Source organism: Gorilla gorilla, chromosome 7 (genome assembly GCF_029281585.2).
Source record: "Gorilla gorilla gorilla isolate KB3781 chromosome 7, NHGRI_mGorGor1-v2.1_pri, whole genome shotgun sequence".
NCBI lineage: Eukaryota > Metazoa > Chordata > Mammalia > Primates > Hominidae > Gorilla > Gorilla gorilla.
The window spans coordinates 61,189,192-61,723,845 of record NC_073231.2 but is presented as its reverse complement, the minus strand read 5'-3'; the positions used below and the strand labels follow the sequence as shown (position 1 = coordinate 61,723,845).

Sequence of the window (534,654 nt, the reverse complement as noted above, 5' to 3'; positions counted from 1 at the left end):
TTTCTTATACAGTTTGAGCTTCCCAAATCAAAAAATTCCAAATCCAAAATACTCCAAAATCCAAAACTTTTTGGGTGCTGACATGATGCTCAATAGAAATGCTCCTTGGAGCATTTTGGATTTCAGATTTTTGGATTAGAGATGTTCAACCAGTATGTATTCTGCAAGTATTTCAACATCCAAAACAAAATTCTGAAACCCAGAATATTTCTGGTCCCAAGCATTTCAGATAAGGGATACTCAACCTGTAGTAGCACATTCTTTTCTTACCTGAAGAAAATGGGCAATCGCCATTCCCTTACACATGTTATGACTGCCTTCATGCTTTTAAGCTTCCTGTTCTCTCTGTCTAAAATGCCTTCCTACCTTTCTACCACCATTTCTTCCTGTCAAAATCCTACCTGTCCTTTAAATTCCCATTCAAAACTTATTTGAAGTCTTTTTAGTGCACCCAAGTGGAATTTATCTCACATTCACTTACTCAGTACATATTTATTTCACATCAGTGTATGTCACGCATTCAGCTGGGCATTAGTGGGTAGGTGCCTTTGAGACTATGGTTGGATAGGGATGTGAACAGTGACCCCATTTTACCTTATAAGGCCTATCTCCCTCTTTGGGTTAGAATCTCCTTGGGAACAGAAACAGTGACTTGTTGGTCTTTATATCCACATTACCACTAAATACAGTGTCTTGCACTTAGCAGTTGCCCAGTAAATGTTTGTTGAATTGAATATTGCGCTTTCTTTTGTCAGCATTTGTATCTATTTTGATTTGTTGTACTGTAAATAAAAGAAAACTCAGTCAATAGTTGGAGTACATTTCCTCATCATTGGCATGGATGGCACAGATGTTAATAGAAGCCTGACTTTTCTCTTAGACTTGTAGCCTTTTGATCACAAGGTCACGTTCCATCACCATGATTGTACTCAGCTTCTGAGGAGAAATAAGGAGGAAGGGCAGGGCCAGCCTTGTGTGTTTCTCTTATTAGTAAACCAAAAGCACTCCCAGAAATGCACACCAATCTTCCAGGCCAGAATTCTTGCATAGCAGCAGTGGAGACTGGGCAAACAAGTGCTTCACTCTTACAGCCTCAATATTGCCAAGCCGCCAGGCAGAAGCAGGTTGGGAATGGCTCCCGGGTCAGTCAATCTGCAACGTGTACCCCATTACTAAAATGAAAACTAGCCAGGAATACATATTGATACTTATTCTTAAGGAAGATGACACCTGAGACTATTATTTTTTTCTTTACATCATCTTCATTAAAAGGTATTGACTATTTATTGTATGCCACGAAATGTTCTAGGTATAGAGACTCAGCCATAAATGATATGAAGTCCTTGCCCTTTTGGAACTTACCTTCTGGTAAGAGTGACTATTTAAAAAGTGAATAATGTAAATTTAGGTAAGGATAAGTATCACAAGAAAAACTGGACCACAGTAAGGAATAGAGCATGAAGAGGGTGAGAACTTCTTTAGATAGGGGGTCAGAGAAGTCTCCTCTGATCACTGATATTTCAGCTGGCAACTAAATGAATTAAGAAACTTGAATGTGCAGATCCTGAGAAAAGGCATTCCAGGTAGAAGGAATAGCAAGGTCAACAGCCTGAGCCAGCACTTTAGTGTCTAGAGCACACTAACGGTGAGAGATAGAGGCAGCAGGGCCCAGACCACAGGACAAAGGTGAGCACTGGATTTTTTATTATTATTTTTATTAATGTGTGACACAGGCCACTGGAGGGGTAAGAGCAGGAAAATGACATGATATGTTTTACATTTTAAAGTTTGACCACTGCGTTACAAGCCTGAAAGAAGCTCAAAACTTACATGGACAGCAGGAAAATTTAGATAGAACTGTGATCAGCTCTTTCCTCTTGCACATTTTGCTTAAATAACAAAGGGAATTGTATGAGTCTGGGTTCTCCAGAGAAACAGAACTAATAGGAGTTTATATACAGGAGTCTGGAATGTATATATCCAAGTCTGAGCCCAAGAACCTGAAAACCAGGAGAGCCCGTTGTATAATCTCCAGTCTCATCCCAAGCCCAGAGGCAGAAGAACAATGCCCCAGCTCAAAGACAGTCAGGCAAAGAGAGTTATTCTCTCTTACTCCACTTTTGTGTCCTATTCAGGCCTCCAATAGATTGTTTGAGGCCTCTCTACATTGGGAGGGCTGTATGCCTTACTCAGTCCACCAACTCAAAAGGAACCTCCCCCACAGACATACCCACAATAATGTTTAACCAAACATCTGACCCCATGGACCAGTCAAGTTGACACACAAAATTAGCCATCACAGGAATTTGTAGCTCAGGTACCTGGAAATCCGAAGTATCATATACATCAATGTTCGTTAATCCAGTGGCTCAATAAGTTCATCAGAGACACAGTTTTTCATCATCTTTCTGTTAGGCCTTCCGCATAGTTAGCTGCCTTCTAAGTCTGGTTCCCTTCCCCTATGGCTGGTAATAGGTAGCTTCTGGTATTTGGCCAGCTGCCTACTTTCTCCCTCAGGGTGAGAGACCTCATCCAGCCCAGGCTGGCTAGCAAGTATCTAGAGACTCCCTTGATTGTCCCTATTAGTTCACATGACTTCCCCAAATCCAAGACTGATGAGGGAAATGAAACATTCTCTGAGACTCTGGGCCATCTCTAGAATTGGAGGTAGAAGTTAGCATTCCCCAAAGTACATGAGTTAAGTAAGAAAGGGGTGGAAAGACAAATGAAAATGCGTGTGTGAGTAGGAGCAGGTCCTGGGGCAGTAATGAGATTTGAGACATTTAAGTCACAGCAGACATTGCGTGTAACCACTTATGTTTTCTCATTTTGGCAATGCTGGTGCAAGCCTCCTCTTCTCCCTTTCATACTTATCTGGGCATGTGAGTTAGTGTTGAAATTAATGGAGGAATAAGACCTCACATTTTTTTAAGAGGATTTTTTAGATGATTTCTCCCATGCAGTTAATACTGTTTCTGAGGTTCTGTTTTTTATGTCCAGTGGGAAAAAATTAAATAGGAGCTGTATATGCCCATATTGGCATCAATTTTTCCTCCATGGGTTCTATACAGCTTCCAGAGGGCATCTGTTATCTGTCACCTGCACAGTTTATCTTCCTTGCTTGGGTAAAGATTAGGGTAATTGCTGAAGTCATCCCTCATTTAAGATCTTCTCCCTTGTACTTTATAAATCCAGCAATGTTTTTACTCTGCAAGTTGCTAATCGGAGATTAGATTAGGTTAGAAGATAAACAGGAAATTACAAATAAAACCATAATTTTAAGATATACATACATTGTATGCCCTAAAATACAGAAATGTCAACTTCATAAAAAGTAAGTGAAAATTACAACAAAATGAGATACTATTTTCAGATATCGATGTGACAAATATCAGTACTGTCAATGGTTGTGTCCAGTGCTGAAGTGCTTGAACACTATTGATGGAAGTAAAATTGGTAAATTTCTCTAGTGTAAACTGGTAAATGTTTAGTAACCAGCAAGTTGGAAGAAAACAGGCTGATTTGGAGTGTTTGCCAATTTTTGTCGTGTAAAATACCCCCACTATGGCCAATTTCATCTTACCAACGTGAAATCACTGAATGCAGAGCTGGGAAGAGATGTATACATGTGAACTGGCTCTTCTGGAAGGCAATTTAAATATATCACAGGATTCAACAAAATTTGTTTTTGTTTTTGTTTTTGTTTTTTGACACAAGGTCTCTCTCTGTTGCCCAGGCTAGAGTGCAGTGGCATGATCTCAACTCATTGCAACCTCTGCCCCCCGGGCTGAAGCAATTCTTTGACCTCAGCCTTCTGGGTAGCTGGGAGTACAGGTAAGCACCACCACACCCAGCTAAAAAAAAAAAAAAAAAAAAAAAAACTTGTACAGACAGAGTCTTTCTACATTGCCCAGGCTGGTCTCTTGGATTCCTGGGCTCAAGTGATCCTCCCGCCTTGGCCTGTCAAAGTGCTGAGATTACAAGCGTGAGCCACAGTGTCTGTCCCAGTTTTATGTTTAACCAGTTAAAAACCAACAGTAGGGCTGGGCGCGGTGGCTTATGCCTGTATTCATACCACTTTGGGAGGCCGAGGGGGTCAGATCACTAGGTCAAGAGTTCGAAACCAGCCTGGCCAACATGATGAAACCCTGTCTCTACTAAGAATACAAAAATTTGCTGGGTGTGTTGGTGTGTGCCCGTAATCCCAGCTTCTCGGGAGGTTGAGGCAGGAGAATTGCTTTAACCTGGGAGGCAGAGGTTGCAGTAAACCAAAATCGTGTCACTTCACTCCAGCCTGGGCGACAGAACGTTTCATTTCCCTCATCAGTCTTGGATTTGGGGAAATCATGTGAACTAAGAGAGACGATCAAGGGAACCTCTAGATACCTGCTACCTAGTCTCGGTTAAAAAAACAAAAACAAACAACCAACAGTAATCCAGTTTCTACTAAGAGGTCAATGGTTAAGTAAATTGTTATCTATTCAGTAAAATAATATGTGGTCATTTAAAATCCTGTTTCTAAAGAAGATTTAATTACCTAGGGAAATGACTACAATGAATTTGTGAAATATTTGGAAATGATATATTTTATACTATCTCAATATATCTTAAGTGTACTAAAAATTTAGCAAGTGTTTATAGCAGTTATTTCTGAATACAGAGATTATGATTTTTGTTTTCTTCTTTATACTCCTATGTATTTCCCAAAGAATATAGAAGTGCCCCCTTATTCACAGTTTCACTTTCTGCAGTTTCAGTTACCTGCAGTCAACAGCAGGCCAAAAATATTAAATGGAAAATTTCAGAAATAAACAATTCATGCATTTTAAATTGCTAGGTGTTCTGAGTAGCATGATGAAATTGCATGCTCTCTGTTGCTGTCTGGCTCTGTCCCACCGGGGATGTGAGTCCTCCCTTTGTCTAGCGTCTCCATGCCACAGATGTTCCCTGCCCTTTAGACACTTAGTAGCCACCTCAGTTATCAGATGGAAAAACATAGTGTGTATAGGGTTCGGTACTATCTGAGGTTTCTGGCAGCCACTGGGGACCTCAGAAGGTATTCCTCACACATATGGGGAGACTTCTGTATAAGTTTTCCCTCAGTGTTTTGGGGATATTCTAGGACTTGCCTATACTCTCTGTGCAAATACCAAATTCTCAGATGCTCAAGTCCTTTATAGTCGGCCTCTGTATCTGTGGGTTCTTCATCCGTGGATTTAATCAACCGTGTCTCTAAGGGTGGACTGTATTACTTTCATAATTGAAAACCAAATCATATTTATTACCCATTTTCTTATGCAAAAATTGGTGTATAAACAGCATTTTTGGAGGGTACATCCTAAAGGATTCTCTTTTTCCATTTTTCTCTGGTCAATTTCTGGACTAGGAGAACACTGAATGTGTGTTTCTTTAAATTTTCTACTTCAAGATTTGCAAGAAACCGCTGTCAAGGAGCCACCGTTGGCCCAGGATCATTTCCCCAGCCCAGGCCTGCCTCCTGCCTCTCCAATTTCTCTTTTGCTATGGTCTTGAGAACTCAGCTTGGTTTGGTTTCCTTTGTGACTCTCAGCACACACTCTACCCGTTGGGATTTGTTTTTCCTTAAGCTTGGCCACTCCAGAAAACAAAGCTTTCAGCTCTTTTCTTCACTTATTTTCCCCCAAACACATTGATATTGCCTTTTTTCTTTCAAGGGCTGTTTTCCCACAGTACTTGTCCTGGAACACTACTGCTAATGCCACCAGTACCACTGGTTATCATTTGCTAAGTACTACTTTTAAGTATTTTTTGTATGTTAACTTGTTTAGTCATCATAACCATTCTTGACGCAGGCACAATCATCCCCGTTTTGTATATAAGGAAACTGAAGCATGAGATCACATATCTGGAAAGTCGAGGAGCTGGGATTGGAATCTCTCAGTTTAGACCCAAAGCCCAGTCACGTAACCACTAGATCACATTGCCTCGAGAGAAAGAAAAGAAACTTTTAATGTGAGGAATGGAAGCCTCCTTTAAACGACCAGACCCAGGCAGGGCACGGTGGCTCATGCCTGTAATGCTAGCATTTTGGGAGGCCAAGGTGGGAGGGTCTCCTGAACACAGGAGTTTGAGACCAGCCTGGACAACAAGCATAGTGAGAGCTCGTCTCTACAAAATAGTAAAAAAATACCTAGGCGTGGTGGAGGACACCTGTGGTCCCAGCTCATCAGGAGGTAAGGTGGGAGGAAAACTTGAGCCTAGTGAAGGGGTGGGTTGCCCCTCCACACCTGTGGGCATTTCTCATCAGGTGGAATGAGAGACTTAGAAAAGAAAGAGACACAGAGACAAAGTATAGACAAAGAAAAATGGGCCCAGGGGACCGGCGTTCAGCATACGGAGGACCCGCTCCGCACCGGCCTGAGTTCCCTTAGTATTTATTGATCATTATCGGGCATTTCCCGGAGAGGAGGATGTGGCAGGACAATAGGGTAATAGTGGAGAGAAGGTCAGCAGGAAAACATGTGAACAAATGTCTCTGCATCATAAACAAGGTAAAGAGAAAAGTGCTGTGCTTTTGATGTGCATATACATAAACATCTCAATGCCTTAAAGAGCAGTATTGCTGCCAGCATGTCTCACCTCCAGCTCTAAGGCGGTTTTCCCCTATCTCAGTAGATGGAATATACAACTGGGCTTTACACCGAGATATTCCATTGCCCAGGGAAGAGCAGGAGACAGATGCCTTCCTCTTATCTCAACTGCCAAGAGGCGTTCCTTCCTCTTTTACTAATCCTCCTCAGCACAGCCCCTTTACGGGTGTCGGGCTGGGGGACGGTCAGGTCTTTCCCTTCCCACGAGGCAATATTTCAGACTATCACATGGGGAGAAACCTTGTACAATACCTGGCTTTCCTAGGCAGAGGTCCCTACGGCCTTCTGCAGTGTATTGTGTCTCTGGATACTTGAGATTAGGGAGTGGTGATGACTCTTAACAAGAATGCTGCCTTCAAGCATTTGTTTAACAAAGCATCCTGCACAGCCCTTAATCCATTTAACCCTGAGTTGACACAGCACATGTTTCAGGGAGCACAGGGTTGGGGGTAGGGTTACAGATTAACAGCATCTCAAAGCAGAATTTTTCTCAGTATAGAACAAAATGGAGTCTCTTATGTCTACTTCTTTCTACACAGACACAGTAACAATCTGATCTCTCTTTCTTTTCCCCACACCTAGGACATTGAGGCTGAAGTGAGCAGTGATCACAACACTGCACTCCAGCCTGGGTGACAGAGTAAGACCCTGTCTCAAAAAAAAAAAAAAAAAAAGAAAGAAAGAAAAAGAGAAAAAAAAAAACGGACCCAGCGGGGTGTTGGAATGAGACTGCAGTCATATTCCACCCATCCTCTCACCCCTTGAGCTAAGTAATCATTTTGAAGTTGCTTGTCATGTGGCCTCTAGACTGGCTGATGCCTCCAGTAGCTATAAATTAGCCTAATAATGCCATATGCTGGACACCATAATTCATACCTAATAGCTCAACAATGTATAGCCAATTACTAACAATGTCATTTTTGTAAGCTAATGAGGATTCCTGACGAACCACTTTTATACTTTCATCATCACTCCCTCTCCCGATTCATCATTTTTTTCTTTAGCAGCTCCAATCTCTCCTTTGTTCTCCAGAGCACTTCCCAAGGTAACTGAGAAGTATTTTCTGGGCTGCAGTCCTTAACTTTAGGCCAAATAAACTCTCTACCTATAGTAATTTTGGCTCAATTTCTTTCTTTAGGCCAACACTCCTAAAAATCACAAATGAAGCTGAATGGGCATTCACTTTCTGCTTTCATCTTCTTGGGGATAAGAACTATAAAATCCTTGGCTGGGCACGGTGGCTCACGCCTGTAATCCCAGCACTTTGGGAGGCTGAGGCGGGTGGATCACGAGGTCAGGAGATTGAGACCATCCTGGCTAATATGGTGAAACCCCGTCTCTACTGAAAATACAGAAAAATTAGCCAGGCGTAGTGGTGGGCGCCTGTCGTCCCAGCTACTTGGGAGGCTGAGGCAGGAAAATGGCGTGAACCCAGGAGGTGGAGCTTACAGTGAGCCGAGATTGTTCCACTGCACTCCAGCCTGGGCGACAGAGCGAGACTTCATCTCAAAAAAAAAAAAAAGAACTATAAAATCCTTTTCTCATTCCTCATCTGATCCTACCTTTAATGAAGGCCATATGGCTGCTTTTATTCCTTATAGTCCTTCCTTACAACATAAAGATATGAATAAGCTGAGCCAATAGAACAACCAAACCCCTGTAGGTCAAGTGGAAAATGTATCTTTGATCATTTTTAAACACGGTATTACCACGTTCATTAGGCTTTAGTCGTATGAAAGAGTAATCCTCTCTTGGTATTTTCTTGCAATACTCAAGACATCTGTTGGGCTCATCATCATAATATTATTGTGGTTCACGTGTGAGTTGGGGCCCTCTGCTCTAGTGCGTTGTCTTGTAGACAAAGTTGGACCTAAGGCTCATGGAATTCAAAGGCCTTTCCAAAATGGGCCTCATTTCTCTCAGGGTTTCTATCTTCATGGCTTCCTCTGTCTCCCAAGGTCTAGTTCTTTACTCTGGTCTTTGTTTTCACCATGTGAGGCCCCTTTCCTGGCCGACCTCCCTCCCAGCCTCACGGTATTAGTGTTTACTGGATAGCCGTGAGTCCAGGGAGGAGTAACGTCTGTACAAACTGCTTTGTAAAAAATTCCACATGAATTCTTCTCTCAGCCTACTACTTAGGATCTTAAGTCTACCACTGATGATTCCTCATGCTGCTCATCCATAAAGAGTCCAGTCTCACATCTTCCCATTTTCTCCCTCTCTCCTTTCTCCTCTTTTCTTACCTCCCCGTCTTTCCCTCTCTAGAGCAACAGTTCTCAAACTTCAGTGTGCACCAGAATCACCCAGCTTGTTTAAAACAAGATTTCTCAGCCCAGTCATAGTTTGTGATTGAGTGGGACTGAAGTAGGAACTGAGAATCTGCATGTTTTCAATTTTTAAAAGTGTTTTAGAGACAAAGTCTTATTATATTGCCCAGGCTGGAGTAGAGCAGCTATTTGCAGGCACAATCATAGCTCACCATGGCACTATTCCTGGGCTCAAGTGATCCTCCCACCTCAGTCTCTAGAGTGGATGGGACTATAAGCACCCCTGACTGTCCCCAGAAAGAATCTGCATTTCTGCTAAGCTCCCAGGTATTGCTGATGCTGATCTTGAGACCACTCTTTAAGAAATACTACTTTAGAACAACACATTTCTTCCCAGGTCTCCAAGACAGCAGTTCCATCTGCTTCTCTTTGGTTCACATTTTATTGCAAACACTTATTAACACATTTTTCCAACAAATATAATTCATTTCCTAAGAGGAATGGTGGTGCCAGGTTTAAAGAAATATGCTATTTTTGCCACTGTTACCTCATCTTCATAATTGTCAATATTATTACCCTCTGAATTTATTATGTGATTACTCTGTAGCATACACTGAGCTCTGTAATTTGCATTCACTTTTCTCCTTCAATCTTGTTGGGAGGAAATTCTCCATGAATCTACATTTTTCCATGTCTAAGCATCAATAGTCAATTTGTGCAGATTTATTTACATTCCAGTTTAGTAAAGGTAGACAGTGCCTCTGTCTATCTGCCCTCTCTCTCTTTCCATTCCTGGGTAGTAAAGATAAAAACCTCACCCTCCCCTCCCAGGGAAGATTTGCTAACATCCCAGAATAACAAATATAATCTCTGTTTCTGAAGGGCAGGAGGGACAGGTTTGCCAGCCCCCATATAATGCCAGGGGGGTCCTAAGCTTGGCATTCTTCAGGAGTGCTCCAAACCGCTGTGTATGCAACACCCACCTGGGTGCCTTTATCACCCCCATGTACCTGACAGGCAAGGGAAGCTGGTGCTTGGATGAAACTCACAATGTCTGCCCTGTCGTGAGTAATAAACTGTCTAAATCCATTTGGGTTCACTGTGTCCTTACCAGTTAAATTCAAGGATATTTGGAAGCCAGACTAACAGTTGTCACCAGCTGCTCCTCAGGAACTGCTTGACTTCTTAGCAAATCTTTAAGATCACTTGGTGAGATTGTTCTATTATATCCAATCTTCAGAAGAGGACAAGTTGGGCTTTGTGCAGTTTAATAACATAAGCAATCCACTCAATTAGTAAGTAAAAGTGACATGATTTGATCCCATGGCTGCCTGACTCAGAGTCTACTTTCTTTGTAATTATGTTTCCAGGGGCAATTCTGAGGTCTTTCAAAGAAACTGATAAGAATCAGAAATTCTCATTACTTGAAGTAAAGCTCTAAGGGACCTCATGGGAAGAAAATAAATCATTACACTCTTGTCCATACCCAAGGGAGAAGAGCTGCTCCAGAACAATCTTATCTCACAGTTCTTATCTCAGAAGTCCTCCTAGGAAATAGTGGCCTCAAAAGGAAGAGGGTAAGAGGGTAGAGGACAAGTTTGATATTTCTGACATCAATCCTAAGGTTTGCTTTTCCTTAGTTTCTGTTAGTAGCCATTTATAATGTTTATACATTTGTAAACCCATTTTCAATTGGGTTTATTGAGGTATAATTTATATACAATGAAATTGATCAATTTTAAGTGTGCAGTTGGATGAGTTTTGACAAATGTGTGCAGTCATGTAACCCCCACCATGAATATGATACAGAATATTTCACCATCCTACAGTGTTTCCTTGTGTCATGTTGTAAGGAGTCCCTGCTTCCATTCCTGGTCCCTGGCAACCATTGATCTGCCTTCTGTCACTATAGGCTTACGTTTTCTAGAATTTCACACAAATGGAATTATACAGTGTGTAGTAATTCATATCTGACTTCCTTCACTTAGCATGGTGCTTTGAGATTTATTGGCATTGCTATGTGGACCAGTAGTTTATTCATTTTTATCACTGAGCAGTAATTCAGTATAGAGATACCACAATTTATCTCTTCAACAGTTTATGAATATCTGAGTTGTGTTCAGTGTTTTTAGCTATTATGGATAAAGCTCCTATCAACATTTGAATACAAGTCTTTATCAGAATGCATGTTTTCTCCCATCTCTTGGGGTCATCTCCTGGATGCTTACAAAAGCCCCAAGGGAAAATTTAGCTCCGTAGAGAGGCACATGATGTCTTTTAAGAACCTTTCTCTGATTACCTTTTGTACTTTGTTTCTAAATATTTTTCCTGCATGAAATTTTAGTCCATTCATTTATTAATTCAACATTTGTGCACCTGAACAATGTCAAGGGCTGGGGATAAGCACGGATAAGGCAGATAAGGTTTCAGTTCTTACAGAACTTCTACTAGGTAAAACTGACTATAAACAAACAGCAATATAAAATAATTGCAGATCATGATGAATGCTACAAAGAAAATAACTGGCAACCAAGATGGCACCAAAAGGTAGAGGAAAACACGGTGCTATGGACTGAATTGTGTTGTCCCGCTTCCAAAAATTCACATATTGAAGTCCTAAACACCAATGTGATTGTATCTAGAGATAGCGTTTTTAGAAGGTAATTAAGACTGAATTAGGTCATAAGGATCAGGCCTTGATCTGATAGTACTGAAGAGGAATAAAGAGAAATCTTGTTATTTCTGTCTGCCATGTGAAGACACAGCAAGAAGGCACTGTCTGCAAGCTAAGAAGAGGGCCCTCACCAGAAAATGAATCAACTGGCTCCTTGACTTGGACTTCTCCAACTCCAGAACCATGAGAAAATACATTTCTGTTGTTTAAGCCACCCAATCTATGGTATTTGGTTATGGCAGTCCAAGAAGAATAAGACACACAATTGGAGGTGACAAGATGAAAGAGCCGATAAGCTAAAATATTAGATGGGTCAGCCATTGGGTGTGAATGTCATAAAGAATAATGATGAAATAAGGAGGAGAGAAACTCACTGAGTCCAGAGCCAAAGCCTTTCGTGAATCAGGTGGGTTTCCCAAGATGCCAGTAGATTATAATAACTAACTTGGATATCAAATGTTATAGCCTGGTGTCATTAACTTCTAAGGAATTCTAGTTTTTAAAGGAGGAAGGAAAAAAATGGTTGGATGCGGCAAAGCAAGGAAGACGGTTATCTCTTTGTACTAAGTTACTTGAGGTGTGAGAACTCAGGGTTACACGGGACAAAGGACTAAAAGTTGGGGCAGGATGGGGAAGTATGAGAGATGGGACCAGACTGGGAAAGAGTGTCCTGAGTCAGCCAATGGCCTGAAAGCTTGGACTGCTAACGATGGCAGAGGTAAATAGAGAGATGAGGCATGGGGAGAAAGTTGGCAAAAAAATATGTAATCTTTGGTCCTGAACCTATGGCTCAATGGCTGTGGTTACTGCTCACTTTCTGAGTCTCTCCAAGATGCAGAAGGCTGGTAGGGATGCCTTTACTGGGGGCATGAGCTGCACTGAATCTCCTGTGCACACTCACACACCTAAGACTTTGCCAAGCTATTTTGAATTTGGTAATTCCCCTCCAATCAACTCATCATTCATTATTCAAGTCAAAATTCACCTTCTCTTTGAGCCATTTCCAATCACCATTTTTTACATACTCACACCTTAAACAGAACAAAGTAGGTATTGAACCTCCAGCATTCTCATAGTTTCCTGCTCATGAACTAGTTTTAGATCATACTATAATGTAATTACTTATTTATATGTTTGTTTACCTTACTCTAATAAGAGCTATTTAAGCACAGAGGTTATCTTAATTGTTATTCCTAGCAATTGGCAGAGTGTCTGTCTCATGTGTATTTCATCAGTAAGTACTGGTTGAAAGAATGAAAATTACAACTTTATTAGTCTATTACCTACTTTGTGAGGTTGGACTTCCTCTTATTTATTGTACTGACCTTGTTCAAGTTTCAGAGACTGCTCCTAAAACTAGCATTTTGAGATTGGCTGACAAATCCATTTTATCTTATTCAGGTGATTTTGAATTATGTATGCTCTGTTGATACGTGACTTTCCAATCCACACACTGACAAACTGAAGAGGCCCTACTTTGTGGCTTGTTTTGTCAGTGAAGTTTCTCTTCCCATTGTTTCAGCCACTTCAGTTGCCCTTCTCCAGACAATATAGACTCCCTTTGTTTCATTGCTTAAAAGGCGATGTTTGTCTAACAATAAACAATCCAGAAGCAAAATTAAGAAAACAATTCCATTTACAATAGCATCAAGAAGAATAAAATACTTAGGGATTAATATAACCAAGGAGGTGAAAGATTTGTATTAAATCTTTAAATGAAAAACTTTAAAACATTGCTGAAAAAAATTAAAGGAGACATAAATAATAGAAACACATCCCATGTTCATGAATTTGAAGATTAGTATAAGATGCCATTATATCCAAAGCAATCTGCAAATTTCATGCAATCCCTATCACAATCCCAGTGATGTTTTTTTCCAGAAATAGAAGACTCTACCCTAAAATTTATATAGGATATCAAAGAACTTTAAATAGCCAAGACAATCTTGAAAAAGAAGAACAAAGCAGACAGACTCACACTTCCTGATTTCAAAACTTACTACAAATCTACAGTAATTAAAACAGCATATATTGGTATAAAGAAAGACAGATAGACCAATGGAATAAAATGGAGAGCCCAGAAATAAGCCCTTATGTACATGGTCAAATGATTTTTGACAAGGGTGACAAGACCATTCAATAGGGAGGGAAAAGATAGTCTTTTCAATAAATAATGCCAGGAAAATGGGATATCCACATGCAAAAGAATCAGGTTGGACCCTTAACTAACACCATATACAAACAAATCACTCAAATGGATGGAAAGCATCAATGTGAGACATAACACTTCTTGAAAGAAAACATAGAGCAAAAACTTTATGACATTGTGTTCAGCAGTAATATCTTGGATATGACATGAAAGGCATAGACAAAAAAAGAAAAAATAGACAAATTGGACTTCATAAAAATTGAAAAATTTTATGTATCAAAAGACACTATCAGCAGAATAAAAAGACAACCCATAGTTTGGAAGAAATATTTGCAAATTGTAAGTCTAATAAGAGATTAATATTCAAAATATATAGAGAACTCCTAAAAGTCAACAAGACACCAAAAAAAACCCAAATAAGCTGATTTTAAAATATGCAAAAAGGAATTTTTTTTTTTTGGAAATGGAGTTTTCTTTCTTGACGACCAGGCTGGAAGTGCAGTGGCGTGATCTCGGTTCACCGCAACCACCACCTCCTGGGTTCAGCAATTCTCCTGCCTCAGCCTTCCGAGTAGCTGGGATTACAGGAATGCACCAACCATGCCTGGCTAATTTTGTATTTTTAGGAGAGAGGGAGTTTCTCCATGTTGGTCAGGCTGGTCTCAAACTCCCGACCTCAGGTGATCTGCCCACCTCAGCCCTCCAAAGTGCTGGGATTACAGGCATAATCCCACCTGGCTGCAAAGAACTTTAATAGACAATTCCCTAAAGATGATATACAAACGGCCAATAACCACATGAAAAGGTGTTCAGTGTCATTAATCAGTAGAGAAATTCAAATTAAAACCACAATGAGATACCTCACATGTAGTAAGACAGGTATTATTAAAAAAAAAAAAAAAAGGGGCCAGGAGTAGTGGCTCACACCTGTAATCCCAGCACTTTGGGAGGCCAAGGCGGGCAGATCACTTGAGGTCAGGAGTTTAAGACCAGCCTGGCCAACATGGTGAAACCCCGCCTCTACTAAAAATACAAAAATTAAGCCAGGGGTGGTGGCGGGCACCTGTAGTCCCACCTACTCGGGAGGCTGAGGCAGGAGAATTTCTTGAACCCAGGAGGCAGAGGTTGCAGTGAGCCAAGATCGTGCCACTGCACTCCAGCCTGGGCGACAGAGTGAGACTCCGTCTCAAAAAAAAAAAAAAAAAAAAAAAAAGGCAGGGAGTGGTAGCTCATGCTTCTTATCCCAGCACTTTGGGAGGCCGAGATGAGAGAATAGCTTGAGCCTAGGAGTTCGAGACAAACCTGGGCAACATAGTGAAACCTCGTCTCTACAAAAAATTTAAAAAATTAATTAGGCATAGTGGCATGCACCTGTGGTCCCAGCTACTTGGGAGGCTCAGGTAGGAGGAACATTTCGGCTCAGGAAGTCAAGGCTGCAGTGAGCCATGACTGTGCCACTGCACTCCAGCCTGGGTGACAGAGAGAGACTCTGTCTCAAAACAACAACAACAAAAAAAGATTTTGAATGAAAAAAACCCCAGAAAATCAGTGTTGGCAAGGAGGTGGATAAATTGGAACCACCGTGCACTGTTGGTGGGAATGTAAAATGGTACAGCTGCAGTGGAAAAATAGAATGGTGGTTCCTCAAAAATTAAAAATATAATTACAATATAATTCAGCAATTTCACTTCTGGATATATACTGCAAAGAACTGAAAGCAGAACCTCGAAGAGATATTTATACACCCACATTCACAGCAGTATTATTCACAATAGCTAAAATATGAAAGCAATACAAGGGTTCACTGAAAGTATTCACTTTGAATAAACAAAATGTGGTACGGTATTACATAAAATGGAATATTATTCAGCTTTAAAAAAGAAGAATATTCGGATATATGCTACAATATGGGTGAAACTTGAGGTCATTGTACTAAATGAAATAAGCCTGTCAAAAAAAATAACTGTATAATTCTACTTAAATAAGGTATTTAGTGTCATCAAAATCATAAAGCTAGAAAATAGAATGGATGTTGCCAGAGGCTGAGAGGAGAGAATAGTGTGGAGTTATTGTTTAATGGGTACAGAGTTTCAGTTTTATCAGATGGAAGAGTTCTGGAGATGGATAGTGGCAGTGGTTGTACAACAATGTGAATGCACTTAATGTCACTGAACTGTATATTTAAAAATGGTTGAAATGGTAATTTTAATGTGACATGTATTTTACCACATGTGGCCTTAACATTTAAGAGATTTTAGTTGCAAAATAAAGAAGACCTTTTTTGGATCATTGAAGATGGTCATAAATAATGTGTTTATTTAAAGGGTATTGGCAAACGAAAGGTACAAAATAAAAGTAAGGGATGTATGTACTATCTGTCTCTAGATACATAAAGAGTGTGGAAATTAGAACAGAAGCCTTAAAATAATATATTTAGGACAAAATGAGACATACACCTCTGCTTGAACACTGACTGATGAATAAGATATCCAGTGAAGACGTTGAAGTTATAGCATATTACTTTTAAAATTACATAAATTACTTTTGAGAATAATGAAACTTCCTCAGAATGCTGCCAACAAACGAAGAAGGCAGAACGGTAGATCTCCAACGATGTCCACACCTGAATTCTCAAATCCTGTGAATACTTACCTTACATGGTGTGAACCCTGAACGGTTCAATCCCTCAGAATGAATCCTGAGTGGCTAACCATGCTTAAATTCAAATTAAAGCCAAGCAGCCATTTGCTGACTAGAGGTCACACATGTACTTTGAACTCCCAGAAAACCCACACATCTGCTTAACTTTGGGAACTTCATAGTTGGCTGTTCCTGTTTACATCCCCTTGAACCAATCAATAGGCTGTGACCTGGTTTGACCAATCAGAACTCAGCAAATGCCAACCAATCAAAAGTAAGCAAGTTTGATTTCTTTATTTGCATAAGTAGACTTGAGTGGGAACCTAAGTAAGAACTATCTCAATAAAAGACAAACTTTCTCTTTGTTCTCTAGAACACACCTTCAGTTTACACCAAAGGCTGTGTCTCCCTGGTTTTCAAACTGTTCATTGGAATAAAGTCCTTTTTAAATTTATTTTCCAAGAATTTTGATTCACATGGGGAAAAGAGACTTAGCAAATATGGTTAAGGAATTTGAGATGAGGAGATTAATCTGGAATATCTGGGTGTGCTCAATCAAATCACACGGATCTTTTCCTACTACGGTCAGAGAGAGACATGACTATGGAGAGAGAACCAGAAAGGTGGCAGTGTGAAGAGTCAATCCAGCTGTGCTGACGTTGAAGACAGAGGAAGGAGGTCTTGAGCTGAGGTGTGCAGGCATCTTCCAGTTGGAAAAACCAAAGAAACAGATTTTCTCCTAGATCCTCTAGAGAGGAACACAGCCCTGCCAACACCTTGTTTGTAGCTCAGTGAGACCCTACACAATGGTAAAATAATAAATTGTGCTGTGTTAAGTAATTACATTTATAGTAATTTGATACAGCAACCATAACTATTACAGGACAGTATGGAAGTGGTAATGGGATTGTTTTTGAGAAAGAAAAAGTAAAAACCAGGCTAAGAGTTGTAATTGAAATGGGCAATGTGAAAGTGAATTTAGTACATGCACTACTTTTTATTATTCTCTTCCTAGATAGGTCTAATGAGTACTTAAGACAAAGTAGATCCAGCCTGGGCAACATAGCAAGACTCCATCTCTACAAACAACAACAAAATTAGCCAGGCATGGCGACACACACCTGTAGTCACAGCTACTAGGGAGGCTGAGGCAGGAGGATCAGTTGAGCGTGGGAGATCTAGTCTGCAGTGAGCTGTGATCACACTACTGCACTCCAGCCTGGGGAACAGAGTGAGACCACGTCTAAAATAAATAAATAAATAAATAAAAAATAAAAAATAAATAAAGAAAGAGAGTACCATGTACTGAAAAAGGTTAACAATGTTACCTTTGTTAGTAGGATTATGGTTTATTTGTTTATTTTTATGATTTGTCTTTAGTGAACTTATATTACTTTCATAATAAAATATTTAACAAGAAAATGAAAGTGGGCAGAAGAAATGATTTACCTGCAGAAAGATCTGATCATGATTCCTGGTCATTTATACTAGGAATCATGACCTATGATCATGTTTTCCAATCACTAAGAAATTCTCTTTCTAGGGCCAGGTGCGGTGGCTCATGCCTATAATCCCAGCATTTTGGGAGGCGGAGGTGGGTGGATCACAAGGTCAGGAGTTCGAGACCAGCCTGGCTAACACGGTGAAACCTCTTCTCTACTAAAAACGCAAAAATTAGCCAGGTGTGGTAGCTCATGCCTATAATCCCAGCTACTCAGGAGGCTGAGGCAGGAGAATTGCTTGAACCCGGGAGGTGGAGGTTGTGGTGAGCCAAAGTTGTGCCACTGCCCTCCAGCCTGGGCAACAAGAGTGAAACTCTGTCTCAAAAAAAAACAAAAAAAAAACAAAAAAAAAGAAATTCTGTTTCTAAGACTCTAAAGTAGCAACCTCTGAACATGCGCGCGCACGCGTGTGTGTGAGTGTGTGTGTGTGCACGCACACAGATAGCTTTAAGCAAAAATCGGAATTTTAAAAAATCTGTATATGCCGTTACGAGCTTCACAGTCTCCCTGTACTTAAAAGAATGTTGAGATCAATGGAGATATTAACAAGTGTGATTTTTTGACACTGTTATAATAAAATTTGTCAACATTTGCAAGTTACAAAATCACACATGGGTAAAAGAGCCATTTAATGACTGAGGTAGACAGGTGGGCTTTGATGTAACAGAGGAAGGAAAGTTCAATGACTCAGTTTTTGTTGTCCCATTGCAGCTGTTGTTTGAGAAGTTAACACTAGGTGAATTTCAGTGTCATACCCAAGAAGATTATCCAGTTATCTGAGAAGGCTATTACATACTCTTCACCTTTCTAACCACATATTCATGTAAGACTGGATTTTCTTCATATATTTCAACCAAAATGACATAGATCAGAAGCAGATTGTTAGAATCTAGCCTTCTTCTCCTAAGCCAGACACTAAGAAACAACCAAAACGTAAAACAGTGCATGCCAGTCTCCTAATTCATTTTATTTTAGAAATATGTTTTTGGCCAGGCACGGTGAGTGGCTCATGCCTATAATCCCAGCACTTTGGAAGGCCGAGGCTGAAGGATGGCTTCAGCCCAGGAATTCAAGACCATCCTGGGCAACATGGCAAAAAAACTCTGTCTCAAACAAACAAACAAAAATTTAGCCAGGCATGGGGGTGAGCACCTATAGTCCCAGCTACTGGGGTGGCCGAGGTTGGGGGATTGCTTGAGCCTGGGAGGTGGACATTTCAGTGAGCCAAGATCATACCACTGTACTCCAGCCTGGGTGACAGAGTAAGACCCTGTCCACACCCCCACCCCCACACCTCAAAAAAAGAAAACGAAAAACATTTTTAAATTCGATTATGTTAAAAAGTAATGAGTTCATTGTCACATTAAAAAAAACTTTAAATGCATTAAAAATTCTTCACTATTTCTAATATGATAAATATTAATGGATGTAACCTACACAAACAAAAGTTCTCACTGCATTTTGGTAATGTAACGGGTTTAAGAGATGAAAAAGTTTGAGAATTGCTAAATAAACAAAACTATGAGTACATTCTAGAATCCAGAAGCTTCCGACAGAGCTTTTGAGAAATACATGTCTTATTTGACATACCTGTCATTTCAGGACAGGGTAAAAATATCACAGCCCTGAAAACAATTCTAATTATCCACATGACTGGCTGGATTTCTGACTGTTTTGATAACCTGAGTCTTAAATGTATCACTTCAATATAAAAGAGATTTTGCTAACTATAAGTAATAAATGGTGCAAAAGTAGGAAAGACGTTTTGGCCCTTTGCTACAAGAGAAAATGATACCTTATTAAAAAAAGAGAAAAGAAAAATGAATGGAGATTGTTATGAGAAGGTAAAAGTTTTGGGACCATCCTGGAGAAAATAGCCACTAAGAAACTTGGTGATGAACACAATAACAGACCGTGAAAAGAAAAGACGGATTTATAACTTGGCTGAAAGGATATATTTGGAAGAAGAAAAGTAATGTGCTAACTAAAATAGAGCCTCAAGTTTAAGAAACATTCTTTATTCCTGTAGCTTTTGTGGAGCACACAATGTAAATAAGCAGAGAAACATATTTTTTATCCATATAATTTTTCAACTGTCACATCTAGACCAGCTGGGTCATGCTCAGGGCCATGGTGACAAATAATAGCTCTTGATCTGACAATCCGTAATGTGGAGAGCTCACATATGGAGAACTAGGAGTTTATTTTATATCATTTAATTTTCTCTCTCTATCCAGCAGGGAAAATGTTTCAGATATTTTCCCGAGTAAATGATCATGTTCCCCGGCTACAATTCTAGAGTAACGGTATTTTAATGCTCATTAATTGAGCCACGACTCCCTCAACACTGCAGCTGCAGCAGCTACATGCAGGAGCTCTGTGGGCTGAAACGCAGCTCTGGCCCGAGAGGCATGTCACTTTCTCCACTGCTACACACTGTGCCATCACAACGATCACGGTCTGTGGTGATCCAGATGGCTGGTGATGGCTTGAGCTTTCTGATGCTGTTGTATCACTGGCTATTTGTTTTACTCCTCATTCACTAAGTTCTTTCAGCCTAGTGTCTCATAAATTAGTAATTTTGAAAAATAACAAAGCCCTTTTATTGGATTAAGGGTCTATTCTCTCCGAGTCAGTGACTGTAGACTAAAAATGATATGACTTAATAATGATTGCATTGTAACAATTGTTACAATGTTGAGTTAAATTTGACTTTAGGATGCAAGTATAGAGGAGGCCTGTGGGGTTTTGACAAGCAGAGTCTAATGTGTCTTTCTCATAGAACACCAATTTCCTTTTGAGGGCTGTCATGTCTCATTGGATTTAGTCTGGTGGAAGTGTTTGTTAGTCAGACATTTTTGCTTCAGCAAGCTGATGACTGGGCACATAACCCAAGCTATGCCAACTGATGCACCATCCACAAAATTTAAATCTTGAGTGGAGTGGCAGAGACTAAGAAGGGCCAAGTTGATTTATTTTAGCAGTACTGCCCAGGAAGAACTATTCTTGCTACCACACCATTCCTGTTCTTGTTTACTAGTGCCTTGAGATACCTGGGTTCCTGCCCCTTCAAACCCCACTTGTCCAGCCTGCTGATTGATTCTGTGTACTCCTAAGAGCTTTCCAGATAACTCCGGTTTTGCTTAAGTTAGCCAGAACCCCAACATCTGGTTTTTGGCTTGTAACCAGAGAACCCCAATGTAAACAAGTGTCCATATATGTGTCATTGTATTTAAACTTGCTGAAAGGCTTTGTAATTGTATGCTACATAAAGAACATTAGCCTTAGCTGTGTGTAAGAGAGTGATTGCATGAATACCCCAAAGTTCCTTCAAGACTTCAAGCCTCCAGTGAAACAAAGGAATTAATTCTACAATCATGGGAAGAATACTTACTTTGTGCCCTATGCCAGACATTGGAAATATGGAGATAAGAGTAAAATGGTTGCTTGTCTTCAAAGGACTTATAATGTAGTAGAGTAAATAGTCATGCACACACAAACAATTAAATATAACCCATGTGATAAGTAGTACAATAAAGATATGAGCAAAGGACCGTGCAAGCCCAGAAGCAGCAGCAGCAATTTCCTTCTGCCAAGTAGTTCAAGGAGTTGGACCTAAAATAATTGGGATTTCTCCAGCTGGATAGGGAGAGGAAGGTAACTCAGGCAGCAGGAACATAGGGAGATTAACAGAGGTTCACAACAGACCTGTGGCCTGTTTGGGGGAAGAACAAGAGGCTCACACTGGTTTAATGCAGAATACACAAGGAGAGAGGGTGACGGGGCATCTGTGGGCATGGATGCAGGAGTGATGATCAGTTTTGCGTTTATGCAATTGGCTGGGGAGAACCTTCTATTAGTTACAACTTTTAAATTTTCTATATCTTAAGATATAGATATTTTCTATAATTTTAATGTGGGTATAATTTTAATACAAGCTTGAACACAGTTTCGGATTGGAAAAGAGGGCCAAGTGTATGATCAATCCTATATTGTAAACAGATAACTTACGGCAAATGGAGGCTGGACAGAAAGGAGACAAAATCACCACCAACTATCTAGCTGGGAATACTCAAGTAGGTATTTTCTATATCTATATCTTATCTTATGTTGACATCTCTCAAGAGACTTGCAGATCCAGAGAAAGGCTGCCCCCTGAGGCCTGGATGATTCCTGGGGGTGGTGGACGGCTTGCCTGGAGCTCACCTTCCATGGGCAAACTGGCTGATCCAAGGCTGGGCCCCTACCTGCCTCCTTATCTAACTCACACACTAAGCCAATATTTTCCCTGCTTTAAATCAACTGAGGGCCAGGAAGGAGGCAACTAGAGGAACCCTCTCTGCTCCAAAGCCCGCCACACTTATTCAAACTAACCAATCCTAAATTGTTTACTCCATCCTACCTTGCCTTTCTCACAGAAACCCTGATAACATCTCTGGCCTCAGCTTCTCCCTCACCCCTCCTTTTCCTCTCACCCAAACTTGGTGCTTCTGCAGTCCCGTGTGGCTTGGTGAGTCTACTTCTCTTGCAAAATGTTAAATAATAAGTTCTTCTTTCAATGGCATTGACCCCTCTGTGATGGCACTCAGTCACCTCCGTAAATTAAAATCCCCTGGGGATAATTTTATTTATTTATTTATTTATCTATTTAGTTTGAGACAAGGTCACTCTCTGTCGCCCAGCTTGGAGTGCAGTGGTGCAATCTCGGCTTACTGCAGCCTCGACCATCTGGGTTCAAGTGATCCTCCTCCTTCAGCCTCTCAAGTAGCTGGGACTGCAGTTACACTTTCTGTAGAGATAGAGTCTTGCTGTGTTGCCCAGGCTGGTCTTGAATTCCTAAGCTCAAGCACTCCTCCCACCTCAGCCTCCCATAGTGCTGGGATTACAGGTATGAGCCACTGCACCCAGAGGATGTAATTTTAATATGAGCTTGGACACAGTTTCGGACTGGAAAAGAGGGCCAAGTGTATGATCAATCCTATATTGTAAAAAGATAACTTACGGCAAATGAAGGCTAGACAGAAAGGAGATAAAATCACCACCAAATGTCTAGCTGGGAATACTTGAGTAGATACATTACTGGTGATGCCACTAAAGAAGGCAAGAAACACAGGATAACGTGCACATTTGGGAGAAGGAAATCATGATTGTGTTTAGGGTGGGAAAATATCCTAGCCACGGGGAACTTCTGAGCCACCTGGAATGCAAGCAGAGGAAAACAGCGGGTCAGCCTGCCCCGAGTGTCCTGGGTGGCAGCTAGAAGAGAGAGAGAGCCTTGAGACTGCTCTGGTGTCATGGTTGCTCATCTCTGATGTGGTGCGTGGATCATTGGGCCATATTTTCACTCTTGCACCTAAGGTAGCATGTTGTAGGCCCTGAGCAGATATTTGATGAACGGATATGTTGCCAAGGTCTTGAATCTTACCCTCTTTTCTTTGGTTAGCTACAGATAATTCTAATCACGTAGGCCTCAAGAGGCAGACTGTCTATTTTTCTTATGTTGGTGGTGTCCCAGGCTCTTGATTTTAAATTTTAGTAGACTTGAGCCATTGAGAATTATGTAATTAACTTTATTTTGCTTCCATTATGGTTTTTAATTGATACTCGTTAACACAACAACTGATGCAGAATAGAGTGGGCAGTTACTTGGGCCCTCGGGGGCTCCCAGTTCATCCGTGTGAGCTATCTGGCTCAAAGAGCTAATAATAGTGTGAGGATATATTCTGTCCACAGAGTGTATGGTGGGTACCAGAAACCAGAATAAAAAGCTGTTTTGTGGCAATAGTGTCCCCAGCAGATTGGTCTTGGTTTCTGTACTCATAGGGGAGGAGACCACCACTCACATTGTCTTATGCCCAATTTCTGCCTCCAAAAAAAAGAAAAAGTAAAAACTAAAAGGCACAAATGAAATCCACAAGCAGACAGCCCTGCGCCACACCCTGAGCCTGGTAGTTAAAGATCGACCCCTGACTTAATTGGTTATGTTATCTATAGATTACAGACATTGTATAGAAAAGCACTGTGAAAATCCCTATCCTGTTTTGTTCCGATCTAATTACCGGTGCATGCAGCCCCCAGTCACATACCCCCTGCTTGCTCAATCAATCACGACCCTCCCACAGGACCCGCTTAGAGTTATGAGCCCTTAAAAGGGACAGGAATTGCTCACTCGGGGAGCTCGGCTCTTGAGACAGGTGTCTTGACGATGCCCCCGGCCGAATAAGCCCCTTCCTTCTTTAACTTGGTGTCTGAGGAGTTGATATGTGGCTCCTCCTGCTACATTTCTTGGTTCCCTGACCGGGAAGCGAGCTGATTGGTGGAAGGTCGAGGCAGCTCTTCAGGTGGCTTAAGCCTGCCCTGTGGAACATCCCTGCGGGGGACTCTGATCAGCCAGAGTGACGCAGATCCTGAGAGCGCTCCCTAGTAGGCAATTGCCCGGGTGGGACGCCTCGCCAGAGCAGTGTGTGGCAGGCCCCCGTGGAGGATCAACACAGTGGCTGAACACCGGGAAGGAATGGACACTTGGAGTCTGGACATCTAAAACTTGGTAAGACTAGTCTTTGAAACTTGCCCACTCCATTTGAGTGGAAGCGTGGCCTGATCACCCATGGCATGCCTTTATCGGCACTTTGGTTTTGACTTGGTTTGAATTGCTTGACAGGGCTGATCTTGGGAACTTGCCCACTCCATTTGAATGGAAGCATGGCCTCATCACCCATGGCGTGCCTTTTTCTTTTTTTTTTTTGAGATGGAGTCTCGCTCTGTCACCCAGGCTGGAGTGCAGTGGCGCGGTCTCGGCTCACTGCAAGCTCCGCCTCCCGGGTTCACACCATTCTCCCGCCTCAGCCTCCCAAGTAGCTGGGACTACAGGCGCCCGCCACCATGCCCGGCTAATTTTTTGCATTTTTAGTAGAGACGGGGTTTCACCGTGTTAGCCAGGATGGTCTCGATCTCCTGACCTCGTTATCCGCCGGCCTCGGCCTCCCAAAGTGCTTGGATTACAGGCGTGAGCCACCTCATCCGGTCCATGGCATGCCTTTATCAGCACTTTGGTTTTGGATTTGACTTGGTTTGAATTGCTTGACAGGGCTGGTCTTGGGAACTTGCCTACTTCATTTGCGTGGAAGCATGGCCTGATCACCCACAGTGTGCCTGTACCGTACTTTGGTTTTTGTTTTTGACTTGACTTGGATTGCTTGACACTTTGGTTTTGGTTTTGACCTGGCTTGGATTTCTGGATACTCTGATTTTGGTTTTGATTTTGGTTTGGTGCAAACTGCAAAACTGTGTGTGTGCCCTTTTTACCCGTTCTTTGTTTTGTGGTGTGCGTGTGGTGTGAGCGTGGTATTTTGTCTCAAAGAAGCATAGGTCAGGCACAAATAAACCCACCCTACTAGGAACTATGTTGAAAAATTTCAAAAAAGAATTTAAAGGAGACTATGGAGTACTATGACACTAGGAAAACTGAAAACTTTGTGTAAGATAGACTGGCCAGCATTAGAGGTAGGTTGGCCATTAGAAGGAAGCCTGGACAGGTCCCTTGTTTCAAAGGCATGGCACAAGGTAGCCTGTAAGCCAGGGAGCCCAGACCAGTTCCCGTACATAGACATTTGGTTACAGCTGGTTTTAAACCCCCCACCGCCAACACACAGTGGTTGAGAGAACAGCAGTGTAAGCGGCTGGCAGAGGCAAGGAAAGACCAGCAGAGAGAAAGAGAAAGGAAAGAGACAGAGAGAAAAAGAGGCAAAGAGAGAGAGGAAGAGACAGAGAAGAAGAGACAGACAAACAGGGAGTCAAGGAGAGAGAGAGAGAAAAAAAGAGAGAGGTAGAGAGAGAAGAAGAGACAGAGGCAAAAGGAAAGTCAGAGAGAGACAAAGTCAAAGAGAGAAAGAGAGAGAGAGATATACAAGTAGTTAAAAAAAAGTGTACCCTATTCCTTTAAAAACCAAGGTAAATTTAAAACCTATAATTGATAATTGAAGGTATTCTCCATAACCCTATAATACTCCAATACCACTTTGTTTTCAGTGTAAACAAGGGCATATCCTGAAAGCACTGAGGCCTTCCTATCAAAAATCCTTAACTCAGTAACCCGCGGATGGCCCAAATGCATTTAATCTGTAGCAGCAACTGCTTTGCCAACCAAAAAAAAAAAAAAAAAAAGTAAAAAAAATAACTTATAGAGGAAACCTCATTGTGAGCACACCTCACCAGTTCAGAAGTATCCTAAAGAAAAAAAAAAAAGGAAAAAAAAGCAGGGGCAGAATTTATACAAAAAGAGTATTATATGATAAATTCTTGTCCTGAAATAAATTAACTGGTTGTTTAAAGAAAGAAATATTTGTAATAAGTCAAAAAGTTGAGGCATGTCGAAGAATTGTCTGCGAAAGTCATGAAAGAAAAAAATATTATAAAAAAGAGTTTATGCAAAAAATGTGGTATAATTTAAAAGTAACTAGGCCTCCTGAGTGTAAAACTATTGAAAAAAAAACAGTTTATGTGCAAGGTGTATAAGAAAAGTAAAATATACATTTAATAAGAGGATTATAAGGTGGCATAAGAATGTACATTTTTACCTACATTAAAAAGTTAAAAAAATTATTGTTTTGAAGATTTAAGAGAGTTTTAAAACGTTAATTGTAAAGAAAATTCTGTGTGTAAACATATTAGCTAAAGTTAAAGAAGTATCACCCAGTTTTTCTGTGAAGTGGACATTAAAGTAAAAGCATAACAGGTTTTTCTTAAAGCACCAACCAGCTCTTTAGCAAAAATTATAAAAGGTTAAAAAGAGTCTATAAAATCTTACCTTATGGTCAAACATTAAAAATTAGATAAATATGTCTACAAGGTTTTATTAAAATTAGATTTAACATTAATAACAATAATATAAAGATAAAATTTAGCTTATCTGGTATAAAAATCATATGAGAAGCGTTGCTAAATGTAAAATGGTATTTGGCTTTCTTTGGTTTAAAAACTAATAAAAATATGTGCTAAAGGAAATTTCTCAGTAAAAAGGCACTAAGGACTATAAAGTCCATTACCAAGGTCCCCACATTTAAAACAAAAGGTCAGTTTCTTAAAAATCATATACTTGGTTTATCTTCCACTTTCCTTTCTCTCAAAAACTAAAAGTCTTTTAGCACATGTACCACCCCTAGAATTTCCGGTAAACCAGCACCAGCCTGAAGATCACATTCTCATCAAAGGGTGGAAGAAAGAAAAACTTGAGCCAGCCTGGGAAGGACCCTACCTTGTGCTGCTAACCACCAAGACTGCTGTTCGTACAGCAAAAAAAAAAAAAAAAAAAAAAGAATGGACTCATCACATGATCACATGCAAGTCAAGAAAGCTCCACCCCCTCCGGAGTCCTGGGCCATAGTCCCAGCAGAAAACCCTGCCAAACTAAAGCTAAGAAAAATTTAACTCTTTTCATCTATTCTATTACTCTTCCTTCTTTCCTCATTCTATTGCTGACCATCTAGTTACTAACATAACCAAGTCAATTTTGCCTCAAACTATTGCATTTAATGCTTGCCTTGTTATACCGTGTGAGGACCTGCCAAGTCAAAGACAGCTTTCTACCTCAGAAAAGTACTTCTGTCCCTTCTGACTCTTCTCAGACTGGGCACTAGTAAACTAGGACCATTTAATCTGGGGAGATTTTGATAAAGACCTCAGTGCCAACCAGGATTCTTGCCCCCCGATGTAGAGCTTTCATGCCATAGTTGGTCCAATATTCTGTGGACCACTAAAGATCAAGGATGGACTGCCCCAACTGGTTTTTGTAATTTCCTAAAACCATACATTCATTTTACTAGAGGATCGTAGACGTTAAAGACTTAAAACAAACTTTAGCAATTGAGACAGGATACCAAGATGCAAATGCCTGGTTAAAATGGATCAAATATTCCATCTGCACATTAAACAAAAGCAATTGTTATGCTTGTGCACATGGCAGACCAGCGGCCCAGATTGTCCCCTTTCCACTAAGGTGGTCCTCTAGTCGACCAGGCATAGGCTGCATGGTAGCTCTTTTCCAGGATTCTAGAGCCTGGAGTAATAAGTCATGCCAAGCTCTCTCTGCTATATCCCAAAGTCCAGCACCCTGCAGGTCAGCCCCCGAGGGCCATCCAGCCTCTGTCTCCCAACAGTAAGTTCACTTCGTATCTCTCACGACAGGGAAGAAACTTAGTGTTCCTTGGAGACCTGAAAGGTTGCAGTGAGCTTAAGAATTTTCAAGAGCTTATCAATCAGTCAGCCCTTGTTCATCCCTGAGTGGATGTGTGGTGGTATTGTGGTGGACCTTTACTGGGCACTCTGCTGAATAAGTGGAGTGGCACTTGTACTTTAGTCCAATTGGCTATCCCTTTCACCCTGGCATTTCATCAACCAGAAGGAAAAAAAAATAAGATATCGTAAAGCAAGAGAAGCCCCTTATGGGTCTTTCGACTCTCATGTCTATTTAGACGCAATTGGAATCCCACGAGGAATACCAGATCAATTTAAAGCTTGAAATCAAATAGCTGCAGGATTTGAGTCAATATTTTGGTGGGTGACAGTTAATGAAAATGTAGATTAGATAAACTACATCTATTAAAACCAACAGCAATGAGCTTTCATGAGTTAAAAGAAAAACTCATGTCGGCCCCAGCCCTGAGGCTACCTGACCTGACTAAACTCTTTACACTCTATGTGTCAGAAAGAGAAAAAATGGCAGTTGGAGTTTTAACCCAGACTGTGGGGCCGGCCAATGCCAGTGGCCTATCTCTCAAAACAACTAGACAGGGTTTTCAAAGGCTGGCCCCCAGGTCTAAGGGCCCTAGCAGCAATGGCCCTGTTAGCACAAGAAGCAGATAAACTAACCCTTAGGCAAAACCTGAATATGAAGGCCCCCCATGCTGTGGTAACTTTAATGACTACCAAAGGACATCATTGGTTAACAAATGCTAGATTAACCAAGTACCAAAGCTTGCTATGTGAAAACCCGCACATAACCACTGAAGTTTGCAACACCCTAAACCCTGCCACCTTGCTCCTGGTATCAGAGAGCCCAGTTGAACACAACTGTGTAGAGGTGTTGGACTCAGTTTATTCTAGCAGGCCCAACCTCCGAGACCATCCTTAAACATCAGTAGACTGTGAGTGGTACATGGACGGGAGCAGCTTCGCCAACCCCTGCAAAGTGACTCTGAAGAAGACGACAAGCCCTGCTCCAGTCACACCCAGAAGCTGACTGGTCCACGCATGGCCAAAGCATGAGAAAACTCATCGCAGGACTCATTTTCCTTAAAATTTGGACTTTTACAGTAAGAACTTCAACTGACCTTCCTCAGACTGAGGACTGTTCCCAGTGTATACATCAAGTCACTGAGGTAGGACAAAAGGTTGCTATGGTCCTATTATTTTATGGTTATTATAAGTGTACTGGAACTCTAAAAAGAACTTGTTTGTATAATGTTATTCTATACAAGATATGTAGCCCAGGAAATGACCAACCTGATATGTGTTACGACCCATCTGAGCCTCCCATGACCACAGTTTTAAAATAAGATTAAGGACTGAGGACTGGTGGGGGCTCATAAATGATACGAGTAAAGTGTTAGCCAAAACAGAAGAAAAAGGGGTGCCCAAACAAGTCACCTTAAAATTTGATGCCTGTGCTGTCATTAATACTAATAAGTTAGGAATAAGGTGTGGTTCTCTTAATTAGAAAAGAGGCTATAAGGCAGAAAATAAGTACATCTGTCATAAATTAGGACTGTGTGGAAATAAATGTAAATACTGGTCTTGTGTCATTTAGGCCACTTGGATAAAAAAAAATGAAAAGGATCCAGTCCACCTTCAGAAAGGAAAAAAATGGCCCTTCCTTTACTAAGGGACAATGTAACCCCTTACAACTAGTAATAAACAATACCCTTGATCCTCACTGGAAAAAAGAGGAGCTTGTGACATTAGGAATCCATGGGGCTGGACTGGATCCTTGAGTAAATATCTTGGTTTGAGGAGAAGTTTACAAATGCTCTCCTGAGCCAGTATTTCAAACTTTCTATGATGAACTAAATGTGCCAGTAACAGAAATTCTAGGAAAAACAAGAAATTCGTTTTTGCAATTAGCTGAGCATGTAGCCCAGTCTCTCAATGTCACTTCATGTTATGTACGTGGAGGAACTGTAATAGGAGATCAATGGCCATGAGAAGCCCGAGAGTTAGTACCTACAGACCCAGTTCCTGATGAATTCCCAGCTCAAAAGAATCACCCTGATAATTTCCGGGTCCTAAAAGCCTCAATTATTGGACAATACTGCATAGCTAGAGAAGGAAAAGAATTCACTCACCCCGTAGGAAGACTTAGTTGTCTGGGACAGAAACTGTATAATGGTACCACAAAAGCAGTCACTTGGTGGAGTTCAAATCACACAGAGAGAAATCCATTCAGTCGATTCCCAAAGTTGCAAACCGTGTGGACCCACCCGGAGTCCCACCGGGACTGGACAGCCCCCACTGGATTGTACTGGATATATAGGCATAGAGCTTACGTCAAATTACCTGACCGGTAGGCAGGTAGTTGTGTTATTGGCACTATTAAACCACCTTTCTTCCTACTGCCCATAAAAACAGGCGAACTCCTGGGCTCCCCTGTCTATGCTTCCTGCGAAAAGAGAAGCATAGCTATAGGAAATTTTAAAAAATGATAAATGGCCCCCTGAGAAAATCATACAATATTATGGGCCTGCTACTTAGGCACAAGATGGCTCATGGGGATACCAGACCCCCATTTACATGATCAACCAAATCATATGGTTACAAGCTGTCTTAAAAATAATCACTAATAAAACCTGCAGAGCCTTGACTATTCTGGCCTGGCAAGAAACTCAGATGAGAAATGCTATCTATCAAAATAGATTAGCTCTAGACTACTTGCTAGCAGCTGAAGGAGAGGCCTGTAGGAAATTTAACCTTACTAATTGCTGCCTACATATAGATGATCAAGGGCAAGTAGTTGAGGACATAGTTAGAGATATGACAAAACTGGCACATGTGCCTGTGCAAGTGTGGCATGGATTTGATCCTGGGGCCATGTTTAGAAAATGGTTCCCAGCACTAGGAGAATTTAAAACTCTTATAATAAGAGTTATAATAGTGATAGGAACCTGCTTACTGCTCCCTTGTTTGCTACCTGTACTTCTTCAAATGATAAAAAGCTTCATCACTACCTTAGTTCACCAAAATGCTTCAGCACAAGTGTACTATATGAATCACTATTGATCTGTCTTGCAAGAAGACATGGGTAGTAAGAATGAAAGTGAGAACTCCCACTATTGAGTGAGAGTCTCAAACGGGGGGATTAAGGGAGGAGACCACCCCTCATATTGTCTTATGCCTAATTTCTGCCTCCAAAAAAAGAAAAAGTAAAAACTAAAAGGCAGAAATGAAATCCACAAGCAGACAGCCCGGCGCCATACCCTGGGCCTGGTAGTTAAAGATCGACCCCAACCTAATTGGATATGTTATCTATAGATTACAGACATTGTATAGAAAAGCACTGTGAAAATCCCTATCCTGTTTTGTTCTGATCTAATTACTGGTGCATGCAGCCCCCAGTCACATACCCCCTGCTTTCTCAGTCGATCACGACCCTCTGACGTGCACTCCCTTAGAGTTGTTAGCCCTTTAAAGGGACAGGAATTGCTCACTCGGGGAGCTCGGCTCTTGAGACAGGAGTCTTGCCGATGCTCCTGGCCGAATAAACCCCTTCCTTCTTTAACTCGGTGTCTGAGGAGTTTTGTCTGCAGCTCATCCTGCTACAATCATAAATGGATTTTTCATGAAAAATGGCCAAATAAGATATATATTCCTGTTGGTCAAGCTTATCACTATAAAAACGAAACCACTGAAAGAGCACAGTGTCTGAAAAATGTTTTTTTGTTTGCACATCATTCGACAGATGCTAGAAGATGACTTTGACTGAACGATACCATTTTCAGAAAGCTTTATCATTAGTGACTAAAAAGTCACACCAACTGTATTGGTGGTATATTTCATCCCTTACCCCATTTATCATAACAACCTGTTTTTTACAGTAAATGATATATGTGGATAAATACATATAATATGAATATTTCAAACTTTAGGGTTTTGCAGGGATAAATTTTTAGTAAATGGAAGTAGATATACCTTGACATTTACAGAAAAGGGCACAAGAAGTCTATATATGGAGGAAGGAGTTTTGAATAGTGACATTCACTTTAAACTCATTCATTGTATAGTTATTGAGTACACGCTGAGTGTGAGGTCCTTGTCAGACTTAGGGTACAGAGTTGAGAAAGATAGACTTGCTTTTTATTGACAGGCAGCCTACATTCTAGAGAAGAGGCAGAGAGAAACACAAGTTACATAGTGAATTACTTAATTACACTTGTTGTCACTGCTATGAAGACGAAGTCCAGAGCACCACGAGATTATATAATGTGACTGAGATAGTGCATGTGTGAAACACTCAGATGCTCCTTCACTGGGGAAATGAAATGATTGGATTGGTGAAGAAATTATTCTCTAAGGAAATGCAGTTGCAATTGAGACCTGAAAGATTAACTAATTGCCAAGCATGATGAAGGAAGAGCCTGAGGCAGGAAGGAGCCTGGTAAAATGAAGTGGAGAGTCTGGGGCCTCCGGAATGCAGACTCACTGGAAGGGGCTTAGAGGCATGGCGGAGGGCCCTGGCCTCATGTTTGCCAGAGCCTCAAACTTAGATCTTTTAACATTTATTTTTATTTATTTATTTTTTTAGAGACACTGTCTTGCTCTGTCACCCAGGCTGGAGCGCAGTGGCATGATCACGGCTAGCTGCAACCTCGACCTCCTTGGTTCGAGTGATCTTCCTGCCTCGGCTTCCTGAGTAGCTGGGACTACAGGCATGCACCATCATGCCTGACTAATTTTTAAGTTTTGGTAGAAACGGGGTCTTGCTATGTTGCCCAGGCTGGTCTACAACTCCTGGCCTGAAGTGTGATCCTCCTACTTTGGTCTCCTAAAGTGCTGGGATTACAGATGTCAGCCACTGCACCCAGACTTACTTAAACTCTTGACTGATCTCCAGTTGAGGTTGTATATACAGTCATTGCCTGTTTAATTTTTAAAGCATTACTTTATTAAATAAATATTTTAAAATATATAACAGTTTTTGATTCTCTGTTTTGGCATTTTTATGTTTATCTCTTTGTTGTTGTTTCCTGTCAGAGGTATCAGAAATTCTATGTGGCTCAGGCCCCTCTCACCTCAAAGGAGCTCTGCCAGGGCTAGATGGGCATGAGGTCACACAGGGTCTTGTTGGCTGTGTGAAGGATTCTGATTCATTTCTCCAGGGCGGTAGGAGCCTTAGCGGGGCTTCAGTCCATACCTGAGGAATACTGTGCCTGTTTGTTCCCTTTTATCGCCTCCTTTATTCCTGTTAATCACTCCTTTGATCTCACCACTCCCTGGTGAGGAAGGTATTTCTAGCTTTATTTTACAAATGGGAAAACCAAGGCTAAGAGGCTAAAGAACATCCCCAGGTCACACTGCTAGGCAAAGGTCACAACACTCAGGCCCTCTCCGCTGCCTCATAGCCACTTCACTGCGTGGTGGATTTGAAGACATCTGAACAACCCTGGGAAGGAAGGAAAGAAGGGAGTGCTTTGGACTGAATTGTGTCAGCCCCCAGCCCCCCCAAAATTCATATGTTCAAGCCCCAACCCCCTATGGCTCAGAATGAGACTGTATTTAGAGATAGGGTCTTTACAGAGATTATTAAGGTAAAATGAAGTCACATGGGTCAGCCCTAATCCAACGTAACTGGTGTCCTTGCAATAAGAGGACATTGAGACTTAGACAAATATGAACAAGAGGGAAGACCATGTGGAGACACAAGGAGAAGATGGTCACCTACAGGCAAGCTGAGAGGTCTCAGAAGGAACCAACTCTGCCAACACCGTGATTTTGGACTTCCAGCCTCCAGAGCTATGAGAACATAAATTTCTGTTGTTTAACTCACTCAGTATGTGATACTTTTTACGGCAACCACAGCAGACTAAAAGGGAGTTTGTTACCATTTTTTTGCTTCTTCACTATGACTTTGTGGTTGATACTGTTCTTCTACAGGTGCCCATGGCCCTGGCAGCTTCCCCAGTACAATATTCCTTGGCTATAGATTGTGTTTCCCACACCTGGACTCCTCCCACAGTTAGAAATTGTTATCACTTTAATCCTCAAAGTCTTGCCTTCCTAGTATATGATGATGTCTAGTAAAAGATTAAGCCATTTAAGCTAAATCCTGCTAATAGTCAATGTTACGCATCCAAGTTGAGGTGAAGCCTTAACTCAATTATAGACAGCAAGAATGTTAAGACATAATTAAAGTTCTTAAGGTGGAGCGCAAGTCTTAAGAATTTCAGGCACTAGTGGTTAATCAGAAGAGAAATTTCTGATGAAGGGAAGCTGTCAGCATCTTTTGAATCATCTTCCAATGTTCATCTATAAGGCTGACTCCACTGAAAGGAATATTTTGGCAGATGGAGGGGTTGAGAAGCTCTGTGTAAATTTATTCTCATTTACAATCTCATGCCTTGTTTGGCTTCACTAATTGAATCAATATTTCTCGTGTATTTTTTCCCCTTAAAAAAAAATAACAAAACCACAGTACTAGCATAATGCCTTTGGGCACTTGTATTTTGTCTTCTGAAGAATTTTTAGTGTTATAATTCCCTCAGCCACTCTGTAATTCTTTATTAAGTTTTAATGTGGTTTAAACTCTCCATCTGTAGACAATATATTATTTTCCTCCTCTTTGCCAGAACGTCTAATACTTCCCTGTAGTCTGTTTTAGAGCTCCTTCTGGTGGCTTAAAGCTATTATGACACGTCCATCTGTAGCATCTGTATCCATTCAGTCTCACAGCGATGGCCAGGACCTATTCATCAAACAAAATAATAGAAGTTATGTTTGCAATACCATGCAGCAGAATAATGTTCAGATTTACAAATTTAGCATAATTACTTGATTTGTGGCTGTCAGAAAAAGGACAGGAGAGTTTTTGGGAGGTAGGTTACAACCACTGTAGTAAATGGACATTCTTCTGCATGTAACATATTCTAAAGGATGCATTTAATATTCCTATTGTTGGCTGAATTTGGCCAATTTTTGGTACAGAAATGAAGAAGGAGCTTTGGTTTTCGTGTTATATTTTTGCTCATATTAATATCATTTTTGAGAACAGGTGTACGAGTGTGGGGTGATAGGACTAATTATTAGATGCTGTCAAGACTTTAATTTACTTATTTTTGAGATGGAGTGTGGCTCTGTCACCCAGGCTGGAGTGGCATGGTCTTGGCTGACTGCAACCTCTGCCTCCTATGTTCAAGCTACTCCTCTGCCTCAGCCTCCCAAGTAGTTGGGACTACAGGCACCCACCACCACACCCAGTCAATTTTTTATATTTTTGCTAGAGACAGGGTTTCACCATATTGGCCAGGCTGGTCTCGAACTCCTGACCTCAAGTGATCTGCTCCCCTCGGCCTCCCAAAGTGCTGGGATTACAGGCGCGAGCCACTGTGTCCAGCCTCCTGTAAAGACTTTTTATTACTTGGTGGTGAAACATTGGTAGAAAGAGCTCAGTGACCTGAGTTCACCATTGCCATTCACCTCATGATCTAGCTTTCTGTGCCTTCTCAATATATGGTGATAAAAAGCACATAGCATAAAATTTACCATCTTAACTATTTTGAAGTTTATATTTAATATCTGTGCCTTTCTGACTTTGCATTTTTAAAATATCTGCTCAATCATGCCCTTCTGTTTGTGCATCATGACATTTATAAAGTAAAACATAAGCACTTCCTATAGTCTAAAGCTTTGTGTCCTCCCAAAATTCACATGTTGAAATCCTAACCTGGAAGGTGATGGTATTAGGAGATGATTAGATCATGAGGATGGAGATTTCATGAATGGGATTAGGGCCCCTGTAAAAGAGGTCCCAGAGAACTGTCTTGCTTCTTCCACCACGTGAGGATACAGAGAATAGGCTTCTATGAATCAGGAAGCAGGCCCTTATCAGACATGGAATTTCCCAGCACCTTGATCTTGGACTTCCCAGCCTCCAGAATTGTAAGGAATAAATTATTGTTGTTTATAAGGTACCCAGTCCATGGTTATAGAATCCTGAGTAGGCTAAGACAATACAGACATTGAAATGAAATAAAACATATTAAGGATTACAGTGATAAATTGCTCTAAATTAGGAAATATGACCAGAAAACCACATGAATAACTTACCAACAATAGCAACAACAAAATTAGATATGTATCAAAATGAGTGTTTTCCTTTTCAAAGTCACAATATTGGCAAGTTGAACACTTACTAGAAAGATTTTATCTAAAACAGTGACTTTGCCTTGTGAGCATATAGAATGTTAGGTATATTAGTTGTGTAGCAAAATCATCTTCTAAAGTAGATTTGAGGAAATGTGATTAATAAAATAGATACACTGAGTAATATACAGTTAGGTACAAAATAAAACTACACTGTTAATTAATGTCTTTTCCTATATAACATGTAAATGAATTTTCCGGGCAATTCCAAAAGAGAAAATATAAAAATATCTTGAGAAATAGCAGCATTTTTGGAATAAAGGAAAAAATATCTGCAATCCAATTAGAGGTTACAAAGCATTTCAACTTATATTTTCTCATCTGATTTCCATTACAAGCTGGAAGAATAGATGAAATAGATATTATTATAAACTATTCCTGCCCCCAACATGTAGATGAGAAAATAGAGACTTGGGAAAGTAAAGTGACTCATTGAAGATGGTATAGCATTTGATATGGGAGCAATAAATCTGGGCCTAGACATCAAAACCCATGTTCGGCTCCACCACAACCCTTCAGTGAATAGCTCTTCTGAGAATATTTTTTGAGACATAACTTAAGATTTTTTTGTTTTATAAAGAAAACAGATACCTCTTATCATCAACCTATAAATCTTGTAACATTAAAACAATTAATGGATGGGAAAAAAATAGAAAAATATTTCTACAAAAATGTTAACAGTCAAATGGTAGCATGGTTTTGTTTTCTTCTTAAAACAATAAACATATACTTGTTGATAATCAGAAAAATGTGTTATTTATAAAATGACTCTAAAAAGAACTAATTGCTGAGTTCACAATTTGCAGTTTCTTTAAAGAAGTTTTACGAGTCACTTGGGAGGCTGAGGTGGGAGGTTCACTTGAGCCCAGGAGTTTGAGGCTGCAGTGAGCTGTGATGACAACATTGAACTTCAGCCTGGGTAACAGAGGGAGATCCGAAAGAAAGAAAGAAAGAGAGAAAGAGAAAGAAAGAAAGAGAAAAAGAAAGAAAGAGAAAAAAGAAAGAAAGAAGAAAGAAAGAAAAAAGAAAGGAGAAAGAGAAGAAAGCAGGAAGGAAAGAAGGAGAAAGAAGGAGAAAGTTTCCCATATTAGAACTTAACTTTTCAGTTGAAGAGCTACAATTTCACTTCACTTGAAGAGCTACATACAATCAGTAATTTTTTAGCTATGGATGATTTCTTGAAAATGTTTATATTAACAAGAAAAATTATTCTTAACTTTTTACTGAATAAAAACGTACAGTGAGGTTAGACTTTTTGTGATATTTGATCTATTATTTTAATCTCTTGAAATTTTAATAAAAATTGTGAACTCTTTTACCAGGGAAATGTGTGCGCTCTCAAAATTTTGTCTGTAGTTTTAGAGAGTTTTTTGAACGCCATTCATAGGTCCTACATTACCTATTCCTGTTATTTTTTTTTTCTGAGACTTTGTTTTTTCAACTATAAAAGTTTATTTTTTATGTATTAGAATTATAATGTCATAACTGGTAAAGTTAAATTAATACTCTGTACAAGTTTTAAAGAACATTTTTTATTCTCTCTTTGTAAATAATTTCCTGAATGTGTTAAGGTCTTCTTAAAAACCCTACGCAATTTATATACTAAATTTCCTCCCTCTTCCCCTCCCTGCCTCATTTCTCTCCATCTCTTTACAAAAAGGATTTAAGGCAGTTTACAGAAGTGCATTAGATAAGACAAGGCAAAAGTAAAGATAACTAAGTGAGTTAATTTGAGCAAAAAGAGAATAAGGGTAGAGAGATTGAAATGAAGCCATGTATGCTTTGAGGGTCTAGAAGTGGCCCACCTATAGGACTCTGATCAACACAGAGAAGGAAACGTGATGTATAAGCTGAGTCAGTGATCATAAGATAAGTGCTAATCAGTTCTTAGAAGAAGCACATTTATTTCTGGCATTAAGTCTAGAGGAAATCTTTTTCTGAGGGTTCTCATGAGTAGGGAAGGAGCAGTGGACTAAACAGTGCCTTTAAAAATTCCCATGCAGTAAACACAATGAGTTTCTCAGTGCTGAGTCTTACACCATCGCTCAGTAGAGATTCATGCTATAATGCTTAACCACAATTCAACAAAAGCAACTTCTGTGACGAGAATCTAAGCAACACAGCCCATGTACCTAGCACTAGCATTAGTCCAAGAATATATATGTATAGAGAAAGTGTTAGATTACCTATTATTTTCTTTTCTTTTTGAGATGGAGTCTCACTCTGTTGCCCAGGCTGGAGTGCAGTGGCGCGATCTCGGCTCACTGCAATCTCCGTCTTCCGGGTTCAAGCGATTCTCCTGCCTCAGCATCCTGAGAAGCTGGGACTACAGGCGCCTGCCACCATGCCCAGCTAATTTTTTGTATTTTTAATAGAGACGGGGTTTCACTGTGTTAGCCAGGAATGGTCTCGATCTACTGACCTCGTGATCCACCTGCCTCGGCCTCCCAAAGTGCTGGGATTACAGGCATGAGCCACCGCGCCTGGCCAGATTGCCTATTCTTTAGGCAATATTCCACAAACATAGCTTTTTTTCAATGACTTTTGATTAATATTTAAAAAGATCAATCGGCATAATACATCCATACGGTAAAGTATCAAATAGTGATAACAGCTTTGATGCAGCTAACAATCTAGTCCTCTCCACCCTCTAAACTCACTCATCAGCGACAGTAGTTTCACTCATTTGAAACACATAAGTTTTTAATTTTAATGAAGTCCAATTTATCTAGTTTTTGTTTTTTTTGCTTATATTTTTGGTGTCAGATCAAAAATGTTTTGCCAAACTCAAGGTCATGAAAGTTTCCCTTTGTGTTTTTTGCTAAGCATTGTATAATTTTAGCTCTTACATTTAGGTCTTTGGTCTATTTTGAGTTAACTTTTTCATATGGCATGAAGTGGGTGTCCAATTACATTCTTCTGCAAGTTGTGCTGTCCCAGCATCATTTGTTTAAAAAGTTGGTTTTTTCCCATTGGATGGTTGGCACAAATCAGTTAACCATATATGTATTGGTTGATTTTGGGGACAGCAATACTGTTCCATTGATTTATATGTCTGTTTTTGAGCTGGTACTATACTCTCTTGGTTACCATAGTTTTATACAATAGTAAGTTTTAAAATAGAGAAATGTGAGTTATCATACTTTATTCTTTTTTTAAAGATTATTTGGCTATTCTGGGTTCCTTGCAATTCTATGTGAATTTTAGAATTCACCAGTTAATTTCATTTTTTTTGAGAAGGGGTCTTGCTCTGTCTCCCAGGCTGGAATTCAGTGGTGCAATCATGGCGAACTGCGGTCTCAACCTCCTGAGCTCAAGTGATCCTCCCGCCTCAGCTTCTTAAGTAGCTGGGACCACAAGCGCCCACCACCACACCTGTCTATTTTTTATTTTTAGTAGAGATGGTGTCTCCTTACATTGTCCAGGCTGGTCTCAAATTCCTGGGCTCAAACGATCCTCCTGCCTTCATCGTCCAAAGTGCTGGGATTATAGGTGTGAGCCACCACAGCTGGCTTAGCCTGTTAATTCCTACAAAGATGTCAGCTTGGTCTTGGCAAAAATTTTATAACTAAGACATCAAAAGAACAGACAATGAAAATAAAAATGGGCAAATGAGACTATATTAAACTAAAAAGCTTCTTCACAGCAAAAGAAACAATTAAAAGATTGAAAAGACAACTTGCAGCATGGGAGAAAATATTTGCAAAATTTTCATACAACAGGGGACTAATACCTAAAATATATAAGGAACTCAAACAACCTAACAGTAAAAAAAAAAATTTAAAAAACACAAATAATTTTATTAAAAAGTGGGCAAATAGCATGAATATATGTTTCTCAAAAAAGATACAAATGGCCAATAGGTTTATGAAAAAATGCTGAACATTACTAATTACTAATCATCAGAAAAATGCAAATCAAAACTACAGTGAGATATCATCTTACCTCAGAATGGCTAGATTAAAAAGAGAAAAATTAACAGATGTTGGTGACAATATGGAGAAAAGGGAACTCTTATACACCATTGGCGGAAATGTAAATTAGTACAGCCACTATGGTAAACAGTATGGAGATTTACAAAACACCAAAAATAAAACTACCATATAATCCAGCAATCCCTCTACTGTGTATTTATTCAAAGGCAAATAAATTAGTATATGTCAAAGGGATACCTACACTCCCATTTTTATTGCAGCACTATTCATAATATTCAAGATATGGAATTAAGCTAAGTGTCCATCAATAGATGAATGGATAAAAAAAATGTGGTATATATACCCATTTGAATACTGTTTGGTCATAAGAGAGAATTAAATCATGTCATTTGCTGCAATATGGATGGAACTGGAGGTCATTATGCTAAGTGAAATAAACCAGGCACCATCAGACAAATATCTCATGTTCTCACTCATATGTGGAAGCTAAAAACTTGGTCTCATGGGTGTAGAGAGTAGAATGATACACTTCAGTGTAAAGGTGGTGAGGGGATAAAGAGAGGTTGATTGATGTATACAAATATACAGTTTATGAGAGGAATTTTTTTGTAGATATGGATTCTGGCTATGTCGTCCAGGCTTGTCTCAAATTCCTGGCCTCAAGCTATCCTCCCACTGTAGCCTCCTCAAGTGCTGGGATTACAGGTGTAAGTCACCACATATGGCCAAGAAGGAATAATTTATAATGTTTAATAGCAGAGTAGAGTAACTATTGTTAACAGCAATGTATTGTGTATTTCAAAACACCTATAAAAGAGGACTTGAGGTGTTCCCAACACATAGAAATGATAAATATCTGAAGTGATGGACATCTCAAATGCCCTGACTTGATCATTACAAAGTCTATGCATGTAACAAAATATCACATATACCCCAAAAATATGTACAAGTATTTGAATTAATAAAAAAGAAGAGTGCTAGGGAAAGTATAAATAAAGGTAAAATTTAAAAACATCTCTTATTCTCAATTGACCTAAAAGTTAATTGTTTAATCAAAGTAATGATAAACTGACTGGGTGAAGATACCATATGATAAAGTGAAATAAATGCTAGCAATGTCAAAATGGATGGGATGGTGCATTAGTCTGTTCTCACACTGCTATAAAGAACTTCTCAAGACTGGGTAATTTATAAAGAAAAGAGGTTTAATTGACTCACAGTTCTGCATGGCTGGGGAAGCCTCAGGAAACTTACAGTCACAGCAGAAAGTGAAGGAGAAGCAAGGACCTTCTTCACATGGTGGCAGCAGAGAGAAGGGCAAGCAGGAGAAATGCCAGACACTTCTAAAACCATTAGGTCCTGTTTTATAGAGAACTCACTATAAAACAGTGGTGGACGAATCACGAGGTCAGGAGATGGAGACCATCCTGGCTAACACGGTGAAACCACGTTTCTACTAAAAAAAAAAAAAAAACAAAAAACAATAGCCAGGCCGTGGTGGCAGGTGCCTGTAGTCCCAGCTATTCGGGAGGCTGAGGCAGGAGAATGGCGTGATCCCGGGAGGTGGAGCTTGCAGTGAGCCGAGATCGCGCCACTGCACTCCAGCCTGGGCGACAGAGCGAGACTCTGCCAAAAAAACAAAAAAAAAAAGCCAGCTAATAACAAGTATTGGTGAGGATGTGGTGAAATTGGAATCCTCCACACACTACTGGTGGGAATGTAACATGATGCAGTCACTTTGGAAACAGTCTGGGGATTTCTCAAATTATTAAATGTATAGCTATTATATGATATAGAAATCCATTCCCAGGTATATACCTAAGATAAATGAAGACATATGTCCATACTGAAGCTTATATACAAATCCTTATAGCAGCATTATTTATAATAGCCCAAGGTGGAAATAACCCAAATGTCCATCAGCTGATGAATGAATAAACACAATGTGCATGCAATAGAATGTTATTCGTTCATGAAAAATGAAGTATGTATACATGCTACAACATACATGAACCCTGAAAACTGAAAGAAGCCCTCCACAAAAGACCATATATTATGTGATTCCATTCATAAGAAATGTCTAGAAAAGGGAAATCTATAGGACAGAAAGCAGATTCATGATTGCCTAGGGCTGGTGGGGAGAGGGAGGATACGCGCCTGGGGGATGATAGCTGAAGTGTATGGGATTTGTTTTTGGTGTGATAAAAATATTCTAAAATTGACTGTGGTGATGCTTGCATATATCTGTAAATATACTAAAAACCATTCAAGTGTACACTTTAAATAGATTAATTGAAAAGTACGTGAACTATATCTCAATAAAGCTGTTAAGCAAAGGATGAGAGTCATGACGCCCCTGCTTTTTATACGTAGGAGCTGAAACCAGAAGTGGTCCATTATGACACAGTATGAATTACTCTTTAGTTAGTAAAAATAATTTTTGTAGATGAATATTTATTTATACTGGATTATGTTTATAATATCTTGTTAAGCAAAATGATCTATAAAACCATATGTATGTTTCTATTTTTGCAAAATGATATTTCTATACAGATGCTCCACAACTTATGATGGGGTTATGTCCTGATAAACCTATCATAAATTGAAAATATCGTAAGTCAGAAATGTATTTAATACATCTAATCTACCAAATATCACGGCTTAGCCTGTCCTACCTTAAATGTGCTCAGAATACTTACATTAGCCTACAGTTGGGCAAAATAATCTAACACAAAGCCTATTTTATAATAAAGTATTGAATATCTCATGTAATTTTTTGAATACTGTGCTCAAAGTGAAAACAGAATGGTTGTATGGGTACTCAAACTACAGTGTCTAGTGAATGCATGTCTCTTTCACACCATTGTAAAGTTTAAAACTTATAAATGGAACGACTGAAAGTTGAGGACCACCTGTATATAGAAAAATATATGTAAGGATAGTTGTTAAAAGTGGTGATTGGTCAGGTGCGGTGGCTCATGCCTGTAATCCCAGCACTTTGGGAAACAGTGGTGGGGGGATCACTTGGGCCCAGGAGGTCAAGACCAGCCTGCGGAACATAGTGAGATCCTGTTTCTACTAAAAATAAAAAATTGAAATTAATAAAAGAACATTAGTCAAGCGTGGTGGCACATGTCTGTTGTCCACGCTACTTAGGAGGCTGAGGTGGGAGGCTTGCTTGAACCTGGGAGGTTGTGGCTGCAGTGAGCTATGGTTGTGCCACTACACAACCTATGGGACAGAGTGAGATTCTGTCTCAAAAGAAAGCCCCCTAAAGTACAACAAAAACGAACAGCAAAAACAAAGGTTATCTTTGTTGGTGATATTTTGGATATTTTAATTTTTCTCTTTCTGCATATTTATATTGTCTCTAGTGAACTAATCTACTCAATACTGTGAAAAATATTTAAAAATTATTTTGTACCTCCTATAACACAATCAAAATCCCAAAGAATGTGGCTGCAGCTCTGTATCTTGAAAAATTCTTTAAGAAATTTTAAACAAGCATGTACCCTTTCATAAAGAAATAATTCCAGGCCGGGTGTGGTGGCTCAACCCTATAATCCCAGCACTTTGGGAGGCCGATGGAGGCGGATCACCTGAGGTCAGGGGTTCAGGACCAGCCTGGGCAACGTGGTGAAACCTCGTCTCTACTAAAAATACAAAAATTACTTGGGCATGGTGGTGCATGCCTGTAATCCCAGCTACTCAGGAGGCTGAGGCAGGACAATCCTTTGAACTGAGGAGACAGAGGTTGCAGTGAGCCGAGATCATGCTACTGCGCTCCAGCCTGGGTGACAGAGTGAGACTCCACCTCAAAAAAAAAAAAAAATTCCAGTAAAAGAGTCATAAAATCCTTATCTTTGAGCATGCCTTCCAAGATTAACAGGCTGGGAAACGTATACTCTGGTAAATGGACAGGGTAATTACAGAACAGGACACAGTAAGATTAAAGTCATTCAATGTTAAGTAATATTTATGAAAAGCACAACATTGACTTTGAAATAGCACAACATTGACTTTGAAATAGTTTAGCTAAATGCTTTTTTTTAATAACAATTAGATTTTTTAAAAAAACATCACACCTAGATTGAGACAGTAAAATCTTTTTGCTATTGTGTATTTATTATATTTGCGTATCTTTTATCTTTTCTAAGTGAGAGTGTTAGGTGACAGAGTGGAGAAAGGAATACATTAGTTCATCCAAAAATGCCATTAAACCTTCAAAGGACATGCAAAGGAGAAAAAAAAATACTGCGTATCCTGACATCTGTGTCTGTATATATTAGATCTATTTACAAATCTCTTAAACATCATTTCATTCATATACAGATATATTATACTGGAATATGTCTAGGTTTCTTGAAATTACCAGTCATGTCATCAAATTTTTTTTACTACTTATTCCAATCACAGGAACATATTTACAGTCTGAAACTGAAAGTGTTTTATTTTTTAATCATATAACATTACTTCCTTTTACTTCAAGTGCTTCCATTTATAAGATAATTGATCTGTTTGTGTCCTCCCCCAAATTCATAGGCTGAAACCTAACCATCACTGTGATGATATTAGAAGGTGGGGCCTTTGGGAGGTAATTAGGCCATGAGGGCAGAGTCCTAATGAATGAGATTACTGCCTTTATAAAAGAGGCCCCAGAAAGCTGCCTTGCTCCTTCTACCATGTAAAGATACAGCGAAAAGATGCCACCTATGAACGAGAAAATTGGCCCTCACTAGACACTGAATCTGCTGGCATGTTGGTCTTGGACTTTCTGTCTTCCGGAACTGTGAGAAATAAACTTTTGCTATTTATAAGTTGCCCAGTTTACAGTATTTTTTTATAGGGGCCTGAATGGACTAAGACAGTCATCCTATGTGTAAGGATATTGGTTAGTGTCACAAATGAAATACTATATTTTGTATGGATTTCAAGTTATTTGAGCTATTTCTCTGTAAGTATACTGAATGTGAACTTTTCAAACAGGCAGAAATGCTAATGGGCATACAGAAAACAAAAATCAGGAAGCAAATCAATCATATTATATTACCCAGCATTTATCAGACACCTACCAAGTACCAGGCACTATTAGGAACATTGCAGGCACTATCTTTTTTTTTTTTTTTTTTTTTTTTTTTTGTGAGACGGAGTCTTGCTCTATGGTTCAGGCTGGAGTGCAGTGACACGATCTTGGCTCACTGAAACCTCGACTTCCCGGGTTCAAGAGATTCTCCTGCCTCAGCCTCCCGAGTAGCTGGGATTACAGGTGTGTACCACCACACCTGGCTAATTTTTGTATTTTTAGTAGAGACGAGTTTCACCATTTTGGCCAGGCTGGTCTTGAACTCCTGACCTCAGGTCATACACCTGCCTCAGCCTCCCAAAGTGGTGGGATTACGGGCGTGAGCCACCGTGCCTGGCCGGCACTATCTTTTTTAATTCACCCATAAGCTAATGAAGTAGGAAACTAAGGCTCAGAGAGTTTACACATGCGGTTTAACGTTGTTTAATGTCACCAAATACCTAGTAAGTGACAGAGTCAGGTTTGAACCAGGAGTATCCATTTCCCAAATCTAAGGTTTTTCTATAATACCCAAAAGAATAAAAGGTTATCTTTCTGCTAACACTGTAGCCCTGGCTGATTTATAGGTATAGCGCTTACGCTAATGTTGAACATTTAGTTAAGAACTTGAATGCTGGAGTCCGATATGGGTTTGTGGTACTTACTACATGTGTAATCTTGGGCAAGTCACTTAGGTGTACTCCAGGTTCCTCCTCTGGAGATAGGGTAGCAGTATTATTGACCTCATAAAGTTGTTCTGAAGAGCAAATGTAATTACTATACATAAAGTCTTTGCACTACTAAATACTTTTTAGCTCTTATTATGTTGATGAGAAAATTGTCCTGTTGAATCTGTAAAATAAGGTCACACCCCTGTGGTTATGCTGTCGTGTCTCTTGAAGGGAAAAGAAAGAGTAATTGACAACTATCCTAGGAATTAGAATATCCTGGACAGAAAGTGAGGCCTTGGAGGTAGACTGTAGACGGGAAAGTTGCATTCTTCTCTTTGGGCATCTCTTTCAGACATGGACTCTGGGCATCTGGCTGTCATTAAGGGCATTCCTGAGAAACAGGGGCTCCTGCCTTATGGAGGCAAAGAGCAGACGCAGCGGCATGGGTGCAGTCATGCTGGGGGCCCCAGGACTGGGGTATTGTGCTGGTGGGTGCAGAGAGCAGCCACATCCTGTGGGTCGTTGCATGTTGCACTCTAACTTGTCACTGCCTTTCTTCTGTTAGTCTCAGGACCTTAATCAGAACTGATCTACTATTTCAGTCTAGTCTCAGCTCTGCTATGGGAGATTAAGGAACGTGTCTGCGTTCATACTGAGGCTGGAGTGAGAAAAGGCGAGAGCAAATACAGTGGTAACAGGGTAAAGTTAGCAAAAAGTCTGAAGGAACAGGAGGGTCAGAAATTATTGTGATTGTGTCCAGTTTCCCCTCTCCATGTTCATAGATTTTCCCTTTATTGCTCACCTTGGAGGAAACCTGTAGGTTTCCTCACACACATCACACTGTGAAAATGTGATACTGTATGGATTTTTTACTAACACATGTAGAAGCTAGTTTTAAGCACAATTGAACACGACAAGATGGGCAACAGAACACTCTATTTTCACTCCCAAATACCACTAAAAATATAAATTTTAACATTAAAAATATATTTTAGGCCGGGCGAGGTGACTCACGCCTGTAATCCCAGCACTTTGGGAGGCCGGGGCGGGTGGATCACCTGAGGTCAGGAGTTCAAGACCAGCCTGGCCAACATGGTGAAACCCTGTCTCAACTAAAAATACAACAACAACAACAAAATAGCTGGGCATGGTGGTGGGCGCCTGTAATCTCAGCTACTTCGGGAGGCTGAGGCAGGAGAATCACTTGAACCTGGGAGGCGGAGGTTGCAGTGAGCCGAGTTGGTACCATTGCACTCCAGCCTGGGTGACAAGAGTGAAACTCTGCCAAAAGAAAAATATATATATATATGTGTATATATATATATATATATATGTATGTATCATATATATATGTATGCATCATATATATGTATGTATCATATATGTATGTATCATATATATATGTATGTATCATATATATGTATGTATCATATATATATGTATGTATCATATATATGTATGTATCATATATATGTATGTATCATATATATGTATGTATCATATATATATTAATAAAATTGTTGGGGTTAAAAATATTGGTTTAATAGTTTCAATTCTTATATGTACAAAATTCTTTTCTGCATATATTTGAACTTTATCGAAACTGATAGCCAAATATTTAAGGCTGGTTTTCAACTCCAAGTTTGTTTATGATACTGAAAGACAATACTAAAGTGAATCTATGAGCTCTATTTCATTCTGTCCATTCACTCATTCACTTCTTCAACAAATACATATGGCCCTCCAGTTATAAACCAGGGATTGTTGTAAGAGTAGAGGACATAAAGCCAAACCCTATCACCCTATCCCATGGAAGACATAAATATAATGAGGAAGATGAATACAGAAATTAAATTAAATCACAGTGTGTAAGTGTTAAAACGGGGCAAGACAATGCTTTAGGACATTAAGAGTTCTAATTCTCTAGAATAAATATAAGACTCCAAACATTTAGATTCCTTCAACTAGGAACCAGGTAGATATTGGACATACTCCAAAAGACAAAGGTCCAATATTACAACCCTTAGGGAAGATCCTAATATTATCCCCATTTGACTTATGATGTCAAATTTGATTTATGATGTACTAATTTATACATGATCACACAGCTAGTGAGCAGCAAAACCTGGATTTTAATTCACTTATGTTTGACTCCAGAGCCCAGACACTTGACCACTGTGTTAGACTAAATGACTGATGTTACTAACCTAGTTGTGTATATTTTGGCTGTGTTATTTGGAAAAAAAGTCATTCATTTTGTGCCTCATTTGTAAAATGGATCCCTTATTATAGGACTGTACTGAGAAGTAGCTACTGTAGATCTCTTCAAAATTGTAATCTCAGATGGCATTAATGATAAAATTAAATGTAAAATAGGACAAGTACGTTTGGAATATCAGGCATCGTAGGCTGTTTAAGATGGTTTCACTGACCACACTTCTTGGTAACTAGGCCATTCTATAATTCCCTCCTCCAGAGTATGGGATAGTGCTAATAACTCATTTCTAATAAATGAAATATATTAGAGTGACTCTTGATATAAATAAACAATTGAATAAATAAACAAATCAGGGATAAGAGGAAGGTCTTCCTCCAAAGAGAATTCCAACAAAAAACTTAAAAAGAAAAGTGGGAAATGGAAAATCACTATTAGGCAAATACTGTAGTAATAAATGTTGCAGACAATATCCACTTACAGAGGCTAAATTTGGTGCGCAAAAGTTTAAGAAAAAGTAGGCTTTGCCTGTTCTCAAGTTTTCTCTTCCAAGACATGTGTCTACTTTAGAGAAAGAGAGTAGCTCTACAGTAGAGAAACCCAGAAAACACAAACTTAATTAAGTGATCAAGGTAAACATAACCAGTAATGAGACATACTGGCATCATGACACACTTGATATGATACACTAAGAAGGACACAACATAATTTTTAGTAGTGTTTTGGCCCAAAATGCCCAACCTCATTCCAATAATGAAAAAAATGAGACAAACCCAAATTGAAGGACATTCTACAAAGCAATTGACCAGCACTCTTCAAAAGTGTCAGGATCATAAAAGACATGGGAAGTCAGAGGAACTGTTACAGGATAGAGGAGACCAAGGATGAATAAAAAGCAAGTGCAGAGCTGGAACTTGGACAGGATCCTGGCACAGAAAAATGACAATAGTGGAAAAATTGGTGACATTCTCTCTGAAGTCTGTAGTTTAGTAAATAACACTGTGCCAAGGTTAGATTCCTGTTCTTGACAATTATGCTATGATTACCTATGATGTTAGCATTAGAAGTAGGATTAAGAATATAAGGAACTGTGCAATTTTTATAACTTTTCTGTAAGTCTAAAGTTAGTTCAAAATATAGAATTAAAATGTTATGCTGGATAATAAATAAAATCCAACTATGTAGTCTTTACAAGAAATATATCTAAAACTTAAACATATAGAAAGTTTGAATGTAAAAGGATGAAAAACTGCATGCAACTCAAATAGTAATAAAAGAAAGCTAGGATGGTCTGTCGATAGATTTTTAAGGTTAGAAGCATTACTAGGGGAACATGGAATTGCTTCATGATGCTAAATATTCACTTCACCAGAAAGGCATACATTTGTATGCTTTCAAAATTAATAAGGGAAGAATAACAAACTACAGGGAGGAATAGATAATTTAAGAATCATAACAAGAGATTTTAACTTACCTCTCTCTGTAGCTTCTAGATTAATTAAAAAACAAAAACAAAACAAAAAACTGTGGAGATCTAGAACTACTTGAACTACACAGTTAACAAATACAGGACACTGCACCTAACATCTGCAGAACACTGAAATCTTTTAAGCATAAGAAATGTTTACAAATAGTGATAATAGAATGACTATCAGGCAAACCCCCAAAATACCAAAGGATTGAAATAATACAAAGTGTATTCTTCTACTACAATGCAGTAACGCTAGAAATAAACAATGAAAGACAAAAAAAAACCCTCAGAGGTTTATACATTTAAAATATTATTTTAAAGAATTCATGAATAAAAGAAGAATTCAGAATATAAACTAGAAAATATTTTAAATGGAATTATAAAAACACTATACATCAAAACTTACATAGCAAAATCAGTACTTACAGTACTTTTCCCTAGAGGAACAAAAGAACGAAGCTAAACATTCATTTAAGAAGTTGGTGAAAGAATAGCACAATGTATACAAAGAACATAGAAATAAGGAAATAATACAGATAAAAGCAGACATTAATCATTTAGAAAACAAATAGAATAGGAAGCGCATCAACAGAGCTGGTAATTAGATCTTTTAAAAGATTAATAAAATTGACAAACTCCTGACACTACTGATAAGAAAGAAAAAAGAGAATAGACAAATAGCTGTTATTCAGAATACAGAAAAAGATGATATCTCAGCCAATTCTAAAAACATTAAGGATAATTAGAAGCTATTATGAATAACAGTAAACCCATATATTTGAAAATTTTAGAGGAAATGGCCATGTTCTGAGAAAAATACAACTTAACAATATTTCAGAAGGATGAGGTGGCTCACACATGTAATCCCAGAACTTTGGGAAGCTGAGGTGGAAGGATTGCTTGAGGCCAGGGGTTTGAGGCCAGCCTGGGCAACATAGCAAGACCCTGTATCTACAAAATATTGATGATTTCAAAAATTAGCTGGGCATGGTGACACACACCTGTAGTCCTAGCTGCTTTGGGGGCTGAGGTAGGAGGATTGCTTGAGCCCAGGAGGTCAAGGCTGCAGTGAGCCATGATCATACCACTGCACTCTAGCCTGGGTGACAGAGCCAGACCCCATCCCTAAAAATAAATACATACATACATAAAATAAAAAAGAAATAAGTGAAATATTGAATTAAATATGTTTTCACAAAGAAAAGTACAGATCTTGACAGTGAATTCTGGCAAACATTTATGTTAGAAATAATTCTAAAGCAAACTCTTCCTGAGTATAGAGAAAGAAGATGTGCTCTCCAACCCAGGAGACTGCCGTAACTTTGACACCAAAACCCCATAACAACAGTATAAGGAAAGAAAGAAAATACATGCCAATTAGATACATCTACAAAAATTTTGTAAAAAGTTTAGAAAAATAAGTCCATATGTATCCATGTAAAAAATGATGATATATCATAGCCAGTTTGAATTTTTTCTGGGAATGAATAATTGGTTTAACATTAGACTATCAATTTTTAAGATGTATTATTTTAACCACATGGACAGAATAAGGGAAAAAAATATAAACAATGCATTACATGCCAAAAGTGTTTGATAAAATTCAACATTTAGTCATAATTAAAGAAAAACTCCTAAGACACTAGAAATATAAGGGAACTTCTTTAATCTCATAAATGGTATCTCATAAAGTAAACTACAGCAGTCATTTTACCTGATGATTAAATGTTATAAAATCTCATTAGGTTCAGGAAGGAGAGAAAGATGTCCATCATCACTGCTGTTATTCATAGCACATACACAGCACATTGTATTGGAGAGTCAAGCTAGTTTACCAAAGCAAGAAATAAAAGGGGATAAAAAAGTAGTAATTAATCTATTACCATTTGCCAATAATATGATAGTGTATGTAGAAAAAAATATAAATTTCTAGAATTAGAGATTAGTAGAAAAATTCTTACTAGTAGTATTGAAGATATGCATCCCCAAGATGTATCTACCCTTCAGAATTGTAAGGTAAGAAGCACCAAAATACATGTATGAACATGTTCACAACAGCATCATCAACAATATCTTAAGAGTGGAAGCACCCAGGTATACACCTACAACAGAATAAATTAATAACTCTTGCAATGGCTTATTACATAGCAAAAAAATGAGCTCACAAAAGCCACATTCTTCAATGTAGATGAGTCTTAAATACCTATGGCTTAGTGGAAGGAGCAAGGTATACACACACACACACACCCCACATATTCTGTGATTCTAATTAGACAAAACTAGAACATTTTATTTAAGGGATACTTAATCTGAGGCTAAATTATAAACGAAAGCGAAGGGGCAAGCAGGTGTCTTGAGAATGTTCTAGTTTCTAACTTAGGTAGTGGTAATACGACTGTTTATTTCATAATAACTAATTAATTTTAAATTTATGCAAAAAGAAAGAATATGATATCTATTCAGACTTTTTTTTGACAAATCATAATTTCCTAGCTCCACAGAATATTTAATGAAGGGTGTAGTGTGCCTAAGTAATTTTTACAATCATGAACATTGAAATTTTGTTGAACTTTGATGCAGTCATTTTTATTGTAAATGTTGTAGACAGACTTTTAATAAAATTTGTTGACAGTCCCAATCTGTTTTATCAAATTTTGCAGAAAATGTGGACCAATTTCTTTTATTATAAACATATGGAATATGAAACTAAAAGTCAGGCTTTTTAAAAATTTACTTCATTCTCAGAAAATGCCTTCAGGCATGAAAGAGGACCTAATGCCTACAAGTTAGACAGTAATAAAAACATTCAGAAATGTTACTTCTTCAACTGGACCACTAGATGGCACTAAACTAACATAGAATACGGGCTAATCCTCCATGGAAGTCTGGTGCATTAATGTGTTTTCATGATTTTAGACCTTGTGAATTCTAAAGGTCTTTTTTGGCTTAGCACTTTGGAGATATGCAGCAGGGGAAAAGGGATTAAAAATTCTTAAAAAATTAAAGCTTTTTTTAAATTATGAAAAGATACATTAAAACTCTTTAGGGCAGACAAACTGAGCTTTTCATGTCTTCTTGCCTCTTGCTTCTTCTACATCTCCAATTATGAACCCTAGGGAAAGAAATCATTTTGGCCTAAGATATTAGAGGCTTGACAGATATATGTGAATCACAAGATTTGAAATTGAATTCTTTTGTGAGGACAAAGAGATGGAGAAGTTTTGGCCGTGGTTGGTGCCCTTCATAGCAGATCTAGGAAGCGGCAGAGGCTTTGCACACTGGCAGCAAGAATTCAATTAAGCTGGCGTGGGTTCTGCAGTTTAAGGAAGGATGCTGGTTGCCTTTTTGAAGGAACATCTTCGCTCAGATCTTAAAGAAGAATAAGGTTTCTTTGCTATGACTCTTTAGCTGTAAGCAATGGGAACTAATTCTTGGCAGGTGAAGGGAATTGGTAGAAGAAATATGAGAAGCTACTGTTTTTTAAGGATGCATTTACTGAAAATGGGGTACATTCGATAAAGTCTTCACTTCTAATTTGAAATTACATATAGCTACAAAGAAGGAATTGGCCTACATGTTCTCTGAGTGAAATAATCTTTCTTTGAGTGTGTCAGAATTTATTTGGAATTGCAACACTGTAGACAAACCTGTTACTGCTGCATGAAATACCAGTAATGATCATCAAAGAAATCTGCATGAATTTCTCTTCTTAGATTAATCTTAACAGGCCCCTTTCCTGGTTTGCAATCACCAAAATTCTTTTTTAAAAATTCTGCAAGGGCTTTCTTCTATGTGAGGACTTTCAGGGTCCTTTTGCCTGTAAGTACCCTCTGCACATAGCGGGCTCTGTTTCCTTAGGGAGAGAGGAGGCTTTTTGAGGGCAGGGGCTATGTCTTATTTTCATCTGTATTCTTTACAGAAGAAAACTCAATGGCTTAGGGAGGTGAATATACAATAAACATAAATATGATGACTAATTCGTCATTCTGTTCAATTTGAGACCTGATTTTATATTTTCTTCCTTTTGTGAAGATTTGATTTTCTTATATGTCCATAAATACATTTTCTTTAAGATAGAAAATTTGATAGAAAACGAAATAAACTGTGCACATGGTTTTAAATCTATATGCTTTACTTTGTCGAATAAAGCACTACTCTGTGCTTTCCTTACCACTTCCTTCCTCTTTTGCTGTGAAGGACCAGTAGTTTTGTCCAAAATACTTCAGATTGCATTTATTTCTCTCAAAAACAAAAAAAGTTTAAGTGAGAATTCCTTCAGCATTATTTGCCAGTCTTAAGCAATTTTAGTTGTCTATTAATTTTTAAATATTACCCATAAGAAGCAAAACATAGTTGTATTCCAGTAATAGAAATTTAAAAGTAGACAGATCTGCTGGACTTTTTAAAAATATAAAAAAAAAAAACAAAAGAAAGCAAAACCCAACGAGGCTAAAGAAAAACCCCACATAAAATCGAATCTTTTTTTAATGTAGGACTCATCTTTATATTTCTTGAATCATCAGCCATTTGTCAAAATGCCAAAAGAAATATCCTGCACAGAAGGAATATTCATTTTAACCTTAATTCAGCCAGGAAGAGTTCCATAAGCCAAATTTGTATTTCATGCAGCCCAGACAAGTTTTATGAAATATCAGAACAATAGGAGAGCATCACAATGTGGATTTCTTGAAATTTAACAAAATACAATTTAAAAGCTATGAATCAAAATCTTCCATTTAATGGTAGTCTCTCCCGATATAGAAAACTGTCTTCACAGACGAAATCAAATAGTGCCCTCGTATGCTTTTATGAATATCTAAAATCGAAAACAACTTTACTAGATAAATAAAGAGAAGAATTGCTAAGAACTAATGCTTCATATGGGTCTTTCTGACCAGGTTTAAAGAGCAAAATATTTTCATATTTTGAGTCAAAATGTTCCTTCTTTCTCTCTACATTAAAAAAAAGTTTCAATGCACAGGGGAGAAAAGTTGCTCACTGGCTGAGTCAATTTCTGGAATTTCTGGGTCAAAATGGAAATGTGGAATATGTTCTAAACACAGATTTAGTGTAGAGGATAGTGCCCTGATCCAGATGTGTGTCTTCAGTTCCCAGCACAGTGCTGGAGCACATAATCTCTGCTCTATTTACTGTACTTGCCAACTAAATTGTCTTTTTACTTTCAGTCATGTTTTCTTTTATTCATTCTCTACAGGTAACTTTGATTTTTTTTCCCAAAGTGAACTTAGATCATGATAAAGCTGCTATTGATTAATCCCTAGTATGTACCATACACATTACATACATCATATTATTAAGTTCTTGCCGTAACACTAATAAGGAAGTATTATTGTTCCAATGTTTACAGGTGAGTAAACCAAGGCAGAGAGCAGTTAAGTGGCTTTGCCAATGTCAGTTTAGCTATTGCAGTGTACCCTCAAGTGATAGCACATCACTTGATGTGTTAAGGTGACTAATGACCTCAGTTTTCCTGGGTTTGTCTTAATTTAATACTGAGAGTCTGATTTCATAGGAAACTCCTTAGTCCAAGGAAAACAGGGGCAGTTAGTCCATCCTATATCTAGTTAAACAGCTTCATGATACTTGATATGATTTGGCTGTTTCCCCATTGAAATCTTATCTTGAATTATAGCTCCCATAATTCCCATGTGTTATGGGAAGGACCTGGTGGGAGATAATTGAATCATGGGGGTGGGGTTTCCCCCATACTGTTCTCATGGTAGTGAATAAGTCTCATGAGATCTGATGGTTTTATAAGGGGAAACCCTTTTTGCTGGGTTCTCATTCTGTCTCTTGCCTGCTGCCATGTAAGACATGCCTTTCCCCTTCTGCCATGATTGTGAGGCCTCCCCAGCCACATGAAACTGAGTCCATTAAATCTCTTTCTCTTTATAAATTACCCAGTCTTGCGCATGTCTTTATCAGCAGCATGAAAATGGACTAATACCATGGTATACTTTCATTTCTCCCTTCTCCATTTTTGTGGTATTTATTCATACATTTTCCTTTTTTATATATCACAAACCTCATATTAAATTGTTAATACAGTTATATAAACAGTCAATTATTCTTAAAAGAGATTTAAGTCATGAAAAAAATCTTGCATATTTTTTCATGTTCTTCAGTCTTTTGTATGGATCCAGATTTCCAGCTGGTATTCTTTTGGTTCTGCCTAAAAGGATTTCCTTGAACATTTCTTACAGTGTGGCTCCGCTGGTCACAATTCTCTCAGCTTTTGTGTATCTGAAATATCTTTTTTAAAATTTCATTTTTGAAAGAAAATGGAAAGAAACAGAATTACAGGTTTTCTTTCCAGTATTTTAAAGTGCTTCCTCTATAGTCTGGTTGCTGGCATTGTTTCTGATGAGAAATCAGCTGTTGTCCTTGTTGCCCTTTATATAACCTATCTTTGTATGTGTCCTCTGGCTGCTTTTAGGATGTTCTCTTTGTCATTGGTTTGGAGAAAATTGTTTTGTTTTTTTTTTTGAGATGGAGTCTCGCTCTGTCATCCAGGCTGGAGTGCAATGGCACCATCTCGGCTCACTGTAACCTCCACCTCCCAGGTTCAAGTGATTCTCTTGCCTCAGCCTCCTGAGCAGCTGGGATTACAGGTGCCTGCCACCACATCCAGCTAATTTTTGTATTTTTAGTAGAGATGGGATTTCACCACATTGGCCAGGCTAGTCTCAAACTCCTGACCTCAAGCGATCTGCCTGCCTCGGCCTCCCAAGTGCTGGGATTACAGACATGAGCCACCATGTCTGGCCTGGAGCAAATTAATTATTGATGTGACTTACTGAGTTTCCTCATGTTTCTTTTGCTTAACGATCTTTGAGATTCTTAGATCTGAGAGTTCATAGTTTTCATCAAACGTGGAAAAAATTTGAGCCACCATTTATTGAAATATTTTTCTCTGTCCTTATCCCCTTCACCCTATAGTGACACCAACTACATTAGGCCACTTGAAGTAGGCCCACAGCTCACTGATGTTCTTGATCATTTAAAAAATTATGTTTTCTTTCCTTGCTTCATTTTGGATAGTTTTTAATTCCTGTTTTTCAAGTTTATAATATTTTCTTCTGCAATGTCTAATCTGCTTTTAATCATATCCAGTGTAATTTTTGCCTCAGACATTATACTTTTTATCTCTCCAAGTTTGATATGGGTCTTTCAAAAATATATAGCATTCTGAAGGGGTCAGGGAATTCCCTTTCCTAGCCAAGTGAAACTGTGACAGACGGCACCTGGAAAATCGAGTCACTCCCACCCTAATACTGTGCTTTTCCAGTGGTCTTAGTAAACAGCACACCGGGAGATTATATCTCACCTGGCTTGGAGGGTCCTACGCCCATGGAGCCTCACTCACTGCTAGCACAGCAGTCTGAGATCGAACTGCAAGGTGGCAGCAAGGCTGGGGGAGGGGCGCCTGCCATTGCTGAGGCTTGAGTAGGTAAACAAAGCGGCGGGAAGCTCGAACTGGGTGGAGCCCACCACAGCTCACAGAGGCCTGACTGCCTCTGTAGACTCCACCTCTGGGGGCAGGGCATAGCCAAACAAAAGGCAGCAGAAACCTCTGCAGACTTAAATGTCCCTGTCTGACAGCTTTGAAGAGAGTAGTGGTTCTCCCAGCATGGAGTTTGAGATTTGAGAATGGACAGACTGCCTCCTCAAGTGGGTCCTTGACCCTCGAGTAGCCTAACTGGGAGGCACCCCCCAGTAGGGGCAGACTGACACCTCACACGGCCAGGTACTCCTCTGAGATGAAACTTCCAGAAGAATGATCAGCCAGCAACATTTGCTATTCAGCAATATTCACTGTTCTGCAGCCTCTGCTGCTGATACCCAGGCAAACAGGGTCTGGAGTGGACCCTCAACAGACCTGCAGCTGAGGGTCCTGACTGTTAGAAGGAAAACTAACAAACAGAAAGGACATCCACACCAAAACCCCATCTGTATGTCACCATCATCAAAGACCAAAGGTAGACAAAACCACAAAGATAGGGAAAAAACAGAGCAGAAAAGCTGAAAATTCTAAAAATCAGAGCACCTCTCTCTCTCCAAAGGAATGCAGCTCCTTGCCAGCAATGGAACAAAGCTGGACGGAGAATGACTGACGAGTTGGGAGAAGAAGGCTTCAGATGATCAAACGTCTCCGAGCTAAACGAGGAAGTTCGAACCCATCGCAAACAAGCTAAAAACCTTGAGAAAAGATTAGAAGAATGGCTAACTAGAATAATCAGTGTAGAGAAGTCCTTAAATGACCTGATGGAGCTGAAAACCATGGCACAAGAACTACGTGATGAAGGCACAAGCTTCAGTAGCCGATTTGATCAACTAGAAGAAAGGGTATCAGTGATTGAAGATCAAATGAATGAAATGAAGCAAGTAGAGAAGTTTAGAGAAAAAAGAGTAAAAACAAAGGAACAAAGCCTCCAAGAAATATGGGACTATGTGAAAAGACCAAATCTACATCTGATTGGTGTACTGAAAGTGACAGGGAGAATGGAACCAATTTGGAAAACACTCTGCAGGATATTATCCAGGAGAACTTCCCCAATCTAGCAAGGCAGGCCACACACCAGAATCTCTGGGACACATTCAAAGCAGTGTGTAGAGGGAAATTTACAGCACTAAATGCCCACAAGAGAAAGCAGGAAAGATCTAAAATTGACACCCTAACATCACAATTAAAAGAACTAGAGAGGCAAGAGCAAACACGTTCAAAAGCTAGCAGAAGGCAAGAAATAACTAAGATCAGAGCAGAACTGAAGGAGATAGAGACACAAAAAACCCTTCAAAAAATCAATGAATCCAGTAGCTGGTTTTTTGAAAAGATCAACAAAATTGATAGACTGCTAGCAAGACTAATAAAGAAGGAAAGACAGAAGAATCAAATAGACACAATAAAAAATGATAAAGGGGATATCACCACCAATCCCACAGAAATACAAACTACCATCAGAGAATACTATAAACACCTCTACACAAATAAACTAGAAAATCTAGAAGAAATGGATAAATTCCTGGACACATAAACCCTCCCAAGACTAAACCGGGAGGAAGTTGAATCTCTGAATAGGGTTCAGAGATTCCAATAACAGGCTCTAAAATTGAGGCAATAATTAATAGCTTACCAACCAAAAGAAGTCCAGGAGCAGTTGAATTCACAGCTGAATTCTACCAGAGGTACAAGGAGGAGCTGGTACCATTCCTTCTGAAACTATTCCAATCAACAGAAAAAGAGGGAATCCTCCCTAACTCATTTTATGAGGCCAGCATCTTCCTGATACCAAAGCCTGGCAGAGACACAACAAAAAAAGAGAATTTTAGGCCAATATCCCTGATGAACATCAATGCAAAAATCCTCAATAAAATACTGGCAAACCAAATCCAGCAGCACATCAAAAAGCTTATCCTCCATGATCAAGTGGGCTTCATCCCTGGGATGCAAGGCTGGTTCAACATATGCAAATCAATAAACATAATCCAGCATATAAACAGAACCAAAGACAGAAACCACATGATTATCTCAATAGATGCAGAAAAGGCTTTTGACAAAATTCAGCAGCCCTTCATGCTAAAAACTCTCAATAAATTAGGTATTGATAGGATGTATTTCAAAATAATAAGAGCTATTTATGACAAACCCACAGCCAATATCATACTGAATGGGCAAAAACTGGAAGCATTCCATTTGAAAACTGGCACAAGACAGAGATGCCCTCTCTCATCACTCCTTTTTTTTTATTTTTTATTTTTATTTTTTTTATTTTTTATTGATCATTCTTGGGTGTTTCTCACAGAGGGGGATTTGGCAGGGTCATAGGACAATAGTGGAGGGAAGGTCAGCAGATAAACATGTGAACAAAGGTCTCTGGTTTTCCTAGGCAGAGGGCCCTGCGGCCTTCCGCAGTGTTTGTGTCCCTGGGTACTTGAGATTAGGGAGTGGTGATGACTCTTAAGGAGCATGCTGCCTTCAAGCATCTGTTTAACAAAGCACATCTTGCACCGCCCTTAATCCATTCAACCCTGAGTGGATACAGCACATGTTTCAGAGAGCACAGGGTTGGGGGTAAGGTCACAGATCAACAGGATCCCAAGAATTTTTCTTAGTACAGAACAAAATGAAAAGTCTCCCATGTCTACCTCTTTCTACACAGACATGGCAACCATCCGATTTCTCAATCTTTTCCCCACCTTTCCCCCCTTTCTATTCCACAAAACCGCCATTGTCATCATGGCCCGTTCTCAATGAGCTGTTGGGTACACCTCCCAGACGGGGTGGTGGCCGGGCAGAGGGGCTCCTCACTTCCCAGTAGGGGCGGCTGGGCAGAGGCACCCCTCACCTCCCGGACGGGGCGGCTGGCCAGGCGGGGGGCTAACCCCCCCACCTCCCTCCCAGACGGGGCGGCTGGCCGGGCAGGGGGCTGACCCCCCCACCTCCCTCCCGGATGGGGCGGCTGGCCAGGCAGAGGGGCTCCTCACTTCCCAGTAGGGGCGGCCGGGCAGAGCTGCCCCTCACCTCCCGGACGGGGCGGCTGGCCAGGCGGGGGGCTAACCCCCCCACCTCCCTCCCAGACAGGGCGGCTGGCCGGGCGGGGGGCTGACCCCCCCACCTCCCTCCCGGACGGAGCGGCTGGCCGGGCAGAAGTGCTCCTCACTTCCCAGTAGGAGCGGCCGGGCAGAAGCGCCCCTCACCTCCCAGACAGGGCGGCTGGCCGGGCGGGGGGCTGATCCCCCCACCTCCCTCCCGGACGGGGCGGCTGGCCGGGCGGGGGGCTGACCCCCCCACCTCCCTACCGGACGGGGCGGCTGGCCGGGCGGGGGGCTGACCCCCCCACCTCCCTCCCGGACGGGGCAGCTGGCCGGGCGGGGGGCTGACCCCCCCTCCCTCCCGGACGAGGTGGCTGCCGCACAGAGACGCTCCTCACTTCCCAGACGGGGCGGCTGCCGGGCGGAGGGGCTCCTCACTTCTCAGATGGGGCGGTTGCCAGGCAGAGGGTCTCCTCACTTCTCAGACGGGGCGGCCGGGCAGAGACGCTCCTCACATCCCGGACGGGGCGGCAGGGCAAAGGTGCTCCCCACATCTCAGACGATGGGTGGCCGGGCAGAGACGCTCCTCACTTCCCAGATGTGATGGCGGCCGGGAAGAGGCGCTCCTCACTTCCTAGATGGGATGGCGGCCGGGCAGAGACGCTCCTCACTTTCCAGACTGGGCAGCCAGGCAGAGGGGCTCCTCACATCCCAGACGATGGGTGGCCAGGCGGAGACGCTCCTCACTTCCCAGACGGGGTGGCGGCTGGGCAGAGGCTGCAATCTCGGCACTTTGGGAGGCCAAGGCAGGCGGCTGGGAGGTGGAGGTTGTAGCAAGCCGAGATCACGCCACTGCACTCCAGCCTGGGCACCATTGAGCACTGAGTGAACGAGACTCCGTCTGCAATCCCGGCTCATCACTCCTATTCAACATAGTGTTGGAAGTTCTGGCCAGGGCAATCAGGCAGGAGAAAGAAATAAAGGGTATTCAATTAGGAAACGAGGAAGTCAAATTGCCCCTGTTTGCAGATGACATGATTGTATATCTAGAAAACCCCATCGTCTCAGCCCAAAATCTCCTTAAGCTGATAAGCAACTTCAGCAAAGTCTCAGGATACAAAATCAATGTGCAAAAATCACAAGCATTCTTATACACCAATAACAGACAAACAGAGAGCCAAATCATAAGTGAACTCCCATTCACAATTGCTTCAAAGAGAATACAATACCTAGGAATCCAACTTACAAGGGATGTGAATGACCTCTTCAAGGAGAACTACAAACCACTGCTCAACGAAATAGAGAGGACACAAACAAATAGAACATTCCATGCTTATGGATAGGAATAATCAATATCATGAAAATGGCCATACTGCCCAAGGTAATTTAGAGATTCAATGCCATCCTCATCAAGCTACCAATGACTTTCTTCACAGAATTGGAAAAAACTACTTTAAAGTTCATATGGAACCAAAAAAGAGCCCACATTGCCAAGTCAGTCCTAAGCCAAAAGAACAAAGCCAGAGGCATCATGCTACTTGACTTCAAACTATACTACAAGATTACAGTAACCAAAACAGCATGGTACTGGTACCAAAACAGAGATATAGACCAATGGAACAGAACAGAGCCCTCAGAAATAATACTAAACATCTACAACCATCTGATCTTTGACAAACCTGACAAAAACAAGAAATGGGGAAAGGATTCCCTATTTAATAAATGGTGCTGGGAAAACTGGCTAGTCATATGTAGAAAGCTGAAGCTGGATCCCTTCCTTACACCTTATACAAAAATTGATTCAAGATGGATTAAAGAATTAAATGTTAGACCTAAAACCATAAAAACCCTAGAAGAAAACCTAGGCAATACCATTCAGGACATAGGCATGGGCAAGGACTTCATCTCTAAAACACCAAAAGCAACGGCAACAAAAGTCAAAATTGACAAATGGGGTCTAATTAAACTAAAGAGCTTCTGCACAGCAAAAGAAACTACCATCAGAGTGAACAGGCAACCTACAGAATGGGAAAAAATTTTTGCAATCTACTCATCTGACAAAGCGCTAATATCCAGAATCTACAAAGAACTTAAACAAATTTACAAGAAAAAAACAAACAACCCCATCAAAAAGTGGGTAAAGGATATGGACAGACACTTTTCAAAAGAAATTTATGCAGCCAACAGACACATGAAAAAATGCACATCATCACTGGCCATCAGAGAAATGCAAATCAAAACCACAGTGAGATACCATCTCACACCAGTTAGAATGGCGATCATTAAAAAATCAGGAAACAACAGGTGCTGGAGAGGAAGTGGAGAAATAGGAACACTTTTACACTGTTGGTGGGACTGTAAACTAGTTCAACCATTGTGGAAGACAGTGTGGCGATTCCTCAAGGATCTAGAACTAGAAATACCATTTGACCCAGCCATTCCATTACTGGGTATATACCCAAAGGATTATAAATCATGCTGCTATAAAGACACAGCACACGTATGTTCATTGCGGCACTATTCACAATAGCAAAGACTTGGAACCAACCCAAATGTCCATCAATGATAGACTGGATTAAGAAAATGTAGCACATATACACCATGGAATACTATGCAGCCATAAAAAATGATAAGTTCATGTCCTTTGTAGGGACATGGATGAAGCTGGAAACCATCATTCTCAGCAAACTATCACAAGGACAAAAAACCAAACACCACATGTTCTCACTCATAGGCGGGAATTGAACAATGAGAACACTTGGACACAGGAAGGGGAATATCACACACCGGGGCCTGTTGTGGGGTGGGGGGAGGGGGGAGGGATAGCATTAGGAGACACACCTAATGTTAAATGACGAGTTAATGGGCACAGCACACCAACATGGCACATGTATACATATGTAACAAACCTGCATGTTGTGCACATGTACCCTAGAACTTAAAGCATAATATATATATATATATATATATATATATATATATATAGCATTCTCTAACTTTTTGAACATACAGAATGCATTTATAATGATTCTTTAACATCATGCCTGCTAATTCTAATATTTGTGCCCATCCTGGGTCAATTTCAATTGGTTGATTTATCTTCTTACTGAAAGTCGTAGTTTCCTGCTACTTTGTGTGCCTGGTACTTTTTTTATTAGATGTATAACATTATGAAATTTATCTTTTGGGGTGCTAGGTTTTTCTTCTACTCCCATCAATGTTCTTGATTTTTTTTAATCTAGGACACAGTTAAGTTACTTGGAAACAATTTGATCCTTTCAGGTCTTGATCTCAATGTTATTGAGCAAGACTGGAGCTATACTAAGCTTAGGGACATTTTTCCCTAATGCCGAGGCAAGACTCTTCTGGGTACTCTACCCAATGTTCCTTGAATCATGAGGCTTTCCATTCTGGCTGGTGGAAACCCTGGGCACCATTACCTCTAATGTTTTGTGTGTTTTTTCCTCCAGCCTCTGGTGGTTTTCTTATTTGTGTGCCCCAATCTGTACCCATCTGAATACCTGTGGCCTTTGTTGTCCACCTAGTGTCTTGTGAGTCATTATGTCATTTTGTTGTTGTTTTTGGCTGTTTCAGGTGAAGGATAAGGCCAGTCTTGGTTTCTCTGTTTTAGCAGTAAGTGTAAGTCTAAAATGTGTTGAATAAATGTCAATAAAATGTTTGTTCTATCTTTTTTTTCTTTTCTTTTTTTTGAGACGGACTCTTTTTCTGTCACCCAGGCTGGAGTGCAATGGCATGATCTTGGCTCACTGCAACCTCCGCCTCCTGGGTTCAAGTGATTCTTCTGCCTCAGCCTCCTGAGTAGCTGAGATTGCAGGCACATGCCACCATGCCTGACTACTTTTTGTATTTTTAGTACAGACAGGGTTTCACCATGTTGGTCAGACTGGTCTCAAACTCTTTACCTCGTGATCCACCCGCCTCTGCCTCCCAAAGTGTTGGGATTACAGGCATGCGCCACCGTGCCCAGTCCTGTTCTACCTTTCATGTTGCCCCACATAATGGAACACAAACTTAGTATGACTGTTTACATGTTTCTGAACTTAATTCAAAATTGTTTTCATTCAGTCAAGTTACCTCACTTATGTTTGCATTTAAGAAGAGACAATATAAATGAAAGGAGTGAAAATGAAATAGTTAACTACAAAGATGAGCTACTGAACAGGATCAGGATAGCAAGACTGTTGTAAGTTTGCTCATGCCTGTCCACCCTACCAGTTTCTTCCCTGGCACTTTGAAATAACCACATTTAATTGTCCAAAAATATTTTCACATAACATTTCTAAATGTGATCTAGTTAGATAGCACAATAATAACTCTTCTAAATAGCTAATACCTATTTGCATGGATAGAATCATGATCCATGTAATTCAACTTATTCGAGTTCAACCAATATTTGCTGGGTGCATTCAATGTGGTGAACACTGAGTTAAGCCTAGAGAGGTAGATGAATAACAAACAGCCTCTGCCCTAGAGGAGCTCACAGAGAGGCAGAGCTGAGACGTGAGTTGACAATATGCTAAGTGCTGCAATTACCCTAATTATGGGTTGCTATGAGAGCACTGAGGTGGGCCACCTCCCACAGCTCAGGAGGATGTGATGGTTGTGATTGAGGGGGTGTAGCTGATGCCAGGGGTTACCTACTCCTCTCTCCTTCTTTCTTGCTGGAAGAGCCACCTTGATTTAGTGTTGGTATTCACTCTTCTCTTCCAGGGCCAGAAAATGAATGTTCACAAGTCTAAGCCAATCAAAGTGCTTCCCTTCTCCTGGTCACTGATTGGTTTGGGTGTGGGCCTGTAACACAGTCCTGGGAAAGGAGACTTAAAAGTCATTCTTTAGACAGAACTCAGTAAAGGTTTATCTCTGGATAGAAGGAGACAAGCAAGGAGACACCTCCTTTCCTGGCTTTGACTACAATTGTGTGAAAACATGTATAGTATCCACACTGTGATCATGAAAGGACATGCCCGAGGATGAACCCTAACAGAGTGAGGATGGGAGAGCAGAAATAGGGCAAGCTGTTGGGTCCTTGTTGATATCATAGCATTCCTGAAGTACAAACCTGGGACCTTCTTTTCTGTCTCTGTATCTTTTGCTGTTTATTGTTATATAAGATAACACACCTTTCTTGTTTAAGCCACTTTCCATTATTCTGTTACATGCACTTAAAAGATTCTAAAGGATACAGAAGGTTTTCCAAAGTAGTGAAGATTAGTTCATGCTTTAAAGGGCCAAAGATATTCACCTTTGGGAGTTGATGGGTGGAAGAATGGGAGCAGGCCACTCCAAGGAAGAGCTTGTGCAAAAGCTTAGAAACAGAGCAATATGGAAGGTTTGAGATAGGACAAGCGTTTCTCACATGGGTAGGATGTTGATTGCACACAGTAGATATCCAATCACTATCTGTTGCCTGATCACATTTATGTTTTTAATTATGTTAAATTGAGTCCAAGAAATATTATTGAGTGTCCATGATATTACAGGGATTTTACAGGCACAAGTGGCAGAATCTGTATGGAGATCCATCAAAACCCCAACTCCCTTCTAAAGTGCTAAAAATTAAAACATTTTTCAGACTCTATTAAGAGGCTTGCTATGGACTAAATGTTTGTGTCCCTTCAAAATTCATATGTTGAAACCCTAATTCCCAATGTGATGGTATTTGAAGATGGGGCATTTGAGAGGTAATACGGTCATGAAGCTGGAATCCCCATGAGGAGATTGGTACCATTATAAGAAAAGACATGTGGCCAGGCGTGGTAGCTCCCACTTGTAATCCTAGCACTTTGGGAGGCAGAGGTGGGAGGATTGCTTGAAGCCAGGAGTTTGAGACCAGCCTGAGCAACATGACAAGACCCCATATCTCTACAAAAATTTTTAAAAAAATTATCTAGGCATGGTGACATGCATCTGTAGTCCCAGCTACTAAGGAGGCTGTGGTGGGAGGATCAATTGAACCCAGGAGGTCAAAGTTGTAGTATGCTGTGATCGTGCCACTGCAGGCCAGCCTGGGTGACAGAGATTCCCGTCTGTAAAATTTTTTTAAAAAAGAGAGAGAGACTTGAGACATAAGAGAGATTGCTGTTTCTATCCCTCTATCTCTCTCTCCTTCCTGGCATGTGAGAAAATCAGGATGAGGGTCCTTACCAGAACCTGACCCTGCCGGCACCCTGATCTCAGACTTCTAGCCTCTAGAACTGTGAGAAATTAATGTTTGTTGTTTAAGCCGTTAAGTCTATGATATTCTTGTTACAGCAGCATGAACTAAGACAAAGGTTATGATTTATTTTCCAACAATCACATGCAATACACAGGACTTTGGCTTGAAAAGTGTATGGGGTGAGATAAGGTTACAGTTTTATTCTTCTATATGTGGATATCCAGTTTCCAAACACCATTTATTGAAGACACTATCCATGTCCCATTTTGTGTTCTTGACTCCTTTGTCAAAAATAAATCAACTGTAAAAGTGTAGGTTTATTTCCGGGCTGTCTATCTTGTTCCATTGGTTGATGTGTCTGTGTTTATGCCAGTACCATACTGTTTTGTTTTATTTTGTTTTGAGAAAGAGTCTCACTCTGTCTTCCAGGCTGGAGTACAGTGGTGCCATCTTTGCTCATTGCAACCTCTGCCTCCCGGGTTCAAGTGATTCTCCTGCCTCAGCCTCCTGAGTAGCTGGGATTACAGGCACTCGCCACTGTGCCCAGATAATTTTTGTATTTTTAGTAGAGATGGGGTTTCACCATCTTGGCCAGGCTGGTCTCGAGCTCCTGACCTCATGATCCACCTGCCTCAGCCTCCCAAAGTGCTGGGATTACAAGTGTGAGCCACTGGGCACAGCCACCATGCTGTTTTAATTACTATAGCTTTGTAACATATTTAGAAATCAAGGAGTGTGATGCTTTTTGTTCTTTTTGCTCAAAATTGCTCTGGCTATTTGGGTCTTCTGTAGTTCTATACAAATTTTAGGATTATTTTTCTAAATCTGTGAAGAAAGACGTTGGAATTTTGATAGGGATAGCATTGAATCTGTAGATCACTTTGGGTGATATGGATATTTAAACAATATTAATTCTGTCAGTCCTTTAATACTGGATATCTTTTCATTTATATGTGTTGTCTTCAAATTCTTTCATCAATTTCCTGTAGGTTTCAGGATCAGATCTTTCACTTCCTTGGTTAACATTATTCCTCTATATTGTCTTTCCTTGATGCTATCATAAATGGAGTTGTCTTCTTAATTTCTTTTTTAGATAGTTCATTGTTAGTGCATAGAAATGCTACTAATTTTAGTATGCTGATTTTATATCCTGCAACTTTACTGAATTCATTTATTAGTTTCTAACAGTTCTGACTTGGGAATCTTAGAGTTTTCTATATGTAAGATTATGTTGTCAGCAAATAGAGATGATTTCACTGTTTCTTTTCCTATATGGATGCTTTTTATTTCTTTTGCTTGCATAGTTTTTCTGGCTAGGACTTCCAGTACTATGCTGAATAGCAGTGATGAAAGTGGGAATCCTTGTCTTCTTCCTGGTCTTAAAGAAAAAGGTATTAACTTTTCACCATTGAGTATGATGTTAGCTATGAACTTGTCATATATGGCCTCTATCATGTTGAGGAACATTCCTTCTTATCTAATATACTCAGGTTTTATCATGAAAGGATGTTAAATTTTGTCAAATGCTTTTTCTGCATCTATTGAAATGATCATATGTTGTTTGTCCTTTCTTCTATTAATATGGTGCATCACATTTATCAATTTGCTTAACTGAAACTGTAAAAAACAGCAGGAAAGTTTGCAAACCATACATCTGATAAGGAGCTAATATCCAAAATACGTAAGGAACTCAAAAAACTCAATAGCAAGAAAATATTTAAACCAGATTTAAAAGTGAACAAAAGGCTGACTCTCTTTTCGGACTCAGCCTGCCTGCACCCAGGTGAAATAAACCGCCATGTTGCTCACACAAAGCCTGTTTGGTGGTCTCTTCACACAGACGCTCATGAAATTTGGTGTCGTTACTCGGATGGGGGGACCTCCCTTGGGAGATCAATCCCCTGTCCTCCTGCTCTTTGCTCTGTGAGAAAGATCCACCTATGACCTCAGGTCCTCAGTCCGACCAGCCCAGGAAACATCCCACCAATTTCGAATCCGGTAAGCGGCCTCTTTTTACTCTCTTCTCCAACCTCCCTCACTATCCCTCAACCTCTTTCTCCTTTCAATCTTGGCGCCACACTTCAATCTCTCCCTTCTCTTAATTTCAATTCCTTTCATTTTCTGGTAGAGACAAAAGAGACCTGTTTTATCCGTGAACCCAAAACTCCGGCGCCGGTCACGGACTGGGAAGGCAGCCTTCCCTTGGTGTTTAACCATTGCAGGGACGCCTCTCTGATTATACACTCACGTTTCAAGGGTGTCAGACCACGCAGGGACACCTGCCTTGGTCCTTCACCCTTAGTGGCAAGTCCCGCTTTCCTGGGGCAGGGGCAAGTACCCCTCAACCCCTTCTCCTTCACCCTCAGCGGCAAGTCCCGCTTTCCTAGGGGGCAAGAAACCCCCAATAGCTTATTTTCTCACCCCAACCTCTTATCTCTGTGCCCCAATCCCTTATTTCCACACCCTGACCTCTTATCTCTGTGCCCCAATCCCTTATTTCTGTGCCCCAACCCCTTCTCTGCTTTTCTGGAGGGCAAGAACCCCCCACCCCTTCTCCGTGTCTCTACTCTTTTTTCTGGGCTTGCCTCCTTCACTACGGGTAAGCTTCCACCTTCCACTCCTCCTTCTTCTCCTTTAGCCTGTGTTCTCAAAAACTTAAAACCTCTTCAACTCACACCTGACCTAAAACCTAAATGCCTTATTTTCTTCTGCAATGCCGCTTGACTCCAATACAAGCTCGACAGTAGTTCCAAATAGGTGGAAAACGGCACTTTCAATTTTTCCATCCTACAAGATCTAAATAATTCTTGTCGTAAAATGGGCAAATGGTCTGAGGTGCCTGAAGTCCAGGCATTCTTTTACACATCAGTCCCTTCCTAGTCTCTGTGCCCAGTGCAACTCGTCCCAAATCTTCCTTCTTTCCCTCCTGCCTGTCCCCTCAGTCCCAACCCCAAGCGTTGCTAAGTCTTTCTAATCTTCCTTTTCTACAGACCCATCTGACCTCTCCCCTCCTTGCCAGCCCAAGCTAGGTCCCAATTCTTCCTCAGCCTCCGCTCCTGCACCCTGTAATCTTTTTATCGCCTCCCCTCCTCACACCTGGTCTGGCTTACAGTTTCGTTCTGTGACTAGCCCTCCCCCACCTGCCCAGCAATTTACTCTTAAAAAGGTGGCTGGAGCCAAAGGCATAGTCGAGGTTAATGCTCCTTTTTCTTTATCCCAAATCAGATAGCGTTTAGGCTCTTTTTCATCAAATATAAAAATCCAGCCCAGTTCATGACTTGTTTGGCAGCAACCCCTAGACACTTTACAGCCCTAGACCCTAAAAAGTCAAAAGGCCATCTTATTCTCAAAATATATTTTATTACCCAATCTGCTCCTGACATTAAATAAAACTCCAAAAATTAAATTCCGGCCCTCAAACCCCACAACAGGATTTAATTAACCTCGCCTTCAAGGTGTACAATACTAGAAAAAAGTTGCAATTCTTTGCCTCCACTGTGAGACAAACCCCAGCCACATCTCCAGCACGCAAGAACTTCCAAATGCCTGAACCGCAGCGGCCAGGCGTTCCTCCAGAACCTCCTCCCCCAGGAGCTTGCTACACTTGCCGGAAATCTGGCCACTGGGCCAAGGAATGCCCGCAGCCCAGGATTCCTCCTAAGCCGTGTCCCATCTGTGTGGGACCCCACTGAAAATCGGACTGTTCAACTCACCTGGCAGCCACTCCCAGAGCCCCTGGAACTCTGGCCCAAGGCTCTCTGACTGACTCCTTCCCAGATCTTCTCGGCTTAGCGGCTGAAGACTGACACTGCCCGATCGCCTCGGAAGCCCTGTAGACCATCACGGACGCCGAGCTTTGGGTAACTCTCACAGTGGAAGGTAAGTCCGTCCCCTTCTTAATCAATACGGAGGCTACCCACTCCACATTACCTTCTTTTCAAGGGCCTGTTTCCCTTGCCTCCATAACTGTTGTGGGTATTGACGGCCAAGCTTCAAAACCCCTGAAAACTCCCCCACTCTGGTGCCAACTTGAACAACACTCTTTTATGCACTCTTTTTTAGTTATCCCCACCTGCCCAGTTCCCTTATTAGGCCAAGATATTTTAACCGAATTATCTGCTTCCCTGACTATTCCTGGACTACAGCCGCATCTCATTGCCACCCTTCTCCCCAAGCCAAAGCTTCCTACGCATCTTCCTCTCGTATCCCCCCACCTTAACCCACAAGTATGGGACATCTCTATTCCTTCCCTGGCAACTGATCACATGCCCATTACCATCCCGTTAAAACCTAATCACCCTTACCCCGCTCAACGCCAATATCCCATCCCACAGCATGCTTTAAAAGGATTAAAGCCTGTTATCACTCACCTGCTATAGCATGGGCTTCTAAAACCTATAAACTCTCCTTATAATTCCCCCATTTTACCTGTCCAAAAACCGGATAAGTCTTACAGATTAGTTCAGGATCTGCGTCTTATCAACCAAATTGTTTTGCCTATCCACCCTGCAGTGCCCAGCCTGTACACTCTTTTGTCCTCAATACCTTCCTCCACAACTCACTATTCTGTTCTCCATCTTAAAGATGCTTTTCTCACTATTCCCCTGCACCCCTCGTCCCAGCCTCTCTTTGCTTTCACTTAGACTGACCGTGACACCCATTAGGCTCAGCAAATTACCAGGGCTGTACTGCTGCAAAGCTTCACAGACAGCCCCCATTACTTCAATCAAGCCCAAATTTCTTCCTCATCTGTTAACTATCTTGGCATAATTCTCATAAAAACACACGTGCTTTCCTTGCCAATCGTGTCCGACTGATCTCTCAAACCCCAGCACCTTCTACAAAACAATAACTCCTTTCCTTCCTAGGCATGGTTAGCGTGGTCGGAATTCTTACACAAGAGCCAGGACCACACCCCGTAGCCTTTCTGTCCAAACAACTTGACCTTACTGTTTTAGCCTAGCCCTCATGTCTGCGTGCAGCGGCTGCTGCTGCTTTAATACTTTTAGAGGCCCTCAAAATCACAAACTTTATCAGTCCTCCAGGCCCAAGTTGACTCTTTAGCTGCAGTTGTCCTCCAAAACCGCCGAGGCCTTGACTTACTTACTGCTGAAAAAGGAGGACTCTGCGTATTCTTAAATGAGGAGTGTTGTTTTTACCTAAATCAGCCTGGCCTGGTGTATGACAACATAAAAAAACTCAAGGATAGAGCCCAAAAACTTGCCAACCAAGCAAGTAATTACGCTGAACCCCCTTGGGCACTCTCTAATTGGATGTCCTGGGTCCTCCCAATTCTTAGTCCTTTAATACCCATTTTTCTCCTCCTTTTATTCGGACCTTGTATCTTCCGTTTAGCTTCTCAATTCATCGAAAACCATATCCAGGCCATCACCAATCATTCTATACAACAAATGTTTCTTCTAACATCCCCACAATTTCACCCCTTACCACAAGACCTCCCTTCAGCTTAATCTCTCCCACTCTAGGTTCCCAGGCCGCCCCTAATCCCACTTGAAGCAGCCCTGAGAAACATCGCCCATTCTCTCTCCATACCACCCCCCAAAAATTTTCGCCACTCCAACACTTCAACACTATTTTGTTTTATTTGTCTTATTAATATAAGAAGGCAGAATGTCAGGCCTCTGAGCCCAGGCCAGGCCATCGCATCCCCTGTGACTTGCACGTATACATCCAGATGGCCTGAAGTAACTGCAGATCCACAAAAGAAGTAAAAAACAGCCTTAACTGATGACATTCCACCATTGTGATTTGTTCCTGCCCCACCCTAACTGATCAATGTACTTTGTAATCTCCCCCACCCTTAAGAAGGTACTTTGTAGTCTCCCCAACCCTTAAGAAGGTTCTTTGTAATTCTCCCCACTCTTGAGAATGTACTTTGTGAGATCCACTCCTGCCCACCAGAGAACAACCCCCTTTGACTGTAATTTTCCATTACCTTCCCAAATCCTATAAAACGGCCCCACCCCTATCTCCCTTCACTGACTCTTTTCGGACTCAGCCTGCCTGCACCCAGGTGAAATAAACAGCCATGTTGCTCACACACACAAAATAATAATATAATAATAAAAAAAGTGAACAAAAGACCTAAATAGACATTTCTCAAAAGAAGACATACAAATGGCCAAGAGATATACAAAAAGAGTCATCAACATCACTAATTATCAGGTAAATGCAAATTAAAACCACAATGAGATACCAGCTTATACCTGTTAGGATGCTTATTATCAAAACGATGAAATATAACAAGTGTTGGCAAGGATGTGGAAGAAAAGTACACTCTTGGTGGAAATAAAATTAGTACAGCCATTATGGAAAACAGTGTGGAGCTTACTCAAAAACTAAAAATAAAATTACCATATAGTCTAGCAATCCCATTTTTGGGTATGTATCCAAAGAAATTGAGCTCAGTACATCAGTGAGATATTTTCATTGCAGCACTGTTCACCACAGCCAAGATAAGGCAGCAACCTAAGTGTCCATCAGCAGATGAATGGATGAAGAAAATGTGGCACGTATACGCAATAGAATAATATTCAGCCTTTCAGCCGTAGAAAAGAAGGAAATCCTGTAATTTTTTGATAACCTGCATGAACTTGAAGAACGTTATGCTAAGTGAAATAAGTCAGGCACAGAAAGAAAAATATTGCATGATATCATTTATATGTAGATGCTAAGAATGTCAAACTTGTAGAAGTAGAGAGTACAATGGCGGCTACCAGGGATTATGGTCTGAGAAATGTTGGTCAGAGGATGCGAAGTTTCAGTTAGACAGGAGGAATCAGTTTTAGATCTATTGCACATCAAGGTGACTCTAGTTAATAATAATGTATTGTATATTTCAAAATTCCTGAAAGCATAGAGGTTTATTGTTGTTTTTTGTTTGCGTTTTTGTTTGTTTGTTTTTTGAGACAGGGTCTCACGCTGTCACCCAGGCTGGAGTGCAGTGGCATGATCTCGGCTCACCACAGCCTCGACCTCCTGGGCTCAAGGAGGGATCCTGCTGCCTCAGACCCCCAAGTAGCTGGGACTACAGGTATGGACCACCATGCCCGGCTAATTTCTGTAATTTTTGTAGAGATGGGATTTCACCATTTTTCCCAGGCTGGTTTCCAACTCCTGAGTTCAAGCGATCCACCTGCCTCCCAAAGTGCTGGGATTACAGGCCTGACGTTCTCACTACAAAAAATGATGAGTATATGAGTTGATATACATGTTAATAAGCTTGATTTAATCATTCCACAATGCATACATAAAACATAACATTACACCGAACCCTATAAATATATATAATTGTTGTTTGTCAATCTAAAATTTAGAAAGAGGAGTCCCAGTGAGGAGAAGCAGAGTGTGGGGCATTTGAGCTATGCATGTGAATGCGGCTGAGGTGACATGTACCCAGACCCCGATGCTCCCATCTCTACTGGACTGTAGGAGAGGCAGCAGTCACCTTGGTGCCACAGGTAGGTAAATTATTCTCAGAAGCTCAGCCTGATGTCTGCTTTTCAGCCCTCCCAACAATTTTTTGAGCCAGATATACTCCTTACTCAATTATCTTTGCATAAACTAGCCAAAGTGGGTTCCAGGTATGCATTCAGGAAGGTGGCTGACACAACCTGTGAGACACAGCTCAGGTGCTCAAAGACCTTAAGGACTAGTGGAGCAGATCAGGATCATTTTGCTGTGGGATAACAGGATTAGAATTTGTATAGCAATTAATACTTTTTAAAGCACTTGCTTTCCTGAGATGTGTAGGGCTTCTGTGACACACAATAACAAATGTTAAAGAAAATCTTTCAGGTAGAACAAATATAATACCAGACAAAAATCTGGATCTACTCAAAAGTCTGAGGAACATCAAAACCATGAAAGATTTTTTTGTTTTATTGTGCATTCTTTTGGCAGATGAGGAAATTGAGGCCCTTGAGAAGTTAAATGATATGGAAATAAGGTAGTAATTATTGAGATTAGAATTCAGGTCTTATAATTCCTAATCTAGTGCTCTGTCCTCTTTGTGACCATTTGAAGAATGGTCTATTGTGCAGGAAACCCTACAGGAATTATGCTTTCGCATTTCTGAAAAATAGTCAAGCCATCAGGCCTTGCTAACTGAGATGCTGGACCCACCGACACACAGGTGAAAGGCTTTGTGGCCTATTACTCATCCTTTGAACCATCTCAGCTCACTCTAATAGCACATTTAATGGAAACCTATCACCTAATGTCAGATGTTACTATCACCTCCTTCTCTACCTCCTAAAGATCATTATCCATAAATGTAATAGAGACATTTATATTGACAAAGAAAAATGGAAAGTTGCTCTAAAAGTTTAAATAAATTCTTAAAGTATGTTTGAGGAGGCTATACAAAAGCTGTGGTAATAAAGTTTCTAATTGCACACTATCCTAATGCAAGTGTTCAAGAAAAAGCCTCATTTTTTCATATTATGTTTGCTTCTTCAACAAAGAGCTTTTCCTGCAATTGCTACAGGTGCTAAAGATAGCTGTAATAAATGTTGACAATTGGAAAAAAAAAAGGTGAATTACGTAAAATGAGAGTGCACATGCCTGCACAATCTGAATTCAGTGGGCCAGTCTGGCGTGCTCTACCAACTAACCACATTTCCCTGTTCTGACAGTAGGAATTGCAGAGATGCCTTTAAGCTGCAGGGTAAATGCATTATTTACTTGACTGAGACTTTCTTATTTAAAAGGAAGATTAGGAGAACTGGCAACTGATTTTCCCTTTCTCTTTTATGCTATCTGCTTCTCAACTTTCTACCACTTTTTTTTCCCCTCTCCATATAGCAGATTTATGCCAGATGAATAAGACAGAACTCTTGCTCAGGACAGGTTAGAAATACTGCTGACACTAGTAGTTACATATGTATGAAAATAGGAGAAATCAAGGCAATATAGTTTGGCTGCATAAATTAACTACATGACTATGGGTCTCTGCATCTTCTGGCCTTTGTTACAAGGAATATTTTTAGCAGTGGTGGGGTTGTGAAAGAAAGGATAGAAAGAGGTAACATCTGCAGATACTCACCATGTATCAGATACTGTGCTAAGTATACATTTTCTCGTTAAATTTCACAATAGCTTCTCAGATAGTTACTATTATTATCGCTATTAGTTTACATATCAAGAATCCAGGGTTCAAGGACATTTAGTAACTTCAGCAAAGCCATAAAGTTAGACAGGGGCACCAGAGTTGTGAAGTCAACTTACACTTCGTATGCTGAGGCTTACTGACAATTTGGCTCCAGGTAAGTCCTCATTAATCAGTTACAGCTGCCACTTCTGGGGAGGGTTCCATGAGACAAAAGGTACCAATGTGATGTGAAAATTGTGAAGCGTTTATTCACTTCTCAAATGGTATTTACTGAATGCCCATGTCTTAGATTCATGGAAGAAAATACATAGTTTCTGTAGTTAAGGAATTAGTAGCCTTAGGAGGAGATGGATGTCTGAACAAATAATTACGATAAGAGCACAGGTATGGGAGAAGTTTACTAAATGTAATAGGAGAATTACAGGTGCCTGTAGAACACAGAAAAGGCTTCACAGAAATGGCAGCATTTGAGGAAAAGATAAGGCCATGCACGGTGGCTCACGCTTGTAATCCCAGCACTTTGGGAGGCTGAGGCAGGCAGATCATCTGAGGTTGGGAGTTCGAAACCAGCCTGACCAACGTGGAGAAACCCCATCTCTACTAAAAATACAAAATTAGTTGGGCATGGTGGCGTACGCCTGTAATCCCAGCTACTCAGGAAGGCTGAGGCAGGAGAATTGCTTGAACCCTGGAGGCAGAGGTTGTGGTGAGTCGAGATCGTGCCATTGCACTCCAGCCTGGGCAACAAGAGTGAAACTCCAAAAGAAAGAAAGATAAATAGAGTATTCTCAGTGGACCTGACAGGAGAGCATATGGAATGTTTGGGGAACCATAATAACTTTAGCATTGCTGGGGTCAGGTGGTAGTTGAGCAGCTTGGGTGAAACAAGGCTAGATAGGCAGGTAGGGGCCAGATCATAAAAGGCCTTGTCAGACTTACAAAGGAGTATACATTTTAAACTCACTTGTGAAGGGGCCAGAAAAGCTGTGGCCAGAATAGAATTCCAATCGGTTTTATATGTTGTCAGTAACTGACAGGGTGGCAGAGTCGGGGATGAATTCAAGGGAGCAGGATTTGAGATTGGGAGAGAAAAGCTGTGGATATCTGGACTAGGGAAGGAACACTGAGTGTGAGGAGAATATGACTGAAAGCAATTTAGGCTATAAATTTATAAATTTTTTATCACACCGATAAAAGAAAGTCAGAGGCATGTAGGATGACTCCATAGGTTCTAACCTGGACAAATGAATAGATGGTATGTTGGTGTCATCAACAAAGGTAGTAGAGAGTGGGCTTGGGGGAGTGAGTTCAGAATGATAAATGTTGGATGTGAAGATTCAGGCCAGGGTGACATCCAGGAAGAAATACCCAGCACAGAGTCACACAGCCCTAATGTACGGTTCACCACCGTTTTGATGAACTCTTTACTTACACATATTCAGAACAAGACTGTAAATTCTTTGTAGGCAAAGACTGTCTTGTTAACTGTTGCACATGTAAACCCTACCAAACATCTAACAAATATATGTGTTTGAACAAAAGAACAGGGTCTCAGGTGGATATGAAGCTCTGAAAGTTGGCAAGGAGGTTGCAAATGAAGCTTTGTGTATCCATTAAGGTTACAGCAAGAAACAAAAGGACTTAAGGGAAGATAGTTTAATGAAGGGATCATTTACAGAGGTGTGGGCATGGTTAAGGGAGCCAAGCTGAACAGACAGCTGTTCATACCCCTAGGCCTGAAAGGGCAAAGGGAAGATTGAGTTTCAGCAGAGTTTATGAGGCTGGAGCCAGGGAGGGGTAGTCTGGCAGGAGATGTAGTAACAAAGGAAACAGCCTCTGTCAGCATGGGGCACCAATACAGGGAGGGGAGAAGGGAGAGAAATATCCTCACTTCTCTTTTCTCTTGCCCTCTCATCTCTTGCTGATGCCTCCTATTGGCCAAATCCACTGGAGGGCAGGGGAGCTCGAGCCAGATAATCTATGGGAGGCAGTTTCTCCATGAAGCATGCTCAAAGTCAGGATGGGGAACAGACCTACAAATAATATGTACAATATAGTATTAAACATGTACAAGAGACTACTAGTCCGTGGTGAGATCTTGCTTAGTTCCCAAAGAAGGTAACAATTAGTTTAACTTCTAAACATTGACTTGCAATAAATTAGTCTTGGATTTCCATAACCAGGCAGCTTCTGCAAACACACTTCCGTTTTGGAGCTGTTTCCTTTTGATCAGAGGAAACTCCTTCCTTGAGTCCGGTTGTACAGTTGCCTCTTTCATGTATTCATATCCCTGACCACATCAGATATGAGCCAAGATAAGGACTCCCCGTTAGATATTTGCCCACCTGGAAGATAAATATTTCTTCCTTAGAACCAACTTTTGCTCCCAGAGATAAATTCTGACTTTCTTCCCTCTGTGCTAGATATACCTTGGGCCAAACATCCAGGATTTACCTAGCATATGTCCAGGGGAAGGGGCGGGATGAGACCCAGTTATGGCCACTAACTTTGTCCACTTGGAAAAAAAACTCTTAGAATACTTTTTCTATCTCTTTATCCTTTTCAAGTGTTTTTTGCTATGACTGGTAAGGCACAAGAATTTGAAACTAGGACATGGGAGCATGTTCCTTCTTTGGCTGATTATTGAGTTATCTCAGTACTCAGATAAGTGTCTATATCTTAGGGATAATAAACACTAGTTAATCTCCCCCTCTTACTCAGTAACCTGTCTCAAGAGAAAGCCTTCCCTTGTTATTGGGCTTCTTCCCCTTTCTGAATTGTTACCTGTTTCAGACATTTCCCTGAGGACAATCGTGAAGCCTCTCTTATAAGGCTGTTCTTAGGAGGGTTATTATACCAGATTAGACAGCCACTTCTCACTCTGTTTAATTTTGTAGTTATTCAACACTGAAAATAAATTTCTTGATCCTCTTTCATATTGACTAATCATAGCATAATTAAGGAAGAATAAAAGACAGCTGACTCATCTAGTTTACATGTTTAATTTTATCTAAACCACACATTCACAAAGGTAAGATGAAAGATGAAACAGAATATGAAAGAATATATATATACCATATATCTATTCTTCCTTAGTGTATATAATGTGTATTTGTAATAAACACATCAATATATAATTCATAGTAGTATATGTATAATGTAAGAAAGTACAAAAAATAATATAATGTGCAGCACGTGTCTTGAGGTTTAACTCATTCTTTCTCCAAGAGCCGATCTAACAAAATAGGATAGTTCATGGAATTCAATCACATGGAGTGAGTTTAGAGTATGCCTCCTTACTCTCTCTCCACACTGGGTTTAGATACCGTTTGATTGACTACCTGTCCCGTGGAGGGAAGATGCTATTAGATTTCTCCTCTAAAGATATGTTCCTTCTTTATCACAAATTCCAAGGTTCACTTTTTACTATGACTTCTGGAGCCAGAATAGAATGTCACTTTCAACTCTGATGGCTTCCCGTGTGAGTGTAATGTAACAAGGAGGATAAACTAGATCACACTCCGTGTCCACAGTTGTCCTAGTTTATTGTGGACAACAAAACTGAATAGCAGTGGGAGAAGAATTCATTTGAGTTACTATCTAAAAATCCTTCTGGACCAAAGAAAGAAGGGTTGTTGGCGTTTCACTTTTCAGTTCATGTTTATCCTTGGCCTTCTTCAGATGACAATGAATTTGCTGCACAGGCTCAGCTTGCCCCAGAAAGATCCTGAGTGGTGGTGAATGTTCTCTCCTTCCTTTGCCCCATCTCCAGTGATAGTGGTAAATACTTGTGGGGTAATCTGACACAGCCTTAAAACAATCCAATTTTTCAGTTCTGGGGAATGCTCGAAAGACAGGAGACAATGTTACAATCTGCCATAAGGCATTTTTTAAGGTAGCTCTCCTGTAAGCAGAAAACTAGTTTTATTGAGAAGAGCTACCTTTAATCAGAAAAAAATACCAAGGAAATATGTTACATTGATTTTACTACTAAAAATTGAGAATCTGGGGCAAAGGCAGTTGATATGAGTCAGAACCTTGAAGTTGATGAGCTACGTGCAGCTCAGCATGGCTCCTGATTGTTTAGCGTGATCTGCTGAATGAGCACGTCCATGTCTATACAGCCCCGGAGCTCAATCGTCTTGAGGGTTTACACACAACTGTGTTGAGCACAGTTGTTTATATTAACACATAATTCATCCAATTCCAATTATTAAAATAATTGGCCACAATACAGTTTACCCAGATAATTTTAGCGTTCTTATCAAATTGACCGTTAGCTAGTGACTTGAGGATTCTTTGATCAGCTTCTATGGCAACCAAGAAAAATACAACCAAACTGTCATAAATTCATTTGAGCCTTGAAAGTATTGTGGCAACATGCTGCTAAAAATGTCCATTTGGTGAAAGGCACAAATGTTGGCAGTTGTCCATACTAACCCTGCTCATGTGCAGAGATTCCTTCAAAATCATTAGGACAGCTAGCTCTTTCTTCATTAAAATAAATGCTTACTGAAGTCGTACATTAGCTGTCTCTTTGTTTTGCAATCAATTAAGGCAAGTTTTCAACATCTAAATTTCCCCAAATGTTCTCTAATGGGTCTCATTTATATTCTACTTTTCAAAATTCAGATATAAAAGGCATTGGCATCATTAATATCCTTTTCAAAAAAAAGTCTTTCAGTTCATTTTAATGGCTTTACATTTCCCCCCCAAATTTGGGTGGAATCCTTCTGTATCTGGGTTATAACATAGGCCCAATAAAATCAGTGTATGAATATAGTACCACAGCTGTTCAAAACATCACTACCACTATCGCCATCATTGAACTGTTTACTATGCACTACACAGGAATAAAAAATTCTCCAGTAAAGTGATCAAATTTTTAACATATATGAACATACTTAAAACCTAAATTTTGTATGCTATTTAAAAATCTAATATACTATCAGAATGAGTTCATAGTAAAGTTCTGTCTTTCTGCAAAACTGCCTGTAGCTAATCTTGCCAATGACGCATGCATGAGAATACTGCTATCTTCTCATACATATTACTAAATTTGGTAATATTATGGTTTTTTTTGGAGGAGGAAAAGTATATAAAATTTTATTTTCAGATTATATCATTTATTTAGGGTTTTATTTTTCTATTTCTATTTCTATACTTTTCATATGACTTTCAGTATCACATTATGAGAACGAAGTTATGTGATTCTGTTCCAGCACTAATAATATTTTATTTAAGATATAGGACAGCTTTTTCTGTCTCTTGGGGACAATGTGGACCATATATAGTAAACTACTTAGTGGTTCTGGAAGGATAAGTGCTTTTTTCTAGTTCTGCTGTGCAACATAGGTTCTCTCTCTTGTGGAGAGGTGAAACACGGTAAAAAATAAAATGTATTAAAGTAGTGACATGAAAAATTCTTAGCATTCTCTTCTTTAGTATCCTACAAACTCAATATCTCTCAGAAATTTAATATCCGTCAGCATTTTGACAACCAAGAACCCATTTGATTACAAAATGTTTGATATTTTAATATTCTCATCAGATTCTCAACTCACCCCTGCTCCCAAAATAAGCAACCCGCCCTCTGCAAACACACCAAGCCTGAGGCTGATCTAAGTGGATTCTATATTCTACCATTATAACATTAATGTTATAATAAATGCACAACATGTAGTACAAAACCCCACAAATGCAGAGGAAGAGTAGGTTCTATTTCCTAACGAGGTCAAATAGTAGGATTTCCTGTTCACAGTCAGAGGTTGCCAGAGAGACATGTACTTGTGCTACCTCTAATTTGGACCCAGGCAGGTAAGATAAGCTTAGAACTCTTTAACCTGAGTTCTCACCTGCAAAGTAGTCTGGCCTTGGGTATAAGAGAAGTCCTATTAAGAATTGTCTATAGGCAGGACCATACATCCATTTGAAGTAGGTACGTTCTCTAAATGTATATTATCTTTTGATTGTAATTTCGTAATTTTCAAGGCAGCGAAGCAGTGATGACTTCCCTAGAGCTAACTGGCCACATTGCACATGGTAGGATGGTCAGCTCTAAGGAGAGTGTGGAAATTAGGGGATGGTCGTGTTCCAAAGTCATAGCTCACAGGAGCCTCTCTGAGCTTCCGGGTTTGGGGGGGCAAAGCCAAAGGGCAAATGATGAGGGGAGGGGCGATCCTATGCTTAGATTTTTGACATGACAAACCAGGCAAGCTTGGTAAAGCTATTTGAGTATATCAGCAGTGGTTTCCAGAAAGTATTATTACCACAGATGTTACTGCAAGATAATCAAAAACACATCTAATTTGGGGATGTGGAGTACTTGTTTCTGTTGCTGATTCTATCATTTGAAGCTTTCAGAGCTGAAGGCTTTCATGATTAAGCACATATTATTCTCCTGGAAGATATTTCTTTTTTGGCAGATAAGATAATGGAACAGATCCACTGTTTGTCAAGAGGAGTTACTATGTCATTAAAAAGCCTTTAACACAATGTTTTTCTCTTTTCCATGCTGGTTGAAAAGATTTGAATGCTAAAGCATAGATATAAAAATAACAGTACAAAACCTAAATTGTCCATGGAAAAGCTTAAACCAACTTAAAACTTGGCATTTGCCAAATGCTCCTCAGGCAATTTAAATGTAATTCAAAACAGGCACTCAGTAGCCACAGATGTGTGTTGCCTCAAAATGTTCTTTGTCTTGGTTGCATACATCCATTTTCCTTCTGAAGGTGCTTTTAAAAATTGCCTCTATAGCTGCAGGAGGAAAAAAAATCCAAATACAATGATATAATTTATATGATTAAAATTGTTTTCTTATTAACACTGGAAAAGTATTATCATTTACTTCAAAAAAATTCTTAGTTATACTGTTGGTTGAAACTTAAGAGTAATTCCAGAAGGGACTTTTGCAGGGTAATAGGAGTTAATTCGATACCTAGTGTTCTAAATTCAAGGAGATGATCTTAAACTCCCCTCACTTTAGCAAAAGATATAGAAGAGCTTCTCTTTTTGCTCATTTGTAGTAAGAGGCCACCACACACTTTGTGTCCATGAGAGGACAAAAACACGCCCTAAATATTTTCCAGAAGATCCTCAGTACAGCGAGGTGCCACCCTAGGAAATCTCTTCCCTCAAACACTGTTTGTAGAATTGTGATGCCCCTTGATGAATTTACAGTTCAGGAGACACCTGAATGAAGGAAGTTATGAAAGATTTCTGGGGACCTTTTTGAAGTGAATAAAGTTTCCTAATTGAAATAGACCACACGATGTTTCTCTAAAACCTTAATTTGCCATCTCTGGTCTGGGCCCTCACAGATATTATGTGCTATTGAGCTCCTTAACCTGCATTCTCTCCAGGAAAGTGGACTGGAACTGGGGCACTGCTCCACCCAGAGAATGGCCTAAAAAGGGAACTCACTCCTTGTGGAAGGTTCTGTCCCATAGCTTCTGGGTCTTTAGGAGAGGACTCCTGACCTTTTGAGCCCCCTCATTCAATCGCCCTGCACCCTGACAGGGAGAGGGTGGTAATAGAGATTCCAGACTTTGATTCAGCACTGGCTGGATGGAATGGATGCTAGCTTCCTCATTAAACTGGTGTGTGGAACTTCACTACGTCTCAGCTCCTCATAAATTGTATAAGATTACGTCTCAGCTCCTCATAAATTGTATAAGATTAATAGTATCCATCTCATAGGAAAGTGACAATTAAATGAGATTTTATATATAAATGCCCAGCACAGTGCCTGCTACATAGTAAGTGCTCAATAAAGAGTAGCAAGTTGCAGCAGCAGTGGCATCCATGGTAGTTGTCTAAGTTATGGAAGGAAATGCTTGACATTTTGGGGGTTTGGCTATGGAAATGTTTAATAAAATACCCTTCCATTGTGACACTACACATTCTTTTTTATTTTCCTCTACTTCCATGCAAGTACACTGTGGCTTCAATTTGATTTTGTCAGTGTCACTGTTGGACAAAAATCATCAAGTCCTGCCTATAGCTCTCTGGTAGCCCACCCTCTCCCTTTTAGAGCCTGCTCAGATTGGGTAATGGGAAGTTAAGTGATAAAACAGCAGGTTTTTTGCAATCCATTCCCTTCCTATGAGACTTCTTTGTAATCTTTCTATAAACAGGTTAATGGTAGACTTGGCAAACAGCTAAATGGTGTTTAGGATGCACCTGTTTGTGTAGGATCATTTGTGGTAACCAGACCTGGAATCTACAAATAGATGGAGCATGACCTCCTAGAATACACCACATATATATGCTATGTGACTGTGAGTATAAGATGGAAAACCTTCATGCCCGATGTGGCCCTCTTCTGTGCAAGTGATGTGAACTGCATGCAGACCTTAGAGGTCACACATGACCCATGGCAGGAAAGGTCCTGGAGAGCTGCTCTGAGGGTGGCAGACCTCTCCCTGCTTCCCCTGTGGCTCACAATGACTCCTGAAATTACTAGTAAAGCTTGATGCTGGGTGAGATCTCAGGTTCTCTGGCATCTTTATTGACAATCTGAGCCTGTGTGCTATGTCAGGTAGTAAGGTGAGTGCCATGGAAGGTAGTACAGTGCCTGGTATATAAAAATGCCCCCCCCATACTTGTTGAATAAAAGGATAAATGAATAAGAGAGTAAATGGAAAAATGAATGAGTGAATGAATGGGGGCTTTTTCTTCCTATTGTCAGTTGTGAATCACCAGAAGACGTTAAAAGAAACAAAACACCCAAGAGTGATTCTTTAGTTGTGGATTTCCAGGTATCTTGATTGGCTGAAAGAGAGGAAACAGGGGCGGAAGACTCCTGAAATTCTTCAGACCTAGCCTTCTTCCTGTTGCAAGTGCTTGTATGGATTTTTGGGGGGATAGGGGAAGTGTTTTTTTTAATTTTTTAAAGGATAAAGCAAAATGAAATTGTCTGAATTTAAGTCAAGGAGTAATTTGGTCTGATTATACAGTACTTAAGTCTGAGCCTGTATGACATTTGCTAATTGGCCTGACTGCAACTACCTTTAAAGGGCCATTATGTGGAACAAAACAGGTTATTGAATTAATAAACAGAGAGAGCTCTTACAATAAATCTTAGGACTTATTACACATTATAGACGTGTACCAACATATCACATGTACCTCATAAATATGTACAATTATTTTGTATCAATTTAGAAAAAGAAATCTTAGGACTTAAAAAAGCGTGAATCAGCCAAGACCTACTGAATATATTTTGAAATTACAGATTTTTTGGCAGCGTATAATAAGCTAAGTCATTACATTCTAAGATTCTTTCCTTCTTAGCACAGTGGGATTCTCCATTCTATGCAAATCAAGCCTGGCATCATTGAATGGAATCTTATTGGTCTTACTGGAAGATACTCAGGGGGAGAATAGAACTGCCCTGGAGAAGACTTTTTAAAGCCCTGTGTACTTTTTTCCTGAAAGAGTATACCTTCAAGCTTTTATGCTGCAAGAGAGCAAGGCGTCCACCACAGACCTCACTGAGGATTTATTCAGGGTTCAGGATGTTATATTTGTCACCGCAAAGAAACTAGAGCTAAATTGATAAAGTTCTTTATAAATTGGACTTAAGCAAAGTAATTGGAAAACCCCCAAACAAGAAAACTCTACCACTGTAAATTCTGCTCATAGCTGTTTTGCTCACCATTGTATTGTAGTCATATTGTCTGGCACAGTACTTGATAGCAACCTGCTTACCTTTCTTCTAATGCTTGATACTTCAAATGTTTATGTGGCCATCAGGTACTTGGGACATCCAGTCATTCCTTCTGGCCTCGAGCCCATTATTTGAGAGCAAAATTGAGAAGCTATAGTTGTTTGCTGTAGGTGCTATATTTGTGAAAATTTCCACAGGTACACCAAGATTCTGGGGTCTGCTGTGGGAGCCACAGGCTAGCTAACTTCAGGATAAGATATTTAAGGAAAGCAATCCTGTAATTATGTTAGCAAAGATTTGTAAACAGAAAGAAAAGCTGCAGCCTGCCAAAGTATTTTTAAGAAGAGACATACTGTTGATTTGTTCCACATTTAACAACTAACATAAATAAGCAAATTCCTGTCTTTTGTCATGTGTCAGACATTCGGTCCTCTAAAAGAATGGCATCTAGAAGAAAAACACATCTGGTTTCTGAGCCCAGCCCTGTCCATCAAGAAAACAGATGGGTTTGAAAGAGACCAGAAGGCAGGACCACGGAGTAAGCTACAGGCATTTTTCTAACTGGAATTTCCTTCTTGGTAATTTGAAGCTTGAGATAGTCCCTGAATATTGAAACTCCATTTCATGCATTTATAATGTGATATGGAATATGAAAAATCAGAAATAGGAGCGATGGTAGGAACAGAGACTGTTGCCCACATTTAAATCCTTGTATTTACCATTCAAGAGTTTATCTCTAATGATAGCAGTGTGCTAGAATACAAAGAGATGAACACAAGGAAAAATGCATTCACCAAAAATTACACTTTGCATTCCATCTTTGGGTAAACGGCTTGCCATCTTTCGTTTTAGTATCCTCATCTTCAAAGTAAAAGATTAGGCAGATGATTCTCTACATTCCTATTATCTTTAGAATTCCAGGACTCATATGTACTCTGATGGAATTCTCCACTGGTACAACCTTTCCAAAGGACCATATATATCAAATATATCAAAGACCCTAGAAATGATCATATATTTTGACTCAGCAATTTCACTTTAAATAGTGTATCTTAAGGAAATAAACAGGCATGTATGCAAATATGTATGTACAAGGTATTTATTACAGAGTAGCTTATAATAACAATATTTTGGAAGCAATAAAAATAGTCATGTGTGATTATATGTAAATATGTGATGGTATATTCATAGGCTTGAAAAAAATTTCTATGTCAGCCTCAGCAATATTTCCTTTTTATTAAATGGCATGGCTAAAAAAAGAATAGACAAACTGTTCTGGTCAATAAGATTTTCGGCAATGAAATTCACAATCAGTAGCCTCTGACTAAAGCTTTGGCTCTGGGCTTTCAGAAGTACTCCATACCTGGTGCTCTAGCAAAGACAGGAAGCTGCTCTAGTTCAATATTAAGATTCAGTGTTGAGGCAGGAAAATGAAGAGGGGACCAGGGCCTGGCCTTAGAGTCACTCACCAGGCTGCTGTTGGTACTTGGGAGATTCAGGTCGGTATAACGTAGTATTCAAACAGTTCAGCAATAAGTGACACCAGGGATCCAGATGCATCTTCTCGGTGGGCAGAGCATAGACAATGATGGGCAATACAGTCAGGTGTCCAGGAAAGAGGTGGAACTGAAGATTCTTCCAATTGGTGGCAGGCCTCAAGAATGGGCTGGGATTCAAGAAAAAGGAAGAAATTGTGGGGAAAGAGGTAAAGAAAGAGAGGCACTGTATTGTTATCTAAGCGTGGAGTACATGGGGTAGAGAGGTGTGGGAATTTGACCTTGAAAATCAAGAGCCTTCTTCTCAGAACAGGTAAGGCAAGGAGTGACAATTTAGACTCATCATTCAGAAACCTGATTAACTGGATCCACAGCTCTCTTCTATGTAACCAAGAGGGTGTATCCAAGCTCTGTCTCTAATCAAAGGTCTCGTGGGTGGGGAAGCCTGGTAAGCCTGGACTGGAAAAGTGAGAAGGCGGTAATGCTATGATCCAGCTGTGCGTCTCTGGGATCTCTGCTACTCTATGATCTTTGCCATTATGGGGAACAGACTGATGGTGTAGCATCGGTCAAATTCATGCCAGTCAGCCAGCAGAAACCAATCCAAGGACACAAATGGAACCACACAAAAGCGTGTGAAATAAGAAACTTGATGGTTCACTTTAAATGCCACCATATTTTTCAGTTCTATGAAATTTTTTATTTGACAACTGTTTTTGGACTATCATGTAGAAGCAATGTGTATTTACAGGTGTCTACTGCACAGACCTCACTCTACAGTCCAATGATTTGCTTAATTATGACAAAACATAAAACAATGGTAAAAACAGACAAAATTATATTATAAAATAATAATACAATAATATGTAATAGTATCATATATCATATATCATATATATATATACAAAAAAACCCCACATAAATCAACAGGCATTTGTTGAATACCTGCCATGTGTCATGGACTTTACCATGCCCTAGGAAACAAAGATGAGTCTTAAACAGTCCTGGCCTGTGAGGTACTCTCTGTTTACTCCATAACCAACAGGATAACTGTAAATTCTTGGCAGCCAGGAGCCACTTTTCTCCTGTATCTATTGATCCCACACTTTTGCCTCATCTACCACCTCTCATGTTTACTGATGCAGAGGCTTAATATACTTGGCCCAGCACTATAATAAAAACTAACAATTTTTTAGCACTTATGATATGCTGAGCCCTTTTCTAAGATCTTATAGTGTTAATTCACAACAACTCGATGAAGTAGAGACTTTTATGATTCCTGAGTTACAGGGGGTCAATAAATCTGCTTATGGTCACAGCTGCTATGTAGGAAGTTGGTGTTTGAACCCAGACAGTCTTGTTTCAGGGTACAGGTGCTTAACAATTATGCTTTGTTGTACCAGTGGCAAGCAAAAGAAGGGCGTAGTCTTTGCCACTGAGGAATTTAGAATCTACTTCTGGAAGATAAAGCTAAATTGCTGAGAGCTGTGGAAGACAGAGCACGCAAGGCAGAGTGCAGACTATAGACACCGTAGGGGTTGAAGAAGGTGAGTTCAGCAGTAGGGGAAGGCTTATTTGAGAGTGTGTCTGGGAAAGTAAATAGGATTTGGGAAATGGAAATGTAAGGTGGTGTAGGGGGTGTTTGGGGCATGGGAATGAGTCAAGTGTGTGTCAGGAACACAACCGAGTGCCCTCTAATGGCCACTGCTCTACCAGGCATTGGGTCCTGGAGGAGCGGGGAGGGAAGCTAGGAGGTGGTTTCTCTTTTTTGCCCTTGAGGACAAAAATGTTTCAGCGAACATCTTTTATGCATGCAGTACTATTTCTGAAAAGCTAAAAGTAACCTACAGGGCCTTATCAATTTTAAAAAAGCAAATCTTTTCTATAGAATTTTCAAAAACTGGTAGGACTCCTCTTAAAAATTCTAAACATTTGTTTTTTTATCTTCTTTGATCTATATGAAATTATTCAACAGTCAAGGACCAAAGTAATTACTACCATTGAAATGATACATTATTAAAAATGCGTTTAAAGCTGATCTCTCCTTTATTTTAAACATAAGTACAAGACACTAACAGTTGTGCAAAAGGAAGATAAAGTCTGTGCCACAATGATGCCAAAGCCTTCAATCAATTTGATTGACTGAGGGAAAATAGGCCAAAGCTTGTATCACAGAGCTAAAGTAAAGAAAAAAAAAACCCAAAGAAAAAGAAAAGTAATGTTTTTAAAGTACTTCCCACATGCCAGGATTTCTGTTAGTTTTTTCATGCACTATCTATTTTATTAGTCACAAAAATTCTATGAGATGCTTGTATTCCCATTTTATGGATGAGAGAACTGAGGATTTGAAAGATTATCTTCCCCAAATCAAGACAGAGCACAGACTTGGATCCAGACTTTCTGAATCATTATCCCATGTGTTTAGCAACCCCATTTGGCTTAGTTCCCAAATGCAGCTGGTGTGACTCACAATGACATGAAGTCTCCTCTCCAGGTCAGCTCTGAGACCCTTGGGTTCAGATTCCCTCCGGTATCTCCTTCTGGTGTTTCAGCGTAGCAAGGGAAGCCTATAGTGGTGTGTAGATAAAATAACTGAAAAATTGGCTTATAATTTCAATATTCCCCTTGAATTCTTGCTGTCGTACCAGAACATTTGACAGCTTACCCAAAGGTTTAGAAAGAAAACCCAGGTTTTCTTTTTCTTAAGCCAAAGCTTCACCTTCTCATCTACTGGATTTTTCCACTGGATCTAAGTGAAGTTTGTTTCAAGGTGTGGCATGCAGACAAACAGATCAAACAGAAAGAACATCTATGATTACTCTGATTTCTGTAATAAGATAGAGCCTATCTTATTAAAGCATTAAGGACTGGATGTGAGGGACAGAGGCAGCTCTCTGGCTGACTGTGCCTGATTTCCATGGCCCTCTGCAAGCCGGCACCAAGTCGTAGCCCAGGCACAGTGTGCTGTGAATTCAGAGCTCTTGGAAATTGGCATAGGCTTGACATATAGCTAAATATATTTTGATACCTTGGAGACAGAGTTTAGGATGTCTTGGACATGAGAAATTGGAGATATTGGTGGCAAAAAGAAAGAGTAAATTGTGATCGTCATTGGGACTTCAAAATGAAAAGATCACCCAGATTGACATGAAATGTTCTAGCAGTCCTTCCTGAAGGGAACTTCTACCCATGACAAGGTGCTTTTTGTTTTTGTTTTGTAATGTATATATTGGTCTCTAGGGAGCATTTTGAAAATTGGAGCTTTGACAAAACTCCCAGGGTTTTAGATCCTGGTGTCTCTCTCTTTTTTTTTTTCTAGTTGTAAAATAGAAATCTAAAATGATCAAAAAAGATAAATAAATATAGAAAGATAAAAAAATAACAAACATTACCTCCTAATTACTTATTCTTTCTAAGCATCAATTTCTTCATTGGTAAGATGGAAATAATAACAGTACTTCACACGTCTTTTTTTTAGAATTAAATTAAACAATCCCTGTATAAAGGTGCTTAGCATATTGCCTTATTGCTTAGCACATAGTAAAAAACTCATAATAAATGAAGATATTATTATTAATGGTATTATATTAAATGTGACCATTAATAAACAATATAAAATATCTTGACCCCTTTGGTAAACAAAACTCCATCTCTAAATTGAAACTAATGGTACTCTGGGGTCATCACTGCCTTTGGATTCAGGCTTAAGAACTCATTGGTGCGAGGCCGTGTCCACTGTGGTTCTTCTGGCAGCTAATATCCCTTGGCTGGGGGCCAAAGCACATGAGTTAGCTGAATTTTATATGACAAGTCTAGGCCATCCTTTTTGGTATTTATATAAGAATGCTTTTAGGCTAGTTTTAAAATCTTTTATTTTGTGACAATCTGTGACTTCACTTTTATTAAGTTACTTTCTCTACTATTTTAGAACAGATTGGAACAATTTGATTATAATACAAAATATTCAGTGCTAAATAGTCTATCTTTTTATGCACAATATGCTAACCCTTGGGGAGCTGAGCTGACCTCAGATTTTGGGCTTACATTTGCTTTTCCCACACTGTGTCAACTTAATGAAGAAAACAAACAAAACAAAACAAAAACACAACAGAAACGAAACCCTCCTTTATCTCAGGGAAATGGCAGATTCTAATTGTAAAGGTTTATCTTCTTTTAACTATGGTCTAGGAGAGTAGTTTTGCTACTTTATCCCAGCTCTAATATCACAAGAAATGGAAAATTCATGCATGCAAATATTGTTTATGAATATAGGCAACTCTAGATGCATTTTTTATGAGCATGGAACATTCGGCTTTGCATCTGGTAGTGTGGAGAATAACAAATCCGGCTCTGCACCCTAGGAGACATCCAGATTACTTTATTATTACAATGTTTTCAATAACTCCAGGCACTTTTCAGACACCTGGATATTCATGAATGGTTTAAACCTCCCTGATAGCATTTTATTCATACAACTTTTTGAAGTTAGAGATCATTTGAGTTAGCTGGGTTTCTAAAAGCATGTGGAAAATAAATGCAAATCTCAGACCTCCCAATATGTTAGTGCTTTATTTCATCATTGCCACTCTTTTCAAAGATTGGCCAAATCTTTGGGGCTTGTGATGGTCACCATTGGAGTTCAAGGCTTCCGTCTGGAGCACATCGCTGGCGTACTTTCTGTTAAGTCTCAAGTCATCTAAGTCTCAAGTCACTTTCTTGATTTATGGTGGGATAAATGTAATTTCTCTGTAGAACTTAATGTAGACATTGATTAATCTAAATTAGTCTTTCACATCTTTATAAGTAACTCATTATTATGATATCTAACATTTAATTTTTTTAAGTATCTCTTAGAAATCTCTGGTTTTCATCTTACCCAGGCACTCTATTGTTTGAAAGGAATTGGATGGAAAAAGAAGACTTGGCTTTTAGTACAAAACCCACTAGAGAGCCCTTGGAAAGTTTATTTGTGCTCTTGTATATTTTGACACTCACTCAGTAGGTGAACTTACGCAGAAGAGAGCCGTGTCTAATAGGACTGTCTGATTCTATTTATTTTTTGTTATCATCTTGCAGTGCTGTTTTTGGCACACAGTTATGTAAGTCACTAGTCTCCCAAAAAAACCATGGATAATCCTGTGCCAATCACTTCAAGTTGCCCTAAACACCTCAACATTGACATTTTCCATGCAGTAATTCAGCTTTTTACCTTTGAGAACAACCAGGAATGGTGCTAAGGAGCGATGCCTCTTTTCTCATCTACAGGTTTTATTCCTAAATGTTACTTTTAACATCTTTAGATTCTGTTCAGTTTTGTTACTCTTTATTTCAACTTTTACTCCTCCCCGCAAAATGAATTTTGCATATTTTATTTTATTTTTTGTAACAGGGTCTTGCTCTGTCACCCAGGCTGGGGCGATCTTGGCTCACTGTAACCTCTGCCTCCTGGTTCAAAGCGATTCTCCTGCCTCAGCCTCCTGAGTAGCTGGGACTACAGGTGCCCTCCCCCATGCCCAGCTAATTTTTTGTATTTTTAGTAGATATGGGGATTCACCATGTTGGCCAGGCTGGTCTCGAACTCCTGACTTCAGATGATCCTCCCACCTTGGCCTTACAAAGTGTTGGGATTACAGGTGTGAGCCACCGCGCCCAGCCCGAGTTTTGCACCTTTTGATTTTTGGTTTTAATATTTAGGTTTTAGGTGTTTGTTTGTTTGTTTGTTTGTTTTTGGTACAAGTCAAATGATAACAGTTGTGTATGGGCTTTTGACTGAGAACTAGGAAATAGACACTGTCTGAGGATTCTAGATTCTAACTTTTGGAATACAGAAGAAGTCCTCTTCAAACAGTTTGTAAGCTCTTTTAATCTTACACTTTTATTATAAAATATTTAAGCCCCACTCCAGTACATGTTTACAGACTTACCATCTCACAGTTCTATGCTGAAATGGCCTTCTCAGGGCCCCCAAGGCTGAATGTGCTCTCAGCCTTCTTCTGCTCTGAGCCCCTTGCTGAGTGAACGAGTTCATACATCTGCCACTGCAGTAACAGAGAGTTTGTATTATGTATCACCAGCAAACATTAGAAAGATGAAGTAGCCACAATGAAATATCACCTTATACCCATGAGGATAGCTACTATTAAAAAAAATCAGAAAATAACGAGTGTTGGTGTGCCATGGAGAAATTGGAACCCTTGTGCACTGTTGGCAGGAATGTGAGGCGGTGCAGCTGCTATGGGAAACAGTATGGAGGTTCCTCAAAAAATTAAAAACAAAATTACCACATTATCTAGCATTTCCACTTCTGGGTGTATCTCCAAAAGGATTGAAGGAAGGGTCCTGAGAAGATATTTGTAACTCATGTCCTTAGCAGCATTATTCACAATAGCCAAAAGGTGGAAATAACCCAAGTGCTGATCAACAGATGAATGGCACTACGGTATGAATGTGTCCCTCCACAATTCATAAGTTGGAACTTATCTCCCAAAGTGATGGAATGAAGAGATGGGGCCCTTAGGAGGTGATTAAGACATGGGATTAGTGCCCTTACGGAAGGACTTGAGGAGTGCATTTGCCACTTTCTTCCATGTCTTCTACCTTATGAGGACACCACATTTGTCCTTTTTGCCCTTCCCTCCATCTCTCCTGCCATGTGAGGACAGAGTGTTAATACCCTCCAGGGGACACTGCAACAAGGTGCCTTCTTGGAAACAGACTTGCAGATGCTTTGTTCTTGGATTTCCAGCCTCCAGAACTGTAGGAAATAACTTTCTGTTCTCTATATATTACTCAGTCTCAGGTATTTTGTTATAGCAACACAGACAGTCAAAGACAAAAGGATAAAGAAAATGTGGCATATACTTAGAATGAAATATTATTATTCAGCCTTAAAAGGGAAGAAAGTTCAGAATATGCTACAACATGGATGAGGCTTTAGGAGCTTATGCTAAATGAAATAAGCCAGACACAAAAAGACACATACTGTATGATTCCACTTATTTGAGGTAGTTGAGGTACCTAGGTCAAATTCATAGAGACAGAAAGTAGAATAGTGGTTGCCAAAGAATGGAGAATGGGAGAAATGGGGGTTGTTGTTTACTGGGTACAGAGTTTTGCAAAATAAAAAGAGTTGTGGTGGTGGTTGTACAACAAATGTGAATGTAGTTAACATTACTGAACTCTATGCTTAAAAGTGGTTAAAATTGGCCGGGCGCTGTGGCTCATGCCTGTAATCCCACACTTTGGGAGGCCAAAGCAGGCAGATCATTTGAGGTCAGGAGTTCAAGGCCAGCATGGCCAACATGGTGAAACCCCATCTCTACAAAAAATACAAAAAGTTAGCTGTGCGTGGTGCTGGGCATCTGTAATCCTAGCTACTTGGGAGGCTGAGACAGGAGAATTGCTTGAACCTGGGAGGTGGAGGTTGCAGTGAGCCGAGATGGAGCCACTGCACTGCAGCCTAGGCAACAGAGTGAAACTCCGTCTCAAAAAAAAAAAAAAAGAAAGTGGTTGAGATGATAAATTTTATGTAATACATATTTTACCACAATTTTTAATAAAATACATAAGAGATAAATGCTCATTCTTACTATTTTTTCCTGCCTCTAGTGGGTTATTTTTAATCACCTCACTCTGTAGCCCATCACTTTTAAGGCATGCTAACAAGCCAAAGGTGATAGACACAGAGATGCACCTGCCAGCTCCCCCTCCAAGGAAGGATGCACTGCCCGCCCAAGGGAGTGTGCCCAACAGATGGTCCAACCATCAGACACTCTGGGACCAACCCCCCCTGCAGATAGCCCCCTTGCTGAAGTGATGCCCTTACAGGACAGCCTGTGTTAGTAATGGAGAGTTAGCAGGGTCATAAAAGCCCAGCCCTTTCAGCCTGATGTGGGACACTCTGATGGTCAGCTCTTGTTCTAGACTCTCTCAAGGGGGCCTGCACTGCACTTCTGCTTCATCTGCCCAAAGCTACTTCCACCTGTTTCCTTTTCCCAGGTGTGGATTCCTAATAAAGATTTTGTACCCAAACTCCATCTCAGTGTTTTGGATTTTGGAAAACCCAGCTTGAAACAGAGATCAAGATACTATCAAGATTAATGGAAGCAGATTCCCTAATTTCTAAACAAGAGTGAACTTGTGCTTAAGTTGCTTAGTGAAATGATGAAGGCCATTACATTTGAAGAATGAAATAAGTTAGAGCTCTGAATAGGCAAATGAAGTCCTTTTCTGATTAAGAAACATACATACACAACCATGCACACAAGAACCAAGCTAACATAAAAATTATGCTACAAAATGAATAGAAACTTCTGCTCTGTAAAATTTGCTGTGTTTGTAATTCAGGTAAACCTATTTTCTGTAAAGCAGGCGTGATCAGACATTAATATTTGTATGCCTCATCTAGGGGAATCCTCCCACATTGTAATTGTTGACAGTGATCAACGGGCCTGAACAAAAAGAGGATAAATAGGTCAATCCATCATGAAACCAGCTCAGTTGTAGGGAGGGGACTATAAAATGGCCCTGAATGGCCACAGTGGGAGCTACCAGATAAGTGAGTAGTCACCATTTAAATACAGCTACAGTGTACGCTTTTGAGTATTTATAGCCATGTCTCTGGTTTTTCTGTGTGTCTCTGTGAAAGCCCCTGGAATCTTAGAATTTCTATGAGAAATTCCAGATATCTGAGGAATCTTTCTGAACATTATAGTTTCCGCTAATGTGAAGAAAAAGTCAGCCCATGAATTTGAGGTCATGTTTCACAGAAAAGAATTAAAGAAATTACAATATAATTTAATTCCTACCTCATTTTGGCTTTAGTTATTTGGATATGCTAGGACCTTCTTAAACATAAATATATTTTAAACTTTCAAGGCGTAATGAGAAATTGCTTGTTTGTGACCATGGAATAAAGAGAGATGTATAAATGTGAAATAATTTGTAAATCCAACTTAATTATATTTCCATTTGGCTTTCAAATACGGTAAGAAATGGTTCTGCCAGGTGTTTCTATACTGTGATATGACAGCTAATACGTATTGAATAAACATAGTGGACCACATGCACTTTACAGGGATATCTCAGTTTTTTTCTTAAAACAATTTGCAAAGAGGGAATTATTATTATATTATTATAATACTCACTTACAATAAGGAGAGACACAGCTTAGAGGAACTGAACAACTTGGCAAAAGTTGCATGGGGAGGAAGTAAGAGAAACAGGAGGAAGCAGGAGGCTGGCTCCAGAGTTGGAGCTCCAAAGACCTGCGCATGAATGAACCCAGCCAGTTCACTGAATAACTTATTAAGTTTTGTTCATGTTGTATGAATTGATGGTTTAATTAAATGTTTTAAATCATGGAACTATATTATTTTGGACCGACAGATTTTCATTAAAAGACAATAAGACACTTAAATCAACTTTTAAGATTTCTTTCCATTAAAAATATACTTTACAGTCTTATTTAAGGAACAAAACACCAGTCCAGTGAGAGTCAATGAATAGTTTTTTTGGATGACTCAGCTAAAGGGGAGAATGGTGGAATGATCTGTTTGATGATCTAATCTCAATTGCTAGGGACATGATGGTTTTAACTTCCTGAGCTTTGAAATTCACCCAACTCAAAGTTTCATTGCCAGACACGTCATTATCAGTCATTGTCATGGCAGGGCACAGAAATGGCAAATGCATCCATCTGTCTTCTCTCTCCTCCTCCCTATGCCTATGACAGGCAGTCCTAGAGGATCACAGCACCTGCCAAGCCCAGATATGGTCAGGATCCATTCTGTCATAGCCCAGGGAGCAGCCATCACAAAAACTCTCCGTGAGAACAAAACTTTCTGTAGTTCTCTAGCACTTGGGGGCTGTAGGAGGGGAATTCAAGGTGCAGCTCTGTGTTTGTAGAACATTTATTATGGGTGTTTTTTTTCAATACCCCTGAACAGTCCCAGTTTGCTCTTAAATTTTCAAATCAGGGTTGTGGCATTAAGAAAGAGAGATTTTAGGAAAAGAGCTATTCTGTCTCCTTTTCTTGGGTCCTTCTTAGGTAACTGGACAGTTAAAATGAAAATACGAGCTCATTTAAATTGATAAGAGCTTACTTAACATGTCTTACTAGTCTTACTAGTCTTACTAGACTTACTAGTCTTCTTACTAGTAAGTTTGTAATATTAAAGGATCTTTCCTCCCCCATTCAGATTTTATAAACATTTATGTGACAGACATGTGTTAGGTGAGTTTAGAATCATTGTCTCTTGGAAACACACTAATTGCAATGTTGGTTACTTCAGAGATCTCCACAGTCTAAAGGGAGCAGTTATTTAGGGACAAACCTTTTGGCAAACCTTGTGCAACAGCTCGTCCAAGTCGCCTTTACTTATGAGTAGAAATGAACCTGTGGCTTACAACTAAATAGAAATAAATGTTCTCAGCAGGGAAGAGTCATTACCAATTTAATGAACCAGAGTTCTGTTTATAGCACTGGGAAAGATCATAATGTGTAAATTTAAATAAAACACCATGACTTTCCTTTTAAGTGTTAATATGTGAAATATTGACTTAGTCTATTCCTAACTTAAAAAGTAAGTGCAAAATTCAAACTTGTCTATCAAGTTCACTGACAGGCAATGCAATTAGAGAGTCCAGTAGAAATGCAAACAGGCCTCTAAACAATAGCATTGCAGGATCTGGGGTTCACATTATTGGTCCGTTGTGCTCTCGGTCTGTCATAGGGCTAATGACTTTAATTAGCAATGTGCATTTAAACATATGTTCATATAAACACTTGAATATGACAAGTTTCTTTTTTTAAAAAAGAAATTTTATTATAGGTTCTAGGGTACAGGTGAAGGTTTGTTACATAGGTAAACTCATGTCATGAGGGTTTGTTGTACAGATTATTTCATCATCAAGGTATTAGGTTCAGTACCCAATAGTTATCCTTTCTGCTCCTCCCCTCCGCCCATCCTCCACCCTCAAGTAGACTCCGGTGTCTATTGTTTCCTTCTTTGTGTTAAAGTGTTCTCATCATTTAGGTCCTGCTTACAAGTGAGAATACACAGTATTTGATTTACTGTTCCTGTGTTAGTTTGCTAAGGAAAATAGCCTCCAGCTCCATCCATGTTCCTGCAAAAGACATCATCTTGTTCTTTTTATATGACTGCGTAGTATTCCATAATGTATATGTGCCACATTTTCTTTATCCAATCTGTCATTGATGGGCATTTAAATTGATTCCATGTCTTTGCTATTGTGAACACAGATGCAATGAACATTTGCATGAATATTACTTTATGGTAAAATGATTTATATTCTTCTGGTTATATACCCACTAATGGGATTACTGGATTGAATGGTAGTTCTGCGTTCAGCTCTTTGAGGAATACTGCTTTCCACAATTATTGAACTAATAATTCACCAGTGGTGTATAAGTGTTCCCTTCTCTTTGCAATCTTGCCAGCATCTGTCATTTTTTGACTTTTCAATAAAAGCCATTCTGACTTGTGTGAGATGGTATCTCATTTTGGTTTTGATTTGCACTTCTCTAATGATCAATGATATTGAACTTTTTTTCATATGTTTGTTGGCTGCATGTATGTCTTCTTTTGAAAAGTGTCTGCTCATGTCCTTTGTCACTTTTTAATGGGGTTGTTTGTTTTTATCTTGTAAATTTAAGTTCCTTACAGATGCTGGATGTTAGACCTTTGTCAGACGCATAGTTTTCAAATATTTTCTTCCATTCTGTAGGTTGTTTGTTTACTCTGTTGATAGTTTCTTTTGCTGTGCAGAAGCTCTTAAGTTTAATTAGATCCCATTTGTCAATTTTTGCTTTTGTTGGATTGTTTCAATGTCTCTGTCCTGAAATCTTTGCCTGTTCTTATGTCCAGGATGGTATTACTTATGTTTTCTTCTAGGCTTTTTATAGTTTTGGCTTTTACATTTAAGTCTTTAATCCATATTGAGTTGGTTTTTGTATATGGTGTAAGGAAAGGGTCCAGCTTTAATCTTCTGCATATGGCTAGCCAGTTGTCCCATCACCATTCGCTGAATAGGAAGCCTTTTCCCCATTGCTTGTTTTTGTCAGCTTTGTTGGAGATCAGATGGTTGTAGGTGTGCGGCCTTATTTCTGGGCTCTCTATTCTGTTCCATTGGTCTATGTGCCTGTTTTTGTACCAGTACTATGCTGTTTTGGTTACTATAGCCCTGCAGTACAGTTAGAAGTTGGGAACAAGTTCCTTCAAACTGTAAAAGCAATGAAAACATGCGTTGAGATTTATCACAAAGTCTCTTTCCATGGTTCCTTTTGTGGGACTCTTTGGCTCCATCAGTCCTCCTTATTTACATCACTGCCATTTTCCATTCACTGTAAATTCCCAGTTTACAAACATGGGGATATGTCTGCTCTATTCACTGATGCCTTCTCAGGGCATAGAACCATGCTTGGTCCATATTTGGAGCTCCAGAAATATTTGTTGAATAAATTAATGAGTGAATTTTTGGAAACTATTACAATTGAACAAAAGCTCTTGTGATAGGACTCCTTTACCATAATGAATTAAAGTTCCTGAATAATCAGTTGGTTTAATTTTTTTTTAATTAGTAAATTCAATTGTCTATTCTTGTTAGGAGTTCCACTTTAGGTAAAATAAGCCAGTGCTGTCTTCAAACTGGGGCATAAGTATTTCTGGGGATAGACAAAGATTTTTCAGGTGATTCACAGACAAAAACACTTAAAGGAAATCAACATTCAGATCTTCAGTTTCCACATATACTCTTTTCTAAAATTTATTTGACTGAGAACACACAGGTAAACCACCTCCACTGTCATTATCATGTTTCTTACACTTTACAAAAGAAAGGCATGTCTCTCACCCAGCCTGGTTCTCACTATGGTGTGTTGCCTGGAGTGTAGAAACTCAGGTGACCATAAAACCTACAATCGAACAAGGGCATTCTTGAGAGTGAAAGTAGGCTCTATGAATCATTAACTTGGGGCCAGGCACAGTGGCTCACACTTCTAATCCCAACACTTTGGGAGGCCAATGTGAAAGGATCCCTTGAGCCCAGGAGTTCGAGACCAGCCTGGGCAACCTAGGGAGACCCTATGTTTACGAAAGAAACTAGCCGGATGTGGTGGCACGTTCCTGCAGTCCTAGCTACTCGAGAGGCTGAGGCAGGAGAATTACCTGAGGTTGCAGTGAGCCATGATTGCACTACAACTTTCCAGCCTGGGTGACAGAATGAGATCCTGTCTCAATAAATAAATAAATAAAATAGTTAACTTGTGACAATATAATTCACAAAGGTGTATTCAGATAACACTATCACCATTCTCCTCTCCCCTTCTGAGTATACTGGGTTTAAAAAGGTGGTTCTAAGTGAAAGAGTAGCAGGTAAATTAATAATCACTTGCTAAAGTGGTAAAATTTAAAAAGTATTCTTCCCAGAAATTGATTAAGTAAATAATAAATCCAATGAGCCAGTGATTTCTAAAACTTCGTTTCAAAAGGTCTTATTGAATTGTCAGCTGATGGATCAAAAGACATAAAAAATGTTTATAGCAGCATCATTCATAATAGTCCAAGAGTTATTACCCAAAATCTCCATCAAAAGTTGCATGCTATATCCATACAATGGAATCTTACACAGCAATGAGAAAGAACAAATTGTTGCTGCATATAATAACAGGGTTGACTTTCACAGTCACAATTTTAGCAAGACTATACTTTTTGATTTCATTTTTATGAAGTTCATCCACAGACAAAACTGATTCGTGGTGTTAGAGATTAAAACAATAGTATAATGATTATTTTTGGGTGGGTTATAGACTAGGAGGGGGCACAAAGGAGACATCAGGAGAGATGGAAATGTGTTTTAGATTTTGATCTGGGTAGTGGTTACATGGGTCAATCTATATTTAAATCTTCATCTAGTTTAACATTTGTCAACTTTATGTAAGGTATACATTAATAAGAAAGAAAAACAAACTGATTTATTTCATCAATAAAGGTTTACTAATGCACAAGGCTGGGGGTTGGTGATGTAATAATGAACAGGATCTCAAGAAGCTTATAGATAGGAAAACCGTCTCTACAAACCATATCTATCTGTTTTGGCAAAATTGTTAACACTCACTTGCACCCCCCCAGATGCCCTGGATTTTGTGATAAATTACATAATTGCTCCATGTTCCAGTTATCTATTGCTTTGTAACAAATAATCTTCAATGCTTAATAGCTTAAAATAAAAATTTTTAACATAGCTCACAATATTATGGGTCAGGAATTCATGCAGGGCTCAGCTGGGCAATTCTTTTAGCTCTACTGGCCTTGAATGCAGTCACTTGGAGGCACTAAACTGGCAGATGGGCTGGTCTGGAGGGTTCAAGATGGTCCACTCATAAACTCTGGAACTTTGCTGGGGACAGCTGGGAGACAGGGTTCATCTGGGATAGTTGACTGGAGTACCTCCATGTGGCCTCTCCACAGTGGACATCTCAGGGTAATTACATGACCCTCTAATGAGGTGGCTGGCCTGGTGGAAGCTGCATGACTTCTATGACCAAGCCTTGGAAGTCACCTAGTGTCTCTTCCACCTCATTCTATTGATTGAAGCAGCCACAGCCTGCTATGTTCAAGAAGAGGGAACGTAAACCCCATTGCCCAGTGGGAGGGATGTAAAAAAATCTGCAGCCGTTTTTAAAAAACCTCAATGCCCTACTTGGATCAATTCCAAGTAGACATTTTACACATCTATGTTCTCAATATCTTTTGCATCCTTCTCCTCTCTATCCTTAGTATAACGTCATTAGCTTGGATTCTCACAATTTTTCATTTGTACTGTTAGTGAATACTCTTAATTGATCCCCTGTTCTAGTTTCTGTCTTCTTTATTTCATCTTATTCATGGTTACCTAATGGCCGGCTTTAAAAATCTGTTAAACTTTTGCTAAAAAAATTTTGAAACAAATCCCTCTTTGTTTATGAATTAGAACCCAAACTCCTTTGCCTGACATTTAAAGCTCTTTATGACTTGATTCTAGCCTATTTTTTCAGACTGATCTTTCATTTCCCCTTTCGTGAACTTTAACGTTCAGCCAAATACTCATTCTTTATGTTGCCTCTATAGGACCCACGCTCCACAGCCTCAGTGCATTAACTCACGTCGTATCTTCTGCCTGAAGTGAACCTGCTCACCTGACATACATATGTACAGCCCAAATCTAACGGTTCTGCAAGGTCCTGCTGAAACGCCTCCTCCAGGATGCTCGTTCATTCATTCAACAAACATTTATTTCAGGTCTTATTCATCAGCCTCTTTTCTAGGCCCTGGAAACACAGAGGAGAAGAGGCAGAAAAGGTCCTCAGCCTCAGAAGATTTGCAAATCTCTATTGGGAAGTAATCTTGTCCCTTGATCACTCATAAAAATCCATTGATTCCTTTCTTGTGCTAATTTAGAGGTAGTGTAAGTACAGTAACTAAATATTAAGATCCTGAAACTGTGACCTTGAAAAAATTTTGGACCTTCTTTGGGCCTCAGTTTCCTTTCTGTGAAGTGGGCTATTAATAGTACCTATCACACAGTTGCTGTGAAATTTAAACACATTATTAAATACAAAACACTTAGAATAGAGTTTGGTAAACAGTAAGCACTAAATAAGCTTTAGTTATTATTATTATTATTGTTGCCACTGTCATTTTCGGTTGTATATTCCCCCCACATTAGATTTATACACTTTTTTGAGGCTGGGTAAGATAGCTTACAGTTATGGTGTTTTGGGGTTAGTGTGAACTTTTAAGTCAGATAGAGATGTTTGAGTCCAGCTCAGCAACTCATTAACTGTGAGACCTTGGCCAAGTTACCTTTCTGTACCTTACTTTTTACATATTTAAATTCTGCAAAGCAATACCTAACAGAGTTGTCACAGGGATTTAATGAGGTTATATTTGTATATGGCCTAATTTATTGTCTGATACGTAGTATGTTCCTCCCAAACGATGATGAAGGTGATAATGGTGATGATGAGCATAGACAGCGATAAAATTATCATTCTGACATTTTCTAGGATCCCCTCTACTTACTATGATACATAATTTAGTGAATGTCATTTTAGATATTCTAATGCTACTATAAAAACAATGTTCCCTAATTAGGATTATACCATGTTTAATTAATTTCCTTTTATTGCTTCCTGTAAACAGTAGATGTCTTTAAATTTCAACCTGTAGAGATGTGCCTCATCTTTTAAAATGATTATGTGGTGCTTCTTTCTATATGTGTATAGAAATAATTTATTTAAGCAGTCTCTTACAAATGTATATACTCAAGTGTTTCCAAGTTTTTCCATTATATACCATGCTATAATTAAATCAATTACATAAACATATATGTTACTATGCCTATCTTATTATTTCTTTAAGATAAGCATTTAGAAGTAAAATTGCTTTACAAAGGAAATGTACATCAAGATTTTTATACATCCTGATAAATTGCTCTCCTGGTTGGTTGTAACAACTACTACTCTCTCTGATGTAGTCTGAATGTTTGTATCCCCCTAAAATTCATATGTCGAAACGTAACTACCAGTGCGATGTTATTAGCAGGTAGGGCTTTTGGGGTGTGATTAAATCACAAGGACTCTGCCCTCATGAATGGGATTGATGCCCTTATAAAATAGTTCCAAGGGAGTCTGTTTTCCTCTTTCACCATGTGAAGACACAGTGAGAAGACGCCATCTATGAGCCAGGAAACAGACTCTCACCAGACACCAAATTGTCTGGCACTTTGGATCTTGGATTTTCCAGCCTCCAGGACTGTAAGGAATACATTTCTGTTGTTTATAAACCACTCGGTTTATGGCATTTTGTTATAGTAGCCTGAATGGACCAAGACATCACCAAGTATTTAGACACCATTACTAAATAAACACTAGGCTTTGGTCAATTTCTGCACATCTTTGTCAAGATTTATTTTTTTCATCTCTTTTTTAAACCTATCAATATATTCCTACTAACACAGGCTCTTTAATGTATGTCTTTTTATTTCCTCTAGACTACAGGCTTCTTGAGAAAAACAACCTTCATTCATTTTGGTAGTTTCCACTAATCAGTGATACATTTCCCTGCAATCTGGAGCAAATACATATCTTTCCTCAGCAATTATTTGCAACATTAAAGTAGATCAAGGCCTTAAGCAAAGTCACGTATTTGTTCATTAAAGGGTTGTTGGGGCGGGAGATGGTTTCAAGTGATTGGAAATTAAAATTTATTTTTAGAATTTACTTTTATTTCAAATATAACTCCTTTTTCTCCCTGCTGGTATTTCCCTGTTGATATAATAGATCTGGAGTACCTGAGTGCTGCATTGTGGGTAAAGAGAGGAAGGATAGAGAGGGGATGAGAGGAGGTCTGAGAGGCTGCCAGGCAGGCTTAGGAGGGCTCCCATTTGGCTCCACTGTCCCCTACCAGACAAAAGTGAAACCGGTCTGGTCAGTTTGTTAGAAAAGACTTGGCAAGGGTGGCTGTTCCAATAAGAAAATCATCTGGGGCAAAAGTGAGAGAAGGTGACTGGCGATTACTATTAAAAAGTTCGGAGGAAAATGAGGTGCAGGTAAAATACTTTCTTACATGCTGCTTTTAAACAACGGGAGTCAAGAAAACAGTATATAAAATAATAAAAGAGCTAGAGAGGTTTCCATATGAGAAGAATGAAAAGTTTTTTTAAAAAAAAACCCACCACATTCTAAACCCACCACTTTAAATAAGCTCGGATCTCAATACCCCCAAGAATTACATCCTGGGTAATAATATGGTACTTAATATTTATACAGTGCAGAGTTGCAAATGGGAGGCCCCTGGGCTGCATTCAGTCTCCAAATATGTTTTGTTTGGCCCACACAGCATTGGCCAGATAGTGTTTGTAAAAATTTTTAGTAGTTACCCAGATTTAAAATTAGAAACAGCCTGGCTATTCACCAAACTGCTTCACTTCATCCCAGGCACACAGCTAGATTTCATTTCTCAGCCTCCACTGCACCATGTGAAATGTGAATGAAAGCGATGGGTGCTTCCTACAGGTCTGGCCCATGCAAACCGACCATGAGCAGCCCTCCCAGCTCTTTGCCCTTTTGTTTCCCTGAATGACAGTGTGGAGGAGAGTCTCCTTTCCCACTCTTTCCTCCTCTTTCCCTGCACCAACCCAAAACAAGATTGGGTGAGCAAGAAGTAATCGTCGGTGATGTTTGAGCCATTGTGTATGTTGACATTCATCAGACACAACAGTTAGCAGACGCTACCCAATATGCTCTGTAGCCGGGTTCATGCAACCTCTAGTATGGCAAGATCCATTCCCTATTATCTCTTATACCCCTAAGGTATTACCCAGTTATGTTTCCTGGTAGACTCCCTTAGGTATGATTAGAATTTGAGACTTTTTATATTGTGCTGTAGAGTTTACTAGGCATGCCCACATTCACATTCATTATCCCTTAAACCTTTTAACAACTCTGCGTTTTTGGCACTGGATACCCCCATTCACTCTTCAGTAAGTTTGGTTTCATCTGAGTAAAAAGTTATTGAGCTCCTACCACAGACCAGGCACTGTGCTGGGCCCAGGAGATACAAAAATGAGACATGGGGAAATGGAAACTTACAAATGTTTTGACTCATATCATTACACATTTACCAAGTTACAGGCTGCTAAGAGAAATGGCAGGGGTGATATCATGTATCTCTACCAAGAGCAATCTCTGAGAAATAGTGGTGGTCTGGAATAATGCCAGAAGATAAGACATGATCAAAAGTTTGGACTTTTCAAAAGGAAAATAATATGACTTCTTGAAACTAGAAATTTGTATATTTAATGTTGATACCAGGAAAAAGCCTAGAAATCATCATTTAACAAAGGTTTTGTGACCACTTAGAAAAGAAGAAATCATTCCTGGAAGTCAGGATTGGTTCACTAAGAGAAAATTTCACTAAACTTAATTTATCCCCTTTTTGAGTGGGATTATTATTCTGCAAGCTATGGAAAATGTTACAAAGATGGTTGCTTTAGTTTGCTTGGGCTGTGTGTTAGGCTGTTCTTGCATTGCTATAAAGAAATACCGGAGGCTGGGTAATTTATAAAGAAAAGAGACTTATTTGGCTCACGGTTCCACAGGCTGTACAAGCATGGCACCAACATCTGCTCAGCTTCTGAAGAAGTATCAGGAAGCTTTTATTCATGGCAAAAGGCAAAACAGGAGCAGGCCTGTTGCTCACACAATGAGAGCAGGAGCAACAGAGGCGGAGTGGGGTGGGGGGAGGCACCACATATTTAAACAACCAGATCTAGTGAGAGCTCGCTTACTATCTCAAGGACAGCACCAAGACATGAGGGACCCACCCCCAAGAAACCAAACCCTTCCCACCAAGCCCCACCTCCAACAGTGGGAATTACAATTCAATGAGATTTGGTGGGGACAAATATTCAAATTCTATTGGGCTGCCACAACAAAATACTACAGACTGGCTAGATTCAACAATTTATTTTCTCACAGTTCTGGAGGCTGTAAGTCTGACAGCAATGTGCCAGCATGGTCATTTCCTGGTGAGGTCTCTCTTCCTGGCTTGCAGATGACTGCATTCTCATGGTGTGCTTACGTGGCCTTTCTTTGATGCCTGAGTGTGGAAAGAGGGGGTAGGAGAAGGTCACCGATCCTGTTGGATTAGGATCCCACCTTTATGACCTTATTTAACCTTAATTGCTTGCTGAAGGCCCCGTCTCCAAATACAGTCACACTGGGGGTTAGTGTTTCATCATATGAACTCCAGGTGGGGTGGGGGGCACAATTCAGTCCATAGAGATGATGACTCTTGCTTTTAACATAGCATCTGACAAGAATATTTTTATGATATCACTATAGATCAGTTGAATACATATCCTAGAAAATGGTAAATTTAGATGGGTGTAGATTAATGGGTAATTGTCGAACATGAGAAAGGTCATTGGTAGCATGTCTAGGTTAACACTTTCATTAAGAACATAGTTATAAACATAGAAAACATACTTGTGGAGTGTGCAGCTCATATACTGGATGATAAAATCAAGATTCAAAATGAAACCTACGGGCTAGATTTATGGATTCAACTAATGAAATGTCATTCAGCCAGATAAATGTACAATACATTACTGAAGATGAAGACGTTATATACGATAGGATGAAAGTTGAGAAAAAATCCTGGGGGAAATGAGTCACAGCAACCCAGGCTGTGTTCTTAAAAGTCTAAATCTAGGTCGAGGTGATAGTCCCATGTTGTACCGGTTCTGGGAGACATATGTAAAAAGGAGGCCATTGATAATGTGGAAAGGATTCAGGAAGATGACTAAGATGGCCCAGTACCTGGTTCAACTCAGTTGCTATTGCTCTATGTAGTGCTGGCTCAGGGATCTGGAGAGAGTTAACTTAGAGGTATGAAGCCTTGTGGGGAATATGAAACCATCTTCAAATATAAGGAAAGTTGTCATAAACTGCTTTTGATTCTATCTGGGTGGGGGGATTATAAAATAGTTTTGTTTTGTTCTTTTTCTTTAATTAAAAAAAAAACTACCCTATTTAGACTGCATGAACTACCACTAAGCGCTGTTTCAAGCACCTCACAAATGTTGCCTCTCTTATTTCTTAGAACAATCTGGTGAGAAAATAGTATGTCCCCATATTATTGATGGGAAAACTGAGGGCCAGGGAGGGTAATTGTCTTTTCCGAGGTCATACAGCTAGTAGGTGAAGGAAGTAGGGTTTGATTCCAGCTCTGTGAGGCTGTAGAGCCCGTGCTCTTGACCAGCACACTTTATTAGCCCCTGTTCTTTCCACATGTTCTGTAATAAACAAAAACATTACCTGGATATCCAGGGAAAACATTTAAAAATGAAAACAAACAGAAAGACAAAGAGGCAGAGGAAGGACCATGGATGGAGGTTAATGCAGTTAGATTTAGGTCTATATCTGGAAGAACTGTCTAATGGTGACACATTTCCATGAGTGGAGTGGGTGGCCTTGATGGCTCTGGATGAGGATCTGCAGAGGCTGTGGAGGTGAGGGAGCACCTGGGAGACTCTGGAGGAGGATCTGCAGAGGCTGTGGAGGTGAGGGAGCACCTGGGAATCTCTGGGTGAGGATCTGCAGAGGCCGTGGAGGTGAGGTAGCACCTGGGAGGCTCTGGGGGAGAACCTGCAGAGGCCGTGGAGGTGAGGGAGCACCTGGGAGGCTCTGAGGGAGGATCTGCAGAGGCCACAGAGGTGAGGGAGAACCCGGGAGATCCTGGGGGAGGATCTTCAGAGGCCACAGAGGTGAGGGAGCACCCGGGAGATCCTGGGGGAGGATCTGCAGAGGCTGTGGAGGTGAGGGAACACCTGTGAGACTCTGGGGGAGGAGCTGCAGAGGCCATGGAGGTGAGGGAGCACCTAGGAAGTTCTGAGAGAGGATCTGCAGAGGCCATGGAGGTGAGAGAGCACCTGGGAGACTCTGGAAGAGGATCTGCAGAGGCCGTGGAGGTGAGGGAGCACCTGGGAATCTCTGGGTGAGGATCTGCAGAGGCCGTGGAGGTGAGGAAGCACCTGGGAGGTTCTGAGAGAGGATCTGCAGAGGCCGTGGAGGTGAGGAAGCACCTGGGAGGCTCTGGGGGAAAACCTGCAGAGGCCGTGGAGGTGAGGTAGCACCCGGGAGGCTCTGAGGGAGGATCTGCAGAGGCCACAGAGGTGAGGGAGCACCCGGGAGATTCTGGGGGAGGATCTGCAGAGGCCATGGAGGTAAGGGAGCACCTGGGAGACTCTGGAGGAGGATCTGCAGAGGCCGTGGAGGTGAGGGAGCACCTGGGAGACTCTGGAGGGGGATCTGCAGAGGCCGTGGAGGTGAGGGAGCACCTGGGAGACTCTGGAGGAAGATCTGCAGAGGCCGTGGAGGTGAGGGAGCACCTGGGAGACTCTGGAGGAGGATCTGCAGAGGCCGTGGAGGTGAGGGAGCACCTGGGAGACTCTGGAGGAGGATCTGCAGAGGCCGTGGAGGTGAGGGAGCACCTGGGAGGCTCTGGAGGAGGATCTGCAGAGGCTGTGGAGGTGAGGGAGGACCTGGGAGGCTCTGGAGGAGGATCTGCAGAGGCCGTGGAGGTGAGGGAGCACCTGGGAGGCTCTGGAGGAGGATCTGCAGAGGCCGTGGAGGTGAGGGAGCACTAGGTTATCCAACCTCAAGATGCTCTCTACAGTGTCCTAATGGATCTATTCATTTCTTCAACCAGCACATGATCATTGAGCACTCAGTAAGCCTCAGACAATGGTCTAGGCTTCAGGGACACTGGTGAACAAGTCACTGCTCTCGTGAAGTTTATTTTCTAGTCTGAGGGGACAGATAAATAAAGGTACATGTAATATGCAGGGTGATGATAAGTGCTCTATGGAAGAGGACTGAACAGGACAAAGGGATAGGGAATGATGTTGGATGGGAGAGGAACAGAACTGTTATATGCAAATGCTGAGTGAGACCCCGTGGACAATTCCTCTAAAATATAAATCATACCAAGCCATTCGTTAGTAGGTCCCTCAGTGATTTAACATATTAAAATATCTCTAGTGATTTTTCATTTTAAAGTAAAATCCAAAGTCCTTACAACAGACTGCCATGTCCTACCTAATAGGCTCCCACCCCACAATTGCTGCAACCTCATCTTCTACCTTTCCACCCATGTTTCTTTTGCTTAAGTTACAATGGTTTCCCAGCACCTCCTACGACACACTGGCACACTCCTGCCATAGGGCCCTTGCACTGGCTCTTCACGCTACCTGAAACCCTCTCACCTAGATATTCACATGGCTCACTGTCACCTCCTTCTAGACTTTGTCCAAACAACATCTTATCAGAAAGGCCCTCTGTCCCTGACCACCCTGAATAAACCAGAGCTTCTTCACCCATTGCTGTCTCTCCCATTACCCCAAAATCAGCTACATATTCTGAAGGACCCAGTACAAAATAAAATATGAGGTTCAAAAAGCAGGGGGAAAATGCTGTTAAAAGTACTAAAATAGGAAACTTTTTTCTTTTCTTCATGACCTCTTTCTCAACTTGTTTTTTAACTTGCCATTTAATGCTGTGCTCTGAAACGCAGGATGCTTGTAGACTGAGAGTAGACCTTCAGAAGCACATGGGGTGCCCATCCACTGTGGTGGGCCTGGAGGCAGGAAAGATGCCTGGCCCAAATTCCTGGGCATGGCACATCAGTCATCTGGCAATCAGTGGGAAGGGGAACCTGGCAGCCAGAGAGCTGCACAAGGCACCAAGTTGCAGGTGAGCACCACTATGCCCTAGGTACCTAGATCGGGGTGGGAGAGAGGCTTGCCCTCATTGAGTCACCCACTGAATGCACTGCGGTGCTACAAACTCTGGGATGAAGACAGCCCTGGCCACACCCCATCTGGGATGGCACAGAGTGTATGTGCCCAATCCTGACCCTTCCCATGCTCTTGTTTATGTCCCAGCTGGGGCCACAGGGTGGCAGTGATCAAGGAGTGGATGCATGAATGGGGTGGCCCCATGGGGCCTGGAGTGCCAGAAGGTCGGGAGCAGGTGTCTGGGAACTTGTCCTGGGAGGTGGCAGGAGGCACGATGGGGCTGAGGCTCCAAGTCTCCACTCCATGCCACATTGTCCCATAAGATTTCACTTACAAAACCCAGATGCAAAGATGAGATTATGACTATCAGGACAATAACCACAGGGCATTAAGCCCCAGGTGCGGGCCCTTCTGAGTTTGGGGCCCTCTACAACTGCACAGGGCCTAAGCCCTTGAAAAGCCCTCCTGGCCACCCCATGTAAACTTTGCCTAGCCACTGCATTATGTATTTATTTGATTTTTAATGTTCTGTCTCCTTCCCCCATTAATAAGCTCCATTGAAGTGAGGACTTTGTTCTCTTCCTTATGTGTTCTTAGTGCCCTCAGATAAAAAGGATAAAGAATGACTTAAACTCTGGAATGTCAATACATAAAACTTGAAAAAATATTGCTTCTCAAACTACCATGGCACATGTATACCTATGTAACAAACCTGCATGTCCTGCACTGCCCATGTATCCCAGAACTTAAAGTAAAATTAGAAAAAGAAAAAATATTGCTTCTGATCCAACAAAAGGATACAGGGCTTTACAAGGTGAGTCACAGGACATCGTTGGAACATCCAGCACGAAGGTAGGAAAAGTTAAAAGTATGAATAAACTCAAGGAGGATTTAGGTAATTTTAGAGAGACTATATCTATGCTACTCAGAAGTTTTTAAGTGAAGTAAGGATGTTTAAGAGACCTTGAACACCAGAGTTTCAAACTAATAGCCTTGAGAGCTCCATGGGCTGTGTGCAGAGGCTCAATCCTGGGCTGCTGGCCCTGGCAGACCAAATGTGGCCTTCTTTTGTGCTCCTTTTCTTGTGTTTTACTTCACAGCACGGCTTAGCACCCTAAGCCAGGCACTCTGAGGACATGCAATAGAAATAAATATAAGATGTGAATTCCATTGGTACCAACTTTCAATATGCAACTTTCTTTTTTTTTTTTTTTTTTTTTTGAGACGGAGTCTCGCTCTTTCGCCCAGGCTGGAGTGCAGTGGTGCAATCTCGGCTTACTGCAAGCTCCACCTCCCGGGTTCACGCCATTCTCCTGCCTTAGCCTCCCGAGTAGCTGGGACTACAGCCGCCCGCCACCACGCCTGGCTAATTTTTTGTATTTTTAGTAGAGACGGGGTTTCACCATGTTAGCCAGGATGGTCTCGATCTCCTGACCTCGTGATCCGCCCGCCTCGGCTTCCCAAAGCGCTGGGATTACAGACGTGAGCCACTGCGCCCGGCCAATATGCAACTTTCAATCAATTCCGTACCCCACTTTCAATCAATTCCTACAGAGATGAACTCATACAGAGCGGGGTGGTTTCTAACTGAAGAATCAGACTTTGCAGAGACGTTGAAGCAGGGTCAGAGTTGCCAAATGAATGCTGTACCCCAGAGGGAAGTGAGCACAGCCTTCCCTGATGCTGAAAGACGGAGCCTATGGAAGTTTCCTTGGGGTAGGGCAGGGAAGTGAATAAGTCTGAGTCTGCAACAATGAAAATATTCTAAATCTTATCAAACACTGAAATAAAATCAGTTCCTAATATTTACTTTTTATTGTTGCAATTCCTAAAAGTCTTTAGCCATCGTGGAAGAATTAAAACAACATATTAAATGGAGCTAATAAAGATGACCTTTTTTCCCTTTCAATAATTTGTGTTAGTGCTATCATTACAATACATTTTTAAATGGAAGAAAAAGCCCAACCATCTTTCCCCTATAAAATCCTAGATGTTTTGACTGTAAGAAGATTTATATATCTATCGTAGATTAAAGTAGAAAAGCTTTTTGAAATCTCAGATTCCAGAGCTCTATTTCTGGGGATTCTAACTTAATTAGCCTAGGTAGGAGCTTGGGAATGTGCAGCTATTATCTCCAGGGTTCCCTGGTGATTGGCTTAGTTCAGAAATTTCTGATCTTGTCCAACCCCTTTATAGACAGAAGAATAAACCCAAGGACCCAAAGAGCTCAAAACTTTCATTTCCTCTTTGGATCATTTTTGTAAAGAGACAGGCATTTTGAAGTCACATTTTATTTACCATTTTTTTTGTTTGTTTGCTTTTAGCAGTGGTCAAAAGATGAGAAGAATATATTTTAAAGACCAAAATACAGAGTCGTCTTACGTAAGCACAGATGCTACCAATATGGTTCATCCATCTAATAGATCATTTGTGTCTATGTACTCATGTTGACTCATTTTGTTACTTTCCAAGAAACTAGTTCAACCAAACGGAATAGTGAACAGCTTCCAGCTATCTTAGTGTTGACTTAATTTTAATGCTTTTATTAAAATTCATTGCCATTTTCTTACTTAGCCTTCTCCTTTCTATAGCACTTTGCAAAAAATTGGGGAGAGAATTACATGAATGTGAATTAGCAGATATGTGGGAATATTTCATAAATCTTACTTTCCTGAAGCTTCTGTTACTAGATCCTCTTGGAATATGGCACACTCTATGTGTTAATTTATTAATTTTTCATTTCAATCCAGAAAGGAGTTAAGGAAGTCAAAGATTTCACTGATTACTTTTAGTGGTGTTCCAAGCAATGAAATCAATTTTTTACTAGATTCTTAGATTTCATATATCCATTATGTGTGTGTGTGTGTGTGTGTGTGTGTGTGTGTGTGTTTATATATCTGTTGACTCTATACCAAGGTAATCAGTGAAAAGGAGTGTCAGACCCCAGGCAAAACACTAAGACTAACTAGGATGATTTTACAGAAAACAAAGAGGAATTGTTCCTTACAACAGAACAGAGAAACAAAATGCACATTTTAGACAGAATCACCAAGGAAACAGTGCAAAAAGGAGAAGCAGCTTTAGTGTACCAACAAATCTGAAAAATGAATTTAGATATAAAATCAAATTTGCCACCTTAGTCCCACTGCAGTCATCTGGTCACTCCAGGGATATCCTAGAAACCCTCTGGGTAATCACTTGCAAAATGTGCAATGTAATTGGTGGTGTATATAAACCAAATGAGGAATGAATGAGCCTGAAAATATATTGGTTCTACACATCCTCTCCTTTGGTTTCAGGAGTCTTGGGCTTGTGCCTTTAGGGATATATTAGTCAGGGTTTTTCAGAGCAACAGAACCAATAGAATGTGCGTGTGTAAAAGAATAAAATATCTAAGAATACAGTTAACCAAGGAGGTAGAAGTTCTCTGCAATGAGAATAACAAAACACTGCTCAAAGGAATTGGAGAAGACACACAAAAAATGAAAAAACGTCCATACTCATAGATAGAATCAATATCATTAAAATGACTATACTGCTCAAAGCAATTTACAGATTCAATGCTATTCCTATTAAACTACCAGTGACATTCCTCACAGAACTAGAAAAAACTATTTTAAAATTTATATGGAATCCCCCAACAAAAAAAGCCCGAATAGCCAAAGCAATCCTAAGCAAAAAGAACAAGGCTGGAGGCATCACATTACCTGACTTCAAACTATGCTATAAAGCTACAGTAACCAAAACAGCATGGTACTGGTCCAAAAACAGGCACATAGACCAATGGAACAGAATAAAGAGCCCAGAAATAAGGTCACGCACCTACACCTATCTGATCTCCAACAAAACTGACAAAAACAAGCAATGGGGCCCGGCCAGCCATTCCATCCGGGATGTGGAGGGCAGCCCCCGCCCGGCCAGCCGCCCCATCTGGGAGGTGCGAGGCAGCCCCCGCCTGGCCAGCCGCTCCGTCTGGGAGGTGTACCCAGCAGCTCATTGAGAATGGGCCATGAAGACACTGGTGGTTTTGTCGAGTAGAAAGGGGGGAAATGTGGGGAGAAGACAGAGAGATCGGATTGTTGCTGTGTCTGTGTGGAAAGAGGTGGACATGGGAGACTCCATTTTGTTCTGTACTAAGAAAAATTCTTCTGCCTTGGGATGCTGTTAATCTATAACCTTACCCCCAACCCCGTGCTCTCTGAAACATGTGCTGTGTCCACTAAGGGTTAAATGGATTAAGGGCGGTGCAAGATGTGCTTTGTTAAACAGATGCTTGAAGGCAGCATACTCATTAAGAGTCATCACCACTCCCTAATCTCAAGTACCCAGGGACACAAACACTGCGGCAGGCGGCAGGGCCCTCTGCCTAGGAAAACCAGAGACCTTTGTTCACATGTTTATCTGCTGACCTTCCCTCCGCTATTGTCCTATGACCCTGCCAAATCCCCCTCTCCGAGAAACACGCAAGAATGATCAATAAATACTAAAAAAATTTAAAAAATTAATGGACATTATGCAGTGGTATAACCAGGTAAAATTCCCTAAAACTGACAGAGATCTCCCCTGGAATATTCCATTATTCAAGAGACTTCTCACATAATTCCAATCTTAACTGAAGATTATGAAAAATAAATGTGTTTATTTTGATGTCAATAAAAGGTTTTATGACTTAAAAAAAAAAAAAAGCAATGGGGAAAAGACTTCCTATTCAACAAATGGTGCTGGGATAACTGGCTAGCCATATGCAGAAGATAAAAGCTGGACCCTTTTCTTACATCATATACAAAAATCAACTCAAGATGGATTAAAGACTTCAATGTAAAACCCCAAACTATAAAAATCCTGGAAGACAACCCAGGCAATATCATCCTGGACATAGGAATGGGCAAACATTTCATAAGAAAGACACCAAAAGCAATTGCAACAAAAGAAAAAAATTGACAAATGGGATCTAATTAAACTAAGGAGCTTCTGCACATCTAAAGAAACTGTCAATAAACAGGCAGCCTACAGAATGGGAGAAAATATTTGCAAACTATGCATCTGACAAAGATCTAACGTCCAGCATCTATAAGGAACTTAAGCAAATTTACAAGAGAAAAAAAAACCCATTAAAAAGTAGGCAAAGGACATGAACAGACCCACTTTTCAAAAGAAGACATACATGTGGCCAAGAATCAAATGAAAAAAGTTCAATATCACTGATCATTAGATAAATGCAAATCAAAACCACAATGAGATACCACTCATATCAGTCAGAATGGCTATTATTAAAAAGTCAAAAAAATAACAGATGCTGGCAAGGTTGTGGAGAAAAGGGATCACTTAGACACTGTTGGTGAATTAGTTCAACCATTATGAAAAGCGGTGTGGTGAGTTTTCAAAGAGCTAAAAGCAGAACTACCATTCAACCCAATAATAACATTACTGAGTATATACTCAGAGGAGTATAAATCATTCTACCATAAAGATACATGCATGTGAATGTTCATTGCAGCACAAATCACAATAATAACAAACACATGGAATCAACTTAGATGTCCATCAATGACAGATTGGATGAAGAAAATGTGGTACATATACATCGTGGTATACTATGCAGCCATAAAAAAGAACAAGAACATGTGTTTTGTGGGGACATGAGTAGAACTGGAGGCTATTATCATCAGCAAACTAATGCAGGAACAGAAAACCAAATAGTGCAAGTTCACACTTATAAGTGGCAGCCAGATGATGAGAACTCATTAACACGAAGAAGAAAACAACAGATACTTGGGTCTACTTAGTGAGGAGGGTGGGAGGAGGGAGAGGAACAGAAAAGATAACTATTGGGTACTGGGCTTAATACCTGAGTGATGAAATAATCTGTGCAACAAACCCCAGTGACACAAATTAACCTATGTAACAAACTTTTACATGTACCCCAGAACCTAAAATAAAAGTTTAAAAAAAAGAATGTGTGTGTGCATGTGTGTGTGTATACAGGGGTGGGGTATTTATTTTAACGAACTGGCTCACATGATTGTGAAGGCTAGCTAACCCAAATATGAATCTGCAGGCGGGACAGTGGGCTGGAGACCCAGAGAGGAGTTGATGTTGTAGCCTTGAGTCCAAAGGCAGACTGGGGGCGATTTCTTCCCTCCTCGGGAGACATCAGTCTTTTCTCATAAAGTCTTCAACTGATTCGATACGGCTCATCCACATTATGAAGAATAGTCTACTTTGCTCAAAGTCTACTGATTAAAATATTAATCACATCAGATATCTTCACAGCAACATCCAGACTGGTATTTGACCAAAAGCTGGGTATCATTGACTAGCCAAGTTAGCACATAAGATTAACCATCATGAGGAGTATAATTTTTCTTCATGATGGACAGTCACCAAGTGAACAGGGAAAGCACTGGTGTCTTCAGGGTTAGCCTTTGTAGGAAATACAGAATCTGCCTCTCTGCTCCGTAAGACAAGGATTTGGGCAAAGGGAATGCCCAGACTGTCCCCATTCTGATCCTGGGCATGGGTTTGGTATCTCTCTCCCTTTGGGAACTATTGGGGAGAGGGAGAATAAAGCTGACAAGGAGCAGCAGGCCGTGGAAGGAAGATAGAAGTTCAGAGGAAGGCAGGGCATGAGGAAGTGCATGTTTCATTGAGTTTTTTACCCACTCAGAAGTAAAAGAATGAGATACCATAGAGTTGGCCCAACATTTGGGAAGTCTTTTCCTAATACTTCCTGTGCCTCTAATGTCTTCGGCCAGGACACTTCTTTTTGAAATGTGGAGCAGCTGCCAACACACTGCAGAGTTGAAGTGTTCCATAATTAAAAGGACTTCTTTTTAAAAAAGTTTCTATTACTACATAACAATTGTACATATTTATGGGGTACATGTGGTATTTTGATACATGCATATAATGCGTAATGAGCAAATCAGGGTGTTTAGGATATTTATCACCTTGATCATTTATCATTTCTTTGTGTTAGGAACATTTCCAATCTTCTCTTCTAGCTATTCTGAAATATACAATATTTTGTTATTAACTGTAGTCATTCTACTGTGCCAGCAAGCATTAGAACTTAGTTCTTCTATCTAACAGTATGTTTGTTCCAATTAACCTACTTCTCTTCATCTCCACCTCCTTCATGCCTCCTGGCCTCTGATAACTATCATTTTACTCTCTACCTCCATGAGATCAACTATTTTAGCTCCCCCATATGAGTTAGAACATGTGATATTTACCTTTCTGCATCCGGCTTATTTCACTTATGACCTCGAGTTCCATCCATGTTGCTGCAAATGACAGGATTATACTCCTTTTTGTGGCCAAATAGTATGCTATTGTGTGTTTGTGTGTGTGTGTGTGTGTGTATACATATTCCTCATTTTCTTTATCCATTCATTCATTGATGGATCCTTAGGTTGATTCCATATCGCTGCTATTGGTAGCAGTGCTGCAGTAAACATGGGGGAGCAGGTGTGCCTTTGACATAGTGACTTCCTTTCCTTTGGGTATATACCCAGCAGTGGGATTGCTGGATTATATGATAGTTCTATTTTTAGTTTTTTGAGAATCTTCCATACTGTTTTCCGTAATGTCTATGCAAATTAACATTCCCGCCAACAGTGTTTGAGTTCCTTAATCTCCTCAACCTTGCTAGCATTTGTTATTTTCTTGTCCGTTTTATAATAGCCATTGTAACTGAGGTAAGACGCTATCTCATTGTGGTTTTGATTTGTATTTCCCTGATGACTAGTGACATTGAGCCTTTTTTTATATACCTGTTGGCCATTTGTATGGGTCTTTTTTTTTTTTTGAGAAATGTCTATTCACGGCCTTTGCCTACTTTTCAATGGGAATTCTTTTGCTGTTGAGTTGAGTTTCTTATATATTCTAGATATTACTCTCCTGTCAGATGCATAGTTTGCAAATATTTTCTCCCATTCTGCAGGTTGTCTCTTCACTCTGTTGACTTTTTCTTTTGCTGTGCTGAAACTTTTTAGTTTAATATAGTACCATTATTTTTGTTGCCTGTGCCTTTGAAGTCATAGCCATAAAATCTTTGCCTAGACCAATGTCCTGGAGTGTTTTCCCCAAGATTTCTTCTAGTAGTTTTACAGTTTTGGGTCTCAAAAGTTGAAGTCTCTATTACATTCTGAGTTAATTTGCATGTATCATGAGGAATAGGGATCTAGTTTTACTCTTCTGCTCATGGATATCCAGTTTCCTCAGCACTATTTATTGAAGAAGATGACTTTTCCCCAGTGTATGTTCTTGGTACCTTTATCAAAAGGGGCAAAGTTGAGGACACTGGACATCCAGGAAGAGAAGATAAGTGAATTTTTAAGCGAACATTAAGGAACCTCATCATTGTACTAAATCAAACTTCAGATAGCTGTATGGCCAGGGCAAGGCACAATTTATGATGAGTCAAAAAGAGGATCTGTGATTTTCTTTAATCTTCAATCCGTGTAGTTAGGGGGAAGCAGTTTGTTTGAAAACGCACACACACACACACACACACACACACACACACACTTTTTAAAAGAAGTTTTGGTAAATTGTGTTCTTTCCATCATGGGAAATAAGCAGAATTATGAGATAATCCCCATCCTTTAAGATAATGAAATTTTCCTCTATAAGGCCAAAGCCTGAACCCAATGCCAAAGCCAAATAAGCCACCAATAATAAGGCTATGGATTGAGTGAGAAGTGAACATGATTCTTGCCTTCTCTAATCCCAAGAAGACAAATAGGGAAGTTGGCGAAGGATGGACTATAAACAAACAAACGAAAACAATCACTGAAGCAGCGAGCCTGTCCTTCTAGGAGAATTCCCATTTCTGCCTTCCCAAAAGAGTGTCTCCAAAGGGCAGCAAGCATTATCTCCACTAAATTAAGCATTTGCCTCCCATTTGGGCTCTGGACTCCACATACCTATCAGTGAGGTGAGGCCAAGGCAGTGGGATTCATATTTCAGAATGGAATTATCACTCTAAGAGTTGTGCAATCACATTAATTGCCTTGAAAGCCTTCCTAGACATAAACAGGAAATAGGAGTAGCCTAACTTTAATTTCTGTCTAAATTCTCCTAGCTCCACACTGAGTTTTATGTTCCGATATAAACACGATATTATTTGTTTTCATGATTATTATAGTCTGTAAATCTTTTTAGACCTTTGATTCCTTGATTCCTCATGATCTGGATAAAAGATGGTCTAGAGAGGTATAGAGAAATAAGAAGACAGCGATGCTTTGGAAAACAAAGGCTTCGAGAATTCCAGAAGGACTGACAGCCAACTGTGCTGAAAGCTGCAGAACCACACAGAAGATGATCAGCATTCACTTACCTGTTGTTTAATGACAGCATATTATATGTGGTATATGGTGCTGGATTCCAGGAATACAAAGAAAATCGAAAAGATACCTTACCTTCACATAACTCTCAATCTGGTGTGAGAGAGAGACATGGCAATAGTTCAAGTGCATGAGGTAAATGGCTTGTTATAATTATGTGCTGTGGTAGAAGTGAAGAAGAGGCAAGAAGAACAGGAATAATGAAAAGTTTTGCGGATAAGGTAATACTGAGCGATGCCTTGATAAGGAATTTCCATGCAGAAAAGGGATGTATGGGCATTACAGACCAATGAAGAACATGAGTAAAGAAGTGAAACCACAAGACTGTGGTGCTCGTGGAAGGATAAAGTATGGCTCAATAATATGGATGCACAGAGGAGAAATATCCACAAGAGCACAGATCACAAAAGGGCCACGTGTATATGCTACACCGAAGAATTTGAATTCAACTGCAGCGAGTAAAGCACCATTGAAAACATTTTAAGCTAGAATGTGAATGGCCAGTTTCCCATTTTAGAAAGATCTCCTAAGTGATACAAGAAGATGGATCTGAGTAAAGGAATAGCTAGTGTGAATTCCATTTGCCTACTACAAAGGTCCAAGTGAGACACAATGAAACAATAGCTAAGACAATGATGGTGAAATGGACAGAAGGGATAGATTAAGAACATCTTTTGAAGGTTGCAATGGATTTTAGTGACCAATTCATTGTAAGAGATGGAAGAGATAGAGGAGTTAGAATGACCACTTTTTGATTTGGATCAATGAGAATAGAGCAAAGGCAATGTTATTAATTGTTTTGAGGCCTATGAGAAAACCAGTAGACTCAAGGAAGGCGGACATGATGGGTTCGGTTTTGTATGTAACAAAAATATTACCACTGGATTTCTTGATTGTGAAGTGCATTTGTGATCAGAGAAGAAACTGAGGGAGAGAAAGAAGAAAAGAGTCTGAGAGACACGGAGAAAAGAGAAACAGAATGAACAGGAAACTGTGGGAAAGAGGACTGTTTTTCTCTGGTTTATTGCCTATTTTCAGCCTTAAGAAATTTAATTCTTAAGACAGTTCCTTCCTCATTGTAACTATCTAACGAATCATAAATCAAATTAAGAAAGAGGAAAGGTAAAGTGGCAATTTTAAAACCCAATTAGGAAGTGGGCTCAATCCCACCAGAAATACTTGCCTAAAACTTTATACAACTTAAAAGAAATCCAGAGTCTCTGATATTATCCTTTAAGAGTTACTCTAAGCGAATAAGTCACATAAATGCAATTTGGAGATTTAAAAGAATGAACATCGGGCCACCTGGCCATTATTTTATCCCAGTGTTAGTATTAAAAATACAGTGAATAATTTTGTTGTTGTTGTTTTTAATAAATGAAAGGTTGATACAGATACATTCCCTGGAAGCCAACAAAAGCCACTTGTCTTTGACCTGACATGCTCAGAAGTTGGCCTTCATTTGAATGCAGAAACAACTCAGTTCTCCAAATGGAGACGTAATTGTTCTTGGAATAATTTCCAGGATTGAAGAAGCCCTCTTGAGGAGCAGATGTTCTTAATGAAAGACTTTTGTATCCCTACAAAACTTCTTATCCTCCATAGCAGGGGTTTTATCTAAAAAGGAGCATGAATGCAGAATATAGCAATATGAAAATCAGGCAAAAAAAAACCCCAAAATACCCATATCAACAAATTATATTCACACTATGGAAATCCTAGGGAAGGTAGGCATATAAAACATCATCTGCTATGGTGGAGTTAGACTCTTTTTCATCAAAATTTTCTTAGGGTTCCGTGGGATTGATTTGATTCAATTAATCTCACTAAGATACTACCCTAGAAAGAGATGGCTATCCAATTCTTTCACAGGCAAGTAAATGGATTTAGTGAATGCTTTCATTTTCTTATGTTGGGTTAAGCACAGAGAATCCAGGTAGATATTTGAAATGTGGTACACAGTTTGTAGGTTGTAGAGTCCAGTGTTAAAGGGCAGGACAAAGGTTTATCTGGGTTAAAACAGCAAAAACAATAGGTGGCAGGATTTGTAAGCCTTTCTCTCTGCTTGGTCACTAGCAATTTGCTGTGCATCTCTGGGGCCAGAGCTTCCTGCTGATTTGACAGGATAGCACGAAAAGCTGAAGAAAAGAGAAGTCTGTGCTGCTTCCTTTGTGGGTCTCTGGTGAGAATGTGAGCCTAGTGAGGGCAGGAATTATGCCCTCAGTTTAAATGCTTGGTGCCCAGTGTACCATGGAGTTGGGTGCAGCATACCTAAGAGACAGCGAGCTGCAAGAGGAGAATGGCTTACAGTTTTATTCCACCTCAGCTTGGTTTTTGGTAAAACATGTGGATATTATTGGAATGACTAAGTGGATGTACCTATCAATCGCACATTCTATAGTGAAGACTTGTAGATTCGTCTAGGGAGAAAACTACTAGTAGGGAACAGGAACAAGAAAATAGATCCCCCCCCCCACCACCCCCGGCCCCTTCAAACTCCTGGCTGATTCATATTGTCCTTTAAAAATAAAATTCAAGGCAATGTTTTCAAATTCCAAAGTCCATCTTTCTGTGTTTGCCCTCCTTATAAAGGAAGCTAACCAGCTGGTTGAAAGTATCAGGCTATGAGTCAATTAACTAATCAGCTTTTCTGGTTGCTCTGAATTGGGTGGGTATCCGCTGCTGTTGGACAGAAGGAATGGCATGTGGTGTGTAGACAAACACTTCTGGGTGATAAGAGCCTCACAATTAAGCCCATGAGTGATCGGGAACAGATGTTTCCTTCAGGCAACTGCTCTCTTCCAGAATGATACTTGGATTTAGTGTATCCAGGCACAGTGTGCTGTCACCTTGGCAGCACCTTGCAGCACACGGCCACATGTGACCTACCTGTCCAGACAAGAGCCCCATCTGGCACCTTCTTGTCTTTCCTTTGGTGGGCTCGCCTGCTGCTGCAGCAATGCTCACTTTTGTCACTGAGTAATTTGAGATGAACCACCTCATGAAAACTTGCTGGAAGCCTTGAAGGAAAGATGCCAACACACTCCTCCTCTTTCTTACTGGCACTCTTGCCAGTTGTTCTTTTCATGCCTGAACCAGGCACATCATGGACCATTCCTGTTATACTTACTCATGTTCAAATCACTCACCTTATTTATGCATGATAACAAAAATGGCAGAAGCAACTGATTCTCCCTGTTTGTAACCTTTTTTCCTTAGCGTTTTTCTCTTGTGGCTCCTGGAGTTTCACTCCTTGACCAGTTGAGGGATCTGTTGGCCTTCCATCACTCTGGTACATGATAGGATATAAACATTTGGTGTGTGCAACACAACTGAATGGCACTTGAGCTTTCGTGATTACAGCACACAATTACCTCCTGCTGGCATTTTTCTTATTACATCTCTAATTTCCAGCCTTCAATTTTAGGTGGTTGTGAAACAGTAGTGGTCCCTGCAGCAACCAGAGTTTTGTTGCACTCAACCGAATGAGTGAGCCTTATAAATGGATCCCTATCAGTTTCAGAAACCTATCATTTCCTCCTGATTTATGAAAGAGAAAGAAAGACAGAGAAGCTTTAGATTTTCCTTGGTTCCAAAATGTCATTCTCAGGTTCCCCAAGGAGTGTAAACATTCCTTACTGACTCCCTTAGTGATGACAGGATTATGACTTAGGATGAAGCTTCTTCCCACACCCTGTCATTACCTACCAAGGCTTCCGTGATGCAAATCAGAGCTGTGGGGGCGCAGAGCTCCTGCCTGGTGTAGTAAATTTACTACTCACAGAGAAACTCCCCTTGTTCTTATTTCTTTATTCCCTCTCTCTCTTTCTCTTTGCAAAGCTAAAATTGTGAGCGGATTGGGACCAAGATATCACCTTAACTCTAAGTCATAGGCTAAAATAAAACATAGGTTAGAAATTATTTGTGAGCCACATACTTTATGTTGACCAGAGATTGCAAAAGCAGTCCTTTTCAGAATATAGAACAGAGTGGTAATGCGATGCTAACACAGTGTAGTTGAAAATCCCTCTGCTGAAGGTAATAGTATTGTGTAAAGACCACTCTCCCAACCAGAGCTTTCCTGCTTTTCAAATCACTCCTTTTTCAGCTTCATTTTCCTTGATGGTGTGAAAATTTTTTTTACTTTACCCCTTCAATGAGATTAGCACTGGTTGCATTGCCAAGTCATAGCCAGTCTGCTGAAAGCCACCATCTAGGCTATATGGCACAATGGCTTGAGAAACTCTGATTTAAATGAACAGCAAATGTAAGCGATTCCTTGGCATTTCCTTTCTGGGGTTTATAAAATGGTGTCTGCCTGTCAACTAAATAAAAAAAATTAGTTCTATTTGCAGCAGGATGCTGCTGGAGTCAACTGAATGCCAGGAGAGTAGACAGGAGAAATTCACATAATTCTTTAAAAATTTTTGGCTCATAGCTCCCTCTACCTTCCCTATTTCCAGGTTATATTTCAGATGGGGGTTCAAGTGGAAGTCAAACAGAAAAAAAAAAAGATGTTCAACAAAACCCTAGAGACTTGAAACCAGAATCCATCAAAAATAGGAGTAAACCCTGGCCCCACGTTACTAAAAATGCACCTGAAAGTGAACTGCCTGTGCCTGTGCCTTGCCAAGAGATGAAGCAGTCTTAGTCCATTAGGTGATGCCGTGGTCAGGCATTGTGGTCTGGGTGGGTAGTGTCTGTGAGCATCTGGGGTCACCAGGAGTCTTTTCTCAGCAGCATATACATACAGATATTTTGATTTATATCTATTTTCATGTTGCACTTCTGGTGCTGTTTGTCTTACAGTGAAAGGAAATCATAGATGGAAATCCTCTGAACAATTCAAAATTTTACAGAAATAAAAGATTTTAATATAACCAAAGGACAACAAGAATTCAAGTCCCAATTTCTGCTGGTTAGAATTCTAGAGATTGTCTTACTGTCCTGTGATGGAGCTGAGTGGGGCACTTCACTCCTGTTGCAGTGACCTCTCTGTAGAAAATGTTCTCCCTGTTTCTATGAGCTTGTCTGACCAGGTGGAATCTAACCATAGCCTTCAAATTTTTGATATGCATTGCAGGAATCCACCTGAATTCTGACAACATAATGCTGCTTAGGATGTCACATGGGCTTGGAGTTGGGGGGGATGTATGCTTCAGTACATTGACTGGTACCACTCAGGATCTTCTGGCTATGTCATTGAATCTGTTTCTCAAAAGGCTACTCTCCCTTCAACAGTCTTTCTGACAGCTTGTGACTCAAGATCTCCATTAGCCGCGTGGGGAAAGTTGGGAAGCAGCATGGGTATACAGAGAGAGGCCGCACATGGAGTTGGAGGCTTGCTGCGAGGGACCACTTTGATTTTTCCATTTCTGGCATTTCAGGTTTCTTTTGCACATGGTTTCCAAGTGCTGTTCCTGAACATACCTCTGAATTATAGATTCCATTAGGTACATGAAATCTAGGGATTTGGGCATTTGCTATCCCATGTAGGTGAGAGGCCTCTATTTTGATTCTCTTAAAGGTGAGTTTGTATTCATGCCATTAAGAGAATATGAAGATTAAATGCCACAGAAGCAAATGAGCTCAATGCCTATACCACTCTTGGAGGGTAGCCAGAATCCTGAGCCATCCTGGACAGCTAGAGAGAGGGGCCACCTTTCAAATGCATGTGCTTTTGCAGTTCATTGTTGAATTATATGGTACCGGCCTGGGAATATAAAGGAGGGTTTTATATCTGCAGAGACAAGATCCCAGGGGTCCATGCTAATGCCTCACCTGTTTATATTCCCTTTAGGCCTTCAAGATAGACCAAGATCCTGTGTAGCAAATCCTAAGTAATAATTTCTGGTTCCTTGAATTTCATTCACCTAGTTTCAATTTCACTACTAACGTACTTTGGTTCATAATTTAAAAGGAAGGATTTATGTGCATATAGTAATTTCAAAAGGGGACTTGGTATCTATTATTCTATAGTGTCTTTCTGCCCTTGAGCTCACAGGCCTTTGTAGATGATAAGAAAGTATATCTTGAAGGGTATTTTTTGACTTGTCCGGAGGGCTACCTTTCTGACTGATCAGCTTTAGAGAATTCCTATTGTCAGACAGCGAAACTTTTGTCCAATCAGAAGCCTTAGGGAAGCTCTCCAGCAAGATTCTTTATACAGATCTGTGCAGGAAGATTAAAGGTCAAATATGAGAGGGATTTCCCTTTTCAGCAGCACTCAGCCAAAGAATTGAGCTAGGAGTAAACTCTTCAGTACAGAAATGCATTAGGAATTAGGTTCCAGGAATACAGAACTATTCCTCTAACGTTTGCATCACCAAAATACAACGGGGTTTTTCTGGTGTTCCCGCCAGACCTTCATAAATGGGCCTTTCCTCCTTGGAACTGTCTGCAGTTCAGATAGGGTTCCCCACATGAGCAGTTAGACAATAATAACTGGATAGATTTTCCCCAGGGATGATTAATGGCATGTCAGAAATTTAGAAAAATAGGCAGTTTTTAAAACACACACGGCTTTATACATTATAAAAAGTTTTAAAAATGTCTTTATTAAAATAACAGTTAAATGATTCTGTGCTTGTTGGTAGGATAAAGCTCTTTTCCTATGGGTTAATTGTGGCTGTGTCTTCTTTGAATTTTGCATGGCTGAAAGTTGGCTGTGGAGTGTCTCTCTCACCAGCTCACCCTAAGAGACCTACCTTGCCTTGCTCATCTTGGGAGGCATCTTTTTGTTGTTGTTGTTGCCCAGGCTGGGGTGCAGTGTCGCGATCTCAGCTTACTGCAACTTCCGCCTCCCGGGTTAAGTGATTCTCTTGCCTCAGCCTCCTGAGTAGCTGGGGTTACCGGCACCTGCCACCATGCCCAGGTAATTTTTGAATTTTTAGTAGAGATAGGGTTTCATCATGTTGCCCAGGTTGGTCTTGACCTCTTGACCTCAAATGATGTGCCTACCTTGGTCTCCCAAAGTTGTGGGATTACAGGCGTGAGCCACTGCACCTGGCCTTGCAAGGCATCTTGAACACATTTTCTTTATATTTATTAGTACTTTTTTTTTTCCTTCAAGAAGCCAAAAAGAGGAACGGTGCATTGCCTAAAATTGGGTTTCCTGGGAAACAGACTCTGGACTGGAGCAAAGGAGTATGGTTGAGGAGTGTTCCTGGGATCAACACCTGTGGAACAAGAGGGAAGGAGGACCAGACAGAGAACCACAATGTAATCACCAAGGAGGCTGCATCTTGTCCTGATCCCACAGAGAGCTCTAGGCTGGAACAGCCCTGCAGAGTTGTCCTGGCTTGAGGCAAGGAGACAGGGCCTTCATCCAACCATGTGTGCCAAACCACCGGCTGTGTACTGCCCCTGGGGTGTGGGCATGGACCTGGCAGGGCAGCTTCCCTGGGTTAAGAGTAGCCCCCAGAGAGGGTCTTAGCTGAGAGCCTTGTACCTAATGCTCCCAACAGCTGGGGCAATGAGTCACTTAGTCCTGAAGGGAGACATCTGGGTGTCACACCACGGCAGCCACGCCACTCTCCTTATGTGGCTTAGCTCTTAAGGTATGCAAAAACGTGTTGAAGCTCTTTCCCATGGTACTCTCTGTTTCCTACCAACATATTTGTTTGGTTGATTTTGGGGATAAAGTTCCTCTATGTAGTGTGTCTGTGTGTGTATGTTTGTGTGTAAGCCATATATCATATAGCTATCACATGATAACATATATACATTGTATCATATATCACATTACAATATATACATGATCTATTTTTATATCTACCCTAGTGTGCTATGCTGGTATGCTTAGGATTTTATAGGTCTTTATGGATATCTAGAGGCAGACAAAATACTGGAGAGAAGAAGTACTTCTGAAATAAGTTTTTAAAAAACATGTCTGCTTTGAAAATCATCTGCCAGGTCTAGGTGTGGCCTGAAGGACCACAGAGTCCTCAGCTCTGGTTGTCCAAGTGTTCGTAGTCATATGATGACAAAGAAAGCATTTTCCCTCTGAGAGTGGTTTGTAACCACTTTGTGGAACTTGGACAGTAAAATGTGTTCTTAGACCAGAGAAGCACACACCTTGCTGAGGAGTGTTGGCTCAGAAACCTTGGTCAAGAGAACTGCCAAGTTCTAGAGGGCTGTGGGGGAAAAACTAGAGACCTGCAGGCTGTTCCAGGGTTGACTAGATCCTGCTGTTGAGTGACACATTTCCAAATTAATCAATTTGTGCAGTGCCTTAAATTTGTATAGTTTCCGACCTGACATTTTCATTATCCTGTTTGGGGTTGCTATTGCAACTTCTTCCAATATGATTTTATGGATGAGGATATAGAGGACTCATGAGATTAAGCCAGTTGCCCACGGTCTGTGTGGCTTAGAAGTAAGGCAATCATACATTCTGGTTTGTTCGAAATGGTCCTCTGTCGTTTCAGTGTAATTGTTGGTTGTACCTCCTTTTTATTCACACAAGTTTCTTGGTTCAGATGATACATGATCTGGCTTTTGGGCTCAGGCTTCTTGACACTGAATCTGCCTCTCAGGCTTTCTCTAACACCTTGCAGTGGTCTTAGAAAGTTATAGTTTCTCAACTGCATGTGGCTTCTGGGACCTGGAACAGTCTCTTCTCCACCAAGCAGGTGTTGGCTCTGCCAGGGTTCTGCCCACTGTCTTCCACAGCACCAGTTAGGAGAAACCAGAATCTATTGTATTTTCCACTAAGGGATTTTTTTTCTCAAACATATGTGATCAGAAAAATCTGGCCCAAAAGAAACACAGATGTAAGGCAGAGTTTTTATTAGGTTAAGATTCTTTTTTTTTTTTTTTGCATTCTTTTTTAGACTAGGGGAACTTGGACCTGTGCTGATTCTTATTACTGAGTTATGCTTTCTGGTAAGTGAATTAGCAGGTTAGATTCTGCCAGTCATCTTCAACCCTCTTCCCAGTGAGATACTTGGTCTTTACCCAGGAAATAGCAGTGTGAATACAGCCCCAGTGAGAATAACCTATATTGCTCTTCTGGTACGGGGCTGTTGGCACCTTTTGATAGCAGCATTAGGTGTGAGGTTGGCAGGATTATGTGTGAGGTTGGAGCCATATCTGAATAGTCAGAAATGCATTAACATCCAATGCATTCTGCATGAGGCTGCTCATGCATGAGATATCATAACTCTCAAAGCCATCAACAGCTCAAAAATTCCCCCAACCCCAAATAACCCGAAGTATTATCAAACCACCTTGGTTTGATACTTGTAAAAGCAATGATTGAGCATGTCTTTAGAAAAAATATTTTATAATAGTTTAATATGACTCACACTTCAAAGCAACTATTTGATTGGCTCAACATTCAAAGTCTATTCATTGTAGGAATTATGACTCCTCTTGGACATCACCCTATGGACATCAGGCTCATCTTAGCAGTAAGCATCAATTGCTATTTTTGTTAATAATGATATTCCCCCCTTCCCTTGTTAATGGAATAAACAAAGAAGCCTTTTGGTTTGAATTTGGTTTGGAATAATTTGAGTGGTCTTTAAGAGCCACTAATTTTCAAAAACAACCTTAAAATTATGCCATTTAACAGTTTCTCCATCACATGATTGAAAGAGGAAAGAGAGATTTATTTTTCTAAGTGACATTTTAACCTACTGGGATATGAGGGGGAGAGAGAGAGAGAAACTGGGGTCTCTTAAATGTGTGAAAACAACAAAGTCTCTTTGAGCTTTCACTTTTCATTAAAATACACAGCTAAAATACAGAATAAGAAAGCTGCCAATTTACAAACTAACAAATGCACCAAAAGCAAAATCCAAGGGCCAGAGAGGCCCTCCCAACATACCAGCCAGTGACCCTCCTGGCTGAGGTTCAGAAATGAACAGAAAACGCCACTCTTCTCTAAAAACAATTGGTATCATTTTGGTTTCCAAGTAACATTTTCCTGTACAGCTGCATCAGATTGAATTCTCAGTTAAATAAATGACTCACTTAAGAATTAAAAGCACTGGAAAAGGCCAAAAAAAAAAAAAAAAAAAGAAAGAAAGAAAAGAAATCTGTTAACTGTTGCTGTTCTCCCCTTGAATTCCTTGCCTGGCAGCTTTAGAAGAAGAGAGTAGAGAAGTCTCAGGTTGAGCTTGACATTGGTACGGAAAAGTCTCACTGGGAGATTTCTTATCTGAATTACTCAGGGCTGTGAAGATATAAAATATTTCAGTCACCACCATTTCTCCCATTCCAATTTAAGAATTTTCTGTCTTTGGTGGCATGTTCAAGACATTTTCTTTCTTTCTTTTCTCACTATCCTCCCAGACACCTAGAATGTGTGGGTTCCTGCCCTTCCAATGTGGCCTTTTGGATCAATTCACTGTGATGAGGCCATTTTCAAGAGAGACTTTTTGATAGGGCTTAAAAACTGTAAAACTGCAAGTTCTTAACATTACTATACAACATGTGAAACAGATATTCTCACCTTATTCTGAACCTGTCCCATTCTGTGGTATTTCACTTCATTCTGAACCTTTCCCATTCTCTGGTACCAACCTTGGATTCTGCGAAAGATTTGGAGATGGAGTATATCTAGAGGGTACCTTAGTTGGTTACAAAGATTTACCTTTTCATTTTCACCCACATGTTTTGATATGACTGATTTAAATTATTTTTCCCCAAATGCCTGGCTTCAGAATAAGTCAGCTTACAGAAAAAAGAATTATATGCCCAAGAAATCATGGTGTAAAAAGTTCTAAGCTGGTTGTCAGGGGTCACCCCACCTTTTGGTATGCATTTCTTTTTGGCACCCTTCTCTTTCTGTGAAGATAAGCCTTTATCCCATGTGGGATGCTGTGAAGCACATAGCAAGGACTACTGGAGTCACCCTAAAACTTTTCTTGGGACAGAAAATAACTAGGAAAACTTCCTGTCATTTTCTTCTTCAGCCCAGCCACAATATATAAAAAGGAAAAATTGTAATGTTATTGGAAGAAACAGAAAAAGAAGGGAGCTCTGATGATCAAAACTATATTTGGATGTTTGCCCAAAGATTATGTGGAGGTCTTTATTAGTGAATACAATAATGTTGATAGCATATGTGTGTATCATCTGAAATCTTACTTGTTCCTAAAGTCCTGATAAGATCTGCACAAAGCCCCCTTCCCATGTCCTGTGGAAATCCAAAGTGCTTTCCATGTTTCCTGTGGGTTCTTGGAAAGTGGGTGAGGGAATGGTGCTTATACCTCATGGGCTTTTCATTTCAGTCTCATACATCTGCTGAACTTCGGTAGGTTTTTAAATAACTTTTCACTTAATGCAAGTTGTCACTGTTTCCCATAATGCTGACCCAGATGTGAAACTTAGCTTTTTCCTATTATATCCACAAAAATTACATGCATATAGATGACACAAACAAATGAAAACACATTCCATGCTCATGGATGGGAAGAATCAACATCATGAAAATGACCATACTGCTCAAAGCAATCTACCAATTCAATATAATTCCTATCAAAATATCAACATCATTTTTCACAGAATTAGAAAAAAAATCCCCAAATTCATATGGAACCAAAAAAGAGCCCAAATAGCCAAAGAAATCCTAAGGAAAAAAAAAAAAAAAAACCTGAAGGTATCACATTACGAACTTCAAATTATACTACAAGGCTATAGTAACCAAAACAGCATGATACTGGTATAAAAGTGGATACACAGACCAATGGAACAGAATAGAGAACCCGGAAATAAAGCCAAATACTTACAACCATCTGATCTTCAACAAAGCCTACAAAAACATAAATTGAGGAAAGACATCCTATTCAACGAATGGTGCTGGAAAAACTGGATAACTACATTTAGAGAATAAAACTGATTCCTGTCTCTCACCATACACAAAATTCAACTCAAGGTGAATTAAAACTGAAACTATAAAAATTCTAGAAGAAAATCTAGGAAAACTCTTCTGGACATTGCCTAGGCAAAGGATTTATGATTAAGACCCCAAAAGCAAATGCAACAAAAACAAAAATAAATGGGACCTCATTGAACTAAAAAGCTTCTGCACAGCAAAAGAAATAATCCTTAGAGTAAAGAGACAGCCCACAGAGTGGAGAAAATATTTGCAAACTATGCATCTGACAAAAGACTAATATCCAGAATCTACAAGGAACTCAAACAAATCAGCAAGAAATAAAAACAAATAATCCCACTAAAAAGTGGGCAAATGACATGAATAGACATTTCTCAAAAGAAGATATACAAATGACCAAAAAAAAAAAGAAAAAAAAAAAGTTCAACATCACAAATCATCAGGGAAATGCAAATTAAAATCACAATGAGATACCACCTTACCCCAGCCAGAATGGCCATTACTAAAAAGTCAAAAAACAATAGATGTTAGAATGGATGTGGTAAAAAAAAAAAAAAAAGCAAACACTCATATACTGCAGGTGGGAATGTAAATTAGTACAACCTCTATGGAAAATAGTATGGAGATTTCTCAAAGAACTAAAAGCAAATCTACAATTCTATCCACTACTGTGAATCTATCCAAAGGAAAAGAAGTCATTATGTTAAAAAGGCACCTGCATGTGTATGTTTATTGCAGCACAATTTACAATACCAAAGATGTGGAACCAACCTAAGTGCCCATCAACCGATGACTGAACAAAGAAAACAGGGAATATGTACACCATGGAATACTACTCAGCCCTGAAAAAATAAAGCAATATCTTTTGCAGCAATTTGGATGGAACTGGGGGCCTTTATTCCAAGTGAAGTAACTCAGGAATGAAAACCCAAATACTGTGTGTTCTCATTTATAAATGGGAGCTAAGCTATGGGTACACAAAGGCTTATGGAGTGGTATAATGAACACTGGAGGAAGAGAAGCAGGAAGGCTGGAAAGGAAGTGAGGGATTAAAAAAAGTACATATTGGGCACGATGTACCCTACTCTGGTGACAGGTGCACTAAAATTTCAAAATTCACCACTGTACAATTCATCCATGTAACCAAAAATCACTCGTGCTCCTAAACTATTGAAATAACTTTAAGAAAGAAAGAAACCCAGATACTGCATGTTCTCACTTATAAGTGGGAACTAAACATTGAGTACACATGGGCACAAAGATGGGAACAATAGACACTGAGGCCTACTTGAGTGGGGAGGGTGGGAGGAGGAGGGTGAGGGTCAAAAAACTACCTATTGGGTACTATGCTCACTACCTAGGTGATAAAATCACCAAACTCTGGTAACACGCAGTTTACTCATGTAACAAACATGCACATGTACCCCATGAACCTAAAGCAAAAACTGAGAAAAGAAAAAAAGTTACATTTATAAATTCTTGTGTGTAGAGAATTTCATGAAATTATGGGAGAACAGAAGTGTAGGTAGGGATTGAAGGACAACAATGTGCTTCATCTCAGAATTCAAACTATTTCACACATAATATTCCTGAACTTAAATATCTTTAAGCATCAGGTATTTGAGATTAAAATTGAGAAAAAATCGAATTTTGAAATATTTAAATTATACAGACAAAAATACCTAGTAAAATGAAGACCAGTGTACCTGCGCTTAATGCTGCAATGAACTCCTTTTTGTTTTTCCTTGACACCCGTGTGATCTCATCCTGAGGGGATATACCTAAAAGCCACCTAAAAGCCCAGCAGTTGATGGCTGCTTCATCACTCCCAGAGCCCCTGGACTCATGGTACTTGCTGTTTCAAATCTCTTCCTTTTTCATTTCTCTTCCTCCCTCCTTTTTATGTAAAATATCTCCTGAAACTCAAAATTATCCATCTCCTCTCCTCCCTCCCTTCCTTCCTCCTTCCCTCCCTCCCTCCCTTCCCTCCCTCCCTCCCTCCCTCCCTCCCTCCTTCCTTCCTTCCTTCCTTCCTTCCTTCCTTCCTTCCTTCCTTCCGAGGAATTCAGCTCTTTCTAGCTCTCACCCTAAGCACAGTTCCTGGTTCATCTTTGCCTATGTGATTCCATTAGAACATTCTGCAGGACAAAACCAAACCAAACCAAACCAAACCAAACAAAACAAAACTTTCTGTTAATAAGGCCATTCCCTTTAGAAAGCAGTTGTGATTGTAAAAGAAACTTGGTCTCCTCATTACTTTTGGGAAAGTAATCCATAGGATGATGATTTTCTATATCTCTTGTTCTAGGGGACAATCTTCTGCTTGTGAGATTTTGTCTGGAAAAATAAAATGCACTATTTATTCATTCAACATTTATTATACACATGTTTACCTGGCACTGTTCTTATAAGTGTGGCAGGATCACAAAGTTGAATAGGATCTAAATACCTCTTAATCTAGTCCTGGAAATAAACATACAAGTAAATACTTATAATACTTAAAAAATTTTTCCTCCAAGTGTGAAACGGAGTACTGTGGAAATATTGAAAAAGGAATGTTAAATTTAGTGAGAACATGAGAAGTCTTCAAAAGAAGCAGCGGAAATAATAATCACAAGGTGTGGAGCCTAATAGTCTAATGTGTTTGGAATTGACAAGGAACTGGGTTGCCAAATTTCAGAATCTTGGAAGGAAAATTGAGAAGCAGTAGCAAGTAAGGTAAACTGGTGCCAGATTTTGTGTGGTTGTATACACCAGGCTCAGCTGTTTGAATTTTAATCCATAAGCAATGGAGGAGCCACAAGAGTTTTAAAAATGAAGGCATTATTATATTTCATCTGGGTTTTTAAGAAAAGACTAACATCTGTCTGTAAACTCTGACAACGTAGGTCACTGTTGTGGTGTTCCAGGGGAGAATGTAGAGAAATGGAACTAATTTTGTTTGGGAGAAATGGATGAAAAGTAATTCAGAAAAATTTGATGACTAATGAGGATTTAGCATCATTAAACACAATGGTCCTATCTGTGTGTGGGATGAAAGGAGGGAAGGGTGGAGGATATGAAGAATCCTAACTTGGAAGGCTAAGTAGGTCAGCATGCCATTCTCCAAGAAAGGGAGTTTGGGAAGAGGAACAAGTCTTTACTGGAAGGTTATAAATTTGGTTTAGGCAACTCTTTTAATGTCAATTATTTATTAGGCACAGAATAAGAGTTGTCTGTCTGTGGTCAGTGGAACTATGGTTTAGTATTTAGAAGAGGTAAGACTTCAGAGAGAGGTTTTGGGGAGAGTTTCAGTATGGTCAAAAGTAGCAGAGAAATCTAGGAAGATAATACAGAATACAACTCATATGAAATTGGCAATTAGGGATCGTTGCAGATAATTTTCAAGAGCAAAGCCAGTGGTGGTATGGTAGAAAAGACCTTAGTTGAATGACTGGAAGTTGGTGTGGTAGACACTGCTAATATTGCAAATATCTACTCTCCCAGTCTTTGTCAATAGATCCTTGGTTTTATTCAAAGGGCCATGAGCAGCTAGGGATGAACATGTGAGATATTTTTGGTCAATGAGACATATGTAGAAGTCTGTTGGAGATTTCTGAGAAAGTTTGTGGATCTTGACAGGCATTGCTTCTTTTCATTTTTCCTCTTTGCTCTTCCTGCTTCTTCTGTCCTAGAATACTATAAGAGACAACAAAGATGACAATGATTGTCTACACATTTAGGGTGATGAGAAAGATAGCATTGTGGAGCCCTGAACTGATTCTGACCAATCTGCCTCTAGAGACCTTCTTTTGTAAGTCAAACAAACTGTTGAATAGCTTTAATCAGATAACCTAGGGCTTTATTAGCTGGGTGTCTTTTCATGATCAGGAGCTAAATCCTCAAGTTGGCATTAAACCTGGCCATTGACAACAAAGAGTCTTGGAGACTTAAAGTTGAAGGCAAGATCCACTTGCCATCCATTTATTAATTATTCTATGGCCACTGACATCAAAATAGTTTAGGGTAGCTCTAAAAATGCAAATGCCAGGTCATACCTATAGACTAACTGCATCGGACTATCTGGGAACGGAGCCTGGAAATCTACTTTTAATGCACTGAAGTTTGAGAAATACAGCATAGATTATGATTCTTCTATGCCACTTTCAGATTCATGCATGTTCGCTACACTATACGCAGCCTGTGAAAGTGAGTTTGTGTCATTCCACTGGGGATGGATGGTTATGCCTATATCTGGATAAGTTAAAGAAACAATTAAAGAGCTAATTGGAAATCTAGTCATTAGAAAAGTCAGACTTGGATGCTGACATGCTCTAGGTTGATTCTATAATACATAACATCAATACCTAGTGCCTTTCAAGTCTGTGAAGGAATGGGAGATCTTGAGGGCTACTGAATAACTGAAGGGAAAACAATTAGGGTGTGAATCTTTTCCTCTCCCTCCTCATTGAGCCCACAGGCACAGGCACATGTGATATCTCTGGGGAAAGCAGTAAGAAATATTCCCATAGAGATAAGGAAGGGTGGGGGGAAGATTGGAGTTCAAAGCAAAGTTGGATAGTTTCATCATCTATGTTTTCAGCAATTAGTCAAGTTTTCACACCACGCTATCGTTCTCGTTTGGGTCACTAGACTATTATTATATGCTTCCGCCTGCCATTTTAATTTTAAGTAACTTAGCAGATTTTTTTCTTCTTATGTTAACACAGGTAACATCTAGCAAGCAGTTTACATTGACCCTGTACAACAACCAAAAGTGGATAAAGTTTTGACTTGTTTGTTTGTAGTTTCTTTCTTTGAAAGTGGAGTCTCTGAAGAGATTTTTTTTCCAGTATGGTATGTTGTCCAAATAGAAATATTCTGCAAAGTAACGACATAAGAATAAAACCAAGATAGAGAGCTGACATCATTATGTTTGACAGAGCATATACAGGACTTATTCTGAAATTGAAGTGATCAAAACTAACCTCACGAAAAAATGCAAACCCTCAAATGTTGTATGAAAACATACATAAACCAAATTTGTAAAGCAATACTAATGACATTTTTTAAAAAGTAAACTCCCTCTAAAAAGACTCATCAGCTCCACTGTAGTCCAAAAGCTTGTTGGGTGGCAGAAATTATGATCATTAAAACCTGAGACGTCAGCAAAACTCTTTCACATCTTCAAAAATGTGAAAACAAACCTTGAGGCAAAATGCTAAAAATAGGCTCATTTTGGTGAAATGAAGCTGTTTGAATAAATAAAATTAATAGTTTTTATCTAAACCATCTACGGTGTGAAATGGGAAGTCATATAGAAAAGTCCTTAGAGACTTCTGATTGCTCTACATTAGAAAGGAGAAGGGGCGGAGAAAAAAATGGGACCTCTTTCTATCTCTATGGGAATTAACAAAGTGATCAGCAAAGGGAAGCTGCAGGCCAACTTGCTCTGGTTGCAGGCAGTCTGGCTTTTCCAGCTGTCCAGAAGTCGAAGGTAAATGTTCTGAAAACACAAGACCAGAATCATTTCAGTAAACCAATAGGTAGTATAAAGTAACAGATTCTCCTGGAAGTAAGGAAAGAAAGGAGGAGAGACAGAAAGAGAGAGGGGGACCTAAACTCCCAGAGACTTAGTACTATAAAGGACTGTCACTTCTGTTATGTTGGTCTCCTGAAACCACATCATGAAACCAGATGTTAAAAATGACCCAACTCAACAGCTAGAATGGCTTTGTAGGTGTAAGTATTTTGTAATAGTACCCGGAAATTGTAGTTTCATTTAGACACATTGTTCTTTCTTTTGTTCATGTATGAAACTCTTGCTAAGACCAGATTTAGGTTTCTGTGGGTCTATCTTGATAAAAAACAAAAACAAAGTAAAATATGAAATACCCCAGAATTGGTTCCAAATTTGTAGAGAGATGAATTCTGAGGATTTTCCTCAGGCTAGAGAAACCAGATAGTCCTCGCAAAGGCAAATCTAGTAAGATAAAAGTACAGGCTGCTTTTATACAGGACAATTTCTACATGTCTGTGCATTATACCAAGACGTTAGGTTTCTGGAGGGACTTTACCCATGGACCACAAGCAATGGGGATAACTTCGTTGGTTTTTGGGTAATCATAGTGGGGTCCCAACAGTTTGTCGAGGACCCCTCACTTAATTCATTGGCTTTATCAGATTCAGTCTTGGAATTGGTATACCCCTTCATCTCCCACACTTAGTTAACTTGTCTGAATAATCAAATAATTACAGGCCAATGGGAAGCAACCAAACTTATAAAAGAGCTATGAAGAGTAAGTGTGCCACATGCTGTCCTACAAAGCATGACAGGAATACATGTAAGGGATTTTTTTCCCTGCCCCTACCCTGGCCTTTCTTTGATTCTATTTAAAGCAGTATTGAGTATTTTTGGGATTAAAGGTTGAAGCTGTAGTCTTGTAATTTGATTAGCAACAGTGTGCTTTAAATCCAGTGATAGAACTCTTGCTTTGCTGTAAGGTCTGAGGTGCCTTTGGAGCAAGTAAGAGGGTGTATTTCTGTACAATCTGGCACTTGGCCTAATTTCTCAGTGTGAGCAGGCCTCTGCAGAGAGAGTTCTTGCCCTAGAAAATGACCACAGTGCCCTTAAGCCCAGAGCTATTTTAGAACTTAGAACACTCAATGACTTATGGTCACAGATTAATTTTTAAGTAAATTCTGTCCTCTTGATTTTTCTTTGCCCACAGACTGGGCTTCAGAGCCAGACTCAGTGGGGCTGAGGCAAACGCACACCTTTCTTGTGTTCTCAATGTCTATAGTCACTTTATTTCTCTGATTGTAAGTGCTGAATTAGTGTTATTTCTCATCCCACTACCACCCCCCGTTGTGATATGTGGAAAGGACTGGAGAGACAGCTTTAGGGTGCTCATGGTGGAAAGTGACATATTCAGGGATGAGCGGATGGCTCATTTGTCTGTACCTTGGAATCTGGCTGGATTTGATCCTGATTCAAATGTCAAGCATCAGAGTGCATCAACAGCAGAGACACCAAAATGAAGTTATTTAAAAGTTAAACATTGGTAAACACCTGCTTGAAATGTCCTTGTAGACAGCTTAGCTTCTAAGCCACCTCCCTCCTTCCCCCAACCCCATGCCTTAGAGTGTAATGGAAAGTGCCGGCAGAGAAAGGGTTAAGAGATGACAATGTCCTTTTGCATCTGCTCTGACAACTTAGTCCTGCCTGATGCAATGCAAAAAGGCTGAGATTAATCCCCCCAAAAGCAGTCATATTGGAAAGGTTAATGTGACTTTCACCACGACACTGGGCCCTTTGTAGTCTGATGTTTAATTCCATTGGAATGTTATTCTTTCCATTGCTTTTCTGACTATACTTGGATTTGAAACTACCAGGTCTTATTCCAGTACAAAACTCAATCTGCCTTGTGTTTGACAGACTTCAAAACATCCAAATCTGTTTTATTCTACGGGTTTCCACTGAATCAAAAAGCAAGGTGCATGCTTTACCAAGTAAGTGGCTTGTCCTCCTTCAGAGTTCTTGGGAGAAATCCCAGTTCCAACGCTAAAGATGAATGGCCACTACTGAACTTCTCAGCATCCCACTGTGGGGTCTTTTCCTAGCTATATGGCAGATATGGCATGTGCCTGGCCTGAAGAAACAAAACATTAATTTTGGAATTCTGATGGCTTTAAACCTTTGATCATCACTTTCTAACTGTCTTTAAAACATTTTGCCTACAACAGTTGCAAGCTGTGGTTTTTTTGTCTGTGTGAGGTGACTAACAGTGCTACCGCTACCGCTCTCTATGTGGGGAATATATTCATCTAGCACCCAAAACCACCTACTGGCTTCCGGCACCTCTTATCAGCTAAGCCATCAGCCCTGAGCTGACATTTCAGCATTCAGAAGCTCCCTACCCCCACCAGAAGTAAGTGACAGGAGGAGAAAAAAGCTCATTTGGCAATAGTTTGCTTTTGCTGTTTGGCCTGGAGAAAGACATTCAGAGTGGTAGAAGATTGTTTAGGAACAGCTGGCGAGCACCAGGGTGTGAGGCTGATTTTCAGATATGACAGCCACTTACAGGAATGCTGCCAGATACAGCTGTTTAAAAGCCTTAATAAACAGCAAGTCAATACTAATCTTTGCCAAATTAATCTTTTCCCTGACAGCCTATCAGAGCAATTATGTTTGGGCTTATTGTAAACATACAATTGTCAAACAGGGACGCTCCAGACTTTAAAATACTGTAGTTTAGTTCATACTCTTTCTTTAGAAAGGTATTTTTGTTTTCTCTGTAGTATCGTAAGTCTTTCCATTTTATTTTCTAGTCACTGTTCTTTTCTTCTGGCCTCATGTCAGTGTGAATAAAATTTCACTTTCAAATGTCTTTGCTAGCAAGCTGTTAATAAAATGTGAAATGATTCCTGCTGGTGGGCTTCATTAATTAGGCGCAACTCTGACCGTGCTGAAATATGACAGGTCATTGTTCTCAGTTGTCTCTCATCCGGGAACAAGAACTTCATCTTCACTTCTTCTCATCTACTACATTGCAGGCTGATGCTGGATACAAATGACAAGATGTTTGGCTAAGTATGAAATGAGAAGGCAAAGTCTAATCTCTCTGTGTACACGTAGATTGCCAAGTGTGTCTAACTTGGGTTTGAAGTTACCTCTTCCTCCCGCGGCTCCCAGCCTTCCTCCTCCGTGGTTGGTGAGGTTAGGGGGCTCCCCATCCCCTTTCTCCAAGCAATGGTCTTGTGTACAGATTTGGAGACTTTTTTTTTTTGTTAGGAAAGGTTTTCCACACTGGGAAATGGTTCCAAATAAAAGTAGAGAAATCGCCTTTGAAAATCCTAAAAAATAGAACCAGGAAATACAGTCTTTTCCTTGCTTCACCAAGTCATACTAACACTTGGTAATTAGAAAAAGAAATTCAGTATCCTGTTCATCAATAGTTTAATTTAGAATCCATGAAACTTGTCTCCTGAATGTTCTCTCTTGTGTTTGACACCCTACATGTCTAGCACCTCTTTTCTCCCTTCTTATTTTCTTGGTGAGACTAGTGTGTATTAGATCTTTTACTTTTGTCACAAATAGAAAAGCTCTTGTTCAACTATGTAGGCCAAAAAAATATGGCATAACTCATTTTGAAATTCTTTCAATCTTTTTGTAACCCTAGGTTTTTAATGAAACATTTGCATCTTCACTCCTAGTGCTTGCCTGTAATATTCAATTCCCATCTATGTTTAAAGAGCCTTTAAATCATCAAGAAAACACCATACAATTCCTGTTGAGGATAATTGATGATGTTTTATTGATCTTTCTTTGTATCATTGCATTTTTTGTGCACCTACTGTGTGCTATGACATTCCAAGTTGTTTTGGAGATAAGGAAATTGTTGAATTTCAGGCAGACAAAGAGATTTTTACCATGGGGTGACTCACATGAATTCAACCATTAAGTGGAAGGGTGACTTAGATTTAGAGGTTAAACTCATGATACGAATTTTTCACCTTGCCTTGCCACTATTTTAATATTTAATAATCAGCAAAAGAGATGAATTTTCTGTTTCTATCCTTCCTTGAAAATGACAATTATGGCTGGACACGGTGGCTCATGCTTGTAATCCCAGCACTTTTGGGAGGTTGAGGCACGTGGATCGCTTGAGCCCAGGAGTTCAAGACCAGCCTGGGCAACATGGCAAAATCCTGTCACTGCAAAATATAGAAAAAAATTAGCCAGGCGTGTTGGCATGCACCTGTGGTCCCAGCTACTTGGGAGGCTGAGGTGGGAAGATTGGTTGAGCCCGGGAGGTAGAGGTTGTGGTGAGCCAAGATTGTGCCACTGCACTCCAGCCTGGGTGACACAGTGAGCTCCTGTCTCCAGAAAAAAAAAAAGAAAGAAATAAAAAAAAAGAAAATGACAATTATGAGTGGAATAAGAAAATGTAGGTCAAATCTCTATTTAACGGATAAACATGAGGACGTCTAGTTTAACAAAAACTTTCTGTTCCAGCAGATAACCTATTTATTACAAATGTTCATATGAATTTTTTACTATAACAAAGAAATATAAATTTCTATTGGGATTTACTGGTAATTTACAATATTCCTTGTTTAATATAACATACCTGTCTAGGACTCATTCTAAGTGGGGTACCTTGTAAACAAACATAATTGATTATTCCTTTGAGCATTTTCTCCCAGGACTTTGTAAAGTACTTCTAATTCCATTTGAAATTACACATCAAGTTATAGTCAAAACCCCATTGTCTCTAATTCCCACACCTTTTGGTTGAATCATATGAAATTACCATTCCGTAGATAAAACAGGTCAAATATTAGCAGTTTCATATGGTTCAATCTAATCACTTTTCCAACGAGTGGGACAACTCTTTTGCAAAGGGCAAGAGATCCACAGAAAAGGGATTGGTTGTTGATGTACTAATTTTAAGTCATGCATTCATAAGTTTAAGAAATATCTTAGTAATGAATCCGAGCCAGAGTATACGTTGACCCTTGATTAACAATGTTTGAAGCAAGCAAGTCCACTTATGTGCAAATTTTCTTTCGTCTCTGCCACATCTGAGACAGCGAGACTAACCCCCTTCTTCCTCCTCCTCCTCAGCCTATACAATATGAAGAAGAGGATGAAGACCTTTATGATAATCCACTTCCACTTATTGACACTAGTCAATAACACTTATTTCTCTTCTTTATGATTTTCTTAATAACATTTTCTTTTCTCCAGCTTACTTTAAGAATACAGTATATAATACATAAAACATAGAAAATATGTGTCACTCAACTGATTATGTTATCAGTAAGGCTTCTCCTCAACAATAGGCTATTAGTAGTTAAGTTTTGTGGGGGTCAAAGTTGCATGGGCATTTTCAACTGCGTGGGTGTGGGGAGGAGTTGGTGCCCCGACCCCTGCATTGTTCGAGGGTTGACTGTATTGCTTTGGTGGCCACGGCTTCCTATGGACTGCTTGTGGTCCATGCAGACAGGCCTCTTTGCGTTTAACACAAATAATAAAAATAATCACAGAGACCAACTTCATCCTTGGCTATGTTCACTAATTTGACTAACTGGAAGTCATTATTTGACTCATTTTGCCTTATCAACTAGGTCACATTTGAATGGGAATCAGGATTTTTGAATTATTCTTTCTTAATCATTTCTCGATTATGTTAGAGACACAACTCAACCCACTCCTACACACTCTCGCAATTTTTTCTTTTTCTAATCAGCTATAATTTTGGTTTTGGTGTGTTGGTGAAGAAATCTGTCGTTCCACAGTGTTGCTGTTATCTCTCAGAATGACTTTACTGATGGTGCTGGAAATCTTTGGAGTGCTTCAGCAGAGAACTCGGTGTGCACCCCCACTGTTCCTCTCAGCTACAAGCTCCAAGCCGCTGGGCTACTGTGCCCAGGGTGGATTCTGGCTTTCTGAAAGATGGGGATTTCCTAGGCAACAGCTCACTATACTAGAGCCTCAGGTTAGTGAGAGGGCATTCTCAGAGTTTCAGGAAAGAACATTTGTGGCCATGGCGGCCATTAACCCCCACTCTGCCCGATCACTTCCACCATAAAATTTATTTGGGATTTCTCATCTGACTAGGCTTGCTTTTTAGAGACTGATGGATCACCAAATAGAATACGGTCACGCATAATAACAGTTTTATTGATGATGTGTTTTCTTTTATTTACATGTGTTTTTACTGTATTTGGTATTGAATTTCAACACTCTCTACCCTGGTCGCACAGCTGCTCTAGAAAAGCTGTAAACAACACGGCACTGTGCTTTCCTGCACAAACCGCCTGTCAAAGTCAAAGCTGCTCATTCTCCTCCCAGTAATTACCTTCTCAGTTTAGACTTAATGCAAGTGAAATTTTTACTTTATCATAATATAATAAATAAAAGACATTAGTTAATTAGTAGTGCTGGTATATTTCTAAAATACTAAACAGACAAACAATAAACTGTGAACTTAATCACATGAGTTCTTATACAGTTTCAAGACAGGAAAATTAGAGCTCTCAGCTACAGTCATTTTAATAATCACATGGATCTGCATTATTTATTAGTTATTACATGCTCAAGTGATTCAAGGTTGTACAATGCCTAAAATCATTCCAAAGCAAGCATACCTTTTGTCTGTTTAATTCTGAGTGGATTACACAATGCATATATTTGTATTTAGTTAAACTGCTAAATTTATTTCACATATTCCAAGAAAGAGACATCAGCCATTCTCTTGGTTTCCAACCAGACTAACTTTCTTGATATGATCCCCTAAAAAGGAGTAATCTGCTAGCTTTTTCTTTTTTTAATGTGAAAGCTATGCAAGCCCTCAGGCAGATTCTCAAGCACTTTTGGTTCCCTAGCAAATCTCTGGTACCTTAAGAATTCTCTTGGAAGACCCAGGAATTCTGGAATGAGTAGTAGCTTGTAGAGGCACAAAAGACAGCAAGAATCTCAATTTCTATCAATAGCTTTCAAATTTGGATGGCTTTCCCTTTTCTTTTGCTATCTGGTTACCCACCTTTCATTTTTAGATGCTTCCCTTTCACTTCTTCCAGCCCCTAGTTCAATTCTTAAATGCTTTCTGGATTTTGTGAAAAGCATGCAGCTTGAGGAAGTTTGGTTTGACTTTTACTTTTTTGGGGGGGGCAGGGGGTGGTGGTTCAGAATTGACTAGAACCAGCTGAGAACCAAGAAGTAACCTTTTTAAGATAGAGGACCTGTCTGTTTGTTTAGTCTTGGAGCTTGTGTGACTTGGAGGGCAATTCTGTTATGTTGTATGAAGAAATAAAGTTCTTAAATATAATAGTTTTTTGTTTGCATCAACCAAAGAAATGCAGAAATAAGGACTGGTTACTTTAATTTGCTGCTAAATGAAAAGCAGGTTTGGCTTTATTCATGTTACTGTAAAAACTAAATAATAAAGTATTCACACCAAGCGTGAATTTTTTTTTTGCCAGCAAAAGTTAAAACATCAAAGAAACCTCTTTCAAATACTAACAAATTTACTTACAAACACCTATATTTATTATTTCATAAATAGGCGCAACAGGTTCCATAAAAAAAGATTAAATACAGACACAGTATGAAGAAACAATAAGACAGAGCCATATGTAAAAGTTGTTATAATTTAGCTTTTTCCAATCTGTTTCTGCATCTAATAAAATACCAGGTAAGCATTTGGCAGTTTTATACATAAAAGGACTTAAATGACATTTACTAACCATTACACAAAAAGTGATACAAAAAAGCAATTTTTCTGCAGTACAAAATAAATGTGTTTGCGCTTCCCTTAATACTAGTTTCTTTTTGTCTGATCACTGAGACAAAGCCAATTTGTTTTTAAATTAAAATCACTTGGGAATACTTTTTATTTTCAAATATTTTGAAAATATAGAACTATTAGTCAGTTGTTTTAAAAATGAAGTAAAAATATGAATGTTTGCCAATTTAACCCCTATTGTGAAATCAATAAACTGGAATGAGCCAGTTTCAATTACAATTTAGCTACAAAAACATTCACATTTTATACTCTAGGAGAGTGTAACATAGATGCTATTTACAAACTTGCTATGACTGCTACATCAAGCCATTTAAAAAGTCTTTAGTAGTTTCATATAAACACCCATTATGAAAACCAATGGAAAATCCAGGACTTTTATCCGAGACATCTACAGTTGCTAAGGCAGTTACTAGAGCGCAGCACTTCACAGCAAAAAACCAACATAAAATCTGAATGGTCCAAATTTCCTTCAGGGAAGAAGAAAAACAATGTCCATAAAGGATTAAAAAAATAATAAAGAAGCATGACTATTTCTTCCAGAGTGGGTGACCCACAAGCTCAAATGGTCCTAAGTGCTTAGCAACTTGTATTTTCTAATAAAATGGAGAACTGCCTTGACTGTACAAAGCAATCCATGGTGAAAACACTTCCCTGAATTCCTCAGTGGAAAGAAGAGGTGTTCAGATTCTCAAGTAAGGTACAGTGCTTTGTCCCTCTGCATGCCCCTGTAGGAAGAGAAAAAAGACAGTTCCTTGTTACAGGACAACCTGTGCTACAGGTGACAATCGGGGGATGGATGTCTTTGAATTATTTGCTCCAGCTTGAGCTGTTCACTGGGAAACTGCAATTAGTTAACCTACATCTGAAGTGAGAAGTGAGCTAAAGGCATTTATTCTTGGAAGAGCTAGAAGACTGCTTAACAATTTCTGGTGTCTTCTACCTTCATGAACGTGAAACTATCCCGGATCATGTTTTTGGAAGCAAGAAAAAGATCAACTAGGGACGATATGCATGCTATGAGCGCTGTCCACCACCAGGTGGCGATGACCGGCCTCTTACCCACTACTGCAGTAGTCGTTATTCCAGTCCACCGGCTGTGGGGGAGGATTTCTGCACCCCGAACGCACATACTCCATTGCCTGGGTGACAACTTGTGCAGCTGTAGATGTAGGATTGATAATAGTCTGATAGTCGGGTTGAAGAGTAAATCCCTGAAAGGGAAAGCAAGTCCGCAAATAAGGATCAAAATGCATTTTAAGAAGAAAAGCACCTAAATATTTATTCATTCTTTGCAGACATACTAGGCCTCTTGCTTCTGTCTCTGCAAGGGCAAGCCTGTCGGAAGAGCCCAGAAAATTTAAAACAAAGGTAGAAAAGAAATGCCCACAAGTCCATTCTTCTTACCTTTCCTTCATTTAGCCATGTGTCAGAAAACCTTTAATTATACCCTTGAGCAAATAAATTGAATTGAGAAACAATTTCAAATATAGAGGAGCCAACTCAATCAAAACAAAGGGAGAAGAGGGCCTAAACCCCTCGAAGTTTATGTTTTCTATCAAACCTAAGGATACATTAATAGTTAATCCCCAGAATATGCAACAGAATCTTTTTTGAAGGATTCAGGCAGCAGGTGGCTGAGTGTTTTATTAGACTACACCTATTCACATATTGTTCTCAAACCTCTTTTTCTTCATTCAGTCACAAAGGGACCATCTGCTTCTTCTTTTATTTGTATTTCTCTCTCAGCTAAAAAATTTCTACCAAAGCTTTTTAACAGTTGTTGGACTAATACAGGGAAAAGAGATTCAAAACGACTTGCCATTGGAAAACACGGGGAGGGAAAAGTGTACGACAGAGCAAATATTTTTTAATTGAAAAGTCTATTAACTGGCAAACAATAATCAGACTTCAGGAAGATTCTTCTAATACACTGGCATGGTGAAGTGTTGACTTTTAATCCTAGCGAAGCTATTAAAAATTCAAGGACAGAATCTCTGAAGTGTATAGCTATATCTGGTAAACAAAAAGCATTCTATACTAAGATTTATTTTTAGCTTCTCTGGTGAATTCAAGATCAACATAAGCAAGTTTTTCTGGAAATGACCAAAAAGGCAACTTAATTAATCTCACGGTTGTCTCCGAAGCAGATTCCATCCATGATTTTTAACCACTAAGAAATCAAGAGATTAAAAAACAAACCATTCTCTATTTACTTGGAGAAAGCTTTTGAAGGCATAATATTGTTGAATTTTCACTTTTAAAGAACTCAGCAGGATGACAGGAGGATTGATTTTTAACTAGGGATACCTCCTTAGACTTTTATTCATGTTTGAGTGTCCCTCGTGTAAAGACTTGAAGGCACCTATTACCAAATATTCTCATTTCTCATTATTCAGTTTTAGATATTAAGTTTATTTCCTATTCAAATGATAAAGACTTCAAGCCAACATCACCACTGATTCCCACACAAGCTGTGGACAAAGACAAAACTCTGAATGACTGGAGACAAATCACTGAAAAATGGACAATTCAACCAGATTGGTTACTTGATCTCACACAGACTAAAAGAAATTCACAGCTTGTTTACGGAAAATAAGTTTGTCTGTGTAGATGTGACCTGTTCCTTAAGCTGTAAATATCTTCCAAAATATTTCCCTAGTGTCTAGTTCGATGCTGGGCGAAGGGCAGGAGAAAACTCTTGAGAGGAGCCTTGTCTTGGCTTCCTTTATTCAGCCTCATCACAAGGCTGCTGTAAGCATCTTGAGATCAGAGAGTGTTTCAAATACTTACTGGGTATTCTCAGGGCCTAGCCCATAATAGTGGCTCAATAAATCATGTTTTTCCTAAGTAAAGTTTATTGCAGACTGTTTGATGCTACTGTTGGAAAGGCGCAGGGCATATAAATGATTAAATGTCAGGGATTTCCTATCTTTTTGTTGTTGTTAGAGACCGGGTCTTGCTCTGTCACCCAGAAGGGAGTGCAGTGGCATGATCACAGCTCACTGCAGCCTCAAACTCCTAGACTAATGCAACCCTTATGCCTTGGCCTTCCAGGTAGCTAGAACTACAGGTGTGTGTCACTATGCCTGGCTAATTTAAATTTATTTATTTATTTATTGTAGAGATGGAGACTTGCAATGTTGCCCAGGCTGATCTTGAACTCTGGGGCTCAAGCGATCCTCTTACCTTGGTCTCCCAAAGTGCTGGGATTATGGGCATGAGCCATTGTCACCAGCTGCTATCTTTTCAGTGTAAAGTTCTCCATATTGGATTTTTGTTTTGTTTTGTTTTTGAGACAGGCTCTTGCTCTGTCACCCAGGCTGGAGTGCAATGGCACCATCTCGGCTCACTGCAGTCTCGACCTCCTGGGCTCAAGCGATCCTTCCACCTCAACCTCCCAAGTAGCTGGGACTACAGGTGCTGCCATTATGCCTTGCTAAATTTTTTTTGGTGTGTGTGTATGTGTTGTAGAGACATAGTTTCGCCATATTTCCCAGGCTCATTTCCAATTCCTGGGTTAAAGCGATCCTCCCACCGTGGCCTCCCAAAGTGCTGGGATTACACGAGTGAGCTACCATGCTCAGTCTCCATATTGGAGTTTTACACAGTTGACAAAATGTAACCTAAAAGGAAAAAAGTCTCAAAAAAGAAGTAGTCGAGAATATATTGACTTAGTTGACGGCGTGGAAACATATGAAAAAGCAAAACACAAGCACAAATAAATAAACCCAGCAACCACACGAGAACACCCACCCCCTTTCGCTGCCCTTCCCCACACAAAGACCACAGAAACCTCCATTTTTTCCCCCCATCCAATGAAAATAGTTCTCAGGTTGTAAGAAAACATTATTAGTTTAAGATTAAATGAGTGACTTCAGTTTACAAAACCAAAATTATGTGTTAGCTACAAAGTTCAAAGATTTAAACTTCAGCTAACTTCAATGTCTATTTTAAGATCACTAATATCAAAACAAGGACCGAGAAAAACACAAGCAAAGCCTGAAGTAATATTATTTCACATTATTTTACTTTCTTTCAATTTAGAAAATGACACATTCCTCTGAACACTATAAAAAGAGACGCTGAGGTCAAATGTAGCACTCAGTAAATATTGATTATTGGTGTAAATATGAAACAACATGATGATACACATTTTTTGAAAAAACGTTTGCTTAGTAGTCTAATTAAACAAGACTGAATATTTTGCATTTTAATACTCAGGAGAAAAATCACCAACTGTTTTGTAGCATGCCTGGAATTTTAAATTTCATTTTCTGGTGCCAGATTGAAATAAAAATAGGAAACATGATAAAGATTAATTTGATGTCAGAAGGGACATTTGCTCTTTAATTAGATTTCTGCAGCCCTCGCGGTTTTGTTGTGCCACCAGAGCAAGTCCGAAAAAGCCTGCAGCACAACCAAACAGTGATCCTCATATCCACACTTTACTGGGAACTAATTTCATTTCCTGCCTGTCTGGAGAGGTATTTTCAACAGGCATCAATGTTTTTGTCTTCACAACTGATTTATTCATCAATCTCAATGTGATTTTTTTTAAACCTTTAAATTACACCCAAATCCTAAAGCAGCTGTTTATTACACAAGGAAATTGAAAATCTGTCTGTGTGATATCATACAAAGATTTTTTCTTAAGGTTATAAAGGAAGTTGACAGATATTAATGATTTTTTTCTCTTGACCTCATTCGACAATCTCATGAGCAGAAGAAAAGGAAGAAAACTGGACAAAAAAAAAGCAGGTCCACGGTTTCAGTGTATAAAACATTATTCTAGAAAAAAATGAAACTATTATTCCTGGTGGACTACACAATCATTTTTGTAGGATACATTCATTTTCAAAAGGATAATAAAATAGCTAAAGTAATATTGGAATATGAGACACTATTTTAAAAAGACAGTTGCTGTTAACTTTCTTCTCTCTCTGTCTCTCTTTCTCTCTCTCTGTCTAGTGTTTGGATATGTCCACATGGCTCCCACATGAGGAAGCAAACATCTTCAGCACAAAGGTGTTTTGAATGATGAATCAGGTCAGATTTTATCCACAACTCAGGTCTGCATCTACAAGCTGAAGACTAACTGATGACTCGGATGTGGGCCCCAACAGACTGTGGCGGTGGCAATAAATGAAGTGATAACGTGGAGGGCTGGTGGACTCCCTTTTTGATCCTGATTTTAGGATTATCAGTTCTCTGGGGATACCAGTCCCCTTCACCTGCAGGATCCCACGCCAGTTCCCTGCCCTTGACTCTGACCTTGCCCCTACCTCTCTCTTTATTCCCCTGCTTCCCACTGGCCTCCTTCCGATCTCCTGGACAGGCCATGCTCCTCCCCAGATTGGCTCTCCCAGCTAGAGTCCCCTTTCCTGGCTGCTGCTGTCTGTGGGAACGTCCTCCACACCCTTCCCACTTTCCAGTATTTAAAGCGTGCTTCCTCTTCTCATCCTTCAGGTCACTGTGCCAGCCCTTGAGAAGGGCCTTCCTTGTCCATCCTAGCTAAAGGCTCTGTCCTTCCTGCATGCACCCTGAAAGTCTGGAATTCTGTCTTCCAGTTTTATTTTTTTCAGGGGACCTTCGTTATTTGTTTATCATATCACCACTGCCATCCCTCCCCTGCCAACTCCACGGGGCAGGGGTCTCATGACTTGTTCTCACTCATCACTCAATTTCCAGAGCCTAGATAGTGCCTACCACATGTTAGGGGTTCAATTAAAATTTTTCGAATCAATTACATTTTTAAAAACTTCCAAGGAATTGAAATTGAAATTCTACTACCTGATCTTTAAATCCTTCTAACAGTGAAACACTTTTACTGCTCATTTGTTTGTTTATTTGTTCACTACTCAACAATTATTTTGACTACTTACCATGATCAAGGCATTGTTAAAAGAGTTCTTAGTCAATGTAGTCTTTGGAGCGATTTACTCTCCATTTTGGGCTTATGCCATTTGGGTAAATTGTAATCAGGTCTTCCCATCTCAGCAAGCATACTTTTTGGGATACAGTAACAGAACTGACTTAAAGGATGATGAATAACTTGTCCAATGTAATCTGTTCTATTTTTTCTTATACAGTTAAGATTCTATATGGAAAGACAAATCTCTCGGATTTTTACATGTGGTCTTATGTAAATCTGAAATATTTGAAAACTATTCAGGATCATGGCCACATCATCCAAGGTGTTTGTGTTAGCATAAGTAGAAAAAGTAATCATCTCTGATTGATAAATCAGAAAAAAAGATCTCTGCACACAGCTCCAGCCTGCAGCATGGTGAGGAAACTGAACTTTTGGTTTTTTTCCTTCAGGAAGAAACAGCCCCCAACTATAGCACTGTAAGCAAAACATGGGTCCTTAGCTAGGCAGCACCCTCAAACAGGGGTCAATTACCCAACCAAGGGTGGCATCCTCCAAACCATTAATTCTTCATACAAACGCTACTGGTTCATTAAGATGCATGGATACCCAACTATGTCCCTTTAATTGAAGGTGATGTCTGATGGGAAGAGTGGGAATTTGACCCTCAGAATATAACTTGGTCATATGCCTCTTAAGACAAGGCAGGGTGGTGGGAAGTGGCTTTCTACGTACTCTTCTTCCCCAGTGAATCAACAACTGTCTGTTGGATGCAGATAAGAAAATCATCATAGCTTTAACAGTATCTTTGGCTTAGGGACCAAGAAAGACTTCAGTAAGAAGATAAATCCCTTTGTTCTTCATAACGACTTTGATTTGAGAAGTAACCAGAATTTAAAGATCCTTTGAATTCTTAGGAGATACAGGTTTTCTCATATGAAAGAGTTAAGAGTCTACAAGAACGACGGTGAATGAGACGCAGCAAGCCTAGCATTTTAGAATCCAGCCTCTGAGCTTTGAACAGACCTGGGTTTGAATTCCAGCTCTGACCTTATGAGCACATGACTTAACTCTGCCAAGCCTCAGTGTCTTCCTCTAAATGAAGATAATGCTCATACCCACACTATAAGTTTTCTGAGAATTAAAGAAGAGGTGGTGTATTAAAAGCATTGGGCTTGTTACTGTGAGCTCTCAAAAATCCTGTCAATAATAATAGTAGTAATAATAATAATGAATTGGGGACTATGTATATTTGATTTCTTTTTCTGCCTCTCCTTCCGCTTCATTTCGATCACAGTCCAACTAAAGATTCAAATTCCACAGAGAGGTAGACATCAATTCTATAGGAAAGCTGTGTTTGCCTTATATCCTTATAGCTTGGAGAACAATAGAGTAATTGGAGTATATAAGTGATACCTGCATTTAATGTGATTTGTAGTTTTTACTTTTATTTATTTTTTTTAAAATTATATTCAGTCTCCATAGAGACTATAAAAGATTGCCAGTGTCAATTATACTGCAAGTTGTCATGGCAGGGTAGTGGGAGAAGCTTTCAACTGGCAATAATCACATCTCAGATAAACTTTATTGGCTATGATACTGCCACTGCGCAAAGCTGCTTTTATTTTTTAAAATAAAATTTAAAAAATAGTTTTAGGATTTCAGGATGCCTTCTGTTCAGTTTAGTTTATATTGTTTGAGCCTAATTTTCAAATTTTAAAATAACACCAAAATCCAAAAGCAATATTTGATTTCAAAGAAAAGTTAAGCTAAAATTGCACACAAATGGTTTCAATAATCAGGGAGTGGGTAGGGAGGCTTCCAAACAGCCTGTGTTTTTCAATTTATGCAGAAGCCAGATATCCATTTTTAAATAAAACTCTGGTTAAAATGTTCAGTTCTTAGGACTTTCAGGGTTCCACCAGGTTTGGTGTTGGACCTGATTTCATTTTTCAGCATTTATTGGACTCAAGAGGCATACCAGTCAAGACTTTCTCATCTCCAAACAATATTTTTTAAAAAGTTGTAGAATTCTCTGTTCCAAAGAGATTCGGCAGCACTTGGTATCTTAAAATAACAAATGTACTTTACTCAAGAAACAGAAAACAAGAAGAATGATTAGAAACATGAAGCAAAATGGATATCATGGGAAAGAAACCAGTGATTATGAAAAGAAGTGACTGTCAATTGTGATGGCATAATGCCACACGAACTCACCACTTGTAAATTACATTTTACAGAAAGCAGATATTTGTTGAATATCTTTAGTGCTCTCTTGACTTAAATAGAAGGATAGAAAACACATATCCCCAATCCTGTCCTGGATAAACAGCTCCCCCCACCTCCACCACCACACTTCAGAATAGGGGTGCACACTCTAAGTCCAGAGCCATTGCACTTACTTGCTGCATGGTGGGTGAGTGTAAGGCAGACTGGACCTGCATGGGGAGCTGGTTCCCAAGGGGTTGCTGCATGGTGAGCGGCTGGTGCTGCTGCATGTTGAGATGCTGGTGAAGAGGCGGGCTGATCTGGAGGGGAGGAGGAGGGGACACAGCCATGTTTGCTATAGAGACAGTCACTGGCATTTGGTTATTCGGCTTGGGGGCTATGTTCCTGGGGAGACTAGGATGCATGGCGGTTAGGTGAGGATTCATTCCCGGTTGTTGGTGATAGTGGGAACTTAGGTACAGGGCCGAGTGGGCCTGGCTGGGCCCATGGAACACCGACGGCTTCGAATTGATCAGCTGAGGAGGTTGAGATGTCTTCACGTCAACAGGTTCACTGTAGCTCTGTTGAGGAAATAAATGAGCAGAGTTGGGAGGCTGATACACGAGTGTTGATTCGAGGTATGACGCTTTGTGAGTTTATTAAAGCACCTTCCCTGGAATCCATACCCATGACTATCCCGGACTCTCTGATCTAAGAATTTCTTCACCATTATTTGTAATGTGATTTATAGAAGACAGCTTCTATCCGTTTTAGGAAATTGAAAACAATCTGCAATGACATTTTGTTCCTTTGCCTAAATGTTTTTAACTCGGTGACTTTTCTCATCATCCAAACGAGGGTGACAAGATGGGTTTGTGGAGCGGGGGGGACGGGAGAAGGCAGATGCCGTGAATGCCCAAATGGGAAACACACGTGAAGATTACTTTCAAAGCAAATCAGTTCTGGAGTTCTTCTATAGATTATAGGTTTAGTTTTTAATTTTTCCTTTTTTATATTCTCAAGGAGACTTGGCCTAGATATTTGCACAAAGAAAACAAAGCTGGTTGATGGAAATGGATATGGGAGAACAGAGTTCTAAAATACCTTTCTGAAGTCATATAAAACTACATTAATATACTCTTCAAAGTAACTGCAGAACTTATCCTGAGTTTTAAAATGAAGTTGGTGATGAATTGTCCTCCATAATGAAGTAGATAAAAATAATCTCTCTTAGAAATTTTAGACTCCATCATAAATTAATATAATTTTGCCCTATTTTTTTCCATACCTTCATATGATCATTTCCTAATAATATTTTAATTGATTTTAAAACTGAACATTTCGGTAAAGGCTGAAAAGAATCAAGAATTAACCCCGTGGCAATTCCTCATGGGCCTGAACCTACCTCCTACATTTCCTGAGAGGAAGAGACTGATAAAACAACCAAAGGTAGCAGGTACAACCAACTGGAAGGAAAAAAAGTGATAAAATGGATTGGAGAAAAAAAATCACTTTGTCAAAACAAGGTCTTGAGGACGCATATATGCTTTTACTCTGCAATCTCAATGTCATGCTTATTCAGCTTTCAAGTCAAAGTGAGTTTCTTACTACTTTCTGCACTGCAGGGAGAACTGTGCCATGAGGGCTCTCGGGGTCCTTCTGCTCAATGCACCACCGGGCAACCCACTGACAGGCCCTTAGAGAAACGGGTTCATCACGCACGACAGCGTGAAACTCAAGCCGGGTAGCTTCATTATCACCAGGCAGCTTACATTACGGTTAGCAACACAACTCATTTGTCTTCAATAATGCAGTCAAGTTTCATGAAAACCACAGTAAGAATGATGCTGCGTATGTCTGCTGACTCCCGGGGGGACGGGGACAGGCTGAGGTGGGTGGACGATCAGCCCCACGTTCTGTCATTATAGAAAGGACACATCTGACACCTGTAAAAGTATGCCAAACCATGGAAACCTGGGGTCCTGTGAGACTCTGAATACTCCACGCACAGTATAAAGTAAGGTGTACTGAAATAATTCCAGCCCCTTTGGAGAGTCCTCTCATTCTGACATTTTCCCCTGTGTCACACTGTTGATGCAGCTTTCTGAAATAGGAACAAACATTTAGACTCCCTGTCTTCAGTATTAACATTAAAAACATCAAAAACTGTTCATGAAAAAATTTTAAGGGGAGGTTTTAGATCAAAGAAGCTTTATTAAATGTAGCTCCTAAAAGGTGCTTTTCATTAAAAAAAAAAACAAGTTTTAAGTAGATTTTTTTTGGCTTCCATTTAAAAATTCTTATTGTTGATGTGCAAAATAGTTAACAATTCAAGGAAAAGGTCAAATGGGTTAATCGAGCCTGTGTAAACAGTGACTACTTCCACATCAGAATAACATGTACTGCAATTCATATGCCTCAAAAATTATTCCGTATATGCCAGAAAGATTATGTGTTAAGTCTGTGTGTTTAAGTAATCTGGAAAAGTGTTCGGTATGTTTGAATTCCCTCTTTTTAGCCTATTGCAGAAGGGCTAGTTTCATATTTAGTCACAGACTGTGTTGACTTCATACCAGAAAGAAATCATATTTATAAAAATGGATACATACTGGTGCATCTTTATTTTTTGCTTTATAGTTGTTGTTTTTAATTTAAAAATAATACAAGTCACTCACATTCTTGTATGATCAAAAGTAGAAAATATGTGTAACTGTAAAAATGTTTTCATTTTTAATTTCTGTATATAACTTATTACTAGATAATGAGGTAAGTTTTGGCTAAAGAAATAAAAATATCGAATTCAAAATAAACAATGAATTTAATTTTCCTGAATTCTACTATTTAAATAATTGTATGTGGTCCATCATATAGAGAGATGATAGATAAGCAGAGGTAGAGATGGAATAGATGTACAGATTTACAGAAGTGAACAGATAGCAACCTAATTTGAGATACTTTATTACCAGCCTTGTAAAGCTCTCTTTTTTCATGGATAATTAAACACAAAACATTTTCTCTATCTAGCCAGTTATTTGTCGTTTATGTCCTCCATATCAAAGCACACAAAGACCAGTCCCCCTCAACCTACTTTGAAAGAGTAGTAACTTTTAATCACAAGAATAACTATTGGCAAACTCAAAGTAAATAGAGTTCCAAAGATAATGATTCAGACAACACTTGAAACATAATTTTTAACATAGAGGGAGGGAGAATTTGGGAAAGTTATATATATTTTCCCTTTATTTTCTAATCATTGACTGTGACAACAGAAATAATGTATCCAGCCTTGTGCCTGAACATGGCAGGTGCTCCAATATAAGTTATTTTCCTGTAGTCTCTTTTCACAAAGATGTCCTGATTCCTCCAAAAGGGCATCTTTTTTTGATGGTAGGGACTTGAATTTCTGTAGCCCACGCATCTACCACAGTGCAAAACACATAAAAACACAATTATGTTTTCTAAGGAGTGAATGACTATTCTTGAGCAATCCTCCAGGCAGCCACCATTGCCCTTGCTGACTTGCCCTCTTGACCAGACACACCGTTCCTCTTCCCATGGAGTGAGGAAGGATCTGAAGGCTTGGAAAAGCCACAGAGTATTAGATTGACCTTCCTCATGCTCTTCTCTGCTCTCGGCAGGAGCCAAACCCTTCCTGAAGTGATGAGAAATTACAGCTTTCCGCTCTGTCCTTTGGTTAGATACACTGCCCTTTATGCCTCACTGGTCTTGGGGGAATGGCGGTAGCAGGGCAGCTAGTTCAGTCTCACCCGTACTTTGGGAATTTGTATCTTTATGTAATGGTCCACTCATTCAGATGAGGAAAAACGTGCTTCTGGCTTCGCTTTTCATTAATTATTAAGCAGTCTAGTACAATAGACCATCTATTAATTACAGTTATTTTATTGTTCTGGAAGATAGGTAGAATAAGTTCATTTTCAGTGGCAAACTGCCATAAATTCATAATGTGATTAAATGAAAATACATAGAAATCATAATGTACTCTTACTGTCATTTTTTCCCAATTTAACTGTGAAAGCAAGGCCACAATTTTGCTAATCAATTATATTGCATATGAAGACTTCTATACCTATCATTCAGAAATTAGAACTATTTTCTCATACATACTAAGTAATTTGCATTTGTTTCCACTTTTAAACACATTAACCACTTTTATTTAGCAATGAGTGTCATGTTGGTCACCTGACAAATGTGTTTCCTAGCTTGTAGACAACTGAAAATCAACCTTTGAATCCCACACTTTCACAGAAGGAATGTGTTCTTGCTGTTAGTTTCTGAGTATGTTCTCTTTCCTATTTGCATTTAGACCACAGATTCTGGAAGATATTTTCTACAAGCCATAAAGTGGGGGTTGTGGCCATAGAGACATTTTGAGTATTATCTGTAGGGAGCTCCTTTGACATATGCAAAATGTATAAAGGATACAACTCTATAAGCCTGAAGATACCTTTTACTAACCAAATTGTTGATTACTGAAGGTAGCTTCAATCCCATTTACTTTGTATCATGAAGATAATACTGCATAGTGTATAAATTTCCCCATTCTGGGATGATATGTGCTATAAAAATGAAAGATTGACAAAGCTATTCTTATTTAAAATAGCAAAGTATAAATACAATGCATAAAAATCAGTGGAAGGAACAATATAAGAGTTGCTGAACCAAATCAAATTAATAGTCCATCTAATTTGATTCTTGTTTTCAGCACTGACCGATACTTAATGCATTGAAAATTAAACAAAATTTATGCACTTACTCAATTGTGCATTGCTCCTTCTGGAAGGAAAATTCTTTCTGCTCCATGCAGGTGATTAACTTATACCCTGAAGCATGAGATTTTATTATCTTTAAATCACGATCTGGGTTTACAGAGCTGCAAATTTTACGTTAACAGTCATACAATGATCCATCCTATTTGCAAATTCAGACTCAATATTTGTCTCCATAGCTCACCATGGCATGGTATCTGTAAGTTTGCCTCATTCTAGAAAAAGAAACTGTTTTTTTCAAATCCACTTTCCTTTAATTGAACTAAGCATTGTGCTTCTTTACTATTGACTATGGAAACAGAGAACTTTCTTGACTTAATTCAATATTGTCCTGTTCTGTACATTAAAAAAAAAAAAAAGGTTTCCATTTGTCCTTTATAAATTTTAGTACTTCATGAACTATTCCTTAAGGTAGAAACAAAATCTTATATTTGATGTTATGACCTTAAAATCATGAATCTGATTGCCTTTATTTAATAAACCAGAACATAGTTATCCAAATGCCATATCCTTCCAGGTTGGCAATCCTGAGAAGTTGTACACTTATTTCAATAATGCTGCCTTTATTTGGGACATTTGGGAGCTTCCCTACTGGAATTCTCTTCAGAGCCTGTGGGACACTGTTTTACATATCCTCAGACAACTCTTTGTCTTTTGATGGTGAATTTGATTTTTGGAAACAGCTAATAGTCACTTGAAGCCAAGTCTGTGGGTTATATCTGGGTGATGTTTGGGGAAAAGAATGAGGTGTGAAAACAATGTAACAAGATTGATTTTCTAATGTGGCTCATAAACTTTTCCTGACTACAGTTCTAAAAGAGGAGTTTCAAACATTTTTTGAACTCTGGGAGCAATAATAAAATGAGTTTGCAGCCTCCCAAGGTGACTACTTTGAATGCAACACTCATTTTGGGAATATAAATTCTGGTCTATGTGGTAAAATGAAACTAGTTCCATTGCTCTATAGTTATACATTGTTTTCAGCATAATAATTTAGATCCATGTCTAGGAATTCCCGAGTCTATGGAAAAACTATATTTCCTTAAGCTTTATTTAACAGTCCAACCTCATATGACCTTCAATAGCGTGTAAAATTGCTTAAGATGGGAAGGCCAAGCCTCCATAATAGCATATATCCTTGGACCTCTTTGCAGGGTTCATAAAGACCATTTCAATTAAGAAAACTATAGATGAATGCATTTTTGTTTATATCTAGATCACATCTTTATAAAGAAATACATCTATGATGCAAAATTTTCCTGTTTTAATGTCACTTTTAAAATTTCCTTATATCGAAGTAGCCTTTGATATAAAGACAAATTGAAAATATCATCCAGCTAAATTTTCAATGATATGCAAATCTTTCCCCCCTCCTTTGTATACCCACTAATACTAAAAATAAAATTAATAATAATACTCATAGCTTATATTTATTAAGTGCTTCCTATGTTCAGGATGCTGAGTCATGCTGTTTATTTTTTAAATTTATGAATTTAAAAAATTTTAATTGTATTGTGATAAGAACACTTAACATGAGATCTACCATCTTCACAAATTTTCAAGTGTACAATCCAGTATTGTTGACTCTAGGTCCAATGTTGTACAGCAGATCTCCAGAGCTAATTCATCTGGTTTGAGGAATGCTTTCTGCCTGTTGATTATTGACTCCCTATTTCCCCCTCCCCCAGCCCTGGCAACCACCGTGCCACTCTTTGAGTCTATGAAATTGACTGTTCTAGATACCTCCTATAAGTGGAATCATGCAGTACATGTCTTTCTGTGACTGACTTATTTAATTTAGCATAATGTCCTCAAGTGAACCATGTAATTTATATAGATTTGCTTATTTTATCCTCATGGAAACCCTAAGATGTAGGTCCTATTATCTTCTCTGTTTAACATTTGAGTAAATAGAGACTTAGAACATACAAGGAACTGCATGAAGATATGCAGTTAGGAAGTGAGAAACCTGGGATTCGAATCCAGATCCACCCGCCCCAGAGACTACAGACTCCTCAGTCTGAGGACTCTCCCAGTACGATAGAGGTGGCACTTTTAGATGTCCTAGAACAGGCTCCCTGTGATTCCATATGAAAGCGCAGAGGTTGAAGTTGCCTTAGAGGCCTCCAATCCTTATTTATAACATTTGCTTCTGCTTTTAAGTTTCTCTATGGAAAGAAGTTGTTTATTTTAACAATTCAAGAGTTTAGCAATGTCCCCTGTTCAGATTAAATTAATCTAATTTGAAATGGAACCTGTTTTCTTATTCTGTAGTCAGAGAAAATTAAGCATGAATAATCACCACCCTATGTCTAATGCCAATGTGGACTTAAACACCTTTGAGTCTTTGTTTTCTGGGTTTCATAATCTTGAATCCTCTCTTTTTCTGCTACTTTTTCTGCTCTCTTTTTCTGCTACTCTCTTTTTCTGCTAACTTTCGGCCTTCCAGCCAATTTTATGACCTTTTCCAACTTCCCCCTTTAAATGACAGAGCCTAAAATTGAACAAGGTATTCTGGAGTCTGACCAGCACTGTGTTTGCAGCATCCTATGTCCTATAGATGTATCCTGCAATTCTGATATGCTTGTACAGCAGGAGTGACCAGAGCCGGGCAGTTTTGTCCCTGGCTCCACACAACCAGCTGAGGTACCCACCCAGCTGGAATAGCATGGCACAAAGCAGTGCTTTCCAAACATTCTGCAGGCCCAGATTCCTCTGAAGGTCTCAGCCTCTGTTGGTAGTGGGGGTAGCAGAGTGGGCAGTCGGCTGGACTCCACCCTCAATTAAGTGAGGACAGCTTTACTCTTAGCTGTTTCCTACGTAAGAGCTGGCATGGAATTTTATGGGAGGTTGTTACCTCGATAAAATGAGGTGCCAGTTTGAAAGATTAAAAACATTTGAGAATCACTGAGGGTAGAGAAAAGCCTAAAGCTCTGCAACAAGACAGTGGGCAGTTTGAGTCCTACTCTGCCACAGCCACTGTGGGCAAGCCATTTACTCTCTCTGCCTAGAGACTGTCTAGAAAATGGGGCTAATTCCTACTGTGCAGGTTTGCTGTGATGGGAAATAGGAACACATGTAAAATGCCTTCCACAGTGTAAGGCACATAGAAGCTACTCTGTAGACGGATGCCATGTATATTTTTGTTACTATTGGAAACAATTCAATATCCTGGTAAGAATGGGCCAGGATTTCCATTGGAAGTTACAAAAGTGAGAATATTTGTTTCCTAGGATTAAGCGTTTTATTTTTGGCAGAGTTCAATGTTATTCTAGCCTGGAGTCATGTTAATTAATCTGCTGGATTAGATGGTATATAGCACTTTTTTATTTTTTATTATTTTTCTGAGATGGAGTGTTACTCTGTCGCCCAGGATGGAGGGCAGGTGGTACAATCTTGGCTCACTGCAACCTCTACCTCACGAGTTCAAGTGATTCTCCTGCCTCAGCCTCCTGAACATCTGGGATTACAGGCACTCACTACCATGCTCAGCTAATTTTTGTAATTTTAGTGGAGACAGGGTTTCACCATATTGGCCAGGCTGGTCTTGAACTCCTGACCTCAAGTGATCTGCCTGCCTCAGCCTCCCAAAGTGCTGGGATTACAGGCATGAGCCACCGCGCCTGGCTGGTATATAGTATTTTTAAATGGAAGAAGTAATCACTGAAGCATTGTCAATCCTGTGACTCAATTTCACAGGTAGAGTCAAAGGTCATTGACTGCTCTTATTTTTGATTATGTTCTGTAAGAAGCAGCTAATTTTAAAGGATCACTTCAGGCCTTTCAAGTATCATGAAACAGTCCACTTGGATCTGCTATATACATGTTTGTCTCTCAGCACCCAGCCCAGTGTCCGACATAGAACAAGTGTCCTGCAGCCCTGCTCTGGATGCAGAGTATGGCCTAGGGGCGAAGAGGGAAGAAGGAACAGACTGTGACTATGACATGGCCACAAATTAGTGAAAGGATCTATTGGCCTAGGAATGCAAAGTCATATTTGGGGAAATGAATGCCTTGCCTAGAAAATAGGTACTAAAATATATAGCTCTGGATGAGTAAGTCAAAGTAGCTGGGAAGAATTTAGGAAAATGGACAAGGTGCTCTGGCTAACACAGCTTTTCATGAACAAAAATGACCTTATCAGAGAGAATGTCAATGCTGTGCCATGACTCTGAGGCACTGGGTATTTTAGGAGTGCAGGAGAGCACATTGAGAGGACTCATGAGCAGCATGGCCCAGCAGAAGACTGAGGGCAGTGCAGGTCAATGTCAGCCTTGGCCAGTGGCTACCTGCAGGTGTCTTTCCTCTTCAGTGAAATGTTGATAATCAAGCCTACTTCAAGGGATAAGGTCTGAGGATTAAGGGAACTTATGCATGTAAGATGATCCTTTAAAAACGTAAGTCCCATCAGGGTATCTGTCCCCTACCAGAACCCATTCTGTGGCTTCCCTTTGTACTGAGAATGAACCCAGTGCCTTTCAAATGTCCTGCAAGTCCTTCAGGATTGGGCTCCTGCCCATCTTTCCAACTTCAGCTCAAACCACACTCTCTCCATTCACTCAGCTCTGGCCACACAGACCTTTTCAATTCAAGGAAACATTTTGCCACCCTGAGTCTCTACACTTGTTGTAGCACTGCCTGGCCAGCTCTTTCCTCTGGCTCTCTGGTTCTACAAGCTCCTGTCTTCCTTCAACCCCCAGATCCAATGTCACCTCTTTAAAGAGGTCTTTGCAGATCACCTAAGCAGATCTCTTGCTTTATCTCCTCCAGAATACTTGGATTCTCAAATCTCAATCATTTATTAGTTTATGTTTTCACTAACAATTTCCCTTGACGAAACAGAAAGTTCTTCAAGTCTAAGGAAAGGATTTGCCTGTCCTCCACAGCATTCTCTGAGCCTGGCATAGTGCTTGGCACAGAGCACAAGCCCAGGAAGATTGGTCAAATGAATATACAAATGGGGGATGGGGAAAAAATAGAGCTTGGTTGGCACACGGTGGTTCCTGGGAGTTGCAATTATGGAATATATCATGTAGCATTTTCTGTTTGCCCCTTTAAATCTTTTAGAATAGGGAAATAATTTATAACATAGTAAAAAAATTATAACGTAGAAAAAATATGTTTAAATATGACTGGTTATTATTTGCCTTGTCCTAATTAAAATGGAAAAGAATTAGATTTTTATATATGTGATTACATCTTATGGCAGGATAGGCTGGAAAATTTTCTGATGATGTCTAGAAAGTTACAATGCAAATATCCACTCACATACAACATTGGAGGGTCATTTTTTTTAACCTGGAGAGGATGTTTGTAACTTTCCTTCAATTTGTATACACACAATAGATGGTTGTACATAAATAGATATTCAACAGCTCCAGCAAAATTTCTACTGCCAAAGAGAAGAAAAATGTCAGAGTAAGCTGTAAAAAAAGTGCTTGGTTTTTTAAATGTAGAAATGGCAATTCGCAGCATTTATACAAATTGCCGTACACTGCGGGTTGCAACTCTGAAACTGAATAGTAAGAAAAGTTGCAGCTAAGAGCAAATCTGAGGACACTTGTTTTGAAAGTAAAGGCTTAGTCAGTATCACAGCATTCTGGCAATCTGCATATCATTAACTAGTGTGCTTTGTATTGGGATTGAGACTTCATGTATTGATTTGCTCCTATGTAAAGTGCTCTGACTAAAACTCTATTTAAAATCTTCAAAAAGAATCTGATCTTGGATGAAATAAGGAGAATTAACTTTTTAAAAGCCCCGCTATGTTTTTGACATAATTATCTGTTAACAATATCCACATGACTATTTAATCCAATGGCTATACTGATCTAATATTTTACACTTTTTAGGTTATAATTTTATACACATTCTATGTAATACATGCAGAAATGTGAGTTGGTATCAACAGAAAATATAAATAGCTTCAGAAGGAATTAGATAAATTAGAAAGTGTGAGATAATACAAAAAGGCTAGAAATTTTAAGGTAAATTATATCTAACTAAAGTTTTCTCACAGTGCCATACCTTAGAAGTAGAACATAAGACCGGATTAGACAAATAGTTTACTGAAATTTCTTATGCATTTGTATTTTGGGCTCTCTTTTCTTCTCTGCATCAGTATATTCAGTATGTATTTTCCTCAATAAAACATAATTTATATAATTACTTTAGAGTTACAATGAGTCTGGATATTTGTGAATGAGAAAAAAAGTCTTTTCTAAGGGGAAATGTGATGAAGTCCAGAGCCCCAGACCACAGTGAACGCAGTAACAGCCAATTTGCGACATGAGATAACAGTGTCTAATGCTTATAGACTCAGTCCATTTCTCTGAAGTTACCTTCTGAAGAATTCCATAATGGAAATTGTATCTTTAATAACATGAAACCAATCAGTCAACTCTACGGTATTTATAACAGGAAGAACTAGTGTTTAAGATATTCTAAATCACTAAATATTTTTAAGCGGTGTTTTTATTTCCAAACAAAATGATGTGATTTATAAACATTTTTGGGTCCTGCTTACCTCCTAATGCTGCTGTAATGAGTCTAGAACTTACAGTTGGCATGTCCTCGGTAAAGGCCAATGGCATGGGGGCCTGGAGGCAATTTAAGAAGGGGATATGGAGAAGTAGAAAGTTGGCTCAGGTTGAAGAATGTACTGTGACTAATCCACAAAACCAATCATCCACAGGTGGACAATATTTTAGAAATGGCCCAGGGGATGCTGCTCTGGTCTTTTGGAGCTGAATGAATATTTCCATATCGTATAGCTTTGTTTGTAATTTACTTCTTTTTCCAACAAAGAAGATTGTGCAGAATCGTTAAAGTGATCTTTTATGCCTTTAAATGACTATCAAAGTCTGCGCCGAGATGGCCACAATCCTTCACAATATCACACAACTGCACGTTACCTTGGATACAAGGCTGGCTCTGTATGCTGCGAGTTGCTTCAGGTACTCCTTCTTCGCAGCCTCGGTTTTCTTTTTATAGACCTGCAACAACAGCAAAGAGTCTTAAATTAGAAAGTGCATCTGCTTTTGTTTTCAGAGAAGTACAATATAGAATGATAATTGCACACACATACACACTTATATAATATAATAATATATATCTCCCCAAAGATTGTGTTTTCTTACTGAAACAGATTTTTAAGAAGTATGGCAATAGACTAGAAAAGAAAAAAAAAGTTAGCAACAGTAAAACTTTACACTTTTACATAAAACATATGAAAGGTTTTATCTGGGTAGATATGAGTGTAGAGGTAGTTGGCTTACAAAGATACTATTGATGAAGGTTCCCAGGGAAACCACATGTGAGTAAATAAGGCATTCATATTTATATAATGGGCAGATAACTCCACAGCACATTCACATCCTGATATATATGTTCCATGCTAAATACAAAAACAAAGACAGAATTTAGAGATGACAAATCATGTTCAATAAGCAAATCAAAGGAAACAGAAGGGAGAGTGCAGGTTCATCACTGAGTTAAGATTTGGAGCCTTGAAGTTCTATTTTCAAAGACTCAGGAAACAGTGATGGTGATTAAGGACACATTTGGGAGAGGAATGGGAAGCCCAAGTGGCTGTGGATTGCATGCATGCCCTGCCCTGCAGTCCACTCTGGTCACGTCCTTTCCAAGAAAAACACTGGATGTCATGGGTCTGTGGACACCTCATTTTGAAAAGGTAAAAGTGTTCTGAAATGAATTTCAGTTTACAGAAGCTTTCCATTTCTGAGAGGGAATCATCTTGAAAATAAAAGCAAAATCATCCTAAATTGAGCAAAAGTACTGAAAAATGACTTGCTTGTATGCTAAAGGTCACATTGCTAAGTTAAACAGGGAGCACTCATTAGAGTTGAAAATGAAAGATTAGCAAAGTGAACACACATGGCCGTCTGCTACCATTAAGTCGATTCTTTCAAGGCCTTAGAGTATATTTTTTGGCAATCTTTTGAAATCAGCCTGAAAGATCAAAATATTTTTCATCCTTCACTGTGTAAATGGAAATGTATTTTCATTGATACAGCTATTTTAAATTTCCCACATTTTGGATTTTACAGCAGGGCATAAGGCTTGGCTAATATTTTGTAATGCTGAACTCAAAAACAGACACACAGATCAGTATTGAAAAGTGGCTTCAGAATTAGTCAGAGTAGTTAAATATAAATTATGTCTAAAGACCAAATATCTGCCATTTGGCAGCAGGGGTCAATTTATGGTTTCAAATGCTGACTGTGGTTTGCTGAGCCCAGCGCCAGCTATGAAATTCGAGATGTGAGAAATATTGTTTATTCATGAATATTTTAATTAAAGCAGAACATTTTGCTTAAGGTAAACAAATGACTAACCTTGTCAACAGAATTATAACAGGACTGTATGAAATGAATGTGCTAATTTTTCTCCTAAAGGTGGGGGCTTCAGCCTTGACTTCTGTATTTGGCATTTTGGTCTAATAGAAGCCAAGTAAAATAAGGAATTAAGAATTAGTACAATATTATCATATAATCAATGTGCCATCATCCTCAGTATGAAACTAAAGAAACTTTAAAAACTATATTTCAGAGTTTTTTTTTAAGCAAAAAGCCAATAAATCCTTTGGTTCAAGCACAGGAGTATTCTACATTTACTGAGCTAATTATTGGAAGTCAAATTCAAATTGTTTTTTGGAAATTCACACGTGAAAACAAATAAATGCTAAAGTCGAGTAAGTGCCTTTGAATAGTGCGATCTGTGTATATCGTAAGCCTTGGTGCAGCCATGAAACAGCTCTCCTGCTTTTCATTGATTTATTTTTTTTTGAGAGACAGATTTCTGTTTATAGTTTTTCCTTAAACCTCTTCTCAAAGACATAATTTATAATTAATGACCTTAAACTGACAATGTTTACATTTGCTTTTAATACCTCAAAACTTTCAAGAGGGTTTTTCTCCCATACAGATAGAAATCCTATTCAGGACTTTGAAGCAAACATTTAGTCAATATGTCTTTTATGGTAATGCATCTTTGTATACCCTAAGCATTTCTATCATGCTTTTATTAATATGCTACTCCAAGTGACTCCCATTCAGCTAACTAGGATGCGTTTTGCTTTCAAAGGCAAATAGAATGCACTTTGGTTCACAGCATTGCCCACAGTGGCATTTTCTAAGTTGTGGCAGATAAGACAGTATTGCCAGATGGTCTGACTACAGCATCTATCATTTTTCTTTCATTGGTTTCTACTGAAACAGCAACAGTGTGACTACGATGCTACCCCTTTGTTGAGCTCCTGGCAGTTAACATCCCACAAAGCGTTAACTTTCCTGAAATTTGTTGCTTAACAACCAGGGAAGAAAGGTGGCTAACTCCACATGTTTCAGGCTGCATATGTGCCCCTGGTTTCCCTCCAGAATCGATGTTGTTACAGGATACCTGACTAGCATGCAGAGTCCCCTGTTTTCTACAAATGGCTCCCTATTGGCTATTGATGATTGGCTATGTGGGATCATCGCATAAGTGCCTAAATACCACTTTAGAAAAGAGTAAACTCATCACGTCACATTACATGGATTGATGGATACACTCTTTCCTGAATAGCTGCAGATGTTCAGAGGGAGAATTCAAAGGGGGGTCATTTCAGAAGGTAGATTCCTGTAATTGTGTTGAAAGGGGAGTAGCCTGGACTAGAATTAAAATCTGAGGTGGTCTCCTCAACAGTAATTAGCACCTCAATCTTTGAGAACTACCTGATGGCTCCCATTTTGTACACTCTGAATGTCTTTCTGATGTTACCTTCTAAAATTGGACAAGGATGTTGCTTGAATTCTATATTTAATGGAAATGTCTGAAGAAAGGCCTCAACTATGAATGAATGATAATGATATATAAAAATTCCACATGCAGGTGAAGTAGGGGAAATCCTTTAAAAAAAGATGTTTAAAAATTATCAAAAAAAAATCTCTCAAAAACATTTCACAGCCTCTAATGATAGATGAAGAAAGTCCTCTGCTTGCAGAGAGCAAAGATGTCCCAGCACGGCATTTGGCAATGAACAACCACTGCCACGAGCAAGTGCACAGACCTTCTAACTGACAAGGATGGGTCTGATTTATGTCAAAGTTCAGTTTAGCAAAGAAATGGTCTCTCACTCTTAGGGAAAGACAAATATTTTAAAGGTATGTGATTCATACAGTAAATATTAGTATTTAGTTGAGTTACAAAATGGCTTCCAAATGGTCCACAGCTGTTTGAAATAAAGTACAAAGTTGGCCAGATGAGGATTTAAAAATCATAATACATCATTTATCATTTTCCCCCACTCATCCAAACACGTTTGAGTTCATCCTGTCCTAACTAAGTTATATGCTGTGGTTTTTATTCCAAGAAAGCTACCATATCCCATCTAAGGATTGCATCTCAGTGGCTAAACTAAAACATATATAATGGCTAAACTAAAACATACGTAGATAGTCATCAAATAGCAATTCTAGAGAACCCAAATCCTGTCACATGATCTAGTGATTCACTGAGGCATTTTTGAAATGCTCTAAATACCAGCATGTACACATGTTTTCATAAGCTTATAATCCCTAATTGAAATCAGCAGTTCAATATCAACGATATCACAAACTCAAACAGAAAAAATTTCCCATACAATCTGTCATTTTCCTTTTACTTTCTGCTTCTTCCCTAAACAAACAATCCATCCAGCTCATATAGAAAAGCAAAATCTTATAAATACCATTTAATTCCTTCTTCCTTCCTTCTTTTCTGCTCTGGCCCTTAGTTAATCTCTAGTCATAGTTTATTTTAACAGTCTTTACAATAATAAGAAGAAAAAATGTAAAATTCTTCCAATTCTGGATTCTATCCAAAAACTAAAGGCATTCTTCATTCTGGGTAAGTTCAAATGTAGTTTTTCCCACTACTATTTCATATTTATAGAAAATCCTTAGAAATGCATAAGGATTTAGAATTTAACCACAATTCCCTGCAATATTTTTTAGAAATTTAAAACTTTCAGCTTCTTTCAAGGCTGTTGTTATTTAGGTCAGTTAGAGCAAGTGCATCTATATTTTATATAGAACTTAGTCCATTTAACTTAATGGTTAAATGTCCATCTTGTATAACTCGCTCAGCATTTTCTTAGGCTCCAAGGCCTTCACAAAGTGGTATTCAGAGGACTGAAAACATTATACAATGTGACAAACATCTTGCTATGGATTCCTTTTGAGGACTGTCTGACCCATGTACATGGTCTCAGCAACACCGGTTTGACCTGTTTCTGGAATGGTAAGAATCCGAACCGAGGTCCTTGCCTGAAAAAATGGCTACAAAATACATATCTGTTGATTTATTAAATTAAGGTCACTAAGGAAAGTATGATGTTGTTCAGTTATGCTTACCAATCTATTGAGTGCCCAGTATGTGCCTACTGTGGTGTGAGGCACCGATGTTATAAAATTAAAATCAAAAAGTCATTAAAAATTACGCCTCCATTGTGTGCATTTTGCGGATCATGCGCTCTATATATTACCTCTAATTCTTTCAATAAAAATGTTGCATTGGCATAATGAATACGGGATAATCCCCATTTTGCAGATAAGAAAACAGACTAGAATGGGTAATTATTTTACCTAATATATTAGAACAGGTATATGGTAAAACCATGGTGTGAATAAAATGAGTCTGGTGTCAAATGTTCCATCTTTCTTTGCTCAATGGTTTGTCCTAGCCATGAGAACTCCTTTTGATTCTTCTCTCAAGACATACAACTGCAAGGCCTGGTCTCTTTTGTTCACTGCTGAAGCCCCAGCATGCTTGGAACATAGTAGGTGCTCATGAAATATTTATTGAGCATCTAATCCATGGTCTCAGGTTTCTCCTTCTATGAATCAGCATTAGTATGTGTGCTAAGGATGAAACTGAACTGCATGTTCTAAATTACAGTGTACATCAATGGAAACAGTGGACTGATATACAGGTATACAATCCACCCAAACATGTTTTTCAATTATAGATAAAGCACAACAGACTTGAAAGAGTATCATGTTTAAATTATTTTCCTGCCAACATCATGGAAAATTTCAAATGAAACGTCTGCTCCCATGGTCTCTGAGCATATGAATATTTGTATATGTGTAAAACAAATGCTTATGCCCATAAAGGCATGTAAGAATCACATTTACGTACCAATAATTGTATATGTGGATATACATAATATATGTAATATATATGTAATATATATATATAAATACCTGAATTTTACAAGTATGCTCACCATTTCATGTAATAATTTTCATTGCTCAGTTTCAAATTTGTGTGAATATGGACGGACTTTGCTTACATTCTGCAGTTTTTAAGTGAGCAACTGTTTTACATATCCTTCACTCCTAGTTTTTAAAAAATTGGGAAAATGCTTAATGTTTATAAGAAAATGGCCAAGATAAACACATGTGTGAATGTTACAGTGCGACAGGATTTTAGTTAACCTTAAGTATTGTTGACATAAAAATCCAAATTTTATCAGAAGATAAAGGGGAAAAAGAAACCCCGACAGCATCATGTAGTGGGTGTCTGAGCACCAATGAGGAGGAAATGATTTGATTCTGTGGGCTCAGAGGATTTGTCAGCTGCCTCATAAGTATAATTCTGGCTCTTCATATCCCTGCTGCTTCTAATTTAGCAGGACAGGCTCATAATTGAAGCAAATTAACTATTTACACTTGCCACTTCTACCAGGGAAGAGGACACAGCAGCAGGAAAGAATGAGTAGGAAATTACATTCTTCCCACTTGTGTCAGATCTGCCCTTATATAAACACATTAACAGTAATTTCACGAGGCGTCAAACATAGGAATAAATACTGAGGAATAAAATAATGAGGTGTTGCTATTGAGCTGAACTGCTATGGCTAATATCCTTGGATATGAATTATGCATCCTGAAAGAAGGCATATGTTAACAGTATTCAAACAGTTTCCCTGCAAGTGAGATCTGCTCATTAGGTTCTGGATCTCTAGGTAAATCCACTCTCCTCTTCCACGACAGGGCTAGCATTTACAAAAATACACTCTGGGTACCGTGGGCTGCGGTTTCTCCTGAATACACTAAACTCTGAATAGGCTTTCCACTCCATTTTTAGCAAAACAGCATGTTTATTTAGCTCTTTGGCTGCAGCTTTAAAGCCATTTAATGTAATGTAAACAAGAACATTTTGTTTGTAATTTGTTAAATGTCTTACAGCCCAACTGTGTCTCCAATTAGGAACTTAAGGTTCATTTAGTAATTTGCATCTGGTTCTGATTTAAGGTGACTTTCCTTTCTCACTTAAGAGCCGGCTTGCAGTGGCTAAAAAGGATCCAAGAACACTTTATAGCTCTTTGGACCAACCCTTTCTGCTTCAAAGCGGGACGAGCTCTTTTATTTTGTAGGGTTTTATTTGTTCTATATTGTCACTGTGAACCCAGGTCCTCCACTACAATGACCAGAATCAGAGAGTTCAGAAATAATGGAGGTAGACAGGAAATTTAGCTGGAACCTCATAAAAAAGATGCTGAGGGTTGCTCAAACTCCTAGGATCCTAATACAAAGGGTGTGATATTGTTAACTTATTTTTCTTTCTCTGCAGGTTCCAGTCCGTGAAAGATAAGTAGCAGAGACCAACATCACAGCAATACTTATGTTTTATTTCCTTCTCCATCTGGTGCCTTTTAAACAACTTAGTATGCTTCTGAAATGGGCTCTCCATTGTCTTACGAGTCATTAGCATTTAAAACCCCCGGTTGGAATCCCAAACACAATTCTGCTCCCATTCCAGATTCAGTACCATCTTCCAAAGTATTAAAATGGGGAGATCTCTGATACGTGGAGTTTGTTCAGTGGCTTTGGTAGGAATGATTCATAAGGGAGGTTTTGTGTTCCTTGAGGATTTTTATCGCTTCTTTCAGCTTCCTTTTGATTTCTCTTCTTTGAAAGATTCTTCACAGAAACCAAAGTACATATTGTTTCTCACTCACCATGGATTCTGAAAATAAAGATCTGCCCTTCTGCAGTGGCTTCTTACTCCCGCCTATACTCCACAATGAGGAAGCATGTGATATAAACACACAGCAGCTCTATTAGTCATGTTCCCTCTGGCTGTCAAGAAAACATGCAATTGTAATCTCACTAATAGCCGTTTTTCCTTAAATATTGTAATTTTCTGAGGCCCCCAATAAGTCATCAATAATTTTGACCATTTTTCCCAGTTTGTGTTTATATTTGTAGCTGTTCATAATTGTGGGCTATGATGACAACAGGATTTTGGAACAATTGTGGCACATGAAATCTTAGCCTTCCACCGGAACCAGCTGCCTACACAATGCCAACAGCATCACATGGTTGGTTCCGTAACATGCATATTTGTCCAAAATTTTGAATTTTAATAGTCTGCCTCGAATCTGCTCCAGGAACGTTCTTTTAAAAATACATAGCAGTATGTGTGCTCCCCAACTTGAATATTAAATGAGAACAAAACACAATTAATTTAAGTTTGAAACGGAGATATTATAGTATGTTGGCACAATGAGTTAACATAAAGGGAGAGAACAGGTGGTAATCTACTGTTATAACACTTTGGGATATTTTGCTGAAATTTTCTGGATGCCCAAATGTGCATTTCAGGCAGGCACGTTTGCTCTGCCGATGACTCTAGCAAACTGCTAGAGAAGGGCTGCCGTGGAGCAGCAGAGCAGTGGCCCAGCCGGTGCAATGTGCTCCCTTTTGTAAGCAGTGTCTGATTTCATTAATTTGACCCTCTCCCTGCTTGGTTCTGGCACAGGCCTGCATCCAACGTGTGTCCTACACCATACCTTTAGGCATAATCTGCAGCCTCACTCTCTTGATTAAGCAAGATCATCTTTTAGGTTCACATGATAGGTTATGTTGAACTTCTGTGAAGTCAAAGGAGCATACAGCATGGCGACAAATCATTTTAGAGTGACCAAAACTGTTTTAGTCATCCCAAGGCCTTGTTTTGGTAACTCTTAAACAAGTGTTCAAATTTTAAAACATTTACTTTTGTAAGATAAAAAAATTTATTTCTCTCAATCTTGGCATAATTGTTTTGGCAACTGGATTTTGATTGAGAAACTGCTTTATGACACCAAATGATTTACATAAGTCAACTATTATATAATTTTATCCTTTATAAAATGAATTTGCTCCCCCAAACCCTATTTTCATTGAGAGACAACCCAAAGGTAGACTCATTACAAGTTACTTACTAAACTAGGCAACATATGAAACCTACAAAAGAGAAACATACAAAAGAAAAAGAGAAAAATATTTGCCATCATATGTATACAATTAAAAAGCCTTGCACATAATTGTAATTATATCCACATTAGGGAGACCAGCCTCGATTCTGAATGCCAGAATGGGAAAATGGGAGTGATTTCCCTTTTTAACATGACAGTTGAGAGTAGTGAATCTCATATTTTTGGGGTCTGTAAATAACTTTGATGGTCAGACAAAATGAATGCAAAATGCTATCTTAATATTCTCCTCTTGCTATATTAAAAATAAAAAGCCTTAGTGTAATAGAATTAGTGGGAAGAAATCTGCTGCCTGATATTTACTGCCTTGAGGAACTATCTGATTTTCATCATAAGAACATTATTCTTTTCCATCAGAAACATGAGAACAGGGATTTGTTTTTTAATATTGACAATGTAAAGAACCAATCGTGGGCTAGGGAGCGCCTTTGCAGACCTCCTTCTTTAGAAACCACTGCTCTTGAATATGGAAAATGATTAGGAAAATGTAACTGGGGTCAGAGGACAGATAAGAGAAGTAAGGTGAGTGGCAGAGCAGGCAATTGATGTTTCCAGAAATGAAGAGTTTGGCAAAGTAGACACTAAAGAGGCACAAATGAGCCTTGAAACAATACTCCTAGTTCAGTCACTAAGTCTTAGGTAGGGAAGAGGGGCTGAGCCTTCACAGGGGAATCATGTGTCTTCAGATGAACAAGAATTGCTGTACCCAATCCCTAGGGAAGGGAATTGCTTTTGGGACGCTTTCTCCAGGAAATTTTGTCTCACAAAGCAACAAAGTTTATGGTACTGAAGCCAGGTGCATATTCAAGAACGCACAGAGGGCTTACTGGAGGAGACAGCGAGCTATGTCTTCGTATGTGGCATCATGGGTGGAGCAGGGAGGCATTAAGGTGACATTAAGGGAACAGGGAGGGGGTTGGGATTGCTGGTTGGAATACACTTAGTTTCTCATTCAGTGAGGCTCTGCTGAGTGGAGAAGTCAAGTCACTGTACAATTCACCCTGATTGTCCAACATCAGTTGGGAACCACACCTCAGGTTTGGCAGGGTGAGAGCAAACTGACCCAAGTTAGAATAGAAACTAGCTTTAAAATTCTGCAACAATATGTTAGGTTTCGATTAGAATCCTATAATACAATGTCAACTACCCTCTTATGGTGAGTGGGTATTTTAATTGAGCGTACAGAGAACGTTTTGGTGGTGTGTTTCCTGTTCTTAAAGAAAACTCTTGCAACACAGAGCTCCATATGGCAGGCCTGTGCTTTCCTAGGACAGCACTCCTTCAGGCTGGCAATCTTGAAAAGGACGTAGGGAAATACGTAGAGATTTCAGATTCTAGAAGACAGCTTTGACTTACAGAAAAGAGAGAATGGAGGGACCTGGAAGAGCAAGTTCTATGTTTCCTTAGCAACTGGTTTAGTTTTGTCATTATCCCCATCATTAATTTCATAGGGTTTGTTAGGAAAAGCATTGTAAGTTGAGTGACAAGTTTTATTCATGGTAATTCTAGGTACCAGGCATGTAACTGTAGATAAATCATTCAACACAATGGGGGTCTGTTTGTCTTATTCTCTGTTCTATCCTCAGTGCCTAGAACAGTGCCTGGCACATAAGTGCTCAACAAATATTTGTTGAATAAACGAATGAATTTAATTTATATGGCCCCATTTTGTAATCTGCAAAATTTGGGTAATAATTTCCCTGTATATCTATGAGTATTGAGTAGAACAAATCAAATAAATAATGCAAAAGTGCTTTTAAAACTATAAGACACTATATACTTTATAGATGTTAATATATAATATAAACACAATATATAGATCCTTCTAGATGCATAAATAAGTGTGGGCTTTTCTGTATTTATATAATTCCTGGACATAATGAGGAAAGATTGGTGTCTCTAATTAAGAATAAAATATGAGACTAGTTTATCATTAATGCAATTCAGTATTCTGCAATGGCTAAAACTGCACCTACATAGTTATTTCAATCACTTATTTTAATGAAAATGCTTTTAAATTTTTATTTGTGATGCTGAGATTTTTAGATGGTGACCATGGCCATCTAGTTCCTGGTTTAGAAATGTGGGATCAACATTGCTTCTTTGCTTAGGTTGGCTCCATCCTCTCACTGAACCCTCACTCTCTCTGTGACTCCAATCCTCTTTAAGACCTTCTGAGCTATTTATGCTGTGTCTGTGGTGTCTCACATGGCCTTCCCTGAGCATGGTCCTCAGTCACACCAGGGCAATACATGAGAGAAGGAAAAAACCAGGCATCTGGTCCCATTTAACACAGCCTAAAAATATGGTGTAAATACATATGGGGGATTGAATAACAGCCCCTGGCGGTCTTTAGGGAATGGCTAGGGGCGGAAACCCTTGAATTTGAGGTTCATTTAGCAAAGAGCAAAGAGGGTTTTGATGACAAAATGGTAAATAGTAAGTGCTGAAGAGAGGTGTGGACAGTTTTCAAAATACTTTTAGGACTTTTTTTTCAGTCTTTTATGTTCACATTGGCAACATTAAGGAATAAGGCAATCCTGGCTGAGATATGTAAAAGTGCTTCCAAAAGTAACTAAACTATATAAACTTTGAAACAAAGGAATCAACATGCTATTTATGGAGGAGTAATAAAGGAGCATAACATTATGTGAACGTCTCAGAAAGTCTGGTTCGGATGGGGACACATTCTCAGCGTCTGTTCCGGGATCTAAAGAATTTACCCAAAGCCCTGGGAAGCCATTTCTTCAGACTGCACAATCTCAGCTTATGTAGATTCCCATTCCACTGGGAATCCCTTACCTGTTTTTGCTCTTCTCCTAAACCGTCCCACATTGAAGCCACAATTTTAGAGACTTCGCCAAAGGTAGCGTTTGGATTTTGGCCCTTGATGGCGGCCTGAGTATCACGAAAGAATAACGCATAGGCAGACACAGGCTTCTGGGGCTCATTGGGATCCTTCTTCTTCTTCTTTTTGGGAGTTTTTGGTTTTTTCCCCATATCAGAGGCAGGCCGCTTCTCTCCACCATTGATCTGAAAGAGAAATCAAAATAGAATTATAGGGGAACTGAGACAATTTGGGGACAAGACATATTGTTGTTTTCCTTTGAGACTTAGACACATATACTCACCCATTCACATCACTCAAACACAGGCTTTTCTAAGCGACACATTGTTTTGTTATTTTTTTTTCCCAGATGAAACTGCATATTTCAAGTAGTCTTCATATTCATCCTACTCCCAACTTTACTTACCTAGCTTTGAAAAAAGTTGGCTCTTTTTATATTATTACACTATTAAATACAACCCCTTAACATTCCTAACTTTTTCTCTTACACTGTAACTGTGTCAACAGCAGATTTCTCTGGTAGTAACACTATTGGATGAACAATCTAACTTGTTTTCTTCTAAGGAAGTTATCCTTGTCTTTTTTTTTTTTTTTTGAGATGGAGTCTTGCTCTGTCGCCAGGCTGGAGTGCAGTGGCGTGATCTCAGCTCACTGCAACCTCCGCCTCCCGAGTTCAAGCAATTCCCCTGCCTCAGCCTCCCCGATAGCTGGGACTACAGACGTGCGCCACCACACCTGGCTAATTTTTTGTATTTTAGTAGAGATGGGTTTTCACCATGTTGGCCAGGATGGTCTCGATCTCCAGACCTGGTGATCCACCTGCCTTGGCCTCCCAAAGTGCTGGGATTACAGGTGTGAGCCACCGTGCCCAGCCATCCTTGTCTTTCTAATTATGGCTTTAAAACCTCGGGGGGGCAGCATGCCCAATAAATAAAGTCAAATGGCTTTTGACTTTGCCCCTAGGTCTACGGAATGCTGCCAGGAAAACCCAGCGATGCTCATGGTTTAAAGAATGGTATGGTCTAGACCCTAGATCGGTGCTGTCCAATGGAACTTTCTCCAATCATGGAAAAGTTCTACGATTTGCACTATTCTATATGGCAGCCACTAACCATATAAAGCTAGTGAGCACTTGAAATGTGGCTAGAGTTAATCAGGAGCTAAATTTTTAACTTTGTTCAAATTTAAATAGCTACATATGACTAATGGCTACCGTATCGGAGAGTGCACCTCCAGAAATTAGATTCTAGAGAGTTCTAGAAAAGGTTTTTACTCAACTTAAAAGTAGATTCTATTTTCTCCCATGTTCCTAAAGTATGAATATTTTGATAATTTTAATTGTTATTCTGATACAACTGGGAAAAAACACATTGAACATATTTAAGATGGCTGCATTTGAATATTATCTTTGTTACTAACTAGATGTGATATCAATTCATCCACCTCTAAAATAAAGCATTTTGGATAGGATTTCTTTCCGGCTCTAAAATTATATGAGTCTACATGAATACAAAATAGGGCTGCATCTGAAGGATTCAATTTCCACATACCTTGCCCCCTAACGAAGTGTCAATGCAGCTTCTGTACCCTCACCTTCTATTGTGGTAGTTGTAGTTGCCTTCTCTCTGCAGATATAATGTAATATATATCTTATTTAGACAAATTCCTAGGTGGGGTATTTGTGTAAAATAACTGCCACCATGGGAGATGAAGCATGATGTACAGATAGGTCTGTGGATATGATTTCAGAGGAACTCGCTTCATGCCTTCTTTTTATTATTTTTAGCTGTTACCTTGGTTAAATTAATTTCTCTGGGCCTCTGTTTCCTCTAGTGAAAACCAGGTATGGTGCCATTTTATAATGACTAAGATGGTATATATTTATATATGTGTAGAAGTTTAAAAGCGTATTCAAATATCAATTATGACATGATATAAACTTTCAAAATAATTCACTGAATGGGTGGATGGAAAATACTTTAATATTAATATGTGATACCTTATAATCAGTATGAAAGATATACCCAAGCACTGAAAAGAGATAAGCAAAAGCCAAGTGATTTCTTTGTCTTTGTCTTTATTGAGAAACCTATTAAAAAGATTATCATTCTGAAATTGTCTACTGAAGCAGATCAAAGAACCCCAGGGGGACAGGATGCTGTGAACCAAGTTGACAAGCTAATGTAGATTAACACTAGATGATAACTTCCCTGAGATGGATCAGAGAGGTGATCCTGTGAAGTCACTGGCCACCATGTAAATCTGTCAGAGACTCAGCATGTCTGGTGCTTGATATTCGACAAACTGGCATAACAGTGCTATATTAAAACACATAGGCATATATATGACCTAGAATGGTGCTTCTCAAACATGGCTGCACATTAGAGTCACCTGGTCAGCTTTTAATACCCTGATGTCCAAGTCTTACCCTACACAGATTAAAGCAGATGCCTAGGGGTGGGAGACTGGCCTCAGTCACACCCTCTGAACTCTTCCAACTGGCATTTCGATATCTTGAGAGACAAAACAAACAAGCAAAATTTTTCTGTGCCCCAAGGCTACCTATGGCCATATTTTTCTCCTTTTCACAACCAAACTCCTCCAAGTGGTTGGCTGTGCTGGCCTGATGCAGCCTCTGCAACCTACTTCCGTGTGCTTTCCTGTTGCTTAGCTCTCAATTAGATCTCCACTGGCCACACTGCTGAATCCAGTGGATGCTTGAGTCTCCCCCTTACCTGATTCTCACTGTGAGGGCCTTCTCTCCCACTGGTTCCCTAACACCACCCTCTCTGAGTTTTACTCCTACCTCACTGGCCCTGATGTTTCCAGAATCATTTTAGGGTCATCCTTTTCCACCTGGCCATTAATTGGTAGCAATTCCTGATTTGTTTTGCAGTAAATTCCCTTCTCTTGTGAGTGTACTTAGGTAATCTCACATGTAAGCAGGGTTTCCATTACTATTTGTGGGAGGATGGTGGTCAAGTTCATGTTTCCCTTGAGTTTTGCACACACAGAAACAACTGTTATTTGACATCTCTATTTGCAAGTCTCAAAGATATTTCAAACTTAAGTCAAGCTTATTTAGCTCTGTATATTTTCATTCATAGCACGTATCAAGCTTGTAATTACACAATAATGTATGTGGTTGTTAGATCTACTCCTGTTCGTGTGTAGGCAATATGAAGGCAGGGGTTGGGCCTGGTTTTGCCCACTAGCATGTATCATGGTCCCTGATACATAGTAAATGCTTAATGTTTGTTATAGTAGTAATAAAAAATTAATGCAAAATGATAATATTTTGTAAACATGGCCACACTTACATTCACAATCATAAAATATTTATTTAAAAGGTGACAAAAGGAGTCAACAAGGTCCACAATGAAGGATATTAAAGATAGAGTGGTCAAGGGTACAGACTTTCAGTTATAAGATGAATAAGTTCTGGGGATCTAACATACAGCACAATGACTATAGTTAATACTGTGTTGTACACTTGAAATTTGTTAAGAGAGTAGGTTTTAAGCGTTCTCATTTTAAAAAAAGTGACTAGGTGAGGTGACAGATAGGTTAATTAGTTTATTGTGGTAATCATTTCATGACGTACACATATATCAAAACATCACGTTGTACACTTTAAATACATACAATTTTGTCAATTATACCTCAATAAAGCTGCAAAAAGAGTAATCCTCATATTTCATCAAAGATTGAGAGAAATTGGGAACAAAGTACAGAAATAAATGAATGCTTATTCATATGGAATATTACCTAGACTCATTTTAAATTTTAATTAAAAAATTAATGATCTGACACATTGAAATCTCCATGATTACAGATTATATCAATCTTTCTGGAAAATAATCAAATGTCAATCATAGAGATAAATTTCCTATCATGCAATTTAAATGCTCTTATTAAAAGATTTCCCCACATTATTTAAATAGTTTTTGTGATGGTTAATTTTAGGTGTCAAGTTGATTGGATTAAGGAATTCCTAGAGAACTGGCAAAATATTACTTCTGGGTGTGTCTGTGAGGGTGGTTTCCAGAGGAGACTGGGGTGAGTCAGGAGACTGGGGTGAGTCAGCAGACTGGGTGGGGAAGATAGACCCTCAATGTGGCCAGCCACCCTTCATTAGGCTGGGGTCCTGGATAGAACAAAAAAGACAGAAAAAAGACAACTTTTTCTCTCTCTCTCTTTCTCTGTCATACATGTGCTCTTTGTCCTTCTGCTTTCTACCATGGGATGACACAGCAAGAAGGCTCTCGCCAAGGGCCTCTTGAGCCTCTAGAATTGTAAGAAATATATCTCTGTTCTTTATAAATTACCCACTTTCAGGTATTCTGTTACAGCGGCACAAAATGGACTAAGACAATTTCCCTCCTCTATTGTCCAAAATTGTGTTTGAAACACTGATCATCATGCTTATCTCCTTTTTAAGTTGGTATTTGGACAGTTTGGTACAGGCTTTAAGATCTACTGGAAGTGTGATTCCTTGCTGTAACAGGTAGGAGGACAGTCATCCTCTTGCATTTGACAACAGGCCCCACTTTTAGGGATGTCCTGAAGAAGCAGGAGAACTTGTTACTGCCAGTAAGAGGCTCAGTCATATGAAAACCACCAGTTATCATTTTGAGGCAATGGATAGCAACCCTATAGAAAAGCCTAAATAATTCCACGCAGCCAATCCATTTTGTTAGTTGCCTGAAGGCTTTACCTATTTTCCTGGTTTGTCCTGGAGGGCTAGCTGAATGCAATGTTGCTCAAAGTTTTGTTTAATAGAAGCAAGTATTTCATGACTTCTGCCTCCACATTTTCAAGGCTCAGGAGACATCATTTATGCATTATAGAGTGTAACTCTGGGGCTTCCATTGTATATCTGATTGAGTACCTGAGAGGAACTAGACTGTAAAGCTATGGTGTTGCCCCCATTAAAGCAGACTACCAGCCAGTCTTATAAGATTATATCATCTTTGTCTTTGTTGTGCCTAAAAACAAGAGCATATTGATCTGCTTTCAGTCAACATCACACTATGCCTTCCCTTTAAATACTCATGTTAACTTTGGTTTGAATTTTCTGCCATGCAAGAAAACTGGCATCTGAGAAGACCAATCTAAAGGATACACATAAAATATTCATTACTCAAGATTCACTGCCTCTCCTTCAATAACTAAACTAGATCACCAAAGCTAGATTCTTGGAACATAATATTCTGAACATTTATAAAATTGCCCTTGTAGAACTGAACTATAATCTAAGACAATGCCCTGACTTCCACTGAAGACTTACATATGGGGGAAAAACTATGAATGAAAGATCTCCATTTTTAATGAGATAAAATGTACTTTGGAGGGAATTGTTTATTATATTGCTCAATGTTCTTGCATAAAGGACTAGTGAATATTCACAATATCTTTGCTCTTTATAAATGCAATAGAATGGAATGGAAACTCCTTGTTGTAGTTTGATCTCTCATGTACCCAAGTACTTGGGCCTTGCTCTATGAAATATAAAGCTGTTTGTCTTACGAACACTGGGCATTGCCCCCTGATCTGTGGGGATCTTATTTTTTATTTTTCATTTTTCTTGTGTGGAAAGGATGCAGAAATGAGCTGCCATTTTAGATTCTGTGTAATGAACTGGGAATTTGTAAGGCCTACTTTTGGAAGTAGCTTCATCACATGTGTGAAAAACACATGATCATTGTTGTGTCCAAAGCCTCCTTGAAGACAGAAATGCTGCTGTAATTTGGATCCATTTTCATGTCAGTAATGGATGCACTTTGAAAGATACTTGGCTCTTATGACCACAAACTATTTGGGATAAACACAATGATGATAGATATGACTGTGGTAGAAAAATTAGCTAAATGGATTTATAATCTGTCCCTGGACCTTAATTTTGGATATTGTCTGGATCCGGACTTCTTGCATAGATGGATGGAAGCTTATAATTTTAAATCCTAACTTTCTGTGAGTACTTCACTTTTAAAGTCTAGAGCAGCACTGTCTCGTAAAATTTTCTAGAATGATAGATATGCTCTCTGCCGTGTCTAAAAGGGTAGCTGCTAACCACATATGGCTATAGGCCACTTGTAATGTGGCTAGTACAACTGAGCAATTGAATTTCTAAATTTAATTTTAATTGGTTAAATTTAAATGGAAGCAGTCACACATGACTAGAAGTCACTGGATTAGACAGCACAGTATTTTGTACTGGACACTGCTCTAGAGCACATACAGTATTTGTAAAGTTACCAGGGTGCTAAGACTGGAGGGTTAAATTTTATTCCATCATAATCTTTAGAATATGGAAGAAACCATATAATGCACAAATGTGAATTCCTTATGATGACAAGCACATTGAAAGTAAGGAGCAGGTCCCATTAATCTTCACGTCCTTCACAGCATCGGTACAGTGTTTTACATGCAATGGATCATTATACATTTCTGCTCTGGTATTCTACAGCACTGGGCAGAGGCTTAGACTTATGAGGCAAAGAAAATTTGAAACACACATAAAAATTGTATGAAAATCATAGCAACTAAAACATGGCTGAGCTGAGGCCCTAAATGTGGCCCTGATTACCCACACACTGATTTCACCATCAGTTAAAGCACTAACGAATACATAAGTGCACAAATACCTAAATAAATATTATTTATAAATAAATATTACACATAAGCTTTACACAGATACACGTGCTTCACGTAACTCACTCGTAAGACATAGATTTATTTCTCAAATCCCTAGAGGTGCCTGAAGGCTTCTGGTAATTCACCCCTGTCATGTCTTATTGGTTAATTATAGAGATGTATTTAACTTATTTATCACAAGAAAACAATAATCTTTCACTTTAAAAAAGCATGTGCTAATCGTGTTGCTTAGATAACAGTATTTCTTAAGAAGCCAGAGCACAGGAGTTAAGACTATCAAAGAAAGAGAATCACTGATATTGAAATGTCCCTGGAGAAGTTAGAAACGTCTATAAGCATATTTAAAATAAACTGCCGCGGTCCCAAAGCCTTTAATGGAGCTGGGAGAGCTGTTTAATGCACACTATCTTGCAGTAATCGCTGTAGTTTAAAATAGATTTTAATCAAGCACCATCTGCATAATAGGCTGAACAAACAACATAGAACTCCACTTATAACTCTTATCATATAAAGTAAATATTATAAACTCCTCTCCATAGAAACAGGGCATATAACAGCACTTTTTGTGATGTTTCAGTGAGTGAAAATTCTGCTACTTAAATTCATTCTCTCTTTTCTAAACTATGCCATCTAAAATCCCCTTATGAGAATAAATTCAAATAAGCATGGAAAGTAAGTCATCTAGTTACTGTGAAATCAGCAAGGCTGTAATACTTCTTTCATTTTACAATTGGGTTTATTATTATCTTTAATAACGATACGCTCTATGACTCAAAACATCAATTATAGAAAAATGCATATGAAGTGCTATACTTTTGAAATGATTCACAAGTGTGGGGCATTATATCAGTGTCATAGTTTGTAAAGCAATTTCATTTTTAAGGATCCTTGATTCTGCCAAACATAGCTGAGTATGATTTTCGAATGAGTTTAGCAAAGGCACTCAGTGGCCTTATGTGAAATAGGAAGTTTGGGCTAATGTCCAGAAAAATCACTTTAAAGTGATTTTTTAAAGAGAAAAAAGGTTGGTTGTTATTTTATACACCTACTGGTTAAATTTATCAATTTTATGAGATCCACTTGATCTTTTCTAAATTCGCTGATGTAGGGAAATATGTTTACTTCTTATTCTTTTGGATTGAGGGCTTTTACAGGCTTACAAAGAAGGCAAGCTGTTGAGGTGGGGTCCCGCTGAATAAAATGCTAGGCGGCTATGTTAAGTCTCATTCTGTTTTTATTCCCTGAATTAATTAAGTATGCTCAGTCATCTAGGGTATGTCTATATCCTGGCATAATTATTTACTTGAATAAATTTTAGGAAAGATGATTTGGAATCAGGTACTAAATGGCTGACTAAATTTTATCATTTTCTCCTGAACTAGTTTATTAGGCTCAGCCTTAACGAATAGAATACTTTTTTTTTTTAAATAAATAAGGGGCATACATTAGTTTAATTGCTGTGATCTAATACATACTTTAAAAGTATCATACACATTATACTATATAAAGTGAACAGTTACAATATAAGTACAGTTCAATGATGACAATACCAGACTTCCAAGTCCCAGTTTTAAGTATTCTGTCCCATTGCTAGTTAGATAAAGTAACCTGACATTTGGTTCTAACACTGTTTGATTTCACTTAATATTTGTAGAAACCTGTCTGTTTCTCATTTCTACTTTATTCCAGGAGTCTTCTTGTCTTCAGAGCAGTGGTAAATAAAAACTCCTACTTTAAAGGCTTATTTAATTGCTGCTCTAGTGATTTATCCTATTTGCTTTGAGAAAAAAACCTCCTGCTTCTGTCTAGTGTGGCAGAGCACATGCATTGATGAACTAGCAAATTAGTAACAAACTCTTAAAGGCAAAAACGAAGTGAACTCAGAGACGACGCAGTGTATTAAAGGCAGCTTTCATATTGAAGATATTGTCGAACCTCGTGTGAATTTGAGTTAAGAGTGCAATAGGCAGAAGACAAACCCCATGCCTTACCAAAAGCAAGATGTTTAATGGGAGTGGTCCTGTTAAATCAAGACGTAAAAGATTAGACTGTCAGTGCAAGGGTGAAGTAACATTCCCTTGTATGTGACCTCCCAGAACATGCAAGAATGGCTGCTCTGGAACCTTGTTACAAATGAAGAGTGGAACAAAATCTCTTGTGTTCATTCACAGACAAAAGCCAGCATTTGCAAGATTTGTAGCCTGAACATACACGATGTGGGTGGTCTGAAAAATTCAGGCCAAGGGTGGTTCTTGATTCTAGTGGTTCAAAATATGTGACAGAAACAAATATAAATCATCCCCAGAGAAATCCGCTTTTAAACAAGCTCTAAAAGAATTCTTACAAAGTTTTCATAAATATTAACTCTCATTTAAAAAGTACAAAAAGCAAAATGAAACAAGCTCTTCAAACCAACATATTCTGACTTCAAAATACTTCATGTATTGAAATTAGCAAAAGAGGGTATAAAACAAATATGTTTAACATGCTTAAAAGAATAAAAGAGATTAAATGGGTAAGAGCAAGCAACTAAAGAAAGAAGTCCAAACTCATTTGAGAAGGAACCAAATGAAACCAAAAATATAAAATATTTGAGATTAAAATTGCAATAGACCATTTCAGATTAGGTATAGCTGAAAAGAGAATTATGAGCTGGAAAATAAATCAGAATGTAATACATAGGGGCAAGGAAGTAGAAAATATGAAAAAGAGTCATGGAAAGGAGAAAGTCTAATATTCATCCCCTGAGAATAACAGCATGAGAAGGGAGCAAGAATGGGATAGAGGCAGTATCTGAAAAAAATAAGGAATGAAAATTTCCCCAAAATGCTGATAGACAGAAATGATTACAATCGGAATGCATGCAAAGAAACCCACACATATCACCATGAAGCTGCAGGACACCAAAGACAAGAGAAGATCTCAAAAGCAGTCAGAGAGTAAAGTCAGGTTACTTTCAAAGGAAAGACAGTCAGGCAGTAAATTCTCAAAAGCAATAGTGAAAACAAGGATTCAGTGAAATAATATAATATCTTCAAAATGCTGAAAGAAAATAACTGTTAATCTAGAATTCTATACCTAGCAAATGTGTTTTTTAAGGTAAGCATGTTCCCTGCAGACCTTCATGAAAGAACATTTTAAAGGCATAAAGAAAAAGATGTCAGGTGAAAGAAATATATATGTGAATAAATCCAAAGGAAAAATAACTTCATAAAATAATTAAAATAGTGTTTCATGAGGTTTATTGAGTTACAGAATTCAATTAAACTATAATTAGAATGAACAACAATAACAGCTCCCAATATAAATTGAACGGAAGGTGTATGTAGTTAAAGTAATCTAAGAAAAAAGGTAAAGATATTGGTAAATTTTAGACTTCTATATAGTTGTATTCCAGGGACAGCTACTGAAAGAAGAGAAAGAATATAAAATCTCTAATCTCAAAATGGGAAATTATGTAATGAGAAAAATAAGAGCAATCTTAAAGAAGATGAGGAAAAAAAGAAACATAAAATATTTGTGGCATAAACAGAAAGTAACATACTTAGAAAAACAAGCCTATTTTCATATTTATAGTAAGGTAAATGCAGTAAAGGTTTCATTTTAAAGTAAAAGCTCATTTAACTACATGACATTTATAAGAGACACTCAGATAAAACATGGATATTTTCAACAGAAAAGCAGAAAGTAAAAGGATAGAAAAATATATAATGTGATTCTTACCCACAATTTCCTTAAAGAGAAAACTGTGCCAAAAATGTGCTTGTAATGCCAGATACTTCATGTGTCTTAAAGTATCTCTTATATTACAAATACGGGATTACAGGCTTAGAACCACAAGCTGCCTAAGTTTGTATTTCTTTGATGCTTTACTGTGTCTCATTTATGACTTAAGGCTGTCAACACAGTTTCCTAGCAATCAAAATCACGGGTAGTGTTTATAAGGTGATAATTTATTTTACTGATGTATTTACAATATTCCTGTCTGTCAAAACAGACTTATTTCATTTAATTGTTCAATTAGATGAGCTGGAATCAATATATAATTGCTTAAAGACAGCACAAAGTGTTAAGAGGAAAGCTTTAAAAGCTTTTTCTGGTGTGGAACTAAATATTCTTGTTTAGTTCACTTGTTAGAAATGATTTAAATGATCTTTTTGACTTAATGCTATTTCACATTTAACTGGAGCTGTTGCACTACAACATTCCACATAAATCCTACTCACATATAAAGGAAAAAATCCAGTTTAATCCTTAACTGTAATGAAGAATGCTTTAACATTTTCATCAGAGGATTTTTCTAGCTTAAATAAATATAATAATATAGCTCAAATAAATGAGTAGGAGGATTTGAATTGGAGACAAGGTGAAAAACAGTGTATAGAATTGGAATGAAGGGTTACTTTTCTTGAGATGGAAAATACACTTAAACTTAACATGACTTTGTGTGAATGCTTGTGCAGATAAAAAAGTCATTTTAATGGGTGCAGTCTTAGAAATCAATCCCTAAACTTTCCTGCATTGATAATTCAATAATCTATCACTATAGAATATGAGTTTTACTATGCAATGCTTACACAGTCCACTAAAATGAAGAGTTATAAATTATTTCAAGATGTGGATATTGAATGATTGAATAGGATACCCACTGGCAAAGTTTCATATCAGTATGGAAACATGTAAATTCATGCTTTAGCAAAATTATAAAATATGGACCTAACAGGTTAATAGCAAATGGCAGAACCCATGAATGTTAATTCTATGAATTTCAGATTTCTACCTACTCTTCTACTCATATAAGTGGAAGACTGTGAAAAATGTTATTGTAATTAGGAATAATCCGGTATACAATTTACTGTCAGAGGATGCTACTAATTTTGCATTTAATTTCCTGAAATGTCAGGAATGAATACTGATAAAGACACAATCCAGATACAAAAATTGATCTTTACTATGAGCAGAACATTAATTTTTTCCCCTTACAATATAGTACATATCATCTGTGTTTAGCAAATTGACTTGAATTATTCATGCATAATCAACATCTAAATCACTGTCCACAAACAAATTATTGGTGTTCACATTTGGGTTCAGGTACTCATTGGCCATTAGGTGTAATCTAACAGCCAATGAGTACCTGGAGCCATTGGAATAACCTGTATTTTCTGAAGAAAATTATTGCCCTGGAAATGGTCAGCTGAAGGCAAGGCTTTCAGCAACCCAGTCAATTATTTATGAATATCGATTAGTTTCCTCCTGCCTTTTCACCTAACTCATGAGAGGCTGACTCACTGACAACAGTGAGAGACAGTAAGGATGGAGGGATTGGCTTGGGCAGTGTTAGATTCTGCAGCTGTTCTAAAACGTACTTGGGATTTGTTTCAGTCAGGTATGGTAAGACAGAAAACATGGAAATGATGATTGTGAGGAAGAAGTTTCCATTCATAGATCCCTGGAAAGAGAAGGCACAGCACAGCCCACAGGGCCACCTAGGGAAGTACCCAGGTTGGCCAGGAGACAGAAAGAGGGAGAAGACAGAGCATGCCCAGAGCCTTTACTGGGGATTTTTTGGGCATGAATAGGCAAGGCAGGCTGGCATGCTGAGTAAGCCTAGGACTGGATAGTTTGAATAACTTTGGCGGGCTATGGGCTGTAAGGAGTGATCCCTAGTGTCTGACACTTAGCCTAGGGGCGATGTAGGGCAGAGGGAATACTGGCTTCATATGTGAGAGTTTTTAAAGGAGATGTTTTGGGGGTGCAGCTGTGAATTGTTGGCTTGTTTATAGAAAGGGGGCTAGCAGAGTGTCGTCTGCAATCTCTAAAAATTAGCTAGCCCTGAATTTCCAGGATTAAGGCTCCAAATGCCAGAACATCAAGAACACAAACAATAGGAAAATATAGTCAATGCAGCAATCTTATCTTTGTCATCAGGCTAAATAAATCGATGAATCACTATCTGGACTGAAAAAAATTAGCGAAGTTACTAGAAAGTTAACCATGTATATCTGGATTGCACAGCGCTGCTTTTGGTAGCATGTTTACAGTTTAATTTTCCAAAAACAAAATTCTCACAATGGTAAAAAGAAGAAAAGGTGGCTGACATAAAACCCATCTTCCTATTCAGATAACTTAAAAGAATGGCTCTGCTGGTGACAGACACACAAATAAACAACTATATTGGCAAGGAGTTAACAAAAGGTATGCAATGAATCACCCAGGAAAGGAGTCATCTAATATCCCTGGCACTTACTTTCCACATCCTCAATATGAAATGGTTGGGTCAGGTGGCCACAAAGGTTTCATCTAACATCATCACCATACATCTCCTCTCTCTCTGTCTCTCTCTCTCTCTCTCTCTCTCTCACACACACACACACACACACACACACACACACGACCTTCATTGTACCCCAGTATACTGCCTTCTTAAAATGGTACATTGAATATACAGGCCCAGCCTTCTGTGGGCGCAAACAACTTTTACGCTTAACACATCTATATTTAAAGGATTTCTCAGGGGCTTTAAAGTGTAATTGGACAAGCAGGTGGTTTAATCCAGTATGTTTGTAACCTCATGCTTCATTAACAAAGCAGGTGTCTCCCTCCAATGTTTCTCACATGGATGATATAAACTTGTACCCAGCACAGGTCAAAGAAGGTGCCTAAGAATAGTCTCCCATAGGTCCTAAAAATAACTTATTCATACCTTAGAGGTATCATCGCCTTCATCTTCATGCACTGAACTGGATGGTGAAGGAGTTGCAGACTTGCTTCCAGGTGGAGATGGTGAGTTGTGGGGAACATTGCTTCCTCCCATATTCAAACCAAGTTGAGCACTTAGCTGTGACTGGTTAATGGTAGTCAGCTGGCCATGTGGCATCATTCCTGGCTGCTGCCTGATGTCTGCAGGCTGGCCCCTTGGTCTCATGGCTGCCATCTGAGGATGGGAACTGTACTGAGTTCCTTCTGGGTTTCGTATATCTGGCATCTACAATAAATAAATAAATAAATAAATAAATAAATAAATAGGAAAGGAGTAATTTTAACAAATATGTTTTGGGCAAAAAAGTAATAATTCTTGAGATTTCCAGATGTTCTGCTGAGTTACATACACATTTATTTTATCTGGGGTAAAATAATCCTAAAAGTATATATCACCATAAAGGATAGCATAAGACTACCAAAAGACTGGAATTTGAGAATCCAGTTAGCATCATACTTCATTAGTCAAGATGTGATTAATTATATTTACAGTCTTTCTACACTAGTGAAATATAGAAATATATTATTTATATATGTATTTGTATATTATAGCATGATCATATTTATATAACGTAAGTTTCAAGATGTTGATGCTCATTAGAGTGTCTGTCAAAATTATTCAATTATTAGTGATTACAATATTCACAACAATTCATTAAACCCTGTTTGTTTTATCTTCATCATTTAAGAAAGGCTTTGGGAGTTAATAAGTGTACTCTTGTACTCAGTTTAAAGCTTTACAGGGTATTACTAGCCAAAATGATCTCCTAACTACCAGATTCAAAACACTGATAGGCTGGTATTAACCAATTATTAATTGACTATTGAAATGACTGCACAGTCAGACTTGAAAGTAAAGCTCTAAAATTGCAAGGTCAACATATTAATCCATTATGCTATCTGAGTCACTGGTTTTTAGCCTTAATGAGACTCACTCTTGTAATTCAAGCAATGAATTTTGTCTCTGCAAGGATTAGAATTAAAAGCATTGGAGGATGAAGCTTTTAAGGTATCTAGAGGTCAAATGTATTGTGTAAGAGGAGTATGGAGAATTTCACTTAACATTTCTCTGGCATTTTTAAACTTAAAATAATGGAGAATATTTCATGGTGCTTATTGGAGCAGCTCAGTTTTTTCATCCTGAGGGGGGTTGAGGAATTCAGGCAGGTAGAGGGCACACAAAACAAGAGAGAAAAACAAGAAAACTGTGGGGAAAAAAGATATATGGTTAAAGTTACACGTTGGAAGTGAAAAAGTAATAATGTTACCTTATTCTGTTTCATTAGAAAAGAAAATCCCACAAAGTATCAGATGTTTAGCAATGACCTGTCTGCAAATGTTATTGTGATGTGAAAATACTGTGAAGGCAAATTAAGTAACCTAGTCATAGGTTCTTGTTTTTGTTTTTATGATAATAAAATCATTTTACACCATTTTCCCTGTAGTCATTTTACCAATCTAGTTAGATTCACCTAAAGCTAAAACTGAGGCTGTCCACAGCCCCCATGTGTGCCCTGTGTTCTTCTCTGGAATGCATTTACTGCCTCCACCATGAGGCCTCTTATTAGTCAATTTCACTCTTTTAGCTCCTTTCCAACTTTGGTTACTTCTCAGTGTTCACGCACAGTTCAAGGTATCCTAGACCACTGGCTGGCCTCATGATTTGTACCTGCCTTTTCTAAGTCCGAACCAATGTTTTTTCCATTATCCAAACTGTATTCCTCCACGCCTTCAAAAGTAGTTCAGGATTCTCCTTTCTGTGATGTCCCTCATAAAGCAGCTTTTACTATTCAATGGTGCATGCAAGAGCTGCAAAGGCTCTTGGTGACACTGTCAGTCTATGGAAGAGGAAAACTGGGAGGGGGTGATGACAGTGCAAGCTTGTTGAATGTTTGTGGAATAAGTATATAAATAATTATAAATGAATAAATGAAGGAGTGAAACCCAAAGAGATCAAATGACTTGACCAAAACCAAAGATAAAACCCACCTCTCCTAATTCCAGTCTTTGATACTTCCCACTGTATTAAGCAGCTGATTCAACATTTTACATATTCCATAAAAAGGATTACAGTTTATTAAAGATACTTAAAAATGCCTTTTCAAATGTTGTCTACCCAAATCAACAATGGTTTTATCTAGCCCATTCATGTTGCCTTCAGTCACATTTACTAAAATGGTTGTTGCCTCTTCTTAGATGTACATGTAACTTCTACAATCTGATCTTCTTTATGAAATAATACTAACTTTCACTGATATCCTTAAAGTTGTGCCAAGGACAGAGGGTACCATGAAAATTAGGACTGATTTTTAAAAATACACAGAAGAGACAGTGTATACTAAATTTCTTTTCAGGCCTACTGTCAAATGTCCTCAAGTCCTGTATGTTTTTAGACCCTTAGCATGCAGAACAGCTCCCATTATGGGCACAGAGTAATGGCTACCTGTAAGTGGACACTATCCTACAGGGGGCAGTCTTCTTTCCCAACCCTGAACCAAATAAAGCACTAATGTGCATATTCCAACTTATATGTTTTATAGCCTTGTAAATGAAAAGCATTTAGTAGCAAAATCATACTTCAACTAAATGATCTTTCCAAAAGTATGTAACTAATTGCTATCTTTATTTCTCCTTCACATAAATCCCAAGTTACAAAACACGTGCAGTCTGTAGCATGTCTGTTTTGAGCCCATTTCTTCTCATCCTTTCAGAAATCTTGTGGTTTTAATATATCAGAGAAGATGGTTTCTAAATTAATTTTCATAAGGAGTTCCAGATTTATGACTACAACCAAAAGTGTTCCAAAAGCTTGAAGCAATCTTCACTTTATCGCACTTTCTCTCCTCCCCTGTCTTGCAATCTTCTAAGATGTTTTCTCATGTTAATTTGTGTAGTGTGTAGATCTCTGGACACTAAAATCTGCATTCCCACTCTTGCAATGGAAGGAGAAGAAGGTGGGTGTGGCTATGGAAGAGTAAAGTATCAATCTGGGTAAGGATGGTGAAGTACTCAAGAGGGTACCTCTCTTTCCACAGTCTCATCATTAGTTCAGTGTATCCTGTCACCAGTGGTGTTAGGTCAGGCAGACAGCTTGAATACCAAATCAAAGCACACTTTTCCTGTGTGGAGCATGGCAAGCACAAATGAGGGAGCATATCTTCGTCCTCAGATGCACTTACAAACAGTGGGATCTACCCATGGCAACATTTCTGAATTAGAAGGAGTATTTCCACTTACCTTGTTTTCCTAAGAGACAGTTCAGTATTAATCACTGCCTAATGTATAATATGGGGAAAATTAAACTCGATAAAGTTTGATTACTGAAAATATGAATAATTAGTTAGATCATGCAAGTAAGCTAATGTTTTGACTATTGGTTTCCTGCTGTAAAGATACTGATTGACTACAGCTCCGTCATGTCAAATACAAAACTTGAAGTAGCAGAATATTATTTCCTGTTAATCACCAATATTTTAAATTTATTTTGAATAATTCACTTAAGTCATGCTTAATTGCAACGGTTGTTCTTTCTGATTCTTCTCAACTCCTTCACTGACTTCTCTTTTTTCTACAACGTCCCACCTCCAAGTGATTCCTTAACATGTTATTCTGAGTCACATTTCTTCCACCCAGATAAAATTTGCCATGGTTTTATTAATGGGAAATGTTTTCAACTAAAATGTATAATTCTTACCCAAATTCCAAGCCTAATTCCGCAATTGCTTGTGAGACATTACTACTTGGACATCATTCTTGCTAGAAATGTGAACAAAGTTTTCTTTCTCAAATCTATTTTTTTTCTGTCTGACCAATATCTGTTGATGACACCTTCATCTTCCTTGTCACCTCTACTCAAAATGTTGCAGTCATTTTTGACTCTTTCCTTTTCTACCAAACTCTTGTGAGTTCTGTTGGGTCTACCCTGAAACATCAATTATTTCCATCTGCCCTTCCACCCGTTTCCACACCCATTCATCTATCCAGGCCTTCATTATTTTTTCACTTGCAATAGCTGCTTAACTAAAATTGGTCTCTTTACATCTACCCCAAAGAGTGGTACAAAATTAATCTTCATGAGCCATGGGCTCAAAAATTCTCCAATGACATCTGTCCCCCAAATTAAATCCAAACTGTTCAGCATGACATGAAACCTTCCAAATGAAACTCACACCTATAACCATCCTTCATCTACTCTATTGTTCAGTCAAATCCAATTGCTCCTTTTTTACCTAAATCTCTCTCCCTTAATCATGTGTCTTTGTTTACGCTGCTCTGTCATTATTCAATTACCATTTTCCGAGAATTTGCTGTCTAAAGTTGTTAAAAAGAGGGGAAAAACCCCATACTTTGCTCAGTGATTTGTGGTTTGCCCAGTACTTCTACTTATTGATCCTTGTAACTTCCCTTTGAGGGAGCCAAGTAGGAATAGCTGCTTTGCACAAGTCCACAGAGAGGTTAAATGATCTCAGATCTTTCTATCAACAAAGACTGAAGTAAAAATGAAATATACTTTTTTTACATACTTGTACTTTCCCCACAATTCCATGCTGCCTTTACCATCTTCATATATCCAAACCCTAAATATACTTTAAAGTCAAGTTCAAAAGTCAGCTTATCTATAAGGCTCCAAGAACCTTCTTATTCTGAATTGCCAAAGCATTTTGTTTATACTTTCTTTATGGGACATCACTTTAAAATTTCTTTCTTTAACATGTAGGTACCTTCTAGATAATAATCTCCTTGATTAGTTCATGACTAATGCATTTTTCAATCCCTCTTGAGATATCTTTTAGTTAAATGGTATTCTAAATGTTCAAACAATATTTGCTGTGTCAGTGTGTAACTAAGGAAATGAATTCATCAGTATAAACTGACTTTAACTAGTCTGATGATTTTTCTTTTTTCCTGGGAACTTCTTAGTCACAAGATGAAAAGACTTGATTAATGTCCGTTTCCCTTTGTGGCAGAAACCTCAAGCTACCCTCCTACACTCATTTTCCTTTTGTGCTGAAAAATGGGCCCCTCTAGCTGGCTCAAGGAGGACATTCGTAGCTTCCTTTGCAGCTATGCATGGCCCTGTGACAATGAAATGTAAGCGGAATCCTCGCGTAGTGCTTCCAAGAAGTCTCCATGAAGGGAGGGGCTCACCTTCCTTTGTTTTTTTTTTTTCAAGTTCCTGCTGGCAAAAACGTGGAGGTGCTGGAGAGAGCTAGGGAAAATGTCCTGGACCAAGACATGGCACCATAAGGACGCTGAAGGCACAAGAAAGGAGGCTGAGGGTGTGCTTATTCTGGAGCCTGGACAACCTACTTACAGTGGGAGTGAAAGGGAAGTAAATGTCTGTCATTGCAGAATTACTGACATTTGGGGTTTTCTGTTATAGGCAGCCCAACATAATCCTAACTGATACACCCTAAAAGATCATAAACTTTAAAAAGCTGGGAGAGAATTTATTTTGTTCACCATTATAGCCCTAGTATCTAGAACAGATCTTGGCACGTAGTAGGAACTCAATACATATTTCTTGAGTTAACACTGAATAGATGTTTAGGTCTGGTACAATTAGAATTGATGATGCCAGCTTCACAGAAATAGTTGTTATAAATCCTTAATCTTTTGGGAACTTCATTTGCTAAATTCTAGGGCTCAAATGTCTCAAAGGTAATTTCTCATGTGTGTGTTCCTCATTTTGTTTATTTTCAAGCCTAATGAACTTCATATTTTCTTGGCAAAATGTCCTGCATGTCATTGGCATTTTAGTGTTGCGTGGCTCTTAATATTTATCTCACCATTTGCAAAACTCTGTCCATTTGAAAATGGGTGCTAGGTTTCACTTTTTTGGAAGTCAGATCTGTTTCCTAAAAATTTACATTGCTATTGATGACCATTGTCAATTAAAATAATGAAGGGGTATTATAATGAAGAGGAGATTTCAATTTTTCCAATTAATGCAAAACAAAAGTCCCATTAAAATCAATTAGAAAGCTAAAGCTGAAGTCATGTATTGTCCCTCATGACCTGCCTTGATGCTAAGGCCATGTTCCTTTCTCCCCTTGTCTGGTTACCTAGAGCTGAAGAGTGCCACGTTGAGGACAGAGCTCAAGGTGCAAACATGAGGCACAATATTAGCTACATATTTCAGCATATGTTTTCACTTTCTTTCCTTTGATTTTCTTTCTTTTTTTTTTTTCTTTGAGATGGACTCTTACTCTGTCGCACAGGCTAGAGTGCAATTGCGTGACATTGGCTCACTGCAACCTCCACCTCCCAGGTTCGAGTGATTCTCCTGCCTCAGCCTCCTGAGTAGTTGGGATTACAGGCATGTGCCACAACACCCAGCTACTTGTTGTATTTTTAGTAAAGACAGGGTTTCACCATGTTGGTCAGGCTGGTCTTGAACTCCTGACCTCAGGTGATCCACCCACCTCGGCCTCCCAAAGTGTTGGGATTACAGGCGTGAGCCACTGTGACTGGCTCCTTGGATTTTCTTTGAAAAGCAAAAGAAAAATAAAAACCCTGTTGCTCATCTCAGGTTATTATTTTTAAAAAATGAGTAAGATTTTGGTGTAACTGGAATGGTGAAAAAAAAAATCCTTGGAATAACATTAGTCATGTTAATGATGAAATAGTGTTAAAATCACATACTTGAATGGCACCAGAATGATGGAGGGCCTGCCTTTCAGTGTTTAAAACTCTGTGTGCTTCACAATCCTTCCAGAGTCTGTACTCCTCCTTCAAATTTGCATCCTTCCCCGTCCAACACACCAGCCTTGAAAGCTATCATTACCTCTGCCTCTAGCAGACAATCCATATCAAAACAGTTGTACACATAAAACTGCACCACCGCCTCGGCTGGCTCTGCTCTGATCCAGCTGTTAGAGTGAATAGCAGTTGGTGCACAGAGCGCTGGAACATGGGTAGCCCTGAGGCCTTATTTGCTAATGTGGCTCACCAGCTGCTGCTTTCTGTGGTCTTTGCAGGCAAGGCCTGGAAGGCTGCCAGTTGCAGCAGGAGCAGGAGAACGTGAGGAATCTCTGAAGCCCGTCCATTTACCCCTGTCTGTCAGCATTTGACACCCTGAGCTGTGGAGTGCTTTCCCCAGGGCAATAAGGAGACCCTGCTGGCTTTAGCTGTGACAAGTGCTTCCTCTTGGTCCCTTTTATACACACTATCAAACACACACCGTTCATAGCACCTTAAGAAAAACTTCTGAGCCTTGCTCTTGGTTGTCCATGCAGGCCTGCATGATTAATTAGGGCAGGAAGGCAAAGCGGTTTCATTTTTCTTAGGAATAATGCACTCTAAGAGTCTATGAGAAGAATGTAAATGTTGATATTATTTAAGTCCCCAATTTGATTACATATTTTTGCCAGGGATTCAATTAATATGTAAATGTATACAACAGAATAAATGTGTGGGGAAATTTAATAATCAAAATTTATTTATTATTTTCCTAAATGCATTTCCAAGAGAGCTTAATTATTTGTTGTCCAAACACATTAAATAAATCGTTTTTACGTGACCTTCTTGTGATCTATTTATTATGTAGAAATGTGTACTTTAAATAAACTTTATGTTAAGATTTTTGCTATTAGACTTCAATTAGTTGCACTGAACACTGATAATTAACAATGAAAGAGGGAAAATTTGGAAAAATACATATGCACAGAACTTGCTATATTTTTAAAGATTAAGGCAAGTGAGGTTCAAAAGAAAGGTTGGACATTTTTATAAAAATGTATTTTTATCCTCAGTATTTTAATTTAGAATAACTTGATTTCAACTCTGCATTTCCAAAAACAAAATTGTTTTTGTATTTAATATTTGGAATCTTTTCTTTTCTTTCAAAAGACAATAGCAACAAGTAGGGTTCAGCTTTCTTTACAGTACGCTACAATAGAATACCTGTAATTTAGTTAGGGTAATTAGTCATTATAAAACAATTTATCACAGGAAAGTAAGAACCCTGGAGCACAATTTATTAGATATTTGCCAAATGGACAGCCATAGTACTCTCTAGAACCACCATCTTCAGAGAAGATTAAAACTGCCTCAGAAACCAGTGCTCACACTGCCTGACTTGTACATTACCTGACCATCTTACTCCTTCACACTGTGGTCTCTCCACTGTGGCTTCTTCCACGAATGGGCCCCTTATTACTCAAGGAATTTGGTGTGTTCAGAGCAAAACATCACTGAAGAGTCTTAAAAGTGATGGCTAAAAATCACACTGGCTAAAAACCATGTCACCAGTTTTGGTGTTTGTTTGTTTGTACATCATCTCCCAGGGATGAATCAAACATCAGATATTGAAGAGCAGCAAGCAACAGAGAGAAGGGGGACCCTGAACCTGTTAACGCCCTTAGTGCCCTTGCCTGGCCTCCTCTGCAGAACTCCACTGCAATTGCTGCCACATCCAGCAGATCCAGAAAGAAGTGTCTTAGTTGCTCTAGTGTATGCATCTGGATTTATATTTATAAACAACTGAAAAAGCAATTTTCCTCCATTTTATTCGATTTTTTTCCTTTCTCTAAAGGAGAGGGGGGCCGTGTGCTATTGTGGAGGCAACCCTGTTCATGACACCTAGCTGCCACTGTTTCTAATGAGTTGTCTTACTTTCAACTTCTTTAACCCTCATTTTTCACCTCACAAAAAGAGGATAATTTTTCACCAACAAATATTTATTGAGTGCCTGCTATGTGCCAGGCAGTGTCTTAGGTACCTGGTCCACAGTGGTGACCATGTAGTTGGAATTCGTGCCCTGATGCAGCTCACTTCCTAGTGGAAGAGACAGACAAGACAATAAATATTTTAGGACAGTGAGATGTTTTAAGGAGACAAGTAGGAGAGGAGTGTACTGACCTTAAATGCTTCCTTAAAACATGACTGTGAGGATTAACTAAGATAAGGACTATGAATGCGTTTTGTCACAAATGAATTCATTTTTGTGGTTGCTGCTCACGCTGATGGCTCTCTTCGGTTATTATCCTTGAGTTGCTTTCCCTGACCAGTTCTGGTCCCTGGTGAGCCACTGACACAATTATGACCAAACATTCTAGCAGCCAAAAGCTTGTATCTATGGGGACCTTCCCTGGGATAAGCAGGGCAGCTTACAGTCACAGAGCACAGGGTTTCACTGAGAGAAAGTCAACAGCACAGATAAAGGTTGAACTTATAACCTGGGTTTTAATAGCTCCCTGATCAAGGCTAATAGGCTAACTGGTAGATACAAAGTTCAAAAACATTTTAACGTATAAACCAGTTCATAGGACAGCATTCTTTTCCATCAACTATGTACATATAATCTCTCTTTCGGATCACAACTTTGGCCAGGAGGTTATGGGGTATAGCGTTGCCTTTTAACTGCACAGTTGGAAAGATGTTTTTTACTCAGATTGAGCCACCTTGTTTCTGATTGCTTCATGCCAATGCCATTTGTTTCCTGCTGTGAATCTTAAACTATCAATGTCAATATTACCAAGTTTGACACACCGTGCTTCAGTGAGCCCTGAAAGGGCTTTCCTGCCCAGCAAAAATAAAGGAAATGTGCAAATGGGCAACAGGCAAAGTTTACTTTTACTTGACAAGGTGCATCTCTCATAACTGCAGATAATGGCAGGACATGGGAGGCTCATGGACTAAAGGGTCTGTCCTGTCTAAAAGAGCTCTGGGGATCATGTGGTCCACCCTCTGTTTCCCAAAACATCTGAATTAGCAGTTCCTACAAATTACATCTCTGGTAAGGGGAGTTTATTAATGTGCTCTGGGTCTACCTATGATTAGAATCAACAAAGCCTTTTATTTGTATTTGTATGGATCATGACTTTTGCATCTGTGCTACAAAGTGTAGGCAGTGTTTTGTTCACAAGGGGCTATGATTTTATATTAAAGGTGTATCAAACATGCTACTGTTTGCTCACATCTCCTTTGTTTTGATGTGCCCAGAGAAGGGACTGAATAATGTGCTTTATTTCTAGAATACTTTCAAAGGATTGTGTGCATTGAAATAAAAAGAATGGATTGGAAGTGTAGGTTAAGTAATAAGAAAATTGGGACGTACTGGGAGACACGCCGTCTGGGAGTAGCAGATCACTTACTAGAACTACCTCTGTGTATTCATAGCAGCATGAGCTAGCAAGAATGCTTCTTCACACCATATTTAAACTTGGGAATTTAAGTTGCTTTCTCATATTTTTCCATGGAATGTTAATGGGATGCTTGCAAAAATAGAGATGTCAAGTGGGATATTGACTTCCTAACATCAGTTCAGAACACTGATATTTGAGTTCATTTAGAGGCACTTAAATCATTAGATACACATGACATTCAGCTTAAAAATACATCTTAAGAAGCAAAATGAAAACCTTATATTCTGCTTGAGCCAGACAGCTTCCCTGTGCAGAAGATTTGTATGCCCCAACTTATTGGAGACTTGAAGAAAAGTACAATTTTTACATTAGTATTTTATTATGGAAATCATCCAATAATCCTTTCAAATAATACATTATAAAACATTAAAATAGCATGAAACGAAGACAGGAAAAGGCTGGAAATCCTCTCCTTTTGAGCATGGTATTAATAACTTGGAAAAATCATTCTAGGAAAATTACAATGTCTTTCAGCTATTTTAAAGTGTCTGACTCTGTAAGTGACCTTAAGCTCCTTTAAAACAATTACAAGATTCAAATATTTGTCTGCCAAAATTTTATAGCATGTTAGATAATGGGATAGATGTAATTATATATAGTCTCAATATTTCTAGGTATACCTAATTTAGTTAATATTAACATCACTCACTCATTTATGGTTTTATAAACTTTGAGTCACATAAGGTCAAGGTCTCAAAACTAATCATAAAAACTAGTGACTGCTATTCATGCTAATATAATGACCCTTTCTTTAAAACAATGGCCAATAAATTTCATTATAAAAAGTTATTAAAAGGGTTAAAAACCTATTAAATGTCAAAGAATTTGCCTGACTCAAACTTCTAATAAAGAAAGAGAATAGGCTTTCTTTCTGAATTATTTAAATCTTTACTGACTGTGCACTGAACCATGAAATTAGAAAAGTGTTATTAGAAGTATTCTCTGGTTTTTATAAAAGTTGGAGCCCAGAATGTATCAAGCCATAGTCTTTAACTAGACTAGCTAAAGCAGTAGGTCTTTAATCCTAAATACATGGCTTCTACTGATATAAAGATCATAATTAAAACTCTATCCTGTAACTTGGTGATAATAAAGTTATTATTACAGAGGCACACATGTTCATTTAGAATATATGAACTACATGTTCTAATTTTAATTTGAACAAATATCTTCCATTTTGGGGGGATAGTTCCATGTCCACTAACATAGACCCTCTCAACTAATAATTAGGTTTTAATAGTGACTGACTTTAAAGCACTAACGTTAATAATTTGAATTATCTATCATTTACTGGTTTAACACCTACCAAATATACATTGAAATTAGGTCATTATGGTCTAAAGTGTTAAAAAAAATCATAATCCTGCATGATTATAGCCCTGTGTGACAAGTGGCATAAATAAATTTAGGTATTATTGAAAAACAGGAAATATATCTTTCACATTTTCAATCTCTATTTCTCCAAGTGACTATACTCAGCACAACTGATTTGAACTAGTCTCTCTCTCACAAGCAGGTAACTGTCCTCATATCAGTTTCCTCAAATGCCCATTCTTAGCCTTTGGTAATTGTGGTTTTAAGTTCTCTTATTAAAAATATCTAATACTGACAGGTCCCACCTAATATACTAAGCACGGTACTAAGAAGTTTCCATGAATTGCCCTATTTAGGACTCACAGCAACCAGGTGAAACTGTTACAGTCACCACTGCCATGGTACTCACGAGGGACCCAAAGGAACAGAGAGGGCATTCTCCAGTTATTCAGTAAGTGGGTCAGCTGCAATTTGTCACAGGGCGCCTGATCTCAAAGCCTATATCATAACCATGGAACTGTACTATTGACCCAGTGTATGATCTGATGATGTTTTTAGCTGTTCTTTAAACAAAAGATAGTTGGAAGGACTTATAGGGGAGGATGCAGCTAGAACCTAGAATGACTGAATTTAAAGCACTAATTCCTTTTGCAGGAAATTCAATTAATTTTTTTTTTTTAACTGAACACTTACTCTGTGCCTCACACTGTGAGAGGTCCTAGGGGAAACAAAGACAGATGAGACTATCCCTGTACTCAAATAACTCACAGCCTGGAAGACATACTATAATACAAGTCAAAGGGGATTAATTGCTATAACCAAAAATGCACTGCTATAGAATTGCAGAGAATAATGCTGCAACAAGGAGTCTGTCTGCATTGCATTAAAATTGCAGTGAGCATCACTTAGAATTAAGAATTTTTTTTTAACATCAGAAGGTACATGAAGAATGGAAGTGAGTAGAATTTAACACCGGAGGCGATATCATTGACAGCAGACACACCATCTAATTCTTTGACGGTCAGTGTATCTGCTATATTTTTATAAAAGTAATGATATGGTTAAGATAGTGTGAAAGAAAATTGAACAAAAATAAAGCAATCATGTGGCCTTTCATCTTATCATAAGGATGAGTTTAAAACCTCAAAAATTCAACATACAATCAAATTATACTTTAAAAAATGTGGCTAAAAGCTATCTGACAGTTTAATTTTTGTTTGGGAATTAGCAATGTGATTCTTAAGTGTATTGTCCTGTAAGTCTTAGGATGAGTAGACTTAGTCTGTAGTTTCAAGACTATATGTCAGAATATATTCTGAAGTATAAAGTTGTTTTAACTGAAAGAAATCAAAAAACAAAAATAAAAAATACACTGCCATTTGATACTATATTAGCAGAGAGACCATTTCACCAGTCCCCACATATGGGCCTAACGTTTCAAAAATAACTTGGGTTTTTTCACTGGGTCCTAAAAAACATTTATGGGTATAGCAACAGTAGCCATTTTTATCTAGAGCTTTACAACGTTCATTTCATTAGCTAAAAATGTTGCCACATAAATTATGCCTTCACAGAGTGACTGACAAACATTTCCATCAAAACCTTTCTTTATATTGTTTCACTTGTCAATCAGTGCCTTTCACTTGTTAGTAAAGCATGTTTTCCAGAAGGGAAGAATGAAAGCAAAACACTCTGTAAGAGAAAGTGGAGAGCGCACAAGTCTTACTGTGGGCCCAGACGGGGATCATGGCTTAATTATGTGAAAGCTTAATAACTCTCTGAGACAAAATTGAAAGGGAAAAGGAACTTGGAACAAATTCATTGTGAGGCATAAACACTGAGTAGACATCGTTCGCTTAAAAAATATAGTTTCCTTTCACTTTAACAGTGAAAGACTAAATGGATGCTTGACGGGTTTATGAGAGCTGGTATCAGAAACTTGTATCAGAAAAGAAGAGCTTTCCCTACATTCAGTTTTAGATGAAGACAACTTTTCCCACGTAACCATTAAGTGGCATCTCTCCCATGCAATCTCACTGAGGAAGGTGGTGGATGGGTGAGACACTGAGGAGATGTTGACCTTAAAGACACAGCAAAGCCTGCGGAACCATTTCTAGGCCATTGTAAGCTTTTAAAATTGTGTACAAGGGGTTTAACCACAGGAGAGTAATGAATACATATGTTGATTATAATGACTCTGGTGTGGTCCCTGCCATTATATACAGGAAGGCTGTCTCAGAATAAGAATTAAATTAAGTTTGCAGTTAACTCTGAATATTCATGCCAACAATCAGGATAACACAATTTTGGTAAAATGTCCAAATATACTCAGAGAACAGTGTTTTTAAAAATTTAATTTGGTATCCTCGTACTTTTTTTTTTTTTAGTTTTAATTCTTGTTGAAAACTGTTCTAGAATGCCTTTGCCTGCTTTTCTGTCCCTGTTAAATACCTGATTCTCAATAAAATCTTGAAAGGATCTCAAGAGAATAAATTTTCCCCTCAATTATAATTGTGAAGTTTTGTGGTTATGGAATATGGAACAGACTAAAGCAATTGTATGCTGCCCTGTGGACATGCCCTTCTTAAATATATTTTCGGTCTTTATGTGGTAAAAACAAAAAGAAAAGAGAAAGAAAATAACAGCCAGCTAATTGAGAATATTGTTTGGAGTCCTGTTAGTAGATATTTTAATCTGCCACGGGAATTTTTTAAAATTAGAAGTAATATGCATTTTGTCATTTCACTATCTTTTTTCTTAATTATGGTAATGACAGTGACTTTTTTTTTTTTTTTCTGAGACAGAGTCTCACTCTGTCGTCCAGGCTGGAGTGCAGTGGCACGATCTTGGCTCACTGCAACCTCCACCTCCCAGGTTCAAGTGATTCTCCTGCCTCAGCCTCTGGAATAGCTGGGATTACAGGCACCTGACACCACACTTGGCTAATTTTTGTACTTTTAGTAGAGACAGGGTTTTACCATGTTGACCAGGCTGGTCTCAAACTCCTGACTTCAGGTGATCCACCTGCCTCAGCCTCCCAAAGTGCTGGGATTATAGGCGTGAGCCACTGTGCCTGGCTGACAGTGACATGTTTTTAACAACAACAAAGTACGACTGTGGCCTAAGTCTATATGCTAACAGAACCACTTAAACAATAAATTTCTGTATTGTAAAAGAGTTGACTTGCACTTAGTTATACAGGGATTGCTGGAGGAGAAGGTACACTGACTGACATACTCATCAAGCAGTGGTTCAATAACCTCCAACAGGGTCAGACTGCCAGACACTAAAAAGGATAAATTATTTTAGGATTTACATAATTACCAGACTGATAAGTCTCACACATTTTAATGCCACAGGAATAAAAAATAGCAGCATTATTTATTACAAAACCTTAATTGCAACAAAGTAACTGATAGACACAGCTGTTATGTAAGAACTTACCTTTGGACACAAATTTATGCTTTCTATCCTTTTCTTAACCAATGCCCCCAGGCAATCTTAACTTAGGTAAATTTTTTCAATATGATGCCCAGCCTCCTGAAAAAAATGTTAATTGGCAGAATGGCCATTTAGAATAGAATTATAATCTTACTAACTGCACATTTATAAATTGATATTTGCAACTCTGCTGTCCCCTAATTTCCTGGTGACAGAATAATTCAAATACTGATGTCAAATTGAGTAGCTTTTAAAAGAATGTTAAGTATGTGTGCTACGGTGAGGCAAGATATTTCTTACAAGTTATGAGAAATGCACTTTGCTTATGGGTAAAATGTGGTTTAATGATATGGAAATAAGCTCAAAGTTCCTCTGTATTGTATTTACTTACAATTTTTGTGTCTAAGACATATTTAATATCTCAGCATAATTATATGACCACAACATGACAACTCCAATAAATAGGAAAAATCTCAATTACATTGATCAACTGAGGGAAAAGTGAGAAACTTGCACCATTAAAGTTTAGAGCCTATTATAGGAGAACAAGAAAGAATATCTACCCGGCATTTTTTAAATTTAAAACCCTCTGATCATTCTTCTGCATCTACATTTACAAAAGCTAATAGAATTTTCCAGGAACAATTTATTTTTTGAAGACAAAAAACACTGTTGGCAAATATAGAAGTCAGAATCTTCTGGAATAGTACATTATATTTTATTTCCCCTTTCATAGGCCAGGGGTATTTTAGTTAAAGACTAAAATCACTTATATTTTGATGTTGTTCTTTTTTAATAAAAAAGGGAGATAGCTTTTATTTGGCTTATGTTCCTGGCCTTCAGCCCCAAACGCTCCTTGTCTGCTCACAATGTATAGCACATAAGCAGGCGCTGTCCCCATTCTGGGGGTGGGGGTTCAAGGGACTAAAGGGCTGGGTCTAGAAGAATAAGGCTCCACCTTTCAGTCTCCCTCGAGGGCAGCCTCCTCTAAGAGGCTTTCCCAGACAAGCCTGTTAAATGTAGATCCATCCTTCCTAACCCAAGCATCTTTTTCACAGCATAACCACAATCTAACATTATCTAGGGTAAGACTCTGCAAACTCTAACATGTACATGAATCTTTTAGGAATCCTCTTAAAGTGGAATTGTGATTCAGAAGTTCTGAGGAGAGGCCTGAGACTCTGCATTTCTAACATTCCAAGGTGATGTCAATGTGGCTAGTGTGTGAACCCAAGTTTGAGCAGCAGGGCACGAATTTGCACAAACTAATTGGCTCTCCTGACCAGAATCTAAATTCTGAGGGCTGGCTTTTTTGCTTGACTTGTTTACTGCTCTGTTGTCAGTGCCCAATTCAGGCACATTGAAGAACCGGGCTCAGAGGAAATTAGGATGTAGGCACTGAATTGCAGAACCATCAGTTAAAGCTTCTTAATCTCCCAAGAGAGTTTTGTCTTGTTTTGTATTTGATATGGTTTAGCTGTGTACCCACCCAAATCTCATGTTGAATTGTAGCTCCCATAATCCCCACATGTCATGGGAGGGCCTGGTGGGATATAATTGAATCATGCAGGCAGGTCTTTTCTGTGTTCTTGTGATGGTGAATAAGTCTCATGAGGTCTGATGGTTTCATAAAGGGCAGTTCCTCTGCACATGCTCCCTTGACTGCCACCATGTAAGACATGCAACTGCTCCTCCTTCACTTTCCGCCACGATTGTGAGGCCTCCCCTCCCATGTGGAACTGTGAGTTCATTAAACCTCTCTTTTCTTTATAAATTACCCAGTCTCAGGTATGTCTTTATTAGCAGCATGCAAACAGACTAATAGAATTTTGTTGTAAATTCTTTTGCTAGTCCACATGATAGAGAATCAATAAAAAACAATGTGGTACTTTGATCTGGCTTTTCTGCATGGTGGACTAATGAGAAAGTTATCTCTTTCAAGTCCTGGGCTATTATTCATTAAGAGAGAATAAGAAATAGAGGGACTTCCACCCACCAAACATGGCAGAGTTTATCAGCAAATGTGGGAATCAAACCACGGCTCTTGGTCTTTAAAAGTTTTCAAAATCTGGGTCAAAACTTTCCTAAAGTACTTAAAAAATAGTTATTTAAAATTTCTCAACATACGAATAACTTAAGAAAGAGCTACATGAAAATAAAGGTACAACAATAAAATTTATGGGATGCAGCCAAAGCAGTGCTTAGAGGAAAATTTATACCATTAAATATATAAGAAAAGAAGATCCAAAAATCAATAACTTAAGCTTCTACCATAGTAAACTAGAGAAAGAGCAATTTAAGCCTAAACCAAACAGAAGAAAAGAAATAATAAAAATTAGAGGAGGATTCAATGAAATCAATAACAGGAAAAGAACAGGAAAAAAAAAAAATCAACCAAGCCAAAAGCTGGTTCTTTGAGAAAGCAGTCAAATTGATAGACCTCTAGACAGGCTAGTCAACAAAAAAGAAGACACAAATTACCAATATCAGAAATGAAAGAGGAGCCATTAATACTGATTTCAAGGACATTAAAAAGCTAATAATCCTGGCCAACATGGTGAAACCCCGTCTCTACTAAAATACAAAAAATTAGCTGGGCATGGTGGTGCGTGCCTGTAGTCCCAGCTACTCAGGAAACTAAGGCAAGGGAATTGCTTGAACCCGGGAGGCGGTGGTTGCAGTGAGCTGAGATCGCACCACTGCACTCCAGCCTGGCAACAGAGTGAGACTCCGTCTCAAAAAAAAAAAAAAAGCGTTAATAGAAGTATAATATGAATAAGTCTATATTTACAAATTTGAGAAGTCAAATGAAGTGGAACAATTCCTTAAAATTCAACAACTACTGAAACTCATACAAAGAGAAACTGACATCCCAAATAATCCTTTACTTGCTAAATAAATTGAATCAATAATTAACAATCTTCCAAAAAAAATCACTAGGCCCAGAAAGTTACCAATAAACATTTAAGGAAAAAATTATACCAGTTCTCCAAAATATTTTCCAGGAATTAGAAACAGACGAAAGACTTCATAACTCATGCTATGAGAACAGTATTACTCTAATATTAAAACCAGACCAAAACACAAGAAAAGAAAATTAAAGACTGTTAACTCTCATAAACACAAATGCAAAACTCCTCAACAAAATATTTACAAATCAAATCTAAAACTGCACCACAACCAGGATTTATATTAGATATACAAGGTTAAAGTTCAACATTAGAAAATCTATCAATGTATTACAACACATCGACAGTCCAATAATCAATGTATTCTAACACATCAACAGGCTAATGAACAAAAAGTATATGATCATATCTATAGATGCAGTAAAAACATGTGACAAAATATAAAACCATGCATGAAAAAAAAAAAAAACCATAGCAAACCAGGGGTGGAAAAGAAGTTCCTCAACTTGATTTTTAAAAATCTTTAAATCCTATGGTTGATATCATACTTAATGGTGGGAAAGTGAAAGCTTTCCTGCTAAGATCAGAAACAAATCAAGGATGTCCCCTTTCACTACTATTATTCAACGTTGTACTGAAAGTTCTACCTAATGCAATAAGACAATGCAAGAAAATAAGGGGTTGAACAGATTGGAAAGGAAGAAATAAGACCGACTCTATTCATAAGTGACATAATTGTCTATGTAGAAAATCCCAAAGAATTAAAAAAAATCTCCTGGAAATAATAAGTGAATATAGCAAGTATGGAGGATATAATGCTTTCCTGTATACCAGGAATGAAAATTTGGAATTTGAAAATTTAAAAATACCATTTACAACAGCACTCCAAAAATGAAAGACATAAATCAAACAAACAAGTACAGGACTTACACACTGAAAACCACAAAATATTGATGGAAAAAACCAAGATAGGCTAAATATAGATACCCTGTGTTCATGGAATAAAAGGGTCAGTATTGTTAAGATGTCAGTTCTTAACTTAATCGATAGAGTCAATGCAATCTCAATGGAACATCAGCAAACTATTTCATAGATATTGACAAAATGGTTTTGAAATTTATATGGAAAGGCAAACAACCCAGTATAGCCAACACAGTACCAAAGAACAAAGTTAAGGAACACACACTGATAGACTTCAAGACTTACTATAAGACTTGCAATAATGTAGACACCATGGTATTGGCAAATGAATAGACACATAGATCAATGGAACAGAATAGAGGGCCCAGAAATAGATCCACACAAATATAGTCGCTTATCTTTGGAAAAGGAGCAAGGGCAATTCAATGGAAAAGACAGTCTTTTCGAAAAATTGGTGCTGGAAAATTGGAATCCATATGCTCCTACCCCAGGCCCCAAAAGAAAAGAAAGAAAAATAAAAAAGTAGAGTAGGATCTTTTATTCAATATTAAATAGTCTTAACATACAATTAGCCATCATGCTCCAGGGAATTTACTCTACTGATTTGAAAATGTATGTTCATACCAAAACCTGCACACAAGTGTTTATACCAGATTTATTCATAATCAGTAAAAAAAAGTCCTTCAATATGTAAATGGATGAACAGAGTGTGGTACATCCATACAGTAAAACATTATTCAGTGATAAAAAGAAATGAGCCACCAAGCCATGAAAAGACATGGTTGAACTTTAAAATGCATACTGCTGATTGAAAGAAGCCAGTCAAAAAAAAAAAAAAAAAAGCTACATCCCATTTGCTTCCAATTATATCTGGACAGTAAACATTGGTTGCCATGCATCAGGAAGGGAAGATGGTTGAATATAGAAAGCAAAGGGGGCTTTTTTAGGGTGGTATTATTCCATATGATACTGTAATAGTGCATATAGGAAAGTAGGCATTTATCAAAACCTTTAGAACTTAACCTCATACAAAGTAAACCATAATATATACAAATTTAAAAAGCTATTTAGGATATTGGGGGAATCTCAGGATGAAAAGTATAATGTGACAAAAGAAGCTTAAGGTATTGCAAATATATGAAACAACCTCATTGAAAGGAGCAGGATAATAAGATGCTGATTTAAGTAATTTTGGAAATGAGAGAAGTCCATAAGACTAAAGGCAAAATAATTGTACATAAGCACTGTACCCTAGTTGATAAAGTTGCTTCCCAAGTGGGCATGGGTTTACTTACAAATTGGATACCACTATTCCATGGCAGATGGTGGAATGGAACCCTGATTTAAATGGATAGTGGATGTGGGTGCCAATTTTCTCACTATTGTGGTGGGTTACAGCAAGAGAAGGAGGCTATGCGGCAATGGACTGGAGTTGAAGACAATCAGTATGAATTCATGTTTAGCTTAATGTAGAAACATGTTTACATATGGAAATGTTTATAGATATGTGTTACATATACAGGTCAGTATTCATACATATATCTCCCTAATCTGCCAGTTAAGAGATCCAGGAAGCAATAAAACCCCAGTAGCAATGAGCATACCTAGCCATCTTAGTTTCTGATACCATTCTCCAATAAAAAGAAATACGGCTCCTTAGAAAAATGGCTTGCTCTAGGACAGGAGCAGAAAATATACAAGATAAGTCTGGAGCATTTTTTTTTCATGGAAGATAGAACATGTACAAAATACTAAACCAAACAATATACACACACATACAGAGTGGTGAGTGTTTGCTAGAAAAATACATTCAAGAGCCACCTAAAATAGCCTCATTGGCCAATGCTAGAACAATTTGAGCAAAACACTAAGTAAAATAGTTCTGAATCATAACACAAAGTATAAAAATAAATACCCATGAGCACATTCTGATTAAAGTAAAGGGTTGAATAAGTAAACACATATGAGGGAGAACATAGTAGTCTCCAATGCCAAAGAATTTCAAATAATTTATGTAGTTGTACACCTTCAGAGAGGGGGAGCACAACTCCTCATTCCTTAAATGTGGGCTGAATATAATGATTTTATTTCAAAGAGTATAGTAGGGAAAGGGAGGAAAAAAAAGAGTAATGTTACTTCAGTGAAACCTGACAAATACCACCTCAAGCAGGTGATCAAGGTCAACATCAACAGTGATAAGTCATACTGATAATGTGGACCCTTGAAATGATGTGATGAGAATGGCATTTTACCTCTATCATTTTCCTCCCAAGAGTACATTACCTAATGTATCATCATCAGAAAACCATCGGACACATGCCAATTGAGGGACAAACCTGATGGTCTCAAAATTGCTGAGGTCATCAAAAACAAGGAAAGTCTGAGAAACTGCCTCAACTGAGAAGAGTCTACTAAGACAGGAGGACTAAACGTAATGTGGAAACCTGGGTGGAATTCTGGAACAGAAAAGGGATATCAGGGAAAAGCTGAGGAAATACAAATAAAGTACGACTTTAGACAGTAAGAAGGTACCAATATTGATTCATTAATTGTGACACATATATCATACTAATGTAAGATGTTAAAAATAGGGGAACCTTAGTCTGGGGTATGTGACAACTCTCTAGTATTTTCACAATATTGTTTTAAATCTAAAACTTCTCTAAAATAAAAAACTTATTTTTAAAAATTGCCCCAGTTTTACTCCCAATAGTCAAGCTGTATGCTAACCAAGAGTCAGGTATATTAGTTCCCCAAATAATGTTCTTGCTCATTGTACTTGTTAATGCAATTATAACATTTACTCAGTGTATAAACTGATTAAACCTGCATGCATACAAACAGAATGGTTTCTTTATAAATTAAGCCTAATGCTTTGGAAAGACTGACTAAAGATACGCTGCATAAAAACTTGCTGCTGAATTACAACATGATGATACTTTAAAAGATTATGAAAAATATTGTAAAAATCCATAAAGAATCCTCTTTCACATTGCCTCATAGGAGTCTTTGACTTCTTGCACCCTTTTAAACACATCTAAAGGGAAAATTTTCATAGACAAAGTTTCATATCTGTTGTCCATACTACAAAGACTACAAGAGCTGGAAACATGGACCCAAACAGTCAGTTGGTGCCTTGGTACTACTCCAAAAAGACTGGATGTTTATATGCTCAACTGTCTTTTTAACCAAGGAACTACTGCATCCTGATGCTTCTACTACATTCTAAAAATATTAATTGTAAGTAGAAAGAAGTTGTCTGTATACTACAATCTCATGTGTGTCAATCAAAGTGCAGCTAAGAATGTTAACGGGATGTTTTTCCCTCCCTAAGGGCTTATTGTGCTGGCATCTGATGGAATCTTTCAAAAGGAAGGCACTAAACTTATACTAAACATCTGTGGAAGATGGTTAGTAGAATATCTGACTACTTTCAATCTTTGCTCATGAGGGAGACTCCATTTAGCTGTCCAGTTGCCAGAGATTCCATGAATATTGGATATTTCTCCTCCATAATCTATTTAAGGGCCGAGACCAGAGATTTCCTGAGTGACTTGTCATTGTCACTTCTTGAAAGGAATACACATCCTGAATGCCAGGAAGCTTTTTTTTTTTTTTTTTTTTTTTTGGTAAACCATGATAGATGAGGGTCTATTGTTGGCCAAGCATGACAAGGATCTGGGTCCTATCATTAATCATACTGAAGAAAAAGAAACTTCCAGAGTACTCCTTTCACCTAGTGAGTCTACCATAAGGGACTTTAATCCATCTGTGCCTGGCATCCTTTCTATCAGGTTTCTAAGTGCTGGAAGTGTGCTAACAGGCCCATCCATATTTTTACTCTCTCTGCCCCCTGCCCTTTGGTAGATTTTTTTTTAAAAAACTTGTGGTATTAAAATTTCAGGAGGGAAAGTTTTTTAGTTTAGTAATACAGGAGTGCCTATTCAGAATGATGGAATTTTTATTTTGTTTTAGGGAAGGAAAGAGTGAGAGATGTTTTGAGTGTGTGTGGGTAGACAGTGGTAAGAATATATGTGTTCCCAGGGACATTTTGGCTTCCTAAGACTTTGTGAGCGCTAAGGTAACGTTGGCTTCTGGATTCGCCTACTTGAAGCATTTCAGAGCCAAGATTAGAAAATCAGAGCCAAGGACAAGAATCATGCACTATTTATTCTTGAGAAAGGAAAGTTTACTTGTATTGGAGTCAATTCCAAAAAATCTCAATAGAGGTTGCAAACAGCAAAATGAAGGCAAAATTTTAATCCACCTTGATTTAAAACACAGATATGAGGTCATGAAAAACTTTTAGGAGTAGAAAACAACATTGCAAAGGATGCAAAAACATGTAGGGTGTCTAACACTAAAAGGCTGGGAATTCCCATTATTGCTGACAACTTAGTGGACTATGTCTTTATCTTATCCACCATGAAGGCTATATCTAAACCAGGGTGTCCAATCTTTTGGCTTCCCCAGGCCACATTTGGAGAAGAACTGTTTTGGGCCACACATAAAATACAATGACACTAATGAGCGCTGATGAGCTAAAATACTGCCAAAAATCTCAAGTTTTAAGAAAGTTCACAAATTTGTGTGGGGCCACATTCAAAGCAGTCCTGGGCCACATGTGGCCTGTGGGCCATGGATTGGACAAGCTCGATCTAAACACTCAGGAGGAAGATTCCTGCATTTCCCTTGTTCTAGGAGTCAGCAAGGACATAGAAGACCTCTGAGTACAGCTGACAGTTCACAGAGTCTTTCCTTGGTATATTTGGACATAAGTACAAGACCTCTCTGGTGGTGACATCTGTCACTGCTTCTGCTTCACATGTGGGAGGCCAACTAAGGAGATTTTTATTACAGCTTACTTTTATTTTATTTTATTTTTTTGTAAAAATAAAAGTAGTGGTTTCTAACATGATTGGCAAGAATTATGAGATTCTGCTGAGTCAAATAACTTATCTTCCTTAGAAACTCTTTTTAAGTCACTCAAAGATCTCTAAGTTAAAGGTATTACATGTATTGTCTATTGAGGGAGAAATGTACTAGTATATAGTAATTCAATAGTTAACTTTTTGCATTTTCTCTCTGTCATTAAGTTTTTCAAAGATGATTTTCTGAGTTCAGGGATTTTTTTCAGGGCAGGCTTCATGACACCCTAGACTCAGAAAAGTGACTCCCTCTTAGAATAGTAAAACAATCTAAAAAGAGCATAATAAGTTTAAAAGGCTATAATTTACAATTTCATGGCTATGCATTAGAATAATTTAAACCAAAGTTCTGGTTCAGTATCTTTGAAATTTTGGTGATATTCCTTGGCAATTGGTTTTATATGTAGTGGAAGAAAAAGAAGTGAGCAGAGGGTATGGCTCATGTTGGCAAAAGTTCTGGAAAGGTTAGATGAGCTGGATTCAATTCTCTGTTAGCCACAACTGGCAATCACAAATAGTCTTTAAGCTTCAGTTTTTGCTCTTTAAAATACGAGGATGTGACCAGATGATTCCTGAGGTCTGACCATTCTGGGACTGTATCTTCAGGGTATGTGTATTGCATGAATTATGAAAGAAGGAATAAACAGCATAAGTCAGTATATCGAGGTTGTAATTGTTGCTTAAGAAAGATCGATCTGGTCCTCAAATCCTAGATTATTTTTCTTTGTATACTTAACTTAGAATATTTAATAAAGTTTCCGGAATGCCTTACTTTTCTACCAGGTATTAATATTTGACTAATAAACTAAGTATAGAGATGGATATTTCAGAAACATAAGCATTGCCACAAAATACATGTTAGTGTACAATCTTGTTTTTTTTTTTAAGAGAAGATTCTGACAGATGATGTATTAAGGGGAAGCTATGTATTATCAAATGGAAATACAGATATTTGCTCAGCAATATATGATAGAAACTGTATACACATTTTTTTATTACCTTGAATTTTATCATCCGAATTGGGTTAATTCAGGCTGATATTGGGTACTGGTAGACAGAATAAAATGTGTTATGATTTGATGTGGGCTAGATGAGCTCCCCAAACTCCAAATACTTTGGATGGAATGCACTATTTTACGCATTCATTAATTTGAATCAACATATCCCTCTTTTAAAATGCTGGGGTTGGGGGGAAAGGACAATGGTAAATATATAAAATCAACCCAAATCCTTCACATCTTGGTTTGAATTACTTTAATCTGATTGTTTTCCTCAGAAAGTTTATGTGATCAGTTTCACTGAGCGAATGTGGCTTTGAAGGAGAGTCAAAGAGGACATAGGGAATTGTCCTGTGGAGGCTGAAAAGATACAGATGCCCAGCTACATGTAGCTAGAGGGTAGCATAAAGGGTCTGGGTGTTCAAGGAGCAAAAAAGGACAACATTTCAAAGGCTAGAATAAAAAAACTTCTGTTTGAGAACTTTCATTCCACAGCTATTCGTGGAGTGCCTATTACATGCCAAGCACTCTGCTGGTGGAAGGAAATAGTTACAATTTTGCCTAGCCAGTTTCATTTTTCTCCTAGAAATGCAAATAAACACGAACAATATATTTTCAGACATTCTGAGAATGTTCTGAATTCCAATTAGTAAAGTCCCTTCAGTATATTATATTTTGAACTTTTAGGAAGAGGCACATTAATAATTTAGCTTTGAAGTGAACTAAAGTGAAATGATGTAGAATTAAAAGCATCACAAAGGCTGCTAAAATATTTATGGAGACTGTATTTTGACTAAAGGATTGCATTTACAGAATGACTTATGTCCTAGTTCCTGAGATCTCAGTTTACAAAGGGAACCAAAGCTAGAACCAAATTTCACAATTGTGTTTTTCATTACAAAAAGATTTTCCATGTGTCTTCCTTTTAATTAATTATTACGGTGATGTATCTAGGTGGTCTATTGCAGCATTACATATGATTTTTAAGTGATTTTCCTATAAACATGAAAGTCTTCATTTGGTTTTTACATATTTAAAATAGCTATGGAACAGTGACATGCACTTTACCATAATAAAGGCATCAGACAAGAAAATAAAAGCATAAATGTTGCTAGTTATAGTAGCACCAGAGGGAATGTGTGGTCCCGCACAAAATTGTGCTTCCTCAATTCTGAATTGGCACACTTGACTTAGAATAAATGTATTCAGTTTCTCGATCTTGTGAAATAGAGACTCAACAAGACTTCTTAATAACCCTCCAACCTTGCCTGCTGTTTGCACACACGGTTAGTGGAATCACAGAACTGCACATAATCCAATAAAGCTCACACCACCAAAGATATATGTAATCAGGGATCTGAAAGAACATCCTCTAGGTTATATGCAGTCTCTTTTAACTTGTACTTCACAAAACAAACAGTCTCTTCAGGCAGAAAGAAAATATAAGTCTGTCATCCAAAGCAAATATGCAGTTGTGCGGTGTACTAACATGTGCAGGCCTTTCAAACACTTTCTAATCCCAGCAACAACCTCTGTTTCATTGCAGAAGTAGATGAATATTTGGAGAAAGCCTACATATTTAAAAAAAAAAAAGCCTCAGGAAAACTTTCCAATTGATTTTGCTTACTCTTAATCATTTGTTCTGATTGCTCAGGGTAATGAGGATGACAGAGGTTGCTCTAGGTTACCCTGACTGGGGAGCACAGTGACAGAATCAAACACTGATATGCCAGGTATGGAAAGGTTCCTGGCAACCACGGTGCATACAATCTCTCTCTGAGATTTCAGAATTCTGATCTGATACTCATCACTAGCAGTGCCATCAGATTTTTATCCCTGATGTTTATCCCATCTTGACTCACAATTCTTTTCCCTTTTTTATAGGAGGGTGGAAAGAGGCAATGACTCAAAGTTAGGTGGTATTTGGAAAAAAAAAAAAGAGAGAATCTAAAAACTCCTTTGCTCTCCCTAGTTTCAAACCAACATCAAAAGAACAGGGAGTAGGACAGATGGCCAACTCCAAGCAATGTTCTTTAGGTAATATGCTTCTATAGCATACTTTCTTAAAATTCCAAACAAAATTTTTTGCAGGCCAAAGAAACTTTAGAATTTTAGGTCTATCATCTTTCTTCTCAATCATCTTTAAAACTCGTGAGGCTTACTCATTGTTCTTTTTAAATCTGCTTTGAAATAATTCCTCAATCTTTAGGTGAATGTTGAGATAAACAATGCCATTTGAAAATAGAGAAATAATCAATCAAGCTCTATTTTACAGTATCAACACTTGAGCAACGTATTGTTGGTGTAACACACTCAGCTTCACTTGTCTTTCATAAGAATTCTATTTTTCTGGACCTTGTTGGTAATGTTCCCCAGGCTTTTCTGTAGTTTCTAGCTCTCTTATGGATAAAAAGGAAAGAAACCTTTGTAAAGGCATTTTTTGAGAATATATTATTTGCCAGCAGACAGATCATCACGTAACAATTGTGTTTGAGTAGGCCAGGCACAGTGGCTGACACCTGTAATCCCAGCACTTTGGGAGGCTGAGGCGGGTGGATCACCTGAAGTCAGGAGCTCGAGACCAGCCTGGCCAACATGGTGAAACCCCATCTCTACTAAAAATACAAAAATTAGCCAGGTGTGGTGGCGCAAACCTGTAGTCCCAGCTACTCTGGAGGCTGAGGTAGGAAAATCGCTTGAACCCGGGAGGCAGAGGTTGCAGTGAGCCGAGATCACGCCACTGCACTCCAGCCTAGGCGACAAAGCAAGACTTCATCTCAAAAAAAAAAAAAAAAAATCTCAACAACAACAACAAAAATTGTGTTTGAATAAGGGCAACAGAAGGAAAATGCATAAAATCTCATTTCCATTAATACCTACATTCATGTGCAAAGGCCTCCAATTAGAATCCTATAGAACTGATGATGCTTTGATATTTGGTACAGAAACCATACTAGACTACTGGCATGATAGCTAAGAACTTCTGTGTTTCTATGGCAATCTATTTTAGATAGTTTTACCATGATGGCTAAAACGGAATGTCAATTAGTGCATATAATTTAGAAATTACACTCAAGTCTTGCAGAATTTTAAGTAAAAGTCAGATGTTCTCCCAACAGAATAAAAATTAATTTTCTCCAAAGAAGCATTACCACATTTCAAGAAAACCTCCTTAATTCCTACTTAAAGCCCAAAAGAAATCACCTAATTTGTGACTTGGAGATTGTGAAGTAACATATTTTTAGTTATAGTTATTACGTCAAACAAATACACTTCATTATAAATGAAAAAAAATATGCCAAGAGCACTGAGCCATGTAATCTAGCCATCTAATAAATTCTTTACTGTGGCTGACTAGTCCTTTGGGAAATGCCACAGTACGTTCCCTGCAAGAAATCAAGAGACTGGCTTGTACCAAACAAAGCATTCCTTAAAAACAAATCTAAATGAAACAAAACCAAACCCTGGTTTTGTAGTTGACCAAATTCCAAAACAAACAAGGCTCTACTGGATGGATCTATGACAAACCTCAGAATACATATTTTAATCATTTGATCCCCAAGAATTAAAAAAAATATTTTTTATAGTGCCACCCACACGTAATATGTCCTTGTACTGGTACAACCCATTTTTAATACTTTGCTTTTTCCTCTCTTCCTTGTAAAAAATGGCACTGAATAAAGGATTATTATGTTTTATTATCTTTACTGTCTTTTTAAAATGGTTCATATCTATTTTGAAACATTCAAAAATAAAGACTTCCTAGATCCCATAGGAAATCCACTTCTGAAGAAACCTAGAGCAGCTTCTGTAGCTACTAATCTAGAATGAGGGATTATTCCTGGGACAAAGCACAACTGTAAGGGAGACACAAGAAGCCCTGAGGGTGGAGGAAAGTCAGTAGTGGGCAAGTTGGTCCTATCTGCCTGGATGTCAGTGTTCTAGGATGAGGGGGCAGTAGGCAATGGCATTGCAGAGTGAAGCAATGACTAAAGGGGAAAAGGATGGCTGGTTATTTAATATCCTTGAGCTTGAGTTCCTAAAATGTAAGATGGGACATCATAAAACCCATCCCTTCAGAGCTGTGAGAGTTAAATAATACATGCAAAATATCTGGTGTATATTAAGATCTTAACAAATGGTGAATACTATTATTATAGCCATTAGCTGGAAAGAGTTTTAACAAACTTAAGACTACATCTGGAGGGAATAATCATGAGAGACCAGAGTGGCGGGCAGCTGAGTATCCTCTTAGGGGATACTGGATAGGTTATTAAAGAATAGAAAATGCAGGCATTCTCTCTCTCTCTGCTAGAATAAGACCCGGAAAGCTAAACATGCTAAAGCAAAGTGTGAGAGATAGAGCTCTGCACGGGCCTGAGATGATGAAGTTGCTCACAGAAAAATGGTGAGCTGAGAAAGGACTTACGTATACCTAAGATTGTCTTTGAAGCTTATAAATAATGTTTCTGTGCTGTCCAGCTAAGTTATTTATGGCTTAACATCACATTACTTGAGAAGAAGCAATTGGATTTATTGGGCTTATTGAAAGGAGGGTTTTAACTTTTTATCAATTTGGTTGCATATATGGAAGGTATCCTTGAATAGCTACATGAAGATGTGAATAATGTACCAGCTAGCCTCTAAAGAAAACACATCACCAATTAATTTACTTATTTAACAAATAATGACTGCAGGCCTCCTATATAGGAGGCATTGTCCTGGTATCTGGGGTTGGGGAAGAGGCCTCCCACAGGGGCCTCCCCTGTGTGGGAGGAGGTGGGGGGTGAGCGGGATTGAGCTATAAAGATTCAGAATGTGGATCCACAAACTTTAGGATTTCACCGACCACAAAGTATTTCCAAAGTAATGAAAATGACAAAGATTTACCAACTTTTAACTTCGTTAAATGAGGACACTGCAAATCTGATTACTATTTCATTATCACCATTTCATAAAAGCAAAGACATTTTAACACTCATGAAATTAGGAGACTATCTTCGAATAAAGTATTATCCTCTAAAGACAATAAAGTTTGCTTTAAAAAAGAATTTCATGTATTTTTCTCATTTTTGTGAGGAGCAGCAAGAACTTTGGGATTAACTAGCCCCCATCCTTGCATGGGCACATGTGAACCATTAAGACTTAGAGGGTGCTCTCCCCCTCCCCCTCCCCCTCCCCTCCCCCTCCCCCTCCCCCTCCCTCTCCCCTTTCCACCGTCTCCCTCTGATGCCGAGCCGAAGCTGGACTGTACTGCTGCCATCTCGGCTCACTGCAACCTCCCTGCCTGATTCTCCTGACTCAGCCTGCCGAGTGCCTGCGATTGCAGGTGCGCGCTGCCACACCTGACAGGTTTCAGTATTTTTTTTGGTGGAGACGGGGTTTCGCTGTGTTGGCCGGGCTGGTCTCCAGCTCCTAACCACGAGTGATCCTCCAGCCTCGGCCTCCCGAGGTGCCGGGATTGCAGACGGAGTCTCGTTAACTCAGTGCTCAATGGTGCCCAGGCTGGAGTGCAGTGGCGTGATCTCGGCTCGCTACAACCTCCACCTCCCAGCCGCCTGCCTTGGCCCCCCAAAGTGCCGAGATTGCAGCCTCTGCCCAGCCGCCACCCTGTCTGGGAAATGAGGAGCGTCTCTGCCCGGCCGCCATGCCACCTGGGAAGTGAGGAGCACCTCTTCCCGGCCGCCATCCCATCTAGGAAGTGAGGAGCGTCTCTGCCCGGCCACCCATCATCTGAGATGTGGGGAGCGCCTCTGCCCCGCCGCCCCGTCTGGGATGTGAGGAGCGCCTTGGCCCAGCTGCGACCCCGTCTGGGAGGTGAGGAGCGTCTCTGCCTGGCCACCGCGACTGAGAAGTGAGGAGACCCTCTGCCTGGCAACCGCCCCGTCTGAGAAGTGAGGAGCCCCTCCGCCCGGCAGCCACCCCGTCTGGGAAGTGAGGAGTGTCTCCGCCCAGCAGCCACCCCGTCCGGGAGGGAGGTGGGGGGGGTCAGCCACCCGACCGGCCAGCCGCCCCGTCAGGGAGGTGAGGGGCACCTCTGCCCGGCCGCCCCTACTGGGAAGTGAGGAGCCCCTCCACCTGGCCAGCCGCCCCGTCCGGGAGGGAGGTGGGGGGGGTCAGCCACCCCGTCTGGGAGGTGAGGGGCGCCTCTGCCCGGCCGCCCCTACTGGGAAGTGAGGAGCCCCTCTGCCCGGCCACCACCCCGTCTGGGAGGTGTACCCAACAGCTCATTGAGAACGGGCCATGATGACAATGGCGGTTTTGCGGAATAGAAAGCGGGGAAAGGTGGGGAAAAGATTGAGAAATCAGATGGTTGCTGTTGTCTGTGTAGAGTAGACATGGGAGACTTTTCATTTTGTTCTGTACTAAGAAAAATTCTTCTGCCTTGGGATCCTGTTGATCTATGACCTTACCCCCAACCCTGTGCTCTCTGAAACATGTGCTGTGTCCACTCAGGGTTAAATGGATTAAGGGCGGTGCAAGATGTGCTTTGTTAAACAGATGCTTGAAGGCAGTATGCTTGTTAAGAGTCATCACCACTCCCTAATCTCAAGTACCCAGGGACACAAACACTCTGCCTAGGAAAACCAGAGACCTTTGTTCACTTGTTTATCTGCTGACCTTCCTTCCACTATTGTCCTATGACCCTGCCAAATCCCCCTCTGTGAGAAACACCCAAGAATGATCAATAAAAAATAAAATAAAATTAAAAAAAAAAAAAAACTATTACCATCAAATCAGAGAACTCTAGGAACAAGCCTTTGTAGCACTGTGGGTCCCTGCCAGATTGCCAAATCAGACACTAATTTAGCCGGGCATGGCAGTGTGCACCTGTAATCCCAGCTACTCGGGAGGCTGAGACAGGAGAATCGCTTGAACCCGGGAGGCAGAGGTTTCAGTGAGCCAAGATGGCACCACTGCACTCCAGCCTGGGTGACAGAGCGAGCCTCCATCTCAGAAAAAAAAAAGAAACATTTTACAACCTGCTCTCTCTCTGAAGTCTGCTATCTGAGAGCTTCCTCTGCACAATAAAACTTGGTCTCCACAATATCTTAACCTGAACATTCCTTTCTATCAATCCCAGGTCTTTAGACAAACTCAAGCAATTGTCAACCAGAAAATGTTTAAATTTAGCTATAGCCTGGAAGCCCCCTGCTTTGAGTTGTCCCGCCTTTGTGAACGAAACCAATGTATTTCTTGAGTATTTGATTGATGTCTCATGCCTCCTTGAAATGTATAAAACCAAGCTGTGCCCGACCACGTTGGGAACATGTTCTCAGGACCTCTTAAGGGCTGTGTCACGGGCCATGTCATTCATATTTGACTCAGAATAAATCTCTTAAAATATTAAAAAAAAAAAAAAAAAAGACTTAGAGGGTAAGGCCAGGCATTGTGGCTCATGCTTGTAATCCCAGCACTTCGTGAGGTTGAGGTGGGTGGATCATCTGAGGTCAGGAGTTCAAAGCCAGCCTGGGCAACATAGCAAAACTCCGTCTCTACTAAAAATACCAAGTTAGTGGGGTGTGGTGGCACGTGTCTGTAGTCCCAGCTACTCAGGAGGCTGAGGCACGAGAATCGCTTGAACCTGGGAGGCGGAGGTTGCAGTGAGCCGAGATCACACCACTGCACTCCAGTTTGGGAGACAGAGTGAGATTCCATCTCAAAAAAAAAAAAAAAAAAAAGAAAAAAGAGACTTAGAGGCTAAGAGCTTAAAGTCTAGTTTAGGAAAGGTGACATGCACACCAAGCCGCAGTATCAGGATTATACTAAGGGTATTGTCATTATCATGAAATTTGATTACACATCATCTCAAACTACCCTGTAAGATGGATAGGGAAGGCATAATATTCACTTTTTCTCAGAGGAGGAAACCAGTCCTCAAAGAGGTGCAGTAACTTGCTGCATGTAATTAGCCTTTGCAGTAACTTGCCTCATGTCATTAACTTGCCTCATGTAAGTAACTTGTTCATGTAATTGTGCAATTGTAACTAAAACTAAGCTCTCCCACTTCAGTAGCCATTTCAGAAAACTACAGTGCATGTCTGGTGAACCATGACTGTTAGGGAAAATAAACACTTTCATTTTCCAGTTGTTATGTCACCCTAATGGCATTGCCTGACACTATTAGGATGGCATAAGAATGTAACAAGAAGATCATCCTAACATCCTAACATATACTCCTTGTTTGAACTCTTGTTTTTTCTTGAGTGTGCTAGGACATTCTATGCCTGCCTTCACTATGACTTTATCTTTCATTGGACAGGCAGCTACTGTCACACCAAACAACAATAGAAAAACAGATAATTTCATTTGATGTTTGAGAAGCATTTCTTAGTGGTCCAAATTTGGTCATATCTTCCTTAGCTGTTTCTGCAATTTCATAGTAGCTCTGGTTTACTTAAGAGAACTTGACAAAATGAGTTCTACTGAAGTTAGCCCCTGCTTTGCTCTGCAATTGTCTAAGCTTTTAAGGGTATCTTGTCCTTGAAGTCAGATGGATTTCATTAGAAATTGACCCACTTTCTTTAAGAACACAGCCAATGTCACTATAATTTTGAAAAAATGTTAAAAAGGTAAGTTCAAGTTCAACACAAAGAAGACCTTTTAACAATAGACAAACTGGAATGGTTTGCTGTGTAAAGAAGTCAACTACCATCACTGAAAGTATCACAGCACAGGCTTGACAAATACATGAGGGAGATGTTGTAGGACATATGAGTGCATTGGGAAAAGAGTTAACTGGATGATTTCACTGTCAACTCTAAGATTCTTCGAACTGTCTCATGCAAGCTTCACTTACAGATAGGATCTAGAATTCATTAGAGACATATCCACCCTAATTGGAAATTCCACTCTTTAAGGTACAGAAGAACAATGTCTCGCTTGCAAATACTCATTTCTGAATAAAGGCAAACCATAGATTTCTCTGACACACACACGTACACAACCCACCTGCTTTCTACTTTTGTTTTTTTAATTCTATTTTCTCAGTGATATGTGTCCTAATCACTTTCTCAGCAGTGTCATTAGACATCTATGATGTGGAGCCAGGCACACAGAGCTAGACTCTGGGTTTACAATGACAGAGTTTAAGTTCTCATCTGAAGTCCCCACATTCTGCTCAACACATGACTCTCCATTACCAGGCTCACTATCACCAGCAGGCTGTTAGCCTCAGACAGGAGGTCTTGCCTTAAACTCTCTGGCTTCAGTTTTCTTAGCAGTAAATGGCCTAAAGGACTTTGATTGAACAACCTTATAGATCAAACATTTTTAAATGATCTATTTTATTATTCCATTATGTGGCCTACTAAAACCTTAGAAAATTATACATTCAAATAAACTGATTTCACTATTTTTAGTGTGGCCAATAATCCAAATTCTTAGTTTAGGGAGTTTTATGCTACAGTGAAACTTCATGTTACTTCTGTTCTTAAAATCATTTTCTACATTGACAAATAATTACCCTTTCAAAAATTTCTCCAAAGCTTTGATTAATAGTGTGACAGCCTTGTAGAATAAAACTATGATTTTAAAATCTAATTTTAATCACTTACCAAAAACATCACATTAGAGAACTTTATCTGGGTACGTGGACAAAGTATGGAATGTAGGATTTCTATGAACACTGTTCATTCGTATGTTTTTTTTTTATAAAAGCACTGCTAAATATATAGAAATTGTAATAATGACAAACAGTCCACAAATTGAAACCTCAAAGAAGACATATGATTGACTTGAAAAATAATTGGTATCTTTCCACTTAATCTACATTAATGTAAACAATAAATCTTCTCTTAAATAAAGATTGTGTGAATCTTCATTTATCTTTTATGACAAGAGTGCAAAGGTTGTGGTTTAATGAATGGAAAGAAGCAACAAGGTCAGTTTTAAAAGCCTCACAGGTCAAATGTCTGACACTGAACATTAAAAAAGAAAAAAGCCCTAACATGGTAATTTCTATTTTCGTCAAACCACCAGGGTCCAGCTGAGGCTTCAAGCGGAAAGAAAGAAAACACCATAATTTTGTAACATAGAGACAAGCAATTGGAATGACAATACCCTTTTAGGATGTATTCACCAGCATTTTAATAGGTTTGAATTAGGTAGATTTTTAAACAATTTTGAAGCTTTAAGCTTTGAAAGCTGACAACAATCCCTGACATTGATAAAGGGATGAAGCACAGCATATACTTTTATTTTACATATGCATTGATTTTTCCGCCAAATGGAAGACCTCTGTCATCTAAGAAGGTTATTCATAGATCCAAAGAGCTGATCAGGGTCATTAATAACAATAGTAAACTGATCATCATTCCAATGGGACCTGACAAGTTTCTTTTCAAAGTGGATACTAATGTATTGATGCCTGTGAAGTTCATTACAGCAGTAATAAATCATTAGTCTCTGCAAAATGATTTATAAGTTGGTTGAAGTGCATTACAATAGACTGCCAAAGAGATTTACAGGTATAAGAAGGCTCTTTCTGGTGCTTCTACCCAAATTGTGCTGGCTTAGAGTAATTAAACACCAGCATCAAAACAGCAAAACCACTACAACTATGGTTGTCTCTTGCTTAAAATCCAAGTTTTAATTCAGGACAGACTTAATCCTTCCTTGAATTACTACTGTCTTTATAAAGGCTTTAAAAATTCTTTTTAACTTTGTTTATTCCATAAAGATTCATCATGACCCTTGCTTAAATTTCTTTTAGCTTTACCAAATAATGCTCAGAACTTTTATAGTCACAATCACTTCCTTAATATTATTTGCATGCATAATAATATGCACTGTAAATACATTTCCAAGCATTTACCATTCTGAGCTAACACTGGAATGAAGTGATTCAAAGCTGAATATGGGTTGAAAAGTTTATTTTCAAACATGTGTAACTATGTCTTTAATATTCCTAGAATGTTTTCAAAAGAGTTACCTGTATTTGCAGGTACTATTTGTCTTCCAGAAAAGGAGGAGGAATAAGCTAAAAGGTTAAAACAGTATTAACCTTTTACAGAAGATAGCACTTTCTGAAAATAAGGATAGTTCAACATTACAATAGATTAATGGGTTTTATATGATGTATATTCATTTAATTTGGGTGTAGGCAATGAAAAAATTTATATTCTCTATCATTCTTCTACTGCAAAACACGACAAAAGCAGTAATCTCATAATTACTGGTAACTTATTTTAAATAAATCACCTTAATGTATAGTTTTCTTTGATTTCTTTGGTAGTTTTCTTTCATTACAGTAGTCAGCTTGGAACCTATTGCTACTTCTGGCTGAAAAACTGAGAGAGGTGTGCTCACTTCCAAACAGTCTCTTTTCTGGATAGCTTTAAACTATGTATAAAATATTACCTCTTGCTATGTGTCACCTTACTCTGGTCACATTGGCTTCTTCTCACCAAATGAGCTCGTTCTGATGGTCATAATAATTTACTGGGTATCTAAAGAGTTCTGCTGTGTTAGTAAAAAAAGAAAGCCAATATGCCGTGCCAATGCCAAATATTACCAAAAACCAGTTTTCAATTGAGATTCACTTATCGCCTGTTCTTGGCTAATGTTTCTCTGTCTTGTGGCTTCATGACAAAGACCACATAAGTCCATGGTTAACAAGGGCCATCCTGCACTGAAGTGCTACAGATTAGTCTGGTGTGTTTGCTGTGTTGATTTTCAGAGGTTAATTGCTATACCTCAATCCCTGATGTTTGTGCTGCAGTGAAGACTTATAATATCGGCTCCATAATAATCTGGCTATTATTTCACTAATGTACACATAATATATCCTGAAACTTCAATTAAAGGGATTTTCTAGAGTAGGGAATTCACAACAACAGGGGTTTTATTGGGATATTAAACCATGCCTCCATCCACAATATACTCTTAACATTGGATCCCTGAAGATAATTGCAATGTTGAAGTTTCAGTGTTTTCACACACTTGTACATCTGCCCCAATTTATCCCTAATGACTGTCCCAAAGCACATTCTATCAGTTGATTACTATTACAGAGTCTAAAAGGGGACAGCCTCTGAGAGGTTTCAGGAGAGAGCAATCTTTTTACCTGGCCATGTTTCTGTCTAGATATGCTCAAATGGACTCAAATAGCCTTCACTGAGAAGAATGCTGGAATCCCCAGCCTACCACCCTCATACATGCTAAATTCCTGACACTCATACTCATGAAAGTATCACATATTAAGGAAAGCTACAATAGACATGAGCACCGTAAAGCTTAATTTCAAACTGCAACTAACTCTATATTTTATCAAATTGTTTCCCAAATTTTCTGAAAGTGTTGACATCACAGCTGCATCAGAAGGGAAACTGGATGCCTTCCTTGCTGAGATACAACCAGGGCTACATGTGACCATGTGTGTCTGAAGCGGACTGCTTCCTAAATGAAAAATAGGAAATCAAGATCAATGGCAAAGAGATTACAGATTCTACCTGTGGTTACAAAAATGCACATATTTTGCAGTTAAAATAATTATTTTGATGCTTAAATGACAAAAAAATATAATCTTCAAGCAAATGTTAGGAGTGATAATTACACATGAAAAGTTTAATTTCTTTATACTAAGTTTCTATTTGAATTACCCTATTGTTTGCAGGTTTATAATGGATACTCTTAAGTTTTCCAAGTACACAATAAAATCATCTGTAAGTAAGGACAGCTTTACTTTGTTTTCTTCCCAACCACAATTTACCTTTTATGTTTACTTTTATTTTATGTTTTATATTTTATGTTTATTTTTATTTTATTTTATTGGCTAGTACTTTCAATGTGTTAAAGGTAGTTGTTATAGGGGCATCCTTATCTCATTATTTTACTATGAGAATTATTAGGAAACATTAGGTTTCCTCTGTAAACATAAGACTAAATTTTATGCTCAGATAAATACATTTCATTACATTAAGAAAATATCCTTTGAATACTATTTTATTAAATTTTAAAAATAAAAAATGAGTGTGGAATTTTGTCAGATACGCTGATATATATTTATCATGTAATTTATGTGAAATCAACACATTTTCTAATATTGAGCTACTGTTGCGTGTTTGGAATAAATCTTTCTTATTCAGGATGGATTCTTACTTCTAATTTTTGTTTTTTCATATTTTATTTAGGTTTTTGTGTTGGTATTTATTAGTGAGGCTGTTCTTTAGTTTTATTTTTGTGTGTAATTCCTGTCAATTTTTAGTATCAATATTATACTCACTTCATACAAGAAAGGTTGCAGTTTTACTTTTTCCCCTGATGTTTTGAAAAAGTTTTTGAGAGTTTTAAATATTTGCTGAAATTCTCCTCTAAAGCCATTTATACATGCTGCTGTTTTTATTGGGGAGAGGGACAACTTTGACAACTTTTTCATTTTCTTTCTATCTTTTCTCAGTTCAATTATTTTCTAAATTATATTTTTATAGAATTTTCAAACTTATTTACAAGGAATTGAACAAAGTAGTCTCTTATGAGTCCATTAATTCTCTATATAATTGTGTTTATTTTATATATTCTGTGCTTTGCTCTTCTTCAACCAACCTATTTCATTGTATTTTCAAAGAACTAGATTTTAATTTTATTTCTCAGTTCTACTGTTTTTCTGTTTCTTAGCTTGCTATTTTCTGCTCTTCAAGGTCTTTCTTCTGCCTTTCTTAAGTTTATTTTGTTGCTCTTTTACCTCTTGAACTTTTTAATTTGGTTTTTATACATTTTATATACTTGATCAATGTAAGTATTTAAGGCTAGGAATATTCTTACGAATACAGCATTAGTTGCACACTTAGGTGTTGTTTAACAATGGGAATACATTCTGAGAATTGTGTTCTTAGGTGATTTTGTCACTGTGTAAACACCATATAATGTACTTACACAAAGCTAGATGGTATAGCCTACTAAAGGCCCAGGCTATATAGTGTAGCCTATTGCTCCTTGTCTACAAACCTGTACAGCATGTGACTGAACTGAATATTGTAGGCAACTGTTACACCATGGGATTTGTATATCTAAACATAGAAAAGGTACAGTAAAAATGTGGTATTATAATCTTCTGGGTCCACCATCATATATGCGGTCCACTGTTGACTGAAATGTCATTGTGCAGTTCATGCCTGTATTTCATACATTCTGAAATGCCACATTTCATTTTCCTATTTTTTAAAGTCTCCAACCAGATAGAACATATAATAGAATACCCCATTTATAATAGCAAAATGAAATACACCTAGTAATAAGTAACTAGTAATAAATTTAACAACAAATGTGTAAGATATATAAGAAAACTTACTTAAAACACTACTGAAGGTCACAAAAGAAGACTTGAAGAAATGGAAATACGTGACATGCACTTGAAGAAAAGAACTCAATGTCATTAAGATGTCAATTTTCTATAGGTTAGTTTAGAAATACAAAGAAATACCTATAGAATACTACCAGGATATTTTTGTTGTTATTTGTTTCATAGGGTTGGGCAAGTTGTCCTAAAGTAAAAATACAAAATTCAACAGAAATATGCAGAAAGAGCAATGAAAAACAATTAACACTAATAGATGCCAAAACTTACTAAAACACTTGAAAAAAATCACAACAGCAGAATATTAGTATAGGAACAAAAAGACTGCAGAATAGAAAATCTGGAAATAGGATCAACTGTACATTTGAATTTTCTACATAATAGAAATAAATCATCATCCACTGGATCCAAATCAATGAATTAAGGAGGGATTACTCAATGCATGTCATTGATTTAATAAGTGAGTCAAGTAAAAAAAAATCAAATTGTATCCATACCTCCTCCCTAACAGCTGGATAATTTTAAGAGACAGTTCATTCAAGCAAAAGAAAATATGAATGGCTCTTAAATATATAAAAAATAATACCTAGATCTTTTTCACCTATCAGATTGGGCAAAATCCAGGTTTGATAAGGCTAAGAGAAACAGGCATTCCCATATCTAGAGAATAAAAATGTAAATTTGTGTAACACATACAGAGTACAATTTGGCATATCTATTAAAATTACAAATGCATATACATTTTTTATCCAGAAGTTCCACTGCTGCACTTACACTCATATAAGATACTTATACAGGGCTCTTCATTGCAGCATTGTTTACAATAGCAAAAAAAAGAAAAACCCTGAAAACAAAATACCCTTAAACAGGATACTAGTTAATTGAATTATGAAGAATACACACAATGGAACACTAGGCAATGATTAAAAAAACAATAAAGCAGCTATCATGAGAAAGAGCTCCAGGAGAGAAAAGAAAGGAGTGGAGTAGTGTGTCATCTTTTGTAAAAGAAAAAGTCAGGGTTAGGGGAGGATGGAATAAGAATCTGTAAGCTCTGGAGGGAGAGAGAAGAAACCAAGTCTGTGGCTACCAATTGTGGTGGTGGGGGTGAAAATGGGAAGCTGGAAGGTAAGAATGGGATACTTTGCAGTTTTGAACAATGTGAATGTTTTACTAACTCAAATAATTAAATTTACAAAAAAACAGAAATTTTAAAATGACATTTATACTATAAAATATATCTGTCAGTAATAGATGGACCTCCCGTAAGTGTCTTCAAATAAGATTTTACTTCCTAGGAGGGAGCTTATCTAATGGAAGCCATGATTTAAGAAGTGAATTTCTATGTCTAAAAGATTTGTCACAACAAAATTTCAATGCTGAGATATCTCGTAATCACCTTAATATTGCTAAGTTTTTATTTCAAAATCAACAGAAAGTGCATTATTAGTTGCCAAGAGTTGAAAATTCAAACTATGACTAAAGTGATCTCTTAACATTATAAAAACAAAGTTTCCAATTTAAAAACCTTAGAGGCTATATATGTTATGACATATGACTCACACTTTCCCAGATGGATATGTATTATTCATAAAGGTTGGGTGTAAAAATAGAAAAATATTTTTAAAAAATTATTTTGGTGGGAAATCAGAAAAGTGAGGTGTAATCATTTGCACATTTCACAAAATATTTTATGTCCATAATTCTGATCATCATATTTTTTGCTCTTATTAACCAAATATATTTGACAATACATCAATTGTTCAGTAAATGGGAATTATGCACAAAATATGGTTGGTAGTCTACACTGGGAGAAATTCAAAGAGGAATCCAATGTAGTTATCATATTCACAGGACTTAAGACATGCATCAACAATTAAAAGCAGAATGTGGTAGAGTCGTGGGAGGGATACACGTTACAAGAGCACAGTGGCAGGAGATAAACTATGTCCACTTGAGAGCATCTTCAACTGAACCTGAAGGGTCAGTAGAATGTTAGAAAGCAGAAGTTGGGAAAGTAGAAAATTCCAAGTCAAATTAATTTCAGATGGGCAGGAAAGCATAAGAAGCGTTCATACAATGGCAAAGTATTTAATTTATTGGATATATAAGGAACAAGTTGAGAAATAATGACAATAAAGGCTGAATAAGGTGGGCAATAGGTGATATTGGACGGTAGGGAGGAAAGGGCAACAGTGTCATATAACTCCAGGGGGCTATGAGAGAAAGGTCTTAGGCATTGGTAGGTAGAATCGTGGATGCATAGATAACGTTAGGAGGAGCTACTTGGTGTAGTGAAGAAATTATTAAATTAGAGGTGCTAGCAGAAAACCCTGGACGGGATGGATGCTCACCAAGCATTTGAAGTCATGGAACTTGAGGTTGAAAATGAGAGTAGTGTGGGTGACATAGATGTGTCAGTCCCCTAAATAGGGTGATGGAAACTCTGGGGCTGGTTGAGATCCTGGGGATGCAGAACCTTGGGTGGTGTTCACACTTAAGACTGGCAGATGAGGTGGGGCCAGTGAGATGTCATAGAGCCAGAATCACAGCCAAGTCCAACAGGATCTTAGAGATCGGTATGTTCATTACTTAAGCACACTGATCTCTGAGGTGCTCCCTTCCTCTCTCTCCTCCCTGCATTTTTCTATATGAGCAAATTGATGGTATCTAAGGATTCAAAGGAGGAAAAGGGCAGGCCACCTTTGAAGCATGGGGTGATAAAGAGAGGAAAGATGGAGCAAATACGTGAGACACTAGCAATCTTTAGGAACAGCGCTGAGTTGTCTTTTAAGAAAATAAAAGACCTAAACACATTTTTAGGTAGAAGGAATTCAGCCCAAAGCAAGAGACAAAATATTTAAAATACAGAGACATATTAGAAGGTCAAGTACACATTTAGACACGCTAATCTAAATAGGAAAAAGAAAAAAAGGGAATAAAAGAAAATAAAGAGCAGGGGAGGAGTTTTCTTCCACAGAAGCCAAAGGGAAGGACTAGTCAAAGGACCAAGGTGTCATCCTATGTTGCTTTATGTGTTCAGCCCTATGTGATGTGTAATTTTAAGACAATCAAGGCAAGCAGATTTGTAGAAACTCCAAACTCATCTGACTAGCACAAAGGGTGAACAGTGGTGGTGTGGGGAGGGAGGTACCACCCTCCCCTTGTAATCACGCCACCCGACTGCCTATGTAGGTAAGGGGAACAGGTGAAAACAGAGACCCTTCAGGATGGGAAAAAGGAAAGTTGAAAGAGTTTATGTTAGATAACTCTGATTTCTTCATGAAATGGAAGTTAAGCTCCCTTGTTGAACTGAGAAGCTGAGCGCTTAGAGAGACTGGAGTGCTTGAATTTGAACATGATTTTAAATTTAGGAAGCAACTCTGCTTTCTCATGTGAGATTCATCCTAGATGCAGTGTAGCTGTTTCTGCTTTAGCATTCTTTGCTGTGGCAGAGCCTGGGCTCTGTGTTTCTAGCAAATAGTGTCTCACTGAGAAGTATGATATTCTAATGTTTTTATTTACACATTTTGGTCAGCTACTTGCATCACCCGGTTTCTACTACCTAGTACATTTTCTAAACCATTCGTATTCATAGCATGCTACAGATGAAATTAGACAATGAGATTGATATTTTGTGAGAGGGAAAAAAAAAACCCTGCCATTCCTGGGTAGAAACCATTTCTGAAGAGCTTAATCATCAAGCTCTTCAGCAATTTCAACAATTGACTGTTGTTATAATTGCTCCACTTTCTACATATCACAGACACATGCTTACAGCCATTGTTGTATAACATTTTGGTTCTCAGCATTTCTTTATTTTATGGCATGGCTTAATGCAAAAACAATGATGGATTCCATTCCAGGATGTACAAAGTTTTAAAGGAGGCAGATGTGAGGAGAGAAAGAAAGAGAGAGAGAGAGAGAAGCCAAATCATTCATGTAGGGACATTTTTTTCTCCACTTAAAATAAAACTGCCTTTCCTGGTGGCTTTAGTCTGTTGAGTTTTTCCAGTGGGTACTGTAACAGTTAAACTGAGCAAACATAAACCTGAACTGCCCTGATTTTAGATTAAAATCCATTTGGATTATAATTGTATGAAGGATGTTACCAATATTGTATCCAAAACAGATAAAGGAAGAATGCATGTGGCTTTGGGCTCCCTCAAAAGCGTCAGATGGCCACAAGAACACTGCCTGTGCAGGATTTCAAGTGCTGAGTTAACTGAGAGATATGTAAAATCACACATACCAGTTAAATTTGAGTCACATGCAGCCTGTGCATGTCAGTTTCTAGGTTAAATGCATGGACTGTATTGCTTGCACGAGGTGGCCTTTGGAGATGTACTCTATTGGGAATCAGCACCTCACTATTTCTAGCTTCATTTCTGCATTAATTCTGTACGACCTTGGGCAAGTCACTTCATCTACCTGCTCCCCTAATTTACTTAACTGGAGCTCCCTATTACTTAAAAGAGTTGGAGAAGCAATTGTGAGGATTACATATTAAAATAACAAAGATGTAGGCAACAATATTATAAAATGCTACAGAACCGTGTAATTACCAAGTCTCAGAAGTAACTAGAAGCAGATGAATTTGTTGGTCCAACACCATATGTTTCAGTTCAAATAAAAGTGTAAGAGCAAATAAATTGTCTTTATATTACTCTCCTATATTGGTTTATTTTGCTCCAATTGTCATTTAACTCAGCAATCTGTAACTGCTTTGTGTCTACAGTAATTTTGTAAAGTTATAATTTTGCATGGGAATCATGATTTGCCGTTCAAATTGCTCCAGATTACATCCATAATCTCCCCCCCACAAAACACAGGCATACATACTCCTGTAATTCTGGGGAAAAATGGAGCTCTCAACAACTTTATTCATATCTTCAGGTGGCAAGAAGATAATATTTCTTTCTTTTCTCCAAAGACATTGTTTATCTTTATACAATAATCTTCTGAAATTATTACCCACGTGAAATATTACCTATTTCCAGACGATATTCACTACTGCAGTGGTCCCTGAGTAACATGCACCACATTATCTAGTGATAGTGTTTTCAAAGTCTTGTCAAAACTGAAAATATAATTTTGAAATCTACAGCACATAAGTCCGCAGTGCATGTTTATGTAAATCATGTCATTAATTTGTTATAAGTTCAGTGCAATTATTATATTTTTGGCAGAGTTAATTTAGTAGCTCTCTAATAAAACACATCAGCACCTCTTCTCGCATGTGGAGTTCCTAATGGCTTTAGCTGCTTTTGGTGGGTTTTCTTTCCCTCACAAATACCAAACAAAGTGTTTCCTAAGACCTAAGTTGACTTTACATAGAAGAAAGTTACAAAAGCTTTCAAAACTTCACCCTCAAGATACAACTGAGCATTGGACTGGACTTTAAAACTGTTTAAGGTGAAACGTGAAAGCTAAAAAGAAGATTGAAGTGTAAATGCATGAAGAGGCGAATTCAAAGTATGTTTGCTTCTTAGTGAGCAGGTGAAAATGAGAGCTGCCCTCAGTAGTAGACAGGAAGGCATTCACTTCTATCTATGAACTAGATGTATTATTGTTAGGTAAGTTAAAAATAAGGATCACTTTTTAACTGAATATAAAAACCGTTTCCAAGTAAAATGGATTGCCCTTTAGCTTATTGGAAACTTGATTCCCAAGAATGCCTCTGTTGTTTTTAACTGTGTTCAAAATCATATCCGATTGCACTCATGTGCTTTGAAATAATAGTGCAAGGGCCTTAATTCAATGTTTTTCTGAAAGTTGAAAAGTTGCCATGCCATGCGACAATGGGTCAGATTGGGATTCAGGAAATCTTTGCTGATTGCACACCTTGCTACGGCAATCTGTGCAGGTATCGCACAAACATTGTGGTGTTTAGTTCTCAAAACAGCTCAGCGGGAAAGGTTCTATTATCCTCCACTTTGCAGATGAATTAAAAAAGGATCTTTGAAATTAATTGCCATCTATGGTTAGTAAGAAGTTGAGTTGAACTTTAAACACACAGATGTTCTGGCTTTATGTGTGGGGCTTGCCCTCTATTTATTGATATTGATGTTAAAAGAATAGGAGAAAGAGCTAAATTAATAATAGTTTTGACATAATGATGTATTCTTAAAAGACTCATTGATATTAGCTTGTTTGCTATTCAGTTATCTTTCCTAATATGTGCATTATTAACAATTCTGGTTATTCTGGAGTTCTGGGCCAGGTGCAGTGGCTCAAGCCTGTAATCCCAGCACTTTGGGAGGCCGAGGCGGGTGGATCACTTGAGGTCAGCAGTTCGAGACCAGCCTAGCCAATATGGTAAAACCCCATCTCTACTAAAAATATAAAAAAATTAGCCAGGCCTGGTAGCTGGCGCCTGTAATCCCAAATACTCGGGAGGCTGAGGCAGAAGAATCGCTTGAACCCAGGAGGTGGAAGTTGCAGTGAGCCGAGATCGCGCCACTGCACCCCAGCCTGGGAGACAAAGTGAGACTCTGTCTCAAAAAATGAATAGGCTGGGGGCGGTGGCTCACGCCTGTAATCCCAGCACTTTGGGAGGCAGAGGCAGGGGGATCATGAGGTCAGGAGTTTGAGACCAGCCTGGCCAATATGGGGAAACCGTGTCTCTACTAAAAATACAAAAATTAGCTGGGCATGGTGGCAGGTACCTGTAATCCCAGCTACTCAGGAGGCTGAGGCAGGGGAATTGCTTCAACCGGGGAGGGGGAGGTTGCACTGAGTGGAGATTGCACCACTGCACTCCAGCCTGGGGGATATAGTGAGACTCTGTCTCCAAAATAAATAAATAGATAGATAGATAGATAGATAGATAGATAGATAGATAGATAGAGTTTTGATTGCTTGGAGTCTTACTAAATTCTAGTTGAGTAAACTTTTTTCTATTTTTAAAGTAGAGTTAGTCTTTGGAAAAGTTTAAAAAAGATTTAGAGGGTCTATCTGTATAAATAAAAAGATTATATAGTAGTTCTTTATGAATACAATTATATATAAGCAAACGTATAAATATATGAGATAAAACATTTATTATCCTACTCATTTTTGTGTAACTATTATATTAAAAGGAATACAAAAATCAAACATAAACAAAGCTGTACAGAAGAAGAGGAAAATCTTTGGAGGTCTGAGTTCTATAGTATGCTAGTGATTCAGTGAATTCACTGGATATGAAGCCTTGCAGTTGAAGCATTTGGTTATTTGTGTGTTTACTTTAAACCAAAATCTGATAGGACTGAATTTTGTCTGACCTTCAGAATTATGTGGATCTGCTTCCTCTGTGTTGGCGTCATAGGCTTCTGTTCTGAAATTATCCTATGCTGGAAGATGCCACAACTCCATTTTTCTCTGCATAACATAGCAAATTGTTTTGTTTGGGACTGCTCTGGAAAGACCACCAGAGAGGCAGACTGGGTTTTAATTTTTGTTTTATTTAATTCCCTTGAGGCTCAGTTTCTCTGTCTACAAAAATGGAGGTTATAGTTCCAACCTCGGGAGGGGATGCTGTGGATTAAATACTGTACTGAATCTACAAAGCTTCCAGCGCAGAGCCCAGCCCAGAGCAGATGACTTGTAAGTAATTAAAGAGGGATTTGTTTCACATCTAGATTCTTTCAAAAAAGAGACTTGAAGGAGTAGTTAATAAATATTAGACTTTTAGTTCTCTCCTTTTTATTCCTTTTTTCAGTATTAGTAAGATTCAAGTGTTCACATAACTTTGATTCACCAAATTGCATTGCTTCCTACATTTGGCTATGTCATAAAGTGGGATAAAATGTTCCAGTCCTGACACAGACAGACGAATCAGGCCATGGCCCGCTCACATGGAGGTTCAAGCGACAGAGCCCTGGCTGCATCAGGACGCAGACAATACAGCAAGAGGGGAAAACACACCCACACCCAACATAAAAGGGGGATGGCTCTGCCTCTGAGCCCCTGGAAATAGGTAATGAATGTGTCATTCCTTGAGCTGGCCATCAGAATATACCATATTAGCACAACATTAAAAAAAATCCTGGCCCGGTGCAGTGGCTCACGCCTGTAATCCCAGCACTTTGGATGGCCGAAGAGGGCAGATCATGAGGTCAGGAGACTGAGACCCTCCTGGACAATATGGTGAAGCCCTGTCTCTACTAAAAATACAAAAATTGGCTGGGCATGGTGGCATGTGCCTATAATCCCAGCCATTGGGGAGGCTGAAGCAGGAGAATCGCTTGAACCAGGGAGTCGGAGGTTGCAGTGAGCCGAGATCATGCTACTGCACTCCAGTCTGGTGACAGAGCAAGAATCCATCTCAAAAATAAAATAAAATAAAATAAAATAAAATAAAATAAAATAAAATAAAATAAAATAAAAACAAAAAAATCCTTTTCACCTTAAGGGAGGAAATGCCATTTCAGTACTTTAGTCTATCCAAGGTGCTGGGTTTAGTCCTATTACCCTGCATGGACCACGCAATAGGCAAGATACCCATTATTTAGTTACTCACTCTTCTGCTTCATACACAAAGAAATGCTGAGATTTATTACTGTAACGTATTCCTACATTAGGGATAAGACATAAGCATTCTGTCTTAAGTAGTGTAAAGGCATATAAGACATTTCTTTAGTCTTTTATTTGTCAGGTTGTTACATTTTTCTTCCTAGACTATAGCTCTGAGCATAATTCTTAAAATATTAACCCTGGAGATAATAATAAAAATATTCCTAATTTTATTTGCCTTCTAGTATCACCATTGACGGTTTGAAATAAAAGGGCATTTACACCTTGCATTATAAAATATCTTCCTAGCAATGGAAAGTTCTATAAGCAAATTCACCTATATAAAAATGCCCTGCCTTTCCCAGATGATGATCATCATTTTCTCCAATTACCACTCACACCCTACTCTATAAACATTTTTATTTCATTTTAAAGTGAAATTCAATGTACCCGTCCTACAACTTTTCTATCTGGATGGCAGAATTTAATAATTTGGACGTAGAATTCCTGGATACTACAAAATAAATTAACGTGTCAGAAAATCAAAAACCTGTGAAGATAGTATTTTTACGACACGTCCAGGAGGGCATAATCCATGTATCACAAGTTCATGTCAACCACAGGCTCATATGATAGGAACTCATTGTAAAGAGAAATTTATCACTCAAAATCAAACTGCAACATCAACTAAAACTCAGCAATGTGTTCTCTGCTTCTTTTTGACCTTCTGTTGTTGCTTATTTGAAGATCCTGGCAACTGTCAGTGATGGAATATTCATGAGGCTATAGTCATTCCAAGACTAAAATGTTAGATTCTGCCACTTTTTCATAGATGGCTGTAGAAGTGGGATTTCATTTAAATGGAAGTCTTTTTTTTTTTTTTTAACACATCCTACATACATGAGTCAGTAACAATTGTGGTTGAACCGTGAATGTAATTTTCATGAATGATAAATCCTGTTTGCCCTCTTACCTTGGATATTTCTACAATTTTTTTTAATTCTATTAGTGACTTGGCAATCCATCAAAAGATTGGCTAGTTCTTGATTGTATCTATGGAAAAAAAATTTTAAATTAAAGTTTTTCCTGTTAAAAGAAAACATGTACCTTGAATTTAATACTGATTACCTATAATCACAAGATAAACTAATAATTGGGTTCTAAACTATAGCAATATCATAACATTTTAAGAATAAATTTGACACAAACATAAAAATATTTTCAGGAACCTTTCTCCATTAAAAATCCTTTATCTGGTAAGCACATGGTAAACACATACAGGATGTATCTCATAATTCTATGCAAATATCAGAAAGAGTTTTCAATTTGGCTCCCTCAGTAGCCACATAGGATTATTATGAGTATAACAGTTTTATGTCCAAGTGGGATTCTGCAGCATTAAACTCATTGTTAATCAAATCAGTCAAGCTCTCTCTGGAATTTCAATTTACACCTTCGCAAAATATTAACAGTGATTAATGTTTGATCTATTCATATGTTTGATTATTCATATACAGCTTTAAGAAGGGCTCTCACCCCTAAAAGCTGTCTTCTTTTATCTCTCGTTGTGCTCAAAAACTACATATTTTAGTCCCAATAGGTTATAATCAACTTTAGTAACGTAACTGCTAATGCATTAAAGATCAAAGCAAAATTTGTTCTACAAAACATCCGGTTTAGGGAAGCAACTCATACTGTTTCTCAGTTTGAGGAAGTTGTGATCTGGTAGCAGAGCATCATGCCAAAACGCTTCAGGAACTATAAGCAGTGGGCCCAAGAGCAGGGTTTTTGGCACAGGGGATACAGGAAGCATTTGGGCCCAAACCAGTGAATGACAGAGTATTTGTGCTCACACTTTTGCTTGAGTCCAAGTTGTCCGTTTTCTTCCCAACCCAGTTTCTTCTCAGATGAAGAGAGTTGCATGCTTCCTTTGCAATGGAAACTGTAGGGGTGAATCCCACGAGGACACTGACTAACATTCAGAGGAGGTCAACCCCTTCTGTGTCTTGACCTTGGGAAATCAGTTGTATCTCCAAGGCTCCATGTTGCAAATTGACTATTTCTATTCTTATGTATTAAGCATCTATTACATGGAGGTGCTTGTACAAATGTAATCTTGTAGTTTACTCTCTGAGGTAGGCAATATCATTCCCTTTAAAGGAAATCAAGGCTCTGAGAGGTCCAGTACCTTGGCTGAGGAGGCATAATCAGGGTGCAGCCCTGCCCTGGTCTCACTACTCCAGATCCAGGATGCTTTCCAATAAATTCTGCCTTCTTTAATGGTAGCTCCTAGGCCTACTTATAGGTCAGAGTGGTTGTAAAAATCTAACACGATCATGTACATGAAAGTTCTTTGTAAGTGGTAAAGAGCTGTAAGGTACAGGCTAACATAATCATTTCTCAGCTATACTTTCCCGCTTTCTACTAACTGGCTAGCAATTGTATAAACTTCTTATTCTTTAGCAGGGAAAATTAGCCCTTGCAGACAACTATTTTAGGAAAAGTGCTAATAATCAATACAGATAGACACTCTCATTTTTCAATTTTTGGCCAAAATCTGTGCTTTAGACACCAGTCTTTTTAAAAGATATAAATTCTCTCTCTTTTGATAAGTGCTTTGAGACTTGATCAAGCAAAACTATATTGGAGTCTCTCACACAGTTGTGAGAGTGCTCACATGAGAACTTCTCCACCTTGAAATGAGAAAGCTGGGTCAACTATGGAATTAACAAAGACAGAAATACAGGTAGATTATTCCTGGTCCAAAATATTGGTGACCAGAAGTGTTTCAAACTTCTGACATTTTTTTTTTGAATTTTGGAATATTTGCATTATACTTACCAGGTTCGGCAACCCTAGTCAGAAAAGCTGGAATCCAAAATGCTCTGAAATCTGAAACTTTTTGAGTGCTGAAACCACGCTCAAAGGAAATGCTCCTGGAACATTTTGGATTCCGGATTTTCAGATTAGGGATATTCAACCTGAACCACTATTCTAATTGTAGTTAAAGGAATAATGTGAGAAAAGCTAAATATCCATACTGAAGTGAGGATCTGAGGCTATCAGTTGGAAAAGTCACACTCCAGGGAAAACACTATGAGTGAGTGTTATTAGCTGAAATTACAAAACTGTTTGCCTATTTTGATCTGTTTCAACAAATATATTTTCAATGCTTTTTTTCTTTTTAGTTGGACTCTAAGATAGTGCCAAGATTATCATTTCAGGAGATGGTCCTTTTGTTGCTATCTAGATGGGTAATTATTCTGTATGAAGTTCTTCTATTTGCAGTGATCAATAACATTCCCATTTGACCCTTCCTCTTTGAACTAACTTGTCCTGGCCTAGGCTTGAACCAAATATTTACTTATGAACAAAGAAGTATCTCCCATTCATCCAGTGGAATAAACAGTGGCCCAACATAACTATTTTTTTCAACCACAGCATATGTTATTTTGAAAATGAATCATTCATAATCAAAATATTATACAAAATGGCTTTTTAAAATGTATGCCTGGCATTTATATAATACAACCTCTATACACACAAGTAGATGAATACATATAATACCTTATTTTGTACAGCAAGATAAAAACATACATATGAAACATTCTAGACATCTATATAATAATATCGAAGTGTAGAAGATGAGTAGCCAAAAAAAAAATCATAACTGAATACATCAACTAGCATTTTAATCATTTCTACTTTAAGCTGTTTTTAACTGATTTTTCAAGGTTTGGTTGTTTAGTTTCTATGAACCTACACAGAAGATTTGATTTACTTTAAATTGAAAAAATGCTCATACAATATGACAATTTCAAAAATGTACTTTCAGTAGCTGGTGACACCATCTATTCATGTCATCTGAGTGTATTTCTTGGGGCAAGGGACCTGCAAGGCAAGACTATATAGGCCATAATTTAATCACTGCAAATAAAGAAAGTCTAGGAATGACAGTGAAATATATGTATTTCTCCAAATGGGCAGCATACTAAGATGAAGATGTTTAGAAGAATAAAATTAAGATAAAATAAAGATCATGTATAGTTGGTAGAGTTTTTTTTTGTAAACACTGAGACCTTCGTTGAAATGAATTTTTACAAATAGAGTAAGATTTTTAAAATCCATTCTTCTCTTGCATTTCATTGTCAACAGAATGCTTCTACAGTTCATATAACTAAAAAGAATCCACTATTTTAACCCTATACCTTGGACAGCATCAGTCAAATTTTGAATTCTATCTAAGGCCATTCTTAATTAGAAACCAGTAACAGAGTAGCTTATCAAATATTTTATTTCTTCCTTCAAAAATCAACATAGGATTGTTTGGTGACTTTGCTTTGAATAAAGTGTCTTTTATTACTTATTTTAGTACAACACATTAAAATCAAATATTTCCTGTAGCAAAATGATTCAAGTCCATGGAACTCAAATAATTTTCTAATAAAAAATGCATGAGACAAATAAATGCACTTTATGTTCCACAAGAAAAGGCAGTTTCAACAGGCTAATGCTCAGAGAAAATTCATTTTATCAACCAGCCATTTCATTCTTTGGTGCTGTTACAAGCTCCTTCCAGTTGCTAGGCAACCATAATTCATAGTACCTTTTAATGGATACTCTGCTACTGCTGAGAACATTAAGGTGAAGAGAATAAACGCCTTGGGTGAATCTTGAAATCTTTCATTATGCATGTCATTCTATTTCTGTAATGCTATATTGCTGAAATGTTTCTGTGGCAGGAAACTGAGTTGTAGTAATTGCATATTCCACTCATATATGTTTTGTAAGCAGAGCAGCACGTACTTGTCTAAAATGAGTTATTTCAAACATGATTGAAATTGGACTTCTCTACTTCTAAAGGTAGTAAATAAATCTAAAGAAAGAAAGAATAGGTTTAGAGTAAAATGTCTTGAAATTTCCAGTAAGAATGAAGAAATCTTCAGCACAAATCAAAAGTAATCAAGCTGGTTCAAGCTTGATCAGGATGGTTTATAAATATGTGGTACATACAAGTTGAAATGTAAAAATACAATAGAGAGAATACACTGCAAGCTTTAAAGCAGCCTGGACAGACTTTACAAAAAGGTATAGGTATAGTAGTGACATTCGTGTGTCCAAGTTTTATAGAATAAGATTGGGAATGCACCATGGATATCTTCCACATTGTCGTCCAATGGGAAAGGTGTTGTATATTAACATAGTATTATTTATTGTATAGCACACTATTTCTGGTTTAATTTAAGCATTATTTTCATTTTCTTGATTCTGGTAACATATCTCCATATTTTATAAATATTTCTATATTTATCTCATTGCATTAAAATATAAATCTGTGATTTCGAATTAGGGAAACTATCATTACGAGTATGCTTTTCTTCCCCCTTTTTCCTTAACTTGGTGTGTATAGTCCTTTCAATGCAAAAGTTACAGCCTTTATCTGACAGAAATCACATTTAACTCTTGCATTTACTTACTGGTCACCATCAATTTCTGAACTGAAGAAGAACAATGCCTCTATCTTTGTGCATGAATGAAAAATGAACAATTCAATCCATCATCTGCATGGTGATCCAAGTCAGCAGTTCTAAATCGGTGCCAGTTGCAGGACGGGGGGTCCTATAGGAGAATGATTAGGCTCACAAAGACCTATCAAAATCTCTGGAAATTGAGTGCTGGCAAGGGAAGCACCTCATTTGAGACTCAAATCCAGGCTCAGAAAATAATGTCAAACCTGGAGGCATCTCAAAATCTAGAACTTAGGTACTGCCTACTTTGCATTTGGCATCATGGAACTTTTATAATAAAGATGAATCTCATAAGTTTTCTGGAAAAATGAGTTAGTTGATCATGTCATTTTGCCAAAAATGGGATATAAATCTTTCTGTTTCTGGTCACCTGGATTATTTAAATTCATGTTTCTTTCAAAAGCTGATTGAACTACACCTGCCACTTCCCAATGATATGTTGTTCTTTGCTTCTTCCTCATTCTACCCTATGCCTTACAAAATGCTGAATATCCTTTGTGAGCGTTTGAAAATCTAGCAATTTTTTCATGAACTCCTATGAATTCTACTCAGTATCTACTTGTTTAGAAAAATGCCAGCTCTACCAGTTCTTGGTAAATGTCATCCCTATTACAAAGCCTTAGAATGACTTTGTACTACCCTCTGCTCTCTCTCTAAATCTTGGCTGGCAGCCCAGCCTGAATCATGAAAATGAGAATAGTTGTCCTAAATAAAAACAATACTCTTTACCATTAAAAAAGTCTTCGAATGGAGCATAACCTTTTTGAAGAAGCACTAACTGAGCAAATAGGATTCATTTGGTCTATTTCAAGCACTGATCACAGAAATTAAGAACTGCAGAATTAACACAGACCCTGGAGAGAAGACATGATTTTGTAAGAACTGGTGGTGTTGAACACAGTTAAGCAAATGTTCTAAGATGGGTGTTAAGGGAGTTTATGATATTACAAATGTGTAGTGGACTCTGTTGTTTTAGGTTGGTTGTTAAAATTGAGGGCCTTTATCATATGCCATCATTAAAAATCCCAGGGTAAATGTAGCTCTTGCAGAAGGAGGCGGGTTAGTCTAAAGCTTCTGGACAAATTCCAACTGTGTAATTATATCCTATTTAAATTCCCTGTGTAGTTTCAACTGGATAAGGTATTTTTCACTTCTAATCCAAAATTCAGATATAGTTCTTCTCTGCACTGCTAAACAGCTGCTGCATTTTTGCCCCCAATGGTATTTAGAATTGGACTCAGTTGGGTGTTCCATCAATTCCAGGAATATTCATCTTTGCTTTCCAAGTTTAATAAGGGATCTTTTTGAATACTGGCTAATATTTACACTACTAAAAGTCTCACTGAATTGAGGGTACATGGTAAATATAGAATTTTTGAGCAGGAGGTGACCTCAGGGATCCCCCTAGTCTTGCATCCTTCCTTTGAGGGAGAAAACTGAATTACTAATGAGTTAACATATATCCAGGGCTTATTATGTGGGCTTACAGATATTTAATTAATGAATGGCCCAAAGTTACAGAAATATATAATATCAGATCCAGAACTCTTAACCCTGCACCCCAGCCTGATCTCCCAGCGTTCTTTCCACTGTGCTATTGTGTGCCATATATGCATTTCTAATAAAATGGATTATCTTATTCCTGGTAGAGGTTAGATGAGCAAACAGTATTAAAATGAACCATACAAGTAATACCAAAACCTTACTTTAGCAATTAAGAAAGATTAGATGTTTAGAAAATGAGGCTCAGATCATGTTTTTTAAAAAGATTCATGGTATATTCCAATGAGAAAAGTGTTCAAATACACTTATTTGAATGGTTTTGCTAAGAAAGATACTAAAATTCTGGTCCCACAGAATGCTTCAGAGTGGAATAAAAATTTACAAAATGCTTCTACATTGTGAAATGTGTGACTTTTTTGTATATTTGTTTAATAACCATCTTTCCTGCTTGTCTGTAAACACTGTGATTGTAGACGACATATTTTTTTTTTGTTCGTTTATGGCTTCTATGTGACTCTAAAGCACAGAACCTAGTTTCCAGTGGGGGTAAAATAAATATTTGTCGTTGGATTGTTTAAGGGCTTTCCACATTACAAAGGAGGCGCTTTCACATTTATTATTTTATTCTACCTCCACAGCCTATGGGGATTCGAGAACCATTTCCACCTGTGGTTGAGCTCTGGGAGTCTCTGGAAAATGACATTCACTGGTGTTCTATTGACCCAACATGACAAGCTCTACCCTGTATATCCTGAATGGCTCAGAGATAATACCTATACTCCAGTAATCACTTTTATTTAGTTAGTTTTTTACTCTTAAGCAGTAGCAGCAGGGGCCTGACCATGGTAATGACTGCATTGTCTACTTTTTCTTTTCCCACATGGAATTAGCTGGTAATGAATTATAACCAAAGCTTTAACAAACTCACTATGACTTCCACATGCCTGCCACACAGTAGGAGCTCAAAATATATTTATTGAATGGATGAATGAAAATAACATAGCCAAATCTGAATGTATGGGGAGAGCACGCTGCAGAGGGAATAGAACATGGCTCAGGGAATGCATCTTGTCCTCATTCTTGTTTGTCCATGAATTGGCTGTATAACCAGTTAACTTTCCAGTATTGGGGCTCTTCCCCCTCTGTAGAATGGCACGATCTGTAGAGTGGTACGATCTTGGCTCACTGCAAGCTCCACCTCCCAGGTTCAAGTGATTCTCCCGCCTCAGCCTCCCGAGTAGCTGGGACTACAGGCACGCGCCACCACGCCCAGCTAATTTTAGTATTTTTAGTAGAGACGGGGTTTTACCATGTTGGCGAGGATGGTCCCAATCTCTTGCCCTCATGATCTACCCGCTTTGGCCTCCAAAAGTGCTGGGATTACAGGTGTGAGCCACCGTGCCTGGCCCAACATATCTATACTATACAAAAGTAGATCATTGGCCCTTGAATAATATGAAATTAATTTATTTCACTCCCACAGAGGAACAATTATATTCATTAACCAAATGACTACTTTCCTAAATATTGTCTCCTTGAAAGATCCTATTTACTTTGACAGGCAATGTTTACCACCTGAACATTTTCTAACTTGAAAGGTGGCCTTTGGAAAAAAATCTTTAATTATAGTTTCCTAGAGAGTTTGCTTTGTTTTGGAAATGGAAAATACTTCCAACACTTATGCTGTCAGAGAGTGACGATGGTCATTACCAGTAAACTGTCTCCTTGGGTGGATAAGATGTACAGGTAGGGAATTTTTGGTCAACACTAGGCCGAAAAGTCCTCCCATAGGCTTTGCTGAATTTACTTTTTGTGCTATAAATCAATTCAACTTCTTATGCTTTGTATGGGGATAGATTTTCAGTAATTGCACAGTCGAGTTCACAACGTGTGCCATGCTTGCATTATTCCTTTCTACTGACGGAAGTGTAGAGTTACAATTTGGATTCCCTTTTCCATTATGTTTCATTATCCAATCATTCGATTTTGATCCTATGGCAATGTTTAGTCACATTTCTGAATGTTCTTTATGAAGATCGGCGATGCATTGTCACAATCGTGCCAAAGATTCTGAGCAAGAACAGTAAAGCATCTCATAATTTCACCCTGCCAGCATTGTGAGACCACTTTCCTTTTAATTACTGTCAAATTCAATTTCACACCTTTTCATTCTTTATTTAAGGATGTACTTTTCTAGGAATATAAAATATTAACTGATATTTACACTTTGCAAAAGCTTCCTATTAATCTTTCCCTGAAACAAATTTAACTGTAAGTTCAATATTAATTTGAAGTTGATGGGGATGACTATTATATAAACAGAGAAAAATGAATTTCCTGTCAAGTAAACACGCTTTTTTCAAACACTGTGTTTGGTCCAGCATGTCTACTATGAGGGCCACAAGTCGAGAATGTGCAAAAACAGTATCTTAGTTGTGCAAGAAGAAAAAGACAGTGGCTGCTCAATATCATTTATCAAAGTAAGAAGAAAAAATAAAAAATAAAAAAGAGACCCATCCAGTGGAAGGTCACAGCCAATAACATTTCTGCAAATAGAAAAGGGATGCTGAAGCATCAGATGTAAATTGCTGTTTGCTGAAGAATTTTAATGGAGTTCTACGTCACATTATAAAATGTTTAATTGTAACCCCATTTTAATAACACCATCTGATTAAATGAAAAGACGCCTTGCTGATCGCAATTACAATCTGTCAAACTGCATATTTATTTACAGTTTGGTTTTTTAAAACCATAAGATAAAAAAAGAAAACTCTATTCAGCTTGTCAGGAAACTATAATTATTGTGTATCCTTCTGTCAGTTTCTGCATAAAACTTTTGGTCCTAAAATGGATCTAATTATATCTACATCAACATTTTTATAAACGCTACATTTTTTTTCTCCATCTCAGTGAAATCTTTGTCGTTAACTAGGAAAAACATATTCTCTTTTAAAAAGGCATTAGCCAGGCTTGTTTGCTTTCTTTCCTTCAAGATGTTATAAAATAAAACATCCCTTTCAAAATACAAAAATATTTGCTTATGTCCCTCTCTCTCCTGGCATGAGATTATGAATAAAACCAACAGTTTTTGGCTGTTCTGGCAACACTGTTTCTGATTGTCTTGGATGTCATAAAATTCCTTCAGCCTGTAGCACTGAAAGTCTAAATCTCTTTTCAAAATTATATTCTGACATTCAAGGCTTAGGAATCCTCTACAGACTGAAGTGGGACCAAGCTGCTAGAACCCAGGAGGGAAAAGATCAGTCAATTGATTTCTCTAAGGTTCCTCCGACTTCTCCAACCCTCCTGTATTTCCCTTGCCACCTACATCTAAGGCACTTGATAGCTCCATTCTTATTGGGGTCATCCATACTGAAGTAGGTCCCCTGGAAATGTCCCAAACACAGGATGTACATCAAATGTGTCTTGTCCTTTGAGGGTCCATTGGACTTGATAATTTGGTCTATGTATTTGTACTGAGATGTTTATGGATTATAATGCTTATTATTCTGCCCATTCTGGTAGTTAAAAATACATGATTCAGGCGGACCACCTGAGGTCAGGAGTTTGAGACCAGCCTGACCAACATGGTGAAACTTCATCTCTACTAAAAATACAAAAATTAGCTGAGCTGTGATGGCGTGCACGTGTAATCTCAGCTATTGAGGAGGCTAAGTCAGGAGAATTGCTTGAACCCAAGAGGCGGAGGTTGCAGTGAGCTGAGATCACACCATTGCACTCCAGCCTGTGCGACAGAGGAAGAGCCTGTCTCAAAAAAAAAAAAAAAAAAAAAAAAAAAGTGAATTAGCTTAAAAAGAAGCACCAGGAATGTTGTTTTCAAGCATGAAGGCACATACAATTTTTTAGGATCAGAGGCAGAATTGGACCCCACATCCACCCTCCTAGTCCAGTATCAGTGAGGCTGTCTCATAGACCATTAGACTATTTCAAGTTGGTGTAATTAATGCCAACTTAGAATAAAACTAGATGCCAACTTAGAATAAAACTAGTGGCAATTCCTCGAGGGCACAAACTAGATGCTCAGTTTCTTGTACAGAAAGCCTATGTGAGGCAAGTAATCTGGACTCAATTCATTGGGTTTTGTGCTAGATATCTTCAAATATATAGAAAGATCCAAACTTTTTTCCGTCAACTTTTATCTTAAGTTTCGGTGTACGTGTGCAGGATGTGCAGGTTTGTTACATAGGTAAACATGTGCTATAGTGGTTGCTGCACAAATCAACCCTTCGCCTTGGTATGAAGCCCAGCATACATTAGCCATTCTTCCTGATGCTCTCTCTCTCCCTTTCCCAGAGCCCCCGCCATAGGCCCCCAGTGTGTGCTTTTCCCCCCAATGCAAATGTCTACCTCTGGGAGGTAATCAAATCAATTGTGATTTGTTAAAGGTGAGATAATTTTATGATCTAAAATCCTTCATCATAGAACTGTACAGTAATAGCACAGATGGGGAATCTGGACGTCAGCATTTTAACCTTTTACACATAACCCGGCCCACACAATCTAAACAAGGCACACAGGCACTTTAGGATGGTACATGTGCCCACCTGTCTGAATGCCTTTCCTGTCATGCACCTGATGCCTTCTCACCTCTCATTTCCCAAACCTGCTGTTCTTACCTCTGTGCCTTTTTCCAGACATGCTGTTCCCCATGCCTTGAAAGCTGGCCCTTCATGTTTCTCTGGGTTTTACTCTTCCAAATTCTACAAACCTCAGATTTGAAAGTCTCTTGAAAGGCATTCTTGAATACTGCTGGCTGATTCATGAGCAACTTCTTCTATGTTTCTTAAGCAATTTGTTTATCCCTCCTCCAAAGCAATGATCATAACATGTTTCAATACTTTTGTGTCTCCTTATCTGATATTAAAGGCAAGGACCATTGAGTATTTATTCATTGATTATCACTAGAGCCAATGTCTAGCTTAGCCCCTGGAACACACAAGACAATATATATTTACTGAATAAACTAATCAGAACACCTTATCTATTTCTGACAAAGAGTTCTCTGGTCTCAATCTGTCTCTAGGGACAAAAATTTATTGAGTCTAATGCAGCCTGCTTAAGGCATGGTCAGCTCTACTTTATACAAAGTATTTTCTTATATGAAGTTGAAAACTACCTACAGCTTTTTCTCTTGTTTTAATCATTTTGTTTTCTAGAGTTTCTCATTAATGGGATGACATTGTCTATCTTCCCTTTGTAGGAACTAGTGGGTTTGGGGATTAGTGAACTTTCAGAGAACACAGAAACACTGTAGCTTCATGGTTTTCACCTCTAGTCACACATTAGAATTACCTAGGGAATTTTTTGAAAATACTAATCTTTGGGCCCCACCCTGAAACAATTAGACCCAATATCATTGAGGTGGAGCCCAGGGCATTTTGCCTTCTGATGAGCACTCAGGTTTGACAACACAAGTCTTCTTGCTATTCAAAATGTGGATCCTGTAATACCTAGGTGATGGGTTGATAGGTGCAGCAAACCACCATAGCACACGTTTACCTATGTAACAGGCCTGCATGTCCTGCACATGTATACCAGAACTTAAAATTAAATGAAATTAAATTAAAAACAAATAAATAAATAAAAATACAGAATCTCAGCCCCCATCCTGTACATGCTGAAGCAGAATATGCATTTAAACAAGATCACTTGGTGATTTGTATGGACATTAAAATTTGAAAAGCAACCATTTACAAAAAAAAGTGGATTCTGTACCAGTAACCTAGGCCTAACCTCCCATGCCTGATTTCAGACTTGCCAAATCAGCATCTACATTTTTAATAAGATTCCAGTGATTTACAAAAATTTAATGTTTGAGAAGCACTGAATATGTCTCTTAATTCTCTCTCTCTCTCTTTTTCTTTTTTTTGAGAGGAAGTCTCACTCTGTCACCCAGGCTGGAGTGCAGTGGCATGATCTTGGCTCACTGCAACCTCCACCTCCTGGGTTCAAGTGATTCTCCTGCCTTAGCCTCCTGAGTAGCTAGGATTACAGGTGCCCATCACTACACCCAGCTAATTTTTGTATTTTTGGTAGAGACAGGGTTTGATCATGTTGGCCAGGCTGGTCTCGAACTCCTGACCTCAGGTGATCTGCCTGTCTTGGCCTCCCAAAGTGCTGGGATTACAGGTGTGAGCCACTGTGCCCAGCCTTAACTCTCTTTTGAATCTTGAGTTTCCAAAATGCCCATCAGGGAGCAGATCATGTTTCTACCACGTAATATAGTAAAGGAGGTGGGGAAAATTGACCCCAGCCACAGAGACCAATTTGGCATCATCTTAAATGGCCCTAATTGTGCCATGCATTGGTACAGTAATACACAAATTTGAATCAGGAGCTTCTGAAGTTATTGCAATAGTCTAGGAATCCATATGCAAATCATAAAAATATATAGTTGTATTTGACAAATGTTTTTCAAGCCTACACAAATATTATTGAGATTCATAAAATCCAAATAGATTTAATAGCATTACCAACTACTTTGGATTTTCCGCATTTTTTTTTAAACCAATGAATCTTGAAAGTTCAACCATTGTCAGGTTGGAAAAATGTGACAGATTTTTGAAATTAGAATGTAAAAACTTTGGGAACTATTGGAGTTCAAAAGTTTAAGGGCAACCTGTCAAAGAGTGGGTAGATGGTTAATGGATCCTGTGTGAACAGAAATACCACAAAGTTTCAATGTTCAACCGGCCATGTATGCAATGGATATATTCCCATGTCTAGCAGGTGGCTCATATTTTGTTGGGGCATGTTGTGACAATATGAATTATATTATTTGGGAATTTTTTCTTTCTCTGGAATACAGTTTTGAAAGTTTAAAGTAAGTGAATTAAAAAGTATGATTTGATTTATCAAAATGTATTTATCAAGCACCTTTTAAAGAGCCTGTTTCCTTAGTGGCATAGCCTTGTAAACTCTCTCCAAGGCACAAAGAAATAGGCGCAAAGAAATAAGTCATAGTAGACTTATTTGTATTCCTCTGTTTCAGTGGTCTGAGTCCCCTATCCTGGCCCTTTGCTCTAGTATGGAGCTATCACTGGTATTTATCAAGGAGATTCAAAGAATAGTTGCAAAGGAGCATGGTCAAACGAGGCTAGAGATCTGAGCATCTACAGAACATGCACCTCGGATAACCAAAGATACTTCCTTTCCTAAAGTTATTCCTATATTTAAATTAGGCATTTAATTTAAATATAGGATTTAAATTATTGCTTGGTAAAATATTTCTTAGTTCTCTCTTTTTTTTTCCTTCGGAGAAGCTTTCCTTCCTGTAGTGTACTTTGCAGTCTTTTCCCTTTTCACTGTCAAATTACACAACCCCTTGGATGTCTTCCAAATCCCCTTGGGAGTTTATTTCATGGTTTAATACAGGATGACCCATTTTAAGCAGTTCCCTTTGAAAGTGTTGAACAGGAGCTGTTCAAATGAGTCACTCTCAGTTTGGGACAAGTGTAGTTATTTAATTTAATACCTTGGACCTGCAGAGATCGTTAGAAATGTCTAGATACTTCAATGGCACTACTTGAAGCAAAATGAAAATATCTACATATAATTGGAAATATCTAGTTTTACCCCAAACTTTATTCCAATTCCATACTATTTCTTATTGTTATATGTATATGTATGTATATATGCATATACTGTATATCTAATACATATGTATTTCTCACTAATACTATTTTTAATAATGTAAGGATTAAATTCAGAAAATGCACAATTTCATAAAGTATTCTATCTTACATAGGTAAGCCTTCATTGATAGTTAGGTGCTGTTCAGAATAGATTAAATGCTGACATGGCTGAACTGAAGCTGATTATTCCGAACTGCAGTGGAAGATGATCAAGGCATCTCTGAGCAGAAAAAAATACATAAGACTCAAGTTCAAAACTTTTCTTTTTTTTCTTTTTTTTAAACGGAGTTTCACTCTTGTTGCCCAGGCTGGAGTGCAATGGTGCGATCTTGGCTCACTGCAACCTCTGCCTCCTGGGTTCCAGTGATTCTCTGCCTCAGTCTTCCAAGTAGCTGGGATTACAGGTGCATGCTACCATGCCCAGCGACTTTTGTATTTTTAGTAGAGACGGGGTTTCTCCATGTTGGTCAGGCTGGTCTCGAACTCCTAACCTCAGGTGATCTGCCTACCTCGGCCTCCCAAAGTGCTGGGATTATAGGCGTGAGCCACCGCGCCCGGCCCAAATACTTTTCAGTGCAGCTCCCCCTGCTCCACCCCAGCCTTCGGCTAAAATGAAAATGGAGTTTTGGTGTTTCAGAGAGTACCACTGAAATGGACTTTGGTTTTATTGTAATTCCTCTGGTTATAGAACTTTATCCTATTATCTCCACAGGTCCCATCATAATTTTTCTTAAATTTAATGAATTCACATTTTGAAATCAAAGAAGTACAATTTACTTTAATTTACTCCTTTTATGGATTTAAATCAGGTTTTCAGATAGGATATTTTGCCCTCTGACAGGCATAAGGAAATACGCTAAGGTAACTGAAGACCAAATTCAATTCATTTTACTAGCCATGATTAGGTTTTATCCTAAACTAAGCTTAGTTCAAACTCTGTGCATGATTCTTTGTCTGGGTTTACTATGGCAATGGTTACATTTTTCTCTTTCTATTTTTCAAAGGGCCGGCTGACTAAATTTTCTTTTTTCCATCTGGGGAAAAAGAGCAGATATTTGTTTCACATTAAGTTACTTTAGAACAGCAGCTCTCAAACCTGAGTATGTGACAGAATCAACTGGGGGTCCCAACAACCAGAATTTCTGATTGAAAAGGTCTGGGATAGGACCTAAGAATTCATCTTTTTAACAAGTTTCCACATGATGCTGATGCTGCCCCTCTGTGGGCTGCACTTTGAGATACCCCACGGCTCAGCAGTGAACTCACCTTTCTAGACCCAGTGGTGCACATGGCATGGGAATACACCACTTCTCTCTGACTACATTGCCAAGATCTTATCTGTAACAAGCAAACACATGCTCTCCTATCTCTTCATGAGCATGATGACAATGCTAACCTTCTGGCCTTCCCAACATTCTTGAGTAATGCTTTAATCTTACAGCAGAGTGTTCTACCTGTATATCCACAGAGTGACTTAGGAGAGAAATGACAAGTTGTACAACTCTGATCATGTCTCCTTTGATTGATGACAAATTCTCCATTGTCCTTACTAACAAATGAAGTTCAAATGTCTTGGCTTCACACTCAAGGTTCTCTATGAACTGGCCCCAATAGAATGTTTATTCTTTCATTCATATCCATTGAATGAATGTTTGGTGAGATTTGGCTCTCTACTCCCACCTTATATACAACTTCTCCCCTTCACCCATTTCACGATGTAATGAAGTTGAAATATTTGGTGGCTCATGCCTGTAGTCCCAGCTCCTTGGGAGGCTGACGTGGGAGGATCACTTGAGGCCCAGGAGTTTGGGGCTGCAGTGAGCTATGATTGCACCACTGCAGTCCAGCCTGGGTGACAGAGAAAGACACAGTCTCTAAACAAATAAATAAAAATAAAATAAAATTGAAAATTTTATCTTTGTTTTCCTTTCCTTTTGGCATGCCTTCACTTCCACTGTTTTCACTGCAATTTTCTGTAAATGTGGGAAGTGATACCCCTTCACATCTTAGGACTACAAGACAGTGTTCGTACAGCACCTAGCCTGCTGCCTGGCAGAATGTGCTCTTGATGAATGCTTGTTTTCCATTTTCTCTTTTCCTTTTCTTCATTCTCTTGGTGCTTCACCTGTGGGGTCGTGGTAAAGTCACCTTCTAACAATCGCTTTAGTTTGATTTATTTATATATCACTTCCTTAGTATCTGTTTCATAAAATGTTTTATTTTTTACAGGAGTAGCATTATGCCTTGAAGCTAGTAGATGCTTAATAAAAATGCCATATTACTCTTTTTTTACCAATACTTGGAAGTATAAGAATGTTTTATAAAGCTCTATGTAAAAGTCTAAAAAATATTTATTGCCGGATTTTTAGATGCTTGAAAAAAAGAACAATTTGGATTTATTTACATTAAAATTCAAAAATCACTGAGTTTTGCTCAAAGTTAGCTTTCACTTAGCCACTTTTCGAGAAAAATATAAATCATGTCCTGGTTATTGGAGTGACAAGAAATGGAGAGCACGCGCTGAAAGTGTGCTCAATGGAGTGGAGAGAATTGCAGTGGCAGGAGGTCCACCTGGCATCATTTGGCAGTTGACTAAATCATGGAAACTGGCGTAAGTGGCGTTTATCAAAATGGTTACCCAAGGAAAACGGTGAAGGTCATAGTTCTAAGCACTGTGCTGTCAATATCAATGCCTCCTTTATCCAGAAGCAATGAAGTATGATGGGAAGAACCCAAAGAGAGTCAGAAGAGGTTGGTTTCGTCCTGCTGCTGGTAGCTGTATAAACTTAGGCAAGTCTGAACATCTCTGAGATTTGACTTTATTGAGCTGTATAATGAAGGATTTTGCCTAGTGAGCCATGTAATTTTCAGCTCAAATCTCTGATGCTCTGATTGTTCCTGCAAGACTAACTCTGCAAATAGGTAGACTCCCTATTTCCTTTTGCAGTATGCTTTTAAGAGAAGGCCTGAAGAAATCTCTAATCATTGCCCATTCCGCATTGACCAAAATTGTCTATCTAGAGCAGTTGTTCTCATTCAGGGGTATTTTTGCCTTCCAGAAGATATTTGTCAATGTCTGGACATTTCGTGACTGTCACAGCTAGGGGGTGGGGGACAGAAATACTGGCATCTAATGGGGAGAGGCCAGAACTGTTGCTAACATCCTACAAGGCAAAAAACAGTATCCTTCTCCCCCACAAAAACTTGTTCAACCAAAAATGTCAATAATGCCAAAATTAAGAATCTCTGATCTAGACAGTAAGCTAGGTAATAACTACTCTGTGAGAAGTTAATTCTTTAGCACCTATCATAGTTCTGGGAACAGAGGTAGAGCTCAATATATGCTTGTTAGAACTAAGAAAAAAATTATATATATTTAAAGTATCTGACATTCCCAGTTTATTAATTATTCCCTTGAGATAAGATTGTGAAGATTCCTGTAAATATGCATCTATGACTCATGGATAGGTGACAGACAGGCTGATTGATCACATTAAGTGTCCAGTCATTTTTTAGGACCTATCTTGCCTTATGTGGAGACACGCAGTTAAGAAAGGAAACACAGAGAACCAGGAGGTACTACTGTTCATCAGAGGGTTGCGTCATGAAGAATGTCAAAAGGAAAATTCAGCCTGGAAGCTGAAGCTCTCGCACCATCTCTTGAACAAGTGCAAGCTATATTTCATTCATTAAAACTTGTTTCTGCTTTAAGCAAAGTAAAATGGCTGTTTTTGAAACTTGATTACTGATCTATTGACACTAAAAATGTAGTAAGAATCAAGTTACATAAAAATCCATAAACAAGTTCAAATAAATATCCAGTTCATATTCCAACCTAGATAGGAACGAATCGGATCCAAATGTCAAAAACAGTTCTTTAAGACACAGATCTATAAGACAATTTGCCAAAATCCACATGGTTAACTATGAAATGTTATACTCCACCAAAAATATTAGAATACATTTGGTGTTAAGGCCCATATAAGTTAAGTGACTTACCAGGATCTTTCAGCTACACTTTCAGTATTTCTAATAACCCCAAAATGAACGTTAATTTTACTACACAATAAGCATTCTTTCCCTAACTAGATTCCTAGAGGCAGAAATAGGAAAGAAAAAGAAAAAAATCTCAAACTCTTCTCTGCCCTTCCCTACAAATTTTGTAAATACTTATGCAAACTATTTGCCAATCAACCAGATCTTACTAAAACCCGCTAACCTGAAATTTTTATAATTGTTTTTCATTATTAAAGTACTTCCTAAATAGCTGTTGGACTCAAAATCTCTGAAAGAGGTCGTTTTTAGTTATCAAAGTCATTTTCACTACATATATTTTTATCTTAATGTTTATACTTCAAAAGCATAAGTACAATCAACCACAGAGCTTTTATGATGATGATGTTCTATTACCTACGGACTCCTAGATTTTATCATTTTAAGGACTATGATCAGGTACCCAGGGGTGGGAAGAAGAATTATGTATTACTATCTTGGTCCCTAATTTTCCCTCTTTGTTGGATCATAGAATGCCATGGCCTGACAACAGCTAAGGCATTTGAGCTGAGAACAATAGCTGTTCTTAGTTTAGGATCTTCCTAAATGAAGGTGCTATATAAATGTAAGTTAACAATGGGTTACTTCATGTGGCTGATAAGCCAGTATCCCTGGTGCCTCAATCATATCTGTATACTTTCTTGGAATTCTCCTAACTGTGTGCTTTATGAATTTTACAGCTCCAGGATTGAAGTTTAGGAGGAAGGGACAGGAGAAGAAAGCAAAGATAAGACATAACGTATATTTTAATCATGATAAGTTAGAATATTTGCACAGTTAGTGTTTGCGTGTATATATTGAAATGTGCATGCGTGTGTACACACACATATGCATACCTAACTCCTCCACCTGCTTCTATGGAATCCCTGCTATATTAAAATATGAACTGTGACCTTTCCTATAGCCTTTAATTTTTAAATGACTTTTTAATTTATTATAGATAGGTTTTACACACACACAAACACACACATATATATATGTGTATATACATATATATAAAAAACACCAAATATATATGTGTGTTATTCAACAATACTAAGGGCATGCCTTCTTCTCTCTTCTAGATGTGTGGAACACCGCAGGATTAGGCAGCCAAGACCACCACTTCTCACGGTGCTTCCAGTCTAGCAGTGGGAGGTGGCCAATCAACTACTTAAATAAACTAGATGATTTCAGGAAGTAACAATGCTCCAAGTGGCTGATATTTATTCACTTCTTCCTCATTACATGCACTTTCCAGTGACAACTCATTTTATAAAACAGGGTGATGTAATGAGGGGTGAGCAGCAGGGCAGGAGCAAGGTGCCACTTACGGCTAGAGTTTCCGAGCAGTGACATTTGAGCTGAGACCTGAATGTGAAGATCTGGGGCAAGCGTGTTCCCAATAGAGGGATGGCTAAGCGCAAAGGTCATCCGGTGGGAGGTGGGAGACAGAAAACCAGTGTGACTAGCTCGGTGAGGGGCAGAATAGTGTGAATTGAGGTCAGGGATCTTGGCAGAGCCTGAATATCATATGAAGAAATGGAATTTTTTTTCTCCTTTTATCCTAGGTACAATGAGGAGTCACTGAAGGGCGGTCAATCTAATTAATATATGCTAGAAAGGTCACACTGACTCTTGTGTGGAGAATGTATCATGGAGGAACAGGAGTCAGGAGGCGAGGCCAGTTAGGATCACTGCTATAATCCACAAAGAAGATGGTGCTTTGGATCATGGTGGTAGTGGTGAAGAAGGAAGCGATGAGGGCAGATTTCAAAATGTATTTTGGAGGCATTTCTGTGGAGACTTGCTCAGTTTGGTTAAGAAAATAACTGGGTGTCTGGAGTGACAGAAATAAGGTGAACCAAGGATGAATCCCAGGTTTTTGGGCCAAGCATCTGGGAGGGACAATGGTTCCTTTCACATAATACTCACTCAGTGAAACTTCCTCACTCCAAAAACGTCTTCTTCCCCACTTCTCCCTGTCATTCATTAATCAAACCTTTTTTCATCTTTTTAAGATCCTTAAGAACACTACCTCCATTAATTAGGTAGTTTTTCCTGATTCCTTACATCATTTTATAACTTAAAGTGAGAGTGATGCTTTAAACTGTTGCATGATTTTCTGAATACATACCTCATTTGTTTTGCTAGACACTGGAGGGCAGGAACTATTTACATATTAATTTTTGTACTCCTACTATCACCAAGCATAATGTCTCACACATAGCTTACCAGGACCTGGGTTCCGGGTCCCTCAAGACAGTCCCAGTTGTAGGCCTAATTATTACTAGCTACCTGCTTGACTCTCACAGCTGTGTTGGTTGGAATGATACACTACTACATATAGTAGACACCCAACGGCCTAGCTATTCTAAGTCCTGTGTGCATGAATGCATATGAATGCAACACAAAGAGAAGAACTGGGGTTCAGTTTTGGAATCAACTTTCAATATCAATTTTGGAAACTTTTATATTCCATGAAGCTCTAAGGTAAGAATCTTCTGATAAGAGAATCTTCTGATAAAGAACCCAGTCAAAAAGTTAAGGCTCCTAGTACTACAGTAATTCGGCTGTGTTCACAAATAGAAAATGATATGCAGAATAATGAGTTGCAGATATTCAAAGATTTTCATGCATCAAACATCTTGCTATTTTAGGTAAAAATGCATTTTTAGTATTCAGGTAAACACCTTAATTTTCCAATGACATGTGAAGGTGCAAAAGACGTAAGAAGGAGAGATTTTCAAATTGTACAGTATATACAGAGTTGTACTCACCATCCCCTCTCTCCATACATACTAAGCCGAAGTAGGGAGGGAAATCTCTGGACACCATCTGCAGGATATTGTCACAAACACTCACTCGAAGATTCTCAAAGCCAAGAACCCATAACCAGATCTATTCCTTGTCAAAACATTTGTTTGCTCTCTTGTGGACATAACCCTAATCACTTTCTCATCTCACACATTTTATGCCTGAATGGCATCTTCTTCATAACTCAGACCAAGAGCCCTTCAGGCATGATTCTTCCTTCCCGTGGAGGGCAGCCCTGTGTTCATGGAGGTGCTTATCCAATAAACCGTAATAGGGGAGAATCTACTATTTTATGCATCATAAAGTTGTCATCAAGGTGCCTGAGGAAACTCTTGTGATCCACGATTCAGAGTTATGTGCATTTGTCTCCCGATAGGTGTTTGATATTTTCTCATTAGTAATGTATTTTTCTCAACATTTTGATAGATTGCCCAGGGAGATTTATTCCTATTTTCGTCTTTCTCTGGCCTCTTCAGGAATATGTGTATTATAGTCATTTCTTTTTGGCTTACTTGGCCTGTGTTTTTTGGAACAGTTTCACATTTTTCATTTTATCTTTTTCACACAATCATTAGAGAACAATGCGAGAGAATGTGGGGTGGAGTTTGACTCCTCCTCTTCCTCACTGCAGCGCTCCCTACTTTCCAGAAGCAGCCCCAGATGGCACACGGAGATGCACCTCGTGCACAGCCACAGCCCCCAACCCTCGGCCTGCCTGCACCTCTCACCATTCACGCCACAGCTTCTATGGCAAGTTAGAAGAGAACTTACGGGTTTAACCCAAATCCTACACTTAGTAATCCTGTTTTATAAACCTCAGAAAATTTGAGTTTTTTAATTTAAAAAGGCCAAAATGTTAACTGATTGTGGATAAAAAGCATTACTTTGCAAATCATGTCAGTTACAGTATAAAAATTGCATTGTTTTTATGAAAACTCACATGAGAACAAAGAAATTACAATAGTACATTCAAGAGAATTAAGCATTCATCGCGCAGTTAGCTCTTCTCCAGTTGCCCAAGATGCCAAAAGGAAAGAAGACCACAGGGAAGGATGGGGTCCCATCCCCTGCTGTTGTGATAAAGCAGGAGGCCAAGGAAGTGGAGAGTCTATAACCTGCTATTCACAAGCGTCTATGACAACTGCCTTACGTGGACTATCTCATTTAATCCACACTACAAGAGGAAGAAAGTATACGATAACAACCTTTCTCCATTTCACATATGAGGCGGCAGCTAAAGTACCCTGTGCCTGCTTCTGCACCTAGGACGAGCCCATCTTTCTAATCACTGCATGGTAATTGGAACAACGGACACCATGATGTTAGATTTGGGATTCTCTGCCCTCAGACACATCTGATTTCAATATTCTTTCCATTATACCAATAAAAAATACCCCTGGTTTTTAAACACATCTGCATTTTTATTCCATCTTTTAAAGTATACTGCGCTCTGAGAAACAGCCCTTTTTCGTACCATTTTTAAGGGACTATGTTTCTATAGCTTTCTGCCACCTGAGGCTGTGCTACCACTTTACCATGCACTGACTATTCTGAATATGTGCCCCTTCCCCTTTGCAGTGGAGACCAGCTGTGTATGCATAAGAGGGTCTTGGTCCACTGAGCTACCCTGGTAAATCCATCCCGGACTAAACTCTCTTCTGGAGACTTTATGCAGTCAGTTGAGTGCCTGGGCTGAGCTGGATTGTGAATTACCATGAAAACCTCACAAAGTGCTCACATGCTTGGACCCTATAGCTCATCTTCTGAGATATCAAAGCATGACTTTTGCACAGCACAGAGAGTGGCTTCCCAGCGAGTGTTTGGCCTCATGAGGGGATCTCCACAACCCTATCCCCAGAGGCTGGGACATTCCCTAGGCTGGGTGAGAGGAAGACAGCTGGTTTCACGATGGCCTCATGATCCTCTGTGGACCAGTCTTCTGATCCTCACTCTGGGGTTTATCAAGAAGGCCCTGAGCCCATGGGGGGACATGAGTATGCTGCTCCCTCGGGACTTGGCCTATCAAGATGCTTTTGTGATCCCAGCCACGTCAATTTATCATTCTTGAACAGGAATGAAGAAAAGTTGGCTGAGTTTATTTACGATTCAATGTTTATTTCTTTAGCTTTCGTGAAGGCACTGCATATAGAATATGCAGTTTTGAGAGGGGACAAACTGATATAAACACATTAGAAAAAGTAGCAGGAATTTAATAAAGAGAGGTAAACATTTCTAGCTAATTTTATACCTACTATTCTTGGCAAGCTGCCTAGAATTTTTCCTCCTTTTATTTAAAAAAATGATTTAAATATCTTCATACATTTATAAGCTAAATTTTTTATACTGTTGATGGAGAGAAAAGAATACCTTGAGGTTGGCCAATAATGGGAATGTGGTAAATGGCGGAGACCCCAACTCCTGGTCTTAAGTTAGAGCTGCAGAACCCTTGTCTGTTGTACAGCCTGTTGCTACCTGAGGCGCTAACGCTGTCTTCCTTGCAGAAGACTGGTATAATTTAGATTACTGGGTTTTTGACAAAGAGCTGACATTTTTCATTAGCTGGAAAGCTAATGTCTTTAACAAGTGACTTGAGAATGGACCTACACCTTTAGGTACTAAAAATGCTAATCCTGGATCCAGCTTAATCCCCACAACCATATGGTGATGTAAATATGATCACTGTCACACCTTTTTTTTTTTTTTTTTTTTTTTATAGCAAAGGAAACAGGCTCAGAGAAATCAACTGATTTGTCAAAGTCACCCAGCCAGGATTTCAAGCCCATCCTTCTTTCATTGAAATGTAGGATATCTCTTTTTCTCTACTCATTCTCTTTTATTATTTCAGCAATGTAAAAATAATATGAGTTTATTCTGATTTTTTAAAGAGGGCAGAACTGTGAATGCTGGCTTTACACTGTCAGCTTGAGTCATCACGGTGCCGAGTTCATCAGGAGAGAGACTGAGAGACAGAGAGAGGACAAAGGCTCAATTGAGGTTTCCAATGCAAATTAACCAAGCCTCTACCAAGTGTAAAAGCACAGCTCCCAGCCTCACCAGAAATGTAGAGGAGATCTGCACCCCAGCCCGCCTAGTTCACCACCTACCAGCTGTCCATCCCTGTGCTCTGCCTCTTTGTCCCATGGTCCTTCTGCGTAAGATGAGAATCACACCTCCCACCTCCTGGTGTGATCGTGGGGATGAAGAAGAAAACTGTGTGTAAAACACCTAGCCCAGGACTTGGCAAGAGTCGGAGCCCAATAAATGTCAGTGTATTGGTTGTTAGAACATCCCGTGGAACACAGATACCAGTAATGAGAAGAGGAATGACAGATAGTATAAGAAAAACCCAGACGACAACCTATGGGGGTTCTGAGGAGGTGAATAACACAGTAGCTGACATGAAGCTCACTGTCTGCCCAGTACTGCTAGGAGGGCTTCAGATGCACAGACCAGATCAAGCCTCACCACCAGCAGGAAAACTGAGGTGCAGAGAGGTGGAATCACTTCCCCACGGTCACATGTGGATAGTGAAGGGCCTGCCAGGGTTCAAGTGCAGGCGGCCTCACCCAGACCCACAGGCGTACCCACCACTCATACGGCTTCTCAAGACCCCAATGCCATCAGTAGGTTTCTGCGGGTGACTCCAACACTCCCCGGACAAGTTAAGAAGTGTTCCATATTTGAGAATTTGATCTTTCCTGGTCTCATACTTTCGCCAAGTTTAATATATGTAACCCAAGTGAACGATCAGTTCCTGGGTTCTATCATTCACTATACATACCACCTGCAGATCTGAGGCATCATGAAGTCACCCTAGAAATGTCTGATTTATGCGGGAGATGCTGCAGGGAAGCGCAGCTTCAGAGGAGGCAGAGCGTCCACTGTTAGCTGGGAAATACAGGCCAGCCTTGTGTGCTATGGAAATCAGGAACAAGGCTGCTTTGGGGAAAGAAAAAACAACCACACACAAGAAAAAATCCATGTGATAGTAGCTATTAACAAGAGGTCCCACTCTGCATCTGTCCAGTGGGGAAATGGCCACTGATACTTTCAGCCATGGCTTCACCTTGGTGCAGCTACCTTTTAATACTAAAGACAATGGGATCAGAGTCCCAGACACACAAACCTAATCAACACATGAATGCGTAGAGAGACAGAAAGAAAGATACACACTTACATACATACAGATGCAAGTAGCATACTTTTATTCTATGTGAAAAACAGTTACGTGATCATAGCCTATTTTCCTTTTCCTGTTAACTTTTCAAGCACTATATATATATATACACACACATCACAATAGAAAAAAAATACTTCAAAATGCTAATAATTTTGTCTCTTGATAGTCTTAATAATACAGCGTTTTTAGCAGTAAACTTTATGAATCCACTGTCTTGAGAACTGCAGAGAGAGTTATCTTTCATCCATAGCATTTGCAAGTTTCATACGGTATGAATTATGATCCTATCTCCATTTGGTAAACCATTAGTTACATCTACTGGTTAACACAGAATGTGATTACATATACAATAGATATAAAAATGTAAAGCATTTAATAGCATGATATGTTTGCAGGGTTGGATCATATTTTTATTAAAGATTATCAAGATCATGATTAAAGAAAAAAAAACTCCCTAAAGGTTGAAAAATAATGCTTTTCAAATGTAACACATTTTGAGAGGGTTTTTTGCCTATCAGAAATAAAAATGCTACCCTGAATTACAAAAAGAAGTTTAATCCTCTCTTTGTCAAAGAGTACTTCTATTTCTCTGGGGAATTTGTATAGTCCATTAAATTCAGAGAATTTAACTATCATTTTTGTGATTATATATTTATCAAAATGTTAAATATATTTATTAGTTGAAAGAAAAAAAGACATGTTCTCCGGATGATTTTGGTATTTTTGATATTTTAAGTTATTTAAAAAAGGAAAGTCAAATTTAGTATTTTAATGACTGTAACAAATGGTCAAAAACCCTCCAGGACTTCATACCTTTTCTTCTACGCAGTGTGTATTGCTGCTGGCAGAAAGAAGCATATAAATGGCTAATATAAAAAGACAAATAATATTAGGTTTCTGTAGGTAATGCTTGTCCACATAAGAGACCTTGAAACTTTCAAACTAGAAAAAAAATAAAATGAAAAAAAAATCTAAAACCAAAACCTGCTCTTAAAGCATTCCCATATGCTCTAGATAATAACAGTTAATGAATAATGAAGATAGTGGTGTCTTGAAATGAGACTGGCTCATTGTTCTCCTGAAAAATATTTTAGATGAATTCTCCTATGATTTCATGACAAAATGAGTTTATAATGCAACATTTCAATGTTAATAATCTACTTGCATAAATCAAGCAAAAAGCAAGTCAAAGACATGGCAAGCTGAGATATAATCATTTTGTAATTAAAAAAATAATATGAGTCATATGGGCAAATGTTTAGTAGACATTAATTTTTCATATTACTGCTACTTCTGCCCCAAGACTTTGGAAGACTAGGCACAAATATACTCCTTTAGAAGTCTTGTAATTTTACTGATAGTTTTTCTCTATAAAAATAGCCATACTCACAAAATAAATGGATTTATCTAAAAAGGAGGATCAACTACATATTGTAATTAATTGTCAAATACATCAATTTAATAGTGGAATAGGTTAGAAATGATCAGTAGTAAGTTGATCAAGTATTAAGACTATAAAGTCAGATCTATGTTTAGGGCTCAAATTCATTTAGGTATTTTGAAAGCATTATAGCATTTTAGACACCATGATAAATGACATTATACTTTCTATAAAACTGGAATATTTGTATCATTTTAGAAGACTAAACAACTGCTTAGAAGTGTCAGCCCAAAAAGCAATAATAATCTTGTACCTGTCTGGGGGAAATATTATGGCTAGAGATAACTTTAAGTGGGAACAAATAGATTCATTCAATCAGAAAAAGTTATTAAGCTCCTACTATGGGCTGTACACTTATATAGAGCATTGTTATCAGCAGTTTCTACATGGAGGTCTAGGCAATGAAACCAAGTAAGCTCTCAGGGTTTCTAGGTCCTCTTTCCTGTAATGAGCTTATGAGGCAGAGAGAGAACAAGAAAAATGTTTTTCTCCATGGGGAGTGGAGTTAATGCTAAGTGTTAGTGCTGAATGGGGAAGGAAGGAAAGAGAAAGCAATTCTCGACACATGAAGCACCAGCATGATTATTCAAGGTAGGAGAGCGAGGACAGAACATTCGCTGGACCTGAAATGAGGAGCACAGAGCTCAGTTCTAGAAGAAGCACTGGAGGAAGGACCACCCACAAGAAGCCCCAACCATACCCCTACACATGCCTGGACAGATCCTCCAGGTATATAACTGCTATCCAGAACAGGCCTGTTTTCATTTATTGTTTATTCCTTCTTTCCAGTCCTATGTCTTCTTTATCCAGGTTCTGTGCTGCTTTCCCCAAACTGCCCCCTCAACACATTAGGAAACATTCTACTAACAATTTTGAAGTTATAACTAATGACTGAAAGCTCATGGCTAGGATCTGGAAATTCTTACTTACGGACATACTTAGAATCCCTTTGTCCAAAGACAATTATTCAAATATAAACTACAATAAATTTTTTTATTCATCTTTGTTTGCTAAATAATTGATACCCAGGCAGGAAAAAAAGACGCCTTAAGAGCAATACCACAATGGCCTTTTCAGATGTTTGCCTTTAGGACATGAAATGACCTACACAAATACAAGATGGGAAACTGCTGGCTAGAAACCAACACAGCAAGAGTCACACACTGTAGGAGGGATCAATGAATCAGCAATTAAACATATCAGCAATCAATGATGCTATTAAGGACCCTATCATAACACATCCACGTAGAGGCAGAGAATAATTTGAAAAAATCAGAAATTAATCTGCAATCTCAGGTTCTAGAGCTCTGCCATCCATTGTCATCAACATTCCTTAAGATCATAAATGTCAAAAAAAAAGAGCTAATTTGATTTAAAAGTTGAAAAATAATGACCTTTGAGGAAAGGTTAAAGGAATTGGGGTTATTTGGGCCAGATAAAACACAACTGCAGGATTGACTTAATAAATGTCAAATATTTGAAATCAACTGTTCTCCAAGCATTCAGATGGCTGAGGCAGACAAAATAGGCTAAAATTTCCTATTTGGTAAGCAAGAGATTTTGGTTTAACTTTAATAAGGAAATTCCTGGAAGGAATCTAAATCTCTTACTGCAATTTAACTTAATGTTACGAGGTTAATTAAACACAAACAGGCTACCAAGGAAAGTTATGGAATCTTGGCTCTTAGAAAACCACATATCTCAAATGGTTTAGGTTTACTCCTGCCTAGACTTAAGAGACTGGATTAAGTAGGTCCCAGAGTTTGCTTACAGCATATTATATAACTGATGTTATACTCTTTTTACTTCTTTCATGCATGGGTGAGGCACACATTTGTATGAACTCAAGGGTTGAAGAAAAAGTACAAGAACTCCTATATACCAAGTGAATCTTGAGTCTGATTACTTGGCTAAGAAAAGAAAAAGCGTTATTTTTAAATTGGCTCCTTTCCTGAATACTATTAAGGAGAACTCTAGTTTGGAATAATATTTTATTATAGCAATAAAAGCCCCAAATCGTTAACATACTGAGTCCATTGAACTATATCAATACCACATTCAAAGTAGTCTGTTTTGTGCAAACAAAGATCTTAAGTAGATCTTAACAATTAACTACAAACAACACCTATTTTTGGCCTTATTAAGAATTTGTCCAAAAAGAAAAAAACCCAACAAACCCACATATTTATTGTATTTGGTCAAAACTAAGAACAAAAAACCCAGCCCATTTCTTCACAGTATTAAAATGGTTTAACGCATTGTTCTTGTGTTCTGCGATATTCAAAAAAGGATAATTTGTGAAAAAAAGAACAGGCTGTAATTGCTAAACATTTGATGAATTGTGGCATAATGCTAAATAATTGTTCTTCATCATTTTTCTTCTGTCAAAGTGGCAAAATTATTTTTTATGGCTTATTTTCCTCTTTGTTTAAAGAAAGAAACAAGCTGCAGTGACATCCTTTCCATTTTAAACAAACACTTCTATTATTCCATCATTAAATGGGCTGACATCATAAGCTCCTCCGTGTTCTGAAAGATGCTTAGCTCTAGTCCATGGTTACATACTTTATGCATTACATGAAATAAAATACCTCAAGATTTGGAAAATATTTATTTTAAAAACAGCAATCGAATTGTCTGTAATCACATTTTCTGCTTGGCTTTGAAAGCTGCATTATTCAATATGCCAGTGGTCTTTTCCATAATGGCAACATATTGGAAATTCATGCTGCTCTAATACATCTGAATTCCTTGATGTGCGGCACTCCCTATAGGCCTGAAGGAACACTTCTGCTTCAGTTTCATGAGTCCTGTATAGCACCTATGAAAGCAATGGTTGTCAAAACAGTTGTACAGTGGCCTTTGAATGCAAAGTGTACCATGACTGAATGCTAAAAATGACAATAAATCTGAGTATATACATTAGGCTTGCTTTTGTTCGTTGGAAAAAGAAGGCATTTGGGAAATAAACCCCCCAATTTTATTGCCTTTTAACATCTTTTTTCCATTTCAAACTCCAGAACTGGAAATTTGACACATTCAAAGAAATTGAAATCGCCTTTGTTGCTTTCCTCATTGTAAATTTTCTATAATGTGTCATTAGGAAGCACACTCTACAAAAAGCCCAGGTTCTAAATGAATCCTTTCTTCGAGGCCATTCTAAAACTTTGCACGGTTTTTCTTTGTATGAAAGAGCTTCTGTTGACTGCACAAAGAACAAGCAATCACCACATATAGGCCAGGCTGAGAGTCTGGGATGACTTTATACAAGGTTGCATTTTCCCGTTCACCAATCCATGATTAAGCGCAGCGGTGAATATACCAAAGTGGGGAGAAACAGAAGAGAGGCTCTTGATTTCAGTTTGGAGAAATCAAAGGATTTTTCTTCAGCCATGAATACTTAATATGGGCATTTTCTTATTCTACCTTTCTGCTAAAATAGTTCTGTAGTTTCCTTTTAACAACATGAAAACACTATCCATCCACACAAAGCAATATCACTTTTTTTTTTAATGGCAGGATTACATTTTCCAGTCAAAAGAAATTATCTATCCAGTAGGTTCTTATAACCGATTAAACTTTGAAGGGGGGTGGGGGGTGCAGTTAAAACACGGAGACAGCCAAAGCCATGGCAAGAAAAATTACTAAGTAACTAAAATGACAAACCCGGTGAGTCTCAAAGTCTAGATCAAAGTTGTGTGGTTGACAGAAAACAAATTACAGGAAAATGCTAGTCCTGAGAAGGATCATGGAGATCAACTAGTCTTGGGGCTTTCCATCTTCCTGGGGGCAGAACATTTGTTCAAGGGAACTTTTATAAGAAATGCAAATAAAAATAAAAGCAACACTGTTTCCTCTAACTCCTGCGCCCCACCCCTGACACCACTCCCAACAAGCTCAGCGTGGATCCAGTCTTCTATAGATCTACTCCAGCCCTGCTGGTAGGAGGGTTCGGTGACTTGCCCATGACTGACAAGCTTATCCATGGCTCTCATTTCAATGCTTTTCTAACCAGACTCCACTCTCTGAGAAGTGCACACAAATCAATTACTCTCTATCAAAATAACTCAGAGGAATGTTGAGAAAAATGGAACTCTTGCATATTGGGTCATGAATGACTGTTTAACTTGGACCTAGAGAATCAGAACTAATTGGCACTTATTTGACAGTTATATACTTATAGAAATTCTACCCTGTTTTATAGCCTGTCTTAGAAAAGAGGGACTTCAGGAAAATGGAATCTTTTTCAAAGTGCCAGAAATTTAACTAGTTGCAGGAATCCCTACTAACAATAAAATGGCACAGACAAGAAAATGCAAAAAAGTGGTGGGAAATTTGGGAAAAACTTTCACCCTATGTATGCTGCACCCCAATATGTCTATGATAAATTCCAGAAGGCAATATAGATATCTACCTTGGATACCTTTTTATCAGAAAGAGGTTCCCATTGAATATATCTAGCCAGACATTACAGATATTAGCTACTTTAATACTTACAACATGATGAGATTAAACAAGTGAAACTGAGGCACAAAAAGTTACTCACGGTCACACAGCTGGTAAGCAGAAGTGCCAGGATTTGAATTGACGCACTCTGGCCCAAAGACATCAATTTGAATCACAATGATAAATAAAGACACCCAGTAAAGGGTAAATACTCCTTTGGTTAATAGTAGGCTTATTGCAGTCTTTTTTGACAGATGTGAAGATTCAGGATGAAAGTATAAATAACTCTTTTGGAAAGTCTTCCTTCCCATGCATTTTAACTTCTCCAAAAGAGTCACACAGGCTTGCTTTTCTCATTTTATTTAACCAACACTTATATAATGCTTCCTATGTGCCAGCTACTGGTCTGCGTAATCTTAAATATTTCCTGAACCCCGTGAGGTAAGGCCTAGAATTATCATCCCCATTTTCCTGATAAGGAAGCTGGAGTAATTACTGACTAAGCCATTAAGTCACTTAATCACTTTGAACTTTCATTTTCCATTTGTAAAACTGGGATACTATTTCCTCATTCAGACACTGATTTTTAATTCTGGACTAAATTGTTGATGTCTAATATATTAGGCATTTGTAGGAAATGCTTATAAATGGTGAAACTGTATCACTTATGTTGCCAGTGGAGATAAGAAACAGAGGCAGATACAAGAGAATATATCTAAAAACAAAATTTCAGTAAATGACATACATTATAATAACTGATATATAAGTAACACATCTATAATATCTCATAATGCATATATAAAACATCACAATAACATCTAAAATCTATACAATATCTAAATATATACAATAAATAATATAAAAGAACTTAAGTATTTTTCACTTCCTTGATCCATTCGAATACTAAAATGTCATCATGTGAAAATACTAATACAAAGATACAATCACAATACTAACAGCAAAAGGCTCAGCTTTGATCACATTCAAGAGCTTTTAGAAAATATAATTAGAGAAAGTTGATCCTACACATAAATTTTCCCAGGATGGCTTCTACTCATAGGATTTTTAAATTCACAGCAAAATCAATATTTAGAATCTACAACTGTTAGCTTTTATTAGTTGTTCTCATACTGTAGGTGACCTTGAAAGAAAATCTTGGAAGGGGCACTGTCATTTCGAGGTGGGCAACATTTAAACTCTCATATCTGTAGACATTATTTTCCTGTCTAATGGGCACTGATGACGTAAACTGTCCCTACACATAAACATATTTCAACAATTGGCAAACCAGTCCATAGCTCAGTTGTTAAATTTTGTGATCATATTAGCCATGAGCAAACTTGCTAGCAAAGAGTTTTAGTAAGTTTTTACAAGGAAGTGTGATGAGCAAATTTAATATTCAAAGTTTCTTTCAAAGAAACTAATTCCTTCACGCTTTTAAAATGTAAAATATGAAAAGACAAAATGTTGTTCATCTTTAGATCCATACATATTTGTGGATGCAAAAATGGCACACGACACTGCTATAGTTCCTCGGCACCTCTTACCTACATTGGGATAACAGGCCCCAGCGGCTTTCCATAACCCCAGTCTCTTACCGCTGCTATCTACACAGGGTCCTATTGCCAGAAGGATTTTCCTACAACACTGCTTTCATAATACTTTTGCCCTTGAGTAAAAACCACCAGCGATTGCTTCTAACCTGTCCTAACATGCCCAAGTTCTTTAGGTGGTTGTTGAAGGTTTTGGTCAAATCTCTCATTTCAAAATACCCAATCTGATTTTTGAACACTCTCCCACATGCCTTTTCTTTCCTCTTGGTTTATCCAAATCAAAGCCCTCCTTCAAGCCATGACGGCTGTCCTACCTTTTCTACTAAGTTTTATACCCAAACCAGAGTATAAAACTCTTTCAACTAAGAGTTCCTACTGAGTTCATGGCCAGTACATCTGAGTTGGGCACTCTCTTGGTCTCTAATTGCCCCATGTTTCTAATTGTTTCATAACTATTTATGTTTTCACTGTCCAGAAGGACGGTAGCTAGGTCTTATCAATCATTTGAGCCTTTTCAAACATTGAGACCATGGTAAGCATTCAAAATATATACACTGAGGAATGGCATTCTAGTCGTGTGGGAGCTCAAAACAAGAACTGAAGAGGCTCTTTGTTTCTCACAGGAATTAGTAGACAAAAGATAGCTCCTGATTCTTCCAACTTTATTAGATTTCTATTGCAACTTTATAGTGTATCAGACTCTGGCTTCTGGAATCCAGCCAGAGATCCCCAAGCCTTGAGAAACAGAAACAACAAATTTAATCTCCAAATCTTCTTTCTCTGAGACCATGCTGGCTTGGAAAAAATGGGCTTAATATAGACTTAATGCTAGAATCAACATCATTAACTAGACCTATACTGTCTAACACAGTAGCTGCTGGGTGAATGTGGCTACTTAACTGTAAAGTAATTAAAATAAAATAAAATGAAAAATTGGTCCTTCAGTCCCACTAGCCACCTTTAATAGTAAGTGACTACTGCTGTTGGACAGCACAGATTATAGAAGAGCTCCATCATCACACCACATTCCACTGGGAAGTGCTGAACTTTACCCACCGTCTCACCAACATGGGCATTTGCTGGAGTCGCTTTTTGCTTGCAGCATTAAAGGCTAGGACCAGTGCTGTGAGGAGGCACAGTAGATGTGCAGCTCCAGAATGTAGCTTGAGGGGTATTGGGAAGGCTTGCCACCCTGTGAAAATCCCAAATAGGCTCACCTTCAAGAACTGGAACAGCAAATCAGAGCTTCATTCCTTTATCTTAGGCCAAATAGGGGATTTGTTTCCCCTATACCCTGCAAAGTGTTGAAAGTTCCTAGGGAAACATCATGTTGAGGCAAAATTATCAAAGTCCGGTTTTTGACAGTAGGTTGGTGGGCAGAGAGCATAAGGAAATTTTATGAACAGAAGGAAGCTCCCGATAGGGAAAGAGGAAGGGACAGTGGGAATGGACATGAAAATGGCCTATCTTGTGGCTGTGACTGAGTCCAGTCCCAAATGTGCCATTTGAGGATGGCATGACTGCCATGGGCAGCAAATCTGGAAAAAATCTCTGATCCACAGTTACTGACATTGCATAACCATTTCTTTAAGAGTGACGTCTCTTAAAAGTGTATTGAGATGGATGTAGAAATGCTAAGGAGGGTAAATTTGTTACTAGAAAGGAGGTAAATTTTATAAAGGAAAAAGACTTGAACTATATAATCGAATATCTCATTATCCTTCCTATGGCCCCAATCTCACTCCTACCATGGGGAATAAGCCTAGAGAACAAAACTGGCATTTTCCATGTATACTGAACGCCCCCTTCTTCTCCTCTCTAGGGAACAGGGGTCCCTACAGAGGCATGACCTGAATGCCTTCTTTGGCTCATGAATTGGGTCTGAAGGCTTAGTCCCAAAGAGAAGTAGGCAGGTGATTTTTCAAGGTGACTACACTGAAATACATTTTTCAGCTTTACACATTTAGCACGTTAAAAAAATCCATTTTCTATTTATGGAGTCATACTTAATACTCATAAGCTAAATCTATACAAGTGGAATATAATCTAAAAACCTGAGTGATGGTGCTGCCAATGAGTTCTCCCCTCTTGGCTGCCCAGATGGCTGCCAGATTTTAAGAAAATTCTATACACCATTGTGTATTAGGCAGTAGGCTCTGGGTTTCATTCTCTAAAGAAACTACTTTGGAGTTTCTTTTGACTCTACTTTTATTCCACCCTTATGTTCATGATTAACAGAAAAGTTGTCCTGCAAAATCACTCAAGTTAGAGATATATCCCCCAATGATTTAGATAAGTGATAATATGAAATGTGTTTTTTAATATTGGCAAGTTAATCAATTTATTCATTGTGAAAATGACAGTACTGTTCGATGACTTATGAAAATGACAAGAGAGTTAGTTGGACTGTTAAGTGAGTGAACAATGAAAACCAAAAAGTGCTAATTAAAAGTCACTGTAAACCTGGGAGGAGGGTTTTATGACACGGTCTAAAGCTCTCTCCTTGGCCATCTACTACTGATTTTTTTTTCCACTATTGGGGTATAGACAGAGAAATTATTAAGTTTCAGATGACATAAAAATCAGAAGGAAAGATTTTATAATAAGCCAGTGTTTCTCAAGTATGGGATGCTTGTAAAAAATACAAATCACTGGACTCCCTGGGTAGAGCCTGAGAATTTGATTTTTTGCTAGTTTGCTGGTTGATACACATTCCTATTAAATTTGAAAAATTAATGGGAATTCATAGTGTTGTCATTATAAATTGTTAGACAACAGGTCCAGTAGACTGCAACACTTTAATGGAGATAAATTTTGATCACCAGAATTATACCTCCAAAATAAAACTGAAAATTTTTTTCTTACCTTCCTATGGTATACATTTGTGGAAATTGAGAGCCGAAAATAGGAAGGAAAATCAAGGTTAACAGCAGCTGCAGTTCAGAAGATGTGGGGATCTCCCTTTTGGGGAGGAATCCTCCACTGGATGAGAGGTGGCATCTTTCAAGATGACTTTTTCTCTGAAAGCTGGTAAGCCGGTTTGACTCTATGACAGCACATTCAGTGTCAAACAATATTTAGTACCTTGGGTCATAAATATGAGTGACCGCACAAGTAATTAATTGATTTTACCTTGACTTAAATATAAAATAGAACATTGCTTTAGAAATGTGTATGATTTATAAATAACTGTCTCCACAGCTAGAAACAGTTTCAGAATGCTATTATCACAATGCCAGGCCCTCGCATGAACTTGGTCCTTGTCCTTATGGTATCCCTCAGCCCCCACCACAAACAGGTAAGCAGATTCTTACCACAGAAATGGAATTAGAAAGCAGTGTTCCATCCTGGCCCAGCATATTGGAGACTGTGATTTCAGGGAGGTCCATGTTTTGTGGATGAAATGGTAGCAGGCCATTATGGTTCATGGGGTGACACAGAGAATGGTAACCAGACTCAACTTCATTCAGGTGCACCAGCGAGTGGTCTGGGAGGGAAGGAGGAGTAATTGGTGGAATGTTGAAGTCTTCACTTTCCAGGCTTGGACCAGGGTAGGACTGTGAAAAGACAAAAGTGACATTGTTGCAAATTATCATCTTCTTGCTCTTCATCATCATATCAAACACACTTGACCTTTTAGATATTATTACAAGCAGCATATGGATTTGGCAAAGACGTTTCAAACCTTCAGATTATCCTGCTGCCATTTCATCATTATGCATGAAAGAAAATTGCCTCAAAGGCAGATCCACTTCTCGTATAAAGACCACTTCCATTAGGTGGTTTTATTTTTCCAAAAAGCTGAACTCAAACAGATTTCAAAGTTCCCATTAAAATTTTCCAGAGTTTTAATCTAGCTGAATACCTTTTTCATGGGAATTGTACGGAAGGAAGGCAATTTATAAAATTAACGTTTGATCAAACATGTTTCACGGGGCTCCCTACTGCTCAGATCATGGGATGTAATAAAAATGAATTCCAGAAGTTCTGGGCAATTGCTTTTGGGTTTTGAAAGGCTACCTGCTCACAATTGACAAAAGAAAATGTCTTGGAAAAGAAGTGACTTAAGCATGCTGCATAAAAGTGTACTTCCACTGAAAGTTTGATATATGAAGAAAATGCCATTAAGAGCTATTTTTATCACAAAGATCTTATCATCAAAATCAAAGTGAAGATTACTTTTATGATTTCCAATAAGATTTACTTGATTTCCCCATAAGAGCTGACAAATAATATTGCAAATATTTAAATTCAGTTCTGTCCATTTTGAAAGACAAAATAGTACTAATATTATTATAATACTAATTCTGGAATAAAAGCCAGCAGTAAAATAAATAGCATTAACATATGTGTTTTTTTTTCTTTTACAAACTAGCATTAGATAAAATAGAAAGGGAGGGAGGGGAACAGGAAGGAAAGATTATGTGAGAACACGACTCTTTGAAATGGAATGTGGTAAATGTTGAAAAATACATGGAAGAAATAAAAAATCAAACATCGTTACCAATTAATATTAAATACACAGTGATATATAGCAGTCCTTCATAGAACAGGTGTCACAGTATGAAAGGAAATGTTTCAGTCCAGATAATTCTTGCAAGCTTATCTTTCAAATTAAGAGCGAGCCTTCATAGTGTTTGGGTGTATGGGTAACAAGGATTCCCTTGTCTAACAGCCCAGTGCCTGCTCAAGTGTGCAAGATTTGAAATGAGCAGGCAAGGGTGGGAGCCAAATAAAGTAGTGTAAGGTATTCATATGGTGTCCAGCCAATAAGCGTCATGCTCCTGTGTCCAAGTGCCTGGGGTTATTTTTTCCAGATGGCGTCTATTTGTCTAACAGAAAGAAAATCTTCAAGTTCCACTTTCTAAATGTTGTACAAGTTTTGATATATTTGTTTAGGTGCCATCAGAAGACAAGATTAAATGAAGAGCTACTTGGAACATCTGGAATTTAGACCTGGTCATAGAGCAGCACATGTAGGTTAGAGACAGGGGGTGTATGAAGGGAAAAATTTGACTGTTATATGCAGGTAATTTTTCTTAAATATCTAAAGTTCTGCTAAAAAAAATCACCAGCTCTAGTTCAATCACTTGTTACCAAATTCTCCTGTTAACAATATGTATCCCATGTGAAAAATATGTATGTGCTGTGTCAAAATTACAAGTTTGATGAAATTCTCACTCGTCTGATATATTTTAGACCCTTACAGATCTAAGCCATTGGTTCCTTGTACAAGTATGCATATAAGCATAAAAGATGCCTAATGGGGAGGTGGGAGAGATGTCTATTTCATATTAAAGCACTGTACCAAGGTCTTTGACTATGTTGCCTCCATTTAATCATTACAGTAATCCATTGTGTAGCTATTATTACCCCCAGTTTCCTGAAGACAAAATTGAGACTCAGAAATTAAATAACTTGTCCAAGTTCACTCAGCTTGGAAAGATCAACTCAATACACGAGGGATAAATATATCATAAAACATGGCATTTTTATTGCTATGCTATTTATAAAGTAGTTTAATTGCTACTATCTTATTAGGTTGAATGATACAAAATTGCCAACACCCAACTATTTCTGATAAACAAAATTTCATAATTTAAGTAATAGTATTAGCATTAATATCAGGCCTTTCCTTTCCCAAATTCCACCCCGTTGCCCACCCACTGAAATTATATGAACATAGATTTCATAATTTGTCTCTTTGTCAACATTGCAAATGCTGAATTGTTGACATCTATCTTGTAAGAAGTTAATTAGTGCCTGTTTGAAACTCTCCTGGAGGGGCGCGGTGGCTCACACCTGTAATCCTAGCATTTTGGGAGGCTGAAGTGGGCAGATCACTTGAGGTCAGGAGTTTGAGACCAGCCTGGTCAATACGGTGAAACCCCATCTCTATTAAAAATACAAAAATTAGCTGGGTGTGGTGGCGCATGCCTGTAGTCCCAGCTACTCGGGAGGCTGAGGCAGGAGAATTACTTGAACCCAGGAGGCGGGGGTTGCGGTGAGCTAAGAGCATGCCACGACACTCCAGCCTGGGGTGACAGAGCAAGACTCTGTCTCAAAAAAAAAAAAAAAAAGAAAAGAGAAAGAAATTCTCCTGAATAAGGCACAACTAATGCCAGCAATAATGGAGAAAGATGTTTTTAATTTTAGGAATGCCATTAAATCTCTGAAAATACTAAGGGATATTCCACCTATAGCAGACCACCACTTTACACTCTAGGGTTTCTTCAGTAGTTAATTCTTAATTTGTGGTGTTTAAAAGAAGGTTTAATTGGTATCACTTTACATTCAGTGATAACAATTGTATTGCAATTGAGTTAAGCTACATGGTTTATTTTCATGTAATTACACATTAATGTATTTAATTCAGACAATTATACACCAAAACCACAGATTCCACAACTTAACTGGTAATAGGTAGTTATGTGGATCAAGAATTTTAACTACTAAGGTTACTTAGTAGTTTCCGTTCTTTATATTAGAAGTCATGATATGCTTATTTGCCATGAGCCTATTACAGTGTAATTGATGCCATATAAAAGTATAGTGGTAATTGTATAAATGCCAAAATGTCCCAGAACTTAGAACAAGTTCAATGCCAGGCTAATTACTTATTATTTTTTAATGTGGAAATGAATTTGCTAATTCTTCATCATTGGTTTCTATGACATGAGAGCTTTATTTTGATTTTTAAAAACTTAATAAACATACATTTAACTTAACAATAGTTTTATAATTTAGACAATTTGCAGTTTTGGGGGATGTTATACAATAGAATATGATTCAATATTTTCCCTATTCCCTCCTCACCAAGTAACGAGTGAGTTCTTGCTTGCTCACACAGATCCAGTTGTTAAAAAGAGACTGGTGCCTCCTCCCATCTCTCTTGCTTCTTCTCTCACCATGTAACACACCTGCTCCCCCTTCACCTTCCACCACCAGTAGAAGTTTCCTGAAGCCTCACCAGAAGTTGAGCAGATGCTGGTGTGATGCTTGTAACAGCCTGCAGAACTGTGAGCCACCTAAACATCTTTTCTTTGTAAATCACCCAGTCTCAGGTATTCCTTTATTACAACGCAAAAGTGACCAACATAATTCCTCTCTGACTGCTGCTCTGATCCCCTGAAGTGACTGGTACCTCCTATCCCATAGTGACACAGAGATTTCAGAGGATTCGTAAAGGAGAGTTTGTGGCCCCCTGGCTCTCAGAAGCTATGGAGCCTAACCCCCATGGCAGGTAGGATATCAGGGCCCCTTGGGTGACTGCTGGGGCACGTGAAGGAAGTCACAGCAGCAGTTCTGATGCCCATGCCTGGCCAGAAGAGAAGCACTGATTAGACCACAAGAAGGTATATGAGTGATGAGATCAGGGGCTGAATTGTCAGAGAAGGCTTATGTGAAGGCCATCCCTGGGTGATACAGGGGACCTGGTACACATGTCCACTTATTCCAGCAGGGTCCTTTTCTGACTTGGGCTTATTTTCCTCCCTCAAGACTCAGTGAGGCCTGGAGTTTACAGATCATTCATTCTCCAACTCTCTTGGGAACAAAGATCACTTGGTCCTTTCCAAGATGATCCCCAGATGCCCAGGAGACAAGAGGACTACTTTTTTTTTTTTTCTAAAAAAAAAAAAAAATTAGAGGCCACCAAGGAGTGAATCACATGTCCTTGGAAGTCCTATGAGTCTGGGTTCCAGTCTAGAATGCGGAGGGAGGCCAGGTATAGATTTTCAAAGGTGGTATCATCTTCTTCATCACATTTTATAGTGACATGTACCCATCCCAGTTCAGGGATTGGAACCTGAACAGCAGCATGAACCATGCGAGCTCCCTCTTCCCCAACCAATGCTGAAAGTCAGCAATGACCATCTTACACAAATGGAGAAAAAGTATTTAGGGACTACAGGGTGAAAATCAGGCCAACGCTTTTAATTTTATCTTGACTCTTCACCATATTAACTCAAGGTAAATTGGAAACATATTAGCATACAAAGTGATTTGTTCTAAACCAGAGCCAGTCTAAATGATGCACATGATTCAAAGAACTCAAAATTATATTACTGTTACTTAACCAGCTTCTCCCTGATCTTAAGCTACTCCCTGGTTCAAGACACAAGAGAGTCGTGAGGTGTTGCTGGTGCTGAGCTATGCAACAGGACTCTTGTGTTCCAGCGCAAGAGGCACTGTGCATCACTCTGCGGATGGGAAGCAGGATCCCAGCGCCACTGAATGTGGGTTAGAGTGGAGTGAACTACCATGAGGCATGGTTAATTCTGGAAAATAGATGAACTTTTCAAGCCCACAAGGGAACTGTTGGGAGCATTAAAGTAGTAATTTCAAAATATTACCAACCTCAAGAGTATTTCTATGGTTCTGTAATAGAGAGTCAATTACTATTTCAAGTCATTTTCTTAAAACCTTAAAATTTGGTAATCGCACATTTAGCTTATAAAGTGCTACATCTTTCTCTGACGAGAAGGAGACAGATGTTGGACTAGGCGAGAATACGCATAACTTCTTCAGTGACTGTTAAGAATGGCCACTGCGCATGTTGCCAAGAATTGAGGCTTTGAAGCCCAATGGACAAGGTCTGCTTCCAAGTCCTTTAAACCATATATTAATTTGGGTTCTGCAGCAAGCTTAAAAACCATGGGGTTCTTATAAGCATTAAAAACAAAAACATATGTAAAAAGCCTAATAATATGTGTTTGCCAGATACAAAGTTCTGGATAAACAATGGCTTTATATAGCTACGGTTACTGTTAAATGGATTTATACATGCCATGGGTTGGGTCATGTCCAACAAAACAAACAACTGTAGACAGTACAGAAGATTTAGATCCATTCTCCACAATGTCATTATAAAGGAATTTCAGTATATTTGCCATTGATTAGGCCTCATAGTGGAGAAAAGTGTAAACCCATTCATACCTAATGTATTTATTTATTTGCTCCCCATAAATAGCTAGGTTAAGGCTTCACCTTTATTCTAACGGAATTAAATTGCACTTTTTAAGTTAAGGAATAAAAAGATGGTGGGGAACAGGGTGGCAAAGGAAGTGGAAGGTGCCAAGAATTACTGCATGTGCAGAGGCCCAACAACTTTGCTCCTTCGGGGAGCTCTGCTGGTGGGCCTGCAGCTCTGGCTGATCTGGTTCTCACAGTTCGACTCCTACCAACCCAACTAAAAGGTGAATGAATTTCTGAACCAGAATGTCACTGTCTAAATTTGTACAAAAGCTATACTTTCTAACATACTGGCTGTGTCCTTAGAAAAGCGATCTTCTCTGGGCGATTCTTGGCAAGGAGGTCAAATTGCTAATTAGAGGCTCACTTTTGAGACTATTAATGGAATCAAGAGACTGAGATTGGGAACGTAATAGTGGATCCTTCTGATTTGCTTTGGTTTGATCTGCTTGGATGCCTTTTCAGCCATTTCACTAAAGCCAAAGTCCTTCCCTGAAGTCCAACCTTCCCAGCCTCCCATTTCAGTAGAAAAGGAAACTTCTCACCTGATTCTGGAAGATCTCATTTCCCCTGCCTGTTTAATGACATACTCACATTCCTTTTTAATCATACTGCTTTACATGTTCCATGATCTGAGTATCCTGTTTACATTATTTTCTCTTCTGCAATCCACATTTCCTTTTGCTACAGCCAGTTGCTGTATTCTTATTCTATATGACAACATCTGGAAATGGAATGTTAATTATGCTGACTTTTCTTTTGACTACAGAGAATTCATGTTTTCATACGGCCCAGAGAGAGTGTTAATATATGCTAACCAGGAATAAATAATGGGAAATCTCTTTTAAACGTTGCCTTTTCTTCTCTTTTCAAAATCTAGTTTCTCTACCAGAGAGGCATTGTATTTGTGAGTCTCTGTCCACATATTGCAATCATTATACAGAGCACTTTATCTTTGGTGACAAGAAGTCCCATAACTCAGAAGAATTCAAAAGATATCATCTCGTATGTATCTTTAAATTATGTGATGGATTCATGCAATCATGCATACACTAAAAATATGGCTATGGTTATAACTTTGTCAAATATGTTTCTCATATAGAACTGTATTTGAAAGATAAATAAATAGTACTGCCATCAAACATATACATAATGCACTAATTTTTAATCTGTAACATAATTCCTGAAACTTAAGGATAGAAGAATGCCAATGTTTAAACATGTTTCATCTTCTATTATTAAACATTCCTGTTGCATGATTCAGAGAACTGAAGGGAAAGCAAATTAAACTGAGAAGTTTATTAGAAAAATAATAAGCTTCCTCTGTACATTTTTAGAAGTAAAGATATTACATGTAATGGTGATTTTTCCTGAAAGAGTTTAAATTGCGTCAATATAATCTCTGATTTCTTTTGGGAAGACCTTCAGGAGTAAGTATTTTTCAGATTCTTTTGTCTCTGCATGAACAAGGGTTGATAGCTTGGGACTATAATGTATTACTGTGGAAAGCTTCGGTCTGTTCCATAAATCATCTTAACGCTCAGCAAGAATTGTCCAACAGTGCCATTGATATGTGCTCAAGCCAATGATCCTGCAAACAATTTTTTTGTCTTTCTTCACGCTTTAGACAATAGCAATAAATCATCTTCATTTAAAAACACACAATGTACTAATTTTTCAAGCAACAGTTATCAAAATGAAATTTTTGGTAGAAAGTATGACATTTATTTGTGCTCATTAATTTTTTTAACTGGTGTTAAATAAAAAGCAATGAGTGCCTCATTTGTTACAGAAGCATTGTCATATACCTACTATGTGTAAGCATCCTGCAAAGAGTGATCTGAGATACAAAGAACCGAAAGACACAGTTTGTGAAAAACATCAAAAGATATAGCTCTCATTTTGTAAAGATTTAAAGAATCAGGCTTATTTGTTAAATTGCGTAAGAAACACTGGCAAATTATAGGTGATACTAGATCTTCTTTTAGTTGCATTTATAGGTATTTGTTGATGTACATGTTTCAAAAATCATATAAATTTATAGAAATTCAATGTGTTGTCAGTCATAAACCTGGTTATCTTAAAATGTTATATATAATAAAAAGAATTGAATATTTGTCAATTGTAAGCTTTCATCAGCTTTTTAACCATGCTATTCTAAGTTTTAGTCATGTAGCATTATTGTTTTTTATTCTTCTCTAAAAACATTTACAATCAGATTCATAAGAAAGACTCCAAGTTCTCTTCAATACAAATTTCAGATAATTTTAAGATCCCTAGGCTACATAAAATTTCTAGAACTCTCATAAAGAATTTGATGGAGTCATGAAATGACTCAGAGATCTAGCAGAACAAAAGTTGATTATATGAGATTGAATAACTGATCAAGATCAGGTTTTTATACTTTTATTTAAAATATTCTTGGTCCTTTACTCAAATGTTTTGTCTTCTAGATTTAAGAAAATTTTCTCTCTTCAGCTATATGTAATTTACAGCAATTTGGTAAAGTATAATTTTATAAACAAAGATAAAAATCTTTTATTACATTACTTAATTCCTCCAGAATTCAAAAACTGTGAGTGTTCTTATGGCGATATGGTTATTTGCATAAGTCCAATAAAAATCTCTCTATACTAGGAAAAAAAAGACACAGTTTGTTATAAAGATAGTGAATTAGAAGAGAGAAATGGGAACTTAAGCTCTCAATAAAGAACAGTATATTTGAAGTGTCAAACTAAGTGATATCAGAGTGTAAACAAAAAGAATTACTTGAAGCTGGGATGATCAAGGGATTGCTATAAGCAGATTTACACTGATATCAGGGCCTAAAGATCAGACACTTCTGCCAAGATGCGATAAGTGATCAGGGGAGGACCACAAAACTGACAAATGAGCAAGTCCAGGCTACTGTCCAGGCTACTGTCCAGGCAATAGCAGGCAGGTTCAACAGCAAGGTCAGGCCTTCAACCTCTAAGATAAGGTCAAGGGCAAGACTGGTCCCGCCAATCAAAGCAAACTTCAGGCTACTGGGCTCAATGCAGGCCTCTTCTGGAACTGGGGAGTAAGGTAAAATTTCACTTATGAAAAGCCAGTGTGCAAAGCCGGAGTGACACCAGAACACGAGGTCAACTTGAACCTGCCCCAGAGAATGTCTGACACTGGCTTTTCCTGGGGCCTGGGCTGGGGGACCCTGAGGTCAGGGTTTGCCAGCTGAGGCTTTGAGGATTCAGGGATTACTGGAACCCTGGGCTAAGCACCTGAAGCAGATCAAGTGAGGGTGGGGCAGGGTAGCCCTAATACTATCTGCCTCTCTCTCCACATACTTCCAGGGAAGTCCTTAGTGTTTACATGCAGGGCTTTCTCCTGCCATAATTCATTAATGATACCAGAATGGGGAAGGGATTTGTCTCCTCTCAGTATTGCTTGGGGGTCTACATAAGTCTCCAAGCAGTATTTTTAGGGGAAATTTTCATACCAGGCATTGTGCGTAGTTGTCATAAATAAGGGCCTCTCCTTTGGCTAAAAAAATCCCCAAGCTTCTGGAAAACAAATAATGTACTCCCCCTCCAACCATAAACAAATCATTAGAGAGACCAGATTCAAGTGAAAGGAGCCACTTCTGAAAGTTAGTCAGGACATGTTTTTTAGTGCTAGATCATCTTCCATATTCAATGTTTAAAGGGGTAACTGAAGTATTTAATTTCATCATTCAGCATATAATTTTATACATAATGCAATCTATTTTTTTTTAGTCATCTAGACTTTTTCAATTCTCATATTGAGCTCATACATTCTGAGATCCAGTTCTATGTTTTTGGCTTTATTTTATAAATAACCCATGTTAACTAGCTTAAAAAAATTAGAAAATATACATAGAAAAAAAAATCACCTTTAATCCAACCACTCAGGAGCAAAACATTAAAACGTGTTTCTTTCGAGATTCTTTTTAGTGCATATTTGCTAGTTGGTTTTGAGCTTTTGTTTTTGTTTTCCATAACAAAAGTCAGATAATTGAGCTCCGATTTTGGAGCTGGAAATGCTGGATATAGATCTCAGCTCATCCCTTAGTAGATGTATTTACTTAATTTCTCTAAGCCTCAGTTTCCAAAGCTATAAAATAGGGATGATGATAGTCTCCAATTCATTAAGGATATATCAGGATTAAATAAGACAAATGAGATCATGTAAGTACTTTGAGTAATACACTGGTTCAAAGAAGCAATCAATAAATGTTAGCTATATTTTTATTATCACTTAATGTGATGACTTAAAATGGACTGTGAATAATTTTCCATGCCAATAAATATTATCAACATTCGTGTTTAAATGGTTGCATATTGCATTGCATTCATGTTCTTTCATTTATTCTATCAGTTCTCTATTTTGAACATTTAGGATGTTTCGGATATTGCTGTTGCAAACCACACCATGACAAATAACTTAATCCACTTATTTCCTTAGGATAACATTCTACAGTTCTCTACTCATGCTTAAATGGAATCATAGAATGCTTGCTCAAGAAGAAATCTAAGAAATCGTCCCTGAACTTTGCATATGAGAAAAATGAGGCCCAGAGAGGTTAAATTATTTGCCTGCATTTATAGAACTAGTTGGGTATATGAGAATCCCAAAAAAAATTAAATAGACATTTTTTACTGTTAACAATTGATTGCAATTTATGTTTTAATATACTATTTAAAATCATGTGCAGCCTTTAAGTTTTAATAAATTTTTATTTTTTAAAAGAAATGTGTTAAATTGATTTTTGCTTATGGCTAGGTTCTATTTGCTAAGCCATATGCAGGCAACCAGCATGGAGTTGAGCATTCAGTGTTGGGCTGTTTCTATATGTATATAAAATATATATTTTATATGTATATATTTCATATACACATATAATATACAATTACATGTATAATTTCATATACACATGTAATATACAATTACATGTGTATAGTTCATATACACATGTAATATACAATTACATGTGTATAGTTCATATACATATGCAATATACAATTACATGTATATAGTTCATATACACATATAATATACAATTACATGTATATATTTCATACATACATATAAAAATACATGCTGTACGTGTCTATTTATGGCCAATCATTTTTATTTTGTCTCTTGAGTAGAAATCAACAAATGCTGGGTGCAAACTCACATTCTGCATAAAGAAGCCAAATTAGTGGAGGACCAGAGCTAACAGAAAGCCTGTGCTCTTGGTTTGCCTCCTCAATCAAGGGGTCCAGAAAAGAGAAAAAGAAGCTCCCATTTCTACTCATCACATGCTGATATGCAATCCTACTCCCAGGGAAGAATTGTAAGTGCATCTCTCTGAATACTGGAGGTCATCTCACTTGCTAGATCTTTCCTACAAAGAAAGCTTATGCTAAAGATAGGGATGTGGAAAAAAATAGTTGAAAAAATGAAGACAATTTCCCCCAGTTTAACGACGATAAGAACCCTCGATGTTCAGTTCCCCAGAAGTGGGATTTCTAGGGAAGAGTGGAGGGATGGTGAGATGTCTTCTGCGGAAAGACTTCCTGTAGTTTATCTTCTGGAGGGGAAAAGGAAGAGAACTTGGGTGGGAAAAGAGTCCTGGACTTGGACAAGAAAAGTAGTGGAGTGTGGAGGGAAAGGACTGGGCAGCGGTGGCACAGGCATGGCAAAAGCTGGCTGACAAGGGGAGGGAGGAATCACTGCTCTGCATCAAGGAATCCAGGGACAGCAAATATCCACTGTGTGATTGTTCAGCTTTTATATGTGCACAAGTATGAGATTACTGCTTTGTAACTAAGAAATGGTAAAATATCCATGATTTCATTTGGTGTAAGCTAATATTTCCCAGAGTATTCTCACACACGTAACACATTGCCGTTATCTCAATACTCTTTAGAATTGAAGTACGTCAACATTTTGTCCTTAAAGTTCTAAAATAAAATTAAGCCTAGCTGACCAAGGATGGAGTTTGACAGAAGCCTTAGACCTTCCAAGGTCAGAATCCTAGCTCTGACATTTACTATCTTTTTGAGGTCTGGTTAAGTCACTCTACCTCTCTAATCCTCACTGAATTGTTGTAAGGATCAAATGAAAAAATAAGTGCATAGATTTTGTTTAGTTCCTTGTCAGAAACAGGTAGCTTCCAACTGAGAGCTATTATTATTATAAATCTAATTATTTCAGGACACTGGAGGAGGAGGGTACTGACCTAAACTTCCAGGCAAGAAGATGCTTCCTACTACTGAAATTTATCATCATCTTTCAAAGCAAGAAGTTTCATTGAGGTCAGAGCACAAGAAATAAAAAAAAAACTTTGCACCCATAGTACAGGGAAGTCCAGGCTTCCCTGAAGGCAATTTCTGTATATAGCTGCTGACCCGGTCTCACCTGGCATCCCTATTTTCCCCCACTCCCATTTCCTCCAAGGTTACTGTCTGTGATTTTGGAGAACAACAACAAACAGTAGGCTTAGCTCTTCTTGAAGGAAGGCCTCCCCTGAAATTCTGGGAGGCTCAGTTGCAAACAGAAAAGCCTTCGTTACTGGTGTCAAATCATGACCATCGGAACCCTTGGGAATTTCAGATCAGGCTATTACATTTGAATAATCTGATGCTGGGCCTTGGAAGTCACTTGTTTGGCTTTGCTACTGACAGCATCAATTATCCTAATTTAAGAACAGCAAAGGATGTAGGGAGAACATTTTCTAAGATAGCCACCAATTAATTTCAAATCATTAGGGTTATAGTTACATTTTTAAATACTCAAACTGTAAAATAATATAGATCAGAAAGAACACAGGAGAAAGAAAAAATACAGATATGGATGAAGATTACACTAAAACCCTCTTTGTGTTTCTGGGAAGTCTAGCTAGGTCTGCTCCCAAACTGAGGAACTGAAACTGCAGAGGGAAACTTGGCACTTTTTTAAAGGTGTTTGAAGTGGCAGGTGAGGATACGCAGGAGGAGGTCTCAGAAGACACTGGGGTAGGTGGAAAACACCTTAGCTTTTCTAAGCCCCACTGTTTTTTATAGTAAAAATGGGCAAAACTGCTTCTACTTAACATAATGACATATTGAAAATTTAGTGTTTCTTTAGAACAATCTTTAAGCACCTTGGAAATGAAACTAGCATAGACAGGTGACATTATTCAACACATTACTATTCTTAAATTGAAGTATTATACTTATTTTGGAGGGCATTCTTTAGTGACAGGTTTATTATGCGCTACCGGAAAAGAATACAACATGTTATAATTGCAAAATTTAACAGGAAGGATCATTTAGTTTTTAATAATTGTTCACATGCTAAAGAAAAAAATAGTTCAAAATATGATTGTAAACAAGCCAAATGGCTGCTTTCAAAATTTATCAAATGCTACCACACAACTGGTCAGACTGCAGTAGTGCCACAACTCCTCCCTCCAATGCCTAAATATGCTGACATCACTTGACATCTGTCTATTGAATAAACCATGCTCCATACGGAGTGCAAGGTTTTGAGAATCTGTTTTTACCACTAATGCTATTCCATTCAGATATTTTCATGATTTTTGTCACTGAAATACATTTCCCTAATACTTGACAAAACATAACTATTTGACATTTATTCTAAAATTCTCACACCTACCCAGAAACAAATAAAAAATGAACCTTATATTCACAAATCCCACAGCTTGGAAATGTATATGATACACAACATTTAACCCATCAGCAGCCTCATTAGTGTCAATGAGTAGAAACTGGCAATCAGTAGATGGTGTGCTCTACATGTGTTTATGTTTTAAAATGTTCCTAAAATAGCTCACCCGCTGGCGAGGTTGATATAAAACACTTTTACTGGACAAATGAATTTCAGTTTAAATATTATGGCCTATTTACTTATTTTTTAGGAATTCATATTTTCATGTAGATGATCATTTTAGCTAATGGAGTCAATACCCAATTAAAATAATAATAATAAATAATAATAATAAAGGCTGGATGGGTCAAGAATTATCTAAAGTTCAACAACATCAATGTGGTTGGCCAACAAAATAAGCAGAAAGGCCAATGTGTGTTTGACTATCCCAAGCCCTAAGATATATATTTGTATGGTGCCTGTATTCAGTATCCATACAGCTATTAAGACATTTTTATAAACTGTAAGAAATATGTGAGCTATTTCAAGATATAATGCTGAAAAACAGACTTCCATGTAAGAAGCCAATTTAGGAAGAAAACAACATAAACAATAGTAACTTGTGTGCTCAAGTGAAGCATCTTTTTAATTTTGAGTAATGAAGATGTCAAGCCAAATGCTAGAGTAGTTTAACTTAATTAGGTGGCCTATTTTTCCAGGCATCCTTTCATTTCCCATTGAAAACTCAGCTTGTATGCAAGGCAACAAGAGCAATTTTGTCTGTAATGAATACCTCCGGGACTGCACAGAGTAATCATTTGAATGTTACACTGAAGACTGGTTTGAGTAACTAGTCTGGGCTTGTTAAGATGCCAGACTTTGTTGGGCTAACTCGATTACTCAGAGCATGGCAGCTTTATCATTCTATTGGGTCAATGGTCAAAAAGTCAAGTTAATGTTACTTCTGAAATTTCTGCCAAAAGGAACTAATCCAAAAGGAATTGGTTTAATTTACAGTTCAAATTTATGTCACAATCAACATGGAGACGTTATGGCCCACAGTAAAGATATCTTTTTTTTGAAAGTATTCTAAAAATATACTTTCTAGGCCCTTTTTGTCATACTGCATTTATACTCTAACCTGGAGAATTTTCTCGTTAGGAAAACATGAAATTAAACAAATAGAGAGTCATTAATTTCTTTGTAAATCTTAAAACATAATTCTAACAGTAGATTTGAGAGAATATTGTACAAAAAGAAATTTGGAGCACACTACTGTTTCCAATACCATTGCATTGCTGATGATAAACAACAGCATGATGTTATTGTAATAAGCATTGACTGTCATTATCTAGTTTATTATCATGTTAACTCTTTGAGTCTTGTACTTGAAATAATTCTCCAAGGAGGAGGGAGTGCTATAACCTTCTGTTAATATATAAGGGCACTGGCACAAAGATAAAGGTTCCTACTGCAAAGGACAGGGCAGGGCTGGATTTGCTAAATGTCTGCAATGCAGGGTCAAGAATTGAATCATTGCAATGGAAGACTCTAAGTATTCATGTGATTAAAAAATGTACATAAAATATTTTAGTTGATCTGCTCATCTTTCAACAAACAATGCAGCATACCTCTGATATGTCAGACATTATTCCAGGCACAGGAGAGCCAGACAGAAACAAGAATGAGTCCTACCTTCAAGAGCTCACAATCAGGTGAGCAAGACAAGGACATCCCTGGTGACACCAGTGTGCCATGTGCCACCCAGGGACAAATACACACCATGATAAAGCAGCCTTGTAGACAATGGTGAGGCAGCAAAGATGAGGAAAAGGAAATGAGAGAAGGTAAGATGAGTTCATGAGAAACTGTGAGTCCTATAACAAAGGCAGAAATTGTGTAGCTGGAAAAGAGGAGATGGACTCAAGAGTTAGGCCAAAAAGTAGAATCAACACTATCTGGAATTAACCAAAGGCAGAATGACAAGGGAGACTCCCCAAGTCTCTGTTTTGGGTGTTTGAACAGGTGGTGTTAACACTTCTGATTATAAGCCATAAAGAAAAAAGAGAAGATTGGGGTTGAGGAAGCAGGTGGGAGGTGATGAGTTGTGGTTTGATGAACTAATATGTTGAATTTGAGCTGCTATCCGCAACAGGGGCCCAGTGGAGGTAGAAATCAAACCTTAAATTCACATGAAAGCTGTCCTGGATATATACATGCTCTTCAATTTTATATTCAAAATGTACTTTAGGAACTGTATGTCAAATGCTTAGTTGTAACTGATATCCAGGAAAACATAATATTGCTATATTTTATCATTCTTATTTTTAATCTTGAGATTTGAGGGATCAAGTAAGAGACAGAATTCCAGAGGGTGCTGGGGGTGGGGAGAGAGAAAACTGCTCACAATCTCAGAATCCTCTAAAATATGATCTCGGGCCAGGATATTTAATATTTAGGGTTTACTATAATGCTCATAATGAACAACAAAAAATAGTTCAAGCTTAAGGGATAACTGTTCACGGAAAGAAGAAGGAAGAAAGGAATAAAAGCAGGAAGGTGGTGGGGAAGGAGGGACGGAATGAAGGAAGCAAGGCAGGGGAACCAAACAGAAGGAAATGGTTTAGCAGAGTAAAGGCCAAGGTCCAAGAGGAAGTGATTTATTAAAAATCTAGTTCAATCAAGTAACCTGAGCTTTTCCATAACCTGATGCCAGGAAAATCTTCTCATTCTTCCTTAATATGAAAGGATTATTTCTTGTATTAAAAAGACCAGTCCTTCTTTATCTTTTCATACAGTACTTCAACTGAGGCAGGCATGTGAAGAGCTGAGTCCCTGAGTCCAGGGCACTGGTGGAAAACACAGAATGAACAAACAGGCAGCCGTGGAAAAGGATACTTTTTTTTTTTTTTTTTTTTTTTTTGAGACAGAGTCTCCTTCTGTCACCTTGGCTGGAGTGCAGTGGCGTGATCTTGGCTCACTGCAACCTCCACCTCCTGGGTTCAAGCAATTCTCCTGCCTCAGCCTCCCGAGTAGCTGGGATTACAGGTGCACTCCACCATGCCCAGCTAATTTTTGTATTTTTAGTAGAGATGGGGCTTTGCTATGTTGGCCAGGCTGGTCTCGAACTCCTGACCTCAGGTGATCCGCCCACTTCGGCCTCCCAAAGTGCTGGGATTACAGGCATGAGCAACCACGCCCGGCAGAAGAGGACATTCTTGAAACTGACACAGAAGAGGAAAGAATGGGGGAAAGCCATGGCACATCTTCAAAACTGAAAAATCAAATAAAATAACCTGGTGCTGTAGAAAGTTCTGAAGAAGAGAACTAGACTTCTGCTTCTTTTGACGTATTTAATTTAGATGAACATTTATATCTTAACGACAGCCTCATATAAAGGACTATGAAAGGTACTACAATTATTCTAGGAGCTGGAGAAGGGGACTGAAGTTTTATCGGGAGATAAGAGAACCCCATAGCATGCGTATCTGAGTGGGCTGAGAAAATTCTGGAGAAAACTCAGGGCTGAGGTGGGAAGCCCAATGCCCCTCTGTTTTGTTCTGCCTGCTGGCATATTCGTCCAGATATTTTATAAGATACATTTTATTGTATAGATTTAAGGTGTACAACATGTTATGATATACATATAGATAATAAAACAGTTAATATAGTGAAGCAAATTAACATATCCGTCATCTTGCAGTTACCTATTTTGTGTGTGTGTGGCAAGAACAGCTAAAATGTACTCACTTAGCAAACATCCCAAATACTATATTATTATTATTATTTTGAGATATAATCTTGCTCTGTTGCCCAGGCTAAAGTGCAGTGGTGTGATCTCAGCTCACTGCAACCTCCACCTCGTGGGTTCAAGCGATTCTCCTGCCTCAGCCTCTGGAGTGGAGACTCTGGAGTGGCTGGGATTACAGGCACACACCACCATGCCTGGCTAATTTTTGTATTTTTAGTAGAGACAGGGTTTCGCCATGTTGGCCAGGTTGGTCTCAAACCTGACCTCAAGTGATTCTCGGCCTCAGCCTCCCAAAGTGCTGCGATTACAGGCGTGAGCCACCACGCCCAGCCCTAAATACTGTATTATTAACTATAGTCCTCATGTTGCAAGTTACATCTCTAGACTTGTTCATCCTACATATCACTACTTTGTATCCTTCTGGTCTAGATATTGTCACCTCAATCAAACATGACAAGTTCAGAATGGCAAAGAAGTGGGTTTCTGACCGGCTGCTCATCTGGCTTCCTTTCATTAGCCCACTCACTTTCTCCCACAAACTCTTAACGGGACAAAGTTCAGGAGGTATTAAGCAACAAGGTGCCTTTAGCCAGGGTTTGGAAACACAAAGAAATCTTGAATTGCTGGTTCCAATTCTAACCAGAGTAAGAAAAAAGTTAAATGATGTTTAAATTAAAGCACTGAGTGACCAGCACACTTATAGCTAGTATAGGAGAAAACAGTCAATATTCCAAGAATGGTGCCAGAGTAAAATGGAAATCTTATGAGTTTTTATTATATACTTGTCAGGCTTATTATAAGGTGGTATATTCAATTTAAAAGCTGCCTATCAGTTATAAAACTATATGCAAAACATTTTAAGGATTTGTATACTCTAGCTTAAGAGGTAGAGAATGCATGCAGTAGATAGTGCCAAAGAGCCCTTTGGGACTGTCTAAAAGAATATCATTAATTTTTACAGTGTACTTCCATTTCTGGAGCAGTTCCAGCATTGGCTTTCTATAAAAATCATTTCAAGTTTAGAATTATGCTATTTGCTTGCAGCAACATCACAGGAGCAGTAGTGCGCCATATGTTGCTACTTAGCAACTTAGTCTATAAGTCCCAAAGCATGTACTGATTTGAAAATTGAACAGGAATTATAATTGTTGAGTGATGCTATGAGGCAAGTTGTCTTGGATTACTAAACTATGCAGATGTTTGATGTTATGTAGGAAAAGGAAAAAACTATTTTTTTTCCCTGCAGGATGACTAAAATCTTATTTATGGTTGCCTAAAGGGGTAAATTGATTAAAATTCCCTAAAAGAATACCAGGTAATGAATTCTTGAACATACACTATTACAGTAAACAAAAGGAATGTTAAATGTAAAATTTAGCTAAGGCCATTCAACTTATGTAATTTGTGAAGTTTATTTTTCTCCAGAGTATGTATTATCTTACACTAGTCTAAATTTTAAAACAGCACATTCTAAAAACATTTTCATATATGCTACACTATTTTTTTAAGTGTTTATTTCTGGCTCACAAGCCTGTCCTATCTTTAAAAAGCACAAAAGTATTTGGGGCTCTTCTTTACAAATTATCACTGGTATTCAAAACATTCTTAGTAACTCCTGACTGACATATGAAGAAAAACAATGTTAGTTGTTTGATTTCAGTAAGGGCTTAATATTATGCATTGTACTTGAATTTTAAAATCTAAGGAGCCAAGTCATTATGATGTATATGTTCTGAATTTCCAATCCTGTATCCAAAACTCTTTAAGACGGACATAATGATTCTCTAAGAGGGAGCAGCTGCTTTATAACAGCCATCATTTATTGAGTTTGTGTTTCTACTGTTTCAAACAAATTCAATTAGCCCTTACACTTCAAAACCCTAAAGGCACCAAAGAGATGATACCAGGTTGCTTTAATCTAATAGTAATACTAAACTTGTCAGTACAGTTTTGGGATTGATGGTTAGAAGAAAATTAATAGTAACATTTTTCATTTTTTAATCAAACAGTCCTGTTCAGAACTACCTATGGATCTTGGAGGCTACTTAGCCAAATGAATTCAGTTAAGGAAGAATTCTAAATGCAAAGCTCAGCCTTCCAAAAGTATTCTTAGAGTGATCAGCTCAGTTGAATGGAAGGCAATGTAGTCAGGATCTTTGAACTTCATGATGACCTTTTCAGCTGAACAATACAGTGTAGTTTCCAGAATATCTGCCAGAGAAGGCAGTAATCCTAATGACTTCTAAATGCTAAGTTCAGGGAGATGCAGGCCTGCCTCTGTTTTGAGTTAAGTATGAGACATTTTGGTCACAGAGTGCATCCTTAACATATACATTAGATTTAATTCGCTGACAACCTTAATGAAAAAAAAGAAGTTTTATGCTCCCTCCCAACCCCATTCCCCAACCCCTCCCAGTTATTAAATCTATATGTGTGGATATGTAGGCATTGAACATTACTAAGAGTTTATTTTAGAATTACTAACATATGAAATTCCAATCTACCGTGGTTTTTACCATTCTAGAAAAAACATGTTTGTGTCAACAAAATGCCCCTGTGAACTGTTCCTTGCTTTCACTTATTCATTTATTTATTTTTGCTTACAATGTTCTTATATTTTACGTTATACTGGTATCCAAGGGCAGTTACAATTTGGCTTTAAATGTTCTGCTGAATTAAAGGACCTGGACTTAAGTATCTAAAAATAAATAGTCAAACATTTACTTTTATAAATGTAACCATTTACATTCTCATTGGACTTTTGTTGTCATTTCTCATGATTAAATACCTTGTCAACTATTCCCAGTGAAATGTATACAAAGGTGCCCTTGAAAGGTTTCAATCATATCATGTTTTTTGGCCTGAAAGCTCCTCCCCAGCCCCCACTCCTTACCTCCCCAGGAGACCGTGAAAGCAGCCTTCTAGCCCCACCGGCCATGGGATTTGGGTTACGAACGTTACGTTTTGTTGAAAATGGCCCCAACCATTGATAATTAAAGCTATTTGTGACACGTGTAGCTTATAATGATTAAATCGTCTACAGTCAGAAGCACAAATAACCTGCACCTGTAAAGACTTTATTTCCTAAAGGTAAAACAACTGTTTAGGAAAGATCATGCTGGCAAAACAGCTGCCTGACGTTCTGGAGAGGAAACAAGGTAGTATCTTTCAACAAATGCCAACTCTGGCGTTTTATCAGCTCTATCTCATTAACTGGAAACAAGGCTTAAATGCTTTGTTTATAAATTATGATTATTCCTGATTGCGGCAGTTACTGATAGTGCTACTCATTTGCAATGCAACTCTTTGAATTTGTTTAATTACAATTTGAAACAAGGCAGAGAAGATTAATTAACCCACCTGGCTGGCTGGCACATAGTCCTGGCTCGGCTCTGTCATGCTCATATACATGTTCTCACCGTCAAACTGCGAATGAAATAATAGTAAACATTCAGCAATCTTGACTGCGGGTATGTTTGGTTTTTATTTGTTTTGTTTTGTTTTTTAACCATCAAACTGGAAAACAGTAGCCATAAAAAATACTGCGGCTGGGACTATGGAAAATCTGTCACAGCAAGTGAGCCACATCTTTTCTTTGATGTTTCTGTTGTCATCCTTACTGACCCTGGATGTCAGTGATTTGGAGTAATTAGTGCTCTAGTAATTACAGCAAGCAAGCAAGAAATGAATGGTTTCCTTTCATCTGCAATCTGTTTTAAAACAAAATGGCTCATTTTGCACGCCATGTATACATATTGCAGTTCAGTTGTAATGAAGTATTAAATGAATGGCATGATTTCTGAAAGAAAAGAATAACGAAAAATACACGAAGGCACAGCTCGGTGCATTCTGAGTTTAGCTCTCAAAAAAGAAAAAGTGCAGAGTTTTCATAATAGACTAAAACTGGCATCATCATAATAGCCTTCTGATTAAGAAAAATTTAACTTTATAATAATATTTGAAAAGAGCATGTGCCACTATAACCATGGCTAAGAATGATAATAACAATAAAAGTACACAGGCACAATGAAATACTCCTTTTTGAAATATTCCAGATATCGAATTCATGTATTAAAAATGCATAGAAATTCATACGCAAATTTTCAAGTTAGGAAAAGGATGGAAGAAAAAAAAAAAAGAAATTCGCAGGGGCAGCACAATTGGAGAACTCTCAAATAGTTCAAGCAACAACAACAACAATAACAACAACAAAATACTTTTCATTATTTGGGGTTTTGAAAGTAGTCATCACTCTACTCAGACTTAATCCTCAGCTATTTTTAATCACTTGATAGATGAGCAAAGCATTTCTCTTTTAGTTAGAGGAAGAATTTTTCCAAGGTAATAATCAAATGGATGAACACAACTTCACAGAGCTGGGTCTGAATATACTTTCATTGGCGGACTAATTTCAGACATGGGGAATTGGAAGTCTGAATTATTATTTTTGAAACAGAATAGTGTTATTGATAGTGGTGCAAACCATGGTATTATGGACATACTTCATATACTATGAAAAAATGGTGTTATATAAGAACATAAAAAATATTGTACTATAGACATCTCATTCCACCACCTATGAACTGCTAGCAGAAGGTTATACCAACATGAGGGTTGCTCACAGCCTCTAAACTGTAATTTCCAGAGTGGGTGCCCTGAAAATTCACGTCAACATAAGCTGTAAATAAAGACCTCCCTAAAGACATGGAAGCACTCACGAGACTAAGCTCAGAGAATCAAAGGATTTCTTCACACATCACCCTAAAAATATATTTCACATTATGTGAACAACTTATCTAAACAGAATGAAATCACTTACTGAAAGACGTGGTTGTTAGAGCAAATAAAAAATAGTACAAGTGGAAAAAGAAAAGCTGGGTGTTTTGGTTGCTCTGTCAACTGGCTCATGAACCCGGAGTTAAGTGACTTACCCCAGGTTGCTTTTCCATTGAACAGGTGAACTCTTTTTTTTTTTTTTTTTGATATGGAGTTTCACTCTGTCACCCAGGCTGAGTGCAATGGCGCGATCGCAGCTCACTGCGATCTCCGCCTCCCAGGTTCAAGTGATTCTCCTGACTCAGCCTCCTGAGTAGCTGGGACTACAGGTGCCCACCACCACGCCCAGCTAATTTTTGTATTTTTAGTAGAGGCAGGGTCTTGAACTCTTGACCTCAGCCTCCCAAAGCCTGCCTCAGCCTCCCAAAGTGCTGGGATTGCAGGCATGAGCCACCATGCCCAGCTGAACAGGTGAATTCTTTTCAACCCAAAGATAGGCCAGCCCCAACCAATCTGCCTGTTACTCCTAACAACTCAAGACCTAACAAAGAGCCTCACTGTGCATTTCTTCATCTCCACCCACTGTTGGAGTACACTGGTTTGTTTGCAAATGTTTTTCATGTTAAGGTGCCAAGGAACCATTTAAAATATGGACAGTTTCTCTGACTGTAACAAACTAAACTGAAGAAGTGGAGTGAACCAAATACTCCACTGCCTGTGCATATTCTATAAATGTGTTACTTTCTATTTCATCTTCTCTAACTCATTTTCTAAATCTGGTGTTGTTCTCAAGCCAGCTAAAGGCTTTGAAGTTTTGGGTTGAGTCTATCCAACATGTACGCTAATTGAGTACATTCAGTGTTACTGCTCTTGATGAAGACTCTTTCCTCAAGAAGTACCAATACTTAGGTAATATTGAGCCAAGACTAAAACAGCATTTTACCATAAAAGACTTGTGGCTATAGGCATTATAACTATATTTTTAAGTACATTTTATGTTCCTGCCACCTGTATCTTTACATGTATTAACTGATTTAAGCATCACAAAACCAAGAGTTAGGTATTATTATTACCTACATTTTACGAAAGAAGATACAAAGGCACAGATAAGTTAAGCTAAATGCTTCAAGCTACATAGCTTGTGAGAGGTAGGGCTTGGATGCAAACCCAGGCCCCCTGGCTTTTTAGCCACACATGCACTTCACCACCAGAGCATATCAATATATTCTGAATCATAATGATAAGTTAGCTATCAATTCTGAAAATAACATCAAAAAATTATCAAAGCAGAGTGATGACATTATCTCAATGACACTTAGCCCAATGTGGTGGCACATGTCTGTGGTCCCAGCTACTTGGGAGGCTAAGGTGGGAGGACTGCTTGAGCCTGGGAGGTTGAGGCTGCAGGTATATTATCCAGAATTTGTGGTATTGTGAGAAGTTTTTTTAAGTGTCGTGAGGAGCTGTCAACCTAGTATTTGGCCTGGCAGAAAACCGAGAGAGGGAATTATGGTTAATTCTATAGGTCAACTTGACTAGGCCATGGGCTGCCCAGGTATTTGGTCAAACATTCTTCTGGGTGTGTCCATGAGGGTGTTTCTGAGCGAGAATAACATGTGAATTGACAGACTGGGTAAAGCAGATTGCTCTCCCCAAGGTGGGTGGGCCTCAGCCAATCAGTTGAAGGCTTGACTAGAACAGTAAGGACTGACTAGAGTAAATGAATTCCTCCTGCCTCACTGTTGAGGTGAGACATCAGTCTTTCACTGTTTTGGGGCATGACTTGAAATAACATTGGCTCTTGTTGGACCTCAAACTTGCCAGCTTTCGGTCTGGAACTACACCATCGGTTCTCCTGGCTCTCCAGCTTGCTAACTGCAGGTCTTGGGACATCTCAGCATCCGTAATCATGTCAGCCAATTCCTTATACTGAATCTCTTTTGATAGGTAGAAGATAGATAGATAGATAGATAGATAGATAGATAGATAGATAGACAGATACATAGATCATCTATCCATCCATCCAGTTGGTTTTGTTTCTCTGGAGCACCCTAATACAGGTGGCTTTTAAAAATTACTATCAGGATATTCAGAACTCCTCCAAAAGTGTATTTCTGGGGAGCCTACAATATACAAATGTATTTATTTCATGCTATCACTTGCTTTCTAGAGGAGAAGAGCCATGTTGATTTTGCTATGAGACTCTCTGCTCTCAGTTCCTATCACACCCACTTCCTGTGTTCCAGTTCATCCCACCCACATAATCGCACCTCTTTGTCCAGAATGCCTTCCTTCCCTTTCACTTGTTGCAGTGTTTTGTAGACTCCTCACCTCTCCTTAGTGAGGGCTGGGCTGTCTGCAGGCTCTGGGCTCCCCTAGGCAGCCCTCTGTTTCAGGGCAGGTTTTGTTGGGGGATTGATTCCACTAGACTGTGAGCCACCAGAGGGAATGGTGCATACCTTCCTTATCTTTAGTGCCTCTATGGCTTAGGGCTGGCACGTAATAGGTCTTCGGAAATGTTTATTGCCTAAATAAGAAAAACTGAAACATATTTGCTGGATTAAATATATTATCTTTTTAGAGAAGGTGGTGACTTGAGAAGAGGACGAATTTCAGCTTTCGGAGAATGGTTTGATGGCCTTTTAAGGCAGTTGACTCAAAGTCTTACAGTGGATTAAAACTGATATAAGCACAGATGCCCTTAAAGAGAACAACAACGACAACAACAACAACAACAAAGAATAAAAAGAAAAGAAAGTACAGAAATGGCCAGGGCACCATTACTCAAATGTTAGATTCAGTTCTTCCTCAGGATTTTTATTTAATAAAATTTTATTTAATATAAAACATATAGACTGGTCAGGAATCAAGAGACCTGGCTATAAATAAAATGTGTATGCCCTCTCTCCAAAGAATCTTGAGCTGCCAAATAAAAATACGTATGTGTATCAGAATAGGCGTAGTCATTCCCATTGCAGTTGAAATCTTGTGGTTGGACACACTCCTGGGCCCAGGTGAGAAGAGTAAGCCAAGATCCCAGCATTCACAGGACCTTTCCCACCCCACCCTATCAGGTTAATATTATCACTGCACTGTCACAGCTCCGTCCAACCACACCCTGACCAGGAGCTGGTTCCAGGGTTCTCAGCAGGCCTCCTGCTGACCCGACAATCTTAGAAAGCACCCCATGCCATGGGCTTGTGGACAATTGTCACCTGAAGTAGAATTATAGCTCTTGGTCTTAGAAGTGTGCTTGTAGAATGATGCCTGAAACCATCACATCAGAATCTCTCATGTCATGATTGAATAAATAGACTTTGTATTGTTTATAAGGTTCAGCTGGGGATAGAACTAAGGTCTGGATTCTTAGTAGAAGAGTTTTCCACTATGACATACTGCTTTTTACTCCAACACTCATAAAAAATGAGGAATCAGACTCTGACTACAGCTTTATACTTCATCTCCATAAGAAGTGGGAATAGACTCAATGGCTATCTGTAGCTGGTGTGTGTGTGTGTGTGCACCCTACAGACCTGAAGGCACAGCATTCACATTACCACATTCTAATGACCCCACTTCACTCTACCTGGATTACAGATTAGGTGGGCATTATTAGTAACTATTGCAATAAAATCGTATTTATTAAATATAACTAACTGCATTTCCTTACTCCGTATGCTCATCACAGTTATTCTTAGAAGTCAACTGAATTTAGGCATCATAACTTTTCAAAATATATCTAAGCATACTAGGGCTTTTAATTTCCATGTATTCTCAATTTAAAACCTGAAGCAAAGTTTGAAAGAATAAATAGGCTGATTTATTTAAATCTAAATGTAAATGGCATCAACCTAGGATCAGCCTTCCTGACCAAGCGCTTTTAGACTCTTTATTGTGTTTTTATTTCAAAGCACAAGGGGATGCAATCATATAAAAAGTCATTTATAATCTTCTACTTCAGTTTTTTGAAATTGTTTTTAGAGGATATTAACCAAACCCATAATCCCAAAGAGCTTTCAAACTAGGTAGTTATTATTTCTTCTATTTAAAATTTGAAAGGAGAAATCTAGCAATATCTGAACATAGCGAATGACGAGCAAAAATGGGCGATATTAGGCTACCAAAACCACAAAGACAAGAAAAGTCAAAAATAGAACGTGAAGTATAAATCAGTCATTGGCACTGGTACAGAAAATGGGAACATTTTAGGGAAACCATTAAAAGAAAATCAGAAAACTGCTGCTGAGGGGGAAAAACAGCCTCATGGAATTCATGAAACAGTACCACATTGTATTGCCTATAAAGGGAAAAAGCTTACATTTCTGGGTGTTTTCTGAAAGAATATTTGATACTTTGATGTTTGAAAAGAAGGTCTAAAAATGGAAATGTTTATAACAGGGGGTCAATTTGACATTTCTTAGATGATGCATTATAATAAATAATTTTTAGAGAGGCTAATATCCCCAAAACAAAATTTCCATTTTTGTATTCCTTGGCCCAGTATAAGATTACGAGTCTTTTTTTTTTTTTTTTTTTGGTAACAGAAGAAATAAGGTTAGGCAATGAAGACTTTGCTGTTTCCTAGAAGCAAAGCATTTTGAAAGTTAAGCATCAAATATAGGGTGATAATATGCATAGTTCTAATGCTGTTCCCATGCACAGTCACACAGATCCATTGAAAACTGAGCAAAGCTAACCCCCACACTTACTGCACATCCTCACCAGTCTCAAGGGAAGATGTCAGGAGGCACTGGAGAAGGAAGAGGTGTCTATTTATCTGCTAGTGTCAAGGCTGAACCTGTTGATGATACAAGTCTTAAGTCAGTCTGCCTCCATGCTGAGCCCAGCTGAATGAAACTGGTTCTGAGCACAGCACAACTGCAGAAGTGGATCACACTGAAAGGAAAGAGACCAGACTGAGCCGAGGCTATCAACACCCAAAGAAAAGAAAGTGGAGTTACTCTGCTAGTGCTTTTTATGGATGTGCATTCCAACTCAGGAGCACACAGAGCTGAACTAGGGAAGAGCAATCCCTCTTGGTTGGGCTCCTGTCACTTGAACTTGAGTGGTAAACACTCAACTACAGATCTGAATGGTATGGAGAGGAAGAATGGCCTGGGTACAGTGCGGCTGCTTGGAAGACTTGGCCACGGGTGGGCAAAAGATAGTGGTAGACCCACAACTTAGAAGCTGGACTCCACTTTGGGGCTGAGTTTGCATTTTCATTTTTGTCCCAGTGATATATTTATTTGGAGGAATATTAGATATTCTTTTTGTTAACTGTGAAAACTGAAATTTTCAATAATAATAATAATACTATGCATTTATCCTAAACCTGTGGCTCCATGGCATGAATCTCAAGAGAGAAACATGACAGTTTCCTTCTGCTGTTAAGGGTAAGGCTACAATGCAATGTTTTTCATTGTTGTGTTTTTGGTTTTTTGTTTTTAACCAAATACACCAAACTTATGATTCAAGTTCTTTTTTTTTTTTTTTTTTTTTAGATGGAGTCTTGCTCTCTCGCCCAGGCTGGAGTGCAGTGGCATGATCTTGGCTCACTGCAAGCTCTGCCTCCCGGGTTCATGCCATTCTCCTGTCTCAGCCTCCTGAGTAGCTGGGACTACAGGCGCCTGCCACCGCGCCCGGCTAATTTTTTGTATTTTTAGTAGAGACGGGGTTTCACCGTGTTAGCCAGGATGGTCTCCATCTCCTGACCTCGTGATCCGCCCTCCTCGGCCTCCCAAAGTGCTGGGATTACAGGCGTGAGCCACCACACCCGGCCAAGTTATTCTTTTAATTAGTATTAAGTAGTCACCTAGTAAGCTCTACAAGTAAGATAATGATGCCACAGTGGTTCAAACCAGTTTGAACTTCTTCCTTTGGAGGCCCTCTCTAATTTCACTAAATATATGAAGCCATTTAATTTTTGTAATAATCCTGTAATATTATTACTCTTATTTTATAGATGACAAAACAGAAGGGAGTCCAGTAACTTGTCTGTGATGGATCCAGTTACATGCTCCCCAGATCTGCTCAGCCTGCCTGACCCTCAGGCCTCTGACCTTTGCTTCCAGGAACAGTTGACACTGTTCCCATGTAGCCTCCACAGGCACCACTTCCATTGCCACCACAGCTACAAACCAAGGTGTCCCCAAGCACAGCAGCAATTTATATAGAGAAGCTTTGCACCTGGCTGGAGCTGAGGAGGTTTTGGGTAACATACTCTGAGAGTGCAGGGAAATTTCCTATTGTCCCATGGAAGGACTGGCTCATGATGTCCTCTGTAGCACCTCTATGTCCCTCATGCCCAGAGACCAGCGATGAGTTGTTGCAAAGTTATGGCCACTTGGCAATATACATCTTATGTTTTCTTCTCCATGCCTCCCTGCCTTGCTTACTTTCCCCTCACTCTGGTTTCCCTGGGCTTACATTCCCAGCATTAACACTCAAGCTTTCACTGCAGGCTCTGCTTTCTGGGAACCTGAACTAAAATAGTGCCCAATGGTACCAGTTAGTAAGTGACAACACTCTTAACTGCAATGCTATGCTAATCTCACCCCATCTTTGTTCTGCTTTCATTATATTAAAGAGTCATTGATTCTATTTTAATTCCATATTCCAAGACAGAAACAAACTTATGAAACAGTGATAAATAGAAGAAACAAGAATTGCCTATATCATGAAAGCATTACTCCATTTGAAAGAAAAAAATGCAAGTTTCTAGAAAACTTCATTAACCCTAAACTTTCAGTACCAAGCAATCCATTTTCATTATATATTGTTTAAGAAAAGAATATGTGGATGAAAGCTTAACTACAAAACCATTCTGGTGAATTTAATGAAAATAAGTTTAATAAAATGAAGATATGGATTTTACAAAAAGGCCTCCACAGGGTGTCTGATATCAGAAAATGAGGAGCAAAGACTTCGGCTTCTTTGTAGGAGCCTTCTTTTTCAAATGAATTCCCAAGTAATTTATGAAATTCTGTAATGATTAAAGCTGTAAAACTACACCGTATAGTTGAAATTCAGCACAGTTTCAAATGATTGGTTCAGAACACTCCTCTGACTTTTCATGTTTTAGACAAATTTTTTCCGAATCCATCTACGAAGGAAACAATTTGAGAAGTGCATTCAAACTTGCTGCCGAAACTCACTTATTTCCACATCCTATCAGCTCTCACCTCATTTACCACAGTATCTAAATTCAACATAGATGTGGAATGAAAAGTATGAAAGTAATTACTTTTGGGGGGTTGGACCTTTTATTGCTGCTATTTCTTTTTAAGCACAGTGAATATTTTTCAGTATCTGATAGATGCATAGAGAAAAAAGTAAGAATATTTTTCTACACATATCTGGTTTGGAAGAGTATGCTCAGTTCTGGGAACCTCAAAACAAAACAAAACAAAAAATAAGACTAGTAAGTCCAGGCACTGGAAAGGTTATGGGAATAGAATGACCGATGTATTAAAAAGAACAACAGAGAAGTTGTATTTAGGTGACCACTGAGTGGGTTGAAACGGTAAAACTTTTTTAAAAAACCAAGGACAAACGATTCTTGAATAACTTTGAGATTAAAAGTGGTAGTATCAAATAAAAATAAAATACAAATAAGAAGGTACAGGTTATTAAGATGGAGATTCTCACTTCCCTATTATTATTACTCAGACAAATTACATTGTGACTAAGTATAACAATTATGTGACAGAAATAGACTTTTGGTGATTAAACTCTCCTGGGGTAAGACAGGTGTGGAATGGTATTTTGGTATGCTCAGGCAAACCTGACCAATTCGAAACACATGAGGGTCAGTCTAGAACTACTCCATTTTTTAAGAGATATTTGACATTTATTTTTTCAGATTGCAGAGTTTCTGTTTTCTAAATGAAAACATGTCATTTTAAATAACTGGATTAAATGGCAAATCCTTCACGACATTGAGTATGAGTATGGATTTGTCCATTGTGAACTGAAGCAAAGCTCTGTTAACATATCTTTTGCATTTTAAGGAAACTGAGAAGTCTTTCAATCCATCATTATATCCAGAGTATAATGTTTTATTTTTTACATCTTCAAGTACTACATAGTTACATTCATTATTGCCTAGTTGCCTTTCATAAAACCTCATGATCTCATGTAACTTTCCCTGCTGATTTATCTAAATTTTTATGAAGATTATAGAATAATTTTCATTGCTTTAGTTTAAGGCTTCACACATAAGATGTCCCCTTCACAAGGCATATGCATTCAATGTATTTCAGATTTTCAGTTCCAAAGTGTCTTTGCTTATAGCACTTCTATCTCCTCCACACCGAGATCATTCTCCACTCCTGTTTGATTTTTTATAGCATTTTTCAAATACTTCATCCTCCCCTTTGACAATGTCCATTTTATCATATGTTGCCAGAAACATGTCAAAGCCAAAACTGGAAGACTTGCTGGAAACAGCATGCCTGCTTCTACTCAAAGCCTTATTTATTCTGCATTGTGAGAGATGATTGGTGCCCCTTGTCTTACTTTCTGGAATGTCACCATGTGATGCCCTTTTGCTGAAAAATTTGGAGAACAAAGTATCACCACATGATGCTAACAGGCATAAACCACCTAGTATGGTCTTGTTGATACATTAAAATTAAATGATCATCAATATACTCCTAGATAAAAATGTGATATCATTCATTCATTCAACAAATGCTCATTTTGTGCCTACTTATATGCCAGGTACACACATGCATTAACTCATTTAATCCTCACAACCTCACAGACAGTCAGTTTGCACGTTGTTTTACCAGTAAGAAAACTGAGTCCTGGAGAATTAAGTTTTAAATATTTCCGACATCACTCCTGTCTGCATCTACCTCTCTATTTTCTCTTGTCACTCTACATTTTATCCTTGCTTAGTGATTTTCATATGACCAGATAATCCCCATCTCTATGCTTACCCATCATCTCATCTGCCTAAAATACTTCTCCAGCTCCCACTTCCTTCTATTTCTCCCCTTATTTACTACTAATTAGATGATCATAGAATTTATCCTCCAGCTTGGAACACTTCTGACAGTGCCAGGAGTTACGATTACTAATTATGATTGAATAACATGCAGAAACTTGAAGTCTCCCAGCCAAGGAAAACCTTACCACCAGAAGGTAATCCTTCCCTGACCTCATGGATGATTGAGGTGCCTTCTCTGTGCCTATGTCCGTGCTTTAAGGCATCTTGTGCTTATCCCAGCCCACATCTATTTCTACTGTTGTTGCTTCACTACCTCTTTCCTATATTGAACTATGAGCATTTTGAGGGCAGAGACCGTCCTAACTTACATTTCTATCTCTAGCACTTAGCATAGGCTTAGCACATTTTATTTAGTCAATGACATTAAATGAATCACATAAATCCAGGGCAATACTGTCACAACTAAAAGTATTTCAGAGATCTCACCATTCCATTATTCTGCAGTAACATTTATTCCATATTCTTTCATTTCTAAATCAAAGTCTGTCCATGAAAATAGCTAATTTTCCAGGGACACTGGAAAAAAGTTTCTGTAAACCAGATCCTACTTTAGTTTTCCACATCTTCCTATTCTAAAGAGACCACTCAGTCACTCTAGTTTAAATAGTTTGAAAAGTAGTTCATTCTTTCAGAGTTTAGATAATGGCTAAAAGCTTCATGGTACCAAGTGGTCAAGTCCTTAACCTCCTCCTCGATTCTGGGGGTCCGTTCTAATAAGCAGATTGTGCTAGAGCTGCTCCAGATCACACCGGTTTGTTCTTTTATGCCAACAGCAAACTGCGGGTGGGCACTGCTCTGAATCTGTGGCAGCACGCTGAGGAAAAACGACTAGAATGGCAGACACTGCCGTTCTTTCCTTCTCATCGCCCACATGGCGTGTGGGAAATTCAGGGCTCTGCTTCTCTTGTAGGTAAGGCAGAATAGGACAAAATGAGGACAGATTCTATCATGGAGTGGGTTTGAAATAAGGAGACCCAGAGAAGAGTCTGGGTTCTGACAGTTCCTAGCCGACTAGTCTTGGGAACGAGAGTAAAAATTGTTCTTGCTCTACGTAGTTATGTCAGATTTAGATGAGACATGCAAGAGCATTTGTAAATTATAAAGCACTATACATATGGAAACTATGGTACTTCCCCCTCATGGCAAGTTTATTTGACTGTTTCCATCATTAATTGGAAAGATCAATAGGCGGGAAGTAGTGGAAAGAATCAGATTCGGTGTGCCCTCAATTTGCCTGTGAAAAGGTCTTTAATATGGAAAGTTATCTGTAGATTTTTTTCGTTTTGTTTTTTTTGAGATGGAGTCTCTCCTCTGTCACCTAGGCTGGAGTACAGTGGCGCGATCTCAACTCACGGCAACCTCCGCCTTCCGGGGGTTCAAACAATTCTCTTGCCTTAGCGTCCACAGCAGCTAGGACTACCGGCATGCACCACCATTACCAACTAATTTTTGTATTTTTGGTAGAGATGGGATTTCACCATAATGGCCAGGCTGGTCTTGAACTCCTGACCTTAGGTGATCCACCTGCCTTGGCCTCCCAAAGTGCTGAGATAACAGGCGTGAGCCACCATGTGCAGCCTACATATTATTTTTTATCTTTATGTAAATGCAGTCATACCTGAAATATGAAATAATGGGAGGAAGAGGAAAGTAACGAGAAGGACAAAAGAAAATAATAGCAAAATCACCAATTAAATGAAAACTTTGTAGATCATTATATGTATATATATATATATGTGCATGTAAGCATACATAGACGTGCATATTCTTTAAATATGTACACATTTATTTACTCTGTATGTGCACAAAATATTTTTCTCTTGCAATGTTTTTATTTGGCTAACGTTAAAGTTATTTCAGATTACCTAGGGAAACAGCTATTATAGCACAGTATTAAAAACTACCACACAAAACTGCAGGAGGAGTTTTCTGAAAATTTAAAGTGCTGTTGAACTCTTCTCTTAACTCATACAGAAAATATTACCCAGTCATAACAAACTACACAATATTACTTTCACTAAAATTGCTTCAGGCTAATTTATTGTCATAAAAGAAAGATATCAGACAGCTTGACATGAAAATATAAGGTTATACTTAAATATAGTAGTACGACATAGGATGATATGTCTCCTATAACATTTTAGTATCCATAGCTTATTAGTTTTATGCATTAAATTATCCATAACAATCACTCTTTGTATTTAATTGAACTGTATAACAATTTTTGTTCTAGTTCAACAATTACATAACCTAGCTAGATACTTAAGCTGTTTCAGTAATCAATTAATGTTCCATTTAATACTCACATCAAAGAAATTATGTAATCTCTTCTGTATCATATTTTTCATTCTGTCAAAAATTACATTATTAATAACTTTTGCACATTTCATATTTGCTATACAAATTGTTGCATAAAGTAATCTTTTTACCATTAAGTAAATTAATGTTAGATTAAGTAGTTTTAAGATAATATTGCTTAAAATACGTTCGGAACAGTTCTGAGCAGAATGTGTACATTTTAAATAAATGAGTCTTGTTTCTAAGAAATCTTTTAATGTTATTTGAGATATTAAACTTGCAACAAATAACTTAAGCATGTATTAAGAACAGGAGTTAAGTAAGACTGGGATGGAAACTAAACATTAGAACAAGATTAAATTATCTGACATTTATTTTAGATTTTTATTTTAAAAGGAGAACAATGTTGCCTTTTCTTCAGTGCTAATAGGACCTTCCTCAGAAAGTGATATAGTACCTATTCCCCATTCTACATAATGCAGGCAACAAAGCTCTTTAGACACACGACAGGAAATATCCCACGTCTAACATTTAAAATTCATATTTTATAGGATCCCATTATATTCTATTTTCGGGCAATGAACCTGCATTTGTAACAATCCATTTGTATTAGTGGTTCCAAAAGCTAATGTGGTTTCTCAAAATACGTACTTTCCAACTTTTATGTAGGTTATAAACAGTACTTTTAAAAAACAGTGCCTTTTCACACTATCAGATGACTGAAAAGAAAAGGGCTTGTGAATATGCATTCTGAATAAAGCCTCGGAGGCTCCACGCATCTGCTATTTTCTCCATAAAACTCCTTTTTATATTTTATCCAGTAGCAGCCACTGAAAACTGATTTTTAGTCCAACATTCCTTGAGGTGTGAGGCTGACTTTATGAAGGGTTTCTGTACTGCCAACTGCATTAACCATACAGTATAAGTAATTCCATTATTTAGAAGGTTATTAGCATTTCCTTGGTTCTTTGTGGATTCAAAGTTTTGTTTTGGTTTTGTTTTTTCAATTGCTTGGCCATAGCTTTGCTCACTCTTATTTAATAACACTAAATATCACGAGGGATACACAGTGCAACGCACATTTTCTATAGAAGTGGTTTTCTTTTTTTTTTTTTTTGAGATGGAGTCTTGCTCTGTCACCCAGGCTGGAGTGTAGTGGTGCGATCTCAGCTCACTGCAACTTCTGCCTCCCAGGTTCAAGCAATTCTCCTGCCTCAACCTCTTGAGTAGCTGAGATGACAGGCATGCACCACCATGCCTGGCTAATTTTTGTGTTTTTAGTAGGGATGGGATTTCACCATGTTGACCAGGCTGGTCTTGAACTCCTGACCTCAGGTGAAACACCTGCCTTGCCCTCCCAAAGTGCTGTAATTACGAGTGTGAGCCACTGTGCCTCACCTGGAAGTGGTTTTCAAATGGGAGTGATTTCACCCCAGCCTGGGGAGGGCACTTAACATTTGACAGTGTCTGGAGGTACTTTTGATTGTTATGACTGAGGGATGCTTCTGGCATCTAGTGGATAGAGGCCAGGGATGCTCCCATACACCCTACATTGCCCAGACCCTGTAGAAAAGAATGATCCAGACTCATGTCAACAGTGCTGCTGTTGAGAAACCCTTGTCTATGGCATGGGTTGAGTTTGTGGTTTTGGTCATTTTTATGTGAGTTGAGACATGAGGTCAACAAGGAGTGTTTCACTTAGGAATAAAGACAGCTCAAATTCTAAATCAGGCAATAAGTCTATATATTTTAAAAGAATCACTTAGATATGGACTAGGTAATTTGTACAATGTGCTATAATTACCCAACTCTTCTAGGGCCTTTAGCACTATTCCAGGTGTTTAGGTGTGGTGTTCAAAAGAAGAATCAAAGAGCCTTGATTGTCTCAGGCTTACAACTCTGTTAACTCAAAATAAACATGCACTGTATTACACAAACTTTGGAGTTATAATTACTCTCGGTGACTATGGAATAACAAAATAAATTCTTCAAACTACACATAAAAACTGCCACTTGTTATGATTAAAACCTAAAAGCTCTAAGAAAAATTACCGATTTGTTAATTAGGATTCTATTTATCCTTTCATGCGAAAAACTAATTATTTGTTTGCAAGATGCTGCATCTTCATTAAAATCATTAGTATTCTGAGTAGATGGTACTATTAATTTTATAAATGGAACTGAAATTTCACTACTATGTTCCATGCGGTTCTTAGGACAAGTGAGTATCCCCTCAAGATGTTATCTGTGTAAAAAGGGTAATTCTTCATTGGTACACAAAGTAGTTACTTGTAATTCACAGTATGCATTATTTTTTAAGTAGTCTTACTAGATAGCAGGTAGGAATTATAAATTGTTCAGATATAAATATATGCATAAAGTTGTATAATACACACATTATAATTTATGTTTACCTATATGTAGATTTTACAGATATATATTATTATATATACTCACAGAGAAGTGTATATGTATATATATGTGTGTGTATATAGATAATAAGTGTGTATATGTATATGTGTGTGATATATATATATATACACACACACACACACACACACACACACACACACAGACAGAGAGAGAGACGGGAGATTGACACTACTTTAGAGCAATATAAAGTCATCGCTTCAATTTTTCTAACAAAGGGGAGTCTATGACCAGGTTCTCTTCTAGAAAAGCAAGTAAACTAATTAAGTCCTCAATTTGGAATGTATTTCATACTTTTTAGGAAGTATACAGGTATATCTAGGAAATAATGTGGGTTTTGTTCTGGACCATCACAATAAAGCAAATATCAAAGTAAAGCAAATCACACAAACTTTTTAGTTTCTCAGTCCACATACAAGCTATGTTTACACTATACTACAGTCTATTAAGTGTGCGATAGAATTATGTCTAAAAATGTGCATACCTTAATTAAAACATATTTTATTGCTAAGAAATGCTAATAATCACCTAAGCCTTCAGCAAGTCATAATCTTTTTGCTGGTGGAGGGTCTTGCCTGTTGATGACTGCTGACTGATCAGGGGTGGTGGCTGCTGAAGGCTGGGGTAGGTGTGGCAATTTCTTAAAATAAGACAGTAGGCCAGGCTCAGTGGCTCAATCCTGTAATCCCAGCACTCTGGGTGGCCGAGGCGGGTGGATCACAAGGTCAAGAGATCGAGACCATCCTGGCCAACATGGAGAAACCCCGTCTCTACTAAAAATACAAAAATTAGCCAGGCGTGATGGCGTGTGCCTGCAGTCCCAGCTTCTCAGGAGGCTGAGGCAGGAGAATCGCTTGAACCTGGGACACGGAGGTTGCCGTGAGCTGGGATTGCACCACTGCACTCTAGCCTGGAGACAGAGTGAGACTCCGTCTAATAAAAAAAAAAAAACGAAGTTTGCCACATCTACTGACTCTTTCTTTCATGAAAGATTTCTCTGCAGCATGTGATGCTGTTTGATAGCATGCTACCTACAGTAGAATGTCAAAATTGGAGTCAATTATCTCAAATCCTACTGCTGCTCTATCAACTAAGTTTACATAATATTCTAAATATTTTGTTGTTATTTCAACAGTGTTCACAGCATTTTCACCAATGGTGATTCTATCTGAAGAAACCACTCTCTTTGCTTATCCATATGAAGACTCCTCATCCATTAAAATTTTATCATAAGATTGCAGCAATTCAGTCGCATGTTTAGGCTCTACTTCTAATTTTGGTTATCTTGCTATTTCTACCACATCTACAGTTGCTGCTTCTATGGAAGTCTTGAATCCCTCAAAGTCATCCATGAGAGTTGGAATCAACGTCCTTCAAACTCCTGTTAATGTGGACATTTTGACCACCTTCCATGAATCATCATGAATGTTCTTAATGGCAACTAGAATGGTAAAATCATCTCCAGAAGGTTTTTACTTTACCTTTCCCAGGTCCATCAAAGGAATCATTATTTATGGCACCTATATTCTTACAAAATGTATTTCTAAAATAATAAGACTTGGAAGTCAAAATTTTACTCCTCGATCCATGGGTTGCAGAATGGATGTTATGCTAGCAGGCATGAAAACAACATTCATCTCCTTGTACATTTCCACCAGAGCCTTTGGGTGACTAGGTGCCTTGTTAGTAGTGGTTGGAAAGGAATCTCATTTTCTAAGCAGTAGGTCTCAACAGCGGGCTTAAAATATTCAGCAAACCATGCTGTAAAAGGATATACTGTCATCCAGCTAGAGTAGACTGAGCACAGTTCTTAAGGGCTCTAGATTTTCAGAATGGTAAATGAACACTGGCTTCAACTGCAAATCACCAGCTGCATTAACCCCTAACAATGGAGTCAGCCTGTCCTTTGAAGCCAGGCATCAACTTCTCCTCTCTAGCTCTCAGTCTTAGATGGCATCTTCTCCCAATAAAAGGTGGTTTTGTCCATACTGAAAATCTGTTGTTTAGTGTAGCCACCTTCATCAGTGATCTTAGCTAGTTCTTCTGAATAACTTACTGCAGCTTCTATGTCAGCACTTGCTGTTTCAACTTACACTTTTATGTTATGAAAATAACTATGTTTTTCTTTAATACTCATGAACCAACCTCTGCTAGCTTCCAACTTCTGTTTTGCAGCTTCCTCACTTATCTCAACCTTTATAGAATTGAAGAGAGGTAAGGCCTTGCTCTGGATTAGGCCTTGGTTTAAGGGAATGCAGTGGCTTCTTTGATCTTCTATCCAGATCACCAAAACTTTCTCTACATCAGCAATAAGGCTGTTTCACTTTCTTATTATTGGTGTGTTCACAGGAGTAGCACTTTTAATTTCCTTTAAGGACTTTTCCTTTGCATTCACAACCTGGCTGTTTGGCACAAGAGGCCTAGCTTGGCTTGCCACATGCCTTCTTTATAAGCTTAATGATTTCTACTTTTTAATTTAAAGTGAGAGATGTGAGACTCTTCCTTTCAGTTTAACACTTGGAGGCCACTGTAGGGCTATTAATTGGCCCATTTTAATTTTGTTATGACTCAGGGGGAAAAATAGGACAGCGGCCAGTCAGTGCAGTGGTCAGAACACACACATTTATCAATTAAGTTCATTGTCTTATATAGGTGCATTTCATGACACCCCAAAACAATTACATTAATAACATCAAAGACCACTAATCACAGATTACCATGACAGATGTAATAATAATAAAAAGTTTGAAATGTGAGAATTACTGAAATGTGACACAGAGACCAGAGTGAGCACATGGTGTTGTTAGAAAATGGCGCTAAAAGACTCTTGCTTAATGTGGGGTAGCCACAAACTGTCAATGTGTAAAAAACACAACACCTGTGAAGTACAAGAAGGTGAGGTGCAATAAAATTGGAGTATGTCTGTATTTGCGTCCCAATTGCAATTTAATGGGTTAATAACATTATGAGTTTTATTTTCTCAACAGGGTAGGCATGGGGGAGGAGTCTCAGGAAAGAGTGGAAAGCCCAAGGGGATCTGCCTAGGATCTTAGATAGTCCCAGGAAATTCACAAAGTACATGATCTCCCAGATTAATAACCTTGAGAAACGGGAGTCTAGAGCCACTTCAGTCTGCATGGAATTAGAAGACAATGTCAGCAAATCAGAAATGTTGAGAGGAAAAAATCTGCATAAGGCAGACATCTGGGAGGAGTTCATTTGGGTTCTTTCCAAACCTTGAAATGACAGACTCTTTGTATGCTTCTGGGACCCACCTTTGCAAGGAATATGCATGCACAGTGGTCTTAGACCATCTTAGACAACATAAGGTATCTAATGTTTTAAGTATTTAAACACATTCCCAGATAGAAAATGATGCATTAATAGGTTTCATTTTTACAATAGCATATTGGTTAGTTTTTTTAAAAATCTACACTTTAAGAGCAGCTTTAGGTACACAGCAAAACTGAGCAAAATGTACAGAGTTCCCATACATCTCCTATCTCCACACACACTACCTCCCCCACTATAAACATGGTGGTCCATTTGTTACAACTGATGAAGCTACACTGATACATCATTATCACCCACAGTCTGTAGTTTACATTAATTAGGGTTCCCTGTTGGTATTGTTCATTTTATGGATTCCAACAAATGTACAATGACATGTATCCACCACTGTAGTGTCATACAGAAAAGGAGCTATGCTTGTGGTTTTTAATTTTTTAAAGTATTTTTTGTGTACACAATTAATGCTAAGAGGATTCTTTTCAGCCAGTGCTGTCTGTGTCTACCTCCAAAAAATGCTATTGCTAAAAATAGAGCCTGTAGCCTAAAATCCTACTTGTAGTCCCTACCATACTGAGTATTAATTGAATTTTTCTTAAATTAACATTAGGGAAGGGTTACAGAAAATGATATGCCTATTTAATGCTCTGCTCATTTGACATGATACCTTTCCAGAAATATCTGTAAGTAGATACAGGATTTTACATGGATTAAAATGTCAGTAGTTGATTTCATAAAGAGGCAATGCCACAATTATACTTCTTGTGCTGTTCCATACTCAAACTGAATTTCTGGGAACATTTCCAAATATCCCCAATAGTCTTTCTAGGTTAGTGACCAGGAATGTTTGCAAGTAACTAAATTTATATCATTTGGATGAAAATTCCGTTTGTGTTTCAGGCTATGTTGATACAGAACAAAGGAGAGTAGACACTTGGCAATTATCCTGTTAATTTGATGAATGTGGATGGCTGTCCGGCCTTACCAGATATTTCAAACCAACAAATAGAATTCTTTTTGTCTCAGTGATCTAATTTGTTAACCAGATAACTGCCAAGACTGCAACTTCATTCTGTTCTGTATAAAATTATTCATAATTTTTCAATATTTCCAGAATCAGCTGCTTAAGGGAAATATATGTAAATATATGGATATTTTTGCATTCAAGCTATATTTCTCACTCCATATTGATGATATAAAGGGAAACAGAGAAAGATATAGATTCTCATGATGATTTTTGTCTTGTTTCTCAAATGTCCAGTATATATTAAAAGCAATACAACATGGTAGCTAAAAGCAGCAGCTTTGGAGCCAGCGTGCTGAGTTCAAATCCTGACTCTACCTCTTACTATGTATGTGACCAATGCCTCACTTTTTCTCTCTGTAAAATGGGGAGACAACAGTGCCTATCTCATGGGTCATTGTGAGCATACAACGTTGGTACATACAAACTGCTTAAGATAGAGCTCAGACTATAGTAAGCATTCAACAAATGCAACTATTATCTTTACATTAACTTTATCATTTAAAAGATCCAGGAAGGACCTTTTGGGGATGATGAAAATGTTCTAAAAATGGATTTGGGGGATGGTTGCATAGCTCTGTAAATTTAATAAAAAATCATTTAATTGGCCATTTAACACAGGGGAATTTCATGGTAATTAGATAGCTTAATACAGCTGTTACATTTTAAAAAGATGGGCCAGCCTTATTAAATCAATAGCATTAGCTTCTTGAGTTGTAAAGCCTGAGAACAAGAACAGAGAAATATGAGGAAGAAAGAGAGACAATCTGATAGAGGGAGAGCCCATCTTCTCTCCCCTCTCCCACTGTATGGACTGTTCTCTAACACAGTAGCTACAGAGACCTCATCAGCTGTCTCCTGGGAGCTGCCGCTTGGCCTGTTCTCTCATCGCCCTGAAGTGGCTATCAGTGATCTGTCCAATACTGGAAGGTGTACTCTGAAAAAAAAAACTAAGATTTACTCTTCTGTTTACACAGTGTCTTGAACCTACTCGTAAACTTTGTTTCCTTCAACCTTTTTCTTTAAAATCAAGCACAAACTAAGAATAGGTATCCCTTTCCCCACTCTTATTACCTCATTGCCTGAACATTTTTTAAGTGTATTCATTGATTGACTAATTAATTCAGCATTTTTGTGTTACCACCCTCATGTTCCAGGCATATTCCTACAAAGTGGAAGGGGAAAGAAAAAAACCAAGGCAATGTGGTCCCTGCCCTCTAAGGTCTTAGAACTGCTAATGTGGCCCAATTCATTTGGATCTGCCCTTCTTCAAATCTACCCACTCTTTCCTAATTCTAAATAAAACTTAAACCTTTTTTGAAGGTGTTTCCACCTTTCCAGTGTAGATAATCCTTCCCACTCACCCATCTCACAGGTCAAGAGGTAGAGGTGAGAACTCGTTCCTGCCAGAGCATCATTCCACTGCCATTCTCAATTAATTCCTCTTTGGAGTCTACATCATCTGCTTATTCCACATTTTCTCCCTCCTAACTGTTGTCATCTCTTATTTTCTAGGTCACCTCCAACTTTATTCCCTCTGTTTATTGCCTTTCCTGATTTTTATATTTCTCTTGCAGATCTTTTCCAAATTAGCTTCACTTTTTTGTTGTTGCTTCAGTTTTAACTAATGACTGCATTTCGACTTCCTGTAGGCACTGGTAGTAATGTGAGCTAGTTACCACATAGAACTGACCTCTGTGGACGTCAAATTGCAAAATTTCTGCCTCTGATTAGAACTTCCTACCCTCCCACAACTTCCATTCTTTAATTCTCTTGAGTCTTCCATCTTCCTTCCCAATTACCTTTAATCCCTCTACCTCTCTCTAGTCGTCGTTCCACTGTCTCCAAGAAGATGTAGACTAGATTTCAGAATTCATCACTTCAAGCGAGCTTTTTCTACAAGTCTCTTTATTTTGACATCTTTGATGGTTTTCTTTTTTTCATTTCCCTCCATCTGCCTTACCCTTCGCGTGGCGTGGGGAAATCCCACTCTCTCACTTTCTTTAGTCCCTGCTTCAAAATCACATAATATTGCCAGAAATAATCATGAAATTTATCTGATTAATTCCACTATACAACAGTGTTTTGTCTTATCTAGGCCCTAGTTTTACTGCTCATCTTTTCCGTTGAGTTTCCATCACATTTTCCACCTCACCTCTTCCAAACATTTTTTCTGATCTTCTAATACTCAATCCCTTACCACCTTCTCTAATGATCACCTTTTCTCTTACTGCACAGAAAAGTCCACCCGAACAAACTCCCTTAATTCTCCTCTTCATCTCCAAATTTTTGTTGGAAACTGAACTCTTTCTTCCTTCTTTCTTTTTGGCTTCAGAGATAGATTTTTCTCCATTCTTAAGAATAATCCTTCCCTTGGACTCTCAACTGTATCCCTCCTGGTAACTTGCCCCATCTGTCATTTCTCATCTTTCATCACCCCCTTAAGCCTACAAAAAGGCTCAAATTCTCCTTTATCCTTATAAACAAAACAAAACAAAATGAAACCCAAACAATCAACCAATAGCTCTTCTCTGTACTCAGCCACCCACTGAAGTTACTAATTTCTCTCTCTCCTTTCCATTACCACAGAACTTCTCAAAGTAACTTGGTATGCCTCCGCACGCACTTCTAATCACTCACTTGCCCCTTATCTCTTGAAGTTGTGTGCTGGCTTCTCCTCTCCTTATACTCATTCTCTTTCCCTCATTCAGAACTGACAGCCAGCCCTTCCCACTTGGATCTCTCAGCCTTTTATTTCATCCTAGTCTTCAAGACAGGCTCTTCTATGCCCCCACACCCCTTTCCTTAAGCCTGAGTGCCCCCCAGAGGAACGGCATACACACCCTCTTCTTGGGAATGAGCGCCCTTCCACAGAGAAGATCTCAAACATCTTTTCAGGAAGGATTACTCTGCCTATCTCCATCTTTTCATTCTTATGCCCTGCTGGACATCTTCATCAAAGATGCCTATCAGAATCTCAAGTTGATTGTGTTCAAGGCTCAACTCTTCTTCCCTCTAAAACTGGTCCTCTATCTTTACTGATGGCATGACTCACACTCCTTAGTCACTGAAGCTTCTAATTTAAGTATCTTATGAATCCTTCTCTATTCTTTGCATCCCAAGTCCTGCACATTACAGATCTCAAATACCCGTTCCCACCAGTTCAATCCCAATCTATGGTCTTCTCACCTTTTGTCCAGATTGTTGCCATTATCATTTAACTGATCTCTTCTATCCCCTGCTTCCTCTCAATGCAATCCATTCAATATAATTCTGAGAATAATGTCCTTAAGTTATAGCCTTGATCATAGCTCTCCCCTCCTCAAAAATATGCCCTGGCTTCTCATCAACAATTGAACAAAATGGATCCTTCTTATTCTGATATCCAAAGCTTTCTGACGTCTGCTGTCTGCTCAGTGAAGCCAAACCAATGTGCTCTGCATGCCCTGTGACATCACCATTCCCTCCTCTCTGCATTTATTCATATGGTCCCTCTGGCTGGTGATGTCATACTTTATCTCCAAATATCCAAATTTTAACCATCCTTCTTCTGCAGCCTTTCCTGATTCTCAAACCAGAGTGGTATTTATCCCTCCTTTGAATCAGAAAATTCTCCATTAGTATTACTCCTACATCAGTTTCACTGTCTGCCTGAAACATTTGCACATGTATGTACTTTAGCTACTAGCTTATGAACTCACTGACAGCAGACACTGTGGACTTGAGTCTAGTTCAGTGCCTATACACACATCATTGTGTAGAATGGTGGTTTCCACACATGACATGCAGCAATCTCCTAGGAGGCTTGTTAATACACAGACTACTGGACTGTCCCCATGTGTTTGAGTCAGTAGGTCAGCAAAGGGGCCTGAGAATTTGCATGTCTCAGGTGATGTTGATGCTGCTGGTCCAGCAACCACACTTAAAGAACCCCTGGCATCGAGTTAAAGCTTCTAGGCTCAAATCCATGTTCTACCTCTTAAATGCTACAGAAATCTGAATAAAGAGACAAGTTTTCTGACCTTCAAGTTCTTCATATGTAAAAGTGAGATCATGATATTGCCAAACTTATACACATCTACGATGGTTGTTAAAACAAATTGCTGAAAATCTGTAGAACTCCATACAAATAAATAACAAATGAATAAAAATAATTAAGCCATCCACCTTAGAATGTCAAATCAATTTTGGTGACATTTTTCTCAGTGCCCCTTTATTCTCGCTCCAGTGTATGTTTTTGAGTGTATTCTCCAGTGAAATAATCACCTCCCTTTTGCCCTGTAGAGGTTCATGTGTAAAAAGTGTTGGATAAGCCCAACACTGTAGTACATCAAGATCAGATGCAGTGAATATATTTCAGAAATTTCCCACTTGGGTTTGCAATGTACACATGGAAGCAATTTGGCCTGTAGGTTGAAAAGCTCCCTTCACTGCAAATGAATGACTTGGTTTATTCCATGTGTCCCTGAAATCCAGAGCCTGTACTAGGGTGAGGCATATTTGCCTGAGGAGAAAAACTTAAGGTAAAGGACTGACTAGTCAAGATAAATGATATTTTAGTACCATATTTTTTAAACGAATGTCAAAAACCCATCTGATGGATAAAAGCTTTACAATATTGGATTTGGCAATGATTTCTCTGGTGTGACTCCAAGAACACAGGGAACAAAAGAGAAAATAGATAAATGGGGCTAAATCGAAATTAAAACTTTATATGCATTAAAGGACACAACAGAATGAAAGGGCAACCCACAGAATAGGAGAAAATATTAGTAAATCATATATATCTGATAAAAGGTTAATATTCAGGATATATAAAGAAAGCCAACAAATCAACAACAAAAACAAACAACCTGATTAGAAAATGGGTAAAGACCTTGGAGAGATGCATCTCCAAAGAAGATGTGTAAATGGCCAATAGCACATGACAAGATGTTCAACACCACTAATTGTTAGGGAAATAGAAATCATAACCACAAGGAGATACCCCTTCACACCTGTTAGGATGGCTATCATAAAAATTGACTAAAAAGGACGGGCGCGGTGGCTCACGCCTGTAATCCCAGCACTTTGGGAGGCCGAGGCGGGCAGATCACAAGGTCAGGAGATTGACACCACAGTGAAACCCCGTCTCTACTAAAAATACAAAAAAAATTAGCTGGGCGTGGTGGCGGGCGCCTGTAGTCCCAGCTACTCGGGAGGCTGAGGCTGGAGAATGGCGTGAACCCGGGAGGCGGAGCTTGCAGGGAGCCAAGACCGCGCCACTGCACTCCAGCCTGGGTGACAGAGCAAGACTCCGTCTCAAAAAAAAAAAAAAAAAAAAATTGACTAAAAAAATCCCAGAAAATAAGGATGTGGAGAAAATGGAACCCTGTGCATTACTGGTGGGCATGTAAGATGGTGCAACTGGCTGTAGAAAACACGATGGCAGTTTCTCAAAAAATTAAACAGAATTACCATATGACCTAGTAATTTAACCTCTGGGTATATAATCAAAAGAATTGAAAACTGAGTCTATATAGACTATGGACATAACTATGGTCCATATTTGACTATGGACATCTATATATTATATAGATATATATCTTCTATCTATATATGTTATAACTATCTATATAATATACATATATATTATACTCATGTCCATAGTCTATATAGATATATATCTATATCTTCTATCTATATAATATACATATATATATCATACTCATGTCCATAGTGGCATTATTCACAACAGCCAAAAGGTGGAAGCAACTCAAATATCCAACAACTGATGAGTGGATAAACAAAAGGTAGCATATATACACAAGGGAATATTATTCAGTCTTCAAAAGGAAATTCTAACACATGCTACAACTTGGATGAACCTTGAGAACACTATGATAAGTGAAATAAGCCAGATACAGAAAATAAAAAATAAAAGACAAATACTGTATGATTCCACTTGCATGAGGCACCTAGAGTAGTCAATATTTATACAGACAGAAAGTAGAATGGCAGTTGTCAGGGGCTAGGAGGGAGAGAAGGGAATGGGGAGTCATTGTTTAACTTTCAGTTTTGCAAGATGAAGCATGTACTGGAGATTGGTTACACAACAGTGTGAATATATGTAATACACTGAATTGCACACTTAAAGTGGTTAGGATGGTAAATTTTATGTTATGTGTATTTTGCCACAGTTTTTAAAATTTAAAAATTTAACAAAATATCAAAATGTTAAATAAAGGCAGGACTGGTATACATTTTCTGACAAATATCTGCTTCAGTAGTAAATGATCAGCTGAACACAAATCTCTTTCTTCTTGTATTTCCATGAATTGGTTAATGGTGTCCTAATGTCTTATGAAATGATTCCCTACACTTTGGGCTTTTCCAGGTATGGACAAATTGGAAATTTGCAAGAAACCTCCCATTTTTAAAACTTCCATTTCTTCAACTTGCAAGAGCACCAAGGGCCTTATAAGGGTCCATGAATAGTAATAAATCTCATAATGAGCAAAAAATTATCAGTGTTGATCTATAATTTATGTGCTCTGATTATTGTTCAAATATTAATCCTTACAATACTAAATGGCATGTTCTAGTCTGAGTGCACTTTCATAAACTCATTTAAAAATCCTCACTACTCTTTTAAAACATAGTACTTAAGGTCATCACTTAAATTTACTGATGGAGAAACAGACAGGACAGAGAGGGCACTTAGGGAAGTACTCGTGGTTCCACTAATCACAGGAGGCATTGCAAAAGACGAGGAAAACCTTCAGGGTACTTAGAACTGAGTGCTGGTGTCTCATGGTAGCTACTGAAAACTACTACAGGATTTAGAAAAAGAATACAGACTCCCGGTCCGCAAACTCAATTTGCAATGGTATGCAATTCCATTGGTTGCAACTGAAGCCACGGAAAAGCAAGTAAGATTACAGCCTGGTACTGAGTTCATGCGGTTCAAAGTAACTCTAAGCAACGTGGATCGAATAAACCTCCAGAGTCAGGAAGTGATTGGAGGGATGTGTTTTATATCTTTTTTAATTTAAGCTCAAAGAGCAATTTGAACTATGTATCCTATTTTATTTCTTACTGTTAAACCCAGACATTGAAATGTATATCCAGGGCCTTTTAGGAATACAAAGTAAAAGCAATGTCACGTATTGTGCTCCAGCAGGTAATTCAGTGTTTTAGGATTAGCCAAGAGATTTATCAAGCAGCCTCCAAGGGAATCAGAGTTCAAGTCTGGGCTCATCAATAATACATAAATAAACCGAACAATTAGGTACAAAGTGGCTATCTTGTCAGACAACTTATTAGCCGATAAATGATACACTCACTGGCTGACTTGAGTACAGAGACAAAAGACACATTAAGACAGAAAAAGGGCTGAATAAAAAAAAAGAGAGAAGCAAGCTTCCTGCAGCCTTTGGGCTTCTGTCCTGTCTCATCCTGCTGTGGAGAAGTGAGGCCTAGGTGTTAACATGGAAAGGAGAGTAAAGCCTAAATTAGAAACGCCTACTCTGAATTTCATTACCTTCTTTAAGAGGCCTAGAGCTTAGCATCGGTATATTTGCACACGTTTGGAGAAGTTGCGGACAGGCTGCAGTCCAGAAGAGATTCGTTTTCTTTAGCAATGAGACTCTCCAGTTAGTGCCTAAGGCAGAAATTGGGGGTAGTTATTTGACCCTAGAAAATTCCTAAATTTGCATAATGACACGATTTTCCCTTAGTGTTCCAGATGCATTTGAAGACCAAACCAAGGAGGCACTTGCCTTTCAGGGACATGGAGTAACAGAATGCTAATTGTCACACACTGGCCTTCCCCCCAGCACTGTGAGGAGAAAGGAAGCAAATGCAGTGGCCAAATGCAGGGACAACAGATGCCACTCCCTCAGAGAAATGGCGTGCTAGGAAATAAACCTTTTCTGCATCTTTTTTTTGGTTTTGGTCAAGACATGGAGTAGAATTTGCATTCATTAAGTTAGCCCTTCGTTTGTAATATAGATGGCACAAGTACCAACTTTGAAGGTACATTATAAACCGATGAAGAGTGAAAAAGTAGAATATAAAATAAATGGAAGTACTAATTCTGATTGGAGCCGGAAGAGTCTTTGAAAATCTGGGGAGGAGTAGACCACTGGAACTCAGTTCTCAATCAGTTTTAAGGTCAATGACATGAAAAGTCAGAATTATCCTTGACAGCTAAGGCCGCCAGGCTGGGGCCAGATGAAGTAGTGCCTGGTGTTTAGCACCTAACTGTGGGATACTTAGTAAGTTTCTTTAACCAGCAGGATCCTGGTCAGTCCTGCACCAGGCTCACAGAGGCACTGGAAGTGAGGTTGGCAGATTCACCTCTCATCTCATGCACACTCTGGGTGGTTCCCCACTCCCAAGGGTTGGTGGGGACTTCTGAAGCATTTCCTTTGAAAGATATGGAAATTAAGGCTCTGAGAAAAGAAGCTGGCGTAAATGACATAACTAGTTGAAAGTAATACAGGAATCCAATCCAGGTCTTCTGACTCCCAGGGTCTAAGTGAGTCCATTACCGTTTTGCAGTTTGATTAATAACAGCAGGTAAATGCAAACTTCAGATGAAAAAATACTATCTATAAAGTAAACATTAGATGAACAGTCACCTGTAACTGTAAATGATGAACTAAGGTCACAATTTCACCACTGCAAAGACTGAAAGGACACAACTCTTAAAAACTTAAAAGAATGAACAAGGCTGCCAAAAAAACACAGGTTTCGGCAGATAAAAATAGGTTTTATTAATAGGTCTATTCATCTAAGTTAGGGTCCATAAACTAATGGTCACAGGCCAAATCTGGTCTGCTGTCTGCTTTTATAAACATAGTTTTGGGGTAAAACAGCCATGTTCTTTCATTTCTGTATGTCTATAGCTGTTCCCTGATACAATGGCGGAGTTGAATATTTGCCACATCAACTATCTGGCCTGCAAAACCAAAAGCATTTACTAGTCGGTCCTTTACAGGAAAACGATGCCAACCCCTGAGCTAAGTCATGATGAAACTAGGACAGATTAAAAAGTGTTATTAACAAGTCACATTTATTAATCAAGATGGGCAGTTCTCAAACTATGACTCACAAAAATAAGGGTTTTGGATATTAAGAGTTATTCTGATAAAATGGGCTCAATAGGCCAACAAGCTTTGGAAAGTCTGAGAAAATAACTGGAAATAATAATGTAATAATAATAAAGCTTACTACAGGACTTCTCAACCTCCAATATGCCAATGTGCACAGGAAATCTGAGTTGAAGTGAGGTGTGTTATTTCATGCAGTATTTCCCAGACTTATTTGACTTATGGTGTACATGCCTAGAGCCAAACCAATGGTCAGGTAGTTGGTCCTCTTCTGCAACTGTGAGACTTGGAGAAAGAGGCAGAGGGCAAAACTCCCAAGACAACAAGGAAGTCATTTATTCCCTTGCTTGCTCACTAGATTTTTGACACGTATTAATGAAATAATAAAATTTTTCTCCTCCAAGAACCTGGCAGAGATTATCTCACTATTACAAAACTTTAGGCTGGGTGCGGTGGCTCATGCCTGTAATCCCAGCACTGTGGGGGGCCGAGGCAGGTGGATCACCTGAGGTCAGGAGTTCGAAACCAGCCTGGCGAACATGGCAAAACTCTGTCTTCTACTACAAACACAAAAATCAGCCGGGTGTGGTGGCATGCACCTGTAATCCCAGCTACTTGGGAGGCTGAGGCAGGAGAATCGCTTGAACCTATGAGGTGGAGGTTGCAGGGAGCCGAGATCACGCCACTGCACTCCAGCCTGGGTGACAGAGCGAGACTCCATCTCAAAAAAAAAAAAAAAACTTTAGAAAACATAAACTCTTTTAGCTATGCTTAGTGCATGGGGTTATAAAGTGTCCTTTTCACCATAAGCCTGTATCTTCCAGGAGATCAACCGGATGTTGAGATGCAGAGTATCCATGAGAGAAGGGTGCATTCCTCTGTCCAGTGATGTGCCCAGTATTTGGTGTATTTTTTAACAGCTTTACACATTTTTGCCTTGCTTTGTTCCCATTAACTAAGAGCTACATGTCTGCTTGAGTAATTGTTTTTCCTTTACTGTTAGCAAAAGACCATATGCTATTTCACTTGCATCTCATTAAGCCCTTCAAATATTAGAGTTTTAAGAGACTTGGTATTTCTGCAGAAAAAAATTAAGTGTCCTCCAATTAGCTGTATTTGACAATGTGTTAGTTATTAATATAAGCTATTTTCAAATGAAATGTTCTATGACCACTCTTCCTTTTGAACTAAAAAGAGTGACAGCCCAGTATGACTGAGAGGCTCAAAACCAAAGCCTTCGCTCAGGACACTATCTCCTGTCACCTGGCTCCAGTTGGCAGACTGGCCCAAAGAAGCCCTATTCACACCTCATGACAACCAACATCATCTTGATCCATAATTGAGGTCAGACACAGGTTGGGTCAATCGGAATCACTCCAGAGACACAAAGTCCTCAGAGCTGTATCCCAGCAATGGTTGTGCTCCTCTGGGAGGGTGCAAGATTGCCCACACTCCTAATTTAACCAGCCTTCATGCAATATTTACTGTATCCCACTGTCCCAAGCTCTTTCAAATACTACCTCTTTTAATTCACATAACCACACTATAAGGTGGGTATTATCAATCACCATTCTTCAGATGGCAAAACTGAGGCACAGAGCAGGTAAAGAATTGGCCTGCGATCACACAGATAGCAAGGTAAGGAGCTGGGATAGAAATTCAGATGGGATTTGACTCTAGAATCCATGCTTTTAACCATGACATGGTGGCCTCAAGGTTCAATTGTCCTGCTGAGACTTGGTTTTTCAATCCCTGGATAGCATGAAATACTCTAATATCCTTCTAGTAAAGCTTCTTTTTTTGTTTCTGTTATTTATTTTTATTTATTTATTTATTTATTTATTTATTTTTTATTTTTATTTTTGGCTGGAGCTAGCCAGAGTTGGTTTCTGTTGCTTGCAACCAAAAGAAACTTAAACAGAGGAGAGAAAGCACTCCTCTGTTTTCCCAACAAGGTTTCCTCTACATATCATACTTGAAGGATACTGAAGTTGCTATTGGTAACCACCATCAACACCAAAATTCTACAGTGCAGAATTAATGTGGAACAGGAGAGAAGGGGAGAGGGTTGGGATGAGGGAGTCCGCAGCAAGCATCCCAGAGGTCTGCAGGTTTGCATGCATGTGCTACCCATTGTTAGGAATCTCTGTGCTGGTCAGCAGGTCAGCCTGTGACAACAGAATTGGGGCAGGCACTCACCTACCTAGGTGCTGAGGGCATCCTTCCATCTTCTGCTCCCACAATGTGGGCCACAGTTAGGCTAAATGTGTCCCTTGTCCATTTCCTTCAGAGCAAATGCTGTATTTTATCACCTTTAGCTCCTCAAAAACAGTTCGTTTGTCCAGAGGTTTCATTTTGTTTTAAATGTAACGTGTATTGAGCACTTACAAAATTGAGCACTCTTCTAAGTGCTTTGCCTATGTTAATTAATCCTCGTAAGCCTCATAAGAATAATATGATATTTTACAGATGAAGAAAACTGAGGCAGAAAGGAAGTGTACAGCTAGGCTCAAACTCAGGCAGAAGGTCCCAGAGTCGACATTGTCACCGCTACCCCATGGTCCCAACACCCCATGGTGGGTAAACAACCAGAAAAATGTGCTGACAAACACACATTGTGGTGACGATAAAAATAGCTCCTAACTGTGCAATTCAAATTATCCTATTTAGTGAAGCTGAAGGGATCTGCTCATTTAGGACAGGATTAAGAAGAAAATTAAGGATTGGTCTTCAAGCTAGAAAGAGTGACTCACTTTCTCCCTCGAGCACTAGAAGTCTGATTTTCCAAAGTGACAGTACTACCTAAGAAAACTCAACAGTGCCTAAACAGACCCAAAATGTATAGCAGATTAATTGAAAGGGAAACTATAGTAAGTTCCAGGAGGAAACTGTTACCTAGAACAATCGGCCGGATGGCTTCGGTCCTCAGAACTTTTTCTGGACCATAAAAGCTAGTTAAAAAGCCTATCTTCTCCTTTAAAAAGTGTATCTTCTCCAATAGGCTTTTTAAAAATGTTCAACACCACTCAGACTGAAATCAATGGATTTCAAAGCAGCTCTCTGCCCCTGGTAATATGAAACAAAAATGAAACTTGTGACTTTAAAAATGGTTTCAAAGAAATGTGCTAGACAATACTCAGGCTTGTTGGCATTTCTTTATTTTGCGAAGGGGTCTTCTCTCTAGCAATGAATTCATCTTCCAAAAGCTCCCGTAACATGTTGATGTTACAAACACTTGTGGAGACAGCGTATCTTGGGGTGAAGGAGGGTTAATGCTCTTCCCGACTGTAATCAATGGGAGCAGCATGATTTACAGAATCTCCCCTGGCTGTCAGGCAGCCCGCGTTATCAGCGTGCTCATCTTGGCCTCGGCAGGGCTGACGCGTGGTGGAGACGCCGGAGCCCTCGTTACACTAGTTTTACCTGGCAGGCAGTGCTAGGTCTGCGCAAAGATAAAATGAAAAGTCCCTGGGCAACCTCAGGCTATCTGTCTCTGCTGCACATGCTGCTGGCTGTGACTTTGTAGTTTATGTAAAAATAGTTGTTTTCTGAAATGAAATGAAAGCAAGACGAAGGGGAATAAGCAGAGGCTGCAACTGAGAAAGTACTTAAAACACAGAGGTCTAAGTCTACAAGAATTCTAATGGGCGAGCTGCTTAGTGGTTAACTGACAGGAACCAGGCAGCCACGTGATCTTCCCCCCTTATGTCTTGGTCAGTCAAGGCACACAAATGCTTGCTGCACGTAGAAATACATCAATGATTTCAAAAATGGAAATAATAATGTACAGATTTTTTTTTTCCTTATATAGGCACAGGATGTCTGCTTCCTCCTATCCAGATATTTCCAAATGAACTTTTCTTTTAAAACCACATGCACATTTTAGGTGCCCAACATTATTTTTTGCTTTGGGCAGCCCAACTCCTTCTTTCTTCTGTATGGATTCATGGTCAGCTATACTCTGTCAACTTCTGAACTTACGTTAAAAATCTTTGGCACTAATTAGCCTTCTATAGAGAACAGCAGTAGTCTCCTCTCACGAAAAAAAATACACCATATCTTAATCAATCGTGCTTATGTAAGTTACAAAATCTTTCTGCTAAGGAAAAATTGCATTTTTAGAATTAAGCATTGCCTAACTTTTTTTGAAGCCAACTGTACAGAACTCTTGTCACTTAAACATTTTTCACATCAATTCTCTTCTTTACTTACAAATTAAAGTTTGAAGATGGAGATAAAAAAGGGGAAGAAATGATTTTTCTCTGTTGCTGTTCATTTGCTAACAATGTTGCATATTTAAGGTGTTTTAATTTTGTGAAATCCCAGCACTGGAGGTTAGGATGAGCTCTCCCTGGACACCCAAGTAAAGAAAAAAGTCAGAGAACAAAGGGAGTGAGAGAACATGGGACCCGTGTCCAGTAATGGCTCAGTCACTGGGCTCAGGGAAGGCCCAACATCTCTTTCTATAGGTGGCCTGAGAATTGGCTTGCCACCAAGACAGAGAACAGGAACTAAGCTGACAGATTGGAACCTGAACTGGGAAGAGTAACCGTCCTGTTCTGGGGATGGACAGAACAGTGAAGGGTTTCCTAGCAATGAGGACTCCAGAATCTCTACATAAGAGAGGTCTAGAGTCATTGTCTTCAAGCTACACTTTCATAGCAAATATACTGTTTTAATTAAGATTAGATTTAAGGTTAGATTTTATTTGGAAAGATGGGGGTGTATGGCCAAGGGATATTTATGGCTGGACCGTTTTCAAGAGGCTCACTGACATTGATGGATATTAATAAAGTTGATGCTGTAAAGTTTCACCAGGAATGGCAAAAGGATGAACCTGTCAAGTAAGCACAGGCTGTTCCAAAGCCTAGTCTAGGAATCATTGCGCCAGACTGGGAAAAGTCTTTCTCATCTACATGGTACAGGAACTGCAGAGATTTCTATGGAAAAATAATGAACACATTTAAGACAAGTTGAAATCAGAGTTTTCTTCTAAGAGAAAATGAAAACAGTAATAACACCCAGAGGTAAGACCTGATGGAGCTCTAGGATGAAATAACATTTCACTTCTACCATGCCTTTCAACTTTCCAGTCTCTGAATGAGATCAAGGGCAGGGAGGGAGGGAAAACCTGACTATTCCTTTAAAAGTAAGATCACAGACCTTTACTCTTGAGTCACTAGTTTTATCCTTTTATATGGATTGCATTCTCAGTTTACTGTAGAGGTTCTGGCAATTCCATCATCTTCCATGATGACCTAAGGGGAAAAGGCATCTTGCCATACCTTGTTCAGAATACAGAGAAAAGCATTCCCCAAATGGCTGGGTGGCCAGTTGCCATGGCAGCATAAAGACGTTGTGAATTGGTCTACCTGTGGGAAAAATTTCCAAAAATAGAACACAGTCTATTTTCACCTAGATCCACGACATATTCTTGCCAGTATTCATCAAGAGTTTCTAGAGACCTGAGCCAGGTCTAAAACAGCCAGAAAGTGCAAGAGTGGACAACTGGAAATAGCCTTCTTTCTTTGCCAGTCGTTCCGTGAAGACTCATATGAAATGACTGTTTGTCAGTAATGTATTGACTTTAGTCTAGAAAAGTCTGCATGGAGTGGTGTAGCAATGCCAGAGAGGAGACGGACTCAGAGAAATGATCACTGAGTGTTGTGAAGAGGAAAATATAGATGAATCCATTCAAACTTGCATAATGAGAATGACTAGAACACACACGTATTTCCATTAAGGAAAAAAAATCAGTAAGGTCATATATCCCTATTTAGATTATAGCTTTCAAAATGCCAAGTGTGTGTGTGTGTGTGTGTGTGTGCGCGCGCACGTGTGTGTATTTTTTTTTTTTTTTAAAGAAAGGACTAAATCTCTTTAGACCTGTCGGAAACTCCAAGTCCATGAGGTAGAAAGTTCTACTGTCCAGAATGCTAAATTTCTGTCCTGCATGACTGGTAATTTCCTAATGATACCCAATGGCAGAAGTTCTATGATAGAATTGTGTTATAAAGATAACAGGATACATATAAAGTAATGCCATAAAATTTTAAATATATATTAAATCAAACAGAACATGTAAAATATTTTCCTACTCTTTCAGAGATGGCCTGAAACTTGGTTGTTTCAAAGAAAGCTGTTGGCCCATCTCCCCACTTCACCTGACTCCCATTCCCACACAGGCAACCCAACACATTCAAGGTCATGTCGGAACAGCTAACCTGACAGGGTGGAATGCGGCCTACTGCTCTGAAGACTCGAAATGCTGACGGCACCCTATTAGCTTTCTGTTCACTTCAGTCAACTTCCTTCTCATGGTCTATCCTCTTCCATATCGTGATGCCTTCCTTCCATGTATCATCCATCTTACATCATTGTGTATATCACACTAAGTGTCAATAAAGTATTCACACAGCAGTCTGCCCTATTAGACTATGAGCTCATCAGTGTCAATGAACATGTCCTTATTTCTGTATATGTAACAAGCAAAGCTTATTTAAAATTTTTACTTTTCATCAGCAATATCACCACCACCAATATCTTCTGCCACTAACTTTATTTAAATCTCACTTGAGGAATAATTGCTATAATGGAGATAAAGGTCTCAGAGTATAGCATTTATTACAAATCCCAATTTAGCCCCTAATGTGATTTGGTTTTTTTGTTTTGTATTTCATAAGCTAAATACCAACAAGTAGCTCCTTTACTTCCCAAAGATGAAACTTCTATTTCAGTTTCCCAAAGACAAAACCATTTTCTGAATTTCTGCTTAGGAATCCCAAATTTCTTTTGATTTTATTCTTAAGAGAGCAAACTGCAAACACTCAATGAACTACAATGCCCTAAAAAGCAAAACAGAGATTGCAAAATGACAATCATCTTGTTTCATTTTCATGTCACCATGAATGTTACTTATTATTTATATCAAATTGAGCTAATGCATGGAGCACACAGGCACTGTTTATCAAGATCTCTCTACCCCTCTGGATAACACAGACAACTGAAAAAGCATGATTTGAACAATAAAGTGAGAAATACACACAAAAGTGATTACCTCCAAAATGGAAAAATAAATGTGTTTATTTTGTGTTATAAAAATATGAACTGGGGGAGAGAAATCAGATCCATCCCTTCATATGCTGGTCATCTTTTCCATCATGAAAAATATACTTTAGCATTTTGTACCTCAGTGACTGATGTACTTGCTTGAATGAATCCTTACCAACAGGTAAAATATCATTTCGATTACTTTGTGCCATTTCAAAACCGAGGTGACTCACTCAGTAACGAGATAGAGTAAAAAGCAGTTGTTTTTAGTGGGTTTTTCCTGGGGCTGGGAATCATTTTAATTTACTTGTCCCAGATGCCACATTTCATCTAGTTGGTATTCCCTCCATTTCCAGGCCTGCTCTCCCCTTACTCAATAAATATGGAAATCTATTCTTCGTCCAGTTTGAACATTGTAATTTTTATAGCAGTTTTACTCTTTCTGACAAGCATATTTCCACTCTCCTTTTAGTCCTGGAGAATGTGAAGAAACACACTCTTCCCTGAAAATGCTTTGCATGTATGAAACATATTTCAGAGTTCAAACTTTCTATACATGTATTGTTTAATTAGTCCCCACAAGGAAGACTTCACAATGTTTTCCCCACACTAGGAAGCAAAGCAGAGACTGAGACCATGAAGTGACTAGGGCAGACATGGCTGGGTCCAGATACAATTTCTAAGTCCAATTTTAAGGGTCTTCTCTTCCTAAAGTCTCATTGCAGAGAAGCATCAAACCCCTATCTCAGAATCATCAAGGTTCCAATCCTGCACACAGATTAGATTACAATCACTTGCCTTTCTTTTAAGTCCTTTCTGGAAAAAGGCTGGTTCTAATGAGGCAAGCAAATAAGTAACCAAGTAATTTAATAATGAATGAAAAAATAAATGAGGCCAATGCCCCTTTCCTGTAACTTTATCTTTTTCTTTGTGTCCCTTAATGAGGCAATACCTTTTCCTGTACCTTTATGTTGTTTTGATAGTTTTGGTACTTTTTGTACTAAATTATATCAGTGAGCCCTACTTAGGGAAAAATATGCTATGAAAAATATTTATAGACAAATGCTTTTTATAGGCAATTTCTAGCCACATTTATGCCCATTAGAAAACTATTCTTCATTTAATTAAAACAGCAACAATGCAATAGTCACACCAGTTTCCTTTGAAAAGACCATGATCCTTGAGTTTCCATCGATGATGTCACTGGGTTTTCTGGAATTAGCTAGGGGTGTAGCCAGTTATGCAATGATTGCCAAGACAGTCCCCATTTCAGCCTCCTCTATTGGAGACCTTCCTCTAGAGGTTTGTTTCAGACTCGCATAGCTGTTGTGGTTGATTTCCTACCAAAGTATTTTTAGAAATGCACCACTCACTATATGACACTCACATGTTCAAACTAGTAACCAGAACCAGACTCACTAACCTCTCTGATAGCACACTCTGAAAGAGATCTCACAAAAAATACCAAGCTAAGGCTATCTCCAACACAAAACACACCTAAGGGAGACACTGCCTTTTCCTCCAAATACTCTCAGGTAGACATCAGAAAGCTGTAGCAGTCTATGAGGAAAGGTGAGTATTCACAAATAGATTTGATGACAACTAGAACAGGTGGGGGCTTACTGTGAAAGTTATCATGAAGATGTGAGCAATTTAGCAGAAATAAGCAAGAGGAAAGCAAGACTGGAGACCAGTGGATGAAGACTTAGGCCAGTAGTTGAGTTGAACAAACTTTGAAACTATTTACGTGCACTTGCGTCTAGGAACTGCACATTTTGGTTCTGTGGCCCTATGACTTTGATTAGTCTTTGGCTTCTGAAACCTTTTCCTAGGCCTCAAGGCTTCAGAGTCATAGATTCCCACCCTGTGCAAGTGGAACAACTATATTCATCAGCCTGCCAAGTGCGCCTGGATGGTCAGTGTCACTAAGTTATTCCTTTGTCCCATTCATGTATTGTGTTTGCAGATCACTATTTGACAAAATCTTGCTGGGCATGGAGCATATCTTAAATAAAGGTTCAGAGTCACAGCCAATGGATAATGAAACCAATATTCTCTTAATAACTTACTTTTGCCCCTCCATAAAGAATACATTTAAATTTATATATTATTTATAGTAGGATTATACATTTGGAAACCACTTTTTGTTTTTGTTTTGTTTTGTTTTTTTTGAGACGGAGTCTCCCTCTGTCGCCCAGGCTGCAGTGCAGTGGCGTGATCTTGGCTCACTGCAAGCTCCGCCTCCTGGGTTCACGCCATTCTCCTGCCTCAGCCTCCCGAGTAGCTGGGACTACAGGTGCCCGCCACCATGCCTGGCTAATTTTTTGTATTTTTAGTAGAGACGGGTTTTCACCATGTTAGCCAGGATGGTCTCGATCTCCTGACCTCGTGATCCGCCCGCCTCGGCCTGGAAACTGCTTTTTTAACCCATTAATAATTACATAAATGCTCAGACTTGCATATCAGATGTAATATTTTTCTCATGTTAATGTCAGATAATCAGTGGTGAGTATATGCATATTTAATATGAGAAAGAAGATTAGCCCTAATTAAAAAAATAATATGGTAGCCGGGTGTGGTGGCTCACGCCTGTAATCCCAGCACTTTGGGAGGCTGAGGTGGGTGGATCACTTGAGCTCAGGAGTTCGAGACCAGCCTGGCCAACATGGTGAAACCCCACCTCTACTAAAAATATGAAAATTAGCCAGGTGCGGTGGCATGCACCTGTGATACTAGCTACTCTGGAGGCTGAGACAGGAAAATCGCTTGAACCCAGGAGGCAGAGGTTGCAGTGAGCCAAGATCATGCCACTGCACTCCAGCCTAGGTGACAGAGCCAGACTCCATCTCAAAAGTATATATATATATATAAAATATATAAATGTATATATAATAAATTTATGTTATAAATTTATATATATAAATTTATGTTATAAATTTATATATATAAATTTATGTTATAAATTTATATATAATAAATTTATGTTATAAATTTATATATAAATTTATGTTATAAATTTAAATTTATGTTATAAATTTATATATAATAAATTTATGTTATAAATTTAAATTTATGTTATAAATTTAAATATAATAAATTTATGTTACAAATTTAAATATAATAAATTTATGTTATAAATTTATATATAATAAATTTATGTTATAAATTTATATATAATAAATTTATCTTATAAATTTATATAATATATTTTATATATATAAGAAATTTATATATGTATGGTAAGATTTGGAAAATGTTTTCTTAATCAGGAGCAGCCTAGAAGGTATATCTGGTCCACAAACAATTAGAAACAAAAGATAAATATTCACTGCCTACAAAGATTCTGCTAAATGAATAATTGATTCAGATAGTCTTCCTATTTTGAGTATGAAAGTCCAAAGGCTGAACTTAATCTCAAACAATAGGATAGGTATGAGTGCAAAACACTGAGTTTCCTAAACTCTGAATTTTTCCAAGAGAACACACTCCAAAATCACCAGTTACTAATTCATTTTATTAATTCAGTTCAATCTGTTACTTCCTAGAACTACCAAATGCTTTCTTTGGCATCATGTTTATAACCAAAATGTTTACTTTAAAATTAAAACATTTGTTTTACTGAAATGAGTTTCCAAAAGTAACTGAAAGTCCCAATAACTGGAAAGAAACTAAATGCAAATTGTTTTTTGGTTATAGTTTTTCGCACTTCTCCTTAGTAGCCAGACTAGTGCAAAGGAAGAAACAAAATATTTGTGCTTTTGAGATTATAGATATGATTGAGAAATAATTGACTTAAAGACAATACAAGTGGCCAGTTCATTAAAAAGGAACCTGATGAAAGAAATACAAAAACAAATGAAAGCTGAAATCTGTGATCTTTAGAATTTCAGTAAATCATTTCAGGAAAAAAAAAACAATAAATTAAAGCACTATGACCTGAAAAAGGAGGTTAAATCCCTGCATGGTATAGTAAGTCAAAGGAGAAAAAAAAAGAAACTAAGAAGTCGACAAAGTTTCTGAAAACTAAATACAAGGGTTGAAAGAGTTGTCAAGACTATTGTAGAAATACTGTAGGCCCTGAAACGAGGTGGGAGGTGTGGAACTGCTGGGGTCAGTGACTACTGAGGGCATATTTTTATATGAAATATGAAATATGAATTAAATGCATAGAGGTTTGATCACTTTGAGGTAGGATGCTGGTACAGAAGACAGATCCTTTCATGAGTTGCTATAGCAGAACTCTATGTGTGACAAAGACAGGCAGAGCAAACCACTGGAGGCAAAGCGTGCTTTTGGATGGAGTGGCACGGCGATCTCTATTTTTTAGGAAGAGGTATGGGGAGCTATCAAGTCAGATTCACAATGAGACTCTGGGGAATTTCTAGAGAAAATTAGGTTTATTAACTTGAATGAGTTTCTATCACATCATGAGTGGAAGAAGAGATAGCTAAGGTATTTCGTATGATCCACATAGGAATTTACATAGTAAACACAAGAGGGGCTGGTTTTGGTTTTTAAATTCAGATCTAAAACTTTAAATAATCTAAAATTATTTTTCACTGCAATTCTGCAAGCACAGAAATCAAGATGGGAGGACCAAGATAAATTAGGACACTGGATATTTAGTCAAAATGCTAGTAGTAATATGCGTTATTTTAAAAAATATAATTAGGTACCCTTTTAAAATACATCATGTCTTCTTAGGGGTAGAATTTGATCTAAAGAAATCTACTACGTACAGGGTAAAAGAGGAGGAAATCCTTTGGAGGAAATAAAAAGAATAGATGTGTATATTCAGTTCTTACAGATAATAGCTGAGGGGGTTATAAAATAAAGCTTAATCAAATTGATTGGCAGCAAGGGAGAAGTGATATTGAAGAGAAAGTGATAAGAAAGGAAAATTGTGGCTATGGTTATACACTCTAAAAATAATAATTATAGTGAAGACACTATGGGAATACCCAGTATATATAAAGGAGGTGCTAGAGGCTAGATGAATATTATTTAAAGTTCATTGGGAAAAAAATGAGCTGGATGCTATAGAAAAATGCAATTAGTTATTGTCCTAGCTGACAGATTTATAATTGACCCCCAAATTTTCATTATACTCATCTTTGAAATCAACTGAATAGTATAATTGTCTTGTTTATTCAGGCTCAGTTTGGCTTGAAAATCTTTTAATTTCACTACCAGTATGTATAATTAACTTGACTCAAATCATTTAGTATTATTGTTACTCAGTAGGTAACCTGCTCCAGGTCAGTGCTGCCATGAATCTTTTAGTATAGCCATAAAGAAAAATTGAGAATTGAAAACTTCTGTAATGTTTGCTATTTGTACAGCAATACTATATCAGTGATCAAAAATATACACGCATACACATTAAAGAGATCAAACCCACTGCAAATGAATCTTCTGTCACATATCATGACTCTCATAATAAAAATCCAGGACATTAAAGAAAATAAAGAAACAGTTCAAGAATTAAATTTAAGCCAGGCAATTCAGTTATGAAATTTAAAGGTGCTTTCTTATCTCAATTGTATCTCTGATTTACTATCTTCCCACTATTCTATCTAGTGTCTCCAACTAGAAATAATATGGACTCATAAAAGAATTATGATAGCAAGCTTAGAACAATTGGTAATTATAGTAGTCTTTGCACAGTAGAAATCTCTATAATAGTCTCTCAAGCAGAAGTAAGTCTGCTAAAAACCTACAAGAACTAAGATTACTCTGTCTCCATTTACTCACTGCCAATGTGGCAGGAAGAACTTTTCTCAGGTTAGCTGGGTTTAGACGGATAATCAAGGTTATGGTTTTTCAGATATAGATTATGATGCTGACACATCAAAGAGGTGACAATAGCCACCTCACAATTGTTGTCATCTGTCCTCTTCTAATTTTCTCCCAATAATTTTGCTGACTTATGTGGCGTTAAGTATTTGTGGTTCAATCTCCCTTACTTCTGCCTAACACATACCTCCCACTCACACCCTAAAAAATTCACTCAGAAACAGGCAAATATCTCATGATGGGAAAAGTGATTCTAGCAACTCACAGCAATCAGTCACCAGTTTTGAGGGGATGTGAACTGAGAAGACTGAGGATAATTGAGTACATGGTATTTTGTGTCTTACTCAGTTATGTAAGCACACAGGGATGCTAACAAGTTGCAACTGTGAGTTTCAAAAACCATCCTGAGTTTGAAGATAGAGAAGATAAGGACCTCTAGAGTTAAGGATGCATTCGTGGAACAAAATGCAAAAAGATTTTAAAAATACTATTATTTTGGGTAACTTTGGTCTGCTCTTGTTGAAATTTTTATCATATTCAAGAAGTAAGAAATAACTATAAGGTCAATCAGATGACAAAATGATAGTTGCACTGTAAGTTGCAAAACAAAGAAAAAAACAAATCAAAAGAGACCAGAAAAAATAAGTAATAAAATAGTCATAGGAGAAATGTCTTATAAATAACTGGGCTGTGACCTCTTTCCCTTTATCAGTAAAAGTATCTCTCTATTGTCAAGGAGACAATGGCACAATTTAAAATACAGTAGTACTTTTTTTTTTTTTTTTTTTTGAGACGGAGTTTCACTCTTGTTGCCCAGGCTGGGGTGCAACGGCACAATCTCGACTCACTGCAACCTCCGCCTCCCAAATTCAGGTAATTCTCCTGCTGTCAGCCTCCCCAGTAGCTGGGATTACAGGCGCCTGCCACCATGCTGGCTAATTTCGTAGTTTTAGTAGAGACGGGGTTTCACCATGTTGGTAAGGCTGGTTTTAAACTCCTGACCTAGCGTGATCTGCCCACCTCGGCCTCCCAAAGTGCTGGGATTACAGGTGTGAGCCACCACGGCTGGCAGGAAATACTTTTCTTTTAAAAAAAATGCAGACATAGGGCCGGGCACAGTGGCTCACGCTTGTAATCCCAGCACTTTGGGAGGCCGAGGAGGGCGGATCACGAGGTCAGGAGATCGAGACCATCCTGGCTAACACGGTGAAACCCCGTCTCTACTAGAGATACAAAAAATTAGCGGAGCGTGGTGGCAGGTGCCTGTAGTCTCAGCTACTCGGGAGGCTGAGGCAGGAGAATGGCGTGAACCCAGGAGGCGGAGCTTGCAGTGAGCCGAGATCGCTCCACTGCACTCCAGCCTGGGCAACATAGCAAGACTCCGTCTCAAAAAAAAACAAAAACAAACAAACCAACAAAAAAAAGCAGGCATATAAAATGAACAACATTGTAAAAGACCTTCTAACCATTTAGCATGTATATGTCACTAGGTAAAAAATAGTTATAATGATTTTTCTTTTATTTTATAAGTAAAAGGCATACATGGTCAATAAGACAAATATCATGAAATAATATTTCTGATAGGGAATAAATTAGTCATTAACGTTAAAGCAGTTTAGTTACAGAATGAATGCACTACAGTTCAAGTCAACTAGAGCCATTTCTTGATGTTCTTAAATTGTTGGAAATGGTGCCTCAGGTGAAACACAAGGGGTATATAGATGCTTATAAATGCTGGTGAAGGGAATTCCATTTCTTTACATTGAAGCCTGTGTTATATTGAAACCTGTATTTCAATATGTTTTTATATTTTTAACTTGAGGCCTCTGAGCCAATTTCATTTTGATAAAACTGACCTTTGGTTTCATCTTCTTCTAAAAGTAAAAAGCTTTGATTCATTTTAAATAGACAAAAGTCAGACCAAACTTCAAAATATTTTTACACATTGACCCTTTTTCATGAAACTTGTTATACTGTTAGTTACTGGGTAATAAAAAGTATTTCAATATTTTTTAAGCAGAACAACTTGCACAGTATTATTTTCAATGCCTTTTTTCTATTTAGTTACTTATGTATGAGTTATATTCATTGAAATGTTTTTTTTTCAGGTCCGATTCAAGAAAATATTGTGTTACTATGACTTGTCAGCTGTTACAGTTTATTACACACTGCATCCTCCATTCTCACCTGATCCTGGCCTATTCCCAGAAATCTATTAGCAATGGGATTTTAATGAGTGACATAAGGAAGAGGGTGATACAGTTTTTATGGAAGTTCAGGATTCACGAGGATTTTGGAAAAGCACAACACAAGACTTTTTTTCAACAGTGAAAGACGGGGGGAAAAGGAATGAATAAAATGTTCAGATTTTCGGATGTTAAATGATTGAAACAGTTTCTATTTAAATGCAAATTTGACTTTTTAAAAGATGGGACTACCAGTAACTGCACCCTAAATGGTAAAATGAAAATCAATTTGAAATATGGGATGAATAAAGTATATGTGGACTTTCTGGGAATCATTTTTTATTATGAAAACCTTGATGTATTTTCCTTTGCTCAATCCATCTTAGACTTTGGACAGCTATGTCTGGGATGAAATGCAAACATTTTTTAATTTGTTTAAGCACAAACATGGTCAGCTCGCTAGAAGCTTCCCTATTTGTTCAAGTCAGATTTCACAAAATAATGATCAACAGTATGATGTATGTAAAATACAAGACCAAAAAGTAAGAGTTTACCTGCAGCATTATAATGACCAATATTCACTATGTGTTTTTTATGATGTTGGGGAAATCACTTTTAAGAAATGGAAATCACTACATTTTATTGATTCAAGAGCAGAATCTTCAGACATAAGTCAGCAGAGTTGACACTTTCAAATACATAAAATGTGACATCTGCTCTTACAAATGCACTATACAGCCTGTAAATCATCAAAGAGAAAAACAGTTCAATGTCATTTCAGCCACTGTAAGCTATGGTTTATACAGCTGAGAGATAAAAATAGTCATACTGTCTCTGTGACATCTAAACCACTTTTCTATTGCAGTATTCCATGTTCTAATTTATCTTTGTGGTTGAACAACACACAATCAATTGTAAGCAACTAGTGTAGTTTGACTCCAGTCAGTAGCAATTTTCTATAGCTTTATCTTTTCCCCTACTGAGGTGACTTTTAGTAATATCCACAACACACTATCTCAATTTTTGTGGTTGGTTAGCTTTTAGCCATCATTCTAAGGTCTAACATATGCACTAATCCATACACAAAATTTACATTTAGTAAAGTACACATTAGTGATTGCATGCATTATAATAATTAGGGATCTTTATTCTACTGAAAAAAGGTTTTATTCGATTTAAATTAAGACTAGTAAGAACATAGCCTTTGTGTAGGATTCCAGCTTCCACCACTTATTAACTATAAAAATTCCAGCCAATTATTTAACCTCTGAGAGTCAGGTAACATATCTGGAAAATGGATGAAAAATCTGTCACACAGGGGCAGCTGTAAAGACTAAATGAGACAACATAACTACCTAATACAGTGCTTAGACATCTACACTAAACAACATAGTAAATAGTAACTATTATTAATCTTGGGTCATTTTTTATCATTGTTACTATAATAAAACATAATACTTTTTTGTGGCCCTAGTAATTAACAATGCTTGTTCGCACATCCCAGCACTGGAATCAATCCAACTTAGCAGTAGCCTATATCTGGAATATGTGTGATTATATTTTTATTTCATTTTTGCAAATAATGCTAGCATGTAAATATATTCAGAAATTTATTTTATGTAATTTAAACTTGAAAATATCATTTTTTTTTTTTTTTGAGACAGAGTCTCGCTCTGTCACCCATGCTAGAGTGCAGTGGCACGATCTTGGCTCACTGCAAGCTCTCCCTCCCGGGTTCACGCCATTATCCTGCCTCAGCCTCCCGAGTAGCTGGGACTACAGGTGCCCGCCACCAAGCCTGGCTAATTTTTTGTATTTTTAGTAGAGACGGGGTTTCACCGTGTTAACCAGGATGGTCTTCATCTCCTGAACTTGTGATCCACCCGCCTCGGCCTCCCAAAGTGTTGGGATTACAGGAGTGAGCCACTGCGCCCGGCCCTGAAAATATCATTATTGTAAGTAGTTTTTGAAAATGATTACAACAAGTATTACAACTAAAGTATCATTTGTTAAAATATACTAAATACTAAATAGATCTAAAAGGGAGGTCTATTCACTTTCTCTAAATTAGTAACTGCTGACAAATGGGATTCTATACACATAAAGAGGGATTTTACTTATCACATTGTTACATTTGTTAAAATAGTACCACATTAACAATTTTAAAGAGTAAGAGTTATCACCATAAAATTTAACAACATAGTTTTCTAGCAAAATTCACTACATGTACAACCATTAATCACCAAAAATTTAACTTTATTTTTTTTAATGAGCATGAAACAATAAGGAAAGACCTGCTAATCAAGTTGGTTTCTAGAATGATAGATTTGTTCATTGACAAACTTCTTGGAACTGAAACACAGTGTCTTTTATTTTTCTCCACTCTACTGCAGTGAAGCTGAAAGCCTAGTCTCCTGGTATCCACCAGCCCCTTGGCTGAAGCTGAAAGAGAACTGCTGTCCTGGCTGGATTTAAAGCCATTAGTTTAGCAGTTCTGATGCATTTTCTTTCTCAAATCTTTTTATTAGTAGAGCAGCATGCTCCAGGGTCTGTACTTGTCAGATCATTTTACGCACAGCCCTTGGCTGCTGTCCATGCCTCAGTTTCCCAGATGTGCACATAGGATCATGTACAGCACTCCCTGCCACATGCTCTTGCTTAAGGATAGGTTTTATATAGATGTCCGATCTTCTAATGTTCAAATAAGAGATGCAATGTACTTCACTTTCACTTGTCAGAAAACAAATATTCTCTGAACATTTATGTTTTAGATTCATTGTGTCTGTGCCTTTATTTAGTAAGAGAAGATGTTTTACATACGACTCCTAAGCCTGTGGTCTTTGCACACATACACAGGAAGATACACTGTAAGGTTCTTAACAAAGAACAAAAGAAAAACAGTTTCAGAAAAACTGGGATGCTGTTTCACTAAGGCACTGGGTTCTGCCACTGGCTTTTACAGTAATGCTATGCCTTGATAGGTTTATTTTCTCGCTTGGAAAAGTAGCTGCTGTGCTATTGTGATGGATGTTTGCACTGGGGAAGGAAGAGGAGGAGGAGGAGAGGTAGGAGAAGAGAAAGTTGTAATTAGGTACATGTTTATGTTTCTGATCTGTTTCAATCCTGTAATTCTACCACCACGGTCAAGGACTACTGGATCACAATTTTATCAAGGACAGAAGTGCAGTCTTTTCTAATCTTTATGTTTCTCACAAAGGACCTAATATATATCTAATCCTCTAGGAACTTTTATTAAATATTAGTAATACTGACAGCAATACCAGCAACTTTCTTTAAAGATAATATCTAACTTTGGCCTTAGGTACACCACTGGCCTTTGCTTCTTGAGGTACTAACATTAAAGAGCTAATTGTAACCATTTAACCAACATTTAGAAAATAAATGGGATCTTTTTGTGCACAGACATCCAGACCAAAAAATGACTCCTGGAGAAAAGTTAAGCCGATTTTGATGTAGGTCTCTTCTAATGTTCAAGTTCCAGTTCCTCCCAGAAGCATCCTAACTCTAGAATGGAAGGATTTCCTTCTTTTCTTAACTTCCATAAAGAATAATGCTGAATGGAGGCATACACTTCGTACACACTTGTTGATGGATTGAATCCTGTTGAAATTGGGCAATAAAATCCTTGTCTGCAAAGTTTAAGAGAAGCTAGAAGTTCCTTGGCATATCATCTGTGCCTAACAATAGTGGATTTCCAGGACTTTTTCCTTTTCCCAGTGCCCACAAAGCAAGCTGTTACTTCTCCACAGCTCTCAGAGCTGTCGGTGTCACCACAGCTCTGCTGGAAAATAAGGGGCTGTCATCTTTTTTTTTTTTCTTCAGTTATGCAAACTTTCTTTTTACTATACTCTATGTCATTTGACATAGTTTAATGAAATTCTTCTTTCTGGAAAAATTAATTTAACTCTCTGGGAATATGTCTAAAATTGGCAGGTAAAAAATGAGAAATGGCACTGCTAAGCAGCAGTTTGTGGACTTTGAAGTGTCCAGGGGAAGGCAATGTGTGTAACTTTCACTAGTTACTGGAGTTTAAGAACAGTATATCTAACTGTAAATCAAAGGCCTATTTTCAGAAAAAAATATGAAGGGATCCACAACATTCAGCTCAGGATGGAAATCAATGAAGACATTTTGAATCATGGTATCTGAGTAACTTGTTTACTACCAAATCACAATTTCAGTAAGAAGGAAATCTATTGTTGAATCAACAATGGAGCCGTTTCCAATCCTTTCTGGAGTAATGTTGAGGGGGAAATAAAAAAAATACATAGGTAAATAAATAAAAGTAGTGTTTGGCACTTTTAGGTAAATATTATGAATGATTCTGTCCACGAAATTATATCATATGCTGGTGTTATTTAAATATTCTCTAGAGATATTAAACTACACAGGTAATATTAATTCTTACAACTTCCATCAACATGGGACAGTCAACTTTGGGGAAGTTTGTCTAAGAGCCAGAAGGTAACCAATGATGGCACTGATAACCTGATTGAGGAATAGATTTCTTTCTTAAGAAGACCTTAGTTACTTTCAAATTTAACATGAATATTTTTCCATGTACGTATCTTTGACCTGTTTCACCTCTGTTACATTTAAATTTGAAGTCATGATAGTTTTGACATTCAAAATGAACTATGCTACACATTCTTTTCATTTTTGTAGATTAAAATTATTTTCTTCTACTCATCAGTTTCTTTCATCAAATGAAAACAGTTTTTCTTGGAATGATTGCCATTTCCCTCAGGTCAGTTGGTAAAAGACTGCCCAAATGATCTGTGTGTTTGCTTGGATGACAGGACTAAGCTATATCCAGATTTACAAGTTATCTTAATTATCCACATTTTGAGGCTAATTTAGTAGTAGAATAAAATATCTTGAAGAAATTGTACAGCTTTAAATCACTGCTTGTATGACAAGATTATTAATGGATAAAGAATAAATAAGAAACAGTGGGAGTTCCATCGTATGTACTTACCTTTCAATGAAGGGGAAGCAATCTACGCTCACTCAAACCGAGCCCTGTGGGAAGGTCTGCTGGGCTGCTCACTTGCTGTTGTCTGCCAGGCCTTCTCCAAGCCTGGAAAGGACCGGAGGTCCACGTGGCAGGCCACACAGAGACTGCTAAGCCATCACCTGAGAGTGGGTCTTTCCGCACAGAAGCTCACCTCCCCCCATGACTCCCCCCATGAGTCATTGGTCTGGAAATCACATGAGACATAATGACCAGTCATACGTCCTGCAGGGTTCAATGGGGGTGACACTTTTCCCAGAGAAGTCTCAATGTTGCGGCCTCCTCAATGGCTGCTGGATTTCTCATGGTGGCTGTCTGTGGCATTTTCCATCAGAAAACCCACTGGCAAATCTTCCTGTCAGGCTATAAAGGTAACCTCAGAGATGGCCACCAGTAAGCTAATTTCTTAGCAGAATTTGGCACATTACAAATCAGCAGTTACCCTTGATTTAAAGCTATAAACCAATTTTTTCGATAGGGAGCCTGAAGACAGGGAGCTGTGGGACCAGGTAGATTTCAATAGATATGATACTGCAGTTCTTTCTTTTGGTTTAAATTCCCTCCATCCATCAAGTGCTTTATCTGTCCCCTCATTCCTTCTTTCCCTCCCTCTTTCCATTTTTCCTTCCTTTCTTCCTTTCCTGTTTCCTTCCTTCTCTTCCTCCCTCCCTTTCTTTTTCCATCCTACTTTCTTCTCTCCCTTCTCCTTCTTTCCTTTCTACTTTTTTCCCTTTATTCCTTCATCTCTCCTTTCTTTATTCTTTTTTTTTCTTCTCTTCCCCCCCTTTCTCCTTTCTTTCTTGATGAGTACAAGCCTCCCGGGAGCACAGCTCTCATCTTCCATTGTATGCCCTCCTTGGCCCTTCAGTCTCCTCTCTTTCCTTCTTTCCTTCCTTCCTTCCTTTCCTTCCCTCCTTTCTTTCTCTCTCTTTCTCTCTTTCTTTTGACAGAGTCTCACTCTGTCACCCAGGCTGGAGTGCAGTGGTGCCATCTCGGCTCACTGCAACCTCCACCTCCCGGGTTCAAGAGTTTCTCCTGCCTCAGCCTCCCGAGTAGCTGGGACTACAGAAGTGTGCCTCCACACCTGGCTAATTTTTGTCTTTTTAGTAGAGACAGGGTTTTACCATGTTGGCCAGGCTGGTCTCGAACTCCTGACCTCAAGTGATAAGCTCACCACGACTCCCAAAATGCTGAGATTACAGGCTTGAGCCACCACGCCCGGCCATCCTCTCCTTTCCACCCTGTTTCTCTCTTCCACATTCTATGTTTTATTTTTCCCTTTGAGGTACTTCTCTTTTTGTTTCCTTTCTTTCTACCACAAGCTCAGCCCACCTGCTCAAAGTAATCCAATAAAAAGTTAGTAACTCCTAGTTTTGCACTTTGTGCTACCATTTAATCTCATTTGCAGCATTGCACCAGCAAAGGGAGATGTGAAACTAACAAGAGATATGTAAATAAAAATGTATTAAGAAATCTGGCCAGCTGGAAGTAACCTGAAATCCAGTTTTGAAATAAACATGGAAGGAGAATAGAATGTCTTATTTAAATTTGGAGTTTTAGTTTGGTTTGAAAGACTGGGGCACTATAGAGTTTCTATCAAAATTATCACTCTTGACTTTAAGATGATCTTCAAAGTTTATATCTAAGATACCAAATAGTGTAGAATTCACGAGTATAGGTTCCTACCTCTTCTGCAACCAGATGTTAAATATTGGGCCAGATACTTAAAATCTGAAAGCCTGATTTTTTCATGAATAAAATGAGGATACAAAGCATACTTAATCTTAGATCGCTGAAAATATTAAATGATACAGTGTGAGTAAAATGCTTATAAGTTACCTAACAAGTAGTTCATATTAGCAATTATTATGACTATTACTATTATTACTATATTTTTAGAAAAACCATTATGAAAGAATTTAAAAATTCAGAGAGCTGAAGTATTTATGTGTGAGTGCTGACAAGATCATATTAGAATATTGCATATGATTTTAAGAGTGACGAGGCCAACGAAAATTGAAATGCAAAATGGCAAAGGTCTTATTTAGTTACCTCTCTGCCTGCCATAATCATGCTGGATTCCGCTCCAGTGCAATGGGTTTTGATAGGATTGTGACCCTAGATGTATCACCTGATCATTGTATGAGATTATAAAAGCCATTTAACCTTTCTGGGTCTCAGTCTTTACATCCCTTTGCAACAAAACTGGGATAATAATACCTACCACATAGTGTTATCATGAGGATCACTAGGATAATGAGTTTGACAATGCCTTCTAATGAGTTAAGTGCTATTATCCACCTTTTCTGCAATGAGAGAACACAAATATATTTCTCCTAGAGACACAACTCCTATTAAAAACAAATTGGAGTTAATTTAAAAGAGCAGCAGGGTTTTTGACAAAGCATCATTGTGTATGTCACCTCCATTAGCCTCTCTGATGTAGCTCAGGTTGCCCAGTATGTGTGCCTATCTGCATAGCTAAGTCACAATCATAACAGTTGGGATAGTAAGCAAGGCTGTTTCCCATCCTTGCTTTGGGAAATGAAATAAAGTCAGCACCTCTGGGAAAAGAAGTTTGCCTGGATAAAGAAAGAACTCATGGAAAAACCATGAGGTTAATTCCAGATATATTGTATTTTTAGATCCCTTTTCATTTGGCTCATGGAACATGTCGGAAATGACAATTACACATAATTTATCTAAAGAACATAAAGATACAGGTAGTAACTGGACATTGTTTAACAAAAGCCAAGGTAACAAAGAGACCGAGGATTAGTCTGCCACCAACGTGATTTCAATCCATCAAAACCTCTTTTTCTTGGAGGAAAATCCTATTTATTTCTACTCTATCTCCTAAGCACAATGAGCAGCTTTTCTGTGTGGAAGAATCCCTGCCCTCCAAGATGCAGCCCTACCCAGGAAAGGCTGCAGAAACCAGCATGCCAGGCTCACTCTCTAACCGAAAAGCTCTGGGAAGAAGAAAGAATTGTTTCCATTTCTATGTTTGTTTTTTGAGAGAGGCCTAAGCCTCCTGAACATGGCAGTCTCAGTTGCAAAACTCAGCAAGTGCTTTTTCAAGTGTCCAGCAATCTCTTTAGTAATATTGATATTTGTTCTTCCTATCTTTTTTTCAAATTAGGCTAACTTTGGCTGCAGGGTAAGTAACCTCTACCACTTACTGTCTGTAACTTTGATCAAGGTATTTAACCTCTCTCCTCTCTTCCTGTTAGTTTCCTAGTTTGTAAAATGGGAGTAATAGTAATAGTGATGATAATAATAATAATAACCACCTTTCTTCTGAGTTTAATGGAAGATGAGAAGTGCCTATCCTATTGCCTGGTACATTGTAATAGCCAACACATCTTAATGTCTCTCCTGCCTGCTTTTTCTTGCAAACCACTATTACTTGAAGTGCAACCCCAATGCCACATCATGGGGACAGAAATGCTACAGAGAGGAATTCATTAAAGGTCAAGACGAGGCTTGACACACAAGTTCAAGGGGACAGAAGCTCAGTTACAACATGGCCTGACCTGACCTTTTTATGTTCAAATCATTTCCGGGTCAGGCAAGACCACCCTGGAGTCATTGCATCCTCCTTCTCCCTGTCACCCTTGTATTGTCTCAAAAAAACGTGACCAGCCTTTTGTCTCTTTGATGTGGCTATAAGTAAAAATGCATAAATGACCTGGAATCCCACCTAAGGATTAGGAATTTAATGGTGATTTAAGCCAATCACCAATCTAATATTTGGAGATAAGGCAATTGGAGGACCTTTGATTATTAGTTTAGAACCACAGTCAGATGATATGTTTGTAGAAAGGATGGAGGAACTCAATAAATGGACATTTCAGCACTAAGTTTGAGGTGCACTGGGAATACCGCGAGGGGGTGTTGGGGAGCAACTGAACCAGAGAGGCCCAAGGGAGTGGAGAGTTTGGGAAATGTGACTTGAGACTTAGCCTGCCACGAGAGGGACCACAGAGAACCTGACCTGACCCCATGCTTTGTGCACAGCTGGCAGAAGCCTCAAGCCTAAACCCCATACCTCACATGAGATCACAATTTTTTTTCTTGAAAAAAGAAAATAATTAATACTCAATCTTAAAGCCAGAATCAGGATATTGTTTTGTCTCTAGAAAAGGCTTCTGGAATTATAACTAATGGTATAAAAACTAAGAAATAAGTTCACATTAATCCTCATAATTTTATCTTTAATTAATAAAATAGCACATTTTTTAGAAAATCACCTTTTTACAAACACCTCACTTTCTCTTTGACTTCAAAAGTGACAATTGCAGTGAGGTAAGAAGGGGACTCACCATCTTTCAACTTTACCAAGAAAGAAACTGAGACACAGACTAAAATGACAGCCCTAGTTTCTCAGCTGGCCAGCAGACACCTCCTGTTCCCAGACAGCGTACTCTTTCCCCACCCACATTTGTTCCCATAGGTTAAAAAAAAAAAAGCCCTAAAATAAACTGAGTCAGGAAACACTGGTGACAAATAAATCAAACTAGTGGTTAATGCCATGATATACAGTCTTTTTAATTATCCAGCAATTCTATTGCTGTCAGTGCTTGTGTTCACAACTATTCACTCATTTTTACCTATTCCTTCATAGAACTATTGAAGAGCAATGTTTTCTCAATTCTTGGATTTCCAGCAGGCCACTAGGTGAGACCACACTATCATAGAACTGCTCTTGTTTATCTGCATATTACACCCCCGGTTCCTGGACATTGCTTTCATCCTAGATTTCAGAGTCTGATACAACTGTTCAGCAACATCTTATTCTGGATGTTACTACATCTAGGCTGTCATCAATAATGTAACATATTCTAGCTATAAAAACATAAAGTATGAGGCTTCAGATTATCTTAAAGTTATTTGATAATTTAAAACTCTGTAGGCTTTAAGTTCCAACTATCAGATAGGCCTTTTTTTTTTTTTTGAGACGAAGTCTGCCTCTGTTGCCCAAGCTGGAGTGCAGTGGCGCGATCTCGGCTCACTACAACCTCCGCCTCCCAAGTTCAAACAATTCTCCTGCCTCAGCCTCCCAAGTAGCTGGAACTACAGCCACGAGCCACCATGCCCAGCTAATTTTTGTATTTTTAGTAGAGACAGGGTTGCACTACGTTGGCCAAGCAGGTCGTGAACTCCTGACCTCGTGATCCGCCCGCTTCGGCCTCCCAAAGTGCTGGGATTACAGGCGTCAGCCAGCGCGCCTGGCCATCAAATAGGTTTCTATGAGGCATCATTAATCATAGGCTAAGCATATTCTGCCCCAAATTTCCCCATCTGAACTCAATTGTGATAGAAACACTTTTATTTAATTCAATTCAGTTAAGTAGACTTAGCAAGAAAAATCAAGCCATGTTGTTTCCTTCTGTTTATTTTGGTTAGAAAATTAAGAAGCACTTTACAGAATAATCATGTCCCTCTTTTGAGGAGTAAGTATAACATTAAATAAAGCACCTTGCCAAATCCTGTATGCATTTATTTCTAAAACCCATTATCCCAAGTGACTAGTTCTGTGGACTAGACATTTTCATAAGGGGTAAGGGGGACAGGGAGAGGAAATAGTCATTGTTTTAGAAATGAATAAAGTTTAAAAGACACTGTAATCATCCAGCATCTTTAAAGAGTGCTATTTATTAAGAATTAACATATAAAACTATTATCAGTATATTGAAAACAAGACTTTTGTACCATGGTGAAGTTGACAATATGCTATTACCCTGTGGGGTACATAAGAAATTAATAAATGAGTTCAGAAATAAAGCACTGATAACAGCAGCTAAAGCTGTGCTTCACAAAAGTTCCTTTAAATCCAGATGCTATCAATGGGTTCACATTGGACGCCTCCTCGTAAAATTACCAAATTCTCTTTATCTCTCATGACTGATCATTTAAATTTTTCCTGTCATCTGTTTTCATACTGAGTGTTGAGCTTTTTTTATTTTCCCCAAGTCCCTGGAAGGGACGAGGAATCAAAGCCTATCTTGATATGCAGAATCTACAAAGTAGCTAGAACTGGAAAGCTTCCTATCGGCAGACAAAGCAATCCAAATCCAAGCTACTGTTATATCAAAACTTGTGAAGAGTGGATGGAAAAATATACTGAGGAAAATGCTGACGACCTGCTTTAAAGCTTAAATATCTTTGTTGCAAGGACAGTGATAAATAGAGAGCAGTTAAGAGTCATCTGGAGTACCAAAATGTCATTCCACTACTGTATTTATTTTTAGCATTTATTATTATTCATTGGGCACTCCTAGAATAATGGTGGTGTGAATTATGCATAGCAGAATGGAATGGAGGAATGGTATTTATAATGCTAAATTTACAAACATGAGAGAAATTAGTAATACCATGGTTATCAAAGGAAACAGGCCTAATTAAAGAAATAACTGCTACAAAACCATATGCAACTCAAAGCAGAAAAAGACAATTCAAATTTAATGAATGCCTTTAATATTAATTACAGAATTCTTAACAATACATTGGGACAGCTCTCTTGGAGAATTCAGCTTACTGTTTAACAGTTTCTGACTAATTTTATTAACCTGTACATCTGAGAGGATCAACCCCCTCTGGGTTTAATTAGAAGGAAATTCAATTTAAATCTAAATGTCAACAGTGGTTACTAATTATGGCAGAGCCCTGGACGGGACAGCCAGTCTGTAATCAGGCAGTTCCCTGGTAACAATTAACACTTTCTTTCTGAGTTATGAGTGCATTAGGATATTTTAAAATAAATACGATTCAGCACGGGACACTGCTAATATCATGAGCCCCTACTGCTAGGTGCAGACATGCAGAAGAGGATGCCAAATTAAATTACAGAGATTTCTCAAACATATAGCTGAATAATAAGCAGCTACAAAACTAGGTCAGGGTCGAAAAGCTAGAGCTGAATTCCCCTCCCCCAACATGCAAAATAAATATACCCACTATCTCTGAATAGAAATCATTCTTTTGTTATGCCCTTTGTCAAGAATACATTATTGCAAAATGATATTTATTTCCACAATCTTCACAGCTGTGAGCACGACTGAATTAATCTTTCTAGAACTGATTTCATTTGCAATTTCGTAATTACGATTATAAAATGTAAATTTATTACTTAAAAAAGAAATGATTATAAAAGACATAGATAAAAAAGACAGTGCTTTATCTATTGGTTTGCTTTGCTCGATACTAATGAAATAAATAGCTGACTAACCCTGAAATAAAAACAAACAGTATAAAGATGATTGCAAAAATGTGAAATGAAAGCTAGGAAAACAATAAAAAATCAGCTCTTTTAATGTAACACATACAGTGATAATGTGCTCATAGAAGTACCAGAACATGCAAATTTTGTCATGGTGAGGCTAAGCTTTAATGGTTAGTCATTTGAGATGTTTCTATTGCTGTTACTCTTTAAATGTTGGCATTAAAGATAATACAGAAAATACTTGGGTACCACTAATCTTTTTTCCCCCAGCTTTCAGTTTTATGCTCTTAAACGATAATCTCTAGCAGGCGATTTTCAGACTGTTTAATATTGATGACCTAAATAACAAATTAGTTTAAAGAAATCCATATTTATGACTTCAATTTTTAGTAAAATGTAGTCACTAAATTGGTCTTCTCTTCTTAAAAAAATCATTTTTTATAATCAATATTTAAATGCCTACTGTGTGCAAGGAATTATACTGGATGCCGGGGTATACATAGGAATTCAAAAACAAGCATCACTTATTCAATTGCTACCAGTTAAAAATAATAAAAACAGGTATTTTTAAATAACCAGGACAAAATAAACCATTTATTTTATGAAGTATTTTTATTTACATAACTCACTTTCCCCCCAAAACTGGAGTGATCCACTTAATTAAAGTATCAATTTAATTTTCCCTGTTTAAAATTGTGACTCATTAATCTGGGCAAACACCATTAGTATACATTGTATTAAATATATTCAAGTGTTAAATGTCAATTACAGAAACACCACTACTGCTAACTATGGCTCAACTAAAAATGAACGTCAGTAAATGATTCTATAAGCACTTATGCTCATAATAGATGCAACAGTATATTTAAATAAATATTACCATGTAAAACTGCTATTTATTTATCATGTGACCTCAACCAATAAAGATTCTATTTCTATATTAGGAATGCCTTGGTTCTCTTTCTGCATTTGATCAAAATCACAAAGCAAAAATGCAAGCAATGTCACAAGGCATGTATTATATTCAAATGGATCTAAACTGGCTGCAGAGGAAAAGGCCATTTAAGCTTATGTAACAAAATAAGCTTAATAGATATGAATAAATTATTTTTTACCATATGATTCCATTCCATTTGCTTTACCTGTCCTAAGATACTGAGTTTTTGATAAAATATTTCTACTTATGACTTTTATAGCTTTGTAGAGTGTGCGCCTAGCAGAGCTTCTGGGTCATCCTCCCAATCCCAATATTATCTATCACCTCCTCTAGCATGAAGGTTAATAACTTCTGGCTGAAGATGTCTATATTGCTCCTTCACTGTTTATAGCCATGAACTCTTCCAGGGGGACAGATGGCATCCTTCCTCCTTGAAGAGTCCACGTTTCACCTCTGGGAGGCATGCTGCCTCCACCAGGCTGCGTGGACATCGTCTAGCTTATCTAAACAATTCTAAGGCTGGTATTACTAACATTCCGCAAGTAGACCTTTAGTTAGCTATAATAAACATATGCTACTTATCATACTGTGGCACTGTTTAGAAATTCGTAATATTGTTTAAACATTCTATACGTAAATGAAATTTGGAGAGACCCTGTCTATGTAAATTATTCTTTGATTTATTTTTCTTTATTTTTTTAAATGGCATTGTGCATCAGAGAGTATTTTTCACTAACTTCTTCAGCTCTCTACAATATCTTTCAAAATGGTACCTGAGGCACCGTATCATCCCCTGGAGGGAAACAGCTTAACAAGTGTGCTTTGCTGGTTAATTATAATGCTTCAAGGTCTGTCTTAAACTAGTATTGAATGACTTGTTTGTCCTTTGCTGAGGATAACTTTGAGATAATTTTCACAGAGATATTCCATTATTAGACACCTGTTAGGTGCTAGATCTCTTAGAAGAAAGAAACATGTTTTTAAAACTTAAGTAAAAGGAATAAACAAGAACAATTACATTGAATATGTGATGGACAGTATAATAAGCCATGTTTCTTACACCAGTTTTTAACTGTAATTCACCAGGTAATATTATTCTGAGTATTATATTACAAACTCGGAACAGGTGTCTAGAGCTATTTTTCTACACTTTTAAATGTTAACTCTTTCTCCCTGCATAACTGAAGCTTTAGTTCAGATCTTTTGATAACAAAAAAGGAAGTTCTATAACCACAGCTCAATAATAAGGTGAATGGAAAAACAGTTGGTTTCCGTCTCCCTCAACTGCTTACATTGATGTGTTCTAGTCAAAAAGAGAAAGAGAGAGTGTACATTCTCCATTATACCAACAACCCCAATGGCAAACGATAGATACAAAGCACTGTTTTTTACTCCCTGTTGTATAAAGGCTTTATTTTTTATATTTTTATGAGTAATCTAATTTTTACTTTTATTTAGGACCATAAATTCCAAGCAACGACTGACTAGATTCATAATGTACCACTGTTCAACAAAATATTTTCAGCCATTGAAATGGTAAGGTTTTAAGGAAATCAACAGTCCTATTTTATATTTGTTGTCATAGTATGGTAGTTTTACACCATCTTCTCAGGAGCAGACTTGACATTTTTGTGGACAAGAACCCAGGTGAGAAAGAAAATATCTGAAATGGGTGTGTCAGTGGGAACAGGAAACTGGGAAGGCTCTGGAGAATTCCTCTCCCTTTTGTCCCCTACCTTTTGCCCTGGCAGTTGGGCTTAGCAACACAGAGGAGCTCTCAAGTTTTATTTCAATATCAGGAAGATTCCAGAATAGCGTTTCCCAAAGTCGGTTCCACAGTATGGATCGTATGTCATGCTCCAATAGATGAAGTAAGTTGGGACATGCAAGGTTAAACAAGTCAATGAATGTCTCTATTGCAAGATTTCCCAGGGGTTCCGAGTCACACAGAAGGATTCTAAATCCATATACCCCACATGCTTTCCCACCATTTTACTCTCTGGGGTGTTCCGAAATTTCTTCACTCCTGCTGCAGAACCCAGAACCAACACTGGCTTGAGGCTTACTGTGGACTCCCCAGGGTGAGTTCAACAACTGTGGACCTGAAAGTTTGAACTTTTCTTCTTGATTTTAGTAATATATTCATAGTTAATGCCTTTCTTGCTGATAAAAAAAAACCCTAAATTTTAGGGAATAGCCTCAACAATCCCACTATGACTACCCAGGACTGAGAACAGAATAATTGTAATTTTTAAAGATATGGATTATTATGGTTGGCCTAGCTCATGGTTGATTCTCAATGATTTAACTTGCCAGGACAGTTCCTTAGATGTCTAAGAGTTCTGTTTTCATTGTTAAGCCTTGTAGCCTGGGTAATCACTATTGTTATCCCATTTTAGTTTCTGAGTATAAGATTTTGTATTGTTTGATAATCCCTATTTTATAAAAATTTTTTCATAGGTAGATCCTGATTCATTTTCTCACCAGGATAACATCATTTACTTTCATTAATACTCAACATTCATTTGCTTTCTTTAGTGTACAAAATTTAAACATTATATAGCATGTTTCCTAAAATTGAGGGATAATTACATAATTTAGATAATTGATAGACTACAGACTAGTAAACATAGTATTCTTCAGGGTATCATGTTTTAAACATGCATTGTTAAATAAGAAATTTGTTAGCCTTCAGCACTAAAGCTGGATTATTAGCAAATAACTAAATGGAACCAAAAAAATCCACAATCCTGATCTTATCAAAATAATTACAGAACCTTTAATGTCCCACTAGGCACAGAGAGAAAGAGAATGTGGCACAGAAAGAATAGTGTAATGGAAACAGACAGAAATAGGACAGCCATTCTACTTTTTACACAGCAGACACAAACTAGTGTCGAAAGTTGAAGAGAACACAAAAATGATTGCCTAGCCAAAAATGAAATTTAATTTGTGTCTCAATCGACAAAATATTAAGAATATATTTGTAAGTAAAATAAAAATATAATTTAATGGGTTTACTCTTGTCATTTCATATAGATACAAATCATTTAGAACAACAGATGAATATTTTCTGTGTGTGTAGCCATATATATGACATTTATATTTGACCATATAAAATGGAATGAGAGTATGCATAATATGTGTGTGTTTCTACTTTGGAATCATTACAGATTATTATTTCACTCAGCGAGCAGTGTATTTCATATATTCTACAATTCGGCCATATAACACTTAGAAGTTGATTTGCTTTGCAAAATATTTTTCTCCTGATGGAACTCAGCTGCATCTCTCAAATGAATCATACATAGTTCACTCTTCAAGATTAAATATAAAATACTATATACTTACAACTGCATGGCACATAGTAGGTACTCAGCTTGTAAAATGAATGAACAAATAAATGAATGAATTTATACCTTGCCTATGAGTTGTTTCTACAATGCTAGTTTTCAACCTTAGCTCGGAAGATAGTACAGTACTACGAATTTTGTGGAAATGTTTTCAGGAATAGGCTTCAAAACCACTATAGAAAGTATTTGTTTCATAAACCATACTGGGCTTCCACTCGAGTATTTACAGGAAAGGACAGAGTTCTTGTTTTTAATGTGAAAACTGTGGGCCCACAGAGTCATTCAAGGATCTTCACAATTTGGTACAACCCCATCTTCCAATCATTTCACTTAGGATAAGCTCAACTGTTAATATTTGTCAGTTCCATGATGTCCCACCCACTGTGAGGACTTCTGCTGCTACTCTTTGCTGAGAATGCTTTTCTTTATACTCTCTGCATGACCAAAACTCACTCTACTTTCTAGTCCAGCTCAGAATCAATGTTTCTCCATGCCCACAACTATAATGCACAATCAAGAGCTACAAGAATGCGATACAGTATTTAAGATATAGCTCCTGTCAAAGTCCTAAAATGCCATGTGCCTGTATGAACAGGCATATCATCAGACATCTTACAATTTCTTTTTAAGTGTCATGTAAAAGTATTATCATACTTTTACATTGCATGATCATGCTTTTATGTTGCCTTTACATACCATGTGCATACCACTACATTATTTACCATTTATATGTGTACATACCATTACATTATGTACCATACTTTTACATTACCATACCCTTTATAAGTATAGTAAACTTCCCATTGTAAATAAAAATGCATTTTGATAATTATCAAGTTTACTTAAAGTTGTATCTATAGAATATAGTTTAGGCAATAGTAATCATTCCTATGTACAAAAGGAGCTTTTCCTTTTATTAAAAGAATAGAGTTCCAGCCTGAGCAACATAGTGATACTGTGTCTCTACAAAAATTAAAAAAGAATTAGCCAGGCATGGTGGTACATGCCTGTAGTCCCAGCTACTCGGGAGGCTGAGGCCAGGGAATCATTTGGGAGTTTGAAGCTACAGTCAGCCGTGATCATGCCACTGCACTCCAGCCTGTGTGACAGAGCCAGACCCTGTCTCAAAAAAAAAAAAAGAGAGAGAGTTGTAAAATTTAATTTCTCTAAACCAATGTAACAGCAGAAAATGTATCTAAAACTTAAAACTTTTTAACAAAGGGATAATTCATTCCAGCCTTTTTTTTTCTATTAAAAAAAATTGCATGAAGTCAAAGTGCTAACCAAGCTCTCCTGTGCACACTAGCTCCTGATTAGGGAGGTGGGGAAGCAGGAGGGGGAGGTTGGAGAAAGAAATGTAGTATAAGATTCTCTGGTAGCTAATAAATACATGGCTATTGTCCCTGAAAATACTGCCATCTGTTGTCAGAAAAAAAGGTCACTTGTTAAATTTTGCCAGGCAACAGGTTTTTCTACAAGCAAAAAATAAAAAATAAAAAAATAAAGAAATAAAAAAATAAAATATACATATATATCTATATCTATATCTATATACAGTGTCAGATATATATAGATAGAGATAGAGATAGATATAAATCTGACACTGTTTCTTAACTGAGCAGGTAATCCTCCAGAAAGGAAAGTTTCTACGGGACCTACAATTTGGAACATATCCAAAATACAAAAATAGATTGATTTTCTCAAATAGTGAAATAGTTCTCTAAAATAAGGTGACTCCTGTTGTAGGCACCTCTTAAAAATTACCATAAACTGGTATATACCATTTTGATTTTCCTTCAAATATATGCAGAGAATCGAAATCATGATTGAAATTCCAACCGTCACACCTGGATTAATACCATCTTTTTATTAACTTTTCCTGAAACTTTCTATTAAATTTTATTAGGTGATAAAAGCTACAATACTTCCTTGTGGATCTATAATAGAAGAGAAAGGAGAAAAATCACCCAAATCATCATCTAGTCAGTCTGTATGTCTACAGAAATTTTTGAAGTCTACAGGTAATGTTATTTTTTGTTACAAAATAGCTCACATTTCCTATGAAGGGATTATTACGAAACCATTTGTCACTTACCTCCCTCTAAAGTGTCACCATTTTTAATTAGGAAATTTAAGTTGCACCCCTGATTAAATGCAGAAGGTGTTTATGAACCATCATTATATCAATTTAGATTTTCTAAATTAGACTGAATATTTTAACTATGATTTAGAAACTCTAATCATATAGTGAAATGGAGTTAAACTTAAGTTTGGTGAGTTTTGTGAATTTCATTGGCATGTTCCCAGTCTTTAAACTCATTCATTTTCATTTCAGTCACCCACAATTATCTCACTAATGGAGGGGGAGGATCAGTGTAGAAAACCCAACCAAAGACTCTGACATGTTCTATGTGAGAGCTTTATGTACACTGTCATTTAAACCACACAACTCTATAACACCGGCTTTCTAGACCCCATTTACAAATGAAGAAATGAAAGAGGTCATGTACCTTCCCTAATTCCACACAGCTAACAGCCAACGGGATTTAAACCCATGCACATTCAGCTCCGTAATTCTTGCCTTTTCCTTTACCTCACACTGCCTCAATACATGCATAAATTGTAAATTGTGTGATCTTACTTTTCAGATTACAGGATGATTGATTTGCTTTTGCTTAAATTATTTCTGCTTCTTAAAACGTAGCAACTGGTAAACTCATAGTGAAGAAAGGCTCATCTAAGATGTCTAGGTGGAAGCAGATCTTGAATATGGGATTTAAAAGTGATAATGGATGATTCACAACTAGAAATAGACAGGTGAGCAATCAGGAGCTAGGAATGAAAGGCCAGTATATCTGAACAGTGCCTGTGGTGGTCTTGACCGTTGGCTCACTTTGCCTAGACAAATGCTGTCTTGAAGGATGACAGCAAAACCCAGCTTACAGTTTGGAATTGAGACCTTCACTACTCCAGTGGGAGGTGAAAGGTGAAAAGCTTCTATGAAAAGCACACACACCATTCTCAAATGGCTAGAAACCAGTTACTATTATGAGCTCTAACTCCTTTCATAAACAGTCACATTTAAATTATGAAAATCTCAGTGGTGTATGACTTCCACTCTGCAATTTTTGAAGTTCAGACCAATGATGTGCAGCAAACCTGCTTTGAGGACCAATCTCGCTGAGAAACTGAAGGTTTATAAGAAGACTTTTGAGCCTATAGCTTAGCTTATGTGTGTTCAGTGCACTTCATATCATTTTGAGAATAATTTATGAATCCAGTTTAGTACACAGTTAATGTCCAACCTGTGCCTGTTACTATGATAATCCCTAATCTTTACAAGAGTGTTGCATGGACCTTTCACACTCTCGTGAGCTGTGAAAATACCTGAAGAGACTACCTTTATTAAAAACCATTATAAAGGTACTCTACGACTCTAATTTTCAGTATTTGAGAATCACATAACAGATTTTACAATACATATTTTGTCTGGTCAGTCTCTGAATTTTACAGTTGGAGAAGCCAACTCTGAGAAGTTAAGTGATCTGCTCTAAATCCCACCACCACTTAGTATCACAACTCATCATAGGAGACTCAGTCTATGGCTCTTTCCACTACATTACAAATAAAGGACCCTATTATTTTTCCATAGTTGAGAAGTTTTGACTGTTCTAATGACATGGAAGGTCACTAAGATTTACCTTCTTGGAATAGAGACTATTGCTAAATGCCAACCCAACTTATTTACTGTGTGAAATCAAGTAAATGCATTTCACTTCTCTGAATCTTTCTTTTCTCACCTACAAAATGGGAATAGTAATACTGACTCCAACACAGAGTGTTGTGCCAGATAAACGGGTTCCTGTCTTTCTAAAAAAATGGCACACCCTAAAATGATTATAGTCATCTGTTGGTCACAAAGCTTGAGCTTGAAAAAGGAAATAAGTGAAACAGTGCTTGAACTCCCCAAAGTTCTCACTTCAGTTAAGTTATGGGAAAATCAGAGAAGAGGATTCCAAGTTGGGCACATGGAAGAAAAGAGTTTATAGTTTTCACTACAATCAAGAGCATACTTAAGCTCAATAAAGGTAATGAAAAGAAAAGACAATATAAAGAAAAGAAAAAGAAATAGCTGTATATTAATAGAACATCCTGGGGAAGTCCTTCTCTGAATCTGTGTCTTTCTCTCTCTTGCACTGGATTATAAACTTCTTGATGGCAAGCCTCAGACCTCTGAATCTGTGTAATCTCCTAGTGCCTGACATATGAGAAGTATTCAATATGTGCTTGTTGATATTAAGAGATAAACTGTCTGGATAGCTATTTTCGCTTATAGCTTAGAAATAAATATTTCACAGCATTTGAATATTTCACAGCATTTGAACAATTTTAGATAAAAATATTTCTAAAGTGAATTGTGTAATCAACGCTTTACTAAAAAGCTTATAGCTTCCTTTTTCTTGATAAATCAGAATTTTGGGTTGGAACATTAATTACTATAATTTTCCATAAAAGAAGATATTCTCAGTAGCTACTAAGTATGTGGTAAATGTCAAAGAAAATGGCCCCAGGCCTTTATGCTTCTTAAATTCTTAAGAGTAGGTATTTTAAAAACAGTTTGTCCAGATCCTACATACCTGTCAGGCTGTCACGTTTTTGTGGTCAGCTAGCGGCCTGACATGGTAGCTAGCAGCCCTCTTTATAATTTGCTGCTGCTAAATGCAGTGGTCTAGGAAATCTTATCACTAACCCAGCTAGGCTGTGTATAGGATGTGAGTTTCAGATAATCTGAATTATATCTCTTCTGGCTGCTACTTTTTAAAAACTAACTTCTGTGTGCTTGTCTTTACCCCCAAAAAAGAAAAAGAAAAGTGTCTGAGCTCTGGAAAAGTGGCCATGTGGTTATCCCACACAATTTACAGTGACAACATATCCAAGATTCATTTTCTTTTAAAAGTAAAATTATTAAAATAAATGCCAATTCCAAAGCCAGTCAAATTTGGCAAAGTTTTTAATTAATAGGACTATTAAAGATCATAGTAAAGTGTTTTTAAATATCAACTTTTAACAGAAAATGATATATAGTAGCCACAGAAATCCCTTTATGCTTTAAGAAAGTTCTATCTCCATATTTCTACCACAAAGTGGCATTTCAGAAAATCTTAGTAGGTAAACGGTAGAGTGTAAAATACACTTAACTTGGACTCAGAAGACCCAGGCCTCAGCCCTGACAGCCCCTAGTACTGCAGCCTTGGGCGAGCCACTCAGTACGTATCTGCAAGATTGATAATCTGGGCCAGAGGATCCTAAAGGTCCCTCTCAGGATGAAATTCCCTGATTCTATGCTATTTCTCGAGTGGGACTTCATTATAATATGTCTGTGTGGGGGTGTTTTATGCAAAAAGAAAGAAATGGTAAGTTCATTCAATCAATAAATTCACCAGCTGTTTATTTAATTCACTAGACACTTGTTAAATACCTACTGTACATCCAATATGAGACTAAGGCCAGTCCACCCTCCCCGGAGGCTCACCATTATCCAATCGGGAAGGTAGGACTACACATAAAGTAAGCAGCAAAGTTTATGTTCTTAGCCAGGCACATAGGACCTTCAAGCATAAAGGGATCCCAACCTACCCTTCTAGCCTTCTCTATAGCCATTCTAACCTGATACATGCCACATTTTAAACACACCTACTGATCACCCCACTGGCGAATATCCAGTGATCTTCCCACCTCTCTGCCTTCTCCCCCTAGTCTCTCAATCAGCCTGGTGACTTTCTTCTTCAAGGCCCAACTCAGAGGTCACCTTCTCAGTGGCTCTCCAGCTCCTGTTTCCCCAAGGCAGATGGTTCGCTTACCTGCATTCCCCTCCAATTTCATCCTCATCATTGTCACTGCACTTCTCACACTGAAGCAGCATCCAGTGTTCATAGTACTGCCTTCCCCATGTGGAGGACTCATCAAGGACCAGGACCTTGCCTCACTCTGATTCTACCTCCAGAACTAACGGAGTTCCAGTCTTGGAGTCAGTACTCAAAAAGGGTGACTGAATAGAATTGAACTGGTTGTAAGCAATGCACCATGTGAGTGTAAACACACAGGACTACAGCTTTATCGAGGTGCAAGTTTCAAGAGTGGCAAAAAAATGAGACCAAGTTTATACGCTCTATCTGCGCTCATTCAAGGGCATTGATGGGTTCTAGATTTGTTTCACTTAATTTTATGTTTTCATTCATTGAACACACTAAATGAGCCCCAGTGGAGTCAATATTGAAACTGCACAATATCCGTGTACACTTTGGATCTGTCCTCTTTCTAGGATGGTGCATGGTCCCATGTCACTGTGATGACCTACTTCAGAGTGCTGCTGGCATCTCAGAGGACAGGTTTTAGTAACTAGCAAAGTCATGGACCAATAGGAAGGCCTGAGAGGAATGTGTAAGAAAAGCAATAGAAGAATGGAACTTGGTGGGCCATGAGTACAAACATCTCATTTTTTAAAAACAACTAAAAAAGGAGGCAGGGCACAGGGATGAGATTGATCACTTTTCTGGACTACACGTGCATGTACTTCACAGCATTGTGCTATAGACTATCCAAGGATTTCTTTCAATCTGATAAATGAGCTATTTTCCTTTAGCAATCTGAATTTGGATAAGAAAGCTTACAGGATCTAGAATCCACTATTATTGTCAGTCCCATAAGCCTGTAACCCTTGGACACTGAGAAATGCGATTAACAGCACTTGCCATTTGAGTGACATTCAGGTACCATGTACCGCATAGAGTGATTCTATCATTTAACTTCTTAAAGTTTCAAGTCATCCAAAAGAAATATGCTCCACCTACTGAAGTTTCAGTATTTAACAAATGACAATTTTCTGCCTGTCTTGCCCCAGGAGCACCAAATATTTGAATGCAAAATTTTCATAAGAGCATGAGACAATTTAATACATTTATAGAATTCTTTAAAGAGAAAGAGAGAGAAAGGAAAAAAAAAAAAAAAAAACCAAACCAGCGTCCCTGTGATTAGTTCAGAAGGAGTGAGGGAAGCAATGGGGAAGGGGGAGTGGAGAAGAGGTGGAAGGTGACTGCTGAAGGCTTTCGTGATTACCAAAATTCCATTGGCTAGTTCCCTGTTTGCACCTTTGCATCCCTTTATTCGTGGTCTCACCATGAAAGCTACCACCTGCTAAACAGACTAGGTGCAATCTACAAAGGAAACATTTCTGGTTTCTGGTTTAATGCTAAAGTTATGTCCAGATTGTCTAGTTCTAGGCCCTGGAACACTACTGGTTAGTAAAACACTTGCTTTACTAAATTTTATAAAAGCATATAACGTCTCCAGCAGGCAGAAATATCTGTCTACCTAAGAGATGCTAGAATTACAGACCACGAAATTATCCTCCAATTACACTTCAGATTTAAAAAAAATGTGATCTTCGAGATTTGCAGACATTTTTGCAATTTATTGTCTTTGTTTCTGTGTTAGTCACATGAAATGTGTCCTTATGTCATAGGAACAAGGTTTCTTTTTTAATTTTTCAATGAAAGATGATTTAAAACATGAAAATGTTTTCTTTTTAAAACCAGTCTTTCTGTTTGACAGCACCAACTGGTTTGAGTCTAAGTACCTTTCTAAAACATTCTTGATTTGTTGCACAGATTTATATCTTTTCATGTTTCCTCTCATCATTAAGCCAATTATGAAGGAATTATTACCTTTGCCCAATCTGATTTTTTACGGACTTCATTGAAATAGTCTCATCACTCACAATCCACTCATGAGACTGGTCCATTGCCCAGAAGTGCACAAATGATATTTCTGATGAACTCCCATTAGCCTTAGAGGAGTTACCGGTACACATATGATCCTCATCAAGAGATGAATATAGACTTCTATATATTTGAACATGGTAATAGGTCCTTTCTTGCGAAACTGTGACCTACTGCTCTTCATTCACATGGTTGTTAGCTGGTTAAATTTAGCCAGGTTTTGTATTTCACTGATATCCCATGTGAATTATTAGGAATCAACTCCCTAACATCAAGTCTTACAATTCTGTGTTCAAAGCAGAAACATCTTTGAAATCTTTCGAAGCATGAATTCATTAATAGATGATATACTAAGCATTAGAACTAACTGCATGAATTTGTATCTGTTACCACGAATTTGTATAAAATAGCAGTGAGCTCCCCTTAATAAGTAATTCTTTTTAATATTGCTAATCAAAACATTTTAATTCTGTTATTAAAATAGCAGCATGTGTTTGACCCAGTTGTGCCTAACTTATCATTCCTCAATAAGAATGAACTTTTTTTTTCCTTCGAAAGGAAGTTTATAAATATGCTAGGCACATATTTCCAAGTCTTAATTTAAAACCAATGGCTATAATACGAGCTACAAAAATGAAACATTCTTCATTCGGAGCCATAATTCAGAAAAGGGGTTATTTTACAAAGGCTTAGAAGCCATATATTTTATAGTTTCTTAGACACCAAAAATGAATTGTTTGCAAAGAAATTCATAATATATGCTACAGGCTATTTTGGCAAATGGATAGTATTGGGAAGATCTAATATATAGACAGATATAAACATATATCTAGATAGATATTTAGATAGATAGATACATGCAAGATACATGTATACACACATACATAATACATACATACATACATACATATCTAGATATTGCCTATGAACACTTTTCTAAATAACACCTGGGGTGCACACTCAGGAACATAGATTAAGTCAGCTCCTTGACTTGGCTGCAATGTTACTCAAAGCAGAAAAATAGACTTTTTGAAAGAACTTTTATTTTTCCCACTTAGGTTTTCAAACAATAGCAGATTTCATAGTTTTAATATGAACAAAGTCTGCTCGATCCTTCAAAGTTACATTAAAAAGACAATTGCTGATCTTCCTAAGTTTGTAAACAGGTAATTTTAGAAACATTATGGTAGCTGTAAAATATTTTTTCAATTGTTTTTATCATTGCTATAGTTTTTGGCTTGATTAGTCAATAACTTAGCAAACCTTGAGGTTCACAAAGTTGTAAAATTCTGAATTGAGGCTTCAGGAAATTTATTTGGTTTTCATCAGCATACAAATAGATAATTGCTTGTTTTGGGACAGAAATGCTTTACAACTAAAGTACTTTCCCTCGGAGGAAACCGTACTGTCATTTGTTTTTATTTTCAAAATGAAAACAAATGGCACTATAATTCCTAAGGGCAAAACTGACTTCAGTCTATTTCTTTTCCTATACACTCTCATTTATTCATTTTTAGTTAGATGGAATATAGATATAGTCCCCACCCACCCCCCATCCCCATGACTTCCACTGCCGCAAAATGTATTCAGTCGCTGTACAGTAATTAACAGCTCTTGACTGGAAAACTGCCAGCATGTACAACGTGACACTCTTCCTTTGAACACTAACAAAGTGCATAAGTAATTTATGTTGGATTAAATATCCCTAACAGGGACCCTTAAGTAACCCAATCACTTTAAACAGGCTCCACATGCATGCTCCTGTGCAGTGAAAATGTCAGACAGTGATAACCCACTAATAGCACAATTCTAACTATATTCCAGCCATTAGCATTTTATGACATCAATCCTCATTAAACCTGGCAAGGAAAAAGATACTAATGTTTCCCAATTTTACCGACAAGGTGGAAGAGAAATGGAGAAAATGTAGACAGGTGCTGTCTCCCAAAAAGGATTAACATTTTTTAAAATGTGGTAGCAATTTTCTGTTAGTACCTTTGTTTGCATTGAAAGAGACAACAAAGAGGTAATGGCTACAAGGACCTCGATGGAATCCAGCCAAGAGTGAAAGAAAAGACTGGTATTTCAGCCATTGTGCTCACTGCTAAAGCACTGTGCCAACTCATCTTCCAACCCATTATATGAAATTTAATTTAACCTGCTATGCAATTAATTCAGATGTTCAGCCTATTTTTCTCATGGCAGAATCCCTCACACAATGCCTTATTTAAATATTAATCAGTCCTCTTTCAATTAGGACTAATTTGCTTCACAGGGTTTCTCTCATCTTCTGATTGCAGGAAAATGGAGGTAACTTGCAACGTTTGAGGATAATTAACATGGTATTTTTATAATACTGATACATCAAATGGGACCTTAATGAACCCCGCTGATTCCATTTAGTAAAGCATGCCTCAAAGTTATAATCAAGAGGAAAGCCATTGCCATCTGTTTAAAATACTAAGGAGCACAATTTAAACACAAAATGCTTATTTCTCTAAACTGTCTATTGTAGAGGTCTGCAAAAGTCATTTTTCTATGCAAACTAATTGTACAGTATTTTAATTTAAACCTTTTATTGCACATATACAAAACAGTGACATCTTAAGATGTAGGGGCCCTGTTTAATTAAATGTTGACAACCACAGAAATAAGTAATGTTTGTTAATGTTACTTCTCTTAAGCAAACTGCACAGTTGCCGCTAAAGTAATGGTAGTAAGTTGTACATTGCTAATGAATCTAATATTTCCCAGCCTTTTATTTAATATTTGAAGAACTTTTCTTAACAAAAGCCACTGAAGCTCTACGAAATGGAAAAACATAAGCATACGCGCTCGTTTGCTGCTTCTAACGTCACTAAGTAAACAGGTTAACATTTACACATGGCCAGTTGTTCACAAAGTGTTCCATCTGCTTCCAGGCAGGTTGAAGGTCAATGTTTTAGGCTTTGAGCTGTTCTAGAGTTCCTTGGTAACATCTAGGTTACTGAGGCTACTGGCTCCCGAGGTCATTATCAAAGCACTCAACATGTTCCAATGGTAATAAAACATGATTGATAACAGACTGCTTATTTACAATGTTTACACTATGGCCACAAGGATTTCCTCTGTTAACTTTTGGAAAAGTAGGCATTACCTGTGTGTGTTTTCAATGGGAATCAGAATTGCCTCTCACTTTTTCTATAAAGCTTTTCCATCCACATACTGAGTCATTGTGTCAGAAACATCATACATCAGAATTTCATGGCAAAAACACATCTAAACATTTGATATGAAGTATCACATTCATATTAATTGTCAGTCAATCAATACAATTATCAACTAAGATGTATTTGCCATATGCAGAGAAAAAATTATTGGGGGTACAAAGAAGTATAAGCAATTTTCCACTTTGGAGCCCAGTTGGTATGACACATTCCAGTTAGGTATGACAGGTGAGCAAGAGAGGCCATAGGTGTGAAAAGAACAAGGAAGAGATGAATTAGATTGGAGAAAGGGGATTAGACTAAGGCATTATAGAAAATAATAACTCATACTTAAAGTTCCGATATTTCATTAGTCTCAACTAATGGCACATTGAAATTGTTTATGTGTTGGTTACTTCATTGAGCTTGAAAACTTCTAGGACAAGATGTACAAGTTTCTCATCCCAATGCCCATTGCAGGTGCCTATGTTTCACACCAGCTGGGCATACATCAACCATTTATTGATTTTATATAAGATTCATGTGCTTAAGTATTTGGCCAATACTTAACTGAGCACACGCTATGTTCCAGGCACTGTTCTAATCATTGGGTATAAATTAGGGAACAAAAAGATAAGGCATGTATATCCCTGCTCTCAAGGAGCTTAAATTCTAGTGGGGAGAGGCAAACAAGGTCAACCAACAAATGGGAAAACTTCCAAGCACACAGATCTATGAAGAATGCAAAGCAAGATGTAAGGATTGAGATTGAATAGTGAAGATGTTTTAGACTGGGCAATCAAGGAAGGCCTCTCTGAGGAGGTGACATTTAAGCTGAGAATTGAATGACAACAAGCTAGCTTCAAGGAAGATTGTTCCAGACTGAATGAGCAGGTTGGGCTGTGACCCTGAGGTGGGAATAAGTTTGGCCTATGTGAAGGACATTAAAAATAAACTAATAAATAAACCAGAGAAAAATACAAAATGAGATTGGAGAGATGGAAAAGGTCTGGAAAATGCATGGTCTTGAGTATATAAAGAGAAATTGGATTTTCCCCCTCAGTTCAATGAAAAGAAACTAAAGATTTGTATGTGAATCAGTGGCATCATCTGACTTAATGCTTAATATTTTCTCTCTCTATCTTCTGGGTGAAAAAGGGATGGTAGGGCAGTAAGTGGAAAATCAAGGAGACTAGTTAGAAAGCCTCTAAAGCAATCCATATGAGCTGCACTCATGATTTGGCTAGAGCAGGAATATCAGAAATGGAGAGGAAGAGATGGACCCAATATGGGAGTGAAGGAGAAGTGATGTGGGATTCAAGATGACCTTAAGGATGTAGTCCTAAGTAACTAGGATGGAAATACTGGGGAAAGAACAGTTTAAGGAAAAAGTCTAGAGTTCTCTTACGGCCACTTTAAGTTTATAAGTGGAGCTGTGACACAGTAAAATCAAATAACAGAAATAATGTCCAATGTTACTTAAAATTTTAATATTTACTATTATATTAATGACACATTGAATAATTTCTTTCATATTCACTATTATTAATGACTCCACCAACAAACATTGTTTTCAGTTTTGTGACAGCTCCTTCTCTGCAGTCTTCAGAGGACACCCCGCAGTCTGGTGCCTTGGAACCTCTGCCCATGCCATCACCTCCAATTGCATTCCTCTTTCTTCACCTATACCTCTGGCTAATGCCTGCGCTTTCTTTAATAATAATGAAACTCTGACATTTAGGATTGCTTTGTGAGTCCACGCAATGTGTTAGGTGCTTCAATTACACCATTTCACTTAAAGCTCACGGATACCCTCTAAGGTCAATGTTATCTCAATTTTATATAATAAGAAACTGCTGGGCACAGTGGCTCACGCCTGTAATCCCAGCACTTTGGGAGTCCGAGGCAGGTAGATCTCTTGAGGCCAGATCTCTTGAGGTGGGTAGATCTCTTGAGGCCAGATCTCTTGAGGTGGGTAGATCTCTTGAGGTTTCTTAAGAGACCATCCTGGCAAACATGGTGAAGCCCTGTCTCTACTAAAAATACAAAAAATTAGCTGGACGTGATGGCAGGCACCTGTAATCCCAGCTACTTGGAGGCTTAGGCAGGAGAATTGCTTGGACCTGGGAGGCGGAGATCATTGCAGTGAGCCGAGATTGTGCCATTGCACTCCATCCTGGGCCACAGAGTGAAACTCCAACTCAAAAAAAAAAAAAAAAAGAAAAGAAAAGAAAACAAAAAAGAGAAAAAGAAACCAAGGCTAAGAGAAGTTAAGATTCAATTTGGATATCTCTCTTAAGAAGCCTCTCCTCGTGGCCAAAACTTGGCTATGCCCATACTCCTCTTAATTCCAGAGCATGACTCTCCCATTGTGAGTTGGACAGGATTTAAAACATGGTCCCCAAATTCTTTGACACTCCTCCTATGAGATCCTAGAAGGCTCACTCACCATTCTATTGCCAGGCTGTTGCCCCTAGCACACAGTAGGCACTCAGTGAAAAACACACGCTAAAAATGAACTGTCTACAGTGGTTACAAGTTGCTGGCAGAGGGAAGAATGGGGAGATACCAGAGGATGCAGAGTTTCAGTTGGGGATGACGAAAACTTTGAGGAGATGAGTGGTGGTGGATGGTTGCACAACAGTGTGAAAGTACTTAATGCCACTGCACCTGCGCACTGAAAAATGGTTTAAATGGTAAATTTCATATTATGTGAATTTTTCCACAATAATAAAAAGGTCGATGCCCAGTCACCGCTATTACAAGAAAGGAGGGATCAGCTAGAATTTATTCCAGACATAAATGTAAATGTTTGCTAAGGTATGAGTTAGGACAGTCTATCATCAAGAAAAGTGGTCTTAGTCGAATTGGGGCAAACCATATTATATATCCAATCTCTCCATCACATCAGGGGAAGGGAACTATTTCTGACAGAGCCCACACTGGAATGTATTTAAAGACTGTGTTCACAGCATAACCTCTTGAGTGATCTATTCTAGAGAATGTGTTTTCTGGTAGCAAGAACATGTGGGGCTGCTCCTGTGACCTCAGCAGATAGGGCGGCCTCAACATAGACACTGACAGTAATTTCTTAGCTGCTCCTGCCCTTTCAGACTGAAAGTCCTTGGAATCTTCAGAGAAGCACACTGAAAGAAAATGTACCCAAACAAAAATCTGCAAGTGGCCAAGATTTTGCCTTGCACATGCACCATCCATAAAGGGACCTTCCAGGTATCCTCCCCAACGAGTTCCCATCAGACTGACAGAGGCTGACTTCTTGAAAACCCTTCCTGCAATATCAAGGAGCTCTTCCTGGTCTCCCATCCAATTGCTTATCCCGTGCAGTTTGAGAGATTGTATCTGTCTCACAGTTTAAAGACAGAACAGCTGCCAACAGGCCCAAACGATCATTAATAAGTTAACCGTTACCAGATAAGATTGAAATCTATGCCAGTCCTATTTTAAAGTAATCTCTATGATAATTACTACACAAACTGCTGCCCAAATGCCAGCGCTGACGCAGGAGCGAGGGGGTGAGGTTAGGCATCTACTCCCAGCTCAACTGGAGAATATAGCCTTATCCAGATATCCTTCCCTATCCTCACCCTGTCCCCCACCTCCACCCCCATGAAGAGCAATATCCAATGCTTAAAATGGATTACCAGTGAAAGGTGACACTTGACACAACTTCCTATCTCCTTTAAAATGAAAACAGAATGGCTTGGTCCTGTCTGTCTGATGCTTTCGTCCAAGCCCAGTGTTGAGCAGGAAAGCCCTGGAAGACAGCTGAAGGGTTCTCTGCACCCTCACTCAAGAAAACCCAAGGTGAATTTCTAAGCAGCATCTCACCTTCACCTCACCAGTTCACCATCATCCCCTTTTGCATTTGGATGTTTGAGAGTAAGGGAAGAAAATGGCAAGTTAGAGAAAGAAAAGGCAATAATAATTAGAACAAATACCTACACTGCTCTCATTATGTGCCAGGTGCCATTCAAAGGCCTTGCAAAGAAGCTCATTTTGTCCACACAGCAACCCTACGGGGTAGGAATGAGTATCATCCCCATTTTATAAGTGAGCAAATTGAGACACACAGAAGTTAAGAACCAGCTCAAAGTCTCAAGGTCAGGAAGTGGAAGGGAAGGTGGAAAGAGGGGAAGAGCAGGGCCCTGGGAGGAGACGCCCTGGAGGTGCTCTGATCCTCCCAGGTGTGGGCGGAAGGACAGCCACAGGGAATGGGGCGGCACACCTGTCTTTCTAACTGCACTGCAACCACCCCAGTTTATCTTGAGTGCCACTTTCACAGAATGTTACCATACTCATTAGCCTACTCTGGTACTAAATTTGTCTAACTAGATGTCAGCTGGAAAAAATACTAAATTACTATCCATAAAAACATAAATCCATAAACTTAATCCAATAAAACAACAGATTTTTATTGCTAAGCAACATAAATGTGTGTAGATGAAAATTAGAGCCAATAATTTAATGCAAGTTATGGTGACTATAGCAAAACAGTAATTCCCAAATTATGCCTACCTTCCATTCCTTATTTTTCAGAGACAGGATCTTACTGTGTTGTCCAGGCTAGAACACAGTGGCTAGTCACAGAGGCGATCACAGCTCACTGCAGCCTCCAACTCCTGGGCTCAAACGATCCTCTGTGTCAGCCTCCAGAGTAACTGGGGACTACAAGTGCATCCACACCCGACACCAATTTTTAATATTTGCTTAAGCAAACAAACAGAAGCCATGCATTTCATTGCTAACATCTAATCTCTCAGAGCCTATAAATAACCACTCACTTTTTTTTTTATCAGTTATTTATTTACTCAACAAAACATTTAGTGAAAAATAGTGTGTGCTGAGGGTGCTAGACACTCAGGCTGCAAAGCCAAAAATGTCCTGAAAATAATTTTTCTTTTTAGATCAGCGATCATAGAGAAATAATCATAATAACAATAATGATGATGAAACAATGATGGTGCAAAGAAGGACAATGACAGCTCACACTTACAGGGGTTACCATGTGCCAGCCAGAGGGCACTGTTCTAATTGTTTACATATGTGAACTCATTTAAGCTATTGTGACAGCACTATGAGGTGGTTACTATTATCCTCACTTTACAGAGGAGGAAATGGCCCAGAGAAGTCATGCAACTCCCCTTGACCACACAGCTTCAAGAGGTCAAACTGCCCTGCTGGCCCAGGCACTAACTCCAGCATTTGCCTCTCATCAGCACATATAGTTGTCCCCCTAGCAGTGGTATTCAGAGTATTCTCGAAGCTCAGGAAAAGAAAAGCAGGTCAGACTTAGGTAGTGGGTAGGGGATATTAGAAAAGCTTCCAGGAGGAGGTGCTCTTTGAGTTGAATATTTAAGTATGAATAAGAGCAATGAGGTGAAAAGGACGGGTATGGGACGTTCTTTACTCTTGGGAAGGAAATGCAATATCTAAAGGCATGAAGAATAGCTGATCCCCTTTGGAAACTACATCGTTTGCCAGAGATGGACTGCAGATGACATTTCAAAGAACAGTGAGAGAGGCCCAGAGACTCTGGCCTCTCATCCCTGCAACGGCCTCTTGTCTCACTCAATGAGGGGAGACTGTGTTATCTCTACTGTGTCTTATCCTGCATTTTATTGAAAATTGTCTTTTGAATTTTTAACAATTTCAGGACCTTGTTAGTCTCACCAGAGAGTTAAAATTGTAGACATCCTAAACATACCTATGTCCAAACCCTCTACCCAACAGTTAATCTATGTGTAATGGTGAGGCTCCTCCTGAAATTATCCATGAAAATACCATCAATCAATCAAACTAAGTTACATTCAGATGTATTAGGTAATTCATCCATCTTTTTCTATAGTATCAGTGTTTATAGATGAAATTGTTTTATTCATTACTGGTCTTAACACTGATGTCACTGATTCTTCATACATTTGGGGTATGTGTGTATGTGTGTGACTATGATGTTATTTGTCTTAATAAGGTCTGTGACAAACAGATTGCTTTATTTTTGCAGATAATAAGATAGAAAGTCATCTTTCTGTCTTTTACAAAAACATAGACCCTGTGTGTGTCTAATCCTTCCTTAGCCTTCATGCATTTCTCCCCTTCGTGAAGAGGCTTTCAAAACAATGGTCTTTCTGGATTAATATCTGGCAATTCCTTATAGGACCTGGAATGCGTGTCAAGAGCTGCTCATAGTTTGACTACATGGGCTTTTTTGGGATATTATTCAGTCATTTTCTCATCTGTCAGAAATATCCTACCTTGTGAATCCAGATGGCGTTTGTATTGAAAGGTTAAAACCCAACTATCAGAAGCTCCAACGTTTTCAAGCTCCTTTTTTTTTTTTTCACTTTTCCTTCTTTATCTTGGCCCTCTCTGTTTGACTACAACCTTGCTTGTTTTTTCACACATTATCAAATGTTGGTATATTTCCTTTTGGATTTTTCCTGAATGTCTAACTTTTTAAATATATTTTTGAATTTTGTCTCAACTGCCCACTTCCCTGCTTCTCTCTTTCTTAAGGTCCTGGTAAAATTCAAAGTAGAAAAGTAGAGTCAGATTGTCAGTCTACTTACTCTCATGTTCCTCCTGTGAACTGTTAGGGCTATGTTATAGAACTCGTAATTCTGTACTGAAAACAATAAAAACAAAATTAAACTGCTTTTTCTCCTCTTTGGGTCTACACATTTCTTCATTCTCTTTGTTAATTCAGAATTTTCTGTAATCCCAGCCCTTTGGGAGGCCAAGGTGGGCAGATCACACGGTCAGGAGTCTGAAACCAGCCTGGCCAACATGGTGAAACCTCATCTCTCCTAAAAATACAAAAATTAGCCAGCTGTGGTGGCAGGCACCTGTAATCCTAGCTACTTGGGGGGCTGAAGCAGGAGAATTGTTTGAACCTGGGAGGCAGAGGTTGCAGTGAGCCGAGACCATGCCATTGCACTCCAGCCTGGGCAACAGAGTGAGACTCCATCTCAAAAAAAAAAAAAAAAAAATTGGTACTTTTTCTTCTTCAGCTATTATCCAAACAAGCCACCCTTCCTTTCTTAAGATCCTGAAAAAACATCAAATGTGTGTGTTCATCTATTTTGTGTTAATGTTGAAAAAGTATCATGAAATAGTAACATTACACAGGACAATAATAAAATCAGAGGGCTCCAAGACAGTTTTAGAGAACATCTAGTGTCTCTATGACTTTTGAAATGCCAGACTTCCCTGTGGAAGAATTTCCTGACAGTGACACTAATTAAATCCTGAATTAGGTATCCAACATGAATTTTATGTGTATCTACTTTAATCATATGCCATAGTTAAAATGGTAAACTCAGGCAATTTATTTTAACTGAAGCCTTTAAAATATTACATTTCGATCTGTCGTAACAGTTAACATATCATTTTTCTATAAAGAAAGAAACTAAGTTCCTTTCATAATTTATGGCTACCTGAACACAAAGTTGAGGTGGGAGTTTTCTAAACTTTCACGAATCAAATAAATGCCTATACAAGACTAGTAAGGCAGATGACAATTAAATAGCGGCAGCAACACAGTTAGGTTTGGTTTGGTTTTATTATAATCAGAAATTTGTTCTTTGCTTGTGATATCTCCTTTCTTATGTAGAGCTGACACATCAACATTTTTCTCACATTCCATCTGAGATTTTCAGCCAATAGTATCATTTTTCAATAACAACAGTAGCTGTTTCAGAGAGATTATACTACTTACTTTTCCTCATTTTGATAAGGCATAAACCACAAATGTCCTTAAAAGTTCAGGTTCTCCTTGGCACCCATGAAATTATATTAGAATTTTCAAGTTGGTAGAAACCTTGGATTCGATGAGATTTGGCCTCTGCCTGTTATCACCTGAAGAAACTCTTCCCCTGAAAGGGGAGCTATTTGCTATCTCCCCAGGCTCACTAATTAACAGGAACCCTGGGGACAGGACGCTTGGCTCTTGGGCTGGTGCACTACCCCCACAGCACTGGCCTCTGCCATCTTGGGCACTTTTGACTTTTTAAAAAATAATGTGTACTTATTTTCCCTTGGGTTAGCTCCGTTTTGAAGTCAGCAAGTTGACTGATAAAATGGCAGCAAAAAGGGACAGCGTCCGGCTCTCCTGCAGCCTGCCCCGCGATGCGGGAGCAGTGTGATGTGATGAAATCTCACTGGACTCGGGGAATGGCAGTAATTCTTAGACAGCTCCACACCAGCTTTGGCCTCAGGCAAAGGCACTTAGATTCTCCAGGATTTTGTTTTCTTCATCTACCAAATGACAGTTGGGCTAAATGACCTCTGACCTCCCTACCCCGCTTTAGAATTAAAACAATATTCCCAAATACACTGAAGTCACTTACGAACCACACTGTGGTAATCGTACATTATGTCAATTCACATCAATCATTCATTAGTGGACTTATCTAAAAAAGTCTGAGCAAGCCTGATTAAGCAAAGAATGTCAAACTCAACCAACCTTCATCAAATGGATTTGATATGAATTGCAAGTGTATTGTTCACATACCTTTATGACTGAAAGCAACAATTATCAAATATTTTCCAATCTTCTAGTGAATCTAAAAACTGTGTATGAAGTGGAAATAACTATTGTTACACTTTCTTTCTTTCCTATTCTTTACCACGGTTGCTTTGGATTGCTCACTGTTCAGCAGTGCTCCACACTTCCCTTGGTAGTGAACAAGCAGACAGCTGAAGGAGTAAAAATTCTAGGATTTTTGTTTACATCTTCATTATTTCCCTATGCCCAATGCATTTCCCAGCTGATTTTCATGAACGCTCCCTCCTCTGTTCATCTCTTATTCCCTCTCATTATCCTCCCGACAGGATAATGTCCTTCCACTGTCCATTTTTTTCTCATTAACTCTCTTATCATTACCCTAACTACTTCACTCTGGCATCTCACTAATTTCCCCTTCAGGCTAAACATTAAAGAATCCTAAACATTTCTGTAAATTATTGAAAGAGGCTTGTTTTTACCTTCAGAAAAATATCCAGCAAAAATAGAAAAGCTTTATGTATTTACTTTCTGGTTTTGGACAGAGGAGAGCTAATTTAAATAATTTTTTTTAAGTACGAGCTTGAAGAAGAAACAACACATTATTTATTGAATTAACACTTCATAATTAACACTTGAGTTTGATTTACTCACAAAATGTTATACTCATTAAAAATATAATAATTCCAATGTTCCTTGCTTAACAGAAATTCACGGAGAATTTCAAATGTGAAAAATAATTTAATAAAAACTGTACTCTAAGAAGCATCAATTTCCTTCCATCTCAGAAAATTCAGAGATGGAATTTTCTATCTTAGACCATCACCAGCAACTATTGAGCCCCTCAAATTAGGTACAGCAGTAACCTCCCACCCTGCCAATCATGGGCATTTTGTCAAGCTCAACAAACACTAATTTGAGTGCTAATATTCTGTGCTAAAGGCACTAATCATTAGTTAAATAAACAAACCATTTGAGTGTATAACTGTCAACAAGACCAAAACCTGCTCACAGAGGGATCAACCTCATGCCCTAGCCAACTACTGAAGTGCAATAGACCCAATTATACAGCACTGCTGAGTCACCAGGGCCACATCTGCACAGCGCGACCAAAGCACACTTTGACTAGAAAGTCCAAGGGTAGTTCAGGAAGAATCAAATCAGAACTGCCTTTAGAGCCCCACGCTACTCACTGCCTTAGGAGCTGGTACTGCCTCTGGGCTTGGGATGGCCCCGCCCCTCTGACCCTCCCACTCCCCTCACTGGTCCTTTCTTCCTGGCTCCTGGCTCCTTGGCTGAAAACAAAACAAAAAACTGTGAGCAGGACACACCCTTGCTTCAAAGCCTCCATTGGCCCTCGGGAACCAGGTGAGGTCAAAATAAGCTTTAGCATCAGTTGGGACCTGTCACAAACCTGTGCTCCCATCACTCACTGGCAGGGAGACCTTTGGCCATCAGCAGGAGGCACTTCATAAAAAGGACTCCGTGTGTGTGTGTGTGTGTGTGTGTGTGTGTGTGTGTGTGTGTACATGTGTAAAACATTAAAGGAGCTGGCATCGGGTACTTTATTTCCATTTCATAAGTATTTTCATTTTCATTTAATAGGTATTAAATGTACATTGTTTTCCTCCCTTTCTCTATTTAATTGATGGGTTGATTTCAAATTTCTTAATGTGGCACACCCCACTGTTACCATCTGAACCAAACTGTGTTGCTCTGGCACCTTCTTTCACGCCCCCATCCTGAGCCCCACTCAGGGGCATCAGTGTCCCCAAACTCATCAGGCAGGAGTCCGTGACCCGTTCCTATGATGCTGTTTACCATTTTTCCCCTTCAAAATGTGTACTCATTATTTAATCTCAACCTCTATGTCTTTGCAAACTCCAGTGAGCTACAGCTCCTTTCTGTGCTCACAGCACATTCATTCATTCATTCATTCATTCACTCATAGCAATTCGACTTTGTGTTTAGAAGCATGGAGGCTAGCACCAGCCAACCTGAATCAAATCCTAGCTTGACCACTCACTAGCTGTATAAACTCCAGCAAGTTCTTCATCTTTGTGCCCCAGTGCCTTTAGCTATAAATCACAGTTAAAAACGCTAGTGTCAGAATATCTGACATATGGTAGGAAAACAATAGGCATCGAAGTTAAAGGTCTTGAATTCTTGTCTTGGATCTGCCCGTTATTACAAGAGTTAATTTAGGCAAGTCGATGAAATCAACACTGTCTACCACCATCATGTTGTATGTAAAATGAGGAGGAGTGAAATAGTCTCTCTGAGATCTCTTCTACATTTAAAATTCTAAAATTTTCTCTTAATCTGTTGATTTATAATTCCTGAGTTATGTTATGTACGTTATGTAAGTTTTCCTTGCATTAATGTGCCCATAGAATTCCTTAAAATATTGCCAGATCAAATGCAACTGAAAAGAAAATTCTCCCTAGTTTTCTTTTCTCCATATAGCATACTCCCTTTAATTGGGAACACTTGTACTACAGCCAAAGGGGTTTCTAATAAAATACAAATAGTGTCCAAGTATTAAAGGATTCTGATCGCTACATAGTAAAGGGTTACAAGCCAAAAAAATCCAAGATTACGGGAATCTGATATTCATGGGTGTTTGCACTGCATGTCAAGGAGCCCTGAGTATTGCCTGTCAAGAATCAGAAGTTCTTCAACCAAACAGCATTTCCTCTCATTCACATCTACATTAATATCCTTCAAATATGACTACTTAATACTGAAGTCAGAACGCCATTTCAGAGCTTACTGAATCAAAGACTTTTACAGCCAGAGGGAACTTTAGCATTTTAAAGATAAATATGCTCCGTTTTTGTCAGATACCACCTTTGTATATTAATCCATAATCTTAACAAGGGAGGAACAACTGAGAATAATTTACTTCTTTATAGGAACTACTTGCATTTTTATTATTATGCAAAAGCATGGGGGGATCTAAAGTATCACACAACAGGTTCTCCACAAACTCATCTTTGCTGATTGTCAAGTCCATACACCTAGTTCTTGCAACATAGCTTGTAATTTAGTTCCATGTTTCTAGATGTCTACATCTAATCTTATTTGTAAAGTCATCATATAGCTGAAGCCATAAATGAAGTGTGACTCTAAAGTAATATAGCTAATTTTTAAGTAAATATTGTATACCAGAACTTTAACATGGATATTAACTAGTCCTTTTTAAGGCACTAAAGTTATCTTGAGAGTGTTCTTTTATATTGTAAATTAGTAATTTATAATTGTATGTATTTATGGGGTACAATGTGATGTTACATGCAATGTGGAATGACTGATCAAGTTGATCAACATATTAGTCACCTCACATGGCATTTTTTGTGATGAGAACATCTTAAATGTATTCTCAACAATTGAGAAATACACAGTACATTATTATTAAATATAGTCACCATGTTGTAGAACAGATCTCAAAAAACTTATTCCTCTGTCTAGCTGAAACTTTGTACCCTTTAACCAAAACTCCCCATCCTCTACTTCCAGCCCCCAGCCTCCAGTAATCACCTTTCTACTCTATCTTAAAGTATTCAACTGGATCCATATTTATCTCAAAACTCTGGTTTTGAAATTACCTACTTTCTTTTCTGTGTGTGTGTGTGTGTGCATCTGTGTGTGTCTGTGTGTAAACTTTATTTTTCCAGTACATGAAATAGGAGAAACTATCAAAAAGTCAACTAGATATGTGTTAAAGTACAGCAAAATGTTATGGTAGAATCTAGCTTTATTTTAAATTATGTTTGAATGTTTATTATTTATTTTTAAGTATTTTTATTTATTATTATATAATTAATATGTTTGAATATTTTCAAAATAAATTATAGGAAAAATCAGAACTTAGTAAAATAGGTAATCTATTGAGTAACAGACTGACTCTATATAATAAACTATATAGCTAAACTAATGTTCATGCATATCATGTCTCATAGATCCTTTCTCTATAGACAGTTATAGAAAAGGTGTTCCATAGTGTTTCAAACAATGGCAATACTCTCGGGTCAACTGTGTAGTGTTAAAAGGAGTATCACTTCTTTGGAGCTAGAAATTCCTGAAATTGTATTCATTATAGAGCATGGAGGCAACTTCATGACTTCCTTCACTAGCCAGAGATGCGAGATGGATGTGTAGCCCCGAGTAGTGCTATCATGCCTCCAGTACAGCGTGCCTTTTGAAAGGACTATGTAGGCAGGAATAGAGATTTGATCAAACATGTGGAACTGATTGATGCTGGCATTCAGCCCTGAATTCATTTAAATTATGATACCAAATACAGTAGAGAGGGACCAAGACTTATGAATGGATACTTCCTGCCTTTGAATGGCACTGAACCCCAAGGGGTCCCCTAAACCATAAGTCTTGCAACCACAAAATGTACTCTTCCTTTTTTCTGTTCCTTTTTCTCTTTTGGAACCCACCAAATTCTCTGTATATAGCTATTTCTCCGAGCCAGCTCTGGTGTAACACTTAAAAACCACAGAATTATGCTGGGAGGTTAGCACCCATTCCATAATAAAACTGTGAAATTGTTTCTTGTTCAGAAAAGCTATGGTGGTATCCTTAAAGGCTTCAGAAGGAAAAAAAAATTCCATTTTCCCTTTCATGGCACTCATCAAAAAAAAAAAAAAAAAAGGTGGACGACAGCCACCAACACTGTGTGAAGCAACAGCTCTGCCAAAACTGTGAATAATTAACAGATTTGAAAATATAAGTAGCTTAAGCCAATCACACATTTGGCAGAGGTGAAAGTTGACTGTGGTAGCTTGCTACTACAAGTGCACTCTTCTTCAAAAACAAGATTTCCCACCTGTCCCTTGCTGACTACAGAGAGTTGAATCCCCATCCACATTTCCACAGGCTACGACGATGCCTCCAAAATCCTGGAGGAGACAACAAAATATTTATAACATTTTATATTCAAAGCATTTCAGAGAGTTTTCTGTAAAAGAAATTTTTATGATTTAAAGTAAATTAGCTTATTTCCCCAGAAATAGATGCTTCCTTCACCTAACATACATGATTTTTAAAAAATCTAAATCTCTTTTTTTATTGTGTTAAAATAGAGGGTTTTAAGATTCTCCACCAAGACTCTTTCAAAATGTAACCCATTTCCTCTTCACACCTGCGTAAAGACTGGACAAAAGTTGAACAATGTATTTTAAGGATGAATGGCATCACTCACTTAAATGTCCCCTTCAAGGGAAAAATATTATAAACAACTCCTTATCAAACACAAGAAAGCATAAAAGGAAAAACCAACAGATTAATCATATGAATAATCAGCTAGACACATGTTTTACTGCTTTCAAAAATTCATTTTAAATTGAAGTATTAGTTGTGGAATGCCTTAGGGCACTGAGGCCATCATTCCATTTAACCTACACATATCATTTCTCTAAGCAAAAATAGTGCACACTCACCTCGTACAGAATTGTTCTAATGTAATAAAATAATGTAATTGTTATTATTTTCCAGCCTTTCTTGGGTGAAAATTAGACTTTTTTTTCCTAGACAATTTCATTCTTTTTTTCAACTATTTACCTGTTCTTTTCTACTTTCCCATGATTCTCCTTTCTTAATTTTTACGTCCTTCATTACCTGCAGACACATCATATTTTTCTTATTATTTAAACGAGCTATATTTAGAAGCAACTGCACTGTATTTCTTTTCGAATATGAAAGAGAGTTTCACCTTTGATAGCACACATCTGTTCTTTTCTATGTTTATGTGATGGTGGTAATAAAAGATTTTTCAAAAATGCCTCAGAGCTCAAGATTTTATTTTTTAAATAATTCATAGGCAAGCCTTGTAACTGGTGCAAAAATAATTCTGCTGCTGAGACGCAAAGAAATCATGTTTGATGTTTAATAGCCAGGATTCTATTTCCTTCCCATGGTTGTTATTTGAATAATGGTACAGTCTAGACGCATAGTAGTTTGGTCTGTAGAATACAGCAAGGTCACGACGAATTCTGGAGCATTTTTGGCCCCTCAAACATCTCTCAAGTTAAAATGAGTCCCAACCCATTGGGAGGCAAACCCAATGCATGCTCAAAACGTCCAAACCAGAGAAGCAAAATTCTGGGGTCCTGTGCTTCATTCTACTCCTCTCCTGCCTGAAAAAACTAGTGGTCTCTTCTAACTTAGGAAAGGATTAAGTAATAATTTAGTAGAAGCTGACTTTTATAGGACTCAAAAACAAAACTGCTGGCAGAGTACCTGTGATTATCATGGAATGAGGCCAAAATATTTGAAGAGCTTCTTTTGCCCTTGACTTCAGAGTGACTTCACCAGAATGTCAGAAGTGAAACAAGGCTCCAGCTGTGGCACCAACAAAGTCACTCAACGTGTTCTGGGCTAAGTTGGTGATCTTGCCCTTCTCCAGCAATCACAAATAGTGCCTGTGTTTGCGCTCAGAGGTGACTGCCGTCCCCTGGGTTTAAGGACTCTGTGTGTAATGACTTTTAGGAAACTATAACAGTTACAGAGACCTGCTGCTAGCTGATGATTTTTCCCTCCATGTTGCATGTTTTCATTCAATCATTCATTGGACAATAACCACCAAAACTATAATAACATAAATTCCATATTTATGGAGAGTCTACCATGTGCCAGGCCATTTTATATTCAATATACATACAATAAAAAAGTTTAAAACACTCAACTAAAAATTAATAATGGCACTGCAGAAGCTTTCTATAAATTAAATATTTAATGGGGATTTAAAAATCCCTGTTATTCATTATTTATTTCAACACAACCAAATTCTCCCAGTGCCCAAGCTGCATTAACACTTTCAGTCCTGAGGATCTTATTGGCAAGCTCCAGTTTCAGAGAACTAAATAATAACCTAGGTGTTAATGAAAATCAGGATTGCAAAGGGTTCATAATTTACAAATAGGGAACAATTGTGGCACTGAAAGAACAAACACCATTTTCCTGTTAGAAAATAACACTCTAGGCCGGGGGTGGTGGCTCATGCCTATAATCCCAGCACTTTGAGAGGCCAAAGTGGGTGGATCATTTGAAGTCCAGAGTTCAAGACCAGCCTGGCCAACATGGTGAAACTCCGCCTCTACTAAAAATACAAAAATTAGCTGGGCGTGGTGGCGTGCACCTGTAGTCTCAGCTACTTGGGAGGCTGAGGCATGAGAATTCGCTTGAACCTGGGAGGCAGAGGTTGCAGTAAGCCAAGATTGTGCCACTGCACTCCAGCCTGGGAGACAGAGTGAGACTATGTCTCAAAAAAAAAAAAAAAAAGAAAAGAAAAGAAAAAAGGAAAAGAAAGGAAAAGGAAAAGAAAAAGGACACTCTAGACATGCAGTCTAAGTAAACTGAATCATCATCCACCACTCAGTGACATGTTTTAAAAACTGCATATGCAAAGCACATATTCCATGTCTATTCACTGGTAATAATGCTCTGCACTATGGCATAGGCCAGGCTAGTGGAGAATGTGTCCATGGAGAAAGGGAAGAAGCAAGCGCTCCAGCTTTCCTGTGTTTCTGCTCATAACTAGCAGCAATACCTACCTGCACTCACTGTGCAAACTAATTACATGCAACAGGTTAGTTTTTACTGAACAATTCCACCAAGAGTTGTTTTGCAAATAGAGCCCCTAGAGACTCATCAGAGATTTTTTTTTTTTTTCCTGGAGACGGGGTTCCACTATGTTGCCCCGGCTGGGGTTCAGTAGCTATTCACAGGCGCCATCGTAGCACACTATAGCCTCAAATTCCCAGCCTCAAGCCATCCTTCACCCTCAGCCTCCCTAGTAGCTGGGACTACAGGAATATGACAGTATGCTGGCTTGGAGAATTTCAAAGACAGAAGGGGCTTAAAAACACCATATAAACTAATTTCAAAACATCACAGAATTCAATTACAAACAACATTATCAGAAAATTAAAATTTCTGTCTTTGCATTATGAATAAAGAATATTTATGTCTAACAGGAAAAAATTATTGCAATATAAGTTCTTGCATTTCACATGGATGTAAAAACATCTAGCCTCAATTTGGAATGATACTCAGAATAGAAACATATTCAATAGTGTATGATTGTTAGCAGTCCTTGATTATTATTATAGTAATGTATCTTCAGGACACATCTGAAGTGGAATAATCACTTTACAAAAAAAAAATACGATTTTCCTGAAAGTAAAAAGTAATATTCTGTCTTGTCCTCAAGATCAAAATGGCCATGATCCCAAAGGCCCCATGCAGAGCTACTCAGCGCCTCAGAATAAGAAATTCTCAAAATCAGCAAAGAAAATATCTTTATATCCTGGCAGCTGTCAGTTCTAAAGGTAACTGACAAATTCTGTTCTTGACCATTATCTGTAGCAATAACCAGGAAGCTGCTGGGTTAACCAAACTATTAGACTGTGTTCAGCAATCACTCTCTGTCTGAATCTTCAGGTACCTCCCTGAGTCTGCACATCCATGAACAGTTCCATGAAAGCTCAACATTAGAACATAATAGATAATTCCCCCTTTTTTATCTGTGAAGACATTGAAACATCAGACAGTTAGAAAACTCACCCAAAAAGCATAAAACACATAAATAACAGAGCAAAATTTCTGGTCTTCTGGCTTCAAGTTAATAGACCTTCCCCCAAAAAGAAGGCAACAGAGGAAGTTTTCTTGGAAATGTCCTCATTTTTTATATTATCGGGAATGAATTGAGCCAAAACATAAAGGGAGGGAGAAACCTATGGCTAATTTTAATTCTTCCCATGTACATTTTTAATTAATTTTTTATTTTTGTGGGTGCACAGGAGATTTGTATATTTATGAGTTACATGAGATATTTTGATACAGGCATGCAATGCATAATATTCACATCGGGTAAATGGTGTATCCATCACATCAAGCATGCCAGAAATATTATATTTTAAGTTACATCATCCATTAAAAGCAATTTGTACTTATATCATGTAAAACACTATTTATGTTTATATAAGTATGTATAAGCATAAGAGATATTAATATATGAAATATGGTTATTGAAAATAAAAATGTATTTTCGAAAAAATGTTCAAATTTACTCAAAGACATTTAAAATTAGTCATGAGCTCTTTTCAGCTACTTTGCAATCTATTCCACTGACTCATTTTCAATGACAGTATAAGCAAGTCACTTTATCTATCCATTATTATTTGGCCCGGTAATGAAAAAGAAAAAACAAACAGCTGGTGATGTAAGAAAAACATGCATGCTTAAAACATCTGAACTATATTTAAATCCATAATATAAGTCAGTTTGCTCTTTCAACTTAGGGACCAAAAAATCAGTTAATTAATCATTCAACTGCTAACAAATTCTACTCAGACTTCACTTGGCAACTATGTGGTCACCCCAAAAATCAATGATAATTAAGTGGCTGATCAATAAACTCTCCTCTTCGTTGGATCACAAAGACCCTAAAGTTTTATCTTCTGTTCTTTTTAACAAACTAGATAAAATACATTTTTTAATCAACATACTGGGCTGAAAAGATCTAGAACTTCAATATCTTGTTCTATTTTTTAATATAGATTAAAACCAATGTGTTAATGATCATATCTACAATACATCAAAGTATTAAATATTAGAAACTGGATTTTTTTCGAACATTCTTCATTGAATAAGACAGCCAAAGTAGACCAATAGCTAAGCAATTATTCAGCCAGCTGAAAACAGCAGTATGGTGAACCTGCCCAGCTCTCCATTTTTTCTAATCTATAAATTATTTTAAATCCCTTGTAAAAAGATTTCAATAGGATTTTAAACAATGGTTTTCAAACACTCAGGTAGAAGAGCATTTCTGCTGGCTACTGATACCTTTATGAACTCCTGAGTTAAACCACTTCTATGGATCACAGAGTGCTTTATAGTTTCCCAAAAGAAAGTGAATCTGTTTGAAATATGAGTATTTAGAAAGTTCGCCTCGCTTTTGGAATGTAGTCAAAGAAGAGAGAAGAGTGGAGTGGCGGGGGTTTCTATACTAAGCAGGCTTTGAAAATTAAAAGCACAGAAGTATATGTTCTTGTATTATATAGTCACACTAATAAAAGCAATAAAACATATCCAGGGGTTGCCTGACATGAACAATTTCATAAGCCTGGTATCGATCCCCAGATTCTTTTCAAGTGAGGTTGCTTTGCAGTAACCTATTCCCTTGTGCATTTTCTATCACTGCACTCCTAAGCCTTGTGCTAAATATAGGAGAGCTTGGAATTTCACGCATTGTGACAATTTATTGCAACTTTTGTTCTATTGTCAAAGTTTATTATCCAGTCAGAATTAACACCAGTGCACAAGGAAAGCAGATATAATGAAGCAACAGCTCCAAGTTGACAAAGCAGTTAGACTTGGAGCTGGAACTCCAAGCAAAGTTTCATTCTCCCTTCCAGGATTGTTGTTAGAATAGCATTTGTGAAAGTGCTGCATGAACCACACATGACTACTCAAATATTAGAAACGATAAGCCAGAATGAAACTCCACATATGCCATTAACTCAATACTCAACACGTTTTATTTCTTTGATCTAGTACTTAAACAGCCATCAGATTAATGAATTAAGTAGAATCAAAATTATGTAATATTTTATTGAAATTTTTTTCTAATATAATGTTAATACTAGTTTTATTGAACTCTACGGTAAATTTTAAGGCATCAACATAAGGAGGAAAAGTCCATACTTTCACTTCATCCTAATTCCTTGTACTAATACAAACACCTAAATATGTTCTCAGGGTCAAGAGAAGCTCAAGATGACCTTCTGGATCTCACATTTGCATCACCTAACATTTGGTGTGTGTGCTAAGTATTTTTTCATCCTTTGTAATCTCATTTTGACAGAACTGAATTGATTTTGTTTTTTATGTGAAATATCTGTAAGAACAAAAGTGAAAAAGCTCTCATTGCATTCTGCAGTATTTCACCAATATAGAAATCTTTGCAGTAATCCTGATAAAGTCATTAAATCATTCTTTGCTTTGAAGATCAATTATTCATCATCTAACATTTATGAGAGTCTATTTTATGAGAGGTGCCATGCTAGAAACTGGTCATATGAAGACTGAGACAAATGTACATATTTTCACATGCTCTATGGCATAAAAATATCAGCTGAGCTGAACTAGGTTGATTTTAGATGACTTCCAGAACACAAAATGAAGGGCTGCTGATGGCATACCCCGAACATATGACATCAACATATAGATGGCAATTATAGTCTAGAAAATAACCCTTCATACTTACTGGGACATTAAACTGAAGAAAATGAGGCAGATTTGGTCCCTTAGAGAAGAAACAGATTTCCCACTATCTGATAAGGATGTGGTTTTCTTTACTTACTGTGTAGGTAAAAGCAGTATATGGGCTTAAGAAAATATCAAGGACAATGAATAAGTCTAGAACAATCTCTAAAACCTTCGAGATCATGTCAGATATCTCAAATAGTCATGGACATTGCGGTATCTCCAGGATACAAATAGAACAGATAACTTTAAAAACAAACAAAATTTGCATTTTAGTTTAAAATTGCGCCAGAAATCTTTACAGTAATTCTGATAAAGTCATTACATCATTCTTTGCATTGAAGATCAATTATTCATCATCTAACTTTTATGGGAGTCTATTATATGAGAGACACCACACTAGAAACTGGTCACACAAAGACTAAGACAAATGTCCTTGTAAATATCCATGTCTCTATGCAACCTAAGTCTTAGCAAACAAATAAAGAAAATCTACTCTAAAATTTTAAAACTTTCGTAAACAATCTGGGCATCCAGCAGATGCTTTAAAAATACCTGTTAGATGGGGACTGAGTGTTTACACTTCTCACTGAAGTAATAAAATGATGCAGATGATGGAAAAAGTTGAATTGGTATTTAGACTCCCAATACTACCCTGATTTCAGGTTTGTCTCTATTAAAAAATTAAATGGAGAAGTTTATCAGCTCTATTTAGTGAGTCAATATAATGAGCACATCTGAATGATCCTAAATCAATTTTCCTTATCAGGATACGTGTTTGCCCGAAGTTTTGACTCTCTACTTTGTCTTTTCTTTTGGAATCATATCCCTGTTAAGAATTTATATATGATGAGAAATAAAGCTAAGGGATATGATCCTACATAAGATAAAGCTTACAAAGAAAATTCTGTTTTGGATGAGATCCGAATATATGAGGAATCATCCATAACACTTTTCTCTTACCTACTTTTATACAGAAACAAGGATGCTATATTTTAAATATGTAATGGGAACACATTAAAGTATCATTATAACATTATTTTATATGTTTAAATGTTTTCCTACAATTAAACTTAACAATCATGCCACAAAAGTGTATTTTCACATATTGACTTCCAATTTACCAAAGGCATTTTTCAATCAATACTTAGTGCATTTGCAAAGCATGCAGTGAGATTCTAGACTCTGGAATAGATCACTTTAATGAAATCAAATGTCACATGTCATGTGGAAATAAATCATATTATTTATGCTTATTTATGTTAAAGGATAACTAAGCATTTACCTTCTCTGCTGACTTTTATAACTTTCTTAACTTTCAGAATTAATTCAAGTGTGGATTTTAGTTGACTATTCTTAAAACAAAAATCTCAATTTCTCCATTTACCAGAAAGCTACAAGGTGCTCTCCCCCAGCAATGGTCTTAGTTGAACTGAATTTCCATATATGCTGTTATGTTTTTACATGAGGCAACATAAGAGTTCACTGGGACCGAACTCCATTTCTGCCATTCACCAGCTGGGTGACACTGGGCAAATTGCTTAACATCTCTGTTCATTTCTTCTGATAATATTAGTAGGATTGGCAAGACATTCCTTAGCATATTAATAATATACCTCTCAAAGTGCTATGAGGATTAAAGCTGTTAATACTTGCAAAGTTCTTAGAAAAAAAACCTGACATGTAGAAGCTGTAAAATAAAAAATTTTAATGTGCCCTACTTTCGTATCACATATATAGAACCAAATAATGAAAAATGAATTGTAAAATAATGAAAAAGCTTGAATAATGGAAAATGTGGTTCTAAATGGTTCAAGACTTAGATAAATCAATATTTATTTGAATTCCATATGGCAATAAAACTAATGATAATTATTATTTTCTGAGGATGCCCTTGACATTTCTTGGATGAAAAGAAATCATATATACAATCAAACCAAACATTGTTTAGGTCACTGATAAAACTTTTTTTAAAAAAATGTTTTTCTTAAGCACAAATGTATACTCTCATTGACTAAGCCATTCGGTATCAAAATAACACCATTTTACTCACTATTTTGACTCCCCAAATTGCAGAAATCTTCTGACCCTTTCTATCTTTTAATATGTTACAATGAGAAAATATTATCTCCCATAAAACAACAAAGTCCTGCTATCCCTACTGAAAAAAACAACGGAACACATGGTTGTGTCTGCCCGTGCTCTACGGCAACCTTGTGCTCACACCACATTGCCTCTAGGATCTCAGCAGGTTTGTCTCGAAAATATATTGGTCTGCCTCAACTAGAAAAAACATAAAACATAATCTTGACTGTTGTTTCATTCCCTTCATAAGACCAATAATTCAGTTGTCTTTTATCCAGAAACGTAGTCTTTATAACATGTTCTGTTCTGTACTGACATTTTTACAGCATTTTTCTTTAAGTGTCATGTATTTCAAACAGCTTTATAGTAAGAGTTATTGCTCAAGAGTCACTGCTTCCTTTATGGAATCTAGGGAATTTGGATCAATGTGTGAGTGGTATTGTGAACACATGTATGCTATTTAAGGATTTAGGCCCTATCATTGGCCTTGAGATGCTCAAATGTCAAATCTATTTCCATTTAAAAGGAAAAAAAGGAGAACTGTCTAATGTTTTAATGTCACTTTTCTAATAATTCTAGTAATTCAAGACCAAGCAATAATTTTGTCTACTTTATGTAAAGCAAACATATTTTTCTCAAGTCAAAAAATATATATATCATACGTTTTCAAAAAGAAAATCTTGCATCCTTCTATTAAACTTTTTTAACTTTGCATCTGGAGTCTAGAATTAATTTTAACTATATTGGAAAAAAATATCAGAGAGTGGTGAAAGAGTGGTTAGTTTAACCACTTAAACTAACTTGCAAGTACTCTCCTATTCAGTGTGCATGGCTAAATGTGTGAGAATGAATGGCCAAAATGATCTAACAAAACCCCACAGCATTTTAAAGCTACATGTGCATAATGCCAATTTATTTTAATTATTAAATGATTACGTTATAATATCAATAAATAATTTACACTGTAATTAACTCTATTATAAACAGTTCATGAATAGGCATGAGCACAGAGGTCATTAGCATATAGGGATCATTCTGATCTTTGTGTACTCTCTCCTTCCTTTGGCAGAAAGAAGGCAAGAAAACATTTTCAACTACCTGACAAATTTCCAAGCTTCATCCAGTATTCCCAAATGTCTGAGATCAGGAACTGTTGCCTTTTATCTTGCCAATCTATCCTTAGAGTTGTGAGTTCGCTGGAAATGGCTTCTATGATTTGTATCATGTAGTTTTAAATTGTCAGGATTTAGTAATTTACAGGGAAGAAAGGTTTGGAGTTTGGTTTTAAAAGTTTGACTGAGACAAATATATTGTTTCAGAAATATGTTTAGTAATATTTCCAGGAACAACAATTAAAAAAAATAGTTCTGAGAATTATATTAAAGGCCGACTCGTTACAACTTTGAAAAAGGAAGTTTCCTCGCCACAAACCAAATACATTCCTCTAAATGTATACTCTCATAAATTACAGAAATGTTCTCCACCAAGTACCAACAGCCACCACAAGCTCATAGTGATAAAGGAAGAAAAAGAAAGAGAAAAAGACAGAGAGAGAAGGAAGAAAGAAAGAAAGAGAAAGGAAGAAAGAAAGAAAAAAAGAGAGAGAAAGAGAAAGCAAAAAAGAAAGAAAGAAAAAGAGAAAGGAAAAAAGGAAGAAAGAGAAAGAAAGAAAGAAAAAGAAAGAAAGAAGGAAAAAGAGAGGAGGGAGGGAGGAAGGGAGGGACGGAGGGAGGGAGGGAGGGAAAGGAAAAAAAAAGAGTCAAAGAAAGAAAGAGAAAAAGAAAAAAATCTAACTAGCTTCATTGTAGTAGCTTACAATTTTCCAAGGACTTTTCTGGGACTACTCTATGTGCCACTGAACTGATGTGACAACCAGCTTGCTTTATTACTTTGTATACTCCTAGAGTTGATTCAAAACTAAGCTTGCTGTGATATCAAAGGGGGAGCTGTGCTCAGATCAGCTGCAAACAGGCCCCAGGGGAAAAGCACTGTTGTAAAGCAATAGGAACCCTACCCTTGGATCAACATTAGCACACAGGGACTCAATGAAGCAGACCCAAGGAGGGCTTTTCTCTACCTGCTCCCCTCAAAGGCAACATTTTCTCATGTTTGAGCTTGTGAATAAAGAACAAGGGCCCACATGAATGCTGTCCCTTCTGTTTGGCCTGTTAGCATTTTGCCTACTACAGAGTTCCGGGAAACAAGAAAGGCTGCAGCCAGGAGGCAGTGGCTAGTGAGGATTCCAGTGCAGCCACCATGGCTGACCATATATTTGATCTTAAATGGACTAAACCAAAGAAAAAGGCTAGAAGCAGATCCCACTACATATGGGAAATTTAACACATAATAAAGGTGTCACTGGGAGCCACTGGGGAAAAGTGTTTGATCCCTGCCTCACACCTTAGTCAAAACTAAATCATTAGATGGGTCAAATGTTTTGAAGAAAAACATTTTCTTCAAGGTAGAAAACACTTTAATTTTAAAGTGGGAAAGGTCTTTCTAAGTATAATACAAAACTCTCTCTAAAGCTCTGAATCTTTCCCAAATCAGCAACTGGGTCTGCATTCCTAGTACTTGCTCACTTTATCAAGGGACATCTACTTGCCAAGTCCTATTTGTCCCATCCTACAACTTAAACAAGACTACAGGGAGAACATCTCAGGATATAGAACATTGACAATAAATCATAAAAATTTTTACCCCTTATAAGTCCTAAAATAACTTTACTTAAAGTAACTGCAAAGTGACACTATGAGACTGCTCATAAACATTTCTCTTGCCAAAGAGATCAAAACATTTTGCTAAACATCCCATAAAAGCTAGTAACAAATGAATAATTTTAAAGTCTTCTTGGAAGTCTTTCTAAACCAAGGACCCCAAGAATCATACTGAAGCCAGGTGTGGTGACTCATGCCTATAATCCCAGCACTTTGGGAGACCAAGGTGGGAGAATTGCTTGAGCCTAGGAGTTCAAGACCAGCCTGGGCAACATAGCAAAACCTCATCTTTACCAAAAATAAAAATTTAAAAACTAGACTGGTATAGTAGTGAACACCTGTAGTCCCTGCTACTAGGGAGGCTAAGGCTGGTGGATCACTTGAGCCCAGGAGGAAGGGGTTGCAGTGAGCTATGATCGTGCCACTGCACTCCAGCCTGGGTGACAGAGCAAGGCCCTCTCCGAAAAAAAAAAAAAAAAAAAAAAAGGAAAGAAGGAAAAGAAAAGAAAAAAAGAATTATACCGATACCACTACAATAAAAATGGTAAGATGACCCCTTAGTAAAATGTTTGAAACTAAAATTGCCAGGTGCTTTCTTTACAGTGTCCCTAGGACTTAAAGGATTAAAGGATTGAACCTGAGCTTATGGAAACCCAAGAAAAAATATTCAGTAGTCTGTGTCATTCATTATATAAAAAAATGCACATCAATGCAGAAATTTCTACTCCGTTATGTTATCTGAAAAGTCACATGCCACCTGTTTAGGAAGTATCTGATTTAAAAAACCAACTGTGCATGCTTCTCTAGAGTCCCACATAAGCCCACATGAAGAGCAACTAGAAAAAGACAAAAGCAATGGCCCTTTCTTGGCAGCAAGTCAAATGTCTCCATTTTAACTAGCCGCTTGGAAAGATAAGGTCATGACATGTCTAGAAAAACTGCACACTTACTTGAACAGATAATATACAAAAAGCTGGCCCTAGCCTTTACTAATGTAAGAATCTAAATTTTTATCCCCAGAAAAAAAGAGTATGAAAAATACCCTTTGATACCCTTTAATACGTAGTTCTTTCCTCTCAAAGCAGTGCTGTCTCCCAAGCTCAGCTCACCCAGAAAGCCACCACCGAACAATCCAGAGAGATGAGCTGTTCCACCTTCCAAATGCTAGTGCTGCCTTGAGCACTACATATTAATGAAGACATTAACTAGTAAATTTATATTTAAATAAAAATATGATTCAGGGAAAATACTGAAACATAAAATGAAAAATATGCTACAAAATTTTCTGTTACAAACTGGCCATATCTTGTAGAAAAAAAAAATCGCATACAAATAGTATTTATTACACCTCTGACACTACACTGAGCCCTTTACAAGTATTATTTGCATACAAGCAGAGGCAAAGTGTCATAATACACACCTCATAGGTTTGTTGTGAGAATTAAAAAGAGTTACTGTGTATAAAATGTGTAGAACAATGTTCAAGACACTGGAAACAATAAGTATTAGCTCCTAGTATCTGATTTAATCCTCACCCCAAAAACCTAAGGATTAGAGATATTAAAGAACTTGCCTAAAATGACATTGTGTCACTCCAGATTTCATGCTTGTAACTGCTGTGGGTGAATAAAAAGTATATTCTCTCCGCCCCCCCTTTCAGTGTACACAAACAAAACAGTGTGTATATGAATACCATATATTTATAATTATATATATGAACGCTGGGAAAAAATGCATGCTGAGTGGTCGAATTACACATTTTTATTGCTTCATTTTCCATATTTTCTACAAGCAATATGTATTCCTTTAATAATCAGCTGTTTTTGTAAATATCTTCAGGAAACTTCAATCATCAAAACTTCTGGAAGTTGTTTTTTGTTTTTTGGAGTTTTTTGGATACAGAGTCTCACTCTGTCACCCAGGCTGGAGTGCAGTGGCACAGTCTCGGCTCACTGCAACCTCCACCTCCCAGGTTTTTTATGCTTGACCCAAAGGGTGCTCTAGAATGTGGACTACAGGTCAATCCAGGCTCTAGATGGAAAAAATAATATTTTTAAAATATAAAACCAATATCCCTATCCTATTTCAAAAGGATTTTTGTTTAGACAATGGTTTACTTATTATTTGAAAGCTTAAAGAAAAAAATGATTAAGCAACTAAGAATATCATCTCATTTCAGATGAGTTCTCACCATGTAAGCTTGCTACAAAGGAGCAGAATTTTCAGGAGCTGCTGAAGGCAGCACTAGCATTTGGAAGGTGGAGCAGCTCACTTCCCTGGATTGATCAGTGGTGGCTTTCTGGGTGAGCTGAGCTTGGGAGACAGCACTGCTTTGGGAGGAAAGAACTACGTATATATTTCAGGACTATGTTTCTAAGATGACATAGAGGTGGGAATGAAAAACAGCATGAGCTGGTTCCTTCAAGTGGTCCAGAAGGAGCAAGTGGGGCCATGAGGGGAGCAGCTGTAACTGGTGGAAATGGTGAGCTGAATCCACATGCTTGCCCACTGGAAGGAGACACCTTGATAATTTCATTTCTGTCTTTTTCTCTTTGGAGACACTAAGTTCCGGAAGAAGGCAAGCCACATTCTCAGGATCATGTGGGTCTGCCCCAGATAAAGATGTACAAGATATAGGGACTCCTAAGTGCGAGCCCTGTGACTGTTCATCCTTAAATACGTTAGCAGCCAGCATGCTGACTGTGATGAGTTGTGCGCTCCAAGTCAGAGGGTCTGATTCCCCAGGTTCCAGAAGGAGCTCAGGAGGCTCCATGGTGCCTTTCCCCACCTGTAACTATTTTCCTACCAGCCACTATGCAGCAAGAGCCTCCTAGACCAAGGAGCCTTTCTCTGTTTACAATTAACGACAACAAAATATCTATTAAAAGGTCAGAGTTTCTCTCAAGAAGAAAGTTAACACTGAGCCCAGGGTATCCAGGAAGACAGCCAACTCTGGTCTTTAATATTGCACATCAAGCACACCCTGATGGCCAACTTCTCAGCCAAGTGAGACTGCTGGTTGGCCTTTCTAGAACGCAGGAGGCAAACAGTAAAGTCTTCTTCAAGAGCAGTAAGAGCAATCTGGCCAGAGAGGATTTGAATTGAGGTATACCGGCAGCTTTTCTATTTGTTTGTAAATGAGAGAAGATAGAGGTATTTTAAGTAGATAATGAGGGTGCCTAACTAGTGAAGTAAGAGCCAATTTGCTCTAAGTAATTGTCTTCTAGAATATAAAAAGAACTTCAGAAAACATGATCCTTTCTCATTCCCCTTCCTTCACATCACCAAAATTAAAATAAAATTTAATTCCTTTCTAAGAGCCTGGAGAAGGTGGGGCTACCTTGGATGTTCTTCTAAAGATCAGATGAGCTCCTACAGAATCCCCATTCCAAGTACCGGAAGAAAATAATTTAATTGGAAGGTAAAAAGAAGAAATATTTTACTCTTTAATTTTTTTTTTAACTGAGAAATATCACCAAGTTACTAAAGATACAGAATGGAAAAGGAAGAATAAAGAGTCATTAATAAATATATCTCCTCTGAACAACATTAACACTCATTTTGTTTCTTAAATGTCCATACAGTGGTCTACTGTCAAATCAGATAACATGAATTTATATTATTATTCAAGAAAGAATCCCATATCAGGAGGCCCATATTTCAATGCAGAATGGATTACATTATTTGTCAAGGAAAACACATTACTCTTTGAAAAACAGAAAAGTTGACCTTGGCAAACAGTTAGTAAAATTATTCCCTACTTGATTTCCCTTATGTACAGAGTGTGGGAGAGCACATATTTAGTGCTGCTTTGTGGCATTGTTTCAAAAGAACTCTTGTTATCGTGGCCAGAAAGGAGTAGTGAACATCTAGAAAATGTTCACATTAGTGTTGGGAAGTGACCAAAGTCTTGTTTCCACCTTTTATGTTATGTTGTTAAAAAAAAAAAAATCTTTTAGAAAGAAAATCATCTAGATTTTTATAGTAAGTAGACACTGGCTTAATGTATGCTTGTCTTTTTATTATCTTTTACCTTGATCAACCATAGTTCTTTTTTTTCATAGTCAGAGACAAATACAAATAAAGCATTTATTCTTTGACAAAATTCTAAAATTGTGTAACGATTTCCCGCTTTATTAGGATGCCATTACCTTATCATTTTACCTTGTCTCAGCTGGCATTCCCACTATTTTTGTAATAATTGATAACAGAGTGTTTAATTCCATCAAGACAACATTTGATAGCCCCGTGTCTTTATGTCTTTTCATGTGGATTACTCAAATCTACCTCAACAGACTTACTTATCGCAACTCTTCCTTTCTTCCTTATACCCTTCTGGCTCCCAATCTCAATAGTGTGCTGGCTATTAATATTTTATGGCTGGGCGCAGTGGCTCACGCCCGTAATCCTGGCACTTTGGGAGGCCAAGGCGGGCAGATCACGAGGTCAAGAGATTGAGACCAGCCTGGCCAACACGGTGAAACCCCGTCTCTACTAAAAATACAAAACATTAGCCGGGCGTGTTGGCACGTGCCTGTAGTCCCAGCTACTCAGGAGGCTGAGGCAGGAGAATTGCTTGAACCCAGGAGGCGGAGCTTGCCGTGAGCCGAGATCACACCACTGCACTCCAGCCTGGGTGACAGAGCGAGACTTCATCTCAAAAAACAAACAAACAAACAAACAAACATTTTATATGTAACAATAACATAAAAATAGTACTAATAGCCAATGTTTGTTTTGTACCTGTCACCTTTTTGAAGCCATCTTTGCCTGTTATGCCATTCAATTCTCTTAGTAACATCAAAAATTAAATAATACCATTATCCCATGTTACAAATGAGGAAACCAGGGCTGACAGAGACTGACTATACTTGCCACTGTATCTTGTTGTTTGGTGCCCTTTATATCTTATATTTAGGGTGGAACATTAAGCCACTCATAACCAACCAAGGCTAGTTGAAGAACAACGCTACTATTGGGGGAAAACCTATTTGAAAAATACAATCGATCTTTTCCTGCTGAATGTTCTTCCCTTGTATCACTCCCTACTCAAAATCTTCCATAAAGCTGCATCTTTTAGAGTTACTGAGATATGAATAAGTCAGCAAAGATTACAGGAGATTACCAAGAGATTGTACGGTAAAAATGATAAATTGTAAATAATGTAAAACAGAAAATGAAAACAGAACATGTTTACAAAATTGTAAACCAAATCTGTGTTTGAGTGTGTGCGTGTGTATACTTGTGCATAAAATCATGTTATTAAATGACTGGATCAAAGTATTATGAATGGCAATGCTTCAGCTTCTAAATAATCAATGTGGATCATCGAAAACCAAAGAAACCAAAGCAATTGGTACTGATTGTTGAGATAAAAGGCATTTGATGAAAAGATTGTATGGAAAGCAATGCCACAAACGAGTTCACTCCTGTAAATGGAGGAACAAAACAGCTTGTATCTCTAAAACATAACGTTCAGTAAAGGTTTAGTAATTACCTAGTAATTTTTTCTCTGTGATGGCCTCTTCGGTAATTTCCTCTACCACAATTTTTAAATAAATGTTTTAAAATGTTTATCTGGTAAAAATCCCCTCTTTCCCCCCACCCCATAGTCGCTACTAGCAAAACCCCCATCTGGCTGTGAAGATCCTTAACCAGTTTCATAGTTGGTGGCCAGGTGATGATAAGAGGACGGCAACCCCTTGAATAAAGCCCACTCCTTTATGTCGGTCATTCCATCATTTAACACTTTCCTATATATATCTAGTAGCAAGAAACTCAGAAGGTCTGGAATGACAGCCTCTTGGAGATCACCATGGAAGAGGAAGGCAGAGCTAGAGAAAAGCAAAATCCACGTGCGCCCATGCCCAGCCCCTGCCAGGAGAGGGAGGAAGGCAACAGCAGAACAAGGGGAGTGACGCCCCTCCATCTTCTTTCTTGGCGCTTCTCTTCTTCTTCAGATTCAGATTTTATTTTTTTATGTATTTTCATTGAGATTTTACAAGCTCAAAATCTTGTTCTGAGGAATATTTACTTTTCCTAAACATTCCAAGAAGAGGCTTCCTGTATAGCATTTTGGGATCTCCAGTGTGTCTCTAACCCCAGAAAATTCTGCCCCCACACCCAGGAGATTCTTCTTTAACAGAACCAAAGTTTTTTACCAAAACCCAAACCTAAAAGTCAGGTGGAAAGGTTGCGAAGCAGTGTGAGACGTCCTCTAAGGGAAGTTGAGGGTGGAGAAGGGGTAAGGAGAGGTGGTAGGAGTGGAAAAGGAGGAGGTCCTAACTCCGCAGAGGCTGAGGAAGGCCTTCTGGGGAGGCAACTCCTTAAAAGAAGCTGGAAGAATGAAGACAATCCTGCCAGGTACACAGCGGAAGAACATGTCCAAATGAATCCGCTTTAGAGCAAATACCAGTAAGGGCTGGTGCAGGATGGTGGTGGCTGAGAGAAGATTACTCATAAAAGCATATTAATTTTATAAATATGGAAAATTTAACTAGATAATTAAATGTGAATTGAGTTTGAAGGTTGCATGAGAGTAGGGAGGAGGTAGTTTCTACTTACAGCGTTTATATAAGTGTGCTTCAATAGAATGGCTCTTTCGGATAACAATGATGAACTGTTCTAAGCAGACAGCTTAGGGTCACTTTCCCACTTAACAACGGGTGTCGTTCTATAGTTGTTCCCAGTGACAGAGGTTGAAACAACTAAAATTCCTCAATCCTTTACTCCTTACTAGTGAAGTCAAAGCCACCTGTATGCCTTTTGGTTTTCTCAAAAATTATACAATCAATGACAATTATTTGGAAAAGAGAGAGGGTGTGTGTGTGTGTCTGTGTGTGACAGAGAGAAAGAGAGAAAGAAAGTTAAAATTACAAAATAAAAGGAAAACAGTCAGGTCTATCATCAAGCTTTAAGCTAGCATTTTTCCTGATAATATGGATTAACTTCTGTAAATGATTTAATTTAATACCTTTAACAAGGAGGTAAAACTATAAGAATCTTTCATAGTGAAGAAAAAAGTTTATACATTTATTCCATAATTTTTTTATTGCCTATGTTTTGAGTAAAAATAAGCTTGCAAAAATTCTTCAGAAAAGGCATTTTTTTGGCCATCAAATGCACATTTTGAGTAGGTATTAGTTACAGGGCTCTAGCTACTGAAATCCTATGCATTTCTCAATGGAACTACCTAAAAACTAAGCACTGAGGATTTGTAAGAATCTCAATCAAACATTGCAACTACCAATACTGTGCATATGGGCTAATTCAAAGGGGATTTGCATGTTAACTGAATCCAGACAGGTAAATATTTCAAACATTATAGGTTAAGAGCTAATGACTGCTTATTTTTATGTTTCTCACCTAATGATAAAATTTGCAAAATTTTTTTTTATTCCAAAAGACTGAACGATGGCCAGACAGTCCTAACGATGGGATTACTTGACTAAGGATATAAACTTTTTTTTTTTTTTGAGATGGAGTCTCTGTTGCCCAAGCTGGAATGCAGTGACATGATCTTAGCTCATTGCAACCTCCGCCTCCCGGGTTCAAGTGATTCTCCAAACTCAGCCTCCCGAGTAGCTGGAACTACAGGTGCATGCCACCACGCCGGGCTAATTTTTTATATTTTTAGTAAAACGGGGTTTCATCGTGTTAGCCAGGATGGTCTTGATCTCCAGACCTCGTGATCCGCCCACCTCGGCCTCTTAAAGTGCTGGGATTACACCCTAAGCCACTGCGCCCGGCCCAGGATAGACTTTTACTGAGAACATAGCTTTAAACTTAATCTCAACTATAAAAGCATATTCCAGCTTTGTGTTTCTAAAAATCACCACTGTAAATCACATGAACAAAAACGTCTATAGACATATCTAAGTAAAGAAAAGCATTTCTAATTCTTTTTGCTGTGATATATAAATCATGTATGTGTGTGTGTGTGTGTGTTCGTGTGTGTGTGTGTTCATGTGTGTATATGTACACCAACCATGCTATACCTTCCTCGAGGACCAATGTTGTGCTAAATGTACTAAAGAGAGAATAAAAGACTTGGAAATGACATAGGTTTAAAGTCCTTTGACTCATTCCACTGGGATTATTGAAGTGCTTGGGGTGGGGGGAGGTGACAGCAAGAGTAGAAAGGAGCCAGATATTAGTGCCTATTGTAATTACCATGTTCCCTATGGTCTGAAATGCTAAAAATGAATGTTTCCTCTATTACAAAGATATAGACCTTTTTCCCTGCAAAGCTATTAACATATATAATGCACATGTCTGAAAATCATGGCTTCTCTGTCATTCTTTGGAGACCTTTAGGGACCTGGGTGATTGTATAGTCCTGAATTATAGCCAAAGTATAATCTGTCGTCCTCTAGTTTTCCAGCATATTTTTAAAAAATCACTTTAAGCAATTTTACCCATATTGAATGTCTCACTCCTTTTCAACAAATTAAAATGTTTGCATTGTCTTAACTCTGGATAAAATTGCTATATAACTTGCAAATGAGAAAGCACATTAACCATACTTCATCAAGTTCCAGCATTTCTATGAATAAAATGCGTTAGCATATAATTCTAGAAATCTATTAATGTAATTTTTTTCAAAAATAAACAAGCTTCTAGGAAGTCAAAACATATATAAACTCGTGCTCTGCTTGCACTATTCTAGGGAACATGAAATCACAAGTAAATAAATTGACATTAATTTATACCTTTTGTACAAATACATTTCCTTCTATATTTTGGGGGCAAAATTGTACCTTAACATATTCTACATTTTCTCTCTGATTTCCAACTCTTTTATCACAAAAGTAGAATAAAACAAGAAATTTTACTTCCTTATTCAGTTTTATTTCAATCTATGTCAATTTAGCATATTTTAAATAGTCTGTATAATTTTTAAAAATGAAAGAACCATTCTAATGTTAATTTGGATCAATCTTCCAAACATATGATTCCAGGTTTCTAAAAGGGGCCCACTTGAGGGGGCTTTTTAAAAGTGAACAAAAAAGCGCCCTGAGGCTTCCCAATTCACATTTAACCTACTTACATGAAAAAGGAACTGCTTTGGTTAAGAATAAACTTCCACAAGCTCAGGTTCAAGCTAAACATGCCAGCATATTAGTGAGGAAATGAGACAGCAAATAGTAACTCCTTTCATACTAGTAAAAGAATACTGTATTTATTTAAAACAGTTGGCAGAAATTCTCATTTTAATTAAATTACATTTACTGAAATAACATTTTCATAATTAAACAACAACAACAACAAAAAAACCATTTCTCCCCCTCAAAGAACCACCAAATATAATCACAGTAACTTAAAATGGGCAAAGGAGTAAGAGAATGGTTAGAATAAATGTGACTAATTTGGATTACAATTGCACATTACTTCAGTGGTTTTCAGTGATTTAGAAGCCATTATTATCCTCCTTTGCCATGTAAAATTAATACAAAGCAGATAACAAGTTTTGTTATTAATGCTTTTTAAGAGGAAGTAACTTAGTGCAAGTTTCATATCGTCTATGTTATTACTTGCATATTCGAATTTAAGATTATTGGCTTATGTGAGATTAAAGATAATCTAATCTGACCCCTTCCTTTTACAAATGAGGAAGCTGAGACCCAGAAAAGTTAAGTGCCTTGTTCTGAATCATTTAGCTCCTTAGAAGAACTCTTCTGGAACTCAGAGGCTTCCCACTGCACAGCTCTGTCACAGAGCAGAAACATCTTTACTTCATAGATGACAGAAGAAAAAAAAGAGAAAATAGTGTACCATCTATGTGGATTGTGGTAGGAACAAAATTCTGTTCCAAACTAAGATTCTTTCACTCTTGGTTTCTCCCTTCTGAATGCTCACATGAGAACCAAAGTTCATGTTCTGAAGAAAAAAAAACAATCATCAAATAATCAGATTAAGTCTCAGATATTGACAAAACCAATAAGCGAATAACATGCGTCCATGATTTACCGTGACGGCTTGATTGAGAGCAAAACAACAAACCCAATTCTGAATGCTGAATTCCTCCAAATAGACAAAAGATGTCCAAATTGGTAAAATGATCAACCTCAGTTATGGAAGGTACACAGGAAAAAACGAGGAGCATTTAAATGAGGGAGGAAAGTATACCAAACCACAGGGAAAACAGAACCACCCTCTTCCTTCTTGGATATTGCTGAATGCTGGTCTTGTGAAGAGTAAAAAGCATTAAATGGCATAGTTGTGCCAAATAAAGTTTCCACCATTCAGAAAAGGACTTACAATAGTTTCATACATGTGCTGCTGGATTATTTAATGAACAAATAAGTCACGGTTAAAGGCTTGACAAGTAGGAAGTTTGCTATACTTGTACAAAAGGAACACCACTGATCTTTCATTAGCTTCCTTCTCCATTACTAGGTCAAATTAAATTACAAATGAGTGAAACCACATGGTTGCTTTTTCAAAACAGATTAATAACGTATTAAATGTTCTTACGATCTTAACAAGTTGCAGTAAAAAAAAAAAATTCCAATAACAAATAGAAGTCAAATCCCATAATATTAAATATTTGTGACAATGACTAACCAAAAGAGCCCTTGTTCTTCTTTAATTACAGATTGCCTGCCTTCCCTCCGTCACTCAAATTATGTCTTGCAGCACCATTAAATAGATCCCACAAATTCTTTGCATTCAAAACGTCCCCAAAATTCTTTCAGTTACAATCTATTACTTTGTCTGCCCTGTGTAATGTTAAACTGAACTGTAGTATGAAGGCCATTTAAACTCGGAGGCCCCAGCTACAGTTAAGAAAGAAGTGAACGAAAGTTCTCCCCAAGAGTCTAATTTGCAAATTAATTTCCTTGTTCACTGTCAGTTATTCTCAACTTACAAGCTTGAGGGTCAAACTCATTATGACAAAAAGCTCATTATGACTAAAATGCAACAAAACCTGTTAAAAATAATGCACCACATTTCATAGGATGGAACCCAGACTGGTAAACACATCAATATTATGCAAACTGTGTTCCACAGAACACTAATGTGCCTGCAGATATTAATAGACATTGGGGTGGAGGAGGGGAAGGTTTTGTGAAATACTGAGTTACATACCAAGTTGCAAGCGCCTTTCCTGCAGACCCTCTTGGTGCATCTTAATCCTACTGCAAATCCAGAAGGGGGGCCGGGGGGTTGATATGCTACCAATTTTTAACTTTTAAGTAAGTTAAAAACAAATTTCCTAGAATCCCTCTCTATTTGTAAAAACAAAAATAAAACAATCTTAAAGACGTGCTTAAAAATGCTCTCATTTAAAATTAAAATAATAACTGGCCGGGCAAGGGGGCTCACCCCCATAATCCCAGCACTTTGGGAGGTCGAGGAGGGAGGATCATTTGAGGTCAGGAGTTTGATACCAGCCTGGCCAACATGGTGAAACCCCATCTCTACTAAAAATACAAAAATTAGCCACCCATGATGGTGCACGCCTGTAATCCCAGCTACTTGGGGGGCTGAGGCACGAGAAATCGCTTGAACCCAGGAGGCAGAGACTACAGTGAGCCGCGATCACACCACTGCACTCCAGCTGGGAGACAGAGTGAGACTCTGTCTCAAAAACATAAATAAATAAAATAAATAAATAAAACTACAATAATAACAAACATAGCACATTATTATTTCTAAACATATTCTCTCCTTCCAAAGTGCTCTTCGTAAACGGCAGAGATAGGATATTGCTCCAAGGATCAGGCTCCTACTATTATAAAAAAAATATGGAGGCGCTTATTTCATGGTTAAAAACTCCATCCCTGATTACAACTGGGTCACGAGGTTAAAAAATGAAGACTCCATTTTACCTATTGATTTGCATATGTGACACACTAAAGATTTTTCATACCCGTTTTCGCTGATCAGATGGCAGTTCTCTCCTACCTTCTAAGATATAAAACCATATCTGTCATTCCATTTCTGATATGAAAAGGTATAATTGTAGTAATTACTAACAGATAAAATTACCATATGTAGAAATAAGTAATCTATGTGAATTAATAAAGTAACTTGTGAATATTAGACATTATCATTGGGGACAATAATGGAGTGAGTTTGTGTATAACCATGCCTGTCACATCATGTTCTATAAATATCTGAAATTATTATTATGCTTATCATGCATTTAGAAAACGCTAAAATTCTTGCATATTTAGCATTCAATAGGTTTCCTGAAGATCCTTGTATTTTATTGTTAATTTAAGGAAATATGCTCATTAACTCTGAATGGTGAAAATAATAATTGTTTAAAAGCAGAAAAAAATAATATTTTCCGCAGTGTCTAATAAGAAATAACATTATGACAGGATATAAGGCAGAGAGTTAAATATAATATAGTCTCAGTGTCCACAGAGTTTATCTAGTGGGGGAGATAGCTGTAAAGGAGACAGGGGATAAAGAAGAAAACAAGAAGGAGGAAGAAGAAGAGGAAAAAAAGAGGTGACAAAAGAGGAAAACGAAGAGAAGAAAGAAGAGAAAAAGGAAAACAAGAGGAGATGGAGCAGAATAAGGCAGAGAAAAGACAGTAAAAAAAGAGGAAGAGAAAAGGGAAAGTAAAAAGAAAACTAAACTTTTATTGAGACTTACTCTTCTTGTGTACCAGGCATTCTGAGTGTTTTACAGGTTTTGTTAATTTAATCTTTACAACAACTTTGTATGCTTGGTAATATTATCCCCATTTTAATGATTAGGAAACTGAGGCACAGGCAAATGAGGTAACTTGCTACCATCATGATGAATGTTCGAGTCTGGCCACGCTCCAGGCAGGTTGATTGTGGAGCCTAGGTTTGTAACCACATCACTAAGAATTACAACATTACCTATCATCCTAAAGTTAAGATAAGGAAGAGGGTGGCCACGGGCCCAGAGGAAGCATATAGAGCTGAAGTTGGGTCTAGCAATGCAGGAAGGGCTTCCTAAAAGGAGTGATGTGAGAAGAGTTTGCAAGAGTCAGTCGGATGAAGCAGGGAGGGGCATCTGAGTCAGGCACAGTAGGCCGTGTGAATTCACGATGGCTTGAAACAGCAAGGCTCATGAAGGTTCAAGGGCATAGTGCATGCAAGGGGGCTCCTGAGACGAGGCCAGGAGTTGGGACAGCAGTGCTGCAAGCCTTGCAAGAGAGTTGACAGCAAGACGGATGGGTATTCAAGCGATCCAGTAAGAAATGAGGAGGGCTGACCTAAGCGAGGGGAAGTGTTGAAGGATAGAGGGGTAGCAAATAAGAGAGAAATTAAGTTCAGGAGTAGAGAGGTGGTGGGCAGTCCATTGGCTACAGAAGTTGATAACAAGGGAGCAATGAGGATCCCTCCGTGGATGCTGGCTGGGGTTGCCAGGTAAGTTGGTACAATCCTCCACATTAGAGATTACAGTAGGAAAACAAACAGGCTTGGGAGGAAAGGTGTTATGTTTGATCTTGATTTAAGATGCAGGATATTGAATTATAGATGCCTAAGTGGCAGTTGAATATGTTTTGAAATAAAAGAAATCTCCATTGAAGATATAATTTTAGAGACATCAGTTTATAGTTAGTAGCTGAAGCCATTTATTTGGGATCAATCACCCTAGGAAACAATGTTTACAGAAAGGAGACCAGCCCCAGGGAATGTCGGCACTTATGACGATGGCTCTTAACCACACCTTTGGCAGGCTCAGCACACTTCCATCAGAGATAGTGCCAAAATTTCAAGCCATGATTTTCAGTGTATTAAAATGCATTGGCTTATTGATCTAAGAAGTCCAGAGAAGAAGAAGAACTTGGGGAGAAACAGCCAGAAAGGTATAAGAAAAAGCTGGGATATATTGTACAGTGAGTCAGATACTGAGAGGAGAGGCTTCAAAAAGGAAAGTGTTCAGTGGATGTGGCCACACAGAGTTCAGTGTTGACCTTTCAGAGCTTGAAGGGCCTAAGAAGTGTGAAGGGCACTGAGGAGTCGGAACAGGTGAAGACAATGTGTAACACGGTACGCTGACCTGTATAGCGCCTGGTGGGAAACGGATGAAGACAGAAGAGAAACCTCAAGGGCAACATGGTTTTAAGCATTTGTATTTTCAAGATGGAAGAGACATGCAACAATTGTTGTTGAACTCAAATACTTGTATTTTTAATAAGGGCTAAAAGTAATAAAGCTAATTTATAACAAATATGTGACAGGGCAGCTACTTCAAAATAAACTTACAAGTGAATAATTCTCTCACATTTTTGCTCTCTTCTGAATAATTAAAAAGTTTAAGTTTAAATGGAAAGGTAAAGCCAAATATCCGCCTCAACACAGGCATACTTTTTAATGGGTCTCTTATACCTACACAGTGACAAACTAGAGTTGAATTTCTCAACTAAGGCTTTAACAACTAACACACAATCCATATAACTGATACCTGGGAACATGCAAACCTCTATCTATGCTTCTATTTATCATCTTAGAAGGAGTTAGAAACATCTCAAGGATCAGCATTAATGAACTTTGTTCAGATTCCATAAGACAATATGTGCACATTCCATAAATTATGTCAAGGAAAACACACACACACACAGGGAGACCTAAGACTGAAGATACAGAAGAAAAGATGGTGGAAAGCGGGTAAGAGCACAGGTTGAGGTCTCAGTCTTGGTTAGAAGGAGAGAGAGAGAGACGCATCCTCTACTAAGATCCAAGAGCAACAAGAAAAGAATAGTGGGTACAGACAGATTTTTAGATGTTGTGGCTAGAAGAAACTATTTGTTCATTTAGTGACCTCTATTTCATCCGAAATATGTTTCAAGGTCATCTTTGGAAATTGATGAGGTGAATGGGATAGAAAGCTTGAAAATGAGGTAAGAATGTACAATTACCTCAGAGGGGAATGAGAGGTGGCTGAAGCTGTCACATAATTGCATCCCGAACAAAAGCAATTATTTAAAAATAAACCCCTGTACGATAGAGAAATGAATCACAGAAAAAGCTAGCAATATCCTTCAAAGTGAGAAAACATGGTGTTTCTGATTTTTCAGACAGAGAGTGCACCTACACAAGGGAATGACTACCAGCTACATTATAAATTGCAACTTGGTGTAAATATTTCGTTGCTTCTGTTCCTGCTTCTACAATAATCGTGAAAAGCTCGCAGACATGGGGCGGGTATCTATTAAAGTTAACGCAGGTTTAGTGTCTGATTCACTGAGATTCCACTTGCAAGGAGGGAGGGAGTAAGAAAGAGTGGGGCAGAGGGCTTTGGAGCAGAAGGCCTCAGGATGCCAAAACTCCAAGACACATACTTAGGGTGACACACTCTCCACCCTTAATACACACCACAGAGCACCAACCACCTGCTTATGTCTTTGAGAGTGAACGAGTTATCAAACTTCATATGGAATGCTCTCCACTCAGAGAATCTTTTCCTCACTGGACACTAGTCCTCCAAAACAAAGATGTTCCTTTCTTAATTAATTGTTCAATTATCAAGTTCCAACAGCAGCTTGTTTTAGTTATGTCTTAATTAAATGGAGTTGCACATTTAGAAGCAAAAGGAATAAAGAATTTCTAGAGAAACAATTTCAGAAAGATTAAAACTCATTAATTTTAGAATTAAGAGATAGCCAAACTTCCACACACCTTTTTTGGTCACCATAATGCCCTATAGTATTAGGATGGTATCCAGGAAGCCAAAATGAAAGGAAGCCTAAACAATTTACCTATGAACTTTATCCAGGTAAGTAGATTCTGACTGAATGTGACTATGAAAACTTATGGCATAGATATCAGCTGAATATGGATCTATATCTACTCATCGAGTAGCTCAAATAATTGGCTCTGTCATGCTATGATTCATGGCCAAAGAAGACTAATCTGGATAAATTAGATATTTAAAGGAAATTCCAATCGTTTTAATTCTTCTATTTTCTTAAGTTTTCATGTTTTCCCTTTGAACAGAATGCTACACAATATTCTCATAATTTTATCAATTTGTCAAAAAATGAACATTAAAAATATAAAGTTAAAATATCGAAGAGATCATCTTTTAAGTTTTTTAAAGGCCTGGGCTTCTTCTGATTTTCTTATATTCTCCTTCCTTTTCCACCAACCTCCTAGGGACCAGCAAGATTACACATTACAGGTGTTCAGGTAAATGTTTGTGCTGACATCGTTGTAGTTCAAGTATATGCTTTTGTTAAGTTTGTGACTATAAAAACAACATAGATCAACATGCTAACCAAAAAGGAAATAAGACTTGCATTTCTGATCAGTGTAAAAATACCAGTTTAGATTGTATCTTTCCTTGACCATCAAGGCATTCTGACATGGTGACTAAAAAAATCTTTCCGCAATAAAGTCCCCAAATATATTGCCTGGTAGGTAGAAACAGTGCTAAATTTCCTGGTGTTTTGCCACTGCTGGACTCCAGTAGATTCAATGATATCATCATAACCAAAAGACATGGGAAGAGTTCCTGATCAAGAATAAGAGCTGAGGAAACTGCCTGATGCACAGGATATTAAAAATTAATATTTTAAGGGAAATACACAAATTATGCTAATAATTGGCAAATTACATAGAAATGAATTAAGAAATTGGTTGTTTAGTATCTTCCCCTGAACGTAGCCACGCAGTTGCATTTCACAGAAATGTGAAACTACTGAGATCTTTGTAGACCATGATACTGTCTTTTCCAGCTGTGGTGTCTCACATTTGGAAACATGACAAAGAATTCCTGTCACTTATCGCTTATATTATTTCTAATTCTTCCATTTTATGTCACAGCTATTTCAACTATCATAAGTTTAATAATACTTTTAAGTAAAACAAAAACCTATTATTGACAGCATATAAGATACGGTTGTAATTTCATTTTCTTTTCACATTTTCATTAAAATTTCCAGAATGTCTTATACTTTGCTTGGTATTATTTAAAATTGTTCTTGAATTTAAATACTTGTACTTTTAACACTGGCTAAATGTAATGAAGCTAATTTACATCAAATATGTGACAGGGCAGCTACTTAAAAATAATTTTACAAATGAATAGTTCTCTCACATTTTTGCTGTCTTCTGAATGATTGAAAAATTTAAGTTCAAATGGAAAGGTAAAGCCCAATCTCCACACCCAACACAGGCATACTCTTTAATGGGTCTCTTATACCTAAACAGTGACAAACTGAGTCGAATTCCTTAACGAAGGCTTCAACTACTAACACACAATACTTATAACTGATACTTGGGAACATGTAAACCTCTCTCTGTGCTTCTGTTTATCATCTTAGAAGGAGTTAGAAACATCTCAGGAACCAGCATTAATGAAATTTGTTCAGATTCCATAACCATTTAACTTCTGCATTTTGTTAAACATCCCTTGCTATGACATAAAAACCACCAGAAAAACTTCAAAAAATGAATAAAAACAACAGCAATAACAAATATCCAAAACTTTATCAAGCAAAGCCACACGAAATGCGTTGCTTGAAACCAAAGAGCTTTTGCAGTTAGTGAGTGTCTGAGGATCATGCTTCTTGTATTTAGAGTCCAATTTACTTTCAGGCCAGCACATATAGTAGGAGACTTTTTTTTTTTAATCTTGTTTTTTTGTTTTGTTTTGTTTTGTTTTAAATCACAGAATTTCAGTGCTTAAGACATTATCATTGGATGGTATCCCAGAAAATTAAATACAAATCCTTGTGCTAGAGAAGGCTGTTCCTGGTCTTCATAAATCTATTTAATAGAAATCAAGAGCCTTCCCTCCAACAGATTTGGAAGACCTGACTTAAATAATATTAAGTGTTCCATCTAGAAATGACATATCAGAATAGACTCAATTCACCCCTCTGCCCTCCAGAGGGTCCCAAAATATAGTCCTAAATTGTGACTTTCTGTGAGGCCCTTCACTTAAATAGCATGGGTCCAGTGTGGCTTGCGGATATTACGAAAAACAAAGCATTACTTTTCAAAGTTCATAAAGCATTATCCCATTTCCTCATTGTCCTTGGTACTTAAATATTTTTCTTTTCTTAAAGCTTGCATTGTCCAGATAATAATTTCAATCTTCCACTTCAAACCATGGCAATAAGTACCACCACCACAAAATAAGTAACCTTGGGCAAGTCACTTAACTTCTCAACTCTTAACTTCTCCAACAATAAATCTGTCGGCAAACATGCTGTCTATCTGTTCTCTGAACAAATATCTATTAAGCTTCAGTTGAAGAGAGGCAAGGAACTTGTGTTCCCTGCTAATAGTGCTGCTCAAGTACTTACATAATGGGTGCTTAAGAAACATATTGATAGCTATCTAGTAAATGTAATTCCTACATAAGAGAAATACATTTGCATTTCTCAGCAAAATGTTGAATATTTGTAGAGCAGAGAAAAAGAAGCAGATGAAGAGTGAAGCATCTTTCTTACCATTCAATACGGGTTCATTCAATACTGATTGAATGAACATCTATAAGCAATAAGTACTGAATGAACATCTATCTACGAGGTACCTCGTAAGATATGCGGATGGATCAAGCTGAAAAATATCTGGCCCCCGAGGGATGAATCTTATTATTGAGACATTATTTATTCACAAAAATGATGAGGTAGCAATGCAATATTGTGTTAAAAAAAAAGCACAATATTAAGGACTAAGATATAGTGGACTGCTTCTGGATGTTGTAGACAGAAATTAAAGTTAGAGAAAAAAATCAAGGTGAATTGGAATCTCAAGATAAGTTCAGAAGGAAAATGAGGCTCTTGACTCTGTGCCTCTTAGGAAGCCAAAAATTTGAGTATAGCTTGAGCATTAAAGGAGCGACAGCAGTGTGGAAAAGACAAAGACAAGAGAATGTCCAACACTCAGACAGCATGAGACTCCAGGCCTTTGGAAAGAGGTGGCTGGCATTATGTGGAGGCCATGCAAGAGAAAATAGGCAGCCACTAGAGGAATGGGAAAATTAAATTGTCACTAAGGAAGAGCAGACTACCTGCTAGTCTGTTCCTGTAAGCAGAACTGAAGGCAGGGACTGCAGACAAAGTCTTTCGTAGTGACACAACCATGAGATGGTAGTGGTGAAAATGGGAACGCAGATGTAATCCAGTAAGACAAATTGACAAAATGTATTAATATGATGAAGAAAAGGGTGCCCTCAAAGGAGACTCCTAGATTTTAACCCTCAAGGATTAGAAGAACAAAGATCCTAGTGACAAAAATGGTGAAAGGGAGACAGTGGATAAATTTGGCTTTGGAAATGTCAGCCTGAAAACATCTGTGATGGGGTTCAGAACATGTCACTCCAAAAATATGGTGCCTTGACATAGTGAATAGTCTAAGCTGGAGGAATCTAAGAAACAGCAGATGCTGAAGGGACTCTCTGACCTTCCCCCGAAGCAGGTCATGAGACCCTCACATGAGAGGTGCCCACTCTATACCCAGAGGAAAGGAGTGTCCTTATCTGAAGACAGAGGGACGCCAAGAGATCGAGTGAGCAGGCTTTGCAAAGCTTCCTCCGTGCAGCTCATGACCTTTTGTTTTAACATGAGGTGGCTTGAGGTCTTCATTTCTTTATGGAGGCTCCCATGCCACATAGAACTCAGCTTGAACATATTTGTAAGCTTTTCTCTTGCCAATCTGTCTTTTCTTATAGGGGCCCCACTTGAGAACCTAGAAGAGTAAAATAAAAGGGTATTTTTCCTCCCCTACATCTGTAAATATAAAACTGAAGATACTGGTTTTGTAGTCAGCAGCACAGTCATAGCTAAAACCTTGATGAGATAGTGCCTACTAGAGGGATGAGGGCAAAGGGAGAGAGAAAGCAAGGAAGGTGGAGTCAAAGGGCCTGCTCAGCATTAAAAGGTCAGGAACATGAAGAAACCCTGTCTGTACTAAAAATGCAAAATTAGGCAGGCGTGGTGGTGCATGCCTGTAATCTCAGCTACTCAGAAGGCTGAGGCAGGGGAATCGCTTGAACCCGGGAGGCGGAGGTTGCGGTGAGCCCAGATCGCGCCATTGCACTCCAGCCTGGGCAACAAGAGTGAAACTCCATCTCAAAAAAAAAAACAAAAAGGATCAGGAAGGGCCTACATGAGGGAGGGAAGGGAGAGCTCAGGAGGTCAGAGAGAAGAAGGCGCTGTAAACCAGGTTAGAAGCATCTTTCAAGGAGAGGGACCTCCACTGCGCAGTACACATCCAAGAGAATCCAGTGAGGATACAAATGATTTAGTTGGAGGAATTCAATGGATACCCCTGAGACGGTAAGATAGGGTTGAAGTGAAAGTCACGCTGCAAGACACTGATTAGAAAAGCCTGGTGAGGAAGTGAAAACAGCAGTCCTTCAGATGCAAAGGAAGGTAAACTACCCAGAGATACAAGGAGCTTCTCACTATTGGAAAAACCAAATGAGGAGATGTGAGAGTGCCTTTGTCTGAATGGTGGATGCTTCTCAAGTCTGGCTTTGCCTATATGCTGAAAGAGAATTTTCACACTGGTGAATCTGGAGTCAAATCAAGTATAACTACTTAATTTTTTAAAAAAGAATTCATAATAATGCCAAAGAATAACTGATATTTCAGACTCGGCACCTATACTTTTGGCATCTTCCTCTATTCCTCAGAGAGATAAAAATATACAATGTGACTAATATAATGGTTATTTTTTACACAGCTGATTTTTTATGTTGCTAATTTTATGCTCCTAATTGTATGCTAATTTTTTTGCAGTAGTTAATTGTTATTATAAATAAATAATCTCATGTATGTTTTCAGTGAAAAGAATATTTCTATTCAAAAACATGCTCTCTTCATCAGGGATCATAGGTCAAACCTTTTTAGTACCCAACCTAACAGTCTCATATTTAATTATATTTTGCCTTACACTGTTCTCTAGTTGTGTCCCTTATGATCTCTCTTAAATTCAGGAAAAACCAAGTCTATCAACTACCAAGACATAATCAATCAGTATAAATACTAGAGTATCATTTGTATAGCACTTTACTAAGCAATTTTATATATCTTATTGCATATCATAATTGAAACCTCACAATCACCAAAAAAGCCAGTAGCATTTTCTCATTTTACTGAAAATATCGAAGGCAGGGGAGTGAACAAGCTGGGGTAACCCAGCTCCTGCACTCCTTGTGTTAGAGCTAGGGCAGAGCTCTGACCCACACCCCGTAACTGCAAAAGGCAGTTCTGCTCTGGGATGAACATCTTTGAGGAAGTTCTACCACAGGCACAGATAACCACCTTTCCTCAGTCACAAATGTTTCCCCTGTAAGTTAAAGTCCATAACCATAGGAGTGCATGCTCTTTATTCTGCCAATGAACACACTACTTCCTAACCCTGTTTCAGATACCCAATGCCTATGCTGTGACTCCAGCTTCCCCTTTCTTCTCTAAGTATGCAGGAAAATCGATCACCTGTTCTTGAGGGCTCATGTTAAGTTTAGAGTGTTTTCTTAGGTTAGTTTTTATCATAAAGTCTCTGTAGGAGTGAGGTCATTCACTTCTAAAACGGGTGAGGCATGATGCTTGGTACCCAGGAATGTGTGTCTCGTTGCTGTGATCCCTGGGTCTCTGAGATCCCTCTTAAAGAGATCCCTGAATAATATAGGCATCTACACATGCAGCCCCCTTCTGTTGTGTTCTCCTGGCACGGAGATCTGCTGCTGCTCCAATCCCCTCCTGGTGGGAGTCTGAAGGTTCCAGATAGCCTTGATGAAAAACTAAAACTTTTCCAGACGAAGAGCCTGAACACTGACATTTTATTTACATGGTTGATACTGAATGAAGTTCAATACTTATTGATTCATGCTTGTTTGCTAAGGGCTATGATGTAGAAAATGTGCTATTAAAAAAAGAAAATTTATTTATTGGACTATAAAGAATAGAGGCAATTGAAAGCCTGGCAACTCTATGTATGGAACAATCCTTTTTGCCCCTTAATCATGGTAAGACAAATGTGAAATGTAGTAAGTGGCAACTTGCTTCTCGTGCAGGCCATGGTTGAAGTTGGGAATACGTGCGCTGTTCACAGGGAGAAGATGAATCAACTTTGGAGGAGGAAAAATGAAGAAAAAAGGAAATGGAGGAAAAATATTATCCATACAAACAGCTACATTAAGAAAATTATTAGTAATGTCACCAAAAGTCATAAAGCTTAATTCTACTTATGCTACAACCCAAGCTTGGGGACAAGTAGAGTCTCACAGGCCAGTTTATGAAACTTTATAACACAGCAGAGATGGGAACCAAGTGACCTGGGCAGTCACTGTCTCTGCAGTCCTGTGCAAGTATCTGCTAGGGAGACTCTTCCTCCAGGAGCCTGGGAGAGCATCGAGGCAGTTTGGGTATCTGTCCCTGCCTAAATCTCATGATGAATTGTAATCCCCAGTGCTGGAGGCGGGGCCTGGTAGGAGGGTTTGGGTCATAGGTGCAGATCCCTCATGGCTTGGTGCTGTCTTTGTGACAGTGAGTTATCACAAGATCTTGTCATTTAAAAGGGCATGGCACTTGCCCCAACCCCCACATTCTCTTGCTCCTGCTTTCACTGTGTGAGGTGCCTGCTCCCTCTTTGGCTTCCACCATGATTGTAAGCTTCCTGAGGTCCTTACAAGAAGCTAAGCAGATGCCAGCACCATGCTTCCTATATATTCATGAACCAATTAAACCTCTTTTCTTTATAAATTACTCAGTCTCAGGTATTTCTTTATAGCAATGCAAGAACAGCCTAACACAGAAAATTGGTACCTAGGAGTGGGGCTTTGCTATAAAGATACCTGAGAATGTGGAAGCGATTTTGGAACTCGGTAATGGACAGAGGTTGGAACAGTTTGGAGGGCTCAGAAAAAGACAGGAAGATGAAGAAAAGTGTAGAACTTCTTAAAGATTGATTAAATGTTTGTGACCAAAATGCTGACGGAGATAGAGACAATGAAGTCTAGGCTACTGAGGTCTCAAATGGAAATGAGGAACATAATTGGGAACTACAGCAAATGTCCCATGTGGTATGCATTAGCCAGCAAAGAGCTTGGCTGTATTTTGTTCATCCCCTAGGGATCTATGGAAGTTTGCACTTAAGAGTGATGATTTAGGGTATCTGGTGGAAGAAATTTCTAAGCAGCAAAGTGTTTAAGAGGAAGTAACTTGGCTGCTTCTAACAACCTAAGCTCAGATGTGGGTGCAAAGGAATGACTTAAAGTTGGAACTTACATTTAAAAGGAAAGCAGAGCATAAAAGTTTGCAAAATTTGCAGGCTGGCCATGGAGCAGAGAAAGAAAAACCCTTTTGGGAGAGGAATTAAAAAATTTTAGTTATGCAAATATAGCAAAATTGGCAAAACAAAAGGGATCTAAGTGCTAATATCCAAGACAATGGGAAAAAGGCCTCAGAGGCATTTCAGGACCTTCCCAGCAGCCCCTCCCATCACAGGCCCAGAAGCCTAGGATGGAAGAATGATTTCATGGGCATGGCCTAGGTTTCTGCTGGCCTTTAAAGCCTTGGGACACTGCTCTTCACATGCAGGCCACTCCAGACTCCAGCCTCAGCTCAGGAAACCTCAGGTACAGCTCAGGCCACTGCTTCAGAGGATGCAAACTATAAGTCTTGGCACCTTTCATGTGGTGTTAAGCCTGTGGGTGCACAGAGTGCAAGAGTGAATGAGGCTTGGTACCCTCCACCTAGATTTCCGAGGATGAATGGAAAAGCCAGGATGCTCAGGCAGAACACTGCTGTAGGGGTGAAGCCCCAACAGACAACCTCTACTAGGTCAGTGACAAGGGGAAATGTGGGGTTAGAAGCCCCACACAGAGTCCCAGCTGTGAGAAGAAAGCCAGCATCCTCCAGACCCAAGGGTGGTAGATCCATTGGTAGATCACACTCTGAGCCTGGAAAAGCCACAGGCACTCAACAACCTGTGAGAGCAGCCTCAGGGGCTTAGCCCTGCAAAGCCACAGGAGTGGAGCTGCCCAAGGCCTTGGAACCCACCAAAGGCTTAATTAACATCACGTGCATGGGGCCTGTAGCCCCTTTCTGTTTTCTTTTCTTTTTTTTTGAGACAGAGTCTCCCTCTGTCGCCCAGGCTGGAGTGCAGTGGTGTGATCTTGGCTCACTGCAACCTCCGCCTCCTGGGTTCAAGTGATTCTCCTGCCTCAGCCTCCTGAGTAGCTGGGATTATAGGGATGCACCACCATGCCTGGCTGATTTTTGTATTTTTAGCAGAGACAGGGTTTCACCATGTTGGTCAGGCTGGTTTCAAACTCCTGACCTCGTGATCCGCCTGCCTTAGCCTCCTAAAGTGCTGGGATTACAGGCGTGAGCCACCGCACCCAGCCACAGCCCCTTTCTTTTGTCAATTTCTCCCTTTTGGAATGGGAATATTTACCCAATGTCTGTGCCCCATTGTGTCTTGGAAGTAACTACCTTGTTCTTTATTTTACAGGCTCATAGGTAAAGGTACTCCCCTTGTCTCAGATGGGATTTTGGACTTTAGACTTTAGACTTTTGAGTTAATGCTGGAATGAGTTAAGACTTTTGGGGACTGTTAGGAAGGCATGATTGTATTTTGCAATGCAAGAAGGATATGAGATTTGGGGAAGTCCTACAGCAGAATGATGTAGTTTGAATATTTGTCCTCACCCAAATCTTATGTTGAATTGTAATCTCCAATGCTGGAGGTGGGACCTGGTGGGAGGTGTTTGGATCATGGGGGCAGATTCCCTCATGGCTTGGTGCTGTTGTCATGACAGTGAGTTCTCACAAGATCCGGTCATTTAAGTCTGTGGCACCTTCCCCCCGACCCTCTTGTTCCTGTTTTCAACATGTGATGTGCCTGCTACCATTTTGCCTTCCACCATGATTGTAAGCTTCCTGAGGTCCCTACCAGGCTTCCTGTACAGCCTGCAGAACTGGGCCAATTAAACCTCTTTTCTTATAAATTACCCAGTCTCAGGTATTTCTTTACAACAATGCAAGAACAGCCTAATACAAGCCTCTACCTACTGGTCGGTGTTCACCTGTGTGTTGGTGGAAGTTATAAATTTTAGATGTTGTATCTGACAGTGTATAGAGAAGGTTTTGTTTTTGTTGTTGTTTTGTTTTGTTTTGAAGACAGAGTCTCACTCTGTCGCCCAGGCTGGAGTGCAGTGGTGCTATCTAGGCTTACTGCAATGTCTGCCTCCTGGGTTCAAGTGATTCTCCTGTCTCAGCCTCCTGAGTAGCTGGGACTACAAGCGAGTACCACCACGCCCAGCTAATTTTTGTATTTTTAGTAGAGACAGGGTTTCTCCATGTTGGCCAGGGTGGTCTCAAACTCCTGACCTCAAGTGATCTGCCTGCCTCAGCCTCCCAAAGTGCTGGGATTACAGGCGTCAGCCGCTGTGCCGGGCCAGGGAAGGTGTTAAAATGAGAGGAATTTGATTCTGTGTATAAAGGGAGTTTTCAAGTTAATTCGGGATTGCAGCATAAATGAGTTGAGAGACGGCAAAAATGTAGGTATGGCTTCTACACAAGATTCTCGCAACTCCCTGAGCAATACACCCTTATTTGCTTAAGGATTTTTAAGTTTGTTACCGTGCAAAAGAAGAGGAAGTCAATGGTAGCTTTAAGTTTCACATTGTGATTGCATGCTCAGAGCATCATTCAGCATCTGTGAAAAGTAGCACTTGAAAAAGTGTCTTTACATGATGTCTAAGAAAAGTGGAATAAAACACCTCTGAAGGTATTGATCATGTTACTTGGGAAAGCTCTAATAACTGGAACTTGTTAGGCAGGATGAAGCACTAGCCTCCTTTGGCATCAAGTTCAAAGAGATGGTGAGGTGGTGGATAAAACTGAGGCAAAGGAATAACAGGTAACTCCATCCTGTTTTAAAAGCCATAGATAACTGACAATGGGACTTGGTTGAAAAAAAATCGAATACTGCATGGCAGACTTCCCTAGCTACTGTAAGACTATACCGTTACCAAAATTGTGAATATATATTTCTTCATTTTCCCACAACTTAAAATGGATCATTAAGTACTTATAAAGGGGAAAAATAATAAAAATTTAGTTGAATATTTGTCAGCTAAAGCAGTGATTTATTTCATTCTATCTGAGAACAGCTTTTTGAAACAGAGATATCATTTTAGTTGTGTTGATCTTGTCCTGCTCTTGTTAATGCCATTTGGGTAGATCCATAAGTAGTGATCTTTGCATTGTAGTTCAATTTTATTTCCTAATACTCTTTATTTGTCTGGTTTAGTTTTAATTTGGAAAAGGCTTATATTTCATTTCTTTTTCTAATTAGAGGACCACTAATGCCTTAAAGTTTCCTTTTAAAAAAAATCTTCCACGGAGAATTGGGGAGTTGAAAGCATCATTCTTCAATGGGTCAGTCTGGACATTGAAAGCCAAGTTTTCCATGAGGCCTTGGCCTTGAGGCCATGAGATGGGTAGTTTCCTCGCATCAAATTGCACTGCAAAATTCACTTAGGCCAAACTAGTAGTTTGCTTGCAAACAGTATGACTGTGCAGCTAGAAGTGATCTTAACATATATTTATGGACATGAATTTTTAATTAATCGATGCCCATATGTCCTTTACATCTCTACATATGTACATCAAAAATATATTTCTGAAATGCCTTCTAGGTGTGGGCATAATGCTGGTTGGTGAGGGGGTAGGAAAATAAACAAGATATGGACTTTGCCTTAAGGGAAAAGGAATCTAATATTTATGAGGGACCCCCATGTGCCATACCCTAGACTGTATCTTTGTTACAACTACAATCATTCTGAAGAATACCGTTGAGAAGTTGTATGATTTTTGTCAGCTAAGTGATAAAATGGCTTTTAAGTTTTCTTTTAATATATCCTCATTTGCGTACCTCTACCCTTGGGAATCTGTGTGATTTCTGTATAAATCACACAGGAAGCTATGTCCCTCATCCTTTCCTTAATCTGAAATTAGAGAAGCACCGTATATTTATCCAATTTCATTTCTCCCTACCCCAACCCCTTCATCGTTGTTTTTTGTTTGTTTGTTTTAAAGAATTCACAGTCAGTCAGGTATTCCCACTGAAGAGGCTGTGTCTGGATTTCTGTCGTGAGGGAGTGTGAGTAGGCACAGAAAACACAACTCCAAATACAGGCTTTCCTTTGTACCATAAGGGACAATCAACAGACTAACCCAGGAAAGGAATCCCAAGAAGACTTGTCTTAATAGGCTAAAATTAGAAAGGGAGGAAGGGCAGAGGAAAAAAGAGAAAGTGGAAGGAAAGAGTCCAGGAGAGGCTGCATAAATGCACTTTGTAAATTTTTCATCTTGGAACCTACTTTTTATTATTTATTTAAGCAAAATTTCAAATCACGATTCAAATGCTAGCTGCATCCATTTTAAATAACTTTAGTTCTGTATATCATGGTGGGAAAAGACCTTAACAATCAAAAGGTCCTCCTATCAACAATCAGATAATATTTTAAGTTATTCAAATATATTTGGTTATTAAGTTTATTGGAAAAATAAAATAAAAATGAGTGCCTCATCATTTCAATTTTAAAATCAACACCACAAGGAGCGTTTATGGAGATGAAATATATTTATAATAAGAGTGCTTTGAAATAAATGCTACTGAGAAAGCTTGGAGAATGATTATATTTTATTTCAACAGAAAAAAACAATTGAACCCTGCTCTTGTTTTCTGTTTCAACATCATGTCTCTCTGTCCCTCCTCCTCCTGTAATAAATATTCTCTTGCCAGCCCTGCTACTGACAATAATGTAGGTGAACTCTGCACCATGTGCATCTGTCATTATTAATGACCATGGGAGACAGAAACGATAACTCACTCTTTTAGGAACCAAGAGGCTAAAATGCTGTAGAAATTTCCTTTCACAATTTTTGCTGGAAGAATATCTGCATTTATTCTTCCTAAATTCAGGAACAAGCCTCAGTGACAGAGTAGAAAAACCCTCACATTTTTAACTTTAAGTTAAAAATACTGTTAGGGCAAAAGACACTTGTTGACTTGTTGCTCTATGAGTGTTAATTTTTATCACAATGCTATACTCAATGTTTTAGGTACCACAATACATATAATCCTTTTAATGCTCAGGTTATAAAGAAATGTTGTGAGAGGAAACATTTCTTTACCCATAGGTTTAAGTACCTTTCTGTATGACCGCACCGCAGAATGTTCTTACTAAAATACTTATTCCATTCACTGGGTTTATAAAAAATATATACTTATACTTATTTTAAAATAAAGCTTTCAGGTATTTTTTACTTGAATTATGAAAGAGGACTTAAAATATTACATCTTTATTATCAAACTATAAACCAAATGCTACAGAGATAAAGAAAAAGATTACGATATATGACTCTTTAAAAACAAAGATCCTCTATTTACTTTTTAGAAAAATAAGGGAATGATTGTATTAATATTGTACTGGAAAATAGCCACAAAAGTCTATATTAGTCAGTTTTTAAGTGAGAGACAGATAACACTCTCTGGTAAAATAAAAATACACCTATCCATGCAAATATCATGTTATTTTAAACTACTAATAATTGGTAGGTAATAACTTTCTATGCATTCTCGACTTTAAGCTACCAACTACTAATATCTTTTACTTCTCATTAGCATTAACACTGATGAAATTTTGTCATGAGGGTTATTTTTCCTTACTAGAAATAGAATTTTCCAGAACATAAAGTTTAAGACTTCAATAGATTGGGAGGACTCCTTTAAAGCCACTAAAATGCTCTGCTAATTCTCTCCTGTCTTCCCACTGCTCCTTATAGTGTTTTACACTGTTTTACTGACAAGTGAAATTCTAGAAATGTCAGCTTCTGGCAATGGTGCAGTTTACACAGTTATTAGTAGCTCTCTTAGGAAGTGTAAAGGAATACTGGAAAAAATCATTTTGTCTTTCAACAGGTTTCTAGAATACAGTAAAATACCCACAAATTTTAAACATTCTCTACCCAAATCCCAAACTACAAACTAAAATACAATTTTCCAAGTGTAATGCCAAGTATAAATGAAATGGATATATCAATGGATATTCTGTAGTAGTAAGTCCAGATCCTACGTCTGCTTAAATGTTAAATCATGCCAAATAATAAGAGAATAAACCAAACAAAGAAATATAAAAAGTAGATAGAAATGGGCCCCTGCAGGTCTGCAGGAAAATTTTCAGTATCCTCTAGATATTACACTATAGCATTTACCAAAACAGGCTTTGATCTGAGAGGAACTTTACTACCAAACTTTAATGAAAGCAATCCCTTTCACTTTCACGTGCAGATCAGTGAATGAAAAGTAATCAGTCACATTCCAATGCCACAATTCTTAGCTACCTGCAACTGAAGGCTGAATTCAACTTCTAAATTAGTTCATCTACATTAACTATTAAGAAAAGTAATGTAATTAAACTTTTTTAAAAATTATATCATGCCAAACCACCAATCTGAAATCATACTTTTCTTTTTCCTTTTTTTTTTTTCTTTTTAAGACAGGGTCTTACTCTGTTGTCCAGGCTGGAGTGCAGTGGCACAAGCACAGCTCACTACAGACTCAACCTCCCAGGCTCAAGTGACCCTCCTGCCTCAGCCTCTCAAGTAGCTGGGACCACAGGCATGCACCATCACACTTGGCTAATTTATTGATTTTTGTAGAGACAGAGTCTCCCTCTGTTGCCCAGGCTGGTCTCAAACTACTGGGCTTAAACGATCCTCCTGCCTTGGCCTCCCAGTGTTCTGGCATTACAGGCGTGAGCCACTGTGCCCAGCCTAAAATCGAAATTTTCAATTTTATTTTTGGTTCAAATGCAAATATACTGGAGGAAGACAGCAGGCTTTGTGTTGATTGAGTGACTCTTATTTAATCAAATGATCCTAGCATTTTTATTATTATTGTCCAAAGGGAAGGATGTAGGAGAGACTTATGAGAAAGAGAATAAGAGAAATTTTTCTTTACAAACTTTTGTTCGTCTGGTTCCCCACTACAAATTTCAGGGTGAATCAAACCATTCCAACAAAACCCATAGAGTACTTTTTTACTTTTTATTTTTCTTTTCTTTTTTTTTTTTTGAGACAGAGTTTCATTCTTGTTGTCCAGGCTGGAGTGCAATGGCACAATCTCAGCTCACTGCAACCTCCGCCTGCGGGGTTCAAGTGATTCTCCTGCCTCAGCCTCCCAAGTAGCTGGGACTATGGGTGTGCGCCACCATGTCCAGCTAATTTTGTGTTTTTAGTAGAGATGGAGTTTCACCATATTGGTGAGGCTGGTCTCATACTCCAGACCTCAAGTGATCCACCTGCCTCGGCCTCCCAAAGCGCTGGGATTACAGGTATGAGCCACCATACCCGGACTAAAGCCCACAGAGTATTAAACCTTATTTGACTCTTGGGGTGTGAAGAGACATGAGGAGCACATTATTCCACTCCCCAACTCCATACCCATTTTTACCCTCTCCCCAGTAGTCCATGTCCAGAAGACAGAATCCGGCCTAATAAGTTTGCTTCCATTTCTCTCTGTCATTGTTTTTGCTAAATAGACTCCCGTCATCAGTATATAAAGTAGACTATTCCTTAGTCCCACTTAAATTTTAAGTCACTAAGATTAAAAAAGAAGTTAATAAAGATTCCAGGGACATAAAATCAGTCAATTCAATAAACTGCTCTGAATCAAATTAGTCTGAAACACTTTATCCTTAAAACTGCAAAAACATTGTGATACTAAATATTCAATATTATCAGTCAGGCAAATTGGCCCAGGTCAAATGAGCAAATCTAAAAAATGAGATTGCTAAATTTCTCGGCTTGATAGCTTCGTAATAAATAATGTGCTTCTATTCAATCTGTACATTAAGTCTTTTATGTGGCCTTAAGGCACTCTCTGATGGCTATGCCCATTACAGTGTAGCCATAGAAACTGACACATTTATTTCTTGGATTAGTGCGCCATTGAAAATATTAATATGATGCAGTAAATGGGGATTTAATCTAATCTACTGATGGTAGGATGAAGTTAGTAAAAGGTTCAGTGCCCTTATGGAGAAAGAAAGATTACATCTGCAGAGAGAAGCTTGTTATTGGTTACAAAGATCAACTAAACAGCCTATGACATATTATGCACTTCTACATTTAAACAGACTTTGTCAAACTCAGCAAGCCAGGCTTTCTGCAGGCTGAAGAATGCTTTGAAAATGAAATATATATTTTTAAAGATTTCTATATCTAAACTGAAAGACCTTTTCTCTAAAAGCATAAACAGTCGAGCACATATCTTACAACATACTTTGTGAAGCATGGCACCCAGGGAGAAGCTGGCATGCCCAAAACCGTTTTCATGACTTTTGCCTTCTGATTTAAAGGCATTTGCTTAGCCTTTCAGCTTTGCCAAAGGTTAAAAAAAAATCAGACAAACTTCATCAAAGAAAGCCAATTTTGTTTCACATGTTTGGAGAAAAATATAGCTAATCAATTTCACTGTTAATTTTTTAATACCTAACTTGAAATCAGATACCGATAAATATTCCTTTTATTGTGGAATAGATCACATTTGACTCTGGTGTCTCCTAATAATTCATAGGACTCCAGGTCTGTCCCCCCTTTACTCTGTAGCAAACTACATAAATTTCAAAGATATATTCTGACAGATGAAGCATTGTTGAAAAGCAAAGTACAGCACTTTGTCCTTGAAATGTTAACATGTAATGCCATAAAGTATTCAAATAATAATTTACTCAATCTTTCAGGGTAATTAATTAAAATGCTCGAGATGTTGGAGAAAATCACCTTGAGCTTATAAAACTGGAAACCCACCCCCCCTTCCTCTCTGCATGCAAGCTGCCCCAGCAGACCTACCACATGCCTTCCCAGTTATGGGGTTTGATTTCAGAAGATAATAAATAGCCAGGATCTAATTTTGCCATGTCACAACCGATTATGTTTCACAAGAAAAGGTGGAGTGCTCACCTACCAGATGAAGGTGAAACATAAAACCACTTTTATTTATGTCATGTGTCCAAATTCAACTCAACCTGGCCCTGGGTCCTGTGAGTGTGTGGACTTTCACTGTCATGCGAATTTATGTACCTCAAGAAAGTGTCAAATATAAACATAAATTTAATCAAAGGGATGGAAACCTTTATTATATTAAAAAACACATTTTTGGCAGCGAATATAAATTATTTTAATGCCATTTATTTTACTACTTTTCAGAAGGTCACAAAGAAGGAATAAGACGTTAAGCAGATACAGCCTATGGCTATATCTTAATTCAGGTGATGATTAGCAGTGTAATTTAGACTCAGGCTTATTTTTAAAGGTTTTTCTTTTTCTCTCAAAAGTTCATTTCAGCTCACTATCTCAATCAATTGCACTATTATGCTTTGTATGCTTATGAAGGGATAGGCAACAATGTGAAGGGAAATTCATCATAGGAATTTATATTTCCAATGGGAATATAATCAGACGTAAGTTTTTGAACCTCCAAGTGAAATGAAAGACACCAGACATTTTCTGGATAACTTAGGCCAAAAATTTTTCTAGATCATGAGTATAACTGCTCCAGCATTATATTTTGGGTACAGAATTCAAGGCAAAGTTTGGACATCATAGTCCCTGTTTCTGTTCATGTCAGGAGGATAAAACAGAAAGCTGATAACAATAGATTAACAAGCCCCGGGTATTAGTCAGCCGTTCCCCTTAGTTGGATAGGCTTTGGACAGAATTTTAATGACTAAAAAAATTGCATATGATGAATAAGGATGTCATTTTCAATTAACACGAACAAAGGATCATTCCCATATTTGGCAAATGAGGTAGCTGTGGTGTAAGAAAAGCTGGAGCATTCACAGACAATGCATCACTGCTTGCAAATCAAAACAAAATGATGACATTTGGGTATCCTTGCACAATGACATGACTACACATCTCTTAGCAGGTACCTATTAGCCACAAGTTATAGATCACACTAATGGGCTTCCATTCACTAAAAATAATACTGATCTTCATATTATTAATGATTAGTGAAATGTAATACTTAACAAACCTAAATAGACTGTAAACTATGTCAGCATCCAAGTTTAAGATAAAATAAGTACAGGCCAGAAAAGAATTTATAATAGTTCTCCATGACAAATTAGAAATCAAGATCTTAATGAACCTTAACCCTCGGAAATCACTTTGTGAAAGGCACGCTAACAGAGCTTCATGCTGATAGTAGACCTAGCATATTTGTTTCGGGCATAGCACACATGCTTATGATGTACAAAACACTTTTAGGACGTAGCTTACGTGTTTACAGGTGTATGAAGCTTTATAAAACATACATATTTTCAGCACATAGTGTGGGAAATCCTGCTGTAGGTAACTGAATTTTCTTCAAGTCACTTCCTGTTGTATATTTTCTCACTTCAGGGGTCATGTCTCCAGCTCAGTGGGTTGTGAGACCATCATAGTGACCTCTTTCAGCTCTTCAGTAATCTGGAAGGTACACTGAGTATAAGAGTTCCTGCAAGTCCCTCATACAGCCACTGTATTATTTCACAGCTGTGCCTGTTGGAAGTAACTTCTCAGATTAAGTGACTAGGGAATTCCATTCACTCCTCGGTAGCATGGAAGAGCCTCAGGGAAAAAACGCAAGGCTGACTTAATCCAAACCATTCAGCCAGAAGTTTTGTTTTTCTGAGACAAGGTCTTGCTCTGTCACCTAGGCTGGACTGCAGTCGTGCAATCACCACTCACTGCAGCCTCAATCTCCTGGGCTCAAGGGATCCTCTGCCTCAGCCTCCCCAGTCGCTGGGATCACAGGCATGCATCACCATGCCCGGCTAATTTTTTAATTTGTAGAGATGATCCTTATTATGTTGCCCAGGCTGGTCTCAAATTCCCAAGTTCAAGTGACCTCCTGTCTTGGCCTCACAAAATGCTGGGATTACAGGTGTGAGCCACCATGCCCAGCCAAAGCCAGAAGTCTGGGATGCTAACACCTCCATCCATGCTAGGAACTTAAGGCTTTATGGCCAGCATTCTCCAGTGATGGTCTATCAGACTGAAGGCCCCAGCAGATTCAGAACGTTGGCCACTGATGTGGTCAGGTGCTTTCAGTGCACTATGGCAAGATACAAAACCATTTGTTTCCCAACTGTGTTCTACTGGATTACACAAAGTTAAAGAAGTGACATTATTGAAGGGCTTCTCAGAGCCTTTCATAAGCTAATATGTAATGAGTTTCTAAGCGGAGAGTAGTGAATGCAGTGATGTTTTATTTGACCTAGGAAAACTTTTCTCAAGGAACACCTATTAAAAATTTCACAAGACATACATATTTTTAGCACACAGTGTGGAAAATGCTGCTGTATGTAACTGAATTAAATTATCTGCATACTAGTTGCCCTGTGACTCTTTAAATTTTGCTTAAATCTAAGAGCCCTTTGGTAGAACTCATCATATGTTTCCAATGCAGGATATGACCAAGCATCTAATGTCAAGAGGTGGACACGGTGTGTGTCAGGTATCCTTTGTGTATTTCTAATTAAATTTAGAAGGAAAAAGCAAACCAGAGAATGCCACCTGTTTATTAGAACCTGATATTACTATAGCAAAATCATCCCCCACAGAAAAAGGAGTCCAGGATGCTGGGAAGAGTTTGATGTAACTTTCCTAAGGTCATGAGCTCCTCAGAGAAGGAATCCAAGTATTCAGGGTCCCTGCTCTCAGCTGGGTCCTCAGTGCTACTCACAAATCCTTATTCTTGCTTTTGGTTAGCTCCTTTCCCCTCATCTCACAGCAACTGTTCCAAATCTTCACTCATCTCTTCAAGGCCACTAGCTAGCCCCATCTTATCACTCTGGGCATAGGATTCCACCTCCTAGTGTGCTAAGTAACCAGGGACATGGACTTGAGGAGCTTCCTCAAGGCCCATCAAACAAATCAACCACCTTCTGCATGTGTCCTTACTTGCTTCCTGCCAGTTGCAAAGCACAAGTGTCCTTTATTCTATCAAAGGCAGTCCCACCCCAGCCTCAGTAGGTCCCTATGCCATCTCCACCAGCTGTGACTCCAGCAGGTTTTCCCATGTGCTCCTTCTCCAGCGGCGTTGTCCCCTCACATATAAATATACCAAAGCCTCTCCTATCCAAAAATAACCCCTTGGGCTCTGTCTCCCTCAACTATCGCTCTCTCTCTTCCCTTACCTTCTCAGGTAAATGCAGTGAAAGAGCCCTCCATACTGCCAGCCTCAAAGCCTCAATTCCTTCTCATTCCTCCGTCCACCACTGCCTGACTCCCAGACTCAGCACTCTATTCAAACTACCTTCATCAAGTTGCCAATAATGTCCATAGTGACAAATTCTATGGCTATGTTTTAGTCTTTCTCTTATAACATCACTGTTGAGATGACACTCCCCAGAACTCTCTCTGAGACACTCCCTGGAACGCTCTATTCTCCTGGCTTCCATGACACACCACTTTATCCTGGTTCTGATTGTTCCTTCTTTTCAGGGGTCTCTTCCTCTATTCACCCCTTAAAACTTGGGTTATCTCATGATTCTTTTCCTTTATTCCCAATATGCTCTTCTTGGACAATATAGACAGACAGATCTAGTTGTTAGTCTTAGCTCAGTTTTGTTTTCAACTTCCTAAGCACAAAACTGTTACCTCATCTGTAAAATGGGTTTCATAACAGCATATCTCTCATTAGGTTATTATAAGAATTAAATAATACACAAAGCCCTCAGCGCAGGGCTTCATCCATGTTTGGTATGGTGGTATCAATAAGTATTTGTATCATTTTATAAATGACTTTCTTTCTCAGTGACAAGCATCCAACCAAGCATCTACATCTGATTTTCCCTTCTACCTACAGCCCAAATCTTTCCACTGATTTCACCATGCTAGGTCAGTGCTGCCACTCCATTCTCCAGTCTAGATCAATGGTTTTCAAACTAGATCAATGGTTTTCAAACTTCTTCTAAGAAGCTTTCGGAATCCTCTTTTTCTATCTCCCGTATTTATTAAATTTCAGTGTAAGATTTGTTTTTAATAAAAACCTCTTGTGGCCGGGAACGGTGGCTCACGCCTGTAATCCCAGCACTTTGGGAGGCTAGGGCATGTGGACTACCTGAGGTCAGGAGTTCCAGACCAGCCTGACCAACATGGTGAAATCCTGTCTCTACTAAAAATACAAAAAAATTAGCTGGGTATGGTGGTGGGCGCCTGTAATCCCAGCTACTCGGGAGGCAGAGGCAGGAGAATCACTTGAACCCAGGAGGTAGAGGTTGCAGTGAGTCGAGATCGTGCCACTGCACTCCAGCCTGGGCGAAAGAGCAAGAATCCATCTCAAATATATATATATATTTAAATATAAATATATATATTTAAATACAAATAAATATATTTAAATATATATAAAATAAAAAATAAAAAGCTCTTGCTGCTATAAAAAAAGTTGAAAATTATCAGTCTGATAGATTCCTAATTGGTATTCCTGGTTTCCATCATGTCCTCATAAATGCATTCACTGTACGGAAGCCAGAGTAATCTCTCTAAAATCTACATCTGATATCTCACTTCTCCAATAAAATCTTTAAATGGCTTCTCACAAGCATCAGCAAACAAATGCCAAGCTCTTTAACGTAACTCAAGAGGAAGGAGTCTAGCCCCACCCTTCACTCTCATCCTGTGCTGGTCTCTTCAGCTGGGAAACACTTCCCACCTTTGTCCTGGCTAATTCTTACTGTTTCTTCTATTTCCATCATCCTCTCTTCTAGGAAGTTTTCTTTGAGATCCAGGCCAGGTTACAGCCTCTTTTTGTGCTGTGTGTTGTTCCATCTTAGCATCTTCCATGATATATTATAATGACCTATTTGTGTGTCTCTCTTTCTGGACAGTGCCTATATCCTAATCACCTTTACCTCCCCGTGCCTAGAACAGAGTAAGTGCCCAGTAAATATTCACCACTCTGACATAAACTATTGTTTTCTTTAGAAGCAGTGAGGCATAGTGGAAAGAGCATTGGACAGGACTGGCAAACAGGTGGCAAGGGGGATCCCAACACCAACAAGTAAGTGAGTATTGTCGGGAAGTGGAATCTGAGGCTATATCTGAACTCAGCAAGAAAACGTCACAAGATGTATGAGCACTTTCTCCAGGGGCACAGGATGGGGTCATGGTAGAACTTCTGCAGCTCACACCTTTTTAATCCTTTCTGTTCTTCCTATAGTAGGCTCTGAGGTGAGATCCTGCTTCCAGTTCCAGCTTCATCACTTACTGGTTGTGAGTTCTTTGTTATGCCCAAGCTTCATCTCTCCATAACAGCATCCACTTTCATAAGGGCCACTGACAAATAATAGTGAATGCATCTACAGAACTGTGAAGTCCTCAAGCAAACTGTGTCTTGTTCTTATTTTAATTCCCAGTAGAGCCAAGCACAGGTGGTGGTAGGTGCTCAGTTAACATCCACTGAATGATTATTAACGTACTTTGTTATGTGTTTTATCTGACATGGCCTAACTGCTAAGTACTAGAAAAGCTTTTGAACCAACTCTTATGAATGTTGTTTCTTCAACAAATATTTCCCTTAAGCCTGGTAAAATAATTAAATATTTACAGCTATTGTTACAAGTTTATAATGGGGCAATACCTGTGTAGAAAATGTAACTGAAGTCCTTTCTTTCCCCTGCAAAGTATAAGTTTTTCTGTTTGGGTTCTCCTGCACCTAGAAGCTGTTTGCTTGAAAATACATTCTTGCTTCTACATATATGGCCTCAGTTAAATAGTAGAGTTATTTGATAACTTGATTGTTGAGCTATAAATCCTAATGTTTTCCCCTAATAATCCAACCTTTAAAAAATGATCCAGGAGGATTCAATTACAGACTTGATCAACTTTTACTGGCATGTTGGTAAATGACAATAACAATTTCCTGCAGAAAATGTCACATCATTTGCATTTACCTGCCAGCTTGTCACACTAAACAAGACAAATATTTGCCTACAACATCGAAATATCAAGAGTGATGGCTGTATTAATGTAAGCCAGCAAACTAAGGACTTTCAATTATTATTTACTGAAAATTATAATAAACAAAATAAAAAGAACATGACAGACCATGATTCTAATTTGGTTAAAAATCACATGTTTTACAGATTTTGTAATATTCATTATATATTAAGTATCAGTATCTTTAATAGCATAAATATTTATGCTTAAATAAAAATAGTAAAAAAAAATGGAAAGATACACACTAAACTATTGGTGGATGTTATTACTAGAAGTGGAACTAGAGGGGAAAGTAGGAATGTTTTGACTTTTTATTTTATTTCTGTACGAGTGAAAACATAATAAATGTAAAAATTAGTATGAGTATTACATAATTACAATATTAAATTAGCATATAGTGGGACTGGCACAGTGGCTCACATCTGTAGTCCCAGCACCCTGGGAGGCCGAGCCAGGCAGATTACCTGAGGTCAGGAGTTTGAGACCAGCCTGGCCAACGTAGTGAAACCCTGTCTCCACTAAAAATACAAAAACTAGCCAGGTGTAGTGGCACACGCATATAGGTATTACATAATTACTGGGTTTGAAAGATTTAGAATAATACTTGGGGTTTTCATTATTATATTTAATTATTATATAATAACTATAAGTAATGATAATAATTGGGTTTGAAAAACTTCATAATTCAAATATTTTTAAAATGTAAAGCAGTAATTGTCCTGAGACACAGTGCAGAAGGACCTCTGAAGCAGCCCAGAGTTTGGAAGCAAACCCACAGACCGCACTGTTAATGGGTTTGACATTTCTGAAGAATGAGTAGTGTTCCTTAAATTTATCTAAGCCCCCAAGGAGGTTTACATTTCCATATGCAACTCTAAGAGAAACACATATTTTAGTCACCTTTTATCCTGGTTTCTAAAGAGAGGACACTCAAATAGCCTTTTGGTCTTACTGAGGTCACTACATTTGGTAGTGGCACAGAAAGCCATTGCTACACTGGATCCAAAAATAATGATATGAAAACGAAGAATAGTATTGGATGCTGTTATTCAAAGTTGACTGTCATTTGCATTTCTTTTACAGCACTTCACTATCTTATATCATCATTTACAGATGTCTTATAAACCCTATTATGTTCTAAGCATCAGGGACAAGGACTGTGATCATATTCGTATCGTTCATGATTTTGTTAATTTTTGTTGAATTATGTAATTGAGGTCACTTGTTTTAGGATCTAACTTGACCTTGCAACTACATACATAAAAGTAATATTCGCTCTAAAAGAGTTGTTTTTTTTTTCCATAGGAATTTCAGAGATACATTCTGCCTATATTCCAACACATTAAAACAATTTACGAATAAGACTTCTAACATTCATCTCAGGAAGCTTTCTTGTCAACATTGACCTTATGTGCATTCATTTTCTCAAGAATATCCTGAAAGATGAATATTAAAAATAATCTTTTTTTTGAGATGAAGTCTCGCTCTGTCGCCCAGGCTGGAGTGCAATGGCATGATCTCAGCTCACTGCAGCCTCTGCCTCCTGGGTTCAAGCAATTCTCTGTCTCAGCCTCCCAAGTAGCTGGGATTACAGGCGTGCACCACCAGGCCCAGCTAATTTTTTTTGTATTTTTGTAGAGATGGGCTTTCACCATGTTGCCAGGCTGGTCTTGAACTCCTGACATCAAGTGATCCACCTGCCTTGGCCTCCCAAAGTGCTGGGATTACAGGCGTGAGCCACTGCGCCCAGCCAATATTAAAAATAATTTTAAAAAGATGCAGATTCCTGTACATTTCTTTAAAAATAAGGTGAAACAGGTTTGCATTTCTGTGGCAGTTTTCACCTAGCCAATGATTTAAGTGGTTAGGTAGGCGTGCTAGCACTCCAGTGGCTTCCGGAATTCAGCAGAACTGATGGGTTGTAGAATAGATGTGTAGAGAGGTATTTGAATCAGTCATTCATTTAACACATCCCCATTCTGTCATTTACTGATCACACACTTTTAAATAATTTACTTAAACTTTCTGAACCTCAGTTTCCTTAGCCGTGAAATGGAAATCCAAATGTCCAACTCCCCACCTCTCCCCAACAGTGTTGTTATTCATTTCAAATATATTTACAAATGCCCTGAAAACTACAAGAGGTAATACCAATTAAAGGATAATTGCTTCTTATCAAATTACTACTAAAAGTATAAATGGAAATGATAATGTCTCTTTTACACTTTTATTATCACCTGATGAAACAGACTAACATTGCTTCAAAAATGACTTTAATTAGTTTAATTTTCTAACACCCATTAACACTCCTAATAGTATTAGTGCCCATTTGAAGAGCTTTTACTGAATCCTTATTATGCAGAGAATCAGTAACCCATCTTAACTTCTTTGCAGTGTGGCAATTTACCTTTCACTAACCTCAAACCAGTGCTAACAATGGTAACCAATACAGACAGTGCATACCTCCAAACTGGAAATGAATTCCTCTCGCCTTTTATGGGACACATGTTAATGAAACTGTATTCAATAAAATCCAGATTGCCCTGTAGTATTTTAGAAACAATTCTTAAAATTTGGTGACACCTACAAAAATTATGGTCTATAATTTAGTTAAAAGACTAAAACTCAACACAGAAATCCACAACAAAGGTAATTTGACTCCTGCTTAACAGATAATGATCATAATATTATTTCTGGTAATTTTAGAGAAAATGAAAAAGATCACTAGAGGCACAGAGTTTCATAGGAGGAGAGACTCGCCTATGATTCCTCCAGATTTGTGAACACCTCCAGGAGCAAGTGTGGGGGAAGCATAGCTAAGAACCAGGTGATGAGTGTTGCTGGCGTCCTCCCATCATCTCTTTCTGTGAAAAAAATCTCCTGTTCTTTCCGATTCTGTAACCAAATGGTGTGACCTACACACACAAATCTACAGGCATCTTGGGTAGAGACTTCTTTATCTGGCATCTCTTGGGGCCTAGGGTGTCAGTTTATTAATGTGATGAATTCATCTAAGTGCATTGCTGGAAACAGGATAGAGGGCAATCCCAGGTGAGATGCATATTTTACTGGAGCCAACTACAAACAATGCTCTGGCTTTTGTTTTGGGACTCAATGGTGACTGGAGGTACCCACAGCCTGATGTGGGGGAGCACGTGATCAGGAAGTCTGCTAGCACCTTCAGGTCAGATATCCCTGAAGTGACACCATCCCCGGGAAGGTTCTGACCACAGTTCCAAGATAATAACCTTAACAAGTTTGTGACTGTGCTGGTGTGAGCTTACAAACAACGCCACCAACTTCCATACCTGTCTGAGAAACCCCAAGGAACACAAGTTAATGAGTTTCAGAAGTGTTGGAGTTTATAGACAGTGTGAGTTCCTCCAGCAGGGTCTACGCCACCGGAGTGAGGTTTTCAGCAGCAACAACAGCAACTAATGTTTCTGAACACTTCTCATCCAGGAAGTCTAGGTGGTGCTTTACACAATTTTTATCATTTAATCCTCATTATAAATTCCACCAATAAAATACTGCCGTTAATTTCATTTTGCAGATGGGAAAACTGTGGTACAGAAAAGAAATAAAACTCACGTAAAGTTTCCCATGATGCCTCTATTTCCTTCGTACCTAGGATCCTTTCTCATCTGTGGCACATTCTACACCAGAGTTAGTGGAAAAATCCATCTGTATAACTCAAATAACTCAACAGTTAACACTCAAGTGATTTCTGCTATGGCCTTGACTGATAGTTGTACAGGATGGTATAGAAAGTCTCCATGGTTTCTTGAGGAATTAAAGATAATTTTAGAGTTTTATGATATGTAAACATTATGTTTTATGAATATACAGTTTTAATATTTTGTTTTCATGCATCTTGTAAGCATAAAGATTATCTCTGGTACTACTTTAACAAGTGGTTGTCAACTAGTGTGTCAAAGAATATTTTTGTTTTTCAATTTTTCATGGTGGGCCCCTAAATTTTGATCAAAGCATAACATTTATCTTTGCTTTAACTGAGATAAATTACTTACAGTGCTATTGGCTGGGGGAATCACTGAGGGAAATCCATCATTTGGAGTAACCAGCACAAATATGATCTTGTTGCAACTCATGTTAAAAAAAAAAAAAAAATCCAAGAGTCACAATGAGCTGAAGTCAAAGAAAAAGGGCACCTACAGGAACAGCCAAAAAGGTGGCCTCACAGGTACCTGCCGGAGCGCCAGCAGCCAGGTTCAACAGGACAGAGAGTGAACGCCAGAACAGTAACAGAGCTGTGGAGGATTCCTTTTTCAGTTTTCCGAAACTTTGTTTTTAAAGCATTGACCTATGAATTCCTTTTAAGTACAGTGTCAGAAATTCTAGAATATTCACTTCTATGTGTGAACCAAAAAGGTTAAGAACAACTGACAATCTAGCACTAAGAATATATTTTGTCTTTCATGCTATTCTCTCTGCATTTTTTGGTTTTCAAGAATAAACTTCTTTTTCTTTTTTTTTTTCCCAAACCAAAACCTTCTGGAAGTCAGGAACTCTGCTTCCTTGAATCCTGCTGGTATTATATGTGTGAAAGATGGAGCCGGCTGACAGAAGGCAGGTCCATTTTTGAAAGCCTGCACACTCTCCACTTAAAATAGGGCCTTTCAAGTTGCCTGAATCAGAAAGGCTAGGATTTGTTACAGCTGTGAAAGAATCCTAATAATGATGATAAATCTGTGAACAGGACAGGAAACTGTTTTAATCAAGATGCCTGGATACAGCTGTTTGGCTTGCTCCTTCAGGCCTTGCTAAATCCCTGGATTCTTCCCAGCTCTCTGAGACCTGTCCTCCTGTAGCATCCTCCTTGACTTCTGATTCCCAAATTCTTTTTCTAATTTATGATCCATGACTTGCCCTATGAGTACAGGGAAACATTGGAGAAATGCTTTATCCTTTGCTACTTTAATATGCTCCAGTTGCCCTTTAGCCAAAAATGGTTCCGATGTGAATTAAAAAGAGTGAAGTTTTCTGCCAACATGTTATGATGGAACTAGCTGCAATCATGTTCAATGTCTACTCTCGATTAAATTTCACTCTTTGGAAACCTACCTTGCTGTACTTTTTAGTTGTTATGACGAATGCCATGGTGCCTTAAAAGACAACAGCATTAGATTTTTAAACTTGGTGTCTGTAATAGAGATGACACTCCGCTTGATTTTAGTCTCAGAACCTCTTGATATTGTGGAGTTTACTATTTAACAAGCCAATGGATTTCTCTGACTTCTTGGGCTGGAAACAATCTTAGAGGTGATCAAGCCCCTCTTTTTAGAGAAGAGAAAGATGAGAATTAAGTAACTTGCCCCACATCATTTGGTTAGTTCTGTAATTAACATCCAGGGCCTGATATTCCGTCTCCATCTTCTTTCTACTATACCAAGCTACAAACAGGACCATTTCATGAATTGATTTCATTGCTATCACTAATCATCAGCAATGTAAAAGGAATTACCTGAAAGACAGACACTAAATGGCTTAATACCAAATAAATGAATAATTACATTGTTTAAAAAAGTATACTGATACATTTAAGCACTGTGAAAAAAACCTGAGGTATGCAATCAATTATCTGGAGATTTCTGAACATTTGACATTATAGACTTGTAGGAGTACAGTACCCATAGGGTATTAGCACTTGGCTCAAATCTCTCTAATATTTCAAAGGAGAAGCAATCACTCCATGTTGGCATTTGACAGCAGGAAACACATAAGGTGATTATATTTTAACTATGTCCTATTATTTATATTTCAAATGTCATTAGTTTATAAGAGATGGCCAAGTATGTAAGTTGTTGTAATGTAATTACAGTTTGGGAGTGAAATAAAATGATAAAGAAAAAATACATTAAAGAGACTGACTGTACCATATGGCTCTCAAAGTCAACCAAATCTCTTTTTGGAAGACTCTCAAAGACCCTAAGAACTGGCTATTTTAAAAGAATATTTCACTTTGTAATGTAAAAGAAAGGTTCCTGATTTTGTCATTAAATGTAGATGTACTCAATATTTGAATATAAGGCATTCCAGTTTCCATTTAAAGACATGGAGTAGAGTTGCATCTTTTTTTTCCCATAAAATGCAATTACGGAGAAAAGAAGAGCTTCTGAGTGAATTATTTGAAGTAGAAAATCTTAACCTCTTTCAGGGAAAAGGAGCTCTACACTGGGTAACATCATAATTCTCGGGTTGCTACAGACACAAACACACTATTAATATTGTGTTGTTTTCATTTTTTTCTCTTTGACAAAGATCACAAGTAAATATCCAACATTCTAAAACACATGGCCTAATTCTGCAAGCTGTTATAATGAAGTCCTTTGAATTATTATAAATGCTCGAACATTAAAAATTCATCAGCAAGGAGAGAGAGGTGCTTTCTATTTGTGGTGTTCTGAATTTAAACACAACCTGCTAAGAATGGCTGATTGTCCCAAGGAAGCACCGCTGACAGCCATCAGCAGGTCTGTGTAAATGGTGTATGGAAAAGGTAATAAGAGCTTCAGGAGTATATTTCAGCCCATATAATAAAGTAATTGTGAAAGTATAATTGCAGTCTGGTTCCATACCATATTAGGGGAAGAAATGAGATGGTAAGAAAATATGAGATTCACAGAATTATTTTGTAAGCAATTTCTGCAATGACTCTCACAGAATAAGTAGAATTTGTCAGAAAAACAATTTTAAAATGCACAACGATGTTTACCTTTTGAAACCCATTATGATGAATCTGAACAAAATGAACACTGATTATTTGACTATTCTAAAAATATCCTGAGCTTATGAACACTTCATACATAAAAATAGTATTGAGTAATGTTAAACAAGTGATTTCAGCCCATTAAGGCATTAAAAAAAAGAGTTGAGCATGAACTCCCATTTTTTATTTTTGAATGATACCTGGTTCAAATTTCCAAAGATTTAAATATTTGCATGATTAGAATTTCAATTTTTAAAAATTCATTCCTTTAGCTACCTCATAAACAATCATTATTGGCTTAAGTTACCAAGTTACTGCATCCCACACGCTATCAGTTGCTGTCACAGCAAGACTTGAGACAGGGCAAGGAATGCTGGTTCTACTCTCGGTCATATCATCTAGACTAAAGGAAAGGAAAGGAAAAGTGCAGAGAAGATAAATGCACAAGTGAATGCAGGGGTATTCAGAGCTCAATAGTAATAGTATTTAGGTCAAATATTAAAGTTGTCCATTTAATTCTCAGCTGATTCATCTTCTGTTAATAGGGTTATGTGTATCACATCTAAGATTATTACCTCTGTAAGTACACAGATTTCTTTTCTTTTTCTATCCTCACCATTTTAGCACAGTTGCTGGCACAAAATAACCATTTGGAAAATATTTAACGAATAAATTAACCAATATCACAAATGTCATGCTCCTGGAAGCCTTCTCTGTACCAACCCTATGGCAAATGTTCTAAAACCCCTATAAAATTGGGATATGGGATCAGGTATAAGGAATCTACATCTCTTAGTCATTAATTTTTCATTTTATTTTAATGAGACCTTGAGAATAAATGTACATAAACTGCAGACACATAGTATTCATTCTCCTAGACTGCTGTTGCAGATGAAACTTCAAAATGTGTTAAATATGAGGAAATTACCTTGATTTGGACAAAGGCAAAATCTAAAACGCTTATTTTTATATGCCTAAACTGAGTTTTTAGAAGGAAAAACATATTCTTGTCAATAAGAGCAAATATCCATTATTTACACATGTCCATTTAACAAAAACTTCCAAAACCAGATTAAGGCTAAAATGAGGAAAAGGGGGAAAAATCCAAAAAACAAACAAACAAAACCTTTTATTTTTATGGTGTTCTATGGACATCGTGTAGTTTGACATTTGTTGAGAAGTCTTCTATGCACACACCTAAAATCTATGCATGCCACCCTGCCAAACCAAAGCTACTGGGTGTCCCCTAACAATAATGGGGAAGATGGGAGAGCCTGGCTGCCCAGAAACAGAAGCCCACTGTGGGCAGGTGAGGATGTAGGTGGGAGAGTGGTAGTGAAAGGGCATCCATATCAGTTTGTTTTCATGCTGTTGATAAAGACACACCCAAGACTGAGCAAATTTGCAAAAGAAAGAGGTTTACTGGACTTACAGTTCCACGTGGGTGGGGAGGTCTTATAATCATGGCAGAAAGCAAGTAGGAGCAAGTCACATCTTATGTGGATGGCGGCAGGTAACGAAAGAGAGCTTGTGCAGAGAAACTCCCGTTTTATGTTTGTTTGTTTGTTTGTTTTCAGATGGAGTCTCGCTTTGTCCCCCAGCCTGCAGTACAGTGGGGCTATCTCCACTCACTGCAACCTCTACCTCCTCGGTTCAAGCAATTCTCACACCTCAGCCTCCCGAGTAGCTGGGATTACAGGCACATGCCACCACACCTGGCTGATTTTTGTGTTTTTAGTAGAGATGAAGTTTCACCATGTTGGCCAGGCTGATCTCAAGCTCCTGACCTCAGGTGATCCACCTTCCTCGGCCTCCCAAAATACCAGGATTACAGGTGTGAGCCATTGTGCCCAGTCGAAACTCCCGTTTTTAAAACCATCAGAACTCGTGAGACCCGTTCACTATCACAAGAACAGCACAGCAAAGACCCACCCCCATGATTCAATCATCTCCCACCAGGTCTCTCCCACAAGACAAGGGAATTATCGGAGCTACAAGATGAGATTTGGGTGGGGACACAGAGCCAAACCGTATCAGCATCTAAGAAAGTAATTCAGAAGAATCTTGAAAATAGTATCAATCATCTTACAAATTATGTCTGCCTGTGGTGGAAGGAAGAGAAGAAGGGAGGAAAGAAGGAAGTATGGGAGAAAGGAATTCATGCCTCATGCCATTTATTATGTTACAGGCCTCTCTCAGCACTATACCTGCCCCCACTTCACCCCCAAACTATCACCAGAGTTGTTCAATTTCTTGCTGATCCTTTTCTTGAATTTTCCAAATTCGCTTCATGTTAGGTTTTCTATTAATGCCTAACAATATAATACCACACTTGACTATCTCCTGCCATCACCAAACACCATCAGTTTCTGCAAATAACGAAGGGATTTTTCTCTTCCACCTACACATAGGATATTTGACTTCCTCCCTCTTTTCCATTGTCTCCCTACAAAGCATAACGTAGGTTGGCCTGGGGCACCAGCAACTATTGAACCCTAACTGAAGTCATCCAGTTTAGACTAAGATAAAATACTTTGTCAAGCTTTCTTATCAAAAGTAGAGAATTAGTGAAAGTCAGGGAAAGAATTAGGGGAAACAAATCATTCCATTCTCTGTGGTAAAGATGACCTAATAAAAGGAAGTTTTTCAAGGCCTCAACTCTATTTTTTAATAATAAGGACAAAAGAGTATTATGTTGTGTCATGCGTCTCCTAGGAGCAAAGAACTATATCCCAAAGCAGTAGAACTATAGAACAGCAAAGACTATTTTCCTAGAACAGAGTTGACTTAATTGTAAGTGCTTCAAAGTATCATATTCACATTAAAATAGACATGAGTGTGTTGTAGAATATAAGATCCACATATTGCTTAAAGATGAAACCTTAGCCTTCTAAGACCTATGTAGATTGCAGAGGCAGTTCCAGGGATCTTCCTCTAGCCCCCTGAGATATAAATTCCCTCCCATTCATTAGGGCACTCCAGTGGAAAAGTTGGAAAGCTTTGCTATGTGGATACTGGAAGATTATGAGACACCCTCAAAAACGCCGACAGAGATTTCTGAATATGTTTGGACACTTTAATATACTCCCCAAATTTACTAATAATATGTGTATTTACCACTAAGCAAGCTATTTCAGGAAAGCAATTACTAATAACTTGAGTAAATATTACTCCACAATTAGAACAGATTGGAAGTTAACTCAGCAGGTGTTCTTCTAAGACTACACATAAAGCATTAATATTCATGCTAATGTCTGGGCTTATCAATCAAAAAATTAATCTGCATGTAGACTACAACTTCATATGTGCTTTAAGAAGTTAGATTTTAACATAACTCAAACTTTTGGCTAAAGTATAAAACCTCTAAAAGGTTATCTTTCATTGAAAAGCCATCAAAAGATAGATCAATTGCTGGTCATTCATTTCAACATGTGAGTCCGCCCAGGGAAGTCCTCTCTGGCACATTGTTACTAGAAATGAACATTAGCCCACTGACAACAGCAATTTGAATTCCACCCCAACTTCCCCCAGCACATTATCTCTACGTTGGCAGCAGTATCTTCCTCAAACACAGTTCTAATCTTTTCACGCCCCTTAATCCTAAACTGTACCTGGCTCTCCGTATTGCTTATTCCTGCAGGCCCCTCCCGGTTTGCCATGCCCCATCTCCCACTACCGAAACCCCAGGCAACTCCCAGTAGACTCCCACTCGGAGAGCCGAGGATGTCGCCCCTCCATGCGTTGCCTCGTTTTCTCTCTTTTGCAGCCTTTCACTCGAGTTTTTGCAACTTTTCACTAGAGGAAAACTTATTACACGTGACTAATTAGTGTTGCTACTCTCTCTGATAATCAGAACTCTGTCACTCATGTATTTCCAGTTTTGCTCAGATGAAGAGCAAGAGGCCAATTTAAATGTTGAATTATAGCTTAATATGTAGGTCAAGAAGTATGCTTGCATCTCCACTTCCAGGAGATAATGTTCTATGTTAATTCAAATAGCCCTATTGTATGTGTGGCTTTTATTTTGAGTTATCATAGATCATTTTATAAAAGGTGAGAAGTCTAAAAAATAATTCAAAAAATTAGGAGTAACTTTCCCCTTCTTCACTGCTGGATTTCTGAGGCCAATTGAAATACCATCTCCTCCAGGAAGCAACAGGGATTCCTCCAACTTCAACTTTTCCTTTTATACTGCCAGCACTTTGACCACAGACTTCATATCACATCAATTATACTGTGGTTCCATGATAGTTATCTGTATTCCTCCCTTATTAGCCGTATGGAGGGAGGGTTCACGACTTATTCATCTCTGTGTCCCTCCCTGACCCCCTTAACACTTAAAGTTCTGCACTCTGTGTTCAAAAAATACTTTTCAATTTCTGAAAATGAATTAAGTGTCCCTTATTAACAACCCCAAAGCTTTTTAACAAGCGCATTCCAAATTTTTTTTAAAAAGTTGACTTCTTAGGCTCAAATATTCTCATTTCATCCCTATGCAAATATTTGTATAGGGACCACATTAGAGCTATCTGAAAATAAGAAGTTATAATGGAAACAGTGACACAGCCTTAAGTGAGGCAACCAAAATAGGAACTACTTTAATACTTTTACTGAAATGTTCTCTGCTTGATAAAGTTCATTACCAGAATATCATCTTTAAAAGTGAAATGCATTCAGCTGAGCACTTTTTTTCATTTTGTAAATAGATTTTTTCCTTGCCTGAGCTCTCAGTATAAAGCACAAAATAGTCTTCCATAACATTAGAAAAATGTCACCCCGCACATAGAGCTGAATTTTTAAAATAAAATAGATTTTTCTTCTTTAGCATTTTAAAGGTACAGCAGTGCCTTCATATAGTGATCATCGGTACTGCATACTGTATGAAGGCTGGATCATCAGCCTGCAATTTGTTATGTTCTAAAATGAGTTGAGATAATATATTAGAGCCTAGAACAAAGTTATAAGTCCCTATGGGATATCCTAAGTCCATAAAGTCACCATCCTTTCAACATTACCCTACTTATTACTCTAGTTATATTTAAAATGACCCTGGTGCTAATCTTTTTCTCACCTATTCAAAATGACATTAAAAAGTAATTATGCACTAAATTTACAGCCCAAACCCCAAAGTTTCCTGTTACATAAAACGAAAACTTATGTATGGCATAATTGTTTTTATTTTTTTCCTGTTTTTACATTATTAAGTTCTTGATTAGTCTGGGGTATTGTAGCCAAAGTTACCTTACAAAGTAAGTTTCACTCCACTTTAAAATCTCGCATGTACTGTATTGGGTTTTAGGCATTTCAATAAGATAAATGGCTTATCACCACCACTGTATCTTGACCAAACAGTGATAGCAAAAATAAATCTTCAACCAAAGAGCGATTTTCTAAGAAATGAACATTCATATGTTTAATAATGTCATTTTACAATAAGCATTATATTCTTGCTATTTTCTCCAAAATTCAGAAACAACTGTACGAACCTTCCACCTCTCAGAAATATAGCCTTCCTTCCCTCCCCCACCCCAGGCCAGATCTTTTCTCAAGATTGCAAGTTATAGAAAGGCAATTGACCTCAGTAAATTTTTCCACTGGCTTACATTTTTTCTTTCTTTTCTACGTACTCTTTAGGGGGGGAAAAAAAAAAAGAAAGAAAGATAAACACACTTCGTATAGCAAGTGCCATAAGAAAAATATGTTCTGGCAGACTTTTCCCAACTTGTAACTGAAAAGAATTTACATCATCCAAGTATATTATAAGTACAGAGAGTAAAAGAAAGAAATCTCAAAATAGATTTTTGTTCTACTTTCAAACTCCAAGGCTCAGGGAACACAAGTGTTTCACTTAAGAAATGAATAACAAATGACTTCAGTACACATACACCTTTCTCTTTTTGGAAAAATTGCACATAAAAGAGCATTTTTTGGCACGGCTGACCTGCAGAGATATGGAGCTAAGCAGAGTCATGAATTCACTCACTCTGATATGCACACATGATACGCAATTAAAATCTCCATTCACATTCCTGCCGGGTTGTCAATCATGAGGAAAGCCTTTTTGACAACATTCAGCGAAGCGTACCAACTAACCGCTCAACAGGAACTTAAACAGTAACAGCTTTTGTTACTAGCAAGAACGAATTTTTCACCAAGATTGGGTTCAGTTTCTAAGAAATCATTATGCCCTGAATTTTAGGGCCTTTCATTAAAAATGAAAATGTGTCAAAAAGATTTTGTATGGCAAGCTATGTGATGTCATAACTAGAAAATACAAGATATGTAAAAAATCCTAACCTTTTCAACTGGGTGAATCTTTTAAACTTTTTTTCCCCATTGAGAACAATGAACAATGATCTTATAAAGCAGTTTGCTGGGTGGGGGGGGGGGGGGGGAACGTGACATTTCTAATTCATTCTGAAGTTTTTCAGTAGAATTTTTAAACTTTTAAAATAGATCAAGGCTCTAAACTCATTTGAAAAGTGACCAACCAATCTATAAACCAGTGGGTAAGTGACTTTTTTAATCATGAAAAGAATATGTAGCATGTCAGAAATATTGCATGCATCAAACCTTTCAATTTATGAAGCTCTGTAGAAAATATTATGTACATAAATTCTTTCCAGATGAACCCAGAAGGTACTCTGCTCATAACTTAGTTTCTGTTGAACATCGAATCAAAGACTGTGCCCTTCATAATAGCACATTAGTGTGCTTTAAAGCCATAAATCCATAAAAACAGGACCCAGTAAAATTGAATACAGGATGCTTGTTAATCTGGTACTGTGTCTGTTTTAAGCAACTAACCTTGGATTACAAATTTGAAACAAGTTAATACTATCAGATATTGAAATTTTGTCTTCTTACTTATCATGCTCTGTAACTGAGAGAGCAGATGCATCCTGACCATTAACAGTCATGACAAATTGCCTTGCTAATGAATGTTACACACTGAAAGTGCCATAACTGATTAAACTACAATTTCCCACTACCAGATAGAGAGAGAGTTGGGGACTCCAGCAGTGGGTGACTCTGATATTCTGCCAACAGGCCTTTAGGGCACAGTGCGATATTTAGAAAAACATTCTAAATTCCATATGAACGTATTCTGAAAGCCTATGTGTATACAACAGGTTTTTAAAGCATATTAGATAAAACAGCTTAGGTTGTAGCTGATGAGCCATGAAAAATAGATGTGTTTAACTATTTGGTATCCTTGCAAGTATGTGCTAAAGAATATTCTCTGATGTGGGTTTCTCTCGCTCTCTCCTTCCCTTTCCCCGCCCCCAAAACATTGCGTGTGCTTTGCATCTCACATAATCTTTTGTCAGTTCTTTTGTTGGTGCAAAATTGGCAGCAGTTCAAATTCAAAGTACTCCTATTCATTTACTGACCAATGTCATTCTAGTTCACATCAGCCAGAGAGCTAAGCTCTAAAAAACATAAAAGACTTGCTTCACCACTGACGAATAATGTGTACACTTTTACAGAGCTTAAACCTTAATGCTTTCCCTGAAACTAACAATACAGTATATCTTATCATTCCTTTTTCACAAGCAGGCAGCTGCTGAAACGCTTGCCACTTCAAAATATCAATTGCTTGCCAGAGTTGTCCTCAACACACCCTGTCAAATTCATGTATATTGTGCAATGAAAATGGTGCAGGGCTGAAAGCTAGAAATTGTGTCAAATTCTGCTGTAAGGGTATGATGTGCAAAGAACAATGTATGACAACCGTAGAGACTACAAACAATGGCACTGGAACCAGGGACTTCATAGATCACAACTGTGCCTGTACATATTTTATTGTAGGCATTATATATTTAAAGCATGACAAATGTACCATTGTACATTATGTGCTGCACAAATAGAAGCTCCTCCCACTCATTCGCCTTTTGCATTTCTCTTGATGATGGAAACATAGTTGAGTTTCATTTTTTTCTCTTCTCTGAAAACAATGAAGATTCCTAAATCATAAAGGAAACACACACACACACACACACACACACATACACACACAAGGTTATCAAAAGAGTAACAGAAAATAGAAGGCAATAATACAAGATGAGAAAATGAGATCTTGTTCACTTAACATTTTGGCTTCTCTCTGAGGACACAAAAGCAAGGATTACCTTCAATACGAACTGAGGGTATGAAGAGAACTACACCAACACTATGCCTATAAATTGTTGTCTACCTAATTTTAATGCAGATAAGTGCTGGCTTATTGATTTGCACAATTTTCCAGCAAAATGGAAATCCCACGTGAATATGTTCTTTGTGTGCAGAAAATATGGCTTAAGAAGCTTTTACTATTATTGCTTTCTTATGCCAAAAGAACAATTAAGAAAATAATATCTCACCACCATATCAGGTCTACAAACTAACACTGATTAATTTCTTAGATTTTAAATATCCCTTCCCATTTCCCGATTAGCTCTGTTTGCTTTAAATGGGTCTCTGGTTATTGAAAAGTTGTTTTTCTTCTAAACGTCTCTTTAAATAACATGTAAAATCTGAAAATATTCTCATTTTGGTACACACCTACTTAATTATAAAGGAGCTCACGGCTATAACAACCCGACACTAATTCAGTCAATGACTGTGGAAATGGAAACATGTTTATGGGAGAAGATTACTATGAATATATATTAATCTCCTCTACGACCTAGCTTAGGTTACAAAACCTTTATTACACAAGTAGCTTGGAGTGGAATTAACTGACTCGAGGCTAAGGAAAATGAACAGATATGTTTATAAGGTGTTAATAAATATTTTGGAAAGAGAATAGGTGGTTTAGGTGCTTAGGGGTGCTGACCTTTGCTATGTTGATTAGTGGGACAATGATGCATTATTAACACACAGCAGCTGTACCTGAACTGCTGCCATGAATATAATAGCCTTTTATAGCCATCAGGGGAGTGAGGTAGGAGGCCTTTATTAACCACTAGACATGATTAGCACATTATGTGAACTTAACTAGGCAAATTATCTCTTATTGAAATATAATGTTGGTTATAACTAATTGTAAACATGATTTTTAAAACTTCGCAGTGAAAAATTCAAATGTTTTACTGCCATTCAGCTCATTATTGGCTGGTAATCGCCGACGAAAACATGGTCTATTTTGTGGGACGTACTTACAGGAGCTGAATCTCAAAAGGCAGATTGTGTCACAGAAGGCTGCCTTTAAAATTATTTAGCATTACAAGTTCAGGGATATTAGCATACATGCAAACTTTCTCTCCCTAATTAAGTAAAAGTGTTCATGAACTAGAAAAGCTGCTTTGGGATTTTTCTTTCTTTTCATTTCTTTAAGTAGTTCTTAAAAGATTAGTTTTGCAGGAAATTTTTGAGAGTTACCTTGAAAAATAACAGCATAATTTATTTCAAAAAGCTTAATTTTTGGGAGAGGAAAGATTATCCCATTAGCCTTAGTAACTGAACATAGCTCTGAGAGTCCATTATGAACAGTCTTTTATGCCCTGGCAGGAAGTCATTAACATAAAATAAATCATTAGCTTTGATATTAAGCTTCTACTATCTGCAGGTTTCTATGATTAATGTTCATGACTGCATCTGCCAAATGATAAAATACACTTTTTGTTGAAAGGTTATCCTGCCTCTTTATTATTAACATTTCTCTTAATACAATTGTTACTGGCATTTTAGGCTGAGGTGTATTGGTATAGAAAGGAAGCACCGGTGTTTTTCAATGGTATGAAAACACTAATGCGCATAACACTTTACCCATCATTTTTTAAATTAACCATTTAATTGAGTTAACAGACTTAAGGAAATCAGGCAGTGTTCAGACACTCTTTCAATGTAATTGCACTGTCTTTAGGCCCAGTTGGCCCATTCGTTAATTAATCTTGCACATTATATTTCACATCTCTGACCCATATATCAGAGGAAGGTATAGAGAGGTAAACTTGCTTCCCTGAAGTCAGGAACAAGAGGGCATTTCACTCTTTTGCAGTTATTCTCCACTTTTATCTTCTTACAGTGCAAAACAGACAACAGCCCTCATAATAGCATCTCTCCTTAGGTGCACTGACTCTTAATGTGGAGAGGGAAAAAGAGGCCCCCTGGGGGGCCTATCAATATCTGAGGGAGGGAGATTACACACTGTACCTACAGAGACCCCATTTTCCCAATTCACCTTTGACTCTCCAGAAAGGTTATCTCTTTGACTCTCTTCCTGAAAGAACCACTAGTCTACAACTTTCCAAAACACTTTTATTCCACTAGGGCAGCAGAAATGGAAGAAATGGGCTGAGAATGCAGTATTTTGCTGAATTCTTTGAATTTTTGAACATCTTTCACCACAAGATTTGAAATAATCTACCTACTTAATTCTCATAAGTCTTCTTTGATACAAATATAAAGTATTTTCTCTACTGGATATATGGAAGACTGGAACACAGATGGATTAAAGGTTTTAGTGTCAGAACTTTTACCAGACACAGAACAAAGTCAGACTTCTCAAGAGAATGGGAAACAGAGTGGGAGGGAATCACATCCTCTTATGGTTAGGTTTATTTTGCCTAGGGAGTAAGTCAACATAGACTTAACGGCACTTGGTTTTTATCTCAAATATTCAACATAATGGAGTCTTTCCCTGAGAAAGGCCTATGGTTTTCCTCAAAAAGACCTGGTTCTTTAGTCTTATTAGGATATAACATGTCTGTTTAAAGCCCTAAGATTCTCAACAGCATCTTCTCCTGTGAAATATTGCTGAGTATCTTAAAAGGGAGTGGTAACCAGGCATTCCCAGTAGTCATGATGTTTTTCCTTTGTTGCTGCTGTTATACACATTGAGGAAGTCTGCCATTTAGGATAAATCTTCATGCATTTATGGCCAGAAATATTCCAGAACCATGAGAAACACAAACACACACACACATGCAAATACACATGCACACACAAATCCACCCCCACACACCCATACACATGCACATACCCATACACACACCAATGTTTCTAGCTCGGTAACCCCAACCCCAAAGTGGCATCAAAGACTTCAATCAAAAGGCATTTTAGCCAAAAGCTAATATCATCACTACTGTGGATCAGACAAATAACGTGTAAGACCACATGGCACCCAAAATACATTCTATTTTCTTGGCCACTGGCAAAGCTTCTTATCAACCAACCATGGCCTCCTTTAATTAGGAGTCCTTTCCAGACAGTTTCATAAAAGCACATAATTCAGGAATGAAAAACGATAAATACTTGGCTAAAGCAGAACCATTTAAATCTCCCAAGCAAAAAACTAACAGAAAAAAGCATTAATAGTGACCCTGGTTTCATGACCTTTGATAGTATAAATATATATCAGTGATGATTTTTTCATGAATAACATGGAAATCTGAAAATAGCTTTTAAAATTTAACTTTAAAATTTTTATCAAGTGAGGCAAACTTGCCATAGATCAAACTAAAGAAGTGTGGCAAATAGTGATACCTCCCATCAGGAAAGAGCAAGGAGTTTCTGGAATTACCCTCCCTTCTCGTCTTTTCTGCTGCACCGTCAACATCGAAGCACAGAGTAATATAATGTTCCCATTTTCAAAATGAATGCTGTAGGGAGAAACATGTTATAACCAGGAAAAGCTCATTCAGGTTAATGTGAATTCCATGTCTCAAAGTATTATGGAAGAACTGCTATAATTAACAGTCTGTTGGCACTTCCATTATAAACCACATTTCTAAGCAGTTTATAACTCAACTGTTTTTAATCAGAAATTGCTCTTTGGGATGAAACTTGGCATGCAAGGTTTAAAACAAAAAATTCTCAAATTCATTAGGGCAGATGTAAGTGGTATCATCTTGGCACTGTAGTTTCCTAGTGGACAGCCCATTTAACACAATTTGTTATCAATCAGGGGAGACCAGCCTATCTAGTTCTGAAAAGTGCATATTCAAAGAAAAAGATGAATTGAAAATACATCAATAACTCTGAGGTGAAAGTAAATGAAAAGGGAAAAAAGCATGTCTAAAATTGGTAAAATTAATACCTTGGGTAAACATGCAATTTAAACAAATAAGGGAGCATTCCAGCTTCTAAGATGTCTCAAACAGAAGCTTCTTGAGGGCAAGAACTACAGTTAGGATCATGAGAGCCACAATGTCTAATAACTATGATGTGCTATAATCTTGTTTTCTGATAAAAGTATGAATTTTATATTCTTGTATTTGGATGTACACAATATGTTTTATTCTAAACAACAAGTGATCATATTTTTACAATGTAATTGTTAATAGCATACAATCAACTCATGATAATTACATTTTTATTGACATGTAAGAGAACTATCCTACCTATAACTTCTCAGAAATCTTGAGATTCACACTCAGATAGCTAAAATGTAGGGTAGTAAGTGATCTAAATTTGATTAATTGATTCAGTTCTACACGGCCAAACATTCCCGTTCTAGTTATCTATGTATATTCTGATGAGAATACATCCACATGCTAACCCCTGTTACTTACCTCAAGTGTAACCCAACCTAATTTACTGTATTCCAACTGAAGGTCACAGTCCCATCTTCATACTATTTTGGAATCTAAACATAGCCTTCTCACTGAGGAAGGATGTTTAAGGGGCTTATCTCTGAGCTCTAAATACACTGCATAAAATGGTAGGGGGCGTGGAAGGGACACTATGATAGCTTAGAAATATCAGTCATAGTTATTTTTCCTCTCAGCATCACATGGAGGTTGTCTTACTCTAGTACAATATTGTATAACTCCACATCATCCATTCAGGTAGGGGGGATGGAGAAAGGAAAACAGCATAATTTGGGATTTCAAAAAGCAGATACAAGCCTAAGGGCTGGTAGATTCCAAATAGAAAACGGAATCAGGTTACTGCAAGAATGGATATGTTCGCATGATTATGGTGATGATGAAGGAAGGTGAGCTGAAGAGGGAGCCAGGCAGCCGAGGCAACCACAATGGTGATTAGTATCCAGTGGAGAAGAGAGTTAAGATTAGAAGTACAGACCTCCTAGGTTCAAATTAAGACTGGGGAGGAGAGTAGCAAAAGCAAGCGTGGTCCCAGGAGTTGGAGTGGCTGGGAAATGGGTAACTGGGAAGGAGATGGAGAGGTGGGAGGTAAGAGGCACTGGGCATACTGGTAGACCTGCGACTGAGGGCTGGCTTTAAAACAGAATAGGAAGAATCATCAGTATTTGAGAAACACCCGCAGGGTCTTTTGAAGTTTCTAATGTCCTAGCAAAAGTTTAGAAAGCATTATAATAAATCACCCTTCACAGCTAAATAAAATCACTGTGCTCCCCACTACCTTCGTCATTTTCTAGGCCAACCCTCTTGAATGGAGCCCATCACAAAAAACATATGACCACTAGAAATAGTCTCACATACCAAAACCAACATTTAAGAACCAGGTTGGTACCCAGGAAACCACCCCTAAAACTGGAAATTTCCCTACTTCTTCCTGTTCCACTGTTCTTAATTCCCTTGCAATCACATCATTTAAACAAAATCCACAATAATCATTCAATTAGATATTTACATATTAGTTTAGTTCTTGTAACTAAGCAAAATACCAAAACTCTCCTTAATATCATTTACTAACTTTTAAAATATATGATAAACTGTGAGAATACTAAACTACCTATGCAATGTTAAAAATAACATCAGATCCCTCTATAGCTCATACTTATAACTTTGTTTGCATAGACATTTAAAATTGAATTTGCAATACTGAAATAACCCACACAGTCAAGATAGCTACATTTGAAACTTTTCTATAATATCTGATTTAGTGGCCAAAAAACCATGATTGCTTGGTTTATGCTCTTTCTTACATAGGCATTTATTTAAAACATATTTAACAACCTGAAAACTTCTGAAAAGTGCCAGCTGATAAAACTCCCAGGGGAATTTTAATTATATATATATATATGTGATGTATGAATTATCAGCTATGAATTTCCCAAAGTCCTAGAAGTTATGGAGGTGGATGAAGAACTAATCAAGCATGATGCTCTAAACTGCTTATAACCCTCCCTTCTTTACCCTCTTTCTTCCCATACTCCTCCTTGACCTACTCTTCCTCCCATCTTTTCCTTTTTCTTACATTTACTGTTCAAAATAGGAATAATGACTCCTTCTTAATGTTCTTACAAATCCTGTATTTTTGATGTGATTAGTATTGCCACATTAAAGTATAATACATAATACATTCTAAATAGAAAATAAGCTCAAAGGAGATTTTGCAGAGACTGTAATGAATCTTGCTATTCTTAAAAGTTATCAAATGTCTAATGTTTGTCCTGACATTTTCAAGCAGAGTTCATCACAAATGGGTCCTTCCTTGTGCGTTTTTATGAAAAAGAACATATACACTGTCCTTCCTCATTTCAATGATAAAAGCTGAATATTCCAAATGCCCATTATTCTTCACTCTGTATATCACCAGCATGAAGCATGGGTTTGTGTTTTGGACTTCCCTGTTTCTAAATCAACCAAAGAAAGATTCAGGACATGATTCCATAAAGGCAACCACTGAGAACAGTGAAGCCCATTATTTCTCCTCCCACTGCAGGCCGAGGTCACCATCCCTGTCATTAGCCATGTCATAACATAATTGTATTACTACTCCTTATGTGGGCAGATACTGAGCAATAACTGAACACATCACGTCGTTGTAAAAATGAAAAAGTACCACTTCTTTGTCCTATCTTAGCATAAAACCAGTGAAAACAATCTTTGGAAATGACGCTGCACTAAGAAACTGAAAAGAACTGTTATTACTCTGTAGGTATATATTTAAACTGATGATCTGACATCTTTAACTAGAATAGAAAACAAGACTATATCACTACAGAACTCCAATTGTAAGCTCATTTAATCCAATTTATTTTGGTAGCATTCAGCTCAATTAAGGGATACAATGTTACTTAAAATAGTCTAATTAGATGAAACTCCACTATGGTACTCATCTTTCAATGTCTGAAATATAACCATGCATTAGGCTGCAAGAGGTGAATACTGTTAACTCCAGCCTCCATGTGTCTGTCCAGTCTATGAGCTACACTGCTATTTCCAACACTGACCTATATACAGCAACATGCCATCCGTTCTGGCTGTTTGTGTAAGAGATGCCTCACACACTTGCCTTAACCAACATCATTCACATTGTTCCCACAATGGGCTATGTGAAAATGGAGGCCACTTTGCATAGTGATATGTTCATAATGCGTATTAGTCTTACAATAGAGCAATACTAGATTAAACCGTTTCCAAAAATGCCTCCTCCAGAGTTTATTAACTGAAAAATGTAAGTAGTGTTTTGGCAATCTATAGAGCAGCAGTGCCGGAAAGTGTCAGCAGAGTAAAACAATCACATTTTAGTTTAGAAAGCTTCAGGAAGAGAATATTCATTTTCTCCATTAGAGTCTCTTCTGACATTGAAAAAAATGTCACTGGGAAACTGTAGCTACAGTTGCAGGATTCTAAAGCACAGATAGATACTGGTTCCGCTGGGATTTAGCACACCAACTTTAAATAAGCAAAGTGTTGACAGGTTTAAAATAAAGACAATTAGTAATTTATGATCTTATCACCCTATTAAAAACAAATTACCTGACAAACTGACTGCTATTTGTAATAAACTACATATTCATTACTCCTCCGAAGGAAGCAAGATTTACTTTGCAGTATTGTTCTTTTGAGGATGTCTGATCCAACTTGTTTTAATAAATGTAGGCACAGATTTCTTACTTCACCTTTTCCAAACTTCTGTCCTTCTTCCATTTCCCTGCAAATCCACTCATGTCACTGCAAAAACAAATGCTAGTTGACTGCATTATGCACAACTACAATTGTGGAGCTGGACAGAAATTTTGTACCAATGCTAATCACGGTGCAGTGAAAAAACTCAAGTGCCTGGGATTTGTGGGGCCTAGAAAACTATCCAGTACATTTAATATAATCAGGGACCAGTGACAAATATATCTGATGGACTGCTACACAGAGATGGGCCAGAGATGTCCCTGGAGAAACATTTCCATGAAGTCTTCTTCTACTATTAGAAACATGTCTTATGACTTTGCATTTTAAAAAATCTATTATTCTCTGGATAAGTTAAATAGAAGACTCGCAACTAGTCTATAGAAAGGGTGCCTAATTTGCATTTAAAAAGAACAGTTTGCTTCTTATACACGGGGTGACTTAAAAGGAACTTCAATGAGCTAGTAAAGAAATTCTGAATACTTTCTAAATTAATTTATTCAATTCACAGCACAACCCACTAAAATTATTTAAAGCACTTAATTGGAAAATGATTTAATATATTGAAGTAATTCCTGATTTTCCAAAGCATTTAACTTTTAAATTAAATCTGACCCTACTTATCACAAGAACGAGGAGTGAAATGTGTATCCAAGTCATTAACTTCTTTTTGGGGCCTAAAATCACTGATAAACTTAATAAGATTTGTCCAGTCTCATTGCCAAAATAGTTCTGAGCTTTTGGTTCCGGTAACTACAGTGGAATACGTCTTTACTCTCCAAGATAGGGCTGCAACTTTATTATTTTTTATTAGCAATAGTATTGGTGTCATAAGCAAAATAAAACGTAACACAATACTTGAGTGTACAGACAAAACAGATTTTAGACTAAAAGAACTATGTCACCAGCAAATAATGAAACTTCATCACACAAACTCCTATGCGCTTGCCAAAGTTCCCCGTACCTTTCAACTTGCCCGTAGCTGAAGGGGCTCCCTGTACAATGGAAGCCCTTCTGCCTTGCTCAAGACTGGATGTCCCTCTTTTCTAACTTGCCTAAACACCATCGGCACACAGCACAGTCCTTTGAGTGGGTCTCACACTGGACACAGCATCGAGGAGCTTCTCCACGGGGAAGTGTGTGTGTGAGAGCCTGCCTGTGTGTCAGCACTGTCCAAGACTCGGAGCTGCGACTCGGTCGCGTGGTGCGGAGTCCAGGGGCTGAGAAGGCAGCGCATTAAATATCTCTGTATCAGGTAAAAAAGCCGTTTGGTGATGACTCGCCACCAGGCAAATGTTGGGAGTCCCAACGATTTTTCCCGTGGAATACACCGAGGGTCGCCATGGATGTGCCTGCAGGGGCTGTGAGTATCAGGCAGATTTATCACCAAGCGAGAGTTGGGCGTCTAAAAGGCCCGCCCAGCGTTTTAGAGAACTCAATTCTCTCTGCCAACGTTCATCCAACGGGACTGCTTAGACACGTCCAACTAGCCCTAGGCGTAGGCAGTCGTGCCCCTGCGACCACTCTGGGGGACCGGTCCCTGCGTGTCCTCCCTCTCTGGGATGAGAGAGTTCGAGAAGCCGGGAGAGTAACCCCCTCCCTCGTACCCCCTGACTGTCCTATAGGTGGACCCAGCCGAACTCCGCAGCAGCCCAGGTCAGCGCCCCACCTCCGGGTCACCGGCATGATCCGCCTCTCCCCGGGCCCCCGCGGCCCTGGCACCCGAGGTCAGCGGGCCGTGGGTACAGCTCAGCCGCGGACCCTGCTCCGCAAGTGCGGGAGCTTTGGACTTGAACGCGACGTGCTCGCCCGGCTCCCAACAAACTTGCAATTTCCGCGCGCACCCCTTAAACAGGAACTGCTCCCCAAACCTTGACCCAGCTACCCCGCTGTGCTCTGGCCCGCGGACCTGTGTCCGAACCCGGGCTCGGCTGCCAGAACCGGTTTGAGAAAACAAAAGAGTTGTGGGGCAGTTTTCCCTGTGGGGGGCAGGGGCGCCTCCCAGGTCCCTGCACCCCGATTCCCGGCTGCTCCCCTGGCAACTAATCCGGAGAAGGGAAGTGGTGCCACGAGCCCCCACTGCCCGGGAGAGGGAGGGAGAGAGAAGGGGGAACTGGGAAATAAACTGAATTCTCTTACTCTGCCTCCGTTCCTGGACCCCAGACACACCCCCAAAGTATTCCACGGTTTTCTCTTATTATTTTTTTAAACGCCCCCCGGCAAACCTAGGCAGGGATCCTTAGTCGCGAACAGCAGGAAGGAAAGAATCCGAGCAAATCGTGTCACTTTCCGCACAATCGCGGTGTTTGGCAAGCCCCCGGAGCTACTCCACAATATTTACTACCCAAGCGCACGCAGGCTGCAGCGGGCTGCGAGCCGAGCGCGCCCGGGACCGGCCTCCGCCAAGCCGGCCCCGCCGCGGCCCGGCCACGGCCGCTCCCCTCCCAGGATCTAGCAGCAAGAACACGGTGGAAACAAAAGCAGAGCGTTCACCTTGTTGCAATAGTAGGGGTCCAGGCAGGGAGAAGGTCCCAGACAGGGAGCGTCGGGCGCAGCGGCGGGCTGGGCTGGAGGTGGATAAAATCTTACGTCCATTTCACTCTCACATCAAGCAACTCCTTTTCTTTTTCCTTTTTTAAAAAAAGTGTTCAGCAAAACAAGCTTAGACGGAACAGAGTGAGGTGTCTGGGCTCAGGAGTAAAAGAAACACCTTCCTTCCCTCACATCCGTTTGTGGTTTGTTTAAGAAGAAGAGGAAAAAAAAAAAAAAAAAAAGAGGGGGGAAAAGCGCTCAACTCTCCCCCAAGCCGCGGCGCGCACCCGTCGGCGCCGAGCGCGCAGCCTGCTCCACCGCCGCCTCTTGGTCCCGCCGCCGCTGCTGCCGCCGCCGCTGCCGCCGCCGCCGGGCAGGTAACTTCATGCGCTCATTGTCCCCCCGCCCGCCCCCCCATCCCCGCCTCCCGCGCCCCTCGCAGCCCGGCACACGCGCTCGGGCTCTAGGTACTGGGCGTTTTATTGGAGACTCTGAGTTGTTCTGCTTGTAGTTTATTTTCTCCACCTTGGAGGCCCGGGATGTGGGGGGTGGGGGGGGTGGGGCGGGGATCCAGAGGGGACAGGGCGGGAGGGGGGCGAGCGTCCCGGGCCGGGCGGGGTAGGGAGCGCGGCCGGACGCGGGCTCGTCAAGGCCCAATGGCTGCTGTTCGGAGCCGGAGGCCGGGGACCGGAGAAAGAAGGAGCGGAGAAAGAGAAGGAGGAGAGCACGGCCCGGCTGGGACAGAAGCGGTGGGACCCTGGGAGGCCTCCGCTGTGCCCGTGCCGCGCTCCTCGGGACCAGCGCGTCGCACACAAAGGGGCTGCCGAGCCAGAGGCACCAGCGGCCTCAGGGCACCGTGGGGAGCGCGCAGCGAGGGGGCGCTGTGGCGCACCCCGCCCCGCAGCCCCGCCCCCGGCCCTCCCCGGCCCCACCCCACTCCCACCGCCCTCTCCGCGGCCGTCCCCATCTCTATCTCCGCGACCCCCACTCCTCCTCGGCTATTCCCCAACCCTGTCACTGTGCTCCCCTCCCTACTCCCGGCCCGTAGTGGAGGTGACTATCCGGCGCAGCGCCGCTCCTGAGGGCGGAGAACCCACAGGGAGTGCGACCTCTTTGCACGCTGTGAGTGGGCAACTGTCCGAGGGACTCGAGCCGATCGAAGGGTGAGGACCCGCTCGCCTGGGGGTGGACGGCCTGGAAAAGCCGCCCCTCTTTGGTTTCCCTCTCCCGCCTGCAGCCCGCACCCCTCCGAGATGCGTGCCCCACTGGACGGTTTGCGAAGGCTGAGGCTGCCTTGGGGACTCACAAAAGACCACAGGGGTGATTCGAAGTGTAAATAGGGAAACAATCGTCAGCACACAATCCGGCTAAAGGGATAACATATGAGTTTGCTTGTTGTCCTTCATGGGATTCTTCTCTTTTTATAGCTGGACGCCCTATAGGGCTCTTGGCAGTCCACGAAAGACCTGGAGTCCGCCTCCCCATTTCTCCGGTCGGTGAGTGGCAGGAGGAAATCGCCAATCATGTTTTCCCGCTTTGCCTCCCCAACTCGGAAACTTGCAACTTGCCGTGTCCTGGAGGTTGAGACAATTTGGGGTCTCTTGGCTGCTGTCCAACAGATTTATCTCTGAGGGCAGTGTCCTCGGTGGGAGGTCCAAGTAGGAGTGGGCGACATTTACCTCCATCTCATGACGGAGCAGCCCTGCACACTAGGGCCCAAAACTCTGCGAAGGAGCTTGGAAGTTCTTCATCCGTTCCACTTGTTTTGCTACTCCACACACCCTTCTAGGACATGTTGATTGCCAACTGCTCTGTGCAACTTTCCCATAGCTGTCTGTTCCCGTGCATTTCGGAGCACCAAGCAAATACGAGCAGAGAGACCTGGAAAAAAAAATTATGAAGACAGTATTAATGATAAAATTAACATGGCTGAGTGAATTGTCAATGCAAGTTCCTTTACTAACTCTTTGTTAAGTTTTGCTTTGTACTCCTTACATCCTCTTTCTCTTAAGCCATTGTTTTAATTTCTTCTCGTTATCATTTTTAAAAGTAACAGAAATACAGCTTTCTTCCTACCTTCACAATTGACTTGGTGGAGGTTGGGTTGCAAAGAGGAAGCAGTAAGAAAAAATAATTATTCTATACATTCACAAGTCCTTCAAGGCACAAAATAAAAGTAAGAAATAGAAAATATGTCCTTTCTCCTAATAAAGCTCTTTATAACAAAATTTAAATGAAGTTTTGTGTTTCATAACAGCTTCCCAAATACTGTTGTAGATACTAAAATGTGCCTGTATGTATTTCCTTCCACAATAATAATAGTAATAATAAACTTTTTAGGTCCAAATTAAACATTTCTCAGCTTAAATTTCTATCCTCAATCCAACATTTATTATATCAAAACTTGATTTTTAAAAATAAAACTTTCTTGGAATTCATCATTCATGTCTGTTTGATGGCCTCGTGAACATCAGGAAGATGAAATGAAATGATTCAAGACTGGAACAATACCATTGTCTGCATCTTGACTCCTGGGAGATAATGATATCTCCTGCTTTCCTCTACAGACCTACCAGTTTTCTCTGCTTTAAGGGAAAATCCAAATGCATGAGAACTGTGCATTCTACATAATCAAGAGTCTGGTTTCTTCCATCGGAGTGTATGGAGTCAAAGTGGTATATTGTACATGGCATGGTGTGATAGGTGGGAATATGAGCTACTGGGGGAGAAAGTTCTTACTTCTAGCCACTTATACAAAGAGAGGCCATCTCAGTGTAATCTGAAAAAATGCTCACTTTATAATGCTGTATCCAAGGCCCATCAAAAACTAAATGGATGTATTTGTACTAAAAGTTGGGGAAAGTTGAATATCTAAACCTCCGAGCAAATCTTCTTAATTTAGAAAATAAAATAGAGCATCATTGTAATACTTTTCAGTTTCCTGGACATTCAACTCCACATCATGGATAAATAAAATAGTTATTTGTCCATTCACTCATTCATTTGTACATTAATCAACAGAGAGAGTGGTGAAAAACACTAATGCTATGTATTATTTATAGGTTTAAAATACAAAACAAATTACTTAAAATGGTTCCTGCTCTAGATGTAGTCTTTCAGAGTAGTATTTTCCAAACTAGTCTGGTCAGTGAAGTCATCTTAGCAGTTTAGAAAAATACTCATGCCAGAGCCCGACACGCATAGATTCTGATTCAGTTCTTTTCAGGTAGGGCCTGAGCACAGGAATTTTTAAAAGCTCTCCAGTGGCTTTAATTTTCAGAAAAGATTGAGAACCACTGGCCTAAAAGGAAAGATAAGTTAGTCTAGAAGGAAAGAGTCCTTAACAAAGGAAATGTTAAAAGTATGAAATTATAGTAGATAGGCTGGATTGTCATTTTGTGTTGATCCCCATAAGAGGACATTGAGGATCACCACTCCCAAAACCTCAACACCTATGCTGCCTTTTAGAGATGGAGTTGGCAATTTGCCCATTTACTGTCAGTAAACTTGCATGACTGGTAAAGGTCCAGGTAACAGTTTATTCATCTGACCTAGGAACTTTATGTACTCTAGTTACCAGAAAATGAGTGCCTGTAAACAAAACGTCTCTTTACTAGTGCTGATGTAATGCTATCAGTACCTACTTGTGAAATGCCTACTATATCGTGGACCTGGTCCTAATTTCTTTACATTGAATTTCACTGTCTTATTTAATTTTCCAGATTACTTTGGAAAGCCTCATCAGTAATTACAAACCACACGGAGCATTTGATTTTGTTCCCTCAACATTGCCCATCTTCATTTTAATTATAGTTTCACAAATTGTTATGTTTTCAAATTTATACTTGTTTTCAGTGACCACATTTTATGTCTACTGATTCTTTGTATTGTGTAGGTTAAGTCCTAAATCTTGTAGTAATGTCTCCAAATCACATACAGAATGCGTTACTTTGGGGAAAATAGCTTTTAGACAGTTAATCCTATCTGTGATTTACAAGAGTCTTATAAAAATTATTCAACAAACCATGGTACTTCCTGGCAGGCATTCTTTGCTAGATTTTGGAGTTAGTTTTTCTTCAAGGGTTGGAGCCCTCTATAGATGCACATGAGAATGAAATGTCATATAGAGGGGTTGATTTTGAAATGCCAGATATTAAAACTAAAATCAAAGCCTGCCGTATTGTATAACTAAATTAATATTTAGCCCTTCACTGGCCTTTCTGACTTATGGGCTAGTTTTCCAGTGACAGCTGATGTCACAATATTTCTAGGGAAAAGAAAGCCTCATTCTTTTAAAATACCGTTCATTTTATACCTCATATGGCCCACCTAGGATTTTAAGCCCTCATTGGACATGTGTATACCCAATGAGGTTACATGGTGAAGTAGCTATTTGTTTCCTTAGAATCTAGCCAATCCTGAGTGCTACACATTTTAAATTCAAAAGGACATCATTAATGGTTTTGATGGGAAATGTTTACATGTTCTCAATTTACCAGTTAGCATTTACTGTTGTCCAGGGTTATTTAACATTTTTCTAAAGTAATTTAAATGTAAAATGGAATGATATGCAATAAGTAATATCTTTCAACGGAAGAACGCAGAGTACTGAAGTTTATTTCCTGGGGAGACTAGTGAGAAATGACTAGATCGTAAGTCTTTCTATCAGAAAATAAAGGATTTCAGAATGATGAGGAAAGTTTGAGGGAAGTGATACAGGTCCACAGATAGCTCACATGGTACTAAATGACTCATAAAATGCAGTATTTTTTACATAATTTGGGAAGTGTGCCATGCTTGTACATCTCACCATTGAGTGTGGTACAGTACTTTGATCTTCAACAATACACAACATTTGTGACATAATAGCTATAATAGGACTATTCAGCTATTTTACACGGCAATAATCCAGTCCTCTCTCATCAGGATAAACTATGAGGACAAATCCTTTCAAAATCAGAATTAGTTCCTTGTAGAAGAGTGAGGCTACAATTATCCCTTAAATAGGAGCAGCTGCAACATGGTATCGGCCTGGAGCGTGGCAGTGAAGTGTTTTTCCAATGCAATTAAATGGATTTTTTAATGCAAACTAATATTCTATAAAAAGTCAATTGATAGGGGAGTAAGTGTGGAATTGCTGAGATGAAAGAAACAATCATTTTGCTTACCTGAGTTAATATTCCTGCCTTAGTAAATGATATTTTGGTAAGAATGGATAATCAAGGCTCATATTTTCCTGTGAAGTGGGGCCCAAAAGAAAACCAGAGTAATACAAAGGAAAGATAATTCTGGTTTATTTGTGCAGTCTACATCTTATTTTGAAATGGATTCACAGCCATATTTTGATATTGTTTTTCAAAATGGTATGATGAGTGAACAGCAACATTTCAATTTAAACAGCAAAGGTAATACTGTGGTGGAAAAATATAAAGAGAGCTCACAGGACTTATATTAGTCAGTGCCCACATCGAGAATGAGACAAAGAGGAATGGGAACTTAAATTTCTTACCACAGAGATGATTAAAGGATCAGAAAATAAGACCTTTAAGAAAGATTAAAGGACCTGTCTAGGGAGAACAATACTGAGAGGCAATGTAATGTCTTCAAATCGTATATATCCAGAGCTCGTTCACAAGCAACAGGGAAAGAACACCTCCACTGAAGATATGACATGAGGAATTGGATTTTAATACTAGAACATGGAGGACTAAGCCCACACGAAAAGAATGTTTCCTAGCGTAAGCTTAAATGTATTGCCAAAGGAGAGGTGTCGGCTCTCAGTAGGACTGATTTAAAAATCTCTGCAACCAAAGTTTGTGAATTCACCTGCACATCCACTGACACCCTTCTTGAGTATGCTTTCCTTATATAAGATCGAGTGGGCTGATAGTTTGAACTTAGCTCTGATTATCTAAAAGATATGTACTCATAAATTTTGGATAACATATAGGGAAGTTCAGCCAGATGTGAGCTAAATAATCTCTTACAGTTCTTTGAAGTCAATAAATGCTTCCCTTTATATTATGACTTGTTGATGAATATTTTCAAGGACTTTCGTTACACAGAAAAATAACACATCTGATTTTGCAGGCAAAATTTAAGATATGACATAAAACTAAAAATCAAAATAACACATTTCTAGAGTGTTACATTAGTAAAAGGATAGTCTCACATGATAGGGATGGTCTTTTAGGATGACCTCAGAGCCAAAGACAAAACAAAAGGAGTCCTCCTGCCTTACTATCATATATTTTAATGCATGGCATTCACTAAGTCAAAATTCACACATTTTTCAGATAAGAAATACCCCAGATTCCCAATCAGGCTGATGGCCGTTGCTGAATTCCAAATTCTCCAGTGAAACCTTCCAGGGTTGTGTGGGTAAATGTGACTCTGCACCCTCCCCCTACCCGATCTCCCCCAGGAATAGGTACTGTTTCCTTCCACTAAAAATCCACTTATGCTTGACCTTTACATAATGTGATTAGCTATCTACCCATGTATTGTTTTAATGTTTCCATTTTATTCCTAATGGCTTTTGAATATGCCTGTCTCTATTAATGTGTTTGATACTGATTATAGGCTCCTAGAGGGAAGGGGCAGAATCTCTTTGAACCTGACTTTGAATCTCTTCAATAGGATATATGACCCCATGTATCATCAGTTCCTTAAATATTACTCTTTGCAAGAAGACGACCTCTTCTGAATTGTGTCTCTCCCAAATTCAATTCACCTGTTGAAGCTCCAACTCTGACATGATAGTATCTGGAGACGGGTCTTTGATAATTAGGTATAGATGAGGTCATGAAGATGAGGCCACCAGGCTGGAATTAGTGCCCTTATAAGAAAAGACACCAGAGAGATTGCTGTCTCCCTCCCTGATATGTGAAAACATAGAAGGTGGCTGTCTACAAGTCAGGAAGAGGGCCCACCCCAGAAACATGTGATGCTCACACCTTGATCTTAGATTTTCAGGCTCCAGGACTGTAGGAAAATAAATTCTTGTGACTTCCAGCCTCCAGGACTGTGAGAAAAATAAATTTGCCCAGTCTATGGTATTTTGTTATAACAGCCCAAGCTAAGACAACAACTTAGCAATCTTTTTCTTGGTCTCAGCCAGAGTTAATTTAGGATGCTACTGATGCAGATTCAAGGTATAACAGTATATAATCACTTCCACTGCATTAAGACAGCTTAGGAAGAGTTACAGTAGTCTTATATTCTCTATGTTGCCTCATCTGTATTGTTATAGTTCAATATCACCTTTAGTTAAAGAAACCATTATTAAGAGTCCTCTGTGTGTCAGGTGCTGTGACTAACAATATATGTTAGTTGCTGTTGATCCTCCTTTTCTTCCCCTTCCCTTTTCTGCTCTTGGCTGCCTTACCCATTTATGTTTTCTGTGTCGCCTTTATACACATTTGTAATCTCTAGATTAGAAATTAGTCAGAGAATGAACAGAGAAAATAACACTTAAGCCAAGAGAAGAGCATGAACCGAGTAAGAGAGGCTTCAAAAACAAAGAAAAGTTTGGAAACAACCAGATCAATTGAGTATTTGCTATAATTTTTAAGGTGTTGAGGTGGAAGTAGGAAAAGGACAGATGGAAGAGAACCATGAGAGGAGACAGAGGAGGTTCTGATAGTTGCAATGTTGTCCTTCTAACTGAAGAGCTGGAACTCTCTGTTGGGGAGTCTTGAAGAGCTTTAATATAGGACCTAACTTTGATATATTTGGATTATAATATTTTATGAACAATGGGATTTTTCACACACTATTTTCGTTACAGTAAGGATTCCATAAGCAATTGCAGGAACTACTTACTACAGAAAGAGAGAGTAGATACTACTTTTTCCAAAATTCTATAAATCTGTTTTAGTAGCTATTGAATGTAAATATACCTTGAAAAATATTGAGTATTGTTACCCTCTGTAATATATACCTATCTCTTTAGCTTCATATTTTTCCAGCCTTACAATCACCTTCCTCTCAGCCCCAACCTCAGTATCTTAAAATATAGCAAACTACTTAAACAGGACCACAGCCCCTAAATTGCAACTCTAAATTCAAAAAGTTCTGAAAACTTAAAGTTGTGTCATGACACATTGGCAGCAAAACCTAGAGGCATCGTCTAATCTGAACTGACAAAAGCCTCTTTAGAGTTCATTGATCCTACTCAATGTATGTTCATATGTTTTATTGTAGAAATATTACTGTTCCATTATGTGGTACTACCTCAAATCTCACATTAAATGTGGTTTATGTAATATTCTGTAAAACTTTTCAGAAGTTAAAAAAATGTTTATTTCAAAACGCAATTGTCTGTAGGGTGTCAGATAAGAGATTATGGACCTGTACTTGTAGTAAGCTAAACTCACTGTAACTTATTTTGAAACAGAGGAATAATTTGCCTACAATAAAACCACTAATATTAAATGTACAAATCTGATAAGTTTTAAGAAATGGATGCATTTGTGGACCACTGCTACAATGACAATGCAGAAAAACTGCATCTTTTTACAAAGTTTTCCTGAACCCCTTTGCAGTCAATCCTCCCCCAGTATTCAATCCCCAGAAACCACTGACCTGATTTTTGTCACTCTAGTTTTGTCTTTTCCAAAATGTTCTATAAATCTAAGCATTCAATATATGAATTTTTATGTCTGGTTTCTTTTCCTTAGAATAATGTGTTTGAAATTCATGCATGTTGTCATATCCATTGGTAGTTTGCTCCTTTTTGTTACTAAGTAGTATTAGACTATCAGTATAACCCAATATTGTTTATTCATTCACTGGTTGAAGAGCATGTAGGCTCTTTCCTGTTTTAATTATTATGAATAAAGCAGCTATAAAAATCCAAGTACAAACACTTGTATGGACATATGTTTCGATTTCTTTTGAGTAAATATCTAAGAATGTGACTGCTAGATTGTATGGTAAATGCATGTTAAATTGACAAGAAACTGCCAAGTTGATTTCAGAAGTGACTGTGCCATCTTTCATTCCCACTAAGAATGTATGAGAGTTTTGGTTGCTCTAAATCCTTGGCAACACTTGGCACTACCAGTTTTGTCAAGTTCAGGCATCCTAGTGGATGTATAATGACAAGGCATTTAATATTAGGAAAAGTCTTTTAAAACCCTTACCTTTTAAAAATTGGGTTGTTTGTCCACGTGTTACTGAGTTATATAAGTTCTTAATATATTCTGAATGTAAGTTCTTTTTCAGAGTCTAGGGGGAGAAAGCTACTAGGGCTAATAAATTAGTTAAGAGAGACTATAGAGTATAAGGTCAATATACAAAAATAATTACATTTCTATATACTATGACAATTAGATATTGAAAAATACATCATTTATAATAACATCAACAATATGAAACAGGAATAAATTCCATAGAATATATACAAGACTTGTGCACTAAAAATTACAAAACGATGCTGAAAGAAACTGAAGAAGACCAAGATAAACAGAGACAAGCCGTGTTCATTGTATGGGGGCCTCTATAATTAAGATGTCATTTTGCCCACAATGATCTATTGAGTCAATGAAATGTCAATAAAAATCTTAGGCTTTCTTGTTGAAAATAAAAAAAGTTTATTTTAAAAGTTTTTATGAAAATGCAAATGACCAAAACACTTTGGAAAAGAATAAAGTTGGAAGAATTATACCATTTGATTTTAAGACTTACTCTAAAGCTACAATAAAGAAAACCACATGCTATTGATGTAAGGATTTATAGACCAATCAAACCGAAGTCCAGAAATAAACCCAAATATACATGGTCAATTGATTTTCAATAAAGATGCCAAGGTAATTCAATGGGAACATGATAGTTTTTCAATGTATTCTGCTAGAACTATTGGATATCCATTTGCAAAGTAAACCCTTACTTCATACTGCATACAAAAATTAGCAGAGCACAGATCTGCATTTAAGCAAAAACCATAAAACTAATAGAAGAAAACACAGGACCTGTGTTAGGCAAAGCTTCCTTAGGACAGAAAATGAAATTTATTAAATTGGATTGTAGAAAAATTAAGAACTTGCTTTTCAGAAGACACCATTAATTAAATGAAAATTCATTCTACAGACTGGGAGAAAACATCTGACAAATGTCTTGTAATGCTCATGTTTGCAATATTTCTCTGCCTGGTTTCTGTTATTTCTGTTATTTCCTTTACCTGGTGTGCCCTTTTCCCTGGTCTTGGCATGAAGAGCTCTTATTTCTCTTGGAGAATGGATAAACTTGGATATTAGATCATTTTGTTCAGGAAGGCTTCCCAGACCCTCCAACTCTTCATGTTCTAGGCTGCTCTTGGCATCCATCAGACTGTACTTTTCTGATCAATTTGCGTGTGTTTTCTATAATAAACAGTTAGTTCATTGAGGGAAAAGAGAGTGTTGTTCATGCTTTCCTGGGTTCTTGGACTGAAGAGCACTCACCTTTTCCATATCCCTATCCCCCACCCTGTCCTCTCTCAACTAAAACAATTTTTAATACTGCCTCCCCTTCCAGATAAAGCTCTATATCCTTCCATCTTATTGCTGCTAAACTTCCTGAATTCATTCCCTATCTGTTCTTCTTCACTGCACCCATTTTTTCTTCAACCCACAGCAGTTTGCAGTTTGGTTTTCTGCTCCTGAACTACTTTCTATTGAAACTGTTCTAAGACTTCCATTGAATTTCTAACTGTCAATTTCACTGAGCACTCTTTATTCCTCACCTTACTTGACTTCCTCGGAGCTTTATAAATTAGTTCCCTATTACATTGTGAAGCCTTTGAGCTAAGGGGTCCTGCTTTATTTGTCTTGGTGGATAAAGAGCTGGAGCACATCCATACAAAGAGAACAAACAGGTAGAGAAAGCTGCATGACAAAAAAACAAACAAACAAACAAAAAAAAAACAGAGAAATAAGAACTCCAGGGAGCAGGGAGTCATAGGGTACCTTCCAGGAGGGAATGGCAGACATTCATCTGTTCCCTCACTCAGTTAGCCATCCATTCGACAAACACTACTTGAGTGTTCACTTTATGCCAGACACAGTGTTAGACTCCAAGCCCACAAATGCTTTTCTATACCCTCTCCTGTATGACCATTTGCTTCCATAACTCCAACTCCAACTCATTTGCCAATCCCTCCCAACTTTATGTCTCTTTCCTATTTTCTGATTCCCAGGTACATATTTCCAACTGTCTACCAGGTATATCTGGCTGTATCTCTGGAGACACTCAAACTCAGCATAGACACATGCATTTTTTTCTATAAATTTATGAGTTTTTTTCTATAAGTTTATGAGGTACAAGTGCAATTGTGTTACATGCATAGATTGCATGCTGGTCAAGGACTTTAGAGTATCCACCACCTTAATAATGTGCATTGTACCCGTTAGGCAATTTCTCATTCATTCCCTGGCACATACAATTCTGATAAATATAATACATGTATTAAGCATTTCCTCCTGGAATACATATCTCGTTTAACAGTAATACTCAATACCCTGCCATGATAATTAACCATGGTTCCCATTTCTTGACTCTCAGCTGGACTATTGCTGGAGTCTTCCATTGGGTCTCCTTGAATATAATTCAGAATCTACAAACCCCCTATGACTGTCTAACTAAAAGACAATTTGAGCACACCATTGCTCTGCTTAAACACCTCCAACAACTTTCTGATACTCAAGCACCCCAAACCATTTGTTGTCCTGCAAATAGCCACATTTATTTGGCTTCATTCCAAGCACCTGCTCTTACTGCCTCTTCTGTGTATGAAAAGAGTCCTCAATACCCTATATTCCCATAATGACTTTTATCACCTTCAAGACTCAATCAAATACGACTTTGGTAAAGTCTTGCTAACTCCCCTCCCCCAATATGTACTGTTGTCTTCTTTCATCATGGTGTTGTAAAGATTTGCTTATAAACTCTTCTTCCATTCTAGATTATCTAAATCATCATTATACTCCTAACATCTGGAATAGAAACGAGTACAAAAACTAGTTTTGAAAAGGCAACTATTCTCTGATTTTGATGTGACCAGTTTCTATTAGGTGTTATTTGGGAATAGTGTCATATATTTTATGGTGAATACAGTACTTTAAAAAAGATTTAGCCACTTCCTTAGTAGTGGTTTATCTCTCCCTCAGAGAAAACCAGAATGAGTTTTTAATAAAATGATTGAAAGGGTACACCAAATCTCCAATTTAATTATTTCAATTCCAGCAAAAAGGTCTTTCAGAGAGGCTGCCGCTTGGTAAAATGTGATAAAGTTTCAACACATTCTTAAAAAATGTAAATTAATTTATAAACTTCCATTCAAAGTTTAATCTGCTATTTTCACATATGAAAACTCATAAGATTGCTTCCTATTGACTTAGTATATTGCATCTAGAGTTTAAACTAGAATTTAATCTCTTTCTAGAAGCTTCCAGAGGCACTTGGTACTTATCAGTGAATGTTGCCCATTTTTACTGCTTTCAGAGTTAGGTAAGGACTCCACACCCTGTGTTCCAGATCCCAACTTAGATCTCTAGGCTTATTTCTCTCAAGTTTGTGTTTCTATTAAAGCAGATCACTTTGTATTATTTTAACACTCCCTGAATTTTATGGCTTCTATGTGTTTGTTCAGGGGCAGTGCCCTGCCTGCCTGCCACTTCCTCCTGTCATCCTCTAGCCTCTCTTCCCATCCTAACTGCCATTGACTTTCTGAAATCTCTCTGGCTCCAACCTGAGTTCTCACCTTTCTTATTCGCTGGAGTGCTTGCTGGTGATCCTTTGATGGAATTTCTCATATTTCACCCTGCCCTACAGTTATATATATATATGAAAAAATATAATATATACATTATATATAACATATATATTATTAACATATATATAATGTGTGTGTGTGTATATATATATATGTATATTTTCCCTTTCTTTCTTTTATTTTTAGAGGCAGGATCTTAATCTGTCACCCAGGCTGGAGTACAGTGGCTAGGTCATGGCTCACTGCAATTTGGCCTTTTGGGCCCAAGCCATCCTCCCACTTCGGCCTTTCGAGAAGCTGAGACCACAGGTGTGCACCACTATGCCCAGCTATTTTTTTTTTTTCATATTTTGTAGAGATTGGGGTTCTCCTTATGTTGCCCAAGCTGGTCTCGAACTCCCAGGTTCAAGGGATCCCACCTTGGCCTCCCAAAGTGCTGGAATTACAGGCATGAGTCACTGCACCCGGCCTCCTTTTTCAACTAGACAACAAGTTTTAGGGGAAGTATTACTGTGTCCAGTTCATCTCTGAGGCTCCCACAATGCCCAGAACAACTTGAAAATAACAACTACTCAATAATTATTTGTTTAGGTGAGTTTAGTTAAAATAAATTCAAACAGCTTTCTCCTCACTACATGTTAACAAAATAATTATAACACAGACCTACATAATCACAATAAGCAGTCGAGCCAGGATTTGAATACAGACAGTTTGCTATGCTTTAAACTCTTGGATTTGGTTGCCTTGACAGCAGTTAGAATATGTGTTGCAAACTTGTTGGTCCAGCTATGGAGCTTCACTCTAATTGCAAAAACATAAAAAGTGTCCTGAAGAGACCTAACATTTTCTCCCTGACAGTGTGTGAGAAAAAAAAAAAAAGTTTTTATTGAGACATTAGTTTCAAGGAGCAGGAACACATATAAGAGCATTCCTTTCATGAATTTATGATAACCTTATCATCTATTTTCTAGTTTAATTCTTTCAGGATGTATAGATACAAACTTATAAACATGTAGACACAGTCAAACTTACTATTTGCTATTAGAGTGAGTGTTCCCAATTTGAAGACCTAGACAATTGCTCTGAAATCTACCCAACCTGGGCATAAATACAAGTTGTGCTTTTGGTCAGGCTTTGGGGAGGGAATCTGCCTTTCTAATCCTCAATTTCCTAATCTATAAGACAAGGATGCTATTAGGAGTGCAATGCATAACTTATGATAGGAAGATCCACAAGAGGCTCAAAGGTGGCAAGAATGTACTGTGTTAAAAGCCAAAGATGTAGGATTTGAAATAAGCTTGGTTTGGTGATCAGATCCTTATTCTGGGCCTTTGGGCTTCAACAAGCAGGAGGAAGTAAGGTCATAGCAAAACATTGTTCAGTGTTGGGACTTGAAATCCATTAAGGGAGTGTGAAAATAATGTTAACTTCATTGGTCCCCACGTAAAGTAACCACTTGTTCTAACTGGAAGCATTATGTTTATTCATTTATAGAATATGAGAAAGAACTGAGTGAACCAATGATGTAGCAAAGAATTTTCCATTTGCATTTTGGGATATATCTGAACCTATTTTTAAGTAGTGTCTGGGGTTTTTCTGGAGGAAAGAAAGTAGAAAATCTCTTTTACATTGTCCTTTAATAGCAGGATCAAAATTTTCCTGAATTATCTGTGATTTTTCCTTATGTGCAGATGAGTTTACTGTTTTTACCATTTGGTATTTCCAGTCAACGTGCCGATCTCCACCATCATCTTGATCAAGAACCCCCTTCCAGCTCCACATCTCTCTGTTAAGAACACCTTAAGTAGGTCTTTTACTTTACAAACCAGTGTACAGTTTCTTTTCTAAAATATTTTGAGAATTTGAGGTTCTGGAAAGATCCAGAGACTACAAATGAGAAACAATAATACTCATTGCCAAGTTATCAGACACAAAGAATTGCACAGAAATTGAAAAATACCAACCAGCTTTGTGATGTTTCATGGGCTGCTCCAAGGCCAATGCACTAGCTCCCTGGCTGGCTGGAAGAATGTGGGCCTCCTGCTCCAGGAGGAGAATGATCTCAGACCCCATTCCACCAAACTTTCAGCAGGATAGTTTGCCCTTATTTTGATTTATGGGTATTTTTCCAATAAAGGTAGGTCTAAGATTTCATTTATCAGTTTAATTAAATACACTTGGAAGAATATATTCAGAAAAATATTTTTCTCCCTTTTTTAGATGGCTCTGTCTAGCTTTGCTCTGCTTATCTTGAAACTACCTCAATACAACCAACAATTTCTGCCAGGGAAGTAGAAAAACCATGCACATAGTGTTGGCTAGTTGTGTGTGCTTTCTGGGTGGGAGAGAACAGTGTGGGATTAAAAGTCAGGCTCTGAGTTCTAACTTGGGTCTAAAAACAGGTTTTGCTACTGACCAGGCTTTGGGAAGTGAATCCATCTGGGTGATTCTCAATTTCCTCATTATAAGACAAGGATAGCAAGCTGGCATGGTGGCTCATGCCTGTAATCTCAGCACTTTGAGAGGCCAAGGCAGAAGGATTGCTTGATCCCAGGAGATCAAGGCTAGCCTCAACATGATAGCAAGACTCTGTCTCTACCAAAAAAATAAAAATAAAACTAGCTGGGCATGGTGGCATGTGCTTGTAATCCCAGCTACTCAGGAGGCCAAGACAGGAGGATCACTTGAGCCCAGGAGTTTCAGGTTGCCGTGAGCTATGAGTGCACCACTGCACTCCAGCTTGGGCAATACAGTGACACCTTGTCTTCAAAAAAAAAAAAAAAAAAACAGATATGGATGCTAAGGATGCTATTAAGAGTGCAATGCATACCTTATGGTAGGGAGACCCACAAAGGCAAATAATTCTAATATTTATTGAGCACTAATAGTAGGCACTGGTTTAAGCTCCTTAAATGTATTCTCCTGGCCAGGCACAGTGGCTCACGCCTGTAATCCCAGCACTTTGGGAGGCCGAGCCGGGTGGATCACGAGGTCAGGAGTTTGAGACCAGCCTGACCAACATGGTAAAACCTGTCTCTACTAAAAATACAAAGATTAGCTGGGCGTGGTGATGCGTGCCTGTAATCCCAGCTACTCAGGTGGCTGAGGCAAGAGAATCGTTTGAACCTGGGAGGCAGAGCTTGCAGTGAGCGGAGATCACGCCATTTCACTCCAGCCTGGGCAACAGGGCGAGACTCTGTCTCAAAAAAAAAAAAGTATTATCCCATTACTCCATGAGGTGGACTCTATTATTTAATCTCAGTTCCTTGGAGAACTTGGGGCACAGAAGTGGTTTAGTCCCACAGCAGGTAAGTGCTGGCAGTAATTCTAGCCCTGGCTGCTTCTGCAGGTGCCTGCTTCTCCACTACACAAAGCTGCTTTTTCACAAGCACGGCTGAAGTGACTCAGGGTGATTTCAGAGCACACAGCAACATGTGCATGTAGTATGCTGAGTGCTTCTGAGTGATGTGACAAGGCCCAAGAAGTCTAGCAGGATTGGTGACGGCTGAGGTTCATCACCTACCTGGGTTAGGGTGTTTGCATTTGGGAGTAAGTGTGATCAAGAGGCCAGCCAGAATTGGGCTCCTGCCACCGTGCTGAGACTGCTGTGCTCTGAGCTTTTCTTGAAAGCCTAAGGGTAGATCAACTTTCCCTTTCCTCTTTGTCTGATATTTTTGCGCCTCATCCCCCCACCATACTATCCATAAACATCAGCAGTCAAATAAATAAAAGAATACTTCCGAGGCTGCCATTTAAGATCCTGTGGGGCTGGGAGGCCTAATAAACATGTCTAGAATACTAGACATTTTTTTTGGCCGACTTCATGTTTTAAGATGCTCCATAACCTCTCCTTTTTTTGTGAAGCCTTTCTTCACCTCTTTGCCCCAGATGTAGTGTTTGTTCTTCTTTTATGATGTCTTCCATATGCATCCTTCTCAACCAACCAGGAGTATATAATCTTCTTGAGAACAAGGATTCTTTTATTTTTCTTTTTTTTGAAACAGGGTCTCACTGTTATCCAGGATGAAGTACAGTGCCTTGCCTTAATCATAGCTCACTACAGACTTGAACTCCTGAGCTAAAGTGATCCTCCCACCTCAACCACCCAGGTAGCTGGAACTACAGATGTCCACCATGCCCGGCTAATTTTTTAATGTTTTATAGAGATGGGGTCTCACTATGTTGCCCAGGCTGGTCTTGAACTTCTGGGCTTAAGGATCTTCCTGCCTCACCCTCCTAAAGTGTTGGGATTGCAGGCATGAGCCATCACCACTGGCCTCAGAGAATAAGCATTTTGACTTTTGGATCACGGTATGACCTACAGCACACAGCTTATCATCTAAAAAGTAGAAGCTCATTATGAAATAGAAAAATGTGAAACATCTATAAATCAAACCATTCCATAAACCAAGTCAAGTCAAAATACAAATGACAGATTGGGAGAAAACCTTTGCAACTTATATAACAGTGTATTGTGATTCATAATATATAAACAATTTCTTTAAATTAAAAAAATTATTTAAAAAATGGATAAATGACAGTTATTTTACCAAAGGTGAAATGCAAATAAATGAATAGTCAGTAACATGTGGAAAAATTCTAATACTCATTAGAAATTGAGAAAGTGTAAGTGAAATCACTGCCCTCCGAATTTTAAACATACAGGCAAAAACTTAAAAAAGATTTATTTCTAGAAAAGAAAAAAAGAAAAGAAAAAAAAAGAAAAGAAATAAGGAGGGAGGAAAAACGTTTATGTACAATGGGTAGTTATGAAAGGGTGTGAAAGAGTTTGAAATCACATATTTTATGTGTAATTATGTGTAGTGTATTAGTCTGCTAGGGCTGCCATAACAAAGTACCATTGACTTAGTGACTTTAACAACATAAATGTATTTTCTCACAGCTCTGGAGACCAAAAGTCTGATATCAAGGTGTCTGCAGGGCTGGTTTCCTCTGAGGCCTCTCTCCTTGGCTGGTAGATGGCTTTCTTCTCTTTGTGTCTTCACATGGTCTTCCCTCTATGCCTGTGTCCTAATCTGTTCTTAGAAAGACACCAGTTATATTGGATTAGGGCCCACACCAACAAACACATTTTAATTTCTGTATCCCTTTAAAGATCTTGTTTACAGATATTGTTATATTTTGAGGTAGTGGGGGTTAGAACTTCAACATACAAAGTTTGGGAAGACATAATTCAGCTCATAACATATAGGGGTATACATAGATAAACACATACTTACTAAACAGGTAGGTACATGTTACAGAAACAAACCAAGTAGGATAAACTCCAAATTGTTAGCAATGTTTACCTCTAGGGTTGGGATGGAATGGATAGAGAATATTTGATTCATTTTCCAATTTTAAAAGGTCTGGAATGATGGTCTTCCATATTTCCCTATTCACAATATAGACGAGGTGCAGGGTCCAGGGATGAAATGCATATGGGGTAAGGTTTATTTCCTTCTCTTTCTACACAGTCAGTATAAGAACACAGCTGTGTTAAATACCAGGAGGCTGTTCTGGTATTATTATTTGTTCCTTGTTCCTTTTTGAGCTTTTCAGGATTTTCAAATGATAATAACAATAATAAAGATAATAGAAATATCATGTACAGAAACAATATCATCATCAGAGGCACACACTGCCAAGACACTAGCCAATACTACTCCTACTCTTGGGCAAACAGGAAAGCTACATTTCCCAGCCTTCCTTGTAGTTAGTTAGATTGGATGATTTGACTGAATTTTGACCAAAGTAACATAGGTGGAAGAAAATAAGCCACTTCAAGTCTTGGCCTTAAAACATCTCTTGTTATCTTCCTTGTCTTGGCCTTAAAACATCTCTTGTTATCTTCCTTAGTTTGCTCCCTCTCTTCTTGACAGCTTATTGAATCAGAGTATCTAGTGAGGGAACTCTGAGCCCATTCTCTGAGGTGACAGAGGCGTATGGTAGAAGAAGCTGGAGTTCCTGAGTCACCACATGGAGTAGATCCAAGATAGCCTGATTTATATCTGACTTTGTGTTAAGTCACAGTGTTTTATGGTTATCTGTTCCAGCAACTAACATTAATTACTATGACAAATATATCACCAATACTAGCTCTTTTCTATAAGGTAAATATCATCCATTAAAATGAAATATGTACACACGCTTCCAACTAGAAATTACTCTTCTAGGAAACAAAGCTTTACAATTAAAACCATGAGTATACAAACATGTGCTTGTAATGATATGCTTGCAATAGGAAAAAAAAGTGAACTATATTTTCATCCATAGGTAAATGTTTCAACAAATTATGGCATCATGATTTATTAAACCCTATGCAGCCATCAAAAAGAAAAATCTAGCTGTATGTACTAACTGGAAAGATACTGATCACATCAAGTTATTTTCACAACAAACCTGGAGGTAAATATCTATAGCATCATTTGTTTTTATAAAAGTTAGATGTATAAATGTGAATAAACTTAAGAAAAATTAGGGAGAATAATGTACACAACTTTATTTTAAATAATAACATTAGGTAGATGGATTTCAAAAATAGCTCCAATTCTTCATCTCCTTTTTATTTATGTTCCTTGCAATACAACTTTGCAATTTCTTCTAGCAAGAAGTAGAGTCTGTTCTCCTATTTCTTAAGTCTAGATTCATATTGGCATTTGCTTTTGACAATAGAAAATGATGGAAACTAAGCTAACTAAATTAACTATTCTCTGTTTTTGAGCCATGCCACCACTATGAGAGCAAGCATATGCTAGGATAATGGAAGAGACCAGCCAAGTTCAGCAAAGTTGTCTATGGATACACAAGCAACCCCAGCTGAGATCAGAAGGGCTGCCATCCTGCAGACCATTCCTACCTTCCATCCTTCTCTGTCTTCTTCCCTCCTTCCTTCCCTCCTTCCTTTTTGGCTTTTTCCTCCCACTCTTTCAGTAAATCTAAGACTTAGCGTTGTAGGGTACTCTAATAGACCATCACATCTACCATATTAGGCCTGTAGTGATTGAGATTAAGAAAGACACTTCTTAGCTCTGGCAACCTACAAAGTAAATGGAGCCTTCATACAGCCAGTGCACTGGGAAGGTAGTGCAAAAATTATCATTACAGAACAAAATTATTCCCTTAATAAAACTGTTTCTTAATATATAGTCTGCTTTTTTCCTGCATTAAATGTTACCTACTTCTATTTTTTAAGTGGAAGTATATGTATGTATGTATGTATGTATGTATGTATGTGTGTATACAAACCCCCTCACAACACCCCTATATTTTATATTGTATTTTATATATACGTATATAGTACATATATAATGTTCATACATAAAATATGTTATGTATTATATTCTTATATAATATATAGTATATATTATATATGTATGTATACACTTACATTTTGATATATTATATATTTATGTTTTACATTATGTTACGTACACTTATATTTTCTTATTTTTTATATACTTCTATATTATACAAACATATTTTTACACGATATGTTTACATTATACATAAAATCATGTAATGTAAATGTATGTATATTATTAGGGTGGTAAAAATGTAATTGTGGTTTCTGCCATTAGTTTTAATGTCAAAAAAACTGCAATTACTTTTACATCAACTGAATACATCTATAAATTTATATATACTACATAATATTAAAATATAAATATATACTATATAACATAAATATATATATTCTTTACTATTAGCCCTCTGATACTGGTTACTCAGACAAATGAGATGTGTACATATGTTTTTATCCTTGCCTGCAGCATACAGGCCGTCTGTCTGTGGAAGTAAAGGGAATGAAGAGGCATAAAGCTGTTTATCTAGGGTTTGAAGGGCCATCCTGGTGGGTATCACCCAATTTCATTGAGATGGCCACATTTTCCCATGAGCGGCCTTTGCTAGGATGAGAAATTCTCATGAATAATTACGACAGTGCAACAGGAAGACGAATGGCTGTTCCAAGGGAGGCATCACACAGGAAGACTTTTTTAAGAATGCATCATATGAATGTTATAAATAAAACTAAGAAAAAAGCTGATGATTTTATCAGTTGTATTAAATTGTAATAGTTCATTAAATAATATCTCAGAATTGCTTTAGGTGCCAATTAGCTGATCCCCTCCCAACAACAATGGAAACAAGACTGCTGTTGAGCAAGACGTAGGCATAGCAAATAGTAAGTGCTGAATGGTTCCAAAACAGCCCTGGGGTGGAAGAACACTATTAACTGTAAAATAGCCAAATTAAAAATCATTGAAAGTTAGATTTCAATACGGTATTTTCCTTTTCAAGAGAAAGCATGAAATTACATTAAGGCTCATGTTGATTATTCAAAACAGTTAAATAAGGATCTCTTCTTTTGTACAGCAGTGTGTTTGCTGAGTAGAAGCCTTCATTTTCCGCTACATTTCTCTGCCTCAGTACATAATTGTTGCCTTGTATGCCAGTTATTCCACACGTAGTGAAGTACACCAAGGTGGTGAGCTAATCCTTCGGTTTAATGCAGTATTATGCTTAGAGTAAGATTCACAAATATTTTGAGTGAAGAAATGAATAAAGCTCCAAATTGGATGATTAAAATCACCTTGTATTCTTACAAGGGAATTGGTTAAACATAAAACACACTCAGTTAATGTTCAACTTCATGGGTAATCAGGAAATGCACATTAAATCATCTATGATACATCACTTTTCACCTAACACACACTGCAGTGAATTGTAAATTGCTACAACCTTTCTAGAAAGCAATTTGGCAAAATATATCAAGAGCTCAAAAGAGTTCATACCCTTTGTCAGGATAATAACACATCCAAGAATCTATTCTAAGGAAATAATCAGCGACACAAAGATTTTTGTACATCTTCTTGTAGCTGTAGCACTATTTATGATTGTAAAGATATTACGATTTTGAAACAATGTCTGAAAATAGAACTGTTGCATTTCTATGATTAAAGGGCTATGATTAAATGCTGTGACACCAATAATAATCACATGTTTGAAGAAGATTTAATCACCTGCAGAAAGGTTCAAGTTCAGTTTTGTATTCTGGTTGTGTGTATGTGAGACAGAGAGAGAGAGAAAGAGAAATGCTTAGAAAACTCCACCTGGTATAGAAAAAAAAAGGCAGCTGTATAAAATATATAACCAGAAGTATTTGTAATGCATGATGGAGCTTCTGACAAGGAAAAAGAAAACCTTAGAAGTCTAAAAGGGCAAGAAAAGCAGAAATTATGGGGCAAGTAGGCACAGGGGTTAGTATTTTACCTGGGGGATGCCTTGAGTGGGTTTAATAAGTCCTGCGTAGGGGATAGGAAATAAACCATGGTGCTGTTAGGGCTAAAAGTCAAATCAGAGACCCTCATAGAAAGAGTGGAAGTGCTACAGGGCAACACCTACCGTAGGCAGTAGATAGAGAAAACACTTCAGAGAGAGATGGTACAGTTTATGTTTATCTTATCTTGAGTTTGAGTAAGGAAGAAGAAAACTGGAAGAAAAAAACTCTTTTCCCAGGTGAAGGTATAAACTTTGCTTATGCTTATCTGGAGTTGAGGCCTGTGTTTATATTACATGTAAATGAGTCTCCAAATTCCCAAGATAGAAATTTAGTTGAAGTGTTATAGGTTGGTAATGCCCTCAAAGCCCAGTGTTTTATTTGCTGTCTCTTCACTCTGTGCTGAGGGAGGGTTTCCCAACCTAGGGTTGTGAAGACGGCTGAACACACCACACTCCACCCTGGACAGAAGAGATCGATAGCAGTTTATTAATCACACACACGCACAGCCTGGGGGAGGAAGACCTCGTGCCATGCAGGGTCACAAGGGGGTTGTCCCTGCAGAGTGAACACAGAGTGGCTACGGGAGGCAGTCTTTGTAGTATTAAGAGTATGAGGTGACCCCTGCTTCATGTGAGAGATTGTGGTTGGTTGGTTTGAATCATTCCGCAGACTGGCAGGAAACTGAAGCCTGCCATTCAGGGGTAAGCGGGCCTTGTGCTTGGTCTCTATGATAAGTACAGTTTTTTGTTTGTTGTTTGTTTGTTTTGTCTAGGGGACCTTATCCATATTATCCATAGGAGTAGAATTGGGAAGGGAGTGTTACAGTTTGGCCATCTGCGGTCCTCCAAGTTTCAGGTGACAAGGCAGCACGTAATACAGAATCTTAATTTCAGGTCTTAGAGCAGGGGTCTGGAACTCCCGGGCCGCGGACTGGTACCCTTCTGTCGGCTGGTTAGGAACCTGCTGCACAACAGGAGGTGAGCAGCGGCCAGCCAGCATTACTGCCTGGGCTCCGCCTCCTGTCAGATCAGCGGTGGCCTTCTGATAGGAGCATGATAGATAGGAGCGTGATTCTGATAGGAGCGTGAACCCTGTTGTGCATGCGAGGGATCTAGGTTGCACGCTTTTTATGAGAATCTAACTAATGCCTGATGATCTGAGGTGGAACAGTTTCATCCTGAAACCACCCCCGCGTCCCCCAAACCCACCAGCCACCAACTTCATGGAAAAAGGTTGGAGACTGCTGCCTTACACCACATTCAGAAGAAGCAAGAGCAAAACCCCTCTGAAGAGATGCATTTCAAAAGTACCCTCAAGGAATTCCCACAGCTGAAATTCTAAGAAACATCTCCAGACATATTAAAAACCAAGCTGCCTGAGTGAGTCACACTAAGCATAAAACTACAGAATCAGATCTTTAATCACTAGTTGTTAGAATTATCTGATAAAAATATTGAAAAATATGTTTAAGATATCTTTTTAAAAATATAATATTAAAAGCATGACCAAAAAAATGAGACTACAAAAATTGACTAGAAAGATTTGATTTAAAAATAGAGATGAAATTTGAGACTATGAATGAAATTAGAGACTAATAGACTGGTTAAACAGTAAATTTAAAGCAGTTGTAAAAAGAAGTAGCAACCTGGAAGAGCCATCTGAAAAAATGGGAGGTTAAGAGACTTGTAAGACAGAAGGAGACACTCCAATAAAATAAACTGTCAATCCTGAATTATCTTTCAAGATAATCCTGAATTATCTTTTAAGAATGAAGGTTTTTTTAAAAAGACACTTTAGGCCAATAAAAATGAAAAGGTTTTATTGCTAACAAGAATAAACCAGAAAGAAAAATCATATATTTCAGGTAGAAGGAAAATGATCTCAGAAGGATGATGAGATAAAAAGAGGTATTTTCCTGAATTAACAGAGCAAACATATAGGATGAGGAAAGAAGCCACAAAATACTTAATACATCTAAAATAACTCCATGAAAAATTTTTAAAAAATACAAATATTTATCCAGAAACTGTCAGACTTTAAACAAAAACAAAGTGATAGGCAATAAAGTAAACTGTGATAAAGTAGAACACCTGAAACGTAAGGACGAAGAAGGATGAAAAATATGTAGCAGGAATGTCCAGCAGTGCCAAGAAACTGTTGATCTGCTCTCAGCTCGATCTGTTCTTCACTTTTTCCCTCTGCTCTGCTATTTATTACATAAATTGTTACAGGAATTGGCCCATGTGACTATGGAGGGCAAGAAGTCCCATCATCTGCCTTCTGCAAGTTGAAGTACCAGGAAACTGCCTGGTGTAATTCAGCTGGAAGCCGAAGGCCTGCGAATGGTAGTGGGGGCAGGGTGGTGGCAGTGATGGGCCTCAGGTATAAGTCCCAGAATCTGAAGATCCGAGAACTGGGAGCTTCCATGTTCCAGGGCAGGAGATGATGGGTGTTCCAACTCAAGAAGGGAGAGAGAATTTACCCTTCTTTCACATTTTTGTTCTATTCTGACCTTTAATGGATTGGATGATGCCCACCTACATTGATGAGAGTACATTATCTATACTCAGTCTACTGAGGCAAATACTATTCTCTTCTGGAAACACTCTCACAGACCCTCCCAGAAATAAAGTTTTACTAGCTTCCTGGGTATCCCTTAACCCAGTGAAATTGACATGTAAAAGAAATCATCACAACTGCCCATTTAAATCACTGTGGAATGAATTGAAATTTGAAAATTTTGTTTGCTACCTAAATTTTTGTAAATGTTCTACGTACTTTTGAAAACAAAATATAATCATGTGCTGCATAATACTGTTTAGGTCAACTATGGATGACATATACAATGGTGGTCCCATGAGATTACGATACTGTATCTTTACTGTACTTTTCTGTTTAAATATGTTTATATACACAAATACTTATGATCGTGTTACAATTGCCTACAGTATTCAGTACAGTAACATGCTATGCAGGTTTGTAGCTATGTGTATAGGCTATGTGCTGCTAGCTGCAAACCTGTATGAGGTTAGCAGAGTATAAAATTCAATACAGACATAAATTACAAAGCCAAATTCTGTTTGCACTGTTTACCTTTTTGATCTAACAAAGGTCAAGAGAAGCATGTTAAAGTCTCCCACAAAATTTGGTTTTCTAGTTTCTTTTTCTAAGACGAGAGTCTTAAATACCATGACAGTATGTTATTCAGTATACAGTATAACTTGTGTATAATTGTTACACATTATTTGATACTTATATACCTCTTGCTGCTTTGATAATTTTAGTTGTGAATTATAATTTGTCTGAAATTAATAATGTCATTAGCTTTCTTTTATGTTTACATATACCTTATTCTCTTTATATCATTTGTCTAAGGCACATCTCTGATAAGCATCATAGACTAATTTTTTGTCTTTTTTTGAGCTAAGGTATCACTCTGTTGCCCAGGATGAAGTGGAGTGGCATATGTCATCATATTTGTTGATTCATTCATCCACGGATGGACATTGGGGCTGTTTCCACATTTAGGTTAATGTGACTGGTGCTGCTGTGAACATGTGTGCACAAGTACTAGTTTGAGGCCCTGTTTCAATTCTTTTGGGCCTATACTTAGGAGTGTAATTGGAAGTCATATGATAATTCTATTTAACATTTTGAGGAACTGCCAAACTGTTTTCCACAGTGGCAGTGCCAATTTACATTACCAGCAGCAATACACAAGGGTTCCAATTTCTCTAGCTCTTCACCAACACTTATTTTCCATTAAAAAAATAAAAAAGACACCTAGTGGGTGTGAAGTATTACCTCACTGTGGCTTTGATTTGCAATCCTTAAAGACTAATGATGTTGAATACCTTTTTATATGCTTATTGGCCACTTGTATATCTTCTTTGGGGAAATGTCTATCTGAGTCTATTGCACAATTTTAAAATTGGATTGTTTTCCTATTTGTTATTGAGTTGTAAGAATTCTTTATAAATTCTGGATACTAGACCCTCGGCAGATTTAAGACACAATTTTTTTTCCCCATTTTGTAGTATGTCTTTTAACTTTCTTCATAATGTCTTTTGATACACAAAAGTTTTAAGCTTTGATGATGTTCGCTTTATTTTATTTTTTGGTTGTGTGTGTGTCAACTCTAGCTAGCCTCATTTTTAAACCCTAGAAATGATGCTGTGACTCTGTCTTTTGAACTTAATATGCTAGTGGCAGTAATTTTTCTTTGAGCTAAGTGATCTGTGCATTGAGTTAAAGATAATGGAATTTGTGATTCCCTTTGATGGAAACAGTCACTTCCTTTTGGTGACAAACCTGAAAACAGATGTTCCACTGTACAGTTTAATGGCTCTTTCTAGTTAACGTATTATGCATTCCCCTGGAAGCAATGAGTTAGAAATTACTCTTTTCTCAGTTCATTGTCACTATCACCTATGCTTTACTCTGCAGACATATACACAATGTTCTATGGGATGTCAAAGAAGAAATACATTATTCCGCCTAGGAAAATGAATTAAAATTTTAATTCATTTTGTAATAAAATGAATTAAAATTTTAAGGTTGCCAGGCATGGTGGCTCATGCCTGTAATCCCAGTACTTTGGGAGGCCAAGGAGGGCAGATCACGAGGTCAAGAGATCGATAACATCCTGGCCAACATGGTGAAACCCCATCTCTACTAAAAATACAAAAATTAGCTGGGCATGGTGGCAGGCGCCTGTAGTCCCAGCTGCTCAGGAGGCTGAGGCAGGAGAATCACTTGAACCCGGGAGGTGGAGGTTGCAGTGAGCCGAGATTGTGCCACTGTACTCCAGCCTGGTGACAGAGTGAGACTCTGTCTCAAAACAAAACAAAACAAAACAAAAACAAAATTTAAGGTAAAAAATATTTGGCAATGTCAACAAACTTTGGAAGGTCATCTTATCTGAGTGTGTACTTGAGTGAAGCAATGAAAGTTTTCCTCTTTGATGTGTATGATTCTTTTCAACTTTGTTCTTCTGGAATGATAGATGATTCACACTCAATTTGGATGAGAATGAGTGCAGTAACATTCATTTCACTCATTCAACAAACAGATACTGAGGGCCTACGTGTCCCAGACTCTGCTCCAAGTGCTGGGAATGCAACAGTGACCACCACAGACAGAGTCCTTTCTGTTACAGAGCTTGCATTATAGTCAGGAAGACACACAGTAATCAACTAACAATGACACACAGTAATTTCAGATAATGACAAGTAAGGAAAATGGAACTTGAAAATGTGATATGAGAGCGGACACACATTTTAATAATGTGGTCAAAGAAGCCCTCTGTGAAGAGGTGATATTTGAGCTGAGGTTTGATTAATGAAAAAAAGCTAGCCATGTAAGAATCTGAGAGAAAGGGACGTGATTTGGGAATGAGCTAAGGAAGTTTAAAGTAAAGCAAGGAAAGTGTGCTGAAGTTGGCTGTGCAGGTGGGAGACTGTGGGCAGATGAGGCTGGTTAGGTGGGCAGGGGCTAGAACTCCTAGAGCTTTGTGGCCCATGGTGAAGAGCTACAGCAGCATGGCTCCTCCTCCATCAGCAGCAGTTGGAAGTGGAGCTGGGGATTGTGGTGGGCCAGCGAATGGTCTGAGGACAGCTCTGAAGGGGCACCTGCAGCTGAGATAGGGGGTGGCAGCAGCCATCATCAGGCACTCATGAGGAAGGGAGATGCCAGCAGCCCCCGTCCTCCTGAGAGTGCCTGTCTGCCAGGAGGCAAGAGTTCTATGCAGATTCTTACGGCAGTCCAGCCGGGGTCAGACTGGAGTCAAAGCCCTTTGTGAACTTCGTCACTTAATATTGAATATGATTTTTCTCTTGTATGTTGACATATTTTCTGTTCTAGAATATATACTTTTGAAGGCAGGACTTTGCTTCATTCAGAGCTATATCGTCAATGCCTGGAATTGTATCTGATTTAATATTTCAATAAATAAATATCAATCAATCTGTATCAAATTAATGAATAAAAGAATAATATAGAAAGGGTCCCTGATTTTTCCTCTTAGTAACGTGGACTGGGACTACAAGAGTTAACATCACTTTTGAAATGGAGATCCTTCTTTAATTTAGCTACATGGTTCCAGATTGCCAATATGTACACAAAACACAGCCAAATGTTTCTTTCTAACCAGTCATATCTTATCAGTGTCAGTTGAACAAAAAGCCTCCTTGTTGAGATATTTTTCAAGAGAATTTTCTTTTAGTGAGAGTGAAAATCTGAAAAAAAAATCAACCTCAAGACATTTGTTTGTGTGTGTGTGTTGAAATGTATCAAAGTCTAAGTTTTTGCTTTAGTATAATTATTAATTAAAACTTCCAACTGAGGAAGTCATTTTCCTCCTGTTAAGCATGATTGAATTAGCAAATGTAAGGAAAGCACTTAAAACATAATAAGAATGTCATTTGGTTGTTTATTAAGCTTTTGGCTCTGACATGCAGCCCAGAGAAGTCGTTCTCTATCTTCATGGACAAAAGAACTGAAACTGACAGAACTGGTGATGCATGAAAAAGTCTGTGTCATGCTTTGGTGAAAGCCAGTAACTACATCCAATTTTAGTACTTTTAGGGGTAGGAGATGATCATTTTCAAGAGTAGCTATAAATACTCAGCACTCTGTTGTCTTAGGCTATATGCCTGCATGTGACATCCAAGGAAGTCAAGATAAGGATAAGAAAGATCTTCACTCTTGATCTAAATGACAGAAGAGTTACATGTCTGAACCACTAAGAAAAACTTATATTGTTGTTCAGTAAGATAACGCTTGTACATTTTTAGCATTTCTGCCTTTAGTCAGATCACTTACAAAATCATATGCTGTCAAAAACAAAAATGAAAATTCCATTAATGACTGCCATTTGAAAGGTTTGTAGTATTATTTTCAGCACTAATATTAACTGGAAGTCTGCTCAGAAAAGCATGTATTTTTGATACATTTCAAAAATGTACATTTTTATTTATTCTTTTAATATATGCATTCATGTCATACAAGTAAATATTAAATGAACCTTAGTTAAAAATGATACTAAAACAAACAAACTTTTAGATATGAAAAACACTTTCATGATTGTGATACTGGTCTTATTATATAAAGTGCTTGCTAAGAATAAAAATGAAAATCAAACCAATTGTGGAAAAGCAGATGTTTTGAAAAAATGTATAAACTTGGTAAAAACAAAAATTTTAACTTAGATTGGGTGCTGAAATTAACACAGAAGTGAAATGTTCTTCCAAATATTTTAGAATGTTTTCTAATAATAAATGTGGTCCCTATTATACAGCCTCTCTTTCAGCATTGTATCAGTATGGATCATGATGAAGTCAAGAAAATACATAATAATTGCAGGCAAGAAAAAAGTGAAAGCACTCACTATATTGTTAGTAAGTCTATACTGAGAAAAAATTTTAGTGGTGGAATTCCTTATTTTAAATTTTAATGTTGGGGGGAAATGTTACCACTTACCGAAATGTATTTGAATCTGTCTAATTCTATTTCCATGACCAAAAGCCTCATCCAAGCCATTTCCACTTCGATGGCAATAGCCCCCTCGCTCAGCTCTTTCTCACTCTTGTCTCTCCACCATCCTTTCTCGAAGAGCAACCATAGTGGATCTTTTCAAAACATGGTTCAGAACAAGTCATTCTCCTATTTAAAACTCCCCAGAATGTCCCCTTTACAGGAGAGACAAACTGAAATCCCTGCCCCTGGCTTCACCTGATGAGGCCCTTGTTGAGCTTTCTTCCTACTACTGTCTTTCCACTCGCTACATTCCAGTCACATTTCTCTTTTTTAATTCTCAAACACACCAAACTCTTCCATGCCTCAGGGCCTTTGCACTAGCTGTCACCTCTGCCTACACAATTCTCTATCCAAGTCTTCTCAGGGCCTCCTCTTTCTCATCATCCAGCTCTTAGCTTAATTATCAACCCTGTAGAGGTTTTCCCTGATCACTCCGACTTACATCACTCCATGGTCATTCTACCACAGCGCTCTGAGATATTTTCATCACAGCCATGTTGCTAACTGACTTGTTCTTAACCTTTCTCGTTTACTGTGTGATACACATACGTACAAGAATAGGAGATCTATCAGTATGAGAACAATGTCCCTTATGAATCTTTCAATGGCTGCACAATCTGTAGTGATAGCTTCTATTTAATTCCTGATATTAGGATTTGTGCCTTCTCTGTTTTTAGACTTCTCAGTCATGCTAGAGATTTTGATTAATTTTTTTAAGGCCAGATTTTTATTTCATTAGTTTTCTCTACTGTGCCCTTAGATTCAATTGCATTGATTTTTGCTCTTATATGTATTATTTACTCCCTTCTGCTTGCATTGGGTTTATTTTGCTCTTTTTCTAGTATCTTAGTAGGAACCTGGGTATTAATTTGAGACCTTTTCTTTTTTGGAATGTAAATATTTACTGCTCTAAATTTGCCTCCCAGCATCACTTAAGTTTCATCCCACATATTTTGATAATTTTGTGTTCGTTTTCATTACTATGTATTTTTAAATTTCTTTTGAGACTTTCTCTTTGGACATAGAGTATTTGGAAGTGTGTCTTTAATTTCTACATTGATATAGTTTGGGTATTTGTCTCCTCCAAATCTCATGTTGAAATATGATACCTGGCTGGGCATGGTGACTCATGCCTGTACTTCCAGCACTTTGGGATGCCGAGGGGATGGGTCACTTGAGCCCAGGAGTTTGAGATCAGCCTGGGCAACATAGCAAGACCACATTTCTACAAAAAACACAAAAACTAGCCAGGCATAGTGGCATGTGCCTGTAGTCCCAGCTACTCAGGAGGTCGAGGCTGCAGTGAGCCGTGATCATGCCACTGCACTCCAGCCTGGGCAACAGAGAAAGATCCTGTATCCAAAAAAAAAAAAAGACATTTGATCCCTAATGTTGACAGTGGGGCTAATTGGGAGTTGTTTGGGTCATGCTGGTGGAACCCACATGAATGGCTTGATGCTGTCCTCATGAGTGAGCTGTCACATCTATTAAATTTCTTGAACATTGACCATTAAAAAGAGCCTGGTACCTCCCTCCCCTCTCTGTTCCTTCCTCTTTCATCCTGTGATACCTGCTCCTCTCTGCTTGCCTTTGCCTTGTGCCATGAGTGGAAGCTTCCTGAGGCCTCACCAGAAGCAGGTGCTGGTGGCATGCTTCCTGTACAGCCTGCAGAACCATGAGCCAAATAAACCTCTTTTCTTTATGAATTACTCAGCCTCAGGTATTCCTTATAGCAACACAAATGGACTAAGACACATGTGCTTAGACATTTTTCTGTTGTCTTTCTAGTTATTGCTTTCTAGTTCCATCCTACCATGATCCGAGTACATATGCTGTAGAATTTCAATATTTATTTATTTATTTATTTATTTATTTATTTATTTATTTTAGAGATGGGATCTGTTTGTTTTGTCCAGGCTGCTCTTTAACTCCTGGGCTCAAGCAATGCTCCCACGTCAGCCTCCTGAGTAGCTTGGATTGCAGGTGCATTCCACGGTGTCTGGCTGTATTTACCTTTATTGAGGTTCATTTTATGGTCCAGAATATGTTATCTTGGTGAATGTTTCAAGGGCTTTTGAAAAAAAGGTGCACTCTGTTATTATTGTTTGCAGTGTTCTATATGTTTCAACTAGTTGCTGTTGGTTGATTGCATTGTTCATGTTTTTTGTATCCTTGCTAATTTTCATCTGGTAGTTCTATCAGTAGCTCAGTGGGATAGAAAGTCCCCAACTGTAATTGTTGGTTTGTCTCTTTCTCTTTTCAGTTCTATTTGTTTTTGCTTCATGTATTTTGAGGCTCTGTTGTTGAATGTGTACATATTATGTTTTCCTGGTGGACTGATTCTTTTATCACTGCGCAATGTTCCTCTGTCTCTGGTAATTTTCTTTGTTCTGAATTCTGCTTTATCAGCTATTAAATAGTCACTCCTGGTTTTTTTGATAACAGCTTTATTGAGATATAATTTACATATCATACAATTAACCAAAATTAACTCAAAATGTATAATTCAATAGTTTTTAGTATTATATTCATAGAGTTGTTCAACTATTATCACTATCAAGTTTAGAACATTCTCATTGCTCTAAAAGGAAATTCTATATTCTTTAGCTTTTAACCCCAATTCCTTCTTTCTCTTCCCTAGTCCACCCCAGCCACTAACCTACTTTCTGTCTCTATAGATTTGTCTTCTGGACATTTCATATAAATGGAATAATAGAATATATAGTCTTTTGTGACTAGTTTCCTTCACTTAGCACAATGTTTTCAAGGTTTATCCATGTTGTAGCATGGTATGATTTATATTCATGACTGAATATTATTCCATTGTATGGATATACCATATTTTGTTTATTCATTCATCAGTTGATGGACATTTGTGGTGTTTCTGTCATTTGGCTATTATGAATAACATGCCTATGTACATTCATACACAAGTTGTGTGAACATGTGTTTTCATTCTCTTGGGTGTGTATCTGGGAATAGAATTGTTGTGTCAAAGGGAAATGTTATGTTTAACATTTTGGGGAACTGCCAGAATATTTTCCAAAGCACCTGCAACATTTTACATTCACACTAGCATTAGCTACCTTTCAGCTGATGAGTGTGCAACCCTTAAACTATGTACTGGAGATGGTGGAGATGCAACATGAAACAGGGTGGATTGGACCACCCATCCGCCACCCCTCATATACCCACATTGAAATACACCAAGGCTGTTATTTTCAGCCATTAGCAGACTCAGAATAATAGATGGTTTATTGTTTATCCAGATGCTCCCATAATTATTATGTCTCTGGGCATATAATCTATGGTTCTGAAGAGTACCGAATGACCGTGATTCACATCTCTTATACTTTGGATAACTCTTACATGAGTTAAAGCCATAAATATTTATTTATTCTTAATTTTATGTGGGATTAGCCCCCAAATTTCATATAGGAAGGGGGCATTTTCTACGTTGTTTTCACGTTGTAAATAGTACAGAAAATGTCATAAACAACATTTGTGTTCATTAATTTTACCCTGACTTCTCTGTAGATGCCAAGACTCAATTTCTTCTTTCTTTTTCTTTCTTTCTTTTTCTTTCTTTCTTTCTTTCTTTCTTTCTTTCTTTCTTTCTTTCTGTCTGTCTTTCTGTCTTTCTTTCTTTCTTTCTTTCTTTCTTTTTCTCTTTCTTTCTTTCTTTCTTTCTTTCTTTTTCTTTCTTTCTTTCTTTCTTTTTCTTTCTTTCTTTCTTTCTTTCTTTCTTTCTTTCTTTCTTTCTTCTTTCTCTTTCTCTCTCTCTCTCTTTTTCCTTCCTTCCTTCTTTCCTTCCTTTCTTTCTCTCTCTCTCTTTCTTTCTTTTTATATATATGTATATTTTTATTATACTTTAAGTTCTAGGGTACATGTGCACAACGTACAGGTTTGTTACATATCTCTCTCTTTCTTTCTCTCTCCCTCCCTCTTTCTTTCTTTCTTTCTTTCTTTTTCTTTTTAATTAAGATTTTATTTTTTTAGAGCACTTTTAGGTTCACAGCAAAATTGAAAGGAAGGTATAGAGATTTCCCATACATCCCCTGCCATGACATGTGCATAGTCTCTCCCATTAAGAACATCCTCACCAGAGTGGCACATTTGTTATCACTGATGAGCCTACACTGACACGTCGTTACCCCAAGTCCATAGTTCACATTAGGGTTCACTTTTGGTGTATTTTCTGTGGGTTTGGAAAAATGTATAATGACATATATCCACCGTTATAGTACCATACAGAATATTTTCACTGCTATAGTATCATACAGAATATTGTCACTGCTCTAAAAATCCTCTGTGCTCTGCCTATATTTCCCTTTCTCCCCTCCAACCCCTAGAAGCCACCGATCTTTTTATAGTTTTGCCATTTTCAGAATGTCATATAGTTGGAATCACATAGTATGTAGCCTTTTCAGTTTGGCTTCTTTCACACTAATCATATGCATTTTTGGCTCCTCCAGGTCTTTTCACGGCTTGATAGCTCACCTTTTAGTGCTGAATAATATTCCACTGTCTGATGTGTCAGAGATTATCTGTTTACCTACTGAAGGACAACCTGGTTGCTTCCAAGTTTTGGCAATTACGACTAAAGCTTCTATAAACATCCATGGGCAGGTTTTTGTGTGGATATATCTTTAACTCCTTTGAGTAAATGCCAAGGAGCACAATTGCTGGATTGTGTGGTAAAAGTATATTTAGTTTTATAAAAAACCTCCAAACTGTCTTCCAAAGTGGCTGTACCATTTTGCATTCCATTATCAGTGAATTGGAGTTTTTGTTGCTTTCCATCCTCACCAGCATTTGGTGTTGTCAGTGTTCTGGATTTTGGCTGTTCTAATAGGTGTGTAGTGCTATTTCATTGTTTTTTTTTAATTTGATTTGCATTTCTCCAATGACATAAGATGTGTAGCATCTTTTCATATGCTTATTTACCATCTGTACCTCTTCTTTGGTGAGGTGTCTATTAAGAATTGTGCCCATTTTTTGATTGAGCTGTTTGTTTTTTATTGTTGAGTTTTAAGTTTTCTTTTTATATTTTGGATAATAGTCTTTAATCAGATATGTCTTTTGTAAGTATATTATCCCAGTCTGTTGCTTGTCTTTTTATTCTCTTGACAGTGTCTTTTGTAGAGCAGAAAATTTTAATTTTAATGAACGGCAACTTATCAATTTTTAAAAATATAGATTGTGTTTTTAGTGTTTTATCTAAAGATCCATCATCAACCAAAGGTCATTTAGATCCTCCCCTATGGTATCTTTTAGGAGTTTTATAGTTTTGCATTTTACATTTAGATCTGTGATCCATTTTGAGTTAATTTTTGTGAAAGGTATAAGGTCTGTGTCTAGATTCTTCTTTTTGTGTGTGAATTTCCAGCTGTGCCAGCAGTATCTGTTGGAATACTATATTTGCTCCATAGTATTGCCCTTGCTATTGTTTTGTCAAAGATAAGTTGACAATATTTCTGTGGGTCTATTTCTGGGCTTTCTCTTCTGTTCCATTCATCTATTTGTCTGTTTTGTTGCCAATACTACACAGTCTTGAGTACTGTAGCTTTATAATAAGTCTTAAATTCAGATACTGTCAGTCCTCTCACTTTGTTCTTCTCCTTCAATATTGTCCTGGTTATTTTGGGCTTTTTAACACCTGAAAAAGATGCCTGGAAACCAATGTTCAGATGGCATTTTTAGTCCTTTAGGAATGTCTTATGCACTAGAGCACCCAACGGAGCCACTCTCATCAAGAGTATCAAGGACCTCCATGTTGCTAAATTCAGTGGTCAGTTGGTCAGTTCTCTTTCCTTTGATTTCACCTTCCATATCGGCATACTTTCTTCATGTAGCTTTAAGGCCATCATCCTCTTTAGGTTTTCCTTCTATGTCACTTAACTGGCCTCCCTAATTCTATTCTTGTGTCACTTAACTGGCCTCCCTAATTGTATTTTTGTGTTTCTACAGTCTAGTCTCAATATATTAGGGAAATTATTTTTTTATAAAGTGTGAGTTAATCACGATACTTCTTTCTTCAAATGCTGCAAGTGGCTCCTCATTTTATTAGAGACCAAAGTCCTTAAAATGGCCCATTTTCCTATGTTTCTTCCTCTTGCTCACTCTGTTCTATCCAATTTGCCTCCCTTGCTTCTCCTTAGACATGCCAGATCCTCTCCTAGCCTGTGTGCTGCCTGCATCCTCTGAAAAGAACACTGGTCTCAGTTTGAAACTTTCTCATATTCAAGTTTGAACTTAAATGTCAACTTTCCAAAGAGGCCTCTGTTGACTACTCTACTTAAAATTGAGCCACCCTTTACCGTGTTCCCTCTCTCCTAATTTGTTAACCTTGCCTTTATTTGTTTTGCTTCACACATAATTTATAATACATTATATAACTTACCCATTTATTATGTGTATTATTTATCAACTGCCACCACTTCTAATCCTACTAGACTATAATTTACACAAGAGAAGAAATCTTAATCTTTTTGTTCACTGATGAATTCAAGGCCCATGCACAATGCCTGGCACATAATACATGCTCAATAAGTGTTTATTGAATAGAGAATAAATAAATCTCCCACCAGAGAAAGTCAAAATCATCATCAAAGATACCAGAAATATCATTTCTGTTACAAATTAGTGACTCTGATTTGTTTATATTAAAAAATTATTCAACGGGCCATGGAAAGATTCACAAAAACATAAAATATGTAGACTGGCAATAAAATTGTAAACAGCCAGCATTGTTTTTCCAAACAGCATCAAAGAAACTTTACCAATAACAGAAGATCTTTGATACTGGTGCATTAATGAAAGACAATATTTCAGCCTAATTAAATTTACAGTGCAGAATAGGAAAAAGTTAAGTCTTTGTGTGGTTATTAAAATACATTATTTATGTTAATATCATAAATCACACTTGTGAGTATATTCTTGATTTGCTCTATTAGCTCTGCGATTTCATAAATGTAACTATTGATTGCTTTTAAATTATTGTCTAAAAATTACTTATCCTTGTAGCTTCTAAACCAATGTTTCTCAAAATGTGTTCCAAGAAATGTTAACAGACAGTTTATGAAAAAGGAGAGTCTAAGCTCAGGTAAGTTTGGAAAACACCAAGTTAGATTTCTTCACTATGGGACCGCATGTACATTTGAATTTTTCTAGAAGAAATGTGGTGGGCAGCATTTCCCACATTTATTTGATCACAGAACCTTTTCATTCAAAGACCATCAATATTCTGGGAAACAGTGCTATCCATACCCAGGTAAAACTATGATCTAGTATGACATTTCTGTTATATTTACCACACACACGGTGAATACATTTGTCATTGTATTTACTTCCTCTAAAATGATTACCAAGTGATAGTACTTTGCGGGACATCAGTTACATGAGTCCTACAAAAAAAAAAAAGAAAAAAAAAAAAAAGCTTTGCAGATTCCTGGATAGAAGACATATAAAAACTAGGTGGAAGATAGACATTTATCAAACACTAATGTAGAGGGGGTCTGGGGCATAACAGCAGCCGAAATTTGAAGAGAAAACGGTAAGCTGAGAAGAAATAGAGACAGCAGAAAGGATGGAGAGAGGGTTGAGAAAAAGCATGCTTAACACTTTCAAGCCCTGATATGCAGCCAGAAACCAGATTTGGGGCAAAAGAGAAAAAACTTGGAAAAGGCTCGGTGCCTATGTCCCATTGGAAGTGAAAAAGAGTGGGGGCTCCTGCTCTGTTCCTCACTTCCATTATTTCAAGCCACATTTCTATAAAAATTATCAAGAGTGAGCAAAATGCACATTTCATACAATATGGCTGTTTTTTTTTCCTAACAAAAGAATGAATTGCCTCAGGAAATTAGATTCTCGTGACATTTGTTCCTCTTTACCATTGCAATGCAGTGTTCATTCTCTGATTCCAAAGGACAACTGATTAGCAACACATGTGTGACATTACTGAAGAAGCCAAACTTACATGGCGTGAAATATTTCTTTAAAGACAGTAATACGGAAAAAAAGGGTATGTTATTTTGGGGAAGATGTCAACTAAATTTATTTTGTCTCAACATTAAACAATTTTATTTTGGGCCACAAAACTGTATCATACTGAGATATCCCCAAGAGTATGAAAATGATCTTCCATCTTGAATATGTTATTAAATGACTTATAAATAATTATATATGTACATAATAATTACATCTATTTGATATTTAATTTGTTTAACTAAGTTACACTGTTCCTTTAGGTAATCAATTTTAAACAGATTTGTTTGAAATTTATGGAGAGTATTTAGAAGTAAGGCACATAGTTTGAACAAGAGCTGTGCACTGACCAATTGTCCTCCCATCATAACATCTAGCAGTTGATTTGTATAGTTTGTCAGGATACCTACTAGATTTTGATATCTATTATTGGATTAATATCTTCATCACTTTTAGGTTGATGTTGCTGAAGAGTACAGTCAGTTGAGTGCCTTCTCTTCATTGGGCATTAGTGTTTATAGTAGCTTCTGCAGCGTCAGAACTTGCAATGGAAGAGATATTTTTCTAGCCCAGTGGCTTCTGCTGGGTTGTAAACAGTCCGCTTGTATTTAAGGGAAGGAGCATGGCCTATAACATGACAGTCCCCGCTCAGTTCGTTGCTTCTGCCACCTGCCTTCTGGCTTAATGTTGGAAGCAAGAAGCGTGCAATTAAGTGTGAGGAAATGAAAATAAATGACACCGTTCATTGCACATTACCAAGTGCCTGGCGGAAAGAATGCTCCTTGTAGAGACCCAGTGACCCTGTGGAAAATGTGCCTCTGTCTGAGAAAATGCTGGGACTGAGACAGTGACCTGGGTTTTCTCTCTCATCTAATGTACCTATGGTTGCTGTAACACTCTTACATTTCCTTCCTGGTTTAAAAAACAAAACTAGAGAAAATTATGTTTTGAAAACAAAATAAATTGCAAATACAACTATATAAATGCCCAGGACATTCACTGTGTAATGATTTGTAGAGTCAATAATTAAATTTGAGTACAAAAGAATATACTCACAGTGACATTTTAGCTGATTTTGTAAGGTAAATTCTATAAAAACAATGATTTTAAAGTAAATAATTGATTTTTGGGAGCAACCATTTGAAAATTGTTTTGTAAAATAACATATTTTAAACCCAATTTATTTTCAAAATTGCACCTGAAGAAGCATTTAGGTAAGCTGTATTGGGTTCACTTGGTAGCAGTTTAGTCATCCTCAGTGGACATCAAAACGTAGGCTGTGGCAGGTAGATACTCTATTGCATTCTATGCATAGACAGTTCTACCTCCTTTCCAATGAACAATTGAGAGCAGGAAGTGAATTGCTCTTGGTCACAGAGCCCAGGAGAGCACGACTGAGCTGACAGAGAATCTCAGAAGCTTTCAATTTCACACTAAGATTTAATCTAGTTAATAAAGGCATCTTTTGGATGTGTATATCATTTCCAGATGAGAACAGCATTACAAATCATTCTACCATACAGATTTAGTACATATTGCAGAAAAAATGCAGAACAATTATATACAATATATTTTAAATGTTGAGAAGGTTGAGGAATTTGTAGACTCTTTAAGAAACTGAGGAGTGATTTTCATAATCAAAACTCATCATCAATATCTGCAGGAACTCCACATTACAGAAAATGGTGCATGTCGGTCTTTTCCTTTGGCAAAAAAAAAAAAAAAAAAAAAAAAAAAAATTCCTCAAAGCAGGCAGAGGCATGAGAGTCTCAGGCCAGCATTCCAAATATTATCTGCATTGGGAAACTACCCCTCTGAAACTGAGAATAATAGAAGGCTAAGGACTCAGTAGTAAATTAATACTTAAAGTTTTAAATATTTTTGTAATTCAAATCTCTAATGTTAACATTGCTAATGTCCGTAGTAACCTAATAATTCAAGTTTCATTTAAACTCATTTATTTATTCTGGTTCAAATTTCGATGCAAATGGCTCAGCAGAGTGGAGAACAGAAGGAGCCATGTGGTAGATGCTGGGATAACCTGTTACACGTTGCCAGGAACCTCTTTATCAATAAATAATTTATCCCCTGAGCCACTAGGAGGGCTGCTGGAAGATGGTGCTCAGCTGTAGCTCCTCTATGCGGCTGTCTTCCATGAAGACGGTTGCCTCACCAGAAAGCTTATCTCCTTTCAATGACTGATCAATGTGGGTGTATAAGGGCCTGGCTGCCTTGCCCCATCTCAGAACAAGGGATGTGGAAGGAACATGATGGGAACATTGGTGACATGGAGGTCTGGGGAAGAGGTATGTGCCTAGATCTCTCCAAATGGTCACAGAATGGGACAATATCTGTGTTCCATGTGAAAGCTCACTGATGGGTGGTCTTGGCAAAGGAGGAGTTTAAAAATGAAAAGGATAGTATGATTTGTTCCATTCATACCAGTCAGCCTCTTTTCATAGCTGCCCCTGTCATTGCCTCATGGGCTCATGAACAAATCAGCCATGGTGGCAAGGAGAGAGGTTGTTGGTGGGCACAGAAACACGGACATCCATTCACCAAGGCCAGCCTTGCTACAGCCACTACTGAGTGCCCAATCTGCCAGAAACAGAGACCAACACTGAGCTGCTGATATGTCATCTTTCCCTGGGGTGATCAGCCAGCTACCCGTGGCAGGCTGATGACATTGCACCACTTTCATCAAGGCAAGGACAGCATTTTGTTTTTACTGGAAGAGATTCTACTGCAGATATGAATTTGCTTTCTCTGCCTGTAATATGCTGCAAAAACCACAATTTGTGAACTTACAAAATAGTTTTTTCACCGTCATGGTATTCCACACATTATTGTTTCCCATCTAGGAACTTATTCATAGCAAATGAAGCATGGCAATGGTCTCCTATTCATGGACTTCACTGGTCTCACCATGTTCCTCGCCATCCTGAAGTGGCTGGCTTGATAGAATTGTGGAGTGGCCTTTTGAAAACCCAGTTAAGGCATCGGTTAGGTGACAACACCTGAGGGCTGAGGCAATGTCCTCCAGAAGGCTGTATATGCTCTAAATCAGCATCCAGCATATGGGGCTGTATCTCACATGGCCAAGATTCATGATTCCAGAAATCAAAGGGGTTGAAATGAAAGTAACATCACTGCCTATAATCCTTAATATCCGCTAGCAAAGTTTTGCTCCCCATTCCTGCTACTTAAGGCTGGCCTGGGCTAGTGGTCTTAGTTCCAAAGAGGAATGCTTAAATAGGGGATGCAACAAAGATTCTATTGAATGGCAAGTCAGTACTGCCACCTGATGTAGAAAGATTTGTGAAATCCCAAATTTATTTTTTTTGCTAGAGGCAGAATTGTATTCCATCTCTTTGACTTCTAACCAACATGTGTGTCTTTTGTAACTATGCTTATATTCACATACAGAGAAACAGAGGGTGAGAACAAGTGATTATGCTCCTTCTTTGTCAATTTTTAAGAGAAAAGATGGCCATTATTTCTCTAACCCATAGTAGCAGCAACATGGCAAGAAAAGCCTAAGCTTTTAGCCAGATAGGCAGTTGTGTTCAAATCCCAGTTCCTTGATTTACTAAGTTACTTAAGTTTTCTGGGACTTAGTTTTTTATCTGTCATATAGGGCTCTATCCATCTACATTGTGAACTAATAAAGCAGAGCATGTCATAGAGTGAGCATAGCCCCTGGTTGGATATCAGAAGGGGCAGTCCTGGTTTGCACCTGTTCTCTTGGAACAATTATTCATAATTAGATTAATTGATACTTATAATGGTATTAGTGATTATACTAATTATTAAGTGCACTCCCTCTTAATCTCAGAAGTTTACATGACAAATTATATGTTCACTCTAATCATCATCAAATGTTAGTTTCTGTGCTCCATTTTCCTGTTGCTTATTGTTGAGAATATTGCTGTAACATGGAATTGTAAAGTCTATTCAATGATTAAAGTGCCAATTGAAGATCCTATTCCAGACGTTGGCTTTATTTAAGGGGATGTGTTATATGGACTGTCAATCTCTAATGTGATGGCATTTGGAGATGGGGCCTTTGGGAGGTAATTAGGTGAAATGAAGCCATTAGGGTAGCAACTTTATGATGAGATTAGTGGCTTAACAAGAGAAGGAAGAGAGAAACGACCACGTGAGCACATGGAGAGAAGGCAGCTATCTACAAGCCAGAAAGAAAGCCCTTACCATAAACCAACCAGAAAGCCCTCACCCTAAGCCAACTATGCTGGCACTTTGATATTGGACTTCTAGCTTCCAGAACTAAGAGGCTGGGAGAAATAAGTGTCTGTTGTTTAAACTACCCTGTCTCTGGTATTTTCTTATAGCAATCTGAGCTAAAGGTGATAAAATAGATATCTTGTTTCCCTGTAAAGAGTTCTTGAAAGAAAGCCTTAAGATAAATAAAATGTAATCCACCATTTAGACATTATAATGTGAAAAGTTTACAAATATCAGTAGAATTATTGTCACCTCATATTTTAACACACTTTCTACCTGGGGCTGCCTGTGCTTTGTTGCACATAGAATACTCTAGAAGGTAGGACCTTCAATACTCATTCATGATTACTTACCAGAGGCGGAAAGTCGACTCATGCATGGCCCTGGTCACAGCCTCTGAGGACACATTTCTTATATCCTTTCTTTGCTAGACAACCTTGAGAAGAATGTTCTGTCAGGGTATTTATAGAAGCCATTAGCATGATGAGTGAATTCTATGGATAAGTGATGGCTCTTTAAAAATCTGGCCTTAAGAAGAGAAAGAGAGAAACTCGTAGGGTGTCTTTTCCAAATAGCAGATTGCTATATTTGGGTGGTCTGAGGATTATGACAAATGTCAAGGACTGCAGACCTCACGAAAGCAGCTCATTATAGCTGAGCACACAGAATGCCACGTTCAAGGTTGAGTAGCTGATTTTGTTGCAAACACTACTTTTCAGATTATACCATTTGAAATTTTTAATTAGCCATGAATCCTTCTAGGGACAACTTTCCCACAGCTCTTTATAACACTGTAAAAACAAGTCAGATTTTGCTTCGGCAACCTAAAGAACTCAAAATAAGGGTTTCAGTGTGATAATGATTGTTTCCTCCTCAAATGTTAATTTTGAAAATTCATATTTCAGAAGAATGGATGTTCCAATCCTATGGTCATTCTGCATTTCTAAATCTCATTAAAGTTAATGAATTCTGAAAATTAAAATAATAAAGAGAGCCTTTACAGTTTGACTGAATTTTTAGTTTAATAAAATAAGGCCCAGTGAAACACTTAAACCTGTTGGTAATGTCCACTTTACAAATGGCTGCTGGATTCATACACAATGTCTTTATTGTTGGGCTCATGGTGTGGACAGCATGAGGGACAACCTAAAAAAAGATTCCTGTCTTGGGCTTATCTGCTTAGACTCAGCGTATGTCGATATAGAGAATGTGAAAATCCAGTATATAGACAAAAACACAATCCTTTGCAATGGAGGCATTCCACAAAAGGTTGCATTCTTGGAGCTGATGCTGAAAGAGATTTTGGTACATATATAATTACATTGTTGCAAGGAACACAGATAATACAATTCTACATAATAACTGTAGTGTTTCACATGGACTATTAACATTCTTGCCTAGTTTGTTTAACTTGTTTAACTCACATTTATTCCCTCTATTGAGTAGTTAATGACAAATCATTTCTACTCTCCTGTGTATGTATGTTTTCCCTTGGATACCAGATCTCCCCAAATCCATATTTTAGAAAGTCTCTGTGAGATAGCATATTTTCCTCTGAATTTCTATAATTCATATATTTCTATAACTTTCTGGCAGGCTCAAAGCTTCAAACAAACTCCACAAGTTCGTTTGTTTCTTTAATCTTTTTCCCTGTAGGTTGCTCTAAGCCTGTATTATCTAAAAAAGGAGATATGAGTTTCTAACCTTATTATTCAACCGTTAGCATCCGCATTTTGCAAATGGGGACACCAAGGTACAGATAAACTAAGTACCTCATCCAAGGTCACACTCAAAGTTGTGAATAGATATTCTCCAAATTTCGTCCAGCAATAGAGTTCTATGACTTTGTGAGGCATTTAGTAACCTAAATTTCAGTCTAGACATACTTGTGTGAACTCAGAAATTAACATAATCTTATAAATCATAGTTTATACTAGTTTAAAATGGAAATGCTAGAATTATGAGGCAGAACAGTGTGAGAAAAGACTAGTTAACTCTTTTTTAAAAAATTGTTACTGTTAAGAACAAAGCAATAATTGGTACACCACATCAAACCAAACAACCTTTATTGTTAAAGACCATGATAGTCTGAGTAAACAAACTCAAAGAACTAGTTGAGCACGATTCCAGGAAAGCAGTAAAAGTTGATGAGACAACTCAGCTACATCAGTGTATGATCTTTAACTTTTTCCCAGGAACCAAATCAAACCAAACCAAAAACAAAGAAAATCCAAACTATACAAATAGTAAGTTAGTGGTTAATGAAACTGTCGAGGATGGATATAAACAGAACAAATCATTAAAGTTCTGTAATTTCAGGAATTCCTTCTTCACACATATCGTGTTAAAGATTACTTCAGCTATAGCAATATGATTTGATAGTTATATTTTTCAGTTTATGTCCCTATCCTCGAATTCCTGTGATCTGCTGTGGCTCACAAAGCTGCAAGATTACTAAATGGAGCATCCTTAATCCAGCACTTAGTTAAGCCTTGAGGAAACTTTCATAGTTCTTGCTGAACTCATTCACATGTAAAGTTTTTCTTGCCTAGAATTTCCAATTTGGAACATAGAGGTAGTATCAAACTGCACTGTGCTGCCTAAGATCAAAGCAATACATTTCCTTGTACATGAGATCATGGTTTGTTGAGTCATATAGTCTGTGTTCTCTTGATAAAGAATGGATTTTATAACACTCTTGACTGTTCAAGAAAATAAGTACAGTCCAAGATATTATGCTTTTCATAAATAAAAAAGAGCCTCACAGACATCTTCTCCACAGATACACTTAGAATGACATAGTGTATTTTGATCAAAATGTATGTTATCCAGTCTCGAAAATCTCAGTGAAAATACCGTGGGACTGACAGGGTATTTTTAAGGTATGAAGTTAGATTCACAATATATTTAAATAATACATTTTATCAGTCATTCAATACATTCATTAAGTGTACAAGTGTTCAAACGAATGGTGAATGAAATAAAATCCTTATCCTCAAGGATCTTACATTCTAGGGAGAACTGCTTAAATACCAATTATCCAATGTAGTCATAATGGTTAGAACAGATATGTGATGGGCTAACAATGAACATAGGAATAGTCCTACCCTTCCCGATCCCCAAATACTAAAGAGGGTTCTGGCTCTATCCACTTCATTCCCTTTCTTTCTGTCCTCCCTAAGAAGGGGCCTTGCCAAATGAGCTCTGGGGTGTTTGAGATGAAATATTTTGAGCAAAAGAAGACAGGAGAAGGACAAGAAAATGTATACCAAAAAAGAGGACAAAATAAATTATTTTGGGAAATAAATTGTGTATTATACATAGTAGGTATATATATTTATGAGTACATGAAGTATTCTGGTACAGGCATGTAATGTATAATAACCATATCATGGAAAATTGGGTATCCATCCCCTCAAAGCACTTATTTCTGTTAAAAACAATCCAATTATATCCTCTTAGTTATTTTAAATTGTACAATTAAATTATTATTGACTATGGTCTCCCTCTTGTGCTATCACATACAAGGTCTTATTCATTCTTTCTAACTATTTTTTTTTGTACCCGTTAACCATCACCACCTCCCTCCCACCCACCACTACCCTTCTCAGCCTCTGGCAACCATCCTTCTATTCTCTATCTCCCTGAGTTCAATTGTTGTTAGTTTTAGATCCCACCAATAAGTGAGAACATGTGATGTTTGTCTTTCTGTGCGTGGCTTATTTTACTTAATGTAATGATCTCTAGTTCCATCCATGTTGTTGCAAATGACTGGATCTCATTCTTTTTTATCGCCGAATAGTACTTCATTGTGTATATGTACCACATTTTCTTTATCCATTTATCTGTTGATGGCCACTTGGGTTGCTTCAAAATCTTGACTATTGTGAACAGTGCTGCAACAAACATGGGCATGCAGATATCTCTTTGATATATTGATTTCATTTCTTTTGGGTATATAACCAGCAGTAGGATTGCTGGGTCATATTGTAGCTCTATTTTTAGTTTTTTTGAGGAACCTCCAAATTATTCTCTATAATGGTTGTACTAATTTACATTTGGGAGGGAAAATTTTGAGGAAAAAAGGCAATATATTAGGGATAAGGAGAAAGAAGATTTTTTTATAAGTGTTGCTGGGGGATTATAAGTTTCTTTAAGGTGTTAGAGAAAACAAAAATGCTGATTTATCTTGAATTTTTGGGGGGAATTTGTGTGTTCTTTTAACCACTGTACTGCTTTAGAACTGAATCATGCAGGTCATAATTAATCCTTTTTAGTATTTATTAGAGGATGCAGAGTGAGCATCATAGAGTATAATTGAAGCAAAGGAGCAGCACGTTCCACAGTGCCTCGGGGACCAGGAACATTCTAGATGGAGGAATGGGCCAGCTGGTCCTGGGAGACAAGTGGAGGCCAATCAGGAGAGGATGGTGTGAGTCGGGGTGGTAAAGGAGAGTGATCAAAAGGAGAAAAAGAAGGCAAAACCCCAGAAACAGAGGGAAGAAAAATGTAAAAGGAAAGAAAGATTGTTGCATTGACGGAGTTTTGGGAGATTTTTCAGGTTTTGTACTCTCATATGAAAACTTTTGTTACAATACAAAATGCTGCAATAAACAGGCAAATACATTTGTGCCATTACTTCTGTAGAACAGATTTACACAAGTGGGTGGAAGGGTCAAAGAGCATTGTGTAGCTTATTTTAACAAATATTTCCAAAATACTTTCCCCAAAGTTTGCAACAACTCATGCCCTCATCACCAAAATCCTAGGGAAGATCCTGATTGTTCTGACTTGGGTCAGACTGGCATTGGGAATCATCACTGTGCCAGATGGCGCATGGGAGATTAACACATCCACCAGGTAGGGGCCACTATAGCATTCTGTTCATCGTGAATTCGCAGTTCAAGCAGAGTGCCAGGTACATAGTATACATGTTTTCAAACATTTTACTGAATGAATAAATAAGAGTAAGGGGATGGAAGGCAAAAAGTGGCACCGGGGACATAGACATTGGGGAAAATGTGAGAATGTTTAGAATGTGGTATTCGTGGAACTTTGTGACCAGTTGGATGAAGGAGGTAAGAAAAATGAAGGGACAGAGGATGATGCCAAACCTCTTCCATATGAATTATGTAAATTTACTAAAATAAATTATAACTAGAGAAAAGTACATATGTAAGTATATATCAACATAGATTTTCACATACTGAAGACAGCTATGTAATCAGTGCTCAGATCAGGAATACATGACATCTAACCAGCTGACTTCTAACGTGGCAATTAATCGTATAGGTGGAGTCAATTATACGACTGGAACCTCTTTTTATGGAGCAGTTGCATTTGTTGATTCTCATTGTTGAATACCATTGGTTCTCACTGTTGTATTGTCTTGTCTGTGCTGTGAAAGTACCACAATGTATTTGTCATTCTACCTCAGCTGACCATTTGGTTGAGTAGTACTGCTGGTAGTAATCTAGTACATCTGTTATGAATTTCTAGTACTTGTCTACTAGTACTAGTAGTTGTCTCTTGGTGAACAAATGTGGACAGTTATGTGGGAATATACCTCGGAGTAGAATTGCTAGATCATAGAATATTCATGTATTTAGCTTTAGAAGATACCAGCAAAAAGTTTTCCAAGGTAGTTATATCAATGTACTCTTCTGCTAGGAATGAGAAGGGTTCGTAGTTGCCCCACACCCTCACCAACACTTGGCATTATCTATCTTTTTCATCTAGACATTCTAGTAGGTGTATAATAGTATTTTATTTCAATTGTTGTTTTAAGTTTTAGTATTTCCCTGATACTAATGATGTTCATATGTTTATCTGCTATTTGAATATCATTTGTTTCAAGTGTCTGTTGAAACTTTTGCCCATTTTCTACTAAGTTATATGTCTTTTTGTTTTTACTGATTCTTACAATTAAAAAACACATCCTAGATATACATTTTTTTGCTAACACATGTATTGTGGATATTTCATCTCATTCTATCAATTGCCTTATCAAGTAACTTGATAAAAATCTTTATTTTAATATAGTCTAATTTAGTGCTTTCATATCTTTTTTTATACATACACCATCTTAACCATTTTTTAAAATGTGCAGTTCACTAATGTTAAGTAAATTCACATTGTTGTGAAACAGGCCTCCAGAAGTTTATAATCTTGCAAATCTAAAATTCCATAGCCATTAAACAACAACTCCTATATCCCCACACCCTTTAGCCCCTGGTAACTAACATTCTACTTTGTTTCTATGAATTTGACTACTTCAGATATCTCATATAAATGGAATCATGTACTATCTATCTTTTTGTGACTGGCTTACTTCACTTAACACAGTGCCCTTAAGGTTCATCCATGCGGTAGCGTATGACAGGATTTTCTTCCTTTTCATGGCTGAGTAATATTTCATTGTATATGTATGTATCTACCATAGTTTCTTCATGCATTCATCCATTCATGGACACTTAGGTTGCTCCTATCTTGAACATGGGTTCACACATATCTCTTCAAGGTTCTGTTTTCAATTCTTTTGGCTATATATCCAAAAGTGGGATTGTTGGGTCATATGGTAGTTTCATTTTTAATATTTTGAGAAGCTTCCATACTGTTTCCATAGGGGTTGCTCTATTTTGCAATCCCACCATGCCCAAGGTTTACAATTTCTTCACATCCTTACCAACACTTATTTTCTGTTTTGTTTTGTTGTGTTTTTAGATAGTAGCCATCCGAATGGGTGTAAGGTTATAGCTTATTGTGGTTTTAGTTTGCATTTCTCTGAATGATGATGTTGAGAATTTTTTCATGTTTCTTGGCCTTTTCATTTTTTAATAGACATTTTTGATTACTCCAAAATTACGAAAATGTTCTATTAGATTTTCTTCTAAAAATGTTAATTTTGTTTTATCATTATTAGTGTTTACCTTTAATATTCAGATCTTCAATCTATTTGGAATGGGCTTTCGGTTATGTTAAAGTGTCAAAGTATCTACATCTATATTTTTACTTTATATCTGTATATTTTTGTTGTTCTCATATATACCTAATTCTCACAGTAACTTCTCCCCCTGCAATTTAGTCAGCTTTGTTATAAGGTGACTGCATATGTGTGGGTCTGCTTTTGAACTCTATTTTGTCCTATTGTCCAATTTGTCTACTTTTGAGCCAATGTTATAGTGTTGTAATTACTGTAGATTGATAATAGTTCTAAATATTTTATAGTGTAATCTACCAATTTTACTCATCTTCTTTAAGATTGTCTTGGCTATTTTTGGCCCTTTGCATTTCTTCATAAATTTTCACAATTTTTTCACTGCTCCCTGCCACACATAAAACCAGATGATATTTTACTTAGGATTTCATTGAATCTATAGATTAATTTGAGAAGAAACATTAGCTTTACAATATTCAGTTTCCTAATGCGTGAAAATGGCATAACCCTGAAGTTTTTAAAGATCTCTAATTCTTTTCAATGATATTTTATCCATATTAGTGTAGGCATGTTGCACAGTTCTGTTTAGATTTGTTGCTAACAGATTATTTTAATGGCATTATAAATAATATTATTTTTAAATTTTCATTTTTTCTTTTTCAGTGATAAACAGGAATATAAATGATTTTTTTCTATTGACTTTGTATTAAGAAATCTTGCCAAATTTACTTTTTAATTCTAATAGTGTGTAGATTCATGTAGATTTTCAATTTACACAACCATGTTGTCTTTTTTTTTTTCATGTTAACCTTCAGTTTACATATCAAAATGTCTTTCTTTTTTTTTTTTCTTTTTTTATTATTATACTTTAAGTTTTAGGGTACATGTGCACATTGTGCAGGTTAGTTACATATGTATACATGTGCCATACATGTGCCATGCTGGTGCGCTGCACCCACTAACTCGTCATCTAGCATTAGGTATATCTCCCAATGCTATCCCTCCCGCCTCCTCCCACCCCACAACAGTACCCAGAGTGTGATGTTCCCCTTCCTGTGTCCATGTGTTCTCATTGTTCAATTCCCACCTATGAGTGAGAATATGCGGTGTTTGGTTTTTTGTTCTTGCGATAGTTTACTGAGAATGATGATTTCCAATTTCATCCATGTCCCTACAAAGACATGAACTCATCATTTTTTATGGCTGCATAGTATTCCATGGTGTATATGTGCCACATTTGCTTAATCCAGTCTATACTTGTTGGACATTTGGGTTGGTTCCAAGTCTTTGCTATTGTGAATAATGCCGCAATAAACATACGTGTGCATGTGTCTTTATAGCAGCATGATTTATAGTCCTTTGGGTATATACCCAGTAATGGGATGGCTGGGTCAAATGGTATTTCCAGTTCTATATCCCTGAGGAATCGCCACACTGACTTCCACAATGGTTGAACTAGTTTACAGTCCCACCAACAGTGTAAAAGTATTCCTATTTCTCCACATCCTCTCCAGCACCTGTTGTTTCCTGACTTTTTAATGATTGCCATTCTAACTGGTGTGAGATGGTATCTCATTGTGGTTTTGATTTGCATTTCTCTGATGGCCAGTGATGATGAGCATTTTTTCATGTGTTTTCTGGCTGCATAAATGTCTTCTTTTGAGAAGTGTCTGTTCATGTCCTTTGCCCACTTTTTGATGGGGTTGTTTGTTTTTTTCTTGTAAATTTGTTTGAGTTCATTGTAGATTCTGGATATTAGCCCTTTGTCAGGTGAGTAGGTTGCAAAAATTTTCTCCCATTTTGTAGGTTGCCTGTTCACTCTGATGGTAGTTTCTTTTGCTGTGCAGAAGCTCTTTAGTTTAATTAGATCCCATTTGTCAATTTTGTCGCCATTGCTTTTGGTGTTTTAGACATGAAGTCCTTGCCCATGCCTATGTCCTGAATGGTAATGCCTAGGTTTTCTTCTAGGGTTTTTATGGTTTTAGGTCTAACATTTAAGTCTTTAATCCATCTTGAATTGATTTTTGTATAAGGTGTAAGGAAGGGATCCAGTTTCAGCTTTCTACATATGGATAGCCAGTTTTCCCAGCACCATTTATTAAATAGGGAATCCTTTCCCCATTGCTTGTTTTTCTCAGGTTTGTCAAAGATCAGATAGTTGTAGATATGCGGCATTATTTCTGAGGGCTGTGTTCTGTTCCATTGATCTATATCTCTGTTTTGGTACCAGTACCATGCTGTTTTGGTTACTGTAGCCTTGTAGTATAGTTTGAAGTCAGGTGGTGTGATGCCTCCAGCTTTGTTCTTTTGGCTTAGGATTGACTTGGTGATGCGGGCTCTTTTTTGGTTCCATATGAACTTTAAAGTAGTTTTTTCCAATTCTGTGAAGAAAGGCATTGGTAGCTTGATGGGGATGGCATTGAATCTGTAAATTACCTTGGGCAGTATGGCCATTTTCATGATATTGATTCTTCCTACCCATGAGCATGGAATGTTCTTCCATTTCTTTTTATCCTCTTTTATTTCCTTGAGCAGTGGTTTGTAGTTCTCCTTGAAGAGGTCCTTCACATCCCTTGTAAGTTGGATTCCTAGGTATTTTATTCTCTTTGAAGCAATTGTGAATGGGAGTTCACTCATGATTTGGCTCTCTGCCTGTTGTTGGTGTATAAGAATGCTTGTGATTTTTGTACATTGATTTTGTATCCTGAGACTTTGCTGAAGTTGCTTATCAGCTTAAGGAGATTTTGGGCTGAGACAGTGGGGTTTTCTAGATATACAATCATGTCGTCTGCAAACAGGGACAATTTGACTTCCTCTTTTCCTAATTGAATACCCTTGATTTCCTCCTCCTGCCTAATTGCCCTGGCCAGAACTTCCAACACTATGTTGAATAGGAGTGGTGGGAGAGGGCATCCCTGTCTTGTGCCAGTTTTCAAAGGGAATGCTTCCAGTTTTTGCCCATTCAGTATGATATTGGCTGTGGATTTGTCATAAATAGCTCTTATTATTTTGAGATATGTCCCATCAATACCTAATTTATTGAGAGTTTTTAGCATGAAGGGTTGTTGAATTTTGTCAAAGGCTTTTTCTGCATCTATTGAGATAATCACGTGGCTTTTGTCTTTGGTTCTGTTTATACGCTGGATTACATTTATTGATTTGTGTATATTGAACCAGCCTTGCATCCCAGGGATGAAGCCCACTTGATCATGGTGGATAAGCTTTTGGATGTGCTGCTGGATTCGTTTTGCCAGTATTTTATTGAGGATTTTTGCATCAATGTTCATCAAGGATGCTGGTCTAAAATTCTCTTTTTTTGTTGTGTCTCTGCCTGGCTTTGGTATCAGAATGATGCTGGCCTCATAAAATGAGTTAGGGAGGATTCTCTCTTTTTCTATTGATTGGAATAGTTTCAGAAGGAATGGTACCAGTTCCTCCTTGTACCTCTGGTAGAATTCGGCTGTGAATCCATCTGGTCCTGGACTCTTTTTGGTTGGTAAGCTATGGATTATTGCCACAATTTCAGATCCTGTTATTGGTCTATTCAGAGATTCAATTTCTTCCTGGTTTAGTCTTGGGAGAGTGTATGTGTCGAGGAATTTATCCATTTCTTCTAGATTTTCTAGTTTATTTGCATAGAGGTGTTTGTAGTATTCTCTGATGGTAGTTTGTATTTCTGTGGGATCGGTGGTGATATACCCCTTATCATTTTTTATTGCATCTATTTGATTCTTCTCTCTTTTTTTCTTTGTTAGTCTTGCTAGCGGTCTATCAATTTTGTTGATCCTTTCAAAAATCAAGCTCCTGGATTCATTAATTTTTTGAAGTGTTTTTTGTGTCTCTATTTCCTTCAGTTCTTCTCTGATTTTAGTTATTTCTTGCCTTCTGCTAGCTTTTCAATGTGTTTGCTCTTGCTTTTCTAGTTCTTTTAATTGTGATGTTAGGGTGTCAATTTTGGATCTTTCCTGCTTTCTCTTGTGGGCATTTAGTGCTATAAATTTCCCTCTACACACTGCTTCGAATGCGTCCCAGAGATTCTGGTATGTTGTGTCTTTGTTCTCGTTGGTTTCAAAGAACATCTTTATTTCTGCCTTCATTTCGTTATGTACCCAGTAGTCATTCAGGAGCAGGTTGTTCAGTTTCCAGGTAGTTGAGCAGTTTTGAGTGAGATTCTTAATCCTGAGTTCTAGTTTGATTGCACTGTGGTCTGAGAGATAGTTTGTTATAATCTCTGTTCTTTTACATTTGCTGAGGAGAGCTTTACTTCCAAGTATGTGGTCAATTTCGGAATAGGTGTGGTGTGGTGCTGAAAAAAATGTATATTCTTTTGATTTGGGGTGGAGAGTTCTGTAGATGTCTATTAGGTCCACTTGGTGCAGAGCTGAGTTCAATTCCTGGGTATCCTTGTTGACTTTCTGTCTCGTTGATCTGTCTAATGTTGACAGTGGGGTGTTAAAGTCTCCCATTATTAATGTGTGGGAGTCTAAGTCTCTTTGTAGGTCACTCAGGACTTGCTTTATGAATCTGGGTGCTCCTGTATTGGGTGCATATATATTTAGGATAGTTAGCTCTTCTTGTTGAATTGATCCCTTTATCATTATGTAATGGCCTTCTTTGTCTCTTTTGATCTTTGTTGGTTTAAAGTCTGTTTTATCAGAGACTAGGATTGCAACCCCTGCCTTTCTTTGTTTTCCATTTGCTTGGTAGATCTTCCTCCATCCTTTTATTTTGAGCCTATGTGTGTCTCTGCACGTGAGATGGGTTTCCTGAATACAGCACACTGATGGGTCTTGACTCTTTATCCAGTTTGCCAGTCTGTGTCTTTTAATTAGAGCATTTAGTCCATTGACATTTAAAGTTAATATTGTTATGTGTGAATTTGATCCTGTCATTATGATGTTAGCTGGTTATTTTGCTCTTTAGTTGATGCAGTTTCTTCCTAGTCTCGATGGTCTTTACATTTTGGCATGATTTTGCAGCGGCTGGTACCGGTTGTTCCTTTCCATGTTTAGCGCTTCCTTCAGGAGCTCTTTTAGGTCAGGCCTGGTGGTGACAAAATCTCTCAGCATTTGCTTGTCTGTAAAGGATTTTATTTCTCCTTCACTTATGAAGCTTAGTTTGGCTGGATATGAAATTCTGGGTTGAAAATTCTTTTCTTTAAGAATGTTGAATATTGGCCCCCACTCTCTTCTGGCTTGTAGGGTTTCTGCCGAGAGATCCGCTGTTAGTCTGACGGGCTTCCCTTTGAGGGTAAGCTGACCTTTCTCTCTGGCTGCCCTTAACATTTTTTCCTTCATTTCAACTTTGGTGAATCTGACAATTATGTGTCTTGGAGTTGCTCTTCTCGAGGAGTATCTTTGTGGTGTTCTCTGTATTTCCTGATCTGAATGTTGGCCTGCCTTGCTAGATTGGGGAAATTCTCCTGGATAATATCCTGCAGTGTTTTCCAACTTGGTTCCATTCTCCCCATCACTTTCAGGTACACCAATCAGACGTAGATTTGGTCTTTTCACATAGTCCCATATTTCTTGGAGGCTTTGCTCATTTCTTTTTATTCTTTTTTCTCTAAACTTCCCTTCTCGCTTCATTTCATTCATTTCATCTTCCATTGCTGATACCCTTTCTTCCAGTTGATCGCATCAGCTCCTGAGGCTTCTGCATTCTTCACATAGTTCTCGAGCCTTGGTTTTCAGCTCCATCAGCTCCTTTAAGCACTTCTCTGTATTGGTTACTCTAGTTATACATTCTTCTAAATTTTTTTCAAAGTTTTCAACTTCTTTGCCTTTGGTTTGAATGTCCTCCCGTAGCTCAGAGTAAGTTGATCGTCTGAAGCCTTCTTCTCTCAGCTCGTCAAAGTCATTCTCCATCCAGCTTTGTTCCGTTGCTGGTGAGGAACTGCGTTCCTTTGGAGGAGGAGAGGCGTTCTGCTTTTTAGAGTTTCCAGTTTTTCTGTTCTGTTTTTTCCCCATCTTTGTGGTTTTATCTACTTTTGGTCTTTGATGATGGTGATGTACAGATGGGTTTTTGGTGTGGATGTCCTTTCTGTTTGTTAGTTTTCCTTCGAACAGACAGGACCCTCAGCTGCAAGTCTGTTGGAATACCCTGCTGTGTGAGGTGTCAGTGTGCTCCTGCTGGGGGGTGCCTCCCAGTTAGGCTGCTCGGGGGTCGGGGACCCACTTGAGGAGGCAGTCTGCCCATTCTCAGATCTCCAGCTGCGTGCTGGGAGAACCACTGCTCTCTTCAAAGCTGTCAGACAGGGACATTTAAGTCTGCAGAGGTTACTGCTGTCTTTTTGTTTGTCTGTGCCCTGCCCCCAGAGGTGGAGCCTACAGAGGCAGGCAGGCCTCCTTGAGCTGTGGTGGGCTCCACCCAGTTCGAGCTTCCCAGCTGCTTTGTTTACCTAATCAAGCCTGGGCAATGGCGGGCGCCCCTCCCCCAGCCTTGCTGCGGCCTTGCAGTTGGATCTCAGACTGCTGTGCTAGCAATCAGCGAGACTCCGTGGGCGGAGGACCCTCTGAGCCAGGTGCGGGATATACTCTCGTGGTGCGCCGTTTTTTAAGCCCGTCGGAAAAGCGCAGTATTCGGGTGGGAGTGACCCGATTTTCCAGGTGCCCTCTGTCACCCCTTTCTTTGACTCGGAAAGGGAACTCCCTGACCCCTTGAGCTTCCCAAGTGAGGCAATGCCTCGCCTTGCTGCGGCTCGTGCATGGTGCGCGCACCCACTGACCTGTGCCCACTGTCTGGCTCTCCCTAGTGAGACGAACCGGGTACCTCAGTTGGAAATGCTTCTGCGTCGCTCACGCTGGGAGCTGTAGACCGGAGCTGTTCCTGTTTGGCCATCTTGGCTCCTCCCCCCATGTTGTCTTAATGGCAGTTTAATTATGCCTTTTATATATTTTCTTTGCCTCATTTTGCTAAAATTTCTGGTAAACTGAAATTTCTTAAAATTTCTGGTAAATAAAAGGGTTTATAGTGGTGGTCATTGTTTCCTTTTCAAGCTCAGAGAATGTTTTCAAGATTTCATCATTGAATATATTGCATGCTATAGGCATAATTTTTAAAGATAATTCTTTGCCAGATTAAAATTAGTTTTTCTAGTTTTTTAAGAGTTTTTTTTTTAAATAATAAGTGTTGAATTTAGTGGAATGCTGTTTATATAATGATACAATCATATAATTTATATATTTTTTCTGTCATATTTCCTGATTTTCAAAAATATTTTAGTTGGCTATTAATTCTACTTCTTCACATAGAATAAATAAAGATCAGATATAACAAGACTAATGAGAAGATAGTCTACTTCCTGACTAAGGAAGGTTGCGTGTCTTCCTTCAAGTGTAATTTCGGTTCTCATTCTTTTGGGTCAGGCCTATGTATATATGGGTTAGGAAATGTGCTAAGAATTCTATCTATACCAGACATATATAATTAATTGTATCTATATCCTGTGTTGAATTTAGGAAGCTGTGTATCTCTGGACCTTTAGCTTTACCATCTATAACCCTCCTGCGTGCGCAACCTTTAGGATTTGGTGTCCACTGGACAATTCTTGGAATATATGTATCTCTTTATCTCTAGGACTGGACCCTAATTTTGTATCCCAGACTACTTGTCTATGGCCTTGATCACCTGATTTGTTCTTGCTAACTTCTCCCCAAGGTCTGAAGCCCATTTTGTCTTACCCAGTTCTAAGTTGGCAGGACATCCCAGGAAAGTTATGTAAATATTATTCAGAACTGGCAGTATTAACAAGGACTTTCACCCCTTGTGGATCAGACCCTTAAATAGATATGTGCTTGAGTACAGCTATGCTTCTTTGGCCATTCTGATTTTATTACCCGGCTACATTTTGGGGAGCCAACTGAACAACTGAGTTAATGACTCTAAATATGGCTTTTTCTTTACTTAGTTTATTTCTCCCTCTCTCTCCATCCCAGAGTGCTTTGTGGTTTTATATAGTTTTTAGGCACATTTAAATATTTTAAAAACAGCCATCTAGTAAAGACCTACAGGACCACTGGGCATCTAATGCAGAAAACCAAGGAGAAGAAATCTCCCTCCGCTCTCTACGGTCATAGCAAGTCCAGTTCAGGTTTACCAATAGAAGAATTGTTTTTATATATGGAAGTATCCATTTTCTTTATGAAGAAATGCATGGTTTGAAATTCTTGGCCTCTCTTATCTGTAACTGATCACAATCAATCTCTGTGAACAGGCTGGAGTGAAAGAAGAGAAAGATGATGGTGGGAGGTGCCTCACCTTGAAAGTGTCGTACACTGTAACACTTTTAATATGTTAAGGGAACACTCAGGTAGTCATGATTTCTTGGAAGGAAGGTCAAAGAAGGCCTGAAGATTAATTTCTGGAACACTTTTCACTTTCTTCTGATTCTATGATAAATAAGGCTAAAGGATTTCCCTCCTATTGAGGCACACTTGTGATGGTCTTGCCCCGAGCCTCCCTTTGTGTGAGACAAAGAAGGAGTTTAGTAGGATTTGGAAGACTCTTCCACAGGGTTGTTAGGATTAGGCACCTTGTAGCTTCCAGGTCACCTCAGTTTACATAGGCTATATCAGGTGAAAAATGTTCAGGTTTTTTTTTCTGCCCCAACTGTCACTCAATTTTGGTTATAACTACTACTTAACTATTAAAGTTAACAGTCTTTGAAAGATTTTTACAAAGTTTAATCTGCATTTATCCATGTAAGAGTCAATTTAACTCAATATAATTGCCACTTCTAAAACCATGTGTAATTGAGATACATAGTCATATATTACCATAAGTATCAAGATGATTTTAGTTTTGATTTTGTTATAATTTGTTAACTAAAATAATGTACTACTGCAAATGGATTTTTTTAAAGTTTTTAAATACTTTTTTAAGAATTGTGAACATTTTACATGTAGAAAACTTTTATTGTAAATAATTCGGTTATACATATTACCAAAATAAGAGAAGAGAATTGCTTTCCTAATAATAGGGTATGTTTCCTGTGATGGGTAGGTGTCCGATATAAGCTAAATAAATTACAAGTAACACTTTTACCTTGCTGCAGGTGAATAAATAAAGTGACAGTGAAATAAATTATTTCCTGCTGGCCAAGAACAGAGTCAACCTTCCTTAATAAGGTAATGAAGCAACAGAGCAATACTTTATTTGCTTTTCACCTTTAGTCTGGAAAGATCATATCTCAAGGCAAGTCAGCTCTCCTCTCTGGAATTACAGAAAATATAACAATATCATTGCTTGCATTTTAATTCATATATTCATTCTGCAATAATTCCATTAATTCTAAAATAAAATATTCTATATTTTAAAAGATGCTTTAATACCAAATTACAAGTTTTTATTACCAAATTATATGAATCTAAAGATCGGTTATTTTTTCAAGACACAAAATATTTACATTACGCATATCTGTGCAAGCCTAGCAAAAAGTACAGTTTTAGAAAAATAAAGCATTTTTACTTTATTATTTATTTATTTATTTGAGACAGAGTCTCTCTGTTGCCCAGGCTGGAGTGCAGTGGCGCAATCTCAGCTCACTGCAACCTCCACCTCCCGGGTTCAAGTGATTCTCATGCCTCAGCCTCCCAAGTAGCTGGGACTACAGGTGTGTGCCACCACGTTTGGCTAATTTTTGTATTATTAGTAGACACGGGGCTTCACCATGTTGGCCAGGCTGGTCTTGAACTCCTGACCTCAAGTGATCCGCTTGCCTCGGCCTCCCAAAGTGCTGGGATTACAGACGTAAGCCACCACGCCTGGCCTATTTGCTTTTTTTTTTTTTTTTACGTTATTATACCTGTCTGTGTTTTTTTTTGTTGTTATTTAATGTTTCTTTATATGTTTATTCTAATAAAATAACCATAACAAAATTTACCATCTAAACCATTTTTAAGGGTACAGTTCAGTGGCAGTAAGTACATTCATATTGTTGTGTAGTCATCACCACCATCCTTTTCCAAAACGTTTCGTCTTCCCAGACTGAAACTCCATACTATTAAATAATAACTTCTCATTCTCCTCTGCCTCCAACCCCTACAAATCCCCATTCTACTGTCTGTCTCTATGAATTTGACTACTTTAGGTACCTCATATGAGTGGATTCATCTAATATTTCTTTTTTTGTGGCTGGCTTATTTCACTTAGCATAACGTTAACACTTTTCTGTTTGCTTGTTTGTTTATAATAGCCATCCTAACATGTGTGAGATGAACTCATTGTGGTTTTGATGTGCATTTCCCTATTGATTAGTGATGTTGAGCATCTTTTCATGTGCTTACTGGCCACCTGTATTTCTTCTTTGGAGACATGTCTATTTGTTGTTTGACCATTTTAAAATTGTATCTTTTGATTTTTTTGTTCTTGAGCTATAGGAGGTTTTAAAAAATATATTTTGGATATTTATACTTTATCAGATATATGATTTGTAAATATTTCCTCTCTGTGCTGTCTTTTCACTCTGTTAATGGTGTCCTGTGGTACACAATTTTGATGAAGTCTAATGTATCTGTATTTCTTTTGTTGCCTGTACTTTTGGTGTCATATCCAAGAAATAATTGCTAAATCCAGTGTCATGAATCTTTTCTCCTCTGTTTTGTTCTAAAATTTTGTAGTTTTCATACTCATGTTTAGATTTTTGAGACAATTTGAGTTAATTTTTATATATAGTGTAAAGTAAGAGTCCAACTTTATTCTTTTGGATGTGACTATCTATTTTTCCAGCACCATTTGTTGAAAAACCTGTCCTTTCCCCTTTAATGGTTTTGGCACTCTTATCAAAAACCTTTTGACCATATATATGATGGTTTATTTCTGGGCTTTCTATTCTTTGATCTCTATATCTGTCTTTATGTTGGTGCCACACGGTTTTGATTACTGTAACTTTGTAGTAAGTTTTGAAATCAGGAAGTGTGAGTCCTTCCTTTGTTCTTTTTCAAGATTGCTTTGACTATTTGGGATCCATGAGATTCCATATATATTCTGTGGTGAATTTTTCTATTTCTGCAAAATATGTCATTGGGATTGAAGCTCTAGATTGCCTTAGGTAAAACTGACATCTCAACAATATGATGTCTTTCTATCCATGAACATGGATGTCTTTCCATTTATTTATGTACTCTTTACATTCTTTCAGCAGTGTTTTATAGCTTACAGTGTATAAGTTTTTCACCTATTTGTTAAGTGTATTCCTAGGTATCAATATTCTATTCTTTTTGATACTATTGTAAATTGAATTGTTTCATATTTCTTTTTTGTATTATTAACACATTTTTAGTTTATATAAATACAATTAATTTTTAAATTTTGATTTCGTATCCTGAAACTTTTCTTAATGTATTTTTTAAATTTAACTTTTTATCTTGAGATAGTTGTATATTCACATGCTGTTTTAAGAAATAGTGGAGATTTCATGTACCATTCACCCAGTTTTCTCCAATGGTAACATTTTGTGAATCTTAGTACAATATCATAACCAGAAGTTTGACTATGGTGAAATACACTTACTCAGATTTCACTTGTTTCATATGTGTGTGTGTGATTCTATGCAATTCTATCACATACATAGGATCATGTATCTATCATGATAGTAAAGATACAGAACCATTCCTTCACCACAAGGATTCCTTGTATTGTCATTTTATAAACCACACCCACCTCCTTCCTCTCTTCCTAACCCTTAGCAACCACTAATGTGTTCTCTGTCTTTGTAATTTTGTCATTTCAGCAACAATGTATAACTGGAATCATACAGATGTAACCTTTTAGGATGGGCTTTTTTCACTCAGCAGTATTTCTTGGAGGGATTCATCCAAGTTCTTACATGTATTAATAGTTCATTTCTATTTATTGCTGAGCAATATTTTATGATAAGGACGCACCAAAGTTTAACTATTCATCCATTGAAAGGCATTTCCAGTTTTTGGCTATTATAAGTTAGCTTCTATGGACATTTATGTACAGGTTTTTGTGTGAACCTAAGTTTTAATTTCTCTGGAATAAATGGCCAGGAGTGAAATTGCTGGGCTATAGGGGAGTTGCATGTTCGGATTTGTAAGAAACTGCCAACGTTTTTCCTGGTGTTGATTGCACCATTTTCATTCTCACCAGCAGCATGTGCATGATTCAGTATCTTCACATCCTCATGATCATTTGGTGTTGTCACTACTTTTTATTTTAGCCAGTCTAACAAGTGTGTAGTGATATCTCATTGTAATTTTAGTTTGCATTTTCCTAAGGCTAATGATGTTGAATATCTTTTCATGTGTTTATTTGCCAGCTGCATATTCTCTTTGGTGAAATGTCTCTTAAGGTTTTTGGCTCATTTTGACTTTTAGTTCTTATTTGCTTTTGCTTTTAACTGTTGAGTTTTGAAAATTCTTCTTACATTCTGGATACTAGTTCTTTGTTATATATTTGGTTGCAAATATTTTCTCTCAGTCCGTAGCTTGTCTTTTCATCTTTACAAGGTCTTTCATAGAGTTAAGTTTGCTAGTATTTTTTTTTTTAATGAGGTCCATTTCTTCATGACATCTCCTAAAATTAACATTGGATATGGCACATAGTAGACATTTGATGTTTCTTTGCTGAAAGAATAAAATGAATTAAATGATAAAGAAACTAGCAAATTTACTTCTAACTTTATGATGTCTACTCCTGATATCCTGACCATTGTTAGATGTGCAAATAGTATCAGCTCATAATTATTTGATATCTCTCACATTTTTCAACACATTATGTAGGAGCATGTGGAGGAATATTTACTGTGTTTTGAGGTGCCAGGAAGTAGAGAATAAAAAGGAATTTGAAAAAGGTGTAGATTGTGAAGGAACAAGAGGAGTAAGAGGGGAATGGCATAATATGCCCTACGGTAGCAGTTTGCAAAGTAAAGCCTGTGGGCTCCTGAGGGGCCCGAGGTGTCATTTGTCTTTTGCACTTTGTTGACATTTGCACTGATGGTGTAAAAGCAATGGTTGGTGCAGAAACGATTGTGGTTAAAACTGCTGGAACTTTAGTATGAATCAAGGCAGTGGTACCAAACCATACGAGAAATCATTATATTATTTCCCACCAGGCACTTGCAGAAGAAAAAAAAAAAGCCAGTTTTGCTTAAGAATGACCTTGACTAAGCAGTAAAAATAATTATTTTTATGAACTATCAATCCTTGAGTACACACCTTTTTTCTATTCTGCATGATGAAGTGGGAAGTATACATAAAGTGTTCCTGTTGCATTCTGAGGTATTTATGGTTGCTTCAAGGAAAAAACACTTTTGTGATTATTTTAGGTGCAACTGGAACTAACCACTTTTTGCATGTAACACCAGTTTTTACTTGAAATAGCGTTACAGATAAACTGTTTTTTCAAACTTGGGTATTTGGCAGACATTTTCTTGAAAATGATGAATGAGGCCACAAAGTACCTATGACAAGTAGTCTTGTGTTTATTTCATTCACCACCCAAAACTTTCTTTTCTCCATGTTTTTCTAGAGTATTTTCTCATGTTGATACTTGTCATTACTAAATCAATAACTTTGTTAATGTCTGTTTGCTTTAGATTCAGCCAGCAATAGCAGAAGTAGTAAAATTGCTGTCAGATTGTTATAATGACTTCCAACATCATACTCAGAAGGCCATAGGGGAATTTAACAATTTGTTTGGAGATTGGAGGGGAATATATGGAAAATATCTGTTTAGTATGCATATTGTTCTCTGGTCACTCTGTAAATACCCATAGCTTAGCGATTAGTAAACATTATTTTAATTGTCTCTTTACTTGCTGCCTTTCAGCACTAGACAGGACTCTTGGAAGGAAGGGATTATGTCTTATTAACCATGACAGCTCTTAAAATTAGCAGAGGGCCTGGCATAAAGTGGTCATTGGATATGTCTTTGCTAAAGAATGGAATGAAGGAGTGAGAGAGGAACTAGTAAATGTGCTTCTAATTTGTGCATGTGTATCTACTGCTGATATCTTAATCATTGCTACATTTGAAAATAGTAGCATCTCATAATTTTTTGGTATCTCTTACAGAATTTGTCACATTTTGGCCAATGAGATGCTAAATAAATATGCGTTCAGCAAGGCAATTTTTGGGGTAAAGTTTGGGCAATAATACATATTTTTATAGGACTGATGAGATTGTGTGTGTGTATGTGTGTGTATACATATATTTGTGTATATATATATATATATATATATACATATATATATGAAGCACTTAGCCTATACCCCACATATGCTAATTGTTACTTTTACTACCACTGCCGTGGTGACTGCAAGAAGAAAAAATGCTTTCTGCTTTTGCTGTCACCTAACTTCAAAATTTCTACTTAGGACTTGTAGATAAATAATTTAAGAGAGACAAAATCACATTAGACTTTAGCTCTAATCTCTTCAGGACACTAATTCTGAGGCAAAGTTTTTGGATAATATATTTATCTCCATATCTTGCTGTTTTCTCAAAAGGTAAGCATAGGAAACAAGATCAAGAGCCAGAAATATGTACCTGCTCACTCAGCATCCAGACCATTGATGTGTTAGATATTATAGGTGGAATGTAAGTAACCCAAGAGCATGGACAATATCTGCTTGTTCATTGCTGGATCCCTAAAGCTTGGCCCATAATAGGTCGTCAATTCATATTTTTTCAGTGAATGGTTACATCACTGGTGTTTAAATTGTAACGGTTAATGAATTTTCCTGCAGTAATGTTGCAGGTTTTCATTTCGGATGACGGTGTTGTACAACAGATAATGTTTGAAGCAAATAGGTAGGGGACATGGTAGTGAGAGACAGGCAGCAATACACCTCTATGTAACCAATAGAGAAAGTATAAAAAGGCATTTTAAAACATCTGAAGAACTGATGTTACTGTTATAAAAATTAGGCTAAGAGGCAGAAGCTGCCAGGGGCTAGTGGGCTGGGACGGATGAATAGAGCATAGGGGATTTCAGGGCAGTGAAACTACTCTGTAGGATGCTATAATGGTGGCTGCATGGCATTATTCATTCGTCAAAACCCATAGAGGGTACATCAAGAGTGAACACTAATGTGAACTGTGGACTTCTGGTGATAATGCTCTGTCAGTGTGGGTTCATGAATTGTAACAAATGGTTAACAAATGTACCACTGTGGTTGGATGTGGACACTGGGGAAGCAGTGCCTGTGTGGGGGCAAGGGTTATATAGGAAATCTTTGTACCTTTCACATAACTTTGCTATGAACCTAAAACTGCTCTAAAAATTAAATTTATGAAAAAAAGTTAGGCTAAATTGTAACCTCATGATAAGTCTTCCCCTAAACATTATAAAATAAAACCACTTCCCCTGGAAAATTAATAAACAAGGTTTTTTTTTTTTTTCTTTACCTTCTTGGTATTGGGGCTTACTCATTTCAATGACAATGGAAAAATCTATTACTTTTGCTTTCTCAGAAATTATGTTTCATTTTATAATAACTGCATAAAATGATATATGAAACTATAGGACTTTTTTGGTTACATAAGTTCAGCTCTTAATTAAACAGTTTAGTCCATAAAGAATAATTTAGTGTCTCAATTCCCCCAAGGTACAATGCTAAGTGTTCTAACAAATGTAGAGATTTTTATAGGAATCTGTTTCACTTGAGAGGTGGCTTGCCATTTTCAGAGCATGTACACATATATTTTCTCATTGTTCCTCACAAGCCTGGGCAGTTGGCAGAGAAGGTCTTTAAACTTCCACCTGAGACATTATTATTTATCTAAAAATTGTATTTTTGTACAGTAATAACATCAAAACAAAATAGAATTTTAAAACAAAAAATCACATATACCCAACTATCTTAATAAAATAAGTTTAATTTTTAACATTTTATCTTTTAGACTGTTCATGTTTGAATAGTAATCATTATTGGGTTTGAAGGGATATTCAGAGAAACTGCTTATTTAGAAAAGTAGAAAAAGTTATGGCAGTTAGGAAGTAAAAGTAAAATATGTCACTAATACATTCGGGAAAAGATGAGTGACTGGCACCACCCAGTCGGGAAACAGAGCACAGGAGTGGTGGACCTGGTAGAACTAAGAAATGTTTCATTTTATTTTTTTGAGGCAAGAATGAGGAGACAACTCCCCTCAACAACTGTATTGAGAATACGGTTGTTAAAATGACCAGATAGAGTTAAAGATTTTGAAAGGTTGAACTCTGGATGCCCCACTTTTATTACCCTGGAGAGAAGTCCCTTCTGCTTTGTTAGTCCCCCGCCCACCCCCTCCTTTAAAAAAGCCTACCTTACAAAAGAAGTAAATAGGAAAAAGAGGAGGAAGAACTTGTATCTGGTTAGTTCTGTCTTGAAGAAAGTCAGGAGAGGACTGCAAGCGAGTTGATACTGCAGTTGAAAGTTGAGGTCATGAAGAATGGGCTTTGAGGTAAGGGTGTAACAAAGCTTCTGAGGACCAAAGTGGTTTCTTCCAGTGATTTTTTTTTTTTCTTTTGAGACAACATCTTGTTCTGTCATGGAGGCTGGAGCACAGTGGCTCAATCATGGTTCCCTGTAGCCTCCACCTCCCGGGCTCAAGTGATCCTCCTGCCTCAGCCTCCTGAGTAGCTGGGACCACAGTCACATGCCACCACACCCAGCTAATTTTTAAAAAATTGTGTGTAGAGATGGGGGTCTCCCTATGTTGCCCAGGCTCGTCTTGAAATCCTGGCCTCAAGTGATCCTGCCTGAGCCTCCCAAAGTCCTACGATTACAGGTGTGAGCCACTGCGCCCAGCCCTTTTCCACTGATTTTGATGGGAGGCACTGCTGATTCTAAGTCATGGGGCTGCATGTCCATGCTCTGTCTCCTATTCTGTCACTGTGGCTGTCTGGAAGGAAACTCGGAAGAGTAAGTGTTGGCAACTGGTATTGGAGAAACTAAACAAGTCTGTTCATTAGATGGTTCTTCTTGTTTTTCACCAGTAGCAGGGAAATTATGCCTGCCCAGGGTGCCCAAAGTAGAACTCAAAAGTAGAAATTCAAAAGTAAAAATGTTCAGTTGTGTGCATTATAATTTTTATAACCACAGAATAAAAGTCATTTCTTTTTTTTGCTTTTACTTTGCTTCACTTTAGATAATAACTAGATTTAAAATTGTGAATAATTTTATAATTTTTTCTAATGATTTCATTATATTACAGAAGATATATTGCCACATGTTTTACTACTTTTGGCCATTTAGGAGACATCTAAGTTATATGTTATAATTTATATTATACATATAGGTGTGAACATTTTTATTTTGTACTATTGCATTAAAAGTGGAGTTTGAAATATGAATTATAATGCAGGATATGAGTATATAAGCTTCAATAGCTTTGCTTTGTTTTAAATTTCTGCTAGAAATAGGTATGGCACTGGTTTAACTTACATCTGTTATTAGATTTCATTTTCATTATTATTATTTCCCTTTGGGTGCAAATTATTAGCTCATGTTCTCTTCCTTCCTCTTTCCATTCTGTTGTCTTGCCCCGTATGTTTCCTGCTCTGTAGGACTTAAAATCTAGTAGGAACAGTAAGCGAAAGTACTCAAATAACTAACGTACCTTAAAACGTTAACCTTTCATCAGGCTATTATTCTTACTGCCTCACCCAAACTCTTCTTGACAAGATTTTGAGCAACATGTTTTTCCCTAAATATTAAAGGGAATTAATATTTTGCCTCTCCCTCAATAAAGGCTCCTCCTCTTTCTCTGTCCTTTTTGGATGAATTTACCCAGTTACCCAAACCGACGATTTCAGATCTTGTTAAGTATTGTTTTATTCTCATCTCCCACATCCATTCCATCACCAAGACCAGGCAATGCTATTTACTAGGAATCTCTGGCACCATCCAATTATTTTACTCCCATGCACTTAACCTTAGCTGAAGTCACCTTGTATTTCACCTGGTTTACCGAACTGAGGCCTCACTTGGCTCCCAGATGTCAGTTTTTCTCTAATCCATCCACAGAATTACCTCTACTCTAGTAGAGGTGAGAATGGCCACTTTTTTCTGGCCATTCTCCTTTTTCCTTTTTACATGCTCATCTTCCTCCTCTGAACAAGAAAGAGGGGAGTTTAAAAATTCTGTTTTCATGTTTTTTTTCACTTCCAGGTGAATCACATTTGTACCCTCTCTTTAGTTCAGGATCTATAAACCAATCATTTAAAAACTTTTACCTCTAATCTAGACTTTTTTTTTAATATGACCGAGAACCTTCTATTCAACCACTTCCTAAATATTTCTGCTTGGATGTCTCAACCTCAAAGCTTCCCCACATCATTGCCACCATGCAAGTCCAGAATATAACCCTAATTAGCCTGGAAACTCTAACAATCTCTAACTATCCTTTCCACATCCACCCCTGTTCCCCAACCCTAATCTTATTATCTACACTAAAGTTCATGATAATTTCAAAAATTCTGATTATGTTGCCCCATTGCTCTAAGGTTACACAACAGAATCGCCTGGAACTCAACCACTAGTTATTAAAGGAATAAATCAATGGTATTTCCAAAATTCAAATGAGATAATGCTTTTGTCATGTTCAAATCCTTTAGATAACTTTCCATTGTGCTTAGGACAACATTCAAAACACTTATGTGACTTGAAATTCACTGAATGCTCTGGTTCCTGTTTGGTCTTTGACCTCATCTTAATTCAGTGTCATTATGCCAGTATTTATTGAGCACCTAGTATGTACCAGGCAGTGCTTTGTGCAGAGGATTTAATGATGACCCAGATAGACACTGTTCTTATGCTTCTGGAGCTGAGAGTCTAGGGCAGACATTAACCAATGGCAATTTTGGTGAACCAAATGTTATGTAAATTATTAGAACACTGTTGCCTTCACACTTTGTTTTCCAGCCAGCCACAGTAAGTTATTTTGTTTGCTAGAGGCACCATAGTCACTTGTCTTTTGGTCTTTGCCTATGCCATCCGTTGTCTGTCTTCTATTGACATACTTGTCTTTTTTTACTGACCTGGCTCCACTCCTGCCCAATTTTGCCTTATGTGCTCTTTCATGTGAAAATAAAAATCTTTCCAATATTGCACCTTCCCAGGAGCTCCCATAGCACCTTATACGTCTACTACCTTAGCACTTACAGCTCCGTAAGAGTCTCTTACTTGACCACATGCTCCAGGAGGGCAGATCTACATCTGGCTTGGTCACTGTGTCAAACACATAGTAAGCTCTCACTAAACAGTTCTTGATTGAATGAATGGATGAATGGCAAGTGGACAGGGGAGGAAAGTGGTATGGGAATGCAAAGAAGAGAGCTGTTATTATTTTACAAGTGAGAAATAATTTGTGCAGCAGGAAAAAGTAAAAAGCACATTTAGAATTACCAATGTTCGGTTTCTCTTATTCAGGCCATTAGTTTGAATTCACCACCCTGTGTTAACTTCTGCTATGTGCTGTGCTTTCTGCCATTGGCCAGGGTGACTATTGGCAATAAGACGTCAGCTGTTGGCAAGAACCTGTTGTCAGCAAAAATCCTTTCTGGTACACTCCTACTTCTATCCTTCCTGGCTGTCTAGTAGAAAAAGTTGAAGATTTCCAAGTAAAAAGCACTTAGAGACAGTTTTTGGTGATTCTATTTCTGCCCATCTAGGGTCCCGCCCCACGTGGACCAGGGGAGACAGCAAAGAGGATTTTTTTTTTTTTTTTTTTTAATGCACTGATTGAGGCCATTGTTTTAAGCATCCAGTTCTGCCAAATGGCCATGGGAGTAGCTTATCATTCACACCAATAGAGTCTGAGAAGAATTTCAAAACCTAAATGTGATTCTTGACATGAAAAAGACTGAGAGACCCAAAATAATGTCTTCTTAGGGCAGGAGATAACGCAGCCAGACCTTGCTAGCAAGGAGCCAAGGGAGAAGGAACCCTGAATAGTGCTTGGGGAAATTCCTGTAGACTTGGGAACCTATCTTTTGGAAACTTGGCTTTATATTGTTTTTTTATTTATTTTTTTTTACTATTTTCATTTTGTTCTCCCTGAGCATTTAATGAAGTTCCCCTTGAGAATCAGCTGGTCCCAAGTATGCAATAAATAAGCAAAGAAGAGTTTTTTTGTGTGTTTTGCTTGGTTGTGTGTTTGTCTTGGTGTGTTATCAAATGAGGCCATAACATTAAAAGGAGTGTGTGCCCCCTTGCAGGTCAAGCACAGGCTAGCCACAAGAATTAAAGCAAGAGAGTCCCCACACAGTGGAATAATAACGGAAGAGTTGACTCCATTTGTTCCTCCAAAGTTGCTCAATATGTTTAAGGTAATTCTGCCTTCTATTTAGAAAGAAAGTTAATCTTTTTGAATCTGATATGGCAGCATAGTCTATAAAGACCATGCACTTCAGAGTTTAATGCCTCATTTTCTTTACTAGAGTGAATTTTATCCTGGAATTATCATTACTGTTATTTTAGAAATTATGGATTTTTTTTTTTTTTTTTTTTTTTTTTTTAAGACGGAGTCTCTCTGTGTCGCCCAGGCTGGAGTGCAGCGGCACAATCTCGGCTCACTGCAACCTCCGCCTCCCCCGTTCAAGCGATTCTCTTGCCTCAGCCTCCCGAGTAGCTGGGACAAGCGCGTGCCAGCATGCCCGGCTTATTTTTTGTATTTTTAGTAGAGACGGGGTTTCACCGTGTTAGCCAGGATGGTCTCAATCTCCTGACCTCGTGATCCGCCCGCCTCAGCCTCCGGAAATGCTGGGATTACAGGCGTGAGCCGCCGCCCCTGGCCAGAAATTATGGATGTTCAAAGTGATAACTTCTGTATCTAACTTAGAGTATTTTCAATTGCCATTTATTCATTTATTTTTGATTACTGATCTTATTATTAATACATAAACCAACACAGACTAATATGGAATTGCCACAACTTATTTGATGGCTTTGGTGTTGTGAAGAGAATTTATAAACAATGCAGGGAGAATTTTGTGTGCTATTAACCAAAAAGAAAAATAGAAAAAGTAAAAAAGAAGTACCTGTCTCCAAAATGAAACGTATCCATTGTTTGCTCACTGAAATCTAAAATGGTCTTCACCTTCCAGTGATCACTTTACATTCGAATGCTCATAACTCTTGTAGAAAGCTTGACACCCACACTGCAGGATCTTGCTCCTCTTTAATTTCCTCTAATTTGTGTAGTGAATAACCAAATACTCATAATGCAATTAGAAGATAATCAGGCTTGTAATTATGTTAATTGCTGGAGACTTACATCAATCCTCCAGCAAAGTGATAGGATTTCAGGGGAACGATTAATGTGGCAAGAGAGTGAGCGAGAGACTGGGATGGGGAAGTGGGTAAATTGATGAACAGCTTTGACTTGTGTCATTTAACAACACTGAGAAGACAACAGAGCCATCCATGAGAAAGGCCTTCAGTGGAGATGCTTAGAAAACACAGTTCTGAGTTCCAGAAATTCAACCTCTTATTTTTTTTCCCCGTAAATAAATACCTTATCCACTTAAATTTATTGGAAGAAGCCTAATTCAAAGAAAACCGATAAATAGATGAGGGAGAAAAAGTAAGAGAAAGAGAGAGAGAGAGAATGTTGCTATTTGCTCAAGCTACCCTGTCTTATAAAAAGAACAAAACAAGATATTATTACCTTCTGTGCTCCTACACTAGAAGGGTCCTGTGAAGAGATCTCAGTCTAGCTCATCCAATGATGACCAACATTCAAGCTGGAGCTGCCACTTGTTGATTGTAATCTGCATAGCCTCGACATTAAGTTTATTTCTAAAAACAATAAATAAAAATCTTAAGATTTCCCAGCTTTTCTTCAAGCGGGCTGGAGCTGAGCTGGCCACCCCGAAGCCTGCTGTGGACTGGCATTTTTCGCCTTCATTAGCAACGATCAGTCTGAGAAGCCCACGCTTTCTCTTCCTGCACCCACGTCGGCTGCGTGGCTCAGCAGGTGAAACGGCTTGTGGTGTGGGTTAACTGCCACTTCACAAAGACTTATGCCACCACACTCCTATCACCTCATGAAGTTAAAAATAAAGTCACTTTGCCAAGGTTTGTCTATTATCTGGAAATTAAAAACTAGGAGATCTGGGTAGTGCTGCGCTTGATGCCACATATCAGATATGATTCAGATAAACTGTAAGACTCTTTCTTCAAATGCAGGCAGACAGAATGACCACAGCCATGAAAGTAGGTCTTTAAAAGCCAAACCTCTGCCAAGGCTACTCAGCATGAATACACAGTGCTCATTTTCCATTATAAGTTATATTTTATATCCTTAATGTCAAAATAAAGGGACAAATTTGGGTTTGTAGTTCACTATATGTTTACTGCTTCTTGGCCATTTGGGAAGCATATTGGAAGTGTACAGTGCATAATTAAACTCTAAGAATGTTATAAGCTGAGGTAAGGTGCGTCACATAATGGTCACTCATTTTCTGCTATATTTTTGACTACTTGTGAACCATTAATGCAAACACAGGTTCTTACGGTTTATGAAAATTTGAGTCACTATAATGACCCACATGATTAGATTTTACTGGCTACTAGAAAGCCCATATATATATATATGTATGCTGAACCCAGAACCATTTAAAAGAGAGTTTCTCTGAAGGTATCAGTCAACTGGCAATTTATTTGGAAATAAAAGGATGATTCTATGACCAATAAAAGAGTAACCACCAGTTACGAATATTACAGAATAAATGAGAGGTTTGAGAAAAGGCCAAATTTAGTGAAATGGAGTGATTAGGAAAATATATTGCTCATAGAAACTATGAACTTTTCCTGTAATTTATTTATGGTTGACAAATTGTCCAAAAACCTAATTAGACAAGCTGATGTTCTTGGAAGAGATCTCAGAGTAGCTCATTACATTAACTCCATAAATTTGTTCCTTCAGAAATCCCCAAGTAGGCAACTAATCATACATAGAGTTTTTTGCTTTTTCTCATTTCTTAGTTTCAACTTGTGTCATTGGCTAGAATTTTATTTTTACTGCTCACAAAAGTAATTGAGCCAGAAAAATTTATTTAGCTTATAAATCATCACTACAAATCAGATGCAGATTTAGAGATAATTCTGTTAGCATTCTACTATGATTTCTCATCAATATAAAAATGTGAATTTCATCTCCAAAGCCCTTTAGTTTATACAATGAGAATACAATTTGTAATACTGTTGTTATGTACTGAGTACTGAGGGAAAGGATGACCCATTCTAAAAAGTGTAACTCAAATCTTCTTTAAGAGTGAAATAGGTTTTATAAATGTTTGTTATTTTTTAGTCCCTCTCAAGGTCATGGAAGAATGGCAATGCCAATGGCAGAACAGTAGTCACAGCAGTGGGTGTCAAGCTTACAAGGAACAGACAGTTTCCATTCTAAATACGTGCAGTTTCATTTATTACACATACCACTGATAAATCACATTTGTGTATGAGGCAGATGGGGATTAGTACTGTCGGTGTTAGAATATCACATTTTAGCTCAATTAGTGTTTCATGAAATGTTATAAAACTAAGTAAAAAAGAAACAAAAAATTCCACATTTTGCTTTTATATATTTTCCTCTCTCTTACTGATGTGCTTTTTATTCAGGTTCTAATTTCTCCTACAGTTAACGAATTTGGGTGTGTGTAGATTTTCCCCAAATTGCATTCAAGTTTCTATTAACTCTGTAGCAAGGTTTTAGCTTATCCCACTTCATGCTGATTTATTTTCTGCCTTGTTAAAATACTTCAAATGATTGATTAATGCAATGGACAGTAGCTAATACTCATATTTAAAGTTTAAAAGATTATTGAGCCTAACATCCTGAGAGTATTAAAACATTGAAGGAAAGTGGCTAGACATGAACACTGGAATTATTTAAGAACTAGTATTTGTCAAAATCAAGCTTACAGCTCTGCATAGGGATATTCAAAATGTGTTTTAAAAGTAAATATTCCATCTGTGTAACCTGAAATGCTCTGTGAAAACTCTGAAAATAATTGCCTTAAGGTATGGCTAAATTATTTAAGCCTTATTCCTTTTGAAGTCTAATTTGTATCCCTAAATGATGTTAATAAGTCAAAAAGAGATTGTGTTAAAGTGGATGTATATAATTAGTATGATAAAAAGCTAGCAGTATGTTTGTGTACTAACATGAAAATTAACCTTATTTGGTTTATGCCAAAAGACAAAAATAATTGAGAAAAATTAAAGAATTTTTTCCAAGTTCATTATTATAATGATTTATACTGGTTAGGAGGTGGCTCAAAGATTACTCAAAGGACTTGGGTTGTGGGGAAGAGAGAATGGCTTCTCTATTGGGGCTAGAATAGAAGTTAAATATATAGTTTCCATTCACGGAGTAAAAGTTGTTTTCAAGAGAAAAATGAAGAAATAGTAAAACAAACTTTTGAGGAGGTTAAGATAAACTGTATGTGTGTGTGTGTGTGAAGAATTTGAAGAATTATGTAAGCACACACCTGTAGATAAAGGCTTTCATTGAAATAAATCTTTAAAAATTTGATTAAAGGGGTATATTAATTTAGAGACAAAAACCTCTTAATGACCATATGATCATGAAGGTAAAAATATTGAAAAATTAGAAGATTAGATTAAAAATATACACAGTAATGTAAGTTCATTAAACTCCAGTCAATGATATTCAAAAGGGTATAAATCTTGGATGAAAGAATATTAATTATAAGAATTTAAGCCAAAAATGTACCATAAGGTGGAAATAAATCTTATGCACCAATACAGCATATGAAGGTTATATGAATACATCCAATATGGTATTTTATTTCCACACAAAAAAATTTAGAGGGGCCGGTGTGGTGGCTCATGCCTTTAATCCCAGCACTTTGGGAGGCCAAGGCAGGTGGGTTGCTTAAGCCCAGGAATTCAAGACCATCTTGTGCAATATCAAGAAACCCCATCTCTACAAACAATACAAAAATTATAGGGAGGGCGCGGAGGCTCACGCCTGTAATCCCAGCACTTTGGGAGGCCGAGGTGGGTGGATCACGAGGTCAGGAGATTGAGACCATCCTGGCTAACACGGTGAAACCCCATCTCTACTAAAAATACAAAAAATTAGCCGGGCGTGGTGGTGGGCGCCTGTAGTCCCAGCTACTCGGGAGGCTGAGGCAGGAGAATGGCGTGAACCCAGGAGGCGGAGGTTGCAGTGAGCCGAGATCGCGCCACTGCACTCCAGCCTGGGTGACAGAACAAGACTCCATCTCAAAACAAAACAAAACAAAACAAAACAAAACAAAAATTACCTGGGTATGGTGATGCATGCCTGTAGTCCCAACTACTCAGGAAGCTGAGGCAGGAGGATCCCTTGAGCCTGGGAGGTTGAGGATGCAGTGAGCAGAGACTGCACCACTGCACTCCAGCCCCGGTGACAGAGACAAAGTGAGGCCTTGTCTCAAAACAAACAAACAAAAAAACAGAGACAGTTTAGAGTACACCATTGTGCAAATGGCATTATAATTATGGAATATTGTACCCTCTTCTTTTCAACTCTTCATTGTATAACATAATATGCCAATTAGAATTACTCATAAGTTTGTCAGTTATGTTAAAAGCAAATGAATGTTGGGTTAAAACAAGATATTTTTGGCTGGGCACGGTGGCTCACACCTGCAATCCCAGAACTTTGGGAGACTGAGGCAAGAGGATCACTTGAGGCCAGGATTTTGAGACTAGCCTGGGCAACATAGTGAGATCTTGTCTGTAAACAAATTTATTTTAATGAGCTAGGCATGGTGGCACATGACTGTTGTCCTAGCTACTCAGAAGGCTGAGGTAGGAAGGTCTCTTGAGTCCAGGAGTTTGAGGTTATAGTGAGCTACGATTGTGTTACCACACTTCAGCCTGGGTGACAGAGCAAGCCCCTGTCTCTGAAAATAAAATGATTTTTTAAATAGGGGTGACAATGAAAAGTATATTCATGAGTTAAAATACTGAGTTATTTAAAGTGAAATCACCAAATGATATCTTTAGAGAAGTCCTTAAGTAAATAAAAAATTAAGAAAATAATCAAATCATTGGATTATAATGACACCTGTGAAAAGTATGAATTGCTGAACAAGATTGGTCCATTTGAGAGTCCCCTTAAAGGGACAGGAGAGAAAGCCTCCTTGTGGTTATTTAAATCAATTATTTTAATTACTATTTTTGTTAAAGCATCATGCTATTACTAGTATGGAATGAAGAATCCATAAAGCATTTTGATTAAGAACACTAAAATTGTGTTTCTCCAGTTAATGTATGAACTGAATTAGAATTTATTGAAGATAAAAATGTCACTTTAGATATGTGATAACTCCTGCAGTCTCAAATGGATAGTAATATCTCAAATGGATGATACAAGATGAAGTCCATTTTAAATAATAACTCATGTAATTTAGAAGCAATTGACTGGGTAGAAAAGGGCTTTGTTTTTAATACTTATGATTTTCCTATAAATGGAATAGAGTAGTGGTGCAAATATAGTCCTAAATAGTAAATAACTCTCTTGCTCCTCAAATCTGTATTTTACTTAACAATAAGTTATGATTTGTAAAAGTAGCTTTCAATCAAATTATAATCTTCAGGACTACTGGTAAACCAAAACATCTGTCTCTGATACCTCTAGGTATCTTTTTCTTACCTGATTTTAATATTTCTAAAAATGTTAATTTTAACTATGGTGTAATTTTTAGACTTATGAAAGGATCCCCATGCTCTTGATCACACCTCAGTATAAATTCAGTACCAGTAATCTTTTTAAAAAAGACTTTAATCTTTAGAAGTTTAGATTTATCGAAAAGTTAAGAAGATAGTCCCAAGAGTTCCCATATACCCATCACTCAGTTTCTTTTCTTATCAATATATTAATATGGCAATTTGTAACTATTAATGAACCAATATTGATACACTACTATGATTAAAGTCCATTGTTTATTCAGATAGTCTTTACTTAATGTCCTTTTTCTGTTCTAACATCCCATGTAGGATCCCACACTCGACTTAGTCATTTTGACCCCTTAGGCTCTCCTTGGCAGTGAGTTTCAGACTCCTGTTTATTGATGACCTTGACAGTACGCTTGTGTCTCAGGCAGGTTTTGTGGGAGGCCCTTCATTTGGAATTTGCTGAGAAAACTTCTTTGCTCTCACTTCTCATTTACCTCAGTTATGTTTCACAGCAATTGCAAATCTTTGACGTATATACTTAGGCTCTGAGAAGGATCCCATCACTCTCAAGCTTGCACTGTATGTCATCCATGAGCGGCAGGAGATGTTTTTCCTTCCCTAGAAGTGAACAGTGCTACGTGTAACTATCTCCTTCTGAGTGAGAAAGGCCAGAACTCACTCTACACTGGGTGCCAATCTGCACCAAATGCTGTTGCCTTTATTATAGGTTTAATAGCTCCACCCAACAGGCTCTGCTGGAAACCTGTTTAAGACCTTAAAAAGAGGCATGTAAAGTTATATAAATCGAAGTTACTTGAAGTCATAAAAAGTAGAAAAGTGAACAGTATTTCAACTTTTTTCATCGCATGGTAAGAAGTACTTCCAGCAGATGGCAAAATTTTCATTGGCCCTTCTTTATATTTACCAAAAGTTCATTCCTGACCAGTTATCATTTTCTCCTTTTACAGGATATAATGTTTCCTAACAGTCACATTTCATATGAAATAGTATCCTTTAAAAGACTAAGAATCTGGCATGTAGTGGTTATTTAATAAATGTTTACTAAGTAATAGCTGATTGGATAAATAGTACGTTTTTATCCTTGTGATGTTTGGCAAATTTTATTCATAGATTATTTGATGCTACCTGTATGAAAGATATTGTGCTGGGTCCTCTAGATGAAATATAAATGAAAAAAAATTGAAGCTCTATAGACCCCTTTTCTCTCTTTCTTGACCTGTCTTTTATCACCTTTAGATAAGACCCTGACACTAAGATTGTGGGCTTGGTAATCATCATGGAAAGATATTTAACCTTCATGTGACAACTCAGTTCATTGCGTGATAAAATGTCTTTATTTCACATATATTCTTTAAAAATATTTTCACTGGGTCTAGAATTCTTTTATTCTGTTGAAAATTTGGTTCTACTTATTTGTGGCTTAGTTGTCACTATTTTAATGCAATCATTTTATTGCCAGGTTATTTAAAAATTTGCATATTACTTGGTGTTTGGCAACTTCACCATTATGTGTGTAAGATTAGCTTACTTTCCCCTCTCTTTCATCCTGCTAGGGTTTGTTTAGTATAAGAATTTGTGGACTGCCATTTTCAATCTATTATGAAAAATTCTCATCACATACCTTTTAAAAACTATTGCCCTAACATTTCTCCTCCCTCCCTACTCCACCTTTGTTGTTGTTTGTTTGTGGAGCTGCAAGTAAAAGTATGTTAGATGAGAAGTATTCTATGTTTATGGATTGAAAGATTCAATATTGTTAAAATGTCAATGATTTCCAAATTGATTTATAGATTCAATACAATCCCAATCAATATTCCAGAAATATATTGTTTTAAAATCGGCAAACTGATTCTGAAGTTTACATAGAAATGCAAAAAGACCAAGAATAGCTAACAAAATACTAAAAAAAAAAGTACTCAATTTTAATCTTCTCAAGCTGCAGCAATCAAGACAGGATTTTATTGCCAAAACAATTGGCTCTAGATTGATGGAACAAAATGTAAACCACAGAAATAGGCCTGCATAAATACAGCCACTGATCTTTGACAAAGGAGCAAAGGTACTTAGATGGAGAAAGGACAGTTGTTTATGATAGTGTTGGGACAATTGTAAGTTCATATGTGATGACAATGAGTCTAGATCTTAACATTTCACAAAAATTAACTCAAAATGGATGATAGATGAAAGTGTAAAGTGAAAGACTATAAACTTCTAGGAAAGAAAAGTAGGAGAAAATTGAGTGACTCTTGATTCGATGATGAGTTTTTAGCTATAGCATGACAAACATGACCTATAAAGGTTACAGTTGATAAGCTGGTCTTTATTAAAAGTAAAAAGTTCTGCTTGGTTAAAGACATGATTAAGAAAATCCAAAACTAAATCACGGATTAGGAGAAATATTTGCAAAACAAATATGCGCCAAAGGCCTTGTATCAAATGTATACAAAGACCTCATAAAACTCAACAATAATAAAATAAGCAACCAAATTAAAAATGGGCAAAAGATCTGAATAGGCACTTCACCAAAGAAGATGTACATATGGTAAACAAGCATATGAAAGGATGCTCAACATCAATTGCCATTAGGAAATCACAAATTTTTAAAAAATGTGATACATAGCCATAAAAAGGAACACATTCATGTCTTTTTCAGCAACATGGATGCAGCTAGAAGGCAGGATCCTAAGCGAATTCACACAGAAACAGAAAACCAAATACTGCATGTTGTCACTTATAAGTGGGTGCTAAACACTGGGTACAGATGGTGTTATGGTTTGACTCTATGTCCCCACCCAAATCTCATCTCAAATTGTAATTTCTATGATTCCCACAAGTCAAGGGTGGGACCTGGTGAGAGGTGAATCGATCATGGGGGCAGTTTCCTTCATGCTGATCTCGTGATAGTGAATGAGTTATCATGAGATCTGATGATTTTATAAGAGGGTTGTCCCCTTTCGCTCGTTCACTCTCTCTTACCTGCTGCCATGTAAGATGTGCCTTTGCTTCTCTCTCACCTGCTGCCATGATTGTAAGTTTCCTGAGGCCTCCCCAGCCATGCAGAGTCAATGAAACATCTTTCCTTCACAAGTTACCTAGTCTTGGGTATGTCCTTATTTTTTATTTATTTATTTATTTTTTTACAGAGTCTTGCTCTGTTGCCCAGGCTGGAGTCCAATAGCACAATCTCGGCTCACTGCAACCTCTGCCACCCAGGTTCGAATGATTCTCCTGCCTCAGCTTCTTGAGTAGCTGGAATTACAGGTGCTTGCCACCATGCCTGGCTAATTTCTGTATTTTTAGTAGAGACAGGGTTTCACCATGCTGGCCAGGCTGGTCTCGAACTCCCAACCTCAGGTGATCTGCCCGCCTGGGCCTCCCAAAGTGCTGGGATTATAGGTGTGAGCCACTGCATCTGGCCTTGGGCATGTCTTCATAGCAATGTGAAAATGGACTATTACACACACACACACAAAGATGGAAACAATAAATACCGGGGAATCCAAAAGGGGGTAGTAAGGGAGGGGGCAAGGACTGAAAAACTACCTATTTGGTATTATGTTCACTACTTATTTGTGATAGGATCATTAAAAGCCCAAACCTCAGCATCACACAATATAGCCATGTAACAAACCTGCTGGTGCACCACCAATTCTAAAATTAAAAAACACCAGCCCTTTGAAGACTGCCAAAGCCTCATTCTAGTATCAAGATAATAATTGACAAGCCAATCAGAAAGTGCATCAACATTGATAATGACCAATGTGCACTAGAGTAGCTACTTGTTATCAAGCACTCTACTAAGCACCTTAGGCATATTTAATTCTCACACAAACCCTAGCTGGTAGAACTACGAACATTCATTTTACAGAGACAGAAACTGAGGCTCCGGAAATGTTGAGACAGTGCCACAGGTTATACAGCTGAGATTGAATCCAGTGTGTGCTCTTAGCTATCACTTTGCCCCAGTGAGTCAAATTTAGGGCCATGGCTGATGGTACCTGGCATTTTACCATCTATCACACCTTAGGCTGTACCTAAGTCCTGGAGAGATTTTGGGCATATGGACAGAAGGAGAAGATGCAAATCTGATTATTGTCACTCCACTGCTCAAAACTATTCACTGGTTTTTCTTTGACCTCAAGGGAGAGTTCTAAATTATTAATGTGGCCTTAAAACCCTGTGTGGTTGTGTCCTTTGTACCATGCTATTCATCCCACTTTTTACTCCCTTTCCTTTCCACTCCAGGGCCTTTGCACATCCTATTTCTCCTATCTATTTGACTCTTTTCCAGTGTGGGCCCCAATGCCTGGCACATAGTACATGCTCAATCAGTATTTTCTGGGAGAGTAAATACAATGGGCTAAACAGCTCCACGGGTTGGGACATTTGGATTCTGATTCATGCTGTCACTAGGTAACTTTGAACATGAGCATAACCTCACTATGCCTCAGTTTCCTGACCTGTAAAGAGGGCAGACATTTATTCCTCATTCAGAAAACTGTCCTGGAGGATAATTTTTTTAAGAAGCAACACACATGAAGAATTGAAAGTTACCAAGTGCTAAGCAAAAATAAAGGGCAATTCTGATTTTTTTAAAGCTGATAATACCAATTGCTGGTGGGGATGCAAAGCAACAGGAACCCTCATTCATTGCTGCTGAAAATCCAAAACAGTTCAGCCACTTTAGAAAACACTTTGGCAGTTGTTACAAAGCTCAATGCAAAATCTTATCCTATGACCCAGTAATTAAGCTTCTAGTTATTTACTCAACTGACCTAAAAACTTATGCCCACACAAAAAAACCTGCATGTAAATTTTTATAGCAGTTTTATTCATAATTGCCCCAAACTGGAAGTAAACAAGATGTCCTTAAATAGGTGAATTGATAAACTCACTTTAATGCATTTGAACAATGAAATATTATTTGGTAATAAAAAGAAATAAGCCATCAAGCCAAATAAAGCACAAATAAATCTTAAATTCATGTTGCTAAATAAATGGAGCCAATCCGAAAGGCTACATACAGTGTGATTTTAATTACATGAAACTCTGGAAAAAGCAAAACTGCAGCAATCATAAAAAGAGCAATGGTTGACAGGATTTTGGAGAAGATGGTGAAGGTTAAATAAGGATGATTTTAGGGTGAGAAAGCTACTCTATATGATACTATAATGTTGGATAAATGACACTATGCATTTGTCAAAACCTATTGAACATTATGGCACAAACAATAAATCTTATTGCTCACAAATTTTAAAAAATAATTTAGAAAGTCAGAAACCCCAGTATGAAATACAGAATGTGACAAAATATATGAAACAACCCAACAAAGGTTGATGGGGAAATGTGCTGACCAAAGTAACTGAAAATAAGCAGATTTTATAAGACTGAATGCAAAAGAAACTGTGTCTAAGCAGTGTACTCTAGTTGATAAAGTTGCTTCCTATGATGGTACAGGTTAACATTTCTAAAATTGCAATATATGTGACTGGAATTGAAGAATTAAGTAAACAGATGGCAGATGGTAGGAGCCAGGTTTCTCAGTGTTGGAGTGAGAATTAAAGATAAACAAAGGGACGGGGCTAGAAATATCCACGTGACAAAGGATTAAAGTTGGAGACATCATATGAACTCATGTTTAGGTTAGTGTAGGTGTAGAGATTACACAAAGAAATATTTATGAATATGTGTGTAATGCACAGGTTAGCACACACACACATATATTTCATTACTATCTGTCAAGAAAGCCTAGAAGAAGTGGCACCCACTAGCAACAAGCACATCTAGTGCCCAGATCTTGGTTTCTTAAACCATTTTCCAATTAAAAAAACTCCCGGAGTAATGAATGATTCCAGGCCTGGGGCAGGAAATATACAAGATGAACTTGAAGCCTCTTGTAGTTCCAGAAAGTAAGAAAGTACTCAAAAAACTTGAAAAAACCCTACATTAATGGGGAAACATCAAAAGGGTTTTCCTGTGAACCACCTGAAGGAGCCCCAGATGGTTAAATCTGGAACAAACTGAGCAATAAAATAAATTAAGTAATATTATATTAAAACCTAAAGCATAAAGCAAATATTTATGAGTCTACTTTCATAAGAAGAAATAATGCAATTAATTAACTAATGAGAAAAAAGAGCCAATCTCTCATGGAGAATTCCAAATAATTTACATAGACACTTCACCCTTAAGGAAGTAGAGCTTAACTCCCCACTGCCTGAATGTGGGCTGTATATAGTGATATCCTTCCAAAGACTACAGTATGGAGAAGGAAAAACAAAAAATAGCATTACAGTGGATAAACCTGACAAACATTTCCTTAAACCAGGTGATCAAGGACAACATCAACAATTATAGGTTATGTTGAATGTGTACACTTGATACAATATGATGAGTGACACTGTATTTCTGTGGTACTCCTCCCCCAAATCATAATGCTAGTCTAATAAAAAATGTCAGACACATTTTAATAGAGGGACAGTCTACAAAATGCCTGACCTGTACTCTCCAAATCTGTCGAGATCATCAATTTTTCAAGAATGCCAGCAAACAGTAAGCAGTCAAAAAAACAAGCACACAAAGAAACAAGGCACTATAACACAAAACAAGTAGAAAAACAAACAATAGAAATAGATTCACACAAACATTAGCTATTAGAATTTAAAGATTAGTGTTAAAGTGTCACGAATAGAAAGGTCTAAAAACTTGTCATGGCCAAGTGAAGCATAAAAAGATACAACTACTAAATGTAATATGTTATCTATAATGAGATCCTGGCAATAAAAAAAAAGACATTAGTTAAAAACTTAGCAAATCTGAGTAAGGTATAGAGTTTAATTAATGATAATACATCAATATTAATTGGTTCATTAATAAGAACAAATGTGCCATATTAATATAGGGTGTTAATAACAGAGAAAACTGAGTGGGGAGTATATGGGAACTCCCCACTACTTTTTTTGTTAAATTGGAAACTCTTCTAGAATAAATAAGTTTTACTATTTTTATTGAAAAATAAGTACATTAGGCTTTCTCAGTCTATGTTCTTGATCTCTTTACCTGTTTTCCATGCCTCCCCCATTATATTCTGGTTGATTATTATAATCTACATTCCAATTCACTAATTCTCTCTTCAACTCTATGTAAAATGCTATTAGCTTCTAATTTTGGCTTTAGCATTTTTTATTACTAGAAATTCCCTTTCCTTTTGCATCTTTTAAAAATGTGCCATTATTAATAATTTTTAGCTTACTGTGGATATAGTTATGCTTATATACAATTTATTAAA

At 38.2% G+C, this 534,654-nt stretch overlaps 2 protein-coding genes and 2 non-coding genes across 5 annotated transcripts; 1 reads left to right on the top strand and 3 right to left on the bottom strand.

Moving 5' to 3' along the window:
- Positions 1–142,852: 142,852 nt before the first annotated feature.
- On the bottom strand, positions 142,853–452,353 carry TOX (thymocyte selection associated high mobility group box). Of its 2 annotated transcripts, none has more exons than XM_004047066.5 (9): positions 451,919–452,353; positions 293,260–293,325; positions 272,858–273,100; positions 188,882–189,163; positions 175,473–175,703; positions 164,281–164,361; positions 152,774–153,160; positions 145,562–145,713; positions 142,853–145,227 (listed from the first exon to the last, which is right to left on the bottom strand). In XM_004047066.5, exons 1-9 carry the CDS (start codon positions 452,018–452,020, stop codon positions 145,191–145,193), a joined length of 1,581 nt encoding a protein of 526 aa, XP_004047114.3. In that variant the 5' UTR covers positions 452,021–452,353; the 3' UTR covers positions 142,853–145,190. The 2 variants fall into 2 exon arrangements, with proteins under 2 accessions (XP_004047114.3, XP_055205659.1); XM_055349684.2 differs by lacking the exon at positions 451,919–452,353 and adding an exon at positions 341,858–345,895.
- On the bottom strand, positions 151,848–151,988 carry LOC115935744 (U4 spliceosomal RNA). The gene has a single exon (XR_004071350.1). It is a non-coding gene; the product is annotated as a U4 spliceosomal RNA (small nuclear RNA).
- LOC129524013 (atherin-like) lies at positions 452,343–454,309 on the top strand. Its single transcript, XM_063708892.1, has 3 exons — positions 452,343–452,346; positions 452,454–453,120; positions 453,385–454,309. Exons 1-3 carry the CDS (start codon positions 452,343–452,345, stop codon positions 453,455–453,457), a joined length of 744 nt encoding a protein of 247 aa, XP_063564962.1. The 3' UTR covers positions 453,458–454,309.
- A 15,787-nt stretch (positions 454,310–470,096) lies between these two features.
- LOC115935696 (small nucleolar RNA SNORA51) lies at positions 470,097–470,227 on the bottom strand. The gene has a single exon (XR_004071315.1). It is a non-coding gene; the product is annotated as a small nucleolar RNA SNORA51 (small nucleolar RNA).
- Between the last annotated feature and the right edge of the window lie 64,427 nt (positions 470,228–534,654).

What these genes read in the sequence shown, in the direction of transcription:
- TOX (XM_004047066.5), bottom strand. Translation starts at nt 452,020, where the DNA reads ATGGACGTAAGATTTTATCCACCTCCAGCCCAGCCCGCCGCTGCGCCC. An exon ending in ACTATGTGCCAGCCAGCCAG is followed by an intron (nt 273,101 to 293,259) that starts GTGGGTTAATTA and finishes GTCTTTTCACAG; the next exon opens with TCCTACCCTGGTCCAAGCCT. An exon ending in TAGGAGAAGAGCAAAAACAG is followed by an intron (nt 164,362 to 175,472) that starts GTAAGGGATTCC and finishes CTGTTGTTGCAG; the next exon opens with GTCTATAAAAAGAAAACCGA.
- LOC129524013 (XM_063708892.1), top strand. An exon ending in GGACTCGAGCCGATCGAAGG is followed by an intron (nt 453,121 to 453,384) that starts GTGAGGACCCGC and finishes CTCTTTTTATAG; the next exon opens with CTGGACGCCCTATAGGGCTC.